At 46.4% G+C, this 561,953-nt stretch overlaps 21 protein-coding genes and 2 non-coding genes across 39 annotated transcripts; 16 read left to right on the top strand and 7 right to left on the bottom strand.

Annotated features, from left to right (window-relative positions):
* Positions 1-5,541: 5,541 nt before the first annotated feature.
* ATOH7 (atonal bHLH transcription factor 7) lies at positions 5,542-6,732 on the bottom strand. The gene is made up of 2 exons (XM_058810841.1): positions 6,685-6,732; positions 5,542-5,958 (listed from the first exon to the last, which is right to left on the bottom strand). Exons 1-2 carry the CDS (start codon positions 6,730-6,732, stop codon positions 5,542-5,544), a joined length of 465 nt encoding a protein of 154 aa, XP_058666824.1.
* A 16,968-nt stretch (positions 6,733-23,700) lies between these two features.
* Positions 23,701-36,416, bottom strand: PBLD (phenazine biosynthesis like protein domain containing). Its single transcript, XM_058810743.1, has 9 exons — positions 36,267-36,416; positions 34,183-34,282; positions 32,982-33,080; positions 32,339-32,448; positions 32,174-32,203; positions 31,553-31,641; positions 30,313-30,485; positions 29,461-29,523; positions 23,701-24,296 (listed from the first exon to the last, which is right to left on the bottom strand). The coding sequence occupies exons 1-9, from the start codon at positions 36,348-36,350 to the stop codon at positions 24,184-24,186; spliced, it is 861 nt and encodes a 286-aa protein (XP_058666726.1). The 5' UTR covers positions 36,351-36,416; the 3' UTR covers positions 23,701-24,183.
* Positions 36,417-37,077: 661 nt separating this feature from the next.
* On the top strand, positions 37,078-44,157 carry HNRNPH3 (heterogeneous nuclear ribonucleoprotein H3). Of its 6 annotated transcripts, none has more exons than XM_058810037.1 (10): positions 37,078-37,281; positions 38,202-38,338; positions 38,870-39,008; positions 39,550-39,692; positions 40,131-40,217; positions 40,526-40,641; positions 41,806-41,941; positions 42,141-42,221; positions 42,303-42,389; positions 42,623-44,157. In XM_058810037.1, the coding sequence occupies exons 2-10, from the start codon at positions 38,221-38,223 to the stop codon at positions 42,697-42,699; spliced, it is 984 nt and encodes a 327-aa protein (XP_058666020.1). In that variant the 5' UTR covers positions 37,078-37,281; positions 38,202-38,220; the 3' UTR covers positions 42,700-44,157. The 6 variants fall into 6 exon arrangements, with proteins under 6 accessions (XP_058666020.1, XP_058666017.1, XP_058666019.1 ...); XM_058810034.1 differs by having other exon boundaries at positions 39,550-39,737; XM_058810036.1 differs by having other exon boundaries at positions 37,095-37,263; positions 39,550-39,737.
* A 2,349-nt stretch (positions 44,158-46,506) lies between these two features.
* On the bottom strand, positions 46,507-72,846 carry RUFY2 (RUN and FYVE domain containing 2). 2 transcript variants are annotated; one of them, XM_058810246.1, is made up of 18 exons: positions 72,737-72,846; positions 69,640-69,813; positions 69,042-69,159; positions 67,784-67,885; positions 66,569-66,692; positions 64,944-65,005; positions 64,335-64,400; positions 62,536-62,605; positions 61,247-61,348; positions 60,334-60,450; positions 59,066-59,233; positions 57,815-57,912; positions 54,064-54,183; positions 52,186-52,315; positions 51,383-51,477; positions 50,172-50,220; positions 48,879-48,956; positions 46,507-48,046 (listed from the first exon to the last, which is right to left on the bottom strand). In XM_058810246.1, exons 1-18 carry the CDS (start codon positions 72,738-72,740, stop codon positions 47,903-47,905), a joined length of 1,821 nt encoding a protein of 606 aa, XP_058666229.1. In that variant the 5' UTR covers positions 72,741-72,846; the 3' UTR covers positions 46,507-47,902. The 2 variants fall into 2 exon arrangements, with proteins under 2 accessions (XP_058666229.1, XP_058666230.1); XM_058810247.1 differs by lacking the exons at positions 46,507-48,046; positions 48,879-48,956; positions 50,172-50,220; ... (1 more) ...; positions 52,186-52,315; positions 54,064-54,183 and adding an exon at positions 54,200-56,943.
* A 1,789-nt stretch (positions 72,847-74,635) lies between these two features.
* DNA2 (DNA replication helicase/nuclease 2) lies at positions 74,636-95,205 on the bottom strand. The gene is made up of 21 exons (XM_058810640.1): positions 95,165-95,205; positions 94,309-94,488; positions 93,757-93,940; positions 92,313-92,458; positions 90,772-90,897; positions 89,731-89,950; positions 88,564-88,681; positions 88,069-88,234; positions 86,697-86,891; positions 86,283-86,513; positions 85,179-85,295; positions 84,965-85,074; positions 83,819-83,928; positions 82,396-82,620; positions 81,111-81,304; positions 80,923-81,012; positions 80,638-80,830; positions 78,021-78,110; positions 77,272-77,454; positions 76,360-76,506; positions 74,636-75,760 (listed from the first exon to the last, which is right to left on the bottom strand). The coding sequence occupies exons 1-21, from the start codon at positions 95,203-95,205 to the stop codon at positions 75,704-75,706; spliced, it is 3,123 nt and encodes a 1,040-aa protein (XP_058666623.1). The 3' UTR covers positions 74,636-75,703.
* Positions 95,206-96,973: 1,768 nt separating this feature from the next.
* SLC25A16 (solute carrier family 25 member 16) lies at positions 96,974-114,385 on the bottom strand. 4 transcript variants are annotated; one of them, XM_058810465.1, is made up of 9 exons: positions 114,317-114,385; positions 112,013-112,105; positions 109,786-109,919; positions 108,229-108,292; positions 102,371-102,492; positions 101,782-101,848; positions 100,932-101,094; positions 99,994-100,062; positions 96,974-98,499 (listed from the first exon to the last, which is right to left on the bottom strand). In XM_058810465.1, exons 3-9 carry the CDS (start codon positions 109,846-109,848, stop codon positions 98,343-98,345), a joined length of 705 nt encoding a protein of 234 aa, XP_058666448.1. In that variant the 5' UTR covers positions 109,849-109,919; positions 112,013-112,105; positions 114,317-114,385; the 3' UTR covers positions 96,974-98,342. The 4 variants fall into 4 exon arrangements, with proteins under 4 accessions (XP_058666448.1, XP_058666447.1, XP_058666445.1 ...); XM_058810464.1 differs by having other exon boundaries at positions 114,303-114,368; XM_058810462.1 differs by lacking the exon at positions 114,317-114,385 and adding an exon at positions 112,923-113,080.
* Positions 114,386-129,444: 15,059 nt separating this feature from the next.
* Positions 129,445-187,440, top strand: TET1 (tet methylcytosine dioxygenase 1). The gene is made up of 11 exons (XM_058810547.1): positions 129,445-131,373; positions 138,539-138,589; positions 152,035-154,549; positions 155,702-155,792; positions 156,394-156,487; positions 168,375-168,583; positions 170,244-170,394; positions 173,360-173,449; positions 174,433-174,570; positions 182,681-183,020; positions 186,211-187,440. Exons 1-11 carry the CDS (start codon positions 129,445-129,447, stop codon positions 187,350-187,352), a joined length of 6,750 nt encoding a protein of 2,249 aa, XP_058666530.1. The 3' UTR covers positions 187,353-187,440.
* Positions 187,441-204,753: 17,313 nt separating this feature from the next.
* Positions 204,754-237,358, top strand: CCAR1 (cell division cycle and apoptosis regulator 1). 5 transcript variants are annotated; one of them, XM_058810949.1, is made up of 24 exons: positions 204,754-204,925; positions 211,790-211,962; positions 212,795-212,839; positions 213,521-213,553; positions 215,001-215,194; positions 216,080-216,194; positions 216,264-216,453; positions 218,596-218,728; positions 219,005-219,166; positions 219,625-219,850; positions 220,834-220,947; positions 221,774-221,940; positions 222,683-222,893; positions 223,698-223,781; positions 224,430-224,615; positions 226,578-226,769; positions 227,864-228,097; positions 228,439-228,565; positions 230,203-230,285; positions 230,703-230,849; positions 231,261-231,381; positions 233,265-233,450; positions 233,732-233,937; positions 234,537-237,335. In XM_058810949.1, the coding sequence occupies exons 1-24, from the start codon at positions 204,853-204,855 to the stop codon at positions 234,594-234,596; spliced, it is 3,462 nt and encodes a 1,153-aa protein (XP_058666932.1). In that variant the 5' UTR covers positions 204,754-204,852; the 3' UTR covers positions 234,597-237,335. The 5 variants fall into 5 exon arrangements, with proteins under 5 accessions (XP_058666932.1, XP_058666930.1, XP_058666934.1 ...); XM_058810947.1 differs by having other exon boundaries at positions 211,790-212,040; positions 228,454-228,565; positions 234,537-237,326; XM_058810951.1 differs by having other exon boundaries at positions 228,454-228,565; positions 234,537-237,325.
* On the top strand, positions 220,242-220,305 carry LOC131561648 (small nucleolar RNA SNORD98). The gene has a single exon (XR_009275096.1). It is a non-coding gene; the product is annotated as a small nucleolar RNA SNORD98 (small nucleolar RNA).
* LOC131561649 (small nucleolar RNA SNORD98) lies at positions 221,559-221,622 on the top strand. Its single transcript, XR_009275097.1, has one exon. It is a non-coding gene; the product is annotated as a small nucleolar RNA SNORD98 (small nucleolar RNA).
* A 5,481-nt stretch (positions 237,359-242,839) lies between the features above and the next one.
* On the top strand, positions 242,840-258,221 carry STOX1 (storkhead box 1). The gene is made up of 5 exons (XM_058810638.1): positions 242,840-242,888; positions 243,346-243,532; positions 254,495-254,647; positions 256,113-257,914; positions 258,177-258,221. The coding sequence occupies exons 3-5, from the start codon at positions 254,515-254,517 to the stop codon at positions 258,219-258,221; spliced, it is 1,980 nt and encodes a 659-aa protein (XP_058666621.1). The 5' UTR covers positions 242,840-242,888; positions 243,346-243,532; positions 254,495-254,514.
* Positions 258,222-261,145: 2,924 nt separating this feature from the next.
* Positions 261,146-272,483, top strand: LOC131561156 (nucleolar RNA helicase 2-like). The gene is made up of 15 exons (XM_058810320.1): positions 261,146-261,328; positions 261,832-262,098; positions 262,780-262,855; positions 263,570-263,748; positions 265,190-265,307; positions 266,150-266,335; positions 266,864-267,009; positions 267,704-267,853; positions 268,362-268,523; positions 269,250-269,369; positions 270,108-270,181; positions 270,371-270,530; positions 270,837-270,971; positions 271,351-271,395; positions 271,897-272,483. The coding sequence occupies exons 1-15, from the start codon at positions 261,224-261,226 to the stop codon at positions 272,110-272,112; spliced, it is 2,139 nt and encodes a 712-aa protein (XP_058666303.1). The 5' UTR covers positions 261,146-261,223; the 3' UTR covers positions 272,113-272,483.
* A 698-nt stretch (positions 272,484-273,181) lies between these two features.
* LOC131561356 (nucleolar RNA helicase 2-like) lies at positions 273,182-285,849 on the top strand. The gene is made up of 16 exons (XM_058810637.1): positions 273,182-273,352; positions 273,637-274,074; positions 274,209-274,475; positions 275,504-275,579; positions 276,530-276,708; positions 277,983-278,100; positions 278,755-278,940; positions 279,594-279,739; positions 279,979-280,128; positions 280,998-281,159; positions 281,701-281,820; positions 282,290-282,363; positions 283,089-283,248; positions 283,785-283,919; positions 284,672-284,716; positions 285,365-285,849. Exons 1-16 carry the CDS (start codon positions 273,182-273,184, stop codon positions 285,530-285,532), a joined length of 2,595 nt encoding a protein of 864 aa, XP_058666620.1. The 3' UTR covers positions 285,533-285,849.
* A 174-nt stretch (positions 285,850-286,023) lies between these two features.
* KIFBP (kinesin family binding protein) lies at positions 286,024-298,095 on the top strand. 2 transcript variants are annotated; one of them, XM_058810452.1, is made up of 7 exons: positions 286,024-286,368; positions 288,283-288,381; positions 291,557-291,636; positions 292,182-292,365; positions 294,540-294,624; positions 295,809-295,918; positions 296,689-298,095. In XM_058810452.1, the coding sequence occupies exons 1-7, from the start codon at positions 286,024-286,026 to the stop codon at positions 297,565-297,567; spliced, it is 1,782 nt and encodes a 593-aa protein (XP_058666435.1). In that variant the 3' UTR covers positions 297,568-298,095. The 2 variants fall into 2 exon arrangements, with proteins under 2 accessions (XP_058666435.1, XP_058666434.1); XM_058810451.1 differs by having other exon boundaries at positions 295,806-295,918.
* A 10,706-nt stretch (positions 298,096-308,801) lies between these two features.
* On the top strand, positions 308,802-311,847 carry SRGN (serglycin). The gene is made up of 3 exons (XM_058810811.1): positions 308,802-308,990; positions 310,655-310,802; positions 311,536-311,847. Exons 1-3 carry the CDS (start codon positions 308,900-308,902, stop codon positions 311,732-311,734), a joined length of 438 nt encoding a protein of 145 aa, XP_058666794.1. The 5' UTR covers positions 308,802-308,899; the 3' UTR covers positions 311,735-311,847.
* Positions 311,848-312,273: 426 nt separating this feature from the next.
* On the top strand, positions 312,274-323,458 carry VPS26A (VPS26 retromer complex component A). The gene is given in 10 exon segments (XM_058810213.1): positions 312,274-312,330; positions 312,332-312,355; positions 315,370-315,519; positions 317,210-317,282; positions 319,220-319,376; positions 319,822-319,986; positions 320,412-320,518; positions 321,521-321,589; positions 322,181-322,323; positions 323,148-323,458. Coding segments are annotated over 10 exon segments (1,059 nt in total). The 3' UTR covers positions 323,262-323,458.
* Positions 323,459-324,990: 1,532 nt separating this feature from the next.
* Positions 324,991-344,573, top strand: SUPV3L1 (Suv3 like RNA helicase). 2 transcript variants are annotated; one of them, XM_058810501.1, is made up of 15 exons: positions 324,991-325,249; positions 330,651-330,728; positions 330,999-331,106; positions 332,707-332,821; positions 333,418-333,586; positions 334,915-335,026; positions 335,327-335,404; positions 336,458-336,549; positions 337,343-337,523; positions 337,937-338,030; positions 338,683-338,902; positions 339,859-339,939; positions 341,443-341,619; positions 343,143-343,291; positions 344,018-344,573. In XM_058810501.1, the coding sequence occupies exons 1-15, from the start codon at positions 324,991-324,993 to the stop codon at positions 344,511-344,513; spliced, it is 2,409 nt and encodes an 802-aa protein (XP_058666484.1). In that variant the 3' UTR covers positions 344,514-344,573. The 2 variants fall into 2 exon arrangements, with proteins under 2 accessions (XP_058666484.1, XP_058666485.1); XM_058810502.1 differs by lacking the exons at positions 324,991-325,249; positions 330,651-330,728; positions 330,999-331,106 and having other exon boundaries at positions 332,709-332,821; positions 333,418-333,575.
* Positions 344,574-350,016: 5,443 nt separating this feature from the next.
* On the top strand, positions 350,017-372,682 carry LOC131561056 (hexokinase HKDC1-like). 2 transcript variants are annotated; one of them, XM_058810141.1, is made up of 18 exons: positions 350,017-350,239; positions 353,731-353,893; positions 358,538-358,686; positions 359,148-359,267; positions 360,109-360,204; positions 360,842-360,941; positions 361,549-361,732; positions 363,140-363,295; positions 364,020-364,253; positions 365,613-365,917; positions 366,184-366,332; positions 366,422-366,541; positions 367,957-368,052; positions 368,137-368,236; positions 368,993-369,176; positions 369,857-370,012; positions 371,605-371,838; positions 372,454-372,682. In XM_058810141.1, the coding sequence occupies exons 1-18, from the start codon at positions 350,177-350,179 to the stop codon at positions 372,596-372,598; spliced, it is 2,754 nt and encodes a 917-aa protein (XP_058666124.1). In that variant the 5' UTR covers positions 350,017-350,176; the 3' UTR covers positions 372,599-372,682. The 2 variants fall into 2 exon arrangements, with proteins under 2 accessions (XP_058666124.1, XP_058666126.1); XM_058810143.1 differs by lacking the exon at positions 360,109-360,204.
* A 16,285-nt stretch (positions 372,683-388,967) lies between these two features.
* LOC131561559 (hexokinase-1) lies at positions 388,968-428,759 on the top strand. Its single transcript, XM_058810891.1, has 18 exons — positions 388,968-389,128; positions 395,313-395,475; positions 400,225-400,373; positions 404,634-404,753; positions 408,365-408,460; positions 410,223-410,322; positions 410,405-410,588; positions 410,757-410,912; positions 412,539-412,772; positions 416,653-416,957; positions 417,854-418,002; positions 418,103-418,222; positions 419,079-419,174; positions 419,871-419,970; positions 422,064-422,247; positions 423,947-424,102; positions 424,754-424,987; positions 425,654-428,759. The coding sequence occupies exons 1-18, from the start codon at positions 389,066-389,068 to the stop codon at positions 425,796-425,798; spliced, it is 2,754 nt and encodes a 917-aa protein (XP_058666874.1). The 5' UTR covers positions 388,968-389,065; the 3' UTR covers positions 425,799-428,759.
* A 1,411-nt stretch (positions 428,760-430,170) lies between these two features.
* TACR2 (tachykinin receptor 2) lies at positions 430,171-438,110 on the bottom strand. Its single transcript, XM_058810681.1, has 5 exons — positions 437,618-438,110; positions 434,970-435,164; positions 432,390-432,546; positions 431,507-431,703; positions 430,171-430,363 (listed from the first exon to the last, which is right to left on the bottom strand). The coding sequence occupies exons 1-5, from the start codon at positions 438,019-438,021 to the stop codon at positions 430,171-430,173; spliced, it is 1,146 nt and encodes a 381-aa protein (XP_058666664.1). The 5' UTR covers positions 438,022-438,110.
* Positions 438,111-445,140: 7,030 nt separating this feature from the next.
* TSPAN15 (tetraspanin 15) lies at positions 445,141-463,002 on the top strand. The gene is made up of 8 exons (XM_058810706.1): positions 445,141-445,249; positions 449,479-449,664; positions 451,387-451,461; positions 453,715-453,810; positions 455,219-455,335; positions 457,625-457,672; positions 458,985-459,101; positions 462,305-463,002. The coding sequence occupies exons 1-8, from the start codon at positions 445,154-445,156 to the stop codon at positions 462,446-462,448; spliced, it is 879 nt and encodes a 292-aa protein (XP_058666689.1). The 5' UTR covers positions 445,141-445,153; the 3' UTR covers positions 462,449-463,002.
* A 20,515-nt stretch (positions 463,003-483,517) lies between these two features.
* On the bottom strand, positions 483,518-483,949 carry LOC131561354 (uncharacterized). The gene has a single exon (XM_058810633.1). The coding sequence runs from the start codon at positions 483,947-483,949 to the stop codon at positions 483,518-483,520; it is 432 nt and encodes a 143-aa protein (XP_058666616.1).
* A 44,425-nt stretch (positions 483,950-528,374) lies between these two features.
* On the top strand, positions 528,375-544,819 carry LOC131561352 (collagen alpha-1(XIII) chain-like). The gene is made up of 4 exons (XM_058810632.1): positions 528,375-528,607; positions 529,634-529,948; positions 537,848-537,917; positions 544,719-544,819. Exons 1-4 carry the CDS (start codon positions 528,422-528,424, stop codon positions 544,817-544,819), a joined length of 672 nt encoding a protein of 223 aa, XP_058666615.1. The 5' UTR covers positions 528,375-528,421.
* The last annotated feature ends 17,134 nt before the right edge of the window (positions 544,820-561,953 follow it).

Genomic DNA, 561,953 nt, shown 5'->3' with positions numbered 1-561,953 from the left:
GTAATGTATTTCCCTTCATCTCTCCTGAACTTAAATAAATGCTTCAGAGTTGCATACAAGACTGTGTCTTTCACATGTTCAAATAATTGTGAAAATGTGCAACAATGCCAGAAGTTTTCTCAGAACTTTGCTGCGACAGCTGGTTAATGAAATCAGACTACATTATTTAGAAGAAAATCATAAATATTGTCAAGTTATATACTAGCCATGCTTCTAGCAGGTAGCTGTGAAATAAAGTTGTTGCTTTTTTAAACAATTCTTGGTATCAGTTCCTATCAGTTCTGAAATATACTCCTGTGGAATTGTCCATCACATTTATTGCATAATCAAAAGATATCTTGGGCCATATGTGTGTGAATTTAAGTGGAGTTCTCCATTGATGCCAGTGGGAATTCTGTCCAGGAACTGCCCATCCTTTATGATCACACAGTCTGTTAGTAACAGAAACACAGTTTTGTAAAGGAATGCAAGAACATTGAAGACAACCTGAAAATTTACAAGAAAATATTACTATGGACCTCAGGTTGCAGGAAGCCAGTCAAAAATGAACTTCTTATTTCTTGGAGTTATGTATGCAGACACTTCAAGCAAATTTTAAGACATATTTTGCTAATTTCTATACAAATGCTAATTTCTATACAAATGAAAACTGAACTCCAAATTAAAAAAAAAAAAAGGTAGACAATATGAAAATGTACTCTTTCGTAGAAGAGTATATTTTTGTATTTTTTAATAGTGTATAAACATGGGGTTGGTTAGGGGTTTTGAAGCCAGGTTTGTTTGACATGTAATTAAAGTTTAAAATATAGAGAATTTTTAGGAAGTTCACAAGTACCAGGTGAAATAAATGGTTTTTTAAGCTATCTGCGTAGAGGAAACACTGGACTGCTTCTTCCATGAATAAAATGTCTTCATCCTCAGTGCACTTGGCTTTTTCCTCTGGATATTTTGTAGAAATAGAAGAGTTGAACGTATTTAGAGCAAAAAGCAGGTCTTCTGTGAATTATTTTAAAAATCTGGACAAATTTCACTCCTAAACTACACAGAAGCACCTCCATATTGCTCAGCTCAAATAGCTGGAATCCCAAGAGTAAGGGTACCTATGTTAAGGCCAAAGCTTCCTCTGGCAAATCAATTCCTTTGGCCTGGAAATAGAACTTTTTAGAATTTGTTCCTAGTGAATCCCATCACAGGAGGGACTTTCACAAAGATTTCACACAGCAAGTTTTACTCAACAATAGAGAGGGAGTGAGCTAAATATTGAACTACCTAATGATACTCAAGCTTTCCCCCAAGCTGCACTGGCCTTACTTTACAAATGCAGAGCTGAGGTCAGGGACATTTTTACTTTCAAGAATGGGCACTGCAGCTCCAGTTCAGAATTCCAGTCAAGAACGGAGACTTTTCCTGTGTGTATGTATAGTACAAGATGGACTGTGCACTAAATATCTCATAAATGGCGAGATGGAAGACAAAAGCCTAAAATTTTGGGATGAATGGAAGTTGAAAGGCATGGTGATGATGAGGAAGAAAGCACTGAGGTTTTATTACTAACACACATTTTGGGAATGTGCTACTCTAATTCTGCTTTTAGCCAGTTAAAAATGCCACTCTAGTTCCAAGCTCAAACTTCTTGGCTGGTCAAAAAAAGGGTGATATGATTGAAGAATCATAGAAGCACCTGCAGCTTCAAACGGAAAACCCTGCAGAAAGTCCTTTCAGAAAAATAGAGGGTAATTTCCCCCAAATAGTTCATTAGAATTTCACACTGAGTTTCAACAGTGCCACACATATGTGTACAATATGCAAGACACATTAAATGAAGCAAGCATTTGTCACCCCAAAGCTCCCCCAATAACGTGGTTCTACAATTACAGTGATAACTGCACCTGATGTAGTACTGACACTACAAACAGAAGTACTTCAGGTTTGCACTGTTCAGTGGGACAAAGACTGATGAGCAGACAAAACTCAGCCTCTAAGAATACACCAAGCTCTGAGCATCTGATCTTATTTGAAGGCCCAACAGAAGCCATAATTATTTAAGGGGAGGGGGCATGAAATGCCCACCCCAGCAAAGTCCAGTTCAGGAGGTGGCTCAGAGCCATTGCCTGACCAGCATCAAGAAGTCAGTGGAGAACAAATATTTGGGAGTAATAATCAAACCCAAGTCAAACTGTCAAGTTTACACTTTACAAATGTCACTGAAGTATCTGTAAAAAAAGCTATTAAAAGAAATCAGTGAGTTACTGAATTGGTGTTGTGTTTGAGAAGTCCCAACCAGCATGGATATTATCTGCTTTTCAAACTGCACTCAGACAGAATTTTTAATGATCAAAATTTCCCATCACCTCAACTCATTCCCCAAAAGGATTTGACAAATAATCAATAGACAGACAGCTGTCTGTGCACGACACAGAATTTACTCTGCTGCCTTCACTACTACGCTGAACTGAAAATCCCAACTTCAACATTGCACCCTCCCAAAGAATAAAACCAGTACAGGATTGGATAAAATCACTAATTTCCCAGCAGCAATATTACTAATTATAAATAAAAATAAACATTCATGTCCCATTAGCACAACAAAATCTAAGAGAATGGGAATTACAGAGGATTACAACTTTAACCATACTGGTCAGAAGCAGAGATTGATACCATGACCTGACTTATAAGTGCTCACTACCTACATACTGCACTGAAGTGCTTTGCAGGACTTCAGTTTCAATTCTTAATGACTTCTGGTAACATGAGCACAGATATTTCATGGGTTTGTGTTGATTTGTTCCTCTTTATGAGAGTTTATTACCATTTAATAATACCTTCCCTGGATACTAATCCGTTTTTTAAACTATATCATCACATGCAGCATAAAGTACAATGCTGCACAGAAGAAACAAAATTGGAAGAGAAATGGCTGTTGAGTACTTTTACCTGAATGACTGCAATGTCATGTCCCACAAAAACAAATCATATGTCAGTGGCACAGAAGCATCAGTCGTGTTCTTGCACCATATTCTGCCATTTATCCTTTTGCACTGTATTCCCCTTCCCACCTCAGCTTTAGGCAATCTCTCACTACTCCAAGCTTTCTATGTCATATAATCACATGGCTTATTTGCATCCAATTCCTGTTCCAGTATAAAACCCACTGCTGTTGGCAGGGCAGGTGAGACTTTCTGCCTGAAGTTTACAGCTGGTACTTTAGGGTAAGATAACAAATAATTTAATTAAGAATTGTATTCATTGTTATTACATACATAAACTTGCCACTTAATGGTAAGTAATATTCACACAGTGGTAACCTATGTGATGGAAAGCAATTAATTCTACTGTCTGAGTAACATGACTTCATATCTCTGAGGTTGAACCCACTTTCAGCTTGCTGATAAAGATCTAATGCAATTCACACGAAGCAAGGCCCCCATTTTAATAATTAACACTATTCATTACCTTTAAAGAGCCTAAATCCACATTACAAACCCATTCCTGAATGCCAGTGTTCAAAGGAGATAGTTGCTCAGAATGCACGGTGTGTTTAAGGCAGCCTGAAAGCCATTCCATGGCAGGGCAGGAAAGGCAGGAGCAGGGACAGGCACAGGGAGGGCAGGACTCTGTACTGCTCCTCTCCCCCAGACACGGCTCACTTCCTACCCATGCCTTTGTTCTTCTCTGAAAGCTGCTTAATTGTCGAAAATGACTCCTATCAAAGCTATTCTTTTGTCATTGGAAAGAATCCTAAATGATAAGACATGGCAGCAGCCAGCAGGGAACCCGCCAGCCTTCCCTGCTGGAAATGCACCAGCAGCTGTTGAGGGCAGTGTGACCGTGTTCACAGGGTCCAGGGTGAGGGAACAGATGAGGACCTGACTCCATGGTTCACAAGGCTGATTCATTTTTTTATGGTATATATGACATTAAAACTATACTAAAAGAACAGAAGAAAGGATTTCATCAGAAGGCTGGCTAAGAATAGAAAAGGAATGGAATGATAACAAAGGCTTGTGGCTCGCACAGAGAGTCCGAGCCAGCTGACTGTGATTGGCCATTAATTAGAAACAACCCCATGAGACCAATCCCAGATGCACCTGTTGCATTCCACAGCAGCAGATAACCATTGTTTACATTTTGTTCCTGAGGCCTCAGCCTCTCAGGAGGAAAATCCCAAGGAAATGGTTTTCCATAAAATGTGTCTGTGACGTGGCAGCAGCTCGTTCCCCCTTCCCTCTCCAGGGTAACCCCAGGGAGGGCTTTTCTCTGCACTCTCCCCCCAGCAGCAGCAGCAGCACCTTCCTTCAGCTCCACACTGTGCTGCCACCACTCAGGCACTGCCAGCTGAGCCCTGCACCCTGCTGCAAACACGGCTGCTTCCCCAGCCATCCTCTCTCTCCTGTGTTTTCATCTTCCCAACCTCCTTCCTCTTCTGCCTTTTCTGCCCAGACCCCTCTATCCCCCACAAGTGAAAGCAGCAAGTAAACAAAAGGCCATTCAGCACATCACCAGGGCTGAAATGAACTCAACTGTTCTACAAAAACGCTCCATAAATTCTTCCCCAAATTCCTACATAAAATACACTCCTTACTGTAACTGGGAAGAAAATATCATTTGCTGGTTGTTTCTTCAGCACATTAAACTGCCAGGATTGTGACAGAAGTAGTGAAACATTTGGGGTAGAAAATCCACTAGCAAGTAATACCTAGGGTAGGAATTTCAGATATTTAGTGAGGACATAGTATATAAAACACTTTATTCAAGATTTACAAAATCTGTTGTTTTTTCCAGATAACATAAGGTTAAAAAATAAAATCCCATCATTTAAAGCCTACAAAAATCTAGAAGCTTAGATTATTTTCACACAAGCATTCTCATTTATAGTATACAATCACACGTGTTTTTACAACCATTGAAAATAAAACATTCCATCCGTGACTTGAAACCAGCTCTTTTTCGAGCATACAAGAGACACCATAAATTGGATTAAAGCAAACCTACACAACTTTGGAACCCATATGTCAAACTTACAAAGTTTAAGAAAGTTAGTTCTCTGTGGACTAGAACTCCAATACATTATAAAACTTTTTCCATGTGTGAACCATTTATGCAAAGACACTGAAGAACAACTTTAAAGCTGACATTAAAAGAAAAACATGGAATGAGGTCCATTTCTGGTGCTATTCCATTCAGTTATGCCACAGGTCAACTTGTCCCATGATCTGTAGAAATACTGTCATGATCCATCACAGTAAAAAAAGACACCAAAACCTTCTTTAATTAAAGCATTAAATACGCTAGATAAACTAGGAAAAAATTGCCAGAAATACTTCAAATTAAAAGTATAATTTCCACCAGCATTAAATAAATTCTGTCATTGAATTTATGACTTTATGATCTTTCGAGTTTATGTTCTGAGAGCAAATTTATTTATATGTAAGATGCAAACAGGAATGAGCTATTATAATGCCAATATTACCTTAGTCAAGCAGATTAACTCTTGCTAACTAATCAATTACACATCTGGCCCGCTGCACGCTGTCAGAAGCTCTAGTTGGCAATCTGGAAGTGCTCGGGGTGGTAGCTGAACAGCCTGTGTGCGTACGGGTCGCCGTCGGCCGCGGCTTTCTGTGCCGGGTACTGGCGGTAGCCGTTCCCGTGGAAGTGCTCGCAGCGCAGGCCGAGCCACTCCCGCTCGCCGCTGAACCGCTCGGCCTCGGCCAGGATCCTGGTCAGAGCCATGATGTAGCTCAGAGCCATCTGCAGGGTCTCGTACTTGGACAGCTTCTTGTCCTGGCCCCACTGCGGCACCACCTTCCTCAGGCGGTCGAAGGCCGTGTTGAGGCCCTGCATGCGGCGCCGCTCGCGGGCGTTGGCAGCCAGCCTCCTCTTGGCAGCGTTCTCCATCCTCTCCGAGCTGCCCCTGAGCACACAGCCCACCCCACTGTCCATCCTCTGCGAGCTGCCCTTGAGCACACAGCCCACCCCACTGTCCATCCTCTCCGAGCTGCCCTTGAGCACACAGCCTGCCCCACTCTCCATCCTCTGCGAGCTGCCCTTGAGCACACAGCCTGCCCCACTGTCCATCCTCTGCGAGCTGCCCTTGAGCACACAGCCTGCCCCACTCTCCATCCTCTCTGAGCTACCCCTCACCACACAGCCTGCCCCACTCTCCATCCTCTCTGAGCTACCCCTCACCACACAGCCCATCCCATTCTCCATCCTCTCCGAGCTGCCCTTGAGCACACAGCCTGCCCCACTCTCCATCCTCTGCGAGCTGCCCTTGAGCACACAGCCCACCCCACTGTCCATCCTCTGCGAGCTGCCCTTGAGCACACAGCCCACCCCACTGTCCATCCTCTCCGAGCTGCCCTTGAGCACACAGCCTGCCCCACTCTCCATCCTCTCTGAGCTACCCCTCACCACACAGCCTGCCCCACTCTCCATCCTCTCTGAGCTACCCCTCACCACACAGCCCATCCCATTCTCCATCCTCTCCGAGCTGCCCTTGAGCACACAGCCTGCCCCACTCTCCATCCTCTCCAAGCTGCCCCTGAGCACACAGCCCATCCCATTCTCCATCCTCTCCGAGCTGCCCTTGAGCACACAGCCTGCCCCACTCTCCATCCTCTCCGAGCTGCTCCTGAGCACACAGCCCATCCCATTCTCCATCCTCTGTGAGCTGCCCCTCACCACACAGCCCATCCCATTCTCTAGGGGACTGGCTTTACAGGTCTTCATAGCTGGTGCAGCTTCACTTGCACACACACACAAAGATCACAAAGATAGCAAAAATTCGCCTTCTAAAGAGTGCTAAGGAAAGCATTCATGGAGTAACCCTTGTACCACTTGAATCTGTTTCCCAATATCAATTGTGGAGTATTTTTCTTGCCTTCTAAAAAAGTAAATATAACAAAATAAAAGTTCTTCTGGTTCTTCTGGAGATGTCTGAAAATTGTTTCTTATCGTTGAAAGAAAGAATGAAGCATTTTTATGTCTTATGCTTTCACTCTTTTAATTTCTTTAATCTCAAAGAGAGAGAGGAAACAATGAAATCTCCATTCTCAAAAGGTATGTTAGGAAGAAAACAGTCCGTTGAATCCAAGAAGCTCTTACTGGGTTACAGGCACAGCAACTCCAAATGGCAGTTTGCAGTGAGAGCAGTCCTGGCTCGGCTGAGGAGGGATTCAGTGATGGTGCTGGTTGTGCTCTGAGGAGCTGAGGAGGGATTCAGTGATGGTGCTGGCTGTGCTCTGAGGAGCTGAGGAGGGATTCAGTGATGGTGCTGGTTGTGCTCTGAGGAGCTGAGGGATTCAGTGATGGTGCTGGCTGTGCTCTGAGGAGCTGAGGAGGGATTCAGTGATGGTGCTGGCTGTGCTCTGTGGAGCTGAGGAGGGATTCAGTGATGGTGCTTGCTGTGCTCTGAGGAGCTGAGGAAGGATTCAGTGATGGCAGTTTGCAGTGAGAGCAGTCTGGCTCAGCTGAGGAGGGATTCAGTGATGGTGCTGGCTGCGCTCTGTGGTGCTGAGGAGGGATTCAGTGATGGTGCTGGCTGCGCTCTGTGGTGCTGAGGAGGGATTCAGTGATGGCAATGGCTGCGCTCTGTGGTGCTGAGGAGGGATTCAGTGATGGCAATGGCTGTGCTCTGAGGAGCTGAGGAAGGATTCAGTGATGGCAATGGCTGTGCTCTGAGGAGCTGAGGAGGGATTCAGTGATGGTGCTGGCTGTGCTCTGCAGCCGTGACTCCCTCAGAGATCTGTTCCCCCCAGGCAGCAGGGATGGTGTGCAGCGGCCAGGACCAGGCTTTATAGGAACACAAGGGCTGAACAGGTGGTGGCAGGTGGGCGGGCGGCACGCTGCTGCCATCCCAGCACCTTCCCACCCTGGGAACTACAGGGGAAAAAGCCAAACGGCAAAATCCCAACATTACAGCCTTCATCTGGTGAGAAGTCTTCCAAAGCCATTCTGTCCAGCCCTAACAACTTGCCATCTGGAGTAGTGTCTGGCTGGCCCCACAAGACTCTGGGCAGTTAAGCAAAAGACCCTTTCAATGGATAATCTGTTGCAACTCAGGGGGAAAAAAAAAATCTCTGTGAATTGTAGTATTTGTACATTAAAACCCGTGAAAATTCTGGCTAAGTGTTGAGGATAGAAGAATAACTGCATTAATCAAACAGCAGAAAGAGCTCAAAGATACACAGCCAAGAGTAGAACTGTTTCGCACATATGGTACCAAAATAAGTAAACTCAAGTTACTAGAAACCCTCCAGCATTCACAACTTTAATATTTTATAAAGTGCACAACATTGCAACCAGAGTAGTATCTCAAGAAAAAAGGGGATTGTATTTTTGCCTGTCAGCAAACTCAAAGTCATTAAAATAATTTAAATATATTTAAACAGTTAAAATGTAGCAATAGATTTACCTAATAATTGCAAAAATATTTAGATGGGTTATGATAGTTATACACAAAAACATGTAAGTATACTAATCACCTGAAAACTGCCCTTTTTAATACACCCTATTAAAGTATCTATGTGTATTTGACATGAATTAAAGGTGTATTTTTAGTACTATATCTCGAAATAAGTGACAAGAATAAAAGAGGACACGAAAAACAAATCTGCTTGCTGGCAGCAAGGGATCAATTCTGCGACAACTGTAATGCCAGAGGAGCCACAACATACACAGAGCCATGCCCCATAATTACAACATATTTCTTTTACTGTACTTGTATTGTACTAAAATCACAAGTACATAAACTTACAAGGAAATATCACATGATCTTTTTATGATGTACACAAAAGGAAAAAAAAACCCTGCCACACAACGATTTATTATCTGTATTGATTTCAAACTTAATTAAATTGTTACCAGCATTCATAAATTAGTAACTTTTTTCATTAGAGACTGAATACTGTATATTTATTTAGAACTATAGCTCAATTGTTTCCATTATGACTCCAAAACTTGGTGTAGTTGTAAACAGCTGATTAATCCCCAGCAAAAGCAATGACAATGAAATGAGGTTGAATAATCCAAAAACAATAGGATGCAATTGAACACTAATGGACTCCAGCACGACAGATGTTGGACGTCGGCTGTTACGCCCAGTTGCTCTGCTCTTAATATTCCCCATCCTAATGATCATGAGCAGAGATGATAGCTGGGGTAGGGAGCCTCCATTATTCCATTATCAAAATGTATGCCACTTCTTAAATTTTTAAAGAAGTGCAACTTGGTCACGTTTCATTAGAAATGTTCGACTCGGCTGTGTGTGTGCACTGACCTATTCTCCAAACATAAAGAGCTTCTACCACTCGCTAAAGCACCACTTTCTGATTGCCTGTGTGAGAACAGCTCCCTGCAAAACCCCACACCAACATATGTCTCCCCTAAAGGATCAGCAATTAGAACTTGTGAGATTTCTGTTTCTGAGGATGCTCCACGGGAAGTGCCGCATGTGCAGGAAAGAAGATCCACATCTGATCTTCATGCAATTGCTAAGCATATTTTAGTGCTCCTGCAGCCTTCTAGCCCTCATTTTGTTATCCCTAAGTTTGTTTGGCTATCCCTAAGTTTGTTAGTTAAACCCTATGTCTCCTACAGTGAATGTCAAATGATTTTTCATCTAAAAGAACACCAGAGAATTAAGGTGTTCTGTAAGGTAATAAATGCTGTGTGTTCTCATGAACTAGCTGCTACTCAATGCAGGTAGTTAATCACTCTTCATCTTAAGAATGCTGCTAACCATAAATACAAAAAGCTCCCCTTTAAAACAGAGTACTGTATTTTTTCACTTGGCAGCAGTTTTGTTTTTTTAACTTAATATGTCCAGCCAGCATAAATTACAATGAAGACTTCAAATATATTGAAAAATCACAGTGCTTCAGAAACTTTGTATTTTCCTTCACTAATGCACAGTGACCCAGCACACAGCAGTGCTGTTAATTCTCCCTTCCTAATTGATTCACCACCATCCTCATGCTTTACTAACATGCTGCTGTAATCTCAGGAGAGGAGCTGTGATTTATCTCTCCTACTGAACACGCTGTAACTTCAGCGTAAATGATTTACTATCAAATCACAGGACAAGAGCCCAGATCCATTCAGACTAACAATGAACTAATAACAGGATTTTATAGCTCATAGGCAAAGCTAAAAAATGCTGGCTGACCAAAATCCCTGGTTTTCATCACTTAAAATTTTGTAAAGTTCCTGCTCTATGAAACAAAAATACAAAATGTATCAAGGTCCTACTCCCACAATCTAGTTCATCTGCCCAGCCCCATTGCATTGCCTTTTGATATTGTTACCTCAAACTAAAAAATAATCTGCTTTATTGCTCAGGGTATAGGAGAAAGGTATCAGCTGGAATTTTCACAGGTTTCCTTCACTCAGTTCGATTGCCTCTATATTTCAGTTGGTCTCAATTAGCCCTTATGTAATTGTACTCTCTCCTCCCTTTACTTTTAACAATTCCTCGTATGTATTACCATTTGAAATATTTTTTAAATTATTATCAATATTTTTATTATATATATTTTTTAAAGCTCTTACTATATCCTGATGTGATAAACTGCTGTGGTGCTAAAACCTTTTTTAAATCCTAACTTATATTAGTTTTGTGGGTTTTGTACATCAACCATTTCTCAAAAAAATTCCCTTTTACTTTTTTATCCTCATTAGATAATCTCAAGCCAGAAAAACATCAGAATCACCAAAAGAATTTCTATGTCTACCCAGTTGCTCAAAATTCAATCTTTGATTCTCTAACTATGCAGGTACCAATTTAGTGCTATTCCACAATCCTCACAGCATTATTCCTGAGTCATATTTTAATTCTAAACCAGTATTATTAACCAAAATATTATGCTTCCCTCAGAGAAAAACAAGAGACAGATAAGAATGCTATTTCAGTCATTAACCAGATTATTTTAGCAACTTCAAGTCACCATCAATATTAGGAAAATAAAGGAGTTTCAATCCATTAAAGAAATTAGGCAGTTTCAGGATTTATGACTACATACACAAACCCATTCAAAACTGTCTGCTAGGTATCCGGGTTAAAAACTCAGATGCAATTAGTGCAGCACCCACTAAGAGATGAATGTCTTTCACCTGCACTACTATGGAAAACACAATCTAATTACTTTGATTACTTTTATTGGGGAGTGACTGGGACCAGAGACAAAATTTTAAAATGAAATGAAAGCAATATTTTTAGTTAAAGTCTAATTCCTCTGTACTTTCTCCACCTGTATTTATAAAAACATACACAAGCAATGTATCAAAATAAGAATCTTACCTCTCCCTTCTAGCCAGAACTATTTCCTCTCAGGCAGAGCCTTTCTAAAAGCCTCAAGCCTCGTCACACTGCTGTTTACCCCGAGCAAAGCAGAGAGAATGGCAAGCTGGATGCTGCCTAATTAAGAGCAGGTGGGTAACTACCAAAATATGGCCATCCTTGAGGGCCCAATTTCTTGTAACATTTGACTCAGCTCACAAGACAGGCTAGAAATCCATGGTGTGCAGAATCACTCCTTTTCCTGCCTTGGTTGTTTGTGCTGTTTTCCCTGCCACAGCTACAGAAGCATCCAAACCCAACAATTCACTAGAGAACGCTGTATCCTGCAGGGACACTCAGTAACTACTACTGGAAATGGAACAACAACCTACAGCTGCAGCAGGAGTTTGAGTCATTTCACCTGGGGCTTCCCAGCCTGGCACTGGACACCTTTTCCTGTAAAGAACAGTTCACTTTCCTCCTCAGCATCTCTGGGCTCTTGTTTCTGGCAGCCAAGGACCTGTCCCAGCTGCACTTCAGGCTCCACCACCCTCCAGTACCACTGAAATTCACCCATTTCTCTTCTGTTCCACATTGTCCTTCTCACCTCCCTCAGCTGAGGCCCAAAAAGCAGAGCTGTCCCCAGTGATCCTGCACAGAACACCCTCTCAACATAACTTTGCTTGAAAGCATACTTTAGAAACAGGAGCTCAGAAACCTCTCAAAAAACCAAAAAGGAGAAAGGAGTCCTTTTATCGTGTTACCAGAGGGACATGTCTTGAACATTTAATTGTTTCTCACCTACATTATATACTGAATTTGGTTACATTATGTACCTTTGTATACACACACAATAGATCATGAAAGAAGTTTCCACCCAGAATGATTGGTAACCCACTGCACCACTAGAGCAGCAGAAAAGCTCTGATGTATTACAAAGCTAGGGAATTTTTCAGTACCATATACATGGCATGTGCTTAAAAATATGGTTATCTGCCAAGGTCAAGTGCACCTGCACACACTCAGCAATTTGCAAAAGCTGTCCTGATGCTTTTCACAGGGGAACCTACAGACACAACACACCAGGGCACACACAGTGACCTGGCTCAATGCTCACTGGTCACTGCTCCAGCAGAACTGAGCAAGGAAGCTTGGCTGCTGCAGTTCCACAGCTGAGCCAGCTGGTCTGGGTAAATACTGACTGAACACTGACTCTCTGTTCATCTTTCAGCTGTCAATTGACTTGATCAGCACTATCTCCAGTACCACCAGGCAATACAAATTTTTTAAAAAGCCAAAAATACCTGTTAAGCACTACTTGTTAACATTACATAGGCATTCTGACATAGGCAAGAGTAGAACCCATTTATTTAAGATGTAATTCAGTTTCTTTAAGCACCTTTTCTTTTCCTACATACTCAGTTTCAATGAGACAAGAGTCTTCCAGGGCTGACCTTCCATTATTATATAGTTTGAGAATTCCTAAAAGCACCATGCATGCTCTGCACCATGAACGAGATGAGTGAAGGAATCTTTGTCCTCCTATTTGCAGACAGGAACTACTGTTTCTGTGATCTCTGATAGATGTTTTCCTAGCCTGTTCTATCAAACCTCTAACAGGGTAATCAGCAGCACAAGTGGTAAATCATTATCTTTGCACAGATCAGATAGCTCAGGATTAGAAAGATGAAGAAGATGGTCAGGACATACTCCATCAGCTGCTTTGACCACATTTCCTCCCAGAAGAAGGAATTATAGACTCAGGTTCAGCACCAGAGCCTGGGGAGAGCAATTCTCCAGAGGGTGTTCACCTCTCAGTTCTGAGGCTTTTACCTTAGTCCTCCTCTCCCTTGCAGTCCTTTTCCTTTTTTAACTTTTCCAGGTGTCTCTCATCCAATTTTCACCCTGCCCATTCCTCACACCTGTGCATCACAGTCACCTCTGTAAAATACAAAGGGACCTGTGAGATTCCAGGGATGGGAACTCCCATGTTTATCCCCTGTGCCCACTGCCCTCCAAACAGGAGAACCTCCAGTTGGTCCTTTCAGCCTCAAACCAGAAATGGTTGTGCCAAACAGATTCTGCAGAGATGGCAACAACCAAAGCCCAACTATTCATGAATCTGCCTGTGTGAAGCAGGATGTGTGCACTTGTTTTTAGACCTTTATAAATGTAGCTGAATTTAATGGGCTGCTTGACACTGCAGCAACTCCACTGCTACAAATGAAACAAAACCAAAGATCCTGAGCTCGCTGCAAAGAATGGATGAACCAAAATCTTTTAGTAGGAAATTAGTTGTGCTCTTCCTTAACCAACAGGCATGGTCAGACAGCCTCAAGCAGAAGGTGTGACTTGTTATTCCATTTTACCTGCTGGGTCAGGTGGTGGGATGGCTTTCCTGTCCCCAGGAGCTGCTTCCTGCCAAACCCCAGCATGAGAGGCCTTAGACTGAGCCAGTTCCCCATGCCAACCTTGTGAAAAAACAATCTTTCTTACACTGCACTAAGTTACTCTGAAATTGCCTATTTTCTGTGACAGCAGAAGCACAAGAAATACATTAACATTACTGCAATGCTAAAAAACCCCTCAATTTCATTTGCTCTACATTAAAAAAAAAAATACCGAGACCATTCACAAGTTAGCCTTTTTTTTTTTCCTTTGGAATTGAGTAGAAAGCCTACAAAAAGTCCTAAAACCAGAAACTGAATGGGTAACTATGCTGAGAGACAGTATGGAAATGCAGCATGGAACAAAATTAATTCCCTAGAAGGCTCTTCCCTGTTGAGGATCATTGAATATCAAGGTGTGAAAAAACAACCCTTTTTTATTTTCTTAATACCCTTTTTCTCTTATCTCTGGGGATTCTACTCCTGACTCACAGGGAACTAAACCTGTTCATGCAGTATCTGCAGACTTCAGTATTGGCAATGAAGTGACTTAATCCCAGCCTGTGGCAGAGAGAGCTGATACAGGAGTGGAGCTCTCTGTTTACTCTGGAGGGGGAAAAGAGCAGCAGAGAAAGGGAGATATAAAAGAGATATAAAAGGTGTGTCATGGTATCAAAGGAGAGGAGTGTAAAAACGTGCACCCTCTGAGTTTCACAAATACCTCATCAGAAAAATGTTATTTATAATCAAGCAAACAAAAAACCTACTCGCACATGCAGATTTTGGTGAAATAAGGAGTTTGGTGTACTTCAAAAGCAGGAAAAAAATTGCAGCATTTTATTACTGAATTGCATCCTATTTTATTAAAACTTTTCTGCATAATTTGTAACTGTGAAAAAAATCCCTGAGTGAAAGCACCTTTTCTCTCCCCAGACATGAACAGTTGGTCCATCTCACTTCTCGTGAGGTTTTTTACCTCACATGCCAACTGTCCATGGCTCAGGACCAATGACAGCCACTCTGAACATTCAGCTTCTTATTCCTTCCACCAAAACCACTGATTTTCTCAATTCTTTCCTACGGTGAAAAGTCACTGTCTATTTTCTGTTCTCCATCAAGAGGCATAAAGAGCTCAGACTGAAGCTGAGATCTCCCTGCAGCTGTTGCCACAAAACCCAAGGAGATGTGGAAAGCAGTGCTGTGACGGAAACCTGCAACCTGCTGCACTCCACCTGCAGAAATCATCAATGTGCACAACAATACAAGGATGAAAATGAGGGTGTAAATTGTTTGAAACAGAAATACTTCTTGACAAGTAGATAAAAAACAAAAGCCAGTAGAGAATGGTCTCCTTTCCAAAAGCAGAAAAGTACACAAGGAAGAAGCTCTGTGTGGGATAAAATATATTATCTAATGCCATGAACATCTAAAGGGCTGAGTATATTTAATATTCAGCCCTAAGTCATCTCACTGAATTTCACGGCAGTCTGCTTACAGTATTAGACAGGATCACCTGGAATTTCAGGGAAAAGAGAAAAGTGATAAAAGGCAATGGGGAAAAACAAGGGCCACAAGATGAGCTATAAGCAGAGATACAGGCAGGAGTAGAAAGTGACAATAATAAAACATGGGAAGGTTTCGAGTGGACTGAGCTGCAACAGCTTGCAGTAGCAGGAACACACAGTCCCTAAGATTAGGAACTGTCTTTGTTTTATTTCTTCTCCAGCCCTCTGACTGATTGTTGCAACATGGAGAAGAGAATGTAATGTACCTTGGAAATTAATTACAGTTATACAGCTGGTTCCTAGCCAATTAGGAAGAAGACTCTCAAAACTCCTCATCTCCCAAAAACATAATTAATGCTACAGTTAATGCTGCTTGCTGAAAACAAAACTGTGTATAGATTGTGCCATAATTTATTGACTAATAAAAACACAAGAAGGAACAATGGAAAGAGTGATGCCAAAGGATGCCTTTTGTAAAATCATTTTTCACTTCAGAAGGAGTTATTTTCCTGCGTAAACAGGCATAAAATTACCAGCCAGTGCCCTGCTTCTCATTGATTTCCACTTGGCACAGTTTGCCAGCTGCTGTTTGCTCTGAGTGCTGCCTCGACCTGCCCTGGTGACGCTGGCCCTTTCTCTTTGTGGCAGCATTTTCCCAGCCCTCCCAGAGTTCGGCTGCACCTTTTGCTGAAGGCTCAGAGGTTGCCCATATGCTGGAGCGGAGGGGCCAGCCTGGCTGGAATTAACTCGGGAGTGGCGTCCAGCTTTGTGGCTGGAGCTGGCCCAGAGGAGATTAGAAATGCCCCAAAACTAATTAAATATTTTGTCTCCTGCTGGTAAACAAAAGCCGATGAGGGCAAAACTACCAAATGCCTGATTTAACTAGGGTCTGTAAGTAGCTTGACAACAGCAACCCTGAAGTCAGTGATGCATGATTTAAAAACCCCTAATGGGTCAAAGCTGTTACACAAATGAGACTTTGGTCGATTATCCTTCACTTTATATATCTGCAAAACTGTTACATAAATGTACTTCCCATCAGTTTCCAGAGGAGCCTTTCTGGGGTAAGAGCCATGCAGTCCACATATTTGTTTGGAAGATTTCTTAACTTTCACTTTCGCACTGAAGAAATACAGAAAGCAAATATAACCACCAAGGAAGTAGGTACAAATAAGAAGTGACAGCATTTTCAGTAACATTTTCAAGGATCTGAACTGTCAAGTGTTGCTTCATAAAAATGAGAAAGAAGAATTCCCTCAGTTAATACCAGATCTAGTAAAATGTTTTCAATTCCATTTTCTCAGTTAAGTGCCTTCTTCCAGGCACTTCTATTTTAATATACATCTATAAAATACAATATTCTATATTCTATATATTCTATATAATATATATCTATATTATATATAGATATAATATATAGATTATATATAATATCTATAATATAATATATATTATATATTATATATTTTTATATATATTTTATATATATATAATCATTTAAATTATTTAAATGCAGAATAATTATATCTAACCAGTTAAATTATTTAAATAATGGACCAAATGCTTTTGATATCTATAATTCAGATTTCATGTATTCAGTTATGTAAATCATAAATCCACTCTCGTGGCATTTTAAACATTGTATGTCCATAAGGGTATATTATATTTTAAAATACACTGCTGCAGACTCAGTTCCTTTTCTTTTAGAAATATGTAAGAATTGTCACATAAATATTCCATGACCATGTTTTAGAAGGTTGGGTGATGAAAAGTCTCACAAAAATCCCATTATGAAGGAAAATGAGAATTCTAATTTGATGTTCTGTATACTAATTTTCCATTCATGCTTAACTTCACGTGTGTCTGCAATCCTTGTGCAGCTAATGGGACTGATCCAGTACCCAAAGGCAAAAACAAGGTTTGGTTGTCCAGGACCACAGTGCATAATGCTGCGAACTACAAAGTGACCGGTTCGGGAAAGCAGAGCCTTCACCTCACCTGGGAGGACAGCGGTCAATCTTTACATTTTCCATAAGCCCAGTTTTAAAAAAAAACTTTACAGTAAGGTTATCTTTATCCGCTGAAATTTGAAACTTACTCAAAAATGGCAAGGATCAAGAATAAAAGGAAATCTTTAAACAAATTGGTATATATATATATATATACACACATATATATATATACACAAAAATTAAATATAGAATCTACACATATATATATCTCACTTCAGTTTTATTGTACTTTAATTGTACAATTTTACCGCACTTCAATTTTATTGTACTTTTACTGTACTATAACACTTTATAGCATTATTTTTACGTTATAATTTAGCTGTTATGCAAACGAAGTAAGCCGCAGTCACTTTCAGTGAGGGTTTACAGCAAGGGCTGATGTTGCAGCCACTGCTCCCCAAAAGCAGGAGGAACTCTTGGGGCTCCCTGCCCACGCACACCCTCACATCCCACACCTGCTCCTTTGTCTGCACGGACAGCAGGACGCCGCAGAGCTGTCCCCTGCAAAGAAAGGCAACTCCAAAAGATTGAGATGTTCTAGTTAGGCACACGGCGACATTCGATGGTTGGGATTTTCAGCTCTCCCGATGTCACATTTGGGAGCTCCCAGGAATGGGATGTGATGGGGGTGTTCTGAAAGCTACCAGGAAAGGCAGTTTGAATAAAGAAACACTCAGTGTGCCTGCTAACAGTTAATGCTGGCTCACAATGCACAAAGGACAATGCTTCCCATCGGGTGCCACAGAATAAAGTGATAAACCATGGCTAGGAGAGCAAAAATCTCACTGCACTGCATGCACACAGCAAAAGGACTGAGCATTTGATATCTAAAGGTGTTTGCTTTTCTATCCCACGAAGAAAATTGTTTCTCTTAATTCCTTATTATTTCAGGATTTCAAGAGTCTTGAAAGTCAGCATTCAATCAGATTTCAGTGGAATTTTCTTCTGAATTCTACAAACTTGGGGATGGGAAAGTAAATTATTAGTCTTAGTTGTCTTAAATTAACGTCTTAGTGGACCTTAATTATTATCACAGTGGAAATTTAAAATTAACAGTTCTAATAACTTTTACAGAACTATTTTCAGCCACTGCTGTTATGCAACTTCCCTTCTTTCCATACAAAATAAATTACACAATCATTCTTATTTAATTGCATTCATCATGGTTTATGATGTATCATCAACTACTCATGGACTTTAATTCCTGCAAAAAAGGCAGGAAGGCAGCTCTGTTTCTGTTGCAGCTGGCCTTATTTACTTATAATTGAGAAGCAAAAATATATGTATTACTTTTTTTTTTCCTTACAATTTAGAAAAAAAAAACAGTCCGAGCACAGTAATAATTACACTTGTGTAATTGAGATGCACTGAAAAATGTGTCTCTGATGAAAGTGCTGTCAGTTTGGAGAATTAGGGATGCTTTTAAAGTCCAACACTAGGCTGAGGAATATGGGTGACAAAGCAGGAACATGGATGTATGACTGCACAGGGCACACGAGCTTGTCTCTGCTTTTTCCAGCAAGGCTCTTTTCCACACAGGGTGTTCATGTTTTCTCCCCCAGAGCAAAAAGATTTCAATGAATTGCACAAGGCCTTTGCACAGGCCCAGTTAGAACCATGCAAGAAAACTTCTCCTAGTTAAGAAAAGATGCCATAACCAATGTCAGCTCTCACTAAAAGAACAAGATGCCTGAAAACAACTGAGGAGAGGAAACAAACGCACAGAACTTGAGATATCTCCTGCTTTTCCTTGGCTGGCAGGAAAGCCAAACAGAAGCAATGAATTCATATTGTACTCCTTTAAGGATCAAGATCCCACCTTGGTTTTGCCCATCTCAAAATCCTAGGGCATAGCACAACTTAATCCACACTCCCATCCAGCCAGGAATGCAGCAAAAACCACATTCTATATACAGCTCCCCTTGGAGCTCCTCCTGGAACTGGCTGTGCTGTTCTTCAGTCAGTGCTGGTGCTTGACAAGACAATCAAATCCCTTGTTAAGGACTTCCAAAATGAAACAGAAATACCAATTAACTGGTTTTCTGTCTGGAACTAATTTAATTCCAAGGTGTCTTCTAGTACCTTGGGATATGGAGTGTTCTGCTCTGGAGAGAATCAATCAGTGGGAGATTGATGAAGGGGTGCTGAGGTCAGGTTTGCAAATACAGAACCATCTGCAGAGTCTCCTGGGTTGGTACCTGCAGCATAGTAATTTACAGGAGCAGGTGTTTCCTTTTAATCTACATTATTTTTTTTCTGCTGAAATTGTAACTTTATTAAAAACTGCCTGCAGTTTGTTATTAATAGCAAAAATTGTTCATTTTTGCTATTAAGTGACTGCTGAAAGGTTTCTGAAAGTTTTAATGCCCATAATCCTTAAAAATACAGTTAAGAAAAGAGGCAGTGATGTTAACTATGGAAGTCAACCAGACACATAGTTAGAAAGCTGCTACATGTAAACACAATAAAGCCCAAAAGTCTGTTCTTAAAACAGAATTATATTGTTCAGGACCAAGCCATTTCTTCCCAAACAAGGGTGACTGAAATTATTCCAGTTGTGGAGATTCTAATTTATTTTTGTTTCCAGCCATAACTAACTATGGAGAAAGGAAGCTTTCTGAAACAGAAAAAAAAATCAAGAATTCCAGCTGGAATTTCCCACCTTGGTAAGATGGGCACTCTGCTCAGCCCCCTTTGGTTTGGCTCCAAAGCACAGCAAAGGTCAGTAAAGAATATTTGAAGTCAGACTCAGGTTCCTGGCTTGGGTGCACCTCACACCCTGCTCCAGCTCCACTATAATCCCCATTATCCCTAGTCAGCCCTGGCACCTCCCAGCCTGACCCCCACAGCATCCAAACTGGCTCTGCAAGGTTGGAAAGGTGCTCACACTGCAGTCTCCACAAAGGCATTAAAGGTAGAAATGTTTCTTCTCTTCATATTCTGCTTTAGACATTCCATCTAAATGTCTTAGTCTAAAACCAACTTCCTGGGAAAAAACCCATACACACCATTGACTATCTGGTCACACCCTGGGTTTTGCTCTTCCACCTTCCTATTGTTTGGAAATTTTTATTTATGGCTAGCGGTAAACTTCAGGAAATAAAAGGACAGTGACTCAGCAATTGAGAAAAATCCCTAGTTCTGTGGTTTTGTTTAAGTCTCTTAATTAATTTCAAGACAGATTTACTCCTTGGGGGGAAAAAATAGATGTGAGAATAAAATGTGCTTAATTGGCATATTTTTCAGTTTTTAATTGAACTAATTTAATTTTTACCTGACCAAGCATCACCCTTTATTTTAATTTAGGTTTTGGGTATTTTCTTTAATTCTGGGAAGGTTCCCTCTGTTCCCAGCCTGTTTCCCTGTCACTCTGATGAATACTGAGACAAAGAAATCTCTCCTTTCCCAGAAATAACTGCCTCATCTGTTGCTAATTTCCCTTCCCATCCCTTATGGAACACATGGCTCCTTTCTATGACCTCTTGCTGTGTGCACATTCCTGAAGCCTTTATAATTTCTTCTTCTTGGAAAACTTTCCAAATTTAATAACAACCTTTAATGTATGTTTTCTGTGTATTCTCATATAAATAATGCTAAAGAAATGCAAAGTATTTCCATGCCTCCTTTAAGCAAACTGTTAAATGGCTTATTGCATTATTCCCATTTTCTTTACCTCCCTTTTAGCTCTACATTCATTTTCATAGCAGTAAATGTGTGTGGTTTCTGTTGCTCACTGAAGTTTCCTGGTTTGCCTCCTTCCTCCTGGCCCCTACATGAGCAAAATAAGCAAAAGGACATTTTAAAAGTTCATGTCTGGGCTGCTGGATCTAGCCATGGATTTCCTCCAGCCTTACAGTGGCCTGGAGCTTCTGTTGGACACTCTCCCAATAAATAACACTCAAGTGCACAGGAATTTTTGGAATTGTGTTTCCCTCCACGTAATTTGCTCTTGGTTCAACACATCTCTATGCCACCAGTCTTTTAATTAAGAGAGCAGCACAAAACAGTTCTGCAAATCCTCTGCACCACAGACACTAAACAAATCCTTTGCAAAAAAGATGTGAAACAAGGCCACACAAGTGCTAAATACTATTACTTTAAGTTTGCACAACCTATTTTTTTATATGGGAAGATAGAATTTGTCACAGCTTATTTCCTTTACTATTAACTGAAATGTACAATACATTAAAATAAATCTTAGTGAATAATTAGGATCACCAAGTCAGCTACACAATATTTCATGAGAATAAAGTTGCTCCTCAGAAAATAAGTGCTCTTTTCTTGCCACCCTCAGCAGCCTTACTTGTTTTGCATATGGTTGCATATTTAATTAGCAATCTTTCTGTAAATGTCTGCAATTAGACAATGATGATTAATAAAATAACTCCTTTAAAGCTCCATTTAGGCAGCAGAACTGCACAATCAGGTATAATTAATTCATCATTAATAAATCATGGCTGATTAACTAACACGTTGATTACAAACACATTACTGCATAGCCTCCCACCTGAGCTCTGGTGATTTTTCTATCCTGAAAAGAAATAGAGACAAAGTAGTAGTAAACTATAAAAAAAATGCTTTAAGCAGCAAAGATATTACTTTGGTCAGGAAATTTATATAACAAGTCTCTTTGAAATGTATGGGCCTTGTTCTTTATTAGTCCTCTTGAGTAAAACAAATTATTTTACTGTCTATTTGTTGATTGTGGATGGGTGAACAATAGCTGGTTCTTTAGTTCACTTTTACTCCTAAAGAAGCCTTTTTTTCTCTGATTATGGGCCAAATTCAGCTTTGCCTAAACCAGCAGGAAGAATGAAAGCAGCAGCAGCACTGCTGCTCCAGAAGGTGCACAGCCCCTGCAGCCAGGAACAACCCAGGGAACATCCAGGGAAGGATCCAGGGAACAACCCAGGGAACATTCAGGGAACAACCCGGGGAACAACCCAGGGAACATCCAGGGAAGGATCCAGGGAACAACCAGGAAACAATCCAGGAAACAACCCGGGGAACAACCCAGGGAACAACCCAGGGAACATCCAGGGAAGGATGCAGGGAAGGATCCAGGGAACAATCCGGGAAACAACCCGGGGAACAACCCGGGGAACATCCAGGGAAGGATCCAGGGAACAACCAGGGAACATCCAGGGAACAACCCAGGGAACATCCAGGGAAGGATCCAGGGAACAACCAGGAAATAATCCGGGAAACAACCCGGGGAACAACCCAGGGAACAACCCAGGGAACAACCCAGGGAACATCCAGGGAAGCATCCAGGGAACAACCAGGAAACAATCCGGGAAACAACCCGGGGAACATCCAGGGAACAACCCAGGGGAACACCAAGGGAACAACCTGAGGAACAACCCGGGAACATCCCAGGGAACAACCCAGGGAACATCCAGGGAACAACCCAGGGAACATCCAGGGAACAATACAGGGAACAACCGGGGAACATCCAGGGGAACACCAAGGGAACAACCTGGGAACAACCCAGGGAACCACCCAGGGAACATCCAGGGAACAACCTGGGGAACATCCAGGGGAACACCAAGGGAACAACCTGAGGAACAACCTGGGAACAACCCAGGGAACAACCCAGGGAACATCCAGGGAACAACCCAGGAAACAACCCAGGAAACAACCTGGGGAACATCCAGGGAACAACCCAGGAAACAACCCGAGCTGTGGGCACAGGAGGCCAGGGCCAAAGCTGCCACCACAGCTGTGACCTGCACCTGATCACGAGCCCATGTGTATAAATCATCCTGCAGCTCCACAACTCCAGCAAGACTGAATGCAGGAGAAGAACGTGCATTCCCATTTGGAGACTCCTTGTCCTAGCCCTGAACTGAGCAGTGCATTTAAATCTCATTTTTGGTATGCTCTTTGTAGCTTCAGGAGATAGAATTTTCTACTTAAACGAAGATTCTCACACTGTTGCTTGTCCAGCTGCTTGGACTTAAGTAAGATGTAACTAGCAAGTTCTGGTAAAATTCAAAATAAATGGAAAAACGGGAACTTGGCACAATTAAGTTCCTGATGATTTATAATGGGATATGACATCCAACTGTTCCCACAGAGTGTCTTCTGAATTCAAAACACATCACCCTGAAATATTGCAAAGAACTAAAGCAAAGCTCAAGACAGAGGTGACTTGAAAGAGAAAACAGTTTTAGCTAGAGTCACTGAAAGTTCCATATTCCCAATAAATCCAGTGAAAGACCACATCATGGTGACAAAATCTGAAGCAGTACACTTCACAAAGATTATAGAAGAAACTTTCAGTTTAGGAGAAAATCTTCAGGTTTTGAAAAATAATTGACATTGCTGTAACCAATAAAGTTTCCCCTCAGATTTTAATCAGCTTTAGGTGCATCACAAGGTCAATCTGTTAAATCTACTAAACCTTTAATTAAAAGTATTGACTAAGCAGCAGTGCTATGATCAAAGGCAATATCATTTGACTTCAAAAAATACTGTTCATAAAAGAGAACCAGAACCACAAGGCACATTTCTGAACCATTTATATTTTTTCATATTTTAATTCAAGTAAGTTAGTGAACATGGCTGCCATTTCAATACATAGCCAAGAAAATATACTTTTTTAAAAAATTAATTCAGACTTCATGAAAAATTATCTACATGGGAAAAGTTTGATTATCAAACAGATGCTTACAGTTTAATCCAAGATGCAGTAAGGGATTTTAACATGGAATTTGGAAATAAAGAGAAGAATCACTTAAAGGCAGAAAAACAAGATAGCTGTACTCGAACGTTTTCATTGGTCAGTGCACATAGGAAGTGGCAAGATGGAAGTGAGGAATACCAAGGATTTTGAAGATGAGAAGCAAGTACTTTCAAGCAATTTTGAAAAATAGCCAGTGAGTAATAAAAGATTTTGAGAACAGCAGTAATTCACTGCCTAGAGCTGAGATAAAATCAGCACAATTAGAGTAACATTAGTGATTAGTGAGAGCAGAGGGAGACTGGTGGCAGCTCTTTCACAAAGTCAGGTTTCCTTTTAGCACCACAGCACTTTGCCCAGCAATGTCAACTCTGCCGTCACCGCGCACAGAAATCTTCAGCTCTCCTCCGCGGCGGGAGCACTGAAACGCTGAAGAGAAACAAGAACCCAGAGTTAAACAACTACTGTGTGTCACAAATTCCTTAGAAATCCATGAAATCTCAGGGACAGGAGGCTTCTGGCTCAGAAACCAGCAGCACCAGGGCAAGCAGTGCAGCAGGGACACCATGGATGAATTGCCTTCAGGGCTGAAGGTCAGCTGAGGTGGCGGGAGCACTGAAACGCTGAAGAGAAACAAGAACCCAGAGTTAAACAACCACTGTGTGTCACAAATTCCTTAGAAATCCATGAAATCTCAGGGACAGGAGGCTTCTGGCTCAGAAACCAGCAGCACCAGGGCAAGCAGTGCAGCAGGGACACCATGGATGAATTGCCTTCAGGGCTGAAGGTCAGCTGAGGTGGCGGGAGCACTGAAACGCTGAAGAGAAACAAGAACCCAGAGTTAAACAACCACTGTGTGTCACAAATTCCTTAGAAATCCATGAAATCTCAGGGACAGGAGGCTTCTGGCTCAGAAACCAGCAGCACCAGGGCCAACAGTGCAGCAGGGACACCATGGATGAATTGCCTTCAGGGATGAAGGTCAGCTGAGGTTGGTGTATTTCCAACCAGACCTTTTCTATTGAGCCTGACAAAACTGCTACTTCATACAAGCACTGAGGGGCAGTTTGCTTTGTTGTAGCAAATTTAGTTTCTTCCATGTATCTAAGAAGTTCTGAATTCTCCCTTCATGGGATACAGGTTTTGGAGGAAACGAGGAAGAACACCAAACATTATCTGCATGAGAAGGAATGACCATTTTACTGGCACTGGACACCAAAAGCTGACACTGCATTCAAAGAATGTGCCTGGCTAAAGGGTAACAAGCTCACAAAGGCAGTGGGAAAAGTCTACAAAGAAATGTAGATGCTGCTTCAGCTGTCAGAAACTGCCACCAAATTCTTACACAGGATGCAACAGATATTGATTTATAGAATCCTGAAGATATAATTGAATACACCTGGGTAAACCTGAAGCACAAACAGCCTCCTGCTTGTAATTGCTTAGAGAATTCAGCTTTTGTCTGGACTGTTGAGCCATACACAGCTGGGATGGTGCTCACCCAGCACGTGGAGTCTCTAACTCATTTCAGCAACCTCATTCTAGTTGCCTGACCAGAAAAGGGTCTGGCTCAGATGGCATTTAGGAAAGTTCTGAGCAGTGTTGCTTTTGTGAAAGGCTCCGAAGGGATGAAGAGGCAATAATGTTCAGTCCTCTTACTCAATGAACTTCCAACTGCTCCAGAAGTTGTCCAAAGCTAAGGGGCACATTCTTCCCCTCAAACCCACAATTTATAAATTGGGTAGAGATTGTATTCAGACCCCAACAGAGCACAGGCTCTCTGATGCCATACATGCTGTATGCTTTGAAACTATTTCTCTCTCAGGCACTGCTGCTAAGAAAGCCCTTCTTTGATTAGATTACATTCCCAGACAAAGCAAGCACTCTGAACGAGCAGAAACACGAGCTATTTAGAGATTGATACTTTCTGTTCTTTTCCATTTATAGAACCATGGCTTGTTTTTAACTTGTCAGAACACCACCTGTGAATGGAGCAATGCTTCAAGTAGTAATTGAAGTGAATATTTTAGACTCTTACAAGACCCATGCCAGCTAAAATTGATCAATCATTATTGCCAGGTGTGGAGACACACCAAGGTCTTCCACAATAGCAGACTGAAATAAAAAGAGACTAATTGTTTCAATTCTTCAAAGGTTGGTTTGGTTTGTTTTTTTCTTCTTTAAATGTCCAGACTCTAGCTCTTTCATGTCAGGATTGCTGAGATTGTTTTGATATTGGTCCATTTTATTTCACTTTTCTTTTTTGGAAGAAATTTCCAAAGTAGAAGGAAAACAAAAATTAACTCACAAAAGAAACTCTTAGACAAGCTTATATGAAAATAATCCTTGATCTATTCCTTCTGTCACACAAAAGCACAGGTATTTCATGCCATGTCCTAGAGTAAACAGGAACATTTCAGTACCTAGAGGATTTCATTTAACAGCAGTGCCTCTGGAGGCTTCAGGCATCTCTGAAGTGCACTCCTCTTTTAGATTCCACACCTGTATTTGCAGGAGCACTTCACACCGTACACAGATTTTATACATATCTGCTATGAAAACAAGCATGTACAAGTGTACAGACAGCATCTAAAGCTGAGCTCAGCGTGCTCTGGGCTCCTCTGTGGTTAACCTGACACACAGGAAAGTTTGGAGCAGCCACAAGGCTGGTGATAGCACAGCATCACACCCCTGCACTCACACAGCAGCTGGGGGCCTTGCACAAACATTATCCTCTTCTTCTGGAGCTCCTCACCAGCCTGCATGGAGCTCAATGACCCCTGCCTAACCAACTGAAGGAATAATGGATTTTCTTCAGAATGCCATCAGAATGCCATCAGCTCAGGAATAACTGACTCCTGTAATAACACTTAGGAAATCACCAGTATTATGCTTGAATTTCTAAACCCTAGAGAGGAATGCTGAAAGAAGTATTTGTTCCTTAAGCCAAGCAAAGATCTCCCAAGACTTTTTTTTCCTAAGAAAAAAGGTGGAAAAATCTAGTGATTGATGGAGGGAAACACCTCTCCTTTGAAGAAATGTAACACTTGTGCATAAATCTGATGTTGTCAATCTGTGTGTTGAGATTACTTGTAAAAGATGAAAACTGCAATGAAAACTCTTGACTTCATGAGAATTCAAATTAGCAAAAACTTAAATACAGGTAGATTCACTGTACCTTAACAAAGCAACTTCTTCCGTCTCTTTATGTGTTTTGTTGTTCTTAGTAATGTTGGTGGTAATTTTTGTTTCGTTTCTGCCCTCCAAAAAACAACCCTAAAATGCTATAAACCTGTACCAGCTTTATAGCTATAAATGCTATAAATGCTGTACCAGAAGGGATCAGAGAAGTTAAAGGCAGTAAAAAGAAACAAATTTCCCCACAAATACATACAGTTGTCCCAAGTAAACTGGTGTAGCAAGATTCCCCTAGGTTAAACTGAGATAAACACTGTCGTGGGTAAGCCCTTGTCATCACAATAATTCGGGAAGTGCTCTCTAATTGGTTTGGCTGTATGGAATTCCTTGTGCAGGTTTATAAATGTTACCTTAGAAATGTGACAGCAGAGTGAAGGACTGAATACACGCACAAATTATGCACTGCATTCTCCAGCAACTGTGGAAGTCTGTACATCTGAGAGATTATAACTTGTACACATTGCAGAGGCTCCTCAAATGCAAGAAAGGCAAGGACTGGTACAAAGCCCTGACTGAACAAGCAGCTCAAATTCAAGGACATGGACCCAGCTTCAAGGAAAGATCATGAAGTATTTCACCTTGTAAAAGTACTGGAAAATTCTCTTTGTAGTTAGAGGGAGTGGTTGTTGTTTGAGAATTTACTCTAAAAAAAGTAGGAAGAGAACCCAAACACAGGAAATTAAGTCTGATGCTTCAGCTGACCTCCTCCTAAAGGCCTCAATAGCCAGAGAGATCTGACAACAGATTTCATGTTCCACATTTTTATATTACTTTATGTGCAATCTGTTTGGGAACTAACAGATGCTTCATTCTATGGAAGAAATCTTCCTTTATTCTTGCAATAAAAAGTATCAGATATTGCAGAAGGCACCACAGAGGTTTCTAAAAAGTGCAAAGATGCTCTTATTTATTAATACTTGCTGATATGGAATGTCCTTGAATGCCAGCTATCTTTTCCAAATAATCTCATTAATAGTAGAATTTGCCCAGTACTACCTGATACCTCTCAGACAGACACCTGAAAGGAAAAGTTATTTCTCATAAACATACATCAACTGGTCCTGTTTAAAACAGTTCTGCACGATTTCTAACACAGAAGAAGTTTGAGGACATATCTGCATGAAATATGCATGAAAAAACCCTCAAACAACACAAACCTATCTTGTGGACAGGACTGTTTTTGTGCTGAACACATTAGAGAAGCTGATGACAGTATCAGTTGCCCTGGCTGCTTGAGCTAGTTTCTGTAAAAGCACAACAGGGACAGTACATAGAAAATACAAGAAAATGCAAAACAGGCAGAAAGTGTGAATTATAAGTACAGACAGAATTGCAGCCTATTTGAGTACTTAAAGAAGCAGTGTCTATAGATGGTATGGGGAGGTTCAGTCCCACATTAACATCCAGAAATGTCAAAAGCTTCTGAGAAACAGCCAGTCCTAAAGGACACATTACCAAAGGCAGTTTTTCATCTTCAGAAAACATGTTGAGATTCCCCCCCACCTCCCCCCAGCATTACTGAATTACTCACAGGTATTGTGTAGTGTAAATGTGAATACAAGATCTTTGGGACAGAACATTAAATCTTTCCTTTGGTCCATGATGGAGCAGGTCCTGTTCATGGTGGAGCCTTTAAAGACTTCCCATCCTCAAGAAAATCCATTCTGAGATTCGTTTGACCCAATACAGAAAGGCTTATATTCAGGCTAGCTGTTTGTTTGGAAAAGTGTTTATTTTTATGGACAAAGCACTTTATTAGATCAAGTACCCAGCCTCTGCCCTAGACTAAATGTGGCCAAAGGTTTGCGTGCAGAACTGCCCCCTGTCCCCTCTTGGGAACCAGGTAGGGGATGAGTGTATTTTGTGTTGCTTCTCTTGTTCTGTTCTCTGGCAAAGCAGCAGGAACAGGAGAAGCAAGGAGTCACCCAAACCCCTCCCACAGCACTGGCACATGGTAACAGCTTCTCTTGGCTTCTTTCCACCGCGCTCTTGGGTTTCCTGCTTAGTAACAAAGATGTGACCTAACAAGCATATCTCACTGACTGAACCAAACACAAACATCCCCTGAGCTTCCCCAAGCTTCAGGTATGATGCAAGGTCATGAGAAGTAAAACCCCAAAGCCAAGATCAAAAACTGACAGCAGAGAGTTGTGATCCAGAAACCAGCACTTCAAACTCCCTGGGGCATGATGTGTCATGGTGGTGGATAGGAAAGAAAGCAATTTCTCAAAGATTACCTCACACACAAAATATTACTTAATATTCTACTCATCTTGAGGAAATGGGACAGGGAGTTATTGCTATGGTTTGGATTGCAGTAGTAATACAACCTTCTCTTTTCTAGTGAGTAGATTTATACAAATGGACAGCTTTGCAATAAAACAGTTTCTCTTACCAAGCATTTCTTTCTTCCCCAGCTGCTCTGACCAGTAGCTGCTTAAAACAGCATGAGCAGACCCTTAAAAGAAATTGGAAAACAAAGTACAGAATTAAATTATAATCACTACTTTACAGAGTAAGCATAGTCAAAATGTAAATATCATAAATCAAGTGCCATGTGTGTTTAGGGTGAAAAAACCTAAGAGTCTGCACAGCAGACAGAACTTTAGAGTTTATCATTTCCATTTATGGTAAAGCAGTATTACTGCCACATCCTCCAGCTCCAAAGGAAATCTTGCTAGGTGAGGGCATCATCATTAGCTACAGTTCTCAGCAGACTAATAATGAAAAGGCACCTGAGCATGAACAGCATCCTGCAGCAATCCAACACAGAGAGTGCTATGTCAGAACAGGCAGGAACATGCCCTGCTGCCCTAACAGGCAGCCAGCTGAGCTCCCTCAGGCCTGAGAACACCAGCAGGGGCAGAAACTAGGCAAGATCTCAGCTGAAATGCATTGCAAAAGAACCCAAACAAAAATCCAAAGCACCACAAAAAAAGAACACCACCAGAAGAGGATAGAAATTTCCACTGCAACACTCATTCAGTAATGAGCCAGACTCTCACTTTTATCTAATTGTAATACTGAAAAAGACACAAGAATATCTGTAAGAAGCTGATTTGATTTTTTCTGAATGAGTCTGCCTCAGCCATAAAAGTTTTTATTTTAATGAGCGCTCCTGCTATCCATATAAACCAGAAATTTATAAGAGACTCCAAAGTACAAAAAGAGATTAAGGAATCTGAATAAGAACCTTTGAATTGAACTGAAACAAAAAGTATGAGCTGCTCATGATAGAAACACATACCTGTAACAGGGTCTTCCAGAATTCCAACCCAAGGTGCAAAATATCTGGAGTAAAAATCATGGCCTTTTCCACTGGAATTTCCCTTGACAGTGAGTATGAGTCCCTTCAATTTCCCTGTCTTTTCAGCTGACAAAAAGTGTTGTGCATTCACTCTCAAGTTTTCCAACACAGACCTTGAATATAATTTTGAAAATTTATTAGCCCATAATTCATTTTACATGAATATAAGTACTGAAAAGAAAAATAAAGCTATGGAATCATCTTCTCTACAATTCAAATCCAGCCCTAAAATATTAGAGGAGCCTAGACCCCTGGCATTGTCCTCACAATGGTATTTCACAGAAAAATCACCTTGAACCTCATACACTCTGAATGAGCAGAGAAGAAACATCGAGCCATGTGTTTCCTATTTATCTCTGAAAACAGAGCATCCTGAAATATCAGCCACCAAAAAAAACCAAAAATTCACCTTGTTTCAACATTTCAACATTTGAATCATTGAAAGAATTCTTCCTCACTATGGAATGTACCCAGTGCTCCACCTCCTTTCAGAGCAGGCAAATAACTAACATCATTCAGGTTTTCATGGCATTCTAAAGCAGTCTACACCTGCCTGATGCTTCCCAACAAAACAGTCTGAAAGAGTGAAATTATAAATACTCAGCTGAGAATATTTCTTTTTCCCAGTACTCCAGACTTTAACCATTAGTTAGGCCAAACTTCAAGTTTGTAATAATAGTAATTTGGCTGATTAAAGAAGTTATGTTTCAGCAGTATATACCTAAATCATACTTGAATTAACAATGAAGTTCAGATGAGATTACCAAATGCTTTGGAATAATTTGAATTGGAATTCTCTCTCTAAAGCCACTTATGGTGCTGTAAGCAGATTACAGACCCAGGGAAGGAAGAATCCCTGGCACTCTGCCAATGTGCCCTGAACTGAAGCAGGAATCCCAACTTCCCATCTTTAGACTCAGATGGATGGGAAAAATCATTAAAATCTGTTTCCTACAGCTCCTTCTCTTGAGGACAGATTTCACAATGACCTCACTCAGCTTTGCAGCTTCAGTAAGCTCACGTTACAAGATAAAATAACCACTTCACACAGAAACTTAAATCAGAGGTTTCTAACCTGCACCTGATTTAAAACTAGACAGAAGAGCCTGGTGTGTAAGGGATAAAGAGGCCAGCCCAGTGTATGCACTCCAGATTAACACAATTAAAGAGGGCAATGTACCTGTCATAGGTGTCACTGAGGCGGAGCAGGAGCTTCTTTGTGTCGGGAGAGTAGCGGATGTCCTGGACACTCATGTCACCAACAGCTGCCTGGGGGAATGCAGGGCCAGGAAACCCCATCAGCACTTGGACACGAAATGTTATTCCCTTAGCATTGCTGCAGAGCACCTTCCCTGCCAGAAGAGGGCTCATGCGAGGTCTACCATGCAACCCTCAAGCACGTGCAAGCATGAAAAGCAAGTGCACCGAGTGTTGGAATGGATATGGGGGAGTTACAAGTCCCAAACACGTCAATTTGGGAAGGAATCCAGGACCTAGAGGAGGGCAAGGACACAGACTGCCCTCTTATGCACACAAAAGGCTGAAAATGCCATTGAAATAAATATTGACACTTTGGTCAATGGAAATGGGAGACATGGGTTCAGCTGCAAGCTGCAGCACTTTGGAGAACTCCATTCCCTGACCCACTGACTCATTACTGAGAGCTTTGAAGTCTGGTGTTTCCAATTCAGGAGCACATCAAGCAGTGCCTTGTCACCATTTTTAACCATTTTAATACATAAAAAATAAGCAAAGCTATTATAAATGTTTTTCTAAGACAACTGATGGATTTTTTTTTTACCTTTATTAATTCTTCTACTTCCTTAAGTTCCTGAAGAAAAAAAACAAACACACACTGTAAAAAATGCAATATATATGTATGTATCTACGTAAATACAGACAGACACATATACTGACATACACAGGCTTTCCTTGAAAGCCTGTCCTGAATAAAATGTTGACTAACCTGGGGGTAGGCTGTGTAAAGTGGCAAGTCCAGGACAATATGATCTTTCACTTGTCTGGCCTTTAATTCCCCACTCAGAGTCACAAACGTGAGAACTGAGTTTGTATTTTCTAGAGAGAGAACATTGCAACATTATCAAACAGTATAATTTTAATCCAAATTGTCATAGCCCTAAGAGTAGCTCAGTACATTCAGAAAAAGTTAGTTATGCAGCTCAAGTATATCTAGAGCAACACTGTATTCTGGGCAAAGTTCCCAACTATCTCAATAAATCTGCTGAGGCTAATAAACACAGCAATTGTCAGGGAATCACTCCTGCATTTGCCTAGAATGAATGGGAATGCCCTTTTAACAGAAAGAGCAATATTCCCTATTCATCAAATCCTCTCTGCCTCTCCCAGATGACATTTGCATATTTAGCACCTTTCCTAAACCAGAGTAACAGCAGGGCATGGCAGTCAGAGGGCAGGCATCACACCACAGCCTTGGAACTACACAGCAGCAGTGAAAGATACCCAGGGTACCTCCAGTTGTGTCCTACAGATGTTCTGAATGCTTAATTGCCTTTGTCTTAAAAACCAGAGATGTTAATTAGGAGTAAACGCTCTAAAAAACTATAGAAATAGATAGGTTGTAAACCTACTTTGTACATGAAACAGCACAGCAGCTGATGCAAGAGTAGCATGACCACAGAGAGGAACTTCACTGGCTGGGGTGAACCATCTGAGCCCAAAGCAGGAACCTTGGAAAAATAAAGTTTATTAAGTGGAAGAAGTCCAGATCTTAATTTTACCTCAATATATAAATAAAGTGATGATGTTTCAGTTAATCAAAATGCATGCTACAACCAGTTTTGGTCCTAAACACACTTCCTTGGTCCTAAACACACCTCCAGGTACCGGTTTCACACTGAGTTTTCAGAAAAGCTATCCCTTTTGAACCAGGCCAACAACCTCTGCATGCTGCACAGATTTTCCTCTGTCCTGGACAGGAATTATTTAGAAGACAAGGCCTCCATGTCTGTATTAGGAGATCCTACAGAGGCAGAGTCATGGTCTGGAGGCCAGGTTGCAGTTTAGAGGCCACGGATGGTTTTGTTGGTGTAACAGAGCCTGTACTGCAGTTAGCTCAGGTATGAATTATCTTGCTTAAACCACCAGTTAAGTCTGGCAAAGCCTCTACCCTTCACTTCACTATAGAAATCATATTTCTCTTTGCAGTTTAAAAAAACTGTAACACACACGTACGATACTTTGTTTCCTGTAACTCTTGCACATGCATTTCAAGCGAATAATTACCATACAAACACAACAAGTGAAAAAGAAAATGAAGAACTGTGCACCCTGGGCAGCTGTGTGGGGCTGAGGCCACAAAGAGCCCATCAGTACCAAAGCACTGTCATGACAAAGAAGCTGCCATTTTGTGTGATGGCAGAGATGGGGGATTGAAAATAAGCATGATAAACATACTGGCAAAGGGCTAACATGAAAAATGAAAAGTACTGTAACTTCCTGCTCCAAGCAAGTAGCCTAACCCTAAAACAAATTCCAATTTATTAACAGGAGCAAGCAATTGTAGTCACTACTATCCTCAGTATTTTTAATGACAGAGACTGTACAAAAGCCTGGTCCCTGAACAATCCACCAAAGAACAAAGATGACAAATGTGACTCCTTAGCCTGGAATCTGAGCCCAGAGCAGGGGATGAGCCCCCTGGCCCAGGCCACCCCACAACTGCCAAGAGAGCAGACCCAGCAAACTGATTCAGCTGGAAATGAACCCCCAGAGTGGCTCTGAATGAACTCTGCATTGGTCTGATGCTTTCTTGTAAGCAGAACCACTAACTCTTGGTGAAGTCATCTCCAGGTTTCAGTTTTCTGATGAAAGCTGTTTCTGAAAGGTTCATTTCTGCTGCAATCTTTTGGTGCAAATCTTCATCCAGGTCCTAGGGAAGACATAACAAATCCAGTCAAGAAAAGGCCAAAAAGTGCAGAATCAAACTTTCTGTCAAACACAGACAATTTTCTATCATAAAAAAACACGGATTCAGTTTTAGTTCACAATAATCTCTGAGAGTAAAAAAGACTTTAAGTGGGACAATATAGGAGCTGAGAAGAGACAAATTGGAGAAAAAAGAAGAAATGAAACAGCTGGGGCTCCCAAAGTGCCTGTGATTTAAGGCAGTGGACATTGATCCCAGGACACCCAAGGCCAGGGATTGTACAACATTCTCCTTGGCCCACGTTCCACTGCTCTTTCCTCATGGCTGTGCTGACTGGCCAGGTTTGAGAATCTAATCTTTCAAATCCTGAAACTCAAGCGAAGCAAAGTGCTGAAGTGGCCTGGTCAGGTTGAGCCTCTGAGATAAAAACGTGCCCTTTAAACCCGAATTACTTCCTTCAACAACTAACCCTTTTCAGCCAAAATCCCACACCACGGCTACAAAATAACCAGCAACTGATCGGGGCACTAGGGCTGCGCCTGCAGACTGAATTCTGCACGGTTAAACAACATCCTCGCATTCCACAGCACAGTTACATTCCCTCTATCCCAGGAAGAGTTCTGCCACTTACTGCAAAGGTCCCGGACCAGGACAAAGACCAGTAAAAACGTTATTAAAACAACCTTTCTTTTTAATGGCACGGAACTTTATTGAAACACTGCCATCCTGTGGCACCTCTGAGACACAGAGAGGACAGGTTTTGCCATTCTTGCATTTATTTCTCCTGCTTTTTTTTTCTGTAAAGCATCTGCTGAGACTCTGGAGGGAGCAGAGAACAGTTGTTTTGCATGGCTGCATCACAATTCCTTCAATCTTAGGATAAAATGTTGAATTAGGATCTCGGCTTTAGCTTCACACTAAACCCTTTACTTCCAGGAACTGGAGAAAAATTTAAACATCTGCATCCCAAAGTCATGCAAGTAAGGTAGCTTCATGATATCTTGATGTAATAAAGTAAAATTAATACTAAAAAATGAAATTAGAAGCTCATAATTTTAATACAGAGATAATTTTGAGAGTATTTAGATTTTATGGGGCCAAAAATAAGCCTGAAGAGAGATATTCCCAGTCATAGCTTTGGCTGACCTGGTAAGTAGGCAATGTTATATGAAATTTAAACAGACTTAGAAACTCTAGAAAGGATTCATGTTGGCATTTCGAGCTGTTGCCACTGGCTACTCTACATATATTTTCATATTTACAGTTTTTATCAGGAGTTACTATGCAAACAACACAAGGCCTGTAAATTTCTGATCCATCTTAGTAATTATCTTTGTTGGAAATTGGTACCAATTAGCACCAACTGTTCACAACACCCTGATGAGGAGGATAACTACTGTCAACTGCACCAAAACCACCATCCAACACTGAAGTAATAAAAACTGGTTGCTTGTTTAAACTTGGCTAAAGCTGAACCCAACACACTAATGGTGAAAGACTCAGATCGAGGTCTGCACCTGCTCTTCTTCTATCCAGAGAAAGAGGAAAAATTCAAGAAGAAAAGGGAGAAAACCCACACCAAAATCAAACCCCACAGTTTAACCCTTCAGCTGAGCACTGATTCTGTTTTACAGCGTTACTTTTCGGAGCTCACTGTGAATCCTTCTTAATTCTTCAGAACTTTTACTCTGAATTATTCTTGAGGAAATTAAGGCATTTCTCTTAACTCAAATCCAGTTTGTCCCTTAACATGTTAACAGCCCACAAAAACTTCAAACATTGTCTTGTATGACATCGTTTTGATGAATTAAAAAAAAAAAAAAGCACTCCTTTGCTAATTTCTCAGTATTCTTGTCCCATGGTCTAAAAAACCGAAGTCTCGAGTAAAGAAAGCAAGTCTAACGCAGTGCTGAGTGCTCAGGCCAAGTACAGAACGGCGAATGTCATTGCAGTACCTCAAAAAGCAGTTGGGGTTTTTTAAACTTACATTTTCAAGCAGACAAACTGCCGCAGGATTTCCAGAAAACGGTCGGTTTGTAAATGCATCAACCGTAAAAATGGGAATCTGCATTGTGGTGTGCACAGTTTAGCCGCAGGCTGCGCTCGGCCAGGCGCTCTGTGACCTGTTATACCCCGGCCAGCAGAGCTCCGAGTTAGAGCTCTGCTGAGGCAGGCGGGGCCAGCGGGCCCATCCCGTCACTTCCTACCGCCCTGGCGCTCCGCACTGATTTATTATCCTTTTTTTAACCTAAACCACACATTTAACCTGCCTCGCCGCCAGCCCCTGAACGCCTCAGCGCGCCCTTTCCCCACAGCGCCCGGCCCGGCGTGTCCCGCACTGAGGGAGGCGGGATCCCGCCCGGGCCGGCAGCTCTGCTGAGGAGATGTGGGGAGCAGCCATGGCGTGCGCCCACAGCGGGCAGCCTTCCTCATCCTCAGTGCCTCCCAAAGCCGCGCCGAGGGGGAGGGACACGCTGAGCGAGACACAAGCTCCAGAGCACAAGCGCAGCAGCCGCCATCGGCGCGGGCGTGAGGGGACGGCGGCGCCGCGCGGGGATGCCCGGGCACGCGCGCCCCGCCCCCGCTCCTGGCCGCGCGCGCTCCCGCTTGGCGCCAAAACGAGCGGCGGCGGCCGCGTGACCGAGGGAGGAGCGCGCACGCGCCCGGGCGGCCCCTCAGCGCAGGAGGCGGCGAGAGGCAAAGGCGGAACGCCCCCTCCCCTACTCCGCATGCGCAGTCGCTCCCTTCCACCCTCCCCCTGCCCCCCCCCCCGCTCTTCCCCCGCGAGCGGCGCGTGCGCGGGAGCCGCCCAGGCGGGTGTGAGGCGGCGCGCGGCGCGGGTATCGCGATAGTCGCGCGGCCCGGACGCTCCCGTGCTGCCCGTGGGCGCTGCGCAGCTGTGGGCCCGCCGCACGGCTCGGCGCAGAGCGAGAGGCGCGTCCTGCCCGGCGCGAGCGGCTGCCGGGGCACGGCAACAGCCAGGGGTGCGCGAGAGGCTCGCGGTGAGCGGAGAGGGCGAGCGGGCCGGGCGAGCGGCGGCGGCGTGGCCCGCCCGGGGGGCTCGGCGGGCGGAGGCGCCGCCGGCGGGGGCTCGGGGCCCGGCCGGGGCCGGGTCGGGCCCGGCGCGCGCCCGTGGGCGGGGGAGGGGGAGGGGGAGGCGGTGCGGAGCCTCGTTCCCGATCGCGGCCGCCATTTTGAGCGGTGGAGCCGAGGGCGGCGGCGGCAGCGGCCCCGGGAGAGCGGCGGGCCGGGGTTCCTGCGGCGGTGAGGGGCACGGGCGGGGCGGGCGGCACAGCGCGGCACCTCCGAGGCTAGAGGTGGGCAGCGGGGCGCGGCGGGGGGCGCGGCGGGCGAGCGGCGGGCGCCCCGGGGAGGCGCGGTAAATGGCGGCGGGGAGCGGACGGGGGTCAGGGCCGCGGTCCCGGGAGGGCGGCGGGCGGCGGGAGCGCGGCGGTTCCGCGCCTGCCGGGGCGGCCGTGGCGGCTCCCTTTGTGGGACGGCGGCGGTGCCCCCCCGCAGCCGGCCCAGTCACGCACACGGCCCCGGCTGAGGGCAGACAAAGAACGGCCTTGCGCCTCCGGCCCCTTCCTCAGCTGCTGTGCCGCAGGGGAAAAGCAGCCGTAAAAACAAAGCGCACGGGGCTTTGGGGAGCGGATGCGCAGCGTGCTCGGAGTAAATGGCGAGCTTTATGTGCCGGGCTGCCCACGTGCCGCCCGCCGGCCACGCGGTGCGGGCTGAGATCCCGCTGGCCTGGGCTTGGATACCCGGCTTCCAGTCCCCAGCAGAAATAAAGCTCGTGATCCATCGTGTTTTCAAAATAAAGTCTTACCAGATTTCTTTTTTAGGGCGGGACTTAAGCGCTGACGGAAACTCAGGGGTTTTTTTATGTCTGTTTTGTTGGTTTTTTTCTTTTTTTTCCTAGGATTTAAATTAAATTAAAGATGGACTGGAGTGGAAAACACAATGGGCCCAATGATACAACCAATGACGGAACAGTGGTACGACTCCGAGGCCTCCCATTTGGGTGCAGTAAAGAAGAGATTGTTCAGTTTTTCCAAGGTACCTCCAGTATAGTCGAAGCGTAGTGGGTTTCTTTAGAGTTTTTTGTATGTTTTACACGGTGTTTTGTACATGTTTAATAGCTGTTAATGGGGTGGATGGGGAGGGATTGTGTTAAATCAATTTATCTAATTTAAGATTTATGCCCTGTAAATGAAGCACAGATAACCGTAGATATAGTAGAACACAAAATGTACCTGATTTTGTCGAGGTGGGAAGCATACCTTGCCACAGGGGGGTAACCTGAATGTTAGTATTTGGATCAGTTAAATTGCTTGATTGGTAGCTATGTTTTCTTCGTGTAACTTAGGTGGTTGCATTTTTGTATCGTCTAAAGAGAAAAGTACGGCTAAATCCGTTAATGTTTAATGCAAAGATCGTGGGCTTGTATTGTTGGGTGATGGGGGAAACGAGGTGGTTTTCTTTTTCGTTGTTGTTGTTTAGATATGCTTTAAGTATTTGCTACAGATGGGAATGTTTCAGCCTTTAACACTGTTCCCCTTGACGGGGTTATTTGTCCTTGGGTTAAAGGGTTGGAAATCGTGCCAAATGGGATAACATTGACGCTGGACTACCAGGGGAGAAGCACAGGGGAGGCCTTCGTGCAGTTTGCTTCAAAGGAGATAGCAGAAAATGCTCTGGGGAAACACAAGGAAAGAATAGGGCACAGGTGGGGATGGAGAGTTTGGGATGGTGTTAAATCTTTCTTTTTTGGGGGTTGTGGGTCAGTAATGCTTTTGGGGGGTTGGGGACCATTGGGGAATTGGCTGTTTTTAAGAATTTTTGTAACTGATCCTAAGTTAACTTGGGAAATACGGTAGATTTGGGGGGTGGGGGAGACAGTATTGCACCGGGTAGTTTGCTAAACTCAGAAAACTGTTTCAATCATGCTCATGTAGGGTAATTTGTGATAAATGCTGCTACAGCCATTGTTTTTCAACAGTATGTTTCTCATACTGGAAAGACATGTTTTAAGCTTAATTTGTACAGCTAGAACTTTCACGTAGTAATTTTTGCCACTCTAAAGTGGGTTTTTTAAAATACACTTAAGATTCTTACAGTTTTGAGGAGAAACTTAAGTTGTATGGTATTTCTAGTCACTGCTATTGGCTTGTACGTTTGGCTCTAGAAAATGTAGTGTGACCTTTTGTGAAGTTCAGACTGCTCCTGCCTGTGTTCTTACTGGTGCCTTGAAAATCCTCTCTCAATAGATACATTGAAATCTTCAAAAGTAGTAAGAGCGAAATCAGAGGATTCTCTGACATGCCAAGAAGAATGATGGGACAACAGCGGCCTGGACCATATGATAGACCATTGGGAGGAAGAGGGGGTTATTATGGAGCTGGGCGTGGAAGTATGTATGACAGAATGCGTCGAGGAGGTGGTGGATATGACGGTGGTATGTTCATCTAATGAACACAGGTTCTCTTGGCAGTTCATGTTTCTGACATACTTGTCAAGAAATAAGAAACGGCAGTAGCTGTAATGCCCGTTTGGTTGGATGTATTTATCTGGAAAAAAATTGTAACGTATCAAAACATGTGGCCGAGTATTTAAGATGAATGTTAATAATGAGGGAGCTATTTTCATTAGAATCAGACCTTTCCATTTGCATGTTCCAGTGTGTGTTACATAAAACAATGCACTCGTGCACCGTGTTGAGAAACGCAGGTTTGGCAGTGTCAGAGGCTGTTTGCACAGTGCTGGCTGCCCAGAGCCTGCAGCGCTGAGTGCTGTGTGAGCTGTGAGCAGTGGTGTGATGGCTCCTCTCCTCTCCTCTCTCCATGCACAGGGTATGGTGGCTTTGATGATTATGGTGGCTATAATAACTATGGCTACGGAAACGACGGCTATGACGACAGGATGAGGGATGGGAGAGGTAAAACAAATTCATAGTTTGTCTCCAAAGGTTCCCTGTTACTTGAGTGGCAAGACAGAGATAATAGTTTCGTTCTGCCGTTAGGTAAAGGAGGCTGTAAACAGGGGAGGGGCCTGGGCAGTCCTAAGGAAAGGGAAATAGATGGCTTAGCAGGGCTTGTGGCTAAGGTTTGGGCTGATACAGGGGAAGTGTAAACACCATGCATTCACTGGTATGTTTAAGTGCTTTCAGAAAAAGAGTAGCGATGACTTTTGGCTTTCCATGATCTTAGAGGTGTGTGGGTTTTTTTGGTTTGGGTTTTCCAATAGGCATGGGAGGCCATGGCTATGGAGCTGGAGATGCAGGGTCGGGGTTCCATGGTGGAGGTCATTTTGTTCACATGAGAGGGCTGCCTTTCCGAGCCACGGAAAACGATATTGCTAACGTAAGTACCACGGGGGAAAGGGCTTCTGCTGCCAGCAGCGTGCATGTCCCTGCCTGTCCCAGCCCACCTGGGGGAGCCTTCTCAAACCACTCACTGCTACAGCTGCACAAACTCAACCAGCTTGTATAGAGCTGCTGTCTGAGGTGGGATTACCAGGGAAGTCAGCAAAGCTATATTTAAATTAATCCCTGCACTCTCTGCTCGTTCGTTTCCATGAAAGATGGATTGCAGAGACAACACTTGCTGTAATCAGTATCCTCATTTTAAGGCCTTAGGGATTTTTTTTAAGCTTATCTGACTTTGTCAAAATGACAGAAGGTGTGAAACTTAAATTGCTTATTTTGCATATTTGTTTGTTGGCCTTTCTGAGACTATTTCAGGAGAGGCAGGGTGGGCAGGCTGTGTTGGCTTGGAGAGGACTGTAAGATCCCTCTTGTAAGAGATCAGGGTGGCAGGGAGAGGTGCATCTGCAGCATCTTGGGAGTGCGTTCTGGAGTCAGTGCAGATGTGTTGTAGTGGGAAAAGGTTTTCTTGGGATACAGGGCCTGGTTTAAACATAGCACATCTTTAGAGAGGCTGTCTTGCCAGTGGCACCTGTGTATTACATATGCAGAGCTCCGTTCTTGTTTGCTTTTGTGGGTGGGTTGGTTTACTTAAATGGAGGTGGATTTTCTTGTGCCAGTTTGATTGTTCCATTTAGGGTAAAGCTCTGTGACAGCAAGGGCTAAAAGTCAGGCTTAGGTCTGGGGCAGTGAGGAGAGCAGAGCTTCTCTTGAATTCCATGAATGCATCCTTGCTTTGAGAAGTCTGGAAGAGCAGAGCCAAATGGAAACCAGCTGATGATTTTCTTGTCCAGGATGCCATCACATTTAACTGTGCTGCTCGGAGCAGAGTGTGTGGGCAGGAGTTGTTTGTGTCTGTGCATTCAAAGAAAGCTCCTCGGGCTCTGCAGCTCTCCAAGCTGTGCAGTAACAATGGGTTGTAAACGTAGGTTGGCCCATGCTGAGTGTCCCACAACCACCAAGTACTGCTTGAGAAGTGAGTAGGTAAATCTGTGTGCCAGGATGGCATTGAATTAAAGCAGCGCACCACTAACCATGCAGATGGACAACAAGTACCTGCCTCGAGTTAACGTGATTGGTTTTGAATTTGTTTTCTCCCTAGTTTTTCTCCCCATTGAACCCTATAAGAGTTCACATTGACATTGGAGCAGATGGAAGAGCCACAGGAGAGGCAGATGTGGAGTTTGTGACCCACGAGGACGCAGTGGCTGCCATGTCCAAGGATAAGAATCACATGCGTGAGTGTCGCGCTCGCTGGTGCTGCTGGGCCGGGCTCCTGCAGGGCTGGGGGCAGCGCATCCATCCCGAGCCTTCCCCGTTTCCATGTTCCAGACTCCCTTGGTTGTGGCCTGCTGCCTGCGAGGGGCTGGGGGTTACTCTGGTCCTCTGCTTCTGGTCTGGACAACAAAACAAACCGAGGCTTTTTGCTTCCTACAGAGCATCGGTATATTGAGCTGTTCCTGAATTCCACTGCTGGAGGTGGCTCTGGAATGGGAGGCTATGGCAGAGATGGAATGGGTAGGCATCCATCGCGCACGGGGCCGGCGCTGTGCCGAGGCTGACGGGTTCAGCTGGTAACGTTGCTCTCTGGCTTTGCAGATCAAGGGTACGGCTCCGTCGGTAGAATGGGGATGGGCAGCAATTACAGCGGTGGCTACGGAACCCCTGACGGCCTGGGTGGATACAGTGAGTACAAGTTCTCTCTAAATGTGTGTGAGTGACTGGGGGGGACAGGGCAAAGAGGGGCACTGGTTCCTGAGACTCTGTCTCTGGGGCCTTTGCACTCTGTGCTACAGACACTGGTTAAGAGCAGTAACCAGTGGTGTGAGCTGTCACCTTCACCAGTTGTTCTGTGTCACCCATCCCATTTCTTCTCCCTTTGGGGGGTGTGTGTGTGACCTTGTGCCAATTGTTTGCAGGTCGTGGCAGTGGAAATAGTGGAGGATACTATGGGCAAGGCAGTATGGGTGGAGGAGGCTGGCGTGGGATGTATTGAAGGATAGCCTTGCTTCTGCAAAACATCTTGGAAGAAACAGTCTCTGGTCTACTAGACTTTCTTACAAAATTTAATTTCTTTTGTATTTTAAGAACTTTATAATGACTGAAGGAATGTGTTTTCACAATATTATTTGGTAAGCAACAGATTGTGATGGGAAAATCTGTTTTCTGTAGGTTTTATTTGTTGCATACTCTGACTTTAAATAAATTTTTATATTCAAACCACTGATGTTGATACTTTTTATACTAGTTACTCCTAAGGATGTATTACATATTCCAGACTACAGTCGGTTTAAAATGTTGTACTATGGTTCCATAAAGGTGGTTGTACTGTAACTCCTATGAACACTGATTCAGTTCTATGTAATCTTGGTCTAGTGAACAAATGGAAACTTTCACTTGTTTAGGGGAGAAGGGTAGATGAGTAGGTTAGTTTATTTGGTAATTACTTTCCTAAACCCTTTTGGTAAGTTGAACGTGCTAACTGCAGCACCGCAGAACGCTGTGCAGGCTCAGTCACTGCTCTGGCTTCCTCCTGCTGCCAGCACCCCAGCAAATGCCCAGCTGTGAAGGGGCAGCACCCCAGCAAATGCCCAGCTGTGAAGGGGCAGCGCCCAGCAAATGCCCATCTGTGAAGGGGCAGCACCCCAGCAAATGCCCATCTGTGAAGGGGCAGCACCCAGCAAATGCCCAGCTGTGAAGAGGCAGCACCCAGCGAATGCCCAGCTGTGAAGGGGCAGCGCCCAGCAAATGCCCAGCTGTGAAGGGGCAGCACCCAGCAAATGCCCAGCTGTGAAGGGGCAGCGCCCCTCTGCGCCCCCACAGCAGCCGTGGCCGCGTTGGTTCCCACCCTGCTGTGGTGCTCAGAGCCTGCATTTCACAGCTGTACCTGCCAGCCTAACAAACAGCACAGCTTGGAGCTAACACCACACAGGTCAAATACTGGTTCATTCAATGCTTTTCACTTCTGATCTTTTTAGCAAACATGCTTTAGGAAGAGTGGGGGATTTGGAAGCAAATTACTTCTTTTCTTTCTTGAATTTATTGTATTTAAACACGGTTCAGCATTTTTTTCACTGCAGAGAGCTGTTTTGTCTGTACTTGTTCAAGGTTTGCAAAACCATTCTACACAGGAGCTCATTGGAAGCCAAGATCTCTAAAAGGTCTATAGGCCCAATACCTTTTCAGTAACACACAACCCAAACACGGTGATAAAACTTTCTGTGCATTTGTGACATGTAAGATATGTAAGAAAATTATTGTTTGAAGACACTTAACATACCTGATGTGTAATGGAAAAAGGTATTTATTCTTCTGAGCCAGTGTGATCTCCCAAATTAACTGCTTTGTCCTCAATGCCTCCCTTAAAATGTCAAATGTGATCTTGGGTATTGCAAGTCTGTCACCTGTTTTGCTAGTACTGTGTTATATCTGTAATAAATGTCTTCTTGTGGGAGAGAGGAGAATGGAGTTTATTTCACCAGAGACGGTGGCTGGGTGTCAGAGGGAGTGGAGGAGCTGCAAAGGGCAACTGGCACAGGAACCTTTCCCAGCACTGGCTACGAAGGGGAGGGGAAATGAGTCCTTAACCACTTGAACCGTTGTTCCACTGCAGAATTAGGGGGCTCTTGCTCTGTTGCCAGGGAAGCTGAGGTGTTTCCCAAGTGGCAGGGGTAGCACCAGAGATAATTCAACTGCAGGAGAAGAACCTTAAGAGTGAGGTGGAGGAAAGGTGCACTGGCAGGAGCCCGTTAGTGTGGGCACGGCAGAGAGCGAAATGCGCGGCTCAGCAGCGCCTCCTCCCTCCCTGGGAACAGCTGGGGCTCCATCTTGGGAGGAGGAGCTGACACCTGCCCGGGCTGGGCTTTAGGCAGAGTGTGCTCGCTGCAGCCCCGGGAGCTGGGCTGTGCCATGGGCAATCTGTGCTCACTGCAGCCCCGGGAGCTGGGCTGTGCTTTGGGCAATCTGTGCTCGCTGCAGCCCCGGGAGCTGGGCTGTGCCATGGGCAGTGTGCTCACTGCAGCCCCGGGAGCTGGGCTGTGCCATGGGCAGTGTGCTCGCTGCAGCCCCGGGAGCTGGGCTGTGCCATGGGCAGTGTGCTCGCTGCAGCCCCGGGAGCTGGGCTGTGCCATGGGCAGTGTGCTCGCTGCAGCCCCGGGAGCTGGGCTGTGCCATGGGCAATCTGTGCTCACTGCAGCCCCGGGAGCTGGGCTGTGCCATGGGCAATCTGTGCTCGCTGCAGCCCCGGGAGCTGGGCTGTGCCATGGGCAGTGTGCTCGCTGCAGCCCCGGGAGCTGGGCTGTGCCATGGGCAGTGTGCTCGCTGCAGCCCCGGGAGCTGGGCTGTGCCATGGGCAGTGTGCTCGCTGCAGCCCCGGGAGCTGGGCTGTGCCATGGGCAGTGTGCTCGCTGCAGCCCCGGGAGCTGGGCTGTGCCATGGGCAATCTGTGCTCGCTGCAGCCCCGGGAGCTGGGCTGTGCTTTGGGCAATCTGTGCTCGCTGCAGCCCCGGGAGCTGGGCTGTGCCATGGGCAGTGTGCTCGCTGCAGCCCCGGGAGCTGGGCTTAGCTTTGGGCAATCTGTGCTCACTGCAGCCCCGGGAGCTGGGCTGTGCCATGGGCAGTGTGCTCACTGCAGCCCCGGGAGCTGGGCTGTGCCATGGGCAGTGTGCTCGCTGCAGCCCCGGGAGCTGGGCTGTGCCATGGGCAGTGTGCTCGCTGCAGCCCCGGGAGCTGGGCTGTGCCATGGGCAGTGTGCTCGCTGCAGCCCCGGGAGCTGGGCTGTGCCATGGGCAGTGTGCTCGCTGCAGCCCCAGGAAGTGACCGAGCCCCGGTGCCTGTCCTGTCCCTGCACCACACCAAGAGCAGCCCGAGCCCCGAGCCTCGGCTCGCAGCAGCCCCACGAGCGGCAGCGGAGCCGTTCCAGAGCTGTGCCCGCTCCCAGCAGCCGGGGCACTGCACTCTCGGCTCCTGCCGGGCACGAGGAGCAGGGATTGACTCTGGGGCTGGTTAATGCCCCCAGAGCAGCACGGCAGAGGTGGCTTCATTTCCCAAAAGGAATAAAATGCTGCTCTGATCCTGTCTGACAGCTCCAGGTTTCTGTGGGTACCCCACAGCTCTTCCTGTGCTCTTCTCTATGTGAGAAGGATTTAGGGTCAAGAGCAGGGTTTTACAGAAAGACAGAAATGCAGCATCAGTCACAGCAGTGTCCAGAAACCTTAAAACAGGCCAGGTATGCAGTCTGATGCCAAGGAACCATATGGAACATCCAGCATTCATTTTGTTCAAGGCAGAAGTCTTACCTGCAGTCAGTAACAGCAATCTGAACATCAGACACTTTTCCTGTGCAAATAGGACAGCACAGAGGGGAGGAAAAGATGGCAGTTAGGTAATTAATTAATTCATTGCACATTATGGAAATGCACTACATTCTTGTTTTAAAAGATTGCCTATTTTAAATTATTTCTGTTTAGTTGCACCCCTTTTCACAAGTTATTTATTAAAGCAGTACAGATTGGTTTATCCTACCCTCTCTGTCCTGCATCAAACCCAGCTCCCTCCATGCCTGCCCCACAAGAGCCCCCTTGGAAACACCCTCAGGAAGCACCTGAGCAGCACCTGCTTGTGTCTTTGGCAGGGTACCCCACTCCCCAGCACAGGCAAAGGCTTTCTAAGCAACTTGAACATAATAAAGTAAAATACTCGGAATTACAAATTTAAATTAAGTGACATTATTCTCAGATAACTTAAATTTATTTTTTTCCAAAAGTTATTTACAGATTTACAAGTATTTGTGTGGTATTTTACAAAAAGTTACATCAGGTCATTTTAAAAACATTTTTCTTTACAAAAGCTACATAAGCAACTACATTGAGGTGTTAGAAAGAATAGCTATGTTAGCTTTTGGGATGTTCACTAAATCCCTATCCTCAGAGACAAAGCCAAGCTAAACAAGGTGCAAGGACAGCTGAAGGACCTGTGTGCAGCCTCCCTGTGCTGCCAGCAGGGCTCTCCAAGCCCACAGCTGCAGAACTACAGGGCTGGGAATCCTGGAGGATGCAGGGCTGGAGCCCAGGCCGGGAGTGGCAGTGAGGGCAGTTTATCAAAGGATCTTATTTCTATTTCCTATGGAAAGAACAGGGATCTTACATTCCATCAAAAGTTACCACCACTGACAAGAGTGGGTGGACTCAGAAGGGCTCAAAAGTGCTCGGCAAAAAAATGAAGTTTAGGAACCAGCTCTGAAGGTTTGAGAAAGATGGTGACAAAATAAGGAAGAGGCTCCCTGTGCAGCACAGAAAGGATGTGATCCCCAGCATTCCATCCCAGCCTTCCCAGGTGGTTTCTAGAGCTGTGCAGTGACTCCAAGCTGGAGAGCATGACTGGCATGAAAACGCTGCAGAGACTGGTTCAAGGTCACAGACAATGTCAGACAAGAGGCCTGTGCTGAACAGCTCTCCTTCAGTGGAACACAGATATAGCAAATTCATAATTCATGTGAATTCATGAAAACACACACACATTCATTCAGCAAAACACACTTCCTCCCTGCTTGTGCCCTGGCTGAGCACAGCTCCCCTCACCTGGGACAGCACAGAACACCTGCAGTGCCACGTTCTGGGATGTTCTGGGATATTCTGGGGTGTTCTGGGGTGTTCTGGGGTGTTCTGGGATTACCAACTCCTGCTAATGCAGAGAAGTAAACGAACACACGAATTTGGCAACAACTTCTCAGACCACTGCATTAATGGCCATGCTTTTCTCCAGTACAATTTAAAAGCAGCTACTGCAGGGTTCTGCTTCCCAACAGCCTGTCCCAGGCACAGGATGAGGTTGGACTTGTGGCACATCAGTCTGTAGGAGTATCACCTTCCTCCAGATCATCTTAACAACTGAAATATTCATCCAACACACATTAACACTGAGTCTCCTGTATAAACTGCCCTGCTTCCTCCCAAAAAAGCTGATGAGGCATTTGGCAGACCCTTCTGGGTTCTTTTTCTTTTTAAATGTGCATTTTCTACATTTGGTCCCATTGTCTCCATTTGTTTCAAGAGGAAGCAGAGAAGTCACTCGTCCACAGTACCTTGAGATTCCAACTCCACACTGCTTACCTCACAGTCTGGAAATGCTGTTTACACTCTCTGGTTGGTGTGGTGGTTTGCACAGGATGAGCTGAGCAGCAGAATGAATAAATAAATCCCTTATGGCACGTTGGAGGAGCACCTCTGTATGAGGATGGCATGGCAGGAGTCACAGACCCTCACAGGCTTTGGGGAGGAGGGCAGGGGCAGCTCATTGTCAGAGCAGGCATTGCAGAAAATCTCCCCACAGTTCCTACAGTGATGCTAGAGCACAGGCAGAGAGCAAACATTTAAATTTACAGTGGAAATGTACTTGGTAACTGGATACCAACAAAATACACACAGCACAATCCAAACTGTAATTCCTGACTCCTTCTGGGAGCCAGCCTGCAAAAGAAAACGGATCTACATCCCAAACTGTGATGCAATCCCACACAAATGGTGTTTGTCTAGGACTGCACACAGGCAGACACATGGTCTTTCTAGACTTTTATATATATATATAAATATAATATGTGTGTGTGCTGAAGATTTCGTTCACACTCTGGATTAAGGATGTATTCTGCTATAGAAAAATACAGCATGAGCAATGATATAATGATATCTGAAACAGTGGATGCCTCTGTCAGGAGCTAATTGAGGTTTAACATAAAAAGGTAAAGGAAACTTCCTGCACAAATTAGTAAAGCTTGGAAATTAACATCATACTTTACTTTAAAATTACAAGCTCATATTTTCTTACTCTAGTGTATAAAAAATGCCATAAAAAGACTTCTACACATGTCAAACTCTAACGGTGCCAGAGCTGATAAGAGTTTGAGATAACAATTCAACAAAGTAGTTAAATAATTTTTAACCAAGTTGCTCTGTGGAACTTTACTATGACACTGTTTCTTTTGAAATTAGGGCCCAGCTGCATTGTTTGTATCAAAGAACCAGAAAAATACCTCAAAAATACCTCTGCTTTTACCTGATCATTCACATGTCATGCCACACCTCAAAGATAATTATTATTTACATCATACTTGTAATAGTAATTACATAACACTTGTAAATAATGCATAATACATTGGGAGAAATCTTGTTAAAGTTTTACCTTCCTTTTGGAAAGTGAAAATTCCTTTTCACACAGCTTGCAGTGAGTGGCTTCTTTGTCCTTCAACCAAACCTGGCCCTGAAGAAAAATTACCATAATTATGTTTATCTGATGAAGTTAAACTTTGGGCTCCAGGGGAGAAGACAAATCAAGAGCAGAACATTCACTGCCTGAATGCCCAGGGCCCTGGGAGCAGAGTAATGTCACAAACACACCCCAGAGAGCACAGGGCTGCTCCAAAACACTGCAAAGCCAGAGCAGGGGTGCACAGAGAACATGCCTGGGGTGCTAGAGCTGGGCAGTGCCTCAGCTGGGGGAGCACAAAGGCATCCAAGCCTCAAGGGAAGCCAATGTCCCTGCTCAGCACATGGGAACAGCCCTCAAGATGCAGGGAAGCAAAAAGAAAAAAACAAAAAAACCCAGGACAGTGTCAGGAAATGTGAATTTCCTTCTGTTTAAGCCACTGAATAAACTTAAATTGTGCTCAACCATTCAGTCACTTTTGCCTGGAGTGCAGCAATGTGCCAGGTGACACAGCAGACCATCAAACCTGTGCAGACACAATCTCTGCTCCCCAGTGCTCCCTGCTGCCTTTCACAAAGTCCCACACCTGCTGCCATTGCACTTCATATTTTATCAGCTTTGGTGCTACAAGTTCACTTGTTTCCTAGGATGATCAAGTATTTATTTATTGATCCCTGAGAAGTACCATGTTCACTTGTTTCCTAGGATGATCAAGTATTTATTCATTGATCACTGAGAAGTACCATGCTCACTTGTTTCCTAGGATGATCAAGTATTCATTGATCACTGAGAAGTACCATGTTCACTTGTTTCCTAGGATGATCAAGTATTCATTGATCCCTGAGAAGTACCATGCTCACTTGTTTCCTAGGATGATCAAGTATTTATTTATTGATCCCTGAGAAGTACCATGCTCACTTGTTTCCTAGGATGATCAAGTATTTATTTATTGATCACTGAGAAGCACTATGCAGTTTAAGCCCAGCTGGTTTCACATTCTGTCCCAGACACACTCTGTAAATGACAGAAGGGTGTGTGCCACTGCAAGAAAAGGGCCAAAATGCACAGCTGTGCACCAAACAAGGAAAAGCAAAAGCAAATGGACTCTTTCCAGGAGGTTACAAGGGAGTTTGGTTCTCTCCCACTGGAGGAAATCATACAGTGAGCATCTCTGGAGTAACTGCTGTAGGAGGGAAGTCTTCTCATGCTTATGAATCATTGCAAAAAGAACAGTTTAAGAAAAGTTTCTTTTCTCAAAATGCTACTGACCTGCAATGCCTTGTTAGCTTCTTTTATATCTTCTATTTTCAGCTTTGACCTAAGGAATAAGACAAAGCTACTTCAAACTTCTACATGGTCACTTATGCTCCAACAACTTCAAAAGCTGGTTTAGGTACTTAAATGTAAACCAAGTCCTCTGAACAAGAGTACAAGACCACATTATGGCATTCTGGAGGAAGCAGCCTCCCCACAGGCATCCAGTGCCAACCCAGTGAGATCTGGGTCACAGGAGCCACACACAAAGTTATCCTGCAGGGCATCAAGGCCACAGAAAGACTGCAGAGAACACAGAGATATTAAATGAAGCTTCACAGAACAGTCAGGAGGGTGAGGAAGGTGCTGCCTGCCAGGTGTGCCCTGCCCTCCCCTGAGCCTGGGCTCATTCCCTCCCAGGGTTCTGGGTTTGTGCTGAGCACAGGTTGATAACACTGGGATGTTGCTGCTGGGGCTGGGCAGGGCTCACACAGAGCCAGGGCCTTTCCTGGGGGTGATGGACGTGAGGGGACAGCCAGGATAAAAGGGACATCCAAAGGGATGTTCCAGAGCAATGGCATCGTGCTCAGTATATAAAGTGGGGGAAAGGGGAAGGGGGCATTTGGGGTGATGCAGTTTTGCCTTCCCAAGGCACCATTCCATGTCATGGGCCCTGCTCTCCTGGGGATGGTTGAATTAATTCCCTGTTTTGCTTTCCTTGCATGTGTGGCTTTTCTTTTCTCTAGTAACCTGCCTTTATCTGAACTCTTAGTGAGTTTTCCAGTTTGTGCTTTTCCAGTTCTCTCCCTGGTGCCAGTGGCGGGGAAGGGAGTGAGCAGCTGCCAGGCTGGGGCTCAGGCAGAGCAGCCCTGCCCTGCTGCAGCCAGAGCTGTTCCCTTCTCCTTGGGGCTCCTGGGAATGCCAAACCAGGCAACTCTTCTCCTGCAGAACAAAGCCTAATGCCCTTCACACCATTTTTGTTCAAACTGTTTTGGTCTGGATTTTCTTTTCACAGCACTGTCATTACCCCACCAGCCACAAGTAAAAATTACCAGGCCTGACCTAACAAACACATTGACTTCTCCCAGCTGGTTAGTTACCAAAATAATAATAATAATATTGTCATATACTGTCTAATATGCATCACCACTGTCCCACTATTTTCCTTGATTCAAGGGGATATGACAAAAACAATTTGTATAAGTGATCATGAACAATAAAATTACTCGCTCAGCTTGGATGCCAGCTCCTGGAGAGCAGCCTCCTGGTCCTCACATGTGCTTTTCAGCTGCTTGTTCTTCTCCTGAAGCTTAAGGAACTCCTTAAAACAAAACAAAAATAAAATAAAATGAAGCCAAATTGTTCTGAAATTGTGCTTGCCCTACTGCCTAGGAACTGCTCCTACTGAGAAAGCCAAGGGCATGAGTGACCCCTACACTGCCTCAAACCCAGCCTGAACAGCAACTGCTCAGGAGAAAACTCTCCCAGACCCCAAGAGGTAAAGAAACAGTTCTGCTTCTGTAGCCCACTGCAGGGAGAAAATCACCCTGAGTGGTGGAGATGAACCCTGGAAAATGAACCTGAGTGATGGAGATGAACCCTGGAAAGGAAAATCACCCTGAGTGATGGAGATGGACCCTGGGAAATCACCCTGAGTGGTGGAGATGAACCCTGGAAAGGAAAATCCCCCTGAGTGGTGGAGATGGACCCTGGGAAATAAATCTGAGTGATGGAGGGGCCAGGAGCACAGAGCCACAGGCCCAGCCCACAGTGAGGACAGAGCCCCCAACACAACTGAGAAGGGAAAGCCAGGATCTTATTTCTCCTTATCCAAAGTACTGAGCTCTGATCTGAAGACTAAATGGGGAGTTAAAAGCCCATTTTTTTCATCATTCTATTTGTGAGAACACATTAGTGTAGTCTTTCTCATATATTTGCAGAAATTCTTTACAATACCATGTCTAAGTCCATAAATAACATTGCAGTCCTTTTCTAAATTACTATAGTCAAACTTTGCTGCAGCATTTACTTTCTTAAGGGTAACTATTTCTTGGGTCTCTGCTCTCAGATGAGACACAGCTTCCTTTTCCTTCTGAAGATCGTCCTCCAGGGTTTGCCTCCACTCCTTTTCTATCTTCAGGTCCGTTTCCAGCTGAAGCCTAGAACAGGGAAAACAAAACAAAAATCACTGTGCACGACAGTATCACTTCTGACAACAAAACTGAGTTTATTTCTGGGTGCAATAGACTATTACCATAACAATTAAGTTACATGTTTTCTAAAACAGAAATAACGTGTCAATATAATGATATTTTAGGTATCAGTGTAATAAACAAAGCACTGTCATTTAGAAAATGCTTTTCAAAGTAAGTTTATTTAAAGGACCAGGAGTATGGCATAATTTTGAAGAGCTGACCTTTGAAATAAATGAGTAAGAGAAGACTAACCGCAAAATTCTGAAGTATTTTTAAAACAAGCATAAGGCAAAGCCCCTTAACTTTATACAGCTTGTTTCTAAAATAAACCAAACCAACCAGCCACAGTGTCATTGGTGATGCAGACAATTATTGCAGGTATCTCTGATATCATAAAAGTTATTTCCTTTTACACCCTTAGATGTGAATCTTCTATTTTAGACTAAGGTTTATGGCATTTTGAACAGAACTGAAAATAAAGGAGGAAGGACTTTGAATTACTTTTTTATTGAGGTTTCTGCACAGGGATAAACAGGGATACAGGTTCTATTGGCTTAACTGAACTCCAGCTAAAGGACTCAGGGCTACTCTGACAGAAGAGCCATTCCAGCTGGAATTTTACTCTTGGTTTCATGGAAGACTTGGTGTTCAGAATGTTATGGGGGTGGAAGCACACTGTTCAACCTTCTGGATTCAAACTGTGTCACCACAGGAAAAGAGGAAATAAAATCTGAGAGTGTTCATGCAAGGTGTTTTGATGGGACACCTACAGCCACATTAATTTTCCTGTTTTAAAAGCAAACCCACTTTTAAAGGAAAGACTTACATGTTGGGACACTACCTCAGCATCTGGCTGGAAAAGAAGTGAACATGACCTGGAGGTTTCAGAATTGCAGAATTCTAAGGCTGGGGTGTGAACTGTTCTTTTGCCCAAATCTGCAGAGGTGACTGTGGTAGTAAAGTGAACATTTGTCATGACAGTTGAACAAGTGGAGTGAAATTCAGAGTTCTGAGAGAGGCAGGGCAGGGCTAACAACTGGGCTGGAAATCACTAATTTTTAAGCCCCAATCTTTGTATCAAAGAATTACTTCAACAACTGATGTTTTATCTTCCCAAAGAGAGAAAGCACCTCTCCTTACAGGGAGCTTCTAACTTTATGCACTGATTTAAATTAGTACTGAAGGATGTAACAGGAGAAAGACAGAGGGCTGGCTTTTAAATTAGCTTTTAACTGTTATGACTCCACTGGATTTTCACTTTTTATTTCCTGTGCAGTGGTAGTTAAACCACTTCTACCTCATCCTTAATCTGGATCAATCTAACTATTGTTGTGCCATTTCTGTTAGAGTTCACACTACTCCACACTTGTGGGCTTTGTTCAAAGTGTGTTTTACCACTACTCCACTACATGTTTTCCCCCACTTAGGATAATTTCCTCCTGAATTAAATTGGTACTTTTAGCCAAGAAGTAATGCTGTTTTTCCCTTCCTTTCAAGCAGTATGTCATTTCAGAGGCACCCAAAGCCAGCCTGGCTTCCTTGGAATGACAGATTTTCTTCTGCCTTGCCAGTACCTGACACAAAGATCTTTGGTATTTGCATTCTGTTCAAAACCATTTAACAACAAGCAGCCTGCACTAGGACAGAGGACATATTGCAAATGCAGAATGTTTACTGCCATGCACTTTTCCAAACAGGTAAGAAATACTCACAGCTGTTTCTCCTTCTGGGAGAATTCGTTCTGCAGGCTTTCAGATTTATTCACATACTCCTGTTTAAGTTTCTCATCCTCAGCCTCAGCCTCCATTTGAGCCTTCTCTGCTTGCTGCAATCTGGTGTAAGTCAAATCAACTTTGGGTAAAACTGAAGCTAGAACTAGGGTGTAGAGGGTGAAGAAGACAAATAAAAGAAAAATGGGGAAATAGAAACATTTCTAAATAAAAACAAAGTTTGGGGGAAACTCACAAACTCAAACGAGAAATCCATACAATGCCTAGAGAATTAGCTCCTGGGTTTGCATACAGTCAGAGAGTGATCACTGTAAGTAATAATTGTTTTATTTATGCTCATGAATAACAGGTGCCAAAGCATGATACAGATTTTAGAACTGAAGCTTTTCTTTTTCCTCTAGCATACGTTCATGTGTTATTTCTGAAGCTTTTTCCCCCAAGTAAGGTCTGTGAGAGTCCTTGGCTTGCACTGATCACCCTTTAGGACAGGGCAGAGCAGGAGTTGTGCAAAAGCAGCTCAAAACAACTGAGGCATAAGGTTGCTACAGAGCACTGCAATCAGACAGCAAGAGACTTGACTAGCCTAGCAACAAAACACACCCTGACAGCTCCCACTACATTTACAGAACTACCTCAACTACACCATAATTCATTTAAATAGTCTGTATTAAAAATAATGCATTCTTACATTGGTGAAAATAGCTCCATACTATACACAAATCAAAGTGATTAATCAAGAAATGAGGGATTGTTGTTTGATTTAATCTTTTCCTCCTGAATTCCAGGTTTGTTCAGCTGGCACTTCCCTTGGAATGCACTGGTTCACTGTGGTTCCTCTGTGGTGGGTGCATTGTAACAAAAGTAAATGTACTAAAAGGGGATTTGTGCTATATCATGGTTACACCTGTCTGGAGAATACAGGAGCCTGCAAAATCCCAGTGAACGTCCCCACCTGATGCTCTGTGTTCTGCACAACTGCCTCAAGGGCCTCCCAGGTAAGTGAGGAACCAGGGAGATGGCTGACTTGTCACCTCCCAGCAGCTCCCTGAGCGCAGAGTGACTCCCAGCTCCCAGAGTCAGCTAAAAACAAGATGTGTCAGCAATATGTCTGCATTTGTGCTTCTGCTGATGGAGTCGCACCACAGGGAGTTCCCAAAAGCTGCTGGTAAACAGGTGAACAGGGCTGGAATTAAACCCCCTTATCAAGGGTGCACTATCTCACTCAGCTGCCCCAGGGGCCTGAGGGATGCTCCCATCACATCTGCAGTGGCAGTGCAGAGGCCAAGCCCTGGAAGGAGAATGCAGGGACAGAGCAGGATCCTCCCCAGTGCAGGAGCTGAAGCTACACAACACACCAACACCAAAAGCACATCAAACCCTTCCCTAAATCACCAAATCAACTGCAGAGCTGCTCCCACAAGCAGGGCAGGAAGAGAGCTTGCTACCCTAAAGCTGCAGCATGATCCCCAGCCCAGCACCAGGGCTGGCTGCACTGCTGGGTTCAGGCAGATGCTGAGCTGGATTTGGCATGCAGATGATTCTGTGGGAAACACTTGTTTGCATAGATAACATTGAAGTGGATGAGGCTTCCATTTCTGTCATGGTCTTCCTGTTGTTCTAATCTGTGTTTCTGGTTTGGGTTTTCTTTGAAGATAATTAGAAGATAGTTACTTTTCAGTAGCCAGCTCATGTTAAAGGCTGTTTCTGCTTCCAAACCAAGGAATAAGCCAGTACATAACCATGCAACAGAAACCCTTTCTGTAGGACTGCATCCTGCCCCCACTTCTACAAACATCCCCTTCTGCTGCAAAACTCTAAGGCCATTTTCCCACTCAGCATCCACTACAGCCCTCAGAGCAAACATCAGGGAGTGTGTTGAGGGCAGTGAGCAGCTGAGCTCCTCTCCCTGCAGTGCAGGCCAGCAGCAGCTCACAGCAGACGGAGGCAGGGGACGGCTCTGGGCACAAGCACAGTGCTGATCCCAGAGCAGAGACCTCAGCTGCCAAACGGGTTAGGCAGGCTCAGGGCCCTGACTGTAAATCCTGCTCACTGCTCCTCCTGCCAGGAGTGCACAGCAGCCACAGGATTTGCTGGAGCACTCAGGAATCAGGCTCCAAGCACATTGTGACTCCAGGAGAGCGTTTTACCCCAGGACACCAGGGAGGTGGAGCTTTAGCAGAGGCTGGCATCCCTTCACTGCACTCACACTGCAGAGATGCTGGCACCACCCTCCTTCCTTACAGCCAGCCTTGTGAGGGAGCTCAGCTCCAGCTCCTGACAGCCACAGAACCCAACAGACAGCGTGCTTTGGGGTAAATACAGCCTAAAAGTGAAAGGAGCAAGCAGGGACAAGGGGAGGTTTAGCCAGAAGGGCTACTTTGGAAATCTCTTAGTACCAAAGAACCGGGAAAATCAGTAATTAGTGATTTAAGTGTCATAAAAATGTACAGTCAAATAAAGATATCTAACCTCTTAAAATAAAATTTGACAAAGAAGTGATTCAATAGCATTAGAAAACTAGCTTACATTTGCTTAATAATAGTGCAGTAATTTACTTTTTTTTTTCTTTTTCTGTTTTTTTTAGGAGGGGCAAAGTGAGATCGGAGGTGATGTTCTTTCAGAAAACAAACCAGAACCCAGCTACAATCAGTTACAGTGCAGGATTTCTAATACCACTTTCAAATTTGAACTGGAAACCTCTGAGGTCCTGTTTTATCAGCAATTATTTGAACACAAGAGGTCTGGAGGAGCTCTCAGAATGAAATATCCTTGACAAGTTTGTACTGGTGCTGAGCCTCATTGCTGGCACATTTGACGAATGACATTGCAATAGTCCTAGTTTGAGTTAACAGATCTTTGTCACTTCATGAATGCAGTGGACAAAAATCAAAGACAGATGAAGGCAGCAAAACAGTAAAAACAAAAATTGGGATAAAAGGATAAAAAGGAAAAGAAAAAAGAGGAAAAAAGGATGTCAATAAAAGAATATTCATGTCACTAATTTTTTTAATACATAAGCATGTTTTTCATAATCAGATTTAAATGAAAAAAAAGACATGTCAAACACCAACATGACAGGGCTCATGGATATGTTATATTTTACAATTAGAAAGATCAATGTTGCATATAAAGCCACTAAATTAAAACATGTGAATCACATCTTAGTATTAATATGTAGGACATGCAGTCCAACCATAATGTAGATTTATATTCTGAAATTTTAGTCTTTCACTTTTCAACCTTTCAGTGTGAAAACTCATTAAGTCATTGAAAATAATGGCACTTCCAAAGCAATGGACAACAATTATAACAGCTTCAGCAAACAACCAGTGATCCTTGAAGGCATTAATGTTTATATTAAGCATGTGCTTAAGTATAAGCAAGATTAATGCTTCAGTTTCTATTGCATTTCATTCAGGGGAGGGGAAAGTAGGCAATAAGGAATCAGAATTTTGAAACAACTGAAAGAATGACTTTTGATATCAGCATAAAAACCTAGGAGCAGAAGAACAATGGTAGAGGGAGAAAACTGAAAGATTAAGTTTGTATTTAAAGTGAGCGTGTTTGTCAAACAGAAAAAAACAGTCCAACAGCAAATAACTAATCAGGAGTTTCAGGAAGGTTTGCTTTAAATGTTCTAGCTGAAAATGACATTTCAACGGCAGCTGTGGGAATGCAGTAAGATGTAAGGGAGTGGAGTTGTGAATAAAGAGAAACAAAGATGGGGCTGTACCTTTGCTCTAGTTGTTTCATAGTTGCATTAATCTGATTGGTCTTATCCTCCAATCGACTGATTATTTCATTCTTCTCTTTCATGGCATCTTCAGAAACCTGTGTTACAAAAGAGGTTGAAACTGAAATTTGTATCATTGCACCATTACCCTGGGGGGGCTTTTTCTTCAGTATCCAAAAGGGCACATGGTAAAAATCAAGTTTTGATTCTCTTTAAGGATTGCTTTCCAAAAACCCTTGAGAACAGTATGTAAAATCTTATGCCTAGAAAATTTGTAGTTTTATACTCTGCAAGTGTAAATGCTATTTAATATTTAATTTAATATTTAATGCTATTTAATTTCCTTCCTTAGTTAATCACTTTAGAAGTCAAAGTTAAATTCACTGACCAAGTAGCCCATTAGAACCTTACCAGTGAAGAGAAAATAGATTAGTTCAGAAAATCACCAAGATTCTCCTGCAAATCAACCCCCCTCCCCAGATCCTAACACTGGAGAACATTCTCTTACTTTTCTCTCCAGCTCTATTTATATTTCTCATCCTCTGGTCCAGTTTCCTCACATTTGCAGATTGGAAAGTAGAATCCTCTGTCCATCACTTCAATTATCCTCCACAGCATCCCAATTTTTTCCTCTCATTCTGCCACAGATTTGACTGGGTTCTTGTGCTGGTTTTCAGAATTTATTCCCTAAATCAAATTCATGTTTTACATAAGTAATTCACTGGTATCTGGTAATTTGTTAACTGCATTTGGGGTCCCTGAGATACATATTCTCGCACAAAAGGCATTTAATTGTTAAGAGATTTTCTTAATTTGTTAATAGGTTTAAAAATAAACCCAAAATTGTAATTAGCTTTTTCCATTTAATATATTCTTGTCTTCCTTTCCCTGCTTAGGAAGGTCAGGGCTTCTCTTCAACTCCTCACTATGTGCCTACATTCCTCTGGTTGTTTTATACAACACAGGCCAAAAAAATGTCTTTGTTACAGTATATTACTACTCTCTTTACTTCACATAGGGTATTATTAGGCTATGATCTTATCCTCATGCTCTTTTCTTCCCTAAACCCAGTAAGTGACTGCCTTAAGAACTTCTTTGTATGAAAGCACGTTTACATAGGTAATGTTCCAAAATGTCAAGCTGACCTAAGAAGCACAAGGAAACCAAAACTCCAGCAACTGCCCAGAATGGTAATAATGCATTTCTGTCCCTGTAACCCCTTCAGCAGCTGCACAGCAGCTTGTCCTTTACCTGCAGCTTTTGGTACATTTCCACGTTAATGGCTTTAACTTCATCAAGCTGCTGCCGCAGGCCGATGAGGGTGTCCTGCTTCTCGTGGATGTCCTTCTCCAGCAGCTTCATGGCCAGCTCTATCTCGTGTTTCATGCTGACTTGAACCACCAGCTCGTTCTCCATATCCTGGAAAACACAACACAGTGCCACACAATGGATTTCAATCATTATGGAATTATTTATTTCTGGCTTGAAACTCTAACAGTGCTGCAGCACCACCTACTTTACCACTTCAGAAATTCTGCCCCTCTTCACCTTTGCAAATTATCCCTAAATGTGACAATCATATACTAACTGGCCAACGGGTTTTTTTAACTTTGGGAGAAGACAACTCACATTATAAGAATGGTGCACTGTGAAAAATGTGTATTTTATGATTGGCTTTTTGCAAATATTCAAATGAATATGTGTTGTGTTAGAAAGCAATGCTGTATTAGTTCTCTTAAGTAGTGTGTTAAATATAGTTTTAGGTTACAAAAAATGTTAAAATAGAAATGATGCTATGTAGGATACTTTTTTTTGTAATGAATGGGCTTGCAGCGAGATAGCAGCCACAGAACACCTGAATCTTTCAGAAAAAAACAATTTATTGCCCTCTATCAGAAGAAACGAACTTCTTCCCGCCTTGAAGGCGCTGTTAGGATTCAGAGGAAGAAGCTGACACTGCCCAGACAGAATCCTGTGTTTGAATGGAATTTATGCACCATGTATGAGGTGTATGAATATGCAACAGGCTGTTGTTTTTAAGGGTTAATCCTCTGTTAACTGTGTGTCCTTTTTCGGGCTTGTGCTGCCCAGAAAAAGGTACCCGGACTGTCTGTAACTCTATTGTCTCATGTTGTTCTAATTCAAATTGTCCAAATTATTATTACTCTAATTGTTTTACTATTTTCATGACCATTTTATTACTGTTAAACTTTTAAAATTTTAAAAACAAGCAATTAGCGTTTTTCACATGTACAGAGTTGCCTAAGTATTAATTACAAAAATAGAAGTGTTTGTACTTTCACAGGAAAGATTTAGCACAGAGAGCATACAGTGTTGCTAAAAGCTTACCTAAAAATTTACCCAAGAACAACGTGGTTGTTGTTTTTACCGTTCTTCAGCAATATTAGTACAGAAATATTGATGCTCTGTGGAAGCTGCCTTTAGAGAAATGCTGCTGCAGGGAGTGCAAGGCAGCACTAACCCCAAGGCAGGCGGGGCTGCAGTGCAGGAGCACCCACCTGGCGCAGCTGAGCCTCCTCGCGCAGCTGCCGGCGCGCCTCGCTGTACATCTCATCCAGGCCCTGCCTCGAGTGCTTGTACGTCTGCAGCTCGGCCTCCACGTCCACCTTGGCTGCCTGCAAACACACACACAGCCTCCGGCTTCCTTCTGCACAAATTCTGCACCTTGATGGCACCAATTTCATGTGGGGACACAGCTGGGGGTGACTGGCGGCGGGGCTGAGGCCCCGTCCCCAGGTGAGCAGCACTGACAGCAATGAGCTTACCTTCCTCAACTTCTACCTATACACTGTAATAACTGCAACCATCCTCCTCACCCTAAACACAATCCAAGCCCCAAAGCTCTCTGCCCTAATAACTGCATGGACCAAAATTCCCTCGCTAAGGGAACACAGGGCACACAGGTGCAGTGCATGAACAAGAGGATATAAAAGGTTGGGCTGAAGAACAAGAAGGGCAGATGCCTGCAGCCTTCTGAAAGCGTGTGGTGATACTCTCTTGTGGCAGTCTCAACTGTGACAATCTAACACTTGTGGGGAATATGAAGAAAAACTTACAAACACGTCCTCCAAGCACAGGGCAAACATGGAAAGAGCTGTTTCTGCTCTGTTGCTATTGGCTTTTTAATGAGAACTGAGTAAAACCAGCAAAACATCCACACCACAGTACTGTCCTCCTTGGGTGTCACTTGAATACACTACCCATGCATGTGGCTGTAAAACAATCTTGTGTCCTAGAACTTTAATTTACTTATGCCATTTAGAAAGCTCCACAGATTTAATAAGCCCTTGCCCTTGTAAAAGTTGTATCAGATTTGGACAAGTTAAGCTTACTTGAAGTTGAGATGTACAAATTTTTGAACAAAAATAAACATGTTATGTTACGATATTAAAAGTGGTAAAACTAACATACCTCTAGATGATGCTGTGTTTTCATTAAAATCAGAGTATTTTCACTCCTTAATTGATGGTTTTCTTCTTGAAGTTTAATTATATTGTTTTTTGCTATTGCTAACTGAAAAGAAACAAATAAAAAAAAGCACTGTGACCACTTTTGAGAGTAGAAATAAAGGATAAAATGTTCTGATTAATGCAAGACCAAGACATCTGCTCTATTCTCCCTGCCTGCCAAACAGAGGATTAGCTGTTTTTAAAGAAAGCATGAATCTCCTGAGTTTAATAATGAGTCACTTTCACTACACAGCAGCAGTGTGTTCAGGACACTTCACTGTTTCATGTCTGGAGAAGAACATGCTTTCTTTTCATGGCTCCATTATGACTTAAAGACCCTCAATTCTTTTTCCTCATCCTCAGCTTCTGCTTTCCACTTGGCTTCAAGTTCATCCAGTTCTCATTTTCTTTTTTGGGCATCTTAATATGTCATATGGAGCAGCTTACATAAGAAAGCCTCCCCCATATGAACAACAAACATATTTACAAAAGATGACATTTCAAACTTGGGCCTACAGTATACAGCTTAATGTCAGAATTATAGGCCAAAGGATCAAAATAGGTGGACAGTTGGGCTGAAAACTCATAAAGGAACCAGAATACTCTGAGAATTAACACAGAAAAGTTGCTTTCACTCTGTCTGGATACATTACTCCCAGAGTGAGCTAGCTGTCCCTTCAGCAGCTCAATTTAGCGTTTTCAATTTTCCCCTTCATTAACTAAAAAAGGTGTGCTCTCTCTTATAAAGCTAAAAATACTGGAAACTAGTCAAGCATCACAGATAACCAGAAATACAGGCTATAAACACAAAGCAGAACCAGACAAGTCTGAAAGCTGGGTATCAGCATCCAGTAACCAAGCAAGAAGCAATCCTTTGGCTAAGGCTGAGGACTGGAACAGAAATTGCTTGGTGAACTATTTTCTGTCTCTTTGTAGCAACTGGTGCCATCCATTCTAGACCAGTCATCTGCACAAATCAGACTGACAGCTGGCACTGAGAAAGGATTCTCTTCTCATTCTGTCCAAAGTTGGAAATTGCAATGTTCTACAGAATTGATGTACTGATGCTAGGGGCTGCCTGGCAAACTGACTTCAAGTCCCTGCAGCTGCTGCCCCTCTCCTTTAAGCCAAAATAAAGGTATAAGAATATATTATCCAGAGCTTCCATAGCTTAAAATAATGTACGTACATTTAGAAAAACTGAGTTTCAGAGAAAACAATATGCTACACATCACTAAAATAAAAAAGTACCTCTTCAATCAGTTTAGTGTTTGATTTCTCCAGTGAGTCAACTCTTGCATGGAGACTGCTAACCGTGCTACTGAAAGGGAAAAAGAAACAATGCTATTCAAGATTACATCAAAACCCATCCAACCAAGCTTTAATGCAAGGTACAGTGATTAATGGTTAAGAGCTGTGAGGTCTGTTCCCATTACTGGAACTTTTCCTAAATATAAGAAAATGACTCTCCTTTGTTGAACATTTATATGCTGCTTTCCAATTCCCAATGCCACCCCTGTCACCTAAACTCCTGCTTGGCCAGAACTTCCCATGCACTCTCCCTTTCTTTTATCCTCACAACCATATTGCAGACAAAAGATAAATGAGTTCTCCCCTATGGAACAAAACCATTCTCCAGATTCTCTTCCTCCAAAATACATTTCTGTCATAAAATCATTTGTTTCTCTGCATTTTTTGAGATTTGTCCTCAGGCTCTTTCTTGATGCTTCTTGACTTCATGTAGGAGTCTCACCAGAGTTTTATTGCCTTTTATTACTCTGTTGCTTTTTATAGTATCAAACTACATCCAGGCCTTTTCCATAACCTGATTGCCTATTTCTGCAGAAAGCACCTTCTGTTTTAGGCTGCATTTCACACACAGGGAAAGAGAAAACCTATTCTGTAACACCATTTACTTTTTCCCATATTTCTCTGTGGTGTCCTCAGTAGTTGCCAGTTCATTTGGAACAGCAGGGCAGAGTGATTAATGCATTTTAGGAAGTCTGAACACAAACAACTGAACTGAAATAAAACAGGAGTTGCTGAATCACTGATCTGACAGGAAATTCTGTGCATAAACCAGAGTACAAGAGCACACAGAAGCTCACCTGGATAATGACATCAAACAAACACCACTGCTCTTATTTGTGATGGCTCCTTTCTCCTCCTTGGCTTTCATTTTGCTCATATTTGATGTGCTCTGCTGTTCTGTGGTGTTGAAGGTTTCTGCTCAGTGACACCATTTCAAAGCAGAATGTCCTTACTCCAACAGGAGTCTTACAGTAACCAATGATCCAGATTACCAGCATTAAAAATTTAAAAAGATTATTACATTTCAAAAATTACCTAGATCCTTTTTGTGCTAGAGATTCTACAGAAGTTCTTTCTGGCTTTACTGCTTGGTTGTGGTTTTTGGGGTTTTTTAGCCCTTTAGCCCCTCAGACTTTATTTTGTACAATAATTCTCAGAGAATTTCTATTTCACTGTTCTTCTATTTGCACAGTAACAAGCACAGTGGTGGACTAGGTTTGTTCCATCCAGCAAAGCAAGAGGAAAATGCTGCTTTCCTGAAAATTGCTCAACAGGAACCTCAGCCTACCACATATAAGTAGCTTCTAGCAAGCAGTGAGTTTATTCAGTTTCAGTCCTAGGCATTAAAGCCACAAACTAAAATATTCTGCAAGGCAAAGAAATAAAGTCATATGGATTCACCAGAACACTCAAAACCACTTCTGGCAAACTGTTAAGTGGAACACAGAATCCAGACCCAGCTTTTTATTCCTGTGAAGTTATGATTCATGAGGACCTTCACAGCTCTGGCCTGTTGGTTTTGTGTTTCTTTGAAGAATAAAGGTTTTGATTGTCCAAAAGCATGAAAACTGACACTGAGCTCTGCAGGAGAGTGTCTTTTCCTACTTCACTAAATCTTCAGTCTAAACACGGAGAATTTGCAGCTCTTTCTCTGAAGTTCTCTCACAAAGCTCTGGAACAAAAGGCATTTATTTACCTGTAAGCCTGGCCTGACACCCATACTTCAAAGTAATACTTACTTCAGTTGCCTGTTTAGTTCCTCAACATAATTCTTTTGGTCCAATATTGCAGCAATCTGTACATTTCTAAAGCAAGCACAAAATAAAATTAACAAAATTGTGTACTAAGCTGAAAATATACATATGAAAATGTCCATCTCAATCGTGGTTTTAAAAAGAAAGGAAACAACTTCATCTCATACTCATGAAGATAACGACACACATATCAGTGAGACACAAACACACCCAATGCTGTAACTGCAAACAATTTCTCTACATGAAATATAGCAGTCTGAGAAGGATAAGGATGTTCATTTACTCTGCCATAACTCTGGTTCCTTGAAAGCCTGACTGAATCCCAGGCTGAGGCCTTAAAGGCCTGCAGGTTCCTTTCCAGTGCCTCCTGGCAAGCCTCCCCTGCTTGGGGGCAGGAGCTGATGCTGCTGAGGTTTGCTTCAGACTGCAAATACTCCTCCAGCTAAGTAATAACACAGAGCAACACACTGGGGCATTCTTCTCAGGATCAGAGCACTTCATTCTTAGGGAACCTGACTTATTTCTAAAAGAACAGGCCCAGCCAACAAATCATTTGCTAACATAGAGAATAGCAGGTACTTTGAGAGGACATACCTTTCTTTGCCCCCAATGTCATCATCACTCTTCAAATACACAGAGAAATCGATCACCCCAACCTAGGGGAGAGCAAAGGTACAGTTCCGTATCACACAAATAAGTGCTGCTGCTATTTACAGCCTTGTATTGATGCAATTGATAAAACCTCAGTTACAGCATTCTTAAGGTTCATCCAGTTTCAGCCAGAAGCTGAAAAACCTGAACTATAACACTTAAAACAAGATTTTACAAAGTTTAATATTTACTTGGTTTATACAGTGCTCTCCTGTCAGCATCCTGTTTGTTCTTTCCGTGTCTTTTCTAAAAATTCTCTTCTCAAAATACTTTCTAAAAACATGTTTTTCTGATTAAAGCAAAATACCATCCCTAATAAATAAGGTAAAATGTTCTATCTATAAAAGTTACTTTATTTCAATTCACTAGAAATGTGCATAAACACATTTCACCATTGAGTAGCATTTTTTCAACATACCAAAATGATGCTCCTGGCTGCGACTTCCATCAAGGTTCAGAAATTTACCTTTCTGCTCAATAAAACCTGCAGCTTCTGGCTTCTCTGAGAAGGTGCTTTCTTTATACTACTCCTCACAAACAGAATTATTCTGGACATGTTACAAATGTCAAATTGGGACACACTCCAATCAGATCTCATCTGCCACTACCACCTCCTCAAACTGAGATTTCTCTCTCATGCAGCAAGGCCACCCAGTATAACAGAGCTGTAGCTAGCAACAGATTTTGTGGTCTATAATACAAATATTTAATTCTCAACACTAAGAGCAAGTTGATAAGTTTTCTGTAATTACAGGCCTGTCAATGTTATATCTTCTACACAAGATCAGTGCCTGAAACTAACATCACACAGTAACCAGAACAAACAACTGAGGACAAGTTAACCACAGGATTCAAAAGCACACACACAGTTAGCTGTAACTTCTCTTTCCCAGAGGAGCTGGTTTTTCATCAAATATATTATACAGTTATAATCACTTAAACTACTATGATTTCTTTCCACAAAGAAGCTGAAAAAAACAAATCAGGGCTGAACAGAGTCTACATTTATTTACAAATACCTGTGCATCTGCCTCGAAACAGAATCTGTTAATATTTTCTTGGAAGAGATCAGGGTTAAAAGTCAAAGCCCATTCAATACAGGAAGAATTCCAAGTCTTGCTTTGCAGAATCAAAGTAGTCACAAAAGTCACTCATAAGAGTGTTTGTTTCAGGTCCCTGTACCATTCCTATGATGTTCCAGAACAGCAATAAATGAACCAAGCAGGGTAAACTGATCATGGCACTATCCTTGCCCCACACAAGAAAAGGCTGGGCCACACAAGTCAGATGGGAAGAACTCTGCCTTGCTGCAGCTGCTCCCATCTGAGGACAGAGCACAAAGCTTCACCCCTGCACTCTGCCCATTATCTCCATTCCAAGGTCTGACCCTGCTGATAGTGAGGTCAAGGCAACAGCCCCACGGAGCCTGGAGCTGGATCATCACACCCTGAGCAGTCTGAGCTGGGATTTCTAACAAGCCACCACTCTGAAGTAACAAAACCCACAAACAAAAGTACAGAAAACTCTCGTGGACTGCCTGTAAAGGAATTTTACCTGGACAGACTTACTTGTGAATCCAGGTCTTCTCCCTTCACACACAGGTTGGCATCGATCACATTCAGCCCAACTAAGAGCCCAACAATCACTGCTCCCTCCTCCTCCATCATCAGGGCATGATACTCATAAAACTCACTGTGTGAAGGAGAAAATTGCACCTTACTGGTATGTTCATTCTATATACATCCAATAAATTATTCAGAAGTGACAGACACATCTGAATTTTCTCTTATTGCAGCCTTGCTACAGCATCCATAAAGATGGGCTGGCCCTGCCCATACTTTCACCTCATAAATATTTAAAAATTCAAAGTGCACAGTTTTTCTCAGAGGCTATTAAAAACAAGGATACTGCCTTAGGCTCCAGATGGCTGGGACGCTGTGGGGAGGGTGACAAGATTTACTTTGACTTTAAAAGAAAACAAACAAACAAACAAGCAAACAAAAAAAAACCAAGAGAAAAGGCTCCTCCCTAGACCTTCTATTAGCCAGTGTTGAAGAGCATACTGCAAGGAATAGATGTTTGGCCACACTGGGTCAGACAACTCTTATGTTGTTAAGAAGCACTGCAAGCAATGCAAAGGAAGAATGGCAAAAGAATTACCTTTTGTGAAAAAAAAATGCCTGGAATTTAGTGAATACATGCTTGAAATTCAAGGACCCAAGGAAGAGATTATATGGATAAAAAAGAAACTTAAAGTCCTGAAATGCTAAAAAGGTTTTTTAAATATTTGTCATAGTTTTGCACCAAAATCACTACAAACATAAATTCTTCACTGAACAAGAGAATATCAGCACTTTCTTTTCCTTGCACTTTTTAAATAAAAGTTTAGATTCTATGTAACAAACTCTCTTGTCACTGGAAAAATCCATAGCTGCTGAACACCAATGACATCCTGACATACCACTGTTATCTAGGCACAAAGTCAGTTTCAAAAATACGTATAGCTTATAAAACTGAAATGAAGAAGCATCCTTCTCCATTGTGCTGGAATGACTCCACCAGACAGGAGAAGTTACACCAGAAGAGAGCAATGCCAGTGTTGGAACTGTGAAAGCAGAGCTCAAAGCAAGAGCCCTCCTTGCAATGGCAGCTCAGTGAAACCACGCGCACGGTAGGGATGAAGTCACCTCCTCCCCAGTGCACAGTGGGAGAATGCAGGATTATTTTTTAGGAGACCAAACCTCCACAGACAAATTGCAAACAGACTCCAGTGAGTTGTTTACCTGAGGAGGTCTCTCTGAATGATTAGACAGCGAAGATAATCGGCCATTTTCTTCTGCATCAGCGCCAAGCGCAGCCAGGCCCGGGCGCGGCCCAGCGGAGTCCTGAAACAAAGGCCCAAATTAACAAAATATTGATCACATCATGCTCTTTAACACCTTATCAGTCTACTGGTGGAGCAATTGCTGTTTCTGAAGGGGTATTTTAAGCTATTAGCTGAGCATCACCATGTGGACAGCCATAGTGTTTAGGCTTTGACTCCAAGCTTTGAGGTAACAAAGATTTCCAACTTCTCAGCTGAGCTTGGGAGCAGACCCAGAAAAATATGAGTACAGACTGCACTAGAGCCTGATGATCTTGAAAGTCCTGTTTGCTGCTGAAGCAATATGCTTGCAGCAGTTGAGACTCCTTTCTGCCATTTGTTTGTTGAGAGTTGAGGGGAATTGCAGGAAAATGAACCAAATGCCCATCACCAGCCACCATGGCAGCTTCCCAATCCTACTCTGGCTCTACCCAGCCCTTACTCAAGCCTACCTTTAACTGTGTGCAACTTCAGGGCTATCTTGGGAAGACAGTGCCAAAAAAAGATGAAAAGGTGAAAAGTAACTGGCAAACACTGATATCCAGCAAATTACAGCTGGACCTGCAGAACTTCCTCTTCTAGTGCATGCATACTTACAAGTGGCGAGCACAGCAATGAAAAAGAAAAACCCTCCCAAGCTGTGTTAGGATAGGAAGAGAGTAACACACCTGGCAAAGGTTATTACTTCCTCTGCCACAAGAGTAAATAATAATTTACATGCCTGTGTGCTTTAGATAAGGTCTAAAGCTATAAATTAGAACCCTTGTGCTGCCCTGCACCAGTCAGGGCAACCAAACCCTTTTGGAATTTCGTGGATGGCCAATTATAAAGCTAAACACAAAAGCAGAGTGCACTGGAATGGGAAGAGAATAAATTTACAGCTGAGTAGGACTGTGCAGGCAATAATCTCAAAAGTTGCCTAATTCTTTCCTCTTTGGTGTGTCACCTTGTGGTTTGATAGAGCCTTTGCTGACTGCCCTCACCAGTGTCTGCTGCAGCTCCAGACTGCAGAGTGACAACCTGCTGCTTTTTGCATTGTTACCCAGCTCCCATTCATTCACCTGTGCTCTCCCCAGCATCAGGCACTAGCTGTTCAAAGGCTTGGTTAATGCCAAAGGAAATCATGATTCTCAGTCAGATCCTTTATTTTCCTGCTGCATTTTAACAATACTACTTACTTAAGGCCAGGCAAATCTCTGACACTTGCTGCTATTTCCTCAGCTTCTGGATATAATTTCTCCACAAGTTCCAGAGGACCCCAGATGGTTTTATTGTAACTCAGAAAGGATTTTCTTACTATGAAAAGAAAAATCAAGTAACCAAATTAATTTAAATTACTGCAGTAGCTTTCTTCATAATATCTGGTGTGTGCAAGGGTTAACTGCTGAGTCCAGAGCTACAGATAACTCTTAACTGAGACACTGGTCAGCTCAGCAGTATCCAAAGCCAACTTCCAAATTACTTTGCTGTGAATTTAAAAACTATATGCTAGAAAAAAATAATACAAAAACAAAAAGCTAAAAATACACACTACATACATACATGCAGTTGGTAAACCCTGGACCTCTTACAACAAATGCTGCACAAAATGACAAGTTGTTAAATGTGGAAATATATGTGGTGAAGAATTAATAATTACACTATTCATTATAAAAGGTGACTATTTACTTTTTTTTTTTATGCAACATTACACTTTTTAAAGTCTACTTCCAGAAAGAAAGGAAGAAAAATGGCATGTTTGGGATGAGAATTATGCAGCTAGAGCAATTTGCACACCTTTCAGGCCATGCTTCAGGCAGTGCTCCATGACAACAAAGAACTGCTGCAAAGGTGGGTAGTCAGAGTCCAGCGTGCGCCCAAAGCTCAAGGCTGATTCAATGAGTCCTTTGATACTCAGTTTAGCCATGTTTAATAAATTTGCTCTTTCTACAGCTGTGGGGTCCTTTACGGCTAAGATAACAGAGAAAAACATGTTATGGATCAAGTTTTAGGAGTGACACAAAGAAATAAAGTGCTTCACATCCACCTTGTTAAAAGGAAAACTTACCTTAAGACTAATAACCCCAATAAACTCAGCAGAACAGATTCAGTAGGGCTATAAACCACCATGCCATAGAGGAGCATCCACCCCAGAGCACATTCTCAGTGTTTTAATGGGTTTGGTGGGGAAAGCCCAGGCTGGCAATGCCAGTTCTCAGGCACCATGCTGTCCCAGCAGCTCTCAGAAGCAGCCAAGTCACCACAATTAACACAGCGCCTCTGCATGGCTGCAACCATGCCCTCCACGGTATCAAAGCAGCCCTCCTGTTAATTTATGGATTTATTTCTGTATCACAGCCTACCTACAGAAGCAGCCTTTTATATACATACTTTTATATACAATGATACTTTTCATAATTTTCTATACAATCACTGTCCAATGTAGCTTTAACTGCGCAGTGACACAAACACACTTCCCTTCTCAGGCTGTTCAGAGTCACTGCCACTAAACCAGGAGCATTTTCTGGAAAATATTACACACTGAAAATTCAGTTTCTCACCTAGTCACAAAGTAATTTCTACCCAGAAAATCTTAAAAATTAAAGGTTTTGCTTAAACTTGAAGTTTTTGGTAAGCATTACGAAGTGTATACTGCAAAAATACATTTGAGGATTAAATCTTATCAGTAAAAAAATCCATAGCTTTTTACAATAATCTTAGTCTGACAGAATGGACAAGGTTCCTCTTCTTAGAAATCCTGCTACTGAGAACAGAGTGCTCAGGAAATTCTTAAGCTTATTTTCATTTATAATGAAGCAATTCAAACATTTAGGCCAGACCCTATTTTCTCAGAGACAAAACAAGCCTCTGTTTATTCACTATCATCAAAGTAACCTGGAAAGAAACAAAAGAGTTGATGATTTCCTGCTTAATTAAATCCAACAAGTGCAGCAAAAAACTAAACTTTTTAGAAGACATTGAGACACAGATGTCAAAATATCTAGAAAGGCTTGTGACAGAAAAAAAAAGTGAGCCTGTTCCTTTGCAAATCTGAGTATTGGTATCTGATACAGACTGTATCTGTCTGCATGTCAGAAAGCACAAAGAACCCAAAGCATCATAACAGATGGGCATTTTCTCAGTTCCCCAACAGCAATGAAATGACTTGTCTCATTTCCTGCAGACTTCAGGTACTTAGGGATTGGGTATTAGAAACCCTGAAAACTACTTTCTAATATTCTGTGTCCCTAGTTGCCCGCCAAATACCCAACTACCCCTCTGCTTTTTAGGAAAAATAATGATTGAGATTATGTACATGCCTTAAAAACTGCTTTTATAGTTCCCCAGAACTTCAACAGAAAAGCCCAGGAGACATGAGAAACAGTAAGGTAATGAGAGACAGGGCCGTGGCAAAGCTGTACCCAGGCAGCAGCCACAGCTCAGTGCTTTGTCTGTTCCTTCCCTCCTGCTCAGCTGCTGGGGGCTCACCAGCCCTACCAGAGCAGCACCAGCACAGCATCCCTGTGACAGGAGGAGGCTGGAACAGCAGCACCTTTCTGCAGGCAGGGCACACATCCTGCTTTTTTATTAGCCTTGCTACTGACAGCATTAAATACAAGTGCTAGAGGAGGAAACGCTCAATGCAGACTTCAGGTGGGGAGCTCTGCCTTGCTACACATCCTGCCTATTTCCCCAAAGGCATCATGAAAATTCCTTTGTCAGGTGACCTCATTCTGACTTCTGGAGCCGATCCTCCTCAGACAGACTTCTATGTCTGCTGTCCTTTCAATTACCAGCCCTTGCCTGCTCTTTCTGAGGCGAAATGCATCTTAGGTCTGTTTTAAAGAGCGATCTACCCGCATGCTTTTCTTCACCTGCTTCTTAAAAATATAAATGGCGAACAGGTTTTTTAAAATTTAAAATCAAGATTTAGAATTTAACACTGCGTGTGAAATCCTACATCCCAGCCACCACTGGGGTACCGTCTGGGGTATTACAGGGAGCAGAGCAGGGGGTATTACAGGGAGCAAGGGGTATTACAGGGGGCAGAACGAGGGGTATTACAGGGAGCAGAGCAGGGGTATTACAGGGAGCAGAGCAGGGGGTATTACAGGGAGCAAGGGGTATTACAGGGGGCAGAACGAGGGGTATTACAGGGAGCAGAGCAGGGGTATTACAGGGGGCAGAGCGAGGGGTATTACAGGGAGCAAGGGGTATTACAGGGAGCAGAGCAGGGGTATTACAGGGGGCAGAACGAGGGGTATTACAGGGAGCAAGGGGTATTACAGGGAGCAGAGCAGGGGTATTACAGGGGGCAGAACGAGGGGTATTACAGGGGGCAGAACGAGGGGTATTACAGGGGGCAGAGCGAGGGGCATTACAGGGGGCAAGGGGTATTACAGGGAGCACAATGAGGGGTATTACAGGGAGCAGAGCGAGGGGCATTACAGGGGGCAGAGCGAAGGGTATTATTGGGGGCAAGGGGTATTACAGGGAGCAGAGCGAGGGATATTACGGGGGCAGAGCAGGGGGTATCACAGGGAGCAGAACAAGGGGTAATACAGAGAGCAGAGCAAGCTCTGCAGGGCTCTGTCCCCGGAGCAGCAGCAGCAGCCCCGGCAGGGCTGTTCGCAGCCAGCACCAGCCTGGCCAGCACGGCCGGCTCCGAGGGGCGAGCCTCGGCCCGTGAGGCGGCTCGGCTCCGCGGCCGGGCTCGGGCCGGGGGCTGCGGGCGCCGTCCCTGCGGCAGCGCCGGCCTCTCCCCGCCCGCAGCCCTCCGCACCCGGGGCACCGCCCGCGCTGCGGGCCCCGCACGGCCCCGCTCCCCCGGCACCGCTCCCTGCCCGCGGCCCCGCGGCCCCCGCCCCGCTCCCGGCGCCGCAGCCCCGCTCACCCATGGCTGGAGAGGAGGAGCCGCCGCCGCGGCCGCTCCCTCAGGGCCCGCACGGGGCTCCTCCCGCCCTCAGCCCGCGCCGCGCGGCGCCCCCGGCGGCGGGAGGACCCGCCCCTATCGCGATATCCCCCCGCCGCCCCGGGCACCGCCCCCGCCCCTATCGCGATATCCCCCCCGCCGCCCCGGGCACCGCCCCCGCCCCTATCGCGATATCCCCCCCGCCGCCCCGGGCACCGCCCCCGCCCCTATCGCGATATCCCCCCGCCGCCCCGGGCACCGCCCCCGCCCCTATCGCGATAATGCCCCCGCCGCCCCCGGCACCGCCCCCGCCCCTATCGCGATATCCCCCCCGCCCCCGGCACCGCCCCCGCCCCTATCGCGATATCCCCCCCGCCTCCGGCCCCAGCTGCCCGCCCCGAGAGCGGCCAAGAGCGCCAGGGCAGCCGTGGGCACAGGAAGCCTCGAGGCTTCTCTGCCCTTCTGTCGTGACATGAAGCTTCAATCCCTAGCATTTATTCCAGATAATAATTCTGTAATATGTATCAGAATAAGTAATATTCTTCTAGAAAAGAATAATCTGTGAGTTTAGTACTTTCAAAGGTAATGTGGTGGGGAACCGAAACCAGCATTAAAAAAAAAAAAAAAAATTAAATTTTGGGGTTTCATTTTCAAAAGCCCTGGAATGTGAATCTGGCTGGAAAAGAGGCAAAAGTCACGGAGCTGTTTATCACCAAGCAGGCTTGTCACAGCCAGATGGGATCTCAGCTGATGCTTGCTGCACCCTAAGCACTACAGGATGCTTTGCTTAATAGATATTCTTTCCTCTCACCTTTTTGGGCAAGGCTAACCAGCAACCTGTGAAATAAGAAAGTGTTATTTTCCTTTCCCAGCTTTAGAGACTGCCTTAACAGCACGGAGGGTGTCACTGCCTGGGCCTGCAGGGAAGGACCTAAGGACAAGGGACAGAGCACAGCCCATGGTGACAGGGACACTTCTTAGAGCCACCCTTCCCACCTCTTACATGGAAAAAGGAACTTATACATTTAAATATTGAACAATTCTGAAATAATCACACTCTGATCCTGCTAGCCTGGCATAAACCAACTTCCTTTAGTTCCTTTTTTATTCATTTCTGGGAATCCCAGCAAACACATAACCCATCAGAGGCATGCATCTGCATGTTTTCCAGCAGCACCAAGGGCTGCTTCAAAGGCAGCACCCAGAAAAAGTGATCCTTTACTGCTAGAAGATGCTCACCTGCTGTATATTCATTGAAACACAGAGTGTTTTAGAGAATCACATCTCAATTTTGTTTGAGACTAGCAGAGCAAAACATGGTTTCATCTGTAGGCTCAGGATTTGCTGCTCAGTGTAATTTTTACCACATGACAGGGAAGGATGCATTTTGTAAGTGGATTCTTCTGTTTGTTTCTCATGCAACTTCATGATGGAATGGCAATACCCTCAATTTATTTATTAAGTTTTTAATAGAATGCAAACCATTTCCTGGATGGTTTCTTACACCAAGCAATCCTGGATAAGCATTGCTTGGTGTAAGAAAACAGATTAATGAAATCTTAAGAGCTTTCTACACACAGATCCTAAACACAGAAAGAAAATCTCTTCTAAAAAAGCACTCTAATGTCACTACTATAATAAAGAGCATATTTTACCCTATTTTTTCATCTTTTAAAAGACCCAGAGCACAGGCACAGTTGATGAAGCATGTATTTTCACCTGAAAAAGGAGAATATCCTGTCAACTTTTCAAATTATTGTTGCATCATTCATGTATAAAATGAAATGTCAACAAAGTATAAATGAAACCAACAACAAACTTTTATTAGTTCAAACATTACAAAAAGTTAGGGAGCAGTTTAAAAGAGTTTAAATGCCCACATTTAACAAGTTTGTCTGCAACTGTATGCACACAGCTACTTGACATTGAACCAAGAGAAAACAAATGCTAATGATTCTGAAGAACCAAAAAAATTGATGTTTCTACCAGCAGCCTTGCAAAGAAACTTCTCAGCCTCTTTGGTGCAGAATATGAGGTAGCATAAAGAAACTAACAGAGATGTCTCAAGTAAAAGGTGTTTTCTGTTGTTTATATGCCATCATCTTTAAAAACTACAACCTGAGCATGTAAGCTTCTTACTCAGTGAGCTGCAAGTGTAGCTTTGTTTCCTTTTTGTTTTGAAGGCTACAGATCAGATGAACTGAAAACAAGAGTTCTACCATGAAGCATTTCACTTCAGATTGATCTGCTGAGCACACACAGGGGATGAAATGAATCAGCATCACATTTCTCCCTGAGGTGTGCAAAATCAAGAGATTAGAAACGTCATCAAGGGATCTTCACATGGGAGATTAATTACATTATGTATATAAATATAAAAGACTTCAGCATTTTTAAAAGCAGGAGTAGACTTCAAAGGACAATGTGAGGTTTTGAAGAAGAGGAAGAAGTTTTTTCTGTTGGTTTTTTTTCCAAACAGCACAACACAGCACCTTAATTAGGAATTCTGGCAAATGGAATTATTGTATGTAAACGACATCTTCAAGTTTTTAAAACCAAATTGAGCCCAGAATACTGACTCAGTACAACACTGGTTTACACTCCCTTCCTCTTCAAGAGCTTCCCCAGTCACTTCTGCAGGTAACTGCTCATCAAGGTGAGGGAATACAGCAATATCCAGCAGGAAGGAACAGAGTGCTTCATATACTGGTTTGTCACCAGTAAGCTGAGTGCTTTACTTCTGTAACCATCAGCTTTTTCAAGAAATGTCTGTTACCCTGCTGAAAGGAAACTTACAAATAATGGAATGCTTCCTGTTTTGGCTGCCTGCAGGCTGAGGAGTGCACATCAGCACTGACACCCCAATTCCCAGCTATTTACATTAAACAGCAGCAGAAAAGTGTTGCAGTGTGAAGATACAAAGTCCTGTAGAACTTTCCATCTTCCCACTCATAAGATGTTACACTTGTGGATACTTTCGTGAGCCCCGACTGGAAGATTCAAGATGTAGCAAGTTAAGGAAGCATTTTATCAACCTTAGGCTTTCACAAAACCTGTTTGAATATGCATGGATGTTTGCAAAGAAAGCAGCTAACAAGGTTCTTTCCTGTTTAAACAGGAGATGGAAACAGCAATAGCTAAAGCTTATTCAGTACAATGCCAGAGAGAAAGAAAAATTTACCAAGTCATCTGAAAGTGACACTGTTTTCCTTTCCACCAAGATTATTCATGAAGCAGATGTGTTGAGTGGAAGAAAGCAATCACACTGATGTTAAGATGCCAAGAAACCCAAAATGATCACAGGAAAAAATGCAAAAGCATTAAAAATTAAAAATTCAGGCCTCGAAATCAAAAAATTATGGCCAAGTTGACTTGCAAGTCAGCATTGACTTTTTCTGCTGTTGAAGACAGAGAAGGTCTAAACCCATCCACTAGCTTGATCTCAAGTGCACTTCTGGCAAATCTAATCAGCACATTTTGTGTGCTGCCAATCCCTGTTAAAAGTACAACCTAAATAATCAAAGATCTTCCCAGTCTCCCCTCAAACCTCAGCGAGTCAATCCCAGCTTTCCCCTTTCCCAAAGCAGCATGGAGCAAAAGGATATCATTGCCTGGGACTGCAAGTGGCAGAGGAGCTTCTCCAGGGGAGGATAGCAGCACAGGGAGGGAACACAGCCCACCATGACCAGCTTGTGCTTGGCTCTGGTGATGGCCACGTTCAGGCGGCGCCAGTCCTTCAGCAGGGAGCCCAGCTGCAAAGGAAATGCCACTTGCTTTGATTTTCCCTATTAAACCATAAGTAGGAAAAACTTATGGACATAAACCACTCATCTTCAAAATGCATCTGAACCACTGAAACTGACTGGAACATGTCAGGAGCCAGGGCATCCCTCTGGCTGTCCTGAGCAGCCCAGACCCTGCCAGGGGGCTCACAGACCCTGGCACAGAGCCCAAAATGCCCCTGTGGGTTTGATTGTGACCCATGGAGCAAATTACCAACCCTGTATGAAGATCTGCAAGCCATGACAAATTAAGTAGAATGACAGTGAATTTATCACAAGGTGAAAAAGTAGATTTTGGGGTTTTTAGAATGGGGGTTCAGGGGGCAAGATGGATGGATTTGTGTGTGTCCAGTCTTCTTCTTCTTCTTCTTGGCCTCCATCTTCTGCTGTGATGCTGGCACTTGCAGATTGGTTTAGAGTAGAGGCTCGCTGTCTAACATAGATGATAGGTATTGGAAAGTGATTGTAAACATTGCACACGTAGTTTTTAGTATAAAGACACAACACCACCCCAGGGGCAGGTAGAGTGCCTGGACTGTCTTGGTGAGCAGATCTTAGCAGGACAGGAGAAAGAATTTTATAGATAAGGAACAATAAACAACCTTGAGACCGAGAAATGAAGAGCCCTGACTCCTTCTTCAAGTGCCAGGCTGGGAAGAGACTTTCTAACTTTTCTTGGGGTCACTGTGAGCAGCAGAGATCCCAACAGGAACAAAGTTAAAATGACCAACTTACATTTTCATCAATGCTGTTCCTAACAAAGGACACAATTATGATACTTTTGTCTCTTCCTTGGTATTTGTCAACTGTGTTCACTTCCACTCTGTTCTCCTTCCATTTTGCCATCAAGTCAGTGATTGTTTTTAACTGATGTCTGTAGGGTGAGATGATGCCAATGTCCGAGGGCTTACAGCCAGCCTGAATGAAGGAGAAAGCAGAGAAAAAATCTGTCACTGCAGTTGGCTTGGGAAACTCGGTATGGTCAGAAAGATCCTTCTAATTAATTTTTTTTATTAGCAGTGCCGCAAGGTATTGTATCGAAATTAAAGGAACTCTAAGTGTAACAAATATTAACTAAAGGAAATAGAAAAATGAGGATTTCAAGGATATCTGTCTTTATGCCAAGTTAAGACAAAGCTTGGGAACTTGGAGTAACTCATGTTTTCTTTCTTCTTTAGACTGCTAGGTGAGCACTTGAAGCTCCTGCTCTGTATTTCTGGATGAAAGAAGGAACGAAAGCAAATCCTCTCCCCTCCCTCATCTCTTAAAAGAATTTGGCATCCAGCTTTTTTTTTTTGCATGTCAGATCCAAGCAGGCAAGGACAGGGAAGGGAATGCAGACCTCAGGCTCCCCACTACACTGACATGAAACCAACCTTCAATTTATCCTGAAGATTATCCCCCAACACATACAGCCACCACTACTAAAGCAAAGTAAAAATATTAAAGTCTCCCTCCAAACCAGGTAATAAAGTAAAAGATACCTTAATAAATAAGGATGTGAGGAAAAGCACTATTTTAGCTTCTGTCACATTGCTTATGCCACCTTTTTCTGCATGTTCTGGTGCTGGGACCTTTAAAAATACAAACAGAAAACAATGATTTTGCTGTCTGTAATGGGGTACTGTGTTCTGTCCCTAACTCACTGAGTCGTATGTGGATTTATACTGATGGTATGAAGTAAAGAAATAAAGTTAAATGCTAAATTTTACTAAACAGAAGAGTCTGCACTGTGAATTAACTTCAGAATACTGCACTTGCAACACAAATTGGAACAATCCCCAAAATAAGTTTCTAACACTAGCTTGTCACCTTAAGAAATTGCCAGACTTAATCCTCTGACTTTACAGTTCAGCACTACACATCACAAATCAAAAAAACCCAAAAATGGACATCTTCCTGCTGCTAAGGCAAGAGAGCTAATGATATTCTACATGGGACTTCTGCTTTAACACTCTCCATACAGCATTATTTACAGTGAATTTTCTTCATTCCATGGCAGAAAGGATAATTTTTTTACATGTTTGAAAGCCAACATTTACGCCTACAGCAAGAACTATCCAAAATGGTAATATAAATTGTACTATAAACTCCCAACCTTTAAATATTCACTGAATTTACCATTTCTTAACTATTACCTGCCATTTCTATGTCATGTATGAATGAGGCCGACAAGCTCAGGATGTAAACTCCTGTCACTGTAGTGTCACAGTTTGGTAATTTTTTCTCTTTGCTTGACTCCTGCCTTCTCTGGAGTTGAAGTAGCACCAATAGCAATGAAAGTGTGTTTGGAAGCCTCCAAACCCCCTGAAGAGCACTGTTTAACTGCACAGTTAATTTCTGACCACACTTGCATTAGTGTAGCTAAAAACAACACAAAAATAATTTCAGGAAAGAAGTCCTAAAAGCTGTGTCATGCTTTTGATAACACATACTTACATTTCTATTTCTCCTGTTCCCATAGGACACCAGCAGAACCACCAACAAAAACAACTTTGGCCTAGAAATTCTCAGAGATTTGCCCTAAATCAAGGATGTCATTTTTCAAACCACCAAGCTGTCAGAGAAGTGCAGACTGACACAGGGGCTGGCAGAATAGAAATAAATAGATTTCCCACTGCTGTCACAAACTTGTTGCATTGGTAAGCAGAAAACAATAGAGGCTTTTTCTTCTTTTTTTTTTTAAAAGCCAGCATAATAAATGCAAGCTTCCTGGTGGTGTCATGGTGTTTTTTCCTCTTCCTTCTCTCTCTGTTTGTATCCCTCCCTCTCAAGTCTACTTCATAAGCATTTCTTGGTTACCCTATAAACAACACAGGGAGGAAAAACCTACTATGAAGTCAAAGGAAATAAAAGCTGGTTCTGTTTGTTGTCATGTTCAGTGAGGTTTTTCATTTCTCCCTCCATGACTGCCACAATACATGCAGTTCTGACAGGAAGTCCAAAGGGAGAAATGGCATTACAGCCTCATGTTTTATCAAATCTAGAATATTTTGGAAATAAAAATTCTCCTCCTGGCTCTATGAAGAGGACAGCTGTCTTACACTTGAGATGGGCTTTCTAGGGAAAAAAATGTAACAGAAGCTCTACTTTTTCATTAGCAATTTGCTATAATTACTAGATAAACAGTGGTTCAGCCAGATTCCCATTAACAGGCCTCTTCCCTGGGACCAACTGTCTGCCTTGCTGGGAAAGGAACTGCAGCTGTCGAGGCATTCCTGGAAAATGTCTCTGTTTGGTTTAGACATTTTCAGAAATTTCTGTAAGCCATCAAAGTAAACACTGCTTGTTTTTAGGTCATTGAAGAGATTCTATCAAACTGCTGGAAAAAAACATGAATCCTGTACAATGTCCGAGAGCATAGAAACACTGGTGAGTTCTGACCAGGGTCAGCATAAAAGATCATAAAAGCTGATAATTATATCAAAATTATATTATATTATTGGCAAAACACAGTATTAATAGGAATCAACACAAAACCTGTTAAGGAGGAAGAAAGACTCAAATCATAATCCAATCACCAAGTATAGTGACAAGTACTGGAGACCACAAACAGGTACTAATTTATTCATCTTTTTCCCCATGTGTTTAAACTCTTCTACATTTTTCCTGCATTTCAGTTTCTTTGCAGAATTTTTATCTGCACTAGCATTTTATTTCCCAGCAGAATTCTGGGTCTTCATGAAAGGACCTACAGCAATTTATCCATCCCTTACACTTCAATGCACAGAATGTCTGCATTACAGCATGGAGAATTGCAGTTTTTGCTGCCACTGGCTCAGAGCTTTGCCACACCGACCCTCAGCCAATGGAAACAAGGACACCCAGTATGGCTGCACACCTTGAATAGGAAGAACTAAGTTCAAAGCCCATTCAATATTTTCTGCAATAGTATCTAAATTCAAGTTTTCAGCTGTTCTCAGGTGTGACATTTCCAGCAGCAGCTGTACCACCCTGCCCAGCTCTGCCAACAATGCCAAGGATGTTTTTGTGTGCTGCACACTTCACATGATGCTGCAAGAACACTTCCTGAAGTCCCCTGTTTTACCCCACCTCAGCTGAATGAAGTTTTACATGCTGAAAGAACACAATGAACTTTACCTTCTCTGTGTTCAGAAAACACACAGCTGTGTCTGGATCAAGGACTTCTTTCAGCCATGACTTAGAAGCATCCCCAAGGTCCAGTTTCAATTTCTTTAGGTTGGGCAAGTTAACAGTGGCATTTGACACCTTCTCTGAGCCACATTCCAGTTTGCCTTCATAGACCAGCATGTTACTCAATGACATAATCTTACTAAAGATTTAAAAAACAAGAAAAGGCATAAAAATCTCACCATTTCGATCCCACATCAATAACACATTTCAAAAAATAAATGTTGAAAGTACCTATTCATCCTGTATTGCACAGTTAATTGGACAACAGCATTTTGGTTTTGTTCCAGCCTTTTAAATAAGCTTTCACTCATGCCAAGATCTCTGTTACAACACAAAAAATCAAAATGTGTCAATCAGAACACTGCAAGAGCCTTCCCTGAAACTGTGACTAGGAACTGTCCAGCAGCATTTTCTCTTACCTTGCTTCTGCATTCAGCACAAGAGGAGGCAGCTGCTGATGATCCCCCACCAGCACAAACCTTTTGGAGCAGAACAGTGGGCCCAGGCAGACGAGCTGGCTGATTTGGGAAGCTTCATCAACAATGCAGAAGTCAAATTGCTTCTGAGCAAAGATGGGGTGATTCACTCCCATGCAAGAGGTTGCTACCACTGGCTGAAAATGGAGACACATTCAAGGATAAGGTACATTTTATACCCTTTAGCACTGTATTCTCCATATCAAAAGAAAAACTAATTCTCATTAAACTGAACTAAACTGTAAAATCACAGAAATCAAAGTATTTAGCCTTGAAATCAGATCAGCATCACTTAGATATATGTTGGCCTGATATGTTCTTGTATCAATCGCCAGTGACAAACAAAACCAGCTTTAGAGCAGACTGTAGCCTACAACTTGTTCCTGTCATGTGTTCAGAGTGATGCCAGGTTCTATTCATGGGCAATTCATGGAGTGTGCTGAAATGACTACAGTGAAAAATCAGGTGGTTTGGGTTTTTTTTCAATACTGAGGAAAAGATAAAACAACAACAGCAGCACAGTTCTTCTGTGCTGTGCTTCCACTGCAACCCAAAATGACCAAAATAAGAAATGCCAAGTCATTCCCCTTTTGACTTCAGTCATTCCCCAGCAATACTTATCAATAAAAAGTAAATGGCAGCTTTTGTGAAGTTGGCATTTACTGCAACTCCCATCAAACTTTATTCTTTCAGTGAATTTAATTTAAAGCTGCCACTGACTCGTGTGACCCAGCTGCCATTATGGTTAGCATTGACATTCACACAGACAGCACTCATATTTCAATCAGAAATAAGGCTTTGGCCAGGTGAGCTCCACAGCATTCCTCTTCCTCTCCCCATCTGCTGATTGTACTGATGGCACAAGGAGCACCAGTGGCAGGGAGGAGGCACAAACCGCAGCAGAATGTAAAGAATGCTAAAGGAGGCTGCAGCAGCCCATTCACAAAACCTCAGATAGAAGCACTGGAGTCTTTGGGCCTTATTACTTACAATGATGAGTTACTTTGTGTGGACATAAACAAAGCTTCTCAACTTGCAGACTTAACGTAGGTCATTACTGGCTATAAAGAAATTGAAACAATGCAGAGGTTGAGTATCTCTTTCAGCTCAGATTTCTTACAGCAGTACACACCCTTGGGATGGGGTCCTTCTCTGGAGCACCCAAACAAAATACTAATGTAATTATCTTTAATAATTTGAAGGGCTAGCAAAAAACCATTTTTCTCACCTGACTATTATAGACCTCTTCCAAATCTGTTACAGACTTAATTGATCTGGACCTGCAGATTTCTTCTTCTGTATATTTCTGAATGTCTGGGTGAACCTTCTGAGCTCGGCCCAAGCGCAAGAAACCAACTTTGAATTTGGCCAACTTCAGCAGGACATTGTCCACAGCTGTGTGTGTAAAACTGGTCAGGAGGACACTAAAGCCACAAGCAGAAAGAATTCTCACCTAATGAGCAGCAAAGGGAAAGAAAAGGAGAAACTGTTAAGGGGAAGCAGAAAAGGATTCATCTGCAAGAATCAACAATGCCAGGTTTGCTAAGGTGGAAAACACAAGGCGTTTTGGAGGGAGGCAATAATAAACATGACCTGGTCTGTACCAGTCTCCCTGGCCAGATGTGTCAGCTGACATTGTGGGCAGCAGTCCTGAGGGCTCCCATGGCCAGCAGCCTCACAGGGCTGCTCACACAGAGCCAAACCTGGATGTGCACTCCCAAGGAACTGCACTCTAAGATCCCCAGGGTAAGCAGCAGCCATGCAGCCTGTTCCAGCCTGCTCCCACAGCACTGCTCCCATAGCAATGCAGCCACTGGAGGGCAGTGGGCTGATCTGAAGACAGCAGCAGCCATGCAGCCTGTTCCAGCCTGTTCCCACAGTGCTGCTCCCATGGCAATGCAGCCACTGGAGGGCAGTGGGCTGATCTGGAGACAACAGCAGCCATGCAGCCTGTTTTCCATGGCAATGCAGCCACTGGAGGCTCAGGCTGATCTGAAGACAGCAGCCATGCAGCCTGTTCCAGCCTGTTCCCACAGTGCTGCTCCCAGGGCAATGCAGCCACTGGAGGCTCAGGCTGATCTGAAGACAGCAGCAGCTCTCCAGCCTCCTCCTTCCACGAGCTGATGGCAAATGGAAGCAGGGATGCACTGCTCTCCCATGAAAACCTCCCTCAGCCCACAGCCTGAGTGCAGCATGCTCCTAGAGCGCTCTCCTGGGGAGAAGAGCAGCAGCAGCTAGAGGAGAGGGTGGCAGAGTGCACATGGATGCAGCCCCACAGGTTCACACAATCCACAGAGGCTGCTCAAGCCAGTACTACTGGCTACTTCCTCTTTTGAGCTATAACTCAGGATTTGAACACTTGCTGATATCTGGAGCCAAAGAATTTTAACACTAAAGCATCACAGAAATGATTAAATATCACACTTCACTCTCCTCCCTCCCACATACATTCCTACACAAGCAATTGACCATCCCACTCCACAAAGTCCAATTTTAGTTCTACCAAATATAGGTTAAGCAAAAAGAAGTGTGTTTTCTTCCTTGAAATTATACATATACAGTCAGATTAATTCATGACGCTACACAGCTGGTTTAATTCTACCCTCTAAATCTCACCAAAAAAATTAAAACTCCAAGGTACATGATCTTACTAGAGCACATATTGTAGTTGTTTTTCCTGTTCCAGGCATGCCCACAATAAGTGTGTAGTCCTTTGAAAGCAGCACTTGCTTCATTGCCTGTTTCTGAGGCTTATTTAGACCTTTCAGAAGAAAAAGCAAAATTAAATTACTCCACTTCATCATAATTGTATTCATTACTAAAGTCACAGGAAAATTGTAATTTCCTCCTTCACTAAAGCCCTTAATAGAGGCAAGAACTGAGCAAAGTGAAGGCATGACATTAAACATAATACACAAGATAAGTAGTAAAAGGTCCTAGAAATAAGTCACTGGAGACATTTTTATTTTTAGACTTTTGTGGCTTTTTTTTCTAATATCTTAATTGACCACCTCCACATATTGTGTCTAGGCACTTGTGTTTGATCATACCACTTTCACACCAAACACACAGCTCACAGCAAGGGCTGATGAGCTGCACATACAGCAGAATGTTGTTTGGAATAAACATCACAGCAGAGCTGGTTTGCCCCAGCCTGATGCAAACAAGCAGCACATTTCAGCTATCTGGACTAAGCAAAGCTCAAGCAAAGTAAGACTTCAAACTGAGTTTTTATAAAAAATTCGGTTTACTCTAAGACAATTCAGTTAAATTTACGTTTTCACAGGCAGATCTGTCAGAGCACAAGGAAATATTTCCACCAAATACAAGATGCTGCCTCATACCTAAACAAGTTTTGTTTTTAAATCAATGCCACAAAGCATGACACTGTGTTGACACTTGTCAACAGCTTAGGAAGAGTGATTGATTACACAAGTAAATATTTCCCAAAGCCCATCTCCTTCCTCTCCCTCCATCCCAAGAGCTGTCTCTGTCCCCTCCTCCTGTAAAGGTTACAGAGGGAATCACAGGGCCCTCTGTCTGCAACTGCACACTGCAGCCTCTAGCAACAGTAAAATAAAGCTGTGAACAAGGATCTGATCAGGTCTCCCTGTGATTAAATGAGTCTTCAGCTAGTTGGAAGACATGCAAGGTAAGAACTTGGTTTTAATTTTTAAGCTGAGAACTATCACAGGACCCCAAAGTAGGGAAAACTCCTTACATTTATAGCATGATAAACACTTTGGCTGTAGAAACACACTACTAAGCAGAGCATTTTGGGGAAAGTAATTTTGTACCTTTTAAAATATTTGCAACAGTTTCCTTTGCTTCAGGAGGAAGGACAGAGCTCAAGTGCTGAATAAAACATGGTTTCTGGAAATCAATGATCAGGTTGCGGAGCCTTTCACTGTGGATAAAAAAAAAGCCAAAACTGAGCTCAAATAAGAGTTACCAGTTGAGAAACTTCATCTGAAAATATTGAAAGCATGAATTTAAGTTGATTTTTCATACCTGACTGGGCAATCTTTCATCAATTTAGAAAGATTTTTAAAAGGGACTCCTGTACCAACATCTCCTTCATCATGATCCAACCTGAATACAGTGTTCTTGGGGAGGCTGGACAAATTCCTGAAGGATGACAAGAACATGGATGAAATAGTTTTGTTTACCAGCTGTATGCAGATTAAAGACTTATTACTACATGTTAAATGATATCTTCCAGAGATCCCAGAGTGAAGCAACAGCTGATTGAAATACACTATTAACTGATCTAAAGAAAGCATGATCCCAATGAGGGATAACAAAACATAAGCCCAATTTAAAGACAATATAGACTGAACAATGAAAGTTACTATTAACACAGTAATCACTGTATCCATATAGATTCATGCTAGAGATGTAAGGAAATGGAGTTATAATGTGCTTTTATGCAAACAACCTGGTTAAATAGACAGACAGGCATACATAGCAGGTACTGACAGTTTCAATCAAGACAAGAGAATTTCTGAAGGGTAATACTGCAAAGCCACTGGTGCCTTGTGAAGGCTGGCCTGGAACAGAGACTAGATGGAGCTAAAGAATAAAACAGGGATTTATTAAAAGGATCTCCTCAATGGCTCCATCCTGGGGAGCACAAGAGCCCAGCCAGGGCTGCACCCAAGGTGAACCAAAATGGTCCCAAAATGAACCAAAATGGTCACAAAATTGACACCTGGTCAAGGGGTCTCTCATCAGTTCTGCTCCATTTGCACCTTGCAGTTCATTGTCCCATTCCAGCTCCAGCCCAGGCAGTCCCACCCTGCTTGTTTTTCTCTCTCCAGCCCACGCTGTTTGTGCTCTGGGGCTGAGATCTGGATCATTTGTCCTTGGTGCCCAGCTAGAGAAAGAATTGTTTTGTCTGCCTACTTTGTGCAGAGAGCTCATCATCCTCTAATATGAAGCCCAGACCCACACACTAAAGCAGCACAGAATGTGAAAAATAGAAAAGCTAAACCTGAGGCATCACCAGCAAGAAGAGTCAGGACATGTCACAGCTTTTTGGACACCTAGCAGCACCCTTCCTCAAGCCAGTGCCACAGTGTTTGCAAACAGAGACTTTTCTTTTTGTCCTATTACCTGCCCAACAAACAGGAGACTTTTGTTCCACTGGCTTCTCTAACATAGCCAGTAGCCAAACCAAGCAAACCCTTTTCCTCTCCACTCACAACCACTCGATCACCAACCAACAGGTTTGTCCCAGGTATGGCACCGTTTCTACGCTGGAAAAAATGCAGATACTGTCCCTCAGAAACTTCATGGACTTCATCAACTCTGACCATGTTTCCAACACAATCTCCAGCCTTCTCTCTGAAGGTATTAAAGCAGAAATATTTTAATAGTAAGATCCTCTCTGTAAGAGAACTATTAAGAATAAAACCCCACAAATTAAAAAACCATACCACCCACAAGCAACCATCAAAACCAAAATACAAAACAAACAAAAGGAAGGAAGGAAGCATCATTGGCATGAGTTTGGAAATTAAACCTTACCTTTCCAAAGAAGGTGTCATCCATATATTTTTGTATCCCTTTTTATGCTCTCCACTTTGCAGCTCCAAGGTCAACATCAGATACCAGAGGCTGAAATACTCCAGGTGGGAGGGTTTCAGGTGCTGGGTCTCTCTGTCAATGACAGGCACCAAAGCAGCAGGAAAGGCCACACTGGGCATCTTCTGCTCCACGGCCCTGGGGACAGAACCAGCCACACAAAGGCTCAGCCTGCATCCTTTCTCACCTGCAAGCCCAGCTGTACATAGCAACGACCCAAATACCCACTGCAACATACCAGACAGATCAATTTATCATTACTTGAATAAAGTAGAACCTGCATCCTTTGTTCAGATGCATAACCTTGTATGGGTAACTTCACATCATCTCTATCATTTTGAAGGGCAGTAAGTTAATCAAAGACCAAATAAAGCATTTCAAAGATAGTAACATATACATTTACAGAGTTCACCTTTTACTCCTTTTATTGTAACTACTGTATACTATTTTGATATTTAGCTAAGCAAGGGAGATTTAATACTTATTTCAAAACTAAATATCAATAGACATAATACCAAATCATACATTAAAAACACGACCAGAGAAAAGCTTCTTCAGAAGTAAATAGTTCTCCAGCCATATCCTGCTGCTGCAACAACTGAGTATCAGAAGCAGGATTTCACAGAAGCATATCAGGGATACCCACAAAGCTCCCTCAACACACACCTTGACCCTTCTAATTTTAAAAACAATCAGGCATTCTATTTCCACAAGACCACCCCCAAGGCTCTCCTTTTCTAACAAAGCTCATTTGATCTCTTCTACATACAATTCTGGTTGGTCTTTGTGCAGTATAGAGACTAAAACTTGTAACTTATTGAAACAATTCAGTAAGTTTGTGTGAAATTTTATGGAATATTTGCTCACTACTTCTGTTGACCAGGAGATGCAATAACACTTCAGCAGAGTAATATCAAGGTATTACTTGTGTCATACCCTACAGGGAAACAATCCTCTACAGAGTGAAGCTGAAAAAGTGCTTCTCCAGCCAGAACTCAGGCCCAGAGATGGCCCCTTGCAGGGAGCTGCAAGAATATAGCTTTTTAAACAGACCTGTTATTGGTATTTTGTATTTTGTTGAGACTTATGTCAGATTTTGTCTTGTAAAAAGTGTACCTAAGCAAACATATTAAGTCTCTGTGAGATCAGGAGCTGAACCATAAAAGTTGTAGAGAAATCTGTGGAAGATTCTTTTGGGGTGGAAAAGTCTCTGGTATACACAAAACTGTCAACCACAAAAATGAAATTATTATATCAAAAGATACAATTATTCAATCTCATTTAAAAACATTAGTCAGACTTTTTTTTTTTTTACCTGCTGTACAGAAAGCAGTTGTGCATTTGTGAACAGTATTTACACGTTTGACTGTCATCAATCACAGGAGGCAAAGCAGCAAGCTGTGAATTCTGCCTTCCCACATCAGGTTTATAGGTACTGTGTGTTAAGTAGAAGGCCACATGATTTCTCAACTTCATTAATTCTGTCAAGAAAAGGATAAACTTAGCTGATGGTTTTGCTTGTAACAATTTCTACCTCAAAAGTAATTAGCTATCAACTTTTTAGTCAACTAAGAACTGATTATTCACAAAGTCCTTGCACTGTATTAATAAAACAACTGATTTTTTAACATAAATGTTAGTAATGAGTGAAGTAAACTCTTAGTAATGAGTGAAGTATCTCCAAGTATTGTAACAAGTGAAGCACCCCCAAGTACAGCTATTTTCATAAGAGTAAACTTTACAGTTCCAAGGACAGATTTTAGTGATATTTAAGAGAATGGTGGTCTCCAGAGAAGGGGAGCAGCTTTACCTCTCCGGTCCATACGAGCTGCAGACACAGGATACATCGTACCAGTTTTCAGATAAAGAAGAAATCCAGCTTCAGGATCTGCCCTCCGCTCTAAGCTCAGCAATGTGTACAGAATAACCTGCAAACATTACACATAAACACATATTTACAATACATATCGTTCCAGTATAGTTGTTGTGGTTCACCCCCAAGCACCACACAGCTGCTCACTCTCCTCCCCACCCCTGCTGAGGGTTCAGATAAAGACAGTTTACAATGGAAAAGAAAAGCCACACATGCAAGCAAAGCAAAACAAGGAATTCAGTCACAGCTTCCCATGGTAGGGCAGGTGCTCAACCACCCCCAGGAGAGCAGGGCCCATCACATGGAGTGGTGCCTCGGGAAGGCAAAACTGCATCACTGCAAACCCTGCAGTGCCCCCACCCTAGGCAGTGAGTGTGCTGAGCAGCTGCACGGTCTGGGACACCCCTTTGATCCTGGGGTCCCCTGTCCTGGCCGTGTCCCCTCACGTCCATCACCCCCAGGAAAGGCCCTGCCTCTGTGTGAGCCCTGCCCAGCCCCAGCAGCAACATCCCAGTGTTATCAACCTGTGCTCAGCACAAACCCAAAACACAGCCCACGCTTATCTCCTGTGAGCAAAACCATTGCTAACCCAGTCAAAACCAGCACAGCATTAAAACCAAAACACTTTCTAAACTGTATTTAGTTCTTCCACAATTTATATGGCTAAACAGCCATTATTATCACAAGTCTTCCAGAAGCTGCAAGGAGTAAGAACTTCACCAAGGATTTAAATTAAAAGGCATCTTTAAAACCTTATATCGAGGCTACCACCACTCTAAATCAGGCCAGCTATATAGAAATATGTATAACTAGTTCCTGAAACAGTTTGCTTCAACCTCATATTTGAATGTAGTGAGACTGGAGAACAGACATTTCAGGATAAAAAACCCATAAGTGTGCTTGCAGGTGGTAAATGTACACACTTCTTACTACTAAGTTCACTTGAATTTTATACCAGCAGCTTTGGGCACGCCAGGGTGAGCCATCCATGAATTTAGATTATAACACATACAAAGTGTTTCATACTCATAAGAGAAAACAGGTCACCCAACAAAAAAAGCACACAGAGCCCTGACAGTGAAATGGGCCATGAGGTGCCTGTACCTGACTCCTGTGCTCGATGGAGTTGGATTCCTTGCCAGACTTGAGCTCCAAAGGCATTACCCGAGACTGCACTCCAGCCTGGCAGTGGATTTTCACCCTGGCTGTAACATCAATCTTGCCCTTCAGCCCAAACCTGGGAGACCAGATGTTCTCCTCAATGTCCAAGATATCTACAACCTCTATCTTAGAAGATACATCTTCTGTTTTCCCACCATTTGACCTAGGAAGAAAATTAAGCCAGAAGTTAACAATTTCTCTTAATTATTAATATTTAGACATTAAAATGTGTAGCAACTAAATACATAATATTTCTGCATTACAAATGCCCTTTAGGCGCTAACTTGAGAAATAAAATGCATCAAGTCTCACTCAAAGTAATCTTCCCATTAATAGAGGAAGCAACATATCAGAAACTAACTTCAGTTGTTTCGCTATTCACCTAAATTTCAAAGTTAAAATGAGACTTTAAACTGTTTTTAATAAGTTTTTGGTCTTTTCTCAATAACCACATTCTGTCATACACTTGACAGTAGCACACAGGTTTTGCTCAGGCCTGCCATTTCACTGAAACTTTAACACTCTATAGTTAAAATTGACAGCAAGAAGCCATGGACAAGAAGAGCTCAGCAGCATTTGAGTAAAGTCACCATTTCACCAAAGAAATCTTTTATCAGTCAAGAACTCCATTTCATTAATAGTTTCACATTCTGATTTGCAGCCTTGCTCATACCTACAGTAACCCCTACTTTGGTCAGCAGCTCAAATACCCTTGCTCCTCTGCTCACTAAAAGCCCTGGTTTGTACCACGCTGCTCACAAGGATTTAAAGATTTTGAAGTCAGTTCCCCCTCAGGCTTCATGTCCTGCCCAGTACTCACAAAGGCAGCTAAACAAGCAGCACAAGGGCAGCTCTACAACCAGTGGGGCCATGAATTAGCTCCAAATCACCCAACAGATGTGTATAAGGAGTTCCAAAAATTTCAAGTGAACTAAACAAGATATACAACATAGAAGGGTTTAAAATTTAATTCTGGCTTCTTACAGTTTTAGTTGCATTTTGTTTTGGTTTGCTGGATTGTGCATGAAGTCTTCTGCCCACTTAAAAAATGATGGCAAATATTCTTCTATTTCTTGCATTATTTGTGCTTGTTTCACATTTAAGAGATACCTAAAAACAAAAAAGACATGCACATGAAGGAAACAAAGTATTAAATCTGCTGCGGTCTAAAGAGATTTGCCTGGAGTAGCAACAAGATCATTGGAAGTAACTGTCAAGTTCTTATAAATATCTATAAACTGTAGATGACAACAGTTACATAGAGGTTCAACTCAATTCATAAAAGTATTAACTGAACGTCTACACCAGAACGTCCATTTCTGGTGAAACCTTTGAAACAACAGGTACAGCACAGTGAGAGCATCAGTGTGGCAGATGTGATGAAACAGAATTAACAGTCTGACTGCAGGAAAGGAGCACCAGACTCATGCATTTAAATATGGCTATTCCTACAATTCGTGCAAGGTGGAATAAAAAATTAAAAGACCATTTGCTTTTAGTCTGGATATCCTCATCTGCTCCTTACATGCATTTTGGCAGAACATGACACAGAATGTAATTTTGTGGCATTAGACAATTCAGTGCTGGCAACCACTGGAAATAATGTCATTATTCTACAGCAACAGAGTGGATTTTGCACAAAAAGGTTCATAGGAGTGCAAATGACCACAGGCAGCAGCCTTATGCAATTTATTTTTCAGTCCCAATAAACAGTAGCCTACATATGCAAAAAGGAATTGCAAATAAAGTTTCATGGAGGCCCAGAGGGACATGAAGGCATTTCAGCAGCCCCAATTCAAAATATTGTCTTCATAACAGAACTAAGAGTTATAAATCTTGCCACTACAGCTTTAACTTCTGACTCAACAGATAGTGATTTTGCCCAACATACAATTTAAAAGTCTATATATAATGATTTTTAATTTACATGAGTAGAATTGTGTTTTAATCCAGCCTGCAGTAAAATGTTAAAACTAACAGCCATTCATCTTGCACTTCCTGAGGGAAATATTAAGCATTGCCTAGCATTTCTATTAGCTCTGCTGAGAAAATAACTTAAAGGTCTTCTAACAACTGAGACTTTAACTAACCTGATAAGGATATAAAATTAACAGAAATTCAATTTTGGTCAGTCACAAGGTTCCAGGTTCATTGCTGGGGATCATAATTAACTATTTGTCCCACTCAAAACAGCTTTGGGAGGTGCCTGGAAATCTAAAATGTTACAGACACAGACACTGCAACCTGCTTGGCCTAAAAGTAAAAAAGACCCCTGCCACATACAGTTACTCCAAAAGAGTAGTTCAGATATACAGAAGTAGCTCAGCAGGGAAGGCAAATAAAACTAAGCTATCAAATGGGGAATTATCTTACTAAAAGATCCCTAATTTCCATTAAGCAAAGTCATTTGGCAGAACACTCTCCTGATACCAGTGCTACACTTTTTAAAGTACAACTGAAATTGCTACTTCAAAGTGTTCCTGCCCTGTGTTCCACACATAAAAGGCAGCTGCAATGCTACTTACATTTCCTTGAGGTACTTCTGTCCATACACAATTTTATTTGCTAGCTCTTGCACCCTTTCTGGTGCCAGGTCATTGGTGACTGACTGCTGGAAGATGTCATGAAGAATTGTCCCAACGAGCATTTGGGGCGAGCCTGGTTCAGAGCCCTGCAACAGAAGGGATGTCACCATGGCCGAAGGTCTGTGCCCACTTCATGCCAACTCCTCTGGCAAATTCCTGCATTTGCTTTGCTGCACATCACAGCCTGCACTTATTTAGCCACAAGATCACGACAGCTTTCACCTCACTAGTGATTATCTGGCCAAACCTGCCTGAACTGAAGGGGTCTCACCTATTGCTCTATCCCAACCCTGACAGTGTCAGGATACAATCCTTTGTGACTGGCAGGCAAGAAACAAAAGCACAGATTCAAATAAAACTGTCAGAAAGTTCTGCCTGCACGCATTTCCCAGTGCAAATACATTCCTTTACAATCTTGCACAGATTTCTGGCATGAAGCAGTTTCCTGCCTGCCACCAGCTCACAGAAAATATCCCACGTGTCACCAGGATGGCTCAGAAGCCACCAGCAGGGCTGGGCTCTGGAGACTCACAAGAACTGAAAGTGGTAGGGAATGACCTTGACAGGAGTCACTACCAAACACTGTGGTATTATGGATCTCTCACAGATTTCTCTCACAACAGGGGGATGGTGCTATCCCAGTCAGGACACTGTGCATTGTCCCAACAATTATTTTATCCCCCTTACTCCTCTAATAAAGGGTTGAAAACCATTTCATGGTCTTAATCTCCTGTACTTCATTTTCTTGTTCCAGTCACAGGTTCCCAGCCAGGCTGTTTACCACTCCATTAAAATCCCCTTATTAATTTGGATTTGTATTCCTATCATGTCTGGAAGTTTTCATCAGCTCAGACTGGCAGCTGTTGCTGCTCTGTTTATCAGCAAGGACACTACCACAAATATCTCTCATATATCAGCAAGGATAATACCACTTCTCCTCTTTCCAAGATCCAGCAGCTGGATTCAGACTCCAGAGTTAGCCCACACCAATCATTAACTGAATTAGCCACATTTTTCAGAAGCTGTTAACTTGGCCAAGTGTGGTTATATTTTCATATGGATGGCAGGAGGCATATCCCTCACAAAGGATTCATACCCACAAAAAATGCGGCAAGAGATTATCAAAAAAATTATCAGAATTATAAGTGGAAAGACCATTTATTTAGCCCAGTAGCTGCATTAAAGAGTATCGCATTATTTCAGGTGCAATTCTCAAAAAGACAAGAGAAGCTCAACCAGAGGCAGTTTCCACCCCAAATGATTCTGTGTTGTAAACATCACGAATTGCTAATAATGCCATTTCCAAGAGGCAGATGCATCACTGAGCTGAGGCAGCAGTGCCAGGGGAGCAGGAGCTGGCAGGCAGTGTGGAAGGAGCACTCACCCTGAAGCGTTCGCTCAGCACTGCCCTCCTCATGCAGCGGATGCTGCTGGAGATGGCGGTGCCCGAGAGCAGCAGGTCTGGGTACAGCACCAGGTACCCACTCTGGGCACTGACCACCCACGTGCCACAGCTGCACTCCCCTTCCAAGTGCACAATGTCCCCTGGAACCACGGGGACAGACTCCCTGCAAGGGAACACACCCCACAGTCAGGGCTTGCGAATGACAGACACGGTGTATCAGAAATAACACACCAACAGAGCAGATTCAACCTTCTTTCTGGGCTGGATTCTTTTGAGGAGTTGATCTAAAGAAGTCCTGAGAGTGAAAAAAGGCATTTTTACAACGACAAAACTGCAAGGTAATAGTGCCCACTCAGCACACATTACCTGAGATCAGGTACCTCAAGATGATACCCATTATGCTAGCACACTGATAATATTACATTAAACAAAGATTCCTTCAGGATCTTTTAAGGCTGTAAAATTCAACTCACAGACAACACAAACAAAATCCAGTATTTCATTCGCTTTTCAAACATCTGTGTGGATTACCAGCCATTCCTAAGGATGCACAGCTCTGTACTTTCCAGTGAGGGGGAGGCTGTAATTGTCAGGTGCTTCTCAGGGTCACTTCCATTCCTCTGGATCACGCTGACCTCCAGCACACGGTATCTGTTGTTCAGCCCATTCCTCAGGATCGCATCAGGTGAGTCAGCCACTTTCATCTGAAAACTGAAATTACAAACTAATTACAAAGAAAACAGCCAACCTACATGCAAAAAGAGGGAAAGCTTCAAATATAAACCAAATTTTACTCCCCTTCAATTTTTATAAGTATTTTGTTTGGTTTCTTTTTTTGTTTTTTTGGGTTTTTTTGTTTTTTTTTTTTTTTTTTAGTTCTGTACGGGAAGAGTGTGGGAAATATCTATAAATATAAGCAACTTGCTATTTATTACAGTTAGCGCTTCATTTTTGTGTCCACATATCTATAAGCACCAGTAAACTAATTATAACTGTACTGCAAACCCTGTGCTTGGGAGAAAGTTTGTGTCTCACAGCCCCGTCCCGCAGGCCCTCACAGCCCCATCCCGCGGGCCCTCAGGAACCCCGTCCCGCCGGCCCTCACAGCCCCGTCCCGCCGGCCCTCACAGCCCCGTCCCGCCGGCCCTCAGGAACCCCGTCCCGCCGGCCCTCAGGAACCCCGTCCCGCCGGCCCTCACAGCCCCGTCCCGCCGGCCCTCAGGAACCCCGTCCCGCCGGCCCTCAGGAACCCCGTCCCGCCGGCCCTCACAGCCCCGTCCCGCCGGCCCTCAGGAACCCCGTCCCGCCCGCCCTCACAGCCCCGTCCCGCCGGCCCTCACAGCCCCGTCCCGCCGGCCCTCAGGAACCCCGTCCCGCCGGCCCTCACAGCCCCGTCCCGCCGGCCCTCACAGCCCTCAGGAACTCCATCTCGCCGGCCCCCGGAGCCGCATCCCGCCTCCCCGCGCCCAGAGCCGAGAGCGGTTCTCAAGTTCAAACCCCCCGCGCTCCCGGCCGTCTCCGCCCAGCTGCGGCTCCCCGCGCTCGGCCGCTACCTGTCGGCCATGGGCAGCTCCCGTGCGGAGCTCAGCTCGGCCCGGCTCAGCTCGGCCCGGCCCGGCCCGGCTCGGCTCCCCAAGCCCCGCGCCCCGGCAGCGTTGCCGCGCGCTCCGCCAGCCCCGCCCAGGGCGCCCAGCGCAGCCAATGGGAGGCGGCGGAGGGGGCGGTCCCCGCGCGCGGGCTGAAGGCGCGAACCGGCGCGCGGCTCCTCGCGCCGCGGCCCCGGGAGGGGCGGGGCCCGCGCCGTGAGGGAGCGCGAGGGGCGCTGAGGGCCGGGGCCGCAGCCGTGCCCGCAGCCGTGCCCGCCGGTAATTCCCACTTTGTCAGGGGCTGTCCCGCCCCCGGCCCCACCTCTGTTACCGGTGCGGTGATACGGGGTAATATTAGACGTGCCTTCCGCTCCCAGTTCGCTTATGGGCCACTCTGAGCCCGAGAGTCCAACCCTTCCCCTCAGAAAGATGTGTGGCCGCTGGCGTTCTGACATGGTGCTGAAGTTTCAGATACACAGATCTCACTCTGCTGCAGAAAGGACAGCTTTGGCCCATGGTCAGACATCCCAACAGAAGGATCGAGTTCACACTGATGAATTTTAAAAGGTGAGAACATTCTTAAGTTAGGCCTTTACAGTTTTATTTGGGATAGTCCTGAAATATATGCAGTAAACTACATTAATGCTGCTTCCCATTGCAACATTATTCTCTAAGAGAAGTTTAATTATAATTTTATAGTTGCTTGTTGATATAATTAAGTGCAGTCATAATGTGGTGTGACATTGAAATTACGTAAATGCGTTGAACACTTGCTAAACCTTTGTGCTGTAGCCTCTTTCATGCTGCCTATACATCTCCCATACACCAGAAAATAAATATTTCAGCAGAATAGGTTTATGAAGTACAAAATAGGCTTTAAATATCTCTTTTTGAAGTTATCTAAAATCCAACAATTGTGGGAAGTCTCTAGGGAGAAAGTTGGACACAAGTGTTCTGAAATCAGAGCTTGTAAAAAATGTTTGCTGATAGATCTTAAAGTTGCATTCTCCAAGCATAACTGTGTAAATTCAGGAATCAGTATTAAAAACACTTCCATACACTGTTAAATTTTATTTTGAAAAAGTAATTCTGAAAATACAGCACAGTTCCATCAAGTAGGTGTGTTTTTCACGTTCAGACTCAAGAATTTAGGTGACACTTTTTATGTTCTCTTCCTCTCAGGCATGAACATGCTGGGTTCTGCTTTATTCTGCCTTACAACTGCTTAACTTACCATGACACTCCTCAAACACACCCCTGGTAGTAGAATAAAGATGTAAAACTCTTAATTTAATAATTCCTAATAGTATTCACATGAAAAAGAACTGGCTTATTTGCTCACACAGCAAAACAACGTAGAGAAAAGAAAGGCACTTCAGTTTTCTAATACAGTGGATTTATCTTTGCTGCAAGAACTTCAAAATATAAAAGCTCACTGTGATATTGGCTAGCTTTCCTTTTTGGGAAACTGAAGATCTGAAGAAAAAGCATATTTACTGTCACTTAATTAAGAATGACAATGTTGTGCATATTTACCTATTAGGGCAAACAGATCATTCCAGAAATATGTATTCTTCCTGGTGGCAACACACACAGATCACACAAGGACACTGGTTCAAAAATTTTAATAAAATATATCCAGATACATTTCATTCTCTGCCCATTGCTACACTGTAAATTTCAAAGAAATACGTATTTTTAAGAAACTGGGGGAAAAATTGAGCCACAGAAGTTGGTATTGAATATATAACTGAAAATCCGATTTGTTAAATTTGTCAAAATTAAGCAAATCAGTCTTACCATCCAGCACTTAACATCACCATTTGCCAATTCTGAGAAGACACTAAAATATTTACAATAAATAAATAACTTACATGAAGTAAATGCTTTACAGTTTCCTGAATCAAGTGAGTAAAATCAAGAGTACCAATGCAAATCACGTATAAAATAATTCCTTGCGGAAAAGGCATCACAGGAGGAGGCCAACATGCAATAATCTAATCCATGACTTGAGGAGCAAACAGCACACACACACCTACAGAGGCCAATACAATCTTCATTTCCTTTTCTGTGTGAGGTTGCACGTGGTCCCTGTGCCTAAGTAAGCAATTGCAGCAGCATGCAGTTTCTTTGGCACGGTGGTTTAAGGGAGGGAAAACCTGTTTACACCAGCTAGTACTGGGATAGTACATACTCACAGCATACTCAGCCTTGAACACACCAAATCAAGAACATGCAGCTCCACAGAAAAGCTTTCTGAGATTAGCCCCAGCACCTGCCACAAGGGGATCTTCTCTAGCACTCATGCCTGTGAATTTCCCCCCACTTTTATTTGTGTAGTGCAGCATTTCTTAGAATACAACGTACACCGAAATTTCCAAACTGCGAGCTGCCCGATACTGCAGAGTACATCTTGCTGGTTGTGGCTGAAATGGCTGAGGATCCCTTCCTGGGCAGCAATTCCTGTTCTTGCACACAGAACAACAAAAGGCTGCCTGGAGTGTGCTCTGTCCAGCTCAGCTTCTGCAGACCAGGCAAGGATCTGAGTGCCAAAACCACTGCATTGTGTTTGAATCAGTTTATTCCATTTCATTTTTCAAGAACAGATGCCTAATTACTAGCTTCAAAGGCAGCATAATCAGCAGCGTGTAACTCCTGGAATGGTGATAAAGCTAAATAACTAACAGCTCGGAGCTTGTGTAAAACATGGATCTCCAAAACTGTGCCGCTCCTAAAATTCATCTAATGAAGCCTAAAAGATCAAGTGCAAAAAAGTGTTCAGAGCTAGCTCACGTTTATGTGGATGTGTGCCCCGGCTCTGACTCCAGGAAATCACCACATTTTGGCAAATAAAAGTGTCAGACACAGCAGGTCCGCAGTAACAGAGAGCTTTTTTTGTTAAACTTCAAGTCATTTATTCATCAGTATCATTTGAGGATTGATAGTGTAGTTGTACAGAAAAGTCTTTAAAACAAACGATCAGTTGAGGTGCAGGAATTGTTTCATGAGCTCATAGGTGGTGAAAGCCACGGCCTGGGAGGGGACGCAGCGGATGTAATTCAGGGAGAGCCCGCGGTACAGCCCCCGTCGCACCCCGTGCTGCTGGTACACGTATCTCAGTGTCTGCACCATGGTACTGCCAAAGGAACCAGCAGGGGTACGCATTCAGCATCAAAATCATCTTACTGCAACGTTTACCTGGCTTTTAGGAGATCCGTGGAGAAAAACCCATGGCATTCCACACAGCAAAGCCACACATAGGACTAAAATGCCACACATAGGACTAAAGTGACAACCTGCACTTCCACAAGAAATTCAAGCCCAAGAGCTGGGAATTAAAAAGAGGATGGTGCAGTCCCAGCTAAACAAGTGTTGGTCAGAAAACACCTGCCCTACAAGATATATTACAGTGTTTTCCACCAGAATGGCTCCACACATTCTCTTGCCTAACTGGCAGGAAAGAGCAGAGAAGCATAAATTCCTTTTACAAATAATAATCTTAGAACATAATATTTTACCTTTTTAAAAGCAGAAATTGCACTGTATGTGCAAAGAGAACTTTCTTCACATACTTGTATTGAAACTAAGCAGACATGAAATGGAAAGCACCTGAAGTGCTTGGCATTCCCATGTTATTGCAGACAGGGCTCCTGGAGAGCACTTTCCCTATGTTCCAAAGCTTCCAGACTTCCTGCCTGCTTTATCCTCTCACCCTCTAAAGACAGACCTGTGCCTCTCCTTCAGAGCACAGCTCTCTGTATGGTCACAACAAAATCGTTAAATGGACAAGCCTCAGCTCTGTAAAAGGAGTCCTCACAAGTGCAACAAGTAAAACCCTGAGAACAATGAACATATTTTTATTTAAAAATCATCAGGAGTGGAAAATAACCAAGAAAAACAAAAAGGCTGGTGAAGAAAACACAACAGAGCCTTCACAGTTAAGCAACACTGAGGTTGTTTGTGAAAGGTCACCCAGGCTGCTCTTGGTAGGATCCAACCTTCCACTCAGGAGATTCCCAGTGAATTGCACTGGGTTCAGACTTACACAATTCCACAAGATTGAAACTAACCAAGAGGAAACTGTCCCAGAATATGGAATTAGATTGGGACAATTTGAAATTCAGAAAGTTGCTTGAGATGACAGTTGATTTAACATTATGATTTCTACGTTATTATGGTGCTTCCACTTCTACTGGAGGAACCTCAACAATGTGTGGGGTGTAGGAGGGCAAAAAGCTCAAATAAAATTTTATTACGCAAAATCATCTTATGGAACAGATTCTGCACCATTAAAATACACTCTGAAACTACTTCATTTCAGTAGAAGCATTTGGTCTCTCTCTCAGAGAGCTTGCTGATACTAAAGGTAGCACAAGTTGCATTAAAATACAAAAACCTATTTTACCAGTAGAGATACAGGATTACTACCAAGGGTGCCATTGTTATTTCAGGTATTTCTTAAGCCCAGATTGAGAGTGGTAGCTTTTGTCTGCAGGGAAACTTCTTTATTAAAAGAATTAAGAAATCGTAATAGTTCAGGGGGTGGGGGTGGCTGTTTTCAAGTTTGAGATTGAGAGCTGACCTCAGCTCACGCACGAAGCAGTCAGTGCAGATAACAGGAAATACTCACAGGCACTTGTCAGAGTCCGGCAGAACCGCTCCCAGCTGCATGCGCCTCCGAGTCACGTCCAGGGGATACCTGCACAGGGGACAGGCACACTGCAGCTCAGGCGCAGCAGGGACAGCTGCTGCACTGGTGCTTAAACAGGAAAACACATCCACGGGCAGCCTCCCAGCTCTCCTTGCACCGAGTCAGGAATGCAGCTCACGCTCTCAACGCGGCTGACAGCTCTCCACAAAGGGAGACTCCCCTTACACAACCAAAACCAGCAAACCAGAGCTCTTAATGCATTCCATTTGGCACTAGTAAGGAAGAGACATGAAGATCAGATGAGAGTATAAAAGAGTCTGTAAAGTGCTGAAGGGAGAAGACACCTGCATTGAAAATAAAATTAACAGCTTAAAGATGAACAGGCAGCGATATTTACAATGCAGTGATGTAGGGGAAAATCCATGCTGTGTAAGTCCATGAAATTAACTTATTTTATGGACAAAATAAAATAGAACAAGGACAGGGTGAGAAAGGAAAAAGCAAGTAAAGTAATAAAAATGCCAAATACAATTTCAAAGACTTGAATTGTTTTGGCTTCTTTTTAATCCTATGGTTTCACAGGTTACATAGGTTTGAAGGTAAGTTGGAATCATAAAGTTCTGCAAATTATGTTCAGGGTCAAATTTTTTTAGCTTTCCAAACAAGGCAAGAAACAAAATTGTTACTAAAAAAGATTCCAGCGGGTTTTAAGAGATTTGCCTGGATTTGTTTAATTGACTCACCGGATAACTCTTAAAAGACCCCGAAGATTAAATGGGTATTTAGTAAGTGAAACAATAGGAAACGCCTGCATTTCAGTATTTGATTAACTTAAAAACCTTACTGATAATTGTGTCAGAGCAAAGTTTCTTTAGCTTGAAGGGGTGCAGAGAGGAAACGGCCCCATCCCCACTTACGACACGGTCTGAGCGATGGCCCCAGCTATGCCCCCACACAGCAGGTTCACGTGAGTCCTCAGCACCAGCACGTCGGGGTTATCCAGCGAGGGCCGGCCAAGCAGCTCAGGGGCCTGAGCAAGCCCAATGCTCTTCAAGGTACCAAAGGTAAAAAAGGAAAAACCTGAAAGGAAATGTCATGTTATGTACTTGCATTAAAAAGTATCACCATAAACAGAAAGCTGCATTTACAAAATGAAACTATTTCACAGTTCTTTTGGAAGTTTTTTCTTATGCAGAAAAACAGAGAAACAATATTTTGAACTTCTACAGAAACTTGTGTCCAAATGGATTTGTGTTTATACATAATGCTACAAGAATACTTGAAATAAGCTAGACTGTGAGTTTTAAGGTACTGGATTGCTGTCAAGAATCAAAGAATTGGTGCTGAGAATTGCTCCTGAGAGCTTCCTCAGTGAGGGCCGTGGCTCAGCCTTTCCAAACGAGGGTGTGTGAGCCGGGCTGCTCGGTTCCACACGCGGGAGCGTTTACAGAAAAGCCACCGGGAGAGGGAGCCAAGGAGGCTCCGAGGCCGCATTCCCAGAGCCGCCGAGGATCTCCCTGCTGGACAGAAACGGCCTCCTTGTCTCCTTGGGGAAACTGGGAACACAACACAACCACTGCTTTACCTTGCTCACTCTCAGCTCCACACTGCAGAAAAGCCAGGCTTTGACTGTTGAAGACACGTTTTAAGGAGCATCACTGAAGGTGATCTGGACAGAAGCTAATTAACTGGGTGTGCAAATATATTAAACAAATTTAGAAGTGCACAGAACTGCTGAAGGACTGGCACATCCTGGTTTTAACTTACCCGCATACGGTGCCATTCCCACCACAGTTGGCATCAGCCCTCTGTAGAAGCCACTCAAACCACCTTCCTTTGAAAGGAAAACACAGCAGCATTTGTAGCAGGAAACACAGATGTCCTGAGTCCCCCCTGCTCATCCAGACTCCCATGACAGCAATCTGCCCAGCACCAGCCACCACACCAAGGAGCTCGTGTCACATTCTGCCTCCTGTGCCTGAGGAACTGAAGGGACAACTGCCTGGCTCCAGAGGAGATAAGCAAAAAGCAAGGCAAAAAATCTACCCCCAACATTGGAACTGGGAACATTTATGCATTATGCACAGCCCTCCTCCCCAAATCTGTTTGGTAATATCACTACCTTTCTTGGAAAGCAGCTTCTCTGCTGTTTCTGACCTCCCACGTACAGGAGCCTGAGCTACAGCTCAGCAGCCTCAGGCAAAAGCAGCATCCAAAGAACTTTTTACATTAAAAAATCCCAAGTGCACACAATGAAGTCACTTATTTCACACTAAGCCATTATGTTCTATGAAGTGCAACATTATTTAAGAGCATACTTTGCTTTTTCAGAACTGAAGATGAAAAGAAAAAATACCTTTGTGTAAATCATCTTGAATGCATGGATAATTCCCATGTACTTGTGTTCCCCTTTTACTTGGAACGCCAGGCGAACTCTAACCATATCAAGAGGGTAAGTACAAATCACTGCTGTAATACCTTTATTAAAAACAAAAACAAAACAAGCAAACAAAACTCACCTACACCTTAGCTGATTCTAGGATTATTTTGAAAAGCAGAATTTCCTTTTCTGGCAGTGAATACAATAGCAGGTACAAAGTATTTTGTTACAGAAACACTTACAGTCACTTACAATCAGTAAACAGGAACACCAACTCCAGCAACGCACAAAGGATGTGTTTGTACCTGGTGGTCACTGAAGCAGCACACCTCACCTAGGCCTGGATTTCCCAGCATTTCTGGGCCTGACTGTATTCACCTCAGCTCTGAAATCCGCAGCTCACCAGAACCAGGCTGGTTAAGTACATCAGCTTTACTGGATTGCAACCATGAAACCTAACCCTACCATACTAAAAAAACACCTCACACCACCAAATTTACATGTCGTATTCCAAACAGGCTCTGTCACAATTTGGTGTCATTATTGAGTATAGATACATGTATCTATCTACTCTATCTGAAAATGTGAAACATATCCTAATGACACACTAAATCATTCTAATTACATCTAAAATAGAGCCAGGCTCATACTGATGAGAAGTACTTAACTGTGTTGCATTACTGCATTTTAATAGCTCATGTTACATCAGCACTTCTGTTTTAAAACTGAGCAGAAAAGTTTTCTGGACTTAAGATACAAAATAAAAGGAAAAAAAAAAATCAAATCTTAGAACTAATCCAGTTAAGAGCTGCTTCAAAACAGCTGAAATGCTGAGCAACTTGCAGTTCTGGAAGCACAACTCCAGCACAGAAAAGAACAATTCTAACACTTGCCTGAGTAACTAATTCTTTCCAGGTAGGTATTGAGGCAAACCACTCCATGGCTGACAGTCTTTGGAAGGAATAGTTAAAACTCTTCACTAACAACAGTGGTCATTTTCTGATGGTACACCACAGTCACCAAAAAAAAAAAAAAAAAAAACAAAAAAACCCACCAGAGAACCAAAATCAAACAAAAAAAATTCTAGGGAAAGGCAGAAAAGAAAGTAAAAACCTTTGTAATTGGCACTGTTTTCTAGAAACTGCTCTGATTTAGCAAAATGGAGCTTTTTAAATTGGTCCTAGAGAAGAGAAGTACACTTTGGGTGGAAAGAAAATTGTCACGTGTTTTTGTCAGGAAAATGTCACTTCCTTTTAAGTCTTAATAGTTTCTTAATGACACCTCTTTTTGTGGGTGTATCATCTCCCCTCCTTTCCACAAGGCCAACACAAATCTGTAACAGGGGGAACAGAAAAACAACACAAACCAATAACAAAATCCAAATGCAACAGCCCCTGCAGACAAGCTCTGCTTAACTTTTATGCCTGGAGTTAAAAAAAAAAACAAAAAACAAAAAACCACTGCTCTGATAAACTGAATGATCTGAAAGTTATCAGGATTAGATGGTGAGATTAAAACACTCTAAGTGAGCTATCCAAAAATCTGACACTGGTCAGCTCTCAGTTGGGAACCAACTTTGTGGGACTCTGGATTATCCCATCAGTAATTCATTTTAGAAGAAAAAAACACCTCTTTTGGAGATTTTGGAAAGTCCTCTGAACAAAAAGCAGACATCTGCAGTTTATTTCTGAGGTTCTCTCACCCACAGGATTCAAAAGTTGGAAGCTGCAAAACACTAAAGTAACTTCAAGACTGCTTCCACTGACTTACATGAAATGCAGGCCCTCAGTCTAGAGCCCTTCCCCAATGGATTCCCTGAGATGTCCAGAAATATCATCAAATAGATCAATTCAAACAGTTTAAAACAAATTAAGGGAGGGGTAAAGCACTTTTACAGAGCTTAAGAAGGAACAGGGAAGCCATCCCATTTCAGAAAAGAGACTTTACCCCCTCTTCTCTTTCCAGTCCTGCACTGAAATCCATCCAGGCACTTCCTCTGAACAAAGGCTAGCAACAGACCAAGCAGGAGCTTGGGGAATGCACTCTTTAGTCAGCACACTCTGAAAACAGCACAATTTTAAAAAAACAACACAGATGAACAGTATGTAGAGTGAGGATTTAAATAGAAACTTGTAAATATATTTTCTTAAAGTCCTCTAGCTATGAATTTTTGAAAAACAAATGAAAGTAAAAGGGGATTTGGGACATGAGCCACAATATATGCTGTCTCGTAGCAGCTAGGAGAGGCACGTTCCTGCTTTACTGTTCATCCAAGGAAAATGCACACACAAGGGCTGAGTATGGCTTTTGGGGCTCAGGAGAGACACTGTCCCTTCCAAGAGGAAGGGAGCCAGCTGTGGGACACAAAGTCATTGTGGTGAAGCCTACAAAATCACTCATCTCTGCTCCTTCAATACTGCCCGATGAGAAGCCAGACCTCAGCACCTCAAGGCTCAGTCCCAGGCTTGAAAAAGCAAAGTCTGTCCCCACCAATGGTAGCTAAGCCAAAAATCTCTGCTGGGGAGGTGACACAGGACAGATTGACTGTGCACCAGCAGTTCAGAGACACACACTGCCCTTGGCACTGCTCTGAAACAACCTGAACAGGGGAATGCAGCTCCTCCCTCCACAGAGCCACCTCCTCACTGCCAGTGCTGACCCAGCAGCCAGGAAAGGCCCTTCTCCACTCCCCCCCTTGTGCCCAAGCACCTCTGACCATCCTGGGGACAGGACACTGGGGCACATTAGACTGCCCTTGAGTCCCTCCCAGGCTTTGGCAGCTCACAATGAGATTAGCTCCACAGGGATTCATCTGTCTCCCAGTTTCAGTGCTATCCCTCTGTTCTTAGTAAACTTCTTTGGAAATAAAAATAAAAACCTATCTGGAGCAAGAAAAACCCACAAATGAAATACATTTACATTGCAAACACAGCTGGTGTGCAAGTTTTTGTTATTTCTGTATCGTGCTCTTTGTACCATATCAGGAGCCCCAGAGATGAAATTAAGCACTGCCAGGAGATTCAGAGGAATAAAGTTCAAAAGTGATAAGCACAAGGCACAGCCTTGAACTGCAGATTTGCTCCTTAGCTAATGTAAAGATTAAATTATCCAAGTAGCATCTTCTGAACAAAACAAAGCTTCAGAAACAACAAACACAGAAACTGCTGATGAAAAAGATATTAATCAAGTTAAAGAATGCCTCATTTATCAGTCCTAATATTTCTTTGTGCCAAATAAATAATAATTCTGTTTCCTTCCATAGTGTATGTGAAGAACTAGACCAGATTTTTTAAAAATGCCAACTGAAGTGGGCAACTGTTAATTACATACTATTTAAAATGGAGACAGCCAACATCCTCCCAGACAGTGCTAGGTCAGTACTATTTTCAATCACTTTTAGTAAAAGTAAAAAGCTAGAACCAAAAGCGTACTTTCTGTAGTAGTTTAGTGGGACTTGAGTTTATTCCAGATAACATCTAGTCTTTTTTTTTGGCCTTGTTATTTTGAAGCTAATCAAGTGCAAAAGAGGAAATACACATTTCTATGTTTTGATTTGGATTTTTTATTAGAAAACTTTAAAAATTAATTTATAAAATAATTCTGTGATGTTTTATTTAATGTTACTTGTTCGTTTTTGATGTTACTCGATAATTTTCTTTCCTAAACCCAACCAAGCTCTATGATTTCTCTTCTTCCCAGCTCTCTTTCCTTAAAAGAAGCTATACCCTACTTATCTGTTAATGAAGTGTTACAGCTGAAATTTGAATCACACAAGACTCAGGAAATTCAGAGTTAGAGTTTCCACAGTAATTTTAACTGGGTCTCCTTAAATGTAAGCATTACAATAGGCTTTTATTTCCTCTCCCTCCACTGCCCCCATCCTCACTGCCTTGTTTTCCCTGTGGATATGCTTTTGATCCTGTTTATCACTTACAGAAGACACTTCAATGTTTCCCACCACTTGGAGCTGACTCAGCTCTGTTGAGCACCAGTCTGGTTGGAAACACTGGCATGAACAAGATTTGAGTTTGGTGGGTGAAAGCAGACAGTGAAAGCTGCAGGGGGAACAAAAAGCCCAGAGAAATACAGGTTATTTATCTCAACTTAATCCTGCAGCCATGAAACTGTGAATGCCCCTGTGCATCAGCACATCATCTCCTTTAGTGTCAGTGTGCCATCCTTTACTGCAGCCAGCACAGGAGGGAAAGCAAGAAGTATCACCAATTGCTTTCAAGTCTTCTCTGTTTTGTTTGCAAACCAAGAAAACTTCTGTACCAGATTTCAAACTCTGCTCTTCTAGTGCCTCCTTCACCCCCTCATCTCCTTGATATACTTCAGATAAACCCTCTGCCTCTTATCATCTAAAGAATATCCCAAGAAGCAGAATGCCACCTAGAAAACAAATACATGGGACACTATATAAATACTTGATTGCTGTGTTCATCTCACCCCAAGTCAAGCTCAGCTCCTCATTTTTTGGGCTCTAAAAATGAAACTACTGAGTCTATGGCACTTAAACACACCTCATAAAGCAGATTGTGCTTGCCAGATAGCACTGTGCATTAATTTATTTCTGTTATTCTAACCACACAAACCAGATTTAACCAGTAAGGTGCTTACAACAATGCCAGATGCTATTCATTTATTTATGGGAAGAATTGCACCCCATCCAACACTGACAGGTTAGGCTGATTATTCAGTGTTTTCACAGTGCCTCCCAGTCAGGTTCCCAGTCTCTGACAAAGCTCCTGGAAAAGCTAATAATAATGATAATAATAATAATCATCATCATCATCTTTGGAGGGGAGAAGTATATTGTAAAATGTTCCTTAGGACAGTTAAAGCCAGGGGAAAGGAAAAAAAGGAAGGAAAGAATAACATCTATGGATCTAGGGGCTTTTTTGACTTTTCAGATAGAAAGCCAGCCAAATTCTGGAACATACCTTAGCAAACAGGCTTTGTTAGTTTTTAGCACTCTTCCCAGTGTTTAATTTCATTCTCTTTCCTCTGATGCCACACAAAGTCTGAATATTTTAATGAGATTTTCCTAGTTTAACTGAAGGTAGTATTAAAAAATCCCAATTTTTTTTTCCAAAAGCAGCTAAATATGAATACCTGTGACTATTTGAGGACTGTCACTAGGCAGTTCTTAGCCTATTTTACAAAGGAAAAGCACATGAAGAATCACTTCAATTAAAGCTCAGCTCACTATTACTCACCTTCCCCTGTTTTTTTCTTAGCTACATTTGACTCAATGACTAGCAAGAGGAAAACAAATAAATAATCATACTATACACTGGCAGTTTGCTGATAGGTTTTTCTGCTGCTACTGCACTAATTAATAAATGAGAGATTTTAACATTCACAAATATGACCTAAAGAGCATCATGAAAATCCTGCATGGAAAAGTACAGACATTTCTGGCAAATCCAAAGAAAATTCTCATTTGAGAAGCCACAAATCTCCCTATTTCTGTGGGCTTATATTCAACCTAGCAGCAGTGGCAGAGGGGCTGATGAGCTAATTCTACCAGAACCTGCAGCTTTTTACTTCATATTGATCACACTGGTTTTTACACTTGTTAATAAAAGACTATTAAAAAACTGTGCTTCATAACAATAGCACAGAATTCACAGCTTGCACAAACATTTTTTAAAGAATTCTCTTAGACAAACAGATTTCAATTAGGCAACCACATTAAATGAACCATTTACTAGTATATTTGCTTAATCCAAATGTGCAGGAGTTTGGCCCAACCCCACAGGAAATGATGCTCTGAAGGAATATTAACTGTGAGCAAAAGGCATGTCTGAGATGCAAGCACAAAGCCCTACCTGCCATGGATCCAGCCATCAATCGATGCACATGCCCAGAAATCCCGAGCTGTTTCTTTATGACCTGCACAACATGGAACATTGTCAGTAATCAGGTATCAGAAAACAGCAAAACACAGCACAAAGCGCATCAGCACGTCAGTGCAAACTCTGCAGCAGCTCCCAAGAAGTTTACAATGCTATCAATTCAATCCAGAACATTTAATTACTGTTAGAATTTTTTAACACTGTTTCCAATGTTAAACACTGTTTCCACTGCTGCCGTTTCCAATTTCTTATTAAAAACAAAGTACTAAGAATCTACTAACAAAGCAAAACAGTAAGTTGAAAGTATTTGTACTATTCACTTCAGAAATTAGATTAATTGTTTATTTAGTTATCATTAATATGTGTTAAACAAGGCAAACTTAGTATATAGAGAGCAAAGGACACTGACCAAAATTGAAAAGTAAGAAGAGTCAATTTTTCTTACATGCACATCATGTGAAATACTCCCATAAAGATTTTAACTGGATTAAAAGAAAAGGAAAAAAAGAAAAAGGAAAGAAAAAAAAAGGAGAAATAAAAAAGAAGAGAAAAAGGACATTTCAGAGTAAGTTAATTACAGCCTGGAAGGAAGTTAGAAATTACCTTCCAGGCTTTTTATCAAATAACTGAGACTTTCTGCTATAAAGATCATTAGTATCCTCCCCCTTTAAGAATTAATTTTCTTTTACATATCCATGCAAAATATTGTGAAGGTTTCTGGTCAATTAATTGATAAAAGAAAGTGCTACGATGCTAACTGGGTTCTTGAAATTGCAGATTCATAAATCATTTCAATTACAAAGCAAGGCATGCAGTCTTTTATTCCACATAACATAAAATATGTACAGATCAACAGCATTCATGATTACAGCACAAAGAAAAGAACCTACAAAACCAATTACAGCAACTTCTTTGTATCAGTCTGCTGAAATTTGCTCTTAGGGAAGGGAATCACAATTTCAATGCCATTGTCCTCAGTAAATATTGTACCATTTCCTTGGCTGGGTACTAAATCTGACCTTTCAAACATGAAACTTCTCCTTGCTAATAGCTAAATGGTATTTTTTACTACAAACAGCAATGTTCAAAATATGTTCATGCTAACAACTGACCTCCATGAGATGCTGCAAAGATTTCTTATGAAAGAGTAAATGCAGGAAAACAGAAAAGAATTGACAAATTTTAGGGTTTCAGAACTCTGAAATGAGCATTTTTATCTTCAAGGTCATTTTTATCTACAGCCTGACATAATAATGTCATATCCAGCAGACCGTTCAAGTTTAAGTCCTTTTATCCATGAAGCACTAGGAATCCCAAATAAATACAATAATGTTTCATTCTACATTTTTTGCTACATTATTCACAAAGGGCTACCTCATAGCAATACAAATAGCAGTAGACTTTAAATTACCTTTTGTCTCCATTAAAGAAAGGGTATTATTCTCAGCAATACAAATATTTAGAAATCAGTCTGTACTCATTGCAGGCAGGGAAAAACAAAAAGAAAAGGAAAATGATAAATTCAGCTACCTTTTTATATTGGTCAAATGCCATAAACTGAATAGCGCCATAGGGAAAGATCCTGATCATCATCGCCCCATTTCCTTTATAGAGCCCAAGGTACCCTTCCTTTTTGGGGACAGCACACAACGTGGAAAATACTCCTGCAGCGATACAAAAAAAGGTGTTTAACACTCTGGGGAAGGAAACCAAAAATCAAGGAAGTGCTGCTGTGAAGAAAGTAAGCACGAAAAGCTGAGGCTGCCTGGTGCTGCTCAGGTAAAGTGGAAAATCCACTTTCACTGCCCAAACACTGCCGGAGGGGAGCCCTCAGGTGAAGCTGGATCCGTTTTCTCCTCTCCCAGACTCGGGGAAGCTCTGCAGGGAGGCCCCAGGACCTGCCTGGACTGTGAGCAAGGCTCCTGCAGATGCCAACACCACCCACAGCAGCCTAAGGCCAGCAACACAGGGGGAAACTGCCTGACTTACAGTTCAGTCAACTCTAAACAAATAAATAAATAATCATTTAAAGGCTAAAACCACGGCAAAATGACATTGCTACATGCTAAATTACAGATTAAATGCCATCACTGAGGAAATCAAATACAATTACTGAAGACTCTCATTACTTACAACTTAATCATCTCACACTCTTTATCTCAGAGTTGTTGCAACAAGAAGCAATCCTACTTTTAATCGGTGGGAAATAATGCAACATCACACAGAGTTTGGACAAAACCTATAGTTTTACTGGAAACATTAGCTATGTACAGTTGCTATCAAATTCACTTTTTAGTTTGATTCAATAAAAGAATTAACTGTGATAATCAAACAGTTTTAATTCCTATGCAACTACTAAATAAAAACCGAAAATGAAAATGATTCTTGCTTTCAGGCAGGAAGAAGAGAGTGGCTGACAAACTTTCATTTGAAATTTAAACAAAACAAGTATCTATTAGTTTCTAGGATTCTAAGAATATGAATAGATTAGTGCACCTTTCTACTATATCATTATATACTTACTATAGCATTGTATATTAAGATATTATTACATATTTAGTAGCAAATTTACTTTTAAGATGTCATGCTCATTACCTGCCTCTGAACTTACTTATGCCAAGACCAGAATTTCTCTCTATGCTGCAATGATGAGTTACTGTTTCTATTTCCTAGAACAGGGAGACCCACAAGCTCCACAATGCAAAGGTGTAAAAACACACAGGGAGGACTTGGATGAACAAAACCATGGTGTCTCTGCACTTACAGGTACCTCATCCACATAATTCTCCTTTTTTGCCTACTTGTAACATGCACACACATTCAAGTCAGACACAGTTCAGATAATCAGCATCATACCTGACTCCCAAAATAGGGAAGAACATAAGATTTTACTTGCCAACCATGGCACAATACAAAGCAAATTGAAGATTTAAAATCCCAGTCAAACCAATTATTTCACCTTTCAATTCATTGACTTGAGTGTATACTTGTGTCTGTGTTACTAAAACACATTGTTTGTGTTTCCCTTTTTGCCACAGCAAATATATTTATCCACTGAATTTTATGATTTAGCAACGATTTATTTTTCCAACTTCTAAAAATATTATCTTTAGTGGCTAAGTTAATAACAAGTTCAGTTACATGCAAAATTAGCCAACTCAAAATATTTTTTCCCTCTGAAAATTGCAACACTTAAATTTTGGAGCAAAAGTTATGCCACATTTCAGTAACGTCTGACATAAATGGCTCACACACCCTGCACAGGAGGGCACTGTTCGAGCCCGCCGAGAACAGCTGTGCACACGTGAGTTTGCTCTCACCATGACGCAACACAGATGCCGAGCACACATCACCTGCAGCTCCCAGCAGGCACAAACGCTCTGCTCGGTGCAATTCCCAGCAGCCAGGCCTGTCTGAGCTGTGGGAACCCCCGCAGGACAGCTCCCACCGAAATCACCCAAGCCTTGGAGCTGTGACGGCCAAGCTCCTGCTGCAAACGGAAGATCGAGCCTAGCTCTTACCTGCCTTATTGAGGATTGTTCTGACATCTCAAACTCTAACACATCGATTGATACCACAGCTTACACATGGCTTTGTTTGTCTTCTCAAACGGTAACAAAACATGGCACACAGCCTGACCAGACAGATACAACCTCCTGTCTGATGAGCACCTTTTTTATCAGCCTCACCGCTGAGTAAATTAATACACCCAAACCACACACACTGCATTTCAAACCAAAGTTAGCAGCCATCTTACCTAGGTGTTTGTAATGGTGGTTATGAGCTTGCAGCAAAATCTTTACTCGATCCAGTGGTGCAGTGGTTGTTTTGGCACAACATCCTGCGACACCTGTCCAAGGGAGAAACAGAAGAGTGACAGGATGAAAAAAGTTCTTTAGATCAGCAGTTAAATAAGGGCTTTTTCTAAGGTAGCTAACTCAATCAGGAACTGGAAAAAACCCCAATGACAAGTAAACAGCTTCCAGTAGATGCTACAAAGCCCCTAAAGCCTTAGTGAAACATTTAAGCTGCTTTTCCTGTTTACAAAAACCTAGGCCACTGTCCGTCTCCGCTGCTAAGGTCATTGCAGGAGGAACTTTCCTGAAAGTTACTCAAGAGTTTTCCATCCTATTTCCTCCTTCCCTCTGCGGGAAACAGCCCTTGCCGGTGTTCCCAAGGAGGTGGGTACGTGTCTGCCGTGTACCCTGTGCTACTTCAGAGTGAGATCCAACAGAGAGTGCGGCATGATGGAAATCTGTAAATAAACACAACCTTCCCCTACCCCCAGCAAATCAGTCACCTGAGACAACACCTTACAGAGCAATCAGGCTTTGTCTCTATAAGGTCATCAATGTGGCAGTATGTTTGCCAGGCGGTCTCGCCCCTTCACACCACCTTCATCTTGGGAACAGCAGCCTCAGCAGTGTGAGGACAGGGATAATCCGCCCTCCCCGAGCAGCCTAACGAGGGTTCGGGCTCCGGGATCATTTCATTGCGGCTGGCCGGGGCTCCGAGCTGGGTCTGACACACGTGCGAGTCCCGGGCGTGCACCGCGTCAGTCCACAGGGGAAAAAGGAGAAGCGAGCTCCGTGCTGCCCCAGGAGACCAGAGCCGGCGGCGGTTCCACGGGGACAGCGGCAGTCCCCGCCCGGGGCACGGGCACCCACCTCCGGCGATGAAGGAGCGCAGCCAGTAGAAGTCTCGGCGCGCCGCGGCCGGGGGCAGCGCGGCTCCGGGCCCCGCCGCCGCCGGGGAAGCCATGGGGCAGGGCCGGGCCGGCTCCCTCAGGCGGCGGCTCCCTCAGGCGGCGGCTGCCGGCGCTCGGGGCAGCGCGGAGCCCCCGCCGCGCCGCAGGGGCGGAGCTGCAGCTCGGGCCGGCCCCGCCGCGGCGCCTGCGGATCGCGTCAGCCGGGCCGGGCCGGGCCGGGCCGCCCCTTCAGCGAGGAAAGGCCGGGGAAAGGCCGGGCAGCGCCGCCGGAGCCCGCCCTGGACCTGCTCCGGGGCACCGTGCGCCGTGGAAGCCGTTCGGTAGCGCCCCGGGATCGCCTGCTGCTCCTAAGAACAGCCACCCGCCCATTTCACCAACAAATACGTGTATTTGCACCTATGGGCGCGCATAACCAAAACAGCTCTAATTAGACTGAACTGTAAAATGCATCGATTTCTCTTTAGCCATTTAAATGGCTACTTAAACTTCGGGCTAGAATATGAATATTTCTTTTGTCTACAGTTCTGGTTTCATACCCAGAAAAAAAAAAAAGTCAGTATGATTATTTCTATGCAAGTTTCAAAATGCATCAGAAGAGGAAACATTGAAAAAAGAAAAATCAGCAGTTTTAGAACCAGAAAGGTCAAACATTATGATTCCACAGCTGTCAACATTTTGGACGTTATTTTAGATTTTCTGCAATGTCTCTGTTGATTACAGTGTATAAGGCTTTCCTTCATAATAATAAATACCAGGAGGTATTTGACCTTTTGTCCTCAGTTCCTGAAGCAAAAACTCGCAAGTGACCCTCTGGATGCTGGTGCATGGAGCAAGGAGAGAGCACACACCTGGTGACAGCTGGGGAGAGAGCTCATGTGTCAGTTTTTCCATTATTTTTCTGCAGTTACTCACCTATTCCTTATATACTTTCTGCCCCATACATCTTGACCTCATATTTAAAGTATTTCACATACCAATATGCCTTTTTAAAAAGTTAGTCTTCTAACACAAATAAACCAGTCAAACAGATCTCAATGCTTGCACAAGTAAAAGGAATCACTTTCAAAAAAGAATTGCCAGATTTTTGCTTCCTGCTTGTGTCAGATTGCCTTCAAGAAAAATTACTTATTTTTTCCTTTACCAGATTATATTCCTTAAAATTAAGCATGTGTCAGAATCAAAAAAACTTAATTTAATTTTATTTGATCATTGCCTCATTTATATATGTGAGAAATGGCTGCTACAATATTCATTCTTTCCCACAACTAAAAAAATAATAGATTTCCTCTACAAACCATTAAATGAGACTTTTAAACAGAAAACCCTCAAGCCTCTTTACCTTTTGTACTATACCTGAAAAAATAATTTTTTATCGAAGTCACTCTTTGTAAGTCTCTACCAGAAAGGCAACTGCTCTGTGAGTTACTGAAGCAGGTTTTGCAAGTCCCTGTTGATGCCATTTTCTCCACCCAATTTGTATTCTTTTAGTTTTTGCTCAGGAAAAGCCTCCTCCCACCACAGCAACCATACTGTGTTAACAGCTCCAGCTGTAGGGGCCCAATTTACTGACTGCACACAGAAAGCATTGCAACTGCACTAACAGCTGAAAGTCATCACGTTTCTAGAGTTTCACCACAGAGCAGAAAAATCAATAATCACAAAGATGGGCTGCCACTTCTCTTAGCTACAGGCAGGATATTTCAAGAAGATGCTTTGTCAGCCCTCATAATTTAGGGAAGGGTGCAAACTGTTTAGGGAAAAATTTGCATTGCAAAACTAAACAGAACATCTTGCAAGGATATACTAACACACAAAGGAATTCAGCAATGAGCTTTATGTGCCTAGCTTTGTTGGTTTGTTTTTTTTTTTATACTTACTGGTATAAAGTGCTTTCAAGGTCTATTTTCTTTATTAGAGACTGAAGTAGTTCACTTGCACCTTTAAATCCTAACATCCTCCCAGTTGTCACTTCATCTTTTTACCTCAAAATGTTTACACCTTTTACAAAATTTCTTTGGTGGCATCTCTTTTATGATGCATTCTTAAAAGTCATCAGAAATTTTAATGTTGTTTGGGTTACACTCATGTGTGACACTATGGCATCCTCCCCCAGTAAATCAATCAGCAGGGGAAGACATTAAAATTACAATACTCAGGGCAGAGCTACAAATTTCAAAAAAATCAAGCAGGTAGATAGTTTTATCAATTGTAATTTGTTTCTGGTTCTTCTGTTGCTAAAGATGCTTGGTTTTCTAAACATATTTTGAATATATATCAATTAAAATAGACTATTAAGGTTCTAGTCAGGTAAGCTGTCCTTGCAGTAGTGGTTGCCAAAAAGATTATTTTCAGTGCTCTTAAATGCTGGTGTACACCAAGCCCTATTTTGGGATAGCTGTACTAGTTACCATCAGGTGTCATACCTCTGTAAGCTTTTTAAGGCTTTACTAATTAGTGATCTGATGTAATAACTATCTAGTTGCCTGTTCCCTTGCCCCACGCCATATCTACAGACATCAGATAACTTTCCCCACATGATAATCATTCTTTTCCTGCCACAAAAATCACAGCTTGCAGGTTACAAGCCTAGCAAACCTCAGTTCCTTGGGCCTGTGCTGTCCTGAACTCTCTTCACCTCTGTCAGCAAGTAGCTGAAGGGCTTCTTCCTGAGGGCAGGTGAGCAGGGAGCCAAAGAGGAGCACAGGAGCACAGCAGGTGCAGCAGGACTCACTGACAGCACAGTCCTGCAGGACAGACAGAGCTGGGAGGTGAGCAAGGAGCCAAAGAGGAGCACAGGAGCACAGCAGGTGCAGCAGGACTCACTGACAGCACAGTCCTGCAGGACAGACAGAGCTGGGAGGTGAGCAGGGAGCCAAAGAGGAGCACAGGAGCACAGCAGGTGCAGCAGGACTCACTGACAGCACAGTCCTGGAGCACAGACAGAGCTGGGAGGTGAGCAAGGAGCCAAAGAGGAGCACAGGAGCACAGCAGGGGCAGCAGGACTCACTGACAGCACAGTCCTGCAGGACAGACAGAGCTGGGAGGTGAGCAAGGAGCCAAAGAGGAGCACAGGAGCACAGCAGGGGCAGCACGACTCACTGACAGCACAGTCCTGGAGCACAGACAGAGCTGGGAGGTGAGCAAGGAGCCAAAGAGGAGCACAGGAGCACAGCAGGTGCAGCAGGACTCACTGACAGCACAGTCCTGGAGCACAGACAGAGCTGGGAGGTGAGCAAGGAGCCAAAGAGGAGCACAGGAGCACAGCAGGTGCAGCAGGACTCACTGACAGCACAGTCCTGCAGGACAGACAGAGCTGGGAGATGGGCAAGGAGCCAAAGAGGAGCACAGCACAGCAGGTGCAGCAGGACTCACTGACAGCACAGTCCTGGAGCAGGACAGACAGAGCTGGGAGGTGAGCAAGGAGCCAAACAGGAGCACAGGAGCACAGCAGGTGCAGCAGGACTCACTGACAGGGCACAGTCCTGCAGGACAGACAGAGCTGGGAGGTGAGCAAGGAGCCAAACAGGAGCACAGCACAGCACAGCAGGTGCAGCAGGACTCACTGACAGCACAGTCCTGCAGGACAGACAGAGCTGGGAGGTGAGCAAGGAGCCAAAGAGGAGCACAGCACAGCACAGCAGGTGCAGCAGGACTCACTGACAGCACAGTCCTGCAGGACAGACAGAGCTGGGAGGTGAGCAAGGAGCCAAAGAGGAGCACAGGAGCACAGCAGGTGCAGCAGGACTCACTGACAGCACAGTCCTGCAGGACAGACAGAGCTGGGAGGTGAGCAAGGAGCCAAAGAGGAGCACAGGAGCACAGCAGGTGCAGCAGGACTCACTGACAGCACAGTCCTGGAGCACAGACAGAGCTGGGAGGTGAGCAAGGAGCCAAACAGGAGCACAGCAGGTGCAGCAGGACTCACTGACAGCACAGTCCTGCAGGACAGACAGAGCTGGGGCTGGGAACAGCCTCAGCCACAGGGACAGCACAGGGCAGCTCCGTGGCACAGCCGTAGGGACAAGAACAGAAGATAAAGCCCAAAGCTAAGCTAGAGGCAAGCTTGAGGGTCACCTAGAAACCAAGTCCAGGCAACAAACAAGCCCAGAACCAACACACAAAACAAACACACCTACACCAGAGCTTAGACAAGGAGCAATTACCTGGCCAGGCCCTTGCTTAGAGGGAGTTCAGGGCCCACGAATCAGGTGTGTGGGTGGAGGCCCCAGGTGAGGCTGCTCAGGGCCAGGGAGCCTTGTTGACACCCTCAGGACCCTGACAAACCCAGTCAGTGAAGTCTTTAATGAACAGAAATATCTGACTGATCAGTTACTGAGTCTGCAGACGCAGTGGTGCCAAATTTCTCTGGCTAAGCAGGTGCCTTCCTTTCTTTCAGGAGCCAGGAGGAGGTGTGCCCTGGTGACCCCTGTACCACATGGCTTACTGCAAACGTGCAGCACACGTGAAGCATCCAAAACTCTTGGGTCTGTGCATGCACAACTCACCATGTCTCGCCAGATGTAGTGTTTATCAGCAAGGTACTGCACAATCATTCTGCTGTCATGCTTTTTATCACTCATGCACAATCATGCACTGAAGCAAGGGCCAAGATTTCCAATGGAAATAGAAACTGGCAGCAAACTGCTGTCCACTGCAAGACAGGAACATCTGTCAGGAAATATTTAGAATAAATGCAGTGGGCCTGTATCATGGGTATGAAAAGATGAAATCATAGTCCCTTCTGGCCTTATCTCACACTTAAAGTATCTGTGTTCTGTGTGCCTACAAATGTTAACCTGCTTTCAGTGCCAACCCGGCAGGTAGATACTATCTACAGAACCAGGGCCAAGAAAGACTAAATGAGGAAGTGGTTGTCAAAACCACAATTAGAATTCAAGAGTTTCTGCATTAAACTCATGTTGTTTGAGACTTCACTCTTTCAGACAGTGCCAACTAACAATGCTGTGGGTGCTTTATCTGATCGTCTGTATTACAGATCCAAAGGCATTGACAGTGTTTGGCCTGTGTTCACCTGCATTCACAGGCACAGCACCCCACACCAGTGTGGCACACAGCTGGTCACATCTGGGCTGGGAGCAGGCTGGGCACTTTGTCGTGCTGGACTCCAAGCTAATGAATGTGAGGCAGGCTTTGATAGAAGTGGAAGCTGTAATCTGTGTTTTGTAATCTCACAAGCAAACAACCCAAATGTTTCAGTATCATCTTTCCACTACAAGGGAAGCAGGGCTAGCTAAGATAGGCCTGGTTAGATCAAATCTGTCCCTTAAAAAGCAGTTTAGGTGTCTTTGCAGTGTAATTCTCAGGGCTTTTGGTTTGTGAAGAGCTAAAGTTCAGCATCAATCTAACCTTTCTTAGCTTGGACTGATCCTTTGCAGAGGTCTGATGCAGATGACTGCAGGACTAATTCAGGCATACCTGGATAGTTCTGCTTCCAGGGTCAAGGCCCTGAGGGCACTAAGAGGTCTGAATGGACCTGACCAGCTGCATCTGGAGTCTCCACCCACATCCTTTGCCCAGGAGCTCCATTTAAGCTCTACCCTGGCTGAGGAATCAGCAGTTTTGTTTATTTAGAGCCTTAGTTCGGGCTTGGCCTCTTTTAGACTGTATGGACTCTGTTCAGTATTCATTTGGGTTGTATTTTTCCTTAGTCTATGGGTCTCCAGACCAGCAGCTTGGGTTCTTGGTCAAACTTCAGCCCTACCTCATCTTCTGGAAGCTGTTTTGTTACCTGGCCTTGTGCCTGCATGCAGATGGTGTCCCTGGGCCTGTTCTGTTTACCCTGTGTGTGTACAGTGGGGCTGGCTGGTGAGGTCCTTGTCCTGCTGGCTGTTGTGTGGGGCTCCCTGTCTCTCAGGGAGCAGCTGCCCCTCACAGCTCCCTCATGTTTACCACAGATTGAATTTTGCCAGAGCTGCCTGCAGTGCAGAGCTACTTACAGGTTTGTGCACTTTATTGCTTCATACCATGCTGTTCAGTTTTATTCATTCTATAGCTGGGTGTTAACTTGATTTTATCCTGGAGAATAGCATAGGGGTAGGAGCACTGTGTGAGACCAAAGGTCCAGCAGCTTAAAACCTTCCCCAGAAAAACAGGCAGTAGCACATTCACAGGGAAGGAGCCTTGGGCAGCATCCAGGGCCCTCAGCGCACGCTTTCAGCTTCAAGTAACGTTTAGTTAAAACAGCACTTCTGTCTTGTGTGGTTTTGGTTTAACTTTCTTCCATTATTTTTGCTTTAAAGAAAGAAACTCCCTGAAGTGTTTTGTCTCTTCAGTGTGCTGTAGTAAGGAGTTCTGTGGTTTGAAAACATGTTGTATGAGGTTGCTGTCTATGTTCTGATTACGTGTTTGATCTATTGCCTTGATATCCTCTACTTTATCTTTCTCTTTAGAGTAAGAGTTCATTGCTTCTCTAAACACACATTGAGTGAATGAGTAGCTCTCTCTGATACTACTTTCCATGCTGGTTTTGTTTTTAGTGTATTGGTTGGAATTTCATCCAGATTGCTGCCTTTCTAGGGTGGAAACAGTGGTGCATTTAGCTGCTCCATGTGCTTTTAGGGATAATTGCTATGTCCTTATGTGTTTTTCAAGTTTCCCTTTGCACCTTTTAAGCCAACCAGACCTGCACATTATATTTGAGATATAAGTGCACAGAGATGTGGGCTAAATAATGATGGTGTAGGGATGTTTCTGTTCACTTCTCCCCTTCTTTTGTAATGCTCCCTGACACTCCACTCGAGCGCACAGAACAGCTTCACTGCAGCACCTTCACAGTACCAGGGTCTCTGTTTTGAATGGTAGGAGTTAAGTCAGAAGCTGTGATTTCCATGTTTCATTCCATGTGTCTCACTTTGCATTTCAGTGAAAAGATTTCATCTGCTGTTTTATTGCCCAGACAGTCATTTCTGTGGGATCTTTTTCTAAACATCTCAACTCAGCTTGTCTTGCTAGGCTGAGTATCTTACTGTAGCCAGAAAAGATTGTGACCTGGTGCTACTTGCTTCCCAGGATGGAAGCCCTCAGACCATGAGCACATAGGTCTGTAGGTGTGAAAATGAACAATTACTAGTTCTTGTTTGTTTCCTAGCCTTCAGCATGTTTTTAATGGAGCTGTGATTGTGTGTGTTGATGCTTGGGTGCTCCTGTTATTCTAAATAAACCTTAGCCCTCATTGTTTGTTGCTTTCCCTCACGTTATTAATTTCTTACTCTGCATTTTATTCAAGCACATAACCTTTAACTTACTGCCATCTCCCCAAGAAACATACTCTCATTATGTGGGTTTTTATCATTGAGTTCCAGTTCCTTCAATTTCTACTGTGTGCAGCAGTTTAAGAGCAATAGTTCGTTTACCTCTCAAATCACCTGTGATTTTATCTTACAAAAATAGCTTGTGCTACCTTATATCTTAGCAGGACAAGTCTTTGGAATGATATAAGTCTTGATATCCAGCCCTGAGGAAGAGATGAAATGGTTACACCCAGCAAAGAGAACTTGTGCATTGCCAAAATTCCCTGCCACAAAATTCAGGTGTCTGTGGTGCAGGTTTCACCTTGTTTCAACTGAAGTGTCTGTGAGCTTAGCTAAGATTCCCAGACTCTATTTCTCTCTTGATGCAAGGAAGTGTAGGGCAGGTGGGAAGAGTGTGGAGGTGCAAACTGGTGATAGGCCACCTCCCCTCCATCACCGAGGAGCAGCAGTGACAAGGAGTGTGCAGATCTGTGCTTCTCCTTCATCACATGGCACTTAAACCAGCAAAACACTGGCATTTAAAGCATCTCTAGGAATGGGTGGATGTGGAGAGTGCTGCTCACTTGTGTGCAGCAGAAAAGCCTCTCTGCTGGCTCACGCTTGAAGTGCTTTATATTGCAACAGCTACAGACTTAATAATAATGAAGCCTTTCTAAAAAAGTACTGCTTGGGTATGTTGTTTCACAGATCCTATTTCCAACATCTGTTTTTCAGTCTGAAGAGATGTTAGATTTGGTGGCCTGCTTTTCACAAAAGGCTCTGGTGATAATGAGGGCTGGAAGAAGTCGGTCAGTGGACTGACTGTTCCTCTTACCATAACATTTTACTCACCCGTTTGTTTCCCTCTGGGCAGGAGCAGCAAATATCGTCAGTGTCTCTTAATGAATGAGGTGGGGGATGGGAAAAGAGCGAGCTCATTATGTTTTACCTCCTTGCAGGAGGGAGAGGGCGGCTCAGCAGATCTTCCTTCTCAGCCAGCATCTTCCCCATGCTTCTGGGAGCGTTTATCCACGCGTGGGATGGCCGGGCCCTGCTGGACGCCGGTGTTCGAGGCTCCTCCTGGATGGCACATGTAAGGGGAAGGGGGTTTGGCCCCCGGGAGCCCCTCGCCTGTCACGGCTGGCCCGGCTTTCCCTCTCCCAGGCTAAAGGGAAAAGGGTGATTTTATAGAGTGCCACCACCGCGGCTGACCGGGGGTATGCGGCGTCAAAGCACGGCCTCCGCAAGTATCGGGATAATTTACCTTTTCTCTTACTGCCGTCATTTCATGTTGCTGTTGTTGTTGAATAACCCCCGGCGTTAGCAGCCCGGCACGCCCACGGCGGCTCTCGCGGGCAGCCCTGGGGGCACCGGTGTCCCGGGGCCGCTCCGGGTCCCCCGGGGCCGCGGGTGGGCTGCGGGGGGCGGCGAATCCCGCTCCGGCCGCGGGGATCCAGGGCGCGTTTTGCCGCCTGCCGGGAGGGCTCGGAGCGGCGAGCGCCCCGCCGGGCCGCCCCCTCCCCGCTCCCTCCCGGAGGGTCCGGCCGGGGGCGCCGCCGCCGGAGCGCCGAGCGCCGAGCACGTTTCGCGGCCCGGGGCTGCTCTCCGCGCCTGGGCTCGCCGCGCCATGGGAGCCGCCCGCCCGCGGCGGCCCGGGCCGTGACCCGCGCCCCGCTCCGAGCCATGCCGGCATCGCCCCTTGCCGAGAGCTGCGGGCTGGCCGCGCCGCAGCCCTGGTACGTGTGCGGGACGGCTGCCGGGGTGCTGCGGGCGGGAGGGGGGACGGCGGCACCTCTGCTCGCGGAACCCCACCTTTCTTCTTTCCTTTCTTTGGATCCCTCTGCTTTTCCGCTCCCCCCTCTCTTATCCCCTTGGCTAGCCGCAAAGTTGAGCTTCGGGAGAGCGGGGAGGGGGAGGCAGATGCACCGCCGCGGCCGGGCTCGGAGCCCCGCGGCTCGGGCCGCTGCGAGCCGAGGAGGAAGGCAGGCTGGGGCTTATTCAAATGCAAAACGGAGCGTGTCGGCCGAAAAAACGAAGGAGTCCGCTCTCCCTGGCTGTGCTGGAGCGTGTTGGAGCTGCAGCAGCCAGAGCCTGCCTGGAAAAACCCGCCAGGCAAGAGAAACTGCCTGCAGCCTGCGTGGAGGACAGGGAACAATTAAAAGGGACCCTGCCCGGCCGCAGGGCCCCCGGGCGGCCGAACAACCCCGCAGCCCGCTCCCGGCGAGCGAGGGCTGTGCAGCATCCCCCCGCGGAGGTGCCGCCGCTGCTGTGCGGGGCTGGGGCAGCGTCCCCGCGGCTCCTCCCCGCCCGTGCCGCGGGAGCAGCCGGGCGCGTCCGGATGGGCGCTGCGGGTCCCCAGCGCCGCCGCCGGGCTCGGCCCCATTGTCTGCAGCCCCAGGGACGGCTCCCGGCGCTGGGGAGGCACGGCCAGCGGCGGGGCCGGGCCACGAGGAGCCGCTGCCTCCCCCCAGGAGGGCCCTGCCGGCCTCTTCCTCCCCCGGGGTCCGCCTGCCTGCGCCACAGGAGCCGGAGCCCTGCAGGGCTGTGGCCCCGGGGCGCTGAGGGCTTGTCCAGCTGCTCCTGGAGCCGGGGGACGAGAGCTGCTGCTCTTATGGCAGCTGGAGGCTCGGTGCTGGCGGGAACGCTCCCTGCCGTGCCCGTGAAAGAGCCCGGGGAGAAGGATGAGGTTCCTCGAATGGGTGACGAGAAAGGAGGCGGCGGCCTGGCCTGCTGGGAGCCAGGAGCAGCAAACCTTGACAGGTACGGCTGCTGGGAGGCAGGAGCAGCTAACCTTGCCCGGGTACGGCTGCTGGGAGGCAGGAGCAGCTAACCTTGCCCGGGTACGGCTGCAGGGCCGGGCAGCAGCAGGGAGCAGCCGGCCCTTATCCCGGCACAGGCACAGCAGCAGTCAAAGGAGACGCTCCAGTTGTGTGCCCAGCCCGTCCTGCCCTCCGCCAGCCCATCCTGCTGCACCCCAAAGATATTTAAAGGGCAATGGAGTCCGCATCTCTTGTGTGCCGGCCTAGGCAGCGTGGTGAGATTGCGACTCCTTTAAGGAGGAGAGGGGAATGTGGAGCAGGGCGTGAGCGCGCCAGTGAGGCGGTGGGACTCGGCTCCTGTGAGCAAGCTGGCCGGCTCTTTAGCCTCTGTCTAAAGAGCTCTTCTGCTAGAAATTACAGTGCAATAATGGCAAAATGGACAAAGATCGCAGCATTCGGTGTTTAAACATGGCTGAGTGGAGTTCCAAGGCAGAGGTGTCGCTTTAAATTTTCAAGACAATGGAAAAACCTGTGAAAACAATAATAATAGTAATATTCCACATAATAATAGTTCTCCCCAGCTGTGCTTAGTGAGTTTTGAGGTACTCTTGCGGAAAGGCAGAAAGCTATTCTGTGGTGTAATTACCCTGGTTTTGTTGTGTCAGTCAACACGAATTAGGAAAACAGGTTGAACTGGGAAAATTCAGCATTTAGTGTTGGTCCGGGCAGGTAGCCTGGCCGACCCTAACTGTAAAGGAGGGGAGAGCTGGTTTATGCTTTTCTGAGGTAGCACAAGGGAGGGTGGTGGCTGCCCTTGGGATGAGGGTCAGTCCCTCAAGATAAGAGTTTGTTGTGCTTGGGGGAGACAAGGGCAGACTGGGTTGTGCAAAGCAGGTAATGGGGAAGAGCTCAAGGTGGGATGTACCAAGGAGCTTTGATATTCACAGTTTCTGTAAGACTTAATTCACTGTGTACTAATTTAAAATCTTCACTAATGGTGTTTTATTATGACTGGCATGGTACCCGTGGCTGTTGAAGCTGGCCTAAGCACTTCCATCCTGCTTTCTGTTTTCAGATAGTTAAAATTTCAAAACACCTTTCAGGCTGAAATTTTCCAGGCTTAATCTTTGCCTGAAGGTTGTTCCCTCCACCTCCCCCCTCTTTTAGCTGAGTTTGAGATAAGGTGATTCAGTTAATGGTGGTGGGAGTTTTTGTGGTTTTTTGTGTTTTTAAGAAAAGGCAAACCCCCTGAATAATGTGGTCATATTATCAAAAAGAAATGAAGTGTTTTAACAGCATAAATGCAGAACTAGAGAGGCATATGATGAGCCAGGGTGTTTTGTTTGGTTTGCTTGCTTTTTTGTATTCAGATGTATCTGGAGCGTTCTGGTGGATGGGGTTTTCTTTGATGAGCCTTTAGAAATTCCTTGGTGTATTTTTACATTTAGCATTCCCCCTGTGAAGGTCAGTGCTTGGCTGACTGCACATAGGTTAAAGTAAGCCCATGCTGCTGCCTGGCTGGAGGGAGGATAATGCACATGTGGTGTGAGTCTTCACAGTTGATTTTTGCTTCAAGTTGTTTGTCTGAGCCTTAATCTGGTTTGTGGTTTAGGCATGTGCGGTTCCTTGCTACAGTTCTATTTTTTTGTTGTTTTTACCCCTAATTGTTCTGATGGAGCTTTCTCCAAACTGGGAGGAGGATTTTTTTGTGGTATCCTTTTATCTGTGTGACTCACTGTGGAGGCTCCAAGGTGCATGAAGGCGTTGCACAGTGCTGCCCGTGGCCATCTCCTGCTGGATTCATGGAGTGTGCCCATTTCCCAGCTCCTTGTGCAGTGGGGTGGCACCTCTGCCTCATCCTCCACACACAGAGGTGGCTTCTGGGGCCAGCAAGGACAGAAATTTAGGATGGAGGCCTTGGTGCTTGGTCTGCTCAGCACCATCCTGTGTTGCTGATGAGTGAGCAAAGGACTGTGCTTTGTGTGCCTTTGTCTGTGAGGCTGGGGTGGCATCCTGCAGTGCCTGTCCCACATTCCTGCGCTACTGGGAAGTGTTACCTTGGGCCAAGGTTTCATCTGCGTGGATGGAATATGTCCAGCTGCTGAAGAATGCCATGGTCCTGTAACACGGAGCAGAAAACCTCTGTGGAGGAGAATGGAGTGGGGAGGCCTCTGTGCATGGAGTTACTCATGGTGCTGACATGGCAGATGAGAAGTGTCGGCTTTGTTTCTTACCCAAGGCCAAATGTGTATTCAAGGATTAAAGAAGGGGGAAAGGGAAAATTGAAGCTGATTCTCCCCTCCTAACCCATTTCCCTTCTTTTCATATACAAAGTGTTCTACAGAGCAATGAGTGGAGCTAGGCCGGATTGGAAAGCAGGCTGGCTTTGCTGCGCTGGGAGGAATCTGCAGATACGTGACATGCTTCTGCACCCGAGGGTCAGATTTTTTATTGTCTGTCTCCTCTGGTGGCTCTTGCATCTTTCTCTAGAGCATTTGCTGCCAGAAGATGAGGTGGTTTTGGCTTCTAAACTGTGCATCTGAGCTTGTGTGACAGCTTAGTCACATTGTGGCTCTTATTGCTTGGGACCTGCATGTTGTTGAGTGCCTCCTATGAAAACCTCCAGATCTGTTTCTCCTAAGGGCAAATCTCAAGGGGCCTTTTAAAAGATACCTAAGCGCTGAAACAAAATGTACTTAAGTACATCTGACTGTAGTGAAACCAGGTGACTAGTGAAACTAGTGACCGTGTCATTTTTCCCCTATACTGCTCTGTTTGTTCAGGGGTCACTCACCATTTTTCACAACACCGTAAAAAGCTGCCATCATCTTTTATGAGGACACATCTTCTAATATCTTTCTTTTTCCCCTGCCATCTTGAACAAGAATCAAGTTATGTAACAGAATCTTGGTTGACACAGTCTCTAGAGTGAAAATTTATCTTTTTTTTTGCCCATTTGTGTAAAGTGAAACATTGTGGGTGGGTTTGGGTTTTGTTTTTTTGGTCGGGGGCTTGTTGGTTCTGGTTTTGTTTTTTTCTGAGGGCGTTCTGACAGTATAGGGTTAAATTTCTTAATTGCTTTGTAGGTAGTGTTCTCATTATAATTGTTTGGAATTTTGAGAGGAGACAGGACTAGAAGATTTAGCCTTTGATTAGCTTTTCTAGCAGTGTTTGTTGAGGATTATAGCAGTCAGTAGAATTGTTCCAGATTTATTACCACGAATCAGCAAAATTTAAGCAACTGGCCTTAAACCCAGCTTTCAGCTTTGCACGTGGATTAGGAGAGATAAATTGCCCCAAGAAACAGCTTCAGGATGCACTGATGGTATCTAGGGCAGTTCCCTGCAAAGCCTCCTGTCACCCATTGCCCCTTTTACATCCTGGGGATGCATGGCAGGTCTCACCTGGTTGGGCTTTCAGGAGAAAGCATTCAATAAGTTTGTTTCTCTCCAGGATGATAGAAAACTGACAAGTTATTATATTGCCCTGTGAGGTTTATGTTTTATAATCCTGTTGAGTCTACGTAGATGATTTGGAAATATAATGAATTCCTTGTTGTGAAATATGAGCAATGTGGTAAAGCCACTTGTTGTCCTTTAGAAGCAGCATGAGATGATTTGCAACTGCTGCAGATCTCAACAGTCCTTGCCAGTGCTTTAAATGGAAAAGGGAAGGTAAAATATTTCCTAGTGTTACAGGAAACAAAACTTGAAAACCAGCCTTGCAGCCACCTAATACTCTGGTGCTAGCTGTGGAAGGGGACACAAAAAATAGCCATGTAACTTACAGGACAGGTTATTTAAAATGTCAGGACAGCTTTTAGTGAGCAGTTAAGGTGGTTTTGGCAGACTGGCATTCAAGACTGGGTTTTTTTAAGGGGAGCAGAGATCTCTTGCTAACAACCATTTTGCCTGAGACTGTAAGATCACCCTGCAGGTCAGGCACTCAGTCCCAGACAAATATAACTAAAGTGAGGCATCCACCCCTACCCCCCAAAAAATTTCCTTTGGGGGTCTATTCAGATCTCTTCTGAAAAACCTAAAGTCATTCCAGTGACAAAAATGAAACAAAATGGATTCAAGCGTTGATGTTCTTGTGACCCCGTGTTGTCATCTCTGAGTCAGACAAAGCCTTTGCCATCTTTTATAATGCAGCATTTAAAGCCAGGCAATTTCCTATGAATATCAGCATTCTTTTTTTAGCAAAAAAAGGGGAAGTATTGAACCACTGTGTTCATAGCCTCTGTAATTCTGGCCCTGAAGAGAAGCAATGCTTTAGCTTTGGTAGTTTTCTACATTCTTGCCAGACAGGTGTGTTTCTCTGTATTAAATTTTTTTTTTTTTTTTTTTTTTTTTTTTAATGACAGAACCAACCAAAGAATTTCAGGGTGATCTTGCCTCTTCAGTCCTGAAGCAATTATTTTGCAATTTTCAAATGATGCAGCTGCAGAAGGGTTTGTGTGGGAAGGGACCTTAAAGCCCATCTCATTCCACGCCCCTGCCATGGGCAGGGACACTCCAGGGACCAGCCCAGGTTGCTGCAAGCCCCATCCAGCCTGGCCTTGGACACTGCCAGGGATGCTGGGGCAGACCCTGTTCCAGGGCCTCACCTCCTCACAGGGAACAGCTTCTTTCTGGTGTCTGAGGCAACTTGCTCTCCTTCACCTTGAAGCTATTCCCCTGTGTCCTATCCCCGTCCAAATGCACATAAAGACATTATAATGTAGTTGTAGTAATGATTTAAAAAGTTACCAGATTGTTAGAAGTTAAGCTTCTGATTGATAATTTTGATGGTGATGCTTCCTGAACTTGCACAGGAACAGCTGCTTGTGTAAGCAAACAATACGAGCAAAGCATCACTCACATGCAGCATCCATTAGCTGTTTCCACTGCAGGCCTCCTGTATTCCCTGGTCATTCTGCTCCTGTTTTAGGGCTGATAAAGAGAAAAGACTTTATCACTTCCATCCCCCTCCTGATTCAGATTGCTGTGTTGCCTGGCCTTTGTTGATGGCTTGCTTTCTTCCTTGGTCTCCTGGCTGTGGGCTCTGGAATTAGCTCAGGTTTCTCCTGCCTCTGCCGTGGCTGCAGATGTGCCTGCTGCTTGCTTCCAGCTGGTTCTGCAGCCCTCCTGCCATCCTTTGGGGTGAGATCCCAGTCTCTGTCACAGCCCCAAGGCGCTGGGGACGCTTTTGCAGGCTGCCAACAGCTATTTCATGGGCCTGCTGCTGTGCTGCCCTTTCTGATTCATGGAGTGGCTCCTGATGGCCGTGTCCCCTTGCCCCATGTGCCTCCAGAGAAGGGCAGGGGCAGGAGAGCGCTCGGGTCACCTTCCTTTCAGTGTTGTGTTTGTTTTACTGTTCCACTGTCTGGCCAGCTTTTAGAGAGAGCTTCTGTGGGAGCTGTTCAGGTGTCTTGTGTGACCTTTGAAGCTTCAGCCATGACTGTAAACAGCTGCACGTGTCTGCTTAGTCCCTCCAGCCTGGAGTGTTGCTGTGGAGGAGGGATGCTGTTGATTCAGCCTGTTCATTGTGCGTTGGGTGGGCGCTGTTTCTGTTGTGTCTTTTGAGATGATTCAGTTTGTTTGGGGAGCTGGGGGGCCTGTGCATTGCAGTTGTGACTGGGGATAAAAGCTTGGGACAGATGTGTGGTGGTTTTTTGAAGGCAAGTTAAGTCTTAGTGATGAAGCAGAGACATCTGCCTTGCATAAAACATGATATAGGCACAGTGTGGAATTAAGGGCTGGAATGTAATACATTGTGAAGGTATTGAGGAAGGTAACACTGGGAAAGATCATTCTTCCCTGGTCCAGTTCCCCTGTAAAAATCGCAGGTTGATCTCTTTGGGGAGCTACTTATCCCATTTTATATGGAAATTCATCATGGTGGGCTGCCAGTGGGTGGTGAAAGAATGGTAGATTCCCTGTGATGATATATTGAGTATGCACAAAAAATAAACTCGGCTTTGTTCTTTTGTTTCTCAGTGTCCTTACACTGATAAATATTAACTTCTCCTTAGTCAGGGGAAGTGTATTGGTTAATGAACTGTAAATAAAATTGAGGAAACTCAAACTTTTTAGTGCTGACATAAAATAGTAAATATGTGGTGTTGCCTGATCATTTGAGTTCAGTTTGCTTTTTTATTTGTGTTACAGGTCTTTAGACAATCTTTTTATTTTATAGTATGCTAATATTTTAAAAGCATTTGTGCTAGTTGAACATAACACCCAATACTGCTATTTCTGATTCTACTTCTGTATTTTTTAATATCAAAAATGGTGAGCTGAATATATGTGCACCTTTTTTTATTTAGAAGTCTATTAATGCTGTTTTGTATCTTTTTCTGTTTCAGAGTTGGCATTGTATGAGCACAGAAGGCAGCAATGGGAGTATGCAATTTCCTACTGAAGAGGTCTCTCAAGAGCTCATGATTTTTTTCCATCTCTCCTCTTGACATTGCTCCTGCTCCACAGACATGGCTCACCATGCCAGGCCTTCCAGATCAGCCAAAAAAGAAGAGTTTGGCAAAAGGAAAACTAACCAGGGCAAAAAGAAATCTAGCCAAGTGAGAAAGAAAAGCACAAAGGCTTCCACAAAAGCTGTTAGTTCTGGAAAAGGTAAAAAGCCAGGGCAAGAAAAAGATGTTAAGAAAAAACAGCAAGAAAAGAAACCAATCATGAGCTCTTCAGGTAGACTTCTCAGGAGCAATGTGACCTTGTCTGGAGCCTCTTGGGTGAGTTTGGAGAAGGCTGACAGTATCCTCTTCCACAGCCAGGATTCTTTCAGCATCAATGGCTTCACCATGGCTCTCCGGAACCGACCCTTCTCCAGAAGCTTGGCCCAAACTCCAATAACTGCAAAGCCCAGGAAAGCTGCAGCACAAAAAAGGCTGGAAACAAGGGAAAAACATGAACAAGATGCCCTGGCAGTGGTAGAAGAGAAAAGTGCTGAAACAGGTGAAAGAGCTTTGAAAGAAGGTGTAGCTCAAGAGGAGTTAGCTGCTCTGCCTGTGGAGGGCTGGCTGTGTGCTGCAGGTGAGGAGGAGCCTGTTATCCCATGTGCCAGCCAGCACCAGGAGGCAGAAATATCTGAAACAGATGACTCCATTCCAAACACTCACCTAACTGATGATGGTACAGAAGCTTCAGAGCTGAAAGCTAAGCTTGAAGACCTGCCCTGTGAGCAGATACTCAGTGACCTTGATACAGGTAGTTTGGCTGAAGCATTTGTTGAAAGTGCTGCCCTGGTGCTTCCATCTTCTCCTTCTGACTCTGGAATTGCCTCTGAATCAAACTCAAAGGTGCTTGCAGGGGCTCCCTTCAATGTGGTGCCCAACAGTACAGAACCTGACTCCAGCTCTGTTGATACCTCAGGCCTCAGCTCTGCAGTGCTGATAGAGTCAGTCACACTTGCCAAATTCCACATTGGAGCGGGGTTGGACATGGTGCTACCTAGGCAAGAGCAAGACTTGCATTCTGCATCCCTAGTTACCTCTGAGTTTAACTCACAAGAACATTTATTAGAAGATGCAAGGTCACGGGCAGATTCCTGCTTGAAGGCAGGCTGGGGTTTGGAATCTGAGAAGAAAGACATTGGTTCAAATTCCAGTTCTGTAGCTGCCTCTGAATCCAATTTGCTTTTACATTTTGAAGGTGCGAGCTCACTTGCAGAGTACCCCATGAAACTGGTTGTGGATTTTGTACCCATTCACAGAGAACTTGATTCAAATTCAGATTTGAGCTTTACAAAAGAGAATTCAGAATTTGATGCAAAGAACATATTTAGAGTATGTGAGCCAGTCTCCAATACCTCTTTAAACAACATTGAAGTAGAGGACATTGAACAGCTTGTTAAATGTATTGATGCTGAGACATTAATTTTGAATTCAGGGTATGTCCCCACTTTATCTTCAGATTTAGGAAAAAGCACAGTTGATAAAATCTCTGCTGAAGGCTCTGGACAATTCTCTGCAGGTTTTGTTTCAGAGTTGCCTTCAAGCATGGAAATCTCTGCTCTTGCCTCAGCAAAAGCCATAAATGCAGATTTGCCAGCTGACTCAAGACTGCAGCATAATGATTATTCATCACAGCTGGGAAGTGTCGGAGCAAGCTTGAATTTGGTTCAGGACAACAACGTGGGCAACAGCACTGAAGCAGCTGAGGCCTCAGGGCCATACTCTGCTAAAAATCCAGCTGGTGATTGCCCTCTTCCATACTCATCTCTGCTCCCTATGCTGGAGAAGAAGAAGCGGAGGCGGTGTGGGGTGTGCGAGCCCTGTCTGCGCAAAACCAACTGCGAGGAGTGCAGCTGCTGCAGGAAGCGCAAAACCAGCCACCGGATATGCAAAAAGAGAAAATGCGAGGAGCTGAAAAAGCCGCCGCCGCCAATCACGCTGCCTTTTGAGGTAAGGCAAAGGAGTTGCAAATTAAGTCACTCTTCTGAGGCTTGAGGTGCATCTTAAAATTGTGCGAAGGGAAGTGCTGGCCACATGACAGCTTCAGAGAGTCAGGGTTCCTGTTGGTGCTAGCAGGTTGTGCAGCAACTTCCTCTTGTCATCTACAGAGCTGTAGGTTAGAGTGAGCTGGAGTCAGTCTTGTTCCTGTTATATAAATGTGTCAAATCAAAGGTAAATATGGCTTTAACTCTGTGTTCCAGATGTTGGTATGTTGGCCACAAGAATGGATCAATTGGAGTGCATAAAGAAATGAGGAAGATTTAGGCACAGAACGCGGGAAGGAGGGAGACTGAGGGTAGTCTTAGGAGATGGTGAATTACAAGGGAGAGTGTTGGTATTTCAAAATACTGAAGGCTAAAAGCTAAGGAAGGCATGTTTTCTGCTCTTTGGTTCAGTTACAGTAATTTGCTTGTGATGACAGATTTGGTGGAAATCAATTTATAAACTTCAGGACCAAGTTGTAGCTGCATTTTCCCCTTTCACATCTCTCTGCCTTTCTAATTGTCTGTTCTTCTGTTTCTCTCATTTCACTTCTCTTTCCTCTCTCCCTTTCTCCTTTACAACATTCCCCATACATCCTTTCTTTTTCTGTGTTTCTTACTCATTTTTCTGACCCATCAGCCTTTTATAACCCAGGTGATAACTTTTGGAACACAGAGGAGGGGAAAAGACAGTCTGTATGCCCATGTGATAACAGCACTGACCTCCTGAGGGATTTCAGTTTCAAGATCAGGCTTTAAATCAGGTAAGTAGGGAGTTGAAGGTAGATTCCCCACATCCCAGCTGAATTCCCTGACCTCTGAGCTGCAGTGAGACTCTGCAGTGCTGGGTCCTGCTGGGAGCGTTCTCTTCATGGGACCCGATAGTACCCGAAGCACAGAGGGGAGAGGCTGTCTTGGTAGTTAAATCCCATCTGCCTTGGGATGTGGGAAACTGAGGTTGCAGTCTCTGCACACCAGCTGTGCTCTGAGAGGAGCAGTTCCATGGAAATGCTGTGTTCTTACAGCAGGTAGGAATTCCTGTCAGCTGCAGAGGCCTCAGGAGAGCTCCTGCTTGCCCTGCTCTGTGCTGTGCTCACCAGGCTTGGCAGAGAAATCCATTCTGTTCTCAGGTAGGCAAGCACAAAGCAGAGTCCTGGAGCAGTGAGGGGATATGGTGTATTCCCCTTTGTGGGGGGAGTGTCTTTTAAGGTGTGATGTTCAGGGAAGTAGGCTTAAACAGTTTGGCTCAGAATTCATTCACAAACCTCTTTCTGTATCAGCTGCTCCTTAATGCTCTTAAAAAGTAAGTGAGGAGAGGGACAGCTGTAATGTGACTTCAGATGGAAATTAATACAATAAAGGTGGTAGAGACTCATCCTGACCTTTTACAGCAAGAGAGTAGTGACATTGTCCTTCTGTGTATTTAGTCAGTGGGATTGAAGAGAAGTTCATGGGAGAGGGTTTGTGGAGCTGAGGTAGGAAGGGATCTCAAAGCCATGTTTTAGAAAGGGTTTTGGCAGGGTCAGTGAAAGGAAGCACTCCAGCTTTTCTGTCAACCTTTGTTTTCCAGGCTGAACATACTGCTTTTCTTGTTGCTCAGCCTGACCACCTCCTTGCAGATCAGCTTTGCCTCTTCACCTTTGTCCTCTCTGGGCACTCCTTTTACTTTCTTTATGAGAGATTCCTTGTTTTTATTATTTCCTTTGGCTGCTTTTATTTCCTCTGAGTGGCCGCATTCTGTATGATACATTCAGAGCTGCACCAGAAGCCTTCTTCATTTCTTGTTAAATTTTGTATGAAATCTCAGGGTGCTGCATGGAGGAAATGAAGTATTCCTGACATTTAAGAACATGTCAGGTATTTTCTTACAAAATTGTATTTGAATGAAACCTGATGTCTTTTCAGATATTCCTAGAAAGAGGCCTTGGTTCATTTTTAGTCTCTAGAAACTGCTCTGAGGAAATGAGAAAGTATTTCTACAGTGTTGTATCAGCTCTTTCAAGGTGTTGGGGGATGGGGAATGCTATCACTCAGTTTAGCAGCTGTCCTTTAGATAAGATTGCAGGGAATTCCATTGTTTTCCCAGGCTGGTAGTACTGGGACTCCTGTGGCAGCAATGTGTTTCAAATAGAAAGCAGCTGAGGAAAACCCAAAACTGGAGGTCTCTGTCCATGGTATGGAAAGTGAACATAAATAATGAAATGAGATTGGCTTCAGTGTGTTCCTTGTTCAGAAGAGTCATGCTTCTTTCTCTCACGTTGGTGGAATGTAAGCATTTTTTGGAGGTGATTCACTGGGAGGAGGGTGTGGGGGGATAGAGCGGGAGCATAGCTGAAATGTTGTTGTTTTGCCTTAAAGGAATTATCTCTCCCCATTCTAACTAAAAAATGCAAAAGTCCCGGTGAAGTCAGTGAGAGCTGTGTGCAACAAATGGCTTCATAGCCACTGTGGAAAAGAAAACCAACACTTTTTCTTTCCTAAGCAGCAAGCAGTCCATACCTGCTGCTTAGGAAAGGAAAAGTGTTGGTTTTCTTTAAGATCTGAGGTGAATTTCCAGTTGCAGGGAGTAAGGCCTGGCTGGTGTAAGCCATGAATGTGAACTGAAGTGCATTTTCCAGCACCCATGCCCACGTGTGCACCAGCACTTAGCCCTTGGAGAGTATCAGCTGCATGTTTGGAGCTGGCAATAGTTAGGTTACTGTTATTTTCATTAATTCACACATCATCCAGATAAAGATTTGAAAACTGTATTTGATTTAAAAATACCATTTAACAATAGCAGCCATATAAACATTAGGTGATATTGTACCTTCCTGAGTGTAATGGGTTTTGCAGGGATCATGAAAGTCTGGATATGAGGCATGGTGGGCTCTAGTTCCCAGCCCCTGTGTGGAGCAATATCATTGCATGTAATGCCCCTCTTCCTGAGGAATTCCCACTGTGCCTGTTTGGTTTGGAGCTGCTAAAGAAGAATCCTGAAATATATAAGGGAAAAACATTTTCTTGCTTATTGAATTTTTTGAAAGGGCAGCCCAGTAAATAAAATGTAAGGAAGCTTTCATAAGAAGAGAAAAAAGGCTTTATCTTGGGTTACTGTCCCTCTCAGAATGAATAATGCAGGAATACTTCACAGTGAAGAGTTTGAGATGCTTACCCACACAGGATTATGATGCTGCCACATTTTTGTCTTATCTTTAAAGACTGCTGTTTTCTGAAACAGCATTGCAGTTACTGAGGGCTTTTTACAGTTATTTTGTTCCACTACACTAAAGCAGCACAGAATGTGAAAAATATAAAAGCTAAAACCTGAGGCATCATTTTGCAGGGCTTATCGAGGCAAGGTGCCCATGTTTGAGGGTCCTACCTAGGCAGGGAGCCCTCTTGGGTTGAAATTATCTGCTGGGGAGAGTTTTAATTCCTGTTAGAACTAAATAGCTGGATTTAGGGGGACCTGTAGTCAACAAACTGGCCAAAAAAATGAGGTCACTGAGTGTTGGTTCACTTGGGTTGCCCAAGGTGTCTTGAGACATCTTATTTAATTGCTGTAATCTGAGTAACATGAAATATTAAATAACAATAAGTGCCTGCTTGTCTGTGGGTGTTTAACATGCTGCTGGAAAACCCAGACATATTGAAAAAGGATGCTGCGATTCAAGTTGCTTGGGAGCTTTCCAGCAGCCATTCCTTGAATGGAAAATGCTGAATGAACAGGAACCTTTCACAGCTACTATCTGTCTTAATGCAACTATTTTTGGGGAAGTTTCTCGAGGCTTGAGAAATGAAATTTCTGTTTAAAACTTTAAAAGGGCATGAGAATTATTAGAACATGTTGGTGGTAAGGGATTTTTGCCTGATGCAGACCAGGGGCTTGAACTTTGGCCTCCCACGTTTTATCTGTCTCTTCTTGAATTTTGAAAGTTTTGCTCTGCTTTGGAACAAAATCAAGTGCTGAAATCTGAAAGAAAAAAAAAAGCAAAATGGAATTCTTGTGTTCTAGCCAGGCCCAGCTATAATCAAGAAATTTAGACTTTGTGGTATTTATTTTACAATAGACTCCAGAAATATTTAAGCCAGCTGAATTTTAAAAGGAGTGCACATAAAAGCACAGCTGAGTAGGATAGTTGAGGGTTTTGTAAGGGGTAGCACAGAGCCAGAGGAGTTTGGGAAGGTGTGATGAGCAGAGCTGCATGCAGCCCTCCCTGCTCACGGATGCAGGGAGCTGGAGCTGTGCAGTTCCCCTGTGTTTTACACTGACACTCGTTGTGTGGGAGTGTAAAACAATCACAGCTGCCAGCCCTGTGCCGTGTCTGTGCTCCTGGGTGGGGACCATAATGCAGCTGAATTACAGTGAGCAGGATTGGTGTGTGCTCCAGTTATTTTCAGAGGCTGTATTTCACAAAAATTGTCTCTTCACTGCTCCTTATTTTCTGTGCAGGTTCTCAAACCTTTAAGGGGAAATTATTTGAAGAGATTTCTTTCCTTCCTTGTGTCTGAGGACCTCTAACATGAGGTTACAAGGAAACCTGAAACTGCTGTCCAGGAACTCAATCACAATATGGGGTCTTGGGTTTCTGAGCAAACAAAATACCGTTCCTTTTCACCCTGTATTGAAAAGCATCCGAGTAGCCAAAACTACCAAGAAGAATCAGATCACTAAGTGTGTGTGATTTGCACTCTCTCATTCTTAATGTGCAAAAATGACCCTTGCAGATGTGGGTAATTTGGGGGCAAGAATACACATCAGTATTTTAATTTTGCCTTACCCTAAATCCTATTTAATGCATCGTTCTGATGCAACTAATGAAGAACTTAGATACAAGGTAGCATCAGACAACAAAAATTGGGTGACAGCTTTCTCTGGTTTAATTGCTACACTGGGGAATGAGTTGTGTGAGCATTTCTGCTGTTTAATTGATTTGGACCAATAAGTGGACAATAATTACATTACGGTGTAGCATTAGGTAAGAAAACAGATTGCAGTTTGTAGCTGACGAGAAGGTGTTCTTACTGGTTTTTATCTTTAGTGCATAAATCCATGGCCGACATTCTGGTTTAGATGTCAGTTGTTGGGAATTCAGGAAGTGCTTGGGTGCCTGCAGTGTGAGATCTGCTGTGGTTGGTTTGTTGTCCCTGGTTAGGGAATGAGGGCTCGCTGTGATCCCTCCGATGTGTGCAGCAGGTGGAGTTGTGGGGAAAACAATTGTATTTGGTGGCCAGTTCCATGGCAGTCCGTGTGCAGTAATTTGTTCTGTTGGGTGCTTGTGAAAAACGCCAATCACTTGGTTTTAAAATTTTAAAAGTTTAATAGTAATAAAATGGTTATAAAAATAGTAATACAATTAGAGGAATAATAATTTGGACAAATTGAATTAGGACAATATGAGACAGTAGAGACAAAGAGTTATGGACAGCCGGGTACCTTTTTCTGGGCAGCACAACCCCCGTAAACAGAGGATTAACCCTTAAAAACAACAGCCTGTTGCATATTCATACACCTCATCCATGATGCATAAATTCCATTCAGACACAGGATTCTGTCTGGGCACTGTCAGCTTTTTCCTCCGAATCCTAACAGCACCTTCGAGGCGGGAAGAAGTTCGGTTCTTCAATAAGAGGGCAATAAATTGTTTTTTTCTGAAAGATTCAGGTGTCCTGTGGCTGCTATCTCGCTGCAAGTCCTTTCTTTAAAAAAAGTATCCTACGTGGCATAGTTTCTATTTTAACGTTTTTTTATAACCCAAAACTATATTTAACACGCTACTTAAGTGAATTAATACAGCATTACTTTCTAACACAACACATATAATATTCATTTGAATATTTGCCAAAAGCCAATCATAAAATTCGCATTTTTCACAGTGCTGTAGGAGCAGGTGAAGCCGGAGGAGTCTGTTGGAGCCGGGCTGCGGTGGGCGCTGGGCTCCCGGCCCCGGGCTGGGACTTTGAGGGGCTGCTGCAGCCGCGGCCCCTCGGCTGGGGAGAGCAGGTGCAGGCAGGGCCTGTGCTGCGAACTCCACCGGGCAGCGGCGATTTCGCTCTTGGCAGGGCGATCCGGCCGCCGGTGCCCGGTGCTGCACGCCCGGTGCCGCTCAGGAGAGGGCCGGGGCTGTGGTGCTCGGTGCCGCTCTGGAGAGGGTCGGGGCTGTGGTGCCCGGTGCCCCTCAGGAGAGGGCCGGGGCTGTGGTGCCCGGTGCCCCTCAGGAGAGGGCCGGGGCTGTGGTGCTCGGTGCCTCACGCCCGGTGCCGCTCAGGAGAGGGTCGGGGCTGTGGTGCCCGGTGCCCCTCAGGAGAGGGCCAGGGCTGTGGTGCTCGGTGCCTCACGCCCGGTGCCGCTCAGGAGAGGGTCGGGGCTGTGGTGCTCGGTGCCTCATGCCCGCTGCCGCTCCGGAGAGGCCCGGTGCCCCTCAGGAGAGGGTCGGGGCTGTGGTGCCCGGTGCTGCACGCCCGGTGCCGCTCAGGAGAGCCTCGGGGCTGCGGTGCCCGGTGCCCCTCAGGGGAGGGTCGGGGCTGTGGTGCCCGGTGCCTCACGCCCCGTGCCGCTCAGGAGAGGGTCGGGGCTGCGGTGCCCGGTGCCTCACGCCCGCTGCCGCTCAGGGGAGGGTCGGGGCTGCGCCGCCCCGAGTGCGCACGCGTGCGGGTGCGCGGGGCCCGTGTCCTCGGCTGACCCCGTTCTCCTCGCGGCCCCAGCCGAGCCCACCGACCCCGGCCCCGATGCCCGCGAGGGGCGGCCCGCACCGCCGGGGCCGTGCCCGGGGCGCGGCGGGTCCGTGCCGGCCTTTGCGGGCGGCCTTTGCGGAGCCCCTTTGTTCGGGCGGGCGGCTGTGCGGCCGCCGGGGGGCGCTGCGCGGCGCTGCGCGCTCCCGCGGGGCCGCGCGCGGCCGCCGCTGCGGCAGGAAGCAAAGATGGCGGGGCAGGGGCGCCGCCGCCGTGAGGGGGAACGCGGGGCGCCCGCCATGTGAGGGGCGCCGCGGGGGCGGCGGACGGGCCGCCGGGAGCCGCCGCCGGCCCGTGCGAGGGCCGCGTGTAAAGCACTCGGGGTACTGCAGAAATATCGCTGTTCCATAATAAAAATCGGAGGTGTCCGCCTGCCTTTGTGACCACAACTTATATTCTGCAATTTGATGTTTTTTTAGGTCCTAACAGAAAACAAAAGGCCTCAGAGGAGGAAGCAAAGAGTTTTAAAGGTAACCGATGATTGCTTTGATGTTTATCCCCTCCCGTTTTGAGCAGCATTTTCTTGTCATACGGCCCAGGAAGGCAAAGGGTTAAAGGCTGGGTAGCGGCGCTTAACAGCTATTAAGCAGATTAGCTAATTTTAAAAGCACAGAACATGTCCTTTCTTTCCTCTTTCTCTCCAGCATGTTGTAGACATGTTTGAACCTCCCTGCACAAGTCTGCAGACCAAAAGTTTGCTTTCCCCTGCATTGAACGTTCCCTTTAATTTCTTCTGCTCCTAGTTTTATACTTTCAAACGTAACAGTTAAATGTTTTTAGCATACAGGTTTTATGGCAGCTGAAATTTCATGGGGGAAGTCAACGTTAAACTGCGAGCCAAGTTAACAAAAGTGGAATTTTTACAGTTAGTTACTTTACTGAAGTTTTGATATTCTCCCTTTCTTTAAGCTTTAGAATACCTCAACTGAAACTGAAAATCCTGTAAACTTACAACAGCCTTCAGTTTCAGTGGTAACATATTCCTTCCACACTTTTAAAATGGCTATCTTTCATGATAACAAAAGATTGGTCTTGCAAATGCAAATATCTTAGTTTTCAAACCAAAATACAGACTTGCTGCACTCATGGCTAATGTTTTGGGTTGTTTGGGTTTGTTTTTTTTGAGTAACAGGTAGTACATTGATATTGCTTCTCTCAGTTAATCTTTAGACTGTTTTGAATAGAAGTAAGTCATTAATTCTGTGTTGCAAACTAACATGTTGGAGGGTGAATGGGACAAGTAAGATGGATGGTATGGGTAAGATGAAGCTAGTGAAAATTCAAACAAAAAGTATGTTGTTAAACTTATGTTGTTGAACTATTCTAGCTAAATGTAATAAGATTATTTAGTATTGTTTCAGTACACTAACATTTCAGAAATTGTTGGATATAGTATTTACAAATGCTGACTGGTCTGCAGTATCATTTTACTTGAAATCATCCCAATTTCTTAACAGTTGTGTTGTCATTGTTACAGTTACAGAAAGTTTGGTAAGACAAACCAAAGTTAAGATTAAGTAAGGAGCAGATAACTTGTCCGACCTGAAGGGTGTCTGTCTTTTCATGTGGAGTAGTTGTGCAAACAGTGGTTTTACAACGCTGGCAAATGTTAGCGGGCTTGTTGTGCATTCAAATAAGCCATTGAAATATTTGCATTTTTGTTGTTCTGGGTATGATTTTAATTATTCATTTTAATACTGCTGCTCTTTGTAATATACCACATGGGTGTAGCTAAAACTTGAAGAGTTTGCTCATTCTGTCTTTTGTGCTGTTGACAGTAGCATGCAAAATAAGGAGTGTTTGTAAAGGAGTCAGTTTATGATGTGTAATTGGTGTGAAGAGTGGAAAATGTGGGTTTTTGGTCGCAGACAGATGGGTGTCTGTCTGCACTCGTGGCTCATGGTTGGTCTTGAGATTTTCCTCTGGAGTGCCTTTTGCCACTGTTTGTGATGTGGTGGCCCAGCAGGTTGCTATGTAATAGGAGTCTGTCATTCCTGTCCTTTCCAAAAAGCCTCTGCAGAGTTTTTTTCCACCATGACTCTTGAATGGAAAGGCTTGTCTGGTTCTGTGTGTGTAATATCCATGTCAGTCGTTGGGCCTGGGCTGGTTTATGTTTGACTTTTTCTTTGCTGAACTGATTCTGTGATAGTTCCTCTTTGGTTTTAGGTACTGGCTTTGTGTTTTCTGGTATTTGTATTTGTTTTGTGGTGCTGGGGTGTATTTTCTAAGAGTTTGTCTCGTTGCACCCACCCAGGAGGGCACAGTAGCTCTGGAGGCATCTCCTGGAATGCTGCACTGGGGCTGCCTTTGGTTTTGGATGGGAGAAGGGAGGCTGGGCACCTGAGTTCCACTGCAGCAAACTTCCAAAAAGCTGCATGCTTTGCACACTTCTTTCCTAGGGCATTTTAGAAGTGTGGCATTGTGTTACCTGGCTCTAAGCTGGTTTCTGCTGTTGCTGGGACACCACGTAAAGACCATGAAAAGTGGTGTTGTCCTGTCTGTTGAATTATGACTTCAGTGTTTGATTTTATGATTGGTTGTGGCTGAGGGCATCTGACCACTGACATTTTCAAAATTCAAACAGGATGTGTCCTTTTTAATTTGTATTTTCTTCAAATAATATTCTTAGGCTCCTTAAAGGAGGATTTGTCATACTTTCTTCCAATAATACATGGAGCTCTGGGTTTTTTCCTAACTCTCCTAAGTTTTGATAGATGCACATTTCTTTCCTTAGAGGGTTCATGTTCTTCTAACTGTGCTGCTGCGGACCAGGCCATTCCCAAATTCTGTACAGGGGAAAAGCAGCAGTGCTTTCCAGGTGCAAATGGGTTGGACAGATACAAACAGGACTAAAAGTGATGCACACTATTAGACTGTGCCTTTTGTGTACTATTTATAGCTTTCTATACTCATGTCTTAATTCTCCTTTCTGGTTATTGGGCAGCTTGTTTGGGAAATTCATCTGTGCCATAAATACTGTATTAGGTTCTCCGTGTTTATTTTGAAAGAGCATCTGAAATATTCATCACTTCTAGCAGGCAAGTGCTCATTAATGAAAGGAAGCTTTGTAAGCTCCCAGTAATGGATACAAGGGAAGGAATATACTTAGTTTTCCTTAGGGTTTATATTGTGTTCTTTTCCCAGTTGAGCAGACACTTCTTTAGTTTTATTCCTGCTAATGGAAAACCTATATAGAAGGGATTCATACTTAAAAATTAATTTGCCTGCATTTCCAAAGTCACATTTTACATCCTGCTTCACTTAACATCATCCCTTTTAGCCACTTAGTGGTGTGGTGGCTGAGTCTGGGCAGTGCAGTGCACCTCTTCCTAAGGACTGGGAAATGCTTGCAGTCACTTCCAAGGTCATTATCAGCACAGAGCTCAGAAGAACGGGGCAGTTGCACCTGTGTTGTGGTGCCAGGGAAATCTGCAGGAGCACGTGCAGGAGCAGAGAGGAAGGTGAGGAGAGCTCCGAGCCCCCAGAGGATCGCTTGGTGAGACACAGTCCGTGCGTTAAACTCCCGGCGTCCTGGGGAGCCAGGGCTGCCTTTGCGTGCCTGCCGGGCTTTGTGGCCCTCGTGGAGACTGAAGAAACCCAAAACAGCAACAAAACAAAAGGAAGGAGAAAGAAAGGGAGGGGAAACTCAGGGAAGAGCCTGGGAGAAACCCCGAGTGAGGTGTGCAGTGCTGGGTGACGCTGTGGCTGCCTGCACAGCCTGAGCTGCGTTTGTGCATCAACACTGCAGCAGTGCCCACGGTGCCAGCAGTGCCCACGGTGCCAGCAGTGCCCACGGTGCCTGCTCACCCTCTGCAGCATCCCCTCAGCTGAGGGCAGGCCAAAGCCACACGTGACTCAGTATCCACAACTTTGGGCTGTTTATAAACACCGTTCCAGGAACATCAAAGTTTTATTTCCATCAAGGCTGCAAATAGCTGATGGAGCACCCTCTTAATTTTTCTTTTCCAGATGTGCAAAGCATAGTCTTGTAAAAAAGCAACTTGAAAACATTAAGTTGGCTTGGCAGACCTGCTGTTGCTCTTTTTATGATGCAGTTTTAGTTTTGCAGCTTAAAGAAACTAAAAATACACTTTTTTGATCAAGGTCATACATGTGTTAACAAGGTTTAGGAATACAAGTGCTAAATTTCATGATGATGCTTGGAGTGAGCAAGGATTGAACTGATGTGGAACATTTATTCTGAATTATGGTGTTTATTTTTAGTGTATAATATCTGCCAAAATTTTTAGCTGGATGAAATTAAATTTTATTACTTTTTTCCCTTTTGAACTGAGATATGAGCAAGTCAATGGATGGAGTTGCACTGCAGTGGAATTTTACAGGGAAAGAAGGAAGAATGGTATAATACAAATTGGAAAGGATGCTGTCCAGAAAGGACTTCTCATATTTGTTGTGGTGTTTTCTTTTAATAGACTTTATCACCTTGGAGCATATTCCTTCAATAAATCCCAATTGAAATTGCATTGAGTATGGATTGAAAGTTTCTTCTTGTTTCTTACTCCCTGTCTTTTTGCTCCTGTTTTTTGATAGGTAGACCTTACTTTTGGTATCAAAGCATCCTACGCAAACCAGTTCACTTGTATTTTTAAAAATAAGATAATTAACTTAGCTGTTACTTGGATTTTTTTCAACATTTTTTGAAAGAAATGTTCTCTTTTTCACCTTTATCGAGCTGAATGTACACCTGTCAGAATGGGATTAAATCTTTAATATTTTTTGCATTTGGTAACCTCATGCAGCCCCTTGATGTGAGCAGGCACGGTTGTGGTTGTGGTTTAGCACAGGGCATTTGCCCCTCAGCTTTCCAGCCCTTGCACATGAATGCACTCATGGACATGTGAAGCACTTGCATGTTGTTTGTGCAGTTCAGCCAGCACCACTCATGGATGTGGATGGTTTTGAATAGAGCCCTAACAAAGAAAGCCTTTGTAAGTGATCTGTAAATTATTAGTCTTACTCTATTTTCTAATCCTTGATTTTCCCAGTTTCTGGTGGAGTGGGAGCCTGTCCCTTGGGAATTCTTTCCTGGTGTGCAGAGATGCAGTGCTGCCTTTGCCCCCATTCCTCTAGGGCTCCCTGATTCTGTGCAGCTCCCTCTCCATGTCCCTGTGCTGCTGTCTGCCCCACAGCTCCCCAAAACATTGAGGGAAGAGAGGATACCTGCCCTGGAGAGGGGGCAGGGAGGAGCAGGGGTTCTGGTTTAACTCCTTCACTGCTGGAGCAGAGCAGCTGTGAGCACAGTGCCCTTCCTCAGGGCAGGGAGGTGTTGGGTGAGGCCAGGCTGGACCTCACGATCACAGTGCTTTTGGAGGGCTTGGCGTGTTTTGAATCAGGATTTATTTGTAGATCTTGACTCTCATGGTCTCTTTTAGTGTAGGGCCTTCTTTCTAAGTACTTCATTGTATTTAGAAGTGGAGCTTTGAAAAACTAGAAAATGTGTTTGTGGTCAAAAGTGTCATAAAACATCCAGTGGAAGTAGCATTGCTTTTGGAAAGGGAGGAAAGCGTGCATGTGGAGATGAAGGTCAGTTGTGTAGGTGTGTTGATTGATACATTGTTTAGATGTTCTTTATCAGGAATTACAAAATAAACACAGGTTTCTCTTCCAGCTGTGTTGCTTTGTTGGCATTGTGTGCATTCAGTACTGCATAATGAGCTTTATTCCATTCTTGTCCTTGCTGTGTGTGGTGCAGACACTGAAATAACTGAGCTGGCTCTGCCAATGCCAGTGATCAGTTCTCAGAGTGCTGCTGGCCATACCTTTATTGACAGTAACACCTAAAAAATCCTTTGGAAATGGCTGCTCCCTGGTTGGGATCTGATACCACATTGCCAAGCAAGTTTGTTTATTGCTTTTAGCAACTGATGTGGGAGAAAAGCATTGAGGAGCCCTAAACTCACCTGAGTGGCAGCAGACTCAACATTTGTGGTTTGTTTTTTTCTTTCTGCCATGTTATACCAAGAGTTTTGTTTAGTGTTACTGATTATGGGAAAGTTAATTTAACTGATTCTATGACAGCACACTGGCATTAGTAGGAAGCTTGCTTTTCTAGAGACCGAGAGATCTGATTTGTACTAAAATAAATTCTTAATTATAGGATTTCACTGGGGAGGTAAGAAGAATTCATGCTTTCTTTTTAAATGTTAAATGTATGAAACTTAAGTGACATGAAGAAAAAGGAAGGCAGCATTTAATCAACTAACAATAATCCCTTTTCATTCATTTCTGTAAAATTCATTTATAGGCTATAGACAATAAGGCTGTCCTTGTTGTCCTAACAACTTTAATATTAAGCCTTCTAGAATATGAGGGGTTTTTGGAGCTGACTTACAATTGAGTGGTTTGTGTCTTGACTGAATTCCTTTCTCAGTGTTTTGGTGGTGCTGTCTGTATTGCATTATAGTTTAAGCAGTGCCCTATAGTAAAATGGGGCTGTACATTTAATTTTCCTGAGAGAAGGGGTTTGTTGTGCATAAGAGGGCAGACTGCTGTGTGTTTGTAAATGCAGAACATTCACTTTCGTGGCAGACGATCCTGTCTGAGCCTGCAGTGCTGCTGTTCCAGCCTGCAGTGAAAGCTGCTGCTCCTGTGAAGAGCAAGTGGAAGTTACAGTGCAGATTCTGCCTTCAGCTTTACTTAAACCATAGGTGAGCAAGCTCTCAGGCAGAAAAGGAAACACAATTTGCCTTTTTTTAGGCTTTTTTTCCTCATGAGAGTAAGCAAAACATAGATGAAAAATCCTGAATAGGCCTTCCTCATAGCCTGGTGCCTTAAGAGGTCAGCATGACTATTTCTTTTTTTTTTTATTTTTTTAATCTGAGTCAAGCTGCTCCTGTCACTGAGTTTTCTATTTCTAAAGAGTATGTTACTCCTTTTTATCTTGTGGCCCCTCATCAGCTTTAAAACCAGGCTGGAATGGTGTTGTGTGTCCTTAGCAGTTCTGGTCTGAGAGCTGCTACCAACATGTAGTAACTTGTAAATAATGGGATTGCTTGTACAACAGGTGGTGGGGCACAGACCATGGTCCTGAATTAAAGAGCTGAATATCTTCTGCTTAGATTACAGGAACTGTGGAAAGTTATGTTGTTAGTTCAGCAGTTTGGATCTTCACTGCCCTGAACCTGAAGAGAAATTGCCTCAGTTTGGTTCACATGTGGTAAACCCAGGAAAGACCACTATGAACACTTGTTCTTGTGCTGGGAGGTTGTAAGACTGTATCCTTTTGTTTGGCTTAAACATAACTTTTTTAAAAAGATAGCTGAAAGAACTTGAATTTGAAAATGCCCATGGATGAAAAGTGTATCCAAACATCTAACAAGATGCTTTAAAAAATGCTTTACTCTCTCTGTCTTGTTGCAAAAAAGTGCACCATAGTTCAAGGGCAGACTTCTCCAGCCTTAACTTAAAGTCATTGAGTCTCGTTAAACTTTTGTATGCTAGAACAAGGAGCCCTCTGTTATCAGCATTCTTTTCCACATAGACTGAGCAGGAGTTTGTGGCTTTTCAATTTTCTTTCTCTTTGCTAAATTGGAGAGAGTGAGTAGAGAGTGAACTTGAGGCTTTCACTTCAAGATGTTTCAGTCCTTTGTCATTCCTGTGCTCCTGGGAGCCCTCTCCAGCATATCAATGCCTTGCCTGAATTGGGGATGCCAGAGCAGGATGCTTTATTCTGCCAGCAGGTGCAAAAGTGCCAAGTGCAGGACTGAAAGTAAGCACTCTTTTCCTAATGATATTGTGATTTATGCACCCAAGGATCTCAGTAGCCCTTTCAGCCATAAGGCTGTGCAGGAGTTTCTGTAGTTACTGTGCAGCTGTATTGCCCACGTTAATGTCCCCCTGCTTTCCAAGGTGCAAACCTGCCTTTTGTACATGCAGTCCCAGCCTCTGGCTAGCACAGAGCATCCCTCTAGCTGTAGTGAAATGGCTGGCCTGCCAGATTCGTCTGTCAGGCTCTGAACGATTAGCTGTTTTCTAGGTGTTAATTGGCTGCTCTGTCACATTGTTGCTGAGGGGGCTGCCCATGGCTGTGATTTGCTCCCTGAGCCCCTCTTTGAGCACTTGGTGATTCTCCATTTGCAGGAAGGGCCAGGCAGCTCTTCCTGAACCCTGTGCCGGTGGTTTCATAAATGAGTGAAGCACAGGAGACATCAGCTAGGGTGGGCAAATTCAGAGACCGCGTTTCTTTCATCTCCGCTTTTGAGCTAAAGCACACTGGGGCAAAGTTCTCTTAGGGATACATATTGTTGCAGATTGTATCATTTTTCTTTGCTGGCCTAATTGAGTGCTATATTTTCCAGAGTTGCCAGGGTCTCTTTGAGTGCTTGGTTTCAATGTTGATGACAAATGATTGAGTAATTCAAAACACCAGTAAAAAACAAACCAAACCAAACCCAAAACCCAAGGAAAACAAAAATGACCAGACAAGCTGCTTGTTTATATTTGCTTCTGTGGCAGTAAAAGTGCTGTAATGTTTGGGGCTTTTTCTTTCTTAACAAATCAACTTTGGATGCCTGTGTAGAAGAATGGGGTCTCCTTCACCCTGTTTTTCCTTGCTCCTGTTTGTAGCTTTTACAAGATAGATACAGGAGTTGATGGAAACAACAATTTGAGTTTGTGGCTGAGAGAGCCCCTTTCCAGGTAGTCATTCAATAAATACATTTCTATGGGAGCCACCATTTGAAGCCTTTGCAGTCAGAATTAGTATCCTGCAGTTTTTAATTTTATAGTAAGTGTATCCTTTGGGGTCTGATACTGTAGATCTGAGCGGTCTCACTGAAGCTGTTGCACAGGGTGGGTGGGAGGGCTCTGCTCTGGTAGTGGTGTAGAAGAGAAAAGGAAGAGAACAAAGGTATAAAGACTTTGGGGCCATAATGTGCTAATTCCTCCTGGAAAGAGACAATGAGGAGCTTTTCTGGTGGGGAGGTTGGCTGGTGTTTCAAGAACATGGCAAGGAGAATATAAATGTAGATTAAATGGAGACAAAACTGAGAGCTAGGCTGCAGCTTGGAGAATGTTCTTTGCTGTTGTGGCTAGAAATATGGATGTAAAAGCAACAGCAGCTGGAGCAGACTTTGCAGCTGTACTAGGATCCAGTGTGAAACGCTCCTTGCTGTGATGCTCAGGTTGGTGAGTGGGTGGGTTGATACTCAAGGAAGCTGGAAGTGAGTGGGATACCTCCAGGAAAGCCTGAATGTCGTGCCCCAGGTCAGGTTCCTTTCCCCAGATTTGCAGAACCTCTTGTTCTCTGAGTTTCTGTCTGAACCGGCTTCTGTGGTAAAACTTGTCTACATGGTTTTGCCCAGTCCTGTGCCGTCCCTCAGTGCCATCTGTGAACACTGCTCCCTTGCAGAGCAAAGCCCCTTGTACATCAGGCTGTGTTACATTAACAAAGGGCTTCAATCTGTTTCTGTGCATTTAGATTTATAGAAAATGTGCCTTAGCTGGGGCACTGCAGGGGTGTGGTACCCTGAGAGACTCCTTCAGTGTGCTGGTACCTGCTTCATTCCTGCGGTGAGATGGATGGGAACATTCCCCAGCTTCAGCTTGGCCCCTGCTCTGCTGTTCTCTGGTTTGGGAGCCTGCCTGGACACCCTGCTCAGGCTGCAGCCTTGGGCAGCAACCCACAGCATGCAGCTGCTGTCTGCGTTACTGCAGTATCAGACATGTCATGGGGGCAGAAACAGAAGTTTGTTCTTAGTTGTATCACTGTATCCGCCTTTAATTTAAAAGAAATCCAAGAAGAAAATGTAGCTGTATTCAGGAGGTGACCTACAGCTTCCACAGCACCCCCTTACATCTGTCTGTTCTAAGCAGTGCATGGCTTCCTGCACAGCACTTGGCAGAAGCAGCTGCCCCTCCCTGGTGCCTGTCCTATCCATGTCCTGTCTCCTTGTCCCTGTATGTTGGGCCTGTCCAGTGCAAGTCCTTGATTCTGCTGAATTTCTGCAGGAATCTCTGCATGTACCAGGGACGACAGCAGGAATAAATGCCAGAAGAGTAAATTGCTGCTCAGCTGGGTGGTGCTTTCTTGTCTCTTGGTGAGGCAGTGATACCTGACTGTTGGACCATGAGCCAAACACCTTGTTTGAATGTTAGATTAAATACATTTGGGGTCTTCTCCAAACAGTTTTTCTGGAACAGCACTCGTATTGTGCTTTTGGCTCTCTGAGGAGCTGCCAGCTCTGTCCCAGCTTGGAGGGACACATGGGGCTGGCTGTGTGGCTGCAGACCCTGCAGCAGGATCCAGGCTTACCCGTGGCACTGCAGCTGGCAGGTGCTTCTCACCCGCTCATCCTTTTGTTCTGGTGGATGTGGTGACCCTGGCAGAGCTGTCTTTTGGGTCACCCCAGTTTTGGCACAAGCAGGGAGTGCAGTTATTGTTTGGGCCGTTGGGCACTGCGTTCACATGGGACCTGAGCAGAATCTGACAGGGAGGGCAGGCTGGGGGCTTTGGCACAGTTGTGTAACTCATCAAGACTTGCTTCTAGAGGCATTTTATCAGTAGTTGGACAGGGCATCATCTGTTATTTCTCATTTATGAGAGTAATTGATCATGGTGGTGTCCTTTAGTGGAGTGTGTGTTGTTATCACCTGTGGAGGTCTGAAAAGAGACACACAAATCAATGGCCTGCTTGCTGCTCACATATGGGATTATCTTTGGGTTAACTTAAACATTGCATTTTGATTGGGAGTCGGTGAATTCTGCATTACCTCGGGGGCATCACGTGTTAAAGGAGAAGTTCTAATAGTAAATCCAACTTCAGAATGTCAAACGTTGCTGTAAGTGGCTGTAGGTGTGTGCTGAAGCATTAGCTCACGGAGGAATTCTTGTGTGTGTATATATGAGATAGAATTTGGTTGAAGTTTCAGTAGAACAGTCACGGCCACAGCAGCTCTGTGGTTCCTGTCCCAATGGCTCAAACTAGCTCAGAGCCTGAGCTTGAGCATGATTTGTGAGTGGCTGTGTCTGCTGGCAGAGTAGAGCTTTCCTTAATGAGAGAGGAGATGACTGCTATTGATCTGCTTTATTCCTCAGCTTTCATTGCATTTGTGTGAGAGGCTCAGAAACAGATCAGATCTGTGCTCACCTCCTGGGAGTGCTGTCACTGTTGTTTGGGGCTGCCTTGCCTGTGCTTCTCACTGGGGTTTTCACATGCAGGTTCAGGATTGGGGACTGATTGTTCCCAGGCAGAGGGGAAGAACCAAATGAGCTCTGTCCCCTCTAGTGTGTCTGCACTTCTCTCTGTGCTGGAAATACTAACTGCTCATGCCAACAGACTATCCAGGGGCCTTTTCTCTTTGTGAGGAAAAGAAACGTGTCTTGTAGTATCCTCTGCCGTTCAGTAACAGGAGATAAAGCAGCACAGTGCTGGAAAGGCAGGGTTTAATTAAAACAATAACAGCTGATTTAATGACAATATTTTGCCTTCGTGTGGAAAAATAGAATATGAAATAACTGACTCATGCCAGTGATATGATTCATCTGGGGTTTTTCCTTCCTCATTGCATGTGGGCAGCTTCTAGTAATGTTAGGAAAATACGAAGTATGAAGATTTTTATTATTTTTAGGCAAGCCTACCTTTGCTGCTGGGATCTTTCTACTGGAGTTCTGTAGGGACACAGCACTGCACCTGTGCAGCACTACCAGATCATGGAATATCCTGAGTATTTCTGAGCATAGCAGTGCTTTTGATCAGATAAAGTATTTTACTGAGGAACAGGCTAGTTGGGAGGAATGTGGTGGCATTTTTGTACTGAGTGCTGTCAGTGGATTCTGTATCAGATCTTCTCATGTTTGCTAATTGTGGATGAAGCCTTTTCCTTCCCTATGCCTCTTATTACTCCCAAATTGCCAGACCTGAGTTATTAGATTCTTCAATGTAGTGAACAATCCCTGTAATGATGAATGGAATACAAAATGTGGTGTTGTGTTGAAAATGTGCACTTGATGGGGAGTTAGTTTTCATCTCTTTGATTTTATGTCTGCAGCCTCCTCATTATCTGATTAAATAATTTTTAATAAAAATTTTACATGGTTGGGAATCTTCTGGGTTGGTAGAGATGTTAGATGTACTTTTGCTTAAGAAAGACCAACAATTCTACTTCTTTCCGAAGTTAAGGCAATTGAAATTCAGCTTTTGTGCAGGTATAGAGTTGTGGGGTTTTACTCTTTCATGGTGGACCCTTAAATTATTTTCTGTCACAGTGACAGAGACCCGTGTGATGCATCTACCCCTGCCAGTGACAGAATGGTGGGACCTGTTCAGCTTCTGTGGGTCCCTGAGAAAGGGCTCAGTGACCCCCTGGGTCTGGGAACCACTCACAGAACATCACCAGGATCCAGAGCAGCTAACCATCTGTGGCCACTGGAATTAAATATTAGTACATTAAATAAGGAATCTTTCTGTATATAATATTGCCTTGGCTGCACAGGTGCTGGACATGTTTTTACACATTTCTGTGAGAGGTTGTGATGCCCCTCAGAACATCCAGGATGTGCTGTGGATTCCTGGGGCTGTGTTTTATCAGTTCCAAGGTGACCACTGAGCTCCAAATGGAGCTGCCTTGTTTTGTCTGGGGGTTTGTGACAGTTCCATCTCTATGGTTATAATTAATCATACATCTATTTTGCATTGATTTTCCTGAGTTTTGTCAGAAGTCCATGGCCTTTGTTGGCATGAGCACAGAACCATCTCTGAGTTAACTGTGTGGTTCATAGTGGTGGGATTTTCTGGGCACTGCTGTGAGGTACTGTGCCTACATAGGGTTCCTTAGCCCCTCATGGTGCTGATATTTGATTTGAAAAGCAGTCCTGGTTTTCTTTTAAGTGTAGCTTAAGGTTACAGGGGACTGAAGAACTCTTAAATGTTGCAATCAGATAAAGGAGCAGCACTATCCACTGTGATTTTAAATTATTTTTAAAGGAAATGTAATGTAAATAAAATCTGAATAGCATAAGAAAAATTGGATTCCTGCCTTAATTACAGTTCTGCATAACTTTCTGCCTTAATTAGTTTTCTTTTTACTTTTTATAACTCCTTACTTCATATCCATAATACTATCTTAAAATCTATATATATATTCTTTCCAGGGCACAATGTTCTGACTGTCTAGATTTTGACATTGCTTCAACCACATGAACTGTATAATATCAGTGAAGATGAAGAACATATTTAACAAAACACTAAAATGTAGCATTTAAAGTACAGTTTTGAATAGCTTACATGAGAGACTGTGGAGAAACCTGGAATTTTCCATCTAAATACAGAAGCTAAACAACTGTTTAAAGAGTAACTTCCAAGTGAGCTGATGTAAATTGGCTTTCTGTCATTTCTGCTTAATGAAATTAAGGTTTGTAAGTATTTAGGGACTTGAAGCAAGAATGGTTGGTTTTCAGGATTAGCTAGAGTATCCAACCAAGAGGTATTGGTTAAGCCAGTTTATTGGTCTAGCCAAATGAATGCAATTATGCCAAATTACTGCTGAACTTTGTAATATAATGCCTTGGATTTCAGTCTTACTTCTAACGTCATTTTTTTACCTTTTTTTAATCTGCTCATGCAAGTGAATTCAAAATGGAATCCTTACATCTCGTTCTAAATGCTAACATCCTTTATCTGGCTGTCCATTTCATTGGTCTACCCCACCACACTGAGCCAGTTTCCTCCTCTGTCCCTCAGCAGTGGGGAAAAATAGTTCTAAAAATGGATAGGGTCTTTAGCCTTCAGGTTGTTTTATAACTTCCTGTTTTGTTTATTTTCCAGTGTCTGTGCCTAACTGGGATATTCCTTGTATCTGTCCAAGTAGGGTTTAATTGCTGTAAATATGAAGCTTCTTATTTTGAATGTGCTCTGAACAGCTGTTACAACAAGGGTTTTTTATTGTTGTTTTATAGGCAAATTTAGAAAACAAAGCAGTCAATGGCCGCAGACCAGAACTCATGGAATGCAGTATATGTGGTCATGGTGAAAAATACAGGGTGAAGACAAACCAAGCAGTGCCCATTGAGAATGTGCAGTGTGAGGAGAAGGAGAGCATGACAGGCCTGGAAGCAGAGAGGTGGGCACATGCAGAGAAGCCATCCTTTGGTGTCCAGGTCAATGGTGACATCCACGGAGCTGTGACAGGCACCCAGCACTTGAACCACGCTGAGCACAGCCACAGGGCAGCCCCTCCCTGTCACCTCCCTGAGCCAAAAAAGCCCTTGGTGCACCCCATCAGAAATGGCATCAGCACCCTGCATTATTCACCACCAGAAGCAGCTCCCTCACTGAACAATGCACCTGCAGAGGAAAGGACAGACCTGACGAGCAACTCCCACATGCAATGGCCAGCGGGTGGCACTCTGAGTAACATAGTAAGCACTCTGACAGGTGGCACTGGCTGTGTTCACCCAGAAAACCGAGGGAATGTTTCAATGAAAGAGGAGAACTGCACCTGCAGCATCTCTGAGTGTTCTGATCAGTCAGTTTTGCAGACAGGTTCCAGCTTGGATGTGCAAGACAGCTTGAGTTGTCCTCTGCTGCAGGCAGGGAAGGATGGCCTTACAGTACCAAGTGTGGAGACACAGCCTGAGAATACTGCACTCCAGCCCACTTTCTTGTCCCTGATTAAAACCAGAAATTTAACTCTGGAGCAGGTTGTAGCTATTGAAGCTTTAACACAGTTATCTGAAGCTCCTTTAGAAACAACTTCACCAGCTAAAAGTGAAAGGTCTGAACACACAGGAGAAACAGCTTCCCACTTGCTCCACGGTTTTGAAAGGGATATCTCATCCTCCTTTACATCCTCTGCATTCCAAGAAATCAAAGACACTTACTTACAGGATGAGCAGCCGCTCTTGGCTCACTGTGCTCACCCGCAGAAGCAGCTCCCTAATAAGGCAGTGTTGTACAATGGCCAAAGTTCAGTGTCTGAGTTGTGTGATAAACCTGCCAATCCAGCTGGGGAGATGTATAAATTACAGTTACCCTCAAGAGATACCAAACCTTTATCTGACCTAACGTCTAATGCAGCATCGTTTTTGGGATTCGATTCCAACAAAAGTTGTGCTCCTGATCCAGTCCCCCTTGCAGGGTACTGCAACGCTTCATGTGATGTCCAGCATACAGGGAACAACTTGGGAGCTCCTGGCCAGTTAGAGCAAAAGCCATCGTGTGGTGATGTGAAATTGGAAAGTGGTTCTTTGGTTAAAGAAGGAGGAATTCACAGCCAGGATGAAGAGGACGTGGCTGCACAGCTAACTCAGCTGGCAGCCCTGATTGAATCAAACCAGACGAATCCAGAGCACAAGAACAACATAAAGGCATCCCTGCTTAATCTAATATCACATGAGAGGCAGCCAAAATATAACCAAGAAGTGTTGCAGAAAAAAGAATCTGTATTTTTTAGGCGTAATTATAGTTCCTTGCTGTTAAAGCAGAAGCAAGCAACCAATAAGAAAGGAAATGGTGTGCCATGGAAACAGAGACACAGAAAGAAGCCTCAAGAAGCACGCTATCAACAAAATAATCAAAACCAGCTAGAGCTGTTGTCATGCCAGCATAGTGAACTGCAGGACATTTGGATATCATCAAAACTGCATAAGCTTGGTCAGACCATGCCACAGGACTCCAGGGTAGCTCCATCTGAAAAAAAATCTCCGAGAACCAAAGTACAGAGAGCGCTCAGTCAAAACACTTTAGCATCACAAGAAAAAACTAGATTATTTCTTCCACAAGCACAGATAAAATTCCACAGGTGCTTACCTGAGGCACCACAGGAGAAAAAAAAAGACAGGTTGTTTGGCTGTGAAGTGGTGAATGAGCAAATGAAAACTGTGGGCTCCAGTGACCCACTAGGTGCTGATCCAATGAAAAATGAAGTTGCTGCACGTAGCCAGCACAGCGACCTGTCCTCCCGTAATCCTCTGGCTGGTTCTCAGCTGAAAACAGCATCCTTGTTGAAAAGGCCAACTGAAAACCTACAGATGTTTACAGAAAAATGTAATTCTCAGGTACAGCAAACAGCAAATGTCAGTCAGGCGCCTCCTTTGGCAGCGAGCGTTAACCGGTGTAACCCGAGAGCTAACCAAGTGTGTAGTGAGAGCAAAGGCCATGGGCAGCAGGGCACACTGCAGGTAGAGCCGAAGTGCCAGCTGCTGCCTGCTCCCTGTGCTGGGGCCCAGGTGCCAGGTTCTGCTGGAGCTCTCAGGAATGTGGAGTGTGTGGGTGAGGTGACCGTTCTGACATCAACCAGATTGGGTGCTGACCACGCCCCGAGCACAGGCGACTCAGGGTGTTCCCCAGCAAAAAACACGCTCAGCAGTTTCCTTGAATCACCCATGAAGTTTCTTGATACCCCTACAAAAAATTTAATAGACACACCTACCAAAAAAGGACAATCTGAATTGCCAACTTGTGACTGTGTTGGTAAGTGGTTTTGCTAACTTTTGCCTGTACGTTTCAAATGGAGGTGTGCTCACGTTGCTTCCTCTCATGAGAGGAAGTGGATGTGACAGCTGTTGCACAGGGATCAGAGTTTCACCAGTGGAAGACAGGAGGAAATTTTCTTTCCCCTCTTTGCAACTTTTGCTTGGTGTTCTTTGGGCCTGCAGAGCACAGCACAATTGAGTAGGTTTGTACTGCAGCTGGCAGCTTTAAATCCTCCAGTGAAATTTAAACCTGGAGGAAGGGGAATTTTTGTTCCTTGCTCTGCCATTGCTGACCTGTGCTTTATGTGCACTTCCCTGCATTGTTTCAGGTCATGAATTTGATGGTCTAGAACTGGTTTGTGCCTGAGTGGGCTGGCAGCAGTGTCCCAGTGTATTGTTCTTGTTTAAATCTGTTGGACAAGCAGGAGAGCATAGCTGGGGTGGCCTTGCTCCTGCCACCGTCAGTCCTGATGGCTTGGAAGAGTCCAGGCCCAGGCTCCTGACACCTCTGGCCGTGTGGGGAGAGCTCAGGGGCCACTTGCAGAGTGCCTCTGTTGCAGCAGGAGGTGTCACAGCAAGCTGGGCACGGAGGGCTTGGCCGAGGGTGTCACACGCGCTGTGCTGTCACCATGGAGGCACCCAGGTGGAGGGACAGGTCAGAGCCTCACAGCAAATGGGCTGCAGGCAGATTGTCACCTGGCTTCCATGTTCTGAATCAACAGAGGGCTTGTTTAGAGGCCTGGGTTATGGTTTCTGTTCTGTAGGATATGACTATCAGTTGATTTATTGTACTGCCCTCAATTCCTCTTTGTCTGAAATGAATTAATAATGTTCCTACCAACAAGGGCATTGGGAATTTTATGTAGTCACTACATGCCAGCTCCTCTAATGAAAGTTTTACAGCAATGTTTTGCATTCTTTAATTAGGGTTTTACTTTATAACATTAAAAAAATGCTAGCACAATCATTGGAGCATAAAATAATTTCAGAGTGTCTGAAGAGAAAAGCCTGTCATACTCTTTATTCAGGCTCAAACTTTGTGTTCTGATTTAATTTGGAAGGCATTTCTGTAAACTGTTTCTAAGTTTACTTTTAATGGGGTAAATCAATTTTTGGATGTACCAACACAGTTTTCTTTACCTGTTTCCAGAGCAAATTATAGAAAAAGATGAAGGCCCCTATTACACACACCTCGGGACAGGACCAAGTGTGGCTGCTGTGAGAGAAATTATGGAGAACAGGTGAGGAAAACCCAGCTTTTAATGCCATTGTGTTTTTGGCTGCCTAAACAGGGAAGAAATAGAGCTTTGAGAAAGGAAGTGCTGTGTTTAGCTTTGTTTTGTTGCACTTTTGTCAGTACTCATTTGTGAAGTGTTTTCTTGTTCAGATGTCATGAGGTGAGCATGAGCACTGCAGGTCCAAACTCGTGTGTCTTCCCTGAGCCCAGGGCTGGAGGTCAAGTGCAGTGAGTTCTGAGGTGCCCTTGAAGTCAATAGGAAGGACAGAGATCAGCAGCTGGCAGAGTAAGGTTTTCTGGTGTCCTACCTGTAAAGAAGCTGTGGCAAACTGGAAAAAAAAGGTCGTAATAGTGACTGATTGCACTAGGATTTATATGCAGATAACATTTCCTTAGTGGCAGAAGTTTATCAGAAGAGAGATGTCAAAAACTACTCTTGCAAGTAGGGTTTTAAATAAAAGGATTTTTTTTTTTTTTTGCTTTATAAATACTTTGTTTTTCTCTGTTCTAAGTAAAAATAATTTCAATAATCTTTTATTGAAAATGTTTGATCTTTGTAAATTGCCTACAATTTTGTTTTAGTCATAAACTTTTTTTTGATGCAGGTATGGAGCAAAAGGAAGTGCTGTAAGAATTGAGGTGGTGGTTTATACAGGAAAGGAAGGAAAAAGCTCTCAGGGGTGTCCAATTGCCAAGTGGGTAAGTTTTTATATTAAATCAATAAAGTTGTTTTGTGTGGCTTCAAATGATGTGTAGTCCTTGGCCTCAAATCTAATCTGATCTTTAATGAAGATCTGATTTTGATTGAAGATCTGATCTTTAATGAAGATCTGATTTTGATTGAAAAGCCTGCCTGAATTATGAAGGAAAACAATTTTTTTCTTTTTTCTATAAATTTAAGGTATGGTGCTGTATGTTATGTACTGTGGTTTGAATGAGTGTGAAAGGGAGAGGCTTAACAGAGCTAGCAGGGATGAACAAGGGTAGAAACACCCTGAGAGCTGGAGTGTTTTCTGAAATATGTCACTGGGAGTTGGGAAAGAGGGAAAAGAAGAGATGGTTGCTTGGGGCAGTTGGAAAACTCTCTGGGAATGTTTTAAAAACCCTTCTCAGTTGCATGACCACTTGAAGAAAGGAGAGTGATGGAAGAATTTCAGTCTCCTATGCCAAGGGGTTCATTACTATTTTTGAGGAACTGAACTCAGTATTTGAAAATGCGAATGTTATGATGATAGTTTTCACCACGGTCTTGTCTCACATTGCTTCATAGGAGCCAGGAAATGAGGTAACAGACACAAGCTCCAGGAGAGAGCTTGGAAAGAATTGATTGTCCTTAATCTTTGCTGAAACCACTGAGGGAGGTAAAAAGTAGACTGGAAATCTTGTAAACTGAGTTTTGGAAAATAATGAAAGAACTTGGTTGTTAAAAGAAAATATGTATTGCTGTATTTAGGGATTTCAGAGTTGATTGAAAAAACTGTGAAGGTAGCTGTACAGTTGGTAGGGCAGTGTTTGTAACCATGTGCCAAAATAAGGTTATTGCATATTGTGTGTGAGGGAATTTGCATGTTAAACATTTACTGCTTGTGCTTGGAACAGTCAAAATGTGTTTTTTATACTGAATACATAAACTGTTTTTTCAGAAAGGAATCACATATGGCTTGTGCTTCAGTTGATATTTAATACCAAATCCAGTATCCAAGAAAAAAAATACTAAACTAATTTCATAAGCAACTGACCCAAAAAGAATGGAAAGATTTTTCTCAGTGCTTCAGCTAAGTAAAACACTAAGTTTTAACACAGGACAGGAGCTAAAATTTGTACCATAGAAAGAGTTGTGAGCAGCTAAAAGGAGGAAGGCATTTAAAGGTAAGTGTTAAGGTTGGTTTTTCTGCAGCCAGTACCTGTGGCAGTGTGTGTTTGGTGTTGGAGGTGTCCCACAGGAGTGAGCAGTGTGACAGTCACAAACCCCTGGGCTGCCTGTGGAGAGGGCTGGTTTGAGCCATGGGGACCTGCTCTCCAGTCAGATTCTCACCTTTCTGCATGTAAAATGTTGGTGAGAGCCAGCTTTAGTGTTCATGTAACAAATTCTGGGGAGCAGTGACTTTCTCTTGTGTGGGTTCACACCTAAAGGGAAGAATGTTTTCCAAGTCTGCTGTTGTGTGTGACTGTGCAGTACAGGAGAGGGAAGGAGTCCCTGACATCTCCAGAGCTGTTCCATCTCTATAAGATGCACATTTTGAGTTTAATGTGTTGCATTAATTTTTCATAGGCAGTGCTATTTTTAATCCTTTTATGGAGCATATTTGTATTTTGGCTATAACCAGAGAAACTGGGTGGTGAGGTTTGCTTCAAAGTGTCTGGAGCAGTTTTGCTGTGCTTTGAGACCTGCAGCTGCACAGGGACTTTCACTCACTCATTTGCAGTGTCCCTTGGAACAGACTCACTTCTGCTCTTGCCTGGGGCTCCCCAGGGACTCTCAGTGCTGAGAGCACTGGGATGGAGCTCTGCTGAAGCAAACACCACAGAAGAATGGAACTTAACCTGTTGATCACATTAAACTATTCTTTCCCAATTAATTTGTCCTATTTTCACTAGATTATTTTATCTTTTTTGGTTTATTAGAAATATTTTAAAATTTTAAAATTAAAGGAGGCTTTCTGAAATACCTGCGTCCACACATTCTTCTGTTAATGACCATATTCCATAATACAGATTTTCTCCTAAGTTCTTTTCTCTTAATTGACTCCCAAGATGCACCTGGTGTGCTAAACGCCTTTTGGGACAGGCTCCTTTCTTAGATTTCAGGTTGCCATAAATTTGCAGAATTACTTCTGTCACTCTTTTAATACCAAGCATCTCTTTTATGCAAAAGAGATGTATTTTTCCAAATACATTATATTTTTACAATACATTTTGTATTGTATGTTTTACAATACATTATATTTTACAATACATTATATTTTACAATGCAGTATATTTTACAATACAGTATATTTTACAATACATTATATTTTACAATGCAGTATATTTTACAATACAGTATATTTTACAATACATTATATTTTACAATGCATTATATTTTGCAATACAGTATATTTACAATAGATTTTATTTTACAATACATTATATTTTTACAAAATATAGTCCATTTTTAATGTATTATATTTTAGGGTGATACTTTGCCCCTCTGGATATGAACAAGAATGCTCCTATTAGTTAAATATTAGTAAATATTGCCCAGGGTTGGAAACCTTGTGCCTGTTCAGTGTGTGGGTGTCAGACTGACACCCACATGGATTTGGAGATGAGCTTCTGATTGTTTTCACTGCATGAGGCAGCAACAACATTGCTTGACCTTTGATGGGGAGAAGGAAAAACCCCAAATTGTGTTGTCTCATTTGTTTGTCAAAACAGAATTAATAGAGTTTTGCCACAGACTCCTAATGTGTGCATATCTGTGTGGGTGACAGGTGGGTGTCAGAAAATAAAATAGCTTCCCATGCTGGGACACTTGCTGGGGTAGATGGATGCTTCCTTCTTTTCTGTCTGGATTTCTGGTGCTTTGTCCAGCTCATCCTCCTGCTGTGTAGTATTTTAGAGAAATGAAGGGGGATGAGATTTGGGGCTTGCTGGTTTTGGATTAAATCCATTTCCTGTGGGTTCCTTGGATCACCTAAGGTATCATTGCTATCTTTTGCCTTCATTTGGAGTTGCAATGCAATTTTTAAGGCTCCAGCTCTGGGAAAAAAAAAAAAAAAAAAAAAGAGGGAGAAGAAATGAGAAAAGCCCTCCAGGGCAGGCCGAGGTTCTTTTTGCCAATATTGTGTCTCTGTGGCTGATGAGTAGCACAGAGGTGCAGGAGCAGGGCAGTTCCCTCCCACAAGACTCACTTGGTTTGCAGTAATTCACAGCTTGGTGCTTCCCTGAGCTGCAGGCAGTGGTTTTGTGTTCAGCTGCCTTGTATAAATGTCATCTTCTCCCTTTCCTTCCTGTTCCCTATGCTGGAAGGTACAATGCAGGCAGCAGTGATTTCAGCCAGTGCTCCACTCCCAGCAATTCCTTGCAGTTGTTTTTGCTTTTCACTGTTGCAGAGCAGTGATTTGGCATTTCCATGGCCCTTTCCATCCTCGTGCCAGAGCCTCATTCCTGCATGGTAATGCCCAGCTCAGAGCCCCTCTGTGTCCCAAACCAGAGGCACAGAAATGCTGATTTGGGCAGTCTGAGTGTCCCTGTGCCGCAGCACTGCTGAGTGGTGCCTGCCTTGCCCACACAGACAGCCCAGGCTGATGTGAGCATGGCTTCAGGGGCTTTTCCAGGGCTTTTTCCAGGGCTGGCTCCTCTTGGCAATCTGCAGGCCCTCTGGTGATAAGGAGTTAAAAATCCAAACTGCAGATCACATTTAACACTGCACTTGTTTCATCCTTGAGTTTCTTTTGTGGGCATCATCTGAACTTGGCAAACTCTGATTTTTGGGGGCAGGGAGTGGGAGTTTGGCTTTTGTGGGGTTTTTTATGATTGTCTTCTAACCACTTCTGTCAGGGCTTTAACTTCAGGAAAAAATTCTTGGGTGTCCCCTGTGAAGCTTTTCTGACGTAGGAATCTTTGCAAACTTCTTGTTTGTGAGCATCTGAGCCTTATCTTCTCTAAATGCTTTTTTCCCCTGTTTTTTTTTTTGTTTGGTTGTTTTTAGTTTTTTATTAACAGTTGGATGATCTGTTGACCTTTTAGATTCTGTAATACTGGTGGTAGCCCTAATTTCTTTGAAAATACAGTGTTATGGTGCTTTAATGCCTTTTGGAAGCTGTTCCTTAGACTCTTTCACTCATGGACTGTTTGCCTTTTTTGAGTTTTTATTTATAGCTTGACAGATCCTTATTTTCTTTATGCTGGCTGTTTATTAGTAGGCTGTATTAAAAAAATAGGGGTGGAATAAAAACAGATAAAAATCCTCATTACAGTCCTATACAAACACAAACCTGATATTAGCCACTAAAAGTAATGTTTTTAGAGTAATGCTTTGATAGCCCACTGTTATAATCAAGATTTTCTAGATCACTGAACCAGTAGGAATTTGTAACTAAATGCCAGAAACTACATTTTGTGAAGTGCTGAGTGACACTCAATAACAATAAACTGTTCTATAGATGCAGAGAAGATTTTTTTTTTTCAGTTTGGTCGTTTGGTTTGAGTTGAGAAAGTCATTGAAAGTGGGAATTGAGAAAGTGAGGAAATGGAGAAGTTACTCCTGCTTTGACTCTCTGTTACTGTTAGTATTAGTATTATTATTATAGTACTCTTAGTTATTAATTGGTATTAGTAATCCATTGAAGGAAAATGGCTCTGTGATGGTTATTTCTGTTCCTGCTTGGCAGTTCAGGGCTCAGGAGTTCTGGTGCAGCCCTGCTTGGTGGGGGATGCTGAAGCTGTCATGCAGTTTGGAACATGACTGGGGAATTTTTACAATAGATTTGCAAAAGACTTCAAGGTAAATTCAGTGGACTGACTGTCCCCTAGACACAGGTGTAGGTGGGATGTGCAGTTCCATTCTGCCTTAAACAGCCTGCTGTACTTTGTGCTTTTATTGCATTTCTTGAACTGTCTTTATGATGAAGTGATGTACTCCATAGGAGAAGTCTTAAAGGAAATTATTTTTAGCAGATAGAGAGGGTGGTTGGTGGGGGTTTTTTCACTTTTTTCCATGGTGTTTTATTAGAGCATCACTTTCTTGCCATGGTGTTGTACCACATTATGAGAGTGTGTGTAGCTGTGCAGACACTATTTTCACTGTTAAGTACAGAATTAGAGGAGTTTATTTGGGACAGAAATGTTTGTAACATCATCTGAAGTAAAGTTGTTCTTTAGCAGAAGCAATAAAGTAAAAATGAAGTAGAAAACTATGTTAAGGCAAACAAGGGTAAGTATTATCAAGCAGCAAGAATTTTGATATTATCAATGTTTATTTAGAGGAATGTGACCTCTGAACAAACATCCCTCCCAAACCAGGTGCTGCTTTCCATGGCTGCAGTGTGGCAGAAGGGGAAGCCTGAGGGAGTGAGGAGGGGCAGGGCCCTGGGAGCTGAGCTGTGGGTTTTGTCCTCACCTCTGCAGTGCTGGTGGTGTGATCACAGAAAAATCCCTGACCCTGAGTGTGCTGCACCCTGCTCATCTGTAACCACTGCAAAATGCCTGACCCTGAGTGTGCTGCACTCTGCTCATCAGTAACCACTGCAAAATGCCTGACCCTGAGTGTGCTGCACCCTGCTCATCAGTAACCACTGCAAAATGCCTTATCCTGAGTGTGCTGCACCCTGCTCATCTGTAACCACTGCAAAATGCCTGACCCTGAGTGTGCTGCACTCTGCTCATCTGTAACCACTGCAAAATGCCTGACCCTGAGTGTGCTGCACCCTGCTCATCTGTAACCACTGCAAAATGCCTGACCCTGAGTGTGCTGCACTCTGCTCATCAGTAACCACTGCAAAATGCCTGACCCTGAGTGTGCTGCACCCTGCTCATCAGTAACCACTGCAAAATGCCTGACCCTGAGTGTGCTGCACTCTGCTCATCAGTAACCACTGCAAAATGCCTTATCCTGAGTGTGCTGCACCCTGCTCATCTGTAACCACTGCAAAATGCCTTATCCTGAGTGTGCTGCACCCTGCTCATCTGTAACCACTGCAAAATGCCTGACCCTGAGTGTGCTGCACTCTGCTCATCTGTAACCACTGCAAAATGCCTGACCCTGAGTGTGCTGCACCCTGCCCATCAGTAACTACTGCAAAATGCCTGACCCTGAGTGTGCTGCACCCTGCTCATCTGTAACCACTGCAAAATGCCTGACCCTGAGTGTGCTGCACCCTGCTCATCTGTAAGCACTGCAAAATGCCTGACCCTGAGTGTGCTGCACCCTGCTCATCTGTAACCACTGCAAAATGCCTGACCCTGAGTGTGCTGCACCCTGCTCATCAGTAACCACTGCAAATGCCTGACCCTGAGTGTGCTGCACTCTGCTCATCTGTAACCACTGCAAAATGCCTGACCCTGAGTGTGCTGCACCCTGCTCATCTGTAAGCACTGCAGCAGTGCCAGGAGCAGCTGCAGAAGTGCTGCAGATATTGCACATCAGTGATACTCCTGCAGAAATGACTAAGGAACTTTACAGGATTGGAATGACAGCAGCTGTGCAGAGCCAACTCTTTGATGTAGTCTGCCAGCACTGAGGAGAGAAAATTCAGCAAAGTGGAGCTTATTTCCATTTTAATATCCCCTAGACATGCTGAGAATAAAAGGCTGTAACATTTTCCACTAAGAAAAGAGTTTTAATGTGATTTAGTGTGTGTGTTTAAGGGGCAATTAGGGAAAAGGAGGGCAGACTCTCTTCTGTGACAAGCTGAGCCATTTGTTCTGCTGTCTGTCAGAGCAGCAGCAGGTTTGGACAGCAGCCTGCACTGGTGGAAGGAAGTGTATTATTAATTATTAAGGAATTAGGAGGGTCTTGTCCTGTGTTGAGGGATCTCCATACACAGACTCTGTACAGAGGCAAAATCTGCAGGTTAGAAGACTTGAAGGCACAGTGCTGTAAATGAGTTTCCTATTTCAGGAAATTCAGGGAGCATCAAAGTATGTTCTCACTTTCAGATCAATTGCTTGTACCCTGCAAAGCAGACATAGTTTGTTTTACTGAAGAAATTCAGAATGGGCTGAAGGGAATACTACAGTGGAGCCACATGGAGATGAAAAATACCTTAAAAGGACCTTTTTGTTGGTTCTCTTGTTTTGGGAGAGTTTATCCAGTAATTTACAGGAGTATTTAACACAGTTAAAATTTTGGGCTCTTTGCTAGCAGTGTCTGGTTTCTGTCATGTTGAAGTTAATACAACTCTTGTGGTGATGGTAATTGGAAAGTAATTTCTCATCCATGTGGTAATTCAGCATCTGGGGCACTGAGCTTCTGCAGGCTGGCTCTGAGCTACTTTCACAAGTCCTGTACGTGCTAATTTAGATAGACTGGCTTATGTCTCAGGACATTTTTATTCACAGTGTTGTTATTCCTTGTCCTAGAGCTCCTGCCAAGGAAGTAGAACTCGAGCATTTGGACAGCTGAAGCAGGTTTTATTGATAGTGTAACTTTACTGATGCTGTTCATTGCAAGCCATTTAGAAATTGTTTGAAAGAGGTGGGAGACAGGAGCCAAACTGCTGATGATAAAAAGTTGTTTAGGATAATGAAGAGGGGGGACAGGCATCATAAAGAGCAGGAAGGATTTGCAATCACAACAAATGGCCATTAAAATAATAGCTAAAACTCACTCAATAAATATAAAGTCCCACAAAAAACCAGTGTTGTGGTTTCATATACGCAGCGATGGAGCACTGTTCATGCTCAAGATAACTATTCACTAGACATCAGCTTGTTCAGCTGTGATGGAAGCAGCAAAACAAACGGCTGGGAATTATTGGGGAGGAGCAAAGAAACCATGGAATGGTTCTGCCTCTGTGCAAAGTGTGTTGTGCCTCAGGCTGGCTGGGTCTGGTCCCCATGTCCAGAGAGCCCAGCAGGACTGGGAAGGGAGAGGAAAGCAGGGCTCTCTCAGGGCTCTGTGGAGAGCTGCACAGCAGGGTCTTAGCCAGGCTCGCCCTGGATCAGAACTAGAGGGCACTGGCAGGAGAGCTATGCAGGAGCAAAAGGCAATGGTTTTTTCCTGCACATAATCTGTATCTAAGCTTTCCTGGTAATTTAGTGGGGGGTAGATTGCTGCATGGATTTAAAAATGAGTAGAGAAATGCAGAAAAGGCAAATCCTTAAGAAGCTGGGAGAGAGCACATCCCCTGAGCTGCTGGGGGTGGCTGGATGTGCCTGCCCTCCCTGAGACCCATCTCACATCCCATGAGTGCCTTTTTTGCTGCTCCTCCATGGGCAGCTGCTGCTGGCCAGGCTCAGGCTCAGGGTCAGGGTAAGGCTGGCCAGGCTGCTGCTCTGACCTCATTCTTGTGCTCTGCAGTTTTTAGAATCCCTTTCTGTCTCTTGACTATCCTTTTATGCACAGGTGTGAACAATCTGAACTTCTCTTGTTTATCCCATAACTTGATGCTGAATTGCTGGAACAAATTCTGCTGGATAAAGCACCTTTTCAATAAATATGCTGTAGATTTTGGTTCATGCTTTCTGGTAAGAAAAGTGGCTAAGCTTAGACCTTTGTGGCTGTAGAAGAAGATGTAGCTGTGGTGTGTTGCCCTAAGAGCTGCTGATTGTGTTTGTGTCTCAGTTAGCTGTGGCTCACCTTGAGGGCTTGCTCATGTTCTCAGGTTCTGTTTGAGCCTCTCTGGGCTAGCTGATAAATTGAATTACCTGAGTTGCTGCCTTCCCTTGGATGTACACAGCCACAAGGACACCTGGATGGCTGCAGGAGTGCAGGACATGGTGGGGTGGGTGCACAACTACAGCACCAGAGCCAATCTAAACCTTCCTTGGGGTCAACTTGAGGCTGTAGTTGCATTTCAGTGTTACATAATGCTTCACAAACTTGTTACAAGTATGTTTTGTTGATTATGTTATTTTTTCAGTGTGAGTCAGACAGTCAGTCGTGGTTAGCTTGTGTGGAAAAGCAATTGCAGGAGAAAGGTTTTTATTTTCCCATTCTAAAAACCTAGCTTTTAAGGTCCCCCACTTAACAAATGATTACTTTCTCATGTCTTTTAAATTCATTAGGGACCAAAATTAAACAAACTGAAGTATTAAGCTATTTACTTTATCACTGTTGCTAACTACATCACAGAAATCATGAGTAATACCAAAAGCCTTTGTTTGGACACAAGGTTTGCCAGCTGATTTCTGCATTGTTCCAGAGTTCAGAGCTCCGTTGTCCTGCTCAAAACTTCTTTTCCTTACATTGAGGGTGGCATTGCTGCAGATTTATTATTATTATTCCACGGGAGAGCCTGAGTTGAGCCCTTCTGTGAGGATGTCAGGGGTAGCATGAGGGAATTCTCAGTTCCCAGGGAAAGCAGCCTGGCTCCAGCTGCCCTGTGCCTGTCCCTGCTCTGTGCACAGGGGGCTCCTCTCTGCCTGCACCAGGTGGGAGCAGTTTGAGCCTGCTCTCAGGGACAGGAGTGCTGCCTTTGCAGCCCCAAGGTGAGGGACTCTGAACTGTTTTGGGGTCCTGTAAGAATATTGGATTCGCTGCTGTGTACGCAATTGTTATTGTTAGGTTGGATGTGAGATACACACACGTGATCAGGGTCCAAGAAGAAAAAAGCTTTTTATTCTGCATGTTCTCCAGCTTATATACTCTTAACAAAGTGTGATCATTGACTGCATCACAATAACCTATTATATTCATTGGTGCAAAGCAATTAGCATCAATATAATTGGCAAAAGTTTTACAGAAATTTAATAAGGCACATATACACATCTACTTAAGCACGTAGTCTAGTTTACAGAAATTTTCATGTATCTTTTCTAATCTGTTTCCATGCTGATGCCCTTGTCTTCTTCCTTGCTATGGATGCACTTAAAAATCATGAATTATTTCTTCTATTAACATGAGCTTTGCATGCAGGCCAGCTGTCAAGCCCCTCCATACATAATGAAGCAAATTCCAGCTACGTTGAACTCCAGAAGAGTGTGGTCTTGGTTTAAAGGAAACTATAAATTTTCTTTGTGTTCACTTGTTATTTTTCCTGGACACACTTTCTAGTTTAGAGGTATAAGAGAACTTCAAAAGGGCAGCCTGATGTTGTACAGTACCACACTGCGCTATTGAAGTTACAGCCTAGAAATAAATTTTTTTTAAATTAAAAAAGAGAAGTAAAAGCATCATTTCACACTGAGTAATAAAATTAAATTGTTCTGGCTTGAAGGAATTGTGCTGCCTCAGCAATGTAAAACTCACATTGACATAGTAACCTGTACTGTGCATCATCCCTAACAGATTTCTGTAAACCTCACCTAAAGGTGAATGAGTTGGATTGTTTTTCTTTCTTTATAAAACATACTGAACTGTTGGGGATCACAAGCGAGACTCATTTTGAGGAATGGTCTATCAGAGGCATTTGCTCATATTCTCATTAATCCTAAGGTTATTGTAAGAGTATGTTATTAACCTTAGAGGGGCCATGCTTTATCTCCTGACACAAACTTTAAGCTTGCTTCTTCCTGCTCAGCCTGCACAGATGCTCTCTCCAGCTGCCCATCTGTTGCACACCTTTTCATTTACAGATGGACTGCAAGCGTGCTTTGGTCCCTGCTTTTGATGGGTCCAAATGCCTTAGATGTTCAGAGGTGATCAGGCTGAGGGGTCACACATGAGTGACAGCTGCACATCTGGCAGCAAAGCACATGTGACACCAGTCCAGTAGGGAATCTGAAGGCTCAGCTATTTGGAGGTATTGAAAGAGCAGGTGAGCTGTTGCCTTCCTGCTTTCATGGTCCATGCCCAGTGCTGTTTGTTACCTGCTGCAGGGTGCTGGGTGAAGCCTGGCTGAGCAGCTGCATGCCTGCAGCAGGTGCATTGCAGCACGGCTGCACAGAGGGCTGCAGGGCAGGGCTTGGGGAGCACAGAGAGAGACACTTGCTGGAGGTTTTGTGCAGGCTAAAACACATTGGATGAATACATAAACCTGCTTTCAAAGACTGTGTTCTAGTATTGCCTAGCTTTAATGCATTTTTGGTGGTCTTAAATGCAGCTCTGTTTCAGATGGTGGCAAAACCTATGTGGAGGTAGGACTATAATTTTTCCCATTTTTATTCAGTGGTGTACTGTACTGTTCCATACTGGTTAGTGTGTGTGTGAGGAATAAGGTTGTTCTGTGTATCATACAGGTAGCTTCAGCACTCTAAGAACTTTAATATAGGTAGTCTGGGGATATGTTCTGAAAAGTCACATTCCTTCCCTCACTAAGAGCACAGCCTGTTCCATAATTTTTTTTTTAATTTTTCTTTGCAAGGTGGGAACCATCTTAGATATCTGTAACAGTCGTAGCTGCCCTAGCACATGCCTGTGTGTGCTTTGGGAGTGTGATTTCACATAGGTATGAGCCTTCTGGAATGTTTGGTACTGTTTTCTGTCACATTTTTAAGGTAATGTTGGGTTCTCAGGTGATCTGTTGTCCTTCTAGAGGTTATTTTCCTTGTAATGCATCTTCTTTACTGTTTGTGTACAACACCTAAATTATTACTCCTCCTGTAAAATGTACTGCTATTTCTACTGCAGGAAAAAAAAAAAAGCACAAAATCATGTTCTACACCAGAAACTACACCAGAAATGAGTGTGTGATGCTGTCCCAGTCCTGCTAGCAATGGACACTCTCTGGGCAGCATTTCTTTTTTCCTTTTTTCCTTTTTTCCTTTTTCCTTTTTTTCTTTTTTCCTTTTTTTTTTTTTTTTCTTTTTTCTTTTTGTTTCTTTTTTCTTTTTTCATTTTTTTTTTCTTTTTTCTCTCTCTTTCTCTTTCTCTCTCTCTCTTTCTCTCTCTTTCTCTCTCTCTCTTTCTTTTTCTTCTTGCTTTTGCAGGCGTGCCTTGTCCCCGAGGAGAGCAGCCCCTGCGGCGATGCCCATGCTTACAGTAACCCAGCCATTGTTGCAGGTGATCCGGAGGAGCAGCGACGAGGAGAAGCTGCTGTGCCTGGTGCGTCAGCGCGCGGGGCACCACTGCCAGACGGCCGTGATCGTCATCCTGATCCTGGCCTGGGAGGGCATCCCACACCTGCTGGCAGACACGCTGTACGAGGAGCTGAGGCAGAGCCTGCGCAAGTACGGCTGTCCCACCAGCCGCCGCTGCGCCCTCAACGAAGAGTGAGTGCTGCTCCTCAGGGACAGGGGCTCACCCGGGACACCCGCAGTGCCAGAGCACTGCTGAGAGCTCACCCGGGACACCCGCGGTGCCAGAGCACTGCTGAGAGCTCAGCTGGGACACCCACGGTGCCAAAGCACTGCTGAGAGCTCACCCGGGACACCCACGGTGCCAAAGCACTGCTGAGAGCTCACCCGGGACACCTGCGGTGCCAGAGCGCTGCTGAGAGCTCACCCGGGACACCCGCGGTGCCAGAGCACTGCTGAGAGCTCACCCGGGACACCCGCGGTGCCAGAGCACTGCTGAGAGCTCAGCTGGGACACCCGCGGTGCCAGAGCACTGCTGAGAGCTCACCCGGGACACCCGCGGTGCCAGAGCACTGCTTGGGCTCACCCGGGACACCCGCGGTGCCAGAGCGCTGCTGAGAGCTCACCCGGGACACCCGTGGTGCCCGAGCACTGCTGGGAGCTCAGCTGGGACACCCACGGTGCCCGAGCACTGCTGGGAGCTCAGCTGGGACACCCACGGTGCCAGAGCACTGCTGAGAGCTCACCCGGGACACCCGCGGTGCCCGAGCACTGCTGAGAGCTCACCCGGGACACCCGCGGTGCCAGAGCGCTGCTGTCACTGTGGGATCACACCTCACTGCTGGCCTTTCCTGGAGAAAAGGCTCTCAGCAGGAGTTGTGTGCCATGCCCAAGGCTCTCAGCTGGAGCTGTGTGTGCCATGCCCACGGCTCTCATGGCAGCTGTGTGTGCCATGCCCAAAGCTCTCATAGGAGCTGTGTGTGCCATGCCCAAGGCTCTCATGGCAGCTGTGTGTGCAATGCCCACGGCTCTCATGGCAGCTGTGTGTGCCCTGCCAGGGCTCTCAGTGTGTGCCATGCCCAGGCTCTCATGGCAGCTGTGTGTGCCATGCCCAAAGCTCTCACTGAGAGCTGTGTGTGCCATGCCCAGGGCTCTCAGTGGCCATGAGCTGCTCCTGGCTGTGCCCAAACACCACCAGTGTGCCCTGTGCTCACAGCAGTGCTAACAGAGCTGCCAAGAAAGGGGATGTGACTTGGTAAAGTAGATATGAGGTTGAACACTCAAAATTAGGATCATCCTCTGTGCCTCTGAGAGGAATTTAAATTGATTAGAGAATATCTGCAACTGCAGTGCTGCCTGTGTGCTGATTGCTGTGTAGCCCACGTTTAACAGACTGAGGGCTGTATGGGAACCTGAATCTAATGGTTGTGCTCTTAAAGGGTCTACTCAGAAAGTCAAATCAATTTGGAGTTAATGATTTTGCTGCACATAAAACAAGAACTATTGGATTTAGGGTAATGTTAAGTAGCAGGGCTATTTTCTTGGTTGAAGATGTTATCCAACTGGATAAGTCAAAATGAATGCATGGCTGTATTTATATAGCTGTAACTGTTTATATTTCTGTCCCAAATTTGGCTGTTGGGGAAGTTGAGACTATCTTCATGGAGGAAAGTCAGCCCTCTACACAGGAGTATTTTCTTAATGGAAAATACCTGGTTAAGTCATGAATTTCACAAATTCCTTTGTTATGCTCTGTGTTATAAAAGAAATAGCAAAATAGCACTGACCTAAAAAAAACCCAGACCCAAGAGCTGTGTTGCCAGCTGACCTGCTATGTCTTTATTTCCTTTTCTAGTCGTTCTTGTGCATGTCAAGGACTTGACCCAGAAACTTGTGGAGCATCATTCTCATTTGGCTGTTCATGGAGTATGTATTTCAATGGCTGTAAGTTTGCCAGGAGCAAAAACCCCAGGAAATTTAGGCTTCTCACTGATGACCCTAAACAAGTAAGATATGTTTTCTCTCAAAATGCCTTTTCTGATGATTTTCAGAACTAGACATTCCCCACCCCTTCTCTCTCCCACATGTATGTGTAACTGACCAACAAAGTTTTTGTGTCTGTAGTATTTAGAATAAATGACACTGAGATTTCATTCAGTGGAATGATTACTATGTATTTATATGCCATAAAATGATTCTGAATGCTTTTGTGCATGCCTGTTTAGCTCACTGTGTAACTCTGTGTGAAATTTTAATTCCTTGTAAGTAACAGCCTTTTCTAAGGGCCAAGCTTGCAGCTCAGGGTTTCAGGCCTTTTGCCTTGGAACAGAAAATGTTGTACCTTGGGGTTGCACTGCTTTCCTGTTGTAGGACCAGCTGACAGCCTGGGCTCCCCTCTGTCACCAAGAATAAACTGTTTTTTTCCTGTGGACAGCATATTTTTTTAAAATAGTTTTGAAGGAATTAATACACTAAAATGAAGTGCAGTGAAACGATACCAAAATTGCTGCTTATGAGTGTTAGTGATGCCATAAAGGTGAGGCAGCACAGAAAGCAGTGATGGTTTATGTGAAGTAACAAACCTCTAAAAAAGATCCAACCACATTAGTTACTTTACATTGAAATATTTTTCTGAAGAAGGAATAAAGGTGTTGTAGGCTGGTAACTACTGCCTGGTGAACAGAGACTCTCAGGGTGACTCCACAGTGCCTTTTGTTGTGACTGTAGGTGTGTGCAACCCCATTCCCTATGGATCTCCTAGGTAAAAGTGCCACATCTTTGCTGGCACAGCTGGCATGTTTTGGGCACTCCTGGAGTTACACTGCAGAAATCTTTCTGTGCACACACAGCGTGAGACATCCCTTCTTGAGAGATGTCACTTGATTCACTGCAGGTAAATACTGCTCCCAGCTGCTGACTTGTCCTAAAAGGGTTTCTGAGGTGTTTCTCATGCACCTGAGTGCAAGCCCTCAGTCTCCCCTGGGCTGTGTGGGTACTCACAAACCTCATTGGGGTAGTCACAAACCTCACTAGGGTGTTCACAAACCTCATTGGGGTACTCACAAACCTCACTAGGGTGTTCACAAACCTCATTGGGGTACTCACAAACCTCAGTAGGGTGCTCACAAACCTCATTGGGGTACTCACAAACCTCACTAGGGTGCTCACAAACCTCACTAGGGTGCTCACAAACCTCATTGGGGTACTCACAAACCTCACTAGGGTGCTCACAAACCTCACTAGGGTGCTCACAAACCTCATTGGGGTACTCACAAACCTCACTAGGGTGCTCACAAACCTCACTAGGGTGCTCACAAACCTCATTGGGGTGCTCACAAACCTCACTAGGGTGCTCACAAACCTCATTGGGGTACTCACAAACCTCACTAGGGTGCTCACAAACCTCACTAGGGTGCTCACAAACCTCACTAGGGTACTCACAAACCTCACTAGGGTGCTCACAAACCTCATTGGGGTACTCACAAACATCATTGGGGTACTCACAGACCTCACCAGGGTGCTCACAAACCTCATTGGGGTACTCACAAACCTCACTAGGGTGCTCACAAACCTCACTAGGGCTGAGGGGGGCTTCTGCCTCAGCACAGCACTCTGCCCCTCAGCCCTCCTCACTGAGCTCCTTCTTGAGGCTCTGCAGCCAAACCCAGCCCTGCTTGTCACAAGAGGGAATTTGTTTTATAAACTTCCACTTAATAGGAAAATGTATTTATTGGGCATCCTTGCATTTTAGGGATCCTGTTCCTTCTCTGTCCTTTGCCATTGCCTGTGTGTTTAGGTTATCCCCTGCCTAATGCTGTGCATGGAGCATTCTGTGCATGCATTTTCTCTGCAGGTTTCTGATGCTGAATGAGAGGAGGTTAAGGGTGTAATATATTGAGGAAAGAATGGTTCTTAGGGTAGATATTCTCCTGGTAGGATGGATAATTAACCACATTAACTAACCACATTAGCTTCAATGTGGTTCAGAAAACCTTGTGGTAGCCATTTACAGCTGATAAAACTGGCTTTAGTACAAGTTAAAAATACAGCATCATCTTGTAATGTAACATCCCATTGAAAAAAGCAAAGTCTGCTGGTGTTTATGTTGGTGTTTACAGTGTGTGCTGATAAGTGGGTTTTTTTAAATAAAAAATAACAGCTTGCTTCATTTTGCCCCTATGCACTGTGGGAAACTGAAGCTGCAGTTCTCTCAAAGCTTGGTCCTGGGAGGAAAAGAAATTAGGGAGTCTGTCACTGCCCTCTGCTTTCCCAGTTGGTTGGTGATTTTCCTGGAAAAGCAAAAACTTAGGATAAGAATTTAGGGATTGTTTCTACAAATAAGAGCTTAAATATGACACTGCTGTAGAAGCCCACCTAGCTAATTCTGTGTTTATATGGATTAGCCATATAAAGGGAATGTTATTTCTGAATCTAGTAGTTATTTCCATTAAGTCCTGATTTTTGCCCCTCCAAAGAACAAAACAGTTACCAGAAAATGAGAAAAGTGCCTGAGAGAAGACCTAAGAGCTGAAGATAAATGCTATTAGCAGTTTCTCACACGGTGTCAGCACAGACTAAGGCCCCATAAGCAAAACACCAACAGAAGGCCTGGGCTTCCATCCCCACTCAGCTTGGGGTGTGATTTTTCTCCTCTGGATGTTACTTCTGTGGTTTTGTGTGCAACACACCTCACTCCTTGGCTGCATATGGAAAGTGATGCAGAAATCAGTTCTTGAGTGCTGGGTTGCTCTGACCTAGCAGGTATTCTCTATTGTTATTTGGCTGATTTCTGTTTAACAGCTTTGATGGGTTAGTCATGCAAAAGCAGGCATTTATGGCTGGTGACAAAGGGCAGCAGAACAAAGTCAGTTTAATAAAATATGGGCTAGAAGCTGACCTGTTGGACATGTCTAAACTGGCTGAGATTCTTTCAAAGCAAGCTGCAGCACCAAATGTTGCCTTTCCCTGCAGGAGGAACTTCTTGAAAACAATTTGCAAACGTTGGCTACTGATGTGGCTCCGGTTTATAAGAAGCTTGCTCCAGAAGCTTTCCAGAACCAGGTGGGTGTGTGAGATCCAGCTCTGATGAACAGTTTCAATCCGAGGAGCAGCCCCAGAGGGTGTTCCTGGTGGCTGTGCATTTGGAATCCTGGTGCATTTGGCAGGTTTCCACACACTGCCCCTCTTTACTTGAGCTGCTTAAGCTACTCATGGTGCTTAAGTAAGCACCATATTTTTATCTGTGAAAAATGCTCAGAGATAATGCTGTAAATAAAATGTTTTTCTGTCCAAGACATTTGATTGTGGCTGACCTGATTATCTTGTTGGCATGCAGCCACAGATGTTGCATGTTTCATAGGAAAACATAAACCCCTGAGTCTGCCTGGCTGCCCTGATGGTGTCCCAGGGCTGTGGGTGCCTGCTGGGGTTGCACAGCACTCTCAGTGTCTGCAGTTTGCTCTCTCTCCCTGCAGGTGGAAAAGGCTGCCCCGATGGTGTCCCAGGGCTGTGGGTGCCTGCTGGGGTTGCACAGCACTCTCAGTGTCTGCAGTTTGCTCTCTCTCTCCAGGTGGAAAAGGCTGCCCCGATGGTGTCCCAGGGCTGTGGGTGCCTGCTGGGGTTGCACAGCACTCTCAGTGTCTGCAGTTTGCTCTCCCTGCAGGTGGAAAAGGCTGCCCCGATGGTGTCCCAGGGCTGTGGGTGCCTGGTGGGGTTGTACAGCGCTCTCAGTGTCTGCAGTTTGCTCTCTCTCCCTGCAGGTGGAAAAGGCTGCCCCGATGGTGTCCCAGGGCTGTGGGTGCCTGGTGGGGTTGTGCAGCACTCTCAGTGTCTGCAGTTTGCTCTCCCTGCAGGTGGAAAAGGCTGCCCCGATGGTGTCCCAGGGCTGTGGGTGCCTGGTGGGGTTGTACAGCACTCTCAGTGTCTGCAGTTTGCTCTCTCTCTCCAGGTGGAAAAGGCTGCCCCGATGGTGTCCCAGGGCTGTGGGTGCCTGGTGGGGTTGTACAGCACTCTCAGTGTCTGCAGTTTGCTCTCTCTCCCTGCAGGTGGAAAACGAGCACATGGGCCCCGACTGCCGGCTGGGCTGCAAGGACGGCCGGCCCTTCTCGGGTGTCACCGCCTGCATCGACTTCTGTGCCCACGCCCACAAGGACACGCACAACATGCACAACGGCAGCACCGTGGTATGTACCTGCCCTCCTCACTGTGCTCTCACCGAGTGCTGCTGCTGCTGGGGGCTCATTTCATTGCAGTGGTTTCACAATTAACTGCAGCTTGCCATTATCGATGCTCATCTTGTTTGTATATATTTGTTACTGTCTACAGAGGGCATGAGTTCATTTTATTGCATAAAAGGTCAGAAAGGGAATGGGAGTGATCCCTCCTACAAAATACCTTCATTCACTGAAGACTCCTGGTCCTCTGGAGAGGCCTGGCCAGAGGGCAGGTCACTTTTTCCTGGGAAAGGGCTGATGCTAAAGGGAAGTGATTAACCAAGGAGCTGTACAGACCTCTGTAGAGGGAGAGCTAAAGCAAACTGATTAATTAGTAACTTACCTCCCCCAGGCTCACCAAATTCACTCTTTCTTGCCCTGGGCACCTACCAGGCTCCATGTTAGTGTACATACAGGTCAGGAAGCAGACAGTATCGATTGTAGTGGAGCCAGGTGACCATTACAGTCTTTAAATCTCAGTATGAAAGGAAAACCCACAGATTGGTGTGGTTGTATTATATGCCTTGATGGATTGCCAGTGAGAAAATTGGTTGGGAATTACTCAATTAAGTGATATTTGAGAAATTAACACCGTAGTGTTGAAGAAGGACAAGGCCAAAGCAGGATAGATACAACTGGCAGTGTTCTTTGAGCAGTTGGAGCATCCCAGTGCTCTGAATAGTGAGGGTGACTTCTTGTACAGCAGTGCAGGTAACAACAGTAACTTCCCTATCTATCAAAGGATGGATATCTGCAAAAAAATTATCTGAAATCTCTGCTTACTCTAGATTTTTTTTTTTTTGTTTTTGGAAATGCAAACTGAATTACTGTGTTGCTGTGATTCAATAAAGTGTTGCATTTACACCTATAGTTAACACTGACCATTTCTATGTGACACAATGAAATGACTGGTAGAGTTGTTTTAATGTTAATTTGTGTTTGTAAGGGCAGCAAAGGTCCATTCCTTTAAAGTATGGAAGCAGCTCTGAGAATCCACCAGGAATGCAGTCGTCAATTGACTGTTATTCTTGCTTAGTGCTGGCAGTATGCATTGCAAAATTGCTTCTGAAGCATAGGAATTTGATGCCCTTAAAGATTCTAAACTTGAAAATGAGACCTCCTTGTCAGACAAACTACATTATATGCTTTTTGATGAAGTTTAGTTCAGATGTTCTGAGTGCTCCATTATGTCCTGAATTAGAGACAAAATGGCAGCTGAGTCTGCTACTCATTTTACCATAATGGATCCCAAAAAAGTCACAAGTTATGGCCAGAAGCAGCTGGAGGGACAATTAAACCTTTTTTGTGGAATTATTGGGGAATAGTTCTACAACTGCATTTATCTGTAAGCACCTGCTGCCATTTCAGCTGCACATGGTCCTTGCTGGTGTTGATGCTTCGTGGATTGTGTGTGGTGTGTTTGCAAGTGGTTCCACATCTCAGAAACATGGAACAACTTGTGTGAGGTCACTGTGTGCTCATCACTATCACTTTCCACCCAGTTCTACCAAATGTTGTCAGTTTTGCAGAACATGACCAACTGATTATAACTGCTGAATATCTGCCTTGCAGTCTGGTTTTCATGGGTAGCTCACTCACAAATTAATACTGCACACCTGTGTTCTCTTTATTTAGATAGGATTTCTCTTTATTTTAGTATCCTTGCAGCAAGGGGCTGTTTGTAAATAGAAACCAGCTGTAAGTATCAACACTCGAGTTTACCAGCTTGAATTGGGCCATTATGAGGGTGAATTGGGGTTGGGAGGTTCCTCATGGTCTGTGCAGCCTCCCCAGTGAGGAGCTGGGGCTGTGTCTGCTGTTCCTGTCTGTGCACAGTTACACTCACATGAATTGGAAGCCTAAAGCAGAAAACGTTGGTTTTTGCAAGCAGGGTGGCAGGACAGGCTGGGCTTGCTTCACTCCAGATTTTCATGACAATCAAAATTAGGGTTGTTAGTTTTGGCTTATAACAAAGTCTGGTAATACCATAGGAAATGTGGTGGTTAGGACACAAAAAGAAATTAGTGCATGTGATACCAGCACCTCCTGCATTCCTGTCTGGTTCCAGAAGGTGCTGTGGGACTGCCTACAAGGCTTAAAATCCATGATGATTTCTTATAAATCACTGATCATGATGGAGGGGATATTTACATTTTGTCTGTAAAATGTACTGAGTGCAGGTACAATTCTGGGGTGACATTTCTCCCAGAGTTTGCTTTCTCATCATGTGGTCATGAACAGAATGAGAACAATTTGCACTGCACTGGAAACCTCCAGCATCCATCACTTTACTATGTTTCACTTGTTTTTTAACTGCTTGTCACACCTTACATTTTAAGGTCCCTACAGGGTGTACTTGTCATCTTGTTAGTGTTGTTAAGATTTCTTCCCTTTCCCCTTACAGGAACACAAAATCTTTATTTATAAAATTTTAAGTTCTTCTAGGCTAAAAAGGTTGAAGTAAATGCCTTGTGAGTTGATAATTGCAAATGCTGCTGGCTCTGTTATTGACACCTTTTCATTTTCTCCCTTCATCATTGGTAAATCACCTTTACTGCAAGTACCACAGAATTCTGCATGGGCCACCCAAAGAAAAAAAAAGCCAGAGTCTGTTCAAATTGTTTAAACCAGGCACAGTCATAAGTTCAACAAAGAACTTAAATGAGGTTAATAATAAGGAATAAGTTTGCTGTACACTTAAAAAAATATATTTTAAAACATTCTTGCATTTTTCTCAGTTTGTGTGTTTGATCAGCTGCACTATTTGTATGTGACTCTGAAAATTAATAATCCTGTAAAGTTTGTGTTAGCAGTGGAAGTGTCTTGGAAATGCCCTCTGGAGATCCAAGAGAGAATAGCAGACCTTAACCTACACAAACTGGGGATTGCTGTTACATGGTAATTAGCACTGAAGATTTGAGTTGCTAAACATTGTGTCTGGCTAGCAGAGTCAAGCTCTGAATTGACCCTGCTTCTGGTAGAAAGCTAAAAACAAACACTCCCTGCTTGCTCTGGAGTACAATGACAATTCTACAGAGATGTAAACTAATGTGTTTGTCTGAAAGAAGCAGAAATAATTTCTGCCTACAAAGTGAGTTTTTAAAGAACCTTTAAGGCAATAAATGTACCATTCATTTTTACTTAGACTCTTTTGCCATCTCTTAAGTTCTCCTGAGGGCCACTGATGTGTGTTACAGCTGCAGTGTAGGGTGCTTGCTCCTTATGGATGTGAAGCTAAATGGGCAACACAGATAAAAGCTTTGTAGTTATTGATGGAGCCTGTGAAATGTGAGGGCTTCTGTTCCTTTATCAGATTAGCTGTGAAGGGCCATGCTCTTCATAGCTGTGGGGATCCATTTAAGGCACTGGCAGTGTTCTTTCTGGGGTTTAGAAGTGACTGGGACACAAAGGCTGCTGCTGGCTCTGCAGTTTGTGTGGGTGTTGCTCATCCTTGGGGCAGGGGCCCTTGGTGCTGGGCTGAGGAAGGACAGACCAGCTGCAGTTCTGCAGCAGACATTGGGAACAAGGGGAGGAAGATAAATCTCTGTTTTGAGGGCACCCACAATATGTCATTCGTTACTGGCAGTAGAGCTAAGTCCTGATAATCAACACCAGTCTGTCCACAAACTCTCTGGGGTTCAGGTAAACCCCCAAAGCCTCTGCTTTTGCCATGCCTGGGTGTATTTTGGCACATGACAGCACTGGCAGGGGGCTCCAGGCCTTTGCAGTGGCTGACAGGGTGGCTGTGCATGGTCACACCACTGTCTGCACCCCCTGCTCACTTTGGGGGCTGCATCAGCTCCAGGTGCTTCAGTTGGTGCTTCAGTTTATCACAGACAGGAGGAAGATGAATCCCTGGGCCTGTAAAGAGGAATTTCTGTTTGATTTTTCTATTGTGCAAGTGGAGAAATGTGAGAGGGTCACTCTGCTGACCTGTGAGCTCCCAGGGAGCATTCTGGGCTGTACCTGTGTCTGATGGCACAGCCTGGGGCCATCAAGTGGGCAAAAGGAAGAGATGTTTGGGGTTCCCTGCTCTAGTATGTATGACCTGCATACTCTTGTTCAGGGTAGAGCAGGCCAAGAGAACAATGTGGTTTGTCCTGGCTGCAAAGGAAAAGCAAAGATGTTTTATCCATGATGGTGGGCAGGGCTGCAGCAGCCCCTGAGCCCCCAGGGGCACCCACTGTGTCTCCAGCTGCTCAGGGAGGGGTGCAGGAACCTGATTGCATCTCCCAGGTTTGGAAAGGCTGTTTGACTGCTGAAACCTGAATGGGAACCATCTGTCATTACAACACAGTGCAAAAGCTCCATCATTGCTACATGTGGGGTTCAGGAGGACACAGGCACATCAAAGAGAGCCAGAATAACACATTGGGAGCTGTGTGGCTACACATGGATGTCTGCAGGGGATTGCACTGAGTTCCTGGTGCATTTGAAGTTTAAATGAAGGGAATAGTTTCATAATCAAGTTTCATAAACATGCAACTTTTACCATGACATCACTAAACCCAGAATAGGTGATGAGTTTGATCACCAAGCACATTGGAAAGCTAAACAAACCTTTTGGCCAACACTTCTTTGGCCTTTGAGCATCCTGGATGGTTTAGCTGCCTGTTCTGGAAAAAGCAGAGTAGCAGGATATGCAGCTTCATGCTGTAAATGGCCTTTAGCAGACTTGATGGCTTTCTCATGCTTGTGTTTCATTCTGGTCAGTTTGCAGCAGTGTCAGCACCAATGGAAAATTCTGCTTTTCACTTCTCAGCAATGGCTCCGAAGTTCTTAATGGAATATTTTGCACAGATTTGAATATTGGAGTAGTTTTTAAGCAGAAGTTTCTCATTTGATGATTTACCACCTTTAGCTGTACTACCTGAATTTATGGCTGGTTTTCTCATATCATTATTTTCAGTTATCTGTTTGCCCTAACACCCTCACTTTTATGTTAAAATATATTAAAGGGGCATTAATTGTGAAAGTATATATATATTAAAATTGGTGTTATGGTATTTAGGCTGTAGATGTACTGGTCTTCAGATCTGGATACCATTTTGGTTATACATTAATTTCCTAATATGTATTTGAAGTCAGTATTTAATATCCAGGGTGTGCTGGAGTTGACAGTACTCACACCACAGTTGTGTCAATACAGTACAGCTCTCATCTTGTTCAGTTCCTCAGAACAGTTCTTCATCTTTCTTGTTCCACAGGGAGTTGGCTATGCCTGGAAATTTATAATTGTGAATTGGATGAGGGTCTCAATATTCAAAATAAAAAATATTGTGGATTGAATCTTCGAGACTTCTTTCAGACTAGTGCCTGGGCCAGACACAGGCTGGACATGGTATTCTATGAGACCACTGCCCATTTGCTGGTGAAAACAAGAGGGAGCCAGGCCCCTCCTTGCTGACTTTATTACTGCTTTTGTTTATCATTTAGAAGGGGAAACCTTGGGGTCTTTCTGGGTCACTGGGACCCCGAGAAGGTTAAAAGTCTCTTTTTCCAGCCCTGCACTTGAAGAAGGAGTCAGGGCTCTTCATTTCTTGGTCTCAGGGTTGTTTATTGTTCCTTATCTGTAAAAAATTTTCTCGTGCCCTGCTGAGGTCCATCCAGCAGGACAGTTCCAGGCACTCTGCCTACCCCAGGGTGGTGTTATGTCTTTATACTAAAAACTACGTGTACAATATTTACCATTACTTCCCAATACCTATCACCCATGTTAGACAGTGAACTTCTACTCTAAACCAATCCCAAAGTGCCACCATCACAGCAGAAGATGGAGGCCAAGAAGAAGCAGCAGAAAGGCTGGACATGCCCAGTTCCTTCCATCTTGCCCCCCTGAATCCCCATACCAAAAACCCCTAAAATCTATTTTTCCACCCCATGATAACTTCATTATTATTCTACCTAAACTGTTGTGGCTTGCTGATCTCCATCTCAGGTTGGTAACTTGCTCCATGGGTCACAATCAAACCCACAGGGGCATTTTGGGCTCTGTGCCAGGGTCTGTGAGCCCCCTGGCAGGGTCTGGGCTGTCCTGGACAGCCAGAGGGATGTCCTGGGTGCCCACACGGACAGTGCACTGGGCTCTGTAAAAACACCACTCCTATCTAATCCTGCTCTGTGTATGTGCAGCCCTCTCACCCTTCCTGAATACAGTGGCATCTGCTGGCCAGCTTCAGGCAGGTGTCACTGAGCTTGGCAGGAGCAGAATTGTCTTTGGGATGTGGAGGCTGTTGCTGTGGGCTGTGCCGTGTCCCTGGGGGTGAGCTGGGGGCTGCATGCAGGGAGGAGGTGCCCAGGCAGGGTGGGAGCAGGAGCCCTGCTGGGCCTGGGCTGTGGGAATGTGGCTGGCAGAGCCCACAGGCAGCAAGGTTCCAGTCCTGCTCACTGAACAACTTCTGTTTTCTCTAAATCTGCCTCCTGGTGCAGAGGCTGCCCAGAGGAGGTGAGTACCTCAGTGAGTGCTGCAAAGCAGCTGCTAACTGCCCTGGAGCCCCTCTGCATCCTTCCCACTGCCTCCTGAAAAGCTCTTCCTCCTCTCTGCCCCCCAGATTTCCTCCTTTTGCTGCTCTGCAACTGCCAAGCTTTGCATAGAGCTTTGATAAAGCCCAAGCCACCACGTTTTTGGTTCAGGATTTTTTAGTTTGTGTTTCTGTACTTTTATTTTTCTAGAAATAATTGTGTGATGCCTTTATGCAAAAGCTGTGCTATGAAATAAAAAATGTTTGAGTTTTTTCATCCCCTAAATAATAGCATTCTTCTCCCCTGGAATGTTAGGAATGGTGAGAAGATTGGGAAATTGGATTGACTGTTTATGATAGGTGTCAGATTGAGCCTGCAGAATGATGGAATGCTAAGCTTCCATTTAGGGAATAGAATCTCATCCTTGGATGCTGCTCCTGTTCCTTTCTTTGTGTAGTTAGTGACTCCTGTGGGGCAGCAGCTTCCCTGAGCCATGGTATCCATGTGTGGCTTTCCAGCCATGTAGCAGTGCCTTGGGAATGGAGGTGCCAGAGCTGCACAAGGTGAATGTTTGTGCCAGTGCTCAGGGCTGAATGTTTGTGCCAGTGCTCAGGGCTGAATGTTTGTGCCAGTGCTCAGGGGTGAATGTTTGTGCCAGTGCTCAGGGCTGAATGTTTGTGCCAGTGCTCAGGGCTGAATGTTTGTGCCAGTGCTCAGGCACACAGAGCTGTTGCCATCCCTTGGGAATGACCCCAGGGATTGCAGTGCCAGTATCAGTGCTGCTCTCTAGGGGATGGGTTGGTGTTGGTAACAGCTGGAACTCAAGTAGTGCTGGAAATGTTCAGCATTTATAATGACAACAGGAAAACTATTGCAGTAAATTGGAATATTTATTACATTTCTGATGTGAGCTCATCAAACTGGATATAATCAGCAGTCTGCTCTGGGCTCCAGCATCTCACAGCTCAGAATAACAGGAAGTAGGGCAGTGGCCTAAGAGAACATTTCCTGGGCCCTGTGAGTTAATTACAGTGGAGTGTTGATTTAAGGAAGTGTTGAGAGAGGGAGAGAGTTAGAGCTGAGATTTGCAAAATGTATAGAGCAGTATGAGTGACTGTGCTGGTTTGGGGTTTTTCTTTTACCAACCAAAACCAAAACCAATTCCAAATAATGGAATAAATTCCAGATCATAGACACTTTTTGTTAAATGCAAAAATAATTTTTCATATTTTATAATCCTTTAGAATTAATCTGAACATCAATGATGTATTTACGTATTAAAAAAAAAATCAGAGTGCTTAGGAACTTTACAGTATATTTACAGCTGAGATTATATTTACCAAGGTTGGCATACTGTAAGCTGAGACAAAATTTCACTTGCTCGTTGAAGGCACATGGCTTGATCTTAAAGTATAACAGTTTTTCTGTGTCATCACAGATGATGCTATTTGTCTGACAAATAATTTGTCCAATTATTTGTCAGCTGTTTGCATTTAAAGCCCGCTGGTGTGGAGGCCTCAGAGCAGGAGTCAGCAGTGGGGGCCAGGATGAGTGCCTGAGCCTTTATTAGCTGCTGCTTTGTGCTGTGGATGATTTGTGGCCCTTGTGCCCCTGGCAGGTGTGCACCCTGACCAAGGAGGACAACAGGAGAGTGGGGGTGATCCCGAGTGATGAGCAGCTGCACGTGCTGCCGCTGTACAAGATCTCCCAGACCGACGAGTTCGGCACCGAGGAGGGCCTGGAGGCCAAGATCAAAGCCGGAGCCATCCAGGTGCTCACAGCGTTCCCCAGGGAAGTGAGGATGTTGGCTGAGCCTCTCAGAGCTACCAAGAAAAAGAAACCAGACACAAGGAGGACCCCGAGTGAAAAGCAGCCATTAATAGATAAAAAATATTCAACACCAGTAAAACTGAAAACGGAAGCCCCAGAAAATCTTGGCAACGCTTTGCATTGTTTAGGTGAGTGATACTTGGGAAATTCTACCAGTCTGTTCTGATTCTGTGTTCTGTTACACATCTGATGGGAGGGAAAAGCCCCTTTAAAATAAACCACTTGTATATTCTGCATTTTAGGGGTTAATGAACAAGTCACTGCAGCCAGTGTTGTCTCATGGGGCAGAATAAACCTCAGGTGATCACCCAAAAATAGTTTGTTGGTGGTCTGTGAACACCTGTGAAGTATTTCCAAGTTCCCTTATTCTAACAAATAATGGCAGTTTGACCATCTTGAAAGAACATTGTTGGAATGTTGACCTAAATAAGCACTTGAATTTGTGTCACTTTGAAGTACAAGAGTTCCCCATTCCTGTGGCAGACAATGGCTCTCTCAGAACTGAGCTGTGCCCCTTCCCTGGCAATGGCATGGACACTGCTGCCCAGCAAGAGCTGTGTAAAAACCCCAGGTTTTATCAAGTGGCACTGCAGCTTGTCCCTTGCAGGGCTGTGGCAGGAGCAGGGCAGGGCAGGCTGCCAGCAGCCAGGGAGGTGCCAGGAGGCCCTGGTGGCTCCTGTGCCCGTGGGCATTGCAGGGCTGTGCCACACTGGGCTGTGCCAGGCTGTGCCTGGTGTCACATCCTGGGTCAGGCCTCCTGGGAAGGGCTGCTGCATGGGACTGGCCAGTCCTGAGAGGCAGAAAAGAAGGAAGAGATGGAAGAAGCTATGGACTTAAACTCTCTGATTAGCTGGTGAAAAATAAATACAATTAAAGCACAGCCTGTTAGGAGGAAGAGAGGGAAACGAGCCCATCTGCTGTAATTTTGAATTTCATTTCAAAAGAGACATGCAGACTGTCTTGGTTTGGAAAAACAGGTGCCTGCTAAGGAAGGCTGGAGCCTCCCCTGAAATGGAGAAAATGACCACGCCCCCCCCCTCCCCAATTGCTATAAATTTTGAATTAAGGGGCTCTCAGGCAACAAAAATATGGGAGCAGGAAATAACAGTTCTTTAATAGGGAAGAGAATAAAAAGATAGAATAAACAATGCAGTAAACTAAACCAACACTGACAGAGTCAGAAGCCAACCTGACACCCTGTGGGTCAGGATGTTGGTGGCAGTCCCATTGGAAATGTGGCTGCAGCCCTCCTGCAGTGTCAGGGGTGGTTCTGCTGGAGCAGGGATCCTGTAGAGAAGGATGTATTCTTCCTCTGAAGATCCAGTGGAAGGAGAGGCAGCTGCTGTTCCTCTGGGGAATCCCGTGGAGAAACCGTGCTGGTGTTCCAGAATATCCAGATTATATCTGGGTAGCAATGCTTGGCTCCTCCCCCTGGATTATATCTGGGTAGCAATGCTTGGCTCCTCCCCCTGGATTATATCTGGGTAGCAATGCTTGGCTCCTCCCTCTGGATTATATCTGGGTAGCAATGCTTGGCTCCTCCCCCTGGATTATATCTGGGCAGCAATGTTTGGCTCCTCCCTCTGGATTATATCTGGGCAGCAATGTTTGGCTCCTCCCCCTGGGCTCACATCTCCCAATGGGATGTTATAGTTCTTACCAGCCATGCAGTGACATTCAGTGGCCTCTTATGAGCAGGTGTCCCCTCCCGATAGATGAGTGATTGTGGTCACTCAGAGAGAGATAAGGCAAACTGCCCACTTTGCAAAAGACAACTGCCACACGGGTGGTAATAAATACATCTTGCCTTGCAAGCTGGAACACAGACCTATGTAGCATTTTTAAGAGGAGGAATAACAGGTAAACGTTTCAAAGAGTATCTTTGTTTTGGGGGAATAACGTTTAAAAAACAAATAAAATGCATTTGTTACACTTCCCTAACTGAGTGCTGAGGGTTGTTAAAACTTACTTTCACAGAACTGTCTCTCTCCTGATGTGATGGAGAATGCAATGCTCAAATGCTGTGTTTAAAGTCTTTAGGGCAGAGGCCTTGCCCTGGAGTGGGGGCTGTTAAACTTTGTGGTTTATTTCACAGAAAGGTTTTTATAGAGTTGGTGTGGCCTCCTCATGTCCCCATAGAGCTTTCAGTTTCTGCATACTAACTGTTGTGCCTGTCATTATCCCACTTTGACTTTTCTGCATTCCTATGGGAGGAATGTTTTTAATTCATCACTGATTTATAAATTACTAGGAGACAGAGTAGAAGAACGAATTATGCTTCTACACTGTGTAAAACAATTAACAATGCTGTGTATTTAGGGAATAAAGAAACACTGACAGTCCTCTGTGAGAGGAAGCAAGAGCAGTGTGGGTGCCAGCTGCCAGCAGAACACACGTACAGCCATGGCAGGGCAGGGTGCAGAGCCAGCAGAGTCAGTGGAATTCTTCATTCCACGGGCTGTGAACCTGCCCATGGTGAGAGCAGCCCTGAGAGGAGCCTGGTCCCAGCCCAGCCCAGCCGTGGCTGCAGACTGCTCCAGGGCTGACACAAACTGCACGAGGATGCCTGCACAGAGACCTGAATTAGTGAGGCACTTAGATGGGAAGGTGCAAGGCAGCCAAATCACTGCCTTGCAGTGACTCAAAATCCATTTTCTAAGGATGTGTTTACCTGGAGCATGTTGGCAGAAACCTTTTTTTTTTAAGGCAATTTCTGAGTCAGTATTGGAATGCATGAGTCATTGTAATGCAGTAACTGTTTCTGCTGTGATGGACAAGATCCATAAACATGCTTTTTCCTTTGATCATAATGTGGGGTTAAGGCAGGCCAGAATTTTAACTGATTCACAGGCTGAATTTCAGACTGAATTTCATCAATTATGTAAAAACTGAAGGCCAGCAGTCAGCTGCTGGGAAGCATTTCTGTAAGCCTGGGCTGTGTGAATTGATTATTTAATTTTTTCTGTTTAGTTTCTTCATCCCTCAGTGAAATACCTTTTTATTTTATATACCAGCAGCCTGACTGGAAAAGGTTAAGGCATTAATTGAGCAAGATTATTTTATATATATATATGTGTGTGTGTGTGTGTGTATACATATATATATGATAAATATATGTGTTTGTATGTATGCGATATATTTATATAAAGAGAGATGTGTACAGTCATAGAGATACTCCTAGAAAGCTAAAAATAATAATTCTGAAAAATCTGTATCAGCGTGTATTTTTCATGTTAGAAAGCAAGTATGCAAATATAAGAGAGGTATTTTATTGATTGAGAAGTACTTACAACTTTGGTGTGCATTTCTTTCTTCTAGGGAACAAACCAGATGCTTTAAAACCTGGGATAAAAATGGAGCCTTCCAACCACCTTTATGCCATGAAACATACTTCAAACACTACTAAAAATTGCTCTTTACTGAAGCAGTACACGGCCTCCTCCCCCTTTCAGGTGGATGGTTTACATCCTTACCCATCTCTCACACACAAGTCTGGCCTAACTGCAGTGACTAACATTCAGCAGGATTTTTCAGTTCCCTACGGGTATTTTGAATGCAGTACCAAGCAACCTCACGTGCCACCTTACGTTAGCTGCAAGAGCTTTGATGTGTCAGTGAAGGATTATACTGGAATCGTGCTGGACGAGGAGGTGAACGGCGTGCCGCCCGTTCTGCCCGAGGTCACTGCTCCGGGCCCCCCGGCCCACACAGAGCCCCTGCCCACAGTACTTGAACAGCAGCCAGACAGACAGAAGTGCCAGCTTCAGCTGGACGCCTGTGCCCCCCCAGAGCAGATCAGCTCCTGTGACCCAGCGCTCCCACCCAGCTCCTTGGCACAGCATGCCCTCGGACCTGCGGCCGACTGCTCCCATGGGTGCCCCGGGGAAAAGGGCAGCTCCCATGGGGGGCAGAGCTGTGACTTGGACTGTGCTGATGTAAAGCAAAGCAGTGCACTGGGACAGGCAGCTGATTCTGAAGAAAAGGCTGAGGAGTTATGGTCAGACAGCGAGCACAATTTTTTGGATGATGACATTGGTGGGGTTGCCGTGGCCCCTTCTCACGGCTCTATCTTAATTGAATGTGCGAGACGTGAGCTCCACGCTACCACACCAATCAAAAAACCCAACCGCAATCATCCCACCAGAATTTCTTTGGTTTTCTACCAACACAAAAATTTAAATGAGCCAAAACACGGTTTAGCCATGTGGGAAGCAAAGATGGCCGAGAGGGCGCGAGAGAAAGAAAAGGAGGCGGAACGAGCGGGAACGGAGAACGCCGAGCTGGGCCCCAGCAGCAGGAAAGCAAAGCAGCCAGGTGAAAACAGAGACATCTTTTATGAAGACAACGAGTTCAACCAAATTCCATCCCGCAGAGCACTGACAGTGACCAAGGACAACGTGATCACGGTGTCCTCGTACGCCCTGACACGAGTGGCGGGGCCCTACAACCACTGGGCGTAGCGTGCGTGGGGCCGGCACACGCCGCTGCTTTCAGGGGCTCACTCACAACAAGCCTCGTGTCCTTTACTCTCGCTCATCTCAACCATTCTAAGGCTGAGGTAAAAACAAAAAAGGGGGGGGATTTCTTCTTAAACTGTGACTTTAACATTTGGTGGTGCTCAAGCACATTTTAAGCAAAAAAAAAAAAAAGTTGTATAGTTTTAATACATTCTAAAGAAAGATTTTGGTTAGGTTATTAACCTTGATTGAATCATTCAGTTTATTACCTTTAGGAATTTATATTTTGGTGCTTTAAATCGTGTGTTTACTACAAAAATCATTTATAGCTATTTTAACAGGTTCACATTTTATGGTGTTAAATCAAGTTATACAGTTATAGCTCTACACAGCTCTTGGTGCTTAACCACATCAAACAGTTAAAAATAAATAAGCTGAATTATTACTTCATGGTGCCATTGCTTTAACAACTTCCAACCATTGCTGTATAGTCCAAATTACAGACCAATCTTTTAGAAAACCAGCTAATTTTGTTCTTTAGATTCGTCAGTAGAATGAAGTTATTGGTAATGATGGCTGGAAGTTGTTTCTAAGCTGTAAATATATATTTTAAAAGCACTTTCTATTTTTAAAATTAACTTGAAATAGTATAGTATAAGGATCATATTGTCTAAGGTTTGTGCATACTCTACAGAAGGAATGATTTTGTTCTTGCTGTGCAGAGTTCCATGGTGTTACAGGTGCAGGATGTATGCTGACAGCATATGTGGTTGTTTTCAACTTGCCCTTTTTCACTGAAGATTTTATGTTGCATATAAACAAGCAGTTATGAATTATAGAACCTTTTTATTCTTTTCCAAGAGAGTGTACAAACGTGGAAGAGGAGATGTCTGGTCAATCTGTGTGTTGCTATTGGGAGTTATGAATATTACCTGGTTTTTTAAGGCAGCATTTGTTATGGTTTCTATGAGCAATAAGTGCATCAGTCTCATTTGTTTCCAGCCTTCTAAGTTAACATGGCAACCAAATGTTCCTAATGCCTCAGGGGTAGGATTGTTTTGGGATAAAAAGCTACCCCCTAGAGTTGCCTTATTCTATTCTGATAGAAAAAAAAATAATTTGGGAAAGATACAAAGGAAGTGTTGGAAAACAATCAAATTTCTAATATTTAGCAGCAAAGTTTTTGCTAAAAATTACCTATCTGTTATATTCACCAACTTTCTGAGTTCAGTTTTTTTACAAAAATGTTTTGTAAATTTTTGAAGCAATTTATACATTTGACATGGAAAAGGTTGCATCCTTCCTTGAAATTTATGTTCTTCATTTCTGTTGAGAAAGTGACATATCACAAAAGGAGTATTTGCTAAACCAGAGGAAAAACAGACACTCCATTGCTTTTAAATACTGTAGCATCCCACTCTTCTTTCTGATTCTCCTCTCCTATGTATTTCTCGTTTAAACTTATTTATTGAATCAAATTGCCAAATGACAACATAGCTAAGGACTGACCTCATCCTGCAGCTTCTTTCACGTGAGCTGGTGAGGGCAGGAGGAGCCCTGGGCCGGGTCCCTGGTGCTGGCCAGCCACAGCCACAGCCACAGCCACAGCCACAGCCACAGCCACAGCCACAGCCACAGCTGTCCCCTCGTGTGCTCAGCCACAGCTGTCCCCGCGTGTGCTCGGCCTGCAGGCACAGGGGTCACTTTGCAGTGTGGGATGGGATGTGCTCATCACATACTTGATACAATCCTACTGTAGTGGTGCTGTCTAGAGGAGTGTCAGCTGTCTGGATCTGCTTCATTTCAAGACAAGGTGCTTTTCCCTAGAGGAGCTCAAGTGCAGGAGCTCCACTGCCGTTTGGTACGAGGTGCATCGGTGTTTGACACACAGAGCCAGTCGGGACCGTGGTGCTACAAATCCTTTGGTGCAGGGCAGATCCAGGAGACTCCTCTGGAGCCAGGGCTGCAGCAGCAATCCCTGTGGCGTCATCCTGGCTCCAGTTCTGCACATTCCTGGCCAGGCTGACAAAGCTGTCAATGGCAGAGGGTGGAGGAATTGAACCAGTTCTTTGGATCTTACCTATTTGAAGTGAAACCTGTAAAAACCGGGTATGCTGCAAATCTTAGTTCAAAGCTTAATATTAGTTCAGATAGAGGATATGAAGGGATTGTAAATAATGATGAAACAGAACCAATATTATGGCATTGTTTTGTACCAGCAGTTTTATGCTTATTGACTATGTAGTATACAGTATTCATCAAATCATTATGGTATTTTGTGTGCCTTAGATTTCCATTTCCAAACTTGTATATTTTTGGTGAGCCGAAGATGAGTAGGAATTGCAGCTGCCCGTACAGTCAGTGGTGCTGTGCATTCCACAGCTGCTCAGCCATGTTCTTGTCCCACCATGCAGAGATTCATTTTTGGTTTCACTGATAGCCCTGACAGCTTCAGTTTCTGCAATGCTGTAATTCAGCACTCTGGTGTGACAGATTTCCTACACTAAGTTGGTAAGCTACAGAGCCATCTCTACCTTTTAAAATGTTCATACCATTAAAGTGGATCATTTTTACTTGAATCTTCTCCTGCAAATGCCCACATTTAACTTACTGGAAACTTCAGATTAAAATGTTCCATTGAAAAGCCAGCAGCTTCCCTCTAAGAAGTGAGGCACTGAAAGGTGGATCTAAAAGGATCCCTTCAAACAGGTAGCCCAGCTCTACCTTTTTTTGAAATGGCAATTCTAACAAAGAAATGCGTATCTTAACATAATTAATACTATTAACTGATAGGTGCTAAAGTCACAGTTACTACTTCATTAATGTTACTTACATGACAGAAATGTATCACCCACACAATAGCAGATCACCCACGGTGCTCTTTCCTTGGCTTTCACCTAAATTGCTTTTTCAGCATCTCCTGCCAGGCAGGTTGGGCACTTCCACTTCCTGCTGTGCTTTGAGAAGCTGATCCTTTCTGTTCTGTACTGCAGTATAGGAAATGCAAATATTTACTGCTTCTACAACTCTGTGCTATTTCTTGTAACACTTCAGGATATTTATCAGTCTTGTACACAAATTGCATTGTTTTCAGTAAGGTTATCATTTTATAACAGTGTTTATCTCTTGAAATCTTCAACTCTGTGGGTCTGTTCTTTCCTTTGCAGCCCACACAACCACTTGTAATTTGCTCTTGGGTTTTAACCCAAGTCCTTCTTGGATAGCCAGACCAGGAGCTGGATCAGAAATGAAGGTAGCTGGCTTGGTCAGACCTGCATGTTCTATTTGGTTTCCATCAGCTGGCACAATGTTCTGGGTGGAAAACCTGCCCATGGGTTCAGTGTGGGCTGGCAGTGGGGTGTGCTTGTCTCTGGATCAACTCTTAGAGTGTGCCAGGAGAAACTGTCACGATCCAGCACAGGGCACCTCTGCCTTGCCAGAACTGTGTCTCATCCCTCTGTCCCCTGGGGCCAGGCCCACAGCCCCACCTGCACTGGGAGGGAGGAGCAGGGCTTGTTTGGCTCCCTGAGGGACTCACTGCACTTGTGTCCAGTTAAACAGTGAATTTACTGATTGTTCACATGCTGGTGTATTGCGGGAAATAGAAATATTTCTATACATACTTTAGTCACAAGATCCAAGAAGCTTTTTAACTACTTACAAATACTTGCAGCTTCCAACCTGTAACAGTTGTATTCAGATTTTTAAGGACTTTCTAAGAATCTTAACTGCTGGTGAAAGTCCTTGTGTTACCTATGACAGTGCTCCTCTAGATGTAGAACAGAAATAACTGCAGTTAATCTGGAGCAACATTTTATGTTAAGCATGGCTAAATGACAACTTGTCCAGTACTCAAGATTCTACCATACAACTGTATGGGTTTTTTAAAGACCTTTTTCATTTCATTGCAGTATTAACTGAATATGGTGGATTAAATCTGGGTCCTGTTCACAGTGCTGCAGCCCTGCTGACTCCAAAGGGCTCATCCATGAGGTTTTCAATTGGATGGATGTGGGCAACAGTGGACCAACATTTGTGCCAACTCAGAGGTCACTCTTGCTCTTTCACTTCCCATGTAGCTTCTCTAATGTTGAAATTAGCTCCATTTATCAAGCAGTCACCAGCTTTGTGATCCATTTATACATCTGGTTGTTCCTTTTCCATAGAAATCCTGTCATTTCTAGGCTATCAGAAGGAGATGGCTGTGCTCTCAGATAGAGAAAACTCAATTGCATGGCCACTTGCATGCTTTGTGTGTGTTAACACCAGTCACATTCAGGCAGTGTGGGACAAACTCCTTCTGGCTGATTGCAGTCACTGAAATTCAGCTTAGGGTCTGTGTGATGTGTGCTCCATGGAACTGGGTTTGATCTCCTGTGTGAAGGGTCTGCCAGCTGTGAGCTGGGATGAGCTGCTCTCAATAGCAGTTAGAGATGAGGAGCAGTGCATCACTTTTGGGAATTCCTGCTTTAGCAGGTGTTGATGTGACTTACAGGGGGAGGTGTGGAGGGAATGTCTTTGTATGGCACTGCCCTGCAATGTCAGTGTCACAGCACTGCTCTGGCCAGTGAGGTGTTTCATTGTGGGTGTTGGGTACAAGTTCACCCCTTTCCACAGTTCCTCCACAGGCAGAAATCTCTCCTTTGGTCTCTGCCTGCATAATCTGGTTTACAAAAGCACCAGAGGAGGGAGAGAGTTGGCCCCCATTGTCCATGTGCACACACACACAAGGCAGCAAGTGCTGCTGTCATGGGCAGCCTGCTGCCCTCTGCCCCAGCACAGAGAGCACAGGGAGCACAGAGAGCACAGGGAGCTGCTGCTGGAGCTGCTGCTGGTGCTGCTGGAGCTGCTGCTGGTGCTGGAGCTGCTGCTGGTGCTGCTGGAGCTGCTGCTGGTGCTGGAGCTGCTGCTGGTGCTGCTGGAGCTGCTGCTGGTGCTGCTGCTGGTGCTGCTGGAGCTGCTGCTGGTGCTGCTGGAGCTGCTGCTGGTGCTGGTGCTGCTGCTGGTGCTGCTGGTGCTGCTGCTGGTGCTGCTGCTGGAGCTGCTGCTGGTGCTGGTGCTGCTGCTGGTGCTGCTGCTGCTGCTGCTGGTGCTGCTGCTGGAGCTGCTGCTGGTGCTGGTGCTGCTGCTGCTGGTGCTGCTGCTGGTGCTGGTGCTGGTGGTGCTGCTGGAGCTGCTGGAGCTGCTGGCACTCCATGGTCTCCAAGGTCCTTTCCAGCCTTGGTGGTTCTCTGCAGAGCACAGCTAAATCACAGGCAAAGCTGTGAAGGTACAGTTGGTTTTTGAGTCAGCCTTCTGTGTACATGTAGTTACCACAGTACTTCTTGATACTGACACTTCTTTTGGCCATCTGACTTTAAATTCAGTAGCTTATTTTGTCTGTGACACACTCAACATTCTCCTTGAATCTAAACAGTGGCCAGTGTCAGCAGTCTAGAGGATGTGGCTACTTACTCTCAGCAATTCAGGAAGTGGTTTCAGTCTCTTCTGGGATTACCTGATGTTTAGCCAGCCTTTACAAGTTGTCCGTATTCTGCTTTAGGATGTTGCTACAAAATTATAATTACAACAAGGAGGGAGTTTTACATTTGAGGTTTCCTGAAAGGCCAAGGATTTCTAATAGAACCTGATCAGGCACCAGGCTGCATATGGATCACTTCCCCTAAGGAGTGGTTGAATATGTGCTGTGTTTGTACTTCCCTGTTAAAGCCTTTGTGGTGCTTTTAGAGAGCAGGCAGAACTTTTTAATACTGTCACATTCTTGACTAAATTATGAAGCCTTAGTGCTACATGATGTTGTGTTGTGTCCCTGAAAAACACTTAACGTGGCTGGTGTGGATTAGTGGGTACCACTTTTACCCTGTGCAGCTGACACTGGATTCTCTGGCCACCTTTCTCCAAGCTCTTTCCAAACCATCAGCTGTGCTCAGTTATTGTCACCTGCTGCTGGATGCTTTCAGTGCTTGTAACCCCTTCAAGGGTTTCTCCCTTCACAGACTGGTTCAGCCCTGGGCATGAGCAGCACTAGCGCTGCCAGCCTGCCCCTGAGCCCCTGCACTCTGCCCTGCTTGGAGTGGAATCAGCCACCTCCACCTCAGCAGTGCCACTGAAGCCCCTGCACACTGGAATCAGCCACCTCCACCTCAGCAGTGTCCTATTGAGCTGTTCTCCTTGGACTCTCCCCCTGAAATCCATTTATTTTATATCCTGGAACAGGCTGCCCAGAGAGCCTGGGGATGTTCCATCCCTGGAAGTGTCCCTGGCCAGGTTGGACCTGGTGTGGTGGAAGGGGGTGGAAGGAGGTGAGCTGTAAGGTCCCTTCCAAGCCAAACCAGTCTGATTCCTTCATCTTGTATTCTGGATGTGACGGTTCCAGGGCTTTTACTTGACATTTTCTCATACAGAGCCTAGAATATTACAGGTGGGATTTTTTAAATGTCCAGTTCATAATCTGTCACAGTCACTGTTTTCTTACTTTTTAAAATCAAATAATCAGTTTTCCAGTTAATTTTCAGATTTTTTTGGTGTAGTTGTTACAATCTGTTCTTGTATCTACAAGTAGCCAAACAAAAGAGACTTTGCAAGACTTTGCAAAACCATCATCCCCTGAGAAGGAAAAGCCATTCCTTCTCAGAGTACAGGATTTCTTCATGTGGGTTGCATCTCTGAGTCCTCTTGTCTTTTGAGCCACTTTTAACAGCTCTGCTCCATTCCTGACGCCAGACAGCTGCTGCAGCCCTGCATGATTGCAAGAGCAGGAGTGTTTCTTTGCATCTTCTGTAAACCTTAGCTCGGTCTTTGTGAGATATCCAATGCATGTTAAATGCCTGAACTAACACAGGACTGCTTGGAAAAAATGTTCTTCCTCTGTGGCAAAAAATGGAATTGAAGGAGCTTGAGAAGAAAAGAAGGTGGTTACTGCCCTTTATTAGAGGGTATTGAGGTGGCAGCATTGCTGTTTCTTTGTCTCTCTGAGAATGAGGACTTTGGGATTTTTTCCAATCCAGCTCCCAGTTCACCATCCCAACAATTGCTCATGGTGCTCCACCCTGTACTGCTGAGCTTCAGTTGTAAAAGGTACAAGTTGTTTCTTGGTGCTGTATCCTTAATTCCTCAGACAGTGTATTTCCCTTTCTTCTGCTGGGCCATATATATGGCATTTTCCACACACTTCTGTCCCAATGCCAGCATCTTCCAGCAGCACCCCTGCAGTGGGTGCAGGACTGGGGTGCTCAGCACCTGGAGGTGACAGGTCTGGTGTGACACCAATGGTGCTTTTGTCCACAGCCTGCTCCCCTTGCAGGCGTTGCTCAGCTGTGGGCAGGGCAGGCTGGCACTCAACTCCAGAGTTACCCCAGAGCAGCTGAGCTGTGCCCCTGTTGGTGCCCTGGGGCCAGGGAGCTCTGCTTTGGGTGTTCAGTCGTGCAGCTGTTGTCACAGAACGTCTTAATGCTGTCGTGGGAAGTTTTGTGACTGATCAGTATTTTACATGTATATCTGTATTTTTGTTATATTGTAATGGGAAAAGGGTCTAGGGTTGGGGAGTTGTCTTAAAGCAAGAATGGAGGCCCTGATTCTCATTTGTGCTACTGTCCTTTGCGTTGCACTGGGAGGATGAAGGGGCCCTAAGTGGAGCTCACTTTGGCTTACATCCTTTGGGGTATCCACCACACTGATCAGAGCATAAAAGGGCAGTAGTATAAATAAAAGCAAACAGTTAGCAAGTGACTGATTTGTACAATCATCTGAAATTAATTTCATGGTATCCTTACTGTGCACATACTGGCCAGTAACATCCAGATGTTCTTAGTTTAGAAATACAGGTTAAACAGACCTGCTTGGGTTTTACCAGGTTTGAAATATTTCCTTATATTGGCTGTCCTTTGCCCAACACCGTCTACAAAGACAACGTGCTAAAAGATTTGTACCTCTAGGTAATGGCCAGCCCAGAAATCTCACAAAATTACCCAAAATGCTATTTTTATGGTAGTTCTTCTTAAAATACTTGCTAGCCTTTATCATAACTTGGATCCCTTTTACTTGATGATATAAGCTGGGGCTGTGACAATCTACTGAAGTCCCCTGTGTCCTGCCCGCAGCCCCAGCAGTGTGCTGTGTGCTGTGTCACTCTCTGTGGGTCTGGGGACACAGAGCTGAAGCCAGCCCCTCCTGCCCTCCCTGACTGTGGTGCTGTTGGCAGGGAGAGCCTGGCATGGCTCTGGTGCCCGAGTCCCGCAGAGCTGCCGCGCTGCCCCTGCAGGTTCTGTGGGAGCAGCAGCCCCGCTGCATGGCAGGGATGCCGTGCCAACTTCTCCTTCAAACAAAGTGTGAGGACAAGGAGATATTCAGGAAATGTACTTTCCTTCTGATATTTGTACACTGCAGTGATACTGCAGGGCCTAATGAGAACAGATTTTGTACCAGCTTTGTGAATGCCTGTCTGACCCCTGCAACTCAAAAGGCAGCAGCTGAACTTCATGAAGCTCTTGTCCTCTAAATGCAAAAATAATTGGAGTCCAGAAGAACAAATGGGATATCCCAGTACTGCTAAAAGAAAGGCAGTTCTAACCAATGCAAACATTCGTACATTTCAGTTTTTAAAGTGAATTACTCTATGATTATTTGCTCAGTTTGGAAGAGACAGCTCTCCATAATGTGACAGTTTCATGCCAGGTCACAAGTACTGATCAGAATTTGCTGTCATTAGGAAAGAACATGAATTTGTAAGACATGCTGGACTGACATGCAGTGGCTAATTAATTCCTTCCTGCTTTGGGAAGATAACAGATTATGCCAAAGCAAAAGAAAAAAAAGTCATTGTTTTTCTCCTTCTCTCTTTCTTCTTTTCAATCTTTCTTTCTTTCCTTGGGATGCATTTGATATTCATTTTTCAGCTTTGAGTTTGAGGTTTTCTTCCCGGTGACCAACGTACTGTATTGAAATCTGGAACATAAAACTAACATTTTTAAGCAAAAGGTGATGTACAGGGAGAAAAAAAATCAGAAAGAAAAAGCACTTCATTATGTCACAGTATTTACAGGAGAAACTGTAAAAATTACTTCTTTTCTCACAAAAACAAAACCATTTGGGGCCTGATTCTTCCCTAGTGTAACTGAGCCCAGCTCCCTGAGGCTGGTGGAGCTGGGCAGAGTTGTGCTGGCTGAGAAACTGAACCTTAAAATCTTCTTTGCAGACAAGGGAACCCTTACCAGCAGTACTTGAAGACTTGTGAGTTGTGACTGCATGTTACTTGAAAGATCTAATTAAGCTATGTTTTTTGGTGCAAGCAGTTGTTGTACATGATTTCATGTTTATGTAGCAAGATGCATTGAAATGTTGATACTAGTATTGAAACATACATGTAAAAATTGTCGTTGTGGAAATTGTCTGTTCTGTTCTATTTTTCTTGTGTGTCTCATCTGTTTAGAACGTAAACTTTCTTTTTTTTTTTTTTTTATTGTCCTAACTGAATAAGGCTAAATGAATACTGTAATTGAAAATATATTTTAAATCTTGTCATGAGTTTTTAAAAAGACTATTACAAATTGTATCATTCCTGATTACACAGAACTTTGTGGGTGGTTTTAAATAAATTTTATACTTCTATTTTGCACTTAGTCGTCTAATTTTTCTTTCCTGCTCTTGGCAATTATAACCACTGTCATGTGTAGAAGTGTATTTGTTAATTAGCAATACCTACTTGGGGCTGCACCCAGAAGGTCAGCGGGTTCTGAGTGGGAAGGGACAGGCATAGAACCAGTCCCTGTTCTGCCTCTGCTCCAGCCTGGGCTGACCTGTGCCCAGAGCAAGAGAAGCAGCCAGAAAATCTGAACTTCATTTTCTGACGAAAAGGACAAAGCAGTTTGTGAACACATCTGTACAGGGCCTCCTTTTGCTGCCTGTCTGGCAGAGCAGCTTCTGGGAATCACTCACTGTGGCATTTAACTGCAGCCACTGGAAATGTTTCTGTCGGGTTTTATTTGCTGCTATCAGAGGGTGTGGCTGGGGCTCCTCCCTCAGCACCAGCCTGCTCCGCTGGCGTGGCAGTGCACAGCAGTGCTAAACAGGGTCCCTGTTGTTCAGGTCTGAAGGAAAGGAGGAACACCACTCTGCTCATACCTGCTTCTTTTCCTTCTCCAGTATGTGCAGCAGCAAAATAAGCAAAAATCACCTTCCAGGTAAGTGGAGTCTCCTAGAGAGCAGAAGAATGCTGGTGTCCTCTGGCTCACCGATGGCCTGGACAGGAGCTCCACCCTTGTGTGATGTGTACCTGCAGTTCTGGGGATGGGTGGGTGTGATGTGGGTGCATCAGCAGGGAGCCCTCGCCTCGCCCCTGCTGTGTGAGCTGCTCTTTGCAGGGCACTCCCTGCTGGGCTGTGGCAGCAGCCTCTCCCTGCCCGGCTGCCCCGGCCCTCCACGAACTGCCCTGTTCATCCTTGTTATCAGTCTGTTTTCAGTCTCACCTTCCAGGGTTCAGTGGCACAGTCAGAGCCCCCAGCACGGTGGCCTAACAAAGCCCAAGGGTTTCTACAGTCCCTCCAGCCTTGGGGCACACCAGGAGCAGCATTCCTGAGGAGGAGCCACCCATGAGGAACATTTCCCATTCCCACCGTGAGGTGCTGCCAGCCCTGGGCTCCCCTGGCACTGCCAGGCAGGGCTGGAGTGTTCCAGGAGAGGGGTCTGTGGCACAGAGCCAGCCCAGCCTGAGCTGCCCTGGCATCCCTGCTGCTCCAACACCGCCTGGCTATCCCGGATCTCTCCTGCACATCGTGCAAGGTAACAGAACGTTCATGTAGGACACTTGGTTGCTTTGAAACTCTTAAACCTGAGATTGCAGTGCCTACTAAAGTGGTGTTAATTGTTAACAATTAATTAAGCTGCAAAATGAGCTTTTTTGCTGGTGCTACGGTTAAGTTTTCTGTAGTACTCCTGCACTGCTACCCATCACAGCACACCAGGATTTGCTGTTCAACAGTGCTAATGTTGGTTCCTGCTGCTGATGGTTAATATTTAACACACAGGAGTAGTTTACATTCAGAAGGGTATTCACCAAAATATTGGGGCTTCTGTGCACTCTGTATATCAGAGCAAGCAACACATTCAAATGTGATTTAAACACAAGCAAGGTAATGCTTCAGTGAGTGTTTTGGTTCAGGATGCAGCCTAGGTAGTGTAAAATAAAATACCAGCAATCCCCATCTGTGTTTTCAATCTTGGACAAACTGAAAAAGTATTTTAAATGTGGAAATTGAAACCCAGCTATTTCAATAACCATTGGCTGGAGCACAGTTCCCAAGATGGGCCTCCAGTTCCATGTCCACTATTTACTTCTGGGTTCTCTTCTGTGATACAAACCACTAATACAAAATCCTTATTGTTAGCATTTGAGTTCTTGAAAATGTCCAAATCTTTTTACACCAGGCCAAACGTGACTTACAATCCTGCTGTCCCACGTGTACCTCTCCATTTGTAACACAACTGGGCAATCCTTCCATGCTGTTTGATCCTGAAGGAGTCCTGAATGGCTGCTGCAGGAGTGATGTGGCCTTTTCCCAGCTCAGAAGAGCAAACCCTTTGTTTCCTGTGGTGTAAGAAGGGAGCAGTTGAGTTTCTCATGACCCCTGTGTTTCACACACGGGCTGTTTGTGCATGGGGATGGCTGAGTCCCTGCCCTGGAGGAATCCCTTCAGGAAATGAAGCACTGAGCCAGTGCCTCACCAAGCAATCACTCAGTGCTGGACCCCAACTCCCCTCCACCACAGCAGAAAGGCCTCACCTGGATTATGGATCCTTTAAGGGTGGGAGTTGTTGATGTTTTGTGCTGTTGTGTCAGGGTAAGAGGCTGTGAGTGCTTCAGGTGTGTCACTGCATAGCAATCGTCCTCAGGCCACAGCTCTGCCTAGGCAGGCACTCACCAAAATTCAGAAAAAGAGAGAAAGCCCAAGGGTGCTGTGTGTGGAGTGCTCTCAGCAGGCCTGTCAGGGGCTTGGCACCCCCAGAGAACACAGAATTCCCTTCACAGGCAGCTGCTGTGGCACCTGAGCAGGCAGCAGAAATCAGTTTTAGTGCTCCTTTGCTGTCTTAGCTCAGTCTTGGTGAGATATCCAAGTATTGTGTATGTTAAATGCCTGAACTAACACAGGACTCTGTGGCAAAAAAGGGAATTGAAGGAGCTTGAGAAGAAAATCATTAACGTGGTTCCTGCCTTTTATTAGAGGGCATTGAGGTGTCAGCACTGCTGTTCCTCTGCTGTCCCTGCCTGGCTCCTGTTGCACACAGAGCTGGGGCTGCTCCTCCTGGCCATGACAGCTAAACTGGCCGTCTGTCCTGCAGCAGGAACTGTGTCTGTCTGTCTGTCTGTCTGTCTGTCCTGCCGATGGCAGGGGCTGAGCGCTGAGGCAAGGTGGAAGGGAAATGGGTTCTCAGCCTCCATCTCCTGCTTCCCAAGCAATGGGGCTGAGGTTTTGAAGTGGTCAGGACTGTTCTCCTCACTGCTCTCCTTTACTGCCTGTGTACATTTGTGCCTTCACTGGGCTCTTGTGGGCTGGGTTACCCCAAGGAGAGAGCTGAAAACCTTCTCTGGGTGTGCAGGCAAACCCCCACAGCTGAGAGACACCTGAGAGACACCTGAGAGACAGACCCACACACCTGAGAGACACCTGAGAGACACCTGAGAGACAGACCCACACACCTGAGAGACACCTGAGAGACACCTGAGAGACAGACCCACACACCTGAGAGACACCTGGGAGACAAACCCCCACATCTGAGAGACAAACCCACACACCTGAGAGACACCTGAGAGACAAACCCACACACCTGAGAGACACCTGAGAGACAGACCCACACACCTGAGAAACACCTGGGAGACAAACCCCCACACCTGAGAGACACCTGGGAGACAAACCCACACACCTGAGAGACACCTGGGAGACAAACCCACACACCTGAGAGACACCTGAGAGACAAACCCACACACCTGAGAGACAAACCCCCACAGCTGAGAAACACCTGAGAAACAAACCCACACACCTGAGACACCTGAGAGACAAACCCACACAGCTGAGAGACACCTGAGAGACACCTGAGAGACAGACCCACACACCTGAGAGACACCTGAGAGACAGACCCACACACCTGAGAGACACCTGAGAGACAAACCCACACACCTGAGAGACAAACCCACACACCTGAGAGACACCTGAGAGACAAACCCCCACACCTGAGAAACAAACCACCACACAGCTGAGAGACAAACCCACACACCTGAGAAACACCTGAGAAACAAACCCACACACCTGAGAAACAAACCCACACACCTGAGAGACAAACCCCCACAGCTGAGAAACAGAGCCAGCACCTCCCTGAAGGTGCTGAGGGCTGGATCCCAGGCCCCTGCTCCTGTGCTTCCCGGGCAAGTGAATTACAGCTCTTTGTTTTCATGTGATCTTGTGAAAAGCACCAATCACTTGGCTTTGAAATTTTAAAATTCCAATCGTAATAAAATGGTTATAAAAATAGTGATATAATTAGAGTAATAATAATTTGAACAATTGAGATTAGGACAATAGGAGACAATAGAGACAACAAGTTACAGACAGTCTGGGTACCTTTTCTGGGCAAAATAAACCCGAAAATGGACCCACGTTAACAGAGGATTAACCCTTAAAAGCAACAGCCTGTTGCATATTCATATACTCTATACATGATGTATAAATTTTATTTGAACAAATTATTTTGTTTGGTCAGGGTCAATATTTTCGTTTTGAATCATAACGGCATCTTCAGGGCTGAGCAAGGCAGGAAGAACTCGATAATGGAGCAATAAATTCTCTTTCTCTGAAAGATTTAGGGGTTTTGTGGCTGCTATTTTGGTGGGAGTCCTCTCTTAAAAAAGGATCTTAGTATAGCTTCTATTTTAACATTATATAATATTATAGTTTCTATTTTAACATTATGTTGTAACCTAAAACTGTACTTAACACACTACTAAAAAAATTAATACAGCATAACTCTCTAACATAACACAGATCGCATTCATTTGAATATTTGCCAAAAGCCAAACATAAAATACACATTTTTCACAATCTTCACAGATCCCAGAGCTCCCCAGGCTGGTGGGGACCCCAAACCATCACCTGGTGCCACCTTTGGTGGAAAACAAAGCCCAGGTTGGATTTCCCAGCACCTGCCCAGCTGTGTCTGCAGAACCTCCAGGGATGGGCGCTCTCAATTCCTCCACTGAAAAAAAATTCTCTCTTTTATCAAGATGAGAAGTTTCCTCTGTGCTTCTGGTGTCTGTTACCTACAAAATAATTAAGAATTTATTGATGCCATGACATTTTTACTCATTTAAAACTTTGTCAGAAATTTGTTCTCAATGCACTTAATTTTATTGCAGTATAGCCATAAAATATTGCAATACAGCAGAGCACAAAAGCTTTTCTGTCCTTTCTCTGGGACTCTTAAAAACAACAAACCAACCAACCAACCAACCAACCAACCAACCAACCAACCAACCAACCAATTGTTACTTGCAATCAGCTAAACCTGAGCAGGTTGGTTTAATTGTGTTACATCCTTCCTGTTTTCTTGAGGGATCTGGCCAGTTCAGAATACATGTGTATATATATATATATATATATATATATATAAATAAAATATAATATATATTGTCAAATACTTTGTGCAGCAGTATGCAATAAAGTTCAGTTTATTGTATTTCAGACTTGAATTTTGGATTAAATTGTCCAATGCACTTAAGAGACAGTCTGGGGGCCTGGAATTATTTTAAGAAACAAGACAGAAGTGCAGATATTTTCCCCTGCCACTTCCAGTACAGCTGTTTTTCACCCCAGCAGCGTGGTTTGCTTTGAGCAGAGGATGCAGACACCTCAGCAATTCCAAAGGAATCATTGCTGTGCTAAAAATGGGCAAAACCTGCCAGGTAATGGCAGCAGTGTGAACCTGGGGAGGGAAAGCACCAGAATGTTCTGCCTGAGGTGTGGAAGGAAGGGGAGCAGGACACCAGCTGGTTCATCACAGGTCCAGTTTATCGAAGAAAGCATCAAACACTTACACAGCAAATAATAAGCTCATGAATATTCTGTAATTTACACCGGCCATTGGCCACACCACAACATCAGCTCTTCCCCATTCCTTAGGGGTTACATCTCTCTTTTCTCATGTCTCTTTCACTATTTGTTATCATACCCAGCTAGGCCCGAGGACACACTATCTCACAGGTGCAGGACTTGGAATTAGACATGGCTTTGTACTTTTCCAGTCTCTAGTCAGCTGAATTCCCAACACTGAGGTACAGGAATCAGGGCTGGGGTTCCTCCTCTGGGCTTCTGGGGCTTTCCTTGAGAGCCTTTATTGTCTGATAAAGAGAGCCTGGGCCAGAGGAGTGTAGAATATTCACAGTACTCTGATATTCAAAGTCCTGCGGCCTTTTCAACATTTAATCTTGTTTCCAGGTTAAAGGGTACAGATTCTGCTTTGGTCAACTGGCTGTGCTGGATGGAGTTGTGCCAGGAAGAGACAAGCATAAAATGTGTAGATATTAAAAGTAAGAACTATGCTTCTGAGTGTAAAACATCTAAACCCGCATCCAATTTGAAACAGAATTTTAAAAGCAAAGGCAGATCTGTCTTTATATATTATGAACTAGCAGATGCTGGCAGAAATTTACTTGCACCTGGTGATCTCCTGCTTCTTTATCCAGATGCCCTCCTACAAGATAACCCACCTCACTGCAAGTGAGTTTGGTGCTGCTGCTTCAGGGTTTTATTCCATCACCCACTAATGTTTTTAATCACAATGTAACACTTCAAAGTCCTATTATCATTTACAAAGTGCTGAGTTAGTCTCAAATGTAGGTAGGAATTAATGTCTCTATCTCCTTCAAAACAAACTCGTGTGGAAAAACTATTTAAGGGATGGAAAGCTGTTTGTAACAAGGTCAGGAGTTCCATCAACGCCTACACGAATCGGCCACTCACTCAAAGAGCCGGACTCGACGATCTTTTAAGTCCTTTCCAGCTCAGACTAGGAAAGCAGAGAAATTACTCTTGCCCAGAACTCCTGAAGTGCTTACTGCACTGATCCTGGCTGCAATTTCCGTCCCAAAGCATGTTAAGAGCTTTGATGCGTCTGCGGCGCGTCTGCCCTGCCCTCACCTCAGCTGACCCCGTCCCCACAGAGCGGCCCGAACGTGTGTGCCGGCTACGGGAGGGGGCTGGGGGTGCCTATCTCGGACAGGGATGGGGCCCGTTGGGTGTGTGTGAGCACTGCCAGCCTCGGTGGGGCGGAGGGGCCCGCACGGGGACCCCGAGCCGTGCCCGGGCCCGCACAGGGACCCCCCGAGCCGTGCCCGGGCCCGCGCTGCCCTCAGGGCGCTCCCGCCGCAAGATGGCGGCGCCGCGGCCCCGCCCCGCCCAAGATGGCGGCGCGGCCCCGCCCCCCCGAGCGCGCGGGCCCCGCACGCGGCCGGGCCGGGACGGGCGCGCGCCGCTTCGCGCGGTCGCAGGCGTGACGTGGAGCGGGGCGGAGGCGCATGCGCGGGGCGGGCGGCGATGGCGGCGGCGCGGGCCCGCGCAGGTACGGCGGGCGCGGCGCGAGCGGCCGGGGGCGCGCGGGGCCGGGGCTGCCCCGGAGCGGGGCCGGGCGGGCACCGGGGGGAAAGAGGGCGAGGAGGAGGGGGAAGGGGCGGCAAGGGGCGGGAAGGCCCCGCTTCCCGCCCGCCCGGCCCGGCGCCGCCGCCTCCGCCTGCCTTCGCCTTTCTGCCGTGCGGCGCTTTCCGGCCGGCGGCGGGGCCCGCACACGCGGCCGGCAGCGGAGCCTGCCCGGGGTAAAGCGGCTCTGGCGGGCCCGGGGGGAGGCGGCGGGGCCGCTGCGGGCCCGGCTCGGCTCCGCTCGGCTCGGCCCGCGTGGTGCCCGGGCCCGGCCCCGCCGTGCGGAACGCGAGCGGCGCCAGCGCTGCCCGGGCACGGCCGGGAACAAACAGCGAGTGTGGACTCGGGGCCGCACGGGCACCCTCCTCTCTCGGTGCCCGCCAGTGGGAATTTCCGCGTTTGCACACGCGTTCGTCCCGGTTTTAGAAGTGGGAGATGGCGATCGGGCCTTGGGAAAATAACATAACTTGCCTTACAACTTTCTGCGTTCCCCATCCGCGACGCATGTTCCCCACCAGGCTTTAGGGATGTAAAACTAATATTTCGAGACTTTTTTTTGTTTTTTTCTTTTCTGGTATTGAGGTTTGATTTTGATTTTTTTGTTTTGTTTTGGTTTGGTTTTTTTTGTTGTCTGGGTTTTTTTGTGGTTTTGAATTTTTTTTTTTTTTCTTACAATAACCTGCCAGTATTTGTTTCAAAGATTGCAGCTGCGTTTTATTTTATTTTATTTTATTTTATTTTATTTTATTTTATTTTATTTTATTTTATTTTATTTCCCTAGATTGCAATTCCAGAAGATAGACACCCGGGCGGTTCTACCTTCTGCCATGGCTCAGTTTGGAGGACAGAAAAATCCCCCTTGGGCTACTCAGTTTACAGCCACGGCGGTGTCTCAGCCAGGTCAGTTTACACTCGGTGTTTGAGCCCTGACCCCTCGGGGATTTGGCGATTCCATACTTGGCTGTGCACTTCAGAGTGGCACAGTGCTGACTGACTTATCCAAAGTCTGTTTAGGTGGTTTAAATCAGGAGTTTTTTCCACAACAGAGCCTTTAAAAGTCGTTGCCTGATGCTGTCTGTTGGTTTTGTTTGTTATTTGGGTTTCTTGAGGGGTGTGAGTAAAATCCCAGGTGAGTTTGTATTGATTATTTCAGTCAATAAACAACATATCCAGTTAGTCATAGCCCAAGATGTGTAAATCAAATTACCTCCTATTAAATTACATGGTTCTGGCCTAAACAATACCAGCTCCAGTAAGGTGTTACAGATTTCCTAAGTTTCATTTCCTGGGCAGCCTGAATCGACGTTTACAAATTATTTTATTCATTTGTTTTATTAATCGATTAGAAATAATCCACATAGTGAGAAGTTCTCTGGAATTTGTTACTTGGGTGGGAAGGGGGTTATTTATTTTTTAATGCTGAGATGGAACTCAAAGGTCCCTATAACCAGAGGTATTACCCTTATAATGGCAGAGAGTTTCCTTTGATTTAGCTGAGAAGTGTTTTTAATTGCCAGGCTCTGTTTAACAAACCTGTCTGGCTCCATTTGCGTGTTGGCTTACAGCACAGAAGGTTTGATGCATGATGAATTTTGGTGCTTCCATTTCCAGTTCTGGAGCTGCCTTGTGCTTTTCTTGAGTCCAGAAATCTGTTAGTGAAATGTTGGGAGTTGTGCTGCGCAGAGTGAGGAGAGCTCAGCAATGCTGTGGCACTCAGAGGGGTCTGGGTTTGGCACGGAGTTCATGTCACAGCTCCTTTGGCAATGCCAGCCTGGCAAAGCTTGGGAATTGTGACCGTGCTCACGGGGGTCTGAGGATGAGGGAGGAGACAGGATCTGACTCCGTGGTTCACAAGGCTGATTTATTATTTTATCATATATATTATATTAAAACTATACTAAAAGAATAGAAGAAAGGATTTCCTCAGAAGGCTGGCTAAGAATAGAAAAAGAATGGAATGATAACAAAGGTTTGTGTCTCAGACAGAGTCCGAGCCAGCTGACTGTGATTGGCCATTAATTAGAAACAGCCACATGAGCCCAATCCCAGATGCACCTGTTGCATTCCACAGCAGCAGATAACCATTGTTTGCATTTTGTTCCTGAGGCGCCTCAGCTTCTCAGGAGGAAGAATCCTAAGGAAAGGATTTTCCATAAAATGTGTCTGTGACAGGGAGAGTGTGACATTTTTGGAGGTGTGTGACATCTCTGGGGTGGGAATCCTCCTCTCCTGACTCAGTTCCTTTCCCAGGGCGAATCCTGTGTCTGCAGTGATTCCCATGGCACTGCTGCACTCACACTGTGCATCCCAGGGAGTGACTGCATCCTCTTCCTTCCCCTGGCGTTCTTCTGCCCAGCTGCTGTTTCAGTGCATACTTGTTCCCCTGCTTTTTAAATTTTTAATACAGACCAAGAGCACAGGAAGCATCTTTTGGGAGGTGAGCAGTGCTCTCTGACCCTGCTGGGAGCTGAAGAACGGTGTTTGTGCTTGAGCTTGCCCCTTTCAGTGTGAAGTTGTGACCTTCAGGGAGGCTGTATTCCCAAGGACGAGGTGCTGAGAGCTCAGGTGTGCTGACCAGCCTCACCTGCTGCTCAGCACCCAAGAAATGGTGCAGATTGGATTGTCCTTGTGAACCTCAGTGATAGTGAACTCAATTTAAAATCACCCTTTCAGAGGGCTGGCCAAAGCTGTTGCATGTGTTTATGCATGCCAGCTGTTTTTATCCAAGTGTCAGGTTCCTTCTCCAGAGCTTTGAGGTGCTTGGCTATGAGGGAAGGAGATCTGGATTTTTGTAACACAAACAACATGATATATGGTTATTTTCAAGCTGTCTGAAGCAGAGAGTGATGGTGCTAGAAACCCAATTTGATTATTACAAAAAGGGTAGGGTCAGTGTTGGGGGTTTGTGTTTTTCATTGTTTTGGTTTAGGGATTTTTTAAAATTTCTGATGTGGAGGCTGTCTTGGCCATCCCTGGTGAAGAAGTAACTAAATGAGTTAAAGCTCTTTGTTATTAAGGGCTGGCACACTGGTTGTGGACTGAGGGCTGTGTAATGAAGGGTCTGTGATCCCTCTGGGAGGGTTTATTAATTACTCTCTGAGGAATTAAAAGAGGGATGTGCAATTCCAGGTGCCAGCAGAGATGGATGTGTGAAGGGAAACTCCTACATGGAACACAGTGAATTTTTGCCTGCTCCTCATCTCATGCTTTTGTGCATCACAAGGCTAAAACCAGAATAAAGCCCCCACCGTGGTAGCTGAGCATTGTTAAAGAATAGATTAAATCATGCCTACTACAGAAAATGACTTTAACTTGCATAATGATGCAAAGGAGAATTCCCTCCTCCTCTCTGGCTTTTCATTTTTTGTGTCCCAGTGCTTGCCCTGTGCATGGCCATGATGGAAAGCTGTGTGGTTTTATGGAGCTGTGGTGCTGGGGAGGTCCTGGCCCTGCTGTGTTCTGCCTGGTTGGTGCTGTCTGTGCAGTGTGAGGATTTCATGGTGCAGCTGATGGTGCTGTTCCTGCTGCAGCCCCTGCAGGGACAGGCTGAGCTGTGCTGAGTGTCAGCCCCCGAGGAGCAGGAGCTGTGCTCAGGGTGCTGCTGCCTGTAAACACATTTGTCCCATGACAAATGAGCCTGCTTTGTGTGTGCCCGTTAGAGGAGTGGGTTTGGAGGAGCTTGTGTGGTGTTTGTGTTGCGAGTGTGTGAGGCTTAAAGAAACTTGGAAGGCCAAGGACCCAGTGTCACCATTTGTGACAGCTGTGAGCAGTGTCCCAAGCCCTGCATGGGGCACTCCTGGCTGTGATTCTGATAAATCCACATCACTGACCAAGGGGACATCTGTAGCTCTGTATTTTGAATATGCTTCCCAAACTTCTAGGGATCTTTAGGGTTTAGGGGTAGGAAGAGGGATAGTAAATGCTGTCTTTGTGTTGGTTGCAGTGTCTATAACCCAACCCAGAGCTGCAGCCTGGGAGCCCAGCTTCTGTCTGAGCCTGCCAGCTGGAGGTGCCACTCAGTGTTTGGTGCCAGGGGGGGTTGTTTGCCCTGCATCTGAAGGAAGGCATTTCCATCACTACTTACTGACATGATTACAAACCCTGAGGAGCTGTTGTTTGCCACTGCAGATGCTTGTGGCAGTCAGATGTGGATTGCAGACTCAGTCTGATTCATTCTCTCTCTTGTTTTTCTGTGTGATTTTTCCTTTTTGTTCTTTTTTTTTATTTATTTTTAACTAGTAATGCAAGCTCAGTTGCTTAATTAATTGGAGCCTGTTTGACCAAGATGAGTACACAGATGAAAGGCAGTCAGATGAAAGTCCTGGAATACTTTGGGGCAAATCAGTGGGAACAAGATCCAGCTTTGAAAAACTTGTTACTACAGGTGTTATCTTCTGAGAGGATTTTGGCTGCCTTTTGTCTCTGCCCTTTCTCAGTAGGTTGATCTGCAGTGTTGTAGACTATAGACACCCAGTTAATATGAAATGCTCAGTAGAGATGGCAAAATTTCTTGGTTTTTCTTAGTTGACAAAATGGGATAAGGGTCTTAGGATGGGCTGGGAATTGCTTGAGATAGTTCTGGGTTGTGCTGAAGTGGAAATTGCCATAGTGAAACTGAATAGTCCCAGGATCTGGTTTTGGCAGTAGGCGTTTTTGTTGGTACACAAAGTAGGAGAAAACTTGTGAAATTTGCTTTTGGTAATGCTTCCCACCTCCGTCCCCCTGTGCTGGAACAACATTGGGATGGAACTTTGGACTGAGTGACAGTAGCTGGCATAGTCTCACACGTTCAAAGGTGACAGCAGGCAGCAGATTGCTGCACTAATGGGAATTTCTGCTCGGCGTGTGGAAGGAAGAGGGGAAAGATGCATGCACTGACTGAGCCAGCAAAGTGTTCCAGCCAAGAAAAGTCCCAGGATACAGCAGCAAAGCTTGTAAATTGTATTTAAAGGTGTGTTTAAGGTGTGTTGTGTGAGACAGTGGTGAGGGTCCAGTTGAGGGTCTCCTTCTGGATGGTCCAAGCTGCACATTCAGATTGCAGCTGGTGATCCAGCAGGAGGATGAAGACAGTGGAGGGTTTGTCAGGAGAGAAGCCTCAAATTTTGTTTGCTGGCTTCTGAAGACATGCAAACTTTGGAATTTTCCAGGGGGGAAAGTTAATGATATGCTGTACACTGCAGAATGCTTGATTTCATTTTTAAAATCCTGTTACTTCCTGGAATGCTTGTGTGGCAATATTTGGTAGAGATCATAGTGATAGGAATTATTTTCAGTGCTGTTTATGTATTTCATTCCAAAATTATGAGATGATCAGTGCCATCAGCAGGGTCTGCTCTGCTGGAAAGGGCAGTGTGGTGAGGTGGGAAGGGTGACATTATTATTATTCAGGACCTGTGGAGGGGGTACAGCATTGTTTATGGTGACAGTCCCCAGCCACAAGCAGGGTTTTACTGCATCCCTGGGTCAGGAGTGAAAGGTTCCTTTTGCATCAGTAAGAACAGAGCACAAACTCTGCAGGAACACTGTGAATCTGTTCCTCTTTCCCCTGTGTGTCTCTGAGGGCTTTGGAAGAGAGAAGAGCTGTGTTAATCCTGAGTGTTGCTCAGTTCTGAAGATGGCTGCCTGACCTGTTTTTGCTGGCAGTGTGTTTCCCTGCCCAGTTTCTCTCTGGTTTTATTTAAACATGTGCACTAGGCTGATAGTTTAATGAAGTGATATTTGATCATGCAGCTGCCCATAACTTTTTACAAAACTCCTGCCAGAGAGGGAGCAGGTTTCCAGATAGGTTTGCAGTTTTTTGCTGAGATTTGCATTTTGCAGGGCTCTTTGTCACCCAGGAGATCCCTCTGTAAACCTTGAGCATACCTTGTCCAGAAGCACAGCCTGTGCGTAGCTGCTCCTCATGATTTGCTTATGTTCTGTGGTGAATTAAAAGCCAGCGTGACAATAAAATAAACTAATCTTTCCTTCTAGGCAGCACAAACCCTTCCTATTGAGAGCTGCAGAGAGCTTGAGTCCCCTTACACATGCAGCCTGATTAAACTCTGTTGTTCCAAGGCTGCTCCTTCTCCACCAGCCCCCCCTTCACAGGGCACAAAGACAGCACTGAGTGAAGCAAAAACTTGGTGATTTCAGAGGACACGTTCCATGAGCCTCTGTCTCACAGATGCTGTTACAATAAAGCTTTCTCTTGCCCTCACTAGAATGCAATGTATTGACAGAGCAGAGCAGCAATCTTCATTTGGCTCATCCAAATAAAGGTTGTCCAAGGAAGTACACGGGGGAGGGGGTGGGTGCAGGTGGAGATGACAACTACAGAGCTGGAAAATCATGAGCATGGAAGCAGAGATGTGTAATGGTCTCTGCTCCTCTCCTGTGGGTCACTATTGGTAGATGAATTTAGAAGAGAAGCTTGGTAGATGAATTTAGAAGGAAAGCCTCTGTGACCGTGTTCACAGGGGTCTGAGGTTGAGGGAAGAGAAGAGGATCTGACTCCGTGTTTCAGAAGGCTGATTTATTATTTTATGATATATATTATATTAAAACGATACTAAAAAAATACAAGAAAGGGTTTCATCAGAAGGCTGGCTAAGAATAGAAGAGGAATGGAATGATAACAAAGGCTTGTGTCTTGGACAGAGAGCCCGAGCCAGCTCACTGTGTTTGGCCATTAATTAGAAACAACCACATGACACCAATCCCAGATGCACCTGTTGCATTCCACAGCAGCAGATAATCAATGTTTGCATTTTGTTCCTGAGGCGCCTCAGCTTCTCAGGAGGAAAAATCCTAAGGAAAGGATTTTTCAGAAAGTATCGTAGCTACATGGTTGGTAGATGAATTTAGAAGAGAAGCTTGGTAGATCAGTTTAGAAGAGAAGCTAGTGGGATGTGATGCTTTGTGTTGAATTTGGGAAGTTGATTCACTGTAGGAGCGTTGGGGGGTGGGACAATCGGGACAGACGAAAATGAGAGATTTTTTTAAGTTAGTTTGTGGAACTTGGGGTTTATTGCAAAGGGCCTGGGTGCATGGCCCTGCTGGGAGCTGCCAGACACGGCTGGAGCAGGATGAGAGGATGAGAGGGCAAGAGAGTAAAAGGGGTAAGGGAGTGAGGTTCCCATTACAATACAATAAATCTTCTGTGTTGAATATTCTAATTCTCACTAACCAATATAGTACAACATACAAATCCTATAGCATTTCCATACAGCCTATCAGGATCACTACATTACCATCCTGTGTTACATTTTAAACCCTAAAAACTCCTCTTTGGGCCCCTTCTGCCAAGCTGTAGGGTCTGCTCTGACCCCTGGGCCTGTCTGCAAGCAGAGGGTGTTGTTCCATCAGAAGGGGATTGCTTTCAGTTTGGCTACATTATTGTTTTCCAGTTGTTCAGTAACTGAGGTATCTCAAAGCTTGCTTTCATTTCAATCTTGCTTACAGTTTCCATATTCTCAAAATCTTTTGCCAGACAATCATATTTATAAGGCTTTCCTGTTCCATCTTCCCCACCATAATGGTCTCTGCTCCTCTGCTGTGGTTCACTAGATGAATTTAGAAGAAAAGCTTGCTAGATCAGTTTAGAAGGGAGGGCGTTGGGATGCGATGCCTCGTGTTGTGTTTGGGAAGTTGTTTCCCCGCCTCGGTGCTCCTGGCTGAGGTGAGCACCGCGCCGCGCGTCCTGCGTGAGGCGGGCAGGCCGCGGAGCTGCGGGCGCTCACCGGCCGCGTCCCCCCTTCCCTCCCTCCCTCCGTGTCTCCGCAGCTGCCCTGGGCGTGCAGCAGCCCTCGCTGCTGGGAGCCTCCCCGACCATCTACACGCAGCAGACGGCGCTGGCAGCCGCGGGGCTGACCACGCAGAGCCCCGCCAACTACCAGCTGAGCCAGAGCGCCGCGCTCCAGCAGCAGGCGGCAGCCGCGGCCGCGGCCCTGCAGCAGGTAAAGCACCCACCGCGGCCGGCGCTGCCCGAACTGCGGCCGGCTAAAGGACCCAGGAGGAAAGGAGAATGGCAAATGGTGAACATCGCAGTGTGAACCTGTCTCTTATCCATGGCGGGATGGGCGGGGATAGCTGGCAGAGGTGGAGTTGGTTAGGGGGACTTTGGCATGGGGAGGAGCTGAGTTGTAGCGCTTTGGGAGAATGGGGGTGCTGCATCTAAGCTGAGAATCTCAGTATCTCCCATCTCTCTCTCTCTCTATGTATATATATATATATATTCTTTATGGGATTTTGCATGATTTTGTAATGTTCCTTAAGCGTCAGGCTTAACAAAAATTGCTGACTTTAGCTAGAAAGAGAGTTAGTGGGAAGTTGGGCTGTAGAGGAGCTGATTTTTAGCCCTTTGGGAGAATGGGCTTTGCTGCATCTAAACTGAGAATCTCAAGTATCTCCCACCTCTCTCTCTCTCTCTGTATATATATATCTCTATCTCCTTTATGGGGTTTTGCATGATTTTGTAATGTGACTTAAATACCATCTTAAGCATCAGGCTTAACAAAAATTGCTGACTTTAGCTAGAAAGAGAACATCAGGGCCCACTCTACAGGCTCAGAATAATTGTTACAAAAATTATATACATTGATATTATGAAAATTATATACATTGATATTATGAAAATTATATACATTGATATTATTAGTTATTTTTAAATTAAAATTGTTAAAGGTTGATTGTTTTTATCTAGAGCTTGCTAAGCAGGTAACTTATATTTGATGTTATTGCGGTAATAATTCTCCTGTTTATGGAATATTTTGCTTTTATCTGTTTCAGCAATATTCACAACCTCAGCAGACTCTCTATAGTGTACAACAACAGGTTTGTCTGATTCTTACTGTGTACATCACAAATAACTTTAAAATAATGTTGATTGTGTGTCTTGTAGGATTTGTCTCCGAAATCATCCTCATGTGGGAAGTTGTTAAAGAAACTTAAGTAACATAAAGAAACTTTGTGTGGCAAAAGAGAGCTTGAAGTTCATAAACTTGGAAAGATGTGTGCAGAATGGAAACCTGCCTACCTTCCTGCAAAAACAAATTTTAGAAATAATTTCTGTTCCACGTGTAAATGATTTTCTGCTGAACTTTGCTCCAAACAGGGCCGTGTATTTTAACTGCTGGAAAGACGCTGTCCAAAAACGTTCCCTTTTGGATTTTTATTATGATCTTCTAACTTAACAGGATTTTTAAAAAAGAATAAAAGTACAAGGGAATTACATACCTAAGCTGTTCCAGCTGCCAAAATTTTTTTGGTATTGCTATTAACTTTCAGTTCAAAAAAATTCAGTATTTCTCTTTTCTGTATAAACCTGGGTTATACAATCTCAAAATTAACCCCAGAGGCACAGTTTTACAGATGTGCAAACTGCTGAAATGACCAAGCCCTAAAGGACTATTAACTGACTCAGATTAAGCAAAAAATCTTACTTGTAAAGAAGAGGTAGAATTGTACAATTTCCTTAAGCATATAAAATTAATTTATAACTTTATTTATTTTAAGTTGCAGCAACCTCAGCAGACCCTTTTAACTCAGGTTAGTTTGGCTTTATTGTTTGGTCTTCATCCCCAAACACAGATAATGCAAGAGTGCAAATTTGTGACATCTTGGTATTTTAATCTGTAAAATGAACTAATATGAATGAACATTTTATTGGTACAGGTTTATTTCATCCAGATGTTAAAATATGCATAGCCTTGGTTTCAAAAATTAATAGCAACCACTCTTCCTTAATCTTGAAGGGAACATATGTGTTGATGATTTTTTTTTTTTTTTTTTTTTGAACTTCAAGTGTCCATTTATTTTGCAGTAAATAACAAATGGGGAAAATCTTTCTCTTCTCTCTGGAGGAATTTATTTTCCTCTATTAACAGTATGTGTATAAAGAGGTTAAAAGGAACCTTGCTGAGCTTGATGGGTTTAAAACATGCAGCCATTTAACACATTGCAAATTCCTCTAGTTCCATTTTCACTTGAACTTTTAAACAGGCTTTAAAAAGGTAAAAATGTTTGACTTGATTTCATTACCTTACTGTGTTCTGCTTTTGTAAGGGGAGTACATGACCTGTTGAGCTAGGGAAGGGTTTGTGTTGTCCTCAGCCTTTACTGACTTCTGATTCCAGGTGGGATATGAATGCAGAATGACCTCTTAAGCATTTATTCCTAGCAAAGCTGGGAATTTATCTCCACTTCAGGCCCACTGTGTGTGTTGCCTGTAGACAGTAATGCATCTTCATGCTTTTTGTCTGGACAAGGTACATTTTGTAGACAGTAATGCATCTTCATGCTTTTTATCTGGACAAGGTACATTTTTGGGGGAAGCTGACTCTTACAAAAAAGAATGATAAACAAAACCAGTCTTCATTAAAGTAAGAAGCATATAATCTTCAAAAAAACCAACAACCTGACAAAAACCACAAGAAACTTCCATCGTCTGAAATATCTGTTCTAGGTGCTCTAGTCACATTAACTGCTGGAGGAGCTGCTCCCTGGCAGTGTGAGAGCACTGAGTGTTCCTTTGTTTTACCTGAAATGTCAGTTCTAGGTGCTCTAATGATGTTAAACTTATTTCTGTGGCTGGAGGAGCTGCTCCCTGTCGGCGTGGCAGCTGTGACAGCCCTGAGCGTTGACTTGTTTTACCTGAAATTTGTATTTTAGGTGCTCTAGTCATGTTAAATTGTTATTTGTGTGGCTGGAGGAGCTGCTCCCCGTCAGTGGCAGCCGTGCCAGCCCTGAGCTTTGCTCTGTTCTGCCTGCAATGTCAGTTCTAGGTGCTCCAATGAAGTTAAACTGTTATTTGTGTGGCTGGAGGAGCTGCCCCCGTCAGTGGCTGCCGTGCCAGCCCTGAGCTTTGCTCTGTTCTGCCTGCAATGTCAGTTCTAGGTGCTCCAATGAAGTTAAACTGTTATTTGTGTGGCTGGAGGAGCTGCTCCCGTCAGTGGCAGCCGTGCCAGCCCTGAGCTTTGCTCTGTTCTGCCTGCAGCCGGCGGTGGCGCTGCCCACCAGCCTGAGCCTGTCCACGCCGCAGCCGGCGGCGCAGATCACCGTGTCCTACCCCGCCCCGCGCTCCAGCCAGCAGCAAACCCAGCCCCAGAAGCAGCGGGTCTTCACGGGAGTGGTCACCAAGCTGCATGACACCTTCGGCTTTGTGGATGAAGATGTCTTTTTTCAGCTTAGGTAAGCTGTGAGCGCTCACCTGCAGATGTGATCGCTTTGTGATGCTCTCAGTAGTCAAAAGTGGAGATGGTTGCGCCCTAATTCTGTGTGCAGCAGTGTGTTGTTTTCATTCGGCAGTGAAAGTCAGAGAGGTTAATAGATGTCTGAGGTACTTTGTGGTGCTGTTCACAGGGGTCCCAGAATGAGGGAAGAGATGAGCATCTGACTCCATGTTTCAGAAGGCTTGATTTATTATTTTATGATATGAAAGCTATACTAAAAGAATAGAAGAAAGCATTTTATCAGAAGACTAGCATGCAAGAAGTGGAATGATAACAAAAGCTTGTGACTGACTGAGAGTCTGAGCCAGCTGACTGTGATTGGCCATTAATTAGAAACAACCACATGAGACCAATCCCAGATGCACCTGTTGCATTCCACAGCAGCAGATAACCATTGTTTACATTTTGTTCCTGAGGCCTCTCAGCTTCTCAGGAGAAAAAATCCTAAGGAAAGGATTTTTCATAAAATGTGTCTGTGACAGTACTTCATGTGAACTTTTGAATTTTTTTAATACAAAGCCCAAAGCTGGGAGATCCAGAGGTTGCTAGCTTCATGTAATAGAAAATTGCAGAATTTGTGGGTGATTAAAAGCACAAAACCCACTGTCTGCATGTCTTAACTTGGTGCTGTTTGGGGAACTTTCCCCTTAGGGCCAAAGACAGGGAATTACTAAGTTCCTGTACATACCTGAACTGAAGCAACTAATGCTGAATTTGGGGGTAGATGCTCTTCCCATAAGCTTTTTTAAAATTAATTTTGCCTACTGTCTCCCATCTTCAAATGAAACATGCAAAAAGCCAAGCTAAAGAAGCCTCTCACACGCATTTTCTGTAACATTTGCAGCGCCGTCAAAGGCAAGACCCCTCAGGTGGGTGACAGGGTTCTGGTGGAAGCCACGTACAACCCCAACATGCCGTTCAAATGGAACGCCCAGAGGATCCAGACCCTGCCCAACCAGGTGGGTGTGGTGCGGGTGCCGGGCAGGGGCGCAGCTGCAGCTCCCCGCTGACCCTCGCTGTGTCCCCAGAACCAGAGCCAGGCGCAGCCGCTGCTGAAGACGCCGCCGGCCGTGCTGCAGCCCCTGGCCCAGCAGACCTTCGGAGTGCAGGCGCAGCCACAGCCACAGTCCCTGCTGCAGGCACAGATCTCTGCAGCCTCCATCACGCCCCTGCTCCAGACACAGCCTCAGCCCCTGCTGCAGCAGCCACAGCAGAAAGGTGCTCCTTCAGTGAACTTCTGGGGGGTCACTGTGGTGGGAGTGACAGGGGGTGGGACAGATGGAGAGCAGAGATCTCTGCAGCCAGGTCAGGAACTTGGGGTTTATTGCAAAGGGCCTGGGTGCAGGGCCCTGCTGGGATTTGGGGTTTATTGCAGAGGGCCTGGGTGCAGGGCCCTGCTGGGATTTGGGGTTTATTGCACAGGGCCTGGGTGCAGGGCCCTGCTGGGATTTGGGGTTTATTGCACAGGGCCTGGGTGCAGGGCCCTGCTGGGATTTGGGGTTTATTGCAGAGGGCCTGGGTGCAGGGCCCTGCTGGGATTTGGGGTTTATTGCACAGGGCCTGGGTGCAGGGCCCTGCTGGGATTTGGGGTTTATTGCACAGGGCCTGGGTGCAGGGCCCTGCTGGGATTTGGGGTTTATTGCACAGGGCCTGGGTGCAGGGCCCTGCTGGGATTTGGGGTTTATTGCACAGGGCCTGGGTGCAGGGCCCTGCTGGGATTTGGGGTTTATTGCACAGGGCCTGGGTGCAGGGCCCTGCTGGGAGCTGCCAGACACAGCTCAGAGCAGGCCCCAAAGAGGGAGAGAGAGGTAAAGAGAGTGGGAAAGAGAGAGAAGGCAAGAGCATGGTAAAGAGGATGAGAGAGTAAAAGAGAGGATCAGAGAGCAAGGTTCCCCTTACAATACCATAAGTCCTCTGTGTTGAATATTCTGATTCTCACTAACCAATCTAGTACAAGATACAAATCCTACAGCATTTACATACAGCCTATAAGAATCATTGCATTACCATACTGTGCTACATTTTAAACCCTAAAAACTCCTCTTTGGGCCCCTTCTGCCAAGCTGGCAGGGTCTGCTCTGACCCTTGGACTGTCTGCAAGCAGAGGGTGTTGTTCCATCAAAAGGGAATTATCTTCAGCCAGCCACACCATTGTTTTCCAGTTGATCGGTAACTGAGGTATCTCAAAGCTTGCTTTCATTTCAATCTCGCTCATAGCTTCCATATTCTCAAAATCTTTTGGCAGGCAATCATATTTATAAGGCTTTCCTGTTTCATCTTCCCCAACAACTCTGGTGCTATGTGGGTGATGGTTATTTTCCTGTTAATCAAAAGGTGGAAGCAATAGCTAAAATAATATGGAGGGGGCTCTGCTGAGTGTTCAGATTGGATATGTCTTCCTGCACCTTTGTGCAAGGCACATTGCCTGCAGTAGCTCAGAAATCACCTGGTTACTGAAGTCCCCATGGACTCCTGTTCATGTTAAGACTTTGTAAGCCAAAAGCAAATTCAGTGTAGTTTTTGTTCTTTCTCAGACAAGTTGGGGAGTTGAAAGTATTAGTAGCAGTGCAGTCCTTCAGCATCTTCTGCAGTTTTCCACAAAATCAGGTTTCACAGTTGTGTTCTTAAAGCTGTTGTTTCTTTGCTTATTAATTTCAGTTAGCCAGGTGGGCATCTGAGAGAAGAAACACTGCCAAACATGGCAAATCTAAAACAAAGGCTGTGAAGTCTCTCAAACTTTGAGTGGCTAAGGAATCAGTGACAGAAATGATAATATTAGGACTGGTCTTAACACAGTAAAAGCAAGGGCAGAAGAACCAAAGCAGAATTGTTTTGCATAAATGCTTACTGCAATTTAATTAGTCCTAATTGTTCATTGGTGTTTAATAACATTTGCTCCACTTAAATCACTTGCTGAAATGTCTCAAGGCAAAGAAATTACCTGCTGAGGGATTGGTGTAGCAGTGTAATATATTGATTTAGGAATATTTTTTCAGGATGCCAGTTGTTTTTATGTATGAATAGCCTTAAAATGAGGATTTCAGTTTTCCTTCGGTAAAATGAGTAGGTACTAGTATATCTGTAATTTAAGTTTTTGGAAAGGCTTAGCTGTTTATTAAGATGAATTCCATGTGCTTAGATTGTATTAGCTTCCACCTCAGGAGGATGCTTTTAACCAATTTCACTTTGATAGAGTGTCAGCTTGCCTCAGTGAAGGAAAGTTTAGTTCTCTTGAGTTTCTTTGGGGGGCTGTTAAAGGATAAATTTAAAATCAGAAAGTGAAGCAGCTGCAAGCAGCAGTGTTTGCCACGTGTAGGTGCTTGCCCCTGTTCTGTATCGGTGCTGTCCATTCTGTTGCAGGCGGTTTGCTGCAGCCCCCAGTCCGTCTGGTTTCACAGCCACAGCCAGCTCGAAGACTCGACCCACCATCCAGATTTTCTGGCAGGAATGACCGAGGTGGAGACCCCATGCCAAACCGAAAGGATGACAGGAGGTAGGTAGGCCAGACTGTGGTGCAGAAAGAGCTTTCCTCACCCAGAGCTGAGCTGCCCGCTCCAGAGTGGGTCAGCAAGAGCCACAAGTGGTGTTACCCTTAGGAATTAGGGAAGAGTTCTTATCTGCTTGAAAGAAAGGAGTTGTGTTATCAGTTTCTCTTGTAAAGAGACTACTGAAACTTCTTCCCTTTTTTGAGCTGTGTCTGACAGTTGTGCTAGACGTCGCTTTGTGTTCCCAGCCCGCATAAACTCTTGCGTTCTGTGTGTTGTTGAAGCCGAGAGCGGGAGCGGGAGCGGCGCCGGTCCCGGGAGAGGTCCCCGCAGAGGAAGCGCTCGCGGGAGCGATCGCCGCGGCGGGACCGGGAGCGCTCCCCGCGCCGCCCGCGCCGCGTGCTGCCCCGCTACACCGTGCAGTTCTCCAAGTTCTCCCTGGACTGGTACGTGTGCGTGCGTGCCCACAGTCTGCGTCATCGTGGCGCCTGTGTGTCTATAAGTGAGGGTCCTGACTCTCAAGCTCTTCCCGTGACCTTTTTTAAGTGAATTTTCCCTTCTTTCTTCCGTCTTTCAATGTAACATGCAAAAAACCTAGCTGGTCAAGTATGTAATGGCTAAGAACCTTGTATGATGAACTTGTTGGAGGTTCTGTGTTGCTTTAGAGTGCTATTGCAAAATAGCTTTATAGCATTGTTTGGTGAATATTCCCTAACATGCAGACCCTGAATGGGAAGAGTGTTTAATTGTTACTTTTTTAAACTTCATCCATGACATTCAAACGTAATATTCTTGGGATGTTATATATCCAGCACCAAACATACAGTGGTTGTATTGCCAGTTAATGCACCTCTTGAGTTAATAGTTGATAATCCTGTATCTTTGCATCCTGCCTGTGTTCCAGCCGTAGCTGTGACATGATGGAGCTGAGGAGGCGTTACCAGAACCTGTACATCCCCAGCGACTTCTTTGATGCTCAGTTCACGTGGGTGGATGCTTTCCCTATGTCTAGACCCTTTCAGCTGGGAAACTACTGCAATTTCTATGTAATGCATAGAGAAGTAGATCCTATAGATAAGAACGCTGCTGTCCTCGATCCACCTGATGCTGATCATCTCTACAGTGCTAAGGTTTGTGTGCTTTTCCACTGACAGCACTATTCTTTAGAAGGTTTTTTATCAATAGGGTGCAAAAGGAGATGTAACTGAACTGAAGACATTCTGCGGCCATTTAAGCAAAGTACAGCATTTTAAAATTTTCAATAAAAAACTAGTACGTAGAGCTTGAAGAATCACAACTGAAATTCCGTTTGTTTTTGTGTTACTAGAGCTGTGCTAAATCTTGTGCTTACAGAGGGCTCTTGCATTGTCTGCACCCAGTTGCAGTGATGTGATTATAGGAAAGAAAGCCAGCTCCTGCAAGGTCTCTGAATGATTTCTTAGGCAATTCATTTTGAGTAGTTAATGGAGTCCTTTTTATTCCTTCAGTACAAACTTGATGGAAAATCTTGAAAGCAAGAAGGAGTGATGATGTTTTAAACCTATTCCATTGCTGAAATAATCTGTGGAAAAAAATAACTGAACTCTTTCTGTGCAGTTTGTGTTATTCTGTTTAGTGGTATTTTTTTTCCTTATTTCCTGTTCATCTCAATATTTATTTTTTTGTTTGAAGTAGATTGAGATCTGTCTTTAGCATGTAATATTTCTAACACAGATTGGTAAAATCTCAGACCTGTTTCAATGACAGACTTCAAATGGAGCAGGTTTCAGGAAAATGTTTTGATAAAGGGGTCTTTTATGCATGATTACAGCCCTTGATGCAGCATATTTTGACATTCACGTAGAGAGAGACTTAACTAACTTGCCTTCTGTGTGCAAAACTTGTAAAGCTCAAGTATCAGACATGCTGGTTTTTGAGTCTGTGCAGAGCAAGAGCTGCCTTTCAGAAAGCTGAGCTTCAAAACACAGTCAGTAACTGAGAAGGAGCATCCTGTTGTATCATACACCTGTTTAGGGTGTAGAGTGACCTCGTTAAGTGTTGGTATGTGTGTTGGTGCTCGTTGTTGATCAGTTGTAGTGAGACCTCCACCAGACTGCTCTGACTTGTCCCACAGGTGATGCTGATGGCCAGTCCCAGCATGGAAGATCTCTACCACAAGTCCTGTGCTCTGGCTGAGGATCCCCAAGAACTTCGGGATGGATTTCAGCATCCTGCTAGACTTGTAAAGGTAAATATGCTTCCATGCCAGACACTTTTGGCAATGAAGGTTGGTTATAGAGCTTTGCTGTTTTTGACAGTAGGAGAGGAGCTGGTAGACAGCTGAATGATGACTTCATTTTTCCTCTGAAGAGATCTAGTTTATATGTCAGTTCTTTCCCACTTATAGGAGCTTCACATTTACTGCTTTGTTCCACTTAGTCAAACTAAAACAATTAACTTCGTTAGCTGCTTTTTACAAGCACTTACTGATTTTGTAAGGGCTCAGCTGTGAAGAGAATACACGTGAAACAACAGTTAAGCAGCTGTTGTGTTAAGTGAAACTTAACCATTAAACTGAAGAGGCTGTAAGTGCTGTGGTGTTTCAGGACAACAGACTTGTTTTGCAGTTAAATTCTAACTTAGAGCACACGGGAATACTTTCATTTATAGGTATGATGCTCTTGTGGTCTCACCTTCTGTAGCTTTTCTTCTTCACCTTTAAGCAGGCTCATCTCTAAACGTGTGTCAGAATTAAGGCACCATTTAAGTTAATGTCTTTTGGGTTAGAAAGCTTTTAACTGCAAAGGGACAAGCCTGTACCAGTAAACAACCTTGATGGAAAATCTTGAGAGCAAGAATGAGTGATGATGTTTTAAACCTATTCCATTGCTGAAGTAATCTGTGGAAAAAAATAACTGAACTCTTTCTTGACTGATTCTCATTTTCAGATTTCAAAGTAATTTCACGGTTTATTCACGGATTTCAGTGTGTGTGCTATGAAATATTCTTTGCACTTTGGGAAAGTGACCTTTTACCCCTAGCAGGGGAACATTCAGAAGCCTCTTTTTGTCTAGTTTTTAGTGGGTATGAAAGGCAAGGATGAAGCTATGGCTATTGGAGGACACTGGTCCCCCTCACTGGACGGGCCTGACCCAGAAAAGGACCCCTCGGTGCTGATAAAGACGGCAATTCGCTGTTGCAAGGCTCTTACAGGGATTGACTTAAGTGTGTGCACGCAATGGTAAGTACTGCATACTGCACTGCACTGCCAGGTTCAATGTAGAAATAAATGCTTGTCTGTTACCAGGACTTAAAAAAACAAAACAAAACAAAAAAGGCTGGGAAAACCCTTTTTTCTTTGTCAACTGCTCTTGGTAGTTCAGGTGAACTACTCAAAGGATGCTCTGTTTGGTAATCAGCTTGATTGGTGCCAACTGTGCTGAATACTGCATTAAGAACTAATTAAAAATTCTGGGTTTATTTTGACATGTTATACTGTAATTTTTTTAATGAATGTGCGTTGAAAATATTTTTCATTTTGTGCATAGCTGGAGAGGATCGTCAAGAGAACTTCATTTCATTATTCTTTTGTTATAAATAAATAGCCGTTTGTTATACAGCCATATTTTCTCTTGATGAGTTTCTGTCCTGCATTAACACTCACTGTGGTTGTACCAATACCAGGAAAGCCTATTGTATGCTAAATTTGAAGTTCTTCCACAACTTCTGTTTGCACATAAAACCTACTTGGGCTGAACAACAAGTTTTATGAAAAGCATTTTGTCGATTTTCCTCCTTTTCAGTCGCGATACCTCTTTACAAGTGTGCCAGAGGAGAAAATATGGCTCCCATAATTTTTTTCTTTAGATAAACCTCAAGGTCTTGCAGCAAAATTTCTTTACTTGATGTGCTACAAGTGATCTAGGCTCTTGAAAAATGTATTGTAGAATTTTTTTTCCAACATGCTTCTTCCCTTGCAACAGGTACCGTTTTGCAGAGATTCGCTACCATCGCCCTGAGGAGACCCACAAGGGGCGTACGGTTCCAGCTCATGTGGAGACAGTGGTTTTATTTTTCCCGGATGTTTGGCATTGCCTTCCCACCCGCTCAGAGTGGGAAACCCTCTCCCGAGGATACAAGCAGCAGCTGGTCGAGAAGCTTCAGGGTGAACGCAAGGAGGCTGATGGAGAACAGGCACTGAACGCTAATCCCTTTTTCTATTTCTGCTTCTCACAGGCACAGGAACACAGGCACAAAATGCACACCACATACTACACAACATACATACACAGGAGGAACATAACTGGTAACAATGACTGGTAAACCAGCTTTCAGCAGTGTAGTGAATGTTGCTTTTGATTTTTATTTCAGCTAGTTCACTAACTGTAAATGTGTATGCTGATATCACAAACGGAATTAAATTGTGCTTACGATGCGCAGACATTTTTATCGTAGACGTAGTTGCTGGAATCTGGGACCAGTTGTTGAGTGAGATTCAGTTTATGAATAGCTGTCTTCAAACATTTTGCCATTTTCTGAAATTTCTAAATTCTCTCTCGTGGCCAGTTCTAATTGTGATATTTGAAATTGAACAAACATTAGTCCGAAACATCTGAATTTCAGGCCATGTGGCTGATCAGCATCTTGGAATAAGGGAAGGTCTGACTGAACAAAGAGTAATTTGGGGCATTTAAAATGTGGGGGAAGATCACCCGCTGTGTGGTTACTGGAGACCAGCAGTGTCTGTGTAACCCCAATATCCTTTGTGGTGTTGCTTATCACCCTTTTGTGTTCCACAGATCTGGCTTGTATTGGCTGAGTGGCACTGTGATCATTTATAAAGTGGTAGAATGTGTGTGTGAACTTGTCTAAATAATAACTTTAGGAGAAGACTATCTGAAACAGTTGTGACCTTGCACAGATCAGCAACAGAATTTAAAAAATAACTGAAATGCTTTCAAGCTTTCTGAAGGATAATTTTGAAATTTTGTTTGTCAGGATGAAGAGGAAAAGGATGATGGGGAAGCTAAAGAGATCTCTACGCCTACACACTGGTCTAAACTTGATCCAAAAACAATGAAGGTAACAAACACTTCTGAAAATTTGTACTTTTTCACTTTTAAGACATGACCTGAAATGCAGCAGTATGTTCCCTTAACTGAGCAAGAAAACTTCAGTAGTGTTCTGCTGAATTTATAGGTACCAGATGTGGTATCACAGTGTGCAGGGATGACTCCTGTATATTGTAGAAAGTGAAAGCAGCTAACTAAATCTATCCTGAACTTTGTACAATTAAGGGGTATTACTTATGGTACATGAAACTGAAAAAGAGTTCTGCTGTAATCTGCCAGATTACTACTTAACTAAGAAATGTGGGGTCTAAAATAGTTTAAAAATTGTACATTTTTGTACAATTACTGCCTTTTTAAACTCTGTCAGGAGACATAATAAAAACTTTCCTTGAAAACAGTAGTAACAATAAACTATTTTACTTTAATAGAATCCTTTCCCTGCCTCTGTGAAAATTTCCCCAGAAAGAAGTTTTTTGTGGAAAACATCAATTTAAATGCAATGGGGTTTTTTGTAACAGTAACTATTAGTGTTTTTCAGCACAAGTTTAAAAGTTCAGTTGACTTTTCAGTGCTGTTGATTTTTACCTCCCTTTCTCTGCTAATCCTGTGTTTTGTGATGTCACTGCCTGGTGCCACTGACAGAATTTTCCTTTGGCAGGTGAATGACCTTCGCAAAGAGTTAGAGAGTCGAACCCTCAGCTCCAAGGGACTGAAATCCCAGCTGATAGCTCGGCTGACAAAGCAGCTCAAAGTAGAGGAGCAAAAAGAAGAGCAAAAGGAGCTAGAGAAGTCTGAGAAAGAAGAGGAAGAGGAGGAGGATAGGAAATCTGAAGATGATAAAGAGGTTAGGATTTGGACATACTTGGTTTAAGTCCTAAGTACATATGAAATACATTAAATATTTGTATAAATATGTATAAGCACAAAAGGTAGAGGTATGTGCCTACTTCTGCTGGGATTTTGTTATTCTCAGGTGACTGTACTGGGAACTCTTGCTGTACCTTGAGCTGCTGAATTGGGAAGAGCTCTTGGTCAGTTTGAATTATTTTGTGTCAGCCAAATCAGCTCAAATGTGCCGCTGCACTAAGGGTGTCGGAATTAATGTTTGACCTTAAATCTAAGGAAAAATAAATCCAAGCCTCCTGAGAAAAGCCATGCTCAAGATGAGTGAACACACTTAACACTACCTTAACTCCTTAAACCTACATGAAAAGCAGTTTTAGTTCTGTTTGCCTCTGTGTCTCACAGTCCAGCTTCTTCATGTGGCAGATGGTTTGCTTGGGTTTGTTTGGGTTTGTTTTCCTTTGTTATAAAGCTTTAATGTTTGCTTTTGGGTACTTGCTGTGTATTGGAGTTTCTCAGTTTTGTGGTTTGTAGTTGCAGTGCCTGTCTGGTTTGCTTCTTCACAAAAATTGACAAAATCTGTGCAATGAGGCCAAAGCTCAGCCGCAGAAAGGGGGCAGAAATGTCTACAGAATGGCTTGTGCTTTAGTTGCTTTTAAACCTGCCTTTTTGTATGTTTCCTGCTAACCTGTATGGGGTGATTGGAAGTTTGATTTTTTTATACATCTCTGTAAACCTTGTTGAGGGAGGAAAGGCCATGTGCTTGCTAATTCTGTCAGCTGCTGCTGCCTTTTCTCACAGCTTGGATGGGATTCAACTAGCTTGGGTTTCTTGCCACAGCTTTCTTTAGGATTGAAGGGGAGCTGTGATTGTGCTGGCTTTTTATGAAGCACAAGCTCTGCCTTGACTTTGTTTGTAGTTAGGAGACTTCAGCATTTGTCTCTTGGCAATCAGTAATATGGTGGCATTTTACATTTTGTAACCCTTCATTTCATTTGCATCAGGTATATCTATAGAGATTGCATTTCCCATAATCAAGAGTTAGATAAAATGTCATCTGTAGCTGTTAGAGCTGTCTTGGGTGTCTTTGGAGAGGTGAGGTATGAACCTTTCTCTTCGTTTGTAAGGAGCAAACACCTCTCTGTGCTGTACAGCTGTGTGTTCCTTCCAGCAGCTTGGGCTTTCCTTTGCTCAGGAAAGCAGCGAGTCCCAAAAACTCATGTAGAGGCTGAAACTTCAGTTTTGGAGTGTGATGTTGGTTTCTAGGATGAGGTGAGAGATGAGGAATCTGACTCTGTGTTCTCAGAAGGCTGAGTTATTATTTTATGATATTATATTGTGTTATGGAATGTATATTATGTTATGTTGTATTATATATGTTATACTATACAGTATAATATAGTGTAGTATTATACTATATTATTATACTTATATACTATACTATATAAGTATATATTCTATTCTATTAATATAATATAATTCTATTATACTATATTATACTATCCTGTATTATACTATATTATACTATCCTATATTATCCTATCCTGTACTATACTGCACTATACCTAGTGTAGTATATCTAGTGTAGTCTATCTACTATATTTTATATTATAGAATGCTATACTAAAACTATACTGAAGAAAAAGAAAGATACAGACAGAAGGCTTAACAAGAATGATAATGAAAAACTTGTGACTCCTCAGAGTCTGGCACAGCTGATGGTGATTGGTCATTAAGTAAAAACAATTCACATGGCACCAATCCAAGATGCACCTGTTGGATAAACACTCTCCAGCCGCATTCCCAAGCAGCCAAACACAGGAGCGGCAATCAGATAATTGTTATTTACATTTTTCTCTGAGGCCTCTCGGCTTCCCAGGGGAAAGCCCTGGCGAAGGGATTTTCCCAGAGCACGCGCAGTGCCGTTGGAGCGTGCTCCACCCGGCTGTGCTGTCCCTTGCAGGAGGAGGAGAGGAAGCGGCAGGAGGAGCTGGAGCGGCAGCGGCGCGAGCGGCGCTACGTGCTGCCCGACGAGCCGGCCATCATCGTGCACCCCAACTGGGCGGCCAAGAGCGGCAAGTTCGACTGCAGCATCATGTCCCTGAGCGTGCTGCTGGACTACAGGCTGGAGGACAACAAGGAGCACTCCTTCGAGGTGGGGACGCGCTCTTAGCTCTTCTTGTTTCTCTGGAATCGTCCTGTGAAGGTTCCTGAGTTGCCGCGGCTTTGGTGCATGTTACGATAGGAATGCACTCGCTGCGTGGCATCCGGAGGAACACACAGGTTTTCGGATAAAGTTGTGTAAGGATTCCACGTTCAGAGCAGGTAGTAACAAATCTGACACTTGATAAAATTCTGATATGGTGGGAGTTTCTGAAATTGCACCTTCTCGGGGATCTCTGGGTCAGGATGACCCAGATGTGTTAGGAAGTCTCTTTTCCCAGCCCAGCGACCGAAGGAGGAGTCAGGATTCTTCTGTTCTGCTTGTCAAGGTTGTTTATTTTCTGTTATCTATAACATTCTTTCCCTGACCCACCAAGGTCTGTCCAGCAGGTCGGGTTGAGGCACACTGACACTTGGAGCGTTATCTTTTTATACTAAAAACTACCTGTCCATTATTAACAATCATTTTCCAATACCCATCACCTATGTTAGACAGTGTATTATCTTTTTATACTAAAAACTACCTGTCCATTATTAACAATCATTTTCCAATACGCATCACCTATGTTAGACAGTGAGTGTGTTATCTTTTTATACTAAAAACTACCTGTACTTTATTTACAATCATTTTCCAATACCCATCACCTATGTTAGACAGTGTGTTCCTACTCTAAACCAATCCAAAAGTGCCACCATCACCCAGAAGATGGAGGCTAGGAAGAAGGAGAAAGAAGGACAAGGCACACCCAAATCCCTCCATCTTGGGACCCTGAGCCCCCATTCTAAAAACTCCAAAATTCTGCTTTTTCACCCTGTGACAAACTAACTAGAATTCTACTCAAACTTTTGTGGCTTGCAGACCCTCATATAAGGTTGGTTATTATTTCCATGGGTCAAAATCAAAGGCACAGGGGTCTTGGGCTCTGTGGCAAGATCTCTGATTCCCCTGGCAGGGGCTGGAGCCATCCAGGGCAGCCACAGGGATATCCTGGGTTCCAACAGCACCTCAGAGCTATTTTATCATAATCATACAAGTTTTTAATACATGTTTGAAAAGTTTTTGTCACTTTTCTTCTTTGTGTGCAGGTATCATTGTTTGCAGAACTCTTCAATGAAATGCTTCAGAGAGATTTTGGTGTCAGAATTTACAAAGCACTGATTTCTCTCCCAGAGAGAGAGGACAAAAAGGACAAAAAAAGCAAAAAAGATGAGAGAAAAGAAAAGAAAGAAGAAAAAGATGATGAAACAGATGATCCAAAACCTAAAAGAAGAAAATCTGGAGACGATAAAGATAAAAAAGAAGAGAGAGATGAAAAGAAGGTCTGTAGTTAGTTCATGTGCAGTCTATCCTGTTTGGATAAATTTTAAAGTGTTTCTATTTCTATTTTACATTGCTCCTTTCAGAAATTCAGCTCTTGTAATGTTAGTTAATTGATTTGACTTCTTGATCTATTTAAATATGCTTCAATTATATTCAGTAATTTAAAATTTTTACAGGTGTATTGGGAGTAGTATTTTAACATTCAGCTGTATCATATAAATTTGTATTTGTGTTCTTAGGTGACTTATGTATGTATGTATGTATGTAATGTAGGCAAATTTTGACTGGCAGTAAGGGTTTTACTTTGCTGGGTTTTGATTCTGACTAGATAAATGTTTAGGAATTTTTGTTCCAGAGGGAAGATAAAAGGAAAGATGATTCTAAAGAAGAAGAAGAAACGGAAGAGGACAATAATCAAGAAGAATATGATCCAATGGAGGCAGAAGAGGCTGAAGATGAAGATGAAGGTATCTTGAACTATGACTTTTGTGACCTTTAACATTTTTTTTTATCATCACTGATTATGTTCTTTCAAGCTGGAGAAGGCACTGGAACTAGACAATTCAAAATTGCACTATTAAGCTGATTTTATTCTGGGAATTTTAACCAGTTCTGTATCAGATGTAAGTACCTTTAGGCAGGCCCTGTATGAACACAGTGACTGTGAGCTGGCTGTGCTGCTCCAAGCAAGGCATGCATATAGAAGTGGTTTTATTTTTTTCAGAATGCAGACCTCTCGCAGCTCCCATTGAAGTCAGTAGGAGATGTGAGTATTCAGCACCTCTGAAAAACCAAACCACTTTTACATGCCTGACTTGCTGCTCCTCAGTTCTGGAATGCCATCCTGGCTGTGGCTAGGACACAGTGCAGCGTGGGTGCTCTGCAGCCCATGGTACAGGGGCTTGGTCTTGGCTTGCTGGAGCTGTTAGCTGAATGAACAGGAGAAGGGTCCGGAGGGCCCTGCAGGCAATGGCAGCAGCTCTTCCCCTGCTCAGGGGGTCAGGAAGGTGTGAAACACCCTCTGTGCTTTTTGGTTTGACTTTGGGGCAGTTGCCTTTCTGTGCAGAGGTTTTGCTGGGCATGGTTTGAACTGCAGTCCCAGCATTTTCAGTTGTATTTTTGGCAGAGTTCTGCACCAGCCTTAAAGAGCTGATGCTGATCTGTGGTTTCCAGAATAACTCCTATTTCTTACAATTTATCTGTAAGAGTGGCCTGGGCTTGTCTGTTCTGTACAAGTGCTGCTGCTGCTTCCCAGAGTCTGTCCTTGTCCCATTCCCAGTCAAGAGTTGCTGAGAAAACCCAACAAGCCTTGGAGGTGCAGGAGAAAGCAATTGGTTCTCAGAAAAGGGTTGGTAAAATTAGCCAAGCGTTGTAATACGTAGTTTTTCCCAAGTTTTCCTCACAAGGAAGGTGAGCTTAAAGCTAAACTTGGGACATGATTCTCTGTCCCAAGACTTGCATGGAAGGTGCAGAGCTGCATGCCATAATCCATCCCAGCAGTTGGTTCATTTCTATCTCTCTTTCAGTCTGATTTTTCTGTACTGCCTGCCTTTAGATAAAAAACCTGCCATTTTTAATTCACATGTAATAAGTGATGTGATCTGTAACTTCCTGGAGAATTTAAGTCATAGGAAGAGGCATCTCTCACTCAACATGAGTCTAAACATGTGGTTTTAATTACATTGTGTATATGGGTTTTATTGTATGAAATATTTGAGAGTAAATAATACTGAATTTGAATAACCATAGCTGAGTGCAGACTCTGCCAAGCCTCATTAGGGAGAATTGTGGTAATTTCCTGCACACCACTGAAATAGATGGAGATGTTGGCAGCACTCAGTTTGGCCTAGTTTGCATTTGTTTCAGCTCTGCTGTCCTGTGTGTGAAACAAACACAGGGAAAAAATTATAAATGGCTTATGTTAAAATAAGAGAAAAATCAGAATTTAGCAGCGCTCACTTGAATGCATTTTTAAATTATTTTTCAGGGAAGCATATTGCAGATGTTTGGGGGTTTATGTGACTTTTATAGTGGCAGCATGTATTCTGGTGATGGTTATACAAGGGTGTGCTGTGGTATGCTGAATTTTCTTTCTGTTTTGCAGATCGGGACGAAGAGGAGATGAACAAACGGGAGGACAGAAAAGAGGGAAATAAACATTGCAAAGAGAGGGCATCCAAAGATAAAGTAATTAACAGCTTTCTTAACAACTGCACACACCTCGTTGGGGTGTCCTAATTGCAGCTTAGCTTTATTTTTATTGTAAGAGCTGTTTTCCGTTTGAAAGCAGCTGTTAAGTAAATGATTGAGGACAGAGGGGATGTTTCCTATTTTATAATTAGGTTAATTCTATGTCCACGTTTTACATACTAGCATGAACAAAAGGAAATTGTGTCTACCAGCTATTACTATCCATTGTGATGTATTTCTTCTAAATACTGAAAGATTACTTTTCATATATAGCTTAAATTAGTCTTAAATAAAGTGATCTAAGTAGGTAATTGATAGTAATAAACAGAGAAAAAACTTTTGTTAGGTCAGAAGTTGGTATATTTTTGGAATGATATTTTAATTCCTAATGATGCCATAATCACTTTTCTCTAGGAGAAAGACAAGACCCAGATGGTGACTGTTAACAGGGATCTCCTGATGGCTTTTGTTTATTTTGATCAAAGTCATTGTGGATACCTGCTGGAGAAGGACATGGAGGAGATCCTGTACACTCTTGGACTTCACCTGTCACGTGCTCAGGTTTTGTGTACTGCTAAAAACCTTTCCAGATGTTACAGGACTGGTTTAACTGGGATAAATGTAATTTAGCTTCTGCAGGCTTTGCTTGCATACCTGATCTCTTATTTTTATGCAGCCACTTCATATTTACAATGAAATAAGAGTTTAGTCTTTTGTAAATTGACTGGGAGTGAAAAGGTGAAGTTTGCAGTTTATAATATGCCCATACTGTATATGTAGCTTTTGTCTCTAAATTGTATTTATTCTTTTCTTATTTTTATTCTTATTATTTCTTATTTTTGCATTTTAAGCCCCAGTATGTTAAAATTCAAAAAGCTGTGCAATTTCTTTTAAGTTTTCCAAGCTAAACCATTCTTGTTTAGGTAACAGGATGTCTGGGTATTAAATAATTATTCTTTCCATGTGTTGTAGGTCAAGAAGCTGCTCAATAAAGTAGTGCTTCGAGAATCTTGCTTTTACAGAAGACTAACAGACACTTCTAAAGATGAGGAAAACCAAGAGGAGTCCCAAGAGCTACAGGAAGATATGCTAGGTGGTATTATTTTTTTCCCCACAAACTTCCAGAGAGTTATTTCTGTGTGATAATGAGAGTTCTGAGGTACTTGGTTTCTTGCAGAAACTAATTGAGCCAGTTTAGAAAAGTAAATCCTTGGCAGTTCAAAAGTAACAGGGTTTTTTGTGCTTCCAACACATAATGTTGCAACTCTAGGATAAATCTTAATATCTTGGAACAGGAAAGAGGACAGAGGTTAATGTTCAATATTGATGAACAGCATTCCTTGTTACTAGTTTTGAAGTCAGGAGGCTCAGGGCTGCAGGTAGTAGAGTGGAGCCTGAGTTTTGAAGACAGTTCCTGCAGGAAAGAGGCACAGAATGATGTCTGGAAAGAGAATGCTGCTTTTTGGCAGGGGGGAGAATTGGGGTCAGGAGAAGAAGACAAGTGTGAGGGATAGAGCAGCAGTCTTGAGTCTGTATTTGTTCTCCTGGAGGAGTGTCTGGGGTTGGTCTCTAGGATGATGCTGTGGCATTCAGGATAGAGCAGCACTGAGAACTGTCTGAGGTTGCTCTCTGGAATGACCCTGTGGTTATTTAGGACAGAGCAGCAGCCTTGGGTCTGTTTGTTCTCCTGAGCAGTGTCTGGGGCTGCTCTCTGGAATGACACTGGTATTGAGGATAGAGCAGCACTGAGCAGTGTCTGGGGCTGCTCTCTGGAATGACACTGGTATTGAGGATAGAGCAGCACTGAGCAGTGTCTGGGGCTGCTCTCTGGAATGACACTGGTATTGAGGATAGAGCAGCACTGAGCAGTGTCTGGGGCTGCTCTCTGGAATGACACTGGTATTGAGGATAGAGCAGCAACCTTGAGTCTGTATTTGTTCTCCTGAGCAGTGTCTAAGGTTGGTGTCTAGAGAATGATACTGTGGTTATTGAGGATAGAGCAGCACTAAGAAGTGTCTGGGGCTGGTCTCTGGAATGACACTGGTATTGAGGATAGAGCAGCACTGAGCAGTGTCTGGGGCTGCTCTCTGGAATGACCCAGTGGTTATTGAGGATAGAGCAGCACTGAGCAGTGTCTGGGGCTGCTCTCTGGACTGACCCAGTGGTTATTGAGGATAGAGCAGCACTGAGCAGTGTCTGGGGCTGCTCTCTGGAATGACACTGGTATTGAGGATAGAGCAGCAACCTTGAGTCTGTATTTGTTCTCCTGAGCAGTGTCTAAGGTTGGTGTCTAGAGAATGATACTGTGGTTATTGAGGATAGAGCAGCACTAAGAAGTGTCTGGGGCTGGTCTCTAGGATGACCCTGTGGTTATTGAAGGTAGAGCATCATTGAGGTGTCTGAGGCTGCTCTCTGGAATTATGTGGTTATTGATCACAGAGCAGCACTGAGGGGTGTCTGAGGCTGCTCTCTGGCCTGACCCTGTGTTTGTGGAGCACAGAGCAGCACTGAGGGGTGTCTGAGGCTGCTCTCTGGAATTATGTGGTTATTGATCACAGAGCAGCACTGAGGGCTGTCTGAGGCTGCTCTCTGGCCTGACCCTGTGTTTGTGGAGCACAGAGCAGCACTCAGAGGTGTGTGAGGCTGCTCTCTGGAATTATGTGGTTATTGATCACAGAGCAGCACTGAGGGGTGTCTGAGGCTGCTCTCTGGAATTATGTGTTTGTGGAGCACAGAGCAGCACTGAGGGGTGTGTGAGGCTGCTCTCTGGCCTGACCCTGTGTTTGTGGAGCACAGAGCAGCACTGAGGGGTGTCTGAGGCTGCTCTCTGGCCTGACCCTGTGTTTGTGGAGCACAGAGCAGCACTCAGGGGTGTGTGAGGCTGCTCTCTGGCCTGACCCTGTGTTTGTGGAGCACAGAGCAGCACTGAGGGGTGTCTGAGGCTGCTCTCTGGCCTGACTGTGCCCTCCCCTGCAGGGAACCGGCTGCTGCTGCCATCCCCCACGGTGAAGCAGGAGAGCAAGGCTGTGGAGGAGAACGTGGGGCTCATCGTGTACAACGGGGCCATGGTGGACGTGGGCAGCCTCCTGCAGAAGCTGGAGAAGAGCGAAAGGGTGCGGGCAGAGATTGAGCAAAAGCTGCAGCTGCTAGAGGAAAAAACAGGTGGGATGGTAACTTTGAGGGCAGTGCTTACAGGGGTGCATGGCACTGGGAGTTCTTCAGTAGAGAAATCAATTTGGGTGATATTTGTGATTGAATTTTATCCAAGTTGAATGCAAGACTTTAAATGTGGTCAGAATTAAGTATTATCAAATGGTAATTCAATGCAGTTTTTAATGTTCTTTAAAAATTAGTATTATGGTGTTGCACACAAATAGAATATTAAATTGCAAAGTACACAGCATTGGAAGTGACTTGACGTTTTCATTTATTCCCTTCCTAAGATGAGGATGAGAAAACTATTCTACAACTGGAGAATTCTAACAAAAGTCTCTCTGCGGAGCTGAAAGAAGTAAAAAAGGACCTTGGCCAACTGCAAGAAAATTTGAAAACCTCAGATGATAAAAAATTGCAATTTGAGGGTCAGCTGAATAAGACAATCAAAAATTTAGCTACTGTTATGGATGAAATACAGAGTGTTCTCAAACAGGTAAGAATTGTTTAATTCTGTTTTTTATTATTGTAGACAAACTTGTAGACTAATTATTGAAACCAACACTTCAATATAAAACAAATTTTGACATGAATTCAGGGCAGGAATATCTTAACATATCTAGAGAAGAAGCTTAATGTTTGATTGACTATTTAAAGATAACAAATTAAATTAAATGTGTCTTTTTTCTTAACCTGCAACATATGTTCCTGACTTCAGTGTTTTTAAAAAGGTATGACTGTTCATGTAGATCTCAAACTGTCTGAATGTTTTCCTGTCCTGATCTTGTCCAAATCTGCTCCTCTGTTTGATTGGTTGAGAGTACTTTCTCAAGGCAGAATTCAACTATTTCAGTATGTGGGAATATCTCAGTAAAATGAGTTTTAAGCAAAACCCAGAAGCTCCAGAGCATTTCTACCCTTCTGTTTTTCAGGAGGATCCTGAAATTGGTTATAACTAAATGATTAGGATACCAGTTCACACAGTAAAGATACAAACAGTAATCTCTGTCTCATAAAGTATCTGCTGCTTTACAGTTTGCATGAGAAATAGAGATTCTGCAATTCCTCTCATCCTGTCCCTTTTTCCCTTTGAAGGATGTGGTGAAGAACGAAGATAAAGATCAGAAATCCAAAGAGAACGGAGCAAACGTATGATAAACTGCTGCTGTTAGAAGAATGGTGTTACATAATGTAATATAAATCATGATACCAGAATGTATGGGAAGTGATGCATGTTTGATTTTAGTAGTATAAATATCTTAGTTCCAAAAGATGTATAAAGTTTTATGAATGTGTCTGCTCCAGAGGATTGCTTGTAATTCTTAGCATTCAAGTTGAGACACTCCTCGAGTGAAAATAATTTTGCATTGCGAAAAGTTTTAGGATGAACTTTGTTATAGTTTTAAGCCTAATAAAGTTCATCAAGGTAACAAACAGTAGCAAGTATTTAATTACCAAATGTTTTTCATTGAAGTCTAGTGAAATCAAATTTTTCATTATTTATAGACTTGCCATTTTTCGTTTTTTGTCTTTATTTCGGTCTAATTAGTCTTTTTAAATTCAAATATAAATCACAAAGTAGCATGCTGCTTAATTTTACAAGTAAAGTTTTTTTTTAAAAAACAGCTTCTTGGATTTTTTTTTTTTTGTTTTCACTTGTCACAACTTTTTTTCCCTTCCAAATATACGTTTCTTTCCCAAAGCTGCTGTATTAAAGCCTTGTAATAATACAGCAGTTTGGATGAGTTAAGAAAGCAATAGAAACCTACCAAAATACTGCTAGAGTTGTGAGATTTATATGAAAATACATGGGCCTGGTTTAAATGTGTTTCGTTTGTGTTCGCTAAACTGTTCTCACCTTTGGATTAATATAAATACTCCTTCTGAATAACAAATGCAGTCTGTTAGGATGCACAGCTGGATGCCAGGCCAGCAGATGTCAGAATAATGCCTTACCTGGAGAAAAGCTGCCAGTGTCAGCTGCCTTGGGTTCAGTTTGGGCTGCCAGAGTGGGTGATGACTCCTGAGACTTCAGTCCGAGCACAGCTGGATCCAAAGTGACTGTACTGCGAGCACAGCTGGATCCAAAGTGACTGTACTGCAAGCACAGCTGGATCCACAGGTGACTGTACTGCGTGTTGGAATTGCAAAGGAGCAGGACACAGCTGGTTTGTTGAGAAGGGGTGAGGGGCCTTTCTTTGTGCTCACACATCACCAGAGATGGAAACTCACAGGTTTGTGTGACTTCCTTGGCAAGGGCAACTTACTCAACGTGAAATAGCAACACTTGTATTTTGGTGCAACTTTCAGGAAAATTAAGGGTTTGAAAGTTGGGACAGATGTGTTTTCTTACAGAAATGGTTAATTTTCGCAGATGTTTTCTTTTTTAGCCTAGATGTCCTAGGTGACTAAATACCTGTTAGGAAAGTCCAAGTGCCATAATATGTATGAATAACCTACATGGAAACTCATGTAGCTTTAATGAGATACACATTAAAATGCCTGAATTTATGTTCAAAAGAGTCTAAGCTGGTGCTTTTATCCCTTACCTTTCTTGGCTCTTTTGGGGCTAGACAAGTGAAATATCTTTCATTCAAGTAACAGGCACAAGCTTCCCCCTCATTCATCTCCTTTGAGTCATTGTATAATACCTGAGCTGTTCACAGTCCAGCAGGAAATACTATAAAAACACAAATTGTATATAAGCACACAGAAAATACATGCTTTAAAAATTGGAGATAACATCTCAGAATGATTGAATGAGGATGGTGATAAATTTATCTTATGGAAAGCATTATCTGTTGTATACAGATGGTGTTAAATGCTTTTGTAATCAAATTCTATTTTTCACCTTTACCTTTGTACAGATTGTTGACTGCATGTTTAATTTTTGACGTTGAGCACCATTTGTGTAAATGGACTTGAAAGAATTGCATCTGAAATACTTTGTTCCTGAATTTCAGCAGTACGTGTGAACATACAGGAAAATGAGTCTAGAATTTAAGATAAAAACATTTTTGGCACACTGAAACATCTGAAATATTTTGCTTGGGTATTTTTACATTAAACTGCTGAGCTGGAAGCAGTTTTGGAACAAGCAGGCCTCCTCATCTCATTCTTCAGTGAGGGCCCTGTGAGACACTTGCTAGAGTGATACAGATTTTTACAATACTTAACAAAAAGAGTATTTGTTAGAATGACTGTAATCTTTATATTGATTTGATGTAATAGTGTTTCAGATACTATGTACAGTCTGCATTTGTGTTGGAAAGGAAATTAAATGGGTAAAGAATAACAGAAAACCAACCAAGGAAACGTTTTGCAACCTGCACAGAGCTTGACCAATCTCCTGAAGCACAAATAATCTGAGGGAGAACAGGCTTCTCTTCCAGACTCTGTGACTTGCTGGGCCAAGCAGCACAAAGTTCTGTGTGTGACCCACACTGATGCCGTGTGTTAGCTAAAGCTGCTCAGTGTTATTCCAGAAACAGAACTGATTCCAAGGAAAATCGAATAGAGTATCACTAATGGGGGTTTGGAGAATCAGTCTTTTGTCTGTTTTGATTTATGAACAAAGTTTTTGTGTTTCATGTCCACGTTTCCTACCTTACAGTCTTTGTATTGAGTTTGTTATGTCCCAGTTGCTGGCAGGAGGCTGCTGAATGTGAGCCTTGGCATCCCACCTGTTTGGACTCCTTAAATCATCACAGATGCTCTGTAGGAAGTAGTAAATCTTGGGCTGCTTTATTTTGTAGAGAGCCCTACTACAGCAGGCCCATAAATGGAACCTGATCTCTGTTTATAGACTTATTTCCCTCCCTTTTGCTGTTTTGTCTGATGAGGGCAAATTAATGAGTTTAACCCTTCCAAAATGCCATTCAGCCCCATGGATGTCTGTGAATGAGGCTGAAGAAAGATGCAAGTGCCCCGTGCATGCAGGCTGGCCTAGGATAACACAGGCTCCAACATCATAAAGCCCAGTCCTGTAACATAACTTCATTTCAGTGTTTAACTGCTTTGAGAGAGAGGAATGGCTTCCAGTCCCTCTTTCTGCTGACTAATATGCTGTGTGAATATGTCTGGACTTATGTAACAGTTAACTTTCACTGACCATTTTGTCAGGAATGTGCACAAAATGTGTTTTTTCTGTTGCTTTTCTGTACTGTTTGTGTACCCAGGTCAGGTTCTTACCTTGGATGCGTTTGTTCAGTGCAGTTTCTATTTTAAAATATAAAAGATAAAAGAATTCATTGTGAGTGACTGAGTCTTACAGCCAGCAGCAGATGGCAGAACGTGTAGGTGGCACAGTCACTGCACTTACACTGGTACCTTCAGAGAAATGGGTCAGGCAGAACGTCAGCTGGGACCTGCACATTGCCATGGAGTGTGACAGTAAAGATGCCATCAATAATGGATGCTTCCACTCAGCCATCAGAACTGCCAGTGCTCCTCCCACAAGCTTTGATGTTTCTGCACGCTGGGTCTCACTGATACGTTGCGCAAAAGTTGTTGTAGTAAAAAGCTCTAACAACAAAATGCATTGCTTTCAAGTAAAACCAATTTCCCTTATTTGCTCATCCTCTGTATAATCCACAGCACCACCATACAGAGTGTAAGCAAACTAGAGCTTTGGAACACACCAAATCTCACCTGACATTGTGTGTCTGGTACCATAATTGTGTTTTGGAATGTTGCTTTTGAATTTCTAGGCATTTAATACCCAAACTTGTCTTGAAAATGTGATGCTGCTTTTGATTTGTATCCTGCTGCTTTTGAATTGTCTCTAACAAGTGAATACTAACTGCTTTGAGGATTAGGATCAGGTGCCCCACAGCAGGTGTAAGAATCAGTACCTTTGCAGGTGTGATTTAATGATGCTCCAAGTTGTTGCATATAGTCAAATATTAGTTCAGCTCTCTTTTATTCTTCTCTTTAAAAGGACAGCAGAATAATGCTGCTGGGTAGATTTGTTGCATGCTGCAGTTTGATGTTTATTTGTAGCAATTTCCTGAGCTGGATTCCAGCCCAGGTGACAGATTCCCTGTGCCAGGTGTTCTGATGGGAATCCTGAGCTGGATTCCAGCCAAACTGACAGATTCCCTGTGCCAGGTGCTCTGATGGGAACCCTGAGCTGGATTCCAGCCCAGGTGACAGATTCCCTGTGCCAGGTGTTCTGGTAGGAATCCTGAGCTGGATTCCAGCCAAACTGACAGATTCCCTGTGCCAGGTGCTCTGATGGGAATCCTGAGCTGGATTCCAGCCCAGGTGACAGATTCCCTGTGCCAGGTGTTCTGGTAGGAATCCTGAGCTGGATTCCAGCCAAACTGACAGATTCCCAATGCCAGGTGTTCTGATGGGAATCCTGAGCTGGATTCCAGCCAAACTGACAGATTCCCAATGCCAGGTGTTCTGATGGGAATCCTGAGCTGGATTCCAGCCCAGGTGACAGATTCCCAGTGCCAGGTGTTCTGATGGGAATCCTGAGCTGGATTCCAGCCAAACTGACAGATTCCCAATGCCAGGTGCTCTGATGGGAAATGGGTTCCCAGGTTATTTTCTGAGGGACACAGTGCAGGGATGATTGGCTGAGTGGCTGTTCCCATTTCATCACACACAGCTGGGTAGGGGGAAGAGTGGGGAGGAGGAAAAACTGCAAGGAATTCCAGTCTGAAATCTCCCCACCCTGCTTTTCAGCAGATATCTCTCAAGTACTAATTTGCTTTATTATTTTGTTGCAACTTTTTTGGTGGTGTACCGGATTTGTTTGAGTTTCAGTGGATTTTGTTCCCTGTATTGCTTAAATCTTTTTAGTTTTCCTGACACAGGGTCATCCAGTTACATTCCTATTTTATCATGAAAGGGGCAGAGACAGCTGGAGAAGTGCAGCCTTTATTTTTGGTCCCTTTTTAGCCAGGCTGGGTGGTGGCCAGCAGATCAGATGTAAAAAGCAGGAATTGCTGCCATTGCTGCCGCATTTGTTGTGGAAGTGAGCAGCTGGAGACAGAGGTGCTGCTCTCAAGGACACGCTTGTCTCTCAGACCAGGCTGCTGTGCTGTAAAACACAGAGCACCAGGTGAAGGAGAAAAGGGAAATTTCCCTCCGGGTATCAGGTACAGGCTGGGCAGGTGCCTTGTTACACTTCCAGCTTGGACACTCTGATGGGAGCTGGAAGGGCTCCTGCCTGTTCCACAAGGGGTAATTTATATCTCCCGTGAAAGACTTTCCTTTTCAGCTTCTCTCCTCACGCCTTGTTCTATTGGAGTGCCATTCAGGTGAGTTAAACACTTCGCTAACATTAAACGTAACTGTTAGAACATTCATCTTACAAGTTGTGAAGTCTTGGGAAAGAGTTTGCAAAAGCGACTTCAGGGTGTTCATAAATAGAGAAAATGCTGCCTCTGGTGTAAAAAAGCCATGTATAATGTGACTAAACAGATGAAAATACAGATTAGCTGCTTACCACCATTGAACCTGATTTTTCTCTTCGTGTTCCTCCTGAAATCAAGCTAAGAACTTTTTTTTTTCCTTTCTTTTTTCTTTTTTTCCTTTTTTTTTTCTTTTTTGAGTGGAGGGTTGATGTTTTCATTATAACAAGGAGAGGAAAAATGAGTGACTGTTGTAGTGGGACACTTGTGGATGGCAGCACATCTATAAATTTTCAGACCATCCATGGCATCGGTGATATGCTTGTAAAGAACGTGCAGTCAGCATTTTCAGTCTGTTGATTTGAGCATGTCGTGATGGGCAGTACAATGTATAATACTGTTATTATTATATTATGTATATATTATAATAGAGTCGCACTGTACCAACTCTGCTTTTGTCCATGGATTTCATGGACAATATTATATAATAATATAATATAATATAATATAATATTATATTATATTATATTATATTATATTATATTATATTATATTATATTATATTATATTATTATATTGTTATATTATATTTATTATATTATATTTATTATATTATATTTATTATATTATATTATATATGATTATGTGACTTTTGGGTAGTAGTGGCTCAATATATAGTATTGATATAAGGTGGCTGTGCAGATGCTGTTCGCTCTTGCTCACTCTTGTGTCTGCAGTCTGCCTGCGTGACCCCGATGGTGACATCCCCGCCCGTGGGGCTGCCACCAGAGGCCTCCCCAGCTGGGGCACCAAAGCACTCTGAGGGCAGGGTAGCTCCTCCTCTGGCACTCTGTCACTTGGAAATCCTGGCAGGCAAAAACCCTGTGGCCGGGCTGCTGGGAAAGTGGTGAGCAAGCAGAGCACCAGCAGGACAGCTTTGTGCAAAGGGACAGCTGTCTGAGAAGGCACAGCTTTCTGCAAGGACACAGCTTTCTGCAAAGGGAGAGCTTTCTGCAAGGCACAGCTTTCTGAGAAGGCACAGCTTTCTGCAAAGGGAGAGCTTTCTGCAAAGGCACAGCTTTCTGCAAGGACACAGCTTTCTGAGAAGGCACAGCTGTCTGAGAAGGCACAGCTTTCTGCAAAGGCACAGCTTTCTACAAAGGGACAGCTTTCTGCGAAGGCACAGGCACAGCTTTCTGAGAAGGCACAGCTTTCTGCAAAGGCACAGCTTTCTGCAAAGGCACAGCTTTCTGCAAGGACACAGCTTTCTGAGAAGGCACAGCTTTCTGCAAAGACAGCTTTCTGAGAAGGCACAGCTTTCTGCAAGGACACAGCTTTCTGCAAAGGGACACCTTTCTGCAAGGACACAGCTTTCTGCAAGGACACAGCTTTCTGAGAAGGCACAGCCTTCCCATCAGTCACACCCTGGGCAAACTGGGTTTGTGACAGCCTGGTGGCTGCTGAGTGCCCCGCAAGGAGGACTGGGCCCTGGGTATTCAGGAGCAATGTGGTAGGAGCAGGTGTGCCTGCCAGGGTTCTGGTGTTGTGTTTCCTGGAAGAAGTGGCTGGATTTAACGTGTCTGGAGCCCCAGAGTGAGATGAACTGCAAGGTGCTTTCATAACCAGTGGAAGACTGAATTAGGTTCGTTCTTTGTGGATGTTTTAAGCAAAGCATTGGAAAGGACGCTGGGGCTGGATGGGATGGATTGAGTCAGCACAAAGATTCCTGAGACAGAGCTCCACAACGTGCTGCTGCTGCTGGAGAAGGTGAAAAGGTAAAGGGGGAGGGTGCAGGGCACCAAGGGAGGGGTGACAGCTGCCCTCTGGGATCAGCAGCTGCTTTTAGTCTTACATCCTCTGGAAATGCTCACACACACACACAGAGAAATAAAAATTAAAAAAAAAAAAAACAAAAAAAAAACAAAAAAAACACCACAGCCCTACAAAATGATCCTTATGATCCTTTAAACCTTTTCTAAAAGTTTATAAAAGTGGTCATGACGAAATAGCTAAGAAGAAAATGAAGCTCAGATGCATTCAAGCATTCACATTAGTATTTACTACATCGTGCTGGTGAATGTTTATCCATCGTTTTCATTTCTACCTGCAATTTGTTCTAGTGACCTCTGCAATACAAAGAGACCAGGCTGCAATGAAGGGCTTGGTGTACACAGGAAGTACAGCTGAGTGTTCTTAATCCCAAGGGTTAGTAGGGATTTTCATAGCTGTTATATTTATTTGTACTTTTCTCTGACTGTAGCTCTGCAGTCCTCTCTGTCTAGGGATGAATTCTATCATAATCCATATCCATTCATATATCTTCATTCAGTTCTATCTAGAAGTGCATTTTACTTCATTTCAAGCAGGACTGGATCTTAGATCACAAAAGCTTTTTGTTGAAGCTAACTAGCAATTCTTCAAGAAAGAATTCAAAACTGCACTTTTTGTCAAAGCAAGAGAAATTGCCAACTTTTGGAAGACTGAGGAATTCTTAATGACACATTTATAAACGTTTAACAGGAAAATATCTGATGTCTAGTTTGTGTTATCCTTGGCTAGCTCAACCTCATTATTATTTCTCAACACTGTTTAACTTCAATCACATCATTCTTTTTTTCCCTGTTTCTGGTATTTACCTTTCTTTCCCAATAATTTGTCTAGAACAGCCACTCCCTGTTGCAGCCCCATTTTCTGGCTATACAATTTCTCTCTTCCTCAGTCATTTCTTGGGCACTCTGGTGACTACACCGACCTGGTGACATCTGTTAATGCCAGCTGGAGTTCATCTTCCCTAATGACAAATTCACCGGCTGCCCTCTTAACTCAATCCAGGTGAGGAGAGGAGTTATAAGGAGCCAGAGTGCTTTGTTGGCCTCCACCTAAAATGCAGTAACATCTATGGGTACGTTGGGAATGGTTCTCTCTTACTCTAGTTAAGTTTTATATCACTGGTGAAAAATTATATGTTTTTGCTGGTCTCCTGGGCATGATTTAGAGAACTTGACTCTGTTGGTTTTTACCTCCTTGTTCCCAGTAAGCTCTTTTCTGATGCACAGGATGGCTAGCTGAATACAAATGTAAGGTCAGTAAATTAATTACATTATTTCCCCTGTTATCCTGCCTCTTGCTGCAGTAACAGCCAAGGGGTTTCTTATAAGTTAGAATTCTCTCACTTGTCTTTGTGAATTTCGCTTTTTCTGATAATTAATGTTGAAGTTATGTTTTCCTGATTTCACTTAAATATCTGGAAGCTTAACTGAAAAAAAAATCTTTGAGTTTCTTTAGGTAATTTTCTGATTTTAAATTATATATCTTATATATAATTTATATTCTTTCAAAAGTCATAATGGCCATTTTTCTGCTCTGGATTACTTTTCTCACATTTCTTATATATATTTTGCTCTAGAAAAGCAAGTAGCAAGTTACACAACTGAAATGCAAAGGAGAATGTTTTATTGGGGTTTGGGTTTTTAAAAGAAATTGCCGTATTTAAAAAATGAAGCTACCAGTATCAGATTTGCTGTCTGTATTTAACACAGAGATCTGACTGCGCTGGGTTTACAGCCCCGGGCACTCGGAATTCCTCCTCAAGGAGCATTCCTGGCTATTGTTTCTATCCGAAGTCGCTGCGGTCCCACAAATCGCTGCTCTTTATCCCAGCAGCTCAAATGAGGTTTGTTCTGGAGCAACAGCCCGGGGCGCTGGAATCCTGACTTTACAGAACAGGTACGCCTGGACTCAAACCGGTCACCAGAGCTGTAATCAAATGAAGGGGAAATTCAGTCCCAAAATCTTGTAACTAACACAAACTGCCCTGCTTTTTCCCAGGTAAAATCCAGAAATCTCTCTCTCTCTCTGATGGGGATCTCATGGGGTCAATGGTACACACAGAACTGGGTAGGAGCTTTTATATTGTGCTTGGGACGTGGAGGGGAAGGGGAAAATCACGGCAATTAAAATTTTCCTCAAAAGGTGAAGCTAATTTTAAAAACTCTTGATCTGACAACTGAGCAAACTCTGTAGGAATGCTGACATCTCTCAGTGGAGCATCTCCTGTGCTTAGCTGAGTCGTTCAGCCAATTGTTCGCCAAACGAGGGGCAAACTGCTCCCTGCCACCCTCCCTGTCCAGCCCGGGGGATGCACGCAGGGAATTTGAGCAGGGGACCCGCAGCTGAGATAGATACGATCACAAACACTCGATTGGAGCGTTCCGAGAGGGAAACTGGGCTGGCAGTCCGGGAGAATGGGTCTCGGCGGCTGCTGCTTGCTGTCCTCGGCGGTCACCAGCTCCTCTGTGCCATGCCAGCCTGCCCGCAGCATTCTCCTTGTGTGGAGAGTATTATTAATAATTGGTTAGCTGAGAAAGGCCACGCTGAAATAATGCCGCTGGTTAAGGTGAAGGAGAAAAGTCAGAAGTCAGCAAGCTAAAAGGAAAGGTCAGCAGTGACCTTGCTGCAACATGAGGAGAGGGAGTAGAGATTATTCCTGAATATATCCTGAGAATATGTGTAAAGTATCAAAAGTAGAACCATAGGAATGCAGAAGTAGGCGTAGGTGCTGATATGTAACTGACCAATCCTGAGCTCAACTTTTGCAATATGTATGAAGCTCATTATGAACTGTATTTAACCCGCCGTACTGATCCATAAAATTGGGCCTGTGATGATCGAATTGATGTCTGGGTCTCCTTCCGTCGACATCCTTGTGCCTGAACGGCCCCGCTCCTTTGTGGTTCCTGTCGAGTAGAAGAGAAAACACCGGAATGAAACATTTTTGCTGGGCCTTTAGAGGCTGGATTTGCTGTCGGTTCAGCATCTCTGTCGCTAAAAGGAAAGCTAAGAAAGCCCTGTCCTTTCCAGCCAGGCTGGAGCTGGGATGGGCAGGCAGACTGGGACTTTTCTGTGCTGCTCACCTTTTCCAGTGAGGGCTCTGCTGCAGGCTGGGAATTTCTATCTCTTGGGAAATATCCTGTTGGAGAGTGACATTGGAAGGACAGTGCACTTTTCTGTGAAATGTCAAGTTTTATACGTTTTTGCTGGAGGTATTGAATGAACTGGAATGAGATCAGACAAGGAATTGTTTTGTGCTCTTGTTTGTGCATTTGTAGAGTTATCTGATAGGTCTAACTCCTCGCTGTTCCTTGTGTGACTCCCACAGAACACGAGGAGAAGAGAAGCAGCTAAAAAATGGGCAGATAGTCCCTGAAACTGCTTTGATACTCCAACAGAATCCCCGGGATGGACAGGGATGTTACTGAATATCCTGGAAATGTTCAGCAACAGCTTAAGGAGTAGGGAGCAAAACTTCTGCAGAACTGTGGCCTGCAATGACCTTTCAAAGGGCTGGCACAGCTTTGGGGAGCTGTGTCAGCTCCCAGGTGTCACTGATTCAGTGTGCTCAGCAGAGCACACGCGGAGCCCCTCAGGCTCAGCTTCTCTGCACCAGCTTTTGGGAATTTTGAAGTGGCCCTGGTACACCTGGGCTCCATCTACAGCTGGGTATTTGAGCATTTCCTGCTTATTAGCAATTCTCAGAGTTGTTTAAAATGAGAGGCAGATTCCTGTCCCCAAGCTACGTGGCAGGCTTTTAGGACAGACTTGTTTTCTATTGAGTAATTTAAATTTGTGCACAGCAATGAATGTCAGCGTCAGCTCGGTTCTGCTGCACGTTTACTGAAGCCACAATGAAAACGTGGCCCTGTGAGCAGCTGGTTTCTGTCTGGCCTACAAAAGGTCTCTGCAGTGGGTATTTGTCTGTCAGGCACCGCAGTTGCACACAGGAACACACATCTCTAGTGAGGATGGCAGCTCAGCAAGAGGCTGGGATGTGCCTCATGGGATTCCTTTCTTTTGGAGCCCCTTTCTTCCAGAGTCTTTCATCCTGCCCCACAAACAGGGATTTGTTTGTAGGTTTGCAAGTCAAAGGAGAATAATTTTGTATTTCAATGGTGCTGCTTCTGTGAAGTGTAACTCACAGCATGGGGTCGTGCTTTGCATTGAGCTGGTTAGGATTATTTAGAATTCTGTGTCTTTTTTATTTTTATCAGGCCTGAAGAGAGTGGGTGACCTAAAGTGGGTGCTTTATTTTGCACTGCTGTGGACAGGCTGCCAAACATGAAGAACAGTTCGAGTTTCTAACAGTTTTGTTGTCAAACACTGCTTAAAAAGTTATTTTCAGTAAGGTATGTGATTCAGAACTTACTTGCATATTCTGTTGTAACTGGGTTTTACCTGTTATCACAGTTGTTCCAGTGATAACTCTGCTGATATACTTTAAGGAGGAAAAAAGGAAGAAAACATTTGTGCTCTTTAAAGGAGCTTTTTTATCTACCTTGCTATTGTTTGCTTTTGATCTAATTCTGTGTAATGATTGTGTAAAACTTAGATTGTTTCATAATGTTTAATACCCGATTCTAGCTGGCATTTAGCCCTTACCACTGACATCAGATAATACCCCTGCATGTTTAGTGCATTTCCATGTAAAATTCTTACCAAGGTGTTAATGCTGTATTACAAAAGCCCTTTCTCAGTAGAGCATGCATTGCACTGACCTTAAATGCTGTACTCTGCTACTGATTGAACCCACAGCAGCAAGGTACCAGGCCCTGTGATGTTCTTCAGAATCCCCATGCATTCACCAGATCCGCTCAGATTGAATTTCTTGCAAGGTGTAATCTGTAAAAGCACTTGTGCATGCAGTTTTTTTCACACTCCCCCAGCATTAGTTTCTAATCATACTGTTTAGCAAGTACCACTGAACAGAAGCATATATTTTTTACAATAAGCTCCATTCAATTTAATTTACTCTGATTTTTTTTTTTAATAATCTCTAAGCAGATTAGTTGGAATGAACTTGGTACGTATTGTGTATTTCTTGGTGCTAAAGACTTTCAGCAGCAAAAGCTATTGCTTCTGTCTTTTGGGTGAGAAAAGAATTTTAAGAAAATAGGCTGAGCTGTGCTATATCCTCAGTCTTTTGAATTCTTGCGCCTTGAATCATGAAAGGCAGATCTTAACTGCCTTAATGCTCTTTTCGAATCAGGGTCATTTAAACAGGGCTACTTTTTTCTGTCTCAGACAAGACAATAGTTTGTGTTAATATCATGAAGTTAATGAAATAAATTGCATTAGCCTGTAGTGCTTCTGCCGCAGTCTTTGATACGGTTTCAGGATCAGAGACTTCATTTCAGGGCTGCTTTTAGCCTTTTCCCTTCTGCCATCTTGCTTTAGCACACATCCTGTGCAGAGCCCCAGTGTGGGATCTCAGCACCTCAGGACGGAGGTGCAGAGAGGCCGAGACCACCCTTGGGGGGCTCAGGAATCCTGGAATGTTGCCAGAAGTGTCTGGTGGCTGGACTTTGATCCGAAACAGGAGACGACGCCTGTGTGAGGATGGGAGGAATTCACTGGGTGAATGGTGAAGGGATAAGTTAGTTAAAGTGTAAAACACAGGGTTTAGGATTTCGGTACAGGGGGGTCTAAAGAAGTAAGATGGAGGAATTGGGGTGTGTCCTGTCCTCCTTCTTCTTCTTCTTGGCCTCCATCTTCTGTGGTGATGGTGGCACTTTGGGATTGGTTATTACTAGAAGTGCACCGGTTAATAAGGGTAGTAGAAGGTATTGGGGAGAAATGATAAATATTGTACACGTAACTTCGGGTATAAAGATAAGTGACCGCCCCGGGGGCTCGCAGTGTGCTCATGGCTGACATGCTGTGCAGACCTCTGTCGGGCTGAAAGAAAATCTTTTAGATAAACAATTAATAAACACCGAGACCGAGAAAAGATCAGAAGTCTCTCCTCGTCCTTTGAAGCGTCGGCTCTTCAAGGCCATCCCTGGGCCTTTCCCAGCCACCTAAACAGCCGAGAAAGCGACACCCCAGCACTGACAGTGAGCCCGTGTTGGGGTCCCCAGCTCCACCTGGAGTTCAGCTATGCGGGAAAAGTGAATAGCACAGGAGCTATTTGTTTGGGAGCAGAAGAGAAAACCAGCAGCGGTGTCACACGGACGCTGCTCGGACGGTCTCGTTAGCCGTGTGAGCGCGGCGTGGCCTCGTTTCTCTGCCCCGGTGTCACCCCAGAAAGCCTGGCAGCTCCTGGGGGGCAGCAGCTCCCCGTGCCGGGTACACAGAGCAGGGGGGCTCGGGGCGGCTCTGGGAGGCACAGGCACAGCCCAGCTGCCCCCGGGATGCTGCACTCGCTCATTCCTCCTGTTCCACCTCCTGCCCAAGCTGCCTGGGCACGCCGCTCCACTCGCTCGTTCCTCCCGTTCCACCTCCTGCCCAAGCTGCCTGGGCACGCCGCTCCACTCGCTCGTTCCTCCTGCTCCACCTCCTGCCCAAGCTGCCTGGGCACGCCGCTCCACTCGCTCGTTCCTCCTGCTCCACCTCCTGCCCAAGCTGCCTGGGCACACCGCTCCACTCGCTCATTCCTCCCGTTCCACCCCCTGCCCAAGCTGCCTGGGCACGCCGCTCCACTCGCTCGTTCCTCCTGCTCCACCTCCTGCCCAAGCTGCCTGGGCACGCCGCTCCACTCGCTCGTTCCTCCTGCTCCACCCCCTGCCCAAGCTGCCTGGGCACGCCGCTCCACAGCCACGCTGTCCTCAAAGCCGACGAGGTTTTGGGCATGGCAAATCTGATCCTCTGCTGCTCCAGCAGGTGCCCGTTGGCTTTCACTGTCCCGCCACGCTCTTTTTTCTCCTCCAGGTTCTACAAGAGCCATTCCCTCTGCTGTGCCTCCAGGCCTGCCCATCTTGGTGTCCCTCTGCTGAATTTGCCCCTATTCCTTGCCTGCTTCATAGACTCTATAACTTATTTTTGCCCCTGAAATTGTTCTACATTTTCAGCATCCCACAGACACATGCACATCTCTATAATTTCCTTTGGAGGCTTCACCTTGGTCTGTGGGATTCAACAAGCCAGTGTCTTCACTGTAAGTGTTCTGCCAAAGTGGCTTTTGAAAAAGCATTTACTATTTACTGAGTCCTCTGTAACACAGTGGAGTTGCTTGGTTGCACTGTTGGTCTTCTGTGACATCCTTTTGGCTGAAATTGGGATTAACTGAATCATGGAAAGGGTGTTTTATGGCACTAAAGCCATGGAAACAGTATTGGGAACTGCAGACTAAAGTCCTCGAGTTCAGACTAGTGTTGTTTAATCTGCAGTGTCCAAACAATTCCTCTGAGACTTCTTATGGTGGTAAAGATGCTGCTTTTCATTTCTAAACAGGTTTGTTTTGTTTTTCCCTGTGAACCATAAATTGCAGCCTAATGAAAGGGTGCAGAAAGTTATTTTCTAGCAAAGGGGACATCCTTAAAGTTGGATATCCACTTGGGGAGAGTGGAAGGAAAAGTGGCTGTGCACATCCACCAACATCCCAGGCAGGTGTGAAGTTGCCCCTACAGCATTAAAGTCCTGTTCTCAGCTGAAAGGAAAACCTCCCTGCCATGGGATTTGTCCCAAAACAAGATCTTGGGCCTGTTTAGTTTTGTGTTATTTGTTATCTCCTTGCAATGAACGTTTTGAATCAATCTGTCCTTTCCACCAAGCCTGACACTAAACGCTGAAACAGTTAAAGATGACCTTCCTTGCTACCAGCTGTGCTCTGTGTGCTCAATGCACACATGAATTGACTTAAAAGCCCTCAGCATTCTACATTATATGAAAAATAATGATCTGCAGTGCTGTTGCTCATAGTGGAATTGTTCTGCCAGTTCTGCAGTGCATGCCCCAAAGGTGGCTGTGCTCATGCAGTTCTGCTTGTTGGTTTTGTGCCAGCTGGGCTGAAATGCAGGTCCCTGGACACCCTGGGCTGTGCTCATGCAGTTCTGCTTGTTGGTTTTGTGCCAGCTGGGCTGAAATGCAGGACCCTGGACACCCTGGGCTGTGCTCATGCAGTTCTGCTGGTTGGTTTTGTGCCAGCTGGGCTGAAATGCAGGACCCTGGACACCCTGGGCTGTGCTCATGCAGTTCTGCTTGTTGGTTTTGTGCCAGCTAGGGTGAAATGCAGGACCCTGGACACCCTGGGCTGTGCTCTCTTGGCCAGTGCATTTGGAGCTGCATTCCTGCCTGTGTGCTCAGGCAGGGCCTGTGCAGTTTGAAACCTGCTCCCAGGATGCTCTCAGCATCCACCGGGACACGTCAGTGGCCTTGCTAAGGGCTGAAGGGGTTAATGTCTTTGGAAGTCAGAGAGACATTGATGGCAACAGCCTACCCCCTGTGCTCTGTGGTGGTGCTCACAGGGGTGCCAGGGTGAGGGAAGAGATGAGGATCTGACTCCATGGTTCAGAAGGCTGATTTATTATTTTATGATATATATATAATATTAAAACTATACTAAAAGAATAGAAGAAAGGATTTCATCAGAAGGCTAGCAAGCAAGCAGAAGAATGATGACAAAGGCTTGTGACTGACAGAGTCTGGGCCAGCTGACTGTGATTGGCCATTAATTAGAAACAACCACATGACACCAATCCCACATTTTGTTCCTGAGGCCTCTTAGCTTCTCAGGAGGAAGAATCCTAAGGAAAGGATTTTCCATAAAAATGTCTGTGTCAGTGCTGAGTTTAGGAAAACTGTACCACACTGAGTGTGTTGCTGTCTGCTGTGTGATTTGTTCCTGTCTGGGCACTTGGGCAGAGGTTGCAGGACGGAGCTCTTCCTGTTCTTCCTGAATCTTGCTTTGTTCTCACCATATCTGCCTGTGGGGTTTTTTATTAGCTGGTGAAAGAAATTATGGCTCTAGGTCGCCATTAGCACTGACATTAGAGTAAGGATTTCATGATGGCTCTTGGGTAGCAACCTCAGAGAGCACTTAGAAGTCGTATTTCCAAAAATTCATAACACTTGCACGTGGGAATAGGCTTTCATGTGTTGTTGGGAAGGCAGAAAAAGTGGTTGGCTTTTGTTGGTTTTGTTTACTTCTTATTAAGTTGCATGGCATCATCCTTTGAAAGTTGCAAGGAATAAAAAGTCGAGAAGAACTTAGTAAGGATAAGTTAATCACAGAAAGTTTGGGACTGTAAAAACCAGAAATTGTGACCAAATGGAGGGCACTCTGTCTAAATGTCCTGATTTGGGAGTGTCTGTCCTGGCTGGAATCAGTAGGTACAGAAATCTGACATTTTCATGTGTTTGTAGCTTCTTTGATGTCAGCTGAAGAAGTGCTGGTGGCCTTAAAGTGACAATTAATTGTTTCTCTGGGGGTTGTACAAAATAATCAAAGAACAGATATTTGCTGTTGCTGAGAGCTTTTGTTTGTTTCAGTAATAGATCACACACATTACAAGGTTTGACAGTTTCATTGAGCTATTTACTCTTCGCTTCAATAAAAGGATGTTTCTGAAAACAGGACCTAGTACAGAGTACTTGTGCCAAAATAGAGTTTCTCTGCTATGTACTTACAACTGAAAATGTTAATCTTAACTGCCTTTATAATCTACATAGAATTTTTATTCATTAATAAGAACACATCTTGTAAACTCGTCAATGTTCAAAAAGGGTTTTGCTAGAGTTCCCAACTTGCTATGATGTTCTTATTAACATTTTGTTCCTTAAAAATCTTTAACTATAATATGTGATTTTTGCTGTAAAATGTGATTATGATGCACTCTAGTCTAGAGAAAATTCTTTAACTATGATATGTGATTTTTGCTATGTGATTATGATGCACTCTAGTCTACAGAAAAGCAGAAGCCTTGCAGTTGGCAGCAGTTCAGCTCTTGCTTATGATCTTCTGCAAGAAGTGAATTACATCAAACAAGCCAAGGCTCTCATGCAGAGGATCTGTGGCATCTTTTGTATAATCCATTCCATGATAGGTTCTCCCAACTACAGAAATACCAAACCAGAAATACCAATCTTCTATTTCCACATGCTGTGTCTTCTCTGGCCATCAGATGTTTTGGGTTTTTTTCTGGAATGGATTTACTCCTAGTCCTTTATTGTTCTGCATACAGTTTACCTGAACTCCTAAGAAGTAAATTGAGTGCTGTTGTAACAAATGCCCCTCTGTTCAATTCCCCAGAATGAGCCTGGGTTTCACCCAGATCAACTTGTCTTGTGTGTAATTTTTCTGAATAGCCTGAAGATGCAACTGTTAAACAACTCAGTGAAAAATGATAATGCTCACATTACAGAGATGGAACAAAAATCACTTTGTGCTAGTCAAGAGTAGCCAGAGGCTTTTCTGCGTGCTGAGTTCTGTTACCCAATGCTCACATTACAGATGATTTCCCACACTGTGACCAGTAAGTGCTCCAAAAAGGGCATTCTTGGGTGTTAGGTGTCCAGGTAAGGAGCAGAGCTTGAGCAGAGCTGTAAAGCAGGCTGAAGGGTAAGAACAGCAGAGCCCTGGGCAGCTGCTTTAGTTCATGTGGCTCTGCAAAAGCTGCAGAGATGGAGGGTGGGAGGTTCAGGGCTTGCTGTATTCACACCAGCAGGGGAGAATTTGGGTTCTTCACGGCTGTGCCCTCACAGAGGTGTGAGCAAGGCCCTCCTGAGACTGTGAAGGCAGCAGGAAGGTCATTGTCATCACATTCATGTAGGGTAGGGAAGTGGGCAGGGCATTCTGCAGGGGGCTGTGAGCTGTAAAAGGACACACTCTAAGGAGCTTTAAAGAGAATGGTGTTCTGGTGATTTTGCATCAGGCCTATGAGGCACAGCTTGCACAAACTGATAAATCTTCTCCATGTGCAAATCTAAGGGATGCAGCTTTTCAGTATTTCCAATGAACTTGGGAGACTATTTGAAGCACAACAGCAGTTATTTAGCTATGCAAAGTAAATCTACAAAGTTTTTCATAAGAACTTGATAGATACTTGTAGGGGTGCTGCCTGGGCCTTATCAATATCACCAATGATCTGACTCTTGCTTTCACAATTTCAGATTGTATTTCAAAGTCAGGAGAGAATGATATCTAATATTTATGTTGTTAGCACATGTGCACTATTGACTCTGCAACATTTTACTTGTTTGAACTTGTGTTGAAACATGGTTTTAGATTTTTTACAATTCCTTCAGTATCAAGCTAGCTTTTGTTTAATGCTTGGAATATTATTCTGAAACAGCCTTCCCTGAGTGGAGGCACGGGATTTGATGCTGCAGAACAGATACAGACAACAACAGCAAGATAATAACTATAAAGATAATGAACAAATTTTAATTACACTTGGTATTTTACTCCTTAGCAGCCTGGTGCTCTGCAGGAGCAAATGGTCAAGTTGGCAGCACACAGTGTGCCCACAGCAAACTATTCACAGGAGTAATTTCTGAATGCTGATGGCCTTTCCCATAGCAAAAGAAAGCTTGCAATGGTTTCTGCACCTGCAAGGAGTTTCCTAGCAACACCACCGAGCAAACTGTGTGCCAGGATTTTCTTTTCAGAGTTCTTTTTGTTGAATATGGCAGCAGTTGTAAAACAAAGGTCAAGAGCAACTTCAGCTCTTCAAAGCAATGTTGTGCATTACATTTACTCAGAGGAGTGTTTGTGTTGCAGTTCTCTGCCTGGAGGATAAATATTGGGTTACAGTGTCATCCAATAGACAAGGGTGGTTCAGTTGAACGTGAACACAGCTTAATCTGAAATGTCACTTTTCACCTGGGGAGATTCCTGTTAGTGTCTAACAGAGGGTTATCCTGTGAAGGAAGCAGAGTCCCTGCTGCCTGCCTGGCAGAGGGCACAGCCAGGGAGCAGGGCAGCACAGAGCATCACCTGGGCAGGAACAGACCATCAGTCTGACTGAAAAAAGAAGAAAGGGAGGGTTTGATTTTTGTTTTGTCTGAGGAGGTGTCTGCAGTCACTGTCTCTGTGTGCACGGACCTCAGGTGAGTCCCTGCAGGGCAATCCTCATTTCAGCTGCAGCACACACAGGTACCAGGTCAGGAGTGGCTGCTGGGCTTGTCCCCTGCCACCCTGGGGAGAGCTCAGAGTTTATCTGGGTTTTGTTATGGATGGGGAGTTCGGGTGAAGCACTGAGAGCCTTTTCAGCCCTCTGGGCTGGGGTTGCAGAGTTACTGGGGAAGATGGGCCACACTCTTGGCCCCTCCGAACTTCTGCTTTTGTCATGCAGAATAAGAACAATGCTTTTGTTTCTGACCAGGACAGATAGTGAGGTAGCCTAAAAAATGCATGCAGTTGTAATAAGAGTTTTTGCTCTCTACCCAGTTTACTAAATAATCTCTAGTTCTAGAACCCAGTCTAAAAGTGGCATTTTACCATTTGTATTCAATTTTATGTGCAAGACAAGGCACAAAGCCTATTACTTGTATTTTTTTCCTTGTGCTCTGACTTGGTGAAAGCATTTTGTACTTAGATCATTGGATGTTGACCTTTTCTCCATTAGCTACTTGGAGAAGCACAGGTTCTGCATGGTTTAACGTGTAAGCAGTCTTCTAAAAAATCAGCAGTCATCAGAAATAATTCTCTCTCTCAGCTCCCTGTTTATTAACCCAAATTATGGCTTTGGCTGGAATTCTATACCAAACAAACTAATGTGCTTAAGGCAACCTTGTGTTTCCTTCATTACAAAGGCTCTTGACAAGTGCTACCACCGCCTCCCTCCTCTCAGAAATATTTCTGAGTAATTTGCCAAAGAAAATTTGCTGGGGATAAGGGAAATTTTCAGTGAAAATCTTTCAGAGCTAATAGAAAAGTATGCACTATTCCAATCAAATGATTTTCTTTTCTTTTAGGTGATGTGAGCCCTGCTCTGATGAATCCTCTCTCACAGCCAGGCTCTGTTCCTTTGGCACAAGGAATATGCTGGACCATATCAGGCATGAATGCAGAGCACGTGCTGGTCACTCAGGAAACTCTAATGGAGCAGTTAGTGAAAAATTACCCAGGTAACTTGTTAGTTTCTCTCTCCTTTAAAAGTGGCTGTACCATCAAGCTTGAGTTTCTGATGCTGTACAAGGGACCAGGGAATGCTTACAGGCAAAGCTGGCAAGGTGAAGGGAGTGCAGTTAACAGGGAACTGGTGAATAAATGTGCAAACTTCTCATCAATCTGTGAGTGTCACTGCACTGACTTGAATGCAGTCCTTTCCACAGATTTAATGAATCTTTGAGAATCTGAGGGAGCTGGCTGTAGTTAAGTGTGCCCTTTTAGGGGGTGGGGAAGCACAGATGTGGTATTTAGGTGCTAGACATGGAACAGCATAAAATAGACTCTTAGATCACAGAGACTGCCTTTAAGAGACAGGAACACAGCTGACTTTGCCAAGGGACTGGGTAGGAGTCTACATCTGGTGTTAGCTATCAAAAACTATAACCAGCCTCAAATTCAGGTTTGTTGGTTGTATTCTAACCCTTTCCTTCCTGCAAGGAAATTACTTACACTAAGGGATCTTTAGTTCTTCACTTCTAGCCCAATTGGTTGGAGCATGGTGCAAATAATGCCAAGGTTGTGCATTTGATTCCCATATGGACCACTCACTTAAGAGTTGGGCTTGATGATCCTTGTGGTCCCTTCCAACTCAGAATATTCTGTGATTCTGAGGGGGTGGCAGCCACTTCTCTTAATATCTGAGAAATATCCCATTTCCCTTAGATGTGCAATATCAAAGTGTTACTGTGATGGAGACTTGGAACAGGCTCATTCTGGCCCTCTCAGGAGGCTGCTTTGTTTGATACTGAGCTGCTTCTTTTGAGTCCTCTTAATATTACACCTCTGTGAATGTTACAGGCTGATCTGGTGGGCATTTTAACCAGTGGGAAAAATATTAATGCAGCCCCACAGAGTGGCACAGAACCGTGCCAGGAATGTGTTGCACTCAGTAAGCACACTGAGATAACCACAAGGCAGAATTTGTAGGTCAGCCAGAAGCAGCATTCTCAAAGTTTCTAGAGTCTGGAGGTATTTTTGCTGTGTTTTCACCTTGCTGGAATTCTTAATTTGTTGGGCAGGAGGTCAGCTGTGACCAGACTAAGGACTCTGAGACACCTGATGGAAAACTGCAGCTGAGCCCAGCCTCAGTGAGGTAATAAACTGACATCTGACCAAACTACAGAAACTTCAGAGTGATGAAAGCCCCTGTTAAACAACGTGCCAGGGGGGAAATGCTTTGAACAAGAGGTTGTTTGCTTTGTACCTGGCAGAAAGTCTCTCTCATGGATATCATGTTCTGACAGACACAAAGACAACATCCTTGCTCCCTCACAGAGGTGCTGCAGTGGCAACGCAGCTAAATGCTTTACTATTTTATTTTCAGATTATTTTAGGGCTGTTGTATGAGAGAGATCTTTTGGCCAGCATCCATTTTATTTGAAAGCTTGTTACTGATTTGAAGTATCTGTCTCTTTGTTCTAGGCATTGCAGTGCCCTCCCACAATGCATTATATAATATCCTTGGCACTCTAATTAAGGAAAGAAAAATCTATCACACAGGAGAAGGATATTTCATTGTGACTCCCAGCACTTACTTCATCACAAATGGTGCCACAGAAGACAACAGAAGGATCCTATTGGAGGACAGCTGTTGCTGTTCATCCCCTTCCATCACTGACCTGGTAAACATTAAGCCCTGCACAGACCTAGTGAAAGAAAGCATTCCTAGGGTAGCCTGTTACAGATCCTGCCATTGCTTCCCTGACCAAAATCAGCTCTGTGAGCAAAGGCAAGGGCAGGTGAGGAGCCATGGATCTAATGCACAGGGACAGAGAGGCTGCAGTGAATTGAAGTCTTCAGCTCAAACTCAATGCATCTCCACATCTGCTGAGAACCATTCCTGGGGCACCATCAGATCCCTGACGTCTGTGAAAGCAAAACTGAAAAGCAAACTGTTTGGCCTTGGCTTCTTCTGGAGCAGTGGTTCTAAGCAAGAAAAGCACAAGAAGGAGTACTCCACTTTCTCAGGCCAGTTTCCTCCCCAGGAGTGGCCAGTCAGGGATGAAGATGACTTGGACAACATTCCACGTGATATTGAACATGAAATCATCAAGCGAATTAACCCGACTCTTACTGTGGATAATTTGATTAAACACACAATATTAATGCAGAAGTTTGAGGAGCAGAAAAAATGTAGCAGTGAAGAGAAAAAATACATCAGTAATGGTGCCTTGGCTGAAGTGCCAGCACTCAGGCAAAACCACCTCTCAAAGGATCATATTCAAAGGGCACCAAGTAAAACAGCAAAACACACCAGGAAAAGCAGATCCAAGAGGGAAAAGCAGATGAGCAGGAAATCTCACAGACAGAAGGTAACACCCCAAAATGTGAAACTGGCAGAGAGCTTTTCCCTGCCCAACAAACCCCAGCAGCCACCTGCTGCAGCAGTGCAATCCCAGGGGATCTACAAGAGGCAGATTAAGAACCCTTTCCAGGGCCTGCCATGGAGAGCTCGCAGCTTTCCTGCCAGGGGGCACCAGGGTGGTGCCAGCAGCCAGCTCCAGTGCCAGACTCACGAGGGAGGAAGGGCTTCCCACAGGCCACAGCCCTTGGCCTCCTCAGGACCCTCTGGCTGTGAAACTGAAAGGCTGGGTGCAGAAAGTGAGGCTGGCAAAGCAAAGCAAAACAACCCCCTCCATGCCCATAGGTCTGACCTTCAAATAAAAACAGACAGTTTCAGTGAAAGTGGTGGTTATGCACAAGGCAGTAATGTGCACATAGAGAACAGAAGGAGATACTTCCTGGACAGTAATATTTGTGAAGAAAATGTCTATAAAAGAACAATAAAAATGAAATCCCATTGCTCCTACACTGAAGATAATGGTGTGTGCAAAGAGGAAGCAAGATGTCCATCCCACCTGAAGGATGAGCACTGCAGATGCAAAGCAGACACTGTATGTGAGCTCTTGGATCAAACAGCCAGTGACTTTCAAAATGTCCATCTTTCAAATTGCACAGCCAGTGTTAACCTGGCCCCCAAAAACGGTGGGAAATACAGAGCAAAGACTGATAAAAAGAGTGAACTTCTATTTGACCGCTCTGGATCAAGGGAGCTGGAAAGGGAGGGGTTCACTGCTAACTCCCATCTTCCGCACCAAAAGGGGCACGATGGTGACACGTGTCCCTTGTCACACCTGCATGGCAATTCTGAGCAGCTGCCCCCTGGCCATGCCTGGGCAGGCACGGGAGACTGGAGCACAGCTGTGTCCCTAAAAGCCTCTGAGGTTGGTACCTGCCCTGCCCAGCACCACACAGCCATAAATAAATGCGGTGTGGGATATGAGGGAAGCGCTGGCACTGCAGAGGGCTCCAGGGAGCACCCCAAGCCCCAGCGCACAGAGGAGAGCTGGCTGTGCAGCCCCAGCAAGGAGGCAGGAACTGAACTCCCCGAGAGTGGGAAGGGCTCAGCTGGGGCAGGCTCCTGCTCTCTGCAGAACCTCACCTGTGGGGTGGGAGAGGGAGCAGCACGCTGTGCTCTGGGCCCAGGGATCAGAGCGACACACCCTGCAGGACAAGCAGAGCAGCTTGTGAAGGGTGCCTGTCCTGGGAGGCCAGAACAGAAACACCCAGAGGGCACAGAAAACCACAGCACCACAGGGGACAGTGGCATTGACTCCCCAAGGTAAGCAAACACGGGGCACTAAATGCTTTATCTCCAAACTGACCAGCAGGCTTAGGCAGAAATGCTGCAGCAATCACAAACTCCTTCCCCAACAACATTTGTAAAAATAAAAATTACATTTGTAAAAAAAACATTCTATTTTTTTAGACTTCAGTGTTCTGATCCAGAAATACCCAAACAGCATAGCTCTGCTAACTCCTTTAACAGGAACATTCTCCCTGCGTTGCTGCTGTTTGCATCTTGCTTTTGTTTTCATGAGGGAAGAGAGCAGCACACGTTCTGTCCTGCAGGTAGAGAGGAGCTAGGACAGAAATGTTAACAGAAATGAGGTTTGATAAATTCAGTGTTAAACAGTGTTGTTTGCAGGCTCAGCTCACACAGATCTCCCCATGTGACACTGGATATTGTCACAGACTCTCCAGCTGTACATAAAGAACAGAGATCCAGCAGAAATTTAAAGCAGAAAATACCATTTGACTTGCTCACAATGTGTACATCACCTGGGCTTTCACAGTGTACATTTTGCCTGTAATTACACCTGAAAATCCCTTAATGGAAAATAAATTGCTATGAAACAAACTTTTATACAGAGATGTCTAAAATTTAACGAAATTTGCAAGAATCCATGTTAAAAGCCACATCCTTTTTTTTTTTCAACAGCAACACATATTCTTAATATCTTAAATGTGTGGTATTTAACTGTAATTAAACCATTGGAGTCCCCATTAGATTTGTACTGTCCCCTTGAGAAGGCACAAACCACAAGCTCCAGTTTCTAAGGGAATCCTGCTAATTGTTCATCTTTCCCTTGGCTGTGCACCCTTCCAAGCACATTTCCTGTGCATTACTTGGACATGAAGACTTGAAATCTTCAGCAAAATGTGTTTTTCAGAGGATCATTTTGACTGTGTGTACATATGCCCATCTGTGGCACTAAAAGCTAAGCCAACTCAGTTCATCTTTGGAATGTGGAGTCTGATTTGTAATAATTATATTGTTTTAGGTGGACTGAAAAGAAGATGAAGCTTCCTGCCGAATTCTAAAAGTAAAAATAACAATGCAAAAAGGAGGACAAGTGAAAGGACAATTGCAACAAAATTCCTTCCTTCATCTAACTCTGGTTGTGAATATTTGATTTTTTTTTAATGAGGTTGGAAAACTTTCCCCTTGTAACAAGGTAACCATGGAGCTGGTCACATCAGTGAGGCAGTCTCTAAATCAAAGCTGTTAGTTCAAACTTTTGACAGCAGCGTTTGGAGAGGTCATGTGTGTTTTGTTTGCTCTCATCTTTAATTATTTTTTGTGTGTCCCCCTGTGATAATAAAAGTGAGAAACTGGCATTCTTCACTGAGACCACAGCACTGACCTGCAGGGGGTTTGTTTCTGCAATAGGAACTGCTGTTGGCTGTTTCACACTGTAACTCTGCAAAGGGTGAAATCAGCACGTGCTTCACTTTCCCTGCTAAATGATGGAACAAATGAACTGCACACGCACCCGGTGCTACAAAATTTCCTTCACTGCCAAGGTTCTCTGCCCGTGTCCTGCAGCACCCTCAGCTATCCAGGCTCAGTGTGTGTTTGTGTCTGTCAGGCATGGTTTGGGCTCTGTAAATGAAGCTTTGGCAGGAGCAGCAGCTCAGGCGGTGCCACTGCTGTGGGTTTGGGCTCTGTAAATGAAGCTTTGGCAGGAGCAGCAGCTCAGGGGGTGCCACTGCTGTGGGTTTGGGCTCTGTAAATGAAGCGTTGGCAGAGCCAGCAGCTGAGGCTGGTGCCACTGCTGTGGGTTTGGGCTCTGTAAATGAAGCTTTGGCAGGAGCAGCAGCTCAGGCAGTGCCACTGCTGTGGGTTTGGGCTCTGTAAATGAAGCTTTGGCAGGAGCAGCAGCTCAGGCAGTGCCACTGCTGTGGGTTTGGGCTCTGTAAATGAAGCTTTGGCAGGAGCAGCAGCTGAGGCTGGTGCCACTGCTGTGGGTTTGGGCTCTGTAAATGAAGCTTTGGCAGGAGCAGCAGCTCAGGCCGGTGCCACTGCTGTGGGTTTGGGCTCTGTAAATGAAGCTTTGGCAGGAGCAGCAGCTCAGGAGGTGCCACTGCTGTGGGTTTGGGCTCTGTAAATGAAGCGTTGCCAGAGCCAGCAGCTCAGGGGGTGCCACTGCTGTGGGTTTGGGCTCTGTAAATGAAGCGTTGCCAGAGCCAGCAGCTCAGGGGGTGCCACTGCTGTGGGTTTGGGCTCTGTAAATGAAGCGTTGGCAGAGCCAGCAGCTCAGGCCAGGGCCAGGCCCTGCTCTGCTCCTGCCCTCCCATTCCCTCAGGAATCCACATCCTGCAGCCGCCAGGATTGCTTCACATATTTTCCTTCACACATTTTACTTCCCAAGGCTAATTTGGACTTCTTCGTCTCGATTTATCTACGACCAGGTTGTGCAGGGCTCATGCTGCGCATCACCACAGGCTTGTGGATTTTAAATCTCAGTCATTTGGTCACACTGCCCTTTGCTGCTTCAGACTTTTCACTGCTACTGAACGCCTCTCTGCGGTAGTTTCGGAGGCTGAAGCGTCGGTTTGTAAAGCTGCCGGAGGTTTGCTCTGGGGACGGCAGGGCCTGGCAGGGCCGGCGGGACGAGCCGAGCCCTCATGGCAGACCTGTCATGGCGGCCGCCCTCTCCCAGCGTGCGGCGCGCGCGGGGTGCGCCGGGACTTGCAGTCCTCGCGTTGTCCCCCGGGGCACGCCGGGAGTTGTGGTCCCGCGCCGACGGCCGCAGGCGATTGGCCGCCGGACGACGTGGCCCCGCCCCCGCGCTGCCGGATCCGCCGTCCATTGGCTGGCGGGCGCCGGGGCCGCTCGGAGCGTGACGCGCGGCGGGCGCGCGGCTGGTGCGGAGCGCGGCGTGGCGGAGCGGCGGCGGCGAGCGGAGATGCCCGAGGCCACCCGGTGCAGCAGCAGCAGCGGGGCCGAGTCGGGCTCCGACTGCTCCATGGACACCGAGGGGGTCCCGGAGAGCGGCCGCCGGCGGCACAAGGTACCAGGGAAGGGCTCCGGGTACGGCCTGGCCGCGCCCGCCCGCTGAGGCCGGCGCCCGGCGAGCCCGGCCTCGGGTGGCGGCCGCCCGCAGCGCCGGTGGCGCGGGCCGGGCCGGGCCGGGCGTGCGCGGCGCGGCCGCGGGGCGGCCCCGGCCGGGCGGCCACGTGCGCGGGCGGGCCGGGCCGAGGCCTCCTCGCCGCGTGTCGGGGCGGCCCCGCCGGACGCGCTGGGCCTGCCGGAGCCGGCCGGGAGCCCGGGACGCGCCCTCCCCGGCACCCGGAGCGGGGCAGCGCCCCCCAGCCGAGGCCCGGTGGTCTCGTGGTCGGTAACGTGTCTCCCGAGCGGCGGCGGCCGGCAGGGAGCTGTTGCCTTGTGTCAGCCACCGCCCCCGTCAGTAACTAGAACGTGCGCTTGAAGCTTTAACTGTTCTGCGCCCTCTTCTCTGTTCCGTGTCGCTTGGATCCACGAGCGTGTGTTTTCATTTGCTCTGTGCCTTGTCAGAAGGAGAAAAAGGAGAAGAAATCTAAACGCCGGGACAAGTTTCAGAGGGGAAAGACTCAGACAGATGACAGCGAGGAATCGGACGAGGAGCGTTATGCCCCGAAAGCCAAGAAATCAAAGAGTGTCAGTAAACAGAACGGTCACACGAAAGAGGAGAGCGTGGAGAAATCGAGATTGTCCTTTAGCAGCAAATCCTCCCGCAGGAGCCGGCAGAGCAGTTCCAGTGAAACGTCAAGCGAGAGCGAAAGTGAGAGCGAGCAGGATCAGGTAAAGCTCATGGCTGGTTTAAGTTATAGAGGTGTGTTAGGGCTTTTAACTCCTGCAGTGTAACACCCCCAAATTTAGAAGGGTTATATTCCATTTCCCCTACTTTTCCTAGTCAATCCAAAGTGCCGTAAAATGTTAAGATTTAAAGTCCTTGAACTGCTCAGTCTGCCAAGAATTTGCGAGGGTTTTTAATTATGAAAGTGCTGAGGTGTTGGATCAGTGCATCGTGGTTTCCTCACTTCAGCAGCCTGGTGCTGTGAGGATGTTGCAGGACAGACAGATTGCACTGAGACAGAGTTAAAATATGATCCAGCATCACGAGGTGTATGTGATTTTTGGGGTTGTCCTGCACAGAGCCTGAAGTTGGACTTGGTGATCCTTGTGGGTCCCTTCCAACTCATATTTTATAGTTCTAATTCATTGTTTGCAGTTTTGGTTTGAGTGTTTTGCTTCTCTGTGCTGTTAGATATGAAACAGCCTTAACCTACAGATCTCTTTTGCTAACTTTGTCCAGGTTTGAAATAAGATATTAAAACAAGGCTCTTTAGCCACAGCTGTGACACTGTCCCTGAAGAGTATGACACCAGTGCCTGTGCTGAATTTGCTTGAATTACCTTGAATTTACTGAAAGTCATGTGATATTCATGTGGAATCTTACCTGAGTTATTGTTTACGTAACAGGAGTTGACTGGAGAACAGAAGGAGGGTGCTTTCTCCAATTTTGCTATTTCCAAAGAAACTGTCCAGCTTCTTCAAGGTAAGTTTCTTGGCAAGGTGTGACCATAGAATGTCAGTGATCTCTGTTGTGTTTTTATGCTCAAACCCCCATGATCAATAAGCTTTGAGATGTGCTCTGCTCGTGCCCATACAAGCAGGGGTGCTGTGCAGCAGCCATTGATTGCCTGCTCTAAATACACCTTTGAACACACAATTTCCTCTTTGCAGTGTTGTCCAGTTCAGCCTTTGCAATAAAATTCTAAACTACATGAGCCAAGGAAAAAAATTACATGTGAGAACTTTTCAGTTTAAGGTTATTTTGGTGTGAATAAAGGAAAACCATTTATATTTAGCATCTTTGCTGTTTGTTTATACATGAATTAGTAAGAAATAAGAACAGAAGGGGTTTTGAGGTGTGACTTATTTGAAAGGAAGAGGTTTTCACAGACAGCTGTGTTGCATAAATAAAGGCACAGTGCTGACAGTCTCTCATAAAGGCTGATAACTTCCTCTGTCCTAGCTAGCACTGTGTCTGGTGGGGTGAAGTGGCAGAATAAAACTGACAGTCCCAGGGCACTCTTTGCAGATGACTCACCTGATCAAATAAGTCAGTGGAGGTGATGATACACTCCTGACATGCTCTAGAGTAGATGGAAGTTCTTTTTGCAATAATTTTGCAATGATTTCCAGTGAAGAGTATGAAAGAACAGCTGTAAAATGACCATATTAAGGAACTCTCTTGCAATTGCCCCAGCTCGAGGAGTGACGTACCTGTTCCCTGTGCAAGTGAAGACCTTCAACCCCGTGTATTCTGGCAAGGATGTCATTGCTCAGGCACGAACTGGGACAGGGAAAACGTTCTCTTTTGCCATTCCCTTAATTGAGAAGCTTCAGGGAGACTCACAGGAAAGAAGAAGAGGCCGTCCTCCAAAGGTAACAGTGCCTGCCTAGGATGGTGATTTGCTTTGTCTGACATCTGAGTGATTCAGGTATTTCAGGTCTGTGCAGGGCTAAGCTAACCCACATTAAAGGTGATTTGAAAGCTGTGTCCACTGCATCCTGTGCTGCCTCCCAGCCTCTGATGGGGAGTGAGCAGCACAACAGCTCTATCCACTTGTCAGTTCCTTTTTCTGCTACAGGGAGACCAAAACTACAGGTGGACAAGGTGTTCCTGTATAATTCTGCTCAATCACATTACCAGTTCAGGGCTAGTGGCTCCTGGATGCTTATTTTTCTCCTGAATTGCTAAGAGATTAGTTACTAATTGTAACTTGACAGCTTGTTAAGAGCTGTCTACTCAAACATGTTTCTTTCTAAAACACGTAAACAGTGGGAGGTTTTAAAAATAGACTTGGTTTTCACTAGGAACACCACCAAATGTTGAGGCTTCTGCTCCAGAGAATGCAGATTTGTTATGAGCTGTGTTCATTCTGCTAAGAATACCATGTGTGGTTTTTCACTGAATTCCTATGGTGCCTCCAGAAAACCTAGAGAGGCCAAAGCTGAGCACATGCTCATTAATAATTTCTGTCAGTTTGAGATGACTGACAAGATGAAACACAGATCACCTGAAGGGCCTTCCAAAAGTAGCACTAGCAGGTTTGTGTGCATCTGCCCATCACAGTTCTGGGCTGGCTGAGAGTGCTGTCTCTGCATTTGGCACAGTCTTTTGGAGAAGGAAGGGAGACATAAGCCTTGCAAAAGAATACAGACCTCACTCTGCCATAACACACTGCTGCCTGCTTTAGGTAGTGGGTTTTGATGTTGGAGGAGGTACTGGGATAAGGATGTTAAGGTTCTTTTGTGAGGTGACCGGTCCCAGGTAGGAGAGCAGTGCTTCAATCACATTTGAACACAATTATTTCACCTGCTTGCTGCAGGAGAGGATGGCTCCCTGGGTGCCTCTGCAGGGTGTGGGTTAGCACAGCAGCTCTGCAGACTAACATATGTTTCCCTGAGCCACGGGGAAGCTGAGAGACAGCTGACAGCTCTTCCTTGCACCTCTCCCAGGACTGTGAAGCAAAACCCTTTTGTTACCCACGTCCTTCAGTCTTGTGCTCAAACAGCATATGCACATGTAGAAGAACACTTGTAGCTGGTCTATTCAGGAACTGAAGTTAAATAAGATTTAAGTCTCTCCTATCCTGTTCAAAAAGAAGTTAGCCTGTCCTAAATGAGTATATGTTGAAGAGTTTAATGATGTTACAAGAAACTTGAGCAGTGTGTTCCTCCAATGTGTTTCTCTCAAATTTTAAAAAGATTTTTTTTTTAATTTTACAAAAGGTCAGATCTAAATGAATGATCAGAAGTGTAGAGGTTTCTTGGCAGAAGCCATGCTGAGAAAACATCTGTTTTGTCTTTTTTTTCTCTGCAGGTTCTAGTTCTTTGTCCAACAAGAGAGCTGGCAAACCAGGTTGCCAAAGATTTCAAGGATATCACAAGGAAGCTGACAGTCGGTTGTTTTTATGGAGGAACTCCCTATAATGGACAAAGTAAGTGACTCTTAGGACTAATCATTTAAATATTGATTGACTGCCATATTTAAGAAGTGCTGTTGGGTCTTTCCAGACACAGTTATAGCTCAGAAGCTGGAGACTATTAATGGGAAATTCAGCAGTTCAAAGTGTATCCTCTTGTGGAGATAAATAGCTGTGGTTCTCAGTTTATATTCTCGGTGTTACTTATCTCCTCATGTACCTTAAATTAAACAGTGTGCTGTGTGTGTAACCTGTATCTGGGTTTAGATTCTTGGAAACCCACTTTCATTAAAGAAGTTTAGTCTAGTTTAGTTAGCTGTGACTGGGTAGGTGTTTTTGCATGTGATAAGAGATATGTAGAGGATTTGTAAATTGTTGTGATAGCATAATTTACTGCCTTGGTGATTGTAACAAGGAATGAGAGTGAGCTCTTTCATTGTGATACATCTTGAGACATTAGGGATGATTTTTTTTCAGAACCTCAGGAAGGAGTTGATTTCAGTAATTTGGATGGTTAAATAAATATTTTTTTCAAAAGTCTCCAGTTAAAGTAGATAGTTTGGGAAGAGCTGACTATTTCTAAAGAATATTAAAAGAAACCCACCCTTGCTCCTTTAAAGCACAGGGAGAGGGAAGGGTGGTAATGGTAAGTTCTTTTTTTTTTTCCTTCTGGAAGAGCAGTAGATTTTCTACCTTACATTTTTTCCAGATTTTCTCTTCCAGTTCATAATTTATTCTCGCTTTTGTAAGGAGAGTACTTACGAATGGTTTAAGAAGCTGTTGAGTTGTGACCATGTTTGACTGCTGCAGAGAGTGCTCCCTGGCTCACTGCTAACTGTGTGTTCCCTGTTTGCCAGTTGACCTGATGAGAAGTGGCATTGACATTTTGGTGGGGACCCCTGGCCGGATCAAGGACCACCTGCAGAATGGCAAGCTGGACCTCACCAAGGTCAAACACGTTGTGCTGGATGAGGTTGACCAGATGCTGGACATGGGGTTTGCTGAGCAAGTGGAAGACATTTTACGAGTTGCATACAAAAAGGGTAATCTCAATATTGAAGCAAATAGTAAGAAATATTGGTAATAATTTAGTGGGCAGAAATTCAGGTATAAGGTGATTTTGTTTAGAAATGACTGAATGTTATTGTGAATATGTGAGAGTCATTCACAGAAGCTGTGCAGAGCTTGGAGTCCAGTACCTAGGGGTCTGTAAATAAATGTCTTTGGCACCTATCTTTAAGTTGTGCTTGGACTTCTTCAAGTTAAAAGGAAATAGCTTTTTACCTTTTTCACTGCTTGAAAACAGACTGCAGTAACTTTTTCATAATCTTGAAATGATTTAGACTTTCTAGAATATTTTTTACTCCAGGTGTTGGTCCTGGATGCATAAATCTAAAAAGCATCTGGAGATTTATGCTCCAGATGCATAAATCTAAAAAGCTCAATTGGCTTCCTTACATTAGGTACTGATATTTATCTTCATTTTTAATCACCCATATAATCAACTTGTATACATGTGTTAGGTGAAATGTATGAGGTTTGTGAAACATTGTTTTGGTTTTTTTTGTAAGATTCTGAAGACAATCCCCAGACACTGCTGTTCTCTGCCACTTGCCCACACTGGGTGTATGATGTGGCCAAGAAATACATGAAGTCCAGATATGAACAGATTGACCTTATTGGGAAAAGAACTCAGAAGGCTGCTACAACAGTAGAAGTGAGTAAGCTCATGCGAAACATTTTCAGGCTTTTTCCCTTTTCTTTTCTGCTACAAAAGTCACCTCTTCCTAAGGTGCATTATCACAGTGATGTTGGAAGTTGTTTTCAGAATTTTTTCCAAGCATAAGGCATCTTACAGCTGGTCAAGTTGGTTTTGGGTTTACGATCTGTCTTCTCACATCACAGGTACAGAGAAGATTTTCTTGTCAGTTGTGTGGGTTTTCAGAGAAAACCTGAATTTATCCAAGCTGTAAGCAAAAGGCACACATTAACATCAGCCTGCTGCTTTTATTTCTCCATGGACATCCCAGCTGGCTTCTGGTATTCTGTATACAAGATACTTTTTTTCAAACTTCCTGTAGTATCTCACCTCAGCAGCCCTTTGCTTGCTGTGCAGTAAATACCATAGCAAGGAATGTAATACATATATGGAATGTATGTATAAAAATATATGTATGCTAGAGGCCTGATTTTCTCTTACTGTAATTATTTTGTTTCTGAACATTAGACTAATTGTGGTGGGCATAAATAAGAGCCTTATGGATTTTGGATGTTGCAGGATCATGAGTTAGCACATTTTCTCCATCAGGGAACTGTATAACTCTTTACTATTTCTGTATTTAACAGTTCCAAATGTATTTTAAAAGAATTTTAACTTTACAGAAGCTAATCGCTGTAATTTTTTTCTGTAGCATTTGGCAATAGAGTGTCACTGGTCTCAGAGAGCTGCAGTTATTGGAGATGTCATTCAGGTCTACAGTGGCAGCCATGGGAGGACCATTGTCTTCTGTGAGACCAAAAAGGAGGCAAATGAACTGGCTCTGAATGCTTCAATCAAACAGGTATTTTATCAGGTGTATTAAGTAACAAAACCTGTCAGAGATGCATCAACCCCCTGTTGATACCAGACCTATGCTGAGTAAGTTTTAAAGAGAGAGTTTCAAAGTGCATAGGGCAGGCTTTTGTGTGTGGCCAGATAGAATTTCACTCTTTCTCGTGAATATAAAACAAAAATTGTAGATTATTATTTAGACACAGCCAAACATTGCATAGATGATGTGGATGGCAAGTTAGGGCAGGGTTTTCATATGTCTCAGCAATTAGACATGAGCTGAGACACACATTGTTTCAGTTCTGTTTTCCTGCCATTGTTAAAGGCCTTTGAGGTATATAAGAATTACTAAGTACATATTGTGAGACATCTAAAATATGAACTCAGGTAATTCAGTTCTTTTTCTTTACCTTGCCACTCAGTACCTATCAAATACCAAGATTTTTTACCCAAAACTGACCATAGAATGGAGCACTGTCTTGGATTGTGGTATGATTGTAAATAATACTCTTTTTCAGGATTGCCAGTCGTTGCATGGTGACATTCCTCAGAAACAGAGAGAGATCACACTCAAGGGTTTTAGAAATGGTTCATTTAAAGTTCTGGTTGCAACCAACGTAGCCGCCCGTGGTTTAGATATCCCAGAAGTTGACCTGGTTGTACAGAGCTCACCACCAAAGGTAGGAGACTGTTATGTTGGATGTTTTGTAATAATCTGTACTCTTGTTTTCAACTAGTGTAATGCTACCAGCTGATGGTATTGATCACGCAGAGTTCATCAGCTTTGTGCTTAAGGGAGAGAAACATCCAGATATGTAGAAGTAGTTTCTTTGAGATTTTTTGGGAGTGTGTCAGTCCCTAGTATGTTTAAAAATTGTTTCCTTAAAATGTCTTCTTATGAGGCTGTTCAAAGCCTCCCTTGAAAGCTGGGTGTGGTGATTGCAAGGCTGGGAGCAGTGGGAGGAGTGATTCTCTTGACTGGGGGTGAATGTGAGGTGTGGACAGCAACCATGAGAACACTGGTGCTGAAATTCTGAGGGTTTAAAAGAAACAATGTAATGTTTCAGTGAATAAGATACTAATACTTGCAAAAATGCTCCTGTGGATGTGCAGGAGGGGAATGGGATTGTTGCAGAGGTACACACACTCCAAATGTGGGGTGATGCACAAAGGAAAGTTGATCCATGCTCATGGCTCTGGTTTTCCAGCCATGATTTCTAGATGATTATGGAAAAGCCTGTTTGGTTGATATTAGTGAAACAATGTTTTCTGATTTAACTCTATGATGCACTTACTGTGCATTGTTCAGGCTTACCTGTAATGGCTGCTGTGAGTGCTGTGATGCAGTGGGTTGATGCAGTGGCAGTGCATTAGGTGACTCACAGGCCCTCCCTCTGTTTCTGAAGGATGTGGAGTCCTACATCCACCGCTCGGGGCGCACGGGCCGCGCTGGGCGCACGGGGATCTGCATCTGCTTCTACCAGCGCAAGGAGGAGTACCAGCTGCGACACGTGGAGCAGAAAGCGGTACGGCACGGCTTGCTTCTCACTGCCACGCTCCTGTTTGTTAAACTGCCGTTTATAGGGCACCCAGAGGAGGTTTGGGTACCGTGAGGAGTGGCTGCAGTGTCACCGTGCAGCAGGGAGAGCGCTGCAGATTCTAACACCCACTCCTTTTCAGCAAATGCCACTAAGGTTGTCCTTGTGGAAATGAGAAACAACTCGCAGTGTTTCTGTGTGGTGTTCACCCTGGTTGTCATCTATCAGTGATGTGCACATGTGCAGCTCTCCTGAGAACTGTTACTTGCATTTTTGCACTTTGTGCAGTGTTCCATATGCTAGTTTCCTCAACAATTATGTGGTTGTGATGAGATGGTTTATTCCTGGCACATAAAGCAGTGTTACATTTAGACTAAGGCTCTGTAATTTGTACTTAAATCCAAATCTATTAGACTAAAAGTAGTAATTTAGAATTTGTAGGACTCTGTTTCCTGCAGAAATGTACCAAAGTGGTTTCTGTTTTCAGTCTAAGATCACTGAGTCATTTAAAATGATCTGGTACATAAAAGCTTTCTAAGTGTTACTGTTTTCCTGTAAGCTGAACCTTACAGTTTTCACTAGGAAAAATCGGAAATTTAAAGGTGAAAATAAGAAGAAAAATGACAGAGTTAAATGCTTGTTGTATTGGAGTTCAGCACTGCTTCTTTAGAACTGAATTATTTTTGGTCTGCAATTTTTATTTGTCTTTTGCCTTTTAAATTTCAGGGCATTACATTCAAGCGTGTTGGTGTTCCTACCGCAACAGACATAATAAAGGCTTCCAGCAAAGATGCCATGAGGTGTGTTTGGGGACTCGAGCCCTGTTGGATCTTCCTGCCTTCTTCAGAAGGGCTGTTTGAATTACCCTTAACTGTCTCTTTGAACTTTCTGTTTGAGCACTGTTGAAATCTTGGGCTACTGTGATATTTTTCTGTTCCAGAGCCTACTGGTGTATAAATTGTTCATATTTTTTTGCTTTAACTACTTAGGTGCCTGGATTCTGTTCCTCAGACTGCTATTGAGTATTTCAGAGAATCTGCTCAGTTGCTAATAAAAGAGAAGGGACCAGTTAATGCCCTGGCTGCAGCCCTGGCCCATATTTCGGGTGCTACTTCCATTGAGCAGCGCTCACTGCTGAACTCGGATGTGGTAAGGAAGGGGCTGTGGCTTAAAGCTTGTCTTGAAACTGGAAAGAAGCAACACACCTCTGTGTTGTGTGAATAGAGAATTATTTATCTCCTGACCATTTTGTTTAAGGACTACACTTTAGCCACTAGGAACTACTGGTTTTGTTAAAAGCAATAATATAGTGGCTGTAAGGATACCTGGTGCCCTGTAACACTACCTACTCGAAGATTTAATTACTACACTGTAAATTGCCAGGTTTCTCCTGTCTGATACATGTGCTGAAGCTTATTCCTCTGCCTGAGTGGAACATTCCCCATTTCTTTTTAGGGGTTTGTTACAATGATACTACGTTGCTCTGAAGAAATAAGCAACATGAGCTATGCCTGGCGAAGGCTGCGGGAAGTGCTGGGCGATGATATTGATCGGAAGGTGAACAGGATGTGTTTCCTCAAGGGAAAAATGGTAAATTTCTGGTTTGTTTCTTTGATACTGGGCTCTTCTGAATGCAGCCTTTGCTTGGCAATTGTCAGGGGAGCTGTTTAGTCTTTTTCTCTATTCTAGGCACTGTTGATGCTGGGCCTCAATCTGTTTTTTTAGTGCTTAGGGCTCTGCTGGCATGTTCAGGAGGTAGGATAATGCATGGCTATGGGGATAGCAGAAAGGGTGCAAGGTATGAAGTGTGTTAACTCTGCCTTAATGACAAAACAGAAAAGCGTTTCTTAGGACAGTCAGTTCTAGAAGTGCCTGCCTGTCAGGTGTAGAATTGTGGGCTCTCTTGTTTTTAGTTGCAGTCACTTAAAACACTTACCTTGTATGCATTAAAGTTATTCTTTCTTTTTAGGGTGTCTGCTTTGACGTTCCTGTGGCAGACCAAAAAGACATAGAGGTACGTTCATTGCAAATTCTGGGTGCAGCAGGCTGAAGGTGAAGCTGGCTGGGCTGGGTTAGGCTGCAAACATTATGTAGCCTTTATCCTGCCTTTCCTAGTGGCGAAAGGGATTGCTAGGAAGGAATCGAAGAACACAACAAGCTCACAGTGTTTCTTTTCTAAGGCATTCCCCTGTGACCAAAAGTCTGTAACTTGAAACATTAGCAGTGACAAAAGTGGTGCTGGATTCATCTTTGTAGGCAGCAAGCTTTACTCCCCTTTTCTGTATTCCCTGCCGCTGGTTTTCACCCAGAATTCTCTCCACAGTAAAAGGAATTCAGATTTTTGCTTGGTAGCCATTAGTATAACCAAAATTATTGATCCCTTCAGTTAGAAGCTTGAACCCCATACATCAGCTCACAGTTTTACCTTTTCAGTTGGGCAGATTTAATGATTATTACATACCCTGTATTTGCATTCCTAGAATTTAACCTGCTGTGTCTGACTCCATTCCCACAGGCAAGGTGGGAAGATTCAAAACACTGGCGTTTGTGTGTGGCCACCGAATTACCAGAGCTGGTGGAGTCTGCACGAGGAGGAGGAGGAGGAGGCAGTGGTGGAGGGAATGGCCGAAGCTTCTCCAGCTCCAGGAACGGTCGGCGTGGTGGCTCTGGTAGAAACAGGTTCAGGAGCAGAGGCCAGAAACGAAGTTTCAGCAGAGCCTTTGAACATTAACTTCAACAATTCAGAAGTGAGAAAAAAATGGGACTGAAGTATTTTATATTACGTTACACTAGGCTGTTTCTGTGTGTTCGTACCATTGGAGAAAATACTTCATTAAGATATTTTTTTTTGTCAGTACTACTTTGCTCATAAACAAGGTTCTGTTCATTTAAAAAAAAAAAAGTACAAAGGAAAAAAACCCAAAAAACCTGCAAGAAAAAAATAATTGTTTCTTTTGTTTCTCATATTGCTCTTTGAATCTTTCCATAATATGTCTGTTGCGTTCAAAACTGTAGCCTGGTTCACTGTATAATACATAGATCTGAATTGCTGCTCAAACCTGTACATTTTCTGATGAAATTAAATATTATTTTACAACTTCATATTTTGTTGTGACGTATTTGAAGCAGTATTTTATAGGTGGAGATGTGGGAAAGTGCCAGACTGGGGACTGTGGCAGCAGGAGCCCTTGAAAGAAAAATTAATCCATTTGGTTTTTGTTTTGTGCTGTCATGAAGCTCTTCTTTCCCTAAAACATAGTAGTTTTTAGTTTCTGTCCCAAGTTATCACTCCTTATAAAATGGGGGTAGGAAAATCAGTTTCAAAAGCATGAGGGGAAGCCCCCTGAGGAGCAGGACCTGTGAGGGAGACCCATAACCCTGTGAGTGTTGCAAAAAGTGAGTATGTCAAGATTTTCACTTTGGTAAGGATATTCTTCAGTGTAAGATCTTTGTATGTTTTCAAGCCTGATCAGTGGAACGAATAGCAGCAGCCCTTACTCAAGGACAATCTGGAGCTAACAAGCTTTAAGGATAAAGTGAATCAGTGTGTTGATGTATACACTGTCTGGTTGGCAAAATACTCAAGGTCCCCATATCCTATGGGTGAACTATGTTTTAGTATTGTAACCAAAAATCAGGGCTGTGAGTCAGAAAGACGCCTACCTAGGGGTCAAGTCCCTTTTCCGGTGCGTGTGGAGACCTTGTCTGGGATCACTTAACTTGTGTGGAAAGCACTAACCAATCCCTATGGCGGGGCTGTGCTGGGCACGTCGCTAACCCTGAATTTCTGTGTATGAATGATGGTGGTGCCACACTTGCGCAACGCCACCGAGCACCCGGCCTTGCGCAGCTCCGAAATCATTGGGGTCTCTCAAGAGTGTGTCATTATCGGCTTGTTGCACACCGCGGAACGAGCCCGGCTTGGTGGGCAACCAGGGGAGCCCCGTGAAGGGAGCTGTGTGGAGCGCACCGTGAGGGGACCCCGGGAGGGGAGCTGTGTGGAGCGCACCGGGAGGGGACCCCGGGAGGGGAGCTGTGAGGAGCGGTCCGTGAGGGAGCTCTGTGAGGGGAGCTCTGTGGAGCGGACCGTGAAGGGACCCCGGGAGGGGAGCTGTGTGGAGAGGACCGTGAGGAGCGGTCCGTGAGGGAGCTCTGTGAGGGGAACTCTGTGGAGCGGACCGTGAGGGGAGCCCCGTGGACCAGACTGAGGAGCGGTCCGTGAGGGAGCTCACGGCGGCGGAGGAGCTGACGGAAGGCGCGGGGGCGGCGCGGCGGAAGGGGCGGTGCGGGGCGGTACGGGCGCGGCGGCCGCATGGGAGCCGTGTTGGGTCGGGCGGCGCGGCTCGGGCTCCCCGCGGCGCGGGCGGCGGCGGTCCCGGCCAGCGGCGGCGGGCGGCGGCTGGGCTGGCTGTGCGGCGCCGGGGCGGGCCCGCTGCTGCCGCTGCTGGCGGCGCTGCCCCGCGGGCCGGCCCGCCCGCCTCACTTCCTGCGCGCCGGGGCGGGGCGCGCGTCCTGGGGCCGCCGCGCCGAGACCGGCCCCGCCACTGGCAGTGGTAGCAGCGCTGCCGCCGCGCACCTGCCCGGGGAGCAGCCGGCGGCCATGCCCGCCGCCGAGCCCGAGCACAGCCCCGCCGAGCCCCAGGCGCCCGCCGCCGCGGAGTCGGTGCGGCGCGGCCGCCGGAGGAAGGTCAAGGTGGGAGCGCCACGTGCGGCCGCGGGTGCGGCCATTTTGTACGGGCTTGGGGGGCTTGAAGGGGCTGGGGCGGGCAGGGGGGAAGGAAGGGGCTCCGTCCCTCCCTCGGTGTGACCGCGGCTTTCCCGCTGCAGGAGGAGACGCCGGGGAAGAAGGTGAAGCAGCAGGTGAAGGCGAAGCGGCGCGGTAAGGCCGAGGCCGAGCAGGCGCAGCCCGAGGAGAGCGGGCTGGGGGATGACGACTTCGAGCCTCCCGTGCCCAAGAAGACGAAAAAAGTCAAGGAGAAGAAGAACGGCTTGGTAGGAGAGAGCGACGCATCCCAGCAGGCGGTGAAATCTGCCCCCGCTGTGAGCGGCAGCGTGACATCCCCGGCTGACCAAGAGCAGGACAGCGACGCCGAGGTACGGATGCTTTGCCGGCAAAGCCTTTGTCATTGGATAATTAACGTTCTGCTAGTAATTAGTGGGTTTAATAACGCGTGCTGCGTGCTGTGTGGAAACTTGAGTTGCGGGACAGTGCGGGAGCACGAGGCATCTGTTGTAGGCATGTTGTGCCGCGGCCATGCGCTTGTTCCTGGGCACGGGGAACGCCGAGCATCCGGCTCGGCAGCGCCTGCACCAACACGTGGGAGCTGCTCTCTCCACGTGCTTCCCCTTCCCGGTAAATCCCGAGCAGGTAAATGTCCTGCAGGGGAGGCGGCTGCCCAGGGAGCACTTTCCGTGTGTGCTGCTCTTCGTGTCACGGCTTGTTGGTGTCCCTCAGCACAAAGGTTTCTGCGCAGGCAGCCACGGACCAGAAACGTGCTGTGCTTTGTGCTGTGATGGTTTTTCTCTCTCTGGTGGCGGCACCTTAGAAGAGGAATTGGCCGAGTGGTCTGTAATGGAGAGCCACAGTTACGCTCATTAATCCACACTTCTCACACAAACGTGCAAGGGTCTCTCTGTGGGTAGCTTTGTGTCTAAGGTGGGAACATGAATCAAGAGAGCTTTTTGTACCTCAGCTGTTACGATGTGATCTATTGTGTCTCTGAAGTAAAAGCCAAATTTTGTGTTTTGAGTATTTATTCGTGTAAAGTTCAAAGCTCTTTGCATGGTGTAACACATAGAGGGAAAATCCTGCTTTGCACAATGAATTGTGGCGCCAGATGTGTTTTATTGTGAAAAGCAGTTTTCTCGTGGTTTCAGTGGACTTTAATTAAGATTTTTAACAAATGCTTTCTGTTTCCTGACTTGCCAAGCATATATGTACAAGTGCCTACATCAAAAAGGTTTTCTTTTTCACTGAATAAAAAGGAGGTATCTGGTTAAATTGTGCTTGTAAAGCAACAGCACAGCTTTTATTGAGTGGCTGTGTATGGTATGTTCTGTGCTCATTTTGGAGGGATACTAAGTATTTTTTCTGTTGTTATTTTCTTTTTTAATCATATTAGGAGCTGACAGAAGAAGCAAAAGAAGGCGCATTCTCTAATTTCCCTCTCTCACAAAACACTATCAGCCTTCTCACAGGTTAGTTCATTTCTGTAAGTGTTTGGTCAGAATTGTGCTCTGTTACTTGCATAAACCAAGGGTAAATACTCCTAAATTGTGTTACATTTGTATGGTAAGGATGGCATGAGCAGTCACTGTTGATTCAGAGAATCTGCTGTTAGTAAAAAAGTTTTCTGGTTTGTTCAATTTCAGGTGCCTTAATATGAGATTATTCTTCATGGAGTGGTTATTCTTAAATAGACATTCTAGAGACACATTTCTCATCAGCATCATTCTGTGTATCTTCACTTCTGCTCCTGTGTCTGCTGCCTCCAATATTGCTTCTTAGAGAAGCCTAATGGAGTTTTGTGTGTGAAGAATATTTGCCTTGTGTGAACAGATTTTCGGGTCTTTAAATGGATTGTTTATTCTCACAGATAGTTTGGGGCATTTTCATCTCTCTTTGTGATTAGTTTTGTTGAGGAAGCAATTGCTGTAGGCTTCTTGTCCCCTGTGTTGGGTAGATGAGCAATTCTTGTCTGTCAGAAAAAATTCTCTTATTGTTTCTGTTTTCCTGCTCTGAAGTTTCTTTTGGATGGCTTGTTTCACTTCCACTGGGCAAAGTCTCTCTGAAGTTTGTTTTGAAACAAGCTGCATCACCTTCTTGCCTTCAAAACCCAGCTACCACAAAATCTTGAGCTGTATCAGAAAAAACATGTTGGATTTTTCCTTCCTCTCCTGTTGCCTTAAGCTGTACATAACAAAAAAGACTGTATTTAATCATGGCTACTCAACACTCACTGTGTGGGTGGAATATCTTTTGATCTAGAGGAGGAATAAAACACAAAAATACATGGTTTTCTTCTAAACTGCAATTTCTGTTGTGTGCAGGGTTTGAGGTGGTGTGCCCTTCATATTTGGGCAATTTACATATGAGGACTTGTAACTGTTAGTTCACCTTTATGAAACCTGTCTCAATTGTCTTACAGCCCGAGGTATAAAATACCTGTTCCCTGTGCAAGTGAAGACTTTCCAGCCCATCTATGATGGCAAAGATGTGATTGCTCAGGCTCGGACAGGAACTGGGAAAACCCTTTCCTTTGCCCTTCCCCTGATTGAGAAACTCCAGAGTGTCTCACAGGATGGGAGGAGAGGCCGTGCACCAAAGGTAACTCACACTTCAGGTTTGCACCAAAACCTTAGAGCATGGCAGGGTTTTGAGAGTGATTTTACTGCTGCTTTGGGGTTTTGTGTTGAGGACTTCTTTGTCCTTTTCTGTTTTTTGTAATAGTGAGTGCTTTGCTCAGATCAGGAGACAGAGTGTGACAGAGTTTAGCAGCATCACAGTAATGACACACTCTGTGTTTGGGGTGCCCAAACAGTCAGGGCACTGCAGCAGTGCCTGGGGAGCTCCCAGGCTGCTGTCCTTGGGCACACAGAGCATGCACCTTTGGGCTTCAGCCCCCTGCCTCTTCTGAGTGTGTCACCTGGATTGTCCCTGCTTGCTGAGGTTGTTTCTCACTGTAAATTCCACGGTGAGAACTGAAGGCTTTTGGGGTTTTTTCCACCCCTCTCATGTCGGGATCCTCAGGAGATGCAAGTGGAGTTTACCAGGGATGGAATTGGCAGCCTGATGGCAGTGATCAGATCCCTGTTCCCATGCATTGCAGTGCCTGTATTTATCATTAGGCTGCAGAACTGTATACAGTCTGCAGATTTGTTGCTTTATGTGTTTATTTTATTAACCATAAAGGCAATGTAAAATTAAAAATTCTACTGCCTGAAAGATTTTAAGAGATTAATTCAGGTCTTTGTGCTATTGGTTCATTTTTAAATGTTGGGAGTGTTTAATTTGTTTTAGACTTAAGTGCCTCTCCCTTTTTTTGCTTAAACGCAAAGAGGGAGAGGGGAAGGGTAGATACTGGAGGAAGGCAGCTTGGTGGAGAAAAGGAGGGATGTGTGCCTGGAATGCATCATGCTATGTGTGTATCTTTAAAATCTAACTGCACCAGATTTACTGACCGTTCCTACCCTTTAGGGCTGAGCTGCACCTTCCTTGCCCTTGGTAATGTTGCAGAAGTGTCTTTTACCTGACTTTAGCATAAGAAAGAAAATTACCGTTGTCTTGGTTATCTTGTAGCGCTTTCCCTGGTTGCCTCCTGCTGGCTCTGAGGCTCCTTGTGGCAGGGAATGTTAATAACTAACATAAAAAGAAAATTACCGTTGTCTTGGTTATCTTGTAGCACTTTCCCTGGTTCCCTCCTGCTGGCTCTGAGGCTCCTTGTGGCAGGGAATATTAATGTTGCTGGGAAGCTGTGGGCACCTCTGCAACAAGTGTAGAATGAGGATGGGAGTGCAGGCTGTTTGACATGAAGTGAGCTCTTTTCTCCTACACCTTCTCCCAACACAGCTGCATTTTTGTCTGCTTTTCTCTCCCTTCAGGTGCTGGTTCTTGTTCCAACCAGGGAACTGGCCATTCAGGTAGCCAAAGACTTCAAGAATTTCACAAAGAAGCTGTCAATTGCTTGTTTTTATGGAGGAGCTCCATACAAAGAGCAGCGTAAGTAACTGCCACGGAGTTACTCATGGGTTGGAGCTGCCTTTCTCCAAATGCACCCCATAAGTAAAAAGGGGGGGGGGCTTTTTGGCCCCTCAGTCTTTGAGTTCAGTCAGGAACTCAATTGGTGTGACTTTCAAAGGAAGCACACAGCCTGGGTTGAATTATTTTAGTTCCAATAAGTCTTTAGGGAAAAGAATGGTTGTAGTTCTGTGAAGTGTCTAGTCCTGTTAATTTCTTCTTTATTGTGTTTTTGTGTGGACACAGACCAGGACTAGGTGACAGTGCACAGAAAAGGGGAGAGCTGTGTGTGTGCCTGTGGCTCTGTGTGTCTCCAGAGGGAGCTGTGACAAAGTTTAGCTGGAAAACACAAGTGTTTCCATGTAGTAGAGCTCTGCAGGTTTCTAATGCCAAATGATTGTTGCTTGGAGATTGGTGTGGTGTGTTTCCTGTAACTTCAGTGAGGTTTGGCTGCTACTCCTGACAGAGCAGGAAGGACTGCCCTTAACTTCTGTGTCTGTTACTGTGGAGGTTGTGCTTTATTCTGGGGTTAAAGGCAGCAGCTTCTTGCTGCTGGAATCAGAAGTGTTGCTGTTGCTAACTTTTCATCATGCTGTCTCTTAGCAGTCTGACGCTGCCCTTGTTTCTGCCTTCCAGTTGATGTCCTTAAAAGTGGCATTGATATTCTGGTGGGAACTCCTGGCAGGATCAAAGACCACGTTCAGAACAGCAAGCTGGAACTCTCCAGTGTGAAGCACGTTGTTTTGGATGAGGTGGATCATATGTTGGACATGGGCTTTGCTGAACAAGTGGAAGAGATCTTGGGATCATCCTATAAGAAAGGTGAACTGAGACATCAGGGGAGGAATAGGGGGCAATGCAGAAAACACAGTTATGCTGCTTTAGAAACTTCTGGTGCACCTCGAACTTAAATTCTCTGTGTGATGCTAGAAAAGGGGAAGGTAGAGTTGGAAAAGGTTCAAAGAGAGGTGACACAAGGCTGAAGGGCTGGAGTGGCATCTCTGGAAGGAGTAGAGTGAAAAAAAAAAAGGGAAAAAGCAGCAAACCAAACTCCTTAATCCCTAATGTTCCTTGTCCTGAGTGAGGTGACTTGAGCAGAGGGTTGGGATTTGGTCTGCCTGTACACTTGTCACCACACACAGCTGACAACAAAGGAATATTTGCTCTTTTCTGACGTAGTGGGTGTTCAGCAAAGCTGTCAGGTATGGTGCAGGAGGAGGTTATTTTAATGTGTGGAACTCCTTGCCACATTTCACTGGTGCCAGAATTTCTGAAAACGCTTGAAATATTAGAAATAGAAATCACTGTGGCTTTGAAAGCCATGCAAAGCTGATTGCTGGCAGTGTTCCTTCACTTGTTGTACAGACTTGGTGCCCACAGAAACGTGTCAGTGTGAGAGCAGCTCTTGCTCTTTTATCAATTCCCAAGTGTCAGGGTGTGCTGAGACGCCTGAAGTCGACGCCCTTTCCTTGCAGGCTCCGAGAACAACCCGCAGACGCTGCTGTTCTCTGCAACCTGCCCACGATGGGTTTATGATGTAGCGAAAAAATACATGAGAGCTGAGTATGAACAGATCGACCTGGTGGGAAAGAAGACTCAGAGGACAGCCACAACTGTGGAAGTGAGTTCTGCTGCAGGGCCTGAGAGCAAGTGGCCTTGAGAAAATGGGTTATGCTTTGACTTCATAAATGGGTGTGTGGAATGGCTTTGCACGTGGTTGGCACACAGATTTTGTAAGCAAAGCTTTCATGTGGGACCTGTCATGTGCAAGCTTAAAAAATTAAAATGCTTTTTTGTTCATTTTGTCTGTCCTGTGCGTGGCTTAGATTAACAGAGGTGTCTTGTTTCTTTCCCAAACAGCACTTGGCCATACAGTGCCGCTCCTCTCAGAGGGCAGGAGTCCTGGGGGACATCATCCAGGTCTACAGTGGCACCCATGGGAAGACCATTGTCTTCTGTGAGACCAAAAAGGAAGCAAATGAGCTGGCCATGAATGCTTCTCTCAAACAGGTACTGGGGCTGAGAGGAGAGCAGTGGTTGGGGTTGCCAGGGGTGGAATGCCCTGAAATAAATAGGGGGTTGCAGTGGTGTGGAGAAAATTGTTTCTCTGCGTGGTTTTAAGAATTGTGAAAAAAGCTGTTTCTAAAAATTCAGCTTTGAAGTTAAAACATCCTCTTGACAGAGATTATTAATTTATTTCTTTGGCTTTAAAATAGTGCAGGTCATGGGTCAATAGGGAATACACAGCCTATGCTGAATAACCAGGAGATAGTAATAATTGTAAAGTAATAATTGTAAGAAACAGGAACTAGTGTAGTGGGCATGTTCCATCTTATATTAGTGTGCTTTTTGGATTCCCATCTCTTAGTGACATTTGATCTTTGAACAGTCATTCAGGAAAATCCAAGTAATATGGTAGAATGAAATGCCTTGTTGCCTTGGAAGGTTTGCCAAGAGTTTGTTTGGAACACAGGTGATCTGTTGAGCAGGTCTCCTGTGCTTGCTTGAATTACTGCCCTTTTTCTGAATGTGAGGAAAAGTGCTGCATGTTTTTCAGAGAAAATCCTGTTTGATGCTAAGTGCTGATTTATGGAGAGCAAACAGCGGTGGGAATACATGGTTCGCCTGGTATTAGAGATATCTCATTACCATCCCCATTAAAAACTTGCAGCAATAATTTCTGCCCGTTGGCCGTACTGCTTTCACAGTAAATCCCAGAGAAGGATCCAGCAAAGTAGGGTGCTTTATATTCCTTTGCTGTCAGCTCTGTAATTATTTTCTGTTGCTCTGCACAGTGTTTTGGGGTTTGCAGTTACTCTTTAGATGCTGCACCCTGGACTCCCATGAAATGTCATGTTAATGGCTTGTTTTACTGACAGGATGCCCAGTCCCTGCATGGTGACATTCCACAGAAACAGAGGGAAATCACATTAAAAGGCTTCAGGAACGGTGTGTTTGAGGTGCTGATTGCAACAAATGTAGCTGCCCGTGGTTTGGATATTCCTGAGGTTGACCTTGTTATACAGTGCTCACCACCAAAAGTAAGTCATTAAAGGAAACTAAAATTGGATTTTTTTGGGGGGGCCAGAATGGTGGGTTATTTCTCTGTTTCATCAGAAGTATGTTCTGTTCCTATTAATTTTTGAATTAATGAAGTTTTTGTAAATGCCTGGCCTAAAATTTTGTGGTTACAGTTTTACAGTTTGAGCTTTGATTAAAGTCTTGGGTTTTGTTTACTCTGGAAACTGGTAAGATATGTTTTGACATTGTGAAGCTTTCCTGAAATCTTTCTGAAAGTTGCTGAGTTTCATAAAAATCCTAAAGTATTTCTGCTGCTTTTTTCATCTTTTGAAACTCCAGTGGAGCTTTTTATTTAGAAAACTTGCAATGTCAGTCAGCAGTATTGGTTAAAGCTGAGCAGCCTACTTTGGGTGGGTGAGCACAAGCAAACCTGAGTGATTTATTGTAAGTTTAGGTATAAACACATAGTGTATCACTTCTTAGGCTTCTGAATTTGGGTTTAGCTTGTGTTTAGTGTGAAGTGTCAGCAGTTTAAATAACACACTGCCCTGAATTTTGGAGGATGTGGATTCGTACATCCATCGCTCTGGGCGCACGGGCCGGGCGGGCCGCACCGGCATCTGCATTTGCTTGTTTCAGAGGAGAGAAGAAGATCTGCTGAAACAGGTGGAGCACAAAGCGGTGAGTTGTGCCTCAGAGCTTGCTTAAGGAAATGAATCAGCTCCTAGAAGGACCCTGCCACCCTTAGGCTTGCTAATCAGGGGTTGCTGAGCCCAGAACGGGAGTCTACAGTCCCATAAAGGAGCAGGCCTGAAGTGCTGGTATTTGGTGTTTGGAAATGCTTCTGTGTGGGCTGGTCTTGCATTCCCTGAGTTTTCCCATGCTGGCAGTCCCCTGTGGATGTCAGCAGGCAGGCTGGGACAGGAGTGCCCAAGGCAGAATGTGCCTTGCATCACAGCCTGCATGTACATTGGAGTAAAGTAGCTCCAGATTAACAAAGCTGGAAACTGAAAAGCTTTATTTTAGCTTTAGAAATGACTTAGCTAAGAGTATGTTGATCTTGCAAACAGTAAGTAGAGATCTCAGTAGTGTGATTTAGGCAGGATTGAATTGGACGCTGCTGAAAATACCTTTGTTTTCTTGATTTCAGGGTATTACCTTCAAGCGTGTAGGCGTTCCCTCTGCTACAGATGTAATTAAAGCTTCAAGTAGTGATGCCAAAAAGTAAGTTTATTTACCTGTTCTTAAAGAAGGTTTAGAGATGTTGTTGCTCTAGATGCTTAGAGCTTAATGCACAGTCAGGCCTCTATGTGAGCATGGCTTTGCCTGTGTTGTAGGAGTCAGCTGCTTTGTGTATAGACAACATAAGATGGTATCAGTACATCTCTGTGTGCTCAACACAGACCTTCTCATAGAACATTATGTTCTCTAAGCTTTTGCAAAAAATTAACCCTTGTTTATAAAATCAGAAATGAGTGACAGAAGAGGGAAATACTGGCGTGAGGGGAAACTGATTTTGTCTGCTCACATGACATGGTGGAAGCAGCGTGCAAAAAGCAATACTTGGTATAATGAGGAGTTACTCTGCAGCAGTGAGGGTGTAGTAGCCCTGGCTTGTGTTGTTTCTGAGGGCTGTGGCTTTTATTCCATGCAGCTCTGTTTACATTTGCTGCCCCTGTGGTGGAAATTGCCTTGAAGCAGGTTATTATAATTAGTGAGGATTTGACCAGTATAAAGCAATGATGGTGTTGGGTTCACTGTATCCTGAAAAATTATGGGGGGAGCTGTTGTACCAGAAATGGCATTACAGGAGGAGCTGTTCTTAGTTTCCTGTCTTCTTTTCCCCACTGCCCTTTTCAGAAATAACTGATTTAGGGTATGTCTTGAACATGGCTGCACTTCACAATGGCCTTTTCTTATCTCTTCAAACCCTTCTTGTAACTGTGTAGGTTGCTGGAGGCCGTTCCTCCCTCTGCAGTGGACTACTTCAGAAAATCAGCTGAAGAGCTGATAGATGAGAAGGGGGCAGTGGCTGCCCTGGCTGCAGCCCTGGCACACATTTCTGGGGCAGCTCACATCCAGCAGCGCTCCCTGCTCAACTCCACAGCTGTAAGTGATGGTGCACCCCTGGTGACAGGGATGGATGCATGAATTGCTTGTGTGACATCTCCTTCCCAGGCTTCTTCAGCTGGGTTTCTGAATAGCTGTTACCCCAGGTTCCTGCTAAAATCAGTCATTTTTCTTGTGATGAAAATTGAAAGAGTTTCTCCAGAGACTGAAGTGACAGAAGACTTCAATGCTCTAAGAGAGTTTAACTAACGACATTTTACAGTTAATGACGTTTTACAAGCAAATAGATTAGTTTGTGCTGTTGTAGTTTCCTCTTTATCAAGAATCCTGATAAGAATCTTCTGCATTTGTCATATTGCAAGCATGGCATGCGATTGCCTGATCTCAGAGAGATCTTGGCTGAAGGAAAGTACAGCACTTCTGTTTTCTAATGCATTTAGGGAGAATGTGGCCCAGGGCACGGTGTGGTAACCCAGTTTTGCAAGAACCGTGGTTCTTGTATCAGTTTGGGGTTTTTTTCCTGTTCTCTAGCAGCGGGTTTAGCCTTGTTTAAGGTGTTTCTCTGTTTCCTGCAGGGCTTTGTGACCATGGTGCTGAAGTGCTCCATAGAGATGCACAGCATGGGCTATGCCTGGCGGGGGCTGAAGGAGCAGCTCGGTGAGGAGGTTGATAACAAAGTGTCAGCCATGCGTTTCCTCAAGGGGAAGATGGTGAGTGGGGGCATGTGGGGCTGTGTGTGTGTTCACATGTCACCAGTTTGTGCAGGGATTGAGGCTGGAGTGCTGAACTGCTGGTACAGAATGTTGGTACTGCACTATCCCTACTCAAACTCATTTCTCTGGAAATTATAACCTATCTTGAATATGTTGTTTATGCATATGCTGTTGGAAATAAAAGGCTTTGATAGTAGTTGAGTGCTTTAAAACACTTACTAGAGATATTACTCTTAAATGATAATGCAGGAACTGCCTCCTAAATAAAGCATCAGAAATAAATATAGATCACAGACATGTTTTCTGAAAAATCCTTTTCCTTAGGATTTTTTCTCCTGAGAAGCTGAGAGGCCTCAGGAACAGAATGTAAACACTGATTATCTGCTGCTGTGGAATGCAACAGGTGGATTTGTGATTGGTCTTATGTGGTTGTTTTTAATTAATGGCCAATCACAGCCCAGCTGTCCAGACTGTCTCGGTCAGCCACAAGCCTTTGTTACCATTCTTTTTCTGTTCTTAGCCAGCCTTCTGATGAAATCCTTTCTTCTCTTCTTTTAGTATAGTTTTAATATAATATATATCATAAAATAATAAATCAGCCTTCTGAAACATGGAGCCAACATTCTCATCTCTTCCCTCTTCCTAAGACCCCTGTGAACACCATCACAATTATGTAGTGGGATTGATTATTGAGGCCTTTATTCTTTCATTGTAAATCTGTGCCTTTGTTTGTTTGTTTGTTTCTTTAGGGCGTGTGCTTTGATATCCCTGTTGATGAGCTGAGTAATATACAGGTATGTTTGTATGTACTAGCTTACTTCTGGCAATGTCAGTCTGAACCCCAGTGCCCCTTCCATTCTCCTTAGCAGACCTTAACCTGGGCCTACTCTTCCTATTAGCCATGTCGAGCTTGGCAGTGTACTCCATCCTATGGTCAGGCTGGGCTTCTAATTCCAAATGTGCCCTGACTGGGGCACTACGGGCAGTAGCTCAGAGCTGGCTGTAAAACCTGGTGATTTGGCAATTGGCAACTGCTGTGTAAGATTGAGTGTGGGGCGGTTAGGGAGGTTTGTGGTTTAATAAGGATTTTTGCATAGGCAACAGAGTGATTAGAAAGAACACAGCATAATCATTAGAAAATACCCTGCTGTGCCTCTTCTCATGTCCCTTCCTATATTACCTGACTTCATTAAACAAAACTCTGTGGTCGTTGGCTAGTCTGTGCTTTGGCCTCTCCAGTTTTCTGTTGACTTCGTTCCCTCTTGCCTCTTGTGATTATCATTTGTCACAGGCCTGTGTCTCCCAGCGGGCATCTAGTGACCTGTTTTGGCAGGGGTGGGGTTTGTCTGGAATGCCTTTGCATTAAGCATTGCTTCTGATGCTGCAGGTGCCTTGCACACCCCTGCAGCACGTGAAGTGTGGTTCCATTGCTGTGCTTTCAGGAGCAGTGGAGGGACACGCGGCGCTGGCAGCTCTCGGTGGCCAGCGAGCTGCCCGAGCTGGAGGAATATCCCCAGGAGGCAGCACGAGGCTTCTCCAGGTTCGGGAACAGCAGGCAAGGAGACTTCAAGAGAAACAGCTGGTTCAAGAGTGGAAATCGGGGACTTTAACAGAGCACTCGCTACAGATAACGGGACTGAGCTGAATTTTATGAGGCAGTAAAAGCCTGTTAGACACTCCTCTTTGTCTTTATTCCTTGATAAAGCAGCCTTGTTTTGAGGATGGCGAAAAAATCACGTTTGCTGAAGTGACTGGGTGTTTTGGGATATTTTTTTTTCTGCCCAGCAAGGTAGCTGCTGCCTGTGAGGGCATCTGCGACCCAGCAGTGGGTGTGCCTGGAAACTCAGTCCTGCGCGGGAACAAAATTCATCCAAGCACGGACAGTGACCGTGAGGCAAGGGAAACTTTGCCTCTTCAGCAGCACTAAAAATCGGGTTCTGAAATAAATATTTTCAGAAAAATTGTACATCGCGCCCTGAGCGCGGTTTCTGGGGACTGCCGGGGCTCGGTGTCCTTGCGGCGCTCCCTCACGGCGGCCCTGAGGGGCGGGGCCACGGCGGGGGCGGGGCCAGGCGCGTCAGGCGGGGCGGGCAGCGGGAAGATGGCGGCGGCGGGCGGAGGGTGGCCCGCGGTGTGCGAGAAGTTCCGCGCCGCCCGCACGCTCTCGGCCGTGGAGTCCCTCAAGGACCCCGAGACGGAGCCGTACCGCTCCAAGTACAGCGCCCGGGCGCTGCTGCAGGAGGTGAAGCAGCTGCTGAGCGCCGCCGAGGAGGGCGGCGAGGCGGTGCTGGCCGTGCGGCGGGCCGTGCTGGAGTACGAGCTGGGCGTCAACCACACGGACACCGAGGAGCTGTCGGCCGGCGACGAGCACCTGCAGCGCTGCACGCAGCTCCTGGAGCCGCACCGCCTCTCCCCGGACTGCGTGTCCCTCTACATCCAGGCCCAGGTGCGCTGCGGAGGCCGCAGGGGCCCAGCGGGGCCTGGGGAGTCCGGCCCAGCGGGGCCTGGGGGGTCCGGCCCAGCGGGGCCTGGGGGGTCCGGCCCAGCGGGGCCTGGGGGGTCCGGCCCAGCGGGGCCTGGGGGGTCCGGCCCAGCGGGGCCTGGGGGGTCCGGCCCAGCGGGGCCTGGGGGTCCGGCCCAGCGGGGCCTGGGCTGCGCGGGCTGCGCCGGAGGTCGCTGCCAGGAGATCCAGGGCCTCTCGCATCCTGAAAGATGCTGCTCTTTAACCTTAATTAACTCAGCGGCCCCGGCCTTCAGTTCTTGGCGGAAGGAATCATTCGCCGGTGGTGGTTGTTGGAGGGATGCTTGTCTGATTTGAGCCTCCTGCTGATGCCTCTGGGCATGCGGAGCATCTAAAATATGTTCTCATTGTTGATAGATCAGCGTGCTGTTGTGGACGGACCGAAGCAAAACTTGTAAGAACTGTGCGAGTATAAATTAGAAAATGGCCTCACTACGTCCAGAATTTATTTGTGATACATTATCTCCTTGGTTGTCGCAGTGATGCTGGGAGATGCTTTTGTTGATGCATTATCCCGAAACGATAAATTGTTTCTTTTTCAGCATTGCCCGTTACATTTTGTCCCAGATGCATAAATACAGTTTTGTTGGTGTTTGAAGTAATAATATTTTCTCTTTATTCTGAAGAAAGGAATAATCAAAATTAGTTCTTGCTACATGAAGATTCACAGAAGGGCCTCTACTGATCACTCTGTCATGGTAGCTGGTGCTCAGCGTCCGACTCTGGACAATGAAATAGTTTTCTAGTACATGAAATAGAGCAGTTATTTGGATATCTGTGTCAAAAATGGTTGCCCTAATTAGAGAAGGCTCCATAGTGCTTCCTCACCAAACTGTAAGGAGTTGTGGGCTGACATGGAAAGGTGGAGGTGAAATGATGACATTTTTGATTTAAAAGCAGTGATTGCCACCAGTGGCAGTACTTCACTTTTTGGGATGCCTGCAGTGTGTTACCCTGTCCTGACTGCTGTTTTGTGGGAAGAGCCATTCCTTTTTCCTTGCTGGGCCTCTTTCTTTAGCCCCGCTTGTGCTCTCTGAGCTGTTGCTCAGGGCTGTGTTTGCCAGGCTGTGTCTGCTGGAGTCTGCTGTGCTCCTCTGCATGGCCTTGGGCAGAGCGTTCAGCTCATCAACAACATGTGATGTGCTGCCTTATAAAAACAGGAATGGAGCTGAAAGGGGCACAGGGCTGGCATGCAGCTGCACATTCTCATTATTTTGAAGGTTTTGGGGGTTTTTTTAGCTCTCTTGAGTTTTGTAACAGCGCTGCCTAGGATTTAAATTAGCACATCAGACATAGATCATTATTAACACCATCTTATTAATAAAATTAGAGGTACTTTTGGTCAAAGTTGGGTTCACAGATGAAGTTGCTTTAGTTTAAATTTTTAGGCAGTAGTCTGTAACTTTTGGACCTCAGAGGTTCCTTTAATCTCTTTCCATTGTTGAAAATATACAAGCATTCATTCCTAGCATATTTTTTTCTTGTTAATTTTTTTTCTGTGGAGCCATGTTAACAAATTTCTGATTTCTTGTTTCTTTTTATGATATTTGTATGTGATAAAGGCTGCATGAATTGGATGCAGAACATGGACGTTATTTGACACACTAGTCCCATATGTAGCAGATAAACAGAAGGACTGTGAGGTGCCTTTTTAATGTGAAATTTGCTGTGTGAAAACCCCTTTTTGAGCCACTCACAGTGATATGTGTGGGCACAGTTTCTGAAATCCATTGTGTTAGAACACACACATATATAAGGATGAAGACTGATCAGTTGTTTGGGAAAAAAATGTGTAATTCAAATGGAATGTAACTATTTTTTTTTTCCTTTTACCTTCAGAACAACCTGGGGATCCTGTGGTCTCAGAGGGATGAAATTGAAACTGCACAAACCTACTTGGAGTCTGCAGAAGCCTTGTATAATCAATACATGAAAGAGGTACAGTGTCAATGTCATGGCAGATCTTCCTTTCACCTGCCACCTGCAGGTTAAGTAACCTTTGAAATAAGCATGCAGTGGAATTTTGAGTTTCTGTGCTTTATGCTGGCTGCTGTGGTGCTTTTGGCAAGTGATACAAGTTGTACTGCAGTGTAGAACAATTAGAGCATTGCTTGCTAATTTCAAAATAGAAAAAAATTTGCTCAAAAATAATGGTCCCTTTAGAAAGCCCTTTAATAATCCAAAGTTGACGCCTGGTAGAATTTGGATTTTAATGAGGACTATCATTAAATGTTACCTTGGAAATGCAGTAGAAATATCCATTCCTTTCAGTGGGAAAAGGAAGCAAAACTAATATTTGCATGGTTTGCTGTGACTGTGCAGTGTTGTGCAGGGGCAAGCAGTTCAGCTCCATATCCAAGAGGACAGTCTCACAGACAGCTAACCCTCTCATGCATATTAAACACCCTTTGGAGCTCTGGATTCTGCTGAGGATCCTACAAAGACTCCCTTGTGCTATTTTTAAGCTCTTTGCAAAGCTGTTCCTACACTGAGTTGCCCCAGGGACAGTTCTGGAGTGAGCTGAAAACATTTGTGGCCTTCAAGAAGCAGTAGCTGTGTCTCAGCACAGCTGAACGGGTTGGGCAGACCTAAACTTCATGAAATTACAGGTTCAGTTCAGCTTTTTCCATGAAATTGGTTTAGAGTACTTGTGGAGATTCTTAGGTTTTTTATTTTATTGGTTGGTTACTGCCCTCTTTCCACCTTTGCAGCCCCAGTGATGGGAGAGGTAATGGATCTAGAAGGGAGCCCCACTTGTCAGCTTATTTCCTGCCCTCAGGATCAGTTGGGCTAACTAGAGATGCTCTCTAATTAATTCCTGATGTTCAGCTTTGATATTTACACCCAGCCCCAGCTATCACCTGGCTTCCAAAAGCATCTGGCACTTGCTCCAGCTATTATGAAATTAAACTGGTGCTATGGTATAGTGGATTAAAGTGCTGCTACTTCACGTTTGCACTGTAGACTTTTCTGAAATTTGAAGTTTTTGTTAGTAGTGGTTATTGAATGTTTCTTCTGGGGCTTTGCTGCCTGACAAGGTGTAGTGGTTTTGGTTTGTTAATTTGAGATTTTTTGGTTAATGTATTAGTGACTGTGGTGGGGTTTAGTGTTGGTTGATTGTTAGTGTATTTTTTTCTTGTTGTGAGGTAGGATTAGGAGAAAGGTAAAGTAGGTTTAAAAGGGAAAGAAGAAATTATTAACAGTAATTAAAGGGTGATAAGAATAGAGTAAAACTTTTAGAATACTTCTCTTCTGTTGCTGCCAGGTGTCCCCAAGGGGTAATAATTAGCATTGGCTCCATGACTCACAGAAGGCAAATCAATCACTTTCTATACTTATTAAGAAATACTTATTATACTTATTTAAGAAACCCATCACCCTTACTCATGACACAGGTGGGCCCAGTTGGTCCTTGAATCCAAACACCATCACCAGTGGCCAACCAAGAAACCTCCCTTGGGAAAGCAAATCTCCATGCCACATTCCACATGTGCACAACAGCAGGGGCAGCAAGTGGAGATAAGAATTGTTTCTCTTTCTTTTCTCTGATCTTCTCTCAGCCTTCCCCAGGACAATGCCTGGGAAATTGTGCATTGCTCTCTGTACCCACAATCTCCTCCTAAGAACTTTTTTATTCTTACTGACAATGCAGAGAACCAAAAGCTAAAATTTTAGTTAGTTTACTGTGAACTAAAAAAAAACCAACCCATATTCTTTAGTTTTTAACATCTGTTTTTTCACAAAAACATATACAACTCTCTAATAACTAAAACCCTTACATCAGTTTTGTAAGTATTTCCATACAAACCAAAGCACTGGGGTTATTCAGACCTGCTGATCACTTGCCACACTTTCCCCCAGCATTATTTAGGCATTATGCAGTCAAACATAGCTGTGCTTTAAGTCTGCTTCCTTTTAAAAGGAGCCACAGATTTGTACAATGATGTCAGGAGTTGTCTTTCCCAAATTATAAATATGTGAATGTAGTGCTTGTGACATTCCCCATTTCCAGGCTGCCAGGGAGTCTTTGGTAACTGCTGGTGATGGAGGCATTTTCCTGAGCTGGTGGATTTAGTTCTTTACTGACTGGGTCCAGTTAACCCACAAATTGGGTGGTGTCTCCCCCTAAAGCAACACCAAGGCAAAGAGCTCGGGCTGATGAAATCCACTTAGAAAGGAGAGTTGCAGAGCTCTTTCTGAGGATAAGTAAAGGCATAAGGCTTGATGTCAGAGATAGATCTGCAGATATACAGGAAGGAGGCAAGAGTTTTGCTTACTGTGTCATTTCAGTTCTTTTCGTTGCAGGAATAGCTCTAGTCTTGCCAGAATAGAGTCCAAATCTTGTTAGAATGTTTGTATCTGAAGAAAACAAGAGGAAGAGTTATAAATTCACCTCATAAAAACTAATGAGGTGTAAACAAAGACCTACAGATTAAAAGATCAGATACAAAAATCTACGTGCCTCTGGTAGGTTAAACATGCTTTAGTTCATTTGTTACTGTGTGTTTCAGGTACATTTACTCATTTTCTAAGGTGAATAAAACACTTCTATTAAAAGCAGGTAAATGAGTCTGTTCAGGGATCTTTAATGAGAAGCAGTACAAACATAGTAGGTGTTCTTTCTCTGGGAGTCCCTTCAGAAGAACCTTCCCAGCAGCTCTGCTGAGCTCTCAGCACTTGTGTTCTCTGCAGGACTTCCTCAGGATGTTTTCTTGCTGCTCAGCACTGCAGCTGGGCAAACAGATATTTCCCACTTGAAGGCTTGGTGTTAAATGGATGCCTCAAAGCCCAGAATGTTACTGCACAAACCAAAGATGTCCTGCAGACTCCAGGCTGAGTATCTCTGGTGCAGGCAGTGTGCATTGCTTTAAAGTACATAAGCAGAAGCCTCCTGCAAGCTGTGAGCTTTGTCATTCCATGTGGAATTGTGCCTTTCATCCTCTAAATCTCCTGAGTGTTGTGGAATTGCTCTGGAGAAGTGGCACTGAGCTGGGTTATGTAAAGCTTTGTTGAATTTGGGATTGGCAAATGGTCAGTGGTGTGTAGCCAGGAGAGGGAGCACTGTGCCAGAGTGAGAAATGCAGTTTGCTGAATGTGCCATGTGCCCTTGCAGGATGGAAATCCTCCCCTGGATCCCAGTGAACATTTCATGGCAGAAGAAGAGAAACTCACAGACCAAGAAAGATCCAAAAGGTGGGTGTTAAGCAGCATGCTTATATTATTATTATTTTTTTTTTTTTTTTTTTTTTTAATGATGAGTTATAGGAATGTGCCCTCTGTTGACAGAGTGACAAAACTTAAAAAGGAAATGAGCCCAGAAGCTTCTCTCCTCAATTAAGTGAAAAGCCACCTCCTAGGCCCAGAGGACTTCACCTCAAACTTAAGGAGACCCAGTTGGACAGGAGCCAAAAAGTCCTGCCTGGGCAATTTACCAGAAAAAGAAGAGAGCAAAGAAACCAATCACTTTTGTGAGGTGTTTTACCAGGAGCAAAGACCTCCTGCACCTGGCTCAGTTTTCTCTGTTTGTTATTTTGCCTTTTATTAAGCCTTTTTGCCTTTTAATAAACCTTTTGTTTCCAACACTGCCACAGAAGCCATCCTGCTGATTTTGATGCCTCCAAGGGTAGGTGTGTTATAGGCCTCCAGGATGATTAGACCTAGCTCCAGGAGGCTGCTATAACAGTGAGTATTTAGGGAGGGAAGCACACCATCTGAAGAGGCTGTTGTTGCTTTTCCAGGTTTGAAAAGGCCTACACACACACTCTGTATTACCTGGCCCAAGTGTACCAGCACCTGGAGATGATTGAGAAGGCTGCTCAGTACTGCCACACCACGCTGAAGCGGCAGCTCGAGTACTGCGGCTACTACCCCGTGGAGTGGGCACGGAATGCTGCCACCCTGTCCCAGTACTACCTGTCCAAGGTGACCCTCAGGCTGTCCTGCTGCCCCTGTACCCCTGATGTCCCTGTCCCGCTGTCCCTGTACACCTAGTGTCACTGTCCTGCTGCCCCTGTACCACCAATGTCACTCTCCTGCTGTCCCTGTACCCCTAATGTCCCTGTCCTGCTGCCCCTGTACCACCAATGTCCCTGTCCTGCTGTCCCTGTACCCCTAATGTCACTGTCCTGCTGCCCCTGTACCCCTAATGTCACTGTCCTGCTGCCCCTGTACCCCTGATGTCCCTGTCCTGCTGTCCCTGTACCCCTAATGTCACTGTCCTGCTGCCCCTGTACCCCTAATGTCACTGCCCTGCTGTCCCTGTACCCCTAATGTCCCTGTCCTGCTGCCCCTGTACCCCTGATGTCACTGTCCTGCTGCCCCTGTACCCCTAATGTCACTGTCCTGCTGCCCCTGTACCACCAATGTCCCTGTCCTGCTGTCCCTGTACCCCTAATGTCCCTGTCCTGCTGTCCCTGTACCCCTGATGTCCCTGTCCTGCTGCCCCTGTACCACCAATGTCCCTGTCCAACAGCTCCTTGACACCGAGCTCCAGATGAACTGAAAATGGGAGTGACCGTGTTCACAGGGGCCCCAGGATGAGGGAAGAGATGAGATCTGACTCCATGTATCATAAGGCTGATTTATTATTTTATTATATTAATAATAATTCATTAATTTATGTGATCTTAATATAATTAATTTATTAATTTGTGTAATTTGAATCTAATATTAATATAATAAAATAATATTTTATTCTTTTATGATATTAATAGTATTATATTAAAACTATGCTCAAAGAATAGAAGAAAGGATTCCATCAGAAGGCTAGCAAGGAAAGCAAAAGAATGGAATGATAATAAAATCTTGTGACTGACCAGAGTCCTGACTCAGCTGGGCTGTGATTGGCCATTAATTAGAAACAACCACATGAGACCAATCCCAGATGCACCTGTTGCATTCCACAGCAGCAGATAATCATTGTTTACATTTTGTTCTTCTCAGGAGGAAAAAATCCTAAGGAAAGGATTTTTCCTAAAAGATGTCTGTGACAAACGTGCACCTATAAAACCACACGTTGTGTTCTGACACGAAGCATCTGTCAGGTTTTGTCTGAAGAGGACATGGTGGCTTTCCTGTGCAGTTGTGATGAACAGGGCTGTAAACATGAGAAAAGCTCTACAGTTAATGAAATATTAGCAGTGATGTCATGTCATGTTCATAAGTAAACTTTGGAGTTATAATAATTGAATCTAAAATTCTTTCTTATATTGTTCTCTTACTATGAAGTTTGAAAACAAAAAGCATCTCATGAGGGCCAAGCTACGGCATTTTGTTTACAATAAATGATTATCCTTTGTGCCTTAGCATGTGCTCAAGAGTTGTTTGAACCTATGTGAACATGAAATGAATATGTGAGTTGGCAGCTGTTTGCCACGTGTTGACTCTAAACAATCTATTGTTAGGAAGTGCTTCAGCTTTATTTAGGATTTTCTATATTCCAGGCTATTCAGATGCTCTTTTCTGATGCTTAAAAAGATTCCTGCCCTATCTAAGGCAGTTGTTGCTAATGTCAATAGTAACTCCTAATTTCCATATCTTTGTGATGCATTGATAGCAGCAGTTATTTAACAGTGCACTGCCAAATATGGGTAAAGGAATCTAGATCTGACTCAGTGTTGTGCCACAAGGCATCACTTCCTTCACCTCAGGGAGCCACAACACTCAGAGGTTCAGTGTGCATTGCCAGCGTTAAAGGAAAGGCTTGCTGTTGTGGCTGTGGTACAGAAAAAAACAATAGAAAATATTGTATTCACTAGTAGGTGTGGAAAAATTGTGTTTTCTTCCAGTGCCTGGGCAATATGCTCCAGAGCCTCTCAGTTCTGTCATTTCCCTTGTGGTCATGTGTGCTCACTCTCTGAGCTGAGGGGGTTGGCCAAGTGACAGCAGTGCTGGAGCTGCTCACAGCCTGTAAATGCTGCTCTGTGTGTCTCAGGAGCTGCTCACAGCCTGTAAATGCTGCTCTGTGTGTCTCAGGAGCTGCTCACAGCCTGTAAATGCTGCTCTGTGTGTCTCAGGAGCTGCTCACACCCTGTAAATGCTGCTCTGTGTGTCTCAGGAGCTGCTCACACCCTGTAAATGCTGCTCTGTTTCTCCAGGAATGCTTCATGGAGGCTCGACACTGCCTAGCAGCAGCCAGTGTCATCTTCAGCCAAGCTGGGCAGGTGCCATCTGCTGAAGACTGTAAGTTTATAAAAGAGTTTTGAATAAAATTCTTGTGAATTAAGCATCACTGAAGTTTAACAACATGTACAAAACTTATCCCAGTGTTAATTTCCTAAAATACTTTTCAATAGAGTTGAATGTTTCTGAAAAGTGACTGCTACTACAGCTCAGGGTTGGCTGTGTGTAGACCCCCTGAGAAAAAGTGCTTGTTTCTGGTGTTTCAGAAAGCAATAATTTAGTAAAAGTGAAATTTAAAACAATATCCACTTCATCCATGTGGCCTTGTACACGTGCTAAAAGGGCAGTTTGCCTCAGTGATCAGAGGGCAGGGATTCAGTGAACCACACCAGATGTTCCCTGGGAAAAGCTTTAAAAGAGGGAGCAAAGCTGCAGCTTCTAAAACCCCAAATCCAGCAGGTGCTTGTGCTGTGCTGGATGCTGCAGCCTCATCAGTGGCTGCTTTTGGAGTTGTGGCTGCTCTCCTTGTTCTTTGGGCCTTGATGCAAAGAATCAGCTTGGCAGTCCAGTGTGAACAGCAGGAGAAGAAAGTTGTGGAGATCTGACCCTCATTTTAGGGCCCTGTGGTTCCATGGTAGTGTCATGCTCTGTTTTAGGGCTGGCTTTGCTCATCTGCAGCATTTTTGTGTCTGTCTTGGGCAAGTGGAGCTTCCAGCTGGTGGAGCTTTAATTCATGGGGAGGGAGCAAGTATGAGCCAGCTGAGTTCTACCTTGCACCACAGAGGAGGAGTGAGAATCCCATTTGTTCTGGTGAATATTTGCTTATCCTGCCTTCCCTTCCTTTTTTGGTAGCAAGTCTGGGCCCCATTGCAATGCAAATGCCCTCACCATCCTCAGACACAATTACTGGGCAGGCAGCTGAAGCTCAGAAAATGAATTATCCTGATTTCTTTCTCTTACTACAGAGAGACCTGGAAACCTTTTGATGAAAGGTCTTTTTAAAGATACATTATGATCTATTTATTTTCAGAACTCATACATGACAAATCCTTGTTAATCTGTATGGGTTTCTATCAGGAATGACAGTTTACAGAATTATTACATAAACTAACATGGAGAACATGTTTCTGTCTAAGCATGAGGAAAATGAAATACAAGTGTATTCTTTGCATGGAACATTTGAGGGTCTTGCTGGTGTGCTGGACTTCTCTTAAAGTTTTTATGTGTTGATGTCCATTCAGCAGATGAAACAGAGCCGGACCAACAGGACCTTCCAGAGAGGAAAGCTGAAATTGCAAGGTGTTGGATCAAGTATTGCCTGAATCTTCTGCAAAGCGCTCGAAAATTGCTTGAGGTAACAGAAAATTGTTCTGTGGCTGTCGTTGTCTAACAGCAAACTGAGGCTGCTCTGGTGTTTGCAAGGGGAGTCAGTAACAAGGAATAAGCAAAACAACAAATGCTTGCAGTGTAGCAAGTGTTTCATGGTATGGTTTGATTTAAAGGCAGCGCTTCAGAGTGAGCACAGATAGGGGAGCAGCTCTGCCAAGTGATCAGTGCATTGCTTTTATGATTTAATTATTATTAAGGTAGTTTCATTTAAATATTGTTATTTAATTATTTAATTTTGTGCAACTTCACAACATTTCCTCCTCTCTGCTGCATTTTCTTGCAGTTTGATTTGATTTGGATAAGATTTCTTCTTATTTAACTGTTAGTAAGAACGTTCTCTTAATATGCAACAGTTTTCTGTGCTGATGTTCTCGTTCATCCAAGCATTTGATGAATTCAGATTTGATTCAGTTCACTTAATTTGTTTGAGTATTTCTTCAGATGTTTAAACCAGCATTTGCTGAAAGGCTTTGTGAAGCAGAGCCCTTGTGTTTAACATTTATTCCTTTGCTGTTTTGTCACACAGGGTAGGGAGACTGAACCACTTTAATTTTATGTCTTTTCAGAATTGATAATGCAATTTACATTATTCTTTTGTTAATATAAGGCCTCATATATCAAAGATTTCTCTTTTGTTGTGTTGCTCACTAGTTTACATGTCAAAGGTGACTCAAAATGATTCAGTCTCTCTTCATAAGGCAGATTTGTTTCAATCAGCATGCTTTGTCATTTCAGGATAACATAGGAGAGCTGGATCCAGACAGGCAATTGGAACTCAAGGCCCAAAGGAAAAAGGAAGAGGATGAAAAGGAGAAGGGCAGGAAGAAAGCTGTCCTTTTTGGGACTAGTGACATCTGTGACTCTGTCCTGGCCATGGAGGAGAAAGTGAGCAGCGTTTATCCCTTAGATTTTCAAGAAGCCAGAGAAGTGTTCCTGGTTGGTCAGAACTATGTTCAGGAGGCAAAGGAGTTCTTTCAGGTGGATGGTTATGTCACTGACCACATTGAAATTGTGCAGGATCACAGTGCTCTGTTCAAGGTCCTTGCTTTCTTTGAAGAGGACTATGAGAGGCGCTGCAAGATGCACAAGCGTAGGATAGACATGCTGGAGCCCATCTACACTGACCTGAACCCCCAGTACTACCTGCTGGTCCGCAGGCAGCTGCAGTGTGAGCTGGCTGACACCTACTATGAGATGATGGATCTCAAGGTGGCTATTGGCAACAGGTTAGAGAAGCTAGATTCACACACAGTTAAAAAAATTAATTCTCTGGCTCAGTTTGCAATCAAATACTATGAGCTCTTCTTGGATTCTTTGAGGAACCCTGATAAGGTGTTTCCTGAAAAGCTGGAGGAAGATGTTCTCCGCCCTGCCATGGTGGCTAAATTTCACATTGCACGGCTCTATGGTAAGCTCATTACTTCAGATAGCAAAAAGCAACTGGAAAACATGCAGACATCACTGGAGTATTACACATTTCTGGTAGACTATTGTGAGAAGTATCCAGATGCTGTCCCTGCCGTTGAGACTGAACTAGAGCTCAGTAAGGAGATGGTGAATCTTCTCCCAGCAAGCATGGAGAGGCTAAGAGCAAAGGTGTCTTCATTTGTGTAAGTGCTTGCCTGGGAGGCAGTGGCACTGTCAGAGCAGCTCCCTGTCCAGGCAGTGCCGTGCACAGCTCCCCATTGATTGATAGAGGTCAGGGACATCACCCAGAGCCTGCACCAGTGTAACCCTGTGAACAGCTCTCCTGGTCCCTAGCTCACCCACGCTAATGGTATCACCTCTAAATGTAAAGTACAAGTCCAGCTCATGCTTTGTACTGTGTGTCCTATATGTAAATATGAACCTTTTCTCCCTCACAGCTTTTTCTTTGGTGTACGGTTCAGTTCTTAAGTGTAGTGCTGTATGAAAATAGTTTCTTTTAAGAGAATCTTCTTCTCTAAGAAATTTTTTTCTTATAAACCTGAGGCACGTTCTCCCAACTAGAATGCATTTTATCTCTTCTAAGGTTTGTCCCCAGAAAACTTTATCAATGTGAAGGGAACTTGTTTTCAGTATTTATTTTGTATGTTGCTTGTTGTTCTTTTCCCTTGCTAATCAAAACCCAGTTGATATAGACTCAATAAATGGACTAGCTTGGCTAAATATTTCTTCAGAGTCCTTGGAGTTCTGTTTCCTGTGTCTTACTAAGATACAACATATGTTTTAATTTTGACCATCTTCAGTAAAAACACATGAGCAATTGTAGTGCCAGAAGCCAGAGTAAGAAAGGAGACAGATTTCTTTGTGGTGGGAGACAATGCTCTGCTCTTAACACACCATGGAATATTCACAGGTCACAGGTCCTGGGCTCTGCTGCTCCAGACATTTGCCTGATAGAGCCTGATGCCATGGGAGGCTTCTCTTGGTGCTGCTCAGGGAGTTCTTGTAGCAGGGAGCTCTGAATTGTTAGAGATGAAACACGGGCAGAGCAGGAGGTGATGGGCAGAGCCTCCAGGGACAGTGGCACTTTGTGCAGTAGGGTGTTGTCATCTTCTTGTCTCCTTATCACAAAAGTTCCACACCAGCTTGGTGTGTGTCATGGGCAGCTCTCAGAGCACTGACTCTTCTCAAAGCAGCCAACTGACCCCAGTTCCCTTCTCAGCCCCACCCCACTCTTTTATAGACTCTTCTTCTCACTGTTTGCAGCTGTGGCCTGCTAAAGTCAGGCCTGCTCCTGATCTTGGACAATTGGCCCAGCTGCAACTCCTTAGGGGTGAGATTCCTTTCTACACAATCTTTTCTTGTATTCTGTCCCCCTCCAGCAGGGCACCAGCAGTGCTGGCAGGGTGGGAATGTGCTCACAGCACCAGAGGGCACTGAAGGAGAGTGGTCCAACAGCTGGATTCCTCTGGAGATGGAAGGGAGGAGACGTCACATTTGCTTAAAGGGTGTGAGGGGAAAGCAGGCACATCTGAATGGTAAAAATCCCTTCTGCAGGCTAGACTGCTAACCACAAACAAATAGGCCAACAAAAATGGGTGCTGGAAATGTGCAGCAGCAAAAGTCAAAACTAGAGCAGCTGCTTGTGTGCCTGTGGAGGCAGGGAGAGAGCGAGTGCACGTGCCTGGGTGTGTTTTTTCTGTTTTACTAAATTGTTGTCTAGTCAGCCTCTAGGAGTTTCATTTCTGCAGTCAGATCTTTAATTCAGATTTTCCTGTGGCCTGAAAGTAAGACAGCCCTAGTTTCTCAGTGAAACATTTCTCAGCAGGCTCTGTTGCACATTGTTTTTGTCTGATTTCAGTTAAAGCTAGTGTGCACTTTTACCACAAACAAAAATATTAAAATGTTTTCTACTGACTTTTAGTTTCATATTCAAGTAGAAGGCAGCAATACATGTTTGGAGTAGTTGTTTGGGGCTTTTTCCTTCTATACTTTTGCCTTTGAGCAAATTTTGTAGAGCATCATCATTAGCTTTCTTGTAATTTGGAGGAGGATAGTTTGTGGGCTATCCTAGCATAAAAAAATCTTTTTTTTTCCCTTCAAATACTGGTCTGAAGTAAGTGTGAAAAATGACCTGCAGGAAACTGCAAAGCTGAATGAAGTGCAGCTTTGATCCTTTTTAACCATCAGATGTATCCCTTTTACTAATTTGATATATCCATTTTAACCATCATCAGGTGTGCAGAGAAACACCCTGAATCCACCAAAACCATGAGAGAGCTCAGCAGACAGGTTGGAGTAGCTCCAGAGGTAAGAAGGCCTGATGGAAGAAGGATCAGAGCTTTTCCAGCACAATCAGTGTGATTGGAGAGCTCTCTCCTCTGGACATACTCAGAACACTTTGGCTTTCCAATTTTTAAAAAAAACATATTTCATATAAATGCATATGGAGTTACAGAAAGCAATTATGCCAGTTCATCTCCTAGACTAAATGTTCAAGGCTCTGCCAGTTAATTCTATTTTATTACTGGAGACTGCATCTGCCAGATGCTCAGCACAAAGTGCTATGCTGTGCTTTTAAGGCATCTCTTTTTAAAAGGCCCTTTGAGTAATTCCTGTTTGTTCAATGATTTGAGAGAATGAACTTATGTAAGGTTCTGTATTTAGTTAAAAAAAAAGGAGGTGGGGAGCTTGTTGGATTAGGCAGCAAAGCTCCCTTCAGGAATGTTGAGTTTTAACTGTAAAGTATGTGCGAGGTCAGGCGTTTATTTCAAAGATTAATTGAAGATTAGGTTCCTGTGAACTCTGTTTAACCTGCATTTCTATTCCTTTCTGTACAGCAGAAACGTCTCACAACTGAACCTCCTTTTTGTTGTTCTACTTGTTTTTTCTCCTTAGCCAGCATAAAGCAGCGAGATTTACAAGAAGCCCCAGTTTCTGCAGAATTCCTGTCAAGTGTGAGATCAGAGACATAACCTCAGTGTACTTCTTCAAATGGCATGCAACACTCATGAGAAGTGATTTGGTTTGATTAAAACCATTTTGGGTTTAATTGAAGTGCTAAATTCTTATGCTGGCTAGAGATGTGGTAGGTGTCACAAAATGGAGTGAAGGGCAGGGTTGTGAAAAATGCCAGTCACCTGTTTTTGGAATTTTAAAGGTTTAATAGTAATAAAATGGTTATAAAAATGGTAATATAATTAGGGTGATAATAATTTGGACAGTATGAGACAATAGAAACAAAGAGTTACAGATAGTCCAGGTACCTCTTTCTGGGCAAAATAAGCCCAGAAAAGGCCCCACGTTAACAGAGGATTAACCCTTAAAAGCAACAGCCTGTTGCATATTCATACCCCTCATCCACGATGCATAAATTCCATTCAAGCACAGGATTCTGTCTGGGCACTGTCAGCTTCTTCCTCTGAATCCTGACTGAGTCTCCACGGCTGAACGAGGCAGGAAGAAGTTCATTTCTCCTGATAATGGAGCAATAAATTCTCTTTCTCTGAGAGATTTGGGTGTCCTGTGGCTGCTATCTTGCTGTGAGTCCTTTCTTTAAAACAAGTATCTTACATAGCACAGTTTCTATTTTAACATTATGTTATAACCTAAAACTATATTTAACACACTACTTAAGACAATTAGTACAGCAGAACTTTCTAACACAACACATATAATATTCATCTGAATATTTGCAAAAAAGCCAATCATAAATACACATTTTTCACAGGAGGTTTTCACAGGCTCGGTGTGGATGGTTTCCTGCTCTGTGAGCACATCAGATGTGTCAGTGTGATGGTGCTTTCACCTGCAGAAATGCTGTGTGAGCCTGGCTAGCCCTGACAGCAGGCAATGAGAAACACCAGCTGAGTTTTACTCAACACGTGCCTTTCCCCAGCTCACTTTTGTTTGGGGTTTCCTCTTCACTCAGCACGGAGGGAGCAAAGAGGACTTTGCTTGTCCAAAAGGACTGAGATGGCTGGTGTTTCCTGGATGTGTCCTGAGGAACTGCCCACTGCAGGATGCCCAGATGTGCTCCTGCAGAGGAGGGTGTAGCTGGTCAGGCAAACCCTTCTCAGTCCCACAGTTACAGAACTAGAGGCTGTTACGAGAAAGCCAAGTGCATCGAGCTGTGGTGGGAAGCATTTGTCAACTTTCTTTCCTCTTCCATTGCAACATCTGTGGCTATTTTAGAGCTGGCTACAGATGATTAATTTTTAGTTTGAAAAGTGCTTTTACGTATTTCCTGGGAACTCTGTCCCAGGAGCCTCCCTGAGCTGTTCCATTTTGCAGTTTGGTGGTTTTAACTCCTCCTTGTCACGGGTAGGTGCAAAAGCAGTGGTTTCCTGATGAGAGCTGTTGGCCTGGCTGCCTGTTTTCCCAAACCATTGTTTGGCTGTGCCTCTGCAGCTGAAGGGCCAGGCAGAATGCTGGGATATGAAGCACAGCACCTTTGGAAAACACGTTGCTTCCATTCAAAAGAGAAAATGTCTGTGGTACTGTTTGTTTGGGAAAAGTGACTGATACAGTGGCCCCTTAACACCAAAAGTTTTAATGATTTAGGTGTTTATAGCAATGTTTTAAATATCTAGTGCTTGAGTTTTTGGCATCTGGTGTGCACAAAATACAGCACGGTGTTTTTACACACTCATTGCTGCTGTGAAAGTGATTTGCTGGTTGGCATTGGACCAGGATACAAGGATTCCTCTATCTGAGTTTTTAATGCAATTTTCTGCAGAAAAAAAAGAGGAATTGGATGAGTTATCAGTGAAAGACTGAGACAGGCATGTGATGAGTGAGCTGGTGCTAGTCTGTGAATACTGTAAGAGGAGTACAATGTGCTTGTGTCAGAGTTATTCTGAGATCTGTGGGTGAAATGCATTTTTTTCAAAAAAAAAATGGAATGAGCAAGATGATTTTCTGCATACTTAAGTGTCTTGGAATGGAGCAAGAGCAAGAAGTTCCCAGGCAGGGTCTCAAGCACTCTGAGCCTTCTCTGGGTTGGCAGTGGGCTCAGGTAACACGTGAGGATTCTCACAGCAGCCCATCAGAGAATGCAGCCAGGTGGGCCCAGAGCCTCCTCCCACCTCAGTTCCAGGAGTTTTTCAATAACAGAGGCAGGGATGAATCATTAGCAGTGATTTCTAGCGCAGACAAGGAGACAGAAATTGAGAGGCTGCATTGTGCCAGCATACGGTCTGCAGACAAGGAGGGGACGAAAACCCCAACATAATCCCCTGCTAGCAAAGTTGATTCTGAAATCAAGTAAGCCCAAACACCAGCTCTGCTCCACTTTACACACAGCTCTGCTTCATGGGGTGACCTCCACAGGACAATCACTGCTTCCAGCTCCTCTCCACCTTCCCACATTTGCTGAGGTCCTTTCTCCCCACTCACGGTGGGAAGTTTGTCTGTGTCACCAGTGGTGCTTGTGCACAGAAATGAGTTTGCACTTTTGTGCAGGCAGTGCAGGCAAGGTGAACTGCTTGGGGTGGATCTGTGGGCTGACAAAAAGCATCTAAAAGCTGTGAGTAGCTCACTCATGTGAGGCTGTCCTGTGCTGGAGAGACCATCTGATGGAAAAACAGCTGTGCCCAATTCCTGGGTAGCTGGGCTTGAACCAGCAACACCAACTGGTTCAGAGTGAAACACATTCCCTGAGAAGCAGTGCAGGAACAGGGCACCAGGCTTTGCTTTGGAAACATCTTTGTGCCACCATCCTTGTCTCCCTTGTTAACTCCTTCTGGGTTTAGGGGCTTTTCCCCAGCTGCTCCTGTGTGACCCCTTGCTCCACTGTGCAGGCCCTGCTTGCACTGTGGGGCTGCTGCTGCTCTGGATGGATCTTCAAAGGACACTCAGCTGCTGAAATCACCTCCCTAATCAGTAACCAGAGCCTGGCTGCAGTGCCACGCCTTAACAAGCTGCTGCTTTTGAGCTGTAGCCCTGGAATTGCCAGCCAAGCCTTGTGCTCCAGCAGGTGGAAGCAGAAAGCATCAGCAGTCCCAGCAGCAGGGAAAGCTGCTTTTCCCACCTGAAGGGCAGGCCTGGTGCTTGGTTAATGTTTCTGGGACACAGGGGACATTGCTGGTGGGGAAAGGTCGTGGGCAGCTTCGTTGTGCTCAGTTTGGTGCAGCTGTGGCTTCCCAGCAGAGATCTCCCCCTGCACTCGCTGACCTTCACCATGGGAAGAAAGGAGGAGTTGTTCTGCTGTGAGATCTCGATGGCAGGAGTGCCTGATTTCTGGGTGATAGATTTCCTCAGTGCTTTCTTACAGGATCCAAATCTTATCTGCAGGGCCCAGGCGCTGGTGCTGCCCTCAGAGCAGAGGGGGTGGCACGAGGGGCTGGGGCTGCCTGGTGCTGCTGGCCTGGGCACAGTGCTGAGCTCAGATGTCACCCAGGTTAAGAATTAATTTTTCCTCGTGGCTGGATTTAGAAATCCCCCCAGTTGGACCCAAACCTCCCTCTCTGGGTTGCCAGCTCTTTGCTATTTAGAAAAGGAGAGATTTTTGGTTTCAGTCCCCAAAGGTTGGTTGGTTGAACGTGAGCTGGTGGCAAAAGGCATCCCTAAATTCAGCTGGGCTGCCTGCCTGGAGGGGAGCTCACTTCTGAAGGGCATCAAGGGGATTTTGGGCATTTAACAGGGCAGCTCATGGGTACTCCCTGAGAGGGACCAATGTGCTCAGAGCCTGCTGGATATCCAGGATATCCAGGTCCCATGAATCCCATCCCACTTCAGCAGTGAGTGTCAGGGCAGAGAACTGTTCTGCCTTCCCAAAATGCAAGATGGGCAAAGCAAATGCTCCTTGTGTTGGACCCAGCTGCCATTCAGACACTCTCCCTGTGCTCTATCCCTGTTGTTTCTTCTGTTGCCATCATTCTCTCTTCACTCTTGTTTCCAGCCCTGCTTGTAACAGATGTAGCCTTTTCTGCACGGGCTGCTCCCAGAGCACTGACCTGTAAAAAAAATGTATTTCTATTTTCTCAGCAGAGCAAATCCAGAGCTGAGCATCACAGGCAGGGCCCAGTGCTTCAGGAGCCCCCAGCTGCTCCATGGGATGAGGTTTGAGGGGTGCAGGGCTCAGCTTGGATCCCCAGGGAGCCAGGGCTGAGCTCCTGTGAGCCAAGGCAGGGAAAGCTGACCCTGAGAGCACAGTGACCCCACAGCAGTTGGGCTTTATCTGATTCCTGAGCACTTGTCTATCAGACAGCTCCTTATCAGGGCCCTGCCTGCACAGATAGGGCCTTTGAGCCTCCCTGATAAGCACCAGGCCTGGGGGTGTCCCTGCACCCATGGGAGTCCATCTGGCCATCTGTCCATCTGTCAGGAGCACAGGCTGCAAAGCAAACCTTTCAGGCAGGTTTTTCTCTCAGGGGTCTGGGCGCACAGTGTCCAGGCAGCCTTCTCCCCTCTCCCCAAATTATTGCCTTACAAAAATGCAAAGCAAGAGCTTTGCAGGGTAAGAAATCTGCTTTGCATGAAAATATTGGCAGCACTTCAGTGCAGGGGCTGTAAGCAAGGCTCCTGGAGCAAACTGTGCTCTCAAATACCTGCTCCTCATTTATTTGCTTCTTTCTGTAGGCCTGTTGGGATATTTTGTAGTTCTGTTGGGATATTTAATCTTTCAGTTTGCATCCACAGGATCCAGGCAGGAAAAACATTATCCTATGAATCTTTCTCACAGTTTATAGAAGGCAAATTTGAAGTAGCTGACCTTGGTGTGGTGACTGAGCTCTCCTCTGTGGATTTAAAATATTTAACTTAAAATCCTGTTTCTCTTGAACTCTGATAGTCATGCCATGGCACGTTTCAAGGTTAGTGTTCCAATATAGTTTAGCTCATGTGCTGCTCTCTGTTTAAAAAAAGAAAGTTTGTTAACTTTCAGCAGTTTGTGGCCTCTAGCCCAAGGTGAGATTTTTTAAAATTAGAGCTGTGTATTTTCATTCTATGCCTTGAGTGGGCTCCAGACAGTGCTCCTTGGGCATCCCATGGCACTCCACAAAGGGAATGCTTTATTTAACTCCTGCACATCCCAGCCTGGCTCAGATCCAGCTCTCCAATCCCTCCCCTGTTTGTAGGAAGCTGGAAAACTCTTCACTTGCCAAGCATGGCGGGGTGTGGGCATCAGCAGGGCGGGAGATGGGCACAGCCTCAGGGCAGGAGATGGGCACTCAGGGCAGGAGATGGGCACAGCCTCAGGGCAGGAGATGGGCACAGCCTCAGGGCAGGAGATGGGATGGGCACAGCCTCAGGGCAGGAGATGGGCACTCAGGGCAGGAGATGGGCACTCAGGGCAGGAGATGGGATGGGCACAGCCTCAGGGCAGGAGATGGGCACAGCCTCAGGGCAGGAGATGGGATGGGCACAGCCTCAGGGCAGGAGATGGGCACTCAGGGCAGGAGATGGGATGGGCACTCAGGGCAGGAGATGGGCACAGCCTCAGGGCAGGAGATGGGATGGGCACAGCCTCAGGGCAGGAGATGGGCACAGCCTCAGGGCAGGAGATGGGATGGGCACTCAGGGCAGGAGATGGGCACTCAGGGCAGGAGATGGGCACTCAGGGCAGGAGATGGGATGGGCACTCAGGGCAGGAGATGGGATGGGCACTCAGGGCAGGAGATGGGCACGGCCTCAGGCCCTGTTACCCAGATGAACGTGAGCCAGGGTGAAACATTTGCTTGGGACTTCCCCCAGCTAGCAATTGCTCAGCAATCTCATCTCCTGAGGCGTGCTGGACACACAGGAAAAGCCAAGCAAACCGTGTGGCACAAGTGCCAGCGCTGCCAGCTGCCCCAGCAGCGGATGGCACGGGGCAGGTGACTGCACATCTCCTCCACACACGGGAGTTTGCAGCTCCCCTAGCACAGCCCTGGGGCCTGCGCGGCGCAAAGTGCCCTGGGCTGTGGGAGGGCACAAACAGCCCCCGGGGTTCTGTCTCCTCACACGAGGGCGGTTGGGCACAGCGGAGGGTGAGGAACGGGTGAGCAGTGCAAAGTGAGAGGAGCTGGGCAGGGCAGGTTTCTGCAGCCACAGCAAGGGGGGCTCATCACCTCCCTCCTGCGCTTGCACAGCTCCTGGAGAGGAGAGGAGAGGAGAGGAGAGGAGAGGAGAGGAGAGGAGAGGAGAGGAGAGGAGAGGAGAGGAGAGGAGAGGAGAGGAGAGGAGAGGAGAGGAGAGGAGAGGAGAGGAGAGGAGAGGAGAGGAGAGGAGAGGAGAGGAGAGGAGAGGAGAGGAGAGGAGAGGAGAGGAGAGGAGAGGAGAGGAGAGGAGAGGAGAGGAGAGGAGAAGAGAAAATAAAAGGAAAGGAAAAGAAAATAAAAGGGAAAAGAAAATAAAAGGAAAGGAAAAGAAAAAATAAAAGGAAAAGGGAAAGGAAAAGGAAAAGGGAAAAGGAAAGGAAAAGAGAAAAGAAAAAAAGAAAAGGGAAAAGAAAAGAAAAGAAAAGGAGAAAAGAAAATAAAAGAAAAGGAGAAAAGAAAATAAAAGGAAAGGTAAAGGGAAAAGAAAAGGGAACAGGAAAGGAAAAGAGAAAAGAAGAAAAGAAAAGAAAAGAAAAGAAAAGAAAAGAAAAGAAAAGAAAAGAAAAGAAAAGAAAAGAAAAGAAAAGAAAAGAAAAGAAAAGAAAAGAAAAGAGGAGGAAAGAAAATTAAAATAAAATAAAATAAAATAAAATAAAATAAAATAAAATAAAATAAAATAAAATAATAAAATGAGAAAAGAAAATAAAAGGAAAAGAAAAGTAAAGGAAAAGGAAAAAAAGAAAATAAAAGAAAAGGAGAAAAGAAAATAAAAGGAAAGGAAAAGGGAAAAGAAAAGGGAATAGGAAAGGAAAAGAGAAGAGAAAAAAGAAAAGAAAAGAAAAGAAAAGAAAAGAAAAGAAAAGAAAAGAAAAGAAAAGAAAAGAAAAGAAAAGAAAAGAGAGCTGATGCTAAAAATCCAAAGCAGAAATGCGGGTGCTAACAAAGGCCGCTGCACCCGAGTCCCTGCGCACCCGCCTGCTCGGGGCTGCTGTTTGTGCTGTGCCAGAGCAGAGGCTCAGAGCTGAGCACAGCTCGGCCCCTTAGCTGGGGCTGGGCCTGCTCGGGGCTGCTGTTTGTGCTGTGCTGTGCAGAGGCTCAGAGCTGAGCACAGCTCAGTCCCTCAGCTGGGGCTGTGCCTGCTCGGGGCTGCTGTTTGTGCTGTGCCAGAGGCTCAGAGCTGAGCACAGCTCGGCCCCTCAGCTGGGGCTGTGCCTGCTCGGGGCTGCTGTTTGTGCTGTGCCAGAGCAGAGGCTCAGAGCTGAGCACAGCTCAGTCCCTCAGCTGGGGCTGTGCCTGCTCGGGGCTGCTGTTTGTGCTGTGCCAGAGCAGAGGCTCAGAGCTGAGCACAGCTCGGTCCCTCAGCTGGGCTGGATCCCAGCCTGGAGAGGGCAGGGAGCTGCTGGAGGCTCCCGCGCTGCTCTCGGGGCTTGGGTGGGACGCCATGCCCTGGGGAAAGGCACTGCTGAGCCCAGGGCCGCGCTGGGGCCTCTGTGGGCTTTCCAGCGCACAAAAATAGATTTACCACAGACAACTTGCGCTCTCGGCCCCGGGGCTGCCGAGGCTGCGCTGCAGTCAGCGAGTGCCCCAGTTCATCCAGCAGCTCTCTGTGCGAGGGAGAAAACCTCCGGGACTGTGATAACCTCCTTGTTGTCATTTCCCCTGAAGGGAGCTCCAGCCTGCTCTAACCACAGCCAAAAGGCACGAGCCAGCTGAGAGGGAGCTTCTCTTCTTCTGTCTTTCGTGGCTTTTCAATGTGTGCCTTGTGGAGCCACATGGGATCCAAAGCCTTTGCCACATTCCCTGGGGCATTTGCACCACACAGCGATGATCTGGCCAAGCAAACTGCCTGAGCTCGCTCTTCTAGAAGGAGGTGATGTGTTTCTACCAGAATATGTTACCTAACTTAATACATTTTTTTCACTTCTGCTGTGAATATCTATGATTCTGCTTAAAATAATCAACATCAAACCCAAGCCTGGCATGAGATGCCAGAGATCATTTACTCACTTCTGTGGGAAAAGAGGATTCCCCAGCTGGTGAAACATGTCCTGGCTGTGAGTAGCTGGCTTCTAAGCCATCTGCTGGACTGCTGAGGGCTTGAGGCAGGGAAAAGCAGTGCCAGTGCCAATGCAAAAATGCAGTTGACCTAAAATCAGGGAACATTAAGCACTGCTTTTTCACTCTCAGCATCGGGCAGAGGCTGGGTGGGATGAGTGCCTTGCTGGCAGCACCACCTTCATCCCAGCTCCTGGGCCCTGGGTTTGCTCTCCTCCTCGGGCAAACCAGGAGATGCAGGCAGAGGAGCTTGAATCTGGCCTGATGGAGGCAGGAAGGCCCCAGAGCTGGGCTTTTCTCTTCATCTGTCTCACCCCCAGGAAGTGGTGACGCAGGTTATGGGCTGGGTTTGAGGTTTTGGAAACTTCTTCTAAAAGTCGATCTGGTCCTCGCCGCTCTCATTCCCGCGGCGTGACGCCGAGGTGAGGGCTGCCTGGAGCAGAGGGATGCCGGCCAAGATGCAGCTCCTCATCAGATGGAACGGGAGGATTTGCCTGGCCGTGTGTTTAATCCTCTTTGTGGGATGCACAGCGCAAGGTAAAACGGGGCGGTTGTTCTCGCTGTAATCCTCTTTCTGGGCTAGGCACGGAGGCTGAGAAAGCAGCCTCTGAGTTTACAAACTGGCCTTCTTCTGGGGGTAATGAGGTCTGTCAGAAAGGCTGTTTGCTAATGTTTCTTTTCCTGGGGGGGGAATGGCAAGAAAATGTGCTTTTTGCAATTGGAACATTTCAGTTTTTCCAAAACAAAATACGTTGTTGCATGAGTGTATGTTTTCAGTCTGCATATCTCAAGATATAATTTTCTAAAAGTCCCTTTCAAAGTGGTGTGGTTGCTGCTGTTACTCAGTTGTGAGTTGCAGGCATGGTGTGTAACAGCTCCCATGTCATAACTCCTACGGTCTTCTTGTTCTGGGGGCAGCAGGGAAGGAAACTGGGTGTAAGTGTGAGGAAACCAAACGGTTCATTCCGTAAAGCATTGCAACACGCACCACAAAAATGGCAAAAGGGAAATATTGATTCATGATGCTGTGCCCTGTGGGGTTGTTTCTCCTGAGAGAAAAACTGCTCTTCAAGCGTGGAGATATAACATATATAGATATAATTTGTCCACAAACCAAAGCTGTGGTAGTGATAGGCTCTCAATGTGCATCACCACTCTGAGGCTGATCTTTGAGGGATTATGGCCTGCTTGTTCTGGGTTGCTTACTTGCAATTTTTTCAGCTGCAGCTGTTTATTTTGTTGCCACTGTTATCGTTAAAAACCTTCTTAATAATAGGTGAGGAGAAGAAAATAAGTATGAAAAGGGAATATGCTGTAGAGGCAGCAGGAAATCACACCCGTGAGATGTTTTCTCTTTTACAGAAGAGTGTAGGAGGTAGCTGAAAGTCATCCAGCACATTATGGAAATATATAGGGCAATAGAGGAGTGTAATTACAGAAAGATATTCCCAGGAAACGGAGAAGAAAATAGATCAAATGCCAACAGGTTGAGAATGCACCAGGAGGTTTCTGAACAAATTAATTACATGAGACCAAGAGGAAGGATGAAATGTCACTGCTCCTATCTTTATGATGTGATCCTTATTTTGTCGTTTTGGTATTTTTTGAGGACCCACATTTTCAGTGACAGCCCCAATCAGGCACCTGGGGAGCATCAGAACTGAAAACAGGATTTACAAAGCCTTGTTGTGTCTAGGAGACACCTGAACAGTGTCTCCTCTGGCAAGTGCTCCCAGAGCCTCCATAAACCGCAAAACCTGCTTTGAGTGTCTCACGTCCCCATCAAAACTCAGCCTGTTGAAACTGAAGGGGCAGAGCTGGAGCCACCAGAGGAAGGAGAGCACAGCTCTCTGCTGGGTGCCTTGTCCCCAGAGGTTTTCTCGTTATTTTCACCTCCAAGGAGAGCTGCAGGACTTTCCCATGGGCTGCTCTGCGTGAGGGGATTCCCTGGGATTTCCCGTCCAGGGCTTCCTCCTGCCGTGTGCGAGGCGTGCCTGATGTCTCCGATGACAAAAACACCACTTAGGATGTCAGCAGCCATTTTAAATTTAGAACAAACGTCTTGAGGGTTACTTTGCTTTTCCGGAGGCTGAGCAATCAGGGCCACGCAAATTACCTCCACGCGCTCCTTTCAGCCTTGTTCGGCGCTGATAAAGCTCCCAGGAGCCGGTGAATAATGAATGTCCCTGTGGTTCCTGCAGGTGCTCCGACGCAGAGGGCGAGGTACAAGCGGGTGAGGTGCCGGCCCTACCCCTGGTCTGCCAACTGCATCGAGGAGCAGGGGCCCTGGTTCCACATGCCCTCTGGTGGGGCCAACAGGATCCTTCCTCCCGCGGCTGACCCCTTCCTGTGAGTTCACCACGCCAGCCACTCCTTTCTGAAATTTTAAAAGTAACAAAACCGTTATGAAATAGTAATACAATTAGAGGAGTAATAATCTGGACAATTTGAATTAGGACAATATGAGGCAATAGAAACAAAGAGTTATGGACGTCCAGGTATCTTTTTCTGGGCAAAATAAGCCCGAAAAAGGCCCCACGTTAACAGAGGATTAGCCCTTAAAAACAACAGCCTGTTGCATATTCATACACACCTCATCCACGATGCATAAATTCCATTCAAACACAGGATTCTGTCTGGTCATGTCAACTTCTTCTTCATAATCCTGACAGCATCGTCCTGCCCAAGTGAGGCAGGAAGAAGTTCGTTTCTTCTGATAATGGAGCAATAAATTCTCTTTCTCTGAAAGATTCAGGTGCCCTGTGGCTGCTATTTCAGTGCGAGTCCTTTCTTTAAAACAAGCATCCTACATAGCATAGTTTCTATTTTAACATTTTGTTATAACTTAAAACTATATGTAACACACTACTAAAGAAAATTAATACAGCATTAGTTCTAACGCAACACATATAACGTTAATTTGAATATTTGCAAAAAGCCAATCATAAAATACACATTTTCCACACTAGCACCCCAAAATGTATTATTCCTGCCTTGACAGTCCTGTCACAGCGTGGCTCGCCCACAGTAATGTGAGGCTTTCTGTGTTCATGTGAGAGATAAGATTGCCGCTCTGTTTCAGGATGAAGAGGTACCAGGAGCTGGGTGACATATTCCCTCTCTCCAGTGAGGACGCCGGCTCTGGCTCCAACACCGTGGTGGAGGCAGAGCCAGCCTCTGGCTCGGGGCTGGGTGACAGTGACAGCTTCCCTGCCCTCCTGGAGAGCCTGCGGGGCAGCGAGCTGCAGGAGAAGCTGTCGGAGGAGGATTTGCTCCTCTAGGGCCGGGGATGCCCCTCATGCGCCGCTGCCTCGCCTCTTCCCCGCAGCCTGACCCGACAGCCACGACGCGGTTTTAAACCAGCATCAATAAAAACTCTGCCTTAAGATCTTTACTGCTTTCGCCTACTAAAAGCATTGTTGTTCAGTCTGAACTGCCTTTTTATGTGTGTGCGTGCGGCAGCCATCCCAATGGGGGGAACAACAGCGATGGCCTGGGTCAGCGATGGGTGCGCAGCCAGCTCTGTGGGAAAGCCATCGTGCTCTGAGGGGAAAAATCCAACCCTTTGTGCGCTGGGAGCCGCCTGCGCTTTTACAGCAGCCAGCCAATCGCGTATGCCGAAAACGAGCGCCAATTCGTGCCCAAAGGAAAGGTTTATCCCCGCGTTATTTATTATATATGAGGGGAGCTCCCAGCGCTGCCCCTCCCGGCCGCCAGGGGGCGCCCTCCGGAGGCGGGCACGGGGCTGGAGGGGCGGTCACGTGCGGCGGGGCGTGGCCCCGGAGGGGGTGGGCGTGGCCTGGGGAAGCCGTAAGGTCACATGAGCAGGGGCGCGCGGCCGGGGGCGGCTGGTGCTGTGCGCGCGGGGCCGGTGGCGGGCCGCGGAGGGGGCGCGTACCATGGTGAGTGCGGGGGGGGGGGGGACGGGGTGGCGGTTGTGAAGGGGGCGCGGAGCGGGCGCGTACCATGGCGAGTGCGGGGCGGGGGGGGGGCAGCGCCGATCCGCCATCGCCTGAGGCGGCAGCGGCGGCCTGGGCAGGGCGGTGCCTCCTCTCCCCCTCCTTCCTTCCAGAACTAAGGATTTAAGGGATTGTTAATTTTATTCGCGGATAAAAAGTGCCCGCATGACCTGGGTAGGGCGGGGTTTGGCGGTGCGGCTCGGGTTCCGTGTGCCCCGCGGAGCTGCCGTCGGGCAGAGCGGCCGGGCGGCCCCGGGGTTACCGGGATCTTCCGGCAGCGCCGTGAGGCAGCGCTGCCAGCCCCGAGCCGAGCACACCCTCCGGGAAACTGCCCGCAGCTGGGCCGAGTGCTCCGGGAGCTCCCATGAGGAGTTAAAAGATACGCGCTTAAAGAGCCTCTGGATCGATGGCTTTGTGTTCTGGGCTGTTCGGGTTCCTTCAGCGTGCAGGAGCCGCTCGGGGCTCCGTGCGAGGCCGGGGTTTCTGTACGCTCTGTGAGCCCCCGGCATTCGCACAAGTCCTTCCTTCCGTGCGGCTCTCGAACGCGGCTTGCTTTAGGTCCTGATGTGGCACAATCTCCAGCGTCTGTCTTGAGCACAAAACCCAGAGCGGAGCCTGGCGTTTGGCCAGTTTCTGGAAACCCCAGTTCTCTGTCTGCATTCTCTTAAACTGTAACATAATAAGCCCTGTGATAGCTATCTAAAATACTTCTTGTTTTGCATAGTTTCCCCACAACAGTATCTTCGATAGCAGCTGGAGGAGATGCCTGCTGCCGACTTCTTTATTTCATATGTTCTTATTCTCTCTGAAGGAGATCATAGCTAATCTCGGAGGAGTGCAGTTGAAATATTTACGTGCAGTCTGCTGAGGAGTGACCTGTTACCAATGTTTGGTCTGGCTGACCATTTAAATGGTCTGCTTGTAATTCAGAAGGTACTGCGAGAGCATCCTTTGTAGTTTGCTTAAGGGCAAAGTGGTTCCTTCTTTAGTTAGAGGGGAGTATAAGACTAATCTGGAAAACAAGTACAGTTTCAAGGAAAAATGTGGCCATGCTCAAAAGTATCTTGTGTCCATAACTCTTTGTTTCTATTGTCTCATATTGTCCTAATTCAAATAGTCTACAGTTTGGAATTCTGAAGCCAAGAATCAGTAATGGTTCTAGCGTGCACTGTTTGCAAAACAAAACAGCAAAAAGAATTTTTCAGCAGTCTGCTCAAATCTGTGCTTGGCAGAGACTTGGAGTACATTTTGGTCTTCTGTCTGCTGGCCCTGTTGGTCATCTGCTGCTGCTTCCACCTCAGAACGTGTGGTGGATGCAGCAGGGTTCAGCTGGAGTAACACATGACGTGGGGCTGATTGCTGAGCACACCCAAAGTCAGTTTAGTCTTTACCTCCAGCTTGCTCTGGGTCCTTCCTTTAGGAGGGGTGAGCATGAAGTCCCTTGGTGTTCCTACTGCTGGGCAGTAGCATTCTGATCAGATCCTCCCCTAGGCTCTGCATTTCAAACCTGAGATCCCCAGAATGTCTTGGAAGGAGTTCTCACTCCTTTTTTTCAGTGTTAAATTGATGTGGTGGCAGCGATTGTGTCGTTTAACCCCAGCTGGCAAGAAAACACCACCGCAGCCGCTCGCTTATCTCCCCACCTGGTGGGATGGGGAGGGGAAGCAAAAGTAGGTTAAGATAAGAGCTTAATAATTGAAGCAAAGTAAAATATAATAATGGTAAATAATAACATAACAATAATAGAAAGGGAACATGAATGAGTGATGCACAGTATAGTTGATGCCAGAGGCCTGCCAGCCCCCTCTGGGTACCTCCCCCAGTTTAGGGGGGACAGGACATTCTGAGGTGGGGAATATCCCTTTGGTTTGGGTCACCTGCCCTGGCCATGCTCCCTCCCAGCTCTTTGGTGTGCCTCCCCACTGGCAGGGCATGAGGCACAAAAGAAGTCCTTGACTTGGAATGAGCCTGACTTAGCTAAAACCTCAGTGTGTTATCAATGTTATTCCAGACCGAATCCAAAAAACATCACCGTGTCAGCTACTGAGAAGAAATTAACTCTAGGAGAGCTTACATCTAGAAGAAGTTAGCTCCAGCCAAAGGCAGGACAGACTGTTCCATGTGTACCAAATTCATCTGGTTGAAGCAGATGTTCTCATGGAGAACACAGTGTAATTTCTCAAAAAACCCCAGAAGAATCACACTGAATTAGTGACGTGTCGTCTGCTTTAGTACATCAAAGCAGATTAGTGCCCAGATCTTTGGAGGAAAATGTTAAAATGTTGGCTTTTGCACTAATCTTGTTGAGTTTCCCATGGAGCACGAAGAGCTGCGTGTTTCCAGCTCCTTGGAAGAGCTGTTTGTGTAGGATCAAAGGATGGGCTCTGTGTTTGGTGCCCGTCAAAAGTTGGAGCACAGAGAATCTGAGGAGAGGACAGCTCTGTGCCTGGAGCAGTGTCCCAGTGTCACACACCTGTGACACCCCTCTGTCACAGCTGAGAGCTGCCTGGAGAGCTGCTGCTGCCCCGCACAGACAACTGTGCTGTGTGGGCAAGGCAGCAAAGAAATCCCAGTTCCCCTTCCCCAGCCAGGGGATGCTTTGGGCTTTGCATTTTATCCCCTGTTACTTTCATATTACTCTTTCTTTCCATTCTACTTTGCTCTAGAGTTTGAGTTTTGTAGTGGTAGCAATGGTAATTACGCTGAGTACTTTTTATAAATATGATATTTAGTGAGAGCTGTCACTGCTTGTTTCTGACCTGGTTCCAGTTATTTGCTGGACGAACAGCCGTCCTTTGTCACCACTGCTCCTTGAGGCTCTGATACATAATGGCTTTGTCACTTGGTGGGAACACAAATGGTTTTTCCCCAGCATATAGTGTACAGCTGAAAGTAAGCACCACATTTAAAATGGAGTGTTCTCTGTGTAGTAATTTACCCAGTTCTTGTTATTGCAGAGTTTTCTTGGAAACCTTTTCGTTCCTGTGTGTGAGATTGATGTTGTACTCAATGATGCTGAAACACGGAAACCCGCAGAAATCAAAACAGAAGATGGTAAAGTAGAAAAGCATTTTCTCTTCTACGATGGAGAGTCTGTTTCAGGAAAGGTAAATTTTCATTTAAAAGTGACTCTTAATTACTGTTCCTTTTCTGGCACGCAAATGCATTTTGGAAGGTAAATGAAAAACTGCTGTAAGAGGTGCATTTTCAGCTTATGTTGTTAGTCAAAGAGGAACTCTTTTGCTATGTATGGTTTTTAAACCACAGCCATTCAGGCAGCTGATAGAAGTCAGCATTTTTGAATGGTAACTGTTTGTTTATTTCTGGTCATCTGATATTTATGAATAAGCTTTTTGTGCAATGATGTGCAATCCTGCTGTTGCTTCTGATGAGAAAACTCTTTCAAACTGGATCCCCCTGCTTCCCCTTCCCTTTGAACTCCAAAATCCACAATCCAGTACAGGTAACAGTAATTTCTGGCTGGCAATTTGCATACCCTGAAGATAAGCCCTGCTCTCCATGCCCTGAAGTGATTTCTGGATTGCAACAGAGGAGCAAGTATGAAGTTCAGCTGACTGCTGAGTCAACAGGAGTGTTTCTTACTGGGAGAAAAGACAATGAAGTCGAGCTTGCCAGAAGGATTTCCCTGCATTCAGTATTGCACCTAGACACTCCTTGCCATCACTGTTTTACTGGAGCCATTCTCACTCTGAGTATTTCTGTTATGATTCACTCTTCCTTCAGAAGAGTTGAGTTGGGTTCTGAGATTGACTTCTGAATGCCTGCTTTGGTCTTGGCTGGCCTATAGCACTGGGCATCTCCCTGCTCTGGCCATGCCTTTCTGTACAGAGATCTTGCTCCTCTGGAAGGGTCCTTGCAGGGATGTGAAGGACACAAGATGAGCCTGAAGCCAGGAAACAGAGGGAGAAGCTTGTGATGCCCTGCTGGGACACTGCTGGCTTGTGTCAGGGACACCTGAGGGTGCCTGATGAGTTTTGGCTAACCCAGGCACAGTGGCACGGGGGGGTGTGGGAAACCAGAAATTTTTTGGGCAGCTTCTCTCCACCCCGTCCTTTTTTTCACCACAAAGATGGATTGTTGCAGTGGTTTATTTCCAACTCGCTGACAATGTGCTGGGTTTTTGTACAGGAATTTCTCTGGTCATCGCTGCCTTACAAGAAAACATTCTGTATGCTTAATATCTACATATCTCAATACAACTTAACCTTGTGGAACCCTTTCTTGTCTGTTTTTGAGAATCAGAGCCACAAATGAAAGTCTTCACAGTGGGTTTCATTATCTGTTATTTTTCATTGACTTAGCCAACACCAGTATTTAGCTGTCTGCCAGAGAAGGGACTGAAGCTCACATGACTTGAAAGGAATCAATCTCATGGCATTTCATTTTTGAACTTGCAGATGTGACAGTCAGAAGATGCTTTGAAGCATCACGACTGGCTCTGCTTGAGCTCTGGCTTGGATAGTTAATTTTGGGACTTGAAAGTTCCAATTTTAGTTATGAGATTCAGTCTCATGGATGATTAGATTTTTCTTGAATGTTTTAATGGTGCTTTGGAAATGCTTAATTTCGTGATCAGCTGTTTGATCTGGCTGCCTTTGAGTTCTTGAGAAGAGATCTTGGTTTCCTTTTTCTTGGATGTTTTCCTTTTTACTGAGATTGTGTTAGAGTGAAAATGCTGAAAAAAATTAACTTTTGTTTTTTTTTTTTGTTTTTTTTTTTTTTTTTTTTTTTTTTTTTTTTTTTTTTTTTTTTTTTTTTTGTTTTTTCCCTTGGTAGGTGAACGTCTCCCTTAAACATGGGAAGAGACTAGAGCACCAAGGAATTAGAATTGAATTTGTAGGACAAATTGGTGAGTTTAAGCTCTAAAGGGGCTTTTAGGTGCTTGTGGTTTATGGAGCTTGGCATTGTGACTGTCAGCAGTTCGGCTCAGACAAGAGGAAAGTTGTTTTCCCTACTTTAAAACAAGTGATGTACTAATTAGTGCTGCTCAGAAAGTCATTGGGAGAAATGGGTTGGTGGGTATTCAGTCTGTCTCAGACTAGCTAAAAGTTGGATTAATAGCCACTAGAGATTTAGGAAAACTAAACTCATGTTCTTCTCTGAAAGAAGAGAGGCATAGAAAAGAAATTAAGAGGCAGCCTATAGCAAAATACTTTAAATTTTTTATGGTAGTTGGAAATGTAAATTCGTTGTAACTACCAAAGTCTGCTTAGAGTTGAACTATGAGGAATCTTTATTATATTTACTTCTTACCAGTCCAGGTTATCTCTCTGCACCCTTGGGCTGGTGCTAAAATTCCTTCCCTCTCAGAGAGCTCTTTGCATTGGTGTCCCCCTTGGAAGTAATTGCTCAAGTTTCAGCCTCACACAACTGACTTTAAATGGAATTTCACAAATTCCCTGTTTCTCATCACTCAGTAGGCTCCAGTGTTCTGTGTCTGAAGTGTTGTGCAGCAGATATGGCTGAGACCTGGCACCTGCTGCTTTATGCTTGGAGGTTTTGATCAGTAAGGTTGTAAAATTAAACTTTGAGAATAAAGCAGCACTGTGATGGGAGTGAGGCATATAGACAGGAAAAAAGGTCTCAGGTGTGTCACCTTCATTTAGCCTGTTGTCTTCTGTCAGCTGTACAGATTGGTTTTCATCTTGACTTACACAGTTTATTCTCTAGATGAATTTAATTTGATGTAGTGTTTCTTGAAATTGATGCATTTCTGGGACTTTCTGTTATGCTACATTTGGAAGTGCACAGAGTTATGCAGATGTGGTTTAAACTGCTGCTCTTTGTACTTGTCCATGTTTTCTTGCATCCTCCCCAGTGTTAGTATAGAAGTGCAAAAAGCATTCCAGTAGTGATATCTGCACTGTTTGCAGACTAACTCCATATCCAAGCTGTATTTTAGACCAGCTCTGCAGAGCACAGCTTTTCTGACTGGCAAAGAAGTATTTGATATGCAGCATTAGATAAATTCTTGTCCCAGCAAACTAAGTACATGTTTAGACAATTTGTGGTCATATTAGAAAATAGGAGTTACTAGTTAGTGTCAGTTTCTACCACATTGGCAGTGATAAATTGTGGAGTTGGTTTAGTTCATTTACTCTTTTCTGAAAAACTGCCCATGCTGATGTTCAGCTTTGAATGGTGGAGAAGCTTATTTTTAGATACTGAAGTGCTTGGGTTTTGATTTTAGGGTGATATTTGGTGAGGATTGCATGACACATGTCTAGGAATGAATCACTGACAGCACTCTGGGGACAGGAGATGCTGTGGCTGTGCAGCTGCCTTTGTTTCCAAATGATTGACTTGGACCAGGGGCCATAAGAAGCCATTTGACTGTACACTAGTAGGAACAATAAATTATTTGCTAGATGTTGTTAATCTGCAGACCAGATTAGGATCACTGGTCCTAAATAAGGCAGCCCTGACACTGCTTGGGTTTTGTCCCTGCAGCAGTAAATGCTGGAAAACCAGGCAGTGCTAATTACAGAGCATGCAAAGCAAGAAGTACTTATTAAAGCTAGCTAAACTGTCATTAACAAACAATGCCATGCAAGTGAAGCTCTCAATGAGTTCTCTTCATTCCAGTTAGTTCTTTAGGGATGCTAACTGTAGGTTGCTAGAACTGAAGGTAATTTGAAAACCTGAATAAAACATTTGGTCAAATATGTGTATTTTAAGTTAATTGCTTCTCTCATACTCTCCCACCTGCTGCTGCCAAATTAGAGGCAATTTTGTTTGCTAAAAATAAACACTGAAACATATTTTCCTTTAACTTTCTAACTTTAGAACTCTTCAATGACAAAAGCAATACCCATGAATTTGTAAACTTAGTGAAAGAACTGGCCTTACCTGGAGAACTGACCCAAAGCAGAAACTATGACTTTGAATTCATGCAGGTTGAAAAGCCATATGAATCCTACATTGGTGCCAACGTCAGACTGAGGTTTGTAACTGCTAAACCTTTTTTTTCCTCTCCTCCCCTGCAGAAAATTCATAATTTAGCAATTATGCTGCCCCCTCTTTCTTCCTTTTAGTTATTACATAGAACATGTAAAAGCCAGTAGCTAGTGTGCCTTGATTGGAGTTGTGGAGATTTTAACACAATGTGGTCTTTTCTACTTAATTAGAAATCACTCAATGCTGTTTGTATAAATAAAATTCCTCCAGTTCAATCAAGTGAAGACAGCCCATGTCTCTCCTTTAAAAGGAAAACCCATACCCACAACTGAAGGAAACACTCCCACATGTGTTGTGTCTTGTATTTTGGTGTCTTACTCTTTTTAACAGATTGTGCACTGGTCTTTCAAAGAACAGCTGTACTTCAGAACATGAGGGCTCTTATTAGCCAACCTGAATAATTCTGGCTAACCCAGTGGCTTTCCTCCTAGGTATTTTCTGAAAGTGACAATAGTGAGACGGCTGTCAGACTTGGTGAAAGAATATGATCTGATTGTTCACCAGCTCGCCACATACCCAGATGTAAACAACTCCATCAAAATGGAAGTAGGCATTGAGGACTGTCTCCACATAGAGTTTGAATACAATAAGTCAAAGTAAGTGTCAGAGTAAAGTGCTTTTAAGTAAGTAACTTGGTCTAAAAGGGTCCAGTATGTGATACATGGTGTGCAACTTCACCTTCTGGAGAGTTAAAATGTAAAGTACTAATTGCACAAAGGCCTTTTTGAGATCTAGTTGGCTGTTCTGCCTTCAGTGCTAACAGGAAGGTCACTAGCAAATATTTAAGACTTAATTTTTGCATTTCCACCTTTTCAGTATGACTGATAGCACTTCCTTTACTGGTACTGATGGAATGATGGAAATATTTTAGTTGCTCTGGTCTGGCTCAAGTGCTTAGTTCACTGGGGAAGTGAGCTCCAAGTAGTTTCTAGGCAGATAACTGCCTGTGTGACTTGTGTTCAAGAAGATGCAAAACTTGTGTTTATTCTTTAACAAAACCCCCCATTTTGTTCTCTTAAAGGTATCACTTAAAGGATGTGATTGTTGGAAAAATATATTTCCTCTTAGTGAGAATAAAAATTCAGCACATGGAGTTGCAGCTGATCAAAAAGGAGATCACTGGAATTGGTAAGAGAGACAGAGTCCAAATGAAATGGCAGCTTGTGTGCCAGCTGGGCCTCATGCAGACCTGGAGAACGAAGTCAGTGGTTGTAGTGCTGGCTGGACAGTGCTCCACCAGCTTCTTTCTCCCTGCTGTGTGACTGCCATTTGCATTTTGTGCTTTGGCAATAATACTTCATAGTCAACACTGCCAGTCTGTTCAATTGTTCTGGGATTGTGACTCTTCACAAATGTGAACCCTTTAAATGGAATTTGGGCACAAATGTACAGTAGTTTAATCAGCCTCAATAGATAAGAACAAGGGAGGAGGTGTAAAATGCATCCTGGAGACCCCCCCTTGCCTCTACAGGGATGAACTGGTTAAGGGGGCTTGGTGAACATCAGCAGGAATCAGTCATGTTCTAGAGTGTGCCATTTTCTGTCATCCAAAACAATGGATAGGATGGAAATACCAGGTGGCTTTGAAGCAGAAACAGCTTGGTTGTTGCACATCAGGTTTGTACTCACTGCAACAAGGGGAGGCTGTGGCTCAGGACACTTCATTCCCAGGGGCTGGGGTTCTGGGGAGCTTCTTCTGTGGAGAATGAGAAAGCTTCCACTAGAGGAAGGGCAGAAAGCTCTACTTTATTTCTGGCTGATAACCCTTCATTTTCTAGTTTGAGCATGGCCCAGCAGTACCAGTTGCTAGCCCTGCTCACCAAGCAGAGCAGTTTCAGGATTCCAGACCCTCTTGCTTGTCCCTTAATTAAAGTTTGCATAGCCAGGGCTCCTTGAAGCTCTGCTGCCTGCCTTGCTGTGTCAGTGTGGTGGGGAGAGAGCAAGAAAGAGATGTCCTGCCTTGGAGAGGGGTTTGCTTGCTTCAGCCATGGCTGACTTACATGCAAGACAAAGGCAAAAATGCGGTGCTGTGTTAATTTAAAAGCTGCAGAGTGGAAGTTGTTGCTATAAAACTTTGTGAATGTTTAAAACTGAAGTGTGTGTTCTCACAGAGAAAACTTGTTTCACCAGGACCCAGTACCACAACAGAGACAGAAACCATCGCAAAGTATGAAATAATGGATGGGGCACCAGTTAAAGGTAAGTAACTGTGATTGTTTTCAAGGGGGAGCAGATGGTGCTAAAATCCTATTTAAAAGATCTATTTAATTTAAATTTAATTTAATTTAAATCCTATTTAAAATATCTGGGACAGAAGAGAGGACTTACACAATTTTTTTAATTGGAGAAACCACACTTCTCCTTAGGTTGCTGAAATGATGATGCATTTTTTATTTGGAGATGACATTTTTATGGACTTAGGGCATTTCCTTGGGATCCTAGTAACTTTAACTCTTATTTACCATTGGACATTCTGTGACTGATTCTTTCCTCAAACCTGACTCCGTGGTGTAGACCAGCTCTAGAGAGTTCAAAATACTGATCCTTCTGGCTTTCCTGCTTGCACTGAGAAAGGATTCTCACTTTTCATTTCACACTTGCTTTTGTGCTCAGTGTTACATTTCTGATTTTTTGGTGGGTATTTTTTTGTCTTGTGCATGTTTGTTTGTTTTTAACCAAGGAGCAGCACAGACAGAGCTTGGCAAACACTTTTATTTTGCACGTCTTCTGAAACTGTATTAATTATTCCAGATGCAAGGAGCTAATTTAAAGTCTCTGGGTTTTTTGCAGGTGAGTCAATTCCTATAAGATTGTTCTTAGCAGGCTATGACCCAACTCCAACAATGAGGGATGTGAACAAAAAGTTTTCAGTGAGGTACTTCTTAAATCTGGTGCTTGTGGATGAAGAGGACAGACGATACTTCAAACAGCAGGTATGGTCCTGTTGCAGAATTACCTGGGCTGTTTTAGTGCTGCTCTGAGCCTTCACCTGTGCTTCATGTGTGGCATAAGCATTTGTGCTGGCAGTGGTGCTGACAGCTCTGTAGGTGATGGGGCCTTGCAGAAAAGGAGCCAAGGGGGATGCTGTTCCAGCAAGGACAGGGTGCTCAGTACCATAGAACCTGCTTTGGGGATACCCAGACAAAACTCTGGTGGGTAAAATGAGCTACTGGTGCATTTGCTTGCTTCCTGAAACTCCTGCAGAGGAATCTCCTCTCCTGCACTCCTGCACACAGTCTGGGTTTAAAACTGCAAAGTGTTAATGAGGAAATTTCCCTGAAAATGTTACAGAAGATGAGGTGAGGGGCAGCCAAAGGGGTCACTGGAAGAAGCTGTGTGGATTAGATCAAAATATTCCTCCTACAAAGGAGACAACACAGTATAATTAAACACGGGAAACAAGGGGGAGCTGGAGCATACAGCGGCTATGGTTAGGCTTTGGATTTGGAGAAAAGGAGGAAGAAAAATTCCTTGAACTCTTTAATACTATTAAAATTGAGGGTAGGATAGTTAAGGAAGGGGTGACTGCTCAAGATTGTAAGTATTCAAGCAGAAACTAAATATGTGAACTTTATAGTGGTGTCTTTCTGTAACTTTTATATGAACTGCACTGATAAGTTGTGGGGATGCATTTTTTTGTGGACTCTTGTGTTTGGTTACCTTTTTTATTTTCCCAAAAGTTTTAGTTTATCAGGAACTTGATACTCTTGCCTTAATGGCAGCTGTTGGTTTCAAGAGTGTTTTCTTCCTCAACTAGGAAATAATTTTATGGAGAAAAGCTCCTGAGAAGCTGAGGAAACAACGGACAAACTTCCACCAGCGATTTGAATCTCCAGAGTCACAAGCATCTGCTGAGCAACCCGAAATGTGAACTGGTCTGAGGTGAAAAACTTTGCAGTGCTTCAGCAGGTTCAAGATGGCAGCAGCCTGTGGGAAAAGAAGGCCAGAATTCCCATTACAACTGTCTTCCTTCATCTTGCAGTGCTGCGTTTACCATGCTACTAAAGCATTCTTCAGTTAAACATTCAAGTATGTACATACATTTAAAATAAAGTGCTTTCTCAAACACTGGAACTTTCTTAAGCTACTATTTTATACTGCACATTTACTTTTATTTGATAATGTTGTATGCACTTGGGTATGCAAAAGCTTAAGTCTAGTTATTTCCATGCATGGTAGGCTGGTATATTTGATTTTTGCTGCTCACCTCTACAGTGTAGACTAAAGCATTTCCTGTCTCTCATGTTGTTTATTGCATGTTTGTTTCCAATGTTGCTTATTTGCTTTGTTTTGTTTTGAAACTGCATTAAGACACAATGACTAAATCACACTAAAAATCAAGGTTTATGGTGCATTTGTCCTAAAATCTCCTGATTACTACATTAGGCAGGGTTTAACTGAAGCTGCGTGTACGTGCACTATGGTTGGAGCCCTCAGACCAGGGGTTCTAAGAGGCTCTGCATCTGTCAGTAACAAAGAATATTGGGAAACATCTTTGCCCTCTCTCCCCCAGTTCTCTGTCAGACTTCTCTAAGTCTTTCACACCAGTTGCTCCTGACTTTTGGGGGCTCGTTACCCAGTAATTAGTGACTGTAGGGATGTCATGAGTTCACCCTTGGGTGGTGAGCGAGTAAAGTATTTGAACATAGTTATCTTATTGATGAAGTAAATGCTGGTAACATCGATTATTTTGCAAATATGTGAAACTGTGTTTCCTCCTGGCTTCATGATTCCACTGTCTTCACAGTCAGTGTCTAAAACTGTCGTGACAGGAGAGGCAAATGTCCCCAAAGGACATCCTTCTGGGGACTCTTAGAGCAAACGAGCTTTTTTGGGCTTCTGCAAAGGTATCCAAAGCCAGGCAAGCCTTAAAACTTAGAAGCTTGTCTGGCCTGCAGATTGTTTGTCTTTATCATCATCTCATAGGCATGTAGTGTTTGGAGAAGTAGCTTAAAGGAGCGAAGTGTTGATTGTTCACACGGAGCGTGGCTCTGTGTCACACCTGTGGCTTGGCACAAATGGAAGCCTGCTGTGAGGAAGGCAACTTGCACTCGGTTCTCTTGGCCTTTAAACCAAGGCTTCTCAGCTCCGGTGCAAGTGTCATTGGTAACCTTACTTTATGAGTAAGTAAATAATCAAATTACATTTCTGTAAGAACTGTTTTATTACTGTGGCACTTTGATAAAGCAGAGACTCTGTGTACTTTATGCTAGGATACTCCTAACGCGGATATCTTCGGCTGAGAGCAAATCCAACTCCCTCATGTAAGTGCCTGTTGAATAAAGTTAAAAAAAACCAAAACAACCAAATATTTTCATGGTCACTTGCATGTCGTAAACCTGGAAACGATGATTTTGAAAAACCTGATTGTGCAACCATGTGTAACGAGCGGGGGGAAGGCGTCCTGAGCTGCTATTTGAATTATTAAACCGGCTTTATTCTCACTAACCGCGCCTGGTCTGTGTGTGAGGGGCGCTGCGCTCCCTCAGGGTCTGTGGAGGGGGGGGGGGGGGGCGGGGGCGGTTCCGCGCACGCGCGGGTGGGCGGGGCGGGCGCGCGCCGATGACGCGTTGGCCGCGCGCCGCCGCCCTTGTCCGCGGATGAGTCGCTGCGCGTGGCCGCTGCTGCGGCGGCTCCCGGCGCGCGCCGCGCTCGCGCTCCGCCATGGCGGCGGCTCCGCTCCCCGCGCGCGCCCCGCCGCCGCCTCGGCCTCCTCCTCATCCTCCTCAGCGAACGGGGACGGCGGCGCCTCCCGCGCCCCCGACACCTCGCTCTTCGTGCCCGTGCCGCTGAAACCCGGCCTCGGCGGCGCGGCCGAAGAAGACGTGGGCGCCGAGCTCACGCGGCCCCTCGACAAGGGTGAGTGCGGGCGGCACCGTGAGGGGACGGGGCGGGGGCCCCGGGGCTCCGACCGTGAGGCCTCGGCCGCCCTCTGCCCGCCGGCGCTGGAGGCTGTGAGGCCGCGCCTCGAGCGCTCTGCGCCGCTCGGCTCGGGAAGGGCGTTCGGGAGCTCGAGCCGGTCCGGGGAACGGGCTGGGCACGGATCGGGTGAGGAGCGGCTGGGGCCCGGCCAGCAGGAGAGCAGGCTCAGGGAACAAACACCTCGCCTTTTACTGCTCCCTGGCAGGAGGAGAGCAGGCTCAAGGAACACCTCGCCTTCCTTCGACTGCTCCCGGCTAGGAGGAGAGCAGGCTCAGGGAACACCTCGCCTTCTCCTGCTCCCGGCCAGGAGCCTGGATGGGAATCAGGCTCTGCTCCTAGGGAACGGCCTCAAGCTGTCCCAAGGGAGGCTTAGGCTGGACATTGGGAGGGATTTCTTCACCGGAAAAGTGAATAAACATTGGAAAGGGCTGGAGTCGCCATGTCTGGAGGTGTCTAAGGACAGACTGCATGTGGCAGACACAGGTGGTGTTTGGTCATAGGTTGGAGTCGATGATCAGAGAGGTCTTTGTGGCTTAGCTGACTGTGTGATCCTGCTGCTCTGGGGTCCTTTCCCGGGCTCAGAAACACCCTCTGCCCTAAGAGCAGGGCTCCTTCCCCGCGCCTTGTGTGACCTGTCGCTGACTGTGCCCGTGAGGGTGAGGTGGGATGAAGGATATTGAGTGAGATGGCACCTGCATGCCGTGGGGTTCCTGGAGCTGTGCTGAGCAGGGTGATCCTTCCAGCGCAGGGTGTTCTGTGATTGCTCAGTGCCTGTAGGTGTCACCTGTGCGCAGGAGCCTCCGCTGGCCCTTCCTCCATCCCCTGGTTTGGCCGGTCGGGATAAAGGTGCTTGGCTTGGGGCGTGCCCCGCAGCCAGACTGCATTCCAGAACCACAGCGGTGTCTGCACTTTAGAGACACGCTTTCCTCAAATATTGCTGTTGCAGACCGAAGAGATTGTCTGTGTGTGAGTGTGCTTGGATCAGAAGTGGGTGAAGGGACGGGACAAGGGGGAATGGCTTCACATGGACAGAGGGTAGGTGGAGATTGGGTATTAGGAAAAAATTCTTCCCTGTGAGGGAGGTGAGGCCCTGGGGCAGGGGACTGCAGTGACATGGTCTTTAAGGTCCCTTCCAGCCCAGGCAGTTCTGTGATCTTACGACTCCTCGATCTTTGAAGGTTTGGTAAATAAGAGCCAAGGTCTTGATTCTTTCGATGTTTGCTGATCTGGAAGCATTAATGCTGCAAATGGAAATCTTTCGTATCTTCTCGTAATTAAGTGTTGTGATGACGCATTATTTATCTTAACTCCAGAGTATAGGAGCATGGGCAAATTATCTTAATAGTTCAGGACTGTGGAGAGAGGAATATCTGGCCTTGACAGCTAAAAAATCGCAGTCAGGATGAAGAATCCTGAACAGCTGTAATGTGAAAATCTGCATTGTCAAACTTGTCTGGTATGAGTAGTGCGTTCCTCAGGTGCCAATAAAGGTGAATGATGTCTCCTTACTTGCACATTACCTGTTGTCTCATTTATTAGAGGAACAGTTATGGTGGATGTCTTCAGAACCACAACTAAAATGCTCTGGGAAAATAAGTACAGATTCTGTTTAAGTTGTTGAGACCAGGCTGGCTAAAATGATGTGGAAATTAACTATTTCAGACAGCCTGATGTTCTCCCCTGTGAGGCTGGCGAGGAATAGCAGCCGGTGTAACCTGTGTGGTGCTCATCTGGCTCTCTTTGTTGCTGTCAACAGTATTTTGAAAAAACAATAATGTATTTTAAAAGTATTGGTATTTTGAAACCAAATAATGTTAGAGAAGACAGGACAAGACCTTCTTAAACATGTAGCCATTTAAAAAAAATGAAATAAAAAGTCTTCCTCTGCTTCCCCCTTCAGGTTCTGACCACACACAGTATTACGCATCTATTTTTAAAAATATTTTAATTGCAGATAGTTTGTCAGATTCTGCTGCTCAGTACTGACTAGATTTAATAAAGATCTGTATTTTTGAGCTTTCTGGTTGCAGCTGGTGCAGAAACTTTGTTAGTGAGCATACCTGCAGTGTGAATCATCTTGTTAGCTTGTTACTTGCTCGAGTGAGAGTGATTATAGTTTTCACACTGGTCAAACGCTGCTGGGAGGACTAAAGGTCTTTTTAGAAGCTTTTGTAAAGCCAGTTTTGTAAAAACTTCATTACAGACCTGGAAATTGAATGCTTTCAGTTTCTGATGGATGCTTTCAGTTTTGGTGTGTGTATCTTCTGCATCAGTTGTCACTGAGTGTCAGGGCTTGGTACATGCACAGGTTGCTTGGAGTGGACAATGGGAGTCCAATATTTGGGGAGGAATTGTGAAATAAAGCACCTCACTGCCCCAGTGGTTACAGACAGCCCGACTGCAGTGGGGTGTTGGCATCAGAGATGCAGGGAAATGACTCCAAAGTCTCCTGCAAACAGGGTTGAAACATCTAAATGAATCCTCATACATTGGAGATTGAGTGATTTCTGAACTTTACTGCTATCTTTTTACAGAGAACCTTAAAAATGCTGCTGAGAAGTGAAAGTAATTGAGGAGTAAGAGCTAAGCCAGCTCTAGAATGAGGGTTAAACAAAGGGAGCTCTCAAAGCAGGAGTGGATGGTGAAAGGGTGGCGATGAGACAGGACACATGCTCTGAGTGCTGTGTGCAGTTGGATGAGCTCACATGGCTGCAGTGCCAGTTTTGTTAGATTTTCCTCATTGTTGGACAGTGTTTGTGCTGGGGAAGGCTCCCGACCTTGGGCACACGGTCCCAATGTCACCGGCCAGGCATAGGAGCTGTTTGGCTCTGACCTTTCAGTCTTGTAGCGAGGCCAATGGGCTGTGAATTGAGCTGGGGGGCTGAGGATGTGTCAGTGCTGGGGCTGCTGGGGGGGCTCTGCAGAGCACTGAGCCCTGGGCTGAGCCTGTGTCAGTGCTGGGGGGCTCTGCAGAGCACTGAGCCCTGGGCTGAGCCTGTGTCAGTGCTGTGAGCCCTGGGCTGAGGATGTGTCAGTGCTGGGGGGCTCTGCAGGGCACTGAGCCCTGGGCTGAGGATGTGTCAGTGCTGGGGGGGCTCTGCAGAGCACTGAGCCCTGGGCTGAGCCTGTGTCAGTGCTGGGGGGCTCTGCAGAGCACCGAGCCCTGGGCTGAGCCTGTGTCAGTGCTGGGGGGCTCTGCAGGGCACTGAGCCCTGGGCTGAGCCTGTGTCAGTGCTGGGGAGGCTCTGCAGAGCACCGAGCCCTGGGCTGAGCCTGTGTCAGTGCTGGGGGGCTCTGCAGAGCACTGAGCCCTGGGCTGAGGATGTGTCAGTGCTGGGGGGCTCTGCAGAGCACCGAGCCCTGGGCTGAGCCTGTGTCAGTGCTGGGGGGCTCTGCAGAGCACCGAGCCCTGGGCTGAGCCTGTGTCAGTGCTGGGGGGCTCTGCAGAGCACTGAGCCCTGGGCTGAGCCTGTGTCAGTGCTGGGGGGCTCTGCAGAGCACTGAGCCCTGGGCTGAGCCTGTGTCAGTGCTGGGGGGCTCTGCAGAGCACCGAGCCCTGGGCTGAGCCTGTGTCAGTGCTGTGAGCCCTGGGCTGAGCCTGTGTCAGTGCTGGGGGGCTCTGCAGAGCACTGAGCCCTGGGCTGAGCCTGTGTCAGTGCTGGGGCTGCTGGGGGGCTCTGCAGAGCACTGAGCCCTGGGCTGAGCCTGTGTCAGTGCTGGGGGGGCTCTGCAGGGCACTGAGCCCTGGGCTGAGCCTGTGTCAGTGCTGGGGAGGCTCTGCAGGGCACCGAGCCCTGGGCTGAGCCTGTGTCAGTGCTGGGGGGGCTCTGCAGAGCACTGAGCCCTGGGCTGAGCCTGTGTCAGTGCTGGGGGGCTCTGCAGAGCACTGAGCCCTGGGCTGAGCCTGTGTCAGTGCTGGGGGGGCTCTGCAGGGCACTGAGCCCTGGGCTGAGCCTGTGTCAGTGCTGGGGGGCTCTGCAGAGCACTGAGCCCTGGGCTGAGGATGTGTCAGTGCTGGGGGGCTCTGCAGAGCACTGAGCCCTGGGCTGAGCCTGTGTCAGTGCTGGGGGGCTCTGCAGAGCACTGAGCCCTGGGCTGAGCCTGTGTCAGTGCTGGGGGGCTCTGCAGAGCACTGAGCCCTGGGCTTGCTGTCCTGCGCTGTTTGCCAGCCTGCCTTGGGTTTCAGGGCCCTGAACGTGGGGGTGGGTGCCTTCCTGGGAAATGCAGTCCTGCTGGGGCCCGTGCTTCTTTGTTGCCTTTGGGGGCATTTCAGACCCGAGTCAATCCATTCAAACGCTGCTGTGGTGCTATGGCATGTGCGTTTAAATCTGCCATGTTCTCCTCAGCTGCTGATTTTCCTTGTGCCAAGGGGGCTGTCTCTGTCACAGCTTTTAGAGAGGCAGTCTTCCCATAATTGAAGGTTGCTTTCCTGGGAGCTTTCCATGTTACAGAGAGCAGAGCCTGCCAGTGTTGTGTCCAGTGACTTGTGCTGCATTTGTCACTCCCAGCATTTTATAATGCAGCGGTCACAGACTTGAGTTTGAAGAATAATGGAAGCTCATGAATAGGCCTTCATGAAATTTCCTAGATTTTTTGTGAATTTGTGATCTGCTGTAGATGGAAAGGGGACACATCTTTCTGTACTGTCATTTAGCTAACACTTAATGAGCTAAAATCAGCGTGTGCTTGATTAAGTAGAATTTTGTTGCAACACTAAACTTGCCTTTTAGGAGAGAGAAAGGGTTTATTAAAAAGTGTATAAGATTTTATTCAAAGAAAGCTGAGTAATTTGTGATGCATCTGAACGAACTGTGGTTTTTTTTCTTCCTTCCATTTATTTAACCTGAGACAAGAAAGAATGCTGTGTCTGGATTACCTGATCTTTCTGAGGAGTCTGTCTTGGAAGCAGGGTGGAGAGAAGAACATGGCTCAGGATGTTGATTAAAGCTGTCACCAAGCAGCTCAAGCAGATTTGCTTTTCATATTAAAACCTCCCGATAGGTGCTGATAAAAAGCAAACAAAAACCCACCCCAAAACACTAATTAGTTTGTTCCATGACTTGTTAGCTGCACATTCCCATCTTTATGGTTTCCTGTCAAGCACCAGGGGAAGGCTGGCACCACCTTAGTGGCAGTTGTTACTCTGCTTTATTTGAAGGTTGTCCTCCACAATAACCCCAATCTCACTCCATGACTTTATTTGATTTAGGGGGATATCATTTGTGTCTGTTGAGCATCGAAAGATTCCCTCTCTCCAGAGTGTAAACCAGGATCTTTGGGCTAGGAGAATGTGATCAAATTTTGAGGAAGCTCTAAAAAAGTTATTCTTTTTCTACAGGTGAAGTCCTAAAAAACTTAAATAAGTTCTACAAAAGAAAAGAAATTCAAAGATTAGGAGCTGAAAATGGACTAGATGGTAAGAAAATGTTTTAAGTTTATATTACTGTAATGTGAAATCTGTTTTGCTTCAAATATGGCATTAGATGTGATCTTTTTATCTCAACACTGCTTCTTTACATTGTCTCTGCCGCTTGGTTCAAATAATCTTTATATTTACTTTTAGTAGCTTATATTAAGGTGGAGGTTTTAAATGAACTGCTTCAGTGTTTTATTGAGTGTTTACAAACAGAGTTTTCTGATCCTGGCCACATTAATTTTATTCTTTTTCTTTTTTTTTTCCCCCCAGCTCGCCTCTTTCACCAGGCATTTATAAGCTTTAGGAAGTATATCATGGAATCCAGTTCTGTGAGTGCTGATTTGCATATTATTCTCAATGATATATGCTGTGGTGCAGGCAAGTATCTGGAATGCTTGTAAAATAAAATGTGCATTTTTACTTGGTTTTCCTTGTATACTTACCTATGTACATGTGGACCTCCTACGGAGAATTATTATTCAATATGATAGAGAATTAATTCACTGCTGTCAGAGAGATTAAAAATCCCTGCTTCCCTATCAGAAACATCTGTGCCCATCCAAGGGAATGTTCAGTTGTTAAATCCTGTGAAGTGGAAATGCAAGCTGTGGAGGTGATAGCAGGAAGCAGCCTGTGGTTGCACAGCATCTGTTCAGGGCTGAAATGGGAAGAGCTGCTCTGTTTATTCCTCTCTTTGCAATCCAGCAGTCACTAGAGGGCACCTGGAGAGCTCTGTCCCGGCTGGTGGCTCCGGGGACAGCTGTGTGACAGTGCTCTGTCCCCTGTGGCACTCACAGAGGTGTCCTTGCCTGCTTGGTGCATCCTGTGCTGGCATTAACAGCTCTTACCTGGGAGCTGATGCCAGCTGGGAGCAGCAGAATCCACACAGAAAGCTTGTGTGATTTGCACAGTGGGATTTAATGATGGGATTTTGAAGATTGCAGTGGCTGTGAGTTTTGTCTTTAAATGTAAATGTGTAGATTTTAAATGTTGGCCATCTTAGGAAATTGTCTCATTATATTTTTTGTGCATAAAATATTCCACATTTTATGCACAAAATTTTTCTCATTTCCACTTTTTATCTGGTTATAGATGACCATTATGCTTTATAACTCATATACAGAAGTACTGAAATTTTTGAGTTTTGTGTGTCCAAAGATGATAATTTAATATGCCACAGTTTAAAAAATATTTCCACAATAATTTTTATTAATTGAATAATAATTCTCAATTTAACCTCCCCCAAAATCAAACATCCCCCCAACAAAATGAAAACACTCCAAGAAACCCCAAACCACTGCTTTTTCTTTTTGTGTGTGTATGTTTGATAATAACAGAGGTTTAGATCAAGGCAGTTCTTTGAAATGCTAAGAGAGCTGGACAGTAGGAGTGTGACCTGAAATGGGACCTTTAAGGCCCACATGTCTGCTGTGCAGACATTCAGAAGAATGAACCTGGATTTCTCTTCTGAGTTGATTTTAGAGTTTGGAACCAGCATTCTAAGTCTTGGTAGCTTGGAGAAGCTGCAAATCTGTTTTTCTCTGTTTATTCATAAAAGCCCTTTAAAAGATTCTCCTTCTCCTTCTTTCTCCTTTTCTTCCCCCTCCCCTCCCTATTTGGGAAGAAGGGGCTAAAATCTTCTTACGACAGAAAAACTATTTCTCATCCAGTTTTTCCACAGTTTCTCATTTTTACTTAAAAGTTCTGTAGGCAAATAGGCTGAGCAGAGTGGATATACTGAAATGAGATGCACTTTTTCATATTATTGTGCTTGTATTCCATCGCTGAATGAGTACAGGTACTTGTGTTAGTTTCCCTTTCTGCCACTGAGGTAATTACTGAATTTTGTGGAGAGCCAGAATTGAAAGGATTACCTAAGTGTGGGGTGGAAATGGTAGAAAATACTTTTCAAAGTTTTTAATGAAGGCAGACACTCAGACAGGCACAGAAACTTTCTGAAAAGGGTTTGTTCCTCCAGGTCACGTGGATGATCTGTTCCCGTTTTTCCTGAGGCACGCCAAGCAGATCTTCCCCATGCTGGACTGCATGGATGATCTGCGCAAGATCAGCGACCTGAGGCTGCCCCCAAACTGGTCAGTGTGCTCCAGGGGCTGCCCTGGTTCCTGTTCCTACTGCCATGGAATTCCAGAGTCTGTGGGCTTCGGCATTTTCAGTGCTTTTCTCTGTTTTTGCAATAATTTGTGTCAGGAACTCTTGTTACAATGAATTAAAAAGAAAATAAGATTATATCAGCTATGAAAGTCACTGAGTTGGTGTGGCTTTTCCATGAAGATGTTTTCTGGCAATGTGTTTGGGAGGTAGCACATCAAAACATTAAAATGTTGATAAGCTCAAGGAGAGAGAATTGCAGGAATAATAAGAATTATTTTGAAAACAATGTGTGAATTTCACTCTGAATCTTTGAAAGCATTTTGTGACTCAGAAGATCAATATGTAAGACACAGTAACCTCTTTATACTGTCTCTAAGAACTTGATATTATTGCTTTCAACACACATTAAAATTATTAATGAATAAATGCTTGATATAATTTCCAGTTTCTCCTGAGTCAGTATCCAGATAATGTGCAACAGATCTCTTTTTTTCTCATTTTTACTTAGAAGTTCTGTAGGCAAATAGGCTGAGCAGAATGAATATACTGAAGTATACTTTTTTTGTCTTTGCTTTAGGTATCCAGATGCCAGAGCTATTCAGAGAAAGATAATATTCCATGCTGGTCCTACAAACAGTGGAAAAACTTACCATGCTATCCAGAGATTTTTGTCAGCCAAATCTGGAATATACTGTGGTCCACTAAAACTTCTGGCTCATGAGATCTTCCAAAAGAGTAATGATGCTGTCAGTATGTCATATTACTTACCAACATCCCTAGTGCTGGAACAGTCTCATGCATGCATGTCTGTGAAGTTCTGTGGTGGCCCCAGGTGCTCCTGGAGCCCTTTGCTTTGCAGTGCTGTCAGCTCATGTGAAATCAGTTGTGCATTTGTGCTTTAGCTGCAGAATGGAGCAGTGCTGTCCCCAGAGCCTGTGCTGTGCCATCATCCCTGTACCTGCCTCTGTTCTTCTGGCATTTGTTGCTCCCTGGGTTAGCCAGGTGCTGCTATCAGCTTTTTCAGTCTTCCTTTGCCCATGACCTTTGTTATAGCTTGTACACAAAAAAAATACTCTTGCTTAACTCCCCCCAACCTTCTGCTTTAATGTATTAATTTATTTCACTTCACCATCCTTGAAAAATTCTGCAGATACAGATGTGTTGAAGGGCAGAGCTGTGCTAGAGGAAATTCTCAATAGTGTTTCATTTGGCATATTTTTGGAGGTTCCTCACCAGTGTGTTTCCAGCTGCAGAGAGCCAGACCAGTTCTGAAGCACTACAACCATGTTAATATCACATGTTAACTCAGAACAGTGTGTGTGTACAGTACTGATGTTGTGATTTCTCTTTTTTTCATGTAGAATTTGTAACTCCTAGCGACACATCAGAAAGATTGTTCAGTCCTAGGAGACAGCTGTAATGTAGCACATGTGTTCACAGAGTGACTGTGGGTACAGTCAGTGCTGTTCCTTGTTCTCCCACGTGTTTAGTGTGTGAGAGAACTTTTCACTGGCTGGCTCCTGGATCATGGATCGTGTTTGGGCCCTTGGAGCTTGGACAGGGCTTCCAGCAGGGCTCTGTATGGCTGTAGGTGTGGATGGAGCAGCCAGCAGCACCAAGGAGGGTAGGGCTGGCAGGGTGGTGGCCTCAGCTGTCTCTCACAGCTGGTCCTCATGAGCTCTTGTTGTGTGAGTGTAAGGCAGCAGGGCAATTGCCAAAGGAGCTGGAGCTTGTGAGGCTCCTTCATTGCTGGGCCTTGCTTTGTGAGCCCCTTGTGCTCTTCTGACAGTTCTTTGGTGGCAGATGGGACAGCTCTGAAATGCTCAGGGGAAGGTGTAACCTCCTGCAGGTGTAGGGGAAGGTATCTAATTACAGACACCACCGCCTCATCGTTACACCTCCACTGTGACAGGACTTCAATACCAGGCACAAGTCTCTCAAGGCTGAGTAGTTATTTCCAGGATAGCCTCTATTACACTGTCCTGAAACTACTGTGAGAAACTGGTTTTGTCCTCTTGGAAAGGGGATTCTTTCATGTTCAAAAACTTACCCTGAGATTTGTGAATGCCCTCAGAACGTGCCCTGTGACCTGGTGACAGGAGAAGAGCGTCTCTTTGCCAATGAGGACTCCAGACAGGCTCCTCACGTCGCTTGTACCATTGAAATGTGCAGCACTAACACACCTTGTAAGTACAGAGAGTTGTTTGTGTCCTGTCTGTGGTATCCTTGTGTGTTTGTTATTCTTTGGACTCCAAAGTAGCTGAGCTCTTCTCTTTCACTCAGGAATCAACGTTTCCTGAACTATGATAGAGCAGTTCAAGAAACATGGATCATCTCAGAATAGTTTTTTGGTGATAGAGGATTAGCTTTGTTTGAGCAACCTTTTTTAGGAAACCTTTAAAATTCCTTCAATTCCTTCATGTCTTGTACTGCTGTTCTAGATTCTCTTCCTTGGTGCATCATATTTTTTTTTTTTTTGTTTTAAGATGAAGTTGCTGTGATTGATGAAATTCAGATGATCAGAGATCCTGCCAGAGGCTGGGCTTGGACAAGAGCCCTTCTAGGTGAGCTTGGTGGTGTTGGCAGTGAATTAGCTTAATGGCACATGAAATACAAGCTTAGCACTTGGTAGAGTCATTAGTGGTTATGTGATGCAAAGTAAAAGTATTTGTTTTTAATGTCTTCCCACAGCAAGTTAGAGATACTCTGCCTCAAAGGGTTTGTCTGCATGATAGGAAGCTGCCTGTTGTGTTTTGCTTAACAAATGGGTCTTTAAAATTTAGTTCAGATGCCTCTTTTATTTTTCCTTCCTTGGATAATAGGGAGTCTTTACTACATTGTGTCTTTACATTGACTATTTCCAAGAAATATGCTTTTCTGTTCAATTAAAACAACACTGGTTTTCAAGATAGTACCCTTGTAGAGATTGTGCTAAATAATGGTCGCTTTAAATATTTTATAGTGTTAATTTCAAATGGCTCATTTATAGACCTGCATCAATCTGTTATGTTCTTACAACAATGCTTATTTTGCTAACTTTAGAATATTTCTAGAGGAATTTTGGAAACAGTTTTCCTCGTATTTGGAATAGAAGTTTGGAATTTGATTCCCTCTTGACCCTTTCTTTCATTGCTTTTGATTCTAAGTTCAGCAGATTTGTCACACTTCCTTTACTTCCTGTTTTTCCCTTTTGTGTTCTGACTGAATTAGAGGTGAATTCATGTAGAAAACAAAACCCCTCAGTTCTGCTATGGTTTGGGAGTTAGTAAAACATGAGTAGTAAGTAAAACATACTCAAAGCTTGCTCCATTTGTTCAGTGGCTGAGGGTACCTCTTGTTTTGGCTGAGAGGGTGCAGAGAGGTATTGGCTGCTCTGATTATCACGATGATGAATTGTCAATCACCTGCTGCTAAGAGATCAAGAGCAGCTCTAGGGAAATAGTGTATTGTGGGAGAGGCTTTAGGTGCAGGCTTGGCTCGTTGAAGGAGGTGAAATACAGTCTTCATTGTGTTTAGCAACTAAAATATGACTTTTTGGTACTCTAAGAGGCAACTAAAGCTACTGTTGTATATAAACAAGTAACATTTTGCTTTTTATTTCACTGGGCTTTGTTCAGGCCTCTGTGCAGAAGAAATCCACGTTTGTGGAGAACCTGCTGCTATTGACTTGGTAACAGAGCTCATGTACACTACAGGGGAGGAAGTTGAAGTAAGTAATTCTGAGAAGCTGTGAACACAATGTCAGGTTCTCTTTGCTGTAAAACAGGAAAAAATCTAGGGTCCTTTTGGGGATGTCACTGCTCAAAGTTGTCCTGCAGGAAGTCTTGTGTGACCTTGTTCACAGGGTCTTAGGATGAGGGAAGAGATGAGAATGTTGACTCCATGTTTCAGAAGGCTTGATTTATTATTTTATTATGTATATTATATTAAAACTATACTAAAAGAATAGAAGAAAGGATTTCATCAGAAGGCTAGCTAAGAATAGAAAAGGAAGGGAATGATAACAAAAGCTTTGGTCCCGGACAGAGAGTCCAAGCCAGCTGACTGTGATTGGCCATTAATTAGAAACAAACACATGAGACCAATCACAGATGCACCTGTTGCATTCCACAGCAGCAGATAATCATTGTTTGCATTTTGTTCCTGAGGCCTCCCAGCTTCTCAGGAGAAAAAATCCTAAGGAAAGGATTTTTCAGAAAATACCATGGCCACAGTCTTGTTAAACTGTTTTTCAATTTCTGTAAAGCAAAGATGTTGCAAAGTTCTTTCCTTCCCTTTTTAAATAGTGGTGCTGTTTTTCTGTAGGAAGAAAAGTGGTTTGCTGAGTTCCCTTTAGGGGATGCTGCAGCTGGTACAGCTGTTTATGGGCTTTTACAGCTCTGATCTTCCAGGGGGGCACGGTGCTCTCGAGTTTGCTGACTTTACAGGATGCATTGCTGGTTAGGCTCTATATGGTGGAATTTGAGTTTAAAAAGTACCCTTTTGGACAACTTGAATTGTAGGTCAGGAACTACGAGAGGCTGACTCCCCTGACTGTGCTGGATTATGCCTTGGAGTCCTTGGATAACCTCCGTGCTGGGGACTGCATTGTGTGCTTCAGCAAGAATGACATTTACTCTGTCAGCCGCCAGATTGAGGCCAGAGGGTTGGAATGTGCTGTCATCTACGGCAGCCTGCCCCCAGGTAAAGCACTGTGCTTTTATTGCTCAGGGAGTGTTCTGCTTCCTGTGCTTTCCTCAGGAGAAACCCCCCGGCACTGCTTGCTTTATGGCAAAATAAAGCACTGCTGGTTTCCTACTTTGGCTTCTTTATATAGCTAGAGAAAGTAATCAGCTTTCATTGGCTGGTGTTTTAATCTTGGGATTAGACCTTTATTATGTACTTAATTTTGATCTTCAGATAGATATAATTAAATGAGGTCTATCCACAGCTCTGGGAATGATTTAAATCCCTCCTCCCATCTGGCCAAATACCAATCAAATACCAATTTATTTATTTTCTTACTCAGCCTATTATAATGACATTGGACTTAGCGATGTGTTGTCTAAATTTTGTATGGAGTTTGCAATGTGAAGTGTTCTGTCATTCTGTTTTAGGAACAAAGCTTGAACAGGCAAAGAAATTCAATGATCCTGATGATCCTTGCAAAATTTTAGTTGCTACAGATGCAATTGGAATGGGACTCAATTTGTAAGTATTGCAGCAGGTTATGGTACTTCTATTTTCCTTCAGGTGTGATGGCCACATTAATTTCTTTGCTTTTTTGTCTCCCCAGTCTGATTGTTGTTGTTAACTTATCTAAATATCTGCTGTGTCTAGATAACACAGTACATACATTTCAGTTTTGAAGTAGTGATCAATTTGGTTAGGCAGAACTAGGCTTTAGTTTTAAAAGTGATTCCAGAGCTAAATGGCTCCCTGGGCCTAATTCAGTGTGATGGTTGGCCATGGATGACAGGGCCTACTGGATGAACTGGAGTCAAGTGGGCTGGGTTGTCAGAGTTATCATTCCCTTGCGTTTCTGAAATACAGAGCAAGCTGAGCCCAGTGCCAGATGTATTCCATTGGTGAGGGACATGCAGTCACATCACTACAAACTGCTGAGGCAGGTGCTGGTGAATGGATTGGGAGGCAATTAGGATGTGATTGATGTGTGCAGGGATGATTATTCTCCTGCCACTAGCCAGTGCCCTTTAGAATATGCTGTGTCCATAAGTAGTATCTGTGATACCCTAATTTATAGAGGAGAAAAAAACTTATAAAAAAGCAAAAAGCTTTAATTCCTCATATTGGAAGTAATTAGCAAAAAAGGATTACTCTTTGTTTTGTTGAACTCTTTCAGGTGCATAAGAAGAATAATTTTTAACTCCATAGTGAAGCCGACAGTGAACGAGAAGGGGGAGAAGGAAATAGACACCATCACCACCTCGCAGGCGCTGCAGATCGCGGGCAGGGCCGGGCGCTTCGGCTCCTCCTTCCGGCAGGGCGAGGTCACCACCATGCACCGCGACGACCTCGCGCAGCTCAGGGACATCCTCAGGGAGCCCGTGCCCCCTGTCCAGGTGAGAGCCAGCCTGTGCACCTCTGCTCTGGGGCTGCATTCTGATATCCTGATCCTGTATTATCGTTCCTTCTCTTTGCGACCCATAAACATGAGTTGTGCCACAGTGACTTTGATATACGTCCTGTTTGGAGACTTGTGGCATTCACATTCTCTGAACATGATTCCTTCGCCCAGGGTTTTTCTCCTGGGAAGCTGAAAAGAGAAAAGGAAAACAATTCTTATCTCATTTGCTTCTCCTGTGTTGTGCTCATGAGGAATGTGTTTGGAGATTGTTCACCCACAGGTGATTGTTTCACTGGATTTCAGTGTGAGTTGTTTTCACTCTTTGGCCAGTCAGGGCCAGGCTGTGCTGAGACTCTGGAAAGAGTCACGAGTTTTCATTATTAGCTTTTAGCCTTCTGTAAGTGTCCTTTCTGTATTCTTTAGAATAGTATAGTATTCTTTAATACTATACTATACTAAAGTATAGTATAGTATAGTGTATAATAATATATACTATACTAAAGGATAGTATATATTATATATAGTATATAATAATACTATATAATACTATATATAATATAGTATTATACTATTAAATTATTATAGTATAATAATACTATATAATAGTATATATAATATATTATTATACTATTATATTGTTATAATATCGTATAATAAAGTAATTAGCCTCTTGAGAGCATGGAGTCAGATGCATCATTTTCTCCCCTCATCAGTGGACCTGCATTTACAATAGAGACTTTCTATGCTGCTTTTATATGAAATCTGCTCTTTTAATAATTAAAAGCTCAAGCACAAAAGCTCTTAAGTTTCAGCTAAGTGTGCTTAATAAACTGGAGTCTGCAGGGTGCTTTGGTTTCTTGCATTTTGTCTTTCAATATATTGTTTCTGGTGGATTGACTTTAAAACAATATTGAGAATTAATGTAAATTTTTTTCTTTTTTTCCCATTTAGGCAGCTGGACTACATCCTACTCCTGAGCAGATAGAAATGTTTGCTTATCATCTTCCTGATGCCACTCTATCCAACTTAATTGTAAGAATGATGAAAATATTAGCAGCTTCTTTAAAAATGCAGTATCACTTATAGTCATTGCTTTGTACAAAGCTTCCCTTGGGAGGCCTGACAGACAGCCTTGTGTGTATTTTTTTATCAATTGGATTCTTCTCTCTGCCACACAAGTGATTGCAGACAGGTTTAGGATGTTCAACTTTTCTGTGCTAGACTTAGAAGTTTTGAAACCTGTCAGTCATTTTTACATGTGTTTAAAACTGTGCAGCAGCTTTTTCATTCCAGCTTTTCTGAATTTTAAATGTAGATATTTAGTTCTAAGGCTGAAGATATTAGAGATCTGAAATTAGATAAATTATTTGAAAATTCCTAGAAAACTGGTTGTTTGTTCCACATATTGTTCCACATATGTATTGTTCCACATATCTGATGTCTACCTGATTGTTTTTCCTGTTTCTGTGGATTTTGTGGTAAAACTGTGTAACTTTTAGGAAACTGATTTTGTGGGATCCATTTGATCTCCTCTTTAGATAGATACTAGTTCTTTTGGATGTACCTAAACATTATAAAGTAGAAATTAAGATTCTAATACTGTATTAATAAATCATTATCACAGCTTTTAGTAAACTGAGAAATCCTTGGCAGCTTTCATGGTTTTAAATGTGCATTATTGTTGCTGCTGATCTGCTGTTATATAGCAAAATGCAGATTTCTAACCTTGAAATAAAAGATTATACCTGGAGACCTCCTGGAAGACTTAGCCTGATAGGGTAACAGCACATCTTTAAAATTTTTAAATTAGCAATTTCTGGGCTAGCATAGTAGTGTTAAGATAAAAACCTTGTGTTGTTTTTGATCTCTTAAATATTCATATTTAATTAAAAAGCTCGTAGTTTCTTTAAAGATGTTTTTAAAAGTGTCTTTCAAAGATTTGCATTGCATAAATTATTTTGGGGGCCATAAAATTCCCCCTGCAGGGTGCACTGCATCTTCCATTTCTCCAGACCTTGAGTGTGTCTCATATTTTCTTTGAACTCCTCTATTGCACTACTGGATTTAGCTTGTGTTTTCTTTCTTCCTAAAATAGATCTGATCCTGACATTGAGCTAAAAATACCTCAATTATTGAGTTGCATGCTGTAAAGTTAGCTTTTTGGGTCATGCTAAGTGACAAACCTGGAGAAGTTGCTAAACATAGTGGTGACTGGTTCCTGCGATGGTGTTCTTTGTAACTAAAATGTACCCTTCCAGAACTTTGTTATTTAGGAGACTGATTGAAAGTGTTTAAATAAAGTGTAGTGTGTTGTGTCTTCTCCCCTATGTTGGAGAATTTAATGCAAATTCTGCTAAAAGAGCAGGACGATCTCCCCTGCCCACTTTTTATTACTGTTGTCAAATCTGAGGGTTTTTAATTGTTCTTTCAGTATAACTAGTCTTTCAAACTCTAAATAACTTTTTGCTTTGGTAAGACAAAGTTGAAGGAGCCTCTCCTGTACTAACATTCTTCCACTTGGTTTTATTTTCCCAGGATATCTTTGTGAGCCTCTCCCAGGTCGATGGGATGTACTTTGTCTGCAATATTGATGACTTTAAATTTCTGGCAGATATGATTCAGCACATTCCACTCAATCTGAGATCACGATACGTCTTCTGCACTGCACCCTTGAACAGGAAAGAGCCTTTTGTGTGCACCACTTTGCTGAAGGTCAGCTATTTTTTCCCCCTCAAAACATGTGGTGTTTGTATTGTACCAAGAGGCTTTTGGTGCACTGGGACTGTGTCTAGCTGCTGTGTTTGTTGTGGGATTTTCTATCACATCATATGAGAGCATTCTTAAAGTGCTCACAGGTAGTAGAAGGGATATAAAATAGCTGGACATGTATTGAATTCTTCACTATTTTTATTGACCAAAGCTTTTAACCTCTGAAAACTGGTTCTCATGATGGAAATTAAAGTTGGGATAGCTTCTCTGCTGTTTGCCTCTGAAAATCCTACTGCTTGTCCTTGTCTGTCAGCTCTGGACTGGGAGGGATGACAGTGGTGTTCCCTGGTCCCTTGTGCACTGTTAAGCTTTGCCACCAGCATGTTCCTAAAAGCAGTCATTAAAAACCAAGTTACTTCTCCTGTGAGCTGTTGGCTTGCCAACAGAAGTAAATGTGGGATTAAGGGTGATTGCTGATGCTGTAACACAGTTACACAGAATTTAAACTTCAGAAAACACAGAGCTGTAAGTGGCTCTCAGAATTGTGTCACTTTACTTTTCAGGCTTGGATGAATTGGTTTTGCTGTGCCCCAGGAGTGATTATTTTGAGGAATTTGTAGTCAGCTGATTTTTCAGTTTTTCAGGTTTAATAACAATGTCACTTGGGACTGTTTGTTAGACAGTATTGCCATTGTACCCTTTTTAAAGACTGCATTAAACTTTTAAAATAGTGTAAATGAAACTGATGTGGTGCTCTCATGTCACAAATATTAGAACCCTGCTTTTCAAAAATGGCTAAAGATCTTTAAAAAATGAGTGATTGATTAAAGAGTTGAAAAAAGTGCTTCCTTAGGAAAATGCTGAGCTTTTGGATTCCAAGTAGTGAAGGTGCAGAGGGGCATAATGCAGTGTTAGAGGGAGGTAGATTGTTGTGAATGCTTGTGTGAATTTAAGCCCCATTGCTTGGCCAAGAAAACCCAATTTAGTATCAGCCAGATAGGAAGCACTTATTCCAAGTCATGAGTACTCTTGAAAATTTTAGCTTTAAATCTTACTTGACTTGTTTTTCTGTTAGTTGAAGAGCTGAGGTCTCTGGGTTTCAGAAGAGTGGATTTCTAGGGCAGATTAATCTGTTTGGTTTGTGGGTAGCGTGTTTCCTAAACCAAGGAATACATTTAATATTCCAAACTCTGGCAACCCTGAAACAAGATAATTAACCAAATAGGGTGAGGAGGATTAAAAAAGACACAAAGTCCATCTGCTTTGCTAGATGCAGTCAAATGCCTTCAGTGTTACACTTTTCTGGATAGCTCTGTGCTTTTGTTGCTTAACTCTGTGCATGGCCCATGGACAAATTGTGTTAATGAGGCCCTGGAAAGGAGAGGTGACTCCTGTGTTGGGTAATTAAGTAAAAGAATGTGTGGCATTTGGGCTGTGTAAAGCAAAGCAGGTGTTTGTGGAGTGTTCTGTGCACACAGACTCTGGGGGGTTTAACTCTTTGGGGATTTCCTGTGTTTGTTGTTCAGTTTGCACGGCAGTTCAGCAGGAACGAGCCGCTGACGTTCGACTGGCTCTGCCGCCACACCAAGTGGCCCTTGGCTGCTCCAAAGAACATCAAGGAGCTGGTGCACCTCGAAGCTGTGCATGACGTTTTTGACCTCTATCTGTGGTTAAGGTATTGTCTTTGTGCTTGAAGACTGTTTGTTTTTTCCTGTTATTTATGACTTGCAGTCCTAGAAGTGTCTTGAAGCCTGTCGCAGACATCTTTTATGGAAAATCCTTTCCTTAGGATTTTTCCTCCTGAGAAGCTGGAGGCCTCAGGAACAAAATGTAAACATTGATTATCTGCTGCTGTGGAATGCAACAGGTGCATCTGGGATTGGCCCATGGTGGATGTCTGTAATTAATGGCCAATCACAGTCAGCTGGCTGGGACAGAGAACCGAGCCACCAACTTTTGTTATCATTCTTTCCTTTTCTATTCTTAGCTTAGCTAGCCTTCTGAGGAAATCCTTTCTTCTATTCTTTTAGTATAGTTTTAATGTAATATATATCATAAAATAATAATCAGCCTTCTGAAACATGGAGTCAGATCCTTGTCTCTTCCCTCACCCTAAGGCCCCTGTGAACACGGTCACAGAGGCCCATATGTACCTGGAGCAGGATGGGCTCCTTTGGCCTTTTAGAGGATCTTGACAAATGAGTGTTGAGGGAGTGAGTTCTGCAGGCAGCAGTGTGTGACTTGCAGAAGGAGAAGGGAGAAACAAGGACTGGAGCAGCTGAAATGCAAACTAAATACGTATTCCCATGCAACATGTAATGAATATTCATTTTACTTAGTGCATATCCCACTTGTGTCCCAGTGAGAAGGTTTAACTGTGTGTGCTTTTGCCTCCCTCCAGTTACCGCTTCATGGACATGTTCCCTGACGCTGCCCTCGTGAGGGACATCCAGAAGAAACTGGACGACATTATCCAGATTGGTGTCTGCAACATCACAAAGCTGATCCGAGCCTCCCAGTCTGCAGCTGCCCCTGGCACGGCTGAGGTGGTGGCAGAAGATTTTCCTCTCTCAGGGACTCAGAGGGACCCCAGGGCGGTGCCGGAGCGCCACGGTGCAGCCTCCACGGAGGCTCTGTCCATCGCAGTGGAGGCTGCAGGGCTCAGGAGAGCCAAGAGCACGAGGCCCTCCCGGCTGGGGGGCAGGCAGGAGGAGCTGAAAAGCTACGGCCGGGGATCCCTTGCCAACAGACTGCTGAGGGAGGGACTTCTGACCCAGGAAATGCTGAGACAGCTGGAGAGTGAGTGGCAGGATCAGCACAGGAATGGTAGATATGGCTTTGGCTCAAAGAGAGATGATCAGCATAGTTCAAAGGAAACAAGGAAAAAGAGAAAATAGAACCGTGCCCTAATTCTGTTTAGTTTTTATTCATAAAATAAAATACTATTTTAATAACAACCGTGGCATTTCATGTTTACACTGTTGCAGCTCCTTGATGCTTTTCCTTCTCCTGTGACCAGTAATGTGAAGCACTCAGAGAACTGGACTCTTCAAAGCTCAGAGGCCATAAGTTTGTTTTAGCCACTTAGCTGTACACTCTTTCAATCATGGTGTTCAGCATCAGTGTGTGATCTACTGCTGTGTGAAAATTTGAACTTGGTGTCTTCTTGCAGGATATCCTCTCATCATCAATAAATGTCAGAAATTTCACTAGTAATGAATTAGCTACTCATTCCACCCCTTCCCAAAGGGCAGAGTTTGACAGACCACAAACAAGTGATAAACAGCCTGGAACAAAATTGGCTTAGAATGGTGATGGGAGTCATGTGCCTCTAACCATTGTGTCCTATGAAAATGTGTAAGGAGCTTAAAATAATTTGTGGTAATGTGTCAGGAGTGATGGAATTCTGGCCACAAGAATTTTGGAGTGAATTTCAGTTATTGTGATTTGGTTTTCAGCTTTAAGGTGGGAAGGTGGGCGTTTGAGCTCCCAGTTTGGATGCTGGAGAGTGGAGAGAATCAGATGCTGAAATTGCTGTGTATTTACAGAAAAAGGGTTTCAGCACTTGTACATGTTGCTGGGCTGCCTGAGGAGAATAATGGTGCACTGGTGGCGTATAAGTGCACAGGTCCTGCTTGTGTCAGTGTTGGGAAACCTTTAAGATCCAGGCTGAGTTTCATTGTCAAATACCTGACTTTCTGAAATGATCAGCTGTGTTTCTTTGCAGGCTGAAGTTTGCTCTGAATCCCCTTTTCTTTCTCCTGGTATCAGTCCTTTGTGCTGCTGTTCAGAAAGAAATCTGCAGCAGTTTGTAAAATGTTTTACAGCTGTTTCAGTGTAGCTCATGCACTCTTTCCTCATTGTTTACTAAAAGGCAAGCAGTGTGTAAATGCTTCTAGCCCATGTGATCTCCTGCTGCTTTCAGTTCAGTGCTGGTGGGAAGAGAAAGTTTTAGCTCCTTCCCCTGCAAAAGCACATCTTTTTTTCCTTCCCCAAGAAAAACCAAGCAGCTCCGTGTGTGTGGCAGTGGCCATGTGAGTGTTGCGGATTTTCTGCTCTGCAGATGAGTGGTTCAGCTTTGCTTTCCCAGAACAGCAGCACCATTTGCACAGAGTGCAAGCTTGCATTAACCCTTACAGGTGTGTTGTGCTTGCTGCTGTCACACAGCTTGTGTGATGTGGCTTGTGTGGTGGAGTGCTATCAGCTGCTCCCTGGCACTCACTGCAAGGGAAGCAGTAGTTGCTCGAGCCTGAGGCACGTTTTGCCCTCATGTGTTGTCCCACTTACCCCTGGGACTGCGCTTCCCCAGGGTGGATGTGCAAACCACTGTTTGAAACCCCCTGGGCTGTCCACCATGGACAACTTTCATTTTCTCTGGCTTGTGGGAGACCCACACTGATACTGTGCTTTTGTAAGGCTGAATTTGTGCTTTAACCACACAGTAAGCTGAGTGCTAGTGTATATTTTTGAGCAAGGAAAGAGTGTCTGGGACTACAGGGTGTAAGCCAGCCTTGTGTTTCAGCACCAAGCCCTGCAATAAAGAAGCTAAATGGCTATAAGCATTCTTTTTTGTATTTTGCTGAGATTAGCACTTTGCTTAACTCGCTGCTTGTTTCCATAGGGACTCCATAGTAACTGTTGTAGGAGCTCTGAAGTTTATTCAGGCGTTTCCAGGCTGACTTTATGAAAGTTTTCTTTTCTTCTGAGCTAATGGTGTGGCTGTCATTGACTCCCATTAGAATGGCTGCCAGATTGATCCCATGTGCTGCAATCTGGACTGCTGTGGTGCAGTTACCCCAACTACCCATTTTTAACCTGCCTTGTGGGGCTGTGCTGAAGCTTTATTTTTAAGCAACAACCATGCTATTCTCTTGATCTGGGAATCACGTTTGCAAAACTATTTTGGGCGTTCGGATTTCCAGATTCATTTCAGGCATCAAAATTAGAGATGTTTGGAAGTTTATTCATTAATTGTTTATTGCTGTCCTTCAAATGTAAGATGCTGACTGTAACAGCACTGCTTGGTAAAATCCTTCTGTCTTTTAAGCCCAGTATGCTCTGTCCCATCTGTGCTGTTTCCATCTCTATTCTGGTTTTTCCAGTCAGTCCCCTCAGGTGTTCTGCCTTACTTTGTGTGCTGATGTTACCCTAGGAGTGGCATATGCAGGAGGAATGGATATGGGGACCCCTTTCTCTCCTGAGCTTTGATGATTTTATGGGAATATAATGGGGGATGAACCTGCTGCTCCTGCAGGGAAGGGGGAATGTGTTCTAGGGATTGGTTTTGGAATCACTGATGCCTTGTGAAGGTTGACTTTAGAATAGAGGCTGGACAGAGTTAAAGAATAAAGCAGGAATTTATTAAAAGCATCTCCTCAATGGACCCACCTTGGGCAGCACCAGAGCCCAGCCAGGGCTGCACCTGAGATGAACCAAAATGGACACCTGGTCACAGGGTCTCTCACTCTGATCAGTTCTGCTCCATTTGCACCTTGCAGTTCATTGTCCCATTCCAGCTTTAGCCCAGGCAGTCCCACCCTGCTTGTTTTTCTCTCTCCAGCCCACGCTGTTTGTGCTCCTGGGCTGAGATTTGGATCATTTGTCCTTGGTGCCCAGCTGGAGCAGGAATTGTTTTGTCTCCCTGCTCTGTGCACAGAGCTCACCATCCCCTCATGTGAAGCCCAGACCCACAGAGTAGAGCAGCACAGAATCTGAAAAATATAAAAGCTAAACCCTGAGGCATCATCATAAACTGTAACAAAGAAGGATTTCCCCTGATGACTCACTAGTAACCTTTCCACTGTCTCTTTGTTAACCTGGACACCAAATTTAGCAGCCAGCATTGCTGCTGCCTTTGATACCTCACCAAAGATAGGTGAGTTTATCTCACAATAAAATGCTTATTGATGTGGTACCTCTTTCTGGGGGTAACAAGGGCACGTTTAGCTGATGTACTCAATACTTTTTTGTGAGTTTCCCCATTGTAGCTATGAGCTCCTTTTCTCTGCAGGCCTTTGACTGCAAGGCTGTGGGAGGCAGATGTGCACCAGACTCTTCAGGACTCTCTTCAGGATTCTCCATGGGGTTTGGAGGCACAACTGCAGGAGAAGAAAGTACAGAGTGAGGCATTACAATTTTAAACTCTCGTTGGCCCTTGCAAAGCAGGGAGGGAAGGTTTCTGAATGACTTTTATTGGTGCAGGTCTAACAAAAGGGAAAAGCAACATCCCCTCAAGCTTCCAAGCTGCGTGAGGTTGGAGCTGATCTGGGCTGGTTCCCCTGTGCTGGCCAGGATGGGTACAAAGTGGCCGTGACACTTTTGGGTGTTGGGTGCTGTCTGGGTGGAAATGAGATCATGTCTTGTGTTCTCTTGCACAGCAGCCTGCTGGAAGCTGGGAGGCACCGAGGGTGAGTGAGCAGCTGACACTGATTGTGACAGGTCAGGTATTTCACACAGCCTGCTGCCAGCTCAGGAACACCGAGATCTCTGAGACCCTTTTCCAGTCGTGTCCGCCAGAGAAAGAAAGAAAAGAGAGAATGAAAAATAAATCTACTGTATTACAGACACAATGAGCTCTGGATCAAAGGGGGATGGAGCTTGAAAGGTGATGTTTTCAGTTTTGCTGGCCAGAGGGGTTGTGCCTCGGATGGCATGGGTAAACAATGAGGAGAGAGACAGTCCCTTTGGGAGTCAGTGTCTGACTTAACGAGCCAGCAGTTATTGAGAGATTAATAGAGGAGAAGTGAACCGTGCTTTCTGGCTGCTAGTGTGGCTCATTCTCTTCTTTCTTTTCTCTCTCTCTCTCGAAGATCAAAGGCCTAATTTTAGAACAAGCCCTATTTATGGACTGCTCAGCCACTCTGTCTGCTTTACTCTTGTTCTAGAATAATGGAAAATAAATAGAGCTGGCAGGATCTCCCAGTGTCCAGAGCTCATCCCTGATGCAAGGCAGGAGGAGAAAAAAAAGAGAAAGACCTTTCCTAGCAGAGGTTCTGTGTGATTTGTCTGTGCAGAGGGAATTCCCCTCCCTCAGCTCTTTCAGTCTTTCCTCGTGATCAGAAGCTGCAAAAATGTGACCTGTGAGTGCTCCTGATGCTCAGCAGAGCAAACTCCTCCTGATCCCTGCCACAGCTGACAGGACTGGGCAGAGTCCTCTTTGCAGGGCTGCTGCTGAGTTTGAGCTGAGTGTTGGTGTGTGTGCCTCTGGATTATCCTCCTGTAGATGCAGCCCACCACGATCAGTTGTACTTTTTTCTTTTTCCAATAGCATGAGATGGTTGGGTCCACTCTAAGCTATGAACTGATGTGGCCAGACATCCTTTCTACTGACTGGCTGCCCCTGCCCTTCTCTGGATCTCTAGACGATTCCTACCACTCACTAGTTCTTTGTGTTTCCTCACATTACTTGGCACTCCCCCTTTCCTCTTCTCCCCCTGCTGTTTTTCTATCTATTGAAATAATTTTTAATTGTTACCTTGTTCTGCAAAATTCAGGGTGACAATTGTCTGCAGTGGCTGTGCTCAGTTCAGCTGAACAGTTACTGGGGGGAAACACATTGTGTGTAGGTGTAGTTTGAGGGTGAGCCTCTCATTACCCCATGAAAATGCCTTTTACTTTCTTCCTCTCCTTTGTGTCAGCATTTCACCGAGTTTCCTTGGGATGATGTTTCCATGGTCCATATCACTCGATGCAGTGACAAAATCCTGGAAACAGTGGTGTATTCAGAATGGATTTGAGAGTGATGGTTAAAGGCTGTGTCAGACTCTGATGGTGTAAGGAAGCTGCTCTTGCATCCTTCAGTGGGGCAGTGTGGTACCCACGCTGCTTTCTGCCAGCTAAATCTCTCCCCTCCCCAGGTTTTGCAGCACTGAGGATCTTCGCTGCTCTGGAGCTTTGGGAGAAGGGAGAAGAACCAGCCCAAAACCTCCCTGCTGGGAATTGCACAAGAGGCATTCCAGCTGGGGGCAGGGGTCTGTGTGTCTCTGCTCTTTACACGGCTGAGGCTTAATTGGTACAAAGCTACAGATAAGGGTGCACTGTGCAGGGCTGGAGTGAAGGTAACTCATGCAGAAGAGCTGAGCAGAGGGAAGAAGTCTCCTAAGCCGTTCAGCTGCCCAGATTGCCGGCAGCCCTGGCCGTGGTGGGAGCCTGTCAGCCCCTGGAACGGAGCAGGAGCGGGGCGGGCTGCGTAGCAACTGCTTTGAGAAGTGGTAACAATTCCCAAGTGGGGCAGTAACAAAATCGATTTTTCTCCCCTTCAGCTTGGCAGCTCTCCAGGTGCCTGCTCTGGCACAATGAAGTGTGTGGCTGGGGAGGGAGGGAGGGACTTCGGGGTGATGTGTGGGGGTGTGATACAAAGAGGCACAAGTTTAATCACTGACCCATCGCACTGCATGGATTTATTTCTGGACTCAATTTCCCAGGAACTCTGCTGTTGCACACGGGGAAAAATGCCTCTGCTGAAGTTTCTCTAGCTCCAGCTTGGTGAATAAAGATCTGTCGCTTTGGAGTTCCTCCCAGCAGCTCTGTCACTACTGACTCATCCATCTGCTTCAGGAAAATGTTTGCTGTCCACTTGCTAGCTTTCCATTTCACAAAGCTAAAAGAGGATCAAATAAAGAAGGTAAGTTGCAGCGTTAGCTGGTTGCTATTTTAGGAGCTGTGTTACCCAGATACAGAGGGGTCTGCAGTGAGTAATGCAGACCATATAATGGCATTATCCACTAAAACCATTCAGCCAAATGGGGCAGGAGGTGTTTAGACCTTAAACCACCTGGTGAGTGTGAAAATAGGTCTGGTTAGTGGTTTTCCATGCACAGTCGTAAGTGCTCTCCCAGTAATGGAGCAAATTCTCTGCAGTAAGGGAAAGTGCTTAAGCTTTATCTGGCATGGTGTGGAAGAGCCCAGAGGACAGAAAGGATGACTCTGGCAATGTATCATGAATGATGGGGTTTCTCAAGCTGAGCAGGAATCAGGAGTCAGTCACGTAGCAGGGACAGGGAAAACCCCTGTGGTCTTTGGTCTGGGTCTGCTGAGATTCAGGGGAGATTTCCAGCTGATGCTGGGGTTCCTGTGCCTCCTCTGTGGTTATCCAAAACTGGCTAATCCCTCTGATGTTTACAATTGGAAAAGCTTGAGATGGCTCAGACCTGGAGCTATCAGTACTGGGAATGAGCTGCCTAATGGTTGCTCTTCCCCAGTCTACTTTCACGCCACGCTGAAATGGGTTTTTGGGCTTGTGTCCATCATGAGACCATGTGAGACCTGTAAGCTCCATGGCTCAGAGGTCCTCTGCTTTGTGGACATGTCCCCTCTGTATTCCTGGGGTCCTCACTGAGTGCTGGCAGGTGCCATTGCTGCCAGGCTCCATCCTCTGGTTTCTGGGAAGGTGGGAGCTGGGGCTGTCTGTGGGTGTGGTGGGAGATCCAAGGTCCTGGTGCTTGGATCTGCTTCCATCACCGAGCTCATCAGCAAAGGGAGCAACTCCAGCTTCTCCTGTCTGTGCCCAAGACATGGAGTGGCCTGTTCCAAGGAGGACTTCTTCCATTAATTCTGTTTTGGAGAGAGGCATTCTGAGACAGGTTCTGGTATCTCAACAATCAGATGTCCCTGACTCAGTCCTAGCCCTTTTATCCCTGGGATTTAATGTGATCAGAAAAAGGCCTCACTGCCCCTCCCTTCTATGAGGAGCTATCTCTTACCTAGACAGAGCTATTTCTTCATTCTTTTCACTAAGGAAGAGAAAGACCTTGTGGAGCAGTGCTTGGGTGGAGTGGGCTTTGCGGGGAAACATCCAGCTTGCAGTTGAGTGAGGACAGTGGAGACGAGGGAGCAGAGGAATTCTGGCAAACAGAGCAGAGGAATTCTGGCAAACAGAATTTTGCTGCTCTGGCAAACAGAGCAGAGGGATTCTGGCAAAAAAATTCAAGGCTGCATTAAAAAAAGTCAAAAAGTCTTTCTGTAAGGTGCAGACTAGCCCTTCCTGAAGGCAAGAAACCACATGCTCCTCAGACTTCTCTTACAGGCAGCCTAGGGTAGGATTTACAGAACAGAGCTGATTCCTCGCTTATCAGAAAGAAATGTCTTCCCACCTCTCCCTCTCCAGGCTTATTTACTCTGTGGTGGCAAAACCCAGAGCCTCCTGCCATGCAAACAGAGCTGTTTCCATAAATGAGGCAAGGCCCTGTTCCTGTGCCATGGGAGGGGGTGACCAGTTTGGTTTAGCACAGCCTGGCCGTTCCTGTGCTCACCAGTGAATGGTTCTGAGAGCAGGGCCTTGCTCAGGCTGTGAACCAGCAGGATTTCCTGGGCTCTGCCTTATCTGGTTCCTTGGAAAGGACTGTCTGCTCCTGGGGTTGTAGGTAAACAGGGTGGGAATGCAGTGTCTGGGCAGCAGGGAGCTGGTGCAGGTTCTCTGCAAACAGACACGGTAATTTTTATTACTCTTGAGAGCTTTTCCCCCACAGGGGTTTCTGTCACAAGGCCATCTGGGTCTGTGTCAGAGTGCATGAGTGCTGCATGTCTCCAGTCACTGCATTTTCTCCAAAAAATCAGTACAGGTGCATAGGCTAAGATGATGCATCCTACACGGTGGTGGAGCTTCAAAAAACCATTGGAGGAAATCAAATACTTGCACAAACAAGGACTACAAATACAAATCTGAATAACAGCCTTTTCAAGGCACAGCTGTATCCAAAGGCAGCTGCTGCTCTGGGACAATTGGATATTGTAGTTTAATATTTTCTCCTCTGTGTGTGTGTTAAGTGAGTGCTGGAGTGACTTTCAGGATCCTGGCTCTTTCTGGTGGGTCATTGCTGACCATCAGTTTAAAATGGCACTGTGAATAGGTGATTAGTTTGTACCTCATAAAAATAGGTAGTAAAATAGTCCAAACTGCAGCAGAGACCAACTTAGCTACAACCTGCATTGCCCTCTGTTTAAACAATGCAGCCTTTTAAATCCAACCATGGTGGGACTTTGTATGTATGTGTCAGTGCCAGCAGTGTGTGCTCCTTAAGGAAAAAACCTTTCACTTTGCCCTGATGAAGCTGTTCATAAACACTGATTAACCTCTCTGCCAGTTTATTTGAGCTGCTTCACAGATATTTGGAATTCTTTTCTATTCAACTGCCTTCTGTTTTGATGTATTCTGTGAGTTACAGACCTTTAACAAAGGGTATTGATTGTACCCAAAAAAATCTGTTTTAGATGTAATCCTAGAATCACAAGAGAATGGAGAGCAGAGCTGGAGTGGGAAAAAGGCTTTGAGTTCCAGCCTGGCATGCCAACAAAGTTAATTGTCTGTGGAGTGAAGCAGTAGCTGAATAGACATTTTTGAGCTGTGGCTGACACGCTTGGGTGCTGATGGCATTTTCTGGAGAGGTCAAATTCTCACCAGATTGACACACTTTGCAGTTCTAGCTCATTGCATCTCTAGCAGGAGAGGGTGGTGTGGAAACAGCTTGTCAGGGTACCAAGCAAATCTCATGGCTTACATAGATTGTCAAGTTACTGAGCCATCAGAAGAGCTGGCCAACTTTTGGGCAGTGATTCACCAAGGCTGCACTAAACATTTCCAAACCAAAGTTTCTTTAGAAGAGTGAATGTCCTGATGATGAGCTTGCTTACAATGACAATCATGAGAACTTCAGCACTGAGGCTGAAAATATCTGGTGGAGTTTGAGGGTCCCCAGGATAAGGGAAGAGATGAGAATCTTGACTCCAAGTTCTCAGAAGGCTGATTTATTATTTTATGATATTATATTAAAAGAAAATGATATACTAAAGAGAGAGAAAGAAGACATCAGAAGGCTAGCAAAGAATGATAATGAAAGCTCATGACTGACTCCTCAGAGTCTGACACAGCTGGACTGGGATTGGTTATTAAGTAAAAACACTTCACATGGAACCAATCAAAGCTGCATCTGTTGGCAAGCAACCTCCAAACCACATTCCAAGCAAGCAGATAATTATTGTCTACATTTCTTTTCTGAGGCCTCTCAGGAGAAAACTCCTGGCAAAAGGATGTTCATAAAATATGTCAGTGACAGAAACTGAAGCGAGCAAGCAGCGCAAGGAGCCTGCATGGCTGAGTGCCCCCCTCCCTCCCTGCAGGTGGACAGGTTCCTGCACCAGCTGCGCCTCCCTGATGATGTCCTGCAGGACGTGGCAGCTCGTTTCCAGGCTGAGATGCTGAAGGGGCTGGCCAGGGACACCAACCCCACGGCAGCAGTGAAGATGCTGCCCTCGTTCGTGCGCTCGCTGCCCGACGGCTCAGGTGAGTCCCTGCCCAGCCCTGCTGCCAGCAGCACAGCACAGCACAGCACAGCACAGCACAGCACACACACAGGGCAGCCAGGGCACCCACTGAGAAAGTGTGTGCGCTGATACTGAGCCTGGGGATGGGATGGTGGGGAAGATGGAACAGGAAGCCTTATAAATATGATTGCCTGGCAAAAGATTTTGAGAATATGGAAACTGTAAGGGAGACTGAAATGAAAGCAAGCTTTGAGATCCCTCAGTTACTGAACAACTGGAAAACAGTGGTGTGGCTGCCTGCAAGTAATCCCCTTTTGATGGAACAACACCCTCTGCTTGCAGACAGGCCCAAGGGTCAGAGCAGACCCTGCCAGCTTGGCAGAAGGGGCCCAAAGAGGAGTTTTTATGGTTTAAAATGTAACACAGTATGGTAATGTAATGATTCTTATAAGCTGTATGTATATGCTGTAGGATTTGTACATTGTACCAGATTGGTTAGTGAGAATCAGAATATTCAACACAGAAGAAGATTTGTGGTATTGTAACGGGAACCTTACTCTCTTACCCCTTTTACTCTCTTATGCCTTTACTCTTTTACCATTTTACTCTCTCACCCTCTCACCCTCTCTGCCCCTCTCTCCTCTCAGGCCTGCTCCAGCTGTGTCTGGCAGCTCCCAGCAGGGCCCTGCACCCAGGCCCTGTGCAATAAACCCCAAATCCCAGCAGGGCCCTGCACCCAGGCCCTGTGCAATAAACCCCAAATCCCAGCAGGGCCCTGCACCCAGGCCCTGTGCAATAAACCCCAAATCCCAGCAGGGCCCTGCACCCAGGCCCTCTGCAATAAACCCCAAATTCCAGCAGGGCCCTGCACCCAGGCCCTGTGCAATAAACCCCAAATCCCAGCAGGGCCCTGCACCCAGGCCCTGTGCAATAAACCCCAAATCCCAGCAGGGCCCTGCACCCAGGCCCTGTGCAATAAACCCCAAATCCCAGCAGGGCCCTGCACCCAGGCCCTGTGCAATAAACCCCAAATCCCAGCAGGGCCCTGCACCCAGGCCCTGTGCAATAAACCCAATTTCCTGACCTGGCTGCAGAGATCTCTGCTCTCCATCTGTCCCGACCATCCATCCCTGTCACTCCTACACTGGCAGAGTGGTTTTTCCCTTGCAGCAGGTGGATTTTGGCCTGGAGCTGCTTGTTGGAGGAAAGGAGCTGGGAGGTGCTCAGGAGCAGCGTCTCCCATCTGTGCTGGCGCAGGCCTTGCTGCAGGAGCTGTGGTGGACATGGCAAGGGCAGCCTCTACAGCCCAGAGCCTGCGGTGCACTCTGTCTGCTGGGGCTCTGGGATGTGCGACCCGGCCTTGGGGCTGCAGGGAGGGCAGGACGCTGCAGTGAAACCCCTCAACCTGCCAAGGGACGGCAGCAGGGCGTCCTCAGAGCTGGGACCCACAAATTCTGCACTGCTTCTGCTAATTCCCCAAAAAGTGATCACTTCTGCCCTTCCCTCCTTGCCTTCTCCATTGGGATAAACTGCTCCTGGATGGGGTCTGCCAGGAACTGCTCTGCTTCTTCAGCTGAGACTTGAACAGACAAAGTGCAGTGTTGTCCTCTGGGAGGATGTGACATGAGATAGGAACTAAAAGCTCATCTTGTTTGGAGAAGCATGCACATCCAAAATAAACTCCTCAGCTGGCTCCTGGCAGTGCAGGCTGACAGAAAATGGCATTTTCCCCAGGTTTAACCAAGTTAATTTGTGCAGGATTCTGTGTCTCACCAAGATCAGGACTCGGCGTAAACCAGCTGTGCAGAAAGCTGAAATGTTAGCTTTGTACCTTTCCACATGACTTTGTTCCCTCTGATGGTAATTTCCCTGCAATTAAATGAGGAATAACAGCTTTAATGGCATAAAAAAGGCATTTGAAGGTAAGTGCCTTGAAATGAGGCATGTCTGAGAGAAGCTATACACAAACTGATGGAAGGGGGCACTCTTCCTTTGCTGCTGGCTTTGCCAAAGAGAAACAAGTCCTTTTTTAACCCTTGCAATCTCAGTGTCAGTCACTGGTCCTGGGGTCTCACAGGTCTCAGATGCTGTTTTGGAACAGCAGGGAGCCCCTGGGGCCAGGAGACCTGGAAAATTGCATGTAGGGTCATCAGCAAGAGCTGATGTCCCCCAAGGCCAGGGTTGGATGGTGCTCTCCTGGTCTGTGTGGCCTTTCCTGTGTGCCAAGGACATGCTGCAGCATCCAGCTGGGCTATATCCTACTGACACGCTGCCCACTCCAAATAGAACACTGATTTTTCTATTTTTGCCCTCTGGAAAAATCCTTGTTGGTTATTTTGCTGCCAGACTGGCTAAAAATTCCAGCAGGTTTAAACCACTCAAACTTGGATGGTTATTCCTCCATTATTTATTATTATTATTATTGAGTCGTCCTCCTTCTCCTCCTTCTCCTCATTCTTCTTTTATTACTATTACTATTATTATTATCTTAGAGATTTTTTGGTGCCCTCAGTGTTGCTGCCTGAAATGACTCATTTAGAGCATCTTTCATAGTTTAGGGATTAACAGTCTGACTAATGTCACAGTTTACTGAGTAACCCAATCTGCCTCCTCACCTTTGATAGCAGACCATGGTATTACAGGTAGAATTTCCTGCTTCCTTCCCTTTCAGGACCAGATTTCATCATGTTTGGACTGTGGAACAAAGATCATGCAAGGCTAGGCACATACCCCACTGTGTTTTCCTTTTGGGAAGGGCATTTTCCTGTGTGTGGGATAAACAAATTTTATTGTAGCAGCGAGGCCAAGCTGTCCTTCCATCTGAGGTTTGCTGCTGGAGATGTGTGTGTCTGAGCAAGCCTGTGAAACCAAATGGGGCTTTCACAGAAACACCAAAAGAAAAGGAAAAGGATTGTGTTGGTTGGCTTTGGGTGGCAAATTGGCTTTGCCCCACTTGGAACCTGACTTCTGCACTAGAGCTGAATCTCAACATAGGTCTGCAAATCCTGCATCCTCTACTGGATACAGGCAATGACCTTGTGCCACGCTTCAGGTGATGGTTTGGCAGCCCCTGTGTGCAGGGGGAACAGCCCCAAACTGCCAAACAAACATTGAATTAGCTGTTACACAGCAGGCTGAAAGGAGAGACCTGATCTTGCTGAGGGTTTCTCAGCCCTCCTGATGCTCCCAGGCCCATCCAGGATCAGGATTTGCCATCCTGGGGCAGGAGAGGCTCTGGCAGTGCTGAGGGAGGGCCCTGGGCTGTGGCCATCAGCAAAGCACCTTGTTGAGCCTTTGCTTTTTTTGTTAGGGTCAGGATTAAATGTGGGAGATGGTATTTCTTGTTCAGATTCAGATGTTTGTTAGCTCTTATTTATACTGCAGTTTTATAAACTGTGTGTTCTACAGCACCTCACTGTAATAAACTAAAAATGGAGACCTATCTCTCTCTTTACAAGGCTTTTCAGGGGTAAATGGTCTAATTTAAAATTAGACAGTTTACCCTTAAAAAATAAGAAATGACACTTATATTATTTTTACTTTTAACCTAATAACTAACTATCTGTGGCCCACAATGTGGACTCTTTAATCTAATTACATAATACTGCTTAAACTTGTGAAGAAGAAGGACTAGTTTCTGTTTAAAAACTTCTATCTTGTTTTATGTGTATTCTATCTTGTTTTATATATCTTATTATATTCTAAAACTTTAAGTTTTCTACTATGTGATATTACACACTTCTATTCAAAAATGGAGACCTATCTCTCTCTTTACAAGGCTTTTTAAGGATAAGTGTCTAATTAAGAAATGTCTAATTATTTTTACTTTTGACTTAATAGCTATCTGGGGCCTGCAATGTGGACTTTTCTTTTTCTAATTACATAATACTGCTTAAACTTATGAAGAAGAAGGACTGGCTTCTGTTTTAAAACGTCTCTCTTGTTTTATGTATATTCTGTCTTGTTTTATGTATATTCTGTCTTGTTTTATGTATGTTCTATCTTGTTTTAGGTATATTCTATCTATATTGTTTTATACATATTCTATCTTGTTTTATATATCTTACCATATTCTGAAATGTCAAACTGTTTTCGACTATGTGATATTACACACTTCTATTCAAAAATGGAGACCTTTCTCTTTCTTTACAAGGCTTTTTAAGGATAAAGTGTCTAATTAAGAAATGGCACTACAATTATTTTTACTTTTGACTTAATAACTATCTGGGGCCTGCAATGTGGACTTTTTTTTCCTAATTACATAATACTGCTTAAACTTATGAAGAAGAAGGACTGGCTTCTGTTTTAAAACGTCTGTCTTGTTTTATGTATATTCTGTCTTGTTTTATGTATATTCTATCTATATTGTTTTATATCTATTCTATCTTGTTGTATGTATCTTACTATATTTTAAAACCTTAAACTCTAAGTTTTCTACTATGTGATATTACACACTTCTATTCAAACTACACACCCATAACTTCAGTCCTGTTATTTAATTTTGGAAGTCTTCTATACAGCCTTAGGTTAAACGTAGTGTTCTTTTGGGGGCCAGTGCCTGTCAGCACACAAGGTCTCAGATTGCCAGTTTCCAGGGAAGTCCAGCAGCCCCTGGGCCATCCCTGTGGCCATCCCAGTGATGTTGTTGTCCCCTGTGTTGCAGAGAAGGGGGAGTTCCTTGCTGTGGACCTGGGGGGCTCCCAGCTCCGTGCCCACCAGGTGAGGGTGTCTGATGATGGCAAGCAGAGCAGCCAGCTGGAGAGCAAGTTCTACCCCACACCCAAGGAGGTGACCCAGGGCAACGGAGCTGAGGTAGGACACTGCTGCTGCTGCTGCTGCTGCTGTGCTGTTTCTGTTATATTTTCTGAAAAATCCTCTTCACCAGGATTTCTTCTCCTGGGAAGATGAGGAGCCTCAGCTTCTCCATGCTTTGCTGCTCTTGAATGTGGTCTGGAGATTGTTTATCCAAACATGTGAATTGTTTTTAATTAATGACCAATCGCCATCAGCTGTGTCGGACTCTGAGGAGTCAGTCACAAGCTTTCACGATCATCCTCGTTAAACCTTCTGATAGATCCTTTCTTTTTCTTTAGGATAATTTTAGTATATTATATTATAGCATTATAATACAATACAATGTAATATCAGCCTTCTGAGAACATAGAGTCAGATTCTCATCTCTCATCTCGTCCTAGAAGCCCTCACAAACACCACACTGTGCTGCTGCTGTACCTGCCTGTGGGACACTGCCCAACCGTCCTCTCTTCCTGCAGCTCTTTGATTACATTGCTGACTGCCTGTCAGACTTCATGGAGACCAGAAACCTGAAGCAGAAGAAGTTACCTCTTGGCTTTACGTTTTCTTTTCCATGCAAACAGACCAAGCTGGATGAGGTAAGATGCATAAGAAATGCTCTTGTCGAGCTCAGCTCCTTGCAGAGTCTGGAGAAGCTGCTGAGTGCAGGTGCTGCTCTGTGGCTTTTATCTGGGGTCATGTTTAAATAGCTCTCTGAAGAAGGCAGGGATGACTTTCAGGATTTAACTAGACCTGACTATCCTTCAGTGGTTCATTTCTCATCTCAAGGCAGCAGCATCTTTAGGCTAAAGCTATTCTATTGCTCAGTCAGTACTCAATTCCACAGGAACCATGTGTCCCTGTATTAACACTGTTAGAAAGAGATGTGCACTTCTGTGTCTTGAAACATTTTTATTTTTTTAATCACTCTCAGTTTTTTGTTTGTTTGGTTTTTCTTTTTATTTTTTTTTTTTTTTATTTACAGTTGATTCTGAATAGGAAATACCTGTAGCCGAGCTGCTTGAAATACTTCTTAGGGAAATAAAAATTATTTTGTGTTCTCTCATTCTAGCCTCTCTTATTTCTAGGGGTCTGTGCTTTGGGCTCCAGTCCTGCAGACGCTTTTTGCTTAATGCTCTTAGGCTGTGATCAGCATAGGAAAGCCACATGTGCTTCAAATGAAGCACAGGGAGACACATTTACAGAATTGGGACTTTATGACTGTACCTTTTTGGCTGTGTTGGTACTGACAGGCACCCCAAGGTAGGATGTGACTTGGAGGTTGGTACTGACAGGCACCCCAAGGTGAGATGTTCTACTCTGACTGATTTTGGCTGAGTTTTAATAATGGACTTCTCCACACACTTCAGTCTTGACTGGCTTTGTGGTTTGTGTGCTAAAATTGGTGTGCTTTTGGGTCACTGCACTGTTTCTTTTCAGGGGGTTCTCCTTGAGTGGACAAAGCACTTCAGGGTCCGAGGAGTGCAGGGCACAGACGTGGTCAGCTCCCTGCACAGGGCCCTCCAGAAGCACCAGGCAAGTCCATTGATGGCAATTTTCAAGGTCAGCAGTAAGAAATTATTAAATCTGCCCTTCAACTAGCCGACAGTCTTTGGATAACACCATATTTTAGTATTTTGGAAAGCCTTGCTTTTCATGTTTGATGTTATTGGTAACACCAGCCAAGAAATACAAAGCATCTTCCCATATCTTGATTACTTAGTAGCAAAGAGGAAGCTGCACAGCCTCAATGGAAGGGCTTTCTGCTCGAGTGTGGTGTTGCTGCATGTTGTAGCTGCATTTCTGTGTGTCTTCTGTCCCACCTGGTGGGCTCTGCTCAGGTGGTAGAGGATGTTGTCCTTTCACACAGCACAGTATCACAACACTCACACCAATGATGTGTCACTTTTCTGGCAAATGAGGTGGGATTGGGGAAAAACAAATCCTTCAAGCAAAGAGGCTGGTGAAACACTTGAGAATGCAGAGACATTTGTACCCTCACAGGGCTGTGGGAAGAGTGTTGTAAAAGGAAGCAGCGTCTTCCAACCAAGGAGTTTTCCTGAATGAGGCCTTCAAAGTGCAGCCAGGGAATATGTCTGCATGCTGGTGTTTTATCACAGAGGAGGCTTTCTGAGCTCTTCTCCCCGTTAATCACCCATCTTTCTGCCCTTAGGACATAGATGTTGATGTTTTGGCCCTGGTCAATGACACGGTGGGAACCATGATGACTTGTGGATATGATGACCCGAGCTGTGAAGTTGGACTCATAATTGGTAATTTTTTCTGTTCACCATGAAGGGATTTTCCCCTCTCATTTGTTGAATTACTACAAATTTGAAGTAGGAGGGAGTTTCACAATAGAGGAAAGAGCAGAAAGAAAATGGAAAAAACAATGGTTGGATTTTCCAGCCTGGCTGCCTTCTGTAAAGCAGCTGTTTTTATGCTGATCACATTGCCATCAAATACCACAGTTCCCATTTTGTCTGGGCTCAGTTGTGACCAGCATACTAAACTTTTCTGCTGACTGTATAGAAAATTACTGTGTCTGTCCAGAGAAAGCTGAATTCCCCTCACGTCTGGTAGTTAGTACCAGCTATGCTTTCCACAGTTTCTCCATTTCATGCACTATGATGCCTTTTATTAGGCACACAGAAGTACATTTGAAAGAGAAAAAAATGTTTTTAAACAAGTCAAACCTTAGAATAATTTCAGTTTTTTTCATTCCCTGTGAAATGATGATTTCACGGGTGCAGGTGGCCTATATGAGCATCCTGTGCCACAGGGTTATGTGTTTGTGTTTTCTTCCAAGGACAATATACTGACTTATTCCCAAACAAAAATCACACATGGAACAAACAGTGGTTTGTCCAATACCCACAGGGACTGGCACCAACGCCTGCTACATGGAGGAGATGAGGCACATCAGCCTGGTGGAGGGGGACGAGGGCAGGATGTGCATCAACACCGAGTGGGGGGCCTTTGGGGACGACGGTGCTTTGGACGATCTCCGCACGGAGTTCGATCGGGAGCTGGATCTGGGATCTCTCAACCCTGGAAAACAACTGTAAGTGACTCCCTGTCTGAGCTCCCAGAGTGCTTTTCCAGTGTTTGCCCCTTTGGAACAGGAACTGTGTTAACAGTACCTGAGATGACGTGGTGGTGGTTCTGTGTAATCCAGATCTTTCCCTTCTGGAGAGGGTGAGTGCCTTTCACAGCTCCCTGCTGCAGGCTGTTGTGGTGGGATTTCAGGGTTTATCTCAGAACCCTGGGTCCCTCTGCTGATAATTCCCTCCCAGGTGTGTCAGACACCTCTCCTTTTCCCTCCCCTCCCCTGGAATTCCAGAAAGGCATCGAGTGATTGGCAGATTCAAAGGATGCCCTCCACCCCTGGGGGGCATTGGGCCATCCAGGTGTCCTTTGTCCCTTTGTCCCTCCCCTCCTGTCCCTGCTTGGTGGCTCCCTACCCCTTCCCTGCCCCTCTCCTGGGGTTCAAAGGAGCAGCAACCACGGGCTCAGGGAGTTCTGCTGGAGCTGGTGCTGCATTCAGAGGCCTGTGGGCCAGAATAAAGCTCTGCATCCAAACCCTCCATCAGAACCGACTCCTTTCCTTCACCATCCCCTTAAAGCTTCTCCACAGAGGGAAACCTGAGGAGTGGCCCCTCTTAAGGAAGGAGGCTCCATCCTGACACCACCAGAGCTCCTGCAGGCCTGGCCTTGTCTCCATGTGGCCAGCTGTAACACCCAGCCGGCCCAAAGTGTCTGTGGGGTGAAACACCACACACCCAGCCGGCCCAAAGTGTCTGTGGGGTGAAACACCACACACCCAGCCGGCCCAAAGTGTCTGTGGGGTGAAACACCACACACCCAGCCGGCCCAAAGTGTCTGTGGGGTGAAACACCACACACCCACAGCCAAAAGTGTCTGTGGGGTGAAACACCACACACCCAGCCGGCCCAAAGTGTCTGTGGGGTGAAACACCACACACCCAGCCGGCCCAAAGTGTCTGTGGGGTGAAACACCACACACCCACAGCCAAAAGTGTCTGTGGGGTGAAACACCACACACCCAGCCGGCCCAAAGTGTCTGTGGGGTGAAACACCACACACCCAGCCAGCCCAAAGTGTCTGTGGGGTGAAACACCACACACCCAGCCAGCCCAAAGTGTCTGTGGGGTGAAACACCACACACCCCACAGCCAAAAGTGTCTGTGGGGTGAAACACCACACACCCAGCCAGCCCAAAGTGTCTCTGGGGTGAAACACCACAGTTGCCACTATTTGGTTCAGCACCAAGGGTCAGAGAAGCTCAATATTGTCCTGTACACAATATTGGTAAACTCCAATATAGCAGCCAAGGGATTGCTGCTGCAGCTGCCCATGTGGTGGTAAATCCAGGTGGTTACTCTGCTATGATGCTGTGCAGGAAAAGATCTGATGAACACCTCCTGAATCCTTCCTGTGCTCCATTCCAGGTTTGAGAAGATGATCAGCAGCCTGTATTTGGGGGAACTTGTGCGACTCATTCTCCTAAAGATGACCAAGGAAGGTCTGCTCTTCAATGGGAAAGTGTCAACAGCTCTTCTTACTAAGGGCAAGATTGAAATGAAGCACGTGTCTGCAATGGAAAAGTAAGAACTTGTAATACACTCTTAGCCACTCTCAAAGTTAGTATTCACTGGCACAGCAGTGATAATGAAACTGTAGCTAAAATCTGTGAGGGCTAGGAACAATCCTGAACTGCTTAGCTTGATTTTGCTTTTGCCTAGGACTAAAGTTGACCTTTCTGTTAGTGGGAATTGGTGTAACATAGTTTTAGCAAAGTACCACAGTAGCAGTGTGTTGGTAACCATCCCAGATGCAAGTTGTTCAAATAACCTCTCTGGAGACCTGAGTGTGTGGGACAACTGCTGCAGTTTTCAGCCTCTCTGATGTGGAAATCCTGGGGCTGTGGAGATGTAGTACAGATTATAAATCAGCTGATGGATGACTGCGTGGAAAACTGGGATTCTGATGGTCCTCACTGTCACTCCAGGAATTATTTTCTTTGTTGTATTGAGTAAAACTGTATATCTGTTCTTGTGCTCTCCTTCTTTGGACTGTTTTATCCCGTTCTCTTCTTGACCAGCTGATTGGTGTCACCAAGTGCTGAACCCCAGGAAGTTCAGCATTGAACTCTCTCCCCTGATACTTCTGGGAATGCTGTGGGAGACACATTAAACACATGGTTTATGGGAACCAATTATGATGCTGTCTGATAGGTTGTGTCATGTTCTCCTCTCATTTCTCTTTGAGCCAAGCTATTGATTTGTGAGTTTTTGCATTTGGTGATGAATTCTCTTGTTTTGGGGGCAGGTACAAGGAAGGCCTGAGCAACACAAGAGAGATCCTCGCCGAGCTGAAGCTGTTTCCCTCAGAGGAGGACTGCGTTGCTGTGCAGCACGTCTGCACCATCGTCTCCTTCCGCTCGGCCAACCTGTGCGCCGCCGCGCTGGCCGCCATCCTCACCCGCCTCAGGGACAACAAAAAGCTGCTGAGGATGAGAACCACCGTTGGCATTGATGGGGGGCTCTACAAAACACACCCCAGGTGAGCAGCAAAGAGGATTTGATAACGGCTATGAGCCTCCATCTGCACACGTGTGTCTGGCTTTTCACAGAACTGCTGGTTTTGCTTCAGCTTTGGGGTGAGGCCTAAGTGGCTTTGGTATTGCAAAGCTGTCCCAGGAGCTGTAGAATCTGGAGTGGGGTGGGAGCTGGGGGTGCTCAGCCTGGAGGAAAGGAGACTCAGGGGTGCCCCCATCACTCTCTACAGCTCCCTGAAAGGTGCCTGTGCTCAGGTGGGGCTGGGCTCTTTCTCCAGGCAGCACTGACAGAACCAGAGCACACAGACTCAAGCTGTACCAAGGGAAATATAGGTTGGATATTAGGAAAAGAGTGATAAAGTTCTGGAATGGCTGCCTGGGGAGGTGGAGTCCCCATCCCTGGATGTGCTTAAAAACAGCCTGGATGTGGCACTGGGTGCCATGGTTTAGTTGAGGTGTTAGGTATGGGTTGGACTCCATGATCTTTAAGGTCTCTTCCAACCTCATAAGGGAGGAGGCTCCATCCCACCACCACCAGAGCTCCTGCAGGCCTGGACTTGTCCCCACGTGCCCAGATGCAGCACCCAGCCGGCCAAAAGTGTCTGTGGGGTGAAACACCACACACCCAGCCGGCCCAAAATGTCTGTGGGGTGAAACACCACACACCCAGCCGGCCCAAAGTGTCTGTGGGGTGAAACACCACACACCCAGCCAGCCCAAAGTGTCTGTGGGGTGAAACACCACACACCCAGCCAGCCCAAAGTGTCTGTGGGGTGAAACACCACACACCCAGCCGGCCAAAAGTGTCTGTGGGGTGAAACACTGTGACCGTGTTTGCAGGGGTCCGAGGATAAGGGAAGAGACAAGGATCTGACTCCATGTTTCAGAAGGCTTGATTTATTATTTTATGATATATATTATATTAAAACTATACTAAAAGACTAGAAGAAAGGATTTCACCAGAAGGCTAGCTAAGAAGAATGATAAGGCTAGCTAAAAAGAAAGAATGATAACAAAAGTTTGTCTCAGACAGACAGTCCGAGCCAGCTGACTGTGATTGGCCGTTAATTAGAAACAGCCACATGAGACCAATCCCAGATGCACCTGTTGCATTCCACAGCAGCAGATAACCATTGTTTCCATTTTGTTCCTGAGGCCTCTCAGCTTCTCAGGAGGAAAAATCCTAAGGAAAGGATTTTCCCGAAAATATCATGGCTACAAAACGCCGCAGTGCCGCTGTTTGGTTCAGCACCAAGGTCAGACAAGCCAAGGCACATCCCGTACACAATATTGGTGACACCAACAGCAACCCATGCCCCAAAGGGCTGTGAGAGGCTCAGGGAGGGTCTCTGTGTCCCTGCCAGGTACGCCCAGCGGCTGCACAAGGCGCTGAGGAGGCTGGTGCCCACGTGTGACGTGCGGTTCGTGCTGTCGCGGAGCGGCAGCGGCCGCGGGGCCGCCACGGTCACGGCCGTGGCACTCAGGCTGGCAGCCCAGCGCCGCCGCCTCGACGCCGCCCTCGCCCCCTTCCTGCTGCCCCCCAGCACCCTGCAGCAGGTCAGGGACAGCATGAGGGCTGAGCTGGAGTACGGGCTGAAGAGGGAGGCGCAAGGCCAGGCCACGGTGAAGATGCTGCCCACGTACGTGTGCGGGATGCCGGATGGGACAGGTGAGGCTGGCTCATGAGCACCTGCAGGTGCTCAGGAAAGCTGCTTGTCTGTTTTTGGTGGGGAGGAGTATGCTAATTAATCTGGCACATCCCAGGGGATTGATGTTGTCAAACTGGTGCTTCCTGCTGTGTTATCTGTTATCTTCAGCCCCATGCTCAATGGGATAAATGCCATAGGGAACAGCGTGCTAATCATCGGTACGCTGTTCTGACTGGCAAATGTGCTAGGAGAAGCACCAAAATGAAATGCCTTTCTTCTCCTTCAGAGAAAGGAAAGTTCCTTGCCCTTGACCTTGGTGGCACAAATTTCAGGGTTCTGCTGGTCAAAATCAAAAGCGGGAGAAGAAGATCAGTGCAAATGTACAACAAAATCTTTGCCATTCCTTTGGAGATCATGCAAGGGACAGGAGAAGAGGTAATCTGAAATGGATGTTTTACTGATTCAGCCAAGCCCCAGTATATGGCATTACTTATGAAATTTTTATGCCTCTTCTTTCCTTCCAGCTCTTTGACCATATTGTCCAGTGCATAGCAGACTTTCTGGATTATATGGGGATTAAAGGTGCTCGGCTTCCTCTGGGCTTCACCTTCTCCTTCCCCTGCAGGCAAACCAGCATTGACAAGGTAAGGGCTGCAGCAGCTCTGCATCTGCTTGGTGAATGACATAATTTTGGGCAAGGCTGACTTGTGGGTCTGGAGAATTTATTACTTTGCTTTGCAAATCACTTGTGTTTCATGAGAAAATTATTGTCCTGTGTTATCCACCTGCCTATGGGAGGCAGAGCTTTCACTTTTTGTCTCTGGTAAGTGGTGGACATGAACTTGCTTTTGTTTTATAAAGATTTAGCCCTCATGACAGCAAAATGAAGTGCATGTTTTTAATAACCCAGGAACCTCCTTATGCTGCCTTAACTCCTCAATGGCATGAGATAACAAATGGCTCCTTCTGCTTGCTCAGCTACAGTCCCAGGTTGTTTTCCAAGCTGTGCTGCCCAGCTCTGACTGTGTAACTTCTGCACCACATTAGTTTCTTTGTGCTGAGTGGCTGTTGACAGACTTGAGCTTACTTGCTCAGCTTGGAAGAGTTGGCTTTTTGACAGATATAATATATTTTATCTTATCTGAAAAGACTTATGGATTTCCAAGAGGGGCAGGGGATGTTGTGCTGCTTAGTTCTAGTCAAATATGTAAGATACTGGGGAAATGAGAGACTGCTATTTTATTGAATGTTTTAATGTCCTGGTGGGGTTCAAAATAGCTTCTAAAGCTGGAAGTTAGTCTGCTCTGTCTCAATTTCCAGCTCACTGTTGAGAGTGTAGCAACAGGACTTGGCTTTTTGTGGAAACACGAATTCATGTGCTTTCTGAACCTACAGACTAGCATTTAGATCTTGACAAATGATTAGGAAGCAAATTCCAGAGTATTGATGGCAAACTGAGTGAGACACATCTGTGTCCCACAATATGTTGCTCTGTGTGTTTGGTCTTCTGCTGTTGCTAGAACTTGAGGGTGTTTCTTAATATCACCTTTTTCTCCCAGTTATCTTCTATGGGTTTTTTTCCCCCTTTGGACAGACAGTCCAGAGCCACTTAGGAAGTGCAAAGCTAATTACTTCATGTGACCTGGAAAACAACTTCTGTCAGGCCAGGTTGTTGTCTGAAAAGAAATAAATTAGTGTTGCCTGGAGTTGTGTGATCATACCAAATGTCCTTCAGGAAACAGCCCAAAAATTAACAGTAGATTCATTAATGTTTGATGGGTGATTGATGATTTACAACAAAAGCATTTTCCAAATGAGATTTAGAAGGTACTGAGTGCAGTGCCTTGACAAAAAACTGAGTAAACTTGGAGCCACTACCATCAGCAGTGGAGTAACAAAGACACACAAGCACAGCCTGCACCAGACACCCACAGTAACCTGTCCAGGGGAAATATGTCATTTGGGGGAAATAAAAAAAGCCTTGGGGTGGGAGGCAAGAAAAAGCTGATGCTTGCAATGTACAGTCTTCACTCATGGCTTTCTTTCTCTTCTGTTTCAGGGAACACTTGTGGGATGGACAAAAGGATTCAAGGCGACAGACTGTGAGGGGGAAGATGTTGTTGATATGCTGAGAGAGGCCATCAGGAGAAGAAATGTGAGCTGGTTTTTCCTGCTCATTTTGGTGTATTTAAAGCACCCTCACTCTGGCATTCCATGCTGATCGTGACTTGTGTTTCAGGAGTTTGATCTGGACATTGTAGCTGTGGTGAATGACACTGTGGGGACCATGATGACCTGTGGCTATGAGGACCCAAACTGTGAGATTGGCCTTATTGCAGGTACAAGTGGCCAAGTGGCCACTGTGAGAGGGAAGCACCATCTAGAGCTGGGCTTTGGCATCTCTAAACCAGCACCTTTTATTTGAGTTTGATATATTAGAGTATATATATTGATATATTAGTATATATTGATATACTAGTGTATATATTGATAGACTAGTATATATATTGATATACTAGTGTATATATTGATATATTAGTGTATGTATTGATACACCAGTATATATATTGATACACTAGTATATATATTGATATACTAGCGTATATATTGATATACTAGTGTATATATTGATATATTAGTATATATATTGATATATTAGTTGCTTGCGGTTCTTGGCAGATTGGTGTGGTGCTCAGCAGGAAACTTAACAACATCTGCAGCAGATAAGTTCCTGAACCTGTTGGATTTTTGATCATCTCTCTGGTGGTGCCTAACAAGTGTATGCAGGGTAAAAGAACACAAGCAGATAGAGCATGAATTCTTGTTTTGACAAGTTACTGTGCAGCCAGGTCACAGACCGTGGGGCAAGTAAATGTTTTTAAAAATCTGAATGAATTCTTGTTGGGCTTTTTAGATGATTCCCCCAATATGTTCCTCCAAGTTTTGATCCAGAAATATATCAAAGCATAGAATCATAAAATGGCCTTTAATTTGAGATGAGGCAAAGAGAACTTTAAGATGAGCACTGCAATCATCTTCCATAAGTTTCTGGTGCTGCTTTTCCAGCTGAAATCTTGTAATTTCTTTCCTTCCAGGAACAGGCACCAATGTTTGCTACATGGAGGACATGAAAAACATAGAAACAGTGGAAGGGAATGAAGGAAAAATGTGCATTAATACAGAATGGGGAGCATTTGGTGACAATGGCTGCATTGACCACATCAGGACAAAATATGACAGAGAAGTAGATGAAGGCTCCCTAAACCCAGGCAAACAGAGGTAAACGTGGTGGTCCTGATGCCAAGAGCCTGATGGAGTCAGTCTTCGAGAGACACTGGCTGCTTTTTAAAATGTGCTTAATGAATGAATAATCAGAAAGGAAATTTTAATATTGCATTTCTTTTGTTGCTTGGTAAGTAACCTAGATATAAAAAAAAAAAAAACCAAGGGAAAAGGAAAAAAACCAAAGACGTACATTGTTACCACAGCACTGTTTTCAGCTTAAAGCATTACCAAAAGTGCAGCTTTTAAGATTTCCCTGCAAAGTCTAGGTCATGCTTTGTTCCTCCTCTTAGGGTGATTTTTCAAAGGCAAAATACAACTGAAGCTTGTTGGGTAAAGACAATATTGATCAGATGTGACTCTGGTGAATGCATGCTGGGACAGGCAGGAGTTTCTCTTCAGTGTGGACTCTGGCTTTAACACAATATTCTGTTTAATATTGCAAAGGTTTTTTTCCTACTTCTGTTACCATTTGGCATAGGTAAATATATTGTAATTAATGTTTGCACTTGAAGTCTCTGCAACAGATTTTTGATGATTGAAAAATGGAGTTCCATGGCTATTGCTCTGCAAGGTTGGACTGCTTGTTTTGAGTTTATGGGGCATGTACATACTACTCGAGCTAAACAGAGCCATCTCTTTAAATGAACATTTTTATTCTTCTTTTGACCCACCAGGTATGAAAAAATGACCAGTGGAATGTACCTAGGTGAAATAGTAAGGGAAATTTTGATTGACTTAACCAAACAAGGGCTGCTGTTCAGAGGACACATTTCGGAATCACTCAGGAAAAGAGGAATATTTGAAACAAAATTCCTGTCTCAGATTGAGAGGTAAAGCTGTTAGATTTACTTGGTTTAAATCCTTAAAGTCGTCTGGGACACAGTCTTTTGCAAGTGTGGGGAGCCCTTTCCTTCAAGAAGTCAATTAAGTCAGTTACAGTTTTCTTCTTTGTCCATCCCCCACCTCCAGAATAAAAGTTAAAAATAAGAAACTGGGGAAGTCACAGAATTATTGCTGTAATTATATGAATTATCATTTCCTATCCACACAACTGGGTTATCTTGGATGCCTGAGCCATCAAGCTAAGTATTTCTTGTGGGACTTTAGACAGCACTTATTTAAGAAAGCAAGAAGTCAGTGATACATGAGTATGTGCACACCTATATATCTGTATGGTTACAATGTCTATTTGAAACTCTTTCTGCTGTGGAAAGCCTTGAAAGGAGGGTCTCAGGAAAGTAACAGTTGTGCGGCTGAGCTGGCTCTGCTCCCTCATGGCTTTGGGGTTAGGTGGATAATTACAGCTCATGATGCAGCCTAACATGGCAAAGGGCATGGCAGGAGCAGCTGTTCCATCTGAATTCAGTCAGAAACCAGCCTTGAGGGAACTGGGGGGTGTCAGAGCTGAGGTGGGCCCGTTTCCCTTGTTCCCGAGCTGTGTGATGTGAGGAGCTGTCCCTCACTGCTCTGTGTGTCCCTGCTGCAGGGTGTGAGAGCTGAGGTGGGCCCGTTTCCCTTGTTCCAGAGCTGTGTGAGGTGAGGAGCTGTCCCTCACTGCTCTGTGTGTCCCTGCTGCAGGGTGTCAGAGCTGAGATGGGCCCGTTTCCCTTGTTCCAGAGCTATGTGAGGTGAGGAGCTGTCCCTGAATGCTCTGTGTGTCCCTGCAGTGACCGGCTGGCCCTGCTGCAGGGTGTCAGGGCTGAGGTGGGCCCGTTTCCCTTGGCCCAGAGCTGTGTGAGGTGAGGAGCTGTCCCTCACTGCTCTCTGTGTCCCTGCTGCAGGGTGTCAGGGCTGAGGTGGGCCCGTTTCCCTTGGCCCAGAGCTGTGTGAGGTGAGGAGCTGTCCCTCACTGCTCTGTGTGTCCCTGCTGCAGGGTGTGAGAGCTGAGGTGGGCCCGTTTCCCTTGTTCCAGAGCTGTGTGAGGCGAGGAGCTGTCCCTCACTGCTCTGTGTGTCCCTGCTGCAGGGTGTCAGAGCTGAGGTGGGCCCGTTTCCCTTGTTCCAGAGCTGTGTGAGGCGAGGAGCTGTCCCTCACTGCTCTGTGTGTCCCTGCTGCAGGGTGTCAGAGCTGAGGTGGGCCCGTTTCCCTTGTTCCAGAGCTGTGTGAGGTGAGGAGCTGTCCCTCACTGCTCTGTGTGTCCCTGCTGCAGGGTGTCAGAGCTGAGGTGGGCCCATTTCCCTTGTTCCCGAGCTGTGTGAGGTGAGGAGCTGTCCCTCACTGCTCTGTGTGTCCCTGCTGCAGGGTGTCAGGGCTGAGGTGGGCCCGTTTCCCTTGTTCCAGAGCTGTGTGAGGTGAGGAGCTGTCCCTCACTGCTCTGTGTGTCCCTGCTGCAGGGTGTCAGAGCTGAGGTGGGCCCATTTCCCTTGTTCCCGAGCTGTGTGAGGTGAGGAGCTGTCCCTCACTGCTCTCTGTGTCCCTGCAGTGACCGGCTGGCCCTGCTGCAGGTGCGGCGCGTCCTGCAGCACCTGGGGCTGGACAGCACCTGTGAGGACAGCATCATCGTCAAGGAGGTGTGTGCAGCCGTGTCCACCAGGGCTGCCCGGCTCTGCGGGGCAGGGCTGGCTGCTGTCGTGGAGAAGAGGAGGCAGAACCGAGGTGTGGAGCGCCTGCAGATCACTGTTGGGGTGGATGGGACTCTGTACAAGCTCCATCCGCGGTGAGTGCCTCGGTGCCGCTTCCCTTTGCTGTTTGCTTGCTTTCACTGTGAGAACAGACCTGTGCCAGCTTTCTGCTGAGAGGATTAAAAACCTGAGAGGGGGGAAGGATCGAACACCTCTCACTGCATTTTGTCACTTCCATTTCCTAGCCAGAGGATCAAAAATTGTAAAGTCAGCTCCAGTTGCCACTGGGAGGCTCTTTTCTCTGGGAAATATTTATTTTCCTAATACTTATTTTCCAGTGTTTTGGTAGATTTCTACAATATCTGAGTCTCCTAGATGGAAAGCTGTCTTGAGTTTTTGTAGTTGGGTCAGTGTTCTGTGAGCAAGGCCTAGAAACAGCATTAGCTTTTGAGCTGGGAGGAGAGAACCTCCTTCAGGATCTCTGTGGATCTCTCTAAGGTGTGGGCAGTGTGTGGCATCATGCTGAACAAAAGTGAAATGGAGAAATAAAAATTAAAATCTGATTGTGTACAAAAGTTTGCATCTTTCATGAATAGGAGAAAAAGCAAAAGAAAGCAATGGCTGAGGTACCTTGTTTGTAGGTGAAACAAAGATCTCAGATCAGAAAGCAGCTGCTGAAATGTTCTGCTCTTCTCTCCCTTCCCTTTCAGTTTTTCCAGGATCCTGCAGGAAACAGTGAAGGAGCTGGCCCCTCAGTGTGACGTGACTTTCATGCTTTCTGAAGATGGAAGTGGGAAGGGAGCTGCCCTCATTACTGCAGTTGCAAAAAGGTTGCACAAGGTTGGACAGAAGTAGAAAGGAGAGGCCAAGGAACCCCAGCCCTGCCAGGCGTGTGCAGCAGGGGTTTGCTGGGTGGTGGTTCCACAAAGCTTTGCCTACACCAGCACAAAGGTAGCTTTTATTGGGGAGCAGCTGGTTTTGACCAACCAGGATTGTGGATTTTTGGTAACTTGGTATTTCTGCTCCTCACTAGAATTATGTCTTGGCATGGCACAGCTCTGTACTTCCTGCAGTGCATCTCCAATGCTCGTGGGAGAGTGAAAACAAAACAAAATCAACCCAAATGTGTCTTTTTACAACATCTTAATTAAGCTGCTGCACCACAACTGAGTTTATCACCAGTTTCTTAGGATTCTGTGCTTAGTTTTGCCTTGCCCTGGCTCGAAGAATATTGAGATTCTGATGTTGCATCTCATCTAGTGGAATATTTGTTCAATGCTTCACAGGTTTCACAATAAATTTGGAGGTGAAATAAATGAATGGACTGTGGTCAGTGATGCTCTCCCTGCTTCTGCACTGGTTGCAAGTGTAATGCAACACTTCCCTGAGGACAGGAGGCATGTTTAATTGATGAATGTAAAGGAAAAAAATGTGATTCCACACAAGATCAGTGTGTGCCAAAATATGTCAGGGCATCTGAGTCACATAAAGCTAAACCAATGCTGCATGGATGCTGACTGTGATTCTTTGGATCCTGAAGGACACAGAGAATGTAGAAGGAGCTGCAGAGTTTGCAGTGTCTGTGTCAGGGCTACACAGAGGGTATCAAACAGGCCACCAAAATAGTGTGTAGAGGGGAAAAAAAAATCACCTAAATTTCTGAAAGTCTCCTCTTTGTTTTCCCTCTGTTATCTTCTTGCATGTTCCTGAGAGAATTGTTTCCATTTTGTGCAAAGGAAGTTTATCCTTGGTTTTCATTTTCTGTTGCCTGCCTGTTTGTAGTCTGTTTGTAAATAAATTTGTGTTGTTGTGAGCCTTTGCTCCTCTGTCCAGTGCATCTTCTGAGAAGAGCATGCAGGCAAGTGGGAGCTTTCTTAAACCTAAACCTTTAAACCCAAACCTTCCTTTAAATCTAAATGTGTTTGTGTACTCAGCAGCACTGCAGTGATTGTGAAGGGGGTTTGTGGATGGAGCTCATGGCCTTGTGTGACCAAATGTCCCTGACCTGATCCACCCAGGAAAAACCAAAACAATAATGTGGGACAGAGAAGCTGCAAATCTGTGTCCTGCCTGTTGTCTCTTCTCAAATATTCCTGTAGCACTTTTAATCCTCTCTTTGTGGGTATTTGCTTCCTCGTGGGCTGGCAGCAGAAAGTGGGGCCAAGAAATGTGCTTGGAGCCTAGTTAGGTCAAAAGTGACTGTGGTGCAGGGGGATGAGCAGTTGGGCTTATGTAATGATCTGTAACAAGGCTGCTGCTGGGTTTAAATTTAGCAATCCCAAATCCAAAATTGGAAGCTACACCAGACTTTTGCTGTTTTGTAGCTTTTAAAAAAAAAAACCCAAAATGTGTCAACAGCTCTGTGTCTGTGTTGGAGTTACTGGACGGGTAGAAGATACCTGCAAATAATTTCACTTCTGAAGGGATTCCACATAGTGCATAGCTCACTGTACCAAGTTGTTATCTCCTATTACATTTAATGTTTTTCTCCTTTTGTCAAGAAACTTAGTATTTTACTTTATATTTCAGAATCCACAGAGCTGCAGAAACCAAAGTTTCCTGTGTAATAAGGGCAGTGATCTGGAGCGGAAGTTTGTTGCTGGTAACAAACAAGTTAAATCTGGAGGGTCTGGGTGTAGAAGAAAAAAAATAATCAGATATTGAGTCTGTGTGAGGCCTAGAATAGCTATTGTAGGCCATTTTAGGCCCCAAAGGGAGAAACAGGTATTTTGGCACCTGAAATCCTGTACTATCTCTGTGGTTTTGGGCCTTTTTGGGGGAGTGGATTCTGCACAAGTGCATCTGTGAATGAGGTATGTGCCTGTATCTGAAATGAGGTGATACCCCAGGATGGCCATGTGAGCATGGTGCAGAACACACTTTGTACTTTTATTTTAAAGCCTGTTCCGCACAACTGGAATGCAGATCTGTAACAAAACAAGGTGAACCTCTCACAGATAGAAAGAAATCCTATTTGCTTTGATTTTTTTTAGTCTTTTTGGGAAGTTAAATATTCACACAATTTCACCTTACACCTCAGCTGCAGTTATTCCTTTTCCTGCAGTAGATTAGGCCCACATAATGATATTTTTTTTACATGTGCAGTTTGTTTTTTCCCCAGTGAGTCTGTGGGTGTCGTGGAATCCAACCACAAGGAGCTGAAACTGCTCCCCAAGTGCTCAGCAGCTCTTGCTGAGCTCCCTGAGGCCCCCTTGGTGCTCCTGCCTTTGCAGTTTGGGGCTGCACATCTGGGCAGGGAGGGTGGCAAAGAGCAAAGCTTGGCTGGGCAGCCCTGGGGAAGGGCAGGATTTGCCACTGTGGGATCTTGGCAGGAATACAGCCTTCATTTGTGTCTTGGTTTGAACAGACAGGTGGAGCCTCCCTTGAAATGGAAAATGCAAACCCCCTCCCTCTGAATTATTATAATGTTGAAATTAGGGGGGTCTTGGGCAAAGATACGGGAGTAGGAATAACAGTTCAATTAAAAATACAAACGCAATAGTACAGAACACCTCTGCCAGGGTCAGAACAGTCCCCTGTGTGTCAGGGTGGTGTCCCAGCCCCATCGCTTGGGGGCTCAGCCCTCCTGCAGTGCCAGCTGTGGTTCTGCAGCTGCAGATGGGCCTGGGCTCCCTCTGGCCATGCAGGGCAGCACAAAGCTGCTCCTCTGGCAATGCACGGGGCAAAGGCTGCCGGGGTGTCCCAAAGCTCAGACTGGATCCAGGTAGGAATGCTTGAAACCTCAGATTGTATCCAGGTAGGAGTGCTTGGCTCCTCCCCATGGATTCAGATTAAACCTCTGGCTCACAATAAAAGTATTAAATTATTAAATGTAACACAGCATATCCTGTGCTGAACAGGACGTGCTGCAGTTCAATACGTGACATGGTTAGCCAATATAAAATAAAATGGAATTGTTCCAGTTTCACATCTTAGATTTTTGGTTTTCTACTTTTATTTTTCTACTGCTTCCTGGATAGCTGTGTGATGCTTCATTTCCACCTGCCTTCCCTCCAGTTAATATATTTAGTGCTTGAATTTATCAATTTACTTGTGATGCTTCTTGAAGGCATGAACATCTTTTTTCACATCTAGGTGACACATGTAATCTGGAGAGTTGAAAGATCTTCAAATCACAGGTATGATGTGGTACAATGACAGAAGTATTACTGAGAGAAGGAAATAAGGTTTGTGCCTTTCAGAAATTCTCAGCAGGTTGTTGCAGTTACCTTTTCATCCATGGGGGAAAAATAATCCTAAATATTTTGTTTTGCCAGAGAGAGACATGTTTTTGGGGCTGCAGGTTTGGACTTGACTCATAGGCTTGGACCCTTGACTCATAACCCATAACAGAAAATGCAGTGGCAGCTCAGTGGTGACATACTCCCTTTGTCACTGACAAAGTTCAAAAGTAAATATAGGATCATGTGGAAATCCTTCAGAAATCCTGATTAGCATGATCTCATTCTTGAGAAGTCAATATTATATGGGATTAGCAGATTAGTGTAAAGGAATTTGAGGCTGACATGTAGGTAATACCAAAATGAAAGTATTGTTCCTTCCATCTTCTTTGATTTGTTTATTTGTGGTGGCGAAATCAACTGGCTTGGGTTTGAGGTCACCACAGGAATTAGGTGGTGAATGTTGTCCTGTTCTAGGTAAACTTGCAGGTTCTCTAGAAAGAACCACCACTGCCTTGACCTGTCACTGCAGGCTGATCTAGAGCATCTCTCAGACCTGTAAAGTCAGCAGCTTCTCAAGGGATAAATACATATATAGATATAAAATAATAATTATATATTTATTAATATAATAAAGTAAATAAGAATATATAGATATAAAATAATAATATAATTATATTTTATAATATTATAGAGATAATATAATATAATATAATATAATATAATATAATATAATATAATATAATATAATATAATATAATATAATATAATATAATATATTCCTGCACACAGGTGGCCTGTTGAGGTGAGAGGAGGAAGGGAAGATATCTTCTTTGTCCCAGCACTGAATCCACTCTGTAAAGCAGATGTGGAAAGCAAGATATAAAACCACCAAAATTTTAATTAATGTTTTCCTTTCTCTCGTTGATACTATCACCTTGCAGGTGCACACTGAAGGTACTGCAAACGCGATGGGTCATGTCTGTCTGAGAAGGGAATGCCAAAATAATTTTGATTTGGTTGTGTGCTTTTTTAACACCCTCCAGATGCCAGCCCCATCCCTGCTGAGCATTACACTCATCTGTGTAAATGATGACAAAAACCAAACCAAAAAAGACCCCAAAAAACCAACAAAACCCAAAAGAGATGGGGAGAGACTGAGTCCGGTTCACTGCCACTATATTTTATTTTATATTTTATTTTATTTTATTTTATTTTGCTCTTTTGCTGGAAAGGAGAAAGGCTGTTTGGAGAAGAGGGGAGAGATGTGTAAAGAGTATGGCACATCAACAGCTAAAGATTCCCCATAAATTTGTTACTGCATATCAGAAAAACTTAAAAAGTAAGCGTTAATAGTGGAGAAAGGGAATGACAGCAGGGCAAGGTGTGAAACTTTAAGAGCTGGTAATTAAAAGGACAATTCAAGGGCATTAATCGAGTAAAGTGTGAAAAATGCCAATCAGTTGTTTTTAAAATTTTAAAAGTTTAATGATGATAAAATGGTTATAAAAATAGCAATATAATTAGAGTGATAATAATTTGGACAATTTGGATTAGGACAATATGAGGCGATAAGAACAAAGAGTTAGGGACAGTGTGGGTACCTCTTTCTGGGCAGGACAAACCTGAAAAAGGCCCCACGTTAACAGAGAATTAACCCTTAAAAGCAACAGCCTGTTGCATATTCATTCACCTCATCCATGATGCATAAATTCCATTCAAGCACAGGATTCTGTCTGGGCAGTGTCAGCTTCTTCCTCCGAATCCTGACTGAGTCTTCAGGGCTGAGCAAGGCAGGAAGAAGTTCATTTCTTCTGATAATGGAGCAATAAATGCTGTTTCTCTGAGACATTTGGACGTTCTGTGGCTGCTATCTGGTGCAAGTACCTCATTCCTTTCTTAAAAAAAAATATCCCACATACAAAGTTCCTATTTTAACTACAAAAGTTCCCTCTGAACTGCAAAACTGCATTTACCATACTATTAAAATGTTAATCCAGCACTACTAATCAACACAACAAAATACATATAGTAGTTATCTGCATAGAGCCATGTAACACGCACTTTTCAGAGCAGGCATTCCCCCCGGGGCTCACCTGGGGCAGCAGCCACAAAAAAAGGATTGGGATGGAAGTGGTTAATGGAGCAGAAGCGCTGGGATGGACAAGCTGGGCCTGGAGGGAGCTCTGAGCAGCAGGAGGAGAAAAGGGGTGCTGGGAAGGCAGGGAGGCTGTGAGCAGGCAAACAAGGAAGGTGCTTTCCCTTTCCAGCAGGGAACACTCCAAAGTGGAAAGTTACGGACGCTGATTTGGGAGCAGCAGGTGATTCTGGAAACAAATGGGATAAATACTGGCATGAGAAAGAAAAAAAAAAAAAAAAACAAGGTTGAAATGCCTGAATTGCACATCTGCTGTGGCCAGCAGTTCTGCAGGAAATGCACTGAGACCAGAGAGAGTCGAGGAAACTGGGCATGAACAGGGCTCCCAGTGAAGCCCAATGGGAGCTGAGGGCCTGGGCAGTGCCTGTGGTAACTGCTGGGAATTTGGCTGAGAATTTGGCTGAGAATTTGGCTGAGAATTTAGCTGAGAATTTGGCTGGGAATTTGGCATCCTTCCCCTGGCTCTCCCATGATGTATCTGTGTTTAACACGGGCCCAAGGCTGGCTGTGCTGAAGGATTTGTAAAGGTGTTTTGTGCTCTGAGCTCAGAAATTCTGCTGCAGCCTTTTCTGTTGCTTTCAAGTGTGTGTTTTCAGGGCAAGGTCTAAAAAGGGTTTTCAGAGCTGTAGGTCTAAAGCTCAGTGTGTTGGTCTGAAATTTGAATAATTGCATGGTCATTAAATTTTGCACAAAAAGGAATTGACTCTAAAAGCAGCTGATATGTTATCATGATTAGAGCAATAGCAATGCCTTCTTTCATCACAATGAAGTTACATTGTTAGGGAGCATAATTGACATTTTTTATTGAAAGATTAAGAAGAACTTGTTTACGGCTTGCAAACAAAGAGGTTTTAATTCAACAAACTGCAGCAGGAATAAGCAGTAAGTGGCATTTTCATCTGCTGGCCGGCTAGAGCTTCAGCTGCAGAATGCTGTGGACAGAGAAGTGTGAAGGAATTTGCAGCTCAATATCTGCACCAGAAAGCTGACGGGGAGAAACCTTGAGTGCAAAGGAACAAAGGGCTGGAGTTAATATTGGCACCTTTGGGGAGGACACCATGGACTCTGGAGAGCAGCTTCATGCCACCTGTCGTGCAAGGTATGGCATTTCTGAGGATGCTTTTGCCATGGAACCCTCGGGGTGGCACCTGGCTGCTCAGCTGGCTGCTGAAGTAGGTATCTGGGTTGTTTTTGTTTCCCTGGGTTCATTGCTTCATGGTCCAACGGGCTCAGGAGCTGAGTGGTGCTGGCATTTCAAAGTGGCATGTTGTGATTGGAAGGGGCTGCTGTGGAAGGGTTTGGAAAGCAGAGCCAAATGAAGCACCACCGCCATTCGACTGCAGAGAGGCTCTTGTGCTTCCCAAATCTATTTAGGATCCTGTTTGGAACAACAACAAACAAATCCTAAACAAATATGTTTAGGACCCTGTGCTGGTGGTTGTGTCTTTGTACTTTCCAGACTGCTCTCCAGATAAAGCCAAGGGTATGTGAAATGTTTTGGTTTTTTTTAAAGCAAATTCCTCTTGTGCACTTGAAAGTCGTTTGGATTTTTTGTCCCAGCTCTGGTCAAAGTTTAAGAGCCCAAGCCAAAGCTGTTGTTCTGAATGTGGAACCAGTCCCCTGGGGGCACTTGGGGGGCTGACAAATCCCAGCAGCCAGGGCAGCATCATTGCATGATGGATGAGCCACATGAAATGACCCAGCTGGGAGGGGAGGGAAGGGGCTGGCCGTGCCCAGCATCTCACCTGTGCCACACCTGAAACCTGCCTGCCAACCTGAAAGGGCAGCACCTGATACAGAGGGCAGCTGGTGGAACAGCTGAGGGCGTTTTCTGGGTCTGAATGTTGACTGGTAGCCACAGGCTGTTGTTGCTGTCATCTGCCCAAAGCAAGGTTATAGATAAAACTTGTGATTAAAACATGTGTTTGTATCGATGCCAAATGTCAGAGTAGAAATATCCTGCAGGCAGACAGGGGTGCCCATGGGTCTGTCAGTGCTGGGTCAGTCCCAGACAGACTCTGCAGCTGTCAGAGGAGCCAGCAGGGATGAGCTGCAGTGGCCCAAGATACAGGGGCTCTTGTGAGGAAACGTCTGCTTTCCTGAAAATTGTGTGTTCTTCAAGAAAGGAAGGGAGAGACAAGCAGGGTGGGGTTATCTCTTGCTGCAGTGAGGGCTGGGACCACAGCTGAAATCTGGGGGCAGAGCTGTTCATCAGGAAGTCAGTACAGCTGAGTTCCCCGTTTAAAGCACTGAGATTACAAGAAAAGCTGATTTTTCATATTATTATTTACTATTATTATTTATAGTGTTATTTTTTATTATTTTTTTATATTAGGAAAATATCCATTACCCATCTTTTGCAGCTATGTGGTGAAGCCAGACTTTCAGGTTTCCTACCAGGAATGGGTCAGGGGGATGGAGAAACGTGTTCAATTAAAACAAGAACCTGCTTTCTGACACATACACAAGTCCTTTATTGAAATTTGTTTATTGCACCTGTGCGTGGCAGGAATCTCAGGGCACCCTGGGGCTGTGTGAGGGGCAGTGCCAGCTGCCATGTTCCCTGTTCCCACCATTCTTCTGGGTCACACCTGTGCTCCACAGCCCATATGTCCCCAATTTCCTCTCTTTCTTGGGGTGATTTTAGCCGATTTTAGCGCGTGCACCTGCTGTATCCCAGCTCTGGAGGGGTTTTTAAGAGAGCAGAGCAGCCTGCGGGGTGTGTGGCTTTCAGAGACATCCTGAGGCTGTGCAAACCTACAATTTTGCCTCTCTCTCTTTGCTGGCAGTGCCCTGTGACGGCCATGTGACAGAACAAGGGGTGCTCCTGCTATGGCCACAGGGGAAGAGCCCAGTGCTGTGGGTGTCCCTGGCTCCTGCTGCTCCCCACAGTGCCAGGTGAGTGCCTGCTTTATGCCCCTGCTGGGGAGAGAATATTGGCTGCCCCTGGAGGGTCTGACTGCTGAATATTGACTGCACCTCGCACTGGGGCTTGCTGGAAAAGGAGCACAAGCCTGAGGCCTTGGCACCTCTGTGCTTGTGACACAAACTGATTTTTTGCTACCATCAAATGCTGGATGAAGGAGAAATGTGCATTTTTATGGAAACTGGCCTCTTAGGCTGGGTTGAGAGGGGTCACCTTGCCTGGTGTTGGTGGAAAGCCACAGAAGAGGGGCAGGTTGTGCTCCCTGTGCTGAAAGGATGAGCTCTTGGTTATGGATTCACTGCTCACAGAGCAAAGGTGTGTGAAAAATGCCAATCAGTGTAAAAAAAATTTAAAAGTTTAATAGTAATAAAATGGCTATAAAAAGAGAAATTGTTAGAGCAATAATTAGAGTGATAATAATTTGGATAATTTGGATTAGGACAATATGAGACAATAAAAACAAAGAGTTAGGGACAGCTTGGGTACCTCTTTCTGGGCAGGACAAACCTGAAAAAGGAGCCACATTAACAGAGGATTAACCCTTAAAAGCAACAGCCTGTTGCATAGTCATACACCTCATCCATGATGCATAAATTCCATTCAAGCACAGGATTCTGTCTGGGCAGTGTCAGCTTCTTCCTCTGCATCCTGACTGAGTCTTCAGGGCTGAGTGAGGCAGGAAGAACTCGATAATGGAGCAATAAATTCTCTTTCTCTGAGAGATTTGGGTGTCCTGTGGCTGCTATCTGGTGCGAGTCCTTTCTTTAAAAAAAGTATCCTACATAGCATAGTTTCTATTTTAACATTGTGTTATAGCCTAAAGCTGTATTTAACACACTACTTAAGAAAATGAATACAGCATAACTTTCTAACACAACACGTATAATATTAATTTGAATATTTGTGAGAAGCTAATCATAAAATAGGCATTTTTCCCAGGTGCACTGCTGTTAAATGGCATTTTAACAACAGTTTGAGGTTTGGCCCCTGCCATTCAGACCTGCCTGGGACAGTGCACAGACGCCAGTGAATGTCCCTGCTGAGGGTCTCTGCTTCTCCCAGGGCTGAAGGACTGCTTTGGTTTTGAGCATTACACAGTGGGTGTGTTAGAGCTAAACTTTGGCAAATGAGCTCAATGACCTGTGAGGAGCTGAAAGCAGATTTAGGAAAACTGTCTCTATAGAGTACAGTAAATTAGATTATATTTTCCTTTGTTTAAATCATTGCCTTATCACTTAAGCGAGTTGCTGGTTATGCAGCCATCCCTTTACTGGTGTTGAACTGCTTCTTCTGAAAATAACATTTGAATCCAACAACTGAAAATACTTTAAACTTGCCTCTTTTGAAATTTTAAACCAGTATGCACTCTATATTTTGCCCCTTTTTCCAGCATAATTTCTTTTAGCATTGTTCACCAGCAGTGGACATTTAGTAGATACAAGAAATCTGCACTTGTGGTCATTTCAGTTTGCTGGCATCAAGAGATGTTTTATGAAATGAAACAAAGGTTTCACCTTCTGGTCAGGAAAGGCAGTTCATTGAGTTTGTTGATATATTTCTGTTTGCATATAAATATGTGTGTGTATGGTGTGATTCATAGGTATATGAGCTGCAATAATGACTTACTAGCAACGCACTATAAAAAATGCTTCCTTGACCCAGCAGTTCTCACTTCAATGGAAAAAAAATGTTCAACTGGTGCAGGGCCCAAGCTGAGTCAGAAAACTGGAATTGTTATTGCTTTCCTTTGCAGAGATGTAAAATCAATTTTATTTCTGACGCTGGAGAGAAGGAAGGTGCAGTGGTGAATATCTAGGACAGGAAGGGAAAAAAGCAAGAGATCAGTTTGGTTGGATTGCACTTGTGTTTCCCCTTGGTGTGTAAGGGAAAAGCAGAGTGAGTGACTTGCATGCCAAGTGCCAAGGGATGCCAGCAGCTGGACCTGAGCTGGAAAACCTCAGAGGGGCAGAAAGCAGCACAGAGTAGCTCTGCTGGGCAACACAGGAGCTGGAGTTTGGGTTTTGTGGTGGTGAGGCTCCAGGGAGCAGTTTCCTCTTTTCCCCACACGTGTGCAGATGTGGGAAGTCCTTTGCAGGATTGCTCAGGCAACCCATAGCTTTTGGAAGCAGCAGTTAACTAAATTTGGAGTAATTGGGTTTGTCCCCAGCTTAATGAACCTTGCAATCACTAAGAGGCTGAGAAAGAATCATCATCCAGACCTTCCAAATAATGGGGCTTAATGGTAAGCCATGAGGTTGGGGCTTGTGTTTATCTGGTTTCTTGGTTCCTTTTTGGGGGGGTCATGTTCTTTGCACCCCTCTGATGCTGAAGAACAGCAGCTGGTTCAAAGAAATAAAAGCCAACACAGCTGGCTGATGCTCAGGGATGGGGAATTGAGGCACAGAGCATCTCCATCTGCCCCAGGAGTGTTCCCATGTGAATCAGCAAACATTCCTTCTTTGATGGATGTTTCCTTCTCCACTGTCCTCTCTTCTATGGCCAGAGTTGAGAGTCCAGACCTGGCTGTTTGTGATCCTTAGCTGCTTAGTGCACACCTTACAGAAGTACTGCCTGGTCTTTGGAGAGATTTCAGCCTGGAAACCCTCAGGTGTGCAGTGTCTTCAGCCCCAAATGCTCAGTGTGATTTCAGCTTAGAAACCCTCAGGTGTGCAGTGTCTTCAGCCCTCAAATGCTCAGTGTGATTTCAGCCTGGAAACCCTCAGGTGTGCAGTGTCTTCAGCCCTAAATGCTCAGTGTGATTTCAGCTTAGAAACCCACAGGTGTGCAGTGTCTTCAGCCCTAAATGCTCAGTGTGATTTCAGCCTGGAAACCCTCAGGTGTGCAGTGTCTTCAGCCTCAGATTCTCAGTGTGATTTCAGCTTAGAAATCCTCAGGTGTGCAGTGTCTTCAGCCCCAAATGCTCAGTGTGATTTCAGCCTGGAAACCCTCAGGTGTGCAGTGTCTTCAGCCCCAAATGCTCAGTGTGATTTCAGCTTAGAAACCCACAGGTGTGCAGTGTCTTCAGCCCCAAATGCTCAGTGTGATTTCAGCCTGGAAACCCTCAGGTGTGCAGTGTCTTCAGCCCCAAATGCTCAGTGTGATTTCAGCCTGGAAACCCTCAGGTGTGCAGTGTCTTCAGCCCCAAATGCTCAGTGTGATTTCAGCTTAGAAACCCTCAGGTGTGCAGTGTCTTCAGCCCTCAAATGCCCAGTGTGGTGAGCAGTGCTAAAACCTTTCCAAAGGTGGGGAGTGTTATCCATGCCTTGATGAAGGGATGGGGCTATTGGGCTCAGAAGGATTTATTGCTCAGATAAACATCAGCCTCAGAGGTGTGGGATTTCAGAGCAGTAAGAAGTCAGCCACAGCTCAGAGTAGTCACAAGTTTCTTCATTGCAAGGCAATATGTAACATTCCAATCCGATGGAAAGTTGCTACAAAGTTTATTTTGTTTTTCTAACCTATCACCTTTACTTAATTCTGCTGCACTGTGTACATTTTTATCCACTGGGCTACTACTACATGTAAACACACATGTTTCTATTACAACTTCTAAACTCTTAGCTTACTCTATACAATTACATTACTACCCTATCAAACCCTTCAGTATCTTACTCAATATTTTCTCACTTATTTAAGGCATATTCTTATTTACAACTATAGAAACATAAGTTTATAGTATTTTGACTTAATGTTTGTGTACTTTTATTTGTGCATCAAGCCAAGCTTCTCCCAAGGCTGCAAATCAATCCCTTCAGTGTCTGTGGAAGTTTTTATCTTTCCATTTCCTACAGGGACTTCATTAAAAAGTAGCTCCCCCTTCCCCTGGAGCATTTCCAGAAGATTGGGCCAACCCACTTGTTAGTCTTCCTGCCTTCAACATCTTTTGGAAACACACTCCTGGAATGCTGTACCAGGAGCACAAAACTCACTTTTTTAAAGTGTGCAGTGCTCTGTCCGCACATGGAATGGCCTTTCCCATGCATGGAATGAGCTCCCCTCAAGGCATTCCTAGCTAATCTGAGTTTTCCATAGGGAAAGCATGAGAGAAAGCGTCCTGTGTGGTAGTGCCTGCTTGCTGTGCCCCTGGCAAGGTGAAACTGCATATCATGTGGTTAAACTTGTTCCACTGAATTGCTTATCAAACTGATTTATCTGCTGCTTTTAGATCTTCTTGGTAGCTTCTGCATTAAGTTCAGCACAAAGAAATGGTGATTTCATCTGTGCAAGTATTTGGTTTCTTACCCTGGAATGGGAGATTTCCCTCCTCAGTCAGAACTGCCGGCAGGAACTGGGAACTTAGTGTTTGTTAGAGATGCTGCTTTCTTTCACTTTGCTTTGAGGATTATGAAAGGAAAACACAATGTGCGAGAAAAGGGGATCGAGCATTTTTCAGACATCTAAAAAAAAACCCCAGCAAACACACCTACAACTTTATTTTTTTCTTACAAAGTAGGAAGCATCTATCAGCTGCGTACATCAAAACTACGTGATAAGATTTAAACAAAAAAATCCCCTCATTGTACAGTTCAATCAGAATGCAGACTTTTATAGAGCAGTGAACATTTAATGAAGAAATTGGCAAAGTGGGGGGAAAAAAATAATCTTACCCACATCCAGGAGAGCTGATTCACAGAATTACTTCAGTCAGCTGAGACACTTGGGCAGTGTTAAGTGGGGCCAACAAGATTAGAGCTCAATGAAAATAGCTGCAAGTCATCAGGTGTCACGTTCAGCCTCCAGTAATTTGTCTGAAAGGACAGTGCCTTTCAGAACAGCCTGCTGGGTGCCTGGCAGAGCGCGGAGATGCTGGTAATTAATTGGCTGCTGGATTGATCCCTTCCAGTGAAGCAGAGGGGAGAGCCCAGGGCTGGGTGCTGCGGCAGCAGAGACTCACAGCAGTGCAGAGCTGGCTGCCTCTCCCTGGAGCCTGTGCTTCTGTCAAGTCCATTCCTCCTGAGTGCCATCCTCAACAACTGAAGACAAACCCGATTATTTGCAATTCTTGTTTAACCATCTCTTGATTGCTTTTGACTTTGTCACATTAACCCCCTTCTGCACCAGTCTAGACTTAATTATTTAATTTATTTGGGGTACTGTGATGTGTGCAGGTTTTATTTTCATTGCACAGAACTGAGTGCGAATCATAGGATATCCTTGTCTGGTGATGTTTTGAACTTACTTTTTGCTTCTTGTAGCTTAAAGGAAATCCAAGACTGTTGTTTCTGAGTTTGGATATATGTTCCAATACAAATGACCAGGGAGCCAAAGGCCACTTTAGTGATCTATGACATTCTGAATTCACTCCCAAGTTTTGGCAGACAAAAAAACCAAACGTCCTTCTCTTGCGTATCCTTGCAACAGGGTGTCATATTAAAGAGAAGGCCACTGTGAGTATTTTAGCTGTCTGATTCAAATTCCTTGAGAGCCAGAGGGGATGCTTTGAATTCCTTTTATTTGGTCAAAGATTGGTTGAAAACCACTCAAGTTTGCGTCCAGGTGTTTTAAATGAGCAAGCATTCCTGCAGCCAGAAAACTGAGGGGGGTATTGTGCATGTGGGTGGTGTTTGGGGTCTCTGAGCAGCAGGAGATAGATAGTAGCACTTGTAAACCACACAGAGGCAGCTCCAGCGACACAAATCCTGCGGGAACTGAGAAGTATCAGGCAGCATTCAGACCAAAAAGAGCGAAATCTGTCTCACCTAGTGAAGCAAAAGCTGTGAATGTGTAGGGTTACCTCCAGAGTATTTATAGAAAGCCAGCACCCGCGAGTGAGGAGAGTGGTTTCAGATGAAAGACAGGGCTTAGCAGATGACAGATGGATTGAAAGCAGGAGCAAGCCTGGCTGGGAATTAAAGATAGCTTCTGACCAGGAGCGTGACTGAGCAGGGAATTACATCTGCAGGAGAGCTCGGCCAGTCTGTGCTGGGGATTGGTGCCACCGCTGGACACTGGGACGATTCACTGAGCCCCACGTCCCTGTGGCACCCCCGGGCTCCAGCTGTGAGCTCCAGCTGTGCCGTGGCAGGGCCCTGTGCCTGCAGCAGGCAGCCTGGCTGCCCTGGGGAGCACGGCAAGGAAATGAGCAGGAGGAACACGTGCAGAGCGGTGAAATGCCTGCTGGAAATCTCTCTGAGCCTGGAGCCAGAGAAGGAAACCCTGCCCACCCTGCCCGCAGTGACCAGGGCAGTCTGCAGGAGCATGTGCCTGCCAAAGCAGCTCTTGATTTTGGCCAGTGGAGCCATTTAATTAAAGCAGCACTGAAAAGGAAGCCGGAAATGCAAGAGGCAGATTTTTAATCACTTATAGTGTGGCAGGCAATCTGCATGCAAATCACACCTACTCCTTTGCACGGGTGTGTGTTTCCTGTCCCTGTGGAAGGACAAGGTGCTGACATGAGTCACTTGACAAAGGCATTTAGCTGTTTTCGGACGGCCTCTGTGTCACTTTGTGAAAAATGCATGTATTTTATGATTGGCTTTTCACAAATATTCAAATGAATATTACATGTGTTGTGTTAGAAAGTAATGCTGTATTAGTTCTCTTAAGTAGTGTGTTCGATACAGTTTTAGGTTATAAAAAATGTTAAAATAGAAACTATGCTATGTAGGATACTTTTTTTAAAGAAAGGACTCGCAGTGAGATAGCAGCCACAGGACACCTGAATCTTTCAGAGAAAAAGAATTTATTGCCCTCTTATCAGAAGAAATGAACTTCTTCCCACTGTTAGGATTCAGAGGAAGAAGTTGACGATGACCAGACAGAATCCTGTGTTTGAATGGAATTTATGCACCATGTATGAGGTGTATGAATATGCAACAGGCTGTTGTTTTTAAGGGTCAATCCTTTGTTAACGGGGGTCCTTTTTCAGGCTTATGCTGCCCAGAAAAAGGTACCCAGACTGTCTGTAACTCTTTGTTTCTATTGGCTCGTATTGTCCTAATTCAAGTTGTCCAAATTATTATTATTCTAATTATATTACTATTTTTATAACCATTTTATTGCTATTGTATTTTAAAATTTTAAAGACAAGTGATTGGCGTTTTTCACAACTTTGTGTGTGGGCCCCTCAGAGCCCTCATGGTGGTGGATATCTCCTTGGGGTGCAGGGGAATGCGTAAACATGGCAAAGTTGTGGGGAGGAGGAGCCGTCTCCATGGGTGTATTATCGTGGGATCACAGGATGTCCTCAGCTGGAAGGGATGTGCAGGACCAGAGGGGGATCCCTGTAACAATCACCACAGCACACCCTGTGCCCCTTAGGCCTGACCCCACCGTGCCAGGGCATCCAATCTTTCCTCACACCTCCCCAGGGAAGGAGACTCCACCGCTCCCTGGGCAGCCCATTCCAATGCCGAATCACCCTTTTCCTAAAGAAACTCCTCCTCGTGCCCAACCCAAACCCTCCTGGCACAGCTCAAAGCTGTGTCCTCCTGTCCTGCCTCATGCCCTCGTGGCCACAGTCTCCTGCCAGAGAGTGACCAGAGGGTACCCTGAGCCTCCTCCGGGCTCAACACCCGGCTTCCCCAGCCACTCCTGGTCAGATCTGTGCTCCAGACCCTTCCCCGGCTCCGCTGCCTTTCTCTGGACACATTCCAGCGCCTTCCCGAATCCAGGGGCCCAGAACTGGGCACAGCACTCGAGGTGCGCTGAGCACGGCGGAGAATCACCGCCCTGCTCCTGGCTCTGATTCCTCCATCCTCTGCTTCCTCACGCTGTCCCTGGCACAGGCCACCATGTCACCGGCCTTGGCCACCAAGAGGGGCTTTTTGTCTCCTTTTTCCTTTTTTCCCTCAGGGAAGCCCTCGGCCGCCCGCCTCCATGGCGGCTGTGGCGCCCCTCAGGGTGAAGCGGGGCGCTGCCCTCCTCCTCCTCCTCCTGCAGCAGGCCGGGCACAGCTCGCAGCCGCCGGGCGGGGCCGGGCCGGGCCCAGGAGGAGGAGGAGGAGGAGGAGGAGGAGGAGGAAGGGGCGGCGCTCGGCTGGGCTGGGCCGGGCTCGGCGCGGCCATCCCCGGGCCCCGCATCGCTGCGTGCGCGGAGCCGCCGCTGCAGCCGGCAGGATGATCGCCGCCCAGCTCCTGGCCTACTACTTCACGGAGCTGAAGGAGGACCAGGTCAAAAAGGTCAGATGGGCATCCCCCCGCCGAGGGCCGCCCCCCGCCCACGCCTCTTGGTTTTTTAAATTTTTTTAATTTTAAATGTTTTAAAAAAATGTTTTGATTTTTTTTTTCCGCCCGCGCGATGGTTTCGTTGCCTTGTCCCCAGAGCCACCCGGCTGCGGGAGGAAGGAGGGATAACCCCGGGTTTAAACTCTCCAGAGCATCGCCGGTGGAGATGGCAGCGGGGTGCCGGTGATGGATGCACAGCGGCCGGTCCAGCAGGACCTGGGGGCTTTGGCAGTGAGGGATGGGGATGTGATGGCTTTTCATGGTGTTCCTCGGCACCAGCATCCCCGGAAAGGGAATTTCCCCTTCTTTCCGAGGATGCCTGGGAGCATCCCCACTCGAGCAGGCGAGGAGCAGGCAGTTTTTGAATTAAGTGCCGCAGGAGGATCGGAATTCACAGGAAATGGTTGTCGGCTGTGCTCAAAAAGAAGCATTTCTATAGGCTTCTTTTCCTCCAGCATTAGGGGGTTGCTGCCGTGTGGTTGGCACAGCGCTGGGGTCGAGCACTGCCACAAGGAAAAGGGAGCGGGGCTCAGGATAAATAAAAACATGGCAGTTAGGTCCAATATCCGAGCATATTGCAGAGCTGTAGGGAGCGGGAAGCCTGGGGCTCGGATGTGGGGACACGAATGGGGGTAATAATTGCAAATGTCGGTGTGTTGGGCTGACGTCAGGAAAGCGAGGCTTCCCCTCTGCCACCTCCTCAGGCGTGCGTGTGACCCACCTGGGCGTGTGGGCGTCCCTAAAATATTCCGGGAAAGCCTCAACGGCGGCATTAGTAGTACTGATCTGTAGTGTTCCTGGGGCTTGAGCATCTCCCCAGCAGGAGGAGAGCGCCTCAGCCATCCCTGTGGGCTGCTGGCTGTGCCTGGGCTGGCCTCAGCTCCAGTGTGTGGGTGACCCACCCTGCCCCACTCGAGACGGGCTCAGTCTCCCTCGGAGAAAACCCAGCAGAGCTCCCCGTGGTTTCCACGTCTCCTTCCCTGCTTTGGGGCTTTTGGGGGCTCTCATGAGGAGCCAGAGGCTCAGCCTGCAGCCCTGCACCTCTTCTCCTATTGCCTCTCCTGTTGCCAGGCCCGCTGTGCTCCTTTTCCTGCAGGATTTGTGAGTGCTGCTGCTGGTGCCAGGCGTGCCTGCCCGGCCAGGGCCTTCCTTCTCCGTCTCGCTGTGCGTGTTATATTTAGAAGGCCAAGATAAGCAGGAGTGTGTGTGGTGGTGAGGGCGGCAGAAAGGCTGTGGGGAAGGCACAGAGAAACTGCGGTGTTCTGGGGGTTATTTATTGCAGGCTGGTTTGGCACCGTGGGGCTGCTATTGTCTGGCAGTATGGGAAACCATTCGGCCAGGGAGCTGTAAAGCATTCTTATGGATCAAGCTGGTTTTGTCTGGATGAGCGAAGAAAGAAGGAAAACCCAGTCAAAAAAAAGCAGGCTGCTGCTTTTAGAGGCCGCAAGACATCTTTTCCTGTTTGTGTCCTTTTGGAGCGGATATTGAGCCTCCTCGGTCGTGGCTGTCCTGTGGGGAGGATGCCTGTGGCAGCTGGTGGGCTCCATTCTCTGCTTCCCCGTGGGGCAAAAGTGCTCCTGCTCCACCTCAGCGTGCTGCTGTGGGGTCTGTGCTCCATCAGTGTGCTGCTCCCAGGGATACGTGCAGGCACGGCTTCATTTCAGGTCCCTCCCTCTGCTCCGGCTTCCGGGAGAGCAGCACTTTCTGCTGCTGGTACGTGCCAGTGGCTCCGGGCTGCCGAGCAAGGCGTGGTCCCTGCTCTCCCCGTGGGGCTCCTGGGAGCCAGGCTGCCCCTCTGCTCTGCCACGGCCTGGTGGCACGGCGGGCAGGTCACCTTCAGGATGCTGCTGTGGGTCGCAGGAGGGCTGGGAGGGGGTTAAAAGTACTGACAAGCCAAAGCTGAGCTTTCTTCTTCACTTGTGACCTTCTTTTCCTTTTTTTTTTTTTTTAAATTCCCATCTCTGAAATGCTCTGCAGCTGCCTTTCCACGGTGGAAACCCTGTGGAGGGGCATGGATGGGGCCGGTGGTTTCAGACCCTGCATCTAAGAGCTAGTGCTTCTCTACTGGCTCTGCTGTGTTTGTGTGTACCCCCTTGATTTTTTTTTTTTTTTTTTAAATCGTCATTATTGGAATGTTTTTCAAGATGAGTCCTGGCAGGGTGGAGGTGTAGAGTTGGAGGAAGGGGTTGCTCATAGTGGCCCCTGCAAGGAGGGAGTGTTTTCCAGTGAAACCACTCAGAATTGGCACTTCCATGCTGCTGGGCACTGTGCCATGCCCTGTGCTGTATGAGTACGCATGTGGTCCAAGCAGCTTAAGTCATCCAGATGTTTTTGCAGACACCTGTCACCTGAACGTTTGTGGCATTGTGGCGACAGAGCAGGAGCTCAGCACCCTGGCTCAGACAGGGCGCTTGGCCCAAACTCAGCTGTGGCCCCCGTTTCTCTGCAGGGCCGGTTCCCTTCCTGAGGGGCGAGGGAAACACAGAGCGTACCTGTGCCGCTGCCCCGTGTGGGGAGAGCTTTGTACAGCTTTGCAAAGCTGCCTTTTGTTCCCAGCAGGCTCGTACCTGCCCCGGCACAGGGAGCCTGCAGGTGTTGCCTGGTTTCTGTCTGTCAGGGGAACAATATGTTTTTGTTGCCTTACCTGAGCGAAGGAAAAGATCTTGCCATTCAGGAAGGAGGACGTGTGGATGTTTAACCTTGAAAAAAACGTGTTGGAATGTAGTATAAAATGTAACAACTAGTATCCAGAAGAGCCCTGTGTTGGTGACCCGCCCCTACAAAGGCTTTTTAGGAACCGATCTGATAAATCATCAGTAAGCGCAAACAATTTCCAAATGTCTAAACTACTTGTTTTAACCTGCTTTGGCTCCTGATGAATCTTCCTCATGCTGAAAGGAGTATGATTAGCTCTGCAGAAAAATGTTTTCGTGGTGAAGGGTTTTGGCATGAAGGTAAAATAGGTGCTGATGATTTCTGAAATTGTTCTGGGTGTGCTCTCTTCTTGGATGCCACTGACTGCTGTCAGTGTCTGGGGATGGAGGCGTGTGTTTAAGGAATGGCCTTTAAGCTTAAGCTAAAGGCACGGCCTGTTTAATATGTAATTATTCACGACTGCTGCAGTGGCTGGATTTTCAGAAACTTCTTTTCCCCGAGTACAAACTGCGACTGGGAAAAATTATGTGAATGTGGTTCAGACGATGAAATCCTACTTTTAAAAAATTGCTCACAGATTCTGTCTCCGGTTTGTTTTGGTCTCTTTTGAGAAAAAGACAAAAAAAAAGTGCCTGAGCTCTTAGAGGAGGACTCCCATAGTGGTGGTGCGGGAAGATGCCCTTCCTCAGGGGGTGACTCTGGGGTGGCAGCTAAATAAAGGAGTGTTTCTGCTCCTTGTCTGGAATCGTTCCTGCCCTCTGCCATCCCCTGGCAAGGAAGGGCTGGTACCTGTCTCCCACGGGAGCCTCGGTGGGGCTGCTCCTGTGCGTCCTGGGCAGCCTTTCCACAGCTTCCCCCGGCTGAGCTTTGCTTTGTGATCGGCTTTGATTGCCGGCAGAGCAGGGAGTTATTAAACCTGCACGCCATAATCCAGCCTCCAGCCCCGCCTGCCTCGGGTTATTTATGGCTATTTGCCGGGAGTTCTCCCTTGGAGGGCTGCGCTGACTCCCTTGCTGCCACACTGCTGGAATGACCAACCCTCCTCCCGCCGGGGAGAATAAAAACCTCGCTTTCTTCCCGCTATTTTATGTTTTTGGTTTTCCGTGGTTTTGAAGCCGTGCCACGTAGGAGTGACTGTTGTCCCTCGGTGTCCCCGCCCCGGGAGTCTCGGCGGTGCAGATGGATGGCCCGGGCGCCGTGCAGAGCCGGGCAGGGGATGCTCCCTGCAGGGAGCGTCCAGCCCAATTATGTAAGGGCGCTGGCCGCGCTCATTGGTCTCTCACGGCAGCAGAAAGAGCCCTCCCTCCCTTTTGCCTCGCTGCTGAGGGCAGCGCAGGGGCAGAGGTGGGGAGAATGGGCTCGTCAGTCCTGACTGTGCAAACGCCACAACCTGCGCTCACAGCAGCGCTTTCGGTGAGCGGGAACCCTTCCGCCCTGCTTTTGGGAGGAGGATGCAGCGCTGGGGCTTTGTAGAGGGGTGTATGAGTCTGACTGCGAGCGGTGTTTACTGTAGCTTTCACTGGGAGAGCTGGGGAATCGTCCCTCTGAGCGGCAGCGTGGGCTGCTGGAAGCTCAGCCTGAAAAAGAGGTTGGTTCCTCCCCTCCTTTTTAAAGGGAGTATCCTCATGCTCTGACATCATGGCTTTACACACTCTGCTAAAAAAAAACGTGGCAGGGTTTGCCATGAGCGAGAGACCTTCTTGCTTAGCCAGACTCCAGCCTCTGCGTCCATCCCCACGGCGTTTGGGGCTGCAGAGAGGGCACGTCCCATCCATCCAGGATTTTATTCTTGGAGTGGAAGGATGCCCGTGGCTGGCTGTGGTTGTTGCTGTGACACAGCAGGGATGTGGGGATGCTGCCCTGGGGTCTTGCATTCGGCCTCTGTTGCAGAGAACCTGAGCTCAGCTCTTCTGGCCTTCAGCTGTACGCCTGCACCGTCACGTCACCGCTTCGTGGGGAAAATGCACGGTCTCATTTCACCGTGGTGTTATCAATCACGGCATTGTTCCCCTGCAAGCCACGACGCTGAAAGGTTCACGGCTTGTGCAGCCTCTGGCTGTGTCCCCTGTGGTCCCCAGCCCTGTGCTTGGGGACCAGGCTGGATGCTGTGCCCAGCAGCGCTCTCCATGCCTTCTGCCTGCCTGTGTATATAAGTGCTGGGTCATGGCAGGAGGGTGCCTGGCTCAGGGAGATGCTGTCTTTGGGGAGACCTTGAGTAGGGTGGGCAGGAGTGCTTTCTGTATGAGCAATTAGATTGGTGCTGCTTTTATGGTCAGCTGGGGGTTTAATGAGATTTTGATTGCATTTCCTTTGTGAAGGGCATTATTCATCGCTTCCTGTCTCAAAGTCCCTGGTATATGGAGTGCCTGTGTGCCTGTGTTTTACATAAAGTGGTTTTTTGTGGCCTTGGTCTTGTAAGACACAAATGCCAGCTTGGAGATGAGCTGCTCTCAGGGCTTCCAGAGCAGCCAAGGAGACACAGGGAGCCTTGGCACAGAGCTGGCCTGGGGTTTAAAATGAGGTGGCTTTTCCAGTTTTGCTGAGGACAGAAAACATGGGCAGGGTTGTTTTGTTTTTTTTTCTTTTGTCTTGCTAAGCTGCAAGCAAAAGGGATCCCAAAGGTGTGGCTTCGATCAGAGCCACTTGTGGAACCAAATTTCCAAGGCAGGTAAAGAAACAAGGCAAGAATAGACTGGCAACTGAGGCAAAAAGGGTGGGTGGTGTGTTTGGCAAGAACCCCTCCAGGCCATGTTGTATTTTTCAGGCATCAAAGCATCTCTCAGTCTTCCTGACAGTGAAGGTGGTTGTAATATTATGGAAAGCAATATTGTTGGAAAACTAGAAGTGCCTCCTTTTTCCAAGGAGGTAAAGCAAGCTCCTGTCATTGGAAGCTGCAAGGGAGAAGTCAACAACTTTTAATTTGATGTTTTGTCATGAGGAGGAAGGTGCCACCTGCTCACAGTCAAGTTCTGTCTTTGCAGACCCTCTGTTCGTTGTAGCTTTGGAATGGGATAGGGAGAGTGGTCTCTCATCAAAATAATTTCTCAGCGTGTGATGTAGCCCCAAAACCACTGTGGCGAGTCATTGCCAGTGTGAGGCTTTAAGCACAAAGCACCCCTGACACCCACATCTCCCCAGCTGGGACAAGGTGCCAAAAGAGGGATTTTTAGCTCCAGCCGTTCAGCTCATGGACAGTCAGGAGAGCTGAGAAGTGGGGCAAGGGCTGGAGGTGGTGGTGGAAAGATGGTTTTGTGTGGGAGCGAGGAGGCAAATCGATGTGGGGCTGCCATGGGATGACAGTAGGATGGAGCTCACCTCGGGAGGCCTTGGACTCGTACGTTCTGTGTGATTTTGAGTCAGAAAATAAGGCATGAGGCTGTGTCCTGAGCTTGGCCAGAGCCCTGGGGCCGTGCTGGGGCTGCAGCAGCCTTGCAGTGAAAGAGAGGGCAGCCCTTGATGCCGGGGTGCTGTGTGTCCCCCCCAGATTGACAAGTACCTCTACGCCATGCGGCTCTCGGACGAAACGCTGCTGGACGTCATGGCTCGCTTCAGGAGGGAGATGAAGAACGGCCTCTCCAGGGATTTCAACCCCACAGCCACTGTGAAGATGCTTCCCACCTTCGTGAGGTCCATTCCTGACGGCTCAGGTAAGCAGCTGAGGGCGTGTTCTCCGTAGTCAGCACATTTGTTGGAAATGCACAATGTCCTACCAAGAACAAGAGGGATTTGCTTCCCGGCGAGCCCAGACAGCATCTCGAGGGCAGCCTCCCCTCTGTGTGCAGGTCTGTTCCCACTGATTTTGTGATTCCTTTGTCAAAGGCACTTTGGTGCCAATGGAAGGGCCCTTCCCGGCAGTCATTCGCTATCCCTCAGTACATTTACTCTGAGACCTGTCTGCCGGCAGTCAGTACTTCACACAGATGATTTTTGATTCATGCAGTTCACACTCACATGACCTAGAGTCCTAAATACAGTGGCTTTTAGTGATGTGCTGTTTCCTTTAACGTCTCCCCTTCTTATTTTTTCCCCAGTGGAACTGTGAACCATTACAGGCTGAATTTGAGTTTCCTGGCATTAATTTTGCATTTTGTAGCTTCCTCTTCTAGACTGCCTTGGTGGAAAACTCACAGAACTTGAGGAGGATGTAGCGTGTGGCTGCAAAGCTGCTGCTCTGTTGTGCTAAGCTTTTTCCATCTGGATGCAGGACTTGTTTTTTCCATGCCCACTGTACCAGATAAAAGTGGCACAAACTGCTATCAGACACCAAAAAGGTGTTATGTTGGTAATTGAGAACAAGATTGCCTCTGCTACTTAAAAATTACTATGTGTTTTAAAAAAATACCATATGTAGAGCATCTAAATGTATTTATAAACATTATATAATAGTGTTTATTATTTAGTAGTAACACTGGGTTTCCCTCTCATGTAGCATAAGCTGGTTAACTAATGTGGTGCCTGCCACAAATTAACTAGTTTGGTGCCTACCTGTGTGCAGAGATTGCAAGACCTGCATAACAGAGTTATTACCTATTTTGAGGCTTTTTTGTTTGTTTGTTTGTTTGTTTGAGTTAAAATCGAGAATTTATTGGTGAAAGAACATGAGGCCAGGTGCTTTGTGTAAATTGGTGCTGCTGTCTGGCAGGTGGAATTCTTTGATAGCTTTGCTTTGGTGTTGCTTTCTGCCATCTCAAGCTTTTAGTTGAGATGTGACTTGCTGCCTGAGGAAAACCAAAGGGAGAATCTGTTTGAATCCTCTGTTTCCCTTAATTTAGCACTGCTGGCTGTTATGTTGAAATGTTGTGTTGGAATTTGCAGCCTGTTGAGAAAACCAGAAGCTGCCACACACACAGCTGGGTCACAGGCAGAGGCTGCACTCAGGGTTTGCACACGAGGTGACTTGAGGGCTTTTGTGTGGAATCCCAGCATTTCTACTGGGCTCCAAAATCCCTGTTTTTTCATTGATTTGAGTTCATTTGAGTAGTGCCTTGTCCCCAGTTCCCTGCTTGGTCAGGCACTGCTCAGCACCAAACCCGAGCTGCTTGCAGTGAGTCCAATGACTTTGAAAACTGTTCCATTGTACAGTCTGGGAAGATGAGAGGTGGCCCAGGAAAAGGAGGATCTGCACATGGCCAGGACAGGTGTGAGAGGTTGAATCTGGCAAGATGAGAGGTGGCCCAGGAAAAGGAGGATCTGCACATGGCCAGGAGAGGTGTGAGAGGTTGAATCTGGGAAGATGAGAGGTGGCCCAGGAGAAGGAGGATCTGCACATGTCCAGAGAAGTGTGAGAGGTTTCTGAGCCCTGCTGTGAGCAGCGAGCAGCCCTGGCCGTGTGCAGGCGTGTCCGTGTGTCAGGGCGTTCGTTTCAGATCATGCATTACACACTTCCTTAACAAAGAACCTGGTGTGTTGTGCCCAGGGCACTCAGTTCCTGCTCCTGAGCCTGCCTGGCTCCTGCCAGCCTCTCCGGGCTGGGCACGCTGCTGGCAGTGCTTTGCAGCACGGGTCAGAGCAAGGCAGTGCCTTGCCCAGTTCTATAGCGATCTGTGTGTGTGTGTGGGGGCGGCTGGAGCCCCTTTGGATGGGTGTTAGAAATCAGGCAGAGCCATCCCGTTCTGTCCCTGAAAGGGCACGTTCTGAGGCCAGGTATGAGCAGTGTTTGCTCTGGGGGGGTGTTGTGGCGTTCCCTGCCCTGACTCACCCCCGTGTGCCTGGCACAGCCGTGGCACAGGTGCTGCCAGGGCAGGTGCACAGCCCCTTCCCTCTCCCTCCCAAAGCTGCTGGGGGGCCCTCAGGGAGGTGGCTGCGTCGATGTGCCCAAAGATGGCAATTTGTGCCTTCAGCTGTCCCTCCGTGAAAGCCAGAGGCTGAAAGCCTGCCCTTTTCTCTGGCCTGTCTCTAATTACTGCCTTGTAAGCTCTTTCCTCTGAGTCCAATTATTATTATGGGAGCTGACTATTCAGAAAAATACTGTTGTTTAGTTTCAGATCTGTGCTTGTGTTCTTTTTCAACAAGGAGTTTGTGAGCAATAATTCTAGAGACTCTGGAGGTGTTGATGTTAGCAGATTTTTCCCCCCTTTCATTCAGAGTTGTTTAATTTACAAAAGCCGTGAGGTTTTTCAGTCCCCAGTGCCCAGAATGGTACCTCAAGCTAATTCAAAATGCTTTCAAAGTCCAGATAAATTCACAGCAGGTTTGATTGGGCCTTGGTGTTACAAAGCACAGATTAAATGCTGCTACTTGGGTTTAATTCCACAAGTGCACTAAGAGAAAACTCTAGTTGCATTCAGAAAGCTTTACACTCTAGTTCAGAGACCTTTTAAAGGGTGAAGGATGATTCTTAATAATTTTTTGCCTTGCAATGAGCTTGATGGTGCTGGAAATCAAGCACCCTAACCCGTTAATTTATTTACAAGGAAGGTATTTCAGAAGTGTAGTGTTTGTTTGAGGTAAACACTAAAAAGGGCCAGCTGGTCCAGTGTTGATTTTCCCATTAGTTCTTGGGGGTAATGGCCTGCACTCAACAGATGATACCCATAAGATAAAGCTTATTTGGGTATTTGGCCTAATGAGAAACTTGTGCTCGGTGTTTGACTTCCAGACTGGCTGCGGTGAAGTGGGTTATGCATTTTTTACGCTGAGCCAAATAAAGGGAGCTGCATCTCCATTTTGTGTGTGCTCATGCTTTAAGTGACATTTGTACTGGTGCAAAGCAGTGTTTAAAGCCACACTGCTCAAAAACAGGTAGGGAAGCACTGCAAGATCTGTTTTGCCAAACTCAGCTTGCCCATGTCTTGGGCAGCAAGAAGGACAAGTTGCATTGCAGTGCAGTCAAATTTGGAGATGTATTAGAAGCTGTGGGCTCCCACTGTAATTTTGCTGTGTTTTTCTGTATGGAGTTTATTGTTCTTTGTGGTTTCGCACATGACAGTGTTTTGTTTCTGTGTTACACCGCAACCTTGGAAATCCAAAGGGACATTTGCGGTGTGTTTTTGCCTCTCTTGTTCTGTTTCTGTTTAAGATCCTGTCCTGAGGGACACCTCGTGCAGTTCATCTGCTTTGCTGACTGGGATGAGGCTCCCAGAGGTGCAGGGGGTGATGAGGAGGAGCAGCTCACTAGGTCAGACTTTAGGAGTTTTGACATGAGATTGGACAGAACAATCTCAGAGGCAAGAGTGGCTCTGGAAATGCTCGTGGATAAATTGCATACCTGGAATTTTCATGACAGCCTGGGGTCAGAAGGCTCTGGGAGCTGAGTGTGTTTGAGATAACACGTCACAACAATCTCCCCAGCTGCTTGAGCTTCTTCCACTTTGAATTTAGTTGGAAGTGGAAAAACAGCAATGTTAGGAATGGCCTTCACAATGTCACAGCTGATGAGCAAGATGATGAGAAAACTGCCTTTGCTCTGCTGCCCTCTGAGCAGCCTCAGCGAGCGTGGGGATGCCGTGCACAGACACAGATCCTTGCCAAGAGCCCTGGTGATTATCTGCAGCCTGGACACGCACTCCTGTGTGAGAAAGCTCTGCTCTCTGCTTCCCTACACGTTATCTTTTGGCAGACTTTGGCAATCCCTGTCTTTGCTCCCTCTTCTGTAGGGCACGAGATAGCACAGCAGGTCAGGCAAATATGTTTGCCTTGCTCTCCAGGGGTGCCAGAGGTGCCATTCCTCTGATAGCCAGCCCACGTGCCTGCAGTCTGTGACATTGCAGGCTGCTGGATTGGCTTCAGCTCTCTCCAGCACAGGGGGAGATGGAGGTGTACCCCAATTGTTTCCTCCTGGGCAGATATTAGGAGCTCTGTGCAAGGCATCACAACTTCTGAGTAACTCCTGCAGCAGTACAGGGCTGGTTTTTTAAGCTGTCCTTTCTCTGACTTCTCTTACCTGTCTGCAGTTTGCAGTGAATCTCAGCCTTTCTGGACATGAGATTAGGGGTGGTTCCTCCTTTCATTACATCTGTGTGTAATTTGTTGATTTTAGAGGAGCCACCATCCGCTGTTACTTGCCAAAATGACACAGGTTTAGTTACAGCAAAAGGCTGCTCGTCAGTGGTCTGGCATCCCTTCATTTTACCGTCTCTTCTTTCAACATCTCTTTTGGGTCTCTCCTGAGATCTTTGCTCTGCCATCTTCATCATGAGATCTGGATACGGACTGTTCACTGTTTTGAATTCAACTTCTATGCTGTTGCCTGTGTGTCAGTGGTGGTTGGCTTTGCCATTGCACCAGTTAGGGAATTTAGGGAATCAGACTGATGGAATCAGGTTCACGTGGATGCCCTGCAGCTGCCACTGTAGGGACTGGACATTTGCTTCAGTGCTGCACTTAACCAAGCTTGGTGTTTCCCAGATTTGTGTTGCATGTGATTTTTAATCGCTCGTGTCTTGTTTTCCACATAGAGAAAGGAGATTTCATTGCACTGGATCTTGGTGGCTCCTACTTCCGAATCCTTCGGGTGAAGGTTTCGCATGAGAAAAAGCAGACGGTGCAGATGGAGAGTGAAATCTACAACACCCCAGAGGACATCATGCACGGGAGTGGGACACGGGTAAGCGCCTCTTCCTTGGCACATCTCTCTGGAGATTAGCTCCTTGGGTTTTAGAAAATCCCACAAGACTGAGCTTAGCTTTGTAACAGCTGCACCTACAGCATGCAGACTGCACCTCAGTGTCAGCACTGAAAAGGAGTAAGCAGTGTGACAGAGCATGCGTGGGTGCTGCAAAGCTGTCATCCCATGGGGGACTTCTGGATAAGAGAGGGAAAAAATGGCTTGGAAATAAAAATTCTGGCTTTTATCGTCAGCTTACTTTGCATTAGTACAAATGGAGAGCAGGAAAACAACTTAGCCTTTGTAAGCAATGAGCATGACCAGCCCTGCAATTGTAGTGTTGGATGAGGGGTAGGAATCACCATGACAGCCACATCTCTGTGCTGGCAGTCTGAGCAACTCAGCATTCATGAAAAGTACAAGTACACTGAAAAAATTACGGTACAGGAAGCTGATAGAATGTGTTGGCACAGCTTCACTTAAGTTTTGTTGAGTAATTGAAAGGGTTTTTTTTTTTGGTCTTCCTTGTTCCAAGAGTAGAAAATATTTGTATCCATTCACTTGGATTTCAAATTGAGCTCTTTGAAAGTATTTTTTTTTTTATGATCAGGAAGTGGATTACACTGGCAGATTTGTCTCCGTGTCAGCCTAAGGCAAAACAAGTAATTTTCACTGTTGGAAACAACAAGGTTTCTACACTTTTTATTAGAATGAGGTGCTGTTCAGGAGTGTGAGACCTGCAGGAAACGTAAAGCTTGTTTCAGAAGAACAAGCAAAATAGGAGAGAAAGAAAAATTATGGGAACAGCATTTTTACCTTTCATATATTTTCTGTAGTCACCTTAATACCTTTATTGTCTGTGTGTAATAAGTGAGTGCAGCAGTGAGTGTAAGATGGCACTCATGGCTTGTCAGTAGAACTGATAAAAGCATTGCTGTCATATCTGAACCACAGCGGTGAAATGACCTTCTTGCAAGGACTCTTCCTAACCTCATTGCTTTGTTTTTGGGCCAGAAGGTCGTGCAGTGGCTTTCCCACAGGGTGGTTCTGGAGCTGAGCTGAGCTGCCTGTGGCTGCCAGGGGCAGGGGAGCTGGGTGGGCTGCTCAGAGGCAGGGTGGCAGCAGGGGCTGTTTGTTTGTCCATGGATGGGTGTCAGGAGCTGGAGGCTGACAGGAGCTGCAGGCTGGCTTTAGGGGATTCTGATAAGGGTGGTAAGGAGAAGCTAGGATGGGAGACATCAGGTCTGCTTTCTTTCCATGTCTTTGTCGTGTCTGTGTTTTAATTTTTCAATATCCAGAGGCCATTTGGCTGCTGGGAAGGAGCAGCGTGGAGCTCAGGCTGATAGGCTTTGTCATGGCTTTTAGGCTGAAAGAAAGGCAAGCAAGGCTTCTGCTGAGCCCATGGGCACAGTATTGAAGTGCCAGGAAAACGAGAGCAGAACTTGGAAGCATTATCAGAACAGCAGCTGGGTTTGAAGTTGTTCTGTGGTGATGTCCAGTGCTTGCTGTGTGCCCTCAGAGGGAAGCGTGGGGGATGCCCAGGGGGCAGACAGGCAGCTGATGATTTGGTTTGTGGCTGATGCCTATCCTTGAGGTTTTCTGACATGTCCGAGCCAGATTTGTGGAATACTTGGACTGAGCAGCCTGTGTAGGGTAGGCTGCTAATGATTCCCAGCAAGCTGTGTCATTAACTTTGCTGAGTTACACTCCTAAAGCTTAGTGCCTAATCAGCTTATTGAAAGATTGTGATTTATGGCTTCACCTCTCACTAACATGGTTCATTTTGGTATTTTCTACTTCACGGCATTCAAACTTCCAGTTTTGTCCATCTGTCAGGCATGGGCTCACAGTTTTGCCAGTCACAGACAGTTTCCCATTGAAGTCAAGGGTAAAAATCTGATTCACTTCAGCAGTGTAGTAGCAGGTCTAAAATTTGTAGGAGTCCTGTCTCCTGTGTCAGCTCAGTGAATGGGAATGTACCTGAGACTTGATTTTGGTGTTGCTTTTTGTGTTCTGCCCCCACTGCAGGTAACTTATGGATTTGTGGCTGTTCTCTGGATCTGAAACTGTGGTTTCCTTGCTCCTTAAAGCATCCCCACTGAGGGGCTTGGGTCTGAGCTTGGATCTCCAGTTGCTTGTCCAAGTCTCCTGTCTGCTGGCCAAATGCATCCTTGTGGAAACCTCTTGGAGCCCAAGAGGCAGCTCCTTGGTCAGGGGAATTAAGGCTGATCTGTTGCTCAGGGTCTCAGGCTGTATTGCCTCAGGTCTATAAATCAGACTGATCCTTTCCTCTTGGCTGTGGCATTCTCTCTGTCCATAATTTTGACATATGATAAAATATTTGGCTCACACTGTTCCCTACTGCAAATCTGTGGGTAAAAGAAGATTTTGATTTTTTCCTCAGTGCACCTTCCCTACTTTAATGAAATTTTACTGGATTTTTGTAATGTTGCCTCTACTGTCCAGTCAGAGTCATTTGGCACTGGTGAGGTTTGAATGTTAATGTGGGCATGGACACACACTTTAGTCTCCTCAGGAAAAAATATGAGTGTCAGTGGTAGCAAAGCCAATAAATGCCTGTCTTTTTTTCTGCTTTTGAGCCATGCCATCCCTCTCTGGTTTACGAACAGCAGAAGCACAGCCAGACCCTGCATCAGACCCTGTAGTCCTGGAAGCAGTTGAAAGTTTAGTAGGATTGAGTATTCAGCAAGATACTTTCAGATGGGAAGCATAATCAAAACACAGCCTCCTGCTGTTTCTGTGTTCCTCATGGAGAAGTTGCCATATTTTATTATGTAAATGTAGTTATTTTCCTAGTTCCTCTGTCCCTCATCTGGACAGCTGAAGATTGTCTTCCAGAAGTGCAGCAGAGTGCATTGCATTCCCAAGTTGTTTCTCTGCGTGGGCTCGGGAAAATGTCTTTGATTTGCCCAGGGCAATGAATGGCAACATTCTCCCTGGGAAACCGCTGTACTTTTCCTTAATCAAATCTGACCTCATTTAAGGCATGACTTTAAGGTGTTCAGTTTAATTGTAACATTACACACACTGTTTCTTGACCTGCTTTGAAGGACAGAATATTCCTGTTCATCCTTTGTAATTGCTGCAGTCTGTCTGTAGTACATTCCTGTCTCTCCAAGACTCTCAATTGTTCTTAATAAAGCTGTGTGGGCTAATTGGAACCAACAGATGTCTTTGTGCACTCCCTCCCAGTTATCCCCAGTCTTCTAGGCAGATTACCTCCTCTCATCCCACCAATGCTGTAGACAGGATTTGTTTCATTTTCTTTGGGTTTTTGTTTTTCAGGGAGTTAAAATGTGAGGCCCAGTTATATCCTGGGGCAGGCAGTGACTTGTTAATAGCTTGCCATCCATCTGTGGCATGGGTCAGTTGAAGGCATGTCTGGCTTTCTGGTGCTGGTAAATAGAAACCCGTGGTTTTGTTGTCTCAATTGCTCAGGCTTGATTTCAGCTTTGAGCATAGCAGTCTACCTGAGGGGTTTTCCAGGTGCTTTGTGCCTGCCTGGTTCCTGGCCTGGCTGACAGGGACACAGAGTGCCATGGTCACAGGTGCCATCTGGGTGGGAGTTGGTACCCACAAGCCTGGTGCAGGCTGCCTGCATAGTTCAGCCTTTCAAAAAATGCAGAAAATATCCCCATTTTGGGTTGTTTCTCAGAACATGGGAAATATTTAGATGAATCCCTTGGGTTTCCTTTTTGTTTGCTTATTGTGTGCTTTGGGAATAGATTTGAGATGATGTTCTTTTGGGTGGCTCCTGCAAAGTGCTGGGTTCTCTGCTCTCAGCAATGCTTGAGTGAAGCAGATGTCTTCTCTACATCACTGTAAAAGTGCTCAACCTCCTCTGGGACTGGATCCCAAATGTTCTTTGGACTGGCTCCTTCCTGTTATAGAGAGGTTAAAAGAGCATTTCTGTTCTCATCAGATGTTAAGTGGAAGGGTTACAGCAGGCTTGAGAGCCACGAGCCTCTTGTTTTAGGAAGTGTTTTTATATGGGTGTAAAAGATGCCTGCAGAATTAGGTGTGTAAAAGGACAGTGCATTTCATAATGTATTAATTATTAAGGTGTTAATATGCCCTGCTTGAGAGTACTTTCATAGCTATGCCATTTATACATCTTTTAAAATCTGGAGAGCTGTTTTCCTCTTTCCCCTCACTCAGAGCAGTTTTCATGTGAAGTTTGAAACATTTTCTCCCCGAAGCTGTATCTCTAATCACAGTGGTTTTATATTTTTCTTACAGCTTTTTGATCATGTTGCTGAATGCCTGGGAGACTTTATGGAGAAACAACAAATCAAAGACAAGAAACTGCCAGTCGGGTTTACATTTTCCTTCCCCTGTCGACAATCCAAGCTAGATGAGGTAAGAAGATTTCACAATTTTCTTAATACACAGAAGAGCTGCCATGTCATTAAAGCAGTATCACAGACAGGTCTCGTTTTGGGGATAAATGAGTATTATCTTTCACTGTCAGACTGTGTTTGTGTTTATGTTTCTGCCTGAAAGAGCCGGGTGACAAAAGAGGAGGAGACAGCCAATGTTTTGTGCTGAGCTCCTCAGTGTTACTGCTTACCAGGGCAAGGATGGGATAACCAGCCTGTGCAGTGACTGCAGAGATTCCCATGGCAAGGATGGGATAACCAGCCTGTGCAGTGACTGCTGACATTCCCATGGCAAGGATGGGATAACCAGCCTGTGCACTGACTGCAGAGATTCCCAGGGCAAGGATGGGATAACCAGCCTGTGCAGTGACTGCAGAGATTCCCATGGCAAGGATGGGATAACCAGCCTGTGCACTGACTGCTGACATTCCCATGGCAAGGATGGGATAACCAGCCTGTGCAGTGACTGCTGACATTCCCAGGGCAAGGATGGGATAACCAGCCTGTGCACTGGCTGCTGAGATTCCCAGGGCAAGGATGGGATAACCAGCCTGTGCACTGACTGCAGAGATTCCCAGGGCAAGGATGGGATAACCAGCCTGTGCACTGGCTGCTGACATTCCCATGGCAAGGATGGGATAACCAGCCTGTGCAGTGACTGCTGACATTCCCATGGCAAGGATGGGATAACCACCCTGTGCACTGGCTGCTGAGATTCCCATGGCAAGGATGGGATAACCAGCCTGTGCAGTGACTGCAGAGATTCCCAGGGCAAGGATGGGATAACCAGCCTGTGCACTGGCTGCTGAGATTCCCAGGGCAAGGATGGGATAACCAGCCTGTGCAGTGACTGCTGACATTCCCAGGGCAAGGATGGGATAACCAGCCTGTGCACTGGCTGCTGAGATTCCCAGGGCAAGGATGGATATAACCAGCCTGTGCACTGACTGCAGAGATTCCCATGGCAAGGATGGGATAACCAGCCTGTGCACTGGCTGCTGACATTCCCATGGCAAGGATGGGATAACCAGCCTGTGCACTGACTGCTGACATTCCCATGGCAAGGATGCTGTGGTGTTTTCCTCCTTTTGCTCCTTGTACCACAAATGAGTCAGCAGGCTCCTGGTACAGCATTGGTACAGCATTGCCATGGCAACGGTGTAGCAAAGAGCGCAGGAAAAGTTAAATCTGCACAAAACACACAGAGGTTGCCCTGTTAAAGCGTGACCTGCTTTTCCAGCTTGCAGCTCTCTAGGTTAGCCTGGTGCAAGAGCCCCCCAGATGCTGGTGCTGAGGAGGGCAGGTGGGGCCATGATTTTCATTACATTTCATACTTGGGCAGTGCTGAGAGCTGAACCACGGGTGCTGACTAACTGAGGGTCTGAAAGCAGTTCAGAGCAGAGAGCTGCCTTTACCTGCATCAGTCAGAGGAGATGAGTTGATCCTGGGGCAGCTCTCCCACCTGGCTGTGGTGCATGGTGAGGCTCCTGACCACAGCAGAGCCGTGCTGGGGTTGTGGTTGTGAAGTTGAGCTGTCCTTGGGAAGGTTTGTTTGCTGCATGATGAAGGGTGCTTGTTTGTGGGCTGGTTTGCTCCAGCCAGCTGGGATGGAGTCCTGCTCGTGTGGGACAGGGGCAGGCAGCATGTGGGGGGCCATGGGGACACCCGAGCAGTGCCAGAGTGGAGTGGGGTAGTCACAAGGCAAGGGAGAGTTCCTCTTGAAGAGAAATCCTACACAACAAAAAAAATATTGACAGTCTTGCTGATGTGTTTTGAGTGTTTGAAAAATGTTTTCTCTGGATTCTGTGGACCAGGTTTGTTCTTGGATTGCTGCTTCTGTGAGGCTGTGCTAGCCTGGGTGCTGTTTCCTTGTGCTTGGGGAGCAGGAGGAGGCAAGGTGGTCCCTGTTTGCTCCAAGGGTGATAAGATGGGCACTGCATGGTTGGGCCCCACTCAACCCTGCTGCATTCCAAGGGCTCCTTCCTGCTGCCAAGGCTTTGCTGGGGAAGGAGAAATTCCTTCCAGCACAGCGGCCAGTCACGCTGGGAGGAGCTGCTCTTTGCCAGTGTGGTTTGACCAGTTCCTTATAAGAAGTTTAGTGAAACAAGGTGCCCTTTTTGCCCATGAAGGCTGTGCCAGCTTTGCCCACAGTTTCCCTGCACAGCAGCACGGGGCTTTGCTGGGTTTCTAAATGGTGCCCACGAGGGCAGCACATTGGCAAAACTTGCACAAACTGAGTTTGTGGTCAAGGGGTAGGAGAATATCTCCTGGTCTGGAAGGAGCTGCCCTGACCCTCTGTTCCCTGTAGCTGTCTCAGTTTGGAGGGAAAATTTGATTTTTAAGCTGAGATATGGGCAAACATACACTTGGGCAGTGGCTGCTTGTGCCTACAGGCTTCAGCTTTTCTGGTTTTTAGGTGCTTGGACTCCTGTTGTGGCAGATGTGAATATTGTGGCGGGTATGGAAAGCTGAGCTGGTTTGAGTTGTCCTTCTGTCAGTTGATTACTGTCAATACTCTTTTCTTTCTTTTATTATTATTTACCTGTGCACTGAATGCTCTGATTCAGGCAGGAATTATGCAAATAGCAAAAAATCAGTGTAGTCGTTACCTTGGGGGATTTGCAGGCTCCTCATGATGGTTTGCAGGCAAGGAATTCAATACCAGGATTTCCTTTTTTATCTGTGCTGTAAAGTAGGGACATGCATTGTTACATCTCCAGTATTTTCATTTGCCTCAACCCATAAGCACAATCCCGCAGTTAAACAAGCCCAGACAGATGGGAGCCCAGGCAGTGAATGTGCAGCAGCCTGATCCCCACTGCAGCTGAATCCTGGACATGCCAGCATCACATCCCTGCTCTGTAGTCAGTCCTGTACAGTCAGCTTTTTCTGAAAGTGCTCTATTTCCATGGCCCAAAAGGATTAAATGGTTTTCCAAGAAAAACTGTCGAGGAGTAGCAGGGAGAAGAGTAGGCTGAAAATACAAAATGCAAACACACCATTTTCTAGCAAGGGATGGGGGAAAAGAATTTTCCATCTTTCATCTCACTGTAATTAGGCTCTAAGATCACCAATTGTTAGAGGTCTGTCACAGACATCTTTTCTGGAAAACCCTTTCCTTAGGATTTTTCCTCCTAAGAGAAGCTGAGAGGCCTCAGGAACAAAATGTGAACATTGATTATCTGCTGCTGTGGAATGCAACAGGTGCATCTGTGATTGGCCCATGTTGGTTGTTTCTAATTAATGGCCAGTCACAGTCAGCTGGCTCAGACTCTCTGTCCGACATACAAGCCTTTGTTATCATTCCATTCCTTTTCTATTCTTAGCTAGCCTTCTGATGAAATCCTTTTTTCTATTATTTTAGTATAATTTTAATATAATTTATATCATAAAATAACAAATCAGCCTTCTGAACCACAGAGTCAGAGCCTCATCTCTTCCCTCATCCTCGGACCCCTGTGAACACAGTCACAGAGGTCATGTGAGAAAAGAGACCTGAAGATTCATTTGAGGTATAAAATCTTGTTTTTAAGGAAAAAGAAAAAAATCAGTGTGTGTCTTATGTTGAATGTTGCTGTGTTGTTTTGTCAGGGTTTCCTGATAACCTGGACGAAGCGCTTCAAAGCGAGCGGAGTGGAGGGGGCAGACGTCGTGAGGCTGCTCAACAAGGCCATCAAGAAACGCGGGGTAAATTGCACTTCTTTTTCTCTTTTAGCTGCATCTCAGCTTTGTCAGGGACCTCTCTTCATGTCACTCGCTTGAGCAGGTGGTCTGAGTGGTGGTGGAGCTCTGCTTCCCTGCATGAAAGTGCGTGGGTTTGCTGGAGAAACGAGGCGGCGCCAGAGCCGCCGTGTGGAAGCCGTGATTTTCCTCACAGCACTGAGCTGAGTTGCTGCTCAGTGGATTTTTGCTGGCAACCTTCAGTGATTTTATCACTCTTCAGAAACTGAAGAAGTGCTGTGTGGCAGTGCTGTGGCTTTTCAGTGATACCGACACTAAGTCCCATTCCTGAGAAACTTGTTTCTCCTTTTCTCCTGGACTCAGCTGAGCTGTGCACCTGCTGTGCGTGGGAGCAGGAGAGGAGCTGAGCTGAGGAGAAGGGGATTTCAGGCTCAGCAGGCTCTTGCTCCCTGCAAGTTTCTCTGTGTTGACTTTATAGAGAGTCAAGGTGACCAGGTTGCTGATTTAAACAAATAAAAAGGCACTGAGCGTGAGAGGGAATGAATTTGGGTTTGCATGATGCTTGCAGCCTGGTCATATGCTGATTACTCAGCATCCAAAAATTCACTGGAAAGTGTGAAGTATTTGCTTTCTTTGGGCAGTTGTGGACTCAAGCAAACCTGAGTTTTGCCCTCTCCAAACAACATTACAGGAGTCAGTTACTATCATTAGACTTGGCAGAATCTCACACACGGAAGGACCTGGAAAGAAATGGCTGCATGTAATTTATTTAATTACATTATTTTAGTATGAAAATCTTCACTTGAAATAAAGCACATTGATGGTTGAAGTAAACCTATAAGAAATATTTTCTAGATTGATGCTTCAAGCAACTGCTTCAAACCATTCCATGATATTTCAGTGCAAAGTTCCTTCTCCCTCATGTATAGGCCTTTTCTTTCCTGCCTGTGTGCTTATGTGAGAGCAGGCCTGTGCTCTCTAGAGTGATCCTGGTGCTGTTTTATTGCTTGCATTCGTCTGCTCTCACTGCCTTCTTGGCTACGTGGGATGGGGAGCTGGCAGACAGAACAGGGAATATTTTAAAAGATGAGCTGTGGTATTCAGACAGATTATTTGTCTCCTGTTCCCTGTGAGACACTTTGCTGAAAGGAAACCGGTGAGGAACAGGAGCAGCGTTTTCCAGAGCAGCCCTGTGGCCCAAGCTGTTGGAATTTGAAATGTAGGGAATTCTCAGAACTTTGGGCCTGACAGCCAAAGTTTAGAATTAAACACAGGATTTGATCTGAGACCTTGGGAAAAGCTTCCAAACTTAGGTGCTAGAAGCAAGAATGTGGATTTATAGTTTGAAGCAGAAACACTTTAAGCTAAGTGAAAGAAAGTTGAGAGTTTTAGAGTTTATAAAAGATATAAAAATGAAAGTAGCTACAAGGGTAAGCAAGAAGTTTAGAATGCAGTAATGTAGGTTTGTGTGTTATAATACGATTGACAAAGAAAGCTTACACTGTAGCATGAGTCCATAAGATGACATATTTAAGGATTGAGTCAGAAACATATATAGTGTTTTATTAGTCAATAAATCCTTAAAAGGTCTTGTAACTAGGAGTCTTGTGACCTTCTGAACCACGCAGTAAAGATGTGAGCCAAACTCACCCTTCCTACCTACGTAGAAGATAAAAAAATAAACCGCGCCATCAAAAGCAACTCAGAGCTCCTGTCTGTAACTCACTGAGAACTCTTTGCAAAATGCCCGTGCCCTGTTGCTCCCCAGGACTACGATGCGGACATCATGGCAGTGGTGAACGACACCGTGGGCACCATGATGACCTGTGGCTTTGACGACCAGCGCTGCGAAGTCGGCCTCATCATCGGTAACGCTCGGGGCGGGCGCGGGCTGCTCTGCCTCTGCCCCTGCCCGGCCTGCTCAGCACCTCCTGCTCTGCTTCCCCCCAGGCACGGGCACCAACGCCTGCTACATGGAGGAGATGAGGCACATCGACCTGGTGGAGGGGGACGAGGGCAGGATGTGCATCAACACCGAGTGGGGGGCCTTCGGGGACGACGGCTCGCTGGAAGACATCAGGACCGAGTTCGATCGGGAGATTGACCGCGGGTCCCTGAATCCTGGCAAGCAGCTGTGAGTCATCTGTGGACGTGTGTTTTCTGTTCTGTGCCCCATTTCCCTCTTGTGTTAGCAATTCTGCAGCTCAGTAAAGCCTTGCCTGTGGTGAGGCAAAGCTCTGGCTGGGCTCTGCTTCCCAGTGTTGCCCGTGGATTCGTGGGTGACTGCTGTCCTCTCCTGCAGGTTTGAGAAGATGGTCAGTGGGCTGTACATGGGGGAGCTGGTAAGGCTCATCCTGGTGAAGATGGCCAAGGAGGGGCTGCTCTTTGAGGGGAGAATCACCCCTGAGCTTCTCACCAAAGGGAAGTTTGAGACAAAGCATGTTTCTGCCATTGAAAAGTGAGTAATGTATCCCTTTTCACTCCTGGGGCTTCACAGTGACTCTGAATGTTAATTTTCCTGCTCTTGTTGCTTTGTGTGCTGCATTGGGGATATCTGCCATTCTCTACTGCCTGCACAGAGCTGGCATGTGGGGACCCCCGGCAGACAGTCTGTGCCCTCCTCCCCGAGATTTCTCCCTTCTGTGTTGGGAGGAGCTCTAAAGTCTGCCAGTCCACGCAGCTTTCAGGGTACGAGCTGCAGTACCTCTCTCACTGCTCACAGAGCTGCCACCCTGCAGCTAAACATGGCAGTGAGTTGGCTTAGTGCCTCCTAGCAAATGCTTGTGCTGCTCCTTGCTGTATCCCTGGGACTGCTGGGCAGGAGGAAAACAAGTGTGACAAGGCAGAGCATTCAGTCTCGTAGGCAGGGCCGGGTGCTGCACGGTGACCTCTGAGCTATGTGCCAGTTGGTTTCTTAGAGCGTCATCACCCCTTTGCTCAGTGCTCACAGGCTCTTCCCCCCTGTGTTTTTAAAATTCACATCACTGGGATAGTTTATACCATAGTCATTGGGCTGGATTTTCTTTTTGAAATGGCAAGTAAGACTCCAAGAGAACAGCCAGTAACTTCTATAATGCCTGTTCCTCCTGCCACAGTTTATTCCTCTCCTTGCAGACCACGTTATCTGAACAGCTTTTCATTAAATTTTAGCTTTTAATTTGTTTTAACCACAGAGGTCTGTGTTGTGGACCAAAGTATTGTTGAACAGCAGTGAGAAAAAATGCAATTATTGAGAAATTCAGTAACAAAGAGGAAAAATTTGCCCTGAAATCCCACCTTACTTCCTGAAGAGGCACTTTGGTTATAAGTGGGGGGTACATGCCTGTACAGCTTCAAATTTCTAGCTGGTGCTAGCAAGATGCAAGAGTCCTTAAAAAGATGTATGGAGTGCACTTAGGGATGACAAGATATATATCCATTTTATTTTTGTGTGGGAAATGGCTGAGCTGGACAAGGAGAAGTTTGGCCAGAAGATTTGCTCTCAGGCTGGATGCTAATGAGGAAAAATAAAATGTAAGAGGCAGAGATTCATTGGGGTTGTAAAAGCCTGAAAAGAGACCCGTTAGGATGAAATTGCTTCGGCAACCTTTGCTTAGGGTTTTGTCTTTCACACTGGGCTTAATTTATCCAGGCATGCAAAGGAATGAGTGTGGGATTAGGTGTGCTGAACTGTGGGGCTGCTGCTTCATGCTCAAGAGAAGCCATTTGCAGTTTCAAGCATCACTGTAATGAAAAAACACTTGAATTCCTCCAGGTCCTCCCCGTGGTGTGGCTGCCGTGGTACCTGGGATTGGATTGTTTGTAGGTGGCACGTGGTACCTGGTACCTGCAGTGTTTGCAGGTGGCATGTTTGCACCAGGAAAACACGTGGCTTTAGCGGAAGCAGCTTTAATGGAAAGCTTTTCCATCTGTGAATGAATGCATGTTCCAAGCCTCATGGAGCGTTCTAGTCCAGATCTCTAGGAAATGTTCTTTCTGACTTTCTCAAACCCCAGGCAGGCAGGCAGGGACACCCATGTTTGGAGGTCCCCCACAGTCCTGCAGCCCAGCACACACCCACTGAGGAGTGCCCTTTGCTTTGCAGGAGCAAAGAAGGTCTGAACAAAGCCAAAGAGATCCTGACCAGGCTGGGGGTGGAGCCGTCCCCCGAGGACTGCATCGCTGTGCAGCACGTGTGCACCATCGTGTCCTTCCGCTCCGCCAACCTGGTGGCCTCCACGCTGGGGGCCATCCTCAACCAGCTGAGGGACAACAAGGGCGTGGGCCGCCTGCGCACCACCGTGGGCGTGGATGGCTCCCTCTACAAGATGCACCCACAGTGAGTGCTGCTCTCCTGCTGCTGGCACTTCAGCTGCCACGGGCTCTGCTTTGCAAAGGGGTCGTCCCTGGGCATCACCCAGGTGGGCTCTGCTTTGCCTGTTGTACCAGGGCATCACCCAGGTGGGCTCTGCTTTGCCTGTTGTCCCAGAGCATCACCCAGGGGTCTCTGGTTTGCCTGTTGTACCAGGGCATCACCCAGGTGGGCTCTGCTTTGCCTGTTGTACCAGGATATCACCCAGCCAGGCTCTGCTTTGCAAAGGGGTCATCCCAGGGCATCACCCAGGTGGGCTGTGGTTTGCCTGTTGTACCAGGGTCACCCAGCCAGGCTCTGGTTTGCCTGTTATCCCAGAGCATCACCCAGGGGTCTCTGGTTTGCCTGTTGTCCCAGGGCATCACCCAGGGGCCTCTGGTTTGCCTGTTGTCCCAGGGCATCACCCAGGGGCCTCTGGTTTGCCTGTTGTCCCAGAGCATCACCCAGGGGTCTCTGGTTTGCCTGTTGTACCAGGGCATCACCCAGGCAGGCTCTGGTTTGCCTGTTGTCCCAGAGCATCACCCAGGGGTCTCTGGCTTGCCTGTTGTCCCAGGGCATCACCCAGGGGTCTCTGTTTTGCCTGTTGTCCCAGGGCATCACCCAGGTGGGCTCTGGTTTGCCTGTTGTCCCAGGGCATCACCCAGGCAGGCTCTGGTTTGCCTGTTGTCCCAGGGCATCACCCAGGGGTCTCTGGCTTGCCTGTTGTCCCAGGGCATCACCCAGGGGTCTCTGGTTTGCCTGTTGTCCCAGGGCATCACCCAGGGGTCTCTGGTTTGCCTGTTGTCCCAGGGCATCACCCAGCCAGGCTCTGGTTTGCCTGTGGCCCCAGGGCATCACCCAGGGGTCTCTGGCTTGCCTGTTGTCCCAGAGCATCACCCAGGGGTCTCTGGCTTGCCTGTTGTCCCAGAGCATCACCCAGGGGTCTCTGGTTTGCCTGTTGTCCCAGGGCATCACCCAGGGGTCTCTGGCTTGCCTGTTGTCCCAGAGCATCACCCAGGGGTCTCTGGCTTGCCTGTTGTCCCAGAGCATCACCCAGGGGTCTCTGGTTTGCCTGTTGTCCCAGGGCATCACCCAGGGGTCTCTGGTTTGCCTGTTGTCCCAGGGCATCACCCAGGGGTCTCTGGTTTGCCTGTTGTCCCAGGGCATCACCCAGGGGTCTCTGGCTTGCCTGTTGTCCCAGGGCATCACCCAGGGGTCTCTGGTTTGCCTGTTGTCCCAGGGCATCACCCAGCCAGGCTCTGGTTTGCCTGTTGTCCCAGAGCATCACCCAGGTGGGCTGTGAGATGATGAACCCAAACTGTGGGCACGAGGGTCCAGGTCTGAGCTGGGGAGCTTGTTGGAAAGGAGAGAGGTCTTTTAGGTGAAGAAAAGAAGCAAAAACCCTGAGTGACTGAATACTGCAAAGTCAGGGAAAACAGCAGTGATCTGAGATAGCTTAAGGTATCACCAAGAGACCTCTTGGGAGGAGAGGAGCGTTTGTTTGTACAAAATACTACTTTGTGCCCATTGATTGGGCTGTGAGGACACCTGCATTAATTCACCTTCACCTCCATTTCCAGTTCAATTCCCATTCCTAACCCTATTTTTGCCAGTCTTTTCTCAAGATACACTTGGAAACCGGGATGGGGAAATAGCGCTTAGATTTCTGTGGCCTTTAAAAAACTGGTTTTGTCCTGTTTTCCCCATCTTGAAAGTTACACTTTTAGTGAAACAGCTGTATAGATTTATGTAGAAATCAGAAAATTATATTCATGGGGAAACCTCTGAAAGGAGAATTATGCTTAGTGTTTCATTTTCAGTTTCTCATTGTTTGTTGAAAAAGCTATTTTCCTGTGTTAAAGAAAACCATAGAACAAAAAAGTTTCCAAGAGTGCTGTTCTGACTAGCTTTTCCAGCTTGGGCAAGGTCTGGGGATTGTTAAGATAATGAACATGGACAATTTTGGTTTCTTAACTGTTTCCCACACCATCTAAACCAGTGAGTTCAGGAGAGAACCCCAGCAGAGGGAATTGGAGCAGCATTGCAGCCAGGGAGTTTCTCCATCCAGGACTGGGTTCAGGGGATGAGACTGATGCTCTCCCCTGCTTTTTGCTGGCTTTGCTTAGAAATCTGGGAGGAAGGAGGGAGGAGGAAATTAGAAATTCAGGAGGAAGGAGAAGTAGGGAAGAACTGCACTTCCCTGGCAGTTTTCCTACTTGAGAGGCTGTAGTTAGTCTGAGCGTAGTGAGTTTGCCCACTCCCCTTGCCTTGGGTTGGTGTTGGCAGTGCAGATTTGGGGGGCATGCAGCACAGATTTTGGTGGGAAGGGCAGCACAAATTTTTGGGGGGAAGGGCAGTGAAAATTTTGGGGGGTGGCACCGCAGGTTTTGCAGGGAAGGACAGTGCAGATTTTGGGGGGGAGCAGTGCAGATTTTAAGGGGGATGCAGTACAGATTTGGGGGGGGATGCAGTACAGATTTAGGGGCATGGGCAGTGCAGATTTTGGGATTTTGGGGGGGAATGCAGCGCAGATTTTGGTGGGGCAGCAGTGCAGATTTTGGGGGGGATGCACCGCAGATTTTGGGGTGTGGGCGGTGCAGATTTAGGGCCTGGGCAGTGCAGTTTCTGGGGGGGTGCCGCTCAGATTTAGGGCCTGGGCAGTGCAGATTCAGGGCCTGGGTAGTGCAGATTCGGGGGTGGATGCAGCACAGATTTAGGGCCTGGGCAGTGCACATTTAGGGCCTGGGCAGTGCACATTTAGGGCCTGGGCAGTGTAGATTCAGGGCCTGGGCAATGCAGATTCTGGGGGTGGATGCAGCTCCGATTCAGGGCCTGGGCAGTGCAGATTCAGGGCCTGGGCAGTGCAGATTCCGGGGGGGATGCAGCTCAGATTTAGGGATTGGGCAGTGCAGATTCAGGGCCTGGGCAGCGCAGATTCGGGGGTGGATGCAGCTCCGATTTAGGGCCTGGGCAGCGCAGATTCAGGGCCTGGGCAGTGCTGATCCTGGGGGGATGCAGCTCAGATTTAGGGCCTGGCAGTGCTGATCCTGGGGGGATGCAGCTCCGATTTAGGGCCTGGGCAGTGCAGTTTCGGGGGGGCATGCAGCTCCGATTCAGGGCCTGGGCAGTGCAGATTCAGGGCCTGGGCAGTGCTGATCCTGGGGGGATGCAGCTCCGATTCAGGGCCTGGCAGTGCTGATCCTGGGGGGATGCAGCTCCGATTCAGGGCCTGGGCAGTGCTGATCCTGGGGGGATGCAGCTCCGATTCAGGGCCTGGCAGTGCTGATCCTGGGGGGATGCAGCTCCGATTTAGGGCCTGGGCAGTGCAGTTTCGGGGGGGATGCAGCTCAGGGCCTGGGCAGTGCAGATTTAGGGCCTGGGCAGCACAGATTCAGGGCCTGGGCAGTGCTGATCCTGGGGGGATGCAGCTCCGATTCAGGGCCGGGCAGTGCTGATTCTGGGGGGATGCAGCTCCAATTCAGGGCCTGGGCAGTGCTGATCCTGGGGGGATGCAGCTCCGATTCAGGGCCTGGGCAGTGCAGATTTAGGGCCTGGGCAGTGCATTTTCGGGGGGGATGCTGCTCAGATTCAGGGCCTGGGCAGTGCAGATTCAAGGCCTGGGCAGTGCTGATCCTGGGGGGATGCAGCTCCGATTCAGGGCCTGGGCAGTGCTGATCCTGGGGGGATGCAGCTCAGATTTAGGGCCTGGGCAGTGCTGATCCTGGGGGGATGCAGCTCCGATTCAGGGCCTGGGCAGTGCAGATTCAGGGCCTGGCAGTGCTGATCCCGGGGGCGATGCACCTCCGATTTAGGGCCGGGCAGTGCCGAGGCCGGCCTCGCAGCCTCCCCTCCCCTCCCCTGGCCGCAGGTACGCCCGGCGCTTGCACAAGACCACGCGGCGCCTGGTGCCCGACTCGGAGGTGCGGTTCCTGCTGTCGGAGAGCGGCAGCGGCAAGGGCGCGGCCATGGTGACGGCCGTGGCGTACCGGCTGGCCGAGCAGCACCGCCTCATCGACGAGACCCTGGCCGAGTTCAAGCTCACCCACGAGCAGCTGCTGCAGGTGAAGAAGAGGATGAGGGCGGAGATGGAGGCGGGGCTGAAGAAGAAGACTCACGACACGGCCAAAGTGAAGATGCTGCCCACCTTTGTGCGCAGCACGCCCGATGGGACAGGTAGAGCGCGCCCTCGCTGCGGTGGGGATGATGGCTTGGTTACGGCCCCAAAACGGGCTCCAAGTGCGGGGTTTGGCAAAGCTGAGCAGATGTGGTGCAAGCAAAGAGGAGCCTGAGCTGTGCAAAGGAGGAGATCTCAGTGCTGGCCCGTGTGCTGGTTGCTGGCAGCCTGGTGCTGTGTCCTTGCCTCAGGGTGCAAGCACAGTCACAGCTTGAGGGGGAAAACCACAGCTGGGATGTCGCAGACATCTTTTATGGAAAACCCTTTCCTTAGGATTTTTCCTCCTGAGAAGCTGAGAGGCCTCAAGAACAAAACGTAAACATTGATTATCTGCTGCTGTGGAATGCAACAGGTGCATCTGGGATTGGATGTTTCTAATTAATGGCCAATCACAGTCAGCTGGCTCATACAGAAAGCTGAGCCACAAATCCTTTGTTATCATTCCTTCCTATTCTATTCTTAGCTAGCCTTCTGATGAAAACCTTTCTTCTATTCTTTTAGTATAGTTTTAATGTAATATATATAATAAAATAATAAATCAGCCTTCTGAACCATGGAGTCAGATCCTCGTCTCTTCCCTCAATCCCAAAACCCCTGTGAGCGCTGTCACACTGTGATCATAAACCCAAACTCAAAGTACCCATTCCTTGGGTGCTTTGCATTTCAGGGTGGCTGGCCAAATTTCAGCTCTCTCTCAGGAAACAGTTGTGTAAGTCCTTTTTCCCTTGTTGATTTAAAGGAAAACAAAATAATCAGAGCAACATCTGAAGTTCTCCTTTGATGAAGATCTTCCCAATTGAGTTTTTAGGAGATTTTCTATCAAAATACTTTGAGAGAAGCATTTCTTCAGATGTTACTTATGGTTCTTCAAATATGCACACATATTCTTTTACAGAGAATGGAGACTTTCTGGCACTTGACCTCGGAGGGACAAACTTTAGAGTTTTGCTGGTGAAAATCCGCAGTGGTAAAAGGAGGACAGTGGAGATGCACAACAAGATCTATGCCATTCCCATAGAGGTGATGCAGGGAACAGGAGAAGAGGTATTTGTGCTTCTCTTTGGCTGCACTGCTGCTTTTAAAATAACTCCTTAAGAGCACATAACATGTGCAACTTCAAATATTATGACTTTTCTCTTCAAAGCTGTTTGATCACATCGTTACCTGCATTTCTGACTTCCTGGATTATATGGGGATTAAAGGAGCACGTCTTCCTCTTGGCTTCACCTTTTCCTTCCCCTGCAAGCAGACCAGTCTGGATGCTGTAAGTTCCTTAGTACCTCTTCAATCTGCTTCTGTGCCTATGCCAGACCTGGTTTCTGTGCCTTCATGCCACCCACGTGACACTTACAGGAAGGTCACACAAGGGGAAGGTTCCTGTGCTGACCCTGACCAGTACAGCTGCTCCTATAAATAGTCCCTTTAAGGGTGGCAATGCAAATGCTGCCCGTGGCTGTGACAGATAAGAGCATTTAAATTTTCCGTGGTGGTCATAGCCCTTTTTTAAGGCATTATGTTTTTTCCAGCTGTGTAAACCTGCTGGTCTGGGCCACTTCCCTGGTTCTGCAGGCAGTAAGCAAAAGTCCATCCCTGCTGCCAGTGCCTACTCCCAGAAGATCTTGTCTCACTGGATGGAGTGGTTGCACCAGAATCCATGGGCTGTGTCACCCTAAGGGTGACAGTGTGGCCTGCAGCACACCCCTGACGAATGGACTTGTGTTCTTTGCACTTTTGTGTTCAATTTCTTCACTGCCACATCCTTACACCAACCTCTGCAGCTGTTAATAGTTTCCTGTGTGCTTAGCTGGGGTTTCCTTCAAGAAAGACACATTTTCTATAACACTTCTTTGGGTTTTTGAGTTTGTTGTTCCTGTCTCCTCTTTTTTTTTTTTTTTTTTTTTTTTGGTTTTTTGCATTGCTCTGGAAATTTAGAGCCCAATCACAATTAGTTGTTTTAGATACAAATTTGATATACTGAGGAGATAGTCCTTTTCACAGAAACTCTTCTGTAAAACATAACATTAAAGTGATGCTTTACAGAAGAGTTTGGGTATTTGAGATATTAAGTGTACAGAATAACGTCTGAGTCCTACTTGATAACCTCTTTTCTTGCTTTATAGGGTATCCTTCTCAATTGGACAAAAGGCTTCAAAGCTACAGACTGTGAGGGAGAAGATGTGGTATATTTACTTAGGGAAGGAATTAAAAGAAGAGAGGTGATTTTTCTTTCTCTTTTCTCCTCATTCTGCTCCTCTCCAGACTTGACAGACCTTGTGGGTCAGGCTGGCTCCCTCTCACAGGATCTGTGTGCCTTGTAGACAGGGACTGTGCCTCCTGTCTTGCACAGAAGATTGTTCTTCCCCAGAGGCTTCTGACTTGCCACATTTGCCAGAACTTTCAAGGCTTCTTTCAAACTCTGTGGCAATTTCCACATGCATGGAGAAAGGAGTTTTGGAAATTGTGACTGTAGGAATGCACCTTGGTGCACCCTGAAGGACAGTTTTCTCCTCCTCTTCTTGATCTTGAAAAAGCCTCAACCACTTTAGCCAAAACTTTCTAGGAAGGGAAGAAAAACAGCCTGAGAAAGGTGTTAATTTTGCACAGATTTTATCAGCCAGTGAAAGGAAGTCTTAAAAGCTTTGTTACTGGAATTGCTACACAATTGCTGTGATAGTGAATGTTTATACCATGTGCCTGTGTAAAAGATATGTGCTTAAACACACTTAAGCCAGGGATAAATTTCATTCTGAAGACAGGTAGAGCACGTACCTTGGCTGCCTGCTGGTACATTAGGTTCCTGTTTTTGCATGTGTGAAATGAGGCTGGTGATTTCAGTTGTTTTCACTACATCATCCCCTTTGGTGGGAGGGACTCACTGCTATTTTCTCACTGCTGTTTTCTCTCTCCCAAAGGAATTTGACTTGGATGTGGTGGCTGTGGTGAATGACACCGTGGGCACAATGATGACTTGTGCTTATGAAGATCCAAACTGTGAAATTGGGCTCATTGTGGGTACGTGTTAGAGCTGCTTTTTATCAAACAGCACATCCACGCATCTGCCTGTGTTCTCATGGAGGCATCCCTGTGGTTAACTCAAAATAAAGCTAGGATTCCTAGGAGTAAAAGAGAGCAAAATTCAACAGCCAGCTTAGTTCTGTCCACAATCAGTCGAGGTGAGCAGAGGCTGTGATGCACAATAAATCCTGCCTGTTTTATCTGATAAAGGCACAGGGGGAGAGGGGAGGAGAGCAAATATGGGCTCAGGGAGCCTCAGCAGCTCCTGTTAGTTTAGCCTGTCAGAGTGTCCCTGCTGGGTGCTCTGGTGCCCTACAGCTTTCCTCAAGCCAGTGCTTGTCAATATAGGACATAAAATAACATGAAACACACTGCTGTTTTCAAGGTGAAAAAGGGAAGTTTATTTTCTGACTCTAACATTTATAGATTTTCAAAAGTGGCAGTGGGTTGGAGGGTGACAGTGCCACCTCTCCAATGACACTGGACAAACCAACAGTCTATCAAATTTTTCCTCTTCTCTAAAAGAATGCAAAACTGTAAGTTATTTACAAAAAGTATGTGAAAAAAATTTGTTACAAGAATGCAAAAATCAGAACGCTTAGAAAATCCTAAAAAATCAGGGTGACAAGTGGTGTCTCAGAATAAAGCTTCGGAGTGCAGCCACAATTCCCAGATGGCATGTGCTGGAGAGCTGTGCCAGCCTGGGCACAGTGACACACAGCTCCCTTCCCAGCAGTGAGGCAGCTGAAGGAATTCCATGGGCTGCTGCCTTTGCAGATGCCACGCTTGGGCAGCCTGAGTCATGGGGCAGTGTGGATTCCCAGAGCTCTCCAGAGGAGTGGGAAGGAAGGGGACAAGGCGCCTGCAAGCTTTAGGAGTGCTCTGAGTTGGGAGGTGGCTTGTAGGAAAACAAACCCCCCCCAGTTTCTCCTGCAGACAGCTGGAAAGCCTCCAGGATGCGTCAGCAGGGCGCAGTGTGGGCAGGAGGCCGTGCCTGAGCAGCTCCACGGTGGCTGTTTGCAGGAAGGACAGCGCGTCCTTGGGCTGCTCACAGCCTGCCTGGGGACTGTCCTCTGCAGCCCTGCCGTGCAGCCAGCGTGTCTGTGTGCAGGGCAGGGTGTCAGCGCCCGGGCACCTCTGGGATAGTGGCAATGAGAGAGCTCCCTCTGCCCTGCCTGGCTCACGGCACCCCAGGGAGCCTGGCCGCTGGTGGCAATCTGCACCGGGGTTGGTCTGGTTTGCTCCTGCACACCCAGACATGCCCCCTGCCAAAGCCTGTGCTGGGGCTCGGCTCTCCTGCAGCAGGGGAGTGCTGTGGGAGGATCTATTTTAGCTCAGACTGTATTGATGTAATTCCCTGAAAGCATGGCAAAGGAAAACAGACATGCTGGAGCAACTGGTGTATCATCTGGGATGCAGGATTTAATGAGAGTTTAAGTGACTTCAAGAGAACTTCTGCCCTGGTAGCAGCTAAAGCCTCTCTTCACTAATAAAGCTTTTCTTCCTAAAGACCTCTGTGTACATGGAGCACTTTGCCACACTCCTTAGGATCCTCTATGAAGAAATATCAGACATGGCCTCATCTCAACATGGAAGTAACCTTCCTGCTGGAGAAAATGAGCAATTAAAATCAGAAAACCCCCCAAGCAATCAGCTGGTAAAACCCCTGCTGCCTCAGAACTTGCTGAGGTTTCCAGTTCAGCATATTTCCCCCTGAATTCTCTCGGTGTGTGGGCTTTGTGGAAGGTGTTCCCAATTGCAAAACCCAGCTGAAGTGCTGGGCTCAGAAGCATGTGAGGTTTTGTGTGCTGAAAGGGCTGTCCTGCTCTTCCTCCCTGCAGTGGCCTGGGTGAGCTTCCTCTCTGAGCCACCCTGAGCAATGCACCACAGGAGTCATGTTCTCCTTCAGTTTAGGGCTGCTGAAGAGTCACGATTTGGGTTTTCTTTGTGGTGTTTCAAATGATGATTCAACTACTTCCTTCAGAAAAAAACACATTCAAGATCCCCCAGAAGGTTTGTCAGGGCTGTGGTGCTGGGTTTAGTGTTGTTTTGTTGCAACCCAAGATAACCTGAGCGTGTGTTTGTTTCAGGAACGGGCAGCAATGCCTGTTACATGGAGGAGATGAGGAACATCGAGATGGTGGATGGTGAGCAGGGCAGGATGTGTGTGAACACGGAGTGGGGAGCCTTCGGGGACAACGGCTGCCTGGACGACATCAGGACAATCTATGACAAAGCAGTGGATGACTTCTCCCTGAACGCTGGCAAGCAGAGGTACTGCAGCACAAATGGGTGCTGGGCCTGTCAGCCAGGCTGCCCTAAGTGCTTTTGAGGCACAACTGGGTTTGTACCAGCTGAGAAAGGAGAGGGTGAGAGTGGAAAATTACTGCAGTCCTGCTATCCTGTGGGGTCTCCCCTTTCTGTGCTTTTCCTGGACAATGGTTTTTTTTTTACTTATTTGCTGCCATAGGACTCCACAGAAATGCTTTTGGTGAGGACTTCAAAAGTCTTGGAATTATGGAGAGACCCTTTTTCTCATCCTGTGCTGTATAGAGGGGGATAAGATGGCTAGTCATTCTTTTACCCTGGGTCTCAGGTTAATCTATTTTAGCTGAGCTCTTTGTAGAGGGCTGTTCCTGTGGCAGTCCTGAACTTACACCAGCTGGCATGGTTAAAGCTTGGAGCTGCTCACTGTAAAGCAGTCAGGAGCTCTCGGGCAGTTGCAGCCAGCTCTTATTTCAGACAATTTTCTGGATGGGATAGGTCATGTCAGAGGGCATGCCTTTCTTGCTTCTGGAGTTTGGTCCCTTTTTGGGGCTCAGCTTTGTTTGGGCAAGTGCTTCCCCGTCCCCTTCAAGAAAAACTTGGCAAGGAGGTGAACCCAGTACCCAGCGCTGCTAAAACTGGGCTGAGACTGTTGCTTGCTAGGACTACAAACTTCCATCATTTCTTTGCAGCAGTGCTTTGATGCCAGGAGCTTTTAAAAAAGATTTTGTGACTAGAGTAAATCTTCCCACAAAAGCCTGAGGAATACAGACAAGCTGGCAAGTACCACGGGAAGCTCTTTAGAAGCTGAGGCTCAAACAGACCCAGAGGGGCAGACGTGGAGCGAGCCTGGTGCAGCAGCAGAGTTGGCATGGAGTAAGCAGCCAAAGGCAGTACTGGAGACTGCCAGGGGAATAATTTATTCCAGAGATAGTCAGGCACTCAGGAGGGAGGACACTTGCTGGGTACAAGCTTGAGAGAGCTCAGGGTATTAAATGGACTGCGTGGCCTGCTTCCAGCAGGATGGCGTGCTGGACTCTGCTCAGGCCAGGGCACAAACCCTGCTGTGGAGCTTCAGGAGGTGAAATAAAGGATGCATCACTGAATGCCCTTCTCAGGAAATTGGGCTGTTCAGTTCTTGTTGGTAGGGACACAATTTACAGACCCCAAAATGCTCCATTCAAACCAGGAGGGGAGGGAGAGCAAAACACAGCTGAGACCTCCAGACAGAAAAAGTGCAGTGGCTCCATGCAGCAAAATTGCAGGGAAACCACAAGGTACAGTCACTGCAAATGCAGTGTTTTTAGGGGAGTCCTGTGCAAGATAAAGGATGGGAAAAACCATGTCCAGCCTGTTCACAGAACCACTGACCTGCAAGTTGGCAAATTTGTGGTCCAGGGTTGGTTTTGTTCTTCAGTTAATTCAATCACCTGGTTTCCAGTAGGCAACCAGTTGTCCCAAAACTGTCTTGAACCCCTCTCAGCCCCCAACTCTGCACACAGGACCCAAGTTTCCCACTTGCAGCCTTGCCTCAGGATAGAGAGGGGAAATCTCTTCCACCTGCACACAGGATAAGGAATGTCCCAGGAGCGACGCTTGGCCCTGGTACCTGCAGCCCTCTGTGCACAGGACACCTGGCTGATAATGATGCTGCCCTTGCAAACATGGGCAGGCTCCCTCTGAGCTGGACTGCTGTCTTTCCTTGCAGGTATGAGAAAATGATCAGTGGGATGTACCTGGGGGAAATAGTGCGCAATATTTTGATCGACTTCACCAAGCGGGGTTTCCTGTTCCGAGGCCAGATTTCAGAGACACTGAAGACCAGGCATATCTTTGAAACCAAGTTCCTTTCTCAGATTGAGAGGTAAGAGCACTGTAGGGGAGGTGAAATAGTGTAGTAGTGTTCATCTGGTGACACTGCTGGATGGGAGGGAGAGCTGGGGAGCATTGCTTGCTTCTCTGGAGAGAATTTGGGTTTCAGCCTGTGTATGTGCGGGAGGATTCTTTACAATATCAACTGAATTTCTAGCAATGCTCACTTCCAAAGGGAAGGGCTGTCAAGGGTTCCCTCATGCTATCATTTTATTTCCTTGTTTGAGAATCAAGCCATTTTCCTAAGCCCCTTGTGTGTGTTTAGCTGCAGTTGTGGAATTGAATGAGCACTAGCTGAGTGAGCACTGCTTACTGGGTGTTTTTGTGCTGTTATTGCTCGGACTCTAGATTTTAAAGCAATCTCTGAGGCTTCACAGGGGAAAAAAACCCAAGGTCATTGTTAAAAATATTTTCCTGGAATGCCCCATGGTAAGAAAAGAGAAGGGGAGGCAGTGCAGAGCTGGACTTGGAGCCTGTGTTGCCGCTTGCACTGCAGCACAGTGCAGGGGTGACTGAATTTGCCTTCCCTGGGATCACTTGTGCTGTCAGGAGAGGCTGCTGCCTGGGGTGGGTGCACCATCCGTGCTGTGGGGTTTATAGCATGACTGAGGGAAAGCTGCAACACGGTGTTCTCCTCCCACAGTGACAGGTTAGCCCTGCTGCAGGTGAGAACCATCCTCCAGCAGCTGGGGCTCAACAGCACCTGCGACGACAGCATCATCGTCAAGACGGTCTGCGGGGCGGTGTCGAGGCGAGCAGCCCAGCTCTGTGGGGCTGGAATGGCTGCCATTGTAGATAAAATTAGGGAGAACAGAGGCTTGGAGCGCCTGGAGATAACGGTTGGTGTGGATGGAACTCTCTACAAACTCCACCCACAGTGAGTGTTTGCCTTCTCGGGTTTTCTTTGTGCCTTGCGTGTACGTCCTTCCTCCTGATGCTCCCAACTGGACTCTCTCGCTTGCTGGGATAAGAGCCAGGGGAAAAAATGTCTTAATCAGGGGGCTCAGGGCTTTCTGAAGGGCAGTGAGAGGATCAAGAGTGACTTGTGAGAGATTCTTGGGGTGGTGACAAACTGAAGGGGACACAGCTTGCCGAGTGAGTTGGACGCTGTGTAGCAAGGGAAGGATCTCTTGGCTCTGGACAGGCAATGACAGAGCAGTGCTGAAATGCCTGGTGCCTCTTTGGAGGATGCTTTTGTTCAGTGTCCAGCGGAGAAGAGCTGCTGCAGAGCAATGCAGGTGAGGGCAGGAGCAGAAGAGAACTAGTGTGCATGAAGGAAGATGGGTGGGAAGGAGAGGACTTATGTGGTCTGTTCTTTTCCCGTTGCTGTGGATTAGTGATCCTAGTTAACCTCACACAGACAGGTGGGGCTGGGATGCAAATGCTTTTTCCCTTTAACTCCTACTGCTCCCAGGCTTCAAATCCACCCTGGTTTCCAACATTTTACTTCTTAGCCTGATGAAAGGGGACGCAAGTGCCTGTGGCAGTGCCCTGCACTTGCTGCAGGACCTTCCTCACCCACTGCCCTTGTTTGCTTTCCCAGCTTCTCGAGGATCATGCACCAAACAGTCAAAGAGCTGGCGCCCAACTGCGACGTGACCTTCCTGCTGTCGGAGGACGGCAGCGGGAAAGGGGCAGCGCTCATCACAGCCGTGGGATGCAGGCTCCGTGAGGCTGAGCAGAACTGAACTCCACACCCCTGGCCTCAATTCTGTCTTGTGTTTCTCATAAAGCAGCGACTGGCATAGTCAGAACTGGTAAAAAACTCAGAACTCGCTGCTTTATCGGGGGAAAAAATTATTACAACTAATGACATAAAAAAAAAAAAATAGGATACAAGATAGAATGTGTGCTCTTAATAATATCTCCTGTTTCTGGACCCCAATCTGCATGTTTCTTACTCACCTTGTCAGTACCTCCCCCATCTGTAGGTCATGGAAAAAAAAAACAGTCTATAATTTCTGCAGTTGTCAAAAATCAGTTGTTGTCTGAGACGAAATTGCCCCCAAGTGATGTGCGTTGAGAGCTCCCGTTGCATCGTACCAAACGTGTTCTTTGCAGCATCCCTGTTAAGCACACTGCCAGCACGCTGACCACCAGACCTGGGTGTTGATGCTTTTAAGTGAAGGGGAAGCAACAGTTCCCTCCTGCATTATCTACCTGCTGTTGTTTCGTCTCAAGCGGTTGTGAAAACATTTTGGTGTGTCGGCACCGTGCACGCACGTAACTCTGTAGTGGGACTTGACACCGCGACTTACTCGCTTCCTTGATGCCTCCTGTCATGGTGAAAGTAAACACCCTTGTCCCACAGACCTGGTTCCACCGGTATTCCCCATTGCTTCTGTGAGTAGTGTTGTGTTCCTGGGCGAAATCCGTCACGTTTCGGCGAGAAATCCCTAAAGAGTGGTTGGTGACTGGGGTAATCCAAATCTCCAGACCTGCCAGTTCGATAGATCTGTGCTCCCTACACGGCTGTGCTGTGTTCTTCTGTCAAAGGGTTCTTACAGAAAACAGTTCCTGTCTCTTCTTGTTAGTCTAGGTCGGGGCACTGCAGCTGCCCTTGCACCAAACCTGCAGCTCAGCCGCGTCCCCCGGATGCGCCTGCTTCCGTCTCTCGCCTTAAATGGGTATTTGCTTCCACACAGAGCTTTAATCTGTAATGCTGTCCAGCAGCCACTCAGAACACAGACATCCAGCCAGAGGTAGTGCGCAGAAAGGAAGGGAAGGTTGTGTTTTGATCTTGCCTTGGAGGACCCGGGTGCGTGAACAACCCAAAAAGCCAAAATTGGGTGCAGCTTATTCCAAGGACGAAGGCAACAGCAGATCATTTACACGTGGTGTACCCTGTCCTCTGTCCAGTCAATGCCATTATTATATTTGCATTATTGTATTTCCATCACTTAAATTGAGAAGCAGTTAGGAAGGTACATCTTGAGTAACATTTGTAAGTCACGCCACTTTCTGCAAAGAGGGAGACCACACAGTTAGTCCTAAATTCCCACTCTTCTACCAAAAATGAATCTGAGATGTCCGCATGGTTTTCCCTGCTGCCTTTTACTGCAGAAAGTAGATGGAAATTTGCAGGCTGCTCTTCTCTGCTCTCGTTCCACTCCCTAAGATTTGGATTGCCCCTACCTATCGATAACATTTCAATATGCATTATGGTGCACTGCGAGTGAATGTTGTAAAGTAACCTGTAAGTCACAAACAGTCATTGCAGCTTTAAGTGTGTGTCTACCTGAGAAATTGCATGCCTAACTGGTTTTGCAAAGGTAGAGGGTCTTTTTACTTTGCACACTAGTAGCTCCGGTACTAGTGTTACGTGATACTTGTGAAAATATTAAACTTTTTTGATGTGCGTTAACTGGTGTTTAGTGGTTCTTTCTGGAAGAGGTGCCGTTGGCTGGTGGCTTAGTGCTTTGGGAAGAGCTATTGTGTAGGGAGAGCTGCAACCTAATCCCAGTGGTGCCTGTGTTTTGTGTGTGTGTTTTTATTCCCGGGCATTCGGGGTCAGATTCACACAGGTCCCCGTGCCTCGTGTTTCCTAGCGTAGTTCAGCAGAGGCACAGCGCTGACAGCGCCCAAATCTTAGGGGCCCCTGGGTGCCCCTGCCTTGTGCAGGGGGATGTGTGCTGCAGGAAAGCCGTGGGGTGCTGCACTGAGGGCGGCGTGGTGTCACCAGGCTGTGAGCTCCCTGTGTGTGTAGGGTTAACGCCGGCTCAGCGCCGCTGTCAGGCGCTCTGCAGCCCTGGCTGGCACAGCCTGCGATGGAGCTGTGCTGCATGGAAGCCCCTTTTGCGAACACTAAAGCTGTGCTTCTCCAATAACACGTTTTATGTTGCAGCCTGAATAGTCTCTGACAGCCTTGATGTGCAGCTATGACCCCAAACAGGAGGCAGAAGAAGGTGAGAAAGGTTTTTGGGCGCAGGGGACACGTTGCATTTGGATTGCTTGGAGGTTTGCGGATCTTGTGCCTGCCGCCGGCAGCGCTGTAGGGGTGGTGTGAGCCGTGCCTGGGACCTGGCTCTGCAGCTCTTTGGCACCCGAGGGCCAGGCTCAGAGCAGGATACAGGGTGAGGGAGAAGCGGAACTTAAACTTGGTCTCAGGGTGACTGTGGATTTTGGAGATGCTGGCATAGGTCGTTTTGTTTATTGGATCCAGCTCATAACAAATAGGGAGTGAGTTTGTGTTTCTAACTTTTCCTACCGTGGGCCATAGTTGATGTGCTTGGTAAGACACGGCAGTTCTTTTCCAAAGGGAGACATGGTGGGATTTCCATTTCCAGACTACTTCTTACCCCTAGGAAACTGTTCCAAGTGAATCACAAGCTATAACTGTCTGAAGAAATGTCTCCAATGTTATACAATCAATGACTGAGATGTCTTTCTTAAAGCTTTTAGGCTTGGTGAATAAAATCACAGTCCTCTTAACTGTTAAGCTGTAATTACTGCAATATGAACACAAAAATCTTATATTTCCTGGGGAAAAGACCATTTGCATACCACTGTTGTAATGTCATCTGCTCCTTACTCCTCTGGGGTTCTCTCAGAAGCCTTTTGAATGAGTTTTAAAACAAGCAGACCTTGTTTTGTTTTGTTTTCTTAAGAAAATAGCAGAAGGCAAAATAAAGTGTTTCTGAACTTCTGAACCCCGTTCTGTGCTTTTTGTTCATTCCTTTGCCATAAAAATGAGATTTTTCAAGTGTTTTTCTTTACTGACTGCAGGGACTGCCTTGCTCCTCAGAGCACAAGTGAACATGCAGGGGAGGGAATTATTGCTGACCTGGATGTCTTTACAGCTGTGTGGTATTTAACCCTGTCTGTATTTATTAATGGAGAATTGCATGGATTTACCATGGGGCATGCCTCACGTATCACAGGAATAATGTGGCCTGCTGTGTGACAAGGGCTTTCAGGTTTGGCTTTCACAGAGCAAAGGAGAATATTTCAAATAACTGGATCTTGTCAACATCACAGGAGCTTTTTAATTGATAAGGTATGGATCTGTGATACTATTTACAAACCTGTCAGGAGAGGTGAAGGTGCTAACTTGCACCATTATTAAATGCTGCATTACTTTTACATAATGTTTACATTTCAGCTTCTCCTGGTTTGTGTGCCTGCACATAATGCCTCAGGCTGGGAAGATGACATATTCCAGCTTTTATTTTCATACCTGGGAAGAGCAGTGAGGATAAATATGGGGTAAGTCTGGAGAGGGAAGGTGAAGGGACTGTCTGGGACAAGACAGCGACGGAGCGCTGCTGTTAGGGCTAAAAGGACGTAAAGAAGGTGGATTCTGAGTGGATCCATGAGCCCTGACCAAGCCAGTGGCCATCCCTGGCTACTGACTCTTCTGAGAGCCTCGCTCTCCAAATTAGGCACCACAATTAATGTGAAGGAGAAATCACTTGAGCATGGTTTAATAGGAAACCAACATCATGTTTTGGGACAAGGTTATAGAAATCTAATGACAACATCTTAAGGAACTGTTTCTGCTGGTGAAACTGCCGGCATGAAAATCCTAGAATGCAGAGAATGTTGAGGGCAGGCTGGATTTTTCAGTCTGGATGTGTTGGTGTTTGCCTCTGTTGTAAACAGGCTTTGGTGCACAGTGCCTTGGGGTGCTGAGCCCTGGCACTTGGCTGCCCACACAGCCCTGGGTCCATCCCAGCTGGGCCACATGAGCCCCAGCCTTTCTGCTCCATCAACCCTTTCCTGACTTCAGGTGTCCTGGTGGAACAGAAATCAGGAGATCACAGTGTAGAAGAGAAGAATTTATATTCTCCTGATTGGCACTGCCTCAGATCTGCTTTGCTGAGTTTTTGGCCTCCTGGGCCCGATGTCTGTTCTGTATTGCAGTTGTTGATGTAAGGGAGGGCTAAACTTGTATCTGCAGCTTGGACCTACATAGATAGAAGTGTTATCAACATGCTGCCTTCAATGCTGATGGCATCTAAAGAAGTCCTGTAGGAAATAGCTGCTCCAGAGAAAAAGAGCTTCTGCAGATCTGCTGCCTTGCTTGGTGTATGGGACGGAGCCAGAACCAGGAGCAGGAAATCAGAGTGTTAATTGGGTGAGGGTAAAGGATGTCTTCTCTTTCTCATTCAGCTGACTTTCTGTGTTGAAACTCGTTCTTGACTTCCTGAGGGTTGTCTGGTAGAGAGATGGGGACATGAGTTTAAGTTTGTCTTTCTCAGTTGCTTTTATGCAGGGACACCAGCGGAAGGCCAGCTTGAATCCAGAGCGAAACCTGGCAGAGGGAGAAAAGCAATTAAATGGTGAAATGATCTTTCTAATTGTGCAGGGAGTGAACAAACTCATGGCTTGGTTCTTCCTGCGAATGGCTATGAAATAAATATTTCTACTAAAATCAAAGGAATGAGGTGAAAAGCTAAATGCATGAGAGCATGGAGGGAGGTGCACTGGGAGTTTCTGATCAGATTTCCCTGTATTTTAAGTTAGCATACATGATCAGTGAAATGGCAGGAGTTTGCTGTGAGACACAGATTTCCCTGTATTTTAAGTTAACATACATGATCAGTGAAATGGCAGGAGTTTGCTGTGAGACACAGATTTCCCTGTATTTTAAGTTAACATACATGATCAGTGAAATGGCTGGGAGTTTGATGTGAGACACAGATTTCCCTGTATTTTAAGTTAACATACATGATCAGTGAAATGGCTGGGAGTTTGATGTGAGACACAGATTTCCCTGTATTTTAAGTTAACATACATGATCAGTGAAATGGCTGGGAGTTTGATGTGAGACACAGATTTCCCTGTATTTTAAGTTAACATACATGATCAGTGAAATGGCTGGGAGTTTGATGTGCTCAGTAGATGGTGCTGGCTGTGCTGGTAACTGCATTTGTGAGACACAGAACAGCCAAGGATAATACAAGTGTTTACCCACTGGGAGCTTTTAAAAAAACACGATTAATAATTAATAAATTAAGAGGAAGCTGTCTGCTTTCTGAGAGAGGAGGGGGAGGACATGTTTGTGTGCTCCATGCTAAAAACAGTTTGGGTGAATGGGCTGCAGCACTCTCCTTGTGCCAGCTCACAGGAGCAAGCCTTGCAGCATCACTGTGGAGTTAAACACTGCCTGCTGCAGCCCCAGTGGCACTGCACTGATAATCATTTATTGCCTTTGGAGCTCTCAGCGAGCCTGGAGAGGGCTGGGGGCGTTGTGGATGTGGGATTTAGCACGGAGATCAGCCAGATCAGCTCCCCGCACTGTGCAGCACAGAGCGAGAGGGACATCTCTTGGCACGCTGGGGATGTGCTCCCCCAGTGCTCCCTCGTGTGACACCTCCCCATGGCACCTCCACAGGGTTTACTACTCCAGAGATTTTTGCATTTTCAGGCTGGGATTTCAGCTTTCCCTGCTCACCTCTGGTTCAGGCAGCAGTAGATGATGGGGTTGTACATTGTGGAGCTCATGGCAAGGAGGAAGACTGCCAGATACACCTGCTGGATGTACTTCTGCTGGTAGATGTCTTCCTTGAAGCTGCCCAGGATGAAGTAGACGTGATAGGGCAGCCAGCAGACAGCAAAAATGATCACCACTACCACCATGGTCTTCACAAACTAGGGAAAACAAAGCCAGGGGGTTATTCCTTGGGGCTCTGGGTGATGGGGCCTGCTGGGGCAGTGGGAGCCTGGAATGTAGGCCCAAAGTGCAGAGCATGGAATGTAGGCCTGGAATGCTGTGGGAAGGAAACCTGGACTGCTGTGGCAAAGAAACCTGGACTGCTGTGGCAAAGAAACCTGGAATGCTGTGGGAAGGAAACCTGGACTGCTGTGGGAAGGGAAAGAAGCAAGCCCTGGTGATGCAAACTGGGAGCAGGGAGGGAGGGAGGGAGTGCCCTGGTGATGGGAACAGGGCAGGGAGTTAAAGCAAACCCTTCCCAGGGCACAGGAACTGCTTGTGGCTGCACCAGGAGGTGTGCAGGGAAAGGAGATCTCTGCTCTTACACTGAGACTGCTTCATCCTGCCCAGAGTTTCACCCTGGTTTATCCTGTGTGGATTCTCTTCACTCTCTGCTGGCAGCCAGCCTGCTGCTGTCAGCCTTTCTTCCTTGCAGGCTGCCTGGTGCATGCCATCACCATTTTTTTCATTTTGGGCATTTTGGGTGCCTTTACCCTGGACCCAAAATATTGTGTCAACATTTCAAGTCCAATCCCACAAGACTCTGTATGGAACACAAGTTTGGAACTGCAGCCAGCAAGGGTTGGTGTGCTGGGAGTAATGATACTTGAGTTTCACTTCTGACCTTTTTTTTGGCGTTGACTTGGTGCTCGTAGTGGACTCTGTTCAGGTGGCTGCCTGGAGCTGTGCTGCTCCACAGAGTGACTCCTATAATGCTGTACGCCACAAACATCACCATCAGAGGCAGTAAATAGATCAGCACAATCACAGCAATGTGGTATCTGAAAGAGAAGAACAAGCAGTTTTCACAGTCTGTTTTCTGGCTCCTGCAGAGTTCTTTCAGAAACTGTGTTTTGGATATGTGTGCTGGCTCCCATTAGTGAAACCACAAAGAGGAAACTTTGCCTGTAATTATTGTTACAGGGATTTCTGTAAGCAGCACAATCTCGTCTCTCTGGTGGTGCGATGAGGGGTCCTTGGGCTGGATTCCCTGCTCCTTTAAGGCAGAGTAACATCACTGATCTTTTGGCAGAGGGTTGCACTCCAGAGCCCCCTGCACTGAGCTTTGCTATCCCCCTGCAGCCAGGACAGAGAGAGGGAGAGAGATGGTGGTAAAAGCACAACCCTTAAATCACAGCTAAGGGGAAGGAATAGCCCAGAAACTACAGAGTAACTCCATGAATGCAGCAGGGGGAAAAAGCCAGATCTGGGACTGTGAAAGGCATCTGGCTGCTAACAGGGTGCACAAAATGCAGATAGTGAGGGAGGGGTGTTGCCTGTGTTTGTGTAGCTGGCTGTTTGTATTTGTGTGAGCACACGCAGTTAATGTACCACCGCCATAATTCCTTTATCAAAGGAATTATATGTATATATTATATATACCACCAGCAGGGCACTCAGGCTCTGCTCCAGCTGAAAGCACTGACATCCCCTCAGCTGCATTTTAACCTCAGCCCTTTCCAGCTCTCTGTGCCACCCCACAGACTCCTGCGGGCTCCCTCCCCTGGGGGCTGATCAGTTTGAGCAAGCACCATTTATGGGAAGGGAACAACCTGCCCAGTCCCTCAGAGCAGCTGCCAAATGAACATAAACACAGGGAAAAGCAGGATTGGGCAGCAGGGCTCTGGCACATGCTGCTGGGGGGTGCAAATGGTCTTTGTCAGTCTGAGCAGGCTCAAGTTAACCTGTCACTAGGAAATAAAAAAAAAACCTCTGTGGTTAAGGTTCTTTGCTCTGGTTAATCTTCTATATCCTTTATATCCAGCATTTTTCAGGCACTGGCAGTCAGTAGTGCATTTGTTTGTGGTTTAAAAAATTATTATTATTATTATTTTTACTTCTTTCTGTCATAATCATGCACATCTTTCCTGCAGAAGAGGAATTTCCTATGTTCTGAAGTCTAGAAATCTTGAGAGGTGGGTTCATTCAACTGCAAAGGATTCAGAGGACACACAGTCAGCACAGGAACCCAGCTCTCAATTTTTTTTCACATTAGTGTGAAAATCAGTTAATTTGGTAAAAGCTGAGTTGAGGAGGCACCCAGAGAGGAAGAGTGAGCAGGGAAAATGTCCCAGGTGCATGGACCCTTCACAGTGGGGTTTGGTTTGGAAAACTGTTTGCACTTTGGCAATCGATTTGTTCCTTTTCCTCAGTTCTTCCATTGCTAGTTTGTATGAATAAGTTTTGTTTGATAAATTTCTCCAAGGTTCATGGTGTGCTCTGAGTGATGAGTAATCCCAGCAGATCCCCTGAATGCAGGGTACGCCTGTTTCATCTGTTTGAACAATCTTGCTTTCAGGCAGGAGGAAATAATCTCAGGAACCCTCAGGAGTGCAGATGTGTGCCCAGATAAATATACCTATAAAACCTTGGGATGTTTGAAAGATACTGCTCTCAGGTTTTACTTTCCTTTTACCCCACAAAGAGCAGAATAATTTTTAACTAATTACGTGGCTTCTCAGCATTAAAGATACCCAGTTTCCTCCTGCCTGACAGAGGAAGAAAATCCAGAACCTCTGAAACCAGGATTTACCGATTGTTCAGAGACTTTTTGCACTGGATTCTCTTAAATTCCCCAAGCCCTGTATTGTCACAGACATCTTTAATGAAAAATCCTTTCCTTAGGATTTTTTCCTCCTGAGAATCTAGAGGCCTCAGGAACAAAATGTAAGCAATGGTTATCTGCTGTTGTGGAATGCAACAGGTGCATCTGGGATTGGGCTCATGTGGTTGTTTCTGATTAATGGCCAATCACAGTCAGCTGGCTCGGACTGTCTTGGTCACTCAAAAGCTTTTGTTATCGTTCTTTTTCTATTCTTAGCTTAGCCAGCCTTCTGATGAAACCTTTTCTTCTATTCTTTTAGTATAGTTTTAATGTAATATATATAATAAAATAGTAAATCAGCCTTCTGAAACATGGAGTCAGATCCTCTTCCCTCATCCTCAGACCCCTGTGAACACAATCACACTGTATGTAGGATTTCTGGACATTATAACCAGTTCTCAAAGCAGGGGAGGGTGGCAGGTTCAGGATTGCCCATAGCCACCATCACCTGGCAGCTTTTTGCACACTGAATTTAGATGGGCTGCCCCAGCCCCACATTCTGCTGCTCTCTCCCTGCACTCCCCACAGCAGCAGCTTGGAGCTGAAATGATTTTCCTGGCTAACTCTAGGCTGAATTGGGAGTCTGATGGTGCCTCTTACGCCAGCTGGTGCTTGGATCCCACATCATCAGGCCAGACCACGATGCACTTCACGGTGCCATTGTCCATGGTGATCTCAGCATAGAAGCACTGGGGGAAGGCCAGCCCGAATGCCACCAGCCAGATGATGCCAATGATGACCCTGGTGCTCCCAGCAGACAGCCTGGGCTTGAAGGGGTGGATGATGGCCACGTACCTGCAACACACAGGTGCAGAGCTTTTGTTATGTATGGTGAGATTGGCAATCTGCACAACAAACCCAGCAGCAAGTGTAAAAACGCACCAGGAGTCAGTGGGCTTTGTTAATACAGACATTTTGACAGGTTCCAGGCTGTAAATAATAAGGAGCTAAATCCCTTCTGGAGAGAATGATTGCAAGTCTTAGGGCAGGATTTATGGAACCCAGGTGGATGGATGCTGCTGGTGTGAGGAGGAAGCTGCCCTTTATGTCTTCTGCAGACAGGCTTTGCAAGCATCCCCCTTATGGAATTTTTCATTCTATCCCAGAATGGTTTGGGGTTGGAAGGCACCTTAAAGATTATAAAAATCCCCAACCATGGGCAGGACACCTTCCACTGTCCTAGGTTGCTCCACACCCTGTCCAACCTGGCCTTGAATACTTCCATGGATGAGTAGCCCCAGCTCCTCTGGACACCCTGTTCCAGGCCTCACCTCCCTCACAGGGGAAGGATTTCTTCCCAATATCCCATCTGACCCTTCACTCCATCAGTGTGAAGCCATTCCCCCCTTCCTGTCACTCCAGGCCCCTGTAAAAAGCATTCTCGCTCTTTTATCTAAATTATTTTTGCAAGTGCCTTACCAAAAAAAGCCCAGCCAAAGATGCTTTTCCCTCCTAACTATGTCCATCTCTGATGCTTCATATTAGCACAAGAGCAGACTGGGCTCTTGATTATCCTTTACCCTGATTTTTTCCCCACTGATTTTGGGCTGTGGGAAATCCTCTGTGGCTGCCTGAGCACTTGTGCTTGCAGAGGAGGGAAGGGCTGCCCCTTTCACCCACACCTGCTCAGAGCCCTCAGGCACATCTGACTATTGGATTACTCAGCAGCTCTCTGGTTTTAAGTTTCCCGTGTGGAAATGCACGGTGTTGTAAGGAGTACACAATCAATTATGCATTTCTTGTCACGCTGTCCCCATTCTTTGTCGTGGCTGCAACAAAGGCAAAGCAGAGAGGAAAATGCCCATTGCCTCCTGGTTTCCATAGGGAAAATCTGACAAGCTGTGTTGTTTCTTGGCCAGGCTGTTGGTAGGGAGCTCTGCCCAGTGAGCAGTCCAGGGCTTTATTTAGCTATAAAATTCTCGTGTCACCTCGCTTTTCTTCAGCTTGCCATAGGCAGTGTCACACAGTGCTGCAGCCTGCTCAGGGAGGAATCCACCGGTGGGTGTTCTCCAGAGCAGGCAAAACAAGCTGGATTTTGGAGCCTCTGGTGCACTTTCCAAGCAGGCCATAGGAGACTGTGCTGAGCAGAGTGTGAAAGTGGAGCTGATCGATAGAGCACTGAGTGGGAGCAGCTGCTCTGGGAACGGGGAAATGGAGTGATGGAGCGATCCCAAACCCAGCAGTGAGAAATATCACCAGGGCCTTTTCCGTGCCGGGCAAATGACTTAGAGCCATCGCTCTTCAGCCTCCTTCCTTAAAATAAACCACTTCAGAAGGTGTTGTTTTTATAGAAGTTAAACACTGAGGCTGGAGTGGACACAAGTTCTCTTAACAATAAATGGAAGCGTCGAGTTTCCAGGATCTATTTTAAGGACAACCAAAGAATAGCTAAATATGGTTTGCAGAGAGGTGCCAAGTCCTCTTTCTGATCTGTGCCATGTGACCAAAGAGATTTTGGCTATATAGGTGCTTTCACCACAAACCCCTAAGGAGCAAGAGTAAGAAGATGTGACAACAGGCTGAAACAGCTTTTTAAAAATATTCTTTGTCAGAAAACATGTATAAAATAGCAACAACCCTTGATTTACAGCCAGGAGCAGCAAAAGAGTAATTAAAACTGAGCTGCTATTTGTTCTAAATAGGGATTTGCAGTCAGACACAGTCAGACTCCAGAAATTAAAGCTTAAGTAAAAGTGACTCGGCAGTTGGAAGCGAATTTTATGAAAATAGCCAATTGCCCCAGAAGTCAAACAGAATCACTGTAATTGCTTCCCTCCCTCTCAGAATAAGTCATTCTAATGAACCAGGGGAGCAGACTCTGCCATTTCTAATCTAATTCCCATTATTTCTGCTGGTTTGCTGGACTCACAGCAGGATTAAGGCTGCTGATAGTTTCAGCAGCCTGCAGCATATTCTCCTTTTTCCAGATATATCAGTCTCATGGTTTAAAACAACCCAACAAAGCCACAGAAGAGTTTTCAGGATGATTGGGAAGCAATTTATGATCAACAATGTGGGAACAACAAAAACACCAGCCAGATCCACTCGTTACAGATTCAGGTGTGATTCAGACCCGGGATAAAAACCAGAGGATCATGCCACAATTAGCATCAAACCCCACAGCCTGGCACTCCTTCCACTTTGCTGATAAGGCACCCGACAGAGTGGGGGCCAAACTGCTGCAATGATATTTTTCCATCACTTACAGGGGATCTTTTGGGACCTCACCTTCTCCACTCGCCTCTTACCTCTCTGCAGCCACGGCTGTCATGGAGTAAATGCTCACAAACACTGCAGTGATGGGGAACCAGTTCTGAAACCTGCAGAACTCCTCACCAAAGTACCAGACGTTGTGGCTGGCGTAGATAAAGTTGAAGATGGTGTTGAAGGCAGACATCAGCAGGTCCGAGAGGGCCAAGTTGACGATGAAGTAATTGGTGGCCGTCCTCATCCTCCTGTGAGCCAGGATAATCCAGATGATGGTGGCGTTGCCCAGGATGGATGTGACGACGATGAAGGAGTAGGTGATGGCCCACAGAGCAATCCTCCAGCCTGGCTGGCTGAACTGGGTTGCTGCTGTCCAGTTGCTGCCATTCTCCGGGGAGCCGGCCTGCGAAACGTTGCTGGCGTTAAAAACGGCAAACACGCCCATGGCTTTCACTTCTTGTGAGTGGGAAAGAAAATCTCCTGGCACCTGCTCATTTCCTTGCCGTGGATGCTGGTGTGTGAATTTCCGTGCATTTAGGCAAGTGCTGTTAAAAGGCCACGGGGATGAGCTGTCTCGTGTCCTCTCCTCCTGTGTTCCGAGTGATGCAGTGCAGTTCCAGGAGGAGATGAGCCATGCCAAGGGCCTCCTCCTTCTTCCCTGGCATTTTAACCTGTGCTTGAAGAACAAAAAGCTGAAGAACAACTCACTTCTTCAAGTTTCTTTTTTCCTCTAAAAAAGGAAGAAATAAAAAGGGAAAGGAAGATGTTTTCCAGGCCAGCGGCAAGCGATGTCTTCCTTTAGATTGCTTTTAGGGACAAGAGAACATAAATGGAATCCAAAACCCACTTCAATCCAAGTAGAAACTCTGTGTCAGGGCAGCAGTTTTAGGTGTCTGAATCCCCTGCAGTGGGACTGAGGAGCTTTGCTGTTCTTTCCCTGTGCAACTATTCAGCACGAGGCAGGAGTTGCACTGGGACAAAATCTCAACAGGTTTTAAGGGGACTTTGAAAGGAGGTGGAGTCTCTTGCAGGGGAGAGCTAAGCAACCAATTTGACATCAAATTAAGTGTGGCAAAGTGGTATGTGAAGCTTCCCCCCTTGCTGCACTCAGTTTTGAGCAATGGCCACGCTGCTCTGTCAGGATTTTACAGGTTTACATGCGGGGATAGTTAATGCTCCAGTTTCACCAGTCCTGAAATCCTCAAGTTTCCAGGACCCTGCCTGAATTCCCGTGAGCTCTCACAGCAAGAGAGACACTGCATTTGATACAATTCAGCAAGATCCTTCCTTTTGGATGGCTGCATCTCCTTCCCCAGTGTGAAAAATGCATGTATGTTATGATTGGCTTTTCACAAATATTAATATGAATATTATATGTGTTGTGTTAGAAAGTAATGCTGTATTAATTCTCTTAAGTACTGTGTTAAATATAGTTTTAGGTTATAAAAAATTGTTAAAATAGAAACTATGCTATGTAAGATGCTTTGTTTAAAAGAAAGGGCTTGCAGTGAGATAGCAGCCCCGGGACACCTGAATCTTTCAGAGAAAGAGAATTTATTGCTCTCTTATCAGAAGAAACGAACTTCTCCCCACCTCGAAGGTGCTGTTAGGATTAGAGGGAAGAAGTTGATGAAGACCAGACAGAATCTTGTGTTTGAATGGAATTTATGCACCATGTATGAGGTGTATGAATATACAACAGGCTGTTGCTTTTAAGGGTCAATCCTCTGTTAACGTGGGGCCTTTTTCGGGCTTATGCTGCCCAGAAAAAGGTACCCGGACTGTCTGTAACTCTTTGTTTTTATTGTCTCATATTGTCCTAATTCAATTTGTCCAAATTGTTATTACTCTAATTGCGTTACTATTCTTTTTAACCATTTTATTGCTAATAAACTTCTAAAAATTTTAAAAACAAGCGACTGGCGTTTTTCACACCCAGTGTGTGCTGTGGGAACCTGGTCACCTCATGCAGGCAGAAATTTGGGGTAGGAAGGAGGAGCCCCTGGCTCTGCTGTGAGCACAGCATTCCTGCTCGTTGTCAGCTTAAAGCAGAACAGAAATGACACTCGGGGCTGAGGTTTCCAAGAGCACTTGGCACTGCCCCATGTGCTGAAGGGGTTGCAGGTATGAAGAGCTGCCTGCAGTGCTGGGGTGGCAGTGCTTTTCCAGCTCCGGCAGGCTCTCCTGCCACTGTTTATCAGCTGATAAACACTGCTCTCTCAGGGCGGTGTTTATCAGCTCAGGATCCTTTGCACCAGCTCAGCACGGAACCTTTCCTTGCTTCATTAATTTCTGGAGGCAGCCTTGAGTTAACCCATCACCTAACCAGCTCCTTCAAGCAGGTTTTCTCTGTTGCAATACTCTGCTTTTTGTGAGAAATGGGTATTTTCTGGTTGGCTTTTCACAAATACTCAAATGAATGTTATATGTATTATGTTAGAAAGTTACGCTGTATTAATTCTCTTAACTAGTGTGTTAAATATAGTTTTAGGTTATAACATAAGGTTAAAATAGAAACCATGCTAGGTAAGATACTTTTTTTTTTTTAAGAAAGGACTTGCACCAACATAGCAGCCACAGGACACCCAAATCTCTCAGAGAAAGAGAATTTATTGCTCCATTATCGAGTTCTTCCCGCCTCGCTCAGCCCTGAAGACTCAGTCAGGATCCAGAGGAAGGAGCTGACACTGCCCAGACAGAATCCTGGGTTTGAATGGAATTTATGCATCATGTATGAGGTGTATGAATATGCAACAGGCTGTTGCTTTTAAGGGTTAATCCTCTGTTAACGTGGGGCCTTTTTCGGGTTTATTTTGCCCAGAAAAGGTACCTGGACTGCTCATAACTCTTTGCTTCTATTGTGTCATATTGTCCTAATCCAAATTGTCCAAATTTTATTAATGTAATTATATCACTATTTTTATAACCATTTTATTACTACTAAACTTTTAAAGTTTTAAAAACAAGTGATTGGCGTTTTCCACACTTTTCAAGCAATCAATACCTGTAGTCCTGCATGTCATGTCTGTTCCTCTTCCCTGCAGGTAATCCCTCTCTCTTCCCTACTCAGAAACTGAAAATGCTCACTTGTACACATCTTCCAGAGTGCATTGCAAAGCTCTTCCAGGTGCTTCTTCCCAGTCTTGCGCCTCATTAAGCAGCTCAGGGACCTTCCACTTGCTGTACGCAGTTCAGGAGGGCTGCTCATGACTTGCAATACCAATTCGACAGCTAATAATGTCTTTTTTTTTTTTTTTTTTTTTTTTTTTTTTTTTTTTTTTAATGTGCTTTCTGAAATCCCTGCAAAATTTGAAGGAGAACAGGAGCAAAAACCTCCCCACATTTCACTGGGAGTGCAGCAAAGTGGTTTACCAGTTACAGAAAGCAGAACGGAAGCAAGTGCTCATAAAAAGGGCTGCGCTCACTGACCCTGCAGTGGGGAGGCTGTAACCTCTCTTGGCTGGCTTTGAAGACATTGAAGGTGCTCAGGTTTCTTAGGAACCCTCTTGTGACCCATCCGCCCTGGTTCCTGATCAGTTGCTCAGGTGATAATCGAGGAGCAGCCACCCTTTGGCCAACATTTCGTGGCAGAGCCAGGAGGGATTTGCCTTCCTGCATCCACACCCACTCCTTTTATTCCTGTGCTGGTTGAGCATTGACAAGGTTATCCTCCTGGAGCCTGGCCAGCCCTTTAGTGTGTGCTGTCAGCCTTTGGGCTTGGAAACTGCAGCAATTTTTGACACAGGCTGGCTCCAGGCTCCTCAGGGAAGTCACATTCGGGTAAAACCTGCCTCAGCAGTCAGTGGTTTTGGGGTTACACCAGAGAAAGGGATTACCTGGGAGCAGGGGCTTTGGGTTTGGCTGGTTTCACTGTTGTTTTTATTGTGGGCAGGATTATTGTTACAGTGCTGAGTCACCAGCCCCAGGTCTGAGCAAAGGGTGAGAGATGCAAACAAAGCATGTGGGTCCGCAGGGTCAGGAAGGGAGATCGAGGGGGGTTTTGTGCTTTGGAAACATAATTCAAGGTAATAATGCACGCAGTGCAGGCTTTAATTGTGCTGCAAGCTGGGCTCTGCTGCTGGAGGAAGAACCTTTGTCCAGGAGGGCCATGAGCATCCACCTGGGCTGGGGCAAAGTGCAGCTCCCTGTGCCCGAGCTGGGCTGGGAGCAAGCAGCAGCATTGCCTCGGGGAGCCCTGAAGAGCTTTGGGGCTTTCTGACATCGGTGCAGGGTTCACTGCTTGCTGCAGAGCTCCCAAAGCCCTGGGGCAAATGCTCTGCAGGCCGTGGCTCTTGGTGTCCTCAGGACAGCCCCTGGCCATGAGGGAGGAAACGTGGAAGTTACTGGTGCTTAATAGTGCGAAAAATGCCAATCACTTGGTTTTTAAACTTTTAAAAGTTTAATGATGATAAAATGGTTATAAAAATAGCAATATAATTAGAGTAATAAAATTTTGGACAATTGGGATTAGGACAATATGAGACAATAGAGTTACAGACAGTCACGGCACATTTTTCTGGGCAAAATAAACCCGAAAAATGCCCCATGTTAACAGAGGATTAACCCTTAAAAGCAACAGCCTGTTGCATATTCATACACCTCATCCATGATGCATAAATTCCATTCAAGCACAGGATTCTGTCTGGGCAGTGTCAGCTTCTTCCTCTGCATCCTGACTGAGTCTTCAGGGCTGAGCGAGGCAGGAAGAACTCGATAATGGAGCAATAAATTCTCTTTCTCTGAGAGATTTGGGTGTCCTGTGGCTGCTATGTTGGTGCAAGTCCTTTCTTAAAAAAAAAAGTATCTTACCTAGCATTTTTTCTATTTTAACATTACGTTGTAACCTAAAACTATATTTAACACACTACTTAAGAAAATGAATACAGCACAACTTTCTAACACAACACATATAATATTCATTTGAATATTTGTGAAAAGCCAGTCATAAAATACGCATTTTTCACAATATGAACAAAACCACTGCCAGTTGTGCTGTTGGATGGTCCCAGGAGCAGATGCTGTAATGAACAACCTGCCAGGCTCTTTGTTGGAAACTGCAGCCCTGTGCTGCACTGGGCTCAGGGGAGGAGAACCCAACCCTGATGGACCCTTAGGCAAAATCTTTAACCACCATTTGCTGCCCAACTACAACTGTGTCCAGAGATCTTGCCACTTGCATAGACCAAGTCTGGGATTCAGGAAAAGAAAGGGATTGCCCAGTTCTGGTCGTCCAGGTTCAAAACAGGAACCTGTTCTGATGCACTGACTCAGTTCTGAGGGAAAACAACAGGAAAACAGACACTCCTTTACTCAGCTTCCCCGTCCAGCAGGATGTGCCCTGAAATTTCATGTGCAGGGATCAGCACAAGGGACCAGGTGAGGTGTTAAAAAATCAAACCAGAGCAATTAATTTAATTAAACAGTCAAACAAGGAAGATGCCTAAGTGACAAGAACATGCTCGGATGTGAATGACACCCCTGAGACATGGGGACCATGTCTCAGACAGACACTAATTCCCAGCAGCTCCATGTGATGGGATTTCCAGCTGCACGCCATTGCTGAGCGTCAGGGATGTTTGCACATCTCCCTGAAAATCGAGGCTGTTGATATTTCAGAGGATGACTGCTCCAGGACGTTGTATTCCTGTCAGAAGCATCAGAGGTGAAGAGCTGTTCTGTTGCTGGGAGTGTCCTGGGCTGGATTGTTTTCCAGAAGCAGGATGTGGTAGCACTGCAGGCAATAGCAATACTACTTTTTATAACAGAATTATCCAGGGATATTTTTTAGCCTTCAGAAACGAGACTTTGGTACATTGTGTGACCCAAAGAAACGATGTGTGACAATGTTTACACAGCTCTCACAGGCAGCTCAGAGGTTTCCCAGTCTCTTTGCTGGGTGACTTAGGGATAAACGCTGCCCCACTTCATCTCCCCTGACAGCAGACACTGATTTCAATGCCATCTGTCTCTGCTCGGGCCAGCCTCAAACAACCCACTCTGTGGCAGTGTCTGCCGCTCTGAATGGGGCTGTTCTCCCCGGGGGTAAATAGCCCTTTGTGGGACAGGAGAGCAGCACGGCGGGCTGCAAAGGGCTGATTGCATCCCGGAGGCAGCGATGGAATTCACAGTTCATGATCCAGCTCGGAGCCGGCAGGATGGGGATGGGGATGGGGATGGACACAGGCACAGCCCACGGCCAGTGCACCGCGCTGTTGTTATGGGCAGGACCCGACTGTCACAGCATCCTTCATGGAAAATCCTTTCCTTAGGGTTCTTCCTCCTGAGAAGCTGAGGCGCCTCAGGAACAAAATGTAAACAATGGTTATCTGCTGCTGTGGAATGCAACAGGTGCATCTGGGATTGGTCTCATGTGGTTGTTTCTAATTAATGGCCAATCACAGTCAGCTGGCACGGACTCTCTGTCCGAGACAGAGCCTTTGTTATCATTCCATTCCTCTTCTATTCTTAGCTAGCCTTCTGATGAAATCCTTCCTTCTATTCTTTTAGTATAGTTTGAATAAAATCTATACCATAAAATAATAAATCAGGCTTCTGAAACATGGAGTCAGGTCCTCGTCTCTTCCCTCATCCTCGGACCCCTGTGAACACGGTCAGACCTGACCCTCCCTGCGTGTGCAATGGCCTGGGTGACACGGAGAGGGGGAAATGCCCTGGGATGCTTCCTCATCCTGGTGAAGGGAGCAGGGATCCTGCTGATGGACCCTGGAGCAGGGATCCTGCTGATGGACCCCGGCGCAGGGATTGTGCTCTGCCAGTTTTGGGATGCTCCACCAAAAAAGCCTTCCCAGGGGCGGATTTTTGTCCCGGCTGTTCCAATGGCCATGGCAGAGCTCTGGGGATGCGGGTAGTGCTGCCAGATTCCTGTGGGAGCAGCCGGATCTGATTCTCCTGAGGGGAAAAGCCCGAGAGAGAGAGGAGAGAGAGCGGCCAGGGGTCTGCTCGCTGAGGGAAGGGAAGGGAAGGGAAGGGAAGGGAAGGGAAGGGAAGGGAAGGGAAGGGAAGGGAAGGGAAGGGAAGGGAAGGGAAGGGAAGGGAAGGGAAGGGAAGGGAAGGGAAGGGAAGGGAAGGGGGCATAGAGAAAGAGAAATGAAAGAAAGAGAAACAGAGAAAAGAAAGAGAGAAAGAAAAGAAAAGAAAAGAAAAGAAAAGAAAAGAAAAGAAAAGAAAAGAAAAGAAAAGAAAAGAAAAGAAAAGAAAAGAAAAGAAGAGAAAAAAAAAGGGGGGGGGAAAGAAAAAAAAAATAAAGACGACGGGCGAAGGCGCAGCTCCGCAGCCGCTCCCGTGCTTCGCTCCAGCCTCTCCCGCTGTCGCTCCCGGTGCCGGAAGCGCTGGCGGGGCCCGCCCGTCGGGGCGGCCCTCGGGCCCGGCAGGGGGAGGGCGGCTGAGGGGCGGCGGGCCCGGGAGAGGCGGAGGAGGGCGGCTGAGGGGCGGCGGGCCCGGGAAGGGGCGGAGAAGGGCCGCTGAGGGGCGGCGGGCCCGGGAAGGGGCGGAGGAGGGCCGCTGAGGGGCGGAGGGCCGCTGAGGGGCGGCGGCGGGCCCGGCAGGTGCCGCGGAGGATGGCGGCGGGGGACCCGGAGCAGGCGCGGTACTGCGGGCGGCTCTCGTACCTGTGCCTCAAGCTGAGCCTCATCACCTACTCCACCACCTTCTGGGTGAGCAGGGGCCGCTCCGGCAGTGCGGGGGTGTTCCGCGGCTGTCACACCGGGAGTGTCACACCACGGCCGTGACACCCTGCCGAGGGACGGACGGACTGGTTCTGGCGGATGGCTTGGGAGTTTGGCAGGTGGAGACGGTTCGGGTGCGCAGGGAACGCGGCTCTGCCTGCGGGGCGGGTGGGCAATGGAGCCTTTGCCCACACGGAGCCTTTGCCCACACGGAGCCTTTGCCCACAGCGTCTTTCCTGCTGTGTGGGGATGTCCTGAGCTCGGCAGCGTGAGGCTGCCAGGCTGGACAGGCACAGGTGGGTGGCACCTGCTGTCCTCATCCAGGTGAAGCCAGAGAGTCCCAGGTGGTGGGACCAGGCTGTGGGCACTGAGTTCTGAGGTGTGGTAAATCCACAGCAGGCACCCCCCGGGCTGGAGGAGCCCTTGGGGCCCTTTGCAAGTGGGTCGGTCTTTCTCTCTCTTCCTTCCTTCCTTTCTTCCTTTTCTCTCTTTCTTTTCTCTCTTTTTCCTTCTTCCCTTCCCTTCCCTTCCCTTCCCTTCCCTCCCTCCCTCCCTCCCTCTTTTCTCTCTCTCTTCCTCTTTCTTTGATTTTTACAGGTGCTTTTTTCAGGCTCTGGGATACTGGAAGATGCTGGCTCCAGGTGGTGCTGGTGTCAGAGGTGCTCAGGCAGGGGTTTTTCTATCTGGCTTTTTCACTTGAAGCGCTGCTCGAGTTCTAGTTTGGCTGGTCTGTTTTTGTCTGACATGGTGTTTACCAGCTGGGAGCATGAGGATTTTTTTTTTTTTTTTGCTTTGCTGCGTGGGAGAAGAGGCTTAGATCCACCAGGTTTGATAGAGAGTGTCAGATTCACCCTGGGATTTAATGAACAAAGACTGAAATGCAAAGAGTTCGGGTGCAATTCAGGCGGTTTGGGATCTCGGATATCTTTTGTCTGTCTTAGCAGACAAACCAACCCTTGGGTTCAGACTCCTGATGCTCCCTGTGTTCCTCCACAGCTATTCTGCCGTTGTGGGTTTCAGGAAAAGGGAAATTCAAATTTCTTTATTTAATTCTGTGTTATTTTTCAGGCCCTTTTTTGCAGCATGTCCCTCGCAGAGGTCCGTGCTCGTTGTCTGCCCTGTGTTTTCAGCTGGCAGCAGGGCCCTGGCTGGTGGGATGTAAACATTCCTCTGGGGGCACAGAAAGGGCCCTTCTGAATCCATCCCCGGAGCACAAAGCCCCTTTCAGGCAGTGCGAGGATTTTATTTACTCTTTGTAGTCGCTGGCTCTGGATTCTCAATGCTCTGCCCTGGTTTATAAACCAGAGCTTCCATTTGTTGGCCGGGGGTGATGGTTTGCCCTGGCAGGGGGGAGGATGGGGGCTGGCAGGGGGACAAGGAGGGATGGGGAAGCACAGGGGGGTGTTTTGGTGCTGGGCATCGTCCTGCTGGTGCTGTGTGAGGCGTGTGGGCATTTCCTTTTGTGGCGGCTCAGCCAAGCAGATCTCATCAGCTGGAAATGTCACTTCTCAGCACTGCTGACTCTGTTGGTTTGGGTTTGGGTTTTTACCCAGTGTAAATGGAAGTAAAGCTGTGGGAGCGTTGGTTTTCTTGAGCGTTGGGTGGTTTGTGGTGTTGTGCTGCTGTTTGGGGTTTGACCCGCTGGATGCTGAGTTCATTCGGTTCCCTCCCTGCTGCTGCAGTTCCTCTGGTACCTCACGGGTGATGGAGTGCCAGATCTGAGTCCCCAGGATGGCTTTAAACCCCCAGGAATTAAACACCAGCCTTATCCAAAGCAGAAAGGAAATTAAAGCATTGCCGGGATTGCCGGGGGGGGGGTGTTTGCTACAGACCTTGTGGTTTCCCCTGTCACCCTGGGCTTTTTAAAAACTGCTGTCACTGTAACTCTTCCAGACAACTCTGGAGAAGGTGAATGGGGCTGTCATGTAATTTGGGGTGAATGGGGCTGTTGTGTAATTTGGGGTGAATGGGGCTGCCATGTAAGTTTCTTGCCCAGCTGAAACAAAATCCAGCGTTTTAAACAGAAGCTGAGCTTCATTTAAGAGGAAGAACCGCAAACACAGGGTTAAAGCTTCTGCTAATAAATGAATTCTTCTCCTTTCTCTCGGGAAAGCAGCTCCTGTGTGTGCAGAAGCCCCAGAGAGAAATCCCCTGGTGTTTGCTGGAGGATGCTCACTCGATGTGAGTCAGGGCAGTCGGTGTTTCCTGAGCTCACGGCTGGAATTGCCAGGCTGGAGCTGCTGTGAGGGATGCAGGATTTTGTAAACAGTCCCTGGTTCCTGAGGGAAATGTTGTGTCCCCAGCCCAGGCGCAGGATGGGATGGATTTGCTGGGTTTGCACAGCTCCTTGCCACCAAGGTCGAAAAGGTTGAAAACAATTTTATTAAATACCTAAGGCAATAGAAGATAATGAAAGCATAAGTCTTGGAGGGTGTGGGGGCACAGATGGAAGTGAAAATGGATGAGGATATGTCTATATAAAGATGCTCTATGTATTTATGTATCTTAAGTTCTTAAAGTAGGAAGTATCTTGTATTTTACTCCCAGGGACCTTTTAGTCAAAATCCCCCTGAAATTTAATGCTTTGATGAGAAAACTGTGGTTAAGAAAAAGACATTTCAGTACAAAGTTCTGGTCTTGAAACAACACTTTTCTGAAATTCTGATAATCCCCATCAAGCTTTAATACCTGTGGCTTCCATCCAGTGTTTATTTTTTTTTTTTTTTACTTTTTAAACAAGGACTCTACCAGGCAAGAGTTATTGCTGGTAATGGCACTTCAGTGTTTGCAGGAGAATCTGGTTTTGGGGTTGCTCTCAATTTGCTCAAATTTTGAGTTGCTTTTTAAATAGCTTCAGTATATTTCTTTTTCATTGGTGAACCCTTCTGAGAATTTTCTCTCTTTCAATGACAAACTGGTGGCATTCCCTACATATTGTCCTTTGGTGTCATTATTCATTTCCATAGAAAATCAGGAACTTCCAGTAAGTTTCTATTCATTTTAAGCTATCCCATAATTAAAGAAGTATTTCAGCTGTTTGGCTCACGAGCTGGTAACTCACACTGTGAGTCCCTCTGGCCCTTTGTGTGGGATGTACTGTGTCACATCCAAAATGAAGAAGCGAAATTAAAAATTCGGAGGTATAATTGAGAAGCCTTGTTGTGCAGAGAGCAGACTCGTGTTTCCTGTGGCAACGTCAGGTCAGGAAAGAGGAGTGTTGTTTATCACATAGCCACAATGATTGATTTGTGTCTGGTCCCTTCCCTGATGATGTGTCTGGCTGCTGGAGCCGGCAGCAAAGTTTTTCCACTGCAATTTTTGTAATTAGCTATTGTGGGCTATTTTTAATTTTAATAAATTCAGCATAATTCAAAGTGATTTGCAGCACGCTGCAGTTTTAATACCAAATGATTTAGAATTAACTAATTATTTTGACTGAAATATCTTTACCTTGTTAAATGAAATATGTCCCTTCCTATTACTAAATGTTTTAAACTTATCTGATTATTTTGATTGAAATGTCTTTACCTTGTTAAATGAAATTTGTCCCTTCCTATTTCACTTGTCAGCTTTATCAGGTAATTGCTCAAGGAAGTGATATAATTTCAAACTTGGCTGTTTGTTTTTCGGGGGTTTTTTTTTTTTTTTTTCAGTTTTTAATCTGGTGCCTTTCTCCTGCTAGGAAATATCTGACTGTATTTACTGAGCCCAAATACAGCAGGAGTTAATATGAAGGGACAGACAGGCTGTTTGCAGACCAGCCTGGAAACTGGTCCTGTTAGAAGCACATAAATATTTCTGTATATTTATACACACAGAGAGAAGGACAGACAAACACAGAACGGAGAGTCATTAATGCCATGGCAGTTGCTCATATATGTAATATACGTGATCTCAGATGGGTAATAAATTACATTTCAGCCACTGATGTATATTTTGATAAGTTTAACTACCAGAATGTTAAAACATGATGAAATACATTTTTGAAGTGAACAACTTTCATTTTTTTTTCCAACTCAGCTCTTTTTCTTCTTTAGTCTTTGAGAGTTTTTAATTTTTTTTTTAATCCAAACTTCTGCTTTGGGTGTTTCATTGTTTATAATGAGTCCTGAAGTGAGCAGTGGCAGGTTCCTGTGTACTCACAGCCTGTCATCTCTGTGTTTACTGGCAGAAAAAACAACATGTTATTAATGTTAAACAATCTGTTTCTCTTCCAGGTGATCGGAGCCCTCGTCCTCGCCGTTGGGATTTATGCAGAAATTGAAAGACAGAAGTACAAAACTCTAGAAAGTGCCTTTCTAGCCCCAGCAATTATTTTAATACTTCTGGGCATTGTAATGTTCCTGGTGTCCTTTGTGGGTGTACTGGCTTCCCTGAGAGACAATTTATGCCTCCTGCAAGCAGTAAGTGTTGGAATTTTTATTCCTAGTTTCTGAGGCTCGTTGCTTTTGCTTTCCACTGTCCTCTGAATTCACACCCAGAATTATGCCTGCACTGAAAAATATTCTAATGAGGTTTCTTTTTTAAAAGTTTTAATTGAATCTCAGTTCAGGTGTTATGGAAAACGAGCAGGAATGTGAGATATTATCAGTCACTTGTGCAAACTGAGCTGCTGACGTGCCTGTTGATGCTGGGTGTCAGGAAGCAGCTCAGGGGAAAAGCCCTGGCTCAGTGGCCAGAGTCTGTCTGCCCTCCCTGGGCAGTGCAGTGCAGAGGGGAGATGCAGAAATGTGTGTTCAGAGTGAGACCTGCAGCTTTCAGAGGGGGAAATGAAAGGGACAGGGTTTTTCTCCCCAGTGCCTCTGGAAAGGTGGATTTTAGGGAAATTCCTGTGGTTGCAGACGGAAGCTGCACATGTGACTAATTAAAATGAAGGTGTGCAAACTTCATTTCCACCTGCACAGAGTCACACAGGGTTTGGGCTGAAGGAACCTTTTAAAGGCCACCTGGTCTGAGCCCCTTGCAGTGAGCAGGGTCACCAGACCAGGCTGCTCAAAACCCGACCCAGCCTGGCCTTGTCACATCAGTAACAAAATGCTAAATTCCTAGTTTGTTTTGGAGGGCAAGGCCAGAAATAACCATGGATTTTGAAGTTATACTGGAATTTTACCGAGAGCCTCTCCTCAGGCTTCTTCCCCACTGAGCATGGTGGTGTGTTGGATGCCAGGAACATTTTCTGTTCCCATCCTGTAGGCAAACCCAGCTGGGCACTGAACAAAGCAGTCCCTGATGCCAGCTTCCCAGGCAGATTCCAGATTTAGCAGGAGAAAAGACACCTGTCTGGTGAATTCCTGACCCTGAGCACACAGGAGCTAAAGCAGCTTTCAGGGGAGAGCACGAGGGATTATTTTCAGACAAGGGATCTGGAAACTTTGCTCGTGATGAAGCTCATTGTTACACGGCAGACCTAAATTCACCCAACACCTGTCTTTTATGCCTGAAGGGTTGGAAAAACATTTCAAATACTGGCATGCAGCAGCTCTCTCACAGTGCAATGTGTTTTTTGAAAATATTTTTCACATTTTGCACGTGCTTTGATGGGCAGTCATGGATGCACACGTGGTTGTGTGTGAGTGCACTTGTGAGCACGTGCACATACACAGGCAAATAAATGTGGGAAACAACACATTAAAAGCTACTAAGCCTGGAATTTTGCTTTGATTTAGCACTGGCAGTGTAGAAGAAGGTGGTTTGGATTATCTTAAGGTGTGCTGCTGCTTTATCCACTAATTGAAAGCTAACAGGTGAGTACTGGTTTTGTAGGAAGCATAAAAACATGAAGTGTGGTTTGTTTTCAGCAGCCCATCAATGTGCTTCTCTGGGATGCTGGTGTGGAAAGGAATATCTTGGCAGGATAATTTCATCTAATGGTTTTGAGTCAGTTCAGAGCAGAAAAATATTGTGCTTGCCAATTGGGCAAAACCCAGAATAATTTAAGTGAGGAAAAAAGGCTTTCTCCTGACATTGACAGTTTCATAAGAACAAACCTATAATATTATATTTTCCTTTAAAATGCCATGCTGAAAGCCAAGTCTGTTGGCAATAGAATGCTAGACTCGAAGGAACTAATTGCAAGAGTAATTGGAGTTCTGGCTAATGACTCACTTGCACTTGTTTTCCTGCAGTTCATGTACATCCTTGGAATCTGCCTGCTGATCGAGCTGACAGGTGGAGTGGTGGCCCTGATCTTCAGGAACCAGGTGAGCTGCTTGCTTCAGGTGCTGGCAGGATTGAGCTCTGCTAAACAACAGCTGCTGGCTTGGCTTGGAAAAACAGGTGCCTGCTAAGGAAGGCAGGAGCCTCCCCTGAACTGGAGAATGTAAACCCTCCCTTCCTCAGAATTGTTATAAATTTTAAATTAAGGGGCTCTCAGGCAAAAATATGGGAGCAATAATAACAGTTCTTTAATAGGGAAGAAAATAAAAGGATAAAATAAACAATGCAGTACAGTAGAACAACACTGCCAGAGTCAGAACCCAACCTGACACCCTGTGGGTCAGGGTGTTGGTGGCAGTCCCATTGGAAATGTGGCTGCAGCCCTCCTGCAGTGTCAGGGGTGGTTCTGTTGGAGCAGGGGGATCTGTAGAGAAGGATGTATTCTTCCTCTGAAGATCCAGTGGAAGGAGAGGCAGCTGCTGTTCCTCTGGGGAATCCAGTGGAGAAGCTGTGCTGGTGTTCCAGAATCTCCATATTATATCTGGGTAGCAATGCTTGGCTCCTCCCCCTGGATTATATCTGGGTAGCAATGCTTGGCTCCTCCCCCTGGATTATATCTGGGTAGCAATGCTTGGCTCCTCCCCCTGGATTATATCTGGGTAGCAATGCTTGGCTCCTCCCCCTGGATTATATTTGGGCAGCAATGCTTGGCTCCTCCCCCTGGATTATATCTGGGTAGCAATGCTTGGCTCCTCCCCCTGGATTATATCTGGGTAGCAATGCTTGGCTCCTCCCCCTGGATTATATCTGGGTAGCAATGCTTGGCTCCTCCCTCTGGATTATATCTGGGTAGCAATGCTTGGCTCCTCCCCCTGGATTATATCTGGGTAGCAATGCTTGGCTCCTCCCCCTGGGCTCACATCTCCCAATGGGATGTTATAGTTCTTATCAGCCATGCAGTGACATTCAGTGGCCTCTTATCAGCAGGTGTTCCCCTCCCAGGGAGGAGTGGTTGTGGAAGAGATAAGGAAATGCTTTTCAGGGCTCAGCCATGGGGTTTGCCACCGTTCTGGAGAGGAATTCCAGGTTAAGGAGTTTGGAGGAAATCTGGTGGCTACAAATGTGCAATACAGGCAGGATGAGTTTCCAGCTCTCGGTGGAGGACAAAATGCCTTCTTCTGTTTGGCCATCTGGGTCTGGCTGCTGATTTGGGACGTTTCCAGATGGATTTGGAGGCTGTTGTTTTTTAATGGCCCAAATGTTTTGCCTCAGTGAAAGGACAGCCCTTCCCTGCCCACATCCATAAGCAACATAACAAATTTATACAGGAGACTCCATCATTGACAAGCATGCTATAGCTGTTTTCAACCCTTGATTTTTCTGCACAGAAAGCAGCAGACTATTCTGTTAGAAATGCTTTAAAACATAAATGTTTTCACTATGGCAAATACTAGATGCCTTTGCTTTGATTTATAGCAGGACAGCTACACTTAGGGACAGCTTTCTTCCCTTGGTTTTCAAGGTTAGTGGAGAAGTTTGGGTCAGTATGGGGGGAACAAGAAAGTATTTATGGAAGCTTACTGTGGTAGCCTCTATGTATGTCCTATTTGTTTTGCATGTCATGTGCATTTTCCCCATTTCTTTCTCTACTTCCTTTTCAAATCTGTAGAGTCTAAATGAAGTTTTTGACCAGCTAGGAGGGTCCTGTATTATTTCTCATCATTGATGTGATAATCCTTTTTGTCCTGGTTACTTTGTGGGTGTTGCAGTTTGTAATACTGAGAAGATGAGTGGGTGTATTTCAGGTTTTCTGAGCTGCAAGGCTTTAACTTTGTCATTTCAGCAGCTGGATTGAAAGGAAAGTTGTTACATTCTGGTAGTGGTCGGTCCCTGGTTTTGCTGTGCTGAGATTGTGCTGGATCTTAAAAACTAAATACTCTTTTTATTTTCTCTCATCTTCTGAGCTTTAAAAACACTTTGTTGATTTAACTTTAGTATGCCATGCTGAGGAGACACCATTTTACATCTGCTGCCGCCTCACTGCCGTATTTCTCAAAACAACCACTGTAAAACATACAAACACACCTTTTTTTCCACTCCATCTGGGGCAAAGCTCTCTATCTGGCAATTATGGACTCTTTGGAAAATCAAATTAATGGAAAATTCACTGAAAATAAAATTCCTGGAAGGTGGTGACATTGGTTACACTTGTCACTTTAAGCTGCTCTTCTAACTCTGTTCCAGCCCATGTGCCCATTGTGCAACCCATGGATCTTGTTTTTCCTTTTGCTTTCTAGACAATCAAATTTTTGAATGATAACATTAGAAGAGGAATCGAGAATTACTATGATGATTTAGACTTCAAGAACATCATGGATTCTGTTCAAAAGCAGGTTTGTTGTTTTGTTTTTTACCCCTTGGACTAACTGAGCTTTGAGTTTTTCCAGTGGCGTGCCAATCAGGTTATTACTGATGAGGGGGATGAGATTTTGTCTGTCATCTCTCATGGTGTTGCTGCTGAGGTCAGGGCTCATGCAGCATTCCAGCTGGATTTAAAACCATTTAAATGGTTTCAAAACTTAAAACCCTCTCACATCACTGCAAAAAGAGAGGCCCAAAATGCAGCTTTTGCCTTGGCAGGTGCAATTCTAATGCTCAGGGTCAGATCCTACAAACCTGTGGGTTTATAGAGGCCCCACAGCTGGATTGAGACAAATTCAGGCTAAATTCCAGCCATGCCTGGCACTCAGTGCTTCTGCTGCCTGGTGCAGGAGGTTGAGAAGCATCTTGGTGACAGGAGGCACTGGAAAAAGAGAAATAAAGATAAATGAGGTGGCATTCAGGCTGCCACAGTTGTGTGGCTGCTGGAGGGCATGCACAGAGCTGTGGGAAACACCACTGGAAGAGCATTTACCTGTCATTAAAATCCAGAAACTGTGCTGAGCCCAGCTGGGCATTACTTAATGGCACGTGGCATTGACTCACAGCCTTTTTAAATGTTATTTTTTAATAAGGCTGATCTGTTGAAATGTTTATTGGGTTATTGAGGAGCTCTGCCATGCAGCTCAGAGGCTGCAGAAGAAGCAACAAGTGTTCAGCAAGGTGATGTCAGGGCCCATGTGAGATGTCTGTGACCATGCCAAGTAATGGTAATTTAAAAAATTGACTTAGGAAGTGCTCCATATGTTCTAGGACATCGTTATGGAGATGGCAGCCTGCTTTGGAAAACAAAGTTAGCATGGAAAGTCTGTCAGAAGCAGAGCATCCTGAGGAAATTTTGTCATTAGGCTTCATCATGCTTTAAATTTTCCATGCACTGCCCAAAATGATGGCTGTGTTCATGTTAGTGATTAAATGAGCTCCTCCTTTCCCCTTGGTTTAAATTATAAAGGGAATATTTATATTAAGTCAGTGTAAACTTAGAGTACTTGTTTGCCAGCTTTCAGTTCTTCTAAATTACACCCACAATGTTTTGGTGAGATGAATTTATGCCTTGGAGCAATGTTTTTGTCTGTTAGATCCAGTTGGAAATGTGGTTGGAACCCTTAAAACAACTGCAGAGGTAGATTGCAGGTCAATGTAAAAGCACTGCTGAATGATGGCCAGAGCTGGAAATAGAATTTTTTGCGAGCTCAGGGATTTTAAAATTGTTTTATTCTCACTTTGTTTTCGAAGAGTTTAAGGTAGAAATTTTGTTTTCCTTTTCCTTTTGGAATCGTAGAACCGATAGGGTTGGAGAAGACCTTAAAGATCATTGAGTTTTGTGTCTTTTTTAAATTTTATTTTTGTTTTTCTCTCCAGTTCAAGTGCTGTGGTGGGGAGGACTATAGAGATTGGTCCCAGAACGTGTACCACAACTGTGAGGCTCCAGGACCACTGGCTTGTGGGGTGCCCTACACTTGCTGCATCAGGAACAAGGTGAGTCCTGGCGCTTTGTTCACCCAAAAAGGAGCTGATTTCAGGAAACCTGGGGCAAGAAGTGAAGGAAAATGGGTCCTTTCCTCCCCTGATGCATCTGTGGGGCTTGACAGCTTGAAAGGGAGGAAATAATGGATTAGATGTGGTGGCTGTGGGCTGTTTCAGTGACCCACCTCCCAGAGGATCCCAACAGGGATGTTGGGAGCTCCACTAATCTCGTGGCTCACCTGAACCAGAGCTGTTTAAAATTCACTTTTGTTGGTGTTTTCCCCAGGGTTTGCTGCTCCAGCTTTGCCAGGCAGCCTGGGCCCTGGTGGCTTCCATGGCTGGGGGGTCAGAGTGGATCAAAAACCACTCAGAATGACCTTGTCATCTCCAGAATAACCCAAAAATGTGACCTCAGGGCGAGGGCATGCTTGTGGGCACAGTTTTGTCCCAGGCTATCCTTGAAAACCACCTGCCTGTAAAACCCTGGAGGGACTGCAGTCTGCACCTAACTGGTGCTGGCAGCACCAGGAGCAGGGGTTGATTTTCATGCAAATGTGTTTTAATTGATTCTGTAATTCACTGTTCTTCTTCTGAGGGATGCGTGTAATGCTGAATTTGATAAAGAGCAATTCCTCAACTACCCAGTACAGGCAGCCCCTGCCTCTCTGGGGTTTGGTCTCCAGTCTGATCATGAGATAAAGAGATTTGGTGTGCGTAAGAGCAGAGTTTGTGATGGATATTCTGCTGCTGCCTCATTTGGGCTGTCCTTTCAACCTCTGCCTTGAGCATGGCTGTTTAATTTAAAAAAAGGGAAAAAGAGATGCAGTGGTTGTGTCAGTAATCCTGCTGGGTGTTGCTGAGAAATGTCTGTCATGGGAAGCTGTTTATTGCGTGTGCACACTCATTTTTGGTGTGTGGGAATGGCTCTGTTTAAATCTGTGATGAGCTTTGATTTAGTCTCACAAACCAAACCTGAACATCATGCTTTGAGTCTGAGCTGCTTTAGAATAAGAACCTGCAGCTGGATGGAGCAGAACAGCTCAGGATCTTTCCTTCAGGAAAAGGGAAAGCACTGAAATAAAAACTTCTCCAGGGAAAAACAGGGAGTATATTCACTGCCAGCTGGGGAAGGGAGGGTTGGCTGCGTGCATCCCATGAAGTGTGAAGCTCAGGGAAGTTGAAGGAAGGCAGGAGAAGCCCCAGGTGGAAGTGTGGTCCCTGCATGGTGAGGGCTGGTGGCCCTGAGCAGGAGATGCTGGTGCTGAGCCCTGTGTGGAGCCAGTGCCAGGGCTGTGCATGGCTGCCCCGGGAAAAATCAACCAGAACGTGCATCAGTCTTGCTGTGTTTGACAAATCCTTCCAAATACAGGCTGGTTTCTGTCCTGGGAAGCTGCAGATATGGTTTGTGATTACTCATGGGCTTTGTAGTCATGGAAAACTCCAGCTCATGTGGGTGCCTGGGTGCTGATCCTCTGTGAAAGCCTCCTGCCAGCAGCAGCCAGTGCTGGGCTCTAAAGGAGCTATCTTCATGCCAAATTGTTTATTAAACACTTACACTAGTGGAGCAGATAGAAATTACTCCCAAATGCTTACAGTCCTGTTTCCAATGCACTTATCTCCCCGTGTGCATTTGCTTATGCCACGACATCCTGGATGATTTTCGTTTTCGTGATTTCCAGGTTGGCTTTTCCAGGCTTTCAAGGTAGAGCCTTGGAAACCACAGAAGGCATTACATGGCTGCAGAAAATGTGTTAGTAGTCTGTGGTGAATGCAAGCACTCAGTCTCATTTTAACTAATTTTAAAAAATATGAGTTTTATATTCATGTATATAATGGTATTGTATGGATATTGTAATGAATTTAGTGTTGTAAACAGCACTCATAGTATTGGAAGTTATTTGGAACTGAAAATATTTCTGAGCTTAAATTTGTCATCAATTTGGCACGAAGGCTGTGTTAACCCCTGGTTTTAGTAATAAGGTGTGTTAAGTTCTTGAGGCTCTAAAAGGAAATCCAGCTGTTCATTCTGTGGGAGCAGCTGTGTCACACAGCTCTGTCACAGCCTGGTTTGGATGCTGGTGCCACCCTGCTTTTGTTGGATAGCAATGGCTCAAATTGTCAGTGACACGCTGACAATACTCATTGCTCTAAAATCCTGTGGAGCTCTGACTAAATCTGACTGTTGGGCTGGGAAATAACCCTGTCATTGCTTTTCTGTGAGCTGGGTGAACACAGGGTAAAAATAATATTTCTGTGATTTTAGTTTCCTGCTGCGGTTCATATTTGTTGTTTTCTTTTCAGACAGACATTATCAACACTATGTGTGGATACAAAACCATTGACCAAGAGGTAACGTAGCCAGTGCCCACCCTGGCATGGCAGAGGGTGCTGCTTCTTGTTTTGTCTGTTATAAAAGTGTTTTCTGTGTGCTTTCATCTGCCAGGCAGTTAAATTGGCAATTTAAATGGTTCTTTTTTCCTGGAGTAATTTCCATATGTGAGAAAAACCTCACCTTGTTTGATTTTTGTATCTTCCCTTCTTTTCATTTTCCTTGATTCCTTGTTTGTTGACAACTTCCCCAAGCTAATCGCACAATTAATGCACAAAAAGCTGCTCTCAAAATTTGAAGCAGTGACTTGAGCTGGGGAAAGCTTTTAGTACTTAAAAAACAAAGTTTCTCACTGAGTAAAATCGGCATTGATAAAAGGTGCTGTTAGGTATTTTATACCCCAGGAGTGGGTGTTTTATTTTAAGCCTGTGGTGGCACACCTGGAGGAGCATTGGGGTTTCCCTGGCTGCCTCCTCCTTCACCCTCCCCTTTGGGAACGGCCCCAGAGGCTCCCGAGGAGGGACTGCCAGCTCAGGGCAGTAATTGCAGAGTGATTAGGAGGGGAAATCGGTAATTGGATCTGCCCTGAGTCCTGCGCTGCTGGGAGGAGGCAGGGCAGGGGCTGCTCTGGAAATCTCCTCTCCCCAGCTCGTTTGAGGCGCTTGGAGCACAATGCCAGCCCGGGCTGTTGGTTTTTGGGATTACTGGTTATCTTTAAACGCAGCTTGTCTTCATTCAGGTTCGTTGATTTGTGGCTTAATCACCTGAACGCTGCAGCCAGGCTCCAACGCGAGCACTCCACCTTCTGCTTAACCTCACCCCATTCACTGCTCAGGGCCCTCTGCAGCCTCAAGTGCTTTTGTATTCTGGGCTGGGGTCAGGGAGCAGCACAGCTTGCAGCACTGAATCCCAAATCCTCTTGTTCCTGTCCTTTTTTGGGTCTTTTTGCAAACAATTTATGTTTTTCCACTGATGCGTTTTCAACTTGGGAGCAGAGATGAAAGCTAAAGAGAGACCTCTCTGCTTGCCAAGTGGTCTTAAAGGGGGATTGGGTGCATTTCTTGTTGAAAAATAGCTGCAACAAGCAGGTTTAAGACAATGAAGTTAATTATTTGGGTGTAGAATAACTTTTAAGAAATGGAGTGATTTGTTGAGGAGTGGAGCAGCTTAGCTTAACAGCAGATGGAAGAGTTACTGATGAGGTTTTGGTTAAACTCAGTGGGTTTGAAGGGGTGGGAGGGCAGACCACATTGGCTCCCAGAGTTTTGAGGTGCCGCAGGTATCTCGCAGCAGTGCAGCTCCTGCTGAGCCCTGCCCCTGGTGTTTTTGCAGCGCTTGAGCGTCCAGCACGTCATCCACGTCCGCGGCTGCACCAACGCCGTGCTCATCTGGTTCCTGGACAACTACAGCATCATGGCCGGGGTGCTGCTGGGCATCCTGCTGCCCCAGGTAAGGGGGAGCACCTGGGTTGTGGGCATGTGGAATCCCATTTCACCATAAGCATGGTTTTCTTTTTGAGTTTAATGTAACTGATAAGCTGGGGTGGCTTTCTGGTCATTTAGTGGCTTTGCTGTTGGAGAGTTTGGTGAGGCAATTCTCTTTAATGTAACTGATAAGCTGGGGTGGCATTCCGACATTTGAATCAAACATCTCATTTGTCAGCATGTGCAATCCCGTTTTACCATAATCATAAATTTATTTTCAAATTCAGTGTAACTGATAAGCTGAGGTGGTATTCTGGCTTTTGAATCATTTGTCAGAATGTGAAATCCCATTTGACCATAATCATAATTTTCATTTTGAATTTAATGTAACTAATAATCTGGGGTGGCATTCTGGCACTTGAACCAAAATCTCATTTTTCCGAAATCCCATTTTACCATAATCATAAATTTATTTTCAAGTTTAATGTAACTGATAAGCTGAAGGAGGCATTCTGGCATTTGAATCATTTGTCAGTATGTGAGATCCCATTTGACCATAATCATAATTTTCTTTTTGAATTCAATGTAACTGATAAGCTGTGGGTGGCATTCTGGCATTTGAACCAAAATCTCCTTTGTCAGAAATCCCATTTGACCATAATAATAATTTTCTTTTTGAATTTAACTGATAAGCTGGGATGGTATTCTGGTCATTTCATAGCATCACTGTTGGAGGGTTTGGTGAGGCAATTCTCTTTAATGTAACTGATAAGCTGGGGTGGCATTCTGGCACTTGAATCAAATCAAATCAAAATCTCATTTGTCAGTATGTGAAATCCCATTTTACCATAACCATGGTTTTCTTTTTGAATTTAATGTAACTGATAAGCTGAGGTGGCATTCTGGCATTTGAATCAAACATCTCATTTGTCAGCATGTGAAATCCCATTTTACCATAATCATAAATTTATTTTCAAATTCAGTGTAACTGATAAGCTGAGGTGGTATTCTGGCTTTTGAATCATTTGTCAGTATGTGAGATCCCATTTGACCATAATCACGGTTTTCTTTTTGAATTTAATGTAACTGATAAGATGGGGTTGCATTCTGGCATTTGAATCAAAAATCTCATTTGTCAGTATGTGAAATCCTGTTGAATTTTGAATTTAATGTAAGTGATAAAAAAAATTATACTCAAAAACATAATAAATCCATAATTAGTTAATTAGTTCATCTTTAAAATACTACAAACAAAGCTACAATTTTAAACAATAATAAAATATTTAAAATCCCTGTCACATAATCCCATTGTTTTGTGGAGCTAAATAAAACTCCACAACTTTGTGAAAGTTGTAAAGCTGGTATGTTTATTACAGCACTGGACACACGTGGAGATTCCTCTCCCTAGAAGACATGTGCATCTCTAGGAAATCTGGATTTTTTTAAATCTCTCTCTCAAATCCATATGCTGCAGTTTCACAATAGGTTTTTACATACTCATTTTTACGAATTTTGCATGGTATTTGCTGCTAATTCTTTTTTATCAGAAAGAATTCTTAGGTCAGGTTCACCTGTTCTCACAGCAGCCTCTCTGTCTCTCTGTCTTCCTCTCTTTATCTCTATTTTTGGCTGAAGTAGTTTTTCTGAGCTTAGGCTTTTTATGAGAACAGGCAGTCAGACTAAACAGCTGTGTTTTCAAACTGTAGACATAACTCAAAGATGTGCATTTCACTTAAATCAAAATGGATTTCTACTCTGGAAAATTTCTGCTCTCTCTCACCGTCATCAACCCAAAAATAATAAAAAGAGCTAACCCTCACAACCTCTAAACACAAATCCTAAAATGCATTACATGAAAATACCTGTATACAAACAATTTCTATATACAACAAACCCAATAAAAAAAAACATAAAACAAAAAATTTAACCCTTAAAAAAATAGCAATAAAAATAAAATAACTTCTTAAATAATGTAAAGACTATAAATCCAAACTTAGTACCATGTATGTGATGGTGTTCACAGGAGTCTCAGGATGAGGGAAGAGACAGGATCTGACTCCATGGTTCACAAGGCTGATTTATTATTTTATGATATATATTATATTAAAACTATACTAAAAGAATAGAAGAAAGGATTCCATCAGAAGGCTTGCAAGGAAAGGAATGGAATGATAACAAATTTTGTGACTCTGTGGGTCCGAGCCAGCTGGGCTGTGATTGGCCATTAATTAGAAACAACCACATGAGACCAATCCCAGATGCACCTGCTGCATTCCACAGCAGCAGATAACCATTGTTTTTCTTTTCCTCTGAGGCTTCTCAGGAGGAAAAATCCTAAGGACTTTTCATAAAACATGTCTGTGACATCTCACCATCATCAACCACAAAATAATTAAAAAAGCTAACCCTCACAACTCTAAACACAAATTCTGAGAAGTATTGCATGAAAATACCTATATAGAAACAATCTCTGTATACAACAAACCCAATACAAAACCATAACACAAAAAATTCAACGCTTAAAAAAAATGACGATAGTGGAAATTATCTTCTCAAATAATGTAAATACTATAAATCCAAATTTAGTACCATGTATGTGGTGGTGCTCACAGGGGTCCCAGGACGAGGGAAGAGAAGAGAATCTTGACTACATGTTTCAGAAGGCTGATTTATTATATTATGATATATATTATATTAAAACTATACTAAAAGAATAGAAGAAAGGATTTCATCAGAAGGCTTGCAAGGAAAGGAATGGAATAGGATGATAACAAAAGCTTGTGACTCTCAGAGAGCCCGAGCCAGCTGACTGTGATTGGCCATTAATTAGAAACAACCACATGAGACCAATCCCAGATGCACCTGTTGCATTCCACAGCAGCAGATAATTATTATTTTTTCTTTTCCTCTGAGGCCTCTCAGCTTCTCAGGAGGAAAAATCCTAAGGAAAGGATTTTCCATAAAACATGTCTGTGACATCTCAACCAAAAAATAATACAAATCTAACCCTCACAACTCTAAACACAAATTCTAAGAAGTGTTACATGAAAATACTTATATACAAATGATCTCTATATGCAACAAACCCAATATAAAACCATAACACGAAAAATGAAATGCGTAAAGAAACAACAATAGCGAAAATTGTCTTCTCAAGTGACGTAAAGCTATAAATCCACAGTTGACACCATGTGTGATGTAAGAATCCCCTTTTTGGTTCCCTGGCAGTTCCTGGGCGTGCTGCTGACGCTGCTGTACGTGACCAGGGTGGAGGACATCATCTCGGAGCACAAGCTGGGCCAGAGCCTCTTTGGGGCCGCTCCTGCCCCCGACCTGGCCGGCGCCGGCTGCTGCATGTGCTACCCCGGCTGATGGGCACCCCAGGGTGCTGGGGCCGCCAGCCGGCCCTGGGGACAGCCAGCACGCAGAGAGGGCCATCGATTCCTCCGAGTGACTGCTGGGAGCTGGCACAGCCAGGGAGCTGGAGAGGAGCCGGGCTTCCATGTACAGGAGCTCTCTTTGCGTCCCTGGATGTCAGATTTGAGTGTTTGTGCTTCTCCAGCTTTGTTCCTTACTCCTTCCGGAGAGATTTCTTGCTGATCCACACGGGGAACGTGAAAGCTGTGTTTAATAGTGGGGTTTTATGCTAATCACGATGAATTTACTGACAGTAATGGATGTGATGCCGATCGCTTTCATTGCTCAGTGCCTTTCAAAATGCCAGTGTCAAATCAGTCAGGTAATGCTTGATCTATTTTTTAATGCAGTTTATTACTGTGTGGCTTTTGTACAAACTTACAAGATGTTTGAGTCTTGGACGTACTGTATTTTTCCCCTTTAGTAAATTAACTAGGTGATTTATGACTTTATATTTTTTTGGAGTTCTTGTATGTCGAGATGTTCCTAAGATTTACTGTTGAAATAAAACCAATGAGTCGTTTTTTCTTAAAAAAAACCCAAAAACATGTGGGTTTTGTTTATAAAATGATGTCTCTTTGCTGCTTTTTGTTATTGCGGTTTTGGGTTTTTTTTTATTTTCTTGTCCTGGACATTTTTTTTCCTGCTTTCTTCAAAACCCAGCATTTGCTGCTTAACTCCCTGCCTTCACCAAGAATTTCTGAGCAAACTTCGTGCATTTCCAGGAGCAAAAAAAAGGATTCACCCAGTTCCTGTATGGTTTTTAGGGACAGATCCCAGTGCAGCAGGGGCAGTGCCAGGTCCACAGCACACTCTAGTGGCTACTACTTACATATTTAATTGCTTCTTTTCACCCAAAATTTCCTGGTCTCTGCCTCGAATCATGTGTTCTGGTAAGTTAAAAAGCAAGGTGTGTTTTAAGGGCGGGTTGGTGTACAAGGAGAAGGGAGGAGGAGCAGCTTGGGAGGACGGGAAAGTTGAAGCTGGAGCTGGTTTGTAGCAGGGACTGGGCTGGGAAGGTGGGAATGACATAGAAGAGAAATTGATGACAAAATTAAGGGGGTTTTATTTTAATAAATTTATTTAATTGTTTAAATAATTTATTATTTATCAAAATTATTAATAATAATTTATTAATAATTTATTATTAAATTAATTATTTATTTTAATAAATGTAAATGTAGGGGTGCTGTAAAATATGAGATAGCCCAGAATCCAGGAGGTGGCACAAGTGTGGTTAAACCTCAGGTGGTTTAAATGAAACGGGGAGAGTGTTTTGGGATACAGGAGAGCATTTATCCCTTACAAAGATTTGTGGGCTGAACTGAATTTTCAGCCATCCTTCACGGTGTTTGGGTGGGAGCAATGTCAACCTGACAATCACAAAGTGAACCCTGTGTGATTTTGCTTAATAAATGATTGATTCGGAAACTCCTGACCCTTCCCATTCCCTAGGACCTGAGGGAATTAACTCTTGGCTCCCAGGCCATGGGGACTGGAGGGAAGGATGGTGCCTCTGGGAGGTGAGAGATGCAGCAATTCCCCGCTCAGCTGCCTTCCCAGAGAGCTGATGAGAAAATTGTCTTCAGGTGGGTGAAGAACGCTGATCTGATTTAATCCCCGTGCTCCTGGCAGGGGTCTCACAGATGCATTCTTAACCTGATTTAAGGAAATGCTCCTTGGCTGCTCCCTGAAAGGCTGAGACAGCTCCACAAAATCCCAGAACTGTGGATTATTCTCTGTGTGTGCTCTGACAGCTGTGAGCTGCCCATGGTTCATGCTCCGTGTGTTCCTGCTTTCCATCAGGGCTCAGAAAAAGAGATTTACCTCTCCGTTTTGTGAGGCACAGCACCTGGGTGAGCTGGGTGCCCGTGCACAGGATGTGAAAATAATAAATAAATAAAAACCAATAGAAATCTTTAATTAACAGAGCAGTCTCCCTCTGGTGGCGCGGGTGCCGCAGGGCATCATTAAATCCCCGCTGGCTGGGAATGAGATGCCTGCACCCACACACATGCAGGGTTTCTCCAGAGGCCCTTTGCCCGGCTCTGCCTCCAGAAGCTCCCGTGGGCAGGCACAGCTCCCAAGGAAATCCCTGAGGTGATCATCACCTGCTCCTGTGACACTCGGGGCACAGCTGCTGCTCACAGCTTCACCTGCGTTCCTCGGAGCTGGGATGAGCTGCTTTCCCCCCGATGGGGAAAAATACCAGCGTTTAAGATGGAAAAACTATTCAACCAGAAGTTGGTTTGTAGATTTGTGCTCCTAAAGGTCTTTCCTTCACTAGGGCTTCCTGGCATTCAGAGCAAAGGCAGCTGTTAAATGCCCTCAGGAAAGTGGGAGTCTGGGCATTTCTTCTTCCTGCTCCTTTGCAGGAGGTACCTTTTCTTTCCCCGTGGAATGTTTGTCCTGCTGGGAGAGGAGAGGTGGGCAAGTGCAAATTCCCAGGGCCCGGTGCTGGTTGCTGGGGAAGGTGGAGCAGATGTGCAAATCTTGGCTGGATGAGCTGGGGAACGTGGTCCTCTGGAGAAATGGCCAGATCCGTGGTGGAAGGGGAGAAGATGCAGGTGAGGAACCTCTGTGTGGGTTCTGAAAGCATTGTCCCTCCTGATCACAGGAGCACGGGGCCTGCAGGAAGGGTCCCTCAGCCCAAGGCCATTGCTCAGGCAGAGGTGGTCCCCAGCTGGTGGTCTCCAGCTTCCCATCATTTGGTGTTTCCTACAAGAGTGTGAGTTCTCCAGGAAAGGGAGGTGGAATATCCACACTCCATCTCTGGGCTTTGCTCACTTCCCAGCCAGCTGTCAGCTTATTTCCATACAAAATGGGAATAATGGATCTGTGCTGCTGAAAGCACCTGGTGGGGATGAGGTCTGTGGGATGAAGTCTCTGGGATGAGATCTCTGGGGAATGATGTCTGTAAGGGATGAGGTCTCTAGGGGAGGGGGTTTCTGGGGATGAGATCTCTGGGGGATGAGGTCTCTGGGATTAGGTTTCTAAGGGATGACATCTATAAGGGATGAGATTTCTAAGGGATGAGGTCTCTGGGGAATGAGTTCTCTAGGGATGAGGTCTCTGGGGATGAAGTCTCTGGGGATAAGGTTTTTAGGGGATGAGGCTTCTAGGGGATGAGGTCTCTGGGGATGAGGTCTCTAGGGGTGAGGTCTCTGGGGGTGAGGTCTCTGGGGATGGAGTTTCTAGGGGATGAGGTCTCTGGAATGAGGTGTCCAGGGATGAGGTCTCTGGGGGTGAGGTCTCTGGGGATGGAGTTTCTAGGGGATGAGGTCTCTGGAATGAGGTGTCCAGGGATGAGGTCTCTAGGGGACTAGGTCTCTAGGGAATGAGGTCTTTGGGATGAGGTCTCTAGGGATGAGGTCTCTAGGGATGAGATCTCTGGGGAATGATGTCTCTAAGGGATGAGGTCTCTGGAATGAGGCCTCTGGGGATGAGGTCTCTAAGGATGAGGTCTCTAGGGGTGAGGTTTCTAAGGGATGAGATCTCTAAGGATGAGGTTTCTAAGGGATGAGGTCTCTGGAATGGGGTCTCTATGGAATGAGGTCTCCAAGAGATGAGGTTTCTAAGGGATGAGGTCTCTGGGGGATGAGATCTTTGGGGATGAGGTGTCTCAAGGATGAGGTCTCTGGGGATGAAGCCTCAAAGGGATGAGGTCTCTGGGGGATGAGATCTCCAGGGATGAGGTCTCCAGGGATGAGGTCTCTGGGGATGAAGCCTCAAGGGGATGAGGCCTCTACGGATGAGGTCTCCAGGGATGAGGTCTCTGGGGAATGAGATCTCTGGGGAATGATGTCTCTAAGGGATGATGTCTCTAAGGGATGAGGTCTTTGGGGATGAGCTCTCTGTGCCTGCACACGTGTGTGCCAGCACCAGGCTGGCTGGGATGTGCTGTTTGAGCCCCCCAAGAGGAGCAGGCCCCTTGCCCAGCAGTGCAAGGAGAGGTTCCCCGCAGCCCCCCTGCCAGCCCTGCCGCTGCCAGCCCAGCCCTGTCACCCTGCGAGCGGGGCGGGATGTGGCCCTGCCGCCCCCGGCCCGGTGACAGCAGCGGCGGCACGCCAGCCCCCCGCCCCAATTACGCTGGGGTGTCGCCGAGGACATTGAAAAGCAAGGAGGAGAGCTGTGAAGAGGGTCATTTCAGTGGCTCTTTCTCTCTTCTTTTTTTTCCTCCCTCCCGAGAAGGAAGTTAGAAAAGCAGAGCCCTCAAAGCCGCATTGAAAGGGTGACAGAGACGGGATAAAGCGTAAGACCGAGGGAAGGAATCTCAGAGCACTCGCCACGGTGTTTTAATGATCTGTTAACAATTGCCCCTTTCAGGGGAGAACATATGGTAGATGGTTTGCTTTTTTTTTTTTTTTTAAAAAAAAAAAAAAAAAAAGGACAAAAAAGGAAAAAAGAAATTACTTCAGAAACTTAAATGATGGTGGAAAACGGTGGGGATTGCGGTGAAGAGCTGGGGGAGGGAGGTGCGGAGGGGATGTCGGATGATGGGAGGGTGTCACATAGTGTACCCCCGAGCACGGGGGCTTTGCTGGAGCCAGGGACCCCAAAAACCACCGGGACCTGCCGGGGGCACCGGGGCTGGGTGCCTGCCAAGGAAGGACAATGATAAACCCGGGAATGCTGAATGGACAGGGGCTGGAGCATCCCTCCCTCCCCCAGGCCAGCTGCGGGCAGGGCTGCGCTGCTCCCTCCTGCAGCTGGGGCAGATGGTGACAGTGCTGTGCACGGTGACAATGCCCCGCACGGTGACAATGCTCTGCTGCACGCAGGTGGCCGGGGCTCCGAGCTCTCCCTGCTGTTACCTGCCCTGAGACCACTGCCTTCCTCCCACTGCACCAGTTTAAATCGTGCCCCACCGAAATCACACCCACAGGTGTCTTGCTGCAGCTAAACTCCAGTTTGGGTGCCGATACACTGATTTATTTTATTTTTTAATTTGCAAATACATGATTTTTTTTTTTTTTACGGAGATGCAGGGGGCTCAGCTCTACAGAGGTCCTGGCACTGTGGGGCTGTGCTGCTTGAACCTGCCCAGGTTATTGCACACCTGGGCCTGGGGAAGCAGATGGTCCCGTCTGGATGGAAAACCCTCTCCCGCTCAGCGCCGCGGCAGGGCAGGGCAGGAGGAGGCTCCCATTGAAAGGCTGGGAGCTCGGCAGATGGAGCCCGGTGCTGCGGGAAGGGCTGCGGGGGCAGATGGGCAGGAACGGCTGGGAATGCTGCAGTGGGGACACCGGGCTCCGGGAGAGAGGGGTGGGAGCGAGGGGATGGAAAAACAGGGAAAATGGCAAGGGAATGGAAAGCTGGGGAAGGGAGCAAGGGAATGGAAAGCTGGGGAAACTGGCAAGGGAGAAAGGGGATGGAAAGCTGGGGAAACTAGCAAGGGAATGGAAAGCTGGGGAAGGGAGCAAGGGAATGGAAAGCTGGGGAAGGGAGCAAGGGAATGGAAAGCTGGGGAAGGGAGCAAGGGAATGGAAAGCTGGGGAAACTGGCAAGGGAGAAAGGGGATGGAAAGCTGGGGAAGGGAGCAAGGGAATGGAAAACTGGGGAAACTGGCAAGGGAGAAAGGGGATGGAAAGCTGGGGAAGGGAGCAAGGGAATGGAAAACTGGGGAAACTGGCAAGGGAATGGAAAACTGGGGAAGGGAGCAAGGGAATGGAAAGCTGGGGACACCGGGCAAGGGAGAAAGGGGATGGAAAGCTGGGGAAACTAGCAAGGGAATGGAAAGCTGGGGAAGGGAGCAAGGGAATGGAAAGCTGGGGAAACTGGCAAGGGAATGGAAAACTGGGGAAACTGGCAAGGGAGCAAGGGAATGGAAAATCAGGGAAAATAGCAAGGAAATGGAAAACTGGGGAACTAGCAAGGGAGCAAGGGAATGGAAAAGTGGGAAACTAGCAAGGGAGCAAGGGAATGGAAAAATAGGGAAAGTAGCAAGGAAAAACTAGGGAATGGAAAACTGGGGAAACTAGCAAGGGAGCAAGGGAATGGAAAGCTGGGGAAAGCAGCAAGGAAAAACTAGGGAATGGAAAAATAGGGAAACTAGCAAGGGAATGGAAAACTGGGGAGATTAGCAAGGGAATGGAAAGCTGGGGAGACTAGCAAAGAAAAACTAGGAATGGAAAACTGGGGAAACTAGCAAGGGTGCAAGAGAAAGGAAAACCAGCAAAGGAGCAAGGGAATGAAAAATTAGGGAAACTAGCAAGGGTATGGAAAACTGGGGAGACTAGCAAGGAAACACTAGGGAATGGAAAACTGGGGAAAATAGCAAGGGAGCAAGAGAAAGGAAAACTAGCAAGGGAGCAAGGGAATGGAAAAATAGGGAAACTAGCAAGGAAAAACTAGGGAATGGAAAACTGGGGAAATTAGCAAGGGAGCAAGGGAGCAAGGGAATGGAAAGCTGGGGAAAGTAGCAAGGAAAAACTAGGGAATGGAAAACTGGGAAGACTAGAAAGGGACAAAAGGAATGGAAAATGAGGGAAACTCACAAGGTCTCGGAGTTTGGTTGTCAATTGCTGCCCCCCAGATGTGCAGGGTGTCTCTGCTTCAGCCTGCGCAACTGAAGAACGAGTCTGGACTCTTCACTTTTTGGTCTTGAGGCTGTTTATTAATTCTTATCTGTAAAATTTTCTTTCCGCCCAGCCGAGGTCTGCTCAGCAGGGCAGCCACAGGCACTCTCTGTGTTGTCCTTTTACACTGCAAACTACCTATAACATATTTACACTTAATTCCCAATACCCATCACCTGTGTTAGACAGTGAGCTTCTGCTCTAAACCCATCCCAAAGTGCCAGCATCACAGTAGAAAAGGGAGAACAAGAAGAAGAAGTAGAAAGGCTGGACACGCCCAAGTTCCTCCATCTTGTCCCCAAAACCCCCGTACCAAAAATCCTAAAATCTACATTTTCACCCTGTGATCATTTTGTTATTACGCCATTCAAACCTGTGTGACTTTCCGGTCCTCATACAAAGCTGGTAACTTGCTCCAGGGGTCACAATCAAATCCCCAGGTGTTCTGGGCAGCGTGCCAGGGTCTCTGAGCCCCCTGGCAGGGTCCTGGCAACTCTGGACACCCAGAGGGATGCACTGAGTTCTGACAGCAAGGGAGCAAGGGAATGGAAAACCAGCAAGGGTGAAGCTCTGCAGAGGGGTGGGTGGTGTGTGAGTCCATCAGGGCACCTCTGCCCCTTCTCCAGGTTGGACAGGCTGTTTATTTCCTTTCCAACTCCTGGTTTTTAGTGACTTTTTTGCTTCTCAAAAGCCAGCGCTGGTGGATCCTGGTGTGATCAAAGCCTGACCAGTGGAGCCTCTAAACCAAGAGAGGTAAGCACATCTTTCACCATTTTTGGAGGCCATTAGGGCCACGCGTCTGTTTGATGGGGAGTGAGGAATTTCAGGGAGAGCCCACACGACCAGCTTGCTGTGCCTCGAACCCCATCGTGCATCCAAATGCCAGAAGTCACCTTTTTGTCCTCACAGGAATGAGGGGCTGGGCAGCAAGGTGGCACTCTGGGCTCAGCATTGCCATGGCCTGCAATCATTCACTGATGGCCAAAGGAGGGTGGGTGCAGATGGGCACTGAAGCCTCAGGTCTGTGTTGCCCAAGTGGGTTCTGGATTCCGTCAGAGCTCACCAAAACTTGGTGTGAAACTTAAAGAACTTGGAAAAGCCAAGTGAAGGAGATGTGTAACCCACCCTGTCTGCCCAGGCTGGCAACAGGGTGGAGGAGAAACCCATTTTTCAGGGAAACGGGGAGGGGAGCAAGGCTGGCAGAGCTGGGAATGACAGGAGGAGGAAGGCTGGCTCCCAGAGAAGTGAGGACCACCCTTCTCCGCCTGGGGAGATGCTTGGATGGCTGAATAAAACCTTTAAGGTAACAGGTTTCACAGGACACACCTGCAAGCATCACAGACTGACCCTCGTGTACTTGGCATTTGTTCCATGGTATTTCTCTTCCTTTCCTCTCTCCTATCCAGAGATAATCCAGGTTTTTACTCTGCTAAAACTGCTGCATTCTGATCCAGAATGGCTCAGAAGAGCTGCCTGCTCTCGCAGCCTGTTGCAGCCAGCTCCTGTCTGGCTGTTTTGAGGGCACACAAGCACGGAGAGAGGTTTATTGTACACTGAAAGCGAAAGCCCCAGCGAAACTCTTGGGCTTTCTATCAGGGCTTCTCCTTTTCCAGTGAAGTGACAGCATCCCTCACCCCAGGGCTTATTTATCCTCGCACAGAATCAAAGAGCTAAGGAATGATTGGGATGGAAGGAATATTGGAGATCACCTAGCTCCACTCCCCCTGCCGTGGGCAGGGATGCCACACACTGTCCCAGGCTGCTCCATGCGTCCAGGCTGCTCCAAGCCCTGTCCAGCCTGGCTTTGGGCACTTCCAGGGATGGGGCAGCCCCAGCCCCTCTGGGCAGCCTGTGCCAGGTCCTCACGTCCCTCATGGTGAGGAATTCTGTCCCAGTATCCCATCCATCCCTGCCCTCTCCCAGTTTGAAGCCATTGTCCCCCTTGTCCTGTCACTCCACGCTGTCCCCGGTCCCTCTCCAGCTCTCTTGGAGCCCCTTAGGCCCTGCAAGGGGCTCTGAGGTCTCCCCAGAGCCTTTCCTTCCCCAGCCCTCTCCGGCCGTCCCGTAGCCGAGGTTCTTCCAGCCCCTGGAGCGCTTTCGTGTCCCCAGGGGACACTTTGATGCGACAACAGCCGCTGAGGGCCGGTCACATCTGGAGCTCCCAGGGCTCATTCGCCCACGGAACGGACAGAGCGCGCTCTGCGGCGTCCAGGGCAGCGCTCGGAGGTTCTGCACGGCTCCCCGAGGCTGCTCCTGCCGTCCCTGCGGGCATTCCCGGGGCCCGCCCATCCATCCATCCATCCATCCATCCATCCATCCATCCATCCATCCATCCATCCCTCCCTCCCTCCCTCCCTCCCTCCCTCCCGTGCGCTCCATCGGGCGGCTCCGGGGGACGCGCTCCTCTTGCCGTGCTCGCCTTTCCTCTCCTCACTGTTTATATATATATATATATATATATATATATAATTCTTTCTGCGCCCCTTCACCTCCCACTCCTGCAGGAAAAGGAAGGAGCGGGGGGAGCAAGGGAGAAATATTGTTTGAACTGACAAAGGGGGGCATCTGGCGCACCTTGCGTCTGGCATCTGCGCTCCTTGTGTCCCCAGCACCGGGGCCAGGGCCGGGAGGGGCCGGCGTGCATCTGTTGGGCGCCACAACAAAGTCACAAAACAGGAGACGCTGCCCTCTCAAAGGGGCCGCGGGGCTCGCAGGTATAATGCCCCGAATAGGTAGGGCCGGGGCCGCAGCTGCTCCGCCGGCCCGCCCGACATATGGCAGCGCAAATCACGGTTCCTCCTGAGCGGCCGGGCCGGAGGGAGCGGGGCAGGACGGCGAGGGCTCGGTGCCGGTGCCTGCGGCCCCGGTGCCGGTGCTTGCGCCGTGCGCTCCCCTCCGCAGCCCCGGCCCCGCGGGCGCGCACCGCCGGCTCGGAGCGGCCGGAGCCCCCCGGGCCCTGCGGGCACCCCCAGCACCCCGAGGGGCGCCGGCCTCGTCTGCCCTCCCCTCTGCCGAGCAAACAGCCCCCGGAGCGCGGGCGGCAGGGCTGCGGCCGAGCCCCGGCTCGCCAAACGCCGCCGACGCCTGGCAGGCGAGGGATGCGCCGCGGCCGCGCTGGTTACCATATGTTTTCAATAAAATAAGACAAATAGGGCCGGGAGATAGGGATTGCAGTAAAGCTGTTGTAAAGCAGCATAAAGCAGGCCAATGTAAACGGCAGCAGGGCCCCTCCTGGAAGGTTCGTTGGGTGCCAGCTCCGCGCCGGGCGGCCCGGCCAGGTGTGAGCGGGAGCCCGCAGCGGTGCCCCCGCGGGTTTTTATCACGTTCGTGGTAATATGGTGCTTGTTATGCTAACTATGAGTAAACATGCCCGGCCGGGCTTTGTGGCGACGGGAGGGAGTTATCGGAAAGTGGCAGTGGGAAGGTGATTTAACAATAAAGTTGTCTTGTTTGCCAGCAGGTGATGTCTGCCCCCAGCCCCGTGATTAATGCTTCCCAAAGTACTCCACTTTACAATCTCTTGTAATTATTTATTAAACGAAATCTATTTATTATTATTTTAGCAAACAGCGGTACCAGGTGGGGCTTTCTTTTCCTCTTCAGCTTTTGTTTGAAGGACGTTTGAAGTGGGCAGTCTGAGGCTTGGAAACTCGCTCGCCAGATTTTTTTGTCATCCAATTGCACAGGCACAAAAAAAAAAAAAAGAAAACCCCAACCCCTCCGGGCCCTTCCTATTCATCCTGCGCTGCCCTCCGAGCCGCCCCTCGAGAAGGGGCGCCCGAGCCGCCGCGGTGGCCGCCCCCCCTCGGCAGCCTCCCCCGCCGGGGCCGCCCGCCCGCCGCACCGCGCTCCGGGCCAGAGGCGCGCACGGCCCCACACGGCCGGCACCGCCCGCCGGGGCTGCCCCGTGGGGCCGGGGAGCGGCCCGGGCTCGGGGAGCCGCCCCCCGCCCCGCCACGGCCCGCCGGGGCCGCTCCGGCCGCTGCGGCCCCGGGATCCCCGAGCGGGCTCCGCCGCGCCGCCTTGGTGAGGGACGGGGGGACTCCGGCCCCGCCGGGGCTGCGCCCGCCCGGCCGCCCTGCCCGCAGCCCCGGGGGCGTCGGGCCGTGCAGGGGAGCCCGGCTGCGCTCCTGCCGGTGCCTCGCCCTCCGCCGGGGAAAGGCGCCCCGGGCCCGGGCCGCTCCCCGCCCCGCCGCGGCCGGTGCGCAAAAATCCCCGGCACGTTTTGCGCACCGAGCTCCCGCGGCAGCGCCGCCGCTCCCGGGCCCAGCGCCGGGCCCCACGGGGCCGGGGCGGCCTCGGGCATCGGGAGAGTCCTTCCCCCGCGGGATCCAGCCCCCGTTTCCCTTGTGGGAGCGAAGCCACGGCGCGAGTGGGGCTGGAGAACGGCGCTCGGTGCCCTCCGGTGCTGGCGCTCGCCGCCCGCAGCTCGGCCGGTCGGGGCGCGGGGGGCGCGGGGATGTTCCCGGCGCTGCAGGGCCAGGAGAAGGGTGACGGTGAAATATCGATTCAACGGGAGGCGTCTGGAACATCGGAGGGGATGTTCCGGGAGTGCCCCGCAGCGCCGGAGCAGCGGGAACGGGTTGTGGCTGTGCCGAGGGGAGCGGAGCCGGAACGGTGCCCGCTGCACCCTCGCGTCTGGCACCGGCTGAGACACCGCCTGGCCCGGCGGCGCCTTCCCAGCCACTCCGGGGTCCGGGGGTTCCCCGCGTTCCGCAGCCGAGTGCCGGGGAGCCCTCTGTCACCGCTGGGCCCCTGCACCCGCCCCGAGCCCCGCTGCACCCCGGAGAGCGCGGCCTTGGGGCAGCCCCCGAGCGGCAGGGGCAGGGCCGGGGGTCCCGTCCCGGGGAGGGCTGGCGGGCGGCGCCGGGGGTCCCGCTGTGGAAGGCGGCGAGGTCTCTCGCGGCGTGTCCGGGGCAGAGGCGGTGCCGCAGCCGGCACGCTCCCGTCGGGCTGATAAGATAAAAGCGTGCCAAGGGGTGGGTGCGGGCGGGGGGGCGCACACGCCGCCCGGCCGGGAAATCCCCATTGTGCGCCGGCCCTATATATAGGGGCTGCACGGCGGTCGTGTGCCGGCGGCACAAGCTCCCTGCCCGCACTCGAGCAGCGCGGGGCGCGCAGCCGGAGCCGCTCTCCTGCCCCGCAGCCTCGGCCCGGCTCGGCTCGCACAGACAGGGCACAGACAGGGCTCTCCCGGGCCGCCCGACGCGGGGCTGCCTTCTCAGCATGGCCCCGCAGAGCGACCGCTCTCCGGACGAAGGGCAGCCGTACTTCGGAGGCGCGGAGGATCCGTCCCCGGGCACCGGCGGGGCCTCCCCGGGCAGCCGGGGCGCCTCGCCCGCCCGCCCCGCGCCGGCCCCGCGGGACGCGGCCCGCAGGAAGGGGAAGGCGCGGCGGGGCCGCGGCAAGGCGCGCAGCGAGGGCTCGCTCAGCAAGCAGAAGAGGAGCCGGCGCATGAAGGCGAACGACCGCGAGAGAAACCGCATGCACCACCTCAACTCCGCGCTGGACGCTCTCCGCAGCGTCCTGCCCACCTTCCCCGACGACGCCAAGCTCACCAAGATCGAGACGCTGCGCTTCGCGCACAACTACATCTGGGCGCTCACGCAGAGCCTGCGCCTGGCCGAGCAGGGCCTGCCCGAGCCCCCCGCGCCGCCGCCGCCCCCCGGGGCCGCCCCCGGCGCCTGGGACTCGCCGTGCCCCGCGGCCCCGCCGCCCGCCGCCCCGCGCCGCGGCCCCGCCGCCTTCCCCGCCTTCCTGTGAGCCCCCACAGGGCCGGGGGCGGCGGGACCCCCGCCCCGCCCCGTCCCCGGACAGAAACAAATCACGGTTTTGTACTCGTTAACGGTAAATTATATTAATTTGTCGCTATCGGTATTTATTGATTGTATTTCGTAACAGATGTGTATTTTGTATATAAGAGTATTTTCAGCGGCGGTCGCCCAGCTGTCTGCGCCCGCAGCTATATTTTGAGTTGTTCTGAAGAAAAAGAAGAGGAAAAATAAAGCGTGTCGCGGCCCAGACCTGTGCGAGGCCGTGTTTTTATCGCCGAGGGCTGTCTGAGAGTTTCAAAAGGAGGGAGGGCAGCGCCGGACCGCGGGGCTCCCTCGGTGCCCGGTGAGGGGTCGCTCCCCTCGGGGAAGGAGCGGCGATGGAGAGCGGGGTCCCGGGAGTGTGCCCGTCCAGGCCCACGCTGGGATTTAAACCCGGCTCTCCCTGCAGGTGCCTTTCCCCGCAGAGCTGCTGCCGCTCCCGTCTCCAGGTGAGCTCGGCCCGGTGCGGGGCTCTTTAAGGACGCGGCGCTGGTGCCCGCGGTCAGAGCCACCCCATCCCTCCCCTGGATGAGTTTAGCCGGGCCCGGGGGCAGCAGCCGGAACGTGAAGCTCTGAACAGGGGCAGGGGGAGCGCTGGAGATGGGAAAGGCGCTGCCACGGTGAGAAGAGAGCCCGCATGAATTCCATCAGCCCTCTCCTGCCGGGACTCAATTTGTAGCGGGTGGATTTACGGCCAGGCCGCCTCCCCGCCCCGCGCTGCCCCGCCGGGGCGGCCGCCGCCAGACAAAGCGGCCCGCGGGGCCAGAAGCGCATTGTGATGCTAATTGTTCCCAGCGGAGCCCGCTCGCCCGCGGCAAAGGGACGCTATTGAGGCAATTTGTAGAACAAAAGAAATTTGGTTACTGCAAACAGAGCTGCACGCACAAACACCTCTCCCCACCGTCACGCAACAACCTCCCCTTCCCGCACCGCAACCAAAGCGGCGGAACCCGAGCGGGGACGGCAGCCCGGGCTCCCCGTGCCGCCCATGGGGGGACAACCACGGGGAGCCCCTTCTTGCCCCTCTGTCCCCTTCCTGCGCGCTGTCCGGGCTCCCTGGGATGCGGGTGGGAGCGCTGGGTGCGGGTGGATGCGCTGGGTGCGGGTGGGAGCGCTGGGGGTGGATGGGAGCGCTGGGTGCGGGTGGATGCGCTGGGTGAGGATGGATGTGCTGGGTGAGGATGGATGCCCTGGGTGAGGATGGATGCGCTTGGGCGCGGGTGGATGCGCTGGGTGAGGATGGATGCGCTGGGTGAGGATGGATGCGCTGGGTGAGAATGGATGCGCTGGGTGAGGATGGATGCGCTTGGGCGCGGGTGGATGCGCTGGGTGAGGATGGGAGCGCTGGGTGAGGGTGGATGTGCTGGGTGAGGGTGGATGTGCTGGGTGAGGATGGGAGCGCTGGGTGAGGATGGATGCGCTGGGTGCGGTGGGAGCGCTGGGTGCGGATCGGACGCGCTGGGTGCGGGTGGATGCCCTGGGTGAAGATGGATGCGCTGGGTGCGGATCGGACGTGCTGGTTGCGGGTGGATGCCCTGCGTGCGGGTGGACGCGCTGGGTGCGGGTGGATGCCCTGGGTGAAGATGGATGCGCTGGGTGCGGGTGGATGCCCTGGGTGAAGATGGATGCCCTGCGTGCGGGTGGACGCGCTGGGTGCGGGTGGATGCCCTGCGTGCGGGTGGACGCGCTGGGTGCGGGTGGATGCCCTGCGTGCGGGTGGACGCGCTGGGTGCGGGTGGATGCCCTGGGTGAAGATGGATGCGCTGGGTGCGGGTGGATGCCCTGGGTGAAGATGGATGCCCTGCGTGCGGGTGGACGCGCTGGGTGCGGGTGGATGCCCTGCGTGCGGGTGGACGCGCTGGGTGCGGGTGGATGCCCTGCGTGCGGGGGGAGCGCGGAGCGATGCCCGCCGCAGCCCCGGTCCCCGGGCCCCGGCCCGCACCGGGCTCTGGCCATGGTGCTGAAGGCACGGCGCCCTCGAGGAGGTTCAGCCCGGCCCGGGGGATGCGGAGCCGCTCGCGATGTGCCTCTCTCGGGAGTTCTGGGGTGCTGTCCGCTCAGGAAGGGAGAGGCCGGCACGGCCCTGGTGCTAAGCAGACGCTGCAGGTCACAGAACACGCGGGGCTCGGTGGATTTTGGAGAAGCAGCGATCTCTTACTGGTGCACTCGATCCAGCCTCCTTCAGCAAGGAGGTGTCCCCCACGCCCGGTGCCAGTGCTGGCAGGCAAGGTGAGCAGATCTCACTTTCCACGTGAGCTTTTTTGGAGATCTGCACGTTCTGCTGCCCCCTGGGAGCCGTCCAGCTGTGCAGAGCCCCCTCCTTTGCCTGATCGCTGCTTTGGGAAGAAACACGGGCCGTGGGGTGTTACAGACATCTTCTATGGAAAATCCTTTCCTTAGGATTTTTCCTCCTCAGAGGCTGGGAGGCCTCAGGAACAAAATGCAAACAATGGTTATCTGCTGCTGTGGAATGCAACAGGTGCATCTGGGATTGGTCTCATGTGGTTGTTTCTAATTAATGGCCAATCACAGTCAGCTGGCTCAGGCTCTCTGTCCGAGACACAACCTTTGTTATCATTCTTTTGTTTTCTATTCTCAGCTAGCCTTCTGATGAAATCCTTTCTTCTATTCTTTTAGTACAGTTTTAATGCAACATATACCATAAAATAATGAATCAGCCTTCTGAACCATGGAGTCAGATCCTCCTCTCTTCCCATTCCGAAAACCCCTGTGAACACGGTGACAGTGGGGCAGGGCTGGGGCTCGGAAAGGGCCCTGCGTGCCCATCCCCGCGTGTGCTCACAGCCCTGACCGTGATCTATCTGTGTCGGAGATCAGATAGGCACAGTGAAAGACCCAACAGCACCCCTGCCCCTTCCCCCCGTTCCTGGCTGAATTGCGCATTGTTTTCCTGCTCTAACAGTCTGCAAAGTGCTCCAAGGCCTCCGTGTGTGGCCGCAGGCGAAACACCGTCATTATTTGGGCGATAAAATCATTTAATGTTTTCCCTGCCGGTGCACCTCCACTCCATATCTCCCCACAGGAGGTGTCACGTTGCCCTCACTGTCTGCACGCACCGTGGCACTGAGGAGGATCACAACACTCTCACCCATGGGCAAAAGAAGCATTTTTGCAAAAAATGGCAAAAGAGACCCCAGGGTGGACATGGGCAAGGAAAGGAGCAAGAAGAGCACGACAGGTATTCCAAAAGTTCACAAAGACGTCTGTGCCGCTGTGTTTTCAGAAAGGGGTCACTAGAGTGGGGTTTGCTGCATTGCTGATTCTTTTTTCTGGAGACTTGGGATGCTTCTGGTCTTGCAGCCGTGGGGCTGTGGGCTGGGGGTGGATGGAAGGGGAGGGGGGCCAGATTTACTACCTCTGGAGAACTAGTGACTTCTTTAGGGGCTTGAATGCGGTTTTTTTTTTTCCTTTGCCTCCACATTATTAGGTTAATCATTGCTTGAACCGGTTGCTATGGTTTTAGCAAACCCATGGAAACTTGATAATGAAGACTGAAAGACTCCTTTTCCATTTATCTTTTCTCCATGTTTAGTGCATGATGGTCTCATTTCTCTTGGCGGGGCTGTCCCAGTGCCAGTGCCCGGCTTTTACAGCCACGGCTGCTGCGGTGGCCTCGGGGCTTTCTGGTGTGGGGCAAACAGGTGGCTGCTGGCACCGGGGCTGTTTCAGGGGCTCGGCCTTGTGCCCTCACATATTTGCAGGCAACAGGATGAAAACCGGCTTAACCCGAGCCCTGCTCGCTGAAATCCCCACGCCAGGTGAACTCAGATTTTATTTCTGCAGCCAGGGAAGAATGCCTCACCACGAGCTGATGTTCTCATGCACTCAGTATTCAGTTTTAGGTCTCCTTCAGTCTAAACATCAGTTGGACTCCATGATTTTAAAGGTCTTTTCCAACTTTAACAATTCCCCAGTTGTGTGATTCTTTGAATATGTGATATTATAATTTATTACAGGAGTAAGGAGGTTTTATACCTGTCTCACTCTGAATCTCCCCTCTCCTCTGTGGCTTTACAGGTGCTCAGCAAACCCTGGCTGTGGAGTCTCCTAGAACTGTCTCACCACTGCTCTGCTCTAGCCAAGGTTAAAACGGGGGTTTGAGGACACCAAACAGCTGAAAACAGAGGCTGTAAATTATCTGCACGGCTCAGAGAGGCCAGGCTCATTGTCAGGGCCAGGGAAGGGGAAACACCCCGCTCCTTTCCTCAGCAACGCACTCATCCCCCTCCTGCTCGCTCCTGCTCGGCTCCCCCGTGTCCGAAGGCTTGCCAAGAAAACCAAGGTGGTTGCCAGAATCCCAGGGCAATTCCTTTGACCCCAGCCTCCACTCCGTGCCCTAAAGAAGCCTTTAAGTGAGTTGCTTCCTGCCCTCTCACATTGTGCGCCCCTGACACCGCAGGCAGGTTCCGAGGAGGAGGAGGAGGAGGAGGAGGCTGCAGAGCGCTGCCCGTCCCTTCCATGGCTCTGCCAGCAGAGCAGAGACTCCAGCTCCTCCAGGGTGCCAGGGACATGCCAGGGTGCCCCAGCAGTGCTCCTGGGCCTGGGCAGGGTGCTGGGTGCCAGGGCAGGGTGCTGGGCGCCAGGGCAGGCGCTGGGTGCCAGGGCAGGGTGCTGGGTGACAGGGCAGGTGCTGGGTGCCAGGGCAGGACAGGGCAGGGTGCTGGGTGCCAGGGCAGGTGCTGGGTGCCAGGGCAGGATTTTGGGTGCCAGGGCACAATGCTGGGTGCCAGGGGAGGGTGCTGGGTGCCAGGGCAGGGTGCTGGGTGCCAGGGCACAATGCTGGGTGCCAGGGCAGGATTTTGGGCTGCGGCTGCACTGCCCGCACGTTTCGGGGTAGCCGTGCCTGCCGGCAGAGAAAAGGCGAAGAATCGGGATTCTTTCACATGATCAGCCTTCAAAAGTCTGCCTTTGCCCCCCCTCCTCCCGGCTATAATGACAATCCAAAGAGTTCCTGATAGGGTTTTAAAAGATGCTTATTCATTCACCGTCCACCAAGCATGAAAATCCAGCTCATTTGTTCATTTGTAGCCATTCTTCGCCCAAACGACCCCACAGGGGCTGGAGCCTGTTGCCGAAAACTTGTCACTCACACTTTTAACTTCTTTTTGTTGTACTTCTCTTTATTTCATTCTTCTGGGTCTCCACCTCCGCCACCACCCCACCCTCTCCTCCGGTCACAAAGGCAAGTCTGGGAAGCTCTTTAAAGCTGCAGTGCCCCCTTTTAAAAATCAATACAAAAAAAAAAAAAAAAAAAGAGCAATGGCTGAAAGGAGATCCCCAGTTTGTGTAAGGAAGGGGGAAACTCCATCCTGTCTGCACAGCACGGACAGGGAGAGCAGGAGGGAGTGTGGTGCTGGGTGCCAGCACCCCTAAGCCACCTCAAGCCTGGCCTGGGCTTCATGTGGCACCCTCACCGAAAGAATTGGGCTTTTCTGTGCCAAGGGAAACCTAACCTGAGGGTTCAAGGGGCTCTTAAGGAGAGGCCAAAAGCATCGAGCAAGCAGGGAGCATCCTGAGGAGCCCCCAGTGCCATGGCCTCTGCTCTGCTCAGAGCATGGGCTGGTGTGACAGCCCCGCTTTCCAGCAGGACTGCTCTGCACTGCCCAGCACACGTGGAAAGGGTAAATCAGAGCTCACTCACACTTTGAGCTGGGCAGGTGCTATGTGCTTGTGGATCCAAGCCCTCGGCTGCCCAGCTGGGCTCTGCTCAGACTGTTCAGTGATGCTCTTCCTTCCCATCACAGAGGTGTGTGATACCACCCCCAGCATCCCTGTCCATTCCATCCCTTTGGTGGCTTTTATGGCAAAAGCTCAGTGGTGCCTTTGCTTGGGTCACTGTGCCTCCCATTCTCTTGCCTGGAACGTCCCTAGAAAACCCTGGGACAAGCAGGAGGGTGAGTTTTCCCACTAGGAGCTCCCTGCCCCTGTGAGCTCTGTGCACCCCATAGAGGTGTTTGCTGGGCCACTGGGGACGGCAGAATTCTGGGGGTGAGACACTTGGAATCACCTCAGCCACCCCATCGTGGATCCTGCCTGGTCAAAATATGGGGCTGCTCTCCCTTCTGTGTGAGGGACAAACGAGTTCTGTGTGCTCAATGGTCCCCCTGATATTTCTGCCTGCATTTAGCCCTCGAAGCCAGGGGTTGTGCAGCTGCAGCCATGAAGAATCGCCGCCTTTTGTTGTCGTTTCAGCCAGAGCTGTGAGGAGGCTTCACCTCCTTTTCCCGGGGCCTCAGATGGGATTTGGCCTGGACTTTGTGCAGCCCTGGGGAATCCCACCTCCACCTTCAGCCTGAAGGATGGAACGTGGGCTGCTCTCCCAGGTTCAGCTTGTTATTTCAGATTGAAACGCAGGGAAATGGTCTCTCCCCTCCTTCCCACCCCGTGCTCACGAGGGGAGTTCATTTCCTCTCCTCCTCAAGCCTGCAGCACGCACATTTCAGTGGGAACAGTTGCCACCAATATGCCCTGGTCTAAAGGGTGCTCCCCTCTCCGGGGCAGGGGCACAGCACGAGGTGAAGGGGAAAGAGGAACCTGTCCTGTCATCTCCCAGGTACCAATCCATCATCCCAAACCTGCTGCTCCCTCCCTGTTTGAGGCACAGCCTGCAGGACAGGGCCGAGATTAATGGGGCAGGTGCTGGTGCCCAGAGCTGCCTGCAGCCCTGATAAGGTGGGAGCAGAGATAGCGCTGGGTCAATACTCAGCGCTGGCCACCTGGAGCTGCGGCTGGAGCCCCCGGAGGGGCTGCAGGGAGGACAGGGCACACACGGGGGCTCGCGGGGCACGCACAGCTGCTGTGGCTCAGCACAGCCCCTCGCCCCTGCTCCGGGACGGACCCCGGGCCTCCCCCAGCCATCTGCTCCCCCTGCCCGTCAGCTCTCCCCACACAGCAGCTCCTGGGGCAAAGCCAAGGTTCCGGCCTCCCCCGCCGTTAATAATTCCCGAGGGATCACAGCACTGCCGTTCGTCACCCTTCCTCCAAACCCAGCTGTTATTTATGAGCGTGCCCCCCTGCCTTTCCCAGTGCTCTGCTGTGCCCTCCCTGCGTGCCCCAGCACCCCCACATTTGGGCAGGGAGGGGTTTGCACCCCGTCAATCCTGCCCTGAGGCACCCAGAGCTCGGAGATAAATGGCACTGCTGGCTGCAGGCATTCAGACAGGGCAAAAGGCACCTGTTGCTGGAAAAACTGCAACAGGTTATCCAAACCCTTTTGTGGTTTGAAAAATAATAATTTATTATTTTTATGTGTAATAAACCCCGATGCGGATCATTCCCACCTCCTCCCGGGATTTTGGTTTTGCTGGATGTTTTGTGGTGGGTGGGTGCCAAATTTTATTAATATTTTCTTTGAGGAGCAGCACGATTCTGGCTGCAGGTTACTCACGCCTGCCCTCGGAATCCGTAGCTGTGAGGAGATGTCCCTGCCTTGCCCAGCACACTTGGGGGCACTTTATCTCAGTGACCTGGGACAGCGACAGATGGGACGCTGGGGGTGCAAATAGCAACACTGTAAATCCAATTTTGGAGTGCACTTGCCATCCTGCAGCACGACAGGATGAATCTTTGGGAGATTCACTATCCCAGGGGGAATCTTTGGGACATTCACTGTCCCAGGGGGAATCTTTGGGACATTCACTATCCCAGGAGGAATCTTTTGGAGATTCACTGTCCCAGGAGGAATCTTTGGGACATTCACCATCCCAGGGGGAATCTTTTGGAGATTCACTGTCCCAGGAGGAATCTTTGGGACATTCACTATCCCAGGGGGAATCTTTTGGAGATTCACTGTCCCAGGAGGAATCTTTTGGAGCGTTTCCCTGTTTTCCCATGGTCTCTCCCCTCTCCCTTGTGGGATGCTGTGCCGTCCCGGCTGCCCCACGCCGGGCTGCACGGCCGATTAGGGACCCTCTTTGTCGCCTAATTGGATTTTTCTCCCCTTGTTAGCCCGCAATGAAAATGTCACGGGCTGCAGGGAGGTGCCCATTCATCTCCAATGAAATTCCGTCCCCTCTCGGCCGAGCCGCGCCGCTATTCACCCCGCAGCAGGCAGCTGGGCCACCGGGGGATGCAGTGAAGACGGTGCCCGCCGTGCCAGGCACAGGGGACCATGCCCACGGTGCCAGGCAGTGGCGGCGATGCCCGTGATGCCGGGCACATGGGACGGTGCCCATGATGCCAGGCACAAGGGAGGATGCCCGTGGTGCCAGGCAGAGGGGACGATGCCCATGATGCCAGGCAGAGGGGACGATGCCCATGCTTGGCTGGAGAAGATTGGGGTCTGGCAGCCCCGGTTCTCTCTCCAGGAGGTTCTGTGCCCAGGATTTGGGGTGTCCTGTGGCCGTGCATGGCTGCTCCTTACCAGGAGGTGGTGCTGGGGCCCTGCGCCCTTGGCCTTGGCCGGACACGACTTCGGGCACACCGGGCTCTGGGCACGCCGGGCTCTGGGCATGCTGGGCTTCGGGCACTCAGGGCTTTGGGCACGCTGGGCTTTGGGCACGCCGGGCTTTGGGCATGCCGGGCTTTGGGCACTCAGGGCTTTGTGTATGCTGGGCTTTGGGCACTCAGGGCTTTGGGCACGCTGGGCTTTGGGCACGCTGGGCTTTGGGCACTCAGGGCTTTGGGTATGCTGGGCTTCGGGCACACCGGGCTTTGGGCACGTCGGGCTTTGGGCATGCCGGGCTTTGGGCACTCAGGGCTTTGGGCATGCCGGGCTCTGGGCACTCTGGGCTTTGGGCACTCAGGGCTTTGGGCATGCTGGGCTTTGGGCACGCCGGGCTTTGGGCACTCAGGGCTTTGGGCACACTGGGCTTTGGGCACGCCGGGCTCTGGGCACACCGGGCTTTGGGCACGCCGGGCTTTGGGCATGCTGGGCTTTGGGCACGCCGGGCTTTGGGCATGCTGGGCTTTGGGCATGCTGGGCTCTGGGCATGCTGGGCTTTGGGCACGCCGGGCTTTGGGCATGCTGGGCTCTGGGCATGCTGGGCTTTGGGCACGCCGGGCTTTGGGCACGCCGGGCTTTGGGCATGCTGGGCTTTGGGCATGCTGGGCTCTGGGCATGCTGGGCTTTGGGCACACCGGGCTCTGGGCACGCCGGGCTCTGGGCACGCCGGGCTTTGGGCATGCTGGGCTCTGGGCACGCTGGGCTTTGGGCACGCTGCCTTTTCCAGGGAGCCATGGGTCCTGGGGGCTCCGAGGGGCAGGGAAAGGCGATGCTGGGTCCTGGCAGGAGAGCAGGGAGCCCTCCACGAGGTGCCGATGGAAAGGCAGGGAGCTGCGGTTCACACCATTCCCCAGGAGCAGAATGCCTCAGAGATGGACAGACCGCAATTTCCGCCTCAAGAACAGAATTTTGGGCAGGTTTTCGGTCCCCTGTTGCTCTGACATTGCCTAAGCTCGCTCATGAACCCCCAAACCCCGCTGCAATCAGGGGAAGGCGATGCTTTAAGCTTTAGCTCTCCTGTTTTTTCGGTGCTGTACAAACAGAGCAGATGATGTCTGTGTGTCAGGGATGGCTCCTGAGCTGAGCACCGGGAAATTCCTCACACTCCGGGCTGTGGAAGGGTTCCACAAACGGCATCACAGAGCTGGCAGCCCCCAAAGGCAGCCGCAGAGGGGCAGCTGCTGGGTAAAACCCGATGCCAGGTCCTGGGCACAGGAGCACGGCAGGGATGCGGAGGGGATGGGAACGGAGCCGGGGCGAGCTCCAGCCGAGCCCTCGGGGCCGGCCGGGCTGAGCACACCCACCTAAGGGCTGCACAATTACCCCGGTATGAGATGTTAAATAAGCAAGAGAAGAGCTTTTTTAAAATTCACGTATGACTAGAGAAGGTGAAATTATTTGTGGCAAACAATGGCGTTGATAACTTTTTCCGTTCCTCGCTTTCCTGCGAGTAAACATCTATTCCTGCTTGTCTAAAGGCCTGCAGCAGCCAGGATTGTTTCTGTCCTCACTGGATGCCTCCCAGCCGGGAAAAGAGCTTTCCTGTGGCCTGCCCAAATCCCTCCTCAGTGATCTGCTAAAGCCCAGAGCGCCTCTGCCTTTCCCCGAACCACACTTGCACCCCAAAACCTCCGACCTGAACTTAGCAAAAAGCAGATGAAGGAGCTCTGGGGTTCCCCAGGGAGAATTAATGATCTGCAAGCAGACAGTCACAAAATGGTTTTCTTTCTTGCTCTCCCCTCCTCTCTGCTGCTGGCATATGTATTTGGAGAGACGCTTGGAAAAATGTACCCCTGGGTGAATGGTCCCCAAAAGCGATTTGGGATTTTGCAGGGCAGGCCATGGACGGGGAGGAGGAGGAGAAGGAGAAGGAGAAGGAGAAGGAGAAGGAGAAGGAGAAGGAGAAGGAGAAGGAGAAGGAGAAGGAGAAGGAGAAGGAGAAGGAGAAGGAGAAGGAGAAGGGGTCTGTGGGAGCATTGGGAAGGGAAGGCCAATTATTTCCTCACTCAAATCACTTCTGCTGATGCTGCCTGGGAACTGGGATCCCCAAAATCCCCCCCTATGGCCAAGCAAAGCCAAGTGGTGTAGGTGAGCTCCCTGCTGCCTTGGCTCACAGTAGGACTGTGTCACTGGCCAAGCTGTGCAGCCTGGGCTCCTGCTCCAAGATATTTTTGTTGCCTGGGAACCAGGCTGAGGAAAGGTGTGGCGTGCTTTTATTTTATTTTTTTCCTTCCCTATCTTTATTTGACCAAATCCAGGAAAACTCAGGGGATGGCTTACACTTTGGAGCAGTGCAATGGGCTCTGCTTTGCAGACAGCTCCAGACAGTTCACAGCCCTGGTTTCCAGCTCCCTGAGGAAGGAGTGGCTGCTGCCACCTAAAACGTGGTGCGTCACAGCCAGAGGGTTCTTGGCACACGCTGGGAGCCCCCGAAGTGCGGCAGGACACTACGTCAGGAGGGTGAAAAAAGCCAACAATAGCTCAGGAAGCAGCCCAGGACACTGCAGGGAGAAGCCTGATTTAGAGCATTTCCTGGCCTGAAGGTCCGTGCCATGGCATGGCTGTTCTGGCCAGACTCGATGCTAGAGTGGCTGAGTGAGACGGTTTGCAGCTCCCCAAATATTTCTTCATCTACTTATTTAGCAGTTATTTATTTTTTCATCAAACTGCTCAATTTTTGCATTTGCACCATTCCCAAGCAGCCTGGCCCAGGCAGAAACAAGATCTGCTAATAGTGTGTGGAGAAACCTGGTCTGAGGGGGGAAAATGTGCATTTCTTATAGCACTGGCCAGTTTTGCCTCCTGTGGCCTGAGTTTGAGCCCTGGCAATACTTGTCCCCTCTCCTGGCTTTGGTGTGGGCATACACACACACATATATATATATATATATATATGTACAGATAAGATTTAAAAAAATTTAGTTTCAAAAAAAAGCCTAATCTCTCCAGAGCCAAACTGCACAACCTCTCAGAACAACCTGCTGGGTGTACTTCAACCACTAACGCACAGCAGTGTACTTTTGCTTTAATATTTGTATCAAAATAGAAGTTAAAGGGCCCTTTCTCAACACTATTGCTCTTTATATGGCTTTAATGACTTCATCAACTCCAGTCAACATTCCTCAGTACTTTTTTCTTATTTTTCAGCTGAAAAGGTTTTTTTCAGCTGGGCTAAGTGGCCATGCCCCTGCTCTGTGTGAGTCTGGGGGTTTATAAAGGCTCTGACAAGGCAGTGAGCTGGGTTTTGGGGGCAAGCAGCCCATGGCAGCCTGTTCCAAGCCTCTGCTAAGGGCTCCCATCTCACCTCTGCCTTGGGTCTGTGCACAGGGGCTTCTCCGTGTCCCCAAAAGGCTGGGAAATGCTTATGGACAGCCAGAGCTTTTCCTGCCGCAGGGAGATGGGACTGAAGCTGCTTTCCCATGCCAGGGATGTGTCTGGAGGGGCCTTGTACATTCCAGTAATTCCCCCCAATTACTTTAATTTCCCTCCCTCTTTCTCCAGCCCCGCTCTGCTGTGTGCGATGACAAAAGGGATTTTAACTCCCTGAGAAAAAACCCTGGAAATCAAACTCTCTTTTTAGAGTTTCTGGGAATCGGAGGGGCTGGAGGGGCCAATAAAACCCTGGGTTCTGAACAGGGACCCATTGACGGCGGAGCCGCGGCCTGGGCAAGGCCTGGGGAACCACTGGAGAGGGGAGGGACAGACCCGGCTCTGTCACAGGTTGTCAGAGCTAAGGGGATAGGATGGTTGGGATGGATGGAGATGAGAGATCTCTGCAGCCAGGTTGTGGAATTTGGGGTTTATTGCACAGGACCTGGGTGCAGGGCCCTGCTGGGATTTGGGGTTTATTGCACAGGGCCTGGGTGCAGGGCCCTGCTGGAATTTGGGGTTTATTGCAAAGGGCCTGGGTGCAGGGCCCTGCTGGGATTTGGGGTTCATTGCAGAGGGCCTGGGTGCAGGGCCCTGCTGGGATTTGGGGTTTATTGCAAAGGGCCTGGGTGCAGGGCCCTGCTGGGATTTGGGGTTTATTGCAAAGGGCCTGGGTGCAGGGCCCTGCTGGGATTTGGGGTTTATTGCACAGGGCCTGGGTGCAGGGCCCTGCTGGGATTTGGGGTTTATTGCACAGGGCCTGGGTGCAGGGCCCTGCTGGGATTTGGGGTTTATTGCACAGGGCCTGGGTGCAGGGCCCTGCTGGGATTTGGGGTTTATTGCACAGGGCCTGGGTGCAGGGCCCTGCTGGGATTTGGGGTTTATTGCAAAGGGCCTGGGTGCAGGGCCCTGCTGGGATTTGGGGTTTATTGCAGAGGGCCTGGGTGCAGGGCCCTGCTGGGATTTGGGGTTTATTGCAGAGGGCCTGGGTGCAGGGCCCTGCTGGGATTTGGGGTTTATTGCACAGGGCCTGGGTGCAGGGCCCTGCTGGGAGCTGCCAGACACAGCCCAGAGCAGGCCCCAGAGAGAGAAAGAGGGGTAAAGAGAGTGGGAAAGAGGACTAGAGAGCGAGGTTCCTGTTACAATACAATAAATCTTCTTCTGGTTATGGAACTTGGGGTTTATTGCAGAGGGCCTGGGTGCAGGGCCCTGCTGGGAGCTGCCAGACACAGCCCAGAGCAGACCCCAGAGAAGAGAGGGGCAGAGAGGATGAGAGAGTTAAGAGAGAAAGAAGGTAAGAGCATAAGGGAGTAAAAAAGGTAAGAGAGTAAAAGGGTAAGAGAATGAGGTTCCTGTTACAATACAATAAATCTTCTGTGTTGAATATTCTGATTCTCACTAACCAATCTAGTACAAGATACAAATCCTACATCATTTACATACAGCCTATAAGAATCATTACATTACCATATTGTGTTACGTTTTAAACCCTAAAAACTCCTCTTTGGGCCCCTTCTGCCAAGCTGCAGGGTCTGCTCTGACCCTTGGGCCTGTCTGCAAGCAGAGGGTGTTGTTCCATCAGAAGGGGATTGCTTTCAGTTTGGCTACATTATTGTTTTCCAGTTGTTCGGTAACTGAGGTATCTCAAAGCTTGCTTTCATTTCAGTCTCGCTTATAGTTTCCATATTCTCAAAATCTTTTGCCAGGCAATCATATTTATAAGGCTTTCCTGTTTCATCTTCCCCAACAAGAGGCGTCAGAGTTGTCCCAGCCCTGGCTGGCTGCAGAGGTGCCTTTGGCAATGCTGGCATGTGCCACACCTGGCTGGCACCAGGGCTGGTGGGGAACAGACCCAGCTTTGTCAGAGGTGGATTTGGTGACCCAGCTGGCACCCAGGGGATGGTGCCATGGCTCGCTGCAGACAGAAGCACAGCCAGAGCATTCCCTGTCAGAGCCCAAATGAGGGATCAGGACTCCAGGCTGTGGTTATAGAGCACGACACAGCACAAAGCACCATGACTCCATCAGAAGGGTGCAAGAGAGATTTGTTATAGCAATGTGTTGGTTTTATACTCTTTCAAGGTATTTACATTCACTTAATAGACACACTCACTGCCCTGTGGTTATAGGGAAGAAACAAAGTTCTCAGAGGGTGATCAGGGAGCCACGTTACTCTGTGAGCCAGCTAGAGTCCGTATCTCTTAACTTTCTCTCCATCACATCTCCGTGGTGACAACCTCAGTGTCTTCCTCAGGACAGATATGGGGTTTTCCTTATCATCAGGAAGCCTTTGCTGGCTCACAAGAACAGCACAGAATGTCTTTCCTACACCAGGTGGCTCTCCAAAATGCAGTTTATTACATCCAAGGTGTTACAGCAGTCCAGGGCCGTGGGTGACAGAGCTGTGCCCACAGCTGTCAGCTCCAGCTGCAGGCAGGCCTGGACACCCTTTTCTTTTGGTTACAGTGCATTATATGCTTTTCTTTTGATTCCAATGCATTATATACTTTTCTTTTGGTTACAATGCATTGTAGACTTTTCTTTGCTGAGCATCTTAATGCAGTAGAACCAATCTATCCCTTAAATATTATCTATAGCCTATCATAACTACTATAATTACTATATTTATGTACTGTTCTCCAGTCACTAAAAGTCAGTACATTACAGTTTAAGCTAGAAGTTGTTTTTCAGTTTTCTTGCAGTGGAAAATTCTGAGAGCTTTTTTCTATTTGCCACATTTGCTGCCTTGTTTGCCTGTGCTATCTTTCTGCTTGGTACAAACATCCTCTTGTTTGGGGTGGGTTTATCCTTTGCTCTAAGCCATAAAACCCCTTCTAACTAACACACCCTTCACCTCCTTGGTTATCCAGTGAGACTGGTCAGAAATTCTTTTCTTCTATACCAAAACTTGCTTTCATTTCTATTCCTTCATCAGACTCTACATTTAAAAATCTTTCTGCTAAGCACACATATCTGTGAGACTTTCTTGTCAAACTTTCATCCTTCCCAACATTTCCCTGTGCTGCAGGGCTGGGCTCATGCCCGAGCTGAGCTCTGTAAGGCAAATAAAGAAGCTTTTTGCCCTGAGCCCTGCCCAGAGAGCATGGCAGGCTCTGCAGAGCAAGGGTGACTTTGGGCTTTGCTTTGGGGATGGGCAAAGGAAGTCTGTGAGCACTAATCCTGCATGGATCCAGAGGGGCTGGGGTAGGATTAACCAGGGCACAGTGGAACAGTGCAAGGTGGATTGGTGTCACAGATCTAAACACAGCCTGGGGACAGACAGGTCTGTGAGACCCCCAGGGATGAGCCCCAGCAGGGGCAGGACCCCTGGGAGAGTTATTGGTTGTGTCGAGCCTTGAGGGCATTAATTGGCATTAATGATGCCTTGTGAAGGCTGAGCTAGAACAGAGACCAGACAGAGTTACAGAATAAAGCAGGGATTTATCCAAAGGATCTCCTCCATGGATGCACCTTGGGCGCCACAAGAGCCCAGCTAGGGCTGCACCCAGGATGAACCAAAATGGTCCCAAAATGCACAACCAGTCACAGGGTCTCTCACTCTGATCAGTTCTGCTCCATTTGCACCTTGCAGTTCATTGTCCCATTCCAGCTCCAGCCCAGGCAGTCCCACCCTGCTTGTTTTTCTCTCTCCAGCCCACGGTGTTTGTGCTCTTGGGGCTGGGATTTGGATCATTTCTCCTTGGTGCCCAGCTGGAGCAGGAATTGTTTTGTCTCCCTGCTCTGTGCACAGAGCTCACCATACCCTGATATGAAGCCCAGACTCATCCACTAAAGCAGCACAGAATGTGAAAAATATGAAAGCTAAACCTGAGGCATCATAATGACCCTGAGCAGCCTCACCTGGAGCCTACTCATACCCATGGTCTGGCTCTATTTAAGCCCAATCTGGGGTGGTTGAGGTTTTCCTTCAGGTAAACCAGGGGTAGGAGGGTGCGAATTTGGGGACAGAGCTGAGCTCCTGCTCCATGCAGCTCCATGCAGGTAAGGCCAGCTGCCACACTGGAGGTTTATTTCACAGGGTCCTCATGTCCTACACCCTGGCTGCTTTGGAGATGAACAGCCCTTCCTGGATTGTTGGTACCTGATGGAGAAACAGCTTTGTGGTAGGAAGAGGCTGGGTGGGGAAAACTCATCACGGCGAGGGTTTCATCCAGCAGATGTGTTTGTGGGAAAGGTGGGGTCAGTGGTGTTGGGAGTGTTTGGCTGCATCTTTGTCTCGGTTTGAAAAGCAGGTCTCTGCTGAGGAAGGCAGGAGCCTACCTTGATATGGAAAATGTAAACCTCCTCTTTTTGAATTATTATAGTTTTTAAATTAAGGGATTCTCAGGTAAAGATATGAGAGTAGGAATAACAGTTCTTTAATAGGAAAATCAAAAATACAAATGTAATAGTACAAAAAAAAAAAAAAAAAAAAAAAGAAATTAATCTACTAACAGAATCAAAATATGACCTGACACCCTGTTAGGTGTTAGTAGCAGTCTAATTAAATAGTCGCTGTAGCATTCTTAGAGTGACAGATTTAGTTCTGTTGAAGTAGTAATTTTGTAGAAGGGTACAGTTCTCCTCTTAAAGTCTGGTAGTAATGTAGATAAGTTTAGTCTTTTTCTGGAAACCTAGTAAAGAAGACAGCTGCTCTTTTGGAAATCTAGCAGGAAAAGGCTGTTTTAGTGCTCTAAATCTCAGATTATATCTAAATAAAAATGCTTAGCTCCTCCCCCTGAGTAGAGCATCTCCCAGTAAGATGATGTAATTTTATCAGTCATGTGGTGATACTCAATAGCCTATTAACAGAAGATATTTCCCAGCAAGACAATTAGTTTGTAGAAGAGATGAAGAAAACTGCTTAATTAACAGAAAAGATTTCCCATTTCTAACAGATAACAAAGAAAGCACACATTCCTCATTAAATTTTTCATCTTAGGACAACCTTCCTCTTCCCACTGCAGGCTGTGGCTGTGGTGAGGACACAAGGTCCAGGCTCTGTCTCTGCTGGCCTGGCTCAGGGAGGTGGGGGGGATGTGGTTCTTTTATCCATTCCCTGCTATCTGCATAAATAGCCAGGAGAGATTTCCAACTTTTCCTCCAATTTCCAGTGGGTGTTGCCTGACGGGTGAGGAGCTCTGCTTTGGAGGCAGAACGTGGAGGTAAATTAAGGTAACATCATGGCAGCTGGGTCAGCATGATGGTTCTTAAGCTGCTAAATTACCACATGTTATGATGTCCCACTTAATTCAGGAGATTTACAGCACATTGGTTCTTATAACTGCCTTTCCAGAGCTTCCCCATCCACCTCTGCTTCCCAAACAAATCCATTCCCATAAATGCATGGCCACACCCCAGACTGCATATATGGCAATGGGTTTGCGTGAGAAAAATGTTTTGTGCAATTGAGAGCCCCGTGGGGTGTTTATTTTACTTCATTTTTAAACTTTTAGGTCATGGTATTTTTCTATATTCTGTTTTTTGGTTTTCTGGCATCAGGCAGGGAACATTGCCTGGCCATGCTTTGCAAGGCTGAGTGTGTCTCTCCTGGCTGCTTTCTGCAGTGATGCTGCACAAATCTGTTGAGCAGAAGGTGGCAGAGGAGGAATTAACTTTAAAAGCACACAGACAACGCATACGCAAAGTATTCCTCTCTAACGCAGCACCTGGGATTTGAGCAAATGGCAATAACAGAGTGGTGGGGCTGCGTGGGATGCAGGGCTGGCCTGAAGGCAGCGAGGGTCCAGCCAAACACAGGCAGGGCTGAGGAGTTCCTGGCAGCCACTGAGGAAATGTTGAGAGTTTTTAAACATTGTTATTTTTGCCACTGTGTCTCTGCTTTCCTGATAGTTCTCCTCATCAGGGTACCCTGGGTCGGTGCTCTCCTGTGGCCGAGCTGGTTGTGAGGATTTCATGAGCAAAATGTTTGATTTATGGACTTTGAAAACATTTAATCTCTGCTTATTGCATTAAAAAATATTATTAAAATATAAAAAATAAAAATATTTAAATTTAAAATATTTAATTTTAAAATATTTAAATTTAAAATATAGTTTAAAATATATTTAAATATAAATTAAATAAAAATATGAATAAATTAATAAATTAAATAAAAATAAATTTAAACAAAATTAATTAAATTAATTAATTAAAATAAATCAATAAATTAAATGAAAATTAAAAATATATTAAAATATGCTTTAAACAAAGTAAATAAAAGTAAATGAAAATAAAAAGAAATTAAAATATATTAAAATATGTATTAAAGTAAATAAAATTAAATAAAAATAGAAAAAAGAAATTAAAATATATTAAATTATGTATTAAATAAAATTAAATAAAAATAAAAAATAAATTAAGATAAATTATGCAGTAAAATTTATATATATAAAAGTTTGTCGGTGTTATATATTAAAAAAAATTGTTTAAAAATTATATATTTTTGCTAGCAAGCGGAGAGCCTTGCCTGGCTGAGCAGGGCTGCTCTATGGTATATCCACTACCAGCAAAGCCCATCTGCTGAAGAGGGCTGGGGCAAAATTACCTGTTAGCACATGGATGTGCAAACCCTCAGCTTGCAGGCAGGCTCAGCCCCGCCACACTGGGGACAGCGACTCGAGTGGCATTCGGGACAGGAATGCAGGAGCTGCTCTGGCCAGGGGCAGGTGCAGGGAAGAGGCACCATATGTTAAACAGCCCGGAGAAACCTTTCAAACCTCCGTGGTAAAACCCCCCGTCTTTCTCGCTGTATTTAATGCATCTTTGTACGGACACCAATTCCTCAAGTGCCCACGCCAGGGCTGACTTTTAGTGTGTTTGTGCAGGCAGGCTGCCAGGGAGCAGCTCCTGCAAGGCTCCCAGCCCTGCCGTTTGTTGGGGCAGCCGTAAATCACAGCGCCCTCGGGGCAAGGCTTTTCCTGACAAAAACGGCAAAAGAGAGACAAGACAGCGACAAAATGCAAAGGGTTTATTTACACCGGGGCAGAGGAACTGTCCTGAATGAAGCAGATGGGGCACAATGAGGGAAACTCCATCTCCGCTCCCCCTCCATCTCCCCTCTTGCTTGTTGGGCAGTAGTGAAAGGGGAACAGTCTGAGGTTGATGCTGTCAGTGAGGAAGGTGGTGAGGAAAGCCCAGCTGGCCAGGTCAGGCAGGGAGACACTTGCTGAGGTGCCCAGGTCTTGGAAACCTCAGACTAAATTGGAGTTTTGGTAGTTGTTGGGGTCTTCGTTGCCGATTCCCCAACTTCTGGGACTCTTGTTGGGCCATCCCAGATGGTCTTGGGTCAGGAAACAGAGACACACTGGATTTTTTCAGTCTTCAGGCTCTTGTTTATTGTTATCTTATCTAGGGTTTTGCACGTTGCCCACACCAGGCTCAGCACACTGGAAAAGCACCACAAAAATGGCCAACAACCTCTTGGTACAAGGTGTTTTAAAGCTAAACTATCCAATTAAGAACTGATACCTAGATTACCTCCCTTTTTAACTGATCCCTAAAAGCCTGCAATGTGGACTTTTCCACCCAGTTAAAAAATGCCACCCAAAGAAGGAGAAGAAGCATGAAGAAGAAACCCAGGATGACACCCTGTGCCCTCCATCTTGCTTCCATCCCCAACATACTAAAAATCCCAAATTTCCCTCCTAAGTGATACACCTACACTGCTCTCTACAATCTACTTCACACTTAGTGGATTCTAATCTATTCTGGAGCTGGAGTTTAGGAAACTTTCTCTATGAATGAGGGTCAAGCTCAGTGTTCTCCTGAGGGTCATGGCACCCCAGAGAAGACAGGGAAATATTCCCAGTGCTCTGGGTTTCCACAGGTAATAGTGGGACTATAACCCTAAAATCCCTTGTCCCAAGCACCTTTGGTTACTTTTATCTCCCTGCACTATATTTTGGGGGGAGGACATGTGACACCCCTGCCCTCCCCATCCCCACTTGGCAGCTGGCTGTGGTTTTGAGTGAAAAGATGGTTTGGGGAGGAAACAACTCGGTGTTATCAAACGGGGAAATTTCACCCCAAAACAGCCACATCTGAGGCAGCACCTCCATCCCAGTGTGGGCTGCATCCCATTCTGCTGCTGCTCCTGTGCCTGCCCCCAGCCCTGCTGCAGCATGAGTATTTATTTATCCCTGCCAGCTTTCTGTCTTCCCCCTTTTTCCCAGTTTATTTATGGCTGTTGCCTTTCAGCTCCCGGCCAGTGCAGCCTGAACTTGGCCATTATGTGGGGTTTGTTGCAGAGGCCATCAATCTGCGGGGCCAGCACGCAGCCTGGTGCACTTCCCTCATCATCATCAATTTTCCCCATGGTGTTGCTGCATCCCTTTGGATCTGGGGCAGCTGCTGATGTGCCCCTGGTGGCCTCTGCACTCCCTGGACACCCGCTTCATCCTCACAGGAGCCTTTTGTCCTGAGATGCTCACAGCCATCAGGTGGGCCTGCACAGTCCACACATTCAAGCAGGGCTTGAGGTGGCTTCAGAGAGGTGACAGGAATGTGCTGAACAGAAAAAAAGTGCATTATTTTGCTCTAAATAATTACTGTGGAGTCTTGCTTAGCCAGCCTGGTATTTAAGCTCTTTAAGTTTAAACTCTTAAATTCTCTATATTAATTGGGCAGCAAAGTTTTGCCTGTTCTATATCCTGGGCAGAGGTGGGCTCTGCTGCCTTTGCAGAGTGGCTGCTGAGCTGCAGCTGTTGCCTTTCTTGGCCCTGGGAAGGCTCCCAAGGTGTTTTGTCCATCTTGCTGTGTGTGGGTGCCCTTTGCACCTTGTTCTGTGAGGTGCTGGGGTGAGAGGGTGGCACTGCTTCAACAGCAAATGGCAAAGCTCTCCCTCGTTTCAGACTGATGTCAGCAGAATTATGTGGGTACCACCAGCTGCAGGGAGGTAAGAGACACTGCTGAGCTCTGCCTGCTCTGTGCCAGCAGTGTGATAGCTCTGGAATTGTGGTAGATTTTTAGAGGTGCAAATGTCCCAGAGGAACAGCTCAGGCTGCAGGGGGATGACACCCAGCTCAGCCCAGGTGTGTAATGCCTCCCTGAACTGTCCCAGCCATCTCTTCCTGTTAGGGGTATGAAAGCAGCTGAAAACAAGAAGGTAATTCTTAGTGACTTGCGTGGTTTCATCCTGATTTCTCCTGAGTAAGTCAGAACTGGAAATAAGGCACTGTTCAGTTAAAAAAACTGTGAATCAGGAGAGCTGCTTTGTGATGGTGTTCACAGGGTCTTAGGATGAGGGAAGAGATGAGAATGTTGACTCCATGTTTCAGAAGGCTGATTCATTATTTTATGATATATATTATATTAAAACTATACTAAAAGAATAGAAGAAAGGATTTCCTCAGAAGGCTAGCTAAGCTAAGAATAGAAAAGGAATGGAATGATGATAAAAGCTTGTGTCTTGGACAGAGAGTCTGAGCCAGCTGACTGTGATTGGCCATTAATTAGAAACAACCACATGACACCAATCCCAGATGCACCTGTTGCATTCCACAGCAGCAGATAACCATTGTTTACATTCTGTTCCTGAGGCCTCTGAGCTTCTCGAGAGGAAAAGTCCTAAAGAAAGGACTTTTCATAAAAGGTGTCTGCGACATAGCTTCAGGCCTGCTGGGTGCACATTTCTGGAGCTGAGGAATGCTTTTTGTGGCTGGATGTTGATGCTCTGTGTGGGTGCCACTGCCCCATCTCTCCTGAGGAGCATTTTTTTGGGAAGCCCTCAAAGTGCCTGGCGTCTTTTGCCAGAGGGATCAAAATGTTTTGGGCTAAAGCAATGCAGGGCTTTGGTCATGGTCAGACAGGAGCGCTGCAGGAGCACAGGTTGAAATCCCTGGCGTGCCCCACAGGTGCTGAGAGCAGCTCCTGGGATGTGGGCTCCTGCCAGTGTGATGTGTTCCCGTGGCTCTGCTGCTGCCTTGTGGTGGGTGACGCTGGGCTGTCACCGTGTGACCCGTGTGGGGAGGAGCAGGAGCCCAGGCTGGGCTCTCTCAGCTGCCCCATTTGAGCAGAAGCGTGCGGCTGCAGTGAGTGAATGAGCGGCCGGTGACATCCCTCCCTCCCTGGGGTATTTTTAGGGGTGGCACTCAGACCTGGCACACGTACAAGCGGCTGGAAAATGCGTGGCATTTCCTCTTCCTGACAGGCAATCCGGGCAGGCTGGGTGATGCCTGCAGCTCTGCTGTGCTGGCTGCCCGCAGGTGACAGCTATGGAGAGCAGGGCACTGAAATAATGTCACCCCTGGCCCTGCTGCCGGCGGCTTTGGCGAGGCTGGTGCTTGCAGGTCTGGCTGGAATACAGGCAGGGTGTTGCAGGGTGCAGTGCCTCTGTGCAACTAAAACACTGCTGCTTCCCAGCGTGGGCTGGTGCTTCAAACCACCAAAGCAGTGCTGTGTGCACAAGGAGATTTTCCAGGGGGCAACTCCAGCTGCTGTGATGGGATTTGGGTGTGAGCTGGGAGGGCAGAGCCTGGGCTGGCTTTGTGCATGCTGTTGAGCCTGACATCTTCTGCTGCCATCGCAGCTTGAGAGGGAATAGCAGCCTGATCCCTTGCTGGTCCTTCTGCCCTACGTGCTTGCTGTGAGGAGAAAAGTGTGACTGACCTGTGGTCTTGGCCTTACCCATCTCCCCACCTCTCCTTCCCTCCTCCTCTCTCCCTTCACCTGGAAAAAAAAATCCACCATTGGAGACCCATCTGGAGAAGTCTTTTAGGAGGGGAAGCCCATAAATTTCCCTCTGTTCCCCTGACCTTTGGTTCCCCAGGGGAGGTGTGTGGAGGGAGAGGAAGTGGTTTCCCCATGGCAGTGACACAGAGGATGGGGTCTCCCCTTGCTGAGCCAGATGTTGGATAGATCTGCAAACCCGGGCTGTTGGGGTGGAAAGGTGCCCTGAGCTTTGCCTTGAAGCCAAGGAGGAGGATGCTGGTAGGTGGGCTGTGAAAGCTTTGCTCTGTCCTGCTGGGGATGGTACTGGGGGAAATGGAACCTCCCAGCTTTGTCCAGCAGCAGATACCCCCCCACCACGCGTGCAGGAGGAGAGCGGAGGAGGCAAACTTGATCTTGGGATTTCCATTTCAGCCATTCCCAAGTGCATGGCTGTTCTGAAGCCATGTGAGGCTCGGAAGCACAATTCCCCGGAGCCTGGCTGGGAGGAAAGTGCAGCCCTTTGTCAGGGCTGGCTGTCCCAGCAGCCTGGCCCACGGCACTCGCGTTTGGGTTTCGGTGCAGACGCTCCCTGCGGCGTACCTGGGTCTGGCTGAACAATACCTGCTTTATCCCTGCACCCTCAGGGGGGCTGCCCTGCTTCCAGAGGGGAGATTTATGAGGTGCTCGGCTGCAGGGGACTCTGACATTGATCTCCCCTGCCTGGGAAGAAAGGGAAGGAAAAGGGCTCGTTTTCAGTACAGTAGTTGTCACAGTGGCACCTGGATTTATCCTGCTCTGCAGTAATGCAGTGTGGGGCAGCACTGGGTAATGTCTATACCCATAAAAGCTGGGTTTCAAAGCTAAACTCGGCTTTGGTTTCTAGCAGTGAAGTATTAATGCTGGATCCATTAGTCCAAGGCTTCCTGTGTCCTCCTTCCTGTGAAAAGCAGACAAGCTGAATCCAGGTGCTTCCACTGAGTTCTGCTGCCCAGCTCACTGCTGCTCCAGGCCAGGCAGGCTGGAGCACTGCGCTGTTACACTGTTAATCCTAACGCCCTTCATCCTTGTTAAGGAAAAGTGAGTGCTGGCCAGCCAGCTGTGACCCTGAAGGTATCACCTGGTGCTCTCCCTTGATGTGTTTTTGGCTGGACAGGTCTGGGAGGTGTCCCCAAACACAACCCAAATTGTGGCACTGCTGATCTGCTCAGTGAGGGCACTTGACTTTTGTTTCAGCTGACTTCAGGCTAAAAAACTGCTGGTGTCTTCTGGTTGTCCCTGAATTTTGCCTTGGGAGGGTCTGGGTCAGGTTTATTTCAGGTTAGATGGTGGCACCCTGCCTGGGGTGAGGGCAATAATGTTCCCATCCTGGGCCATGCTTCTGTTCTGGTTCCCTGGAGGCTGCTGTGGCTCCACTCTGGTTTGGAAAAGGGTTTTTCCTTGGACATTCCTCAAGGAAATGTGCCAACCATCCTCCTTCTAAGGAAGAAGGTGGGTAGGTTTCAGAGGCTCTCAAATGGGCAGAGCCTGGTGTGTGTCCAGAAGAGTTGTTTTATCCTCAAGGAGACATCCCAGCCTCTCTGCAGAGGAACGACAGATTGACCATTGGACTGCTGGCTGAGAAACAGGGTAAGAGGTACAGCCCACGCCCTGTGCACACCACAAATGGCCTTTCCAGCCTGTTCTGGGCATCTGTGAGACAGCAGATCCCCCTGAGACTGCACTCCTGGACTGGCACTGGAAGGGCAGCAGTGATTTATTTGTTGAAGAAGCCAGAAAAGATTCCCTCAGGCACTTGTGGGTATCTCCAGCTGACTGTGACCCCTCTGAACTGCTGCATGGGCTGTCCTTGCCAGAGTAATTGTGTTTAATCTACCCATCAGCTCTTTACTGTGGGTCCTTCTCCTGGACTGGTTTCATCCATGACTTTGGCACTCAGCAGTGATTTAAAAGGTGCAGCTCTGTCCTCCCTTGTGTGTGTGTGTCTGTCCTGGTGTATATAACAGCTCCCTTGTGTGTGTGTCTGTCCTGGTGTATATAACAGCTCAGGGCTTGGTAGGGGGGTACTTGCTGGCCACTCTTTCACAGACAGCTCTGCACCTGTTTCTCCCCAGTGGTTTAAAGTGTAATAAAAGGATATAAATACTGCAGTGACGTTTCCTGGGGCCAGCTCAGAGCTCCTGGGCACCAGCAGCCCGCTGTGGGGCCATCAGCTGTGCCTTGCTCTTCAGGGAAGGCAATCCCAACTCCTTGCTCTAGCAGTATCAGGGAGAGATGGCTCAGATTTTTTCCTTTTTAGGGGACTGTTTGCCAGATGTGTTTATGAAAATGCATATCAGCACCGGAGAGAGGCTTCTGGGACTGCCAGTTATCTCAGTGTGGAGCTGTGGAAGGGGTGGGTTGTATTTTGGGCAGTTCTATTTTGCAGAGGGAAGGAGACCCAGGGAGCACAGTGTTCTCCCCCCCAGCCTTCTGGGGGTGCTGGGGCCCCGATGCCTGCTGTGAGGGCATCATCTTGTGCTGTTTCCTGCCTGCCGTGTGTCCTGGCGCTCCCAGGGCGCCCCCACTGCTCTCCAGGGATGGAGCCTCTTTCCAGGAGATGGCAGCAGCTTTTCGGAGCTGGGAGCGCATTTCCAGCCTGCTCCTGGGGACAGGCAGCATGAATGAACAGCCGGGAGACAAGGCCGGGCTGGGTGAAAGGAAGAGGATGCTCAGGTGCAAGCCTGTCCCCAGTGATGCTCAGTGCTGCCTTTCAGTACTTATAAAAACAGAGTGACTTTTAATAGTGGTAGAAGAAGGAGGAACATTTTCAAACCAAGCAAGGAGAGATTTAAATGAGATGTCAGAAAGAAATTCCTCCCTGTGAGAGTGGCGAGGGACTGGCCCATGTTGCCCAGACAAACTGAGAATGGCCCATCCTGGAAGTGTTCAAGGTCAGGTTGGATGGGGCTGTGGGCTCATCTGGTGGAAGGTGTCCCTGCCCATGGCTGGGGAGTGGAACCAGATGATGTTTAAGGTCCCTGCCAGCCCAGGCCTTTCTGTGATGGTTCTCTGCTCCTGGGGCATGGTCACCCCTCCTGTGTGTGTTCCTGCTGCTGTGATGGGATCACTCATCCTGGCACCCCATTGCCTCCTTTCACCTGGCCCACAGCGCCCTTTGCTCCTACTCCCTCCCTGTTCTGGCTATTTTACTCTTCCATGACCAGCAGGAACCAACAGCCTGGCTGCTTCCCATGGCTGCCCTCCTCGTCCTCCTCCATCCCCAGCTGACTGTGCTACAGGAGCCAGGCAGGGAGGGCTCCCCCAGCCACAGCTGACACTTTCTGCCCTTGAGGCTTTGCAGGCAGCTCCAGAGACAGCTGGAGGCTCCCTGGGGTGCAGAGACACGGGCTGCTCATAAACCCCCTGTCTGTCAGTCCTGGTGCCTGGATGCCTGTCTGCTGCCTGAGCTGGGGAAAATGGGGATTAACAGAGGGCTGGGGGTGTTCCCAGCAGGGTACACCACGGTCCTTCCCTGGGACACATCCCTGGGTGGTGCTGGGCCCCAGTGCCACTCTGGGCCTCCTCTGGGAGGGAGATTGTGCCATGAGAGATGGTTTAATGGGAAATTTCTCTGGGCCAAGTCAAATACTGTGTCATGGCTGGTGAAGGTGGTTTGGTTTCTTTGGAAGTCCCTGCAGATGTGAACAGAATGGGCCTCAAGTGCTGATAGTGAAGGGAGGTGGGTGCTCTGTGGATCCATGGGTCAGTCACTGCTGACCTGCTCCTCTTGATGCCTTACAAGCTCAAAGGCTTTGGGATCGTGGCTTCTGAGTGTACATGTGCAGTCATTTGATTCTGTTGTGCCTCTGGTTTTCTGCCTTTTATAAAATGGGAATAATGATACAGAAATTCTTTTAAAAGGGCTTTGAGATCTAAGGCTATGCAAACAGGCATGGCTGGAGTTCATTGTGATGAATTTTATTTAGTGCCCTGCCTTAGGTAACTGTCACTAAAGGACACAAAACAACACAAGTGCACACACTGCTGCTCTCAAGGTGGAAAAGGGAAGTTTATTTTCTGACTCCAACATTTATAGATTTCCAAAAGTGACAGTGGATTGGAGGGTGACAGTGCCAACCTCTCCAATGACACTGGACAAACCAACAGTCTGTCAAATTTCTCTTATTCCATAAAAGAATGCAAAACAATAAGTTATTTACAGAAAGTGTGTGAGAAAGTTTGTTACAAGAATGTAAACATCAGAAGGCTTAGAAAATCTTAAAAAATCAGAGCGACTTTTGTAGCAGGAGGCATCAACTTCTACACGCCAAGAATGAGATGAAGGCAACGGCTTGGATCTTGGGATCTTTGGCAAAGAAGAGTGAAGCCCTGCCTCTTAACCAAACAGTGCCTTGTGATGATCCCATTTTTAACAAAACTCCAGTGAGTGGGAAGGGAGCAGCCTCCCAGGCGGTGGCAGGGGTGCTGAGGGCTGCCAGGAGACAGTTTGCAAAGCGAGGGGAGATAAGACACCAAGTGACAGCCGCCAGTGAGCTGCTTCCAGAGGGCAGGGTATAAATAGACAACAAAGAGATTTGGTGTCAGAGCAGCTCTCGCACCTTTCTGCTGCCCAGCCTGGCAGGCGCGAGCGGGGCAGCGCAGCTGGGAGCCAGTGAAATCTGCTCCAGGCTTTAAGTGCACATGGATAATGGAATGACAAGATGAGGCATTTATCAGCCTGCCATGGAGCCGTGTCCATGTGCGGTGGGCTCGCTCTGCGGTGCTGACTGGCCATGGCAGGTGGCACTGGGATGGACCCCCCAGCCGGAGCCTTGCCTGCCCAGACAGCTCCTACACAAGGCTCTTGCTGTCCTAAAAAGGTGCCCTGCTTGTCTCAGCTCTATCCCTCGTAATTTAGGGTGGTACCTGCCATGTGCTGCCCCAGGTCGAGGCTTATCCAGCCCTATCCACTGCTCTTGGATAAAGGGCTCTCTGTGGGGTCCTGGCTCGTCCTCCTGCCCATGGTCATTCTGGGCAGCCTCACCGAGGCTTTTCCTCCCTGTTTCCCTCTCTGCCTGGGCTGTGCTCTGTCTGCACATGCTCCTTTTCCTACCTGCTCTCAGGGTAGGAACAAAACCACCAACCTAACGATGCTTTGGCTTTGATGAGGTGTTGCAATGATTTGCCATAGCAGCACTGGCACTCCAAGGGTATTTAAAATACCCAGAGTGGCACACCAGCAGGCAGCAGGTCCTTTCCGAGCTTGCTGGCCATTTTCAAAACTGCCATATCTTTACCTGTGGCATAATTTTGATGCCTTTCAGGCAGCTTTGTGCTGTTTGGGGTCTGGCTTTGTCTCCTAGCTTGCTGTCAGACTTGGCAGGCTTTGGCTCCTATGATGAGCATGTTCTGCCCTGAGCAGTTTGTGTGGATGCTGTAAAGCACCACCATAAAGGCTACAATGAACAGATTTAGGCTGAAAAAGGAAAAGGAGCAGAAGGACCTCTTCTATGGCAAATCAGCCCAGGCTGTGAGGATGAGAAGAGCCCAAGTTTTTATGTGCTGGTGTAAATCCATGCTGGCTTTCTCAGGGAGAGGCATCTGCGGGGGCGTGTGGGGCTGCTGGGGCTTGCGGCGAGCTCAGCTGTGGGGATGCTGCGGTGCTGGGCAGGGACAGACAGACTGACAGCGGTATTTGGGGCACAAAGCAGGGCTGCTCCCCTGCCTGTCAGCCATGTGGAATTCCTGGGACACGGAGGGCCCTTTGTGTGGGGATCAGCTGTCGAAGGGCTGCCTATTTTTAGGCTGGCAGATCCCGTGCTATGCGAGGGGAAGGCTGATGGTGAGAGAGGTGTGCGCTCCTGCAGCCCAGGTAGGGTTTTCTGCTGAACTTGTACCCCTCTGCAACCAGGTGTGAGTGCAGAACTGAGCAGAGACTCAGTATTTACACACAGTTCTGTCTGGTGATGAGTTTGGTCAGCTTATTGCAGAAATGAAGTGAGTTATGATGGCAGCACTTCCATGCATCTGATGTGTCTTCCCCACACTGGCTGGCTTCAGCCTGAGCTAAGGGCAGGGAGGGAGAAAACCCCAAGGCTTCTCACTTCTCTCAGGGTTTGAACAAAATGGGTGACCTTATCAAAAGGTTAAAAAAAGCACAATCTTTCCATGTGCTTGAGGGGAAGGAACACTGTGTGAGTACAACTTGTATCAGACACCGGAGAGGCTAAGCCAGATGTCTGAGGACGTAGTAAAGGGTTTCACAAATTTCAGTGCTCCACAGCTGTGTACAACAGTGTGCATCTCCCTGTGCCAGTGGCTCTGCTCTGCCTGGATGGCCCTGTTCTGTTATCACCAGGTGTATGGAAGTGCATCCATGTGTACAAACACAGATTTTGGGGTTTTTTTCACTCATCTCCAGACACGACCCAAAAGCTTTGCTTAAGTGCAGCTGAAAACAAGTCGTTCACTGAGCAAAACCAGCCTCTGTGTAGTTTTTTTTTAGCTAATGTATAGAATAATGAAGCTTTTTCCACTGACCAAGCTCATGGATTTATCATCCACACTGGTGATGCTGAGGGAGAGGAAAAGAGCTCAGAGCTGCTCTCTTTAATAAGAAATCCTTGCAACTGCTCTGACAGAGAAATAACTTTGCCAACAGCCTGCACACTTTCTTTACATGTGCTAAACTGCTCGAGATGCAGCTGAATTTCTTTAAACAAAAGGCATTTGTTTAAAAACATTCTGACAAAAGTGTTACAAATGTTTTATGTTTGGGGTTTTTTTCCATGGGAATGAACTTATGGAAGTATCTTTACCTGAAGTAGCGTTTTCAGTTACATGAAATTTACATATCCATGTTTCTTTCTTTGCCATTTTTCTTACAAATGTTTGGTTTTGTTTTGTAATTTTAGAGAAATTAACGTTTTCTCTATTTTTCTTGTCTGCTTTCTAGTAGATAAGAAGAGAAAATGAGTAGAAAGGAAAACCTTGCAACAATTCCCTGGACAAGGGGGAATGGCTTTAAGCTGAAGGAAAGTAGATTTAGGTTAGATATTAGAAATAAATTATTTACAGTGAGGCACTTGTGCAAGTTGATGAGAGAAGTTGTGGATACCACATTCCTGGAACTTTTCAAGGCCAGGGGGAACAATGTGGTTTAGTGGAAGGTGTCCCTGCCTGTGGCAGGGCTTTGGAACACAATGATTGTTAAGGTACCTTCCAACCCAAACCATCCTAGGATTCTATGAACAATTCACCTGCCTCCAAAACTTGCTGCTGAACATTTTGGACACCTTTCTGATGGCTGTTTCCTGTGGAAGGATCTTTTCTTCTGCAGCCAGACCTGATTAGAAACTAGTCTTCTTGTAAAGGATATTTTTTTCTTCCCAAAAAGGAAGACAACTGACGTATTTTCTAAAGCTTCTCTAAAAATACACAGTCAAAGGTCTGGGCTGATCAGGGTGTAAATGTAATGTGCTACTGAGGTGTGGTTTGGAGAGCTGCTCAGTGCCACTCAGGGTAAAGACAAGGAACACTGTGATTGCTTTAATTTGCTGATTCCACCCCTTGCCTATCAAGGCTGGAAAAACACAGAAATCAGAAATCCTCTGCTCTCAGGCTGCAGTAATGCCTGCAGCAAGTGAGCCCTTGGTTTTTACCTGCTGTAAAGCAAGGGTTGTTTGTAAAAGGAATGACAAATGCCATCTGAGCCAGGAGCTCCCAGCCCACACAACTTTGGGGCACCTTCTACAAGAAATGAGACTGTCTGGGCGTCCCTTCCAAGCAGATGTAAGTTAGCAGTAGAGCACAGAGCACTTTGTCAGCCTGCTGCTGAAACCTTGACATATGGGGATGTGATGGCCTTGGATCTCAGATCACCTCTGAATAATGTCAGCAATCAAAAACAATAATGGGAGAATGAGAAATTCAGGACACCAACTGCTCCTCTTTGGAAAAAAAACCCAAAAACCCAAACAAAAAAAAATAACAATCCAAAAACCCCAAGCAAAGCAATAAAAAAGCCAAAAGCAAACCCAAACCTCAGCCTTGGTCTGGGCAAAGAAACAGCAGGGGCTTGCCAGCAGCAGTGGCTTGCAGCAAAGTCTCAGCGTTTGCAGGGCAGTGGCCAAGGTGTTACGCTTTTGACTCTAAATGAGGTTAATGAAAGTTGCATGTACTCAAATCCCCGAGTGCCACTTTGAAAATGCAGGAGCTAACAGTAGTTATTTATTGATTTCATTTTGTCCCCCTGGCTCATGTGGGAGGTTGGAGGAGGGAAAGCAGTGGCCTGTATGTGTATGAGAAGGTGGGGGAGGAAAAGTGTGTATGGATACAGGGAGTGTGGGGCTGGCACTTGAAGTTTGCAATCCCCTGATTTGGTTTTTTTTTCCCCCCCAAGCACCAGTTCAGATGGTCCACAGGGGGCTCTGCTTTTGTGCCTCCATCCTCAACCAGGCAGCCATCCTGGCCAGCTCCTTCTACCTCGTCTGCAAGCTGCAAAAACTGGCAGGGCAAGGGGGAGTGGAGACCCACTGGGAAAGCTTCACCCCACAGGGACACCAGGTCAGAAACCCAGGGAAAAACTAAATTTGACTCATAGGAAAAGGTCAGTTTTAAAAAATATCTTTTTTTTTTTCTTTCCTCTCTTTCTAGTTTTTCAGCATCTCAGCCCATAAAACTTGGCAGTTTATCAGGGTGGAGGAGAGTGACTCTTGGTTTACATGCAGCCTGTTGGCACCCCAGCATACCCAAAACATCTGTCACTGGGGGAAATGAGCATTGCTCTGGCAAGGCTCTTCTTTCTTTGCAGTAGAAAACAAGCAAATTTGCTTATTTGTGGTTAATGCTTCTTCCAGATGGACAGAAATAATACATGACACACAGCCCCACTTTTGCCCAAACTGTTGAAGCACTGTGGAACATATTTGCAGCACAAAGACAAGCTGGGGAGATTGTTTAACTTACTGGTCTCCAGTTTGGAGCAGCCCTTCAGCCACAATATAAATGCAACCTCCCAGCAAGACTAAACTTTCTCATAGAAATGAGCAAAATTCTCAGAGGAGAAGAGCTGTTCTCCTTTGTCCTCCTCCACTGAGATGGAAACCTCTGTGACACCTTTTTGGTGCCACTTCCAGGCCAGTGTTTGCTGTGAAAGCAGTTACAGACCCCTTGTTTGCACACAGTGGTTTGCCTCTTGTGCTGATGCTGTGAAATGATGGCTTGAATGTATTTTGTATGTCACACCAATATGCCACAGATATGTGGGGATTTTTCTATGGAACTGAGGTTCCTGGTGAAGCTTGACCAATTTTTCCAGCTGTGCTGTTGTTAAAATTTATGAGAATGGGGGTATCTTACCTTAGTGCCCTGATACTGCTTTAATTTACCATTTCCTTTTGCTAATTTAAGGTGGTTTGGGGTTTTTATGGTGCCAAATCTTTCTCTGTGAATTTTACAGGAGTTGAATAGAGGTCTTAAAAGGAGCAAGTCTGACTTTTTGCTCTTCAGTTCACCTGGCAGATCTGCTATGAGGCAGGAGACCTTCTCCTGCACTTGGAGCTGCCTTTCTGGCAGCACTGATGTGGTGCAAGTAGTCTAAGTCAGGGTGGGGAGCAGAGGGGCTCTGGATGTGCAGCTGTGGAAGTGACTCAGTGGCTTTTCTGGCCCTTGTTTTCCACTGCAAGTCTCTTCTGTCTTGCCCTGCAAGAAGTGACCAGGACAGGAGTCAGTTTTCATGTTTCAAAAGGGGCAAAGCTAAGTATCATCAGTGTAACAGACACATATGATAACCCCTCTGATACCCCAGGGTCTGTAAAATGCAGCCAGTCTCTGGAGTATCCTTAAATAAAAAAGCATTTTCCTACACCCTGCTAACTGGGGGTGACCCCCAGCCCCTCTGCCTATTTCACAAGCCTGTTTCTGACTTCACCTTTTGTGGAGTGCCCTCTCAGGTAAAGGGTTACTGATTAAGGTGCACCTCTGCCTAATCAAGAGTAACAGCATCTTTCCCTGCAGTGAGGTTTGGGTTTTTTTGAGAATTCATCACTTTGGAGGGAAATGCTGAAATAACTGCCTGGGCTGGACTTGGCCCCCCGTGCATTAACCCTTTGCTCCAGCCTGGCCTCTGAGCCCTGCTGCCTTTTGCCCCTGCACTGTGCTGTGGTCCAGAGCACTGCTGGCTGAGAATTGCAGTCTCAGATGTGCTTGCAGGTTGGAGCAGAAATGAGGCAAAGCCTTCATGTGTCTTATGGTTTTGACCCCAAACAACGCACTGACTGCATAAATTAGGAGTTGGCTCAGGCTCACTTGAAGCTCAGCCCAGGTTTGCTTGAAACTCAGCCTAATTTTTCCTGAAAGCAAAGCTGAGTGGGAGAGGAGTTCTGGGTCATGGAAGGGGTGCTTGGCAGGTCACAGCAGCCTGAAGAGCTGCACTTTATCAGCTCACAGCAATTATCAGCCCACAGAAGCAGGGCTGCCTGTATTTCTAATTTCTTGCCTGTACAGAACCCTGCAGATGATGGGCAAAAATGCCTTTGGCATTTTGGAACAAGCTGGATTGCTTCTGGCTGCTTGTGGATCATTAACACGGTTAGGCCCCTAAAAATGCACCCTGATCAACGCCCCTGGCAGAAAGCTTTATTTCCCTGGCTGCTGCCTTTGCATGCAGGTGCTGTGTGTCCTGGCTGATGAGTGCACCAGCTCCTGGAGGCCATTCACATCCTCAGCAGTGCTGCACTGGGAGAGAGGCGGGGAGCCCTGTGGACCCCAATTCCCAGGAATGGAGAAGACAAATGATGGAAAAAGTTTTGAGAGAGTCTTGGTTAGCAGCTGGGCCCTACAACAGGCCGTAATTTGGAGGGCTGGTCCGCACTTCCATGACAAGAGCAAACAGCCAAGCTGGGGGAAAAGCTTGCAAGCTAAAAAAAAACAAGTAGAGCAGGTCAGCTTCCTGTGTTTTGGGCTGAACCTAAAACAGGCACGGTGCTGCTGGGTGCTGAGCAGCTGTGGCTCCCTAAAATGTGGGGAAAATTGTATTTTTTTAAAGGGTTAGGGTTCAGCCTCCAGGTTCCTGTTGGGCTGGGGCTTTCAAGTAGAGGTTGAAGTTGTACTGCTCCAATGTTGTGTGAGGGGCACTAGTGGGATCAGGGCTTTTGGGTGCTTGGGGCAGAGTGGTCCAGCAGTGCTTTTTGGCAGCTCTCACCTCAGTAAAGCCCCTTTGGATTCCAAGCAAGCAGTTTCTATGCTCTGCTTTCTGCAGTAATTTTGGTTTTATTGCCTAGGGGTGAGGGTTCCTGCAAACAAGTGAAACACAGGCGGGGGTGATAAAAGGTGCAAATTGAACTGGCCTCATGCAGTCCCTGGGAAGCAGCAGCGGGTGAAGAGACTTCCAACTCTTTTACAGCTCTCTCTCCTTTGTTGTAAATTGAGCTTGAGGTGTTACTGTAAGGAAAACAATAATTTCTTGATGGCTCCATTACAGTTGTGAGCATCCCCTGCGGAGAGCCTTATGGACTGGTGTTTTCTGTTCATTACAACTCACTTTGCCAAGACCTGGTTTCCTGCTGGCAGTCTCATATCCTCCTTCTTTGTTTTTCCTTTATTTCCCTAAAAAAATAGGAACTTAATTATGTTTTCCTTGCACCTTTGCTTACCTCTCCTTACCAAGGGAGATGTGCAAAAGTGGTGTGGGCAGCAAGGAACCATTGAGCTCTCGCCCCTGGTGCCTATGGACCCCCTAGATTTAGCCTTTCCAGATTTTACTTTTCTGGAGGAAGATTTTGGAAAAAGGAGAGAAGGAAGAAGCAGATCCTCTATCCATCCCTACCCAGGAGACCCGGGATCTGATGCTGCATCACATCTCTGGCAGGAATTGTAATCCTAATGGGACATTTATCCTTGCTTGCCTTTGTCTTATCTTCAGCTTCGGGCCCTAGCAGATGCTTTGCAGCCTTTCCACAAATGTTTGGGAAGAGAAGCCAAAGTCAGGCTCTTTTGGCAGGGTTTCCACAACAAATCCCTTGCTCCCAGGGAAGATGGATGTCATTAACCCAAGCTGAGTCCATGGAGGGGTCCTGAGGCTGGTGCCAGGGGCTGCTGCTGGGGGCTCGCCTCCAGCCAGTGGTGTAAACTGAGGAGGAAATAAAGGCTCTCCTCCATCCCTGCCAGCCCTTGTTCTCCGCAAAGAGCTGGAATCCTGGCTGCTCTGACCACCAGACAGACGAGCAGGAGATCCCTTTCCTTCAGCACTATCTGCTTTGCATTCAGTGGGATTTAAGGTCCACTGTCCGCCCCTGCTCGCTGTTTGTTTGGCCTTCCCTGTTTTGGCAGGGCTCCTTGCTACTTGTTCCTTCTCTTTGAAGGTCTGTGTTCAGCCACAACGAGGGGCTCCTGAATTTGGAGTCAAAAATGACCTTACTGAGCCGTGCAAGGCTAGCATGAGACAACAGGGAGGTGACTCAGTCCTTTCAGTACATGTTTCCATGTTCCCAGCTGCTGTAGGAAATAAACAGTAAGTGGTTAACATCAATAGTAAGACACATATAGAAGAAAATGTCCTAACAATGTTGAATCTATGGTTTAAATTGGGCAATGGCAGGAAATTTGGAATTAAGGACGGACGCTTGTCTCACGCTTCTCCATTTGCCTTGGGAAATAAAAACAATTCAGGCACAAAGTGAATGAAATGGCACTGGAAATGCCATATTACTGCATTTCCTGGCTTTTATGGCAGGGAACGAAGAAGTAAGACTAAATGAGGTCTTTTGTGTCCTTCAGTTCAAAGTGATGGCAACAAAATCCATCCAGATCTCAGGAGTCAACAGAGACCGAGACCAGTTTTACTCAGTTTTATCACTGTGTTGTGTAGCTGTGACACTGGAGAGGTCCTTCCTTTGGGGGCAATTATTTCTGATCTTTTAGCTGAGCAGTTTATTGAAGTTTCTTTTGGTTCAGATCCACTGGGACTACTTGGATGCCAGAGGACAAGTTCAGTCCAAAAAAACCCCCTCACATTTACTGAGGTAGAGAGCCTTCTGAGGAATAGAAATATTTCTATTTCAGGTCTAAAATCAAGGTGAAGCTATTGCAGTTTGTTTGTGAGCACTGTCGAGGAAGAAGGTCTGAAAGCACTGCACTATCCCAATGGGTCTGTAAGTCCTGTGTGTTCCTACAAAGTCACCTTCTGATGCTCTTGTTGATGGCAAGGAGTGTTTGTTCATGGAGGTCAGTGGGACTGTTGCAGAACATGAACTGCAGGATAAAGGCCGAGAAAATCAACTGAATGACTGAAAGATTTAGCAGCTTCAACAACTGAGTCATTTGCATATTCCTGGAAGAAGGTGCTGGTCCAGAGGTGCTAAGAAATCCTATAGACAAAAATCAGGATTCAGTTCTGTAGACTGGAAATGCCTTATTTGTCTTCTGTTCAACAGCTAACCTGGGACATCTCTACAAACAGCTCGTTTTAGGGTGTTTCCTAAAACCCAAGAAAGGGAAAAATCAAGTTTGAAAAGTATGTTGGCTGCACCCTGGGTCAGAGATACCCAGGGGAGAAAACACCATCTCAGCATGGAGTGGTTTGGAACACAGACAGAAGTACCAGGAAGGCCTTTGGACTGGAAATGTGTCGTGCATGTTACATCCTCTGCTCTTTATCCTCCTTCTTCTGAAGAACTGTCTGTGGACATTTGGAGATTATGCTGTTAGCTGAGCAAACAAAAGGGATTAAGGCTGGGCTGGTTCATTTTTCCACCCTCCGCCCATCTTGGAATTCATTACCATTCATTGCCACTAACCAAAAAACAAGGGGACCGGCCGTGCACAGCGCTGCTTCCTCTGTCCCAGTTTCCATGTAATGGCAGATTTGTCCATGAAGAGCACCAGGCTGGCACAGCCATAGGAAAGGAGCCAAGCCTCCCCAAAATGGCTTGGTCACGCCAGGCTCCCAGCACAAGGCTGGCTTGCGTGCTAATTCCTTTCCACTAGAACCAATAAGGGCTGAGGGATGTTAATTTTATGTTTGCCTGTATGTATTTAAATGTGTGCGTGTGCTCACATTTAAATGCGCATATGTCTGTGGGAAAGGCCTGAGCTTGGTTTTGTCTGACTTTTGGGCACAAAGTCAGTTGAGTTGTTACCTGAGTCTGCCACAGTCCTCAAAACAGCCTTTCTGTGACCCGCTCTTCCTGCTGGGGTCAACTGCAAGAGCCACCCCTGAGGTCCTTTTTTCTGCCTCCACACATGGAAGGTATGAGCCTGAAGAGGAGCAGATGATCGAAGAGCGGCTGTTACATTTCCAGATGCCAGGAAGGATGAAAGCAAACCTCCTTCCACTCTGCCTTTGTGGGGGGTATCTGATGGGATGTGACATCTGAGCCTGTGGATGTCTGGTGAAATAACTCCAGGCAGTGCGTGGAGACACTCATCTCCCTCTGCAGCCAGTGGGAGAGCGAGGGAGCTGCTCCTGCATGAGGTGAATCACTCACGAGCCCACCAAGAACCTCAGGGAGATCCTCAATGTGTGGGTACTGCATGTTTTTAATGTGTAACACCAACTTCCCTACCTGCTGAGCTGGGTTGCGACCAGAAGAGCAGTGAAGTCCTGGAGAGCAAAACCAGCATCTGGCTCCCATGCTGGCATTCCACAGGGATATGTCACAGCCCCTCCAGTGCCAAGGCCTCAGTGTGTTTCCTGCACCGTTCACCAGTGTGAAGGTTTTGGTATGCCACTTGAGGCGGTCTGGGAATTTAGCTGCCTCTTGGCTGTGGTGTCTGAAGCAGGGGTCCAAAAATTTGGTGTGCATTGCACTCTGTGACCACTCAGAAAATGTTGCCGATGGAGCCAAATTCCTTCCTCCAACTCGCATGCAAACAAGCCACTAATTTCACTGGCAGTTGAATGTGCATATCTGAGGGCAAAATGTGGCCAAAAGCCTTTGAGCAGAAGTTTTAGCATAATCACCCAGAAAAAAAAGGGGAGGGGGGAGTTGCAAGTGGAATTTTGCAGAGAAAAGAAGGATAAAAAAAGTAGAAATCAAAGTGTTGAAAAGCTTTCCAGTAACAAAACTCTTCTGAGTTCTTTAAACAGCACAATAGCTGTTGATGGGTAAAAAATAAAACAGGACAGCATATCCTCTTGAATTTATTCTGGTCCCAACAGGCTGTCCTTGGCGTTTTTTCGGAAGAAACCCTTGAGTAAACACGTTGTCCAACGTGGAGAGACACGGAGCATGTCATAGAAGCAATTTGTAAAATGTTCTGGGAGACACACCAACGGTGTCAGGGCCAGGGAGCTGCTTAGCTTCAGTTTGATTTACAGATAAATACAGCGTGTCTGGGGCTTCCAGTTGCCGACTGTGCGGGCGAGCTCCCGATTACGTGCTGTGCTCTGACTCCATGGGATTAATTGGGACCACCAGGAAGCGTGGCAGCAAGAGGAACCTTCCTGATTGCAGGCTGATTGTTGTAAGGACTGAGGGGAAGAGCTTGTGTGGCAAGGTGGGGCTCAGCTTCTCCCACTATGGGTGTAGCATGAGATGAAAGGTAAAGAGGGTGTTGTAAAATTAGGATGTTTTGGATGTTCCCATCCAGGTAGAGCTCTGAGTATTGAATGTGGCTGGCTGTGTCTGCCCATTTTTTGTGGGCATTTGGGGGTTTCTGCAGGATATTGAAGTGAAGCAAGTGCCCAGTTGAGATGTTTTGGTTTTTATGGCATGATGAAACCTGCATGGGATATTTACCCTTCAAGCCTGTGGTGCAGCAAAATAAAGGCTGGAGTGGCCTGGAAAGGGCTGGTTGGGATCTGGCTTTTATGGATGAGGGGATCAATAGAGGAGGGATGGTGCTGTCTGAAAATGCAAGTAGAAATATAACTCATGCAGAGTGATTAGCCACCAGAGTTCTGATGGTTGTTAATTACTGGACTTTCCTTCTGGAAATGTCTGCTTCAACACAGGGGCTGGGACAAGCAGGAGTGTGTTTCAAGTGTAAATAAATGTCAGTTTCTGGTACAAGGTCCTAGAAAAACTGGGATTATAGAAAGAAGAAGGGAAGCCAGGAAGTTAAAACAGCTTTGCACTGCGTTGTTTATTTATTTATTTTTCATGTGTCTCAGCAAGGTTATGAAAAAAAGTACAAGTGAATAAGCTGGAAGTGTTGTAATATTGAAGAGAACCTCGTGTACTGCAGGAAAAGAAGCACTATGTGTGCATGGGGAGAATGGAGGTGAGGTGAAATTGCCCGCTTACAAGTGATACTTCACCGTATTGCTCTTGTGGTGCAGGACAGTTCTGCACAGGAATGTGATGCCATGGGCCCCTGTCCCCAAAGAGGAGCTGTAGAGTTTTTATCCAGCTCCAAGTGCTCCTTGATAGGGAGCAAGTTTGGATCACGATCCTCTGCCTTGTAATCCTTGATTTTTGTAGTCCTGATCTTCAGCTTGCAACTGTGAATAAAGCCAAGGTAGCATCACTTTCTACCCCTGCTGCCAGCAGGTTCTACACACCTCCTGCAGGAGATTGCCAGTTGGGAAGAGGCATTTCAGGGGCACTTCAGGTTTCCAGGGCTTGGGAAGCAGTGTGTGAAAGCACCCCCTCACCCCTAAGACAGCAAACCATCTTTACCATTGTACAGTTTCTTGCAGTTGGGGGGATTTGTCAGTGGGTTCCTATTCCAGACAGGTTTTTGGAAAGCTTCTCTGCCTCTTGTGAAGATCCTCTGAACCCAGCCATGGGGACCCTGCTTGGTGCAGCTGCATGTGCAGGGTGGATGGATGCACAGGCTTTGCCATCAGAACCTGAGGTAATGGGGCTGGTATTCACTGCCTGCTTTCCCCATGGCTGTCCTCAGCATTACTGACATCATGACTGAGCAATGATGCCTTTCCTTCTCCCTTTCCCTTTTTTTTTTTTTTTTTTTTTTTTTTCTTCTGAAGAGGCTTTTAGAGTGTGTCCCTTCCACAGGTCCACAGGTCTCCTCCCCACCAGCTCACCTCCCTCCCTGCCCTCAATTGAAGACAGCTGCCAGGAAATATTTCTGCTGTTTAGCTGAAGTGAAAACACATGGAGGTGGTGGTGGGGGGGGAAGGAAGGGCAGTGTTTATAATGTAATTAGTGTCATTTTGTGAAACTTGGGTTGAGGTGGGGAGAGGGGTTTGTTGAACATGGTGATGCATCTGTGCACAGGGTGAGACCCCCAGAGATGGCAGCTGAAGGGAAGAACTCAGTGGTCCCTGTGAGGAACAGGAGGCTCCTTGAGCACAGGCACGTTTATCCCCGGTATTCAAACCACCAAGGCTGAGCAGGTGCCCTCTGCCCAGGGATGGCACTGGGGATGAGGGATCTCGGAGGGGAGGCAGGAACTGCCTGGGGATGGCACTGGGGCTGAGGGGGTCTGTGAGGACAGGCAGGAATGCTTGGGGATAGTCGTGGGGCTGAGGGGGGTCTGTGAGGACAGGCAGGAATATCCAGGTTTGGCAGTGGAGCTGTGGGGTCTCTGAGGGAAGGTGGGAATGTCCAGGGATGGCAGTGGGGCTGAGGGGGTCTATGAGGACAGGTAGGAATGCCCGGTGGGGCTGAGGGGTGTCTGTGAGGACAGGCAGGGATGGCGGTGGGGCTGAGGGGGTCTGTGAGGACAGGCAGGAATGCCCGGGGGTGATGGTAGGGCTGAGGGGCTCTGTGAGGACAGGCAGGAACGGCCGGGGATGGCGGTGGGGCTGAGGGGGTCTGTGAGGACAGGCAGGAATGCCCAGTGGGGCTGAGGGGGTCTGTGAAGACAGGCAGGAATGCCCGGCAATGATGGCAGTGGGGCTGAGGGGGTCTGTGAGGACAGGCGGGAATGCCCGGCAATGATGGCAGTGGGGCTGAGGGGGTCTGTGAGGGCAGGCGGGAATGCCCGGCAATGATGGCAGTGGGGCTGAGGGGGTCTGTGAGGACAGGCGGGAATGCCCGGCAATGATGGAGGGGCTGAGGAGGTCTGTGAGGACAGGCAGGAATGCCCGGCAATGATGGCAGTGAGGCTGAGGGGGTCTGTGAGGACAGGCGGGAATGCCCGGCAATGGTGGCAGTGGGGCTGAGGGGGTCTGTGAGGGCAGGCGGGAATGCCCGGCAATGATGGCAGTGGGGCTGAGGGGGTCTGTGAGGACAGGCGGGAATGCCCGGCAATGATGGAGGGGCTGAGGAGGTCTGTGAGGACAGGCAGGAATGCCCGGCAATGATGGCAGTGAGGCTGAGGGGGTCTGTGAGGACAGGAGGGAATGCCCGGCAATGATGGCAGTGGGGCTGAGGGGGTCTGTGAGGGCAGGCGGGAATGCCCGGCAATGATGGCAGTGGGGCTGAGGGGGTCTGTGAGGGCAGGCGGGAATGCCCGGCAATGATGGCAGGGCAGAGAGATCTCTGGAGGAAGGCGGGAACTGCCCGAGGTACAGCCGGTTCCAGCCGGTTCTGGCGCCTCAGCCGCCTCAGCCCAGCCCCTCAGACCCGTTGGTGTGACACCTTGGGCAGAGTGAGGTAAGGACGGGGAAAATGCTGGAAAATAGAAATGAGGGGGGAAAAGTGATGAACAGCCTAGAGGGGACTAGGGGGATGAGGAGAAGGTGGGGGTCCTACCCCATCCTACCCCGTCCCACCTGTGGAGATGCCGTGATGGGGCATGTGAATGACTCTCTGGGTGACAGCTGGGCACCTCCAACCCGACACAACCTGGGTTTGGGTCACATCATTTATGCGAGGAGAAGGTGGAAAACTAGTCTAGAAATGTGAATTTCATCTGTATGGTTGTGGGTTCAAGTGGCAGACCCTGAGGTCTGAGGGGTCGGCTCAGGCCCTGCGGACCCCACTGCTGGGTCCACACACAGCTTTTTAGTTCCATTTTCTCATTTCAAGGGAAGTATTTGGGTGGGTTTTCAGTTTCAGAGTATTAGATGCTGTGATGACAACACAGGTTTCTCTTATCATGTAAGAAACCCTGTAATGTGCTTATTTTCTGAGGCAAGAAGGTGTTTTGTCTAAGCAAGGAGCAAGAAAAGTTGCTTTGGCACTTGAAACTGATAACGTGTATTTTGTGAGACAATCAGTTTTGACTGTAGGATAGATTTGATAGATTTGTGCAAAGTTAAATGCAAATAACATGATTTTATGGCAATTGTGATGTAAACTGAGACACAGCTCTGCCAGGAAAGGTATCCCTCCCTCTGGTATATTGTAGAATTGCGTATAGTTTGTGACTGTGCAGATTAGTTGGCTTAGGGCTAAAAGGGGATGTTGAGGACTACTTCCTTGGATCATTCATTGTGGTTTTGTCCTCCTGAGGCTGGGAGCATGAGGCAGCTTGCTGGACTGATTTGCTGCTCACACAGAAAAAATACTTAACTGCTTAGTGTCTGGCTTCAAACTGAAAGAGGAGAGATCTACATTAGGAAGAAATTCTTAGAGGGGGATGAGGCACAGGTTGTCCAGAGCATCTGTGGCTGCCCCATCCCTGGAAGTGGTCAAAGCCGAGCTGGACAGAGCTTGGAGAACCTCATCTAGTGGAAGGTGTCCCTGCTGATGAGAGGGCGTTGGAATGAGCTGATCTTTAAGGTCCCTTCCACTCTGAATCATTCTAGGCTTTGTTCTGTTATTCCATGCACTTTCCAGCACTGCTCCCCCACAACAACCCTTGCATGGTTCTTTGGAAGTGTAGCCCCAAGAAATCTGCCAGATGGGAGTACTTAGGAAATTGATTCCCTGTTGGAAGGAGGCTTTGAGCCCCAGCAGGTGCTCCTTGGCACGGTGGGGTGGGAGTGGAAAAACCTGCAAAGTGGGCTCTGTCTAGGTTGAGGCAGAGCAAGAAGAGGGAGCTGGTGACCCTGGCGTGTGCTCGGCAAGAGCTTGCCATTAACAGATTGATAAATATACCTGCTGTTGGGACAATATCATTCCTAGAAACTGCACAGAATTTATATGAATAGAGGTGGTGAGAGGTCCAGAGTGGCCATTTTCAGTGGAATTTTTAGTGGCTCTTGCCAGCAATGGTTGTGAGGACTCTCATTTATTCTGAGCTATGTCTGACATAGACACAGCAGTGCAGCCAGGCAATATGATTTTGTCAAAAAACAATACTTAATTTTTCATTCTTTCTTTCTGCATTTGGGCTTTTCTTTTCATCGAAGCCATCGCTATTTTCCTTCATTTTTTCCAAAGGCAGCAAACAAACAAGGCTTCAAAGTGAAACAAGCCTGAGTTTTGTTTTCCCTCAGGAAACTTGTTTTCCTTATTTCCAGAAACCAGTTCTCATAATTCCCTGCTGCTGGGCCTCCCAGTCCCGTGCAAGGGGAGCATCAAAGGGGACAGGGCCTGGTGGGAACTGTTTGCAGCCTGAGAGTGTTTGGTGTTGCAGTCTCCATACTTTGCAAAATGCCAGTTTTTGGGGAAAATTGCCTGAATTTGACTTGGGTCCTACTGTGTAGCTGCCTGGTCCTCCAGACTTTTAATTTTTTTTTTTATCCAATGGAGCAATGAGCATCAGCCCTGGAGCTCTCTTGCACACCTGCAGTTATTGCTTATAGTTTAACATGTCAGTTCTTCTGCATATGTTATTTTTTTCACATCTGCTTCTGCACACATTATTTGATTTACTCCACAGAGGAATCCAAGGACTTGGCCGCAGCAGCACAGGAGTCAAAGGCAGAGCCTGTTAGGACCACAGTGTCCCTCGTGAAGTCAGCCAGGAAAACATTGCATGCCTGCAAATATCCCAGGCAAACAGAGGGCAGTTTCAGAGAGGTGTGGGCAGGGAAGTGAAACCAAAACAAACTGTTCCTTTCCAGCCACACACCGGCTCTGTCTTTGCAAGTGTGGACTCCGTGCAGTTGTTTGGGCCTGAGCTGAAGTGGCTGTGAAGTGCAGCCACTCAGATTTGATGGTGGTTTACACTTGTTTGCTAAATGTGTGTCCCTGCAAGAGGTTCTGGGAGGTGGGGACTCGGGAGATGCGTGGGCACCCTTAGGTTGTGTCAGGGACACCTGGCAGCAGATGTGCCTGTCCGTGCTGGGTGTTGCTCAACACCTTGGCTCTGCCTCGCAGCAAACGTGCCTGGCTGAGCCTCTCTTTGCAGCCAGCCACTGTGGTCGTGTCCCAGTGTAATGCAGTCTTGTTACGAGTGAGTGCACCCGCTCAGCTGCAGTGTGGGCCTTCACTAAAGCTTTCAGGAGTGACCCTGCCCATCCACAGGATGACTGGCAATGCTCTGACCTGCTTTGCAAGCTCTGGCTGTCCAGAATGATGGCCCCAAGAAAGCTTGTTCCTAACCTCTTCCCAAAGAGATAATGTTGGTGCCATGCATGCTGCTAGGCTGACATGAAAACATGGAGGAGCTTGGGAAGGGCACAGAGTCATTGCAATGGAATGGTTGTTCTTCTATCGGCTTCAAAGCATTGAGAGTGAGGGAGGCTTACTCACTGGTGTCCCTAAGGGCTTCTCAGGTCACCCTCGGCCCCTCTCACTGCCTTTCCCTGGATGACACATGGCACATGTGCCCTGGAGGTGTGAGCTGAACATAAACAGGCTTTTGAGTGATGTCCTGGTCGACAGGAACCTATCCAGGCCTGGAGGAGGATGCCTTCGTGGGCACCATGAGATTCAGGACTTGCAAAGTAATCAAACTTTGCCTTGAAACTCCTTGTTACCGACTGTTTATTCATTTATTTCTTTCTTTGACCCTTGTCAGCAGTTTATCTTAAGGCAGCTCAGAGTGGCCTTGTTTCCCTGAGGAGGAAAGGGAGGAATACTCCAAGAATGAAAAGCATTCATTGATCACCAAAGGCCACCAAGCAACAGAGTGGCAGAGGTGGGAAAAACACCAAGGTGTCTATCCATCAGGCCATGTGAATTATATGTGATATATTTTATATATATCAGCCCTAGAATTATACGTGCCTTGCAACAAAAACACTTAAAGGACAAAAAATGCCACAGTGACTGAGAGAAAGCCACAGACTGTCTATGTGAGGCCACCCTCTTATGCAGATGACACCTGTGTCTGCTGCAGCCAGTGGGCACTTCCCCTGCTGTTTCCCTGCAAGTGCTCAGCCCCTGGATTGCTCCTGCCTGTGGGATACAGTTTTGTGTCTCAGCCTGGGCTGCTGCTCCCACCAGCTCCCCATTGGACGTGTGCAGCAGTGCAACTCAGATCCTGCTCCCAGCCACGTCTGGGGGCTGCTCAAGGCCCTTGCCACCTTGCCTCAGTGGTGCCTCACAAAGGAAATAGCAGCTCAGGCTGGCTGCTGTCAGTGCAGGATTTTAACACCTTGTGGCTGTCAGCAGTGCTGGTGTCCCATGCACAGCGTGCCACTGGCTGTAACCTAAGCCAGCCTTGAACGTATCCCTGATTCTGTCCTGGCAGGAGACCTGAGAATCCAAATCCAAAGGCAGCATGGCGTTTGTGTTCTTAAAACTGTGTTTGATGTTGGGGTAGTGTTAAACAGGTTGACCAAGCCTAAGGGAGAGAGTCACCCTTGGAAAAGACAACCTGAAAGGACTTTCCCAGTTCTGAGTCTGGCAGTTATAAAGCTGCTGCAGCTGTCAGATAGGCTTCTAGGAAAAATAACAGGACAGCAGGGCAGAGCTGACAGCTGAACTGCTACAGGTGACAAAAAACCATGCTGCCTCACCAGGGACTGAAGTGACCATTAGCTTCTCATAGGGTGTAAAAAATCAAATTGCATGCCAGACTATGCTTTGGACAGAGCTGGTTTGGGACCTGAGTGTGCTGGGATGTTTGCTGGTGAGTGCAATAGGATTTTCCATCTGGAAGGCATGACTGTCTGGCCTAGAAGCCAATTTAAAGAACAAATTAGATCTGGCTTTTTGTCAGAGTCTCCTCCTCAAAATGCAATAAGGACAGGGTGGTTATATAATGTAAACCATTCTTGGTAGTTTAGTGGTCCTGAAACAACAAACAAGCCAAGGAGGGAAAAACTGGTTTGTAGAATTCAAAGCCAAAGGAGTTCAGCTGAGGAATTCAGTCCACATGATCCAGCAGAGATGTGTGCTGCTATTCCTGTATGTCTTGAAAGGAAACTGCCACCAGATCCTCTGCTATTTTCTGTCCACAGGGCCCTACTGATAGGCGTGATATTTCAGCCTCTGCGCTAAACCCCCGTGCTCCAGATATGCAGGGACAGTTGTGTACAGGGCCAAGCACTGTTCCCAGCTCCCACCAGCTCCTTCCTCACCAGCACATATCAGAGCCCTCAGGAAAGGCAGACCTCTGTGATAAACATGGTTGTGGTGGATTTACCCTGATCCACTGCAAAATCCATTGACACGGGCAGGATGGGCACTTCAGACAGAATTTCTTCACCTACAGGGTTTCCAATCACTGGAAGGGGCTGCCCAGGGAGGTGGTGGAGTCACCATTCCTGGAGGTTTTCAAGGAATGACTGAGCGTGTCCCTTGGTGCTGTGGTTTTGTTGGCAAAGACGTGATTGGACAAAGGTTACGCTCCATAATCTTGGATGTCTTTTCCAACCTAAATGATTCTGTGATTTGCAAGGTGTGTGGTAGGCAGCAGTCCCTGCTCACAAGGGGTTCCATGCTGTCTCCTCTCCTCTTAAAACAGAGAAGTTTATTTTAATCACTGTGTTGGTAACAGCATCTGGCCAAATTTAAGAAAAATATTTTTTGAGCCCGAAGGAAGCGAACCACCATTTGAGACTGGTGTCCTTCAAGGGCCACTGCAAGGGTCTGTTTACTACTTAGTACTGGTCTAGTAATTATCTGTGCTTTACTTCCTGCTGTTCATAATCATCAACAGGCCTCTCAAACTTGAAGAAGGTACAAAGCATGCACGTGAATTGGACAGCACTGATTTATTGAGGAGAAAGAGGAAGAATGTTGCAGGGCATCAAGAGGAGGTTTCAGATGGCTGAGGTAAAAAAGGAGTGCTTCGCTCAGCCATGTGGACAGTGCGTTTGGTAGTGGGATGACCCACTGGGGCCTGTAACGACAGATTTCCTTTTTCTGGACTGGCATAAATCTAGAGTGACTAAACTCATGCTGAGCTGGCACGAGACTTAAGTGGCAAAGAATAAGGAAGCTAAAAAGAGCCTTTTTTTCCATTGACTTTAATGAGTCCCCAAAGGAGAAGGATTGGACCCTTTCTCTTAAAACAAGTTTGTTGGCACTCAGCTTCAGACATGCCCTTTGGGCATGATGGAGATGCTACATCCTGGAATACTGCAGCCATCGTGTGAACTGGTCTTGCCTTTGGGATAGAAATGCATCTTTGCACAGTCCCCCTGTGATGCTGCTAAAAGGAGGCAGAGCCCCCAGTGGCGGCTAAAAACCCAACAAGCTGGAGGAGACTCCGTAGATGGCTGAAGGTTTACTGGTAGAGCTGCTTTGAATAAAGCAGGGTAATTACCCTGCCAGGGAGGATTTGCATCAGGTGCTATGAAAGCAGCGGTGGTGGGAGGGAAAACTCTGCCGTGGAGCCATGCTGCTCTCTGACACCATCCACCTGCTCCCAGGCTCACTCCCTTCCTGCTCCGCCTTGCTTGCCTCTCCCTCACACTGACAGAAACAGCAAGGGGGGAAGAGAAAAACTCACAGCAGCTTGCAGGGCCCTTGTGAGGAAAGGTCAGCACACACTCACACAAATGGGACACCAGGGCAGAGAGATTTAGGGGGCTTTTCCTTTCCTGGTCCTGCACCTTCCCAGTCCTCAGCTGCTCTATATCCCAGAGGCTGTAGTGGGACAGTGTCACCTCCAGAACAGTCTGGCAGCATCTGCCACTGAGCCAATGTGTGGGCAAGGTCTAGGGCTCCCACAGCCCTATGTGTGTCCCAAGCAGCCTGTTCTCAAAAGGCAAGCAAAGTGGAAACCTCCCATGCCAGGGACTCTGAAGGACCAAGGGGTCCTCCTCTGATGTGGAGTCTTGATGTCATGGCTCAAATTTAGACAATATTTAGAAATTACACAGTGTTAACTGTGTGCAGGATGACCCCTGGGGGGCAGAGGGCAGGAGTGAGGGCTCTGCCCTGCACAGGGGAGCAGTGGTGCTGCAGAGGGACATTAGCAGTGCTCCTTGTCTCCTGGCTTTCCTCTGGAGGAATTTCCAGGGAAATTGAACCTGACTCCGCTCCATTAGCCACTCACCTCTCATCCTCTGGGCCTGTCTTTTGCATTACGATGGAGCAGAGCTGCTTTGCACACTGCTGTCAGGGTCTGAATCAGCTTTGATAAAAGACCAAGAGTTGGAATGAGAGGAAGTATTCAACTAAAGTTGTTTTCAATTTCCTGAGCTTGCTATATCCATTCTCCTTCTCTTCTGGATTCCCAAACAATCAGTCTTCTGGGGGAGCCTTGCTTCATTACTTTTGCTTCCCCCAGTGCAGTTGTCACTTAGCCTGGGTTTCCCACTCCTCCCAGCTCTGATTCATTACCTTCAAAGTTCATACAAAGCTGCTGTGGGTTCATCCTGGCTGCTTGTGCAGGGATCCTCACCCGCCCTGGCACTGCAGGGTTTGGTTTTCCTAGAGAGAGCTGTGACACAGCTCTGCCTCCCTCCCCCATGCATGTGGCACCTGGCTGGCCCTGGGCTGGACCCAAGATTTTGGGGTTTCTGGCTCACCCCATAGGGTTTTCACCCTACATGTATATGGACTGGTTGTCCTGGCTTTGGTGGCAGCTTGAGCCTGGTCTGCACCTGCCAAAGCTGAAGAGAAAGGGTTTCCTTAGTGATGTGTGTGGAAATAGGTAGTGTAGGATTACCAGGAGCCCTCTGCCTGGCAGAGGTGAGGGGGAGGCTGGAGCAGGGTGGGCTTTGGGTGGATGGAACAGCCCCGCGGTGCAGTGAGGCTGAAGGCACTCAGCAGTAGCTTTTCACTAAACTGTTTAATGGTAAATCTAAATGCAGATCAGTGCTCTGGCTTATCAGCCCCACGTGTGCCAAGGCACTGTGGTGATCACCACGGTGTACAAGCAACTAACTGAGCATACAGTGCCTGAGATTGGTTTTAATAGAGGGAGGTTTTCTGCTCAGCAAGGGGCCGAGGGAGTTGCTGTTGGGAACAGAGGAGCTTTTCCTCCGAGCCCCAGCCTTGGGATGGAGAATGTTGTGCCCTGATGATTTCATGCATGAAAATCTCACCTTTATTTTTCCACCTGGATGAGAAGATTTTGAGTGTTCAGTCCCAGAGCCTCTTTGCTACAGCTAAAGCTTTGTACTGCTCCAGCTGTGCTGAGAGCCTTCAGCAGTGCTCTGCACCAGGGATTTCCCAGGTTCGCCAAAACAAAGAATTTCCAAAGCAGCTCTCCCCGTGTAGGCACAGCTCTGTCATGAGCAAAACCCATCTCCCACAGGCTGCTGTGGGAATTCTTAGCCTTGCAGGGAATAGAGCCACAGGGATGGAGGCTTTTTCTTGTCTTATTTGTAGCAATGTTGTTCTTAATTTAACTTCTCTTTCCCACCCAGGCTCTGCAGGAACCAAGATAACAGTAAAAAACAGCCTAGCAGAGATGACCATCTCTGCAGACTCCACTGGCACCGAAAATTAAAAATCAGCTCCAAACAAGAAAGCAAAAGCCCAGCAACAAACAAAAAACCAAACAAGTGCTGCAAAGAAATAAGACTTCTTCCTGTGAAATGCTTCTTGGCCGTGCAGGGCTTCTGCTGTGAGAAAAAAGTTCCTCCATGAAGAAGGGTGCAGAGCCTGATTTGCTCAGAGCCGTTTCCCTCATCATCTGAACAAAAGGTGAGAGGTTAGCTGGAAACACAAGGACAAGCGTGGGCAGTTTAACTGTGAGTCCACCACTTGCTGTCCCCTGCTTTGCTCCAGCAGAGCCTTCCCCCTGCGGGGTGTGTGAGAGGTGGGGTGGCCCCAGACTGTGCACAACCTGCGCTTGCTCCATGCTCTCCTGCAAGCTCTGACACAGCCTCTGCTCCCGCCCTGGACGTGGCTCAGCTCTGCCTGGCTGTTCCCACACAGCCTGGGGACAGGTTCCCAGCACTGCAGCTGCACAAAGCCCCTTCGGCTTGGCTGGGAGGGAGGCAACAACCAGCTCAGGCATTTTAGGGTTATGAAAATATAAAAGCCTAACCAGATACTGCTAACTTTGCTTCTTGCTTGCTTCCTTTGCTGCTACCAGTGCTAGGAGTTCACATTGTGCAGTGAGCCCCTTTGTTTTGTAGGCGACCAAGTGATTGAAAACAGCCATGATATTACTATGCATGGACAGTATATTTTTTCCATGTATTTTCATAACCCTTTTCCCAAAGGATCAAATGTGTCTTTATTCTATAACTCCACAATGGGTTAGAGCAGCTCCTCGGGCGGGAATTGTTCTGCTCCATAGGCCACTTAATGCTTGCTATAAACAAATACCAAATTAGGTGGGTAATACTCAATATTCCTGACCTTGCTTGCAAAGTATGTGTAACTGCATCTCAGAGAGACAAGGGTGTGGAGATACCCATTGTGAACCTGAGGTTAAAGATGACAAAATACTTGTTATAGGGTTTTGGTTTCTTTCTGTTTTAGTTTTTGGAGTTGTTTGTTGGCTTTAGTTTTATTTTAATACAAAGAGAGGGTATGTATATGTGTAAAACTGCATTTCCCACAAAAGAAATGCAGGGAAGCTTTGATCTCAGACCTCTATTGTACCTTAGGCACCTCTGGTACCTAAGCCAAAGTGTGTCTAGTTGAGAATGGAGTTTCACAATACTGCCATGAGATATATTTTTAAGTATGCATGTGCATGCTTAAGCTTTTTGTCCCTAGTTAACACTGTGTAATTTTCTAAAACTTGTCTAAATTTGAGCCATGACATCAAGACTCCATATCAGAGCAGGACCCCTTGGTCCTTCAGAGTCCCTGGCATGGGAGGTTTCCACTCTGCTTGCCTTTTGAGAACAGGCTGCTTGGGACACACAGGATACTCTGGGAGCCCTAGACTTGCCTGCACAGTGACAGATGCTGCCAAACTGTTCTGGAGGTGACACTGTCCCAGTGCAAGCCTGCCAGCCTCTGGGATATAGAGCAGCTGAGGGCTGGGAAGGTCCAGGACCAGGAAAGGAAAAACCCCCTAAATCTCTCTGCCCTGGTGTCCCATTTGTGTGAGTGTGTGCTGACCTTTCCTCACAAGGGCCCTGCAAGCTGCTGTGAGTTTTTCTGTCCCCCCATTGCTGTTTCTGTCAGGCAGCCCCCCTGAGATGTTCCACTCTCGCTGCCTTGCCTCGGAGGGATGTGGCTGTGCTGCCTCAGCCCCTTGCAGTGCTCCATCTGAGCAGCATTTTGCACAGGGATGGTCTGCAGACCATGTACTTCCACTTGCAAGAGTGCTTCCCACCCCCTTGTTTTGTTACCCTCCTTCCTCCTCTCTTCTCTGCTCAGAAAACATCTGTTTCCAGATGTTGTTCTTGAGCCTAATAAATGCAGGGAAAGGCCTTGAGTTAATGTATTTACAATAGCTGGAGATGTCGGCTGCTGGTTAATGGCTGCTTCCAGCACACCGAGCCCCCCGTGTTTCCTGCGGGGGGCAGGGGGAAAGCAGAGGAACAGAAAGAGAACTGGGGTGGGGTTTTTCTCCCTGGTAAATGGTCTGAAAAGGGGAAGATTAGTGGCAGGGCAGAGCACATGGCATCTCCAGGCAGCTGGCTTCAACTTCCAGTTAGTGACAGGAAGGACACTATTTTTTAATGGAAGGTTGTCTTTAAGTGATGGAAGGTGAGCAAAGCCTGCTGCTGTTATCTATCCCTTTACAGGTGAAGGCCTGTTGTAGATACCTGGCTGGCTTGAACTTTGCTCATAGAAGCAAAAACCTCATCCATGCCCAGCTCTATCCATTTCTGTCTTGTGGCATGGAGTGGTTCATGCTCACAGCACCTGCCTTGGGTCAAAGAGGGTTTATGGTCTATGGCAATGAGAGCACATTGTGCCACGTGAGGAATCCCCACATATTGTGAGCTCTGTGTGTCTGTTGCAGAGCAGTGCTGGGCAAGCTCTGTGGGGTGCTTTGCCCACATACACATGTCCCTGAGAAGGACAAAGTGCCTGTGCCAGCTCGAGACTGACCAAGCTGGAATCTTGCCACACCTGCTTGTAACTGATCAATTGACCCACTGCCATGGGCCAGATGTGAAACTTTTTCATTGTACAGAGGAGTTTTAGCTGCTTTGGGAAATTATATGTGAGTTGTGTTTGGTCCAATTCTTAATATGTTTGTGCTGAGGTCCTTAAACACCCTGGAAGAGTGTTAGAAGCGATGGAAGTGTGTGGTTCCTGTCCTTGTGGGGAATATCATCAACCTCCCTGAGGAAAGAGGGATACAGCCTCAAGCTCAGCATATGCAGGGCTTTCTGAGAGTTACTAGTCAGTGAAATCACTCCTGATTGCAAGTGAGTATTTGTTTCCACTCCACCAACTTTGAGAGTCAGGAACTTGCAGGAGGACTGGTTTGAGGCCAGCGCTCACCTCTTCTCATAGCATTGAGAGAGCTGGAGTGTGGGCTGTGCTCAACCCAAGGAGTGCTGAGATGATTCCACGTGCCAGGCCTGTCTCTGGAGGCAGCTTTTTGGTTGAGCAGTGCTGCAGACTCGACATGCACACTTGGCTCAGGTTTGGGGCTCAATTAGTCCATCTCTATTGGCATGGGATGACAGGGCTCCGTAGTATCTCATGGATAGAAAAGTTACCCTCCTGCACATCTGCAGCTAAGGCTCCTGCGTGAAACCCGTGTGGGTGCAGCTCCCCAGCCTGCAGCAGCTATGACATACCCTCCAAATGAGCTGATCAGCTGGAGAGGGGCTGGGGGGAGGCAGGAAAAGGCACTTACAGAGCCATTCCGGCGATGCTCGTGTCTGCACTGCAGGATCTGTATCAAAAAACAGTGCAAAAGGGCAGAGAGCTGTCCCCAGCCAGTGGGGGAAAAGAGATGCAGACACCCAGCAGATTTAGCTTAGAGGGTGGGTTTTTGTGATTTCAGTGCTTAGGTTGGTATAAAGGGGGGAGAGACAGACAGCCTCAGGTGGAACTTTGTATAACACAGGCAGGTAGCTGCAGTCATCAGTAGTTCAACCCCAGTCTCAAGGTAATGTACTGCAGCACTCTCTAGGACACTCAGCGTCATCTGCTAACTGGTATTTTCCTGGGAAGATCTCTGCTTCTCAAACACTGTATCATCAGCCTCTAGGCATCTCCCTTTCATTTCTCTCTGTCTACTTATTTGCTGTGATTGCAGGTGGTATCTTGGGTAACTCCCATGGAGCCAGGGCCTCAAAGACTTCTTTTCCTTTTGTAAAGAAGTAGGCTGCAAACACAGGGGGCAGGAGACCAGGGTGGCTACACCTCCTGAAGGAACAGACACCTCCTGAACGAACAGACACCCTTTGTGTGCCAGGTCTGTGGGTTACACATCTCTGCCCCGCTCATATGAAAAACTGTTGAAAGGCTGCAGCCATCAGAGGGGTGTTTTCCCTGCGTGCCGGAACAGCAACGCAAATTTGAGCAGTGAGATGACAAGAAACCCCACTAAAAGAAATAAAGAAAGGATTTCCTGCCTCGCAGACGCTAAAACCCCATTTTGGGAAGTGAGTGGCTGTGAAAGGCATGAGGCCATCCAAAGAATTGGGGCTGTGTGCTACCGGGCCCTCTGAGGGTTTGTCTGGTGCAGAAACAGCTCGTGCTTGCGTTAACCTGCTCCCAGAGGGTCTGGCTCTTCCAGCCCCCTGAAACAGAGACCAGGCCAGAGATGAATATGAGTTTTCTCTGCCAGTTCATTTCCAGCACAGACTGCACGCAAAATCTTCATTTAAAACGTGTAAATGACAGCAGAAGAGCCACAAGGGAGCCAGATTTTAAGAGACCAATTTCTGCCTGGCTTTTAATGACTGTGCACCACGGTGAGCTCTGTGCTGCTTCACTGCTGAGCGTGCTCAAGGAGAGGATGAAAGAACGGACAGACAGACAGGCAGGGGCTCAGCAGAGCCTGCATGTCACACCGGAGGATAAAATATTGTATGTTATGCTCAGAAAAACTGGGATAGGTGGCCCTCCCTTGCTGCTGAAAACAGAAGGAGGCTTTGTTTCCCAGACGCATGGCTCGGAGCTGCCCTACGGCACGTTTTGGGGAGACTGCTCCCTGCCAAAGGGGGATCGTCTGTCTGTCTGTCTGTCTGGTGCCCTGCGCCTGGTGGGACACGCAGATGATGGGAAGTTCTGCTTCACTAGAGGGCCTCAGCAGATTGGTTCCTCTGAGCACCCTTGGCATGTTGTACCCCCAGGTCAGGCCCCAGATGTTCCCCCCTTGCACTGCAGCCTGCCTGCCTGCCTGGGGTGTTTCTCCCTGCTGCCCTTCGCTTGTTCCTTGCAGAGCCCTCAGCTGCCGGCTCTTGTTTCCAGATGTTTCCCTCTGCTTCTCGCCCTGCCTGGCTGCTCTCCTCAAAATACCGGGGTCCAAATCCCCCAGTGCCGGTGCCCGGGGGCTGCCCCGGGATCTGCGCGGGGGACGCCACAGCCCCTTTGTGCCATCCCATAAAGCGCTGCCGGCTGCCTGGAGGAAAGGAAGACGCGGGCTGGTGTGAGCCCAGCCTCTGCTTTACAGTCGCTTTCCTGCCACTATAAATAACCTCGGCGAGAGTCACTTCAAAGGGAAGGGCTGGCGGCGGAGAGGTGGTTTGGGGACCGAGCGGGACAGGGGCGTCCCACTGCCCGATCCCACCCCGGCGCTTTGCATAAATAAATAAATCATGCGGCAAGGGAGAGGTGGAGAGAGAGGGCGAGCAGAGGAGGTTACTTTGGGAAGCCGCGCAGCTCGCTCATCCCAGCCCCGTAGTTCGGAGGGAGTGTGTCATGTTACAGGGGAGCCGCGATCAGCCAGAGCACAGCGTCGCCGGAGCAGCTGAGAATTACCTCTCTCTAATGGGGACTTCCATGTGCGAGCTCCTGGCCAGTCTGCGAAGGAACTGAAACTGACAGCTTAGAAAGAATCAAAAACTTACCAGCGAACCAAAAGACTGAAATACAGGAGGAAAAAAAAAAAAAAATCTCGATCAGATTATTTTTTCCCCCTTCGCACTCTTTGCTGCAGTTGGATCCCTTTTTTCTGCACCCCTTTTATGTGTGTGTGGTTTGTTTTTATTTTTTAAAGACACCCCCCCTCCATCCACTTTTGTCATTATTGCTGTCACTTGTGATCTGCTGGCGCTGGGATTCCCTCCGACGTTCTTTTTCTTACGCCTTCTGGATTGCGCGTCTTGGAGTAGGAGCGAAGCTGTATTTATTCTATTTATTTATTTATCGTTTCTCAGGACAGGGAGGGAATGTTGGAGGAGAAGAGCTGGAAAGGCGTCGACGAAGCAGCTTTTGACAGGGGGTGTGTGGCTCCCCCCAGGAGCGGCGATGGGGAGCGGTGCTGCCGCCTCCCCCTGCTGCTGGGCTCGGGGCTGCCCGGCGTGTCCCTGCTCTCTCTGGTGCTCAGCCTCCTGCTGTACTTTCGGACCTCCGAGCTGCAGTCCCGCGTGTCCCACTTGGAAGCCGACAGACCCACACAGCTCCCTGCCTGGCTCTCGGCAGACCAAATGGAGACGGCTATTTTGGGAAGAGTTGACCAACTGCTCAATGAGGTCAGTGTTCTTTCATTCTGCATGTATAGGTTGTAGTAGTATAGGTGTAGGCATATGCATGCTTGCATAGGCACGTTATTATCCATTTCCCCCCCTTCCTTAAAAGTGTATCTCTGCAGGAGTGATGCTGCTGCTAGGTTGAATTCCCTGTTCCTTCAGGTCCCTCCCACCTCTCAAACTTGCTTGGCATTTACTTCTCTCCTCTCAGCCCATGCTGTAGCTGAAGCCTGCACTTTGCAAAGAGGAAAACCTCATCCCTTACCCTGCTGGGGAGGCAAAACCCCCCAGCCCTTCTCTTCAGGAGTCTTGCATGCTGAAAGAGTTAGAATTAGAGGTTAAACCTGGGCATTCAGCCTGGGTTTGAGCCCTGGAAGGGGGACAGGCAAGGCATGTCACAGCCAGCATGGCTATGGGAAGAGGTAATTGCAAGCACACCAATGTTGTGATGGGCTGGTATTGCTGCTGTACCAGCCCTGACCCCTTCCACAGCTCCTGGCTCAGACAAATGACACACACTGGTGTTGCCAGGATGGTTTCTGGTACTGCCAGGGCATCAATGCAGAGCATATGGCTGTGCTATACTCACTTGAGTCCCATCCAAACTCCACTGGACACTGTGGGCTCTCCTCTGGTGATGGGGGAATGCTGCTACTGGTTTCAGCAGATCACTAAAGAGAGCGCAGATTATTGTTGCTGACACCTTTTACTTTGCTGTGTGATGCTGCTGGGGGCTGTCTGTGTTCCTCTGCTCTGGCTGCGATGAATATTCCTTGCCTTGTTGGGCTTTGAAGTGCTGTTGACATGTGTCAGGGAGCAGATGGTGGCTCATGTCTCTGAACTCTCCAGACAGGTCCCCACTGACCTGTTCCCTCAGCTCTAGGAGAGGCTTGGGGGTGAAATTCAGGGCTGCAGCCATTTCCACCCACCTCTCCTTTTCTCTGTTTGCTCTAGCTTTGGCTTGAGTCATGCTGGAGAGATCCCTGGGGCTGGCCCAAAAACTGTTTGCAGCTGAAAAAAATCTCTTTTGGGCTGCTGTTGCCGGATGAGGTGAGGAATGGCATATCAGAGTGCTGACTCCTGGGACCTGCCTTGGGCAGTGCTGCCTGGCACCTGGGGTGACCTGGAGCCCCTCCTGCTTTCTAGGAGCAGTGAAAGTCTGTGGTGAGGAGTTCAAACCTACAGCTGACAGGCTCAGCTTCTGTTTATGGGTCTTGTGAGAGCAGTCCCTGGATCTGCTGGGCTGTGCAGCCAAAAGCTGTGAACCTGGAGCTAGCAAACGCTGCAGGAGCTGAAGGATACGGTTTTGAGTTGCCTCTTTGGATAAGGAATAAGGGAAACACAGGGTCCATGGGGCAATATCCTACTTTAAAAAGGGGCTTGGGGAGGCAGAAGCATTGTGAGTGATTGGATCTGTGCCCTGTGGCTGCACTCTCATGCAGGGACTCCTTCCCTGCCACCAGGCAGGGGATGGTGCAGCATTCCCTCTGTTGCTGCTGGCATGAGTCTGCTGGGAAGTTGAAGTTTATCTCTATGGAGATTTGAGAAGTGCCTCCCGGGAATGGTGCCTGGGGCCAGATGGCCCCGTGTCCTGCTGGCAGCGACACCTTTACACCTTTTTATAGCTCGGCTTAGCGAGGAAATGGGGGTCTCGTGATGCCCGTGTGCCCCGCAGCACCCCGCTTTGCTGAGCGGCCCCTCCTGTGCTCCTGGGGCTGCCCACGGTCCCCACTGCAGCCCGTGTGGGGAGCAGCTGTAGGACAGGAACTACAGCTTGAGGGGCCAGCACTTGCTCCTGAGTGCCACCAGTGCCACCAGCTCCATCCTGGAGCTTCAGCTTCAAAAAGAGCTTGGAGGAAAGTGCTGGAGGCTGTGGAGGAGGAAGGATGCCTGGCCCACGCCTCCTGTCCCTTTATACCTGTGCAGGTCTGATGCCCTGGGGGAGACAGGCTCTGTCCCCCAGGGAGGACACCCTTGCCAGCTGTGCTGCCCACTTGTGCTAAGCATCTGAACCTCAGAGCTGCACACTCAGCACAGGCACTGGCATGGACCAGGCAGCTCGAGGTCCAGGGCAAGGGCTGCTGGTGACAGATGGTGGGGTGCCATGAAAAGGAAAGAAAAATCCTTCTGGTCCTCTTTTCATTATGTCTGAAGTGGGGCCCAGGACTGACTGAGGGGGCAAGGATGGAGGAAAACAAGGTAGGTAAAGGGAACAGGAAAAGGATGGGAGAAAAAAATTAAGGAAAGCAAAATAAGTCACGCTGGCCATGAGTGGGGGAGAGGGGCTGCAGATGGGTTTGCTGTGATGGACATGGAAGTGGGAAATTCATCTCCCCCTGCTCAGACCCTCTCATTGCCACCTCCTCATCGTTTCCTGGTGTTTCAACCTTAATGGGTTTCACAGCTGCCAGCTCGGTGAATCCATCACAAAATAAACCAGCAATGCTTTAAAGGAACCCCAGCTTTAGAAAAAGCTGATCAGAGGTGGGAGGGAAGGCACAGCACACTTCTAGCTCCGGTGGCTGTGAAGATGAGCTGGAGGGATGTGAATAAGTAAAATCTGTGAGGACTGATAGAGGAGCTCTAAGGTTGTGCTCCAAACCTGTACTGCCCTGAGCAGGAGTGTGTAATGCCCTCCAGTCTGGGCCATGAGTGTGCCCAGGTGTGCCCTGGGTGTTCCCAAGGCTCTGCAGGGGACACCGTACAGATGGCAAAGTGCAAATTGCCAAAGTCCTTTTAGAGGCCTTTCTTCTCTATGCAAAGAGAAGACATGCAAAAGTAAAGCAAAGTGGCAGGGAGAGGAGCTGGGGTGGTTTGCTTAAGATGTTAATTTTAAGGCAGCTGGTGGGGATGTTTTCTCCATCTCAGAGCCTGGTTGTCGAGCACTGGTGGCTGGCTGTGGCAGAGTTTCCATCTCAGCTCAGGAGGAGTGAGGAGAGGGCGGCAGAGGCTTTCCCAGAAGCAGCCTGACCAGTGCTTCATGTGCTACTCTGTAAACCTCTGCCTGGTGTAGGCGAATGCCACCAGGGAATTTCCTACCAGACGTCAATTGACTAGGTTTTCTTGTAAAAACATCTGTGCAGAATGGGCCAGAAGCAGGTAGTACAGGGAGAACTTTAACTCCATGTAGGAATTCGAATTCCTCTGCATTTATGAGACATCGTAAAATCATACAAGGAGCACAAATAAACTCACTACTGGCATTTGCAAGAGAGGCAGAGCTTTCCAAAGAAGAAAACAAGGTCCTTTCCCATGCTGGGTAACACTTGGCGCTATTTCACTTGCCAGAAACTCATCAGGGTGGAGAACGGGATGGATTCAGTGCTGTTGCAGGGAAAAAGAAATCCCAGAATTTGTGTTTGTAGAGATAGAAATGTGTATGTGTGATTCTTTGCCCCACAATCAGGGGATCTGTTTTTTTCTTTCAGCTTCTCTGGTAGCTGAGTTCCATTTCCTTTCAGCTGCTTGCAATCCCTGTACCTAGGTGGTGTTATTGCCAAGCTTTTTGCTCCATCTGGGAGGACTCGCTGCTCTCTTTTGCTTTGTGCCACATGATCCCAGGAGCTGGGCCTTTAAGAAAAAACGGGGAAATTGGAGGTAAAACAAAAAGAGTTAACAAAACCACCCACCCCTGAAATCCTCCTGATGGTTGTAATAGATTATCTATTTAAAATGTGTTTCTCTTAGCTGTTGGAGATAGCGGTGGGAAATGATTTCACCTCCCCGGGTGACTGCAAACAACTGGGAATGCTAAAGAGCTATTAATCTGCCCCCTTTGAAGGAGTGCCCTCCCTCTCACCTAATCTCAAGTGCCATCCGAAATCGACAGGCACTGCAAGGTTTAGGAGACCACAGCCTGATGACACTTTACTGTCAGAAGTGGCCTTGCTGTGGCTGCTCCGTCCGCCCCTGTCAGCCCTGTCCTGTCACACTTGTGGTGAGTTAACCAAACCCACGGGACAAGCCCGTGCTGGCTTCAGTGCCCATTCCCAGCAGGTGTTTCAGCGTGACCCTCCTGGCCTTGCCCTCTTGCAGAAGGGTTTTTCCCTTTCCTCTCACTCAGCAGTGTGCCATGGCTCCTGAATCCTCAGAGGTGCAGGCAGGGCTGGTCAGCTGCGGCTCCTGTGCTGGCAAAGGCTTCTTTCAGCCACTTGCCCTGCTGTAGGGGCAGGTGCAGCTGTTATGTCACTGGATAACGTGACAGACAGAGCAGGCTCTGCTGACAAAGCAATCCCCTCCATGGGAAGTGTTTTCAGCCTTTCTGGAAGGCAGCCTGTTGCTGCTCTTGATGTTACATGCTCCAGGTATCCCCCAGGTGAAGAAAATCCCCCAGATCCCAAGAAGGAGATTGCAAACGCTAGATTCCCAGAGCCGATCCTCTTTTTAAATTTTGCTTACAGAAGCCAACCTTGCCCTAAAATTGAATGCTTTTCTATTGCCTGGGAATGAAAGTTTTCTCTTGGAAATGACATTTTTGGAGGGAAGTACATTTGGTTTGCTCTCCTGAACAAAGCCAGCTTCTTGTGTTGGACCAGGCGATATTTTGCACAGTGAAAACGAGGGAAGCAGAAAAGGCTGGGGGGTTTGTTTTGTTTTCCCATCTCCACCCAAAGTTGAATTGAGGTCTCCAAGAGCCAAGGATTTTTTCTGTGGCAGTGTTTGTTTAATAGACTGTGCAGGAGAATGAACACCAGGCGCTCCTAAATCCCTGGTAGGTTTTGCCTCCCACTAAAGGGGAGCAGTCCCATGGCACCACTGCTGTCCCCAGGGATGTGCAGAGCTCTTGGGCTTGAGGGGGACACAAGGGATGAGGAGAATGCCCAAAGGCTGGTGAGGGAGTGATGGCTGCATGCTCATGATGTGCAGAGCTCTTGGGCTTGAGGGGGACACAAGGGATGAGGAGAATGCCCAAAGGCTGGTGAGGGAGTGATGGCTGCATGCTCATGATGTGCAGAGCTCTTGGGTTTGAGGGGGACACAAGGGATGGGGAGAATGCCCAAATGCTGGTGAGGGAGTGATGGCTGCATGCTCATGATGTGCAGAGCTCTTGGGTTTGAGGGGGACACAAGGGATGGGGAGAATGCCCAAATGCTGGTGAGGGAGTGATGGCTGCATGCTCGTGGTGCACAGGACTGTGCAGAGCTCTTGGGTTTGAGGGGGACACAAGGGATGGGGAGAATGCCCAAATGCTGGTGAGGGAGTGATGACAGCATGCTCATGGTGTGCAGAGCTCTTGGGTTTGAGGGGGACACAAGGGATGGGGAGAATGCCCAAATGCTGGTGAGGGAGTGATGGCTGCATGCTCGTGGTGCACAGGGCTGTGCAGAGCTCTTGGGCTTGAGGGGGACACGAGGGATGGGGAGAATGCCCAAATGCTGGTGAGGGAGTGATGACAGCATGCTCGTGGTGTGCAGAGCTCTTGGGCTTGAGGGAGACACGAGGGATGGGGCAGAATGCCCAAAGGCTGGTAGGGGAGCGATGGCTGTATGCTCGTGGTGCACAGGGCTGTGCAGAGCTCTTGGGCTTGAGGGAGACACGAGGGATGGGGCAGAATGCCCAAAGGCTGGTGAGGGAGTGATGGCTGCATGCTCGTGGTGCACAGCGCTGTGCAGAGCTCTTGGGCTTGAGGGGGACACGAGGGATGGGGAGAATGCCCAAAGGCTGGTGAGGGAGTGATGGCTGCATGCTTGTGGTGTGCAGAGCTCTTGGGCTTGAGGGAGACACGAGGGATGGGGAGAATGCCCAAAGGCTGGTGAGGGAGCGATGGCTGCATGCTCGTGGTGCACAGGGCTGTGCTCCAGCCTGCCCAGCAGCACCAGCACCTCCCTCCCCAGGGGCCCCTGTCCTTGAGAAGGCTATTTCAGTTGTCCCAGGTCTTTCCACTGCCTTGACCCTGCAGATAAAGCCTCAGGGAAATGTTATCAGCCCTGTTCCGTTCCCAGTCATGCTCCAGTCCTGCTGGGTCATCATTTCCCTGTCCAGTTGTGCTGCTCCTCTCTTTGTAAGCCTGCACAGCAACCCAGCCAAGGCTTCTTAGGCACAGCCTACCTCAGCCATTCCCCCTTACAGCCCCTCCAGTACCTCTGGCCTTGGTGGGGCAGGGATCTGTTCCATGTTTCCTTGCAGATTTGTGTCCTCTAAAGGCCCCTGCTGCATGCAGGGTGTTTGGACCCTTGTTGGCTAGGAAATGGCTTTCTGCTCCTGCCATTGCAAACCATCATCCCTTCCTTGTCTGAGCCTGATTCCAACATGGCAGCACCACCCAAATGTGGCAGTCTGGTGTTGGAGATGCTTTAGTCGGCACATGTGTGGGTGGGAATGGGGCTGTGTGTGTCCACATAGCAGTGTGAGTATGCAAATGAAGGCTCTGCTCTCCTGCTTGTGCCCATGTTATGTTTGACCACTAGCAGTCAGAAGCCAGAGCAGAGCTGTGCCATCTGGACTGGCAGCAGGACGGGAACGTGCCCAAATGCAGAAATTCACAGAATATCTGTGCTTTTAACTGAGAAGGTAAACACCAATGAAATGCTCTATGGGAACTGGCAGTTTTCCTTGCCTAAAACCCTCTCCTCACCCTGCTATCAAATCAACTTGCTATCAAAACATTTCAATCTACCATGCAAAATAAAGCTCTGAAAAGATTTAATTTCTAGTCAGTCACAGCAACCATTACTCTTTTGACTTGCAGTGAAGAAGCCAATCCTTTCAAAGTGAAAAATGGAAATACTCCAGCCAGTTCTGCCTTCCTTCATCCCAGGCGGAAACAAGTTGATTTACTTTTATCCTCTCTAAAAGAGTTTTTCCCCAAACCGATGTCTTCTTGCAGGAACATGCTCAATTACTTGAGAAAATAAAGCAATTTCTATATGATCTTGGGCACAGGCTTCTGTTGTGTCCTATATAAGGCTATTTCTTTTGAAATATTGGCCCACTTGTGAAGTAGTTCAAAAAATAGGAAGGCTCAATGGGGATGGGAATTTAGGAGGGAAGAGAGAGTGATTCCAGAGCTTAGGAACCCCACCAGCTCAGTGGTCTCAAATCATTAACCAAGTGTGGTTTGCAGGCATTAATGAATAACCTATTTGGATTGATTTGCATTTTCTTCACTAATTACAGCTATTTTATAAAGTCTGAGGAGTGGTGAGGATGCTGCCCCTGAGGCACATTTTTCTCAGGACATGGGTTAATTTTGTTGATGTTCCCAGTGAGGGAAGATGCAGTGACCTCAGGTGGACTTTATTTGCCTTTCAAGAGATGCACAGATGGGCCCAGAGAGCAGGAGACTGGCATGCTGGCACCATTAGATAATCCAAACTCATATATGAAATCAACATTCTGACAAAATTCCACCTTGTGGAAGCTCTTGATAGGTTTTGTTGTGTTTTGCCCTTTGGGGGAAAAATTAATTTTCACAGAGTCTGAAGATTTCAGAGGATGCTGTTGATGTTTTCAGTTCATCTTCAGCCACGGTCTTGCAGTGGGACCCTTCTGTCATCCAGGTGTCTCCAGGATCATCAGGAATGTGCTGCAGGGTGGAAGAGGACCTGCTTCAGATCTTCATTTTCTGCCCACTGAGTGGGTCTTGTGAGAAATGTCGCTTTGTCACAAGGACACAATCACCAATTTATTTGCCACTGCTGGCTCTTGGTTTTGTAATGCCTGTCAGGGGGACCACATTTGGAGGCCATTGCGAAACTCCCTCAGCCTGCTTTCAATCAAACCCCGCATTTCTAGTTAAGGGCTATGAACTTTATTGCCTTTCTTCATTCCCAAACTGCTCTGCCCTGTCTCTCCCATCTCTACTTGGGCAGCATCCCCTCCCAGTTCCATTTTTTCGAGAATTTGAGGCTTTGGTTTCAGTGGTACAAACTAATCCTTTTTCTGTTTTTCCTTTCTTGGCAGAAGTTAAAGTTCCACTTGCCAAGACATCGAGAAGTCCGAGACACGCACCAGCGATGCAACTGCCCGGCAGGTAGGGGTCTGGGACAGCTGGCACTGTGCAAAGTGACAAAAACTTTCCTGGCCGTAGATCTCATTGAAGGATTTTTCAATGCAGTCTCCTGTGTGAATGCAAAGTTACATGTACTTGCATAACAGTTTGCTCAAATACAGGAAACTGATGTGGAGATGTGGGCAACAAGTCTGGTGCCAACATCTGACAGGGACAACAGGAAAAGGGATAGAGATCCAGATGGATGTCCAAAGGAGAAGGACACATCTGGAGGGCCAGTGTTCCCACTGATTTTAGATAGTGGTGTTGAATTGTGCAGAGAGGCTCTTGGGAAGTGCATCTTTCTTGCCTGATTTTGGAAGGTGTGAGACACGTAGGCTAGATTGAGCACCAAAGCTGAATTTTGGTGAGCCAAAATGCCTCTAGGGTGAGAAGATTTGAATTCCTTGGTGTTCTACAACTATCCGAGGCATGTTGCAGGATTAACAGCTTTGTGCCAGAAGCAGCCATTTATGAGGGGCTTGAATGAAGTGGTCACTTGAGGTCCCACTCATATAACATACAGAAATACTATGGGATTGCCTAATTGCATGATGGTTTTAATCATGTTAATATCAAAAGGCTCTTTGAGACACATCTTCTGAAGTGGTTTCAATACAATAAGTGACAAATTGCTATGGAAAAAACGTTTGTGAACGGCATTTCATTCCACGAGTATGAATCACTCAGCCTTCCTCATTGTCTTTTGATGCATTTGACTAGAAAAAAACAGAGAAGTGCCAGCTGCCACTCACATCCAAAGCTGAAGTTCTGGGAGAATTTGAATCTGTATGTGCAAACTGGGTGACTGAAACTTGTTTTGCCAAGAAGGTGGCAGGGAAGGTTATGTCTGGACGAGCACATGAAAGTAGCATTTCCATTTTCAGTTGTTTCCCCTTTGGCTCTCCTTCATGTCCAGTGTGACAGTATCTGGCAGTGTGCTTAACAAAGGGTATTTAAATGTGGCCAACGACTGGGATAAGGGTGGATAAAATTACAAAGGAGTTGTTTTGCTGTAGGTAAGGTCTCAAAAATCGTTGTATTTAGGCTTGTACACACATAGTCACTTGCCAGAGTAAAATGAATTTGCAGCACAGCAGCCTGTAAAAGCAAGAGTTAAAGCTCTACAGGTTTGTGGTGGAAAAAAACTAAAATCCAGGATCTAGAACTGTAGAACATTGGAAAAAGCCTGATTTGAGTAGTCCAGATCAGGACTGTTGGACTTTCTTTTTAGTCCCAGAAATAAACAACAGGAGCAGTTTTGGTTTAAATTTAAAAGATGGTACAAATAAAATGTTTTCTAAGTATCGTTTCTCAAAAGAACAGATCAAAACTGAGTTAAACAGATTTTAAATACCAACATTTTCCCTTCAATGGGAACACAAATCACAGCCCTCCTGCATTTTTAAGTTCTTGCCTGGGCTTGACAAATAAATGCCATAAAACCACAGGAGTGAATGTCCTCCTGGTGCTTCTGAGCCAGCTTGAAGAAGGAAACTTTGAACTTGAGTGCAGAGCAGAGAAAAAAGATATTAGCTCCTTTCTGAGGCCATGTGAATGTCACTCCTACACCACTTGTGTGGTAGATGAAATGCCCAGGTATTTCAGCGTTGAGATCATAACACTTGGTTACAGATACCCACATCCCTTGGGAAGGTTTGGCAGCAATCTCTGCTGGATTTCTCATAAGTCTTAGGTGCCCATTCATTCCATTAAGCTCATAGTATTGCTGAGTAACAGCTTTGATTTAGGAGGACAATAATAATAATAATAAATGTCTCCTAAAGACTGAGGCTTCCTTTTTACCTGTCCAACTTGCTTGTCTTTGTCATATATTCTATGGATACAGAAACTGTATATAAAATTCTCCCCCACCCATCAGCTAATCTGTTGAGGGAAGTGAAGCCATGGTCTGAAGTTGATGTTGAGGCAGGTGAGGTTTTGATTGCCTTTGAGCAGTGCAGAAACCAAGGCACCTTTAGCCAGCAGTTGTCTCCTCTCAGACCCTTTGCTCCAGGGTGTTTCCCTTTGGTCTCCAGGCTGGTGCAATGCAAACGTTCCAGCGTGGTCTCTCTTCCAGCACAAGGCCTTGGGAGTCCTTTTCCTCCCTGCATTTTTCCCCTGGTGTTCAAAACGCCCCAAGGACCAGACAAGATGACTTTTGCGGGAGACCAAGGTATTCAGAAGCATCAGGATGTCGCAAGACTTGGCGCATGCCCGCTGCTTCTCACTGCCTATAAACACACCATGCTCCTCAGCAAAATAAATGTTTATCAGAAGTGACATTTGAGTTCATCCCTGGCTGGGAGTCAGGTCCCTGCATGGCACAGGAGGGGAAAAGGAAGACAAGTTCATTTGCTGACCCATTCCGTGCGGATGTGGAGGTCCAGGGCGGCGTCGCCCATTGCCATGGAAGAGCTTCTGAACAGATGGGACTGTGAACAGACATGGTTTGGGAAAGCTGGGAATAGGAGAAAAAGAAGATTGTGAAGTGTGTGACTGTGCTGTGCCTATCTGAGAGCGTGTGATAAGGGTTCTAGAAATAACATGGTCAGGAAAACAGCACAGCTGTATTTACAGCAAATGATAAGGAAATACAAGCTTCATTTGACTGGGGAACAGCTACTTCAGATCTCTTGGGCTGGGTGTGACTACCTACCTGCGAGATGTTGCTCCTTGGCATTGTGTTTTTTGAGTTTGGACGTCACAGTGGGCTTCTCCAGCAGTGTCTTGGTGGGGAGGACACAGCCCTCAAGTTTAACATAACCTATCTGGGTAATTAATGACTTTGTTCCCTTCAATAGATAACCTCTGTCATTCATTCTGTCCCCACTTACTGCTAGACAGATCTGGGACAGCTCTGTACAGGTTGGAGAAGTGAAACCTCCATGGCAGCAATGAACGCACCCAGCTGTTCTCCAACCCCAGACCCTGAGCTGGGGCTGGGGCCAAGGGTGGGCAGGGAGCTCACACTTGTTTTGCTCTGAGGTTGTTGAATGCATGGTTGTGACTTGGGGAATTTTTCTGGGACTGAGCAGATGCTTTTCCATATGGTGTGTGGATGTGGTCAGGAGCTACCTGAGGCTGGAGGATCCTCTTACAGCCAACTGACCTCCCTTAATTTCCTCTATGTAGTAAAAAAATGCTGCAAGGGGAAAGCATTTTGTTTCAGGTTGACAGGGCAAAAAACCTAAGCTTTCCTGGTCTAATCCTGATCCAGTTGCAGATCCAGACTGTGTCTGCCTGGGCAGGCTCAAGCAGCCAGGGATTACACCACAATCCCTTCCCACAGCTTTCCTGGCGGAGGTGGGCGCTTGTGTATTTTGTATATTGTGACTCTCTTTATTAGACCTTTCCCATCTTCCTCTCCTCAGCTCTGATTTTCACAGTCCCCACGTGGCTGTTTTTCACTGTGCTGGCTCTCTGCTCTGGTCTTCAATATCCCTTTAAAAAAAAAAAAAAAAAGCAAAAAAGGGCTGGCTGCTTTCCCTCTGCCTCCACAGTGCTTGTTTTGGTCCGGTTTCTCCTTGGTCAGGTTGGGAGCCTGCGGTGCCGGAGGCGGTCAGCCATGCAAGCAGGGAAGCAGCTCAGAGGGATGCTGAATGGCTTTTCCATCCCTCCCTGTGGCAGCACTCGGGGGCAGAGGAGAGACCTGGGCTGCAGGAGGAGGCAGCTGCCAGGCACTGCACTGGCAGGCAGAGGAAGGTTGCACAGCCCTGCCACAAACCAGTGTACCTTCTGTTGTTACAGGGGCTTGGGGGATGCTGTGGGGCAGCTGCAAGAATTTTGGCAGTGGCCAGGAGCTGAGCTTTTCTCCGGAATGTCTTTGAGGCTTTGCAAAGGAATGTCCCCTGGGCCTTTCTTCTCATACAAAATTTCACCCACGTTTCCTATCTGCCCCACCGTGGGGCACAGAGAAGGCAGCTGGGCCACTCTTCAGCTGCAGCTGACTTTGCAGAAATACCAGCAGCAGATACTGCAACTCAGACTTCCCCAAGAAGGGGAACGAGCTTCCCTACTGTTCCCCTTCCTGCAGGGAAGCTTGCAGGAGCCAAGGTGCAGCCATGGTCCCAGTTGCACCCAGGGGATGTGTGCCCCTTGGTGCACACACTCAGTGCAGGCATTCTGCTTTCCTTCTTGGCTACACCCATCCTGTGCTGTCCAGACACACTGGCTGCTGCTGGATGAGGCCAGCAAGAAGCAGTGTAGGGCTGCAGCGTCACCCAGGATGTGACACCCACAGCCAGCGGGGCCAGCGGATGGGAAGTGCATTTCCCACACCCCAACCTGTGCCTGTCCCCACAGAGAGGTGCAGAGGAAGGAAAAGTGCTGGGAAAGGCAGCAGATTAGGGGTTGGTGGGGATGGCTGGAGCAGGGGGAGACTCCTGGGCAGCGTGGGCTGAGCATTGGCCCTGCAGCAGACAGGCAGGATGTTCTATCCAAGTGGATGCATCCGTTTCTAACTTGGGATTTGCATCTTCTCCCCAGACATCTCTGTGGAGATGAGCCAAAAAGAGGGACAAGTGCCCAAGTCCTGCCTTCTCCCCACATCCCTGCTCCATCTCTTGCCAGGTTTTCATGGCTTTTCTGTTTTCTCACTGTCATGTTTAATGTGATCCTTTTTCAGCTTGCTGGGGCTGCTTGGACAGATCACAGAATCACAGAGAGGTTTGGGATGGAAGGGACCTTAAAAGATTATCTAGTTCCTCTCCTCTGCCACAGACAGGGACACCTTCAGTTTTGCTCTAAGACCTGTCCAATCTGCCTAGAACACTTCCAGGGATGGGGCAGCCTCAGCCTCTCTGGGCGACCTGTGCCAGTGTCTTAATGCTGCTCCAGGGCTCCCATGAGATTAAAAACATGAACACACTGGTGGGCCCTGAGAGGTGAAGGAGTGTTTGGGATCCCTGGTGTGGGGTGAGGGTGTGGAAAGGTCAACTCCAGCTATTTAAGCACCAGCAGCCACAAGCCGTGTCAGTGGCCCTGGCTCAGAGCCACGAGGAGGATGAGGTGGGAGGGTGCAATGGAACACCCTTGGCCCTGCGGCCTTGCTGTCAGGAGGTGCATTGAACTGGCTGAAACGCTCTGGTTTTGTATTTCACCCCTTTTGAGGACAGTAAGGCAGCGTGGCTCTCTGTGCTGACTGTGCAGAAGGTCTTTTCCGCTTTGGAAGTGCCTCAGCGCAGCTTTTTGACAAGCGCTGAGAAAGAAATTGGAAAAGAGGACTTGTGTCTCAAGCAGCTGCTCCTTGCCAGAAGCTCTGGGCTCTCTGAATTGTGTTTTCCCTTGGAAGGACTAAGCCCTCGTGGCAGGGCTGAGCAGAGAGCTGGGATGTGGAGGGAGCAGTGCCTGGGCAGCTGTGATGGGCATCCAGCAGCACATTGCCTTGTCACAAAATGGGGTTCTCTGCCACACCACCCCCTAGCACATCTGGAATAGAAATTGCAGTATAATCGTTGCTTAAATACTACCCTCCTTTTTTCCATGGGAATTCTGTTATTCCTTGAAATTTAAATGTATTCCCCCATCCACATTTTTGGGCCCTCCAGAGTATATACACACTTCAGCCTGGAAAGTTGCTCATGCGCCCTGGGCTGCTGGCTGTATTTTGGGTTGGGGTTTGTTTGGTTTAGACATACTGTTGTTCCATTTGTTTTGAAGATGCAAACCACACAATGAATTCCATGGATTCTGTGAGCAGTCGTGAATAAATGGGGATGAACAATTCAGGAAAAAGCCAAACAAATAGTTTGTTTGGTCACTTAACTATCTTTCTCTGAACATGTAGGCTGCTGTGCTCTTAACTGGAGCGGCTTGAGGAGTCACCCCAACCTTGGCGTTTGTCACCTGTCTGTTGCCACATCCATGGCTGAGGGACAGGAAGAGGGAGAAAGGATGTTCCTTAAACCTCTAAGCATCAACTCATCCGGCTTAGTCTGCTTTCGGGATTTAAACTGGCTTTATTAAGGAGTATTTAATTGATTCTAATTAAGCTGCAGTTGTTGCCTGAGTGCAGACTAGGAGGGCTTGTGTAAGCCATTAATACATTTGTGAGCGTGGCCTGTGCTTCAAAATGGTTGGAGGGCTCAAGCATCCCTGTGGTGCTACCGTGCAATAGAGTTAGCATGGCAAACACATTGGCCTTTCCCTCTTTATCCAAAATATGCTTAGAAACAGCCAAAGCCTTGAAAGGGGAAGGTGCCCTGGAACAGTGGTGCTCTGAAAGAGGGGGCCCTGTTTGTTTACAACCATCTCTTTGTTCAGATAATTCCCCCTTGCCATGTTCAGGCCTGCTTCCTGTACATCCCAGGGCTCCCCTCTCTGTCTTTCATATGTCTTATTTTAAATTCTTTATTTTTGGCTTATTTAAAATTTTGAACTGGATGGAAGGTGGGAGGAATTTCCTCCAAAGACATGGAATTGCTGTGGAGGCTGAGTTCTGCTGGAAGGTGCAAACAGGTGAACATTTATATTCAGGTGTGCATTAGTCCTGGTGACACAAGCATTAAGTTTAACATTGTGTTTGTATATTGTGGCCCAAGTGTTGTATCCTAGCCCTTGGCTGTTTGAGACAGTTCCCCATGCAAAACCAGGGATAAACTAACCTATCTCTCAGGCAAAGGCACGGTGCAGAGAGAGACACGGGGAAGAGATTTTGGAGCAGATACCGGCCGTGAAGTGCTCCCGGCCAAAGCACAGATTGGGGCAGGAGAAAAGCGTTGTGGCTGTGCTGATTTTGATCAGGCAGTGATCTCGATGTGACCTTTACTGTCCATGTCCCAGTAACAATCCAGTGGGACACAGCACCCCACGTGCAGACTGGGGCCCGGCAGGTTGCCTGTGGGGCACCGTGGCGCGTGTTGAGGGAGCTTCTGCGTGTTTGACGGCTTTGCGTACAGATGTTCGGTGGGAGTGTTTACACCATTGCGTGCCTGCGCTTACAATGTGTATGGTACATATGGGCATAAATCAGCGCCTTGACAAAGCAAGGCAAACCCATCCCAGCTGGCTGAGCGAGCCCAGAGAGCGCACTGCGCTGCTGCTGTGTGCGACGGCTCTGAGTGAGCATGGAGCGTGCTGCCGGGGCCGAGGGTGTTCCGCGGGCCCGGGCCGAGCGCACATGGCCGGGCTGGTTTGCGTCAGCCGTGACGCACGTCCGGGCCCCGCGCCGTGGGCCTCGCGTGTGCTGCCCGTGCTGGCAGCTCTGCGGCGGCCGAGGAATGAGGGTGAGGCTCCACGTTGGGGCACGAGCGAGGCGTGGGCGCCCGCCAGCCGCCGAGCAGCGCTGGAAATACCCGGCCTGGGCCCAGGGACGTGCTGCAGGCGCCAGGCGGCTCCGGCCGAAGCTCCTTGCCAGGGGACTTCGCTTCGGTGCCGATGGTAGGTGCTGCCATGAGGCCCACAAAAAGTGGGTTGGTGGCCCGGCCAGTGGCAGCACGGCTCGGTTTGGTGTGCCTGTGGGATGCCGAGGCCCGTGAGGAGCCGTCCTCTCCAAGGTTTCTGCTTTCAGTGTGGTGATACCCGATTCCCTGTTGGCTTTTCCGGGCATCTGCCCACACCTTTGCCCTATGGGGACCAGGGACCGGGCTGATCCGCCGGTGCCCGAGGGTGTCCCAGGACGCAGATCAACAGGAAGAGGGGAGGGGCGGCTTTCCTTCCCCCGGATCGCCTTTCAGCCGCTGTGCCAGGCTGGGGCCGCAGGTACGCTGATGGAACAGGGGCAGAGTCAGCCTTTAAAAGGCAGAGGTTGCATCATGCGGGGCTGGGCGGGCCTTGGGAGGCAGAAACCTCATCTGTTAAACATATACCGCCCCCCCTCCGCCGGGGAACATTCAATCCTCTCTTTGATGGACGTCCAAGAAAATACTTCTTCCACATCCTAAACTTGTTAGCACCAGTTAATCATCTTAACCTTCTTCCCCTCCGAACGCACACTCCAATGAGTTTCCCATCGCTGGCAGCTGTTAAAGACGCAGCGACGCTTTTTGTGCTGGCCTTCGCAGGCGAGCGCACGGCCATTAATTATTAATTATTAAACCTCCCAGGTGGGACAGCAGCAACCCACTCCTTGGGCTGAAGCCCCTTCCAAGTGACTGTCCAATGAGTCAATTTGAGGGTGGATGCACTTGATGCAGCTCTCCCCTTCCAGGAGCTGTACCAGGTCTGTGTCCCTCTCTGCACGGCCTCTTTGACATTACGAGTGCATTGTGCAGCAGAAGCCCTGGAAAATACTTCTTTGCATTCGAGTGATGCTCCAGCATCCCAGATGAACACTGCAGAATGCCAGCAGTGTGACAGTCAGAGGGCTTGGAGAGATGTGCTCACGTATGGGGTCTGTGCCATGCACCTGGTGAGCGGAGTGGGCTGTGTCATGACACCTGGTAGCTGGGCATCTGCCCTTTACTGCGTATGGCTGTTTCTCCCCTTACCAGTCTGGAAACCCCCTTGTTGCCAGCTGTGTGTCTTTGGTTTTCCCCTCAAAACAAGGTTGTGTTTCAGATAGAAGGAAGGTGACAGCCTGATGCATCCATGCCCTCTGCAGTGCCCAGGGCTCTGCTGGGGCAGTGCTGTGCCCTTCCGTGGTGTCTGCCTCTTGCACATAATGGATTGGGTGGCAGCCCGCTTGCATGGGCTCCCTGGACCAACTACACCCTTCTCTCCCCAAACCAGTGCTGAGATGATTCCTGTTCTGCTTGCCCATCCTGCTCTGGCTGGCTGCTGAGGCTCAGTGCCTGTTTCTTCCTCGTGCAATGTCTTGGGTGAGCAGCATTGCAGCCGGGCTGTGCAAGCAGGCAGTAATTAAATCAGTGTATTCCCCGGGGGGGCAGCTGATTAACAGCACATGGGGGGCTGAGGCTCACACGGGCAGTATCAATCCATCGCTTGCCTCACTCCTCTCCCTTAGGATGTCTGCTTTTTGCTTTCTGCTTTTCTTTTTTTCCTTTCTTTCAAAGAAAAAAATGAAGATTATATCAGCTGAACTGGAATCTGAACTGACAGAGCTTTGTGCTCTGAGGGACTTGTTTATTATGATTTGGTGTTGCTCCGGGCAGCGTGTCCGCCTCGCTGGGGACCACCCAGCTGTCCCATCCACGCCAGGCTACCCTTGCTGGGCAGCTCAGGAGCAGCAGGTAGAGGACCTCTGGGGAGGGCTCCTCCAGAGGCTGAACCTGGTGCTGGAATGTGGCGCTGGGTGGATGCAGCCAGATCCTGGTGGCTGCTCTTTTCTTGTCCTTCTCCTCTGTCATCTGCTGCTGCTGTCCCAGGGAGGAGATGTTGCTGGAGGCAACAGCAGCTGCTGGGAGTTGTGTGTTGGCCTCGTCCCTAACGGAGCTGAAGAACACAATGGGCTAGGATTTTTTTTTAATCCTTTTTTTGTTTAGGTTTTAAATATTAGCTCCTTATTAGAGCAATTTTGGCAGCAAAGAGGCAGTAGTTATGTCTCCCAAAATGGCAGTCCTTGCCTACAGATTAACTTCCCATTAGACTCTCAGATATACAAGTGCCACACACATGGCAGAGGGGTTGAAACCCCAAAAGCACCCACAGAGCTTACAGGTCTGTGGCACTGCCCTGGCCACAGTGAGGGAGCCCCGGGTCAGCCCTCTGCTCAACAGGGAGCAGTGTACCTGCCTCTGACCCCTCTGAAACCCAGGGACAAGGGTGTTATTGTGAGCCTCCCTGTGCAATGTGATTTCATCTGGGTTTAAACACAGGAGAGGAGAGGGGAAAGTAAGTGTGTGTTTTTCTGAAAGGTGTAGCCTTGTGTTGATTGGTTTGCCCCCAGTTCATGTGTGTGGTGATCTCTTGGTTATGGATGACCTGAGTGCTGATAGAAAATGCTTATTTTCTGGGGAAGCAGGTGGAGATGAGGCTTGTCAGGTGTGGTTGTGAATATTTCTGTCTCTGAATTCTAAAGCCATCCTGGATAGATCCCCATCCTCTGCTATTGCACTAAGCTGTATCTTAATAGGCAGGGTCCTGGAGTTTGCTGGGACAGTGGCTCTCGGGCCCTTTAGGAAGGGAAGCTACAAAAATGTGACTTTGGCTGGAGGGCTGGCGTGGGGCATGTGCCGTGTGGTTTGGCATGCATTCAGCATCCCTCCCTCCTACGCATGGGTTTTTCTACGTGCCTTTCCCATGCAGCAAGCTGTTGCAGACCTTGGTTCTCATTCCTCCTCTTTGCTCTCTTCTTTTCTAGAACAGTGAGGGTTTCCTGTTTTGATAGAATTTGCCTCTTTAGCAGTGGCTGAGGAGCCTCAACCTTTTTTTTTTACCAGGTGTACCACACAGCCCATGTACTTTGGAGAAACTTCTCTCTGAAGGTAATGCCCTTTTGCCCTCGTGCCCTCAGGGCCTTTCCTTTTGTCTGGCAGGAAGAGCTTCGGCGTAACTGATGTCTAAACTTGCTTGGTTCTCCTCCAAGTAATTTTTTCTCTGCTCTGGGGAGAAGGGAAAGTATCTCTTGTCCATTTTCTTTGTGTTCTCTTTTCTTTTTGAGATTATAATGGCATCTCTCACTACCTTAAAAAATAACCACCTGTATGCCTAAATAAGAAAACATCTTGCCCTCTCAAACAAGATGGAGGTCCTGACAGAATTCAGCAAACTCACTGAGTCAAATTTGCCATGTTGGGAGGATGGGAGCACGCAGGTGCCTTCCAGCCCACGCTCGGCGGGAGGCAGCAGTTGGTTGGGGTTCCTTCTTTGCCTTTCTGCTTGGGTGGCTCTCTCCACAGTGTGTGCTGTGCATCTGCTGCTGGCACTGGAGGCAGCAGGGGAGGGATCTGCACGCACAGTTCATTCTAGGTAAGGCAAGCCCGAGTCCCTTATCCCTGTAAGCCAGGGCAGGTTGTCTCCATATGTGCATGCTGCCCCAGCCTGGCTCCCGCTGGGCATGGGGGAGCCAAGCCAACCTCTCCAGCTTGAGATGTGCTAAAGAGCACCAGCTAGAGTTGGCTGAATGAACACTCTCCTCTTCTGCTCCATAAAACACGCTGAACAAACCCACTTAGGCTCGTAAACCCCATCACATTTTTCCTTTTGAAAGGACTAGCATCAGCCCCACTCTCCTCCACATGCTCTGTTTGGAAACAAGGCGACGCATCAGGAAGAGCCTGAAGGAAGAATTTATGGTGCCTCTAATTAGTCAGTTTGTTCCGTCCTTGAAGAAGAGGATAACTAGCGGCAGGGATGCATTGCTGGCCTCTGGAGGAAGAGCACTGTGGCTAGGCTCATGTCCAACTGCTGATAGGGTAATTAGTGGTAACTGGGAGCTATCAATCATCCGGGGTGGAAAAATGTCTGGGCTAAAGGAAAGACCCTCCCAAACATTTTCATAACTCAAAAGGGTGTGAGACAGGGTCTGGAAGGGAGTACTGGCAGTCCGTGAGGTATTTGAGGAAGGAGTCTATTAAAAGATAAATTGAACACAATGGTCTTTTGTTCGTCCCTGGGTAGGTGACAGAATTTGCTGTTATAAAAGTTGCGAAGTATTTTGGAAGGAGGAAGGAAGAAGAAAAGAGTTAGCAGATGGAAAAGAGAGAAGAATAACAAAAATTAAGGGGGAGAAAAAAGTAACAGTGCGCTAGTTATTAAAATCAGCTGCTAATTGCAAAAATTATATAGGATTAAAATGAATTATGCAATTTGTCAAATGAATAAAGTGCGCAGTTTGCATTTGAAGTGCACGAGCAGAGAATTCATTCAAATAATTATTAGCTGTAGTAAGGTCTGACTTTCTACTTTTCCCAGACAACCACATTATGAGGGAGATTGTAATTTTCAGCAGGAAGTAAAAATGCCATGGATTTTGGTTTTTGCTTTGCCCAGCCATGATTTACTTTGGCCATTTTTTTCCTTGTGGTTCCTTCCTAATTCTGCAGCTCTCAGAGGAATAGGGCTTGTGCAGGGCCTGGCTGAGTGCTGAAGAAGTCAGCTCCTCAGTGCAGAAACAAGAGATTCCTCTTGAACAACCAGCTGTGACTTTCAAACTGGATTGGATCTCTCCAGAGCTCTCAGATGCCACCTTCTTATTCCTGGCATGGAAGAGGACGTGTTAGGGGATGTAGGGTGGGAGTTCCAGAGATTATCGAACATCTGGCAAAGGATAGAATTTTGGTACCTTATTGAATTGGCATGTGCATCTTCAGACTAAGAGTTGGGAGGTGCTTCTGTGCTCAGGTGTTTGAGGTGGATTTCAAAAACTCCAGAAGAAGCTGGGGAATTGGTGGGGTAGTGCCCCTGGAGAGCGGGAGCTGGGGAAGAAGCTGAGAAAACTCAGCAGCCTGACAGAGAAACTGTTGGAAGTTGTCCCGGTGCAAAGGAGCCACAGGAAGAGATCAGCTAAAGAAAATCAGGAAGTCCTCAGCAAGGTGAAATTCAAGATAGGAGGAAAGTGAAGCTGAAAGGATTTAAAATGAATGGGTGTGCAGGATGAAAATCTGGGAGCCTAGGGTGGGGTGGGACTGTCAAGGACACCAGGGAAAGGCTGAAGTGAGTGAGCAGAGACCTTCCTCCTCACTGGAACATGAGTGCCAGTCATACCCCACAGTGAGGACATCAGCTTCTTAAAGAAGAGAGCCCTCGAGGCTCATGGAGAACAAGTGACATGTCAGAACATAAGGGCAAGGCAGAGGTGGTGACAGGGAGGAACTCATTTTCCCTCTGTGAGTAAGACCCTGTGGATAAGGTAAATAGACACCGTGTCTTGTGCCTTCACCGAGTCACCTGCCATGGACTCATGCAGTGAGCTGGAGAGGCGGTTGCTGTTTGAGAGTTACATTTCAAGAGGCAAAAAAGCCACGGAGGGGGAGCAATGAGGGCAACCAGAGGTCCAGAAAACATGGCCTCTGTGGAGAGACTGGAAGAATTAGGTTTTGTTTAGTCTAAAGAGAAGAGAAGACTGAGGAACAGGACTGCAGACATCAAATACATGAGGTAACCGCAAAAAGGAGAGAAATAAAAAAGTCTCTTCTTTGAATTTGCTGTGCATCAGAGGTCATTGACTGACTTAAACAACAACACTGGAAATTTTGGGTAGTCTCTAAGAAAGATAATAAATATGGCCTTATGAATCAGGGCTTGGGTATTGCCTGGACTGGATCACTAGGGAAGCATGTGGTGTCGCTATCCCCAGAGGACAGCAGCAGGTTAGAGAAATATTTGCCCAAATGGGCTAGGTACAGACTTCTTATTCCTTTGGTTGCTTTGAAGCTGTTCCCTCCTCAGTTTCGTGTCACTCTCATTTCACAGGAATCCTTTAATCTCTGTTTGGTTTGCTCAGGGGAGGCAGAAGGGGAAGAGAAAGGGGGACAGTCGAGAGCAGCGGTTTTGGGCTGGTGGTTTGCTGGAGCCTGGGGGCTCTCTGGCAGAAGGTGCTGGAGTGCAGTGAGCCTGCCACCATAAGGTTTCCATTTACCATCCAGGGGTCTGCACCACTACTGGGAAACCTTGGGGGGGCCTCCAAGTATGAAAACCCACTGGGTGAGCTGACCCCGGGAGCCCTTCCCAGCCCGGATTTCTCTGCTTTCTGTGGTGCTAAGTGCTTCAGCATGGCAGGGACAAATGTGATTGTTTGCTGCTTGGGAGGAGCTTGCTGACCCGTGGATGCCTGCCCAAAAGGAGCATTGTGCTGCCCAGCGTTGGCCATCCCACCATCTCTCCCCTGGCAGTGCCAGAGGTGCTGTCTTTGTCCTGGGTGCAGCCAGCATTGTGTGGGCCATCTGCTCTTGACCCTTTCCTGCCCTTTGTTTTTGCAAGGGGGTCTCCCAAATGTTTGTCAGAATATTTTTTGCTTGTCTATTGTTGAGCGCTTTAATTTGCCTAACGGGCTGGCTGTGGTTGTGCCAAAGGCCCCACTTACCCTCATTAGATTCTTTTGGCTCTGGAGGCTGACTGGCTCCTGTTGTCCTTATTTTGAAACAAGCAGAGATGTTTGGAGAGGCACTTGGGATCTGTGATTAAACTCCACTATCAGACACCCTCTTTTATTTTTGAGACTAATGCTTAATCATGTTAATTTTTCTGTGAGGATTCACCTTGATGTCTACCTTGATCATAGCAGCATCCTTTGGACTTTTTTTGGTGCTGTGCTTGTGGCGTTCTGCTTGGCTTGGGCTGGTGGTGGTGATGCTGGGATGCTCAGAGTGCCTGAGCAGTGACTTTTATCCTCAACAGCTGCTGCTATTAACTGCCGACTCCCAATGATGTCATGGGTTTGATTTTGGGGGCCAGCTTGAATGACTGGCATAACCTGGTGCCTCGGCTTAGCGTTGGTCAGATTTTTTGGCAGTGAAATCCTGATGGTCCTTTCACTGTCCAGCATTTCTGCAATCCTTTGAAGAACCTCTTGGCACTCTGCAAGGGTGTAGGCTAGAAGGGAATGCTTTAGGGATGGAGGAGCCTGGCTTTTGCAAGGGCCTTCTGCTCTCTGGAGTGAGTTATCCACACAGATTGTCTGCCCCTGCTGACAAAACCTGAAGCAAAATTACTGGAGGTTGTTCTTTGGGTAGTCAGTTTTTAAAATTTTTCTTATTATTTTCAATATTTTTTTGTCTTTAATTCTACCTACAGGTAATAATAACGAATTATAGCAAGGCACATGGCATTTTTTGCCTTTTCTTTTGAAGTTCTCTGAGTTAATGTTCCCTCTGCTTCCACTTGTATAACTTGTCCCCTGATGGAGGTAGGGAAGAATAGAAGAATATGAGCACACTGGATCTGTTGTGAGAAAACTGCAGCATGGTCTGTGTTTAAAATAGGCCAAACCCATTGTTTGTGCTCCATGCACCCAGCTGAGGTGTGCCTGCTCTGAAATGGGGTCAGTCTGCACTGAATGCCCATGGAGCCATGAATGAGGGGCTCCATGCCACCCTGGGTAGGGTCGTGCTCAGGCTGCTGGCATTTCAATCAGCATTTCATAACTAATTGCCGGGCCACAGCTATCTTGTTATCAATTAACATAGCCCCGAATGTCAGGAAGTAACTGTATCTCCCTAACTCCCTAAGGCTGGCTTCTGGGTCTGTGAAATGGCTGGATTTCCTCACAGGGATGGATTACATGTTTACATCTTTGCTGCTGGCAGAGTGTGTAGTGAGGACGACCCAAGTAACCAGCAGTAATGTCTTCGTGTTCCCTCTTTCTCCTCCTTGTCTCATGTATGCTATACAGGAGGGGAAAAAAAACAAACCCCTTGTATGTGAGCTCTTGGAGCAGGCTGGAAGATAGACACATTGCAGACACTGTGCTGCCTGAATCCAAGAAATTAGAGAGAAAAAATAAGCAACAGCATTTGGGAACCGTTTGAGAATGGACACTTTTCCAGACTTCAGGAAATGCCCGTAAGTGGATGGGATCATTTCAATGATCCTCTCTGTCCAGAGAGCGCTGCTGTCCCAAGCTGGAGAATATCTCTGTCATCAGCAGAAGGCTTCTCACCAAACCTGCTCCTCTACATCCAGCTTTTAGCATTTGGTAGTCTGGAACATGAGACTTTCCAGATTAGGATAAATTTGACTGGCCTACAAAACGAAGCCTTCTCCTTTTCTGAGGCCAGCAGGGCTACAGCATGGAGGGTGGCATTTTATCTCCGATAGTGGCTGAGAGGAAAGGAATCATTGCAGCTCTGTTGTGATCAGTTGCTGGTTGAACATGGGGAAGATCAAGTGAGCAGAGGGCTCTGTGGCCTTGCAGTCCACCACAGGTGTGGTGTTTCTGTGTGTGCAGTAAGGTGGACCCTACCCTTAGGTGCCTGCTGATTTGGGCTATGGAGATGCTCATTTGGGCTATGGAAAGGCAGAGCTTCTTTAAGGAAGTTTTCTGTCTGCATAAAAACCAGAGCAGCCGAGAAGGGACAGTGCAGATGGTGCTAATTTCCAGAGGCCATATGTCTGGAGGGACCTTGGGTACCCCCACAAGAATTCTTTGTTTTCTCAATGTTCCGTTTCAAAGGTGCTCTGGAGGTCTCCTCTTTGCAGGAGACCGCTGCTTCCTCCCACTCGTCCACTCCTGACACGTTTTCCCCGTCCCCTCCTCCATCCCCTGCTGCTCCACCAGCCCTGCAGCTGCGTAAACAGCCCTTGCAGTCCCTCACAGCCCCCCGGCGCACGGAGAGAGCTTCCTGAGCAGCCCGTGGTGGGCGGACGGCCGTGCCGCGGCCCGCGTGCCAGCGCCGGCATCGCCGCGCTCCCGGCGAGATCAGCCTCGAAACGCACGGCGTCTGGAGGTGCTAATCACAGCTGCGGGCTCTCTGCCGTGCAGGGCTCAGGAGTTTGGTGATCTGGGAGCTCTGGGTCTGCCTGCTGGCTGGGCTCGGAGGTGTTCGCAGAAGCTTTCATCGCTTCTCTGTTGTTGGTTTATATGGAAAGGGGATCTAGCTCGTCTCCTGTGCAGCACCACCTCTGTCTCACCCCAAAAGAGCCTGCTGTAAGGAGAGGAGGAGCCCCCAATAGGTGTGATTTGTACTTTGGTTGTTTCTGGAGCTCTTTGGAGTTCGCCACCAGGAGCTGGCCCACGTGGGGGCAAGCAGGCCTGGTTGCACATGGTTGCCCCAAACTGGCTGGGCCTGCAAGAGATGTGTGACACAGGGACTACGTGCACTGGTGGTGTGGTGACTCTGTTGCAGTTCAAATGGCTTTTGTAAGGGCTCCCATGCAGCCTGGTCAACTTGTGGGTTTGTTCCCTTGGCTTGCTGGGTTGTCAGCATGCCTGCCTGGGGCAGAGCAGCTCTGCCAGAGCTTTGGCCAGGACTGAGCTCACTGCACTGCTGATCTTGGAGTTGTTGAGAGTAGAGGCTCAAGCATCTCCATCCACTTTTATCCATCCACTCTCTCCTCTAATATGCATTAATTTACTACTTGTATTAAGGACTGAGCCACTTGAGAACCTCTGCTCCACCTTGTCATTTATCACTGTGACAGAATACGACCAAAGCATTTTGCTGAAGCTTTATTTTGCTTCGTAAAACCCCCTATGCTTTGCAACAGCTAATCCAGCAGCACCTCCTCCCTTCCTGCTGTCTTTGGGACATCTTTCCTCCTCCTCCTCCTCCTTCTCCTCCTCCAGCCCATGCAAGATGATGTTGCTTTTGGAAATGACTCTGTCTGAGGGCTTTGCTTTCTCCTGGGTCACACGGACGATGCCGGCATTTGAAGCCCAGTCCCTGGATGGTGTCTCCCCATTGACTTATTGCAGCCAAGGCTGTGTCCCTGCAGCTCACTGATGAGTGTTTACACAAGCCTGTGCAGTCCCCTTCACATAGCCATTAATTTTATAGGGGGCACGTAGCAGAGATGGGCCTCCACTGTTCCTCCTGCCTTTGATCTGTGTGGGGTGTGTGGCCCAGAGCTCTGGCATTGCTGATTTACTCTGCTCTGTGGAGGGAGCTTCTGCAGCAAACAAGAGCTTGTGTTTGCTCTCAGTGGTATGGCAATGCCATTACAGGCTGTGCTGCTGGCTGGTTGTGCTTGTGCTGGAAGGACAGGCATGGCTCAGGGTTTGCATGTCCTTAAGTTTTTCTTTTAATATCAGCTCAGCAGTTTGGTTCATGCAATCCATGAGAGCCCCAAGTCCATGCAGACAGGTAGGTGGGTTATTAAGGGCCTGAAGTGTTGCTAATGGAAATAAAGTCCGTGTATTGGCAAGCTGTAAGCATTGACCTTGTGTCAGGGCACTCAGTCTGAAACAAAATCTCTCCAAAACAGTTCTCTCACAGAACTTTATTGTGATCCAAGCCAGACTCAGAAAACTCTCTCTTTTATTTTTCCTTTCTTTTCTCCCAGTCTGGCATAAATTAGGATTCCAGCATCAGTGTGACCTTGCCCTCCTAAATGAGCTGTCTGATCAGAAACCCTTTTGTTGTTTAGGCTTGGTGTAGCAAGTGGGACAGCGACCTCAGCATGAGCACCAGGCCAGCCAAATCTGGATTGCCCCTGTCCTGAATTTGATTGGAGTTGTTTTGAGTTGTGGAGTGTTGACTTTAGCTCTGTCAGCCATCACGAAGGTGGTTGTTATTCTTTGTATTTTAACCACAAGTTACTTTATCTAGAGGTAACCTCTTCTGACGAACTACAATGAAAGCCGTGTCTAACAGTGGCATCTGACAGGGCAGTTTCAGGTCACCAAACCTGGTATGAGAGAGTCACACTGAGTGAGAGATTTCCAACGCGGAGAGCGTTTGTTCATGCAAGGTCTCAGTTTCTTTAGTGGCCTTTGAGCCAGGGGCATTTTCAGGATGAGGGCTGTTGTGCAGGGGCTGGCGGTGACATCCGCCTGCCGTGCAAGGAGGAGGCTGCTGCTGCTGCTATCTGTCAGCTCGCCTGCTTTACTGCTTAGCCTCGCTTCTTGGCACTCTGTGCGAGGGAAAAACGGAGAAAGCACAACGTCCGTAAAGTATGGAAAATGTAGAAACCCCTGACAGTTGTATGGTGTGTCTTGCTTCTCCCACAGAGAGGAAACCACAAAATAGTGAGTCCGGGGGTTTCTTTCCACACACACACACAATATCTGTCAGGATTTTGAGGAATTTTCTGGGAGCCGATGAAAGAAATGTGCTGTTTAAGCCCTGATGTATATTGTACAACCATTCTGTATGCAGTGCTCCACACTGGCAGGTTCCAAAAATGATTTCCAAAATAAAAGAAACCCAAAGGATTTGAGGGAATTTCTTCTGAGAGGGCAGGTTGTCTTTGAGGGGATGAGAGGCAAAAGAGGAAAATTTGCTTGTATTAAAGAGAAAAGGTACCTGATATCTTTAATAGCTGCAGTTTCCTCATTAATCATTTCACACCTTCACAAGATCACCAATTCTGGTGAGAAATGGGTCGGAATTGTAGCAGCAAAGGGGCTCTTGCCTCCTCAATTTCAGCTTTCTCAGCCCCCATGGGTGGGCAGCATGTGAGGAGGAGTCATATAAATAACAGGTTCCCCTCTCTCATGTGTGCTGGAGGACCAAAACTGAGTTGGACAGTGTCAAGAGCCTGACTTGCATGGCCTTCCCAAGACAGGGCTCTGACAGGGCTGTCCGAGGCTGCCCTGCACTCGTGGTGGTTATTGTGGGGATACCTCAATGAACAAGCAGGGAGCTGGTGAAAGTGCATCAGCAAATGGGAGCAGCCTGAGGACAAAGCCCAAAAGATGGTGCAATGTTTTTTTCTAGCTCTTCTTGTGAGGATTTATTACATTAAAAAATTAATTATTGTTTATTTTTCTTCTCTCTTCCAGGTCCACCTGTAAGTACCAAACTTCTGTGGTTTTAGAAGCTTTGACGTGGAGTCCGGGGGCATGAACTTGCAGCCTCCTGTCTGTGGTGTGGCAGCCACCTTTGCAGTCCTGGCATATCCTGAGCAGCAAGTACTGGGGGAGCTCAGCACTGGGTTGGGGTGGGATTGCTGCTGGCTGTGGCCCAGCAGGGACAGGGCAGGGACAGGGCAGATCCACGTGGTGCAGGGATCTGTGTGTTAGCAGCTGGCCCCTGGGGGAACCGGCTGTGTGCGCCTCACATGCACGGGACGCCACGTGCTGAGCGAGATGGGTTTGCAGAAAAGGAAAGACAGATCACAAACACATGGCAGGAGCTGAGCTGAGCTGCAGGGACTTGTTCCCTGCTACTCACCCGGGCTGGCTGAGCTGCTGGGCCTTCAAGTGGAGCTGTGCAACGATCAATTTCAGAGGAAAAATTGTGTTGACAGCTTCCTTTTCAAATGTTAGCTAATGTAAAACCTCAGCACAGACAATTTAGGCTTCAGGAAAATAGCTAGGTTATTGCAGAAATTTTCTTGCAGCTATTACCAGACCCACAGTGAACCAGAAGCAGCAGCACAAGGACTGAAGCCATGTATTGATATCTCTCAGGATTATAAAGAAACGCTGCATTGTCTCATAGCAGGGTCCTTCCAGAGGAAATGGTTTATATTCCTGTACAATAGAGGGACTATTCAGGGTTTCTGTGGAGGAACATGAGAAGTTACACATACGGTAGTCATCTTTTGTCTGTTCACGCAAAAATGTCTTAAACAGTTTGCAGATGACGTCCTGAGTGGTAGTTGCTGCACAACCTATTTTCTTTGCCCTTTCATCAGGCTGAAATGCTATAGACTCAACTCCCACAGATATACGAGCGCAGACCTATTTAATGACAGCAATCTTCCAAAAAGTTGCACCTTCTAGGCCAAAAGGTCTGAAAGCATTTCACAGCTGGAAGGGCTGATCCACACAAAACCTCAGCGATAGCTCATCCCAGGGGCTCTCAGGGTTGGCTGTTCCAGCATTAGCTGTGGCTTTTTGGGAAGAGAGCACACCTCTGCAGGCAGCTCCAAACTGGAGTCCCTCAATGGCAGTCCCTGCCATCCAGCCTGGGCAGCCCATACGTTGGCACTGAAGAATTGAGGTGGGCACAAAATTGGCAGTGGTGTTGGCATTTCTGTTGTTGCTGTGAGAAATTAGAGAGAAATCACCAGATCAACACAGGTGTCTTCTAGAGAGCAGTCAGTGCCTTTGTGGGGTGAGGAAGACACACACTCCAGGCTTCCTCTGCAGCAATAAGGGTGGAAACCTAATATTGTAATGAGAGATTGAAGCCTGGCAGAAGCACATGGGACCACCAGAGGAGTGCTGACATTACACGCTACTGTATCCTGGCTTACTGCGACCCCTGAACCTGTCTCTGCAAGCAGACTTCTAGGACAGGCTGTGAGAATGCTACAGCCAATGGAAATAACAAGAGGAAGCTGGGCAGACTGAGTGCTCTCAGCCAAAGTGGAATTTGTCTTGGACTAGTAGGACCCTCATCTCATTCAGGACCTCTTGGGTTTCTGATCAGCTGGCAGGTGAAATCACTGTGCTCTTTTGCTCAGTCACTGTGAGCAAAAGTTCACCTCTGGAAAGCCAAGTGGGTTCTACATGTCACCATAGGAAGTATTCCCCCACCCCTGTGTATTTCTCCTGATTGAAATGGAAATGGTTTTATGAGCAGCAACCTGAGCTCCTTCCTGGCTGGTTGTCATACACATTGTTCTGGATAGTGACCCCAAAGCAATGACCACCCCACATCTCTCTCCCATTTTTGTTTCCCAGCTTGCAGAAGAGACAACACACTGTGTGGCAGGGCTTAGCTCCCAGTGCAGGTGTTGGCTTGGGTGTGGAGATGGGCAGAAATACTCGTTAGAAATGCACTGAGCCCTGCTTGCAGCCTAGGACAACAAGGACAAGAGCCAGGGAAATGGATGAGCACCACCAGAGCAGCAAAAGGGAACTTCATGTTCTTCTCTTGCCCAATGAACACTTCCACCCTTATTCCTGAAGTCGGTGAGGGCTTTGGTGAAGACAAGGGCAACCCGCAGTCATGTAAGATATTTGATGAGATTGGGACTAAAAGGGGTGAAGGAAGGAAGTGATGAAATCCTGCAATAGTCCTTTTGCTGTCTGGACCACATCCGAAGCCAATGATCCTCTCACGGACATTTTCTCTCCCATTTCTGATCATGCAACATTTCTGTGGCAACTGCAGCAATTCCATACATGAAAAAATAATATTTAGCAGATGGAAACTAAGGAAGAAAGTCAAAGCCCTGTAATTAGCTCGTTCTCCGTGGACTTGCAGATACCTTCAGAGCTCATGCGGAGAGCTGTGGGTAGAGTCGTGCCAAAAGGAGAGAGAACTTCACAAGCAGGAGATTAGGAAACCGAAGCAATCAGAGCTGATGGTCAAGGAGCTGTGGAGAGTTTTTTTAACCATTCTGTTTCCTAAACACTTCCATGTGATTCCATGTCTTTATCAAGCCCTCCTTTTGGAGTTTGAGGCTGGCTTTTGCTGTTTCAGTGTATTTTGTTCCAGGGCCTCACAGAAAGGCCACAGCTCCTGGTAAATACTTCATTATTTGTGTTTCATCCCCTCATTCTTTCTGTCTGACAGTACTTTGATCAGGAGGCCCCCAGCATTCCTAAGGTGGTAGAAAGTAGACTTGCATAAAAAATGGGACATAGAATAGAATATTGCAATCAGGACACGGCCCATACAGAGTAGGGACCACAGGAGCTTTGTAGGTCCAAACTTAAAGGGTAGCATGATCCTTGTGAACCCTCCTATGAGTGGGAAACACTACTTTTGAAGATGTCTTTTGAAGATGTCTTTGGTTGAAGAGGCAAATTGTTCAGTGTTCTCACTGATGGGATTTGCTAGTTGCAGTAGGATTTAGAAGGCCTAAGTCACCTTGGGACAAATGCAAAAATCCATAATAACAGTATCTGCATCTGGGTTAGTCATGGCTGAGGAAGGAGCTTTGGAATTACAGCAGTGTGATTTTCTGGTGATGGTTCCCTGCTCCCCGGGCTGTGGCTCACCTGGAGCCTGCACGAGCCATAAGAGGCAGTTTCCCAGTGCAGGAAATGCAAACTGTGCTGCTGGCTCGCCCCTGGCTCAGGACAGGGGCTGCTGCTTGCCTTTCATGCTCTTTTAACTCTGATGTGGGAGCTTCGGGCAGCTTTTCATGACTTTATAACCAACCTACACGGTATCATCCACCCCCAAGTGCTCTTTCCTGGCTGTCTGTCACAGGCAACCTTTCCTTATAAACATCTGGCATTTATTTGCTGTCCTAGAGGGAGCTCCCCCTGTGCTGCAGCCACATTCCAGACACGGTGCCGTCATGTACCACTCCAGGTACTCACAGGGGACCTGACACAGCTCAGCCCCGACCCTGGGCCCTTCCTGCTCCAGCACCAGCCACAGCAGAGACAGAAGAGCAAATTCAGCTTTCACCTCAAAAGCCACCCGGGAAATCAGCCTGGGCTCGGCTCTGGAGGAAAGCAGCATTTAAGGGACTAAAAGCAGAGGAAAGCTCAGTATTTTGTTTTCCAGCAGCCACAAAGTGATGCCAGGGCCAGATGCTGACGCCAGGAGCTCCACTCACTGCTGGCACAGTGATAGGCAAATATTAGCAGGGCTGAGAACCCACCTAAAACCCTAGAAGAAAGCAGTTTCCCATAATATATCCTCAACAAAACTTGAAATCAAGCAGCTGTTCAGGGCTTCATCCATCTGAAAGAGGTGCTTTTGCAAAGCGTACACGGCTCTTCAGTTTATCACAACATAAGCTGCATTGGAAAGGAATGCCCCCCCCATACCAAACAGCCCCCCCAGCTCTGCAGAGGGAAATGACTGAGCTTCCACCAGGGAACGGTTTGGTCCCAAGCAATGATGTTTGAGTTTGGGATACACAGCCTTTGTGTACACCCAGAAGGACAAACAGAGCTAAGTGCCTTCCCCTCCCAGAGATCTCAGATTTTGTACACACGCGCTGGCACTGAACGTGTGGGGAGGCATCGAGAGGTGGCACCGGTGGGGCTGGTGTCTCCAGCTGCAGAAACCAGAAAACCAGGTTTGTGTCTACAGACACAGCCAGCCAGGGGCAGGAACGTTCTGCTTTACATAAGGAAACCCCAAACATCGCTGGAAACAGAACTGAGGGATTATTATCACGTCATTTTTGCAAAATATAGAGTAAAAGCTACATGACTGCTGAAGCCATAATCATCAAGATCCTTTAGCAATGAGCTGCTATCTTCCAGATCTGCACAGCCTTCAGTTTTGGTGACCAGGAATGCAGAGGGGGTAATTTTTTTTTTTTTTTTTTTTTTTTTTTGTAATTGCATAGTACAATTTAGCTGTAAGAGGCAGCCAACTGCCTTGTAGGTAAGTGGGTGAAGAAAATTGTCACTGGTGCTATGTCCATGTGTTTACGAGGCTCTGTCCAGTGTCACCTGACCCAAAGTCATTCCCAAAACCACTGTTAGGATCACTCACATGCTGACAATGCACTGGGAAGTATCTCAGAGGGGTAGAGGACACTGAAAACAGCTGCTCATATGTCTTCTTCCAGACATGCTTTTTCCTGTGTCAGCTTGTGTTCTCACATTTTTCTCTTGCTTCTGGACAGGACAGTGTTTTTAAGTCTAAAAGAATTGTGTTTTAAAGTGATAACTCTATAAATAAATAGCTAACACCCAGATGACTTTGGTCA

This window comes from Ammospiza caudacuta, chromosome 9 (assembly GCF_027887145.1).
Source record: "Ammospiza caudacuta isolate bAmmCau1 chromosome 9, bAmmCau1.pri, whole genome shotgun sequence".
NCBI lineage: Eukaryota > Metazoa > Chordata > Aves > Passeriformes > Passerellidae > Ammospiza > Ammospiza caudacuta.
This window is presented reverse-complemented; position numbering and strand designations above follow the sequence as displayed.

What these genes read in the sequence shown, in the direction of transcription:
- ATOH7 (XM_058810841.1), bottom strand. Translation starts at nt 6,732, where the DNA reads ATGAAGACCTGTAAAGCCAGTCCCCTAGAGAATGGGATGGGCTGTGTG. An exon ending in AGAATGGGATGGGCTGTGTG is followed by an intron (nt 5,959 to 6,684) that starts GTGAGGGGCAGC and finishes TGTGTGCTCAAG; the next exon opens with GGCAGCTCGCAGAGGATGGA.
- PBLD (XM_058810743.1), bottom strand. Translation starts at nt 36,350, where the DNA reads ATGCAGATTCCCATTTTTACGGTTGATGCATTTACAAACCGACCGTTT. An exon ending in TTTACACAGCCTACCCCCAG is followed by an intron (nt 32,204 to 32,338) that starts GTTAGTCAACAT and finishes TTTTTTCTTCAG; the next exon opens with GAACTTAAGGAAGTAGAAGA. An exon ending in CTCAGTGACACCTATGACAG is followed by an intron (nt 30,486 to 31,552) that starts GTACATTGCCCT and finishes ATTATATTCAAG; the next exon opens with GTCTGTGTTGGAAAACTTGA.
- HNRNPH3 (XM_058810034.1), top strand. Translation starts at nt 38,221, where the DNA reads ATGGACTGGAGTGGAAAACACAATGGGCCCAATGATACAACCAATGAC. An exon ending in AAGGAAAGAATAGGGCACAG is followed by an intron (nt 39,009 to 39,549) that starts GTGGGGATGGAG and finishes CTCTCTCAATAG; the next exon opens with ATACATTGAAATCTTCAAAA. An exon ending in AGGTGGTGGATATGACGGTG is followed by an intron (nt 39,738 to 40,130) that starts GTATGTTCATCT and finishes CTCCATGCACAG; the next exon opens with GGTATGGTGGCTTTGATGAT.
- RUFY2 (XM_058810246.1), bottom strand. An exon ending in GAGAAGACCTGGATTCACAA is followed by an intron (nt 65,006 to 66,568) that starts GTAAGTCTGTCC and finishes GCTCTCCCCTAG; the next exon opens with GTTGGGGTGATCGATTTCTC. An exon ending in ATGAAACAACTAGAGCAAAG is followed by an intron (nt 54,184 to 57,814) that starts GTACAGCCCCAT and finishes GACTTACACCAG; the next exon opens with ATTGCAGCAAGCAGAGAAGG.
- DNA2 (XM_058810640.1), bottom strand. Translation starts at nt 95,205, where the DNA reads ATGGAGTTCCTGAGGGCTGTGAGGGCCGGCGGGACGGGGCT. An exon ending in CAACTACAATATGTGCTCTA is followed by an intron (nt 82,621 to 83,818) that starts GTAAGATCATGT and finishes GCTGCTCATTAG; the next exon opens with GTGAGAATTCTTTCTGCTTG. An exon ending in GTGCAATACAGGATGAATAG is followed by an intron (nt 80,831 to 80,922) that starts GTACTTTCAACA and finishes TTAAATCTTTAG; the next exon opens with TAAGATTATGTCATTGAGTA.
- SLC25A16 (XM_058810462.1), bottom strand. Translation starts at nt 113,016, where the DNA reads ATGGCTTCCCCGGCGGCGGCGGGGCCCGGAGCCGCGCTGCCCCCGGCC. An exon ending in CCACCATTACAAACACCTAG is followed by an intron (nt 109,920 to 112,012) that starts GTAAGATGGCTG and finishes GTATCGCTGCAG; the next exon opens with GAGTATTTTCCACGTTGTGT. An exon ending in TCAAGATGATTTACACAAAG is followed by an intron (nt 101,849 to 102,370) that starts GTATTTTTTCTT and finishes TTCCTTTCAAAG; the next exon opens with GAAGGTGGTTTGAGTGGCTT.
- TET1 (XM_058810547.1), top strand. Translation starts at nt 129,445, where the DNA reads ATGGCTCACCATGCCAGGCCTTCCAGATCAGCCAAAAAAGAAGAGTTT. An exon ending in AGAGAAATTATGGAGAACAG is followed by an intron (nt 155,793 to 156,393) that starts GTGAGGAAAACC and finishes TTTTTGATGCAG; the next exon opens with GTATGGAGCAAAAGGAAGTG. An exon ending in CAACGCTTTGCATTGTTTAG is followed by an intron (nt 183,021 to 186,210) that starts GTGAGTGATACT and finishes TCTTTCTTCTAG; the next exon opens with GGAACAAACCAGATGCTTTA.
- CCAR1 (XM_058810947.1), top strand. Translation starts at nt 204,853, where the DNA reads ATGGCTCAGTTTGGAGGACAGAAAAATCCCCCTTGGGCTACTCAGTTT. An exon ending in TTGATCCAAAAACAATGAAG is followed by an intron (nt 223,782 to 224,429) that starts GTAACAAACACT and finishes TTCCTTTGGCAG; the next exon opens with GTGAATGACCTTCGCAAAGA. An exon ending in AAGAGAGAGATGAAAAGAAG is followed by an intron (nt 228,098 to 228,453) that starts GTCTGTAGTTAG and finishes TTTTTGTTCCAG; the next exon opens with AGGGAAGATAAAAGGAAAGA.
- STOX1 (XM_058810638.1), top strand. Translation starts at nt 254,515, where the DNA reads ATGAATCCTCTCTCACAGCCAGGCTCTGTTCCTTTGGCACAAGGAATA. An exon ending in GTTAGTGAAAAATTACCCAG is followed by an intron (nt 254,648 to 256,112) that starts GTAACTTGTTAG and finishes TCTTTGTTCTAG; the next exon opens with GCATTGCAGTGCCCTCCCAC. An exon ending in TGTCCCTAAAAGCCTCTGAG is followed by an intron (nt 257,915 to 258,176) that starts GTTGGTACCTGC and finishes CTCTGGGCCCAG; the next exon opens with GGATCAGAGCGACACACCCT.
- LOC131561156 (XM_058810320.1), top strand. Translation starts at nt 261,224, where the DNA reads ATGCCCGAGGCCACCCGGTGCAGCAGCAGCAGCGGGGCCGAGTCGGGC. An exon ending in AACTGTCCAGCTTCTTCAAG is followed by an intron (nt 262,856 to 263,569) that starts GTAAGTTTCTTG and finishes CAATTGCCCCAG; the next exon opens with CTCGAGGAGTGACGTACCTG. An exon ending in ACGAGTTGCATACAAAAAGG is followed by an intron (nt 266,336 to 266,863) that starts GTAATCTCAATA and finishes TTTTTTTGTAAG; the next exon opens with ATTCTGAAGACAATCCCCAG.
- LOC131561356 (XM_058810637.1), top strand. Translation starts at nt 273,182, where the DNA reads ATGGTGGTGCCACACTTGCGCAACGCCACCGAGCACCCGGCCTTGCGC. An exon ending in CACTATCAGCCTTCTCACAG is followed by an intron (nt 275,580 to 276,529) that starts GTTAGTTCATTT and finishes ATTGTCTTACAG; the next exon opens with CCCGAGGTATAAAATACCTG. An exon ending in ATGAGCTGAGTAATATACAG is followed by an intron (nt 284,717 to 285,364) that starts GTATGTTTGTAT and finishes CTGTGCTTTCAG; the next exon opens with GAGCAGTGGAGGGACACGCG.
- KIFBP (XM_058810451.1), top strand. Translation starts at nt 286,024, where the DNA reads ATGGCGGCGGCGGGCGGAGGGTGGCCCGCGGTGTGCGAGAAGTTCCGC. An exon ending in GACCAAGAAAGATCCAAAAG is followed by an intron (nt 291,637 to 292,181) that starts GTGGGTGTTAAG and finishes TTGCTTTTCCAG; the next exon opens with GTTTGAAAAGGCCTACACAC. An exon ending in GCGCTCGAAAATTGCTTGAG is followed by an intron (nt 295,919 to 296,688) that starts GTAACAGAAAAT and finishes TTGTCATTTCAG; the next exon opens with GATAACATAGGAGAGCTGGA.
- SRGN (XM_058810811.1), top strand. Translation starts at nt 308,900, where the DNA reads ATGCCGGCCAAGATGCAGCTCCTCATCAGATGGAACGGGAGGATTTGC. An exon ending in TGTGGGATGCACAGCGCAAG is followed by an intron (nt 308,991 to 310,654) that starts GTAAAACGGGGC and finishes TGGTTCCTGCAG; the next exon opens with GTGCTCCGACGCAGAGGGCG. An exon ending in CCCGCGGCTGACCCCTTCCT is followed by an intron (nt 310,803 to 311,535) that starts GTGAGTTCACCA and finishes GCTCTGTTTCAG; the next exon opens with GATGAAGAGGTACCAGGAGC.
- SUPV3L1 (XM_058810501.1), top strand. Translation starts at nt 324,991, where the DNA reads ATGAGTCGCTGCGCGTGGCCGCTGCTGCGGCGGCTCCCGGCGCGCGCC. An exon ending in TTGGACAAGAGCCCTTCTAG is followed by an intron (nt 335,405 to 336,457) that starts GTGAGCTTGGTG and finishes GGCTTTGTTCAG; the next exon opens with GCCTCTGTGCAGAAGAAATC. An exon ending in CCACTCTATCCAACTTAATT is followed by an intron (nt 339,940 to 341,442) that starts GTAAGAATGATG and finishes TTATTTTCCCAG; the next exon opens with GATATCTTTGTGAGCCTCTC.
- LOC131561056 (XM_058810141.1), top strand. Translation starts at nt 350,177, where the DNA reads ATGTTTGCTGTCCACTTGCTAGCTTTCCATTTCACAAAGCTAAAAGAG. An exon ending in TGAAGTTGGACTCATAATTG is followed by an intron (nt 360,942 to 361,548) that starts GTAATTTTTTCT and finishes CAATACCCACAG; the next exon opens with GGACTGGCACCAACGCCTGC. An exon ending in CTAAACCCAGGCAAACAGAG is followed by an intron (nt 369,177 to 369,856) that starts GTAAACGTGGTG and finishes TTGACCCACCAG; the next exon opens with GTATGAAAAAATGACCAGTG.
- LOC131561559 (XM_058810891.1), top strand. Translation starts at nt 389,066, where the DNA reads ATGATCGCCGCCCAGCTCCTGGCCTACTACTTCACGGAGCTGAAGGAG. An exon ending in TGCACGGGAGTGGGACACGG is followed by an intron (nt 400,374 to 404,633) that starts GTAAGCGCCTCT and finishes TTTTTCTTACAG; the next exon opens with CTTTTTGATCATGTTGCTGA. An exon ending in CAGCACGCCCGATGGGACAG is followed by an intron (nt 416,958 to 417,853) that starts GTAGAGCGCGCC and finishes ATTCTTTTACAG; the next exon opens with AGAATGGAGACTTTCTGGCA.
- TACR2 (XM_058810681.1), bottom strand. Translation starts at nt 438,021, where the DNA reads ATGGGCGTGTTTGCCGTTTTTAACGCCAGCAACGTTTCGCAGGCCGGC. An exon ending in GGATCCAAGCACCAGCTGGC is followed by an intron (nt 432,547 to 434,969) that starts GTAAGAGGCACC and finishes CTTCTCTTTCAG; the next exon opens with ATACCACATTGCTGTGATTG. An exon ending in AAGTCAACGCCAAAAAAAAG is followed by an intron (nt 431,704 to 432,389) that starts GTCAGAAGTGAA and finishes TGTTTTCCCTAG; the next exon opens with TTTGTGAAGACCATGGTGGT.
- TSPAN15 (XM_058810706.1), top strand. Translation starts at nt 445,154, where the DNA reads ATGGCGGCGGGGGACCCGGAGCAGGCGCGGTACTGCGGGCGGCTCTCG. An exon ending in ACAAAACCATTGACCAAGAG is followed by an intron (nt 457,673 to 458,984) that starts GTAACGTAGCCA and finishes GTGTTTTTGCAG; the next exon opens with CGCTTGAGCGTCCAGCACGT. An exon ending in TGGGCATCCTGCTGCCCCAG is followed by an intron (nt 459,102 to 462,304) that starts GTAAGGGGGAGC and finishes GTTCCCTGGCAG; the next exon opens with TTCCTGGGCGTGCTGCTGAC.
- LOC131561354 (XM_058810633.1), bottom strand. Translation starts at nt 483,949, where the DNA reads ATGCCCAAAGCCCAGCATGCCCAAAGCCCGGCGTGCCCAAAGCCCGGC.
- LOC131561352 (XM_058810632.1), top strand. Translation starts at nt 528,422, where the DNA reads ATGGCTCGGAGCTGCCCTACGGCACGTTTTGGGGAGACTGCTCCCTGC. An exon ending in TTGGCATGTTGTACCCCCAG is followed by an intron (nt 528,608 to 529,633) that starts GTCAGGCCCCAG and finishes ATCGTTTCTCAG; the next exon opens with GACAGGGAGGGAATGTTGGA. An exon ending in TTGACCAACTGCTCAATGAG is followed by an intron (nt 529,949 to 537,847) that starts GTCAGTGTTCTT and finishes CTTTCTTGGCAG; the next exon opens with AAGTTAAAGTTCCACTTGCC.